This window comes from Panthera leo, chromosome A3 (genome assembly GCF_018350215.1).
Source record: "Panthera leo isolate Ple1 chromosome A3, P.leo_Ple1_pat1.1, whole genome shotgun sequence".
NCBI lineage: Eukaryota > Metazoa > Chordata > Mammalia > Carnivora > Felidae > Panthera > Panthera leo.
Window position 1 is genome coordinate 74345624 of NC_056681.1, and position 576716 is coordinate 74922339.

Genomic DNA, 576716 nt, shown 5'->3' on the forward strand with positions numbered 1-576716 from the left:
TATTGATGAAGAAATTTACATGTACACACGTATACACACACACACACACACACACACACACACACACACACATTTAACAGCAGAGCTGGGTCTGGGATTTCTGTTTTCTTGATTCTTATTCTATATAATATTCATCTCTTCATTCATTCTTAAGGGCTTTTTGAATGATTACTATACTCCAGGACCTGGGCTTGGTTTCAGGGATACAAAAAAGAAAGTCCAGACTGTGGCCCATTCTAATTTGGATGAGGGGAGACAGATAATGCTTAATCCTTTCTTAAAGAATCAAAGATATTTTTTGAGACACACAATACATGTTTATAAGGTAGTTATCCAGGTCTGTGAAGTAGTTTATAATAACAAAGTAAAATTATAAATGCATTGGGGCTAAGACTTAAGAGATTCAGATTTTTTTTTTTCAGTAAAAAGCTGCTGTCAAACATAGAGTACAACTGAATCTAAGTGCTACAGGGTGGAGGCTGTTTCTGTCTGTCTGATTCTGTGTCAATGCTTGCCATGGAATAGGTTCTCAACAAAAATGTTTTGGATGAATTATTGAATGAATAGTTAGTTTTTTCCTGGAAGCTGTAACTTAGTTGAAGAATCTCACACAGAACATTATGAGGATATTATCAAGAATATGGCTTCCTTCTTTCCACCTTCTGCTAAAGAGTGATTGGCTTCAACAAATGTTTATCAGTTTCCTTTTGCAACTCTGTTTTGCTACTATTTAAAACAATTTTTTTAATGTTTATTTATTTTTGAGAGAGAGAGAGAGAGAGAGAGAGATGGCACAAGTAGGGGAAGGGGCAGAGAGAGAGAGAGGGGGACACAGAATCCAAAGCAGGCTCCAGGCTCTGAGCTGTCAGCACAGAGCCCTATGCGGGGCTCGAACCCATGAACTATGAGATCATGACCTGAGCCGAAGTTAGACACTTAACTGACTGAGTCACCCAGGTGCCCCTGCTACTATTTTTTTAAATATTGAAAAACCTGAAGAGACTGCTTGTTTGACAGACCTTAGAAATACAGTAGAGTTAATTTGAATATTTCTTAGTCCTTCCAACTAGTTTTCTTAAAGTGCAAATTTGTAGAAGCGAAGGTTTATGTCCTTTTTTTTCAATTTCCTATTTTGTTTGGACAACAGTGAAATTTTAAAGCACCCAAACTCAAAACTCCTTTTCAAATGGAAATGAATGTGTATTTCCATTATTTATAAGTGGTAACGCTTTAAGTTTGACTAGCTTCTAATCTGTGGAAATAATGTTTATGTGAGGAAACTCCTAGTCATGTATTTAAACCTGATCAACAGACTATGTACAAAGTACCCAGTACTATGTCCTAAGCATGGGTTTACCACCATACCTCTAAGGATATTATAGTCTGGAGGAGTGTGAAACACCTAAGCAGGAAATTATAACACAATGTGTTAGGGCAGCACAGAGAGGTCAAGGAAGAGGCAACTAATCCCTCCTTGGGAGGTCATGGAAAGCTTTTCTTTGGAAGGAGAGACATCTAAGGGGAGTTCTGGAGAATAAATTGGGTTAGCCAGGGCAAGGGAGGAAACAGCCCTTGACAAAGACTCAGAGAGCCTCCAGAGAAGCAGTAAGCAGTAAATTATAACCAGGGTAGAGAGAACAAAGAGGGGAGTTGGGGCTGGAGAGATAAATTAGGGCTAGATTATGAGGCCTTTGTTTGCCAGGCTAGGCAATCTGGACTACATGGTCCTATGTAAGTGAGTTTCAAGTATATTTGTCTTGAATTGGTAAATGTTAACTGGATTTAGAAATAGGGGTTATATTTGACCTTGAAGAGAGCAATTAATGGGAGGGGTGGGAGTGGAAAGCAGAATGTAGCAGGTTGAAGAATGGATAAAAAATGATGCTATAGAGACAATAGTTGCTGTCAAGAAGTTAATTCAATTTATGAAATAGTTAAACTTTGTAAGTCATTAAATGTATGGAGTTAGTATGGAACTTTAGGCTGGCTATAATAAGAGAGGATAGTATTACTATTATATATCTCTCTTGATATGTGTTAATTTTATTTTTCAAGAGTACCATGAAGAAAATAATGTTAGGTGATAAAAATGTTTCCACCAAAAAGAAGTCTTCATGATCAAGGTTAATGCCTTCTACTTAAGAATTATGGGGCATATGAGGGGCACCTGGGTGGCTCAGTCGGTTGGGCGTCTGACTTTGGCTCAGGTCATGATCTCTTGGTCTGTGAGTTCGAACCCCGCATCTGGCTTTGTGATGACAGCTCAGAGCCTGGAGCCTGCTGTGGATTCTGTGTCTCTCTCTGCCCCTCCCCCACTCATGCTCTGTCTCTCTCTCTCTCTCTGTCAAAAATAAATAAACATTAAAAAGAATTATGGTACATATGAGATCTGAGAAGTTTCTACAAAGTTTCATTTCATTGTGACTAATTGAGAGAACTTAAAGTAGATTATATTGTGTGTGGAATCTAATTTAAAAAAACTGAGCTCATGGAAACAGGGAAAAGATTGGTAGTTTTCAGAGGCAGGGGGTGGGAGGTGAGTACAATGAGTGAAGGTACTCAAAAGGTTCAAACATCCAGTTAAAATAAATAAGACATGAGGACATAATGTACAGCATGTTGACTATAGTTAATAGTACTATACTGCATATTTTAAAGTTGCTCAGAGGATAGATCTTAAAAGTTCTCATTACGAGAAAAAAAATTGTAACTAAAATTTTCATAAGTCTAAAATGGTGATGGATAGACTTATTGTGGCTATCCTTTAGCAATATATACAAATATCAAGCCATTATGTTGTACATATAAAACTAATATAATCTCAGAAATTTTAAAGTAGTTACTGCTATAAATAAAGCAGTTAACAAGAATTTAATTTTTGGAAGTAAATTTTTCATTTCATACAATAATTCTTGACATTATAAAAACACTGGTTGTAGAATTTCCTGGGCTATTTTCTACATGTAAAATTATTTTTTTTATAAGAATACTCTATTCAAAATATCATACAAAGCAGTCCACCTGTCCTGTTAAGTACCATGCTGCCTACCTTCCAATAAAATTTTTTTTCAGGCTATCAGCATTAAAAATTAAGCCAATAGATGATACTTCTGTTGTTAAAACTACTATCAAGAGTGGATTTACCATGAAGTTAATGAAATTTCAGAGCCCCCTCACTTGCACAGCCACCTACCTAATTTTGTATATCTAATTTCTAAGGTCTTATACCTACTCTTGTATTTTTAATTTCATATTCTTTTTCATAAAGAGGACCCCCAGATTATATAAATTGCAAACCAACAAAAATCTGGGTCATCGTTGATTTCTCTGTAATAGATAATCTCTAGAAAAAGAAACCCAGTACCAGAGACATCGCTACAAGCATGAAACCTACAGACATCACAATGACTCTAAACCCATATCTTTCTATAATAACTCTGAATGTAAATGGACTAAATGCACCAACCAAAAGACATAGGGTATCAAAATGGATAAAAAAACAAGACCCATCTATTTGCTGTCTACAAGAGACTCATTTTAGACCTGAGGACACTTTCAGATTGAAAGTTAGGGGATGGAGAACTATTTATCATGCTACTGGAAGTCAAAAGAAAGCTGGAATAGCCATACTTATATCAGACAAACTAAGCTTTAAATTAAAGGCTGTAACAAGAGATGAAGAAGGGCATTATATAATAATTACAGGGTCTATCCATCAAGAAGAACTAACAATTATAAATGTCTATGTGCTGAATACAGGAGCCCCCAAATATATAAAACAATTACAAACATAAGCAACCTATTGACAAGAATGTGGTAATTGCAGGGGACTTTAATACCCCACTTACAACAATGGATAGATCATCTAGACACATGGTCAATAAAGAAACAAGGGCCCTGAATGATACGTTGGATCAGATGGACTTGACAGATATATTTAGAACTCAGCATCCCAAAGCAACAGAATATACTTTCTTCTCGAGTACACATGGAACATTCTCCAAGATAGATCACAAACTGGGTCACAAAATAGCCCTTCATAAGTACACAAGAATTGAGATCATACCATGCATACTTTCTGACAACAATGCTATGAAGCTTGAAATCAACCACAGGAAAAAGTCTGCAAAACCTCCAAAAGCATGGAGGTTAAAGAACACCCTACTAAAGAATGAATGGGTCAACCAGGCAATTAGAGAAGAAATTAAGAAATATATGGAAACAAATGAAAATGAAAATACAACAATCCAAATGCTTTGGGATGCAGCGAAGGCAGTCCTGAGAGGAAAATACATTGCAATCCAGGCCTATCTCAAGAAACAAGAAAATCCCAAATACAAAATCTAACAGCACACCTAAAGGAAACAGAAGCAGAGCAGCAAAGACACCCCAAACCCAGCAGAAGAAGAGAAATAATAAAGATCAGAGCAGAAATAAACAATATAGAATCTAAAAAAACTGTAGAGCAGATCAATGAAACCAAGACTTGGTTTTTTGAAAACATAAACAAAATTGATAAACCTCTAGCCAGGTTTCTCAAAAAGAAAAGGGAGAGGACCCAAAGAGATAAAATCATGAATGAAAATGGAATTATTACAACAAATCCCTCAGAAATACAAGCAATTATCAGGGAATACTATGAAAAATTATATGCCAACAAACTGGACAACCTGGAAGAAATGGACAAATTCCTAAACACCCACACACTTCCAAAACTCAAATAGGAGGAAATAGAAAGCTTGAACAGACCCATAACCAGTGAAGAAGTTGAATCAGTTATCAAAAATCTCCCAACAAATAAGAGTCCAGGACCAGATGGCTTCCCTGGGGAGTTCTACCAGATATTTAAAGCAAAGATAATACCTATCCTTCTCAAGCTGTTCCAAAAAATAGAAAGGGAAGGAAAACTTCCAGACTCATTCTATGAAGCCAGTATTACTCTGATTCCTAAACCAGACAGAGACTCAGTAAAAAAAGAGAACTACAAGCCAATATCCCTGATGAATATGGATGCAAAAATTCTCAATAAGATACTAGCAAATCGAATCAACAGCATATAAAAAGAATTATTCACCATGATCAAGTGGGATTCATTACTGGGATGCAGGGTGGGTTCAACATTCACAAATCAATCAACGTGATACATCACATTAATAAAAGAAAACATAAGAACCATATGATCCTGTCAATCGATGCAGAAAAAGCATTTGACAAAATTCAGCATTCTTTCTTAATAAAAACCTTCGGGAAAGTCGGGATAGAAGGAACATACTTAAAGATCATAAAATCCATTTATGAAAAGCCCACAGGTAACATCATCCTCAATGGGCAAAAACTGAGAGCCTTTTCCCTGAGATCAGGAACACAACAGGGATGTCCACTCTCACCGCTGTTGTTTAACATAGTGTTGGAAGTTCTAACATCAGCAATCAGACAACAAAAGGAAATCAAAGGCATCAACATTGGCAAAGATGAAGTTAAGCTTTCACTTTTTGCAGATGACATGATATTATGCATGGAAAACCCGACAGACTCCACCAAAAGTCTGCTAGAACTGATACATGAATTCAGCAAAGTCGCAGGATACAAAATCAATGTACAGAAATCACTTGCATTCTTATACACTAATAATGAAGCAACAGAAAGACAAATAAAGAAACTGATCCCATTCACAATTGCACCAAGAAGCATAAAATACCTAGGAATAAACCTAACCAAAGATGTAAAAGCTGTGTATGCTGAAAACTATAGAAAGCTTATGAAGGAAATTGAAGAAGATATAAAGAAATGGAAAAACATTCCGTGCTCATGGGTTGGAAGAATAAATATTGTTAAAATGTCAATACTGCCCAAAGCTATCTACACATTCAATACAATCCCAATCAAAATTGCACCAGCATTCTTCTCAAAGCTAGAACAAGCAATCCTAAAATTTATATGGAACCACAAAAGGCCCCGAATAGCCAAAGTAATTTTGAAGAAGAAGACCAAAGCAGGAGGCATCACAATCCCAGACTTTAGCCTCTACTACAAAGCTGTAATCATCAAGACAGCATGGTATTGGAACAAAAACAGATACATCGACCAATGGAATAGAATAGAAACCCCAGAACTAGACCCACAAAAGTATGGCCAACTCATCTTTGACAAAGCAGGAAAGAACATCCAATGGAAAAAAGACAGTCTCTTTAACAAATGGTGCAGGGAGAACTGGACAGCAACATGCAGAAGAATGAAACTAGACTACTTTCTTACACCATTCACAAAAATAAACTCAAAATGGGTAAAGGACCTGAATGTGAGACAGAAAACCATCAAAGCACTGAAGGAGAAAGCAGTAAAAGACCTCTCTGACCTCAGCCGCAGCCATTTCTTACTTGACACATCCTCAAAGGCAAGGGAATTAAAAGCAAAAATGAACTATTGGGACCTCATGAATATAAAAAGCTTCTGCACAGCAAAGGAAATAATCAACAAAACTAAAAGGCAACCAACGGAATGGGAAAAGATATTTGCAAATGACATATCGGACAAAGGGCTAGTATCCAAAATCTATAAAGAGCTCACCAAACTCCACACCCGAAAAACAAATAATCCAGTGAAGAAATGGGCAGAAAACATGAATAGACACTTCTCTAAAGAAGACATCCAGATGGCCAACAGGCACATGAAAAGATGCTCAACGTCGGTCCTCATCAGGGAAATACAAATCAAAACCACACTCAGATATCACCTCACGCCAGTCAGAGTGGCCAAAATGAATAAATCAGGAGACTATAGATGCTGGAGAGGATGTGGAGAAACGGGAACCCTCTTGCACTGTTGGTGGGAATGCAAACTGGTGCAGCCACTCTGGAAAACAGTGTGGAGGTTCCTCAAAAAATTAAAAATAGACCTACCCTATGACCCAGCAGTAGCACTGCTAGGAATTTACCCAAGGGATACAGGAGTACTGATGCATAGGGGCACTTGTACCCCAATGTTTATAGCAGCACTCTCAACAATAGCCAAATTATGGAAAGAGCCTAAATGTCCATCAACTGATGAATGGATAAAGAAATTGTGGTTTATATACACAATGGAGTACTACGTGGCAATGAGAAAGAATGAAATATGGCCCTTTGTAGCAACGTGGATGGAACTGGAGAGTGTGATGCTAAGTGAAATAAGCCATACAGAGAAAGACAGATACCATATGTTTTCACTCTTATGTGGATCCTGAGAAACTTAACAGAAGACCATGGGGGAAGGGAAGGAAAAAAAAAGAGGTTAGAGTGGAAGAGAGCCAAAGCATAAGAGACTCCTAAAAACTGAGAACAAACTGAGGGTTGATGGGGGGTGGGAGGGAGGGAAGGGTAGGTGATGGGTATTGAAGAGAGCATCTTTTGGGATGAGCACTGGGTGTTGTATGGAAACCAATTTGACAATAAATTTCATATATTAAAAAAAAAGAAAAAAAGAAAAAGAAACCCAATGTAAGTTTTTAAAGCTTCTAGTTTGAACAAGAAATTGGGAGAATAGTCTACTGAAGGGATAAACACTCACATTTAAATTTTAAACAATTGTCAATGAGTAGAGAATATTCTTGGAAACCAACAAAGCAAAACATTTCTACAACTAAGTAATTTTATATTATCTTTGGGTGGCTTTGTTATCCAGTGAGAGGCCACAATTTTAGGACTCACTGTGAACTAGGTTTAAATTAATCTACACAGCAGGACTGGGAAGTAGGACCTATTTCTGTTTGCATTGCACAAAGATTAAACTGAGGCTGAAAACAGCTGAAAACAGCTGAAACTGGTCTGAATCTGCCTATTAAGAAAGCATATAACTTAGCCATATATTGTTCAAATAGTCAATACACACTATTCAAGTGGTCAGGTTTTTCTGTGTCATACCTCAACAAATTTAACTCTTCCAGAGTTATATATATATATAGAGAGAGAGAGTTATAAATATATATATATATATATATATATATATATATATATATATATATATTTAGGCAAATTCCCTTGGTCATAAGGAAACTATTAGGGGCCATAGGGGCCATGGCTGGTCAGGGCACATCCATGACCATATAGGAAAAGGGAATCTAAGCTTATGTCTCTTCAAGAGTGAATCTGTGTATGGCATCGTTAGCATTGATGAATGATGGCTTATTGCTTTGGTATATTTTAGGTAGTTGTTCTACTTAAAGTGTTTTATTTATTTTCCACCCCAGGAGAGCACTAAACCACTCAAAACCACTGGTTGTTCATAACAATTAACAAATGGTGCTGGGACCATTTGAATGGCTAACATTTGAATGGCTATCAGGAAATTGACTTTTTAAGAAAGGAGGGGTAAAGATATAGTCTTCTGACAAAATAAAATGAAAGAGATGGGCCTAAATTAGCTATGGCCGTGGGAAAAAGAAACATTCAGTAAAAATGTTCAATAAAAATACCCTTGAATAGTTTCTTATATGACCCAGATACGTGTTGTCATACAAACAGTTAAGATTTATTTTGTCACTAAAATACTCAGTGCGCACGGGGCTTGTGGTAGACATAGCCAGAGTCAGGAATCTCATCCATGCTAAAGCTTTCCATGAGTAGCTAAAGAGCAGGTCATTCCATTTTTGTACCCAGCCGTCAAAGCATTTATATTACCAAAATGGAGTCGTGTTATTCCATAGAACCAAGTGTATGTTTAATTGAATCCTCCTGTGGTAATTGTGTTTTCAGTCTGATCCCTAATCTTCAGAATTCTTTCTAGAAGCCTGCAAAGGGTTTCATTGTTTATTATAGGCTTTCCAGACTAGTAAGGCCTTCCTTACTTCCCCCCACACTCCAGCAATATTTTATTTTTAAAGAGCACCTGGTACTCTGAGCATAGTTTATTTTATGTTTCAAATCTGAAATCTGGTTTTTAGAAGAAAAAAAAAGCTGCTGAGATCAGGCAGAATCTACTAGTTTTAGTAACATTTTTAGGGTCTCTATATTTGTTAAATTACAAAATAAAAATCTCCTGTTAGAAATTTACCAAATCATTTTATAGCTGAAAGTGCTGCTTCTGAATGTTATGTTTAACCTGAATAGCTGACAGATTTATCCTTTCAATAACTTCCCACTCCTGCCCTTCTAACCCTCTACCTACTAATTTTGTCTTATTTAGTCATGAATAAATAACATTTATGATTACAGTATGTGATAGCCCTTGGGAACTGTGAGATGGTCTCAACTGGAATTTAAATTTCTATAAGCAATAATCCAGTTTGTCAGATTTTGGGATCTTAGCCATGTATACTTAGCATTATTCAATCACCAGAGTCATATCTTTAGAAAAGAATTGGTCTCACCACATAAATTTAGTCTCTGAATGAAAGTCAGCATGAGTTAAACAGACACAACTAATTGGGTCTTCACTGTAAAGAACCATAAAGAACATTTGTTGGTAAGTTGTGGCATAATTGTTCATTATTTGATAGAAAACTCTTCATTGGGAAGACGTTTTGCTATGAAAATATAAAATATATGAATTGAGGGTACTTTTGGGGAGGTAATTATTGGGAGGTTTAAATCATGCTTTAAATGTAACAGAAGTCTTTGCAATTTGATGCTAGGGAAGCAAATTTGAAATGAAATTTAAGATATTTTTGGACTGATCAAGTTTGTCTTCTAATTACAGCATGGTTTAGTTTGTTTAACAAAAAGTTACCAACACTTGGGTGAAAGATAGAGCTGGATGATTTTAGGTGGAATTTAAGCCACCTGTTTCCCTGAATTTTTCACTTTCTCATTACCTCTTTTATACATACACAGTAATTTAGAGAATCAGTAAAAATCAGGATTATCTTTAATTTCTATAGAGTTTGCAGGGTCCTAGTAGAAATGCTACCTCAGTAGGTAGCTTTTTGGATTGAATACATTTTCTCCAGGAAAGGGGGCTTGTAACCACTGGGAATGAAGTGTAGGTTGTAATTCTGAGTTATTTGTTGATGTAGGCCAAATTCCAAACAATGAACTAGAGGTGAAAGTCCCTAGGTCCAATTACAAATCCCCATGGCCTCTTTGGTTCCTTTTGTTTTTCTTCTCATTACATTATTAACTATAGAATGTCAGGGGATACATCAAATTTCCATAATGGAAGCATAAAGTACAAACAATTTATACCTTAGAAAATTCTTTATTTTAGATGTAGGGTTCTCATATTTAATGTATACCATTATTGAACTCTAGATAACTTTTTCTTTGTTAACTTTCTGCAGATTTTTTCATTTTTCCCCCTGATATTAGACCTTAATTTTTATGACTTCTTTTCTTCTCTTTATATTAAATTTGTGTCCACATCAAATATGACGTTTGAAAATAATTTCACCTGTGACTTCCATTATTTTCTTTAGTTGAATAGTCTTGTATTAGATTCCCCTGTACTTCTTTTTTTAATTTTTAAATGTTTATTTATTTTTGAGAGAGAGAGAGAGAGAGACAGAGAATGAGTGGGTGGGGGACAAAGAGAGAGGGAGACACAGAATCTGAAGCAGGCTCCAGGCTCTGAGCTGTCAGCCCAGAGCTCCATGTGGAGCTTGAACTCACCAACTGTGAGATCATGACCTGAGCTGAATTTGGAAGCTTAACTGACTGAGCCACCCAGGCGCCTCATGGATTCCCCTGTATTTCTTGAGCTTCAGAATGTTCCCTTCGAAAGCATTAGATTTACTGTAAAGAAAAAAGCGAAGTTTTAAGAAGTGGCAATATTATCTCTGGTGCTGTTTACACACCATATTATTTTTCTAAAAAAAATTTTTTAACGTTTATTCATTTTTTGAGAGACAGAGTGTGAGCAGGGGAGGGCCAGAAAGAGAGGGAGACACAGAATCCGAAGCAAGATCCAGACTCTGAACTGAGAGCACAGAGCCTGATGCGGAGCTTGAACTCACAAACCATGAGATCATGACCTGAGCTGAAGTCAGACACTTAACCCACTGAGCCACCTAGGCACCCCACTGTATTATTTTTCTAAATACCACATTTAAGCTTTTTTCTTTTGAAGTTATTCATTATACATGATTATTGTACAAAATAAGAAAATAATGACAGGCAAAGAGGCATAAATGAAAATCACTCAAATCCTATCACCCAGAGATAACAAGTGTTAATATTTTCATTTTGATGTGCTTTATATCTTTTAATATCTTTTCATTTATACACATACATGTATTATGTATGTATAATGGGGTCATACTATGCCTACTTAGAGCACAACTATTTTTTCCCATCTAATATTTTTATAAACACATTCTCCTGTCCATGATTAGGTATTAATGCTATCATCTAATAGTTGTTTAATGGTGTTGTTGTAGACTGCTGTGGTTTATTTGGCTAACCCCTAATAATTGGATATTTAAATTGTTTCCAACTTTATACTGTCATAAAGAGTTTTCCAATGTATAAGAGTGTCCTTATACATGTATCTTGTGCATTTGACTATTAAGATGAATTTTTGTTTATTTTATTATTTTTTTAATGTTTATTTTTGACAGAGAGAGAGTGCAAGTGGAGGAGGGCAGAGAGAGGGGGATAGCAGATCCAAAGCAGGCTCTGTGCAGACAGCAGCAAGCCTTATGTGGGGCTTGAACTCGCAAACTGTGAGATCATGATCTGAGCTGAAGTCGGACCTTCAACTGACTGAGGCATCCAGGTGCCCAGGATGAATTTTTAGAAGCATCATTTCTGGGTCAAAGGGTAAGCACACATTGATATCTTTACCAAATTGGTCCCAAGAAATATTACATCAATATATAGTTCTCCTGTTGAATATAAGTGATATTTTATCCCATACTATCCCTTTCTTTTTAATCTTTGGCTCTCTTACCATTGAAAGTGACATCACACGATTTCTAGTTCAGTGAGGCTGAATACATTTTTGTATATTTAGTGGTACAGTTGTGATTTCTTAAAATGGATTGTCTGTTTCAGTGTTTAACCTATTTTTCTATTAAGTCTATTTATAGAATTTAAGAAATGCAATAACTCTTTGTTTATTAGATATGATACAAGATTCAAAAAATCTTGTCATTTGCCTTTCAATGTTTGCAATATTTTTGATATGCAGTTTAGACCTTTAAGTTTTATTTAAAAAATTAAATATTTTTACAAAAGAACATGCATAGATACAGTGTTTGAAACACTAATTATAATAAAACAAGTAACCCTGTACTCACATCCCAGTTTAAGGGTAGTACATTTCCCAAACTCTTATTGTATCACATTTTCCCTTCTTTCAGAGGCAGCAGATTTCTTTAATTTTGACTTCTTTTCTTTATAGTTTTGTCATATATGGATAATTCCTAAATAACGTATTATTTAATTTTGTATATTTTTGAATATATACAACTAGAATCACACTTTATAAATTCTTTTGTGACACCATTTATTTATTTATTTATTTATTTATTTATTATTTTTTTAAGTTCATTTATTTATTCTGAGAGAGACAGAGACAGCACAAGTTGGGGAGGGGCAGAGGGAGAGGGAGACAGAGAATCCCAAACAGGCTCCATGCTGCCAGTACAGAGCCTGATGCAGGGCTCCATCCCACAAAGTGTGAGATCATGATCTCAGCCAAAACCAAGAGTCAGATGCTTAACTAACTGAGCCACCCAGGTGCCCCGACACCATTTATTTTTTTAACTAAACATGACCCATTGACACTCACCCACATGGAGGCACCCTTTTTAATGCATGTAAAGGCATTCCATTATGTGGCCAGATCACAATTTATTGATTCATTCTGTTATTTCTAGTTTTTTTGTTATTATAAAATAAAAAGGCTACCTTGAACACTGCTGGTGCTAGTACAAAATGGTACAAAACCCTTTGCAGGACAACTTGGCTTTTTTTAAAGCAGAAAATATGATTATCCTACAAACCAAAATTCCAATACTGAGAATACACTTTTTGTACATAAGCACCAGGAGATATGTACAAAAGGTTTACTTTTGTAAATATTACTGGTGAAGTGAGCATCTTTTCCATGTGTTTATTGGTCATTTGTGGATACTCTTCTGAGGAATGTTTTTTATTTATTTTATTTTATTTTTTTGTCTTTTGACCATTTTTCTGTTGAGTTGTCTGTTTTTGCTTCCTTTTCTTCCTTTCTTCCTTCCTTTCTCTTCTTTCTTTCTTTCTTTCTTTCTTTCTTTCTTTCTTTCTTTCTTCTTTCATTTTGAGGGGTTCTTTACATATTTTGGATACTAATCTTAAATCAGCTTTATTTGTGAAAATGCCTTCTCTCAGTTTGTGACTTATTTTTTCCACTTATTTTTATGGTATCTTTTGGTGTCATCATAATTTAATTTATCAAGCTTTGCTTTCATGATTTGTGCTTTGTAATTTCTTGCTTAAAATTTTTTTCTCCTCTAAGGACATAAAGATATTCACTTATTTTTTTTCCTGAAAGATAAACAAGTTTGTTTTTCATATTTATGTTCCTTTATGCATCTGAAATTGTTTTTTTTTAAATAGCACTTGATGACAGTTAACAGTCACCAAATGGTAGGCACTGTGGTCAACCCCTTTGCTGCCTCCACTGATCACAGGTATCATTTTTTTTTAATGTTTATTTATTTATTTTGAGAGAGAGAGAGATGGAGCATGAGTGGGGGAGGGGTAGAGAAAGAGGGGGACAGAGAATCCTGAGCTGTGACCCCACAAACTGTGAGATCTTGCCCCAAGCTGAAATCAAGAGTCCCATGCTTAACTGACTGAGCCATCCAGGCACCCCTGAAATTGATTCTTTTGAATGGTTTCACTGTGGTTGAAGGTTATTTTATTGGTCCCAGTTCTTCACCTCTTCTCCTATCCTCTTTGTGACTTCAAGTTCCTCCCACAAAGTTAGATGTTAGTTAACCAGCTCTTGCATTGGGATCAGTCTCTGGCTTGTTTTGGCTAACAGAATGAGCAGAAGAGACATTAGCTTCAAGCCTAGGCCTTAAGAGGCCTTGTGTGTTTCTGCTTCTTCCATTGCTACGAGAAAAACATGTCTAGGCTTGTCTACCAGTCCCAAGAGGAAGAGAGCTATTCCAAGCAAGCAACCTGAGCTGAGCCCAATGGATTTCAATAGAATTCCAAATAATTAGGACTTGTCACTGATGATAAACCATCACTGTTTTAAGCCACTGGATTTAAAGTGGTTAGTTCTGTAACACTAGTTAACAGATACAGGTGCTGATTCAATTTCTTTTCTTTTTTTTTTTCTGGATGAAAACCAATTGTCTCTCTTTTCATTATATATAGTGATATCTCTAGTCTTTTGGTTTTCTTCTGGTTAGTATTTGCCTATTACGTTTTTTTCCATCTTTTTACTTTCAGCCTATTTTTTAGTCCTTATGGGTTAACTGTATCATTTTTTTAAATTCCATCTAACAATGTTGCTCTTCGAAGTAGAAAGCATAGTCATGTTTATTTATAGTGATTATTATGATTTTGAATTCATTTCTACCATCTTAACTTTCATTTTCTCTTTGTTTTACATTTTCTATGTTCTTTTTTTCTCCCTTTTGCCTTCTTTGGGACTTGTTTGTTATCATGTTTTTTTTTTTTTTCATTCTATTTTTTCTTCTAGTTTTTAATTAAATATACCCTTTCTATTAAATTTGTGATTATCTTAAAATTTTAGTATGTATATTTAACTTAAAAATGTTCAAAAATAATCACTGTCTTAATCCTCTTGAAAATTATATGGACTTTAGAACTCCTTAACCATATTCTTGATAACCATATTCTGTACTATTGTTTTCTTTTACTTTTGTTCTTTTTATTTATTTTTATTATTTTTTAAAAGTTTATTTACTTAAAAAATTCTTTTTAATATTTATTTATTTTTGAGAGAGAGAGAGAGAGAGAGAGAGAGCATGAGCAGCAGAGGGGCAGAGAGAGGGAGACACAGAATCCGAAGCAGGCTCCAGGCTCTGAGCTGTCAGCACAGAGCCCAGTGCAGTGCTTGAACCCATGAACTGTGAGATCATGACCTGAGCCAAAGTCGGACACTCAACTGACTAAGCCACCCAGGCACCCCTAAAGTTTATTTTGAGAGAGAGAGTGTACACAAATGTGAACAGGGAAGGGGCAGAGAAAGAGAGAGAGAGAGAATCCCAAGCAGGCTCTGTGCTGTCAGTGTGGAGCCCAAGGCAGGGCTTGATGCCATGAACCGTGAGATCATGACCTGAGGCGAAATCAAGAGTTGGACATTTAACTGACTGAGCCACCTAGGTGCCCTTGTTTTATCTTTTTAAAAATGCCACAAGTTAGACATTGTTATCATTCATTCAATGTTTATTTAATTTGCCAACGTATTTACTACATTTTCTCTCAGTATTTCCTCCTGCATTTCAGATCTTAGGGGCTTTGTCTTAGAGTCCTTCCTTTAGAAGTTCCTTTAGTAAGCATCTGCCAATGATAAACTTTCTCCATTTTTGTTTGAAAATGTTATGCTTATCTTGAAAGTTTACTACACAATTCTAGGCTGAGAGTTATTGTCATTCAACATGTTGAAGGTATTATTTCCATAATCTTCTGGCTTCCATGATTACTTTCAAGATGTTACTAGTCATTTTAATTGGTCATTTGTACATATTCTTTCTTTTCTCTCTAACTTCATTTAAGACCTCTTTAATTTAGGTATGCTGCAGTTTCTCATGATGTGTCCAAATAAGGATTTATTTACACTGGCATTGTTGTAATTCTTGAATCTGAGGATTTAAATCTTTCTACAGTTCTAGCAATTCTCTGGCATCTCCTCATTCTCTTTATTATCTTCTTTTGGCTGGCCTTTTAAACATATTTCTATCTTCTCTCTCCGCCAAGTCTCTTGACCTCTCTTTTTTTATGGTCAGTCTTTGATTCTCTTTGCTGCATATGGATACTCAGATTTACCTTCTGGTTTACTGGTTCACTCTTCAGTTTTGTCTTATCATTAATTTGACAATTAAGTTTCTAACCTTAATTATTGTAGTTTTCATTCCTAGAAGTAACATTTCCTTTAGAAAAATATTTATTTATTTTGAGTGAGAGAGAGAGAGAACACAAGCAGGGGAGGGGCAGAGAAAGAAGGAGAAAGAGAGAATCCTAAGCAGACTCCATGCTGTCAGTGAAGAGCCCAACTTGGGGCTCGATCTCACAAACCCTGAGATCATGGCTTGAGCTGAAATGAAGAGTTGGACACATAACTGACTGAGCCACCCAGGTGCCCCAACATTTCATTTTTTAAAATCCTGTCCATTTTTTTCTCATTTCTTATTTCTTCATAATATTCAGTACTTTTAAAAACACATTAAACTCACACTTTTTTATTGAATATACTATAATTCCAATATCGGTAGTTTCCATAGTCTGATTGAATGAATCGATTTTCCTGCTGACTCTTGTATATGGTGACTTGGTTCCTTCTGCGTTTTGTGGTTTTTATTTGTAAACTCACAGTTATTGGAACTCTGTCCATGGGAAGTCTATGAGGCCTGGCTTAAAAGTGTCTTCTGTAAGAGACAATTTTCATTTGCTTCTGTAAGCCAATTAGGGTGTTACAAAATCAAGAGCTATTTTGGTTTACCTTAAATTTGTTTTGTTTTGTTTTGTTTTGTTTTTAGTCCACTTAGATAATGTGAAGTCTGTTATCAAATCAAAAGGAAAGTTGACTTGAAGCTATTAGTTTTCAGGCATTCTCACCATCTTTTCCAGAATCTGGAATCCAGAGCCCTTCCTCTGTGTGGCAGAGGATAGGGATTTTTGTTTTGTTTTATTTTGTTTGTTTTTTTCAGCTTATCTTTTTTCACTGAGAATATTTCCTTTCATGACTTCAGCTTTGTGGAAGTATCTTAATCTTAATTTTTGCCTTAAATTGACTCTTTCCTTTTCCTTATTAAACTTGAAATCTTCAAACTTCTAGAAATCAGAAAATATCAGCAAGTGGCCTCAGAAAACTCTGTCCTTTAGTGCTTGACTCTCTTTTTGCATTCCAGCTATTAAATAATTTTTGCCTCTGAAGAATTCCTTTATTTTCTTCCATTGAGGCTATGGTTCTGAAAGGTTTTAAAAATGTTTTATTCTGAATTTTTCTGGTACAGAAACATTCCTTGGGGGTACACCATGTTGCTGGAATTGTAAGTCTAGAAATTTAAATATTTGATGTAGTCAAATCTATCAACGTTTTCTTTAATAGGTTTTGTCCTGCTCCATTTCAAGAATATTCAAATATACGCATATATTTTCTTTTTGTAATTTCATGGTTTCATGTTTTAAATGTTTAAATATTTAATTCATTTAGAATTTATCTTTTTAAAAAAAATTTTTAATGTTTATTTATTTTTGAGACAGAGAGAGACAGAGCATGAACGGGGGAGGGTCAGAGAGAGAGGGAGACACAGAATCTGAAGCAGACTCCAGGCTCTGAGCACAGGCTCTGAGCCTCAGCACAGAGCCAGACGTGGGGCTCAAACTCACGGACCGTGAGATCATGACCTAAGCTGAAGTCGGACGCTTAACCGAGTGAGCCATCCAGGCACCCCTAGAATTTATCTTGATGAAACACAAGAAGTAGAAATCTACTTTTATTTTTTCTTAGGCAGTTAACTTGTTGTCCCCAAATCTAGGTAATTTGTCAAAACATAAAAATATGAAATAATAAAGGCTGAATTAATTATCACCAATGAGAAGGGGTACGTTGAATAGAAGTTGTAAATGCACTTGTTAGCTGCATAATATAGAAAACCAATTATGAAAACGAATGGTTTTGTATTTTTTAAAGTATCTTAATTTCCTTTGTACTCTTGCAAAGATAATGGACTTTGCCTCTTGGTTTTATTTGCCAGTGCCTATTGTGGAAGATATCTTTTTTTCCTTAAAAATTCACAGGATACTATAAAATGGGGCATTAAAATAAGGAACTCAGGGGAACTGAAGATTTTTGATGACCTCATGTATAGATTCTGTTTTTCTGAAATCAGAATCTTGCATATATTGAATTTCATGAATTGAATTATATTGTGACATGATTATTGGTGGTCTACTAGAGAATTAGAAGCAGATACACATTAATTTAGAAGGGGAAACTGGAACTTGAGAGGGGTGCAGGGATAACCTCAATGGAAGAATATTAGGCTCTTTTTCATAGATTAAATTGTGCTTTCTAGTCAAGTTTCCCTGTATCTATAGACTCATTTCCATGCAAACTAGAAATTTACTGTTCTATGAGGACTTGCATTATGGACATACTCTCAATCATTCAGCAATTATTTGTTGACCCTTTGAAATCTCATGTTGGGTTTTGTGTAGGATACAAAGAGACTTCATCCCTCATTTATTTATAATGTAGGAGAAGAGGCTATTTTTATTAATGGAACATATGAATTATTAGCCACGTTTTTTTCCCCAGAAAGTCAAATAATAGGGGTATGTTTGAAACTAAAAGTCCGTGGAAGAGACTTGACTCTGTTTCATGCTTCCAGATGTTATAGTGTTTTCCACTTACCATCAGAGCATTGGCTGCTATTGGCCTGTGGTTAGAGATGAACAAGGCAGTTTGGAATTGAATTAGGATTCTTTTTGATGTGCTAGAAGTTGCTTTGGGGACTACATTACTTTTTGATGTGTTAGAAGTTGCTTGTTTACTTATTATTTTTTTCCTCATAAAAGGGAAGTTATGCAATTCTAAGCAACATTTGTTACATATACCATAGAATCCAAAGCAGTGTTAGGAACATAATAGGCATTCAATAAACACCTGTAAATTAACTGAAAAGGGAGCATAGACCATCACCCTATTTATTTTAACATTCTGGTTGATTGCATTCTAGATAAATGGCAGTTTATTATAGAGAGAAAAACAGGACCTGATAGAATCTAGGAAAGATGTGGAAAGGGAAAGTTGTTCAGCAGGTCAAGAAATTTGAACCCGTTGTCAAGAGTTCTGAATGCTTTTCCTGTCTAATGTTATGAGGTGCTTACCCATCATCAATTTTAGTTTGTTTTTATGTGAGCCTAACTTTGAGTGATTTCTTAACTAGTGCTTTTTTATTTAACATCAGGTTTTTTTTTTTAATGATTTGCATTTTGTTTCATGACAGTTGCCCAAAATATCCTTGAAAAAGGAGGGCTGTGTTCACCTTTAATACTTAAAAATCACTTGGAGTCAGTTCAATTGAGCATGAGTATGTGTTTGCAAGAAAGTAAAACATAACCAAAATGAGTAACCTCTGTTCTCTGAGGCTTATTGCATATCATTTATGCTTGAAAAAACAGAGTGAATTTATTTGTTTTAATGTCCAAAAACTTTGACCCAAAAGTTAAAAAGAGCTAGCTGACCAATACAGTAAAAATAGCTGCAAACTTACTTTTTAACAGGGGTAATATTTAACCTCACATCTCTTTATCACAGAACATGTTGAAAACAGTTTGAAATAATTTTCTAGTGTGAGAAGCACATTTAAAATATCTACTATGGTAATATGAAGTGTAGGTTGGCCAAATTATCTGGATAACCCAGGTCACCAAAACCACCCAGGAGATAAAGGAGAGTTATTTTTTTTTTTAGTTTAAATTATCCAAATAGCTTATCTTTATAATCCCATGACACTAAGTAATTGCTCAATCTTCATCGGATCCCTGCTGCCTTGTGGACACAGTTATATTAATAAAATGAAAGGAGTTAAGGAAATAGCATGTCAGGAATCAGAAGCAAAAGCCTCATTTTACTTTAAAAATGTTGTTTTTAAATTAGAAATGATACATAATAATTTAGTTAAACCTGAAGAAATCCTGATTAATCTCTTCATATATCTATATTTTGTTGATTAATCCTGCGAGATTTTGTTCTGTTGTTTTCTATTTTCTCTCAAGGAGTGGGTGGATCTTAGCTTGATTTGATGTTCCCTCCCAGGCCACTAATAAAGGCAGGCATCTTTCCCAAATGATTTTTTTTATTATCTCCCTAGAAAATATTGCTGATGACAATATATTTTTTATTACCTTTTATACTGAAACTCTTCATTCTTCCTCAAATGACTATAACAGTCAATTATTTAATATTTAATGAATAATTTTGGGGGTGCCTGGGTGGCTCAGTCGGTTAAGTGTCCAACTTCGGCTCAAGTCATGATCTTGCAGTTCCTGAGTTCGAGCCCAGCACCAGGCTCTGTGCTGACAGCTCAGAGTCTGGAGCCTGCTCTGGACTGTGTCTCCCTCTCTCTCTGCCCTTCCCCTTCTTGCTCTCTGTCTCCTTCTCTCTCTCAAAAATAAATTAACACTAGAAAAATTAGAAAAATTTTTTTGGATCAAACAAGGGCTTTTCCCCTCCTGCCAGGTTTTAAAAAAAATTTTTTTTACTGCTGTTAAATGTACCCTAGAAGGCAGAATAGAGAATATGAAAATCACACATTTAGTTATCTTTTAGACTCCGAGTTTGCCTATAGAGACAGTGATGTTGATAAAGTGACCTGTCAATAATTAAACACTTTTTTCCATGGTACTGTGCCTTGCACACTGTGGGGTATAAAATGTTAAGATGTGGTTGCTGTCAACAACTTACAGTCTGGATGAGGTGATCATATTTACATCTGAGCATTTGGCAATTAAATAGCGGCATAAGACAGCGTATGACTAACTGTGAAAATGAACAGTGTAAACAGCATGTACTGTAAGTGCTTCTAATGGAGGTTAAGTATCAGTAGAGGATATATAACTTAGCCCATGGAGTCACATCTTACTGGGGGGAGACGTGCCAAAGTCAATACACAATATAAAAACTATGTGAAGTGCATATTTTTGAAAGTCTCTTAAATCGCTCATAATTTCACTATATATAGTCATAAATAGGTACTACACTGGATACCGACACATACTCTCTCTTAGCAAGTTCTGTTCAGTTAGTGTTTTGTTTACTGTATAAACAGATCCTTAAGGAACCTGGCTTGAATTTGTATTCAAAGCCCCAAAATCAGCCTCAGCATCATGAGCTGCTTATACAATGAGGGGTGCGTGGGGAGAGCATCTGACTGGTTCGGCATCTCTTGCTCCTTTACTGGAATAGGTGACAGAATTGTCCACACTTTATAGCTCTTTCTCCCTCACCCTCTCCTATCAAGTCTCTAGAGGTAACTTTACACAAGTTAAATGTGTATATGATATGTTCCATTGTATATAAATTACACATACTCTTGCCATCTCTTTATCTACTCATTCATGATAATTTCTGCTTTGTTTTTGCTTGGCTGCATTTAACATTTGTGTGGCATACTTAGCTTAGTATATTAATTTTTCATGATTATTTTTATAAGATCGAGGCTCTCTTACTCAGGACTTTTGTATTCTCCTTTATTATTTTTCTATTTCTTCCCTTTCAACTGTTTAGTTTAGCGGGAGGAAATATACTCTATATTTCCGTAAGCTAAAACCACTACCCGTTCTGTGTCCCACTCACTTCCTCTAAACTTCCATCCCCTAAAAGATCTACCAATCAGCCAATATTAAGGAATACTACAACCATGTAAGTATTGAAGTAAAGTTTAGAAAAGGAGCTTTGAAGTGCAGTAGGAAGGAAAACAGAGATATTTAATAGTTCAAAGCATCGTGTTGTAAATGCCAAGCTGGTGATACAGAAGAAGGTAAGTGGTGTAAGAGGGAGACACTCACTGCCTGGAGTGAGTGCCCTGAAAAAGTCCTTGAAAGGGCTGGGACTCAGTCAAGCCTGGAAGCTTGAGTAGGATTCAGATAAGCAGAGGACAGGGTGCATTCATAGCCACATTCATTTAGACCAAGATAAATGAGTATTCTCTGGTACTAGTCCTCTGTGAGTTCACGGTGTAGTGATGGAGACAAACAGGTAAAAAGATAAATTTCAATACAATGTGGTAAATGTGCTTGTATAAGGATTGGAACAAAGTCCTGTCAGGGCACAGGGACTCTGTTAGATTCTGATGGGAAGTAAGAAAGGAGGAGTCATTTGAATTGTACCTTATTTTTAAAGAAAATTTTTTTAATTTTTTTAAATTTATTTTTTAGAGAGAGAGAGAAAGCACGGATGGGGGAGGGGAAGTGAGATAGGGAGACAGAGAATCTGAAGCAGGCTCTAGGCTCTGAGCTGTCAGCAAGAGCCTGACGCAGGGCTCAAGCTCATGAATTATGAGATCATGACCTGAGCCAAAGTCGGATGCTTAACCAACGGAACCACCCAGGTGCCCCTTGAATTGCACTTTAGAGGTAGGTAGGGGCTTCTCAGGGTACAGAAGGAAGAAACGCATAGTAGATCAAAGAAAGCACTCCTCCTAAGCATGGATCTGGAAAGGAAAAGAAGCCACCATGGCAGTGACAAAAGGCTGGGGGTGAGGGTTGCGGCACCTGGGAAAGCAAATTGTGAAACATCTCTTATGATAAGGGGAGGTCTTATGTTTCATCTTGAAGAATAAAGGAGTCAAAAGAGAGTTTTAAGTCACAGCATGACATCAGATTTTATTTCCTATAAGAAAATTCATTAAGCCTGTGGCTGGGAGACCAGCTAAGATTGAAAGCTACACAGGGCAAGGTTGTGTTTAATCCCTTTGGTATCTATCACATGGTAGGTAGCACCATCACATGGTAGGTGCTCTATAATATTTCAGTGAGTTAAACTTATTTGGTAGCCTGAGTAGTTTAAGGAAAGGTTGAGAGCCCAGTAAGACTGAAGCCTTAGTAGTAGAGATGGAAAGAAGAGATCAAATTTGAACAATGTTTGTGAGATGGAATCCATAATGTCTATTGTCTGATCTGATATGGTGGGAGGAGATTAGGAAGAAGAGAAAGTTGAAGATAATGTTAAAGCTTTTCACTTAGAAGACCAGATGAATTTATCATGAATTAAAACATAAACCATAGGAGGCACTTCTCTTTTGGAAGTGGACATCTTTTGTGTAAAGGGCCTATGGATTTCTTGCTCATCTGTGTCCAGTTGGCAATGGGAAATACAGGCCTGGGAAGTGGGGTTGTGATTACAGCTGAGGATACAGATTTCAGAGTCATGAGCAGAGATTAGATGGGTTGGAAGTAGATGAGACCACACTGGAATGGCCATTGTCTGAGGAATGGTTCAGAATTGTACTGAGTTGAGTAGTATTCCCTCCCCCACCCAATTCATGTCAACCTGGGATCTCAGAATATAGCTCTATTTGGAAATAGGGTCGTTTATGATGTCATTAGTTAAGAAGAAGTTATACTGGACTAAGATGAGCCCTAATACAATGACTAGTCTTCTTCTTCTTCTTCTTTTTTTAAAGTTTATTTATTTTGAGAGAGAGTGAAAGAGTGAGAATTCATGTGCAGGGGAGGGGCAGAGAGAGAGGGTGAGACAGAATCCCAAGCAGGCTCTGCACTGTCAGTGTAAAGCCTGATGCAAGGCTTGATCTCATGACTGCAAGATCACGACCTGAGCCAATGTCAAGAGTTGGCTACTTAACCAACTGAGGCACCCGGGCTCCTGGACTCATGTCCTTTTAAGAAGAAAAACAGAAGCAGAGATGGTGGAGAAGGCCATGTGAAGACAGAAATAGAGATTGGAGTCATGCTTATGTAAACCAAGGGATGCCAAGGATTTCCAGGAACCTAGGAAGGGATAAAGAAGGATCCTCCTCTAAAAGCTTCAGAGAGAGCAAGGCCCTGATGACACCTTGCTTTCAGACTTCCAGTCTCGAGAATTGTAAGAGAGTATATTTATGTTGTTTTAAGCCACGTAGTTTGTGGCACTTTGTTATGGTAGTCCTAGGAGACTAATACAAAGACTAGGGATGGACCCTGGAACCTGGCAATTGAGGGTACCTGGGGACCTGTGACAGAGACAGAGAAGGAAAGGTCCCAGAGGGAAGGAAGAGCCATGTGAGTGCAGGTGTGGATGAGTGCAAGCATGGTTTCATCAGAAGAGACAATTTGTGTCAAGAGATGGTTTCGAGATAGAGTCCCAAAGGTATTTAGAACCAATCTGAAGTATACTTCTGTGCTGGATGCAGGTATGTGGTCAGTCTCTGACTGTTGTGGCTGAGCAGGGAGCAGAATGGTTCTGGGTTATTTCCACATCTCAAATCTTCTGTCTCTCAGGGTCATCCATTCCCTCTCTTGCCTCCAAACTCACACTGGTCTCCCTATTCTGTAAAGGACAGAACAATTTACCCTGTGTCTAGTCTGCCACCCCCTCTCATCTCTCTTTGCACTTACTGCCTCCATTTCCTCACCACCCACCCTCTGGGATTTGATTCTCTCCTTACTTTCCTGATTAGCCTTTAACTTGTTAAAGCCAGTGCCTTTTCCCTCCTCCTCATTTTCCTTGACTTCCCTGCATCTCTGCAGCGTTAACATTTCTGATCTTCTCTGCTTTGTTGAAAGTTTCTCTTCCTATGAATTCTCTGCTGCTATATTATTCCAGTTCTTAAATTACATCTTGGTCTCCCCAGGGTTCATTCTTCCTGCTGCTGCATAATGTGGGCTACATGATTCTTTTGGTTTAACTATGACTTCTGTGATTCTCTTCCTCCCTCCCACAGTCAATTTATATAACTATTTATTGAATGAATTAATTATGAGTTAATTCAATACATATTAATACCACCAAAATCCCTTCTCCACATCTGACTTCCCTCAGGCCTAATCTAATTTTGGTCAGGAATATTGAGCATTAACTCTAATCTGTGCCTGTTTTGTCCCTCTTATTTTATTTAAAATGTTTCCTAAAGGAGCTCATTGAAGAAAATTTGGAAGATATAGAACAGGTAAAAGGAGAAAAAATTACCCAATCTTTTCATTTTTTCTACATTTATTGTTTTTATAAGCATAGTTAAAAGCAAGTGTTTTTTTTTATATATGTGTATTGGTAATATATGTCTTCTGCTCTTAAATTTAATATGATATAAGCATTTTCATGTCATTACTGATGTTAACAAGTATTTCTTATGGCTTCATAGTATTCTGTTGAGAGGTTAAATTAATTTTTCCTTAACTATTTTCTTAAGTTCAACATGAGTTGTTTCTATGTTTTTCTGTTATAAATAATGCTGCAGTAAGTATCTTTGTGCACAAAGCTTTACATTAGTCTAGATTTTTTTAAATGATACGTTCCCCAAAAAGGACTTTTTGGATCCAAGGTATAAATATTTAAAACCTTAATATGTCTTGTCAAGTTGCTTGTGAGAGAGTTCTACCAACATGCACACGAGCAATCTATAAGAGTCCCTATTTACCACAGCCCTGCTAAAATGTTTACTTAAATTTTCTGCTCTTTAAATACTTGATTGTTTTCCTCCAAGAACACTGATGGTGTGTGTCAGTGAATAAACCTACAATTCTGATACTTTTCGTGATACATGTGTTTAAGGACTGATAGTAGAAACGAAGTTGATGACAAGGGTTCGCCTTTCACTAACAAAAGCATGTTTACTTGGAAAGCAGAATCTCAGAAAAAGAAAGATCTGAGAAGAGAATTTGATATGGTTTTAGAGGCAGTCTGTTTGAATCTGTGGGACAGTATTTTGGCTTGGATTTCTCTGTAATTCCTCTGCAGAAAAGAAAATATTCTTAATTTCTTAATTTTAAGCAGAAAAGCAGTTCCAACAGAGAGGGAATAGCTTTCTCTCTGCAGATATGGGGTTCACATATCCTCACAGAAAACGTCTTCCCACAGGCATGTGCAGATGAACATTTTATCATGTGCTTGTTATCTGTTCACCAAATGAAGTGATTCTTCAGCAAAACTTTTTGAGAGAAACATATATTACCTGAACGTAGGCATGTGTCGCTTGTGGTGTGTAAAGTCAGCTCAAAACATTAATTAAATTCTTGCTAGCTTATATAGATCATAGTGTCAGTTCATGGAAGGGATGTTTGTGTGTTTGCAGAATTCTTTCAAAGAGTCTAAGATCTGATACATTACAGAAAACAACTCGTGTCTTACCAAGTCTGATTTCTGAAATCACTTTTTTCATAGCTTCCTGAGTTTCTGGTTTGTGATACTTGAATAAAAGAAAACATATAGGTGCTTGATAACATGCAACTGTATGTTCTGTAGTCTTTTGGGGAAACCAAACCACTATTAATATGTTGAAAGCTAAATTTTGTAGAATGTTAAACATTCATAAAAGGAATGATGAAAGAAAGGATAGGTTTCCTGCCAGCTTTGCGGTCAGCAGCAGGGCTCTGGCCTGATTACTTAAGCCCATGTTTTTCCTAAATCAGTCATGAATCAGTAATTATCAAGTTTTGCAATACCAGGCGATTCTCTTGGGAATAGCAAATGATTTGTAATGTTAAGTTGATAGCTTTTTTTAAAAAAAGAAATAATTTGGCTCCTCTTGGTGGGTTTCCCTGGGCACTGGGCAGAACCCTTATTGATTTAGTGGAACTTTGTCTCTGGAAGCTTTGTAGATTGATTTTTCCTACACAATCAAATAGCACATACATGTTTTCCTTCCCCGAAAAAAAAAAAAAGAATGCTGCTGGTGTGTGGTATGTTGATTTCACTTCCATTCATTTGGCTTAACTGTTTAAACCACAATTTAGTCCCAAAAGGAAAAAAAAAAAAGAGGTCACAGATCAAAATTCAGGAATCACGGTTTTTGCTTTATTTAGTTTCTTCCGGCATATTTTGTGATGACCTGTTTTCTGTTTTCTTCAGCTATAAGATGTTCTCCTTTGCGCATTGGGATTACAGATCTTAGAGCTGGAAGGGACTTCATGAAAGTCTTCTCATTCACTGTCCTCTTTTCTGAAGCTCATAGGAATGAAACTGCCTCAGTCACAGAGCCTAGAATTGGTTAAATAGGGTACTTTCTCTTACTCCATACTGCGTTTCCTATCATGCCCACATCAATGCAATTACCTTTAGATACAGGAAACCTGGAGTTCAGTGAATTACACTCTTTGCAATTTGTCCTGATGTGTCAAGTGACATGAGGATTTTAAACAGCTAGTTCCTGGTTTCTAGGACCTTCAAACTGTTGCCTCTCTTTTTACACCCACCATCCTGTGCCTACATATTTCAGCCAGGAGGCCTGTATAACTTTGCTTTGTCCACCCCCTGCTGTGTCACTTGGAGATACTCTCTTCCTGGGCACATCTCTAGCAACACCTCTGCTTAAATGTTCCCAAGAATTTTGATGCCTTAATGTCCAGGAAGGCCCCTCAGTGTGGGGACCAGGAAAGCCCGCATCAGATGAGACTTTCAAAATACTCTAAAGTCCTACGTGTATTCTCCAATGGGCTATATTTTTCGTACTTTGTCTTGGGGTGCTCCTTGTCCAATAGCCATTATCTCCTTTCAGTACTAATGAGTTTTGGTGTTCTGAGGCTCTCCCAGACACTCTGACCTCAGGAGTTTGGTTAGGCTCTTGGTAAAAGTTACACGTTCCCATTTTCTCTGTTTCCTTATCACTATTCACTCTGGGCTCTGGTGCCCTGAATGAGCCTAACCCATGGCTAATCTTCAACATTGTGGCTGTTGTGTGGTGTGGGTTCCCAGACTCGTCTATTGTGCTATCAAATAGGAGCTGCAAAAGTTCACACAATCACAGGATTGGAAGGGAGCCTAGTGGCCATCGAATGCCTGAGTCACCTCTACAAATTACAGCCAACTAATTATCTAGCCTGACGGGAAACTTATTACCTCCCAAGGCGGTTCATTCTAATTCGGACAGCTCTGGCTGGTGGGAAATTCTTTCTCATACCTACTCAGTGTTGATGGGTTTCCCGTATTGAGTAAAACAGAATTCCTATTAATTAGCGCCCCCCCCCCCCGAGTCTTTCCAGAGTTGACTTAACCCAATACCTTTGGGAGGAAAACTTATTTGCATTTACAGAACCTGGTGGATGCTGCTTGTGAAATTCAGAATGCAGCCTTACATCATCAACAGACCTGTAGTGGGCATTTAATATAAAACACTTGTTGAACTAAACTGAATTATTCTCCGAAGAAAGCAGTGATGGCTAGAAGTACGGTGCTTATAGCATGCGTCATTCTTTTGGCAGCTACTGCCTTGGGCTCTTCGTTACTTTACATGCACGAATCTTGCCTATACAGCTAGTTGTTAAACTCCTGGGGGTACGGACCTGTGTATTATGTGTAGTCTCTAACAAGCTTTACTCATGACCTTGCACTCAGCTCGTGTTTTGCAAGAAAGTAAAAGTGCAAGAATTACTGTTTCTGTCACTGAATTGCTTTTCTTTCTTGTCCCACATGATGAGTGGTGGTGGTGGAGATGGTGTGTGTGTGTGTGTATGTGTGTGTGTGTGTGTGTTGGTATGAGCCCAGGACCAATTTTGTCTTATTGAAGGTTTTAGAACTAATCTCCCAATAGAAACACATTTTCCTAGACCATCCTACAAAAACCTGTTCCCTTTCTGTCTCTGACAGTGCTGTGGCATTGGCAGAGCTACATTAGGGGTTAAATTGACACTTGGGTGTTGGCCTGGCAGCCTGACAGTCACATACCAGGAACACCCTTCTCCACTCATCTGCCCGGTGCACATTTCCTCATTCTTCAGGCCTCATCAGGAATGTCTCTTTGTGGAACCTTGTTGATCTGCCCATGCAGAGGGATCGCCTTCTCTTTCTTGTCCTTGCTGTGCTGTGGACATTCCTCTATTTTTACACATGCTGCACTGCATATATATTATTTACTTCTACCACTGTCTCCTTTGTTATTTTGTGAACTTCTGGAAATGGGGGACTGAGTCTCATTTCTCTTTGTCTCCCTGTGCCAAGAGCAGTGACTAGTGCAAAGTAGGGAGATAACGAATATTTTTGAAGGAATGACTATTAAAATAAGTGAATTGTTTATGAAGACTTGGGAAATGCATTCTCAAGTGCTAGAGAAACTATTTACAACAAACTTTTGGAACATAGCATTTTTCAAGGTTGGGCATTGCTTGCCCTGTTTGTATACTCCCAGGGCTCTACCCATGATAGGCATGACTAAATAGCATCCTTTCAGTTAACTGTAGTGAGGGTCATTCAGTCTGGGGTAAGCCATGAGATGCATCAGGAACCAAGAGAGGCAGGCCCTGATGACATGAACCACCATAGATGTCCTGAGGCAGTACAGGGTGGCAATAGAACATGGTGTCCCCTGAGTATGGCAGCCAAGAACATACAAGGCAAGCAGTTGACTTTATAGAGTCGACTGGAATCAGTGACAAATCCCAAAGGTGGTTAAATAAAGTGGTAGGAGTTGAGGAAGAAGTGAACCTCATTAGTGTTGAGTGCTAATTGGTCAGCCAGCATCAGAGAATCTGACAGCGGGTAAGAGGTGTTGTATATGAGGGGAATATTGGCAAGTGCCTGGCAGAGCTCTAAACCTAGGGGAACACTGGCATAAAGCCTTTTATCATTCATTCAGCAATATTTATTGAATATTTGTGTCTTCCCAAATTAAATGTTGAAACCCATTCCCCATTGTGGCAGTATTTGGAGGTGGGAGTCCTTTGGGAGGTGCTTATGTCATGAGGGTGGAGTCCTCATGAATGGGATTTGCATCCTTCTGAGAGAGACCCCATGTGAAGACATAATGAAAAGACAGCTATGACCAGGAAGTACATTGTCACCAGACACTAAACCCACCAGCACGTTGATCTTGAACTATGAAGAATTAATTTCTGTTGTTTATAAGCCACCTGGTCTAAAAGATTTTGTTATAGCAGCCTGAATGGATTAGGAAAAATGCCTCTTGAAAATACTTCCAAGAGGAGGTGAATTCCTGATCTGGTTGTCTTGGGAAAAGAAGGAAGATACCTAGTTACCAGCATCAGGGCACATGATCAGGGCTGGACTGAATACTGTGACATGTGTGAATTCCTTGTTATGGGGCCAGAGCTCCCTTAAATGCCTTCTATTTCCGATCAGAATGTATCCTGGAGACAGGATGGGGTAGAGAGGCCAGGGCCAAGTATGCCCAGCTGTGGCAAGAAGAAGGTCTGGGGGCTGGATACCAAGGAGGGCCTGACAAATGTCTCTTGACTGAGAGAACTGCGTCTAGCCTATAACTGTCTATTAAACCATCATATATAATTCTTTGACCACACCAAATGTTGGCATTACATAGCAGAGAGCAAGAAACACTGATTTTAAGATCATCTTGCACTTGAAAAATACTCCATACTTACCAAAATACTTTCACATTTCACTATTTCAGGAGACTCCAAAATTCTTTGATATAGACTGGGATGGTGTTATACCCATTTTCTTGGGTGTATTAAGGCACTAACAGTTTAAATGAACTGCCTTACTCCTGTTTAACTAATGGCCAGGGCAGAACTAGAACTATGAGCCCCTTATTGCTCTTTTCCTTATGCCACTGCTTTGCTCAAGTGATGCTGTGATATCTCTTAAAGGATCAAGTTCACTGAGAATTCGGTCCTGGTTTAATTGACTTCTGGGACAATAGGGTACTCTCAGCAATAATTGTGAACCCAAGTATTGTTTAAGATACCTGCTTAAGAAATATGCTTCAATTCTGATTAAGTGGGTTATTATCTATTTAAAGGTGGTCTATTTAAATGTAGTACAGATTAGGCACTACTGAAGATTTTAAAATGTCAGTTTGTAGTAACATGTTCCCATTTTTTTGTGTGTGTGATTTCACCAAGCTGCTGAATTACTGAGTACTTATGATGTTCTAAGCACTGTTCAAGCTTTGAGAACATGGCAATAGACAAAAGAGACAAAATTTCCTTTGTCATAGGGCTTTTGCTCCAGTTGGGGAGAGGGCGTTGGAAGAGGAGACTTACAGAAACCAAGTAAAATAAAAAGTATGACAGATGTTGATAAATGTCATAGAGAAAAATACAGCAGGGAATGGGGATAGAATATGTGGGAATTGGGAGGGACTGCAATTTAAAATAGGATGCTTAGGGAAAACCCCTCAAAAAACTTGAAGGAAATACCTACCTGTGTACAAATTCAAAGTAGTACACATCCTATGTAGTTATTATCAGTAATTATTAGTGAGTACACACATGCACACACAAATGCACACACACACATTTAAAAATGTAACCTAGCATTTACTTTTCAAATTAATTCTCAACTCTATTCATCTAAAAAATGAAATAAACTTGACTTTATGTTTGTGTAGAACTACAAGGATACGGAATTTAGCTATCACTAATCTCTGATTTTTGTTTGCAGACCTCCCACTGTTTAAAAGTGATAAAATTCCACAATAAATTTTGACTTGAAAGATTTCAGGATATCACAAAAACGAGAATGACGAATGATGGCTGTGAGATGGGGCAAATACTTGGCAAATCCTGTAAAGCACTTAGGACAAGCTTTATTAAGTGTAGAGGAATCAAATGATCATTATTGTTTTTATTTTTATCTGGGGTCAAGCATAATTAAAATAAAACCTCTTCTGTGGGTTTCCAAATTAGCCTAACGATTTATTGGTCTCCAAAGATCTTTGTAGACGGTCATCTTGGCACAGAGTTCTAAAAGAGGGCTCTCTAGATCTGGAAAGAAGTTGAAAAATAATTTGTTTAAAAACAAAACAAAAAAGTCCCAAGAAACACCGTGAAAGAATGTTTTGTGACATATTGAGGATTCGGTTGAAAGTTGCTATCAGTGATCTATGGCAGGCTGGGCCCTTGAAATAACGTTTGTCCTTGGGTTAGAACTGCAAAAATCAAGGAGGAAATGTTGTAGCTGCCCTCTTGTGGCCAAATTGAAGGTTTTTGCTTCTCTGTCTCAATACATGAGGGACAGGAAACAACAATATCTGCCCCACCCCCAGCCCCTGAGCTATTCATGAAGTAATGTAAGAGTATTAAAACATTTAAGGTTCTCAGGTGGACTCAACAGATCTTTCCCCCAAAGCAAGACCCTGCAAGTCAGTCAAACACCTGTTTTTCAGTTGAGCAAAACCCCTGGCTATTGGTACATTATATTAAAATTGTGGCCCATTCCACCACGGCTTAAGGGGAAGCCATGTGCGATTTCTGGGAGGGTATTAAAGATGAAATCCTCAAGTCTACAAGTATTTTTTTGGGAAGTGAAGAGGCAGATATAGGAAATAACAAGATGGGCTTTGGCACCTCTCAGCTGGATAATAAAGGCTAAGTCACTTAACCTGAGAGCTTAGACCTCACTTTCCTCTTATGTTAAAGAAAAGAGTTCAAAGGCAGGTTCCAATATCCCAATAGCTCTAAAACTCTATAAATCTGTGAGTTAATGAACAGAGCAAACTACTGTTCGGTCTCTGGGGTTTCTTTCAGGTCAGGTGGCTTTATGGTTAGTGAACTGAAGAGCCATGGAAAACTGTATGATGAAACCTTTGAAAATTGCAGGGCTGCAGAGAATTTTTCAGGTTATTAATGTAAGCACTGAATTTATTAAGTATCTTCTATGTGCTCTGCATTATTTTAGATGCAGGTAATACAACAGTGATGGAAGAAAAGGAGAATCCTTATCTTCAAGGAGCTTACAGTTGGAAAAATAAATTCAATCATTTTTTATGTAGCTTTACATAGTTTGCTTTTTTGTTCATATGCTTCTGAAAATAGTAAGAGAATTTACCTTAAACTTTACATGCCTCCAAAGATCTAAGTGAGATTAGCTCAAAGTTTAAAAAAAACTCCCAGTAAACTTGGGCAAGAAGTGGTTCTGGAATCGAAACTTTGAGGTAAGGGGAAGTGTGTCTTTTGATGAAACTTCTAGTGGAAGAGATGCCTGGTTATGCTTTGGTCAATTGGAAAACTGTTCTTCCATGGACCACTTTTTTTTAACATAAAAGAAATTTCTAGTGGGTCCCATATTATTTTGGAAAACGCCTTTCTGCGTCCTATTTTCACATTTATGCCATGCTGTGGAATGGTTTAATTAAAAAACAATGTTGTATTTTAAATGACTCAAAATTTTATTTAAAATTTTTATTTTACCAGGATATTTTTATTTTCCTTGTTTTTTTTTCCTCCTCAAGTCTGTGCATGCTCTCATGTTTACAGAAACAATAATAAATTTTGTAATATTAATTGAGAAATCTTGAGTTATACATTACTAGGATAAAAGTTGACTTATGTTATTAGTGTATTAGGATATACACATATGTGGTATGACCAGGTTACAGGGTCCTGATAGAAATTATTATTTCAGATTACAAGAAATTCTGGGAGGACCTCTTGATGACAGAGATTTTTTTCCTGTTGCCTTGGTATTTTTGGAATATCTTACACATCATCTACTATATGTGTCTTTGTTGTAAGTTAGAGTCTGGTTAGATAGAACATTTGAACTCTATTCAACTTGGCAGTGTAAAGAGCCTGGAGTCCAATGATTTGTCTTTAGGGCGGTGTTTGGGGAATAACAAAATATTTCAGAATCATTAAGGGTATCAAGAGGGAATTTGGGAGTGGTTGAAATGCTTTGTGTACTTCTAAGAAAGCAGGATGGGAGAGATTAGAGGAAGAAAATGGTTTTTAAAAATTTCACTTAGTGATTTGTAAATAATAAGCCTTACTGCAGGTTCATAATAAAATGATTATAAACTGGTAAAAAAAAAATGAGGTTTATTTTGATCTCAGTTTAATAAAACTGAGAAGGTAAAACAAAAAAAATTCAGATGTTACAAAGCCAGGGTTATTGATGAGTAATATTAGAACTCCCTCTTGGGCAAAGATAGATTTGTTAGGAAGATATCACACAGGGTGTGTGATATCATTTTGGTACAAATGGTGATACCATAGATCACTTCTTTAAACACGATTTTTAGGTTGATAGACTCTGAGAAAGGTAGTATTAAGTCTTAGAAAGAACATAGACTCAGCTCAGAATATGCTGGGTCAGCTGGCTGTATGGTCTTGGATAGCTCTTTAGTCTCAGTTTCTTTCCTTGTAAATTGAAGTGATTCCTTTTCTCTCATAGGCTTATACAGAGAAGGTTCCATGCCTTTTCCTCCCCACATTTTCCAGGTTTCTAGGAGAGTTTTGCTATATATCTGTCTGTTCTCCAAGATCGTGCCAATCACCAAGGCCCAAAGAGCTAAAAGAAGAAAATGATTTAGAAGTTATTGTTTGAATTAAGTAGTACATGAAAATTTAAGCTACCTTGTCCAGATATGCCAAACAAAGAAGGATGTTTTTAACATTGAAGGCGAATGGTTCTTAGCCCTATGGCCTAAAAGAAAACCTGCATTTTTTGCTTTTGGTTTAGGTGTGGAAATGTGTACAGTCTTGCACATATGGCTCAAAGGCTAATCCAAACTTAAATAAGTGGTTGTGATTTGAACCTGATTGTTGATTGCTTTTTATTCAGACTTCTTTTCTGCATTCATTTGTGCTTTCATGTCATTCCAATATTTTGACCATTGGGTGTACATTATTGAACATAGTTCTTGTATCTTTATGGACAAGAGTATGTTTAGTGCATTGCCTAATTCTGGATCACAAGCTCAAATGCATGTGCAGGTCAGAAGTGAAGCTGGGCCTACCTAATAAAACTGTGAACACTGGTAACTGTGCTGAACTAGAGAACATGTGTTTAGTCCAGAGAGTAGTCACCAGTCAGTGGCTTATTGCCACAAGGATGGCTGCATATTGCCAGATCTTCCAACTTTTTTTGCGAGAAGTCAGAAATATAGGCTCTAATGTGGACTCTCTTGATTTTTAAAACACTGCCAAACAAATAGAGCCCATTATCTGAGGACTGCTGGTTTGTGTACTCAGATTCCAGCCGCAGTTAGCTTTTTTCTCATGATCTGCCTCCTGATAGCATGATGGTTAAGAGCTAGATAACTTGGGTATGAATCACAGTGTGTGTGACCTTGGCAAGTTGCTTGGCATCTCTGTGCCTTGGTTTCCTCACTTATGAAGTGGAGATGATAATAATAGTGCTTATCCCATAGCATTTTGGGGGGAAGTTAAAATATGTAAGGAGTTTAGAATGGTGCCTGGGATGTAGCAGGTGATATAGAAATGTTTGATATTATTAGAGCCTCTTTCATGTCCTCTCATTAAAGAGGCCACACCCCTCTTCCTGTGAGGTCTGGGAAGAAGGGAGGAAAAAGAAAAGGGAAACAAACCTTTATTGTGTGCTAGGAATTATGCCAGGTGCTTTGTATGACATTTTCTCACTTAATCCTCATGCAGACTCTTGAGGCCAGTTTCATTCCCATTTTATAGTACAGAGAACTGAGACGCTATGAGACTCAGTAGCTTGTCCAAGGCAGAGTTGGGATTTGGACTTAAATAGGTCTGATTCCCAAACTCATCATTTTACACCAGAAATCTTACCATTCTCGACCCAGGAGATTTGTGAATTTGATGCCTGACAGGACCTTCTTCATACAGGGTTTTAAGAGAAATTGTCCTGTAAATGAATCTATTTGGGTTCAGATAAAGTAGGGAGAGCTTTGTTACCCATAAACCCACTCACCTCTACCCAGGCAAGCATGAGCTCATTAAGGGCAAGGACTAGGTCTTGGCTCTTTCTGGAGCTCCCAGCACATTGAATGAGCTCAAATGCTTACAAAGGAGCAAAAGAGGGGCTCAAAATAGGAGGCTTTCAACCTACACAATTTGGGAAGTCTGGACATAGCCTGCAATGGCAATTGATTAATTGATTACTGCACTAAAAGCCTCCCCTGGATGTTATAGAACCTTTACCTCCCTTTCCAGAGGGTTCCTTCTGGTGTCAGTGAATAGAATCAGAGTGGATGGGCAGAGTGAAGGTATGCATGAACGGAAGGAAGAAGGGGGGAAGAAGTATGAAAGTGGGAAATCTGTCTGTTTAGATAAAGGGAGCAGGGGTGTGAAAGGCAAAAGCCATCAAGCAAACTTCCTGTCAGCTGCACACGATGATCTTAGGCTCAGATGAACTTCCCAAACCAGGAAAGAATAAAAAATCACACACAACAATTTCTTTGGAAAGCCCTTTTCACCTCCACATGCTCTGCAGAAAACAGCTTTTGTTTTTGGTAGATGGAATAAAAGAGTATGGGAAGTTTACTTAAAAGAATATCTGCTATTATAAATCACACAGTCTTTCCCAATTAGGGCTTAAGTCACATCCATTTACAACTCTGAAGCAGAAAAACATGGACGTCTTTCTGCTGGCTGGTGATATGTTTTTAAAGGATTTCAATTCCTCTTCCATATGAGAAGTTTGAACGTCCACAGATCATGCTAATCCTCGCCTCATTGACTCAAATGTGTTAGGAGTCAGTGAAGTTATGAAAACCACAAACTAAATGATTTCTAGGTTTATTTTCAAGAATCAAGTGGAAAACAGGGGCGCCTGAGTGGCTTAGTCAGTTAAGCGTCCGACTTCAGCTCAGGTCATGATCTCATGGTTTGTGGGTTCAAGCCCTGTGTGGGGCTCTGTGCTGACAGCTCGGAGCCTGGAGCCTGCTTCGGATTCTGTGTCTCTCTCTCCCTCTGCTCCTCCCCACTCATGCTCTGTCTCTCTCTCTCAAAAATAAACATTAAAAAAAATTAAAAAAAAAGAATCAAGTGGAAAACAAATAGGCCAATAGAATTATAGTTCCCAGTCTGTCCCTTTATCACTTTGGTCTCTCACTAGAGCGAGGGGACTGTTAGATCTGCTGCAGCATCACACTGCTGCTCTTCTTCACTCTATCCAGATGGAGTGCCAACGCTATGAAGGCTGCACCGTCCCACCCCAGGCGTCAGGCAGCCTCACAGATGGGCCTTTGGAACGAATCCAGATGCAGAGCAACACTGAGCCCATCCATCCAGAGTCAAGCATCCGTGTCTGAACGAATGTCCAGCAAATGTTCTTTAATAGGCTTAATCTGGCAAGTTACTAAACCTATCTATATCTCAATTCCCTCATCTGTGAAATGGGAATAATCCTAGAACTGACCTCACATGTTTGTGATGATTAAAGGAGCTTTACTACATGTAAAACACAGCAGGACTAGCAATGCTTATTAATATTTTTAATCAAATGCTTTAGAGGTGATATTGATCACATGTGTAGGTGATCATAATTGCATTGGCAATAACCTCTATCAAAATGCTTTGGCCTTTCAAATGATTTTAAAAGGCCTTGACATGAGATCAAGCTCCTTTATTCACCTCTCTCTGACAATTAGCCATTTCCATTATAGTCAGACTTCTATCTCTTTCTGTAAACTATCCAGACTTTCAATATGGTCTTGTTCCTCAGAAGGAAAAATGGTGTAACTATACAGCAACTTCATGGAGATGAAGCAGTGGTTGATCAGATGAATTAAGCATGATTTTAAAAAAATAAGTCAAAGGGGTATGAGCTTCACTTTTTAAAAAAAAGAAACTTTGTTCTGTACTGTTTCCTATACTAGCTTATTTCTCATTTTCACTAAATGAGAGACAAAATTGTCAGGCCCAAATTAAAATGTCACAAAGCTTGGTTTCCTAGTTTATACCACAAGGTGTTTTTTTATCAGTGGAATGCATCATTGTCGATTCTCAGGGACTGTCCTTCCGACATTTCCCTATATCATATTACTGTAGGTAGGAGAGCTGATTAGCATTATAGTGGCAAAGCAGAATTCAGAATTATGCTCTGCAGTCACACTTCATTTAAAATGTTCAGTCTTCAAGATCTTCCTTTGATAAGGTTGAGATGGGGCAGTATCATTTAGAAAAAGGCTTTGACACCAAGTAGACCTGTATTTGAATCTCAGATATACCAGTTATTATTGTTTGAATATATTAATTATTCTAATAAATTTATGGAACAAATTGATCTCAAACCTTAACATGACCCAGAATCACCTAGAAGGCATGTTGAAACACAAATTGTAGACACCATTCCAAGAGTTTCTGATTCAGTAGGTTTGTTGTTTGGCCCAAGAAGTTGCATTTCTATTTTGTTTCCATGTAAATATGGCAATGATGCTGGTCTGAGGACCATACTTTTAGAAGCACCAGGATACATTATGTGCAATAAATTAGGTTCAGATGGTTCCTGAGTTAGGCCAGAGTTTCCGTATTTGTAAATGGGAAGAATACTGACTTGCAAGATTTTCTGTGAAGATTAGAGATATTGTGTAAATTCACCCAGACCTTAATGGACGGTCAATAAATAGTAGATATTATTCTCCAGAATCAGACAGCCCTGGATTCAAGCTCAGGTGCTGATTGTTGACTGAATGATCCATTATAAACTCCATAACCTCTCAAAACATCATTCATTTGTAATGTGGATGCTATGGTCTTACTTGTATCCGCCCCCCCCCCCCCCAAATTCATATGTTGAAGTCTTAACTCCAATGTGACGGTATTTGGAGTTGGGGTTAGGGGGAGATAATTAGGCTTTGGTGAAGTCATGAGGGTGGCACCTCATGATGGGATTAGTCTTCTTATAAGAAGAGACCAGAAAGCTCACATCCTCTCTTTCTCCACCACGTGAGGACATAGCAAGAAGGTGGTCATCTGCGAACCAGGAAGAGAGCCCTCATCAGTCTAAATGGCTGGCACCTTGATCTCATTCTTCTCCAGAACTTTGAGAAATTCCTGTTTTCAAGCCATTTTATGTATTTTGTTATGGCAGCCTAAGCTAATGCATATAATCCCTACCCTGTAAATTAGGGATGTATAGATGTGTGTGTGTGTGTGTGTGTATATGTATATATATAATATATAATGTGTATATATATATATATATACACATAATGCTATGTGTACAGCACTTGGAACAATGCTGGCTATCTGTAATAGGAGGAAGCTAATGTGTATTAATGGTACTATTTAATAATTGCACTCATCATTGTGCCCTGGCTTCCAATTCCTTTGCAGGATTTCTCCTCATGTTAACTTTGCTAAGAACTCCTCAAATCTGATGGTAAAATTGTTGTAGAGTGAGAATTGTTGAGGGCTAATTTACATCATTGCCTTTCAACTTGGTTGCTACAGATCAATTTCTGTCTCACATCTCATCTTTGGACCAGCACATATTTATATAAGAACAATACTATCAACCTTCTTTCTGGGTTCGGCCTATCCAAGAGAATAAGTCCTCTCACGTGGCTCATTTTCTGGTGACGTTCCTTTTGTCAGAGCACAGTTGTCTCCTGGGTGGTATCTTGCACATGTGTTTTCCATTAAAGTAGCAACTAAAGAGTGGCAGCTGTGAATCTTTTCTGGCTGGAGCTCATGTTCCGTTTTCTTCTTTTGCAATTAGCCTAGGGTGGAAGTTTTTGAAGGAAGGGAGGGGGAGGTTTATTTGTGAATTGAAAATTGGACTTCATACATATGACATTGGGTTAAATTGCTCAAACTTAGCTATGATGAAAACTTTCCCTCAGTTCTTCCTCTCTCATTAAAATTTCCTCGTTTAAAAGTAGATTCCTCAGGCTTTACATTGCTACAACTTTCAAGCATCTAATTTTGTTTAAAACATCATGTTAAAGTATTAAAAACTTGATTGCTGCCTTAAAAGTGAAAAGAAAGAAAATAAAGTCAACTGCTTCTGATTATTTTAGGGACAATATTTCATCATGGTGAGTAACATTGTTGTAATCACCTAGATGTGAATGAGCAAGCTATCAGGGGGTCGCTTTTAACTGGTTTTAGTAGTTTACTTGTGAAAAAGATATTGTGTGCAGCCACTCTGGAAAAGGTTGGGGAGTTTCTTATGAAGTCAAACATACATATACCATGTGACCCAGTAATTCCACTCCTAGGTATTTACCCAAGAGAAGTGAAAGCTTATGTTCACAACAAACCTTGTACACAGATTTTTATAGCAGTTCAATTAATAATTGTCCCCAAACTGAGAAAAACTCAAGTATCCTTCAGTGGGTGAATGGATAAAGAAACTGTGATACATTCATACAGTGGAATACTACTCAGCAGCAAAAAGGAGCAAATTATTAAGAGAGGCAACAATTTGGATGAATCTCGGTGGCATTTAGATGAGTGAAAAGTTTCATTTAGATGAGAACAAAGGTTATGTGACATTTTTGAAGAGATAAAACCATAGTAACAGAGAACAGACCAGTGGTTTGCCAGTGGTTAAAGGTACTAGTTTATAAATTAGTGGTACCAGAGAATTAAGGGGGTGATAGAATTGTTCTGTACCCTGAAGAGCAATGGTGGTTCTATGTCTCTATACATGTACTAAAATTCATAGAACTATACATCAAAACAAGTCAACTTTACTAAGCTAATTAAAAAGAAAAAAGATTGGGTGCCTGTGTGGCTCAGTTGGTTAAGCGTCTGACTTGGGCTCAGGTCATGGTCTCATGGTTCATGAGTTTAAGCCTTGTGTCAGGCTCCATGCTGAAAGCTCGGAGCCTGGAGCCTGGTTTCGATTCTGTGTTTCTCTCTCTTTCTGCACCTCTCCCACTCATGCGCTGTCTCTCTCTGTCTCAAAAATAAAAAATAAACATTAAAAAAGAAAAAAAGATTGGTGGGGTGGGGGGGAAAGACATTATGTCTCTTTCAGGAATACAAAAGACTGTCCCAGTGTGCTATGCAGTGAGGTATTTAAGTGTGTATTGATTTGAATCTGTTATGGAATTACTGTACAGGTAAGAAATGTCACAAAGAGATTTATTTTTTATTACTACCCATAACGAAGGGAAGAAAAAAGGATAGGTTCAATTTTACCCATAGTTTCACGTAAAACAACGGAAAATCATAAGACAACACAATGAGTTAACAATACTCATAGATTGCTTTTTGAAATCTCCAATCCTCACCAATTATTAACTTTCTGATCTTCATTGCATTTTCAGCATGAATTGCATCTGGATTCTGAGATGCTCGAGATGGGAAGTAGTTGGGTCAAAAGTGGGAGTTCACTTTCCTTTATACTGTACATCAGCTCTTCATATCCTACCATCTGAAACTAATTTGTTTTGTGTGATTTATTCCATAAAGTTGCTGGAATAAACAAGGCATGCACAGCTCCTCAGATGTGTATTCAACAGGGACTTGCTTGCTGTGTATGATTTTTAGCTTTCTCAGAGCTTTCGGAAATACCATCCAGCACATGGGATGTCATGTGGGTTCTCAGAGGGCCTATGATTTATTAAACCAGGGTACTTGTGTGTGTGTGTGTGTGTACGTGTGTGTGTGTTTAAAATCTGTGATTGATATGATATGGGCCATGGTCTCCATTCCCAAATTGTAAGTCCAGTTCAGTGAATTAATAATGGGGAACAGACTCGTCCACTCTATGTCTCTGGTCCAAATAAGCACAACAGGATTGGGATTGTTTAGTTAAACAGATGAGAAATTACAGCATTGTGGTCTGTCACTTGCCTCCTAAGGAAATGAAAGGTTACCTCAGATGGTACATTTTCCATGGTGGCATTTGGTTGCTGGGTGTGCCTGACTTTACTTCTGTGATATGGACACAGAAGGATTTCACAAAGTTTCTCAAACCCTTCCACCTCCCATTCTTACTGCCAGTAGCTTTTCTAAGTGATGGCATGATAGAGAGGAATAAATCACAGTCCTCATGGACCTCACAAATTTCTTCACAGTCCTTGTAATGTAAGCAAGTCCTTATCACACTACACATTCCAAACTGCATTTTGCCTCTTTTAAAGAAAGACTATAACAGGACAAATATGGGTCACATCTAGTGGTCTTTTCCCCCTAAATCCATATTTTTTTGTCCTCATAATAAATCCAAGCATTACTTAAATATTTCCCTTCTGAATCCATATGCCATCATTGTCACTTTAAGATAGAGAGTATGAATAGTATGAATAATCACAGAATATCTTAGAATGCTCTTGTCAGTCCTAGAACTATACTTTTGAGTTTCTCCATGTAGTGAAAAGACTCCTCTAGAAATCTTCTGGCATGAGGTTCTCTCTTGCTTTATGATCTTAGAGGTCATCAGTCTTTATGTTATGCAAAAGTATTTTGGGGGCATCTTTTTAAACAAATTTTCAATGTTTATTTATTATTGAGAGACAGAGAGACACAGAGCGTGGGCAGGGGAGGGGCAGAGAGGGGGGGAGACACATAATCCGAAGCAGGCTCCAGGCTTTGAGCTGTCAGCACAGAGCCCGATGTGGGGCTTGAACTCACAAACCACGAGATCATGACCTGAGCTGAAGTTAGGTGCTCAACCAACTGAGCCACCAGGCACCCCTGGAGCATCTTTTATACACCAGGCACTGTTCTAGCTATTGAATAAATAAGACAAAGTCATAGGCTTGTTGGAGTGAGGAAGAAATAGAGTCAACAAGGAGATAAAAATAATTTCAGAGTGTGTGAAATGCTAGGAAGGAAATAAGACATACCTAAGATTGAGTGTGATTATAAGGGTGGGGAGAATGCATTACTTTAGAAAACAGGTGGTCATGGATGACCTCTTTGAAGAGGTCACATCTGAGCTGCGTTTGGAAATAAGAAGCCAGCTGTGTAAAGACTGAAGGAATAACATTCTAGAGCAGGTTGTTTAATCCATTAGGCACTATTCTCTTCATGTTTGAGATAGGGGGATGGGAATTGCCTTTCTTACATTTTACTTAATATTCCACCTAAGGAATTACTTCCTCTCCTTAAAGCCTTGGGATGGGTGTTTTTGGAGATCCTAGTACCCAAGAGAATATCCACTTCCACCAGGGCACCGAAGTCAGAATTCTGTGAAATCGGAGGTTGCTGTAGTTCCTGCTTCTGTAGCTGGTCACAGGCCTATGTTGATAATCATAACATCAATTGTATTGTATTCCTTACCCTCTGCCAGAACTTTGGCTCATCAGGAATTTTTACCTGGTGGAGCAAATCAAATGTTTGCACCTAGAGAATAAAAGTCCCTGGTGGTCTTGTCTTTATTGGGTCACCACTATTTCCACTGACCAGTATTTCTGTGTTTGGGAGTACTATGGTGTATTCCAATGAATCCCTGGGTTCTAGACATAACCTTTCTTGCCCCTACTGTGTAGCAGCAACCCAATTTCCCCTTGGTAATTGAGGCCAATCACTTTGGACAGTACAAAGAAGTGCCTGTTGGTGTAGTGGTTTAAAAAGCTCACAGGAGTCTCAGTTAATAGAACTATGTTTGAACATTGATTGTTTCTTTTCCTTCCCATCTTCTGCCACATTTGAAGAACACTGGTGATGACTAACTTTGCAATTTAGGTTCGAGGTAGGTGTAACTGAATTGACATCATACCCAGTGTCAATAAAATGGGTACAGGATCTTCTGTTTCAAGGTACATGCGTTTTTCATACAGATAAAGGACAGAGGAGAATGTTGAGGAAAAACAGTGATGAATTGTACTGGAAATTTTGCATTTACCTTTCCATATATACTTTCTACTCTTCTGTGTACCAGTAGGCTCACCTCTCAGACTATATAATCTGGGCTCTTTTGCCTTTTGTCTTCCAGGTGAGTTTAACCAATGGGAAACACTAGATGGAGCTCAAAAGGCAAGAGGAGGAAAGAAGTTAGAATATTTTTTTCTGAACTCCCACACCCATCTAGGCTATGATTTCATAGTGACTTTTTCTCTCTGCCTTAAGACATATATATACTTGTCAGTGGCTCCTTTCTTAGGGCCAATTCTGGTGACCATTCTTTCTACTTTCATCCCTCCAAGACTAGTGGTATTGGATCTCTGCTACTGCCACAGTTAAAAGTCCTTGGGTCCTTCAAAGACTCTGAGTCCTTTAACCCTGTCTAGGCCTTTGTGAAGTTCCTTAAGTTACCTTTTAGAGTGTCTGTCAGGTTTCTGCTGGAACCTGAACTCCTAAATACAGGGAGCAAATTATCTGGCATAACCTGGGAAGGGTAGGTATTAATTAAAACATGCAAAGTAGGCAGCAGTAACCAGCATTTATTGTATTGCAGCTAATGTGAAGTTGAGGATTTTTGGCAGGGGAATCATGCCCCTTGTTTCTCCACTCCTCTTCAAAATATTTATTGTTCATATGTGTATGGAGGTTCTCTCAGTTGTGGTCAAGCCTCATCTCTAGGTAGCCAAGAGCAATGACATCATTACATATATTTGAATTATATTCTGTATTTTAAAAATTGAGGCATAACTGACATATTATTTTATATTAGTTTTAAGTATAAAGCATAATGGTTCAATATTTATATATATTGCAAAATGATCACCACAGTAGGTCTAAGTCATGCCCCCTCCCTTTTTTAAAATATAATTTATTGTCAAATTGGCTTACATACAACACCCAGTGCTCATTCCAACAAGTGCCCTCCTCAATGCCCATCACCCACTTTCCCCTCTCCCCCAAACCTCATCAATCCTCATTTTGTTCTCTGTATTTAAGAGTCTCTTATGGTTTGCCTCCCTCCCTCTCTGTAACTATGTTTTTTCCCCTTACCTTCCCCCCTGGTCTTCTGTTAAGTTTCTCAAGACCCACATATAAGTGAAAACATATGATATCTGTCTTTCTCTGACTGATTTCACTTAGCATAATACCCTCCAGTTCCATCCACATTGCTGCCAATGGAAAGATTTCATTCTTTCTCATTGCCAAGTAGTATTCCATTGTCCCCCCTCCCTTTTTTAATGATTATTCCAGCTATCTAGGGAGAAAATGGCTTTTAGAAATACACACACACACACAATAGTAATAAAGTAATAAATGAATAATTATTATGTTAATAGTTAATATTTGAATGCTTATTTTATCCCAGACATTGTTTTAATCACTTAAATGTATACTCTTCTCTCATCATCATAAGCTCCTCATGAGTTTATTATTTCCATTTTGGAGATGGGAAAACTGAGGCACGTGAAGTCAAGCCACTTTCTCAATAACACTCAGTAAGTAGTGGAACATTCCGACTCTAGAGTCTTTACTCTTAACAATTAAGCAGTGTCTCCCTGGGAATGGAAAGCGGGACCTGGAGGAAGTTTTTACAGAAATACAGGAGACAGGGGAACTTGGACTATGATGGAAACAGTAGTAATGATGAAGGTTGTCAGATATGGTCTATAGTTGGGATGAGCTGGAGGGAATGATACAGAGAGGGGTCAAAGTGAATCCTAGCATCATGACTTGAGCAGTTAGACAGATGCCAGTGCTTTTAGCTGAGATGGTGAAGATAGGCAAAATGCAAATTTATGAGTTCAAAAAAATAATTTATGTTCTGGTGTGTTAATGTTGTCCATCAAAATGGGGATGCCCACTACATTAGGGTTCTCCAGAAAAATGAAACCAAAAGTATCTATCTAATCTATCTATCTACCTACTGAGAAAGAGAGAGCTTTTTATAAGGAATTGGCTCACATAATGATGAAGACTGAGAAGTCCCTAGATCTATAGCTGGCAGGCTAGGGATCCAGAAGAACCAATGGTGGAAGTTCCAGCATGAGGGCAGAAGACTGATGTCCCAGCTCAAGGGAGTCAGGCAAGTGGAGCTCCCCCTTTCATGTGAGAAGTTCAGCCTCTTTTTTTCTATTCAGGCCTTCAATTTATTGGATGAGGGCTACCCTCTTTACAGAGGGCAATATACTTTACTCAGTCTTTTGATTCAAATGTTTATCTCATCCAAAAATATCCTCACAGACACACCTAGAATACTGTTTGACCGAATATGTAGATATTCTGTAGCCCAGTCAAGTTGACACATAAAACTATCACAGTCCACTCTTTGTCATCTTAGCCACCCAGCAGCATCTCCTTAATCCATACTTCATCTCCAAATAAATATAATAACAAGGTTATCATTCCACCTAACATGATAGGACTATCCTGCATATAACCCAAAATGCACAAATCCCTTCCCCAGAAGAAGGAGGTCTTCGAGTAAAGTCTACTCTTCTTGATATTCTATAACTTATGTACTATGATTTAAAATTAGCAATACTTATATGATAAGGGAACAAGAGAGAAAACAAAGATATTTGCTGTGTATGTGTGTGCACACACATACACAAACATACTCATTAAAAATAAGGAGAACCCATCATGACAATTGCAGTGTTCATTCCTGTAACTGGTTATGTGGCTAAACTGGTATTTATAATTTCCTTTTTCTCCTATCCATTCTGTATTCTCTGCCTTCAGGAAGCACCTCAGCTGATCATGGTTCTTTACCTGGTGGGGTGATCCAAATCTTCACACCTAAAGGGTCTGAGCCATTGGTAGTCTTGCCTAGATTGCATTGTTGTAGTTTTCCGTTGACTTTAATCATGGGGCATGGCAATAGTAAAAGACACACTAAAGGATCTCCTGTTTTCCAGATATACTCTTCCTTTCCTTCACTGTGGAGTAGGAGCCCAATTTCTCCTTGGGAGTGAGGATCAATAACCCCAATCAGCCCAGTAACTCTCTTCTTTGCCTGTTGATTCAGTGGCATGAGATGTTCAAAGTGGCTGGGCAAGAGTCTTAACTTTCAGTTCAATGGAATCATTGTTGTGTCTCCTGGTGGAAGCATTCTTCCCTTTGGAACAAAGACCTCTAGCTTAAGGTCATGGGAACAGGAAACAAAAGTTGTGCTAGTGAGTTGCTAGGGGTAAAAGTGAGTGGTACCACTCCCATTTCCCCCCCTTGATTCCTGGACCTGCAAATCCTGGCTATGGGAGAAACAATACCATATATGGATGCTGATTTAGAGTATATACAGTCTTCTAGAGAACCTTGCCCCAATCCTACAAGGTATTACCAGCTGATGTTGTAACTGAGTCTTCAAAAGGCCATTCCACCATTCTGTCAGGAAAGCTGTTTTGGGATGGTGGGAAACATAGTAAGACCACTTAATTCTATGAGAATGGGTCCATTGTTATACTTCTTTGTCTGTGAAATGAGTTCCTTGCTCAGAAAAAATGCTGGGTGGGGTAATACGATGGTGGATAAAGCATTCTATAAACCCATGCACATAGTAGTTTTGGCAGAAGAATTGCATGCAGGGAAGGCAAATATATATCCAGAGTAAATGTCCATTCTAGTGAGAACAAAATGCTGCTCCTTTCATGGTGGAAGTAATCCAATGTAATCAACCTGTCACCAGGTTCTGGCTGATCACCCTAGGCAATGGTGCCATCCTGGGAACTCAGTGGTGGTCTCTACTGCTGACAGATTGGGTACTCAGCAGTAGCCAGATTGGCCATGATGAATGGAAATCCATGTTGCTGAGCCCATGAAAACCCTGCATCCTTGCCACCATGGCTACTTTGTTTATTAGCCCATTGGAGGATAAAAAGAGTGGCTGGAGAAAGTGGTTGACTGTTATCCATGGAATGGGTATCTGATCCACTTGATTATTAAAATCCTCTTTTGTTGAGGTCACCCTTTGGTGCATATTCACATGTAACACAAATATCTTCACGGTTGTTTTGCCCATTCAGAAAGGTCTATTCCCATACCTCCTCCCCAAATTTCCCTGCCACCAGATTTCTAACCATGTTCCTTCCAAACCCTTGACCATCCAGCCAAAACATTGGCCACAACCAATGAATCAATGTATAATTATATTTCTAGCCATTTCTTCTTCCAAGCAAAGTGAGCAACCAGGTAAACTGCTTGAAGTTCTGCCCACTGGAGGATTTGCGTTCATTGCTATCCTTTGAGATATCCCAGAAAGAGGCTGTACTGCTGCAGCTGTACATTTTGGGTGATGTCTACCTATCATGCAGAACAACCTGTAGACCGGGCCTGAGTCTTTTCTTCCTCTGTCAACTGGTCCTAGAGAACTCTCCATGAGGCCATAGGAGCAGGCTGGGAGAGAAAAGGCAGTGTAGCAGGAAGGGGGACCAAGGGCATTTGGGCCACTTCATATAACTTACTTGTGTCTTTAGAGCCTGCTTAGGCCACATCACATATACGCCTCTTCCATTTGATAATGGAATGCTACTGTGCATGCCCAACTTTATGGCATGCTAGATCAGATGACACTCACTTTTTGAGGGGCATCTCAGGTCACATGATAACTTAGTGGTCCATGGTAAAGCATTCAGTCTCCACTCAGGCCCCGTATCAGGCCAAGATCTGTTACTCAAAGGAGAATAGTTATTTGGTGAGGTTGGTAGGGCTTTGAACCAGAATCCTAAGGGTCTGCACTGTGACTCACCTATAGTGACATGCCAAATGCTCTGAACAACATACTTATCTGACATTCCAAGCCCCATTGGATCTGTGGACCATATGGCCCAAGTGGAAGAGCCGCTTGCACAGCAGCCTTGTGCTATTGCAGAGTCTTATCTTGGTCTGGTCCCTGCTCAAAATGAACAGCATTCCTAGTAAATGGGCTTAAGTACCACACCCAAAAGAGGAAGATGTTGTCTCCAAAATCTAAAAAGGCTCACTGGCATTGTGCCTGTGCATTGTTGTAGGAGGGTCCAGATACAACTTACCCTTCACCTCAGAAGAGCTTTCTTGACATGTTCTATACTAGCAAATCCCTAGAAATTTCACTGCGGTAAAAGGCTCCTGAATTTTTTTCAGATTTATTTTCTACCTTCTGACAAGTAAATATCTTATCAATAAGTCTAGATTAATTGTTACTACTCATTTACTAGGGTCCATCAGCATAATGTCATCAATATAATGGACCAGTATGATATTTTGTGGAGGTAAAGGTGATCAAAATTTCTGTGAACTAAATTATGGCAGAAGGCTGGAGGCTTGATATACCCCTGAGGTAGGATAGTGAAGGTGTATTGCCAGCTTTACCAGCTGAAAGAAAACTATTTCTGGTGGTCCCCATTGGCAGGTATGGAAAAAAAGCATTTGCCATATCAATAGCTATATACGAGGTACCAAGGGATGTGTTAATTTGTTCAAACAATGAAACCACATCTGGTACAGCACTTGATCAAGCTTGAAATAATCCAGTCATTCTTCTAGATCTATCTGTCTTTTGCAAAGGCCAAATTGGCAGAAAATGGAAATATGGTAGGAATCACCACTCTTGGCTTCTATCAGGTCCTTCATGAAGGCACTAATCTCTGCAGTTCCTCCAGGAGTGAGGCATTGCTTTGGGTTACTATTTTCCTAGGTATATACAGTTCTAGTGACTTCCACATACCCTTTCCCACAATAGTAGCCAATTCTGATCAGGAAACTAATGTGAGAAATATGCCAGTTTCTGAGTATATCTGCTCCAATTCTGTATTCTGGAAAATGGGAAATAACCACAGGTTGGGTCTAGGTACACACTGGGCCCACTGTGAGTCAGACCTGAGCTAAAGCTTCATTGAACACCTGACCTCCATAATTTGTGGACCACAGTAACATTTTGGTCCTTATGGAATTAGTGTTAGTGTAGAGCCAGTGTTCATAGTCCCCAAAGGTCTGATTATTTCCTTTCCCCAATTCATAGTTACCCTGGTAAAAGGCTGTAGGTCTCTTTGGGAATGACTGGGAAAAAGATAGTATAAATTTTGTTTTGTTTTTTGTTTTTAATTTTTTAAATGTTTATTTATATTTAAGAGAGAGAGTATGTGTGAGCAGGGGAGGGGCAGAAAGAGATGGAGACAGAATCTGAAGCAGGCTCCAGGCTCTGAGCTGTCAGCACAGAGCCTCATGCAGGGCTTGAACTCAGTAGCCATGAGATCATGACCTGAGCTGAAGTTGGACGCTTAACCAACTGAGCCACCTAGATGCTCCAACAATATAAGTTTTTAACTGTCCTGGGGTTCTGCCTCAAGGGGATTAAGTCTCCCATTCACTCCAGGAGTTCTGGGTATGTAAACTGGTTCAAGTCTGGGAATTGATGGAGAGTGGTGACTTTTTATGGTTCAGATTAGACTTTTGTTCATGTGACCTGGAACTTTTCTGCTTAAACAGATAAATAAGAATTTAGTAGGCTTCCTATGTATTTTCCTTCTAGGAACACCATGATTGACTAACCAGTGTTATAGTCCACGTGAGTTAGACTGTTCTGATTGCTGCTTTGAATCCACTGTCGCTTATGCAAACCATGCCCCCTTCACCTTTGCTGGTTGAGCACTGCAACCCCTTCAGGATCCAATCATTCCCCTCATATTTAGGTTCCCTAATTCAATAATGGCAGTTCCCACTATAAGATCTGACTTCTAGAGGAGCTTTTCAAGGATCTATGGTTCCCTCGTGAATTTGTATGTCACAGTTGTGGTCAAGGTATGTCTTCCTGGACCCTCCTAAGGTAGGTGAGCAAGTCTTAAATGACAAATCCATTCTAACATTCCAATCTCCCTAAGACTTTGGACACTTTCTTTACATTAAACCAAGGTAAGTCTGGCATTTCTGACTCACTCATTGTAGATCACTTTTTTGGTCCATGTATCAGCCAACCAACCAAACTATTATGATCCTTTCTAACTCTCTACACTGCAACATTAAATGCAAAATCTCTACTTAGTGCGCTCATATCAATGAATTTGGCCTGATTCAGCTTTATGTTCATTCCAACATTTTTCCACACTCTTATTATCCTTTCCTACCCTATCCTCTGGATTTCTATCTGTGTAAGTTAGAGAACTCAAGTAGTTCTTCTGGAGTAGAGCACATATCCTTATGGGTCACATTTTGTACTTCACCTTTAAGGGCCTGCTGGGTGCTGGGACTGTGTCTTCTTACAGGTCTAGAAGCAAAAAAGGGTGTGGGAATTGGGTCCTGAGGAGACTCAGCTTTGTCTGGCATGGAAACTACTGTAGTAGAGGTCATTACAATTTTCTCAGGCAGTGCAGGGTTAATTCCCTCAAGTTGGAGGGAAGGAAGAGGAGGTAGAGAAGCCACTTTCACTACCAAACTCCTCAAAATTTAGAGGTTCAACGTCCCCAGCTTCATCATGGACTTCCGATCTGTCCTCATTTCAACTTTCAGGATCCCATTGCATCCAATCTATCCAATCCAAGGGGTGCCTGGGTCACTCACTCAGTTAAGTGTCCAACTTTGGCTCAGGTCATCATCTTGTGGTTTGTGATCAAGCCTCATGTAGGGCTCTGTGCTTACAGCTCAGAGCCTGGAGCCTGCTCAGATTCTGTGTCTCCCTCTCTCTCTGCCCTTCCCCCACTCATGCTCTGTCTCTCTCTCTCTCTCTCAAAAATAAATAAACATTAAAAAAAATTTTTTAAAGTCCAATTTATCCAATCCAAGAGTTGTATATTTTAGTCTAGAACTCAGGGAATAGTCAGGGCTATAGATACGAATTTGTGACTTATCAGCATATGGATTGTATTTAAAGGTATAGGGCTTGATTGTAAAACCTCTCACCCTCCCACCACCCCTTAGGTGAGACTAATTAAGGGTCTTTCTAAAATTTCATATTTAGATATGCACTATTGTTCTGAAAAGAAGAAGTGATTATTTCCAGTACAAAAAACACATTTATTCAAACAATTATTAAAAGCCCACTAGATGCCAGGGAATCTTCTACATGCTAGGGATACCTCAGTGAACACTACATGGTCCCAGCCCTCAAGCTACCTAAACTTTGATAAGCAAGACAGAGAATAAAAAAACCCAAACAAACAAAATATAATACACTAAATGTCAAGTAGTGATAGATACTATGAAGAAAAATCAAGCTGAGTAAGTAGGGAGTGACAGAAATTAGAGTTGCTATCTTATTTTTTTTTAAGTTTATTTATTGATTTAAGTCATCTCTACACCCAAAGTGGGGCTTGAACTCACAATCCCAAGATCAAAAGTCACACTTTTGTGACTCTTCCGACTGAGTCAGCCAGACACACATGTTAGTTTAAATAGAGTAGTTGGGGAAGGTGTTTTTGAAGAGGAGTAGAGACTTGAAGTGAGAGAGCTAGCTATGTGAGTGGTGGGGAATGGAGTAGCAAGCAAGGAAGAATGGAAGGAACTAGAAGAGAATCCAGGTTCTGTAGGGTCTTGAGAGGGAGAGGGGAGGGGAGAAGGGAGGTAGAAATGGGGAGGTAGAGGGAGAGAACTGGAGATTGGAGGAAAGGAGCGGAAGAAAGATACAAAAAGCCAGGAGGGCTGGGGTCCTGCAGTTGGCAGCTCTTATTGAGATTCAGAGGCTCTCAAGCAATTGTGGGGCAGTAAGAACAAGAGAGGAGATTCCTATAAGTATGTCTCAAGGTTATGAATTGCTTTCCCTTTAAAATTTTTTAATGTTTTCTTATTTACTTATTTTGAGAGAGAGAGATAGAGAGCAAAGAGGGGAGGGACAGAGAGAGAGGGAGAGAGAATCCCAAGCAGGCTTTGCCTGGTAAGCATGGAGCCCGATGCGGTGCTTGAACCCATAAACTGTGACATCATGACCTGAGCCAAAATTGAGAGTCAGACGCTTAACCAACTGACGCACCTAGGGGCCCCAAATTGCTTTTCCTTTAATGGTTTTTGTCAGACTAATGACTAGAATTGGGGATTATTTTTATAATTACTTATGGCCATTAGCTTGTGTTTCTTTTAATAGAACACTCCACTGGAAGTGGGCTGTATGACCATATTTGTTTTTTTTTTTTAATGTAATAAATGTTAAATTTGTATCTCACATTACCTGTAGGAATGACTATTCAGAGATCCTATGCAGTAGCCTTTTTTCTCTTTGGGGAACATATTCAGCTGAACATATGAAAAAAAAATATATATATAACAGTTTATGGTAAGGAACTTATTACATTGCTTCTGAAATTTAATAAGTATGTATCCACAAAATTTGCATTATTGCCTATATACAATATTGTTCCAACCATGTTAAAGCCTATCTATTTCAAGACTGTTATTTTTCTGGAAACTCTTTTTTTAAAAAAAAAAAAAAAAAAAAATATATATATATATATATATATATTTGAGAGAGAGAGAGAGAGACAGAGTGCGAGCGGGGGAGAGGCAGAGAGAGAGAGGGAGACACAGAATCTGAAGCAGGCTCCAGGCTCTAAGCTGTCAGCACAGAGACTGATGTGGAGCTCAAACTCACAGATGGCGAGATCATGACCTGAGCTGAAGTGGATGCTTAACCAATTGAGCCACCCAGGCACCCCTCTTCTGGAAACTCTTGATTTCACACAGAATGTCATAAATTAACTTTTAGTCCACTCCCTTCACTAGTATGGAAGGTATCCTTCATTAGGATAATGATTTTACTCACTCCTATATCACAAGTGCCTAGGATAGTAGCTTCTATACAATAGATGTTCAGCAAATGTTTGATAGGTGAATTAGTAAGTGAAGTAAAATGAACTAGTTTGTCAAACTGCCTCAACCTTTTAACTAAAAAATGCTAGAAGTACAAATGGCTTTAGGCTAATTAAAAGTAGAATTTAACTAACAGGTTATCTTTTATAGTAATTTCTTGGTAGCATTTTTTCCTATAATTACATTTATTTCAGTGGTAGCTGTGGGAAATAATCCCAATTCGAATAGCAATACCTATTTAAACCCCATAGACCCTTAAGTTTAAAAACAAAGCAAAGAAAACCCAAAATTTGTCTTTAATTTTTTCCCCAAGTTATAAAAATGATCAGCAACTTTAGGTTGCTTTCTTTAGTTATATATTTAGCAAGGAAAGTACCAGTGTGTTATAACACAGAACCAGATTAAGTTATTTGGTTTCAGTGATAAATTGGTAAGAGTGGTAGGCTAATGATAGGTGATTTAGCATTTTGGGACCACTTCTCTGAGAAACATTTCTCTTCAGGGGTCAATTAAGAGTGCTTATTTTACTGTCTAGCCATAAACACATCATGCACATCTAACATGAGGTGTTCACTGATGCTTGTTTAGATGCTGAAGGCAATGCATTAGGAACTGATGGTGACCCATTCTTATCCAATCAGTTCCTGATGCAGTATCTACGACATCAAAAACTCTATAATAATTATATAAAGTATTTATTTCCAAATGCAACAACTTTGTTCCCTTTGTTCCTACGTATAAAATTTGCCATTAAGTAATGCTTCTTGTCATCTGATAAAATCAATCTAATGTCACACTAATGAGTAATTTCCCGTTTACCAAGAGACACCTTGCAAACATGATGTGTATAAGACTCGTGTAGTATAATCATGTATTTCATGGCAAACTAGTGTGGGTAAGTATTTTTTCGAGAGGATATTTTAAGTTTTTTTTTTTTTTAATGTTTATTTGTTTTTGAGAGACAGAGACAGAGCACAAGTTGGGGAGGGGCAGGGAGAGAAGGAGACACAGAATCTGAAGCAGGCTCCAGGCTCTGAGCTGTCGGCACAGAGCCTGATGCCGGGTTTGAACGCAAGATCATGACCCCAGCTGGAGTCAGATGCTTAACCAACTGCACCACCCAGGCGCCCCTTAGAGAGGATATTTTAAAAACAGCTTGCCTTAAGCCACTTGTTTCTGTTTTTTGTTTTAAAGGATAATTTAAAAATATTAAAATCCTAAGGAGATTTGAATGAGACAACCTGGTGAGCATTTAGTTTTGGATTCATTGATTAGGATAAGTTGCATGTACATGTTCAAGATAGATTTATCATGTCTTTTATTCTAGAATTCTAGCTCACTGAAATGATAAGGTTAGAATTAGAATTAATAGATATAAGAGGCATAGGATACCAAGAAGAACATAATGGTCAGATACACAATTTCAAGAATGTTACTGGTTTCCTATCTTATTGATCATTTTGCAGGTCAATTTTGATGATCTCATCAGAAAATTCTAATTAGTCTTCTAAAATTCCTCCAAATATAGAATTAATGAAGGGCTCTAGTATTACCTAGAAATCCTGCCCTTCTGTCAGTGGAACTTTTGGTTTACATGGGATATTTTAGACATAAAGGATAGGGGATTTGGAAATAGAATCAAAGTGGAGATCACAGAATGGAGACTGGAAAGTCCACTGATTGCTCTCTGTCTTCATTTATCTGAATACCAAGTAGGCCTAAGAGTTAATACTTCACCATGTTTTAATTCTATCAGTGGTTTAATTTTGGAATACACTAAAACACTCTATCTAGCTTATCATAAAAATAAGTTCCATCTTATTCTCTTTCCGGAGTTCTTATCTATGATCAAGTACATTATCTCAATTGTTTAACAGGCATTTCCTTAAGGTTTATATAGAGGTTTATATAAGGTTTATATATTTTCATAGAGAGTATTTCAGTAAAGCCAAAGAACTTATAAACAGAATGGTTCTGGGGACCCTGAAGACTTCTGTTGGAGAAGCAATCCCAGGACCAGGACCTGAAAAGTCAGCCCATGTTTTCCTATAGCTCTCATGGTCTCTTATAATTTTGGTTTAGCAGGTAGATTTGACAGATTAGGGAATTAAGTTAACAACTCTAGCAGTGTCTGGGAAATTAGGTGGTATTATGTCATTTGTGAGCTAGAAGGAATGTAATAAGGAAATAAAAATAGGTGAAGAACAGGATCCCTCAAGATTTGATTGTTGCAAATATCCACTGTAATTTTCAAATAGCGTCATTTATCAAAAGTAACATAAGTCCATTTGCCCACATGTCATGATTCTAGGCTATTGGTTATTTAGAGTACCTAGTATAGTATTGCAACAGGTTTTGAAACCCCTCAGTACTGGGACATGGTGGCTGGGATGGTTGACTATGGGAGTATCATCTTTAATTACAAACTGCTACAAGGAATTCGGTGGGGAAAGAGGGATTCATGGAGTTGGATAAAAGCTCCTATACAGGCCAGTGGTTATCAAACTTGAGCATGCAGAATTGTCCAGAGGTTTATTAAAAGACTGCTGGGATACACAATCAGTTTCTAATTTAATGGCTCTAGGATGGGGCCCAAGAATCGGCATTTTTAACAAGTTCCCTGGTGATATAGTTCAGAGACTATAATTTGAGAACAACTGCTCTATCCTGGTCTGAGACTATATGGGCTATTGGAAACAAGTGATCAACCAGGACTGTGATAAAATGAGTGTGATGATCTAGAAGGAAAAAGGACCAGAATGAAGCATCTACAGAAATTCAAATCCTAGTAATTATTGGAGTTCAGGAATGTTGCTCTTTAGACATCATATTACTACAGATCTTTTAGGAATACATTTGCAACTTTCTCTTTTCATTTCCTTTCACTCCGGAAAAAAATCATAGATTAAAAACTCTTCAGTTCTCTGGATTACTTGAGTTTGGAAATAGAGCTAGTCTGCCTGTAGATGGAGCAAAATGATAGTAAGGAAAGACAACTCAGAGACAGGCTGCTATGAAACAGGAGAATGTCAAAATCTAGGCCACAGTTTTGAGCAATCTTTGGAGCATTGTATAGGCCAAGGGCATCTCCCAGTAATTGAGATGTCTCTAATAGAACGAAAAAGAAGAGGGTCACTTTTTCTGGAAGATCTCCCAGAGGTTTTTTTAGAGAGAGCCTCCTGGTATGTCCATTCCAGATGACAAAAATGTTGTACAGCTAAGTGGCAGACTTATCTGTTCCTAGAGTTGATCAAACTCCTCCCTTCTCCCAAGGTTTTCACCATGCTGTTCCCACAACTCCTACCCATTCTTCGAATCTCAACCTCACCTTGTTCAGATGAGGTCTCCCCATCCTTTGCTCATAGCAGGTAACCATCTATAATTACAATGGAGATATTTACATGATTGGTTTCACAATCAGCTCCCCACTAGGGTAGGGATGGTTTGTTTACTGCTGCATTCCCGATACAGGGCCTGGTACCTCACTGGCATTAAGTATTGGTTGAATGAAACATGAAAAGCAGCTGTACCTTACAGAGAGAACTTGAAACCAGGTTTTGTGGCCAAGCATGTTGGCTGAGCTTGGAACCTTCTCCATCCTTACCCCCTCCAGACTATCAATGTTCATTGCTAGTAGAGTGTGGGATACACGTGCAGCAGGTTTTGAGACTGTAAATTAAATAATGCCATAACCCCCAAAAGAAAGTGTGTTTTTAAGGAGAAGTTTGGGCTTCAAAAATGATTCAGAAGAATGGGTTATACAGGTACAAATTGGGTACCTGGCAAGATTACTAATATCAAAGTGCTCTAGCCAATAGAGGATTGAATCTGTAACCAGTAAAGGTTTCTTTAACCCTGCTCCACCTTCATGGAAGACAGCTCTGTCTTAGATAGGATGGACAGCTGTAGACTTCCTGAGATCTTGCAGTCATCACTGGACACATAAACCCTCTTTGTTCTGTTGTTTAGTTTTGATTTTTTAATTAATTAATTAATTAAAGGAATTTAATTAATTGACAAAGGAAGACAAAGATGGCCTTTCTGGGCATTCAACGACTATTTATTCTCCAGTAGTACAGCCTGGAGAGGGCCACAGAAAGTTCTAATCTGGATGTACAGAGAAGACAGACATTGTGAGCCTGGGGTCACTTTTAGCTTGCATAGGGGTGCTGCTAGGATGCCTTGGGCTTTTTGACTTTGTCAGTGACTTCAGAGGCCTTCTTGGTGGCAGATGGAATTTTTGCTGGCTGACTTGAGCCTGCCCACATTCCTTGCTACATACATTCAGAAGCAGAGAACGATAAAATCCTTTGAAGGCAGAAGGATGACCACCATCTAGCTAGCTTGTTCTCGTTAATGGAATAAATAAAACCTGCTGTCAAGTTGGGCTTACAGCATGGGGCTCCCTGCAGTACCTGAAAGCCAAGGTCAGCCTCCTGGGCCAGCTGAACTGCTAGCACTAATGGTCTAAGGAAGGCTGGTAATCTTACTTCACTTTTTGGGCCAGGACTGAAATGTTGATTTCTAGCACTAAGAAGGTTCAGTCAAGAGTTGTCCAGGGGAATGAGCTCAGGAGGAGACCTTCGCTCATTTGGGGAACTGAAGGTAGTATGAAAACTAGGAAATCAGTGGGGAAATCAATGGATCTCTGGACTTCTGTCACTCTGGTAGAAGCCAGGGCTTGGTGGTGGTGGGACACCCGCAAGCTTGAAGTGTACACCGGAGGACAAAGCCAGGGATGCTTAGAGAACTCTCAGGGCAAGTTTTGAGCACCACAGGTTTATGTGCAGTACATGCTGGGACACAACTGGTCAGGGAAGAATCAGGCAAGATCTAAAGAAGCAGCCTTGGGATGCCCTTTACATGGGGCCCCAAATAGTGAAGCCTGTAGGTGACACATGGTCACCGTGGTTCCTATGTGCAAAGCCAAATCCAGGTGTAGAGGTGAGGTCTGACCTGAGTAATGCTTAGAGCCACAGTGAGTTGCAATCTGTGATCAGACAGGAACACACAGGCTGGAGGATGAAGAGAGCATGGTCAGCTGCACTGAGCAGGAATAGAGTTCAGGTTTAGTGCAGCAGATCAGGATCACAGGTTCAGCACACATTTAAGGTGCAGGCCTGCAGACTGGCAGTAGGCTCTGCTTGCTTGCTCTGGGAGAGAGACCAGCTTCTTCCACTTTGATGTAGATAGTCTTCATGGTATAGGTAGTGACAAGGAAGAGCAAGGGCCATACTATAGGTGCTGGCGATTGAGGTGAGGACTTGGTTCCCAGGAGCCCTAACAAGGTCTCATATAGTGAGCAAGACAGAGCCTCCATAGGAAAAGGCTGGGAACCCTGTTGCACTCTATCCTCTATTAGCACTGTCATAAACTAATCCCATCCAACAACAATATTTTGGGTGTCTCATTGACAGAGATGCCAAAGCCTTCCCTTATTTTGATGCTAATTATCACCAGGGTGATAAAATTTTTAAGTTTTTTTTTCAAGTCAGATTCTATGTGGCTGAAAAGATACGTGATTTCCCCCCCCCCCCCCCCCCCCCCTTAAAGCAGCAAAAAAGCTAATGAGTTTTTAAAAGAGGTTGGGACTCCTAATTCCAGAGCCAGTTTTCTCTTTGGTCTTTTATACTAGCTCTCCTCTTGGTAGGAACCTGCCTGTCCTGTGGTCTATGCTTCTCAAGTTTAATTGCAAGGTTGCTATTTGGAGCCCACAACACATGTTTTTCCTTAGAGTTTATAAGTTATTAAGTTCTGAGAAAATCCTATTCGATCTATGTTACCTAGTAAACAAGTCATGCTACTTCTCTAATTAAAAAACTCTCCCCCAGTGCTTCTCAAGTCATTCACATTAAAACCCCAAATCCTTACCATGGACCACCCAGTTATTGCTCCAATTCCATCTCCTACCAGTTTCTCTTTTATTCCACTCCACTCCATCCACAGCCTTCTCGTTGGACTCACATACACTGATTCTCACCTCTGACTGCGCATTAGAATCTGCTGGGCAGCTCTTAAATAGTGATGCTCAGGCCCCACACCTAGTCATTCTGATTTAATTCATCTGTGATGAAGCCCTTGCCTTTGGCCTTTCTGAAAGCTCCCCTGGTGCTTAGATGTGTAGACAGTACTGCAAACATCTACAGTACTTACCGCATATACCAACATGACCACAAACACAATTCCTGAAACATAGTATGTCCTCATCTATTTAAAATTTTTTTCTTGTCCTATTTAATTACATTAATTTTCTTTCCTTTTGAAAAAAGAATGTATCTTTTTTGAAAAATTGTCACCAAGAATTGGAATTGGTAATTTTTAAATGTTTGATGGGGAAAAAAAGGCTATTTCAACTAGCAGGAAGATACAGATGATATCTGGAGAATTTCATAGCTTTAAAGGGCCCTAATGAGTGATGCAGATTAATATGAAGCCCTCTTCTTATCAGAGGTAAGTTATTTTCTGGCTTATATTTCAGTATTTGTCCTGTTAGTCTGGGAATAACTAGTCCTCAAACTGACTTCCTACTACCCAACATCACTTTCTGGCAAGGAAACCTAATAGGTCACAATAGCAGACGTGTAATCTAATCAGATAGACACACAGGCTTCTTCTCTTCCTGAAGATACCCAAGGAACTACATGTCAGCCAAGACCTTTGAAATAGCATGTTTAATACATTTTGTTGCTAAAGTTAATCTTACATTAATTACAAATTTGTTCCATCTAATTGGTTTGGTGCTGCTGGGTGAATGAGAAAGAGAACTGGCCTTGATTTTTTTATCCTGAGGAATCACATTTGTTCTCAATCTTTTTCCAGAATAGTCTTCTGCCCCTGTTTCCAGGGGTCACCAAGAATCGGAGTTAGGCATGGCTCAAAAAAGTCTTTGAGGCCAGAGCCACAGTTGATTCTAAAGTTCAGTATCAATTAGGACAGCTGAATGTGAAACGTTCATAGTAGGAATGAGGAAGAGACTTTCAGTGTGAGAATTTGGGCAGTTGAAGTTTGAGTAGGGCCTGGCAGATCATCCTCTTTTGGACTGCTTGGAATCTGACAGCACCCCCAGAAAGAGTGGGAGGAGCTTTCAGAAGGAAAACATTTTAGGTTTAGCTTCTAACGCCAAACTCCCTTGGTTGATTTAAAAGAAAAAAACAACAAACAAAAAACCAAGGAGCCTTAAAGGAGTGCTATAAATGGAACATGAATCCAATAAAGACAAATTAATTCCCAAGGCTGGTTGCCTTTCTCGTAGAGCAGGACTTCAGAAAAGACTTTAGTAAGATTAAAAGAGGTTGAACATGAAACAGTAACCATAGCAACTTTGCTTTTTTTTTTTGTCATGAACTAGTAATTCCGTACTGTAATTTGGGTTGCCTACAAGTCTTTTGATCCATGAGGGCAAGGAAATTGCTCTGTTTAGCATAATCCCAGAGACCACTGTGGGGGATTGTATGAACATCTCACAGTTGCCAGCTGAGATTAAGCCAACTCACAGCCATCCAGGTTAGACCTGCAAGAAGAGCATCATGTGAGCAGAGGCACATGGGTGCCTTGGGTAAAAGCATGGCACTATTCACTGAGCACATCGGCTGAAGAGTTATGTCTCCTGGCTTTTTTCTTGATGAGACATTATCAAGCTACTCCTCTTGGTGAATTGAAACCTATATTCACACGTTGCTGGTATGTGCAGCATTGCATATCATGTCCTAATTTTTGCATTTAGAAAGGATTTATTCTATTTAATCCTTACATAATAAGAAACACAAGTAAGTATAGGAGGATATAAAACCAATCACTCAAAAACCATTTATAAGCAAGCTTTATAAGGAATTTGGGAATACCAGCAACACCCTAAAATAGTTCCTCAGGTAAAAAAAAAAAAAACAACAACCAACAAACAACAATTATGTAAGTGAAAAAGGTAATGAGCATATATATACTCACCAAAGGGGCAGGTGTGATAATGGGGGTCCAGGTCTTCACCTTTTTACATGGTAGTTTCTGTGTCCTTCCTTTTGCTCATGCTGCTTTATTCAGTTACATTGGATTGGGCCATGAGCCTCCGCCCTTCTAATTCATTGAGTGGGGCTGATCAATCATGGGGATAATGATCAAGAAAGGAAGGAGGAAGAGACTGCAGAGGTTCTCCATCATCTGCTGCGGGGATTCTCAGCTTCAGGGAGTATAAGAAGCATCAGAGGACCTTGTTACAAACATAGATCCCCAGAGTCCATGTCCAGATTTTGATTTTGTATGTCTGGTTTAGGGCAAGGATTTGCATTTTGATGGGGATTTTCCCTGCCTTTCTCTCTAGTTTCATTTCATACTAGTCCATTTCTTCCCCTAAATTGTAGACTCAAGCTATAACAAACTGCTTGAAGTTCCATAATGCAATGAGCTGTATTATGCCTTTGCACATACTTGGGACAGTTTCCTCTTCCTCCCTCCCTCCTTGAACAAACACATACACACACATATGCATACATACATACCTTGTGTGACTGACACACACATTCAATCTAAGACCAACACCAGACACTTTCTCTCTTCTGTCTCCCTTCTCTGTGTTCAATTTGTACCCTCTCTATTTCCACACCTGTTATACACAATGATGTTCTTGCCTATATGTTGTCTCCCTCATTAGACTATGAGGACCGCCCTTATTCATCTTTATAGTCTCAGCCATACAATTCTCTGTATGGCCTCTACTACTTAAAAGTTACACAATAAAAGTTTGTTGAGCTAAATGAAATGTTTGTTGAAGCAAAGTATTATAGATTCCAGCTCATAACTTGTCCCTAAATAACTAAGACTTGACAGAATTAGGATAATGATAATTTGTTTGGTTAGAAAAAAGGCTTTTCAAGGAAAAAATTCAGGCAGATCTGGAGTTACAAAACAATTAAGAAAGAACAAGAGAATATAATGTTGCTTTTCTATGAACTCCTAAGTAGAAGGCTACTTGTTGAGAAATAAAAATGTCTTCTCACTGAACTTTAGCATTTAAACTATAGTCTATGTCTATTTTCTGGAGTCAAATTGCTCAGGATCAAAAAGAAATAGAGGATTTTATCCTAAGCAAAAAACAAGGGCCTATCATTTCTCATGTCTTTCTTCTCAAGGGGTTAGGATAAATCAGATCCAACTCCAAAGCAACATGCAGGCTTGTTCTTTTTTTCTTTTCTCTTAACCTTAGATTTGATTTCCCTTTCTTCCTAGAAGGTTTAACACTGAAAGTGACTGTTAAGAGATAGCAAGAATAAAGATGTAGTTCTTCTTCCCTCTACTGGAAAACATTAGAAAAAGGTCATAACTGGAAGTACTGTACATTGATGAGGAAAATAAAGAGCTGCAGGTGAACCCAAGACATAGGGAATATCATGCCCACAACTGCAGTGGGGAAGGCACTAGGGGGAAAGTATAGACACATACTTTGCTGCCTTGTCCACCTTACTGGGTTGTTGTGATGGGCATTTAAAAGGGAAAAGGAGGGCAATGATACAAAGAAGTTTTGGTAACAAAGCTATGCTAATGTGGCTGGTTAGTCCATAGGCCAGATAAACTAAAAAAATAGTAGCAAAGTATCAAGAAGTAAGCTATTTCTAAAACCATACATCCTGTTCAAGGATTTTAGGGATATTAACAAAGGAAGGGAGACTCTAAATCCATAGTAAAGTATTCCTACAGGCATCTTTGGGGGCATTGCAATGTATGCATTTGTGATCTTAATTCTGTAAACTCTTAGATCTTACTCTCTATAGATTTGTATTTGGATGTAACAGAAGTTTCTGTTAGGTCATTGGATCTGTTTAGACAGTTGCAATTTCAATATTTCTCTTAAGATCATGTTATTTACTCAGAGTCAGAATTATTTAGATAACTTCTGAAAACTCGGAAGGATTAACCCTCCTGCAATTGACTGTGGAAGATGGCATAAGGGGTTGGGAAGCACATGAGCTTTGGAGTGAGGTAGAGCAGGGTGTGATTCCTGGTACTACACTTACCAGCGTGGTGCTTTAAGTTGAATCATTTTGTTTCTTGGAGATTCAGTTTGTGCATTGTTAATACTTGTGGCTGACATTATTAACAACTAACTGAGATAATATTGTGGAAATGTCTACCTGATACAAAATCTGATACATAGTTACTCAATAAATTCTGGTTTTATTTTAATTTTACCATGATGTCCTTTGGTTAACTCAATTACTTTTTTTTTCTTTCCAACCTCTAGATTTTAGAAGAGGTGCCCAAATTCCACTCTTATATTTATGTTTACGTTATTATCTTCCTTCCTAGAAGTTTTTCTTTTCTTTTTAAAAAAATATTTATTTTTTGGGAGAGTGCAAGTGAGGGAGGGGCAGAGAGAGGGGGACAGAGGATCTGAAGCAGGCTTTGCGCTGACAGACTGATAGCAGTGAGCCTGACATGGGGGTTGAACTCATGAACTGCAAGATCATGACCTGAGCCGAAGTCGGACCCTCAACTGGCTGAGCCACCCAGACGCCTCCTTCCCAGAAGTTTTTATTTTATTTTTTTTCAACGTTTTTTATTTATTTTTGGGACAGAGAGAGACAGAGCATGAACGGGGGAAGGGCAGAGAGAGAGGGAGACACAGAATCAGAAACAGGCTCCAGGCTCCGAGCCATCAGCCCAGAGCCTGACGCGGGGCTCGAACTCACGGACCGTGAGATCGTGACCTGGCTGAAGTCGGACGCTTAACCGACTGCGCCACCCAGGCGCCCCCTTCCCGGAAGTTTTTAAAATCTGCTTCTGTGCCTTGCTCAAGTTACTGACTTATTAATGATGTACCAGGGTGCTCTAGGGTGTTGGCCAAGAGGTGTATCTATTTTTACACTGAGGGGCTTCTGAGTTTGCATGCTGCTTATGGTTTCTCTGAACCAATGGTATCCAGAGTTGACATAAGCCATTTTATAATTGTTTTCTCTTCTTTATGGATACAAGTGTTCTGTCATTTGAGACATGCTGCTTAGAAATCTAGTTCTCCCTTAGCCTTCAGGTCAGAATTCTGAAACAGCTCAGGTCTTTGGGTACTCAGATTCACACTGGTGCTGGAGTGGTACTAATTTTGTTACATTTGAGTGTCTTTTGCAATCCCTCTTTTGGAAATTAACTCAAAACAAAGGCAGAAAAGTCTATGAAAACCAACTGAAAAGGTGCTGATGGGTGAGAGGACTTATAAGAACCCCTTCAACAGGGCTCTGTTCTATATCCCAATTTCCTAGCAGATGTGGGGACCACTTCAAGTTTCTTCAAACAAACTTCCTCTCTGTGATTTCTGGGTGGGAGTCGCTCTCCAGGCAATAATCTTTTTCATGTCTGCTTCCTTTTTACCTTGCCTTCTTGTTCTTTTTGGGATCGGGACTCTGAATCCCCCAAGGCCTGAAAGATAGCCAAACATTATTTATTATTTTTGTAGCTTTGTAGGCATTCAAAAAATGTTTGGCTTTGAATTGGTTTCAATAAAATAGTTGGCTGGAGTTACAAATGAGCATTTTGGCTGGAATTTTGCTAAATACCAGTTTGAAGCTGAATTTTGGTAAAGCTGCCCTGAATACATCTATCTTTGTCAATGGATTTGTTTGTTTATTAAGTGCATACTTTCTGGATTTTTGTGGGAAGAGAAGGTCAGACAGAGGAGCATGAGGATTAGAAGTGATTACGAATAGAGAAAAGGATTCATGGAGAATGGTGTCTAGAGATAAGGCGTTACGAGAAGGGAGTCTGAGTCATACTGTGCATAAGTGGGTGTCCAGCCCAAAGCCAAAGCCAGAACTGCCATTGAGCTGAGCTTCCCATTGGCATGTTTTCCACATTCTGAATGGTGGAGACATTCTTAAATAGGTAGTCACAATTAATGACAGAGCAAAAGTGTAATTGATATAAAGAATGGTTCTCATAAAAAAGGGCTTTTTCATACTCTTCTAGTTTAAGCTTCTAGAAAGTCTTAAAAAGAAGCCAGCCCTAGTTCAAGGGACACAGTGCATCTTTCATAACTGAAGCAAAGCAGATGAATAAATAACCTCTTCAAGGAAAGCCATTAGCAAGTTGGATAATGATATTGACATGAGTAATTGGAGAGAAATAAATAAACTAGTTGCTATTAGAATATTCACTAAGGATTGCCTGTGTATAATTGGGTGTAACTCTTAAGACTTGGTGTATGCCACCTTCCATTTCTTAAAAAAGAAAGAATATTTTGAAGGTCCTCTTTCTGGAGACCAAAGACATGAGGCATTGATCATGACTCAGTGGGGTTGTAGTCTTAGTGTCTGAATCATTTCAAACCTACCTTCTTTTGTAGAGTGCACCTATAGTAAAAGGAGGAGGGAAGTTTATCCTGGAAATTTTTAGGAGACAGGGTCTAGAATTCCAGACCTCTCAAGATTCTTACAACGGAGAAGAAACTTTAGTCTATAAATTTGTCACAATTTTCCAAGATGATTCTTCATTTGGGATGATGGAGGAGATGCTAAAGGCAACAAACACAAAAGAGTAGAAGATGATTAGGTCCTTGAAGCCTGCAAATCGTTAGGTCTCAAAGATGAAACGCTGGACAAAGTTGGGACAAGGTTGACTTACCCATTGTCTGCTCCTTAGAGGCAAGGGTCAGGTTTGAGATTTCTTCTGTAGTTGGAACCCAATGGCTTCTTATTGAGGGGCCGAGTGTCATGCCAAAATCTGGCAGGATGCACATCCTGCAAGAAGGTGGTTTTTTCAGAAGAAACACATCTCCATGTTCAGTTTAATTGGAAGTGACCCGGCAAAATGGTGTAACCCCTACAAAACTCAGTTTTCTCATTTTAAAATGGGATCCCCAAATGTATTTCATACTGTTATTAGAGGCTTCAATAAGACTATTTGTGTAAAGTGCCTAACAATGACTGATACAGAACATGTAATAAATGGTAGCTGCTATTTTATTTTTCCCTCGGCATTACAATTTTCACAGGTTAAGAATTTGAGTTGACCCTACTGTTATAACAAACAAAAAACATCCTTAGCTAATCATACTATTACTAACAATAACAAAAGCTGCTATTTAATGAGTGATTACCATATGTCTGAGTATTTTACTTAGTATGTATACTAAGTATTTTATGTAGATTATTTCATTTGATTTTGACAGAATCCTATCAGGGAGGTAAGGGCGGCTGGGTGGCTCAGTTGGTTGAGCATCTGACCCTTGATTTTGGCTCAGGTCATGATCTCACAGTTCGTGGGATCAAGTCCCACATCAGGCTCCATGCTGAGCCTGGAATTCTCTCTCTCCCTCTCTCTCTTTGCCTCTCCCCCACTCAGTCTCATTCTCTCTGTCAAAAATAAATAAATGAACATTAAAAAAAAAGAAGCAATTGAAAATGGGAGAATGTCCAATAGTAGTACTTTTCAATGGCGTTGCAAAGAAACATGGGATTCAATCTGCTGGAAATACAAGTTCCAGAGGTATAGTGAGAAAAAGAGAGAAAGAAAGGAGGAGGCACAGTAATTTTTAATCCCGTGAGTTCATCTTGAAGACAAGCCTGAGAAAGCCACCCAGCCAGCACCTGGGAAAGGACAACTGAAGCTTTGTGGGCATTGGCAAGGGCAGCCGGATAACATACTGTGAGCAAAAAAGGAAGAACACAGAAATTATAGGGACCTATTAGAGAAGACAGAGGCCCAGTCAACAGAAGAAATTCCTTGAGAAAAAGAAAAAAAAAAGTGTAAAGGGAGAACATCTGATGAGAGGGTGGCCCTACAAACAATCTCTTGGATTGAAGTTGAAGAGTTAAAGTCCCTGGGGCAAGAAATGAGGTCTCCAGGAAAGGGAAAAATAAATACTCTCCTGTGAAATCAGTTCTTCTGATTGTGGGCTTGCATGTGTTTGGGGAGGGGATGTCAGGACTCTTCATAAATATGTATGTCTAAGTTATTTTATTGAGGTAAACACACTTATAGAAAAATGTGCAAATCATGAGTGTACAGCTTGATGAATTATCACCAAGTGGACACACCCATGTAACCACCACCCAGGTCAAGAAAGAGAACATTACCATATTCATAAATATTTACTACTCCTAGTTTTCACATGCTTAGTTTCTCAAATGAGTCTGTGTCTTTCTAACATAGATATTCAAAGTCAAATGCAGCCAGTTAGGATGTTTTGTATATAAAGTGAGAAAAGAGAGCTTGTTCTAAAAACAAGTTGGGCAAAACACTTAAAATCCATACAATTCCATAAAAGTGAGATAATAAAATCTAAATGAAGTATAATTATATCTTTAAATAAGGGATAATTCTATGCACCCTCTCAAACCATTGGGGCACTGAAAATTAAGTTTCAGAGGGGAGTCCCCACTAGAAAAAGGAATAGCCTGTCTTCCTTGCCTGAAGCCTTCAAAAAATACAGCATTTGGCACTGTTGCAAGCACATGGTATGCTCAACAAATATTTATCAATAACGATAATGGTGGTAAGTTACCTTTTTCGTAAAATACATGGTGATCCCTGGTTTCCTTAAACCAATAACTGGGCAAAGAAATATGACTTTTAGTTCTTCTGAAGCTCCTGGTTGAAGCCTTAGGAGAAAGAATAATCTATGAATTACTGGTGATATGTTTTAACCCCATTGAAATTATTTTGCCCTTCACCTTCCCCCTTTCCCACAACCAAACACAGCTCTGAGTTTTGCAGAGATGAGGGGGAAGATAGAAGGAAGGAAAGAAAATGAGAAGCAAGGTGGTGAGCAACAAGTATGGGAGGGAAAAACAAAAGCTGAACTAAAGCCACTCAGGAAATATCCCTTTGTACTTTTATTTGCATCAAGTAATTAATGTTATAATTTGGCATAGCAATTAACCACACTTTTTATTAGATCAGATTTCATTACGTGCTACTTTAATTTTGGTAGGTAGTCATTTGTGAGATGAAGGAAGTTATCCACAGCAGCCACTGCTGTGGGTGACCACTAAGAAAATTAAAAGCCATTTGTCAAATGGAAAGGTTATCTATTTTTTACATATTGTAATATCCTTAATGGGTCCTTCAGGTGAAATTTTACAGAAGACAGAGTTAACAAGTGACATGGAAATTGGAAGATGAGTAATGAATTGGTAACATTTACCTGTTTATGAGTGCAAATTCAAGCCTGGTCTTACAAAACCCCAACATGATCCCTGCTGTGCTACAGATAGATCTTTCTTGACTTATGATGGGGTTATATCCCAATAAACTCACTGTCTGTTGAAACTGCTATAAGTCAAAAAGGCACTTAATGCATAGAACCTACAGAAAATCGTAGCTCAGCCTAGCCTACTTTAAATGTGCTCAGAACACTTAAATTTAGCTCTACAATTGGGCACAGTCCTCTAACACAAGGCCTATTTTATAATGAAGTGTTGAACATATCTTATAATTTATTAGATACTGTACTGAAGTGAGAAATAGAATGGTTGAATGGGTACATAATGGTTGTAAGTATTTAGGTTGTTTATCCTCATTTATCGTATGCTACTGCCTACCATCATGGGAGGGTATCGTACCATGTGTCCTTAACCTGAGAAAACCTCAAAATTCAAAATGCAAAGTATGTTTTTTACTGAATGTGTATCACTTTTACACCCCACCTAAGGTTGGCAGATAGTTAAGTTGAACCATTGTAAGTTAGGGACCATCTTTATTAATGATTAGTTTTGCCATGCCTGTTAGGTTAGCAACAGAAATTAGGAAAAGCATCTGCTTCATAATGATGTGTGAATTTGATGGTTTGTCATGTCCTCAGGAATATAAAGGCATGCTTTTACAACTTACCCACTGGGGTTAAAGTATAAATAGATGCAGAATTCATATGAAACTTTCTTTCTTGATGCCCACTCTAGTGGTGAATTATAACTTAGCAGCTTTGATTTCGAGTCAGCCATTGGGTTTGTATGAGAAACTGAATAGTTTGACACTTTTCTAGGAATATAGACGGTTCAAGTAGTAACAAGTGTCATAGGGTACAAAGAAAACTGAAGTCTAGTTTCAGGCTTACCACTAACCAGTTGTGTGACCTGGGGCCACTGAACGCCTCTGGGCCTTAAAAATGGGTGGTTAAAATGATGGGCTTTGGAGCCGAACAGATCCAGTTCAAGGCCCTTATTAAACCTCTAAGAGCTTCAGTTTCTCATCTGCAAAATGGTACCATTAATAATACAAGATTGTTAGAAAGATTAAATGGGACAGTGCATGTGAAAGGCCCAGCATGCAATCAGTGCTCAATAAATAATAGAATTGGAATAAGTGGTCGCTATTTTCCATTCCAGATCTAAAATATTAAGAGTCTATGATAGAGCTTGTAAAGTGTCTGTCAGGATTGGATCTGTTAGCAATTACCGGTTCCTGAGGGGGGGTACGTTGTACCATGTTGCAGCCAAGCTCTACTTCTGCATGGGCTTTTAGGCACTGGTGTTTTTCAGTTATACATTTATTGAAAATCCTGACATCCCTTGAAAGCAAAAAGGAGGAAATCTGCTCCCTTGTCAAAAGAAGGAAAGCCTATGGGATGCCTGGGTGGCTTAGTCAGTTAAGTGTCCGACATGGGCTCATGTCATGATCTCACAGTCTACAGGTTCCAGCCCAGCACTGGGCTCTGTGCTGACAGCTCAGGGCCTGGAGCCAGCTTTGGATTCTTTGTCTCCCTCTCTCTCTGCCCCTGCCCCACTCGTGGTCTGCCTCTCTCTCTCAAAAATAAATGTTAATAAATAAATTAATTGATTAATTAATTTAAAAGGAAGGAAAGACCATGTGAACTTGCCTGGCACAGCCCTTCAAGAGAGGCTGTTTGCTTGCTTTAAAGATGTGTGGCCTTGGGATCACCAGAGTGGGACAAGGAACATGGCTGGGCCTGGGAGGGAGAATGATCAAAGACAGAAGGCCAGAGTTTTGGGAGGGGCTAATGATAGGGGCAAATTAGTATTTACAGCAGCATCCTTTCTCTTGCAGTTTTCACAGCTAAGGATGTAGTTTATGGTGGGGGAAATAGCAAGAGACCAGGCCATCCCCAAAGCTTGCCAGTTCACCCCAAGCATAATAACAATGTCCTACATTTTTCAGTTCTTTATCATTGGCAAGTGTTTTCCAAGCCGTGGGCAGTAAACAGGAAAAGTGGATACTCAGTTTGTTTTAACGATGAGGAAATTTAGACCCAGAGAGGCATAAATAAGGGAGTCAAATATTCCAAATCCAGTTTCCTGACCTGTAGTTCCCTGTTCATTCTCCATACTCTTTTGTCTCAGATGTACAGTCATGCAGGTTCAGGTATTTCTTTTCTTTCCATTTATGTTTTTCTGAACTTTAGTTTCTTTGCTCACAAAATGAGATGGTTAATAATACCTCCCTCATCAGGTTTGTGCGAGGACTAAATTAGACAATATGTATAGAGTGTTTCATGTAGGAATAGCTATTAGTAGTTGCTATCAGAGAGTTCTAGCTCTCCTACTGCCAAGGAAGATGCTAAATTCCTAGCGTCACTTCTTACTGTTTCCTCCAACGAGCCCATGTTTTGAAAGATTTTGCGTGTCAAATTGCTTATAATGGTTAATAATTTTTTTACTATCAAAGGCATTTAAGATTGCCAGTTGGGATTCCCTGATCTGCAATTCCATCAATGCTGAATTGATTTAATTCTAATAAAAGCAAAGAAACCTGGTATTTAGAGAGCCTTTTCATCCTCATCTAAGTAAATGTACTTCTTTCAGGGTGTTTGAAGTCTCTGAAACATCTTGCTGTTCTCCAGCACTGTCTTTGCAGATTCTGGACATAGCTGGGCTCTCACTTGTCAATGAATAAGCCAAATCTTATTATTATAATCTGAGTAAGTTGTCGTTTTGTGTGTGATCTAATTCAGTTTTTGAATGTTACAATTTTTTCCATCACATCATGGGAAATTGGTGTGGTCCAGAAATAATAAAAATGAATTCATTATGAATGAAACTGAAGATGAATTTTTAACACGCTACCAGAAGTTACTGATTAACAGGCATACTGACACTTCAGATACTCCATTCTGCTATACAAGAACTAATTTGTGTATTTCATTCATTGTCATTAAAGGCCAAGTTCAATTATAATTTTTAATTTGTATTTTTTTCTTTACCCTTCTGCCATGTGATTCTTATATCAGAGAGGAGAGAAAAATCGTTTTTTTAGTATACAGAAATTAGATCTTTTATAGACGAATTTAACTGTTAAGATGGGAAGTGATCAAAGGTACTGAAAAATACAAATTTCACATAAACTCATCTCTTATTTTGAAAAGATATGTTACACAGAGAATAAGTCTTGAGTCTTTCAAGATATTATTGGGTCAGGCTAAAATAATTTCATTGTGAGAGCATTTTCCTTCTCTGTGTGCAGTCTAAGTGCATATTTTGTGCTCTTAGGAATAACTTTCCAAAGCTGTGTAAAGAATGTAGCAATAAAATCTAATAAGAATTATGGCTCATGACTTGAATGATGTCAGTACCCTTTTAATCCTCCCAAACATGAAAACGTTTTCTCCTCCTAAATAAGATTTCTTAACTCTTTATTTCTAAGGAAAATTGCAGAGCTCTGCAATTCTACTGGCAAAGTAAGAGTTAAAGGAAGGTGTTTTGTTCCATTGTTAATACTTAAGCTTGTTATTAAGATAATCACTTTAGAAAAGAAATGTATCCTAGACAATACTATTTTTGTGAATACATATTCTTTTATCTTTTTTTTAATATATTACATAACATCAGAAGATTTCTGAGTTCAGTGTTTCAGCAATAATCCTTTGTTTTCTCTTTAAGCCTGTGGTTCTCAAACTTGAGTGTGAATCAGAATCACCTGGAAGACCTGTTAAAGCATAAATGACAAGTGCTCATTCTCAAAGTTTCTGATTCAGGAGGCCTGGGCTGGGCACAAGAATGTATAGTTCTAGTAAGTTCCCAGGTGGCACTGATACTGCTAGTCTGGGGATCACACTTTGCTATTAGCAGCTTTATACCATTTAACCTTCTTATCTTACAACTTAATTTGATGGGATTCAGTCATCCTGAAGCATGTATGTCCCCTTAGTTTGGAAGAAGCCGAAGTTCAGTAAGTTATCTATAGTTTGGTTATTTGGCCACTCCAGATTTATTTCAAGTCAAAGGACTGCATACAGAAAAGCATAGCTGATGAACAGTTCGATGCTTGAAGATGTCAGACTGTAGAATCTCTACGGGTAAGTGTGTGATTTCTTTAGTGACATCACATTTGCCTGCAGAGATTTTCCAGTCTGTCACTTTTGAAGTTGTATTTAAGGTGGAAAAAAGTTGTCTTCTTTCTACAGTGATCTTTCCAGGAAGGCTAGATTTTAAAACTAATTTGCCCAAGATTAAAACTGAATGGGAAAACAGAGTTATGGTTGGGGTTCAGATAGGAGTAAGTGAGAATAGATACTCTCTGATTCTGGCACACATCTCCATGGAGAATGAAGGAAAATGGAAAAGTGAACCTTCCCAAACCACAACCAATCTCATTTGTAACAGTGTTTTAGCCACACTGAAATCTTTATGGTCAATCCAAGTGAATATCCTTGAACTTCAAGCAATTTTATCTAATGGTTAGACTGTGCAATTGGGTTTCTCAGTCTTTCTTAATTTGCACACATGCCTAGCTAATCACATGAGAGATAAGTGGAAAGAGGGGGTGTGCTTCTCAATTATTTTCCCCATCTCTCTTCTACTTAGAATAGCTGTTTTAATAAGTAACATTACCTGCCGCTAATTTTTAAAATGGTGGAATAAAGTGAAATAAGCAATGTTTACTTCAGAGGCTCAATAATCTGTGAATATCATGATATCATAAAGTTTATTTACATTGTTGGGATTTTTTGATGTTGTTCATTTGTCAGAACATACTTTTTGATCAATGTTAGATGTAAATTTATTTCACCATTTGACTACAACAGGGACTTTGTATATTTTTGTTCCCTTCTGTATCCTGGCACATAATAGGTACTCAATAAACATTTATTTAATGAATGGACATCAATTTACTTTTTTTTTCAAATGCTTATTTACCATTAGAAAGGCAATAGAAATATACATCAAGTCACATTTTATTAATATCAGAGTGAACATACTTAACTTCAAACCAGACAAAACCAAAACATTTAAATATCAAAAATCTATCTTAGTAATAAAGAATATTCCTGGGGCGCCTGAGTGGCTCAGTTGATTGAACGTCTGACTCTTGATCTTGGCTCAGGCCATGATGTCACAATTCGTGAGTTTGAGCCCTGTGTGGGGCTCTGCACTGAAAGTGTGGAGCCTGCTTGGGATTCTGACTCTCCCTTTCTCTGCTCCTCCCCTGCTTACTCGTGCTCTCTCTTAAAAAGTTTTCCTGATAGTCTAATGGAACTTAAAAATTTTCCCTGATAGTCTAACAATGTTATATTATGTTTTTCTGGCATGTAGTTTTATTTCAGATGATTAGTTTTTAGTCCTGGATTATATCCAAATTTATGTAATGAATCACGAAATTAGGTTTGATTTTGTTTATACTACACAGCACAGTGTCTCGATTATCTGTTAATCTGCAATATACACATCCTTTGACCTCAAGATGACTTTAAAAGCATCCTATCAATTGCATTCTGACTTTTCTAGATAAACCATAAATACAAACTTAACCTAAAATCTCTCATAAGTGCGCAGAGGATACAACAGGTGGCTCTGATCTGATGTGAGTGCAGCTAAATAATGTGTTGAAGTAATTGGAGTTTAGAAAGATAAAAAACATCTGGTTTCAAAGGAGAACATTTCCATCCATTTTACTGCTTTTTAGAGAGCTACATCATTCTGGGTTATGTAGAAAGAAAGGGCTAGTATTAGGAACTCCATGATCCTCATTCTGTTCATCTAAGCTCCAAAGGGTGGGACTAGTATACTTGATCATGGAAGGAGGATAAGGCTTCTTATGCCATTTTTCATTTTTTTCTTTTCTAGTCCTGCTTTTTGTTTTATATGTATTTGCAGGGACTGGTTAACAGTATCACTTGTTCTTTTGAAGGAAAATTGAAGCTGTGAATGATGGAATCATAGTTGCCATGTCCCTGATTGTTGATATCTTGTTTGTTTCTTTGCTCTGTGATAACAGACCTTTGGAAGAGCATCATCATTTTAACCCCATAACTAGGCTCTTAAGATATAGCCAGCCTATAATACAGCACTCCTGTTAAACACTTCCACAGAGGAAAACTCCTTTGTAAATGCAAATATTTGATAGATAAGCATTATCTGACAGTAAGATATTACAGATGAATTTAGAATATCACACCTACCAGAGATTAAAAGTCTGAAAAAAAAATCAAACAATATGGTTACATTTTGAAAGATCAGGAGGCCAAGATCTGTCCGGTAGTTCTCAACCTTGACTGCATATCAGAATCATGTTGGAACTTATGGAATAGATTTCTATGCCCCAACCAATACCTCCTGAATCTGAACTTCCTAGATGTGAATTTGAGAAGTCTCTATTTAAAAAAAAGAATTTTATTTTTTGGAGAACTTTCATGTAGAAAAATGAGTGAAAAGTACAGAGAGCTCCCATATGCTCCCTATTCTTACACACCTTCCCTACTATGGACTTCATAAACCATAGTGATACATTCATTGCAATCAGTGAACCTGCATTGACATATCATTATCACTCAAAATACATAGTTTAAATTAGGGTCATTCTTAGTGTTGTATGGGTTTTAACAAAGATATGATGACATGTATCCAGCATTGTAGCATCATCCAAAATAGTTACAGTGCCTTAAAAATTCTCTGTGCTCTGCCTATTCATCCATCTCTTCCTCCAACCCCTCATCTTTTTACTGTCTCCATAGTATTGTTTTTTCCAGGTCAGAGGGTTAAATCATACAGTATGTAGCCTTTTCAGATTTGCTTCTTTCATTTAGTAATATGCATTTCCTCCATGTCTTTTTCTCTATGTCTTTTCATGGCTTGATAGCTTATTGCTTCTTGTCACTGAATAATATCCTACTGTTTGGATGTACCACAGTTTATTTATTCATTCACCTACTGAAGGACTTTGTGGTTGCTTCAGTTTTTGTAATTATGAATAAAGTTGCAATAAACATCCCTGTGCAGGATTCTATGTGAACAGAAGTTTTCTATTTGTTTTGGTAAATACTAAGGGGCATGATTGCTGGATTATATGGTAGCAGTATATTATGTTTTCCAAGAAACTGCCAAACTGTCTTTCAAAGTGGATGTTCCATTTTGCATTCCTACCAGCAATGAATGAGAGTTCCTGATGCTATGCATCTTTGTCAGCATTTAGGGTTGTCAATGCCTTGGATCCTGGCCCTTCTAATAGGTGTGTAGAAGTCTCTCATTATTCTTTTAATTTGTAATTCCCTCATGACATATGATGTTAAACATCTTTTCATATGTTTATTTGCCATCTGTATATCATTTTTGGTGAAGTGTCTGTTTAGGTCTTTTACCCATTTTTTAGTTGTTTTCTTACTGTTGAATTTTAAGAATTCCTTGCATATTTTGTATATTGGTCCTTTATCAGATGGGTCTTTTGGAACTATTTTCTCCCAGTCTGTGGCATGTCTGCCCATTCTCTTGACATTATCTTTTGCAGAACATAAATTCTTAATTTTAATAAAGCCCACCTTATCAATTATTTCTTTCATGGATTGTGCCTTTGCTGTTGTATCCTCAAAAGTCATTGCCATACCCAAGGTCACTTAGGTTTTCTCCTGTGTTACCTTCTAGAACTTTTATAGTTTTGCATTCTACATTAGGTGTGTGATCCATGTTGAGTTAATTTTTGTGAAGGGTGTAAGGTCTGTCTGTCTCTCTTTTTTTTTTGATTGTGGATATCTGGTTGTTCTAGCACCATTATTGGAAAAGACTATCTTTGCTCTATTGCTCCACTGTATTGCCTTTGCTTCTTTGTCAAACATCAGTTGACTGTATTTATGTGGGTGTACTTCTGGACTCTCTATTCTTTTTTTTTAAATGTTTATTATATTTTGAGAGAGAGAGTGGGGGAGGGGCAGAGAGAGAGAGGGAGAGAGAGAATCCCAAGCAGGCTCTGTGCTCCCAGTGCAGAGCACCATGTGGGGCTTGATCTCATGAACTGTGAGATCATGACCTGGCTGAAATCCAGAGTTGGATAGTTAACCGACTATGCCACTCAGGTGTCCCTGGACTCTATTCTCTTTCATTTTTCTATGTATCTATTCTTTCACCAATACCACACTGTTTTGATTACTGTAGCTGTACAGTAAGTCTTTTAAGTTGGATAGTGTCAGTCCTCTCACTTTGTTCTTCTCCTTCAATATTGACTTGGCTATTCTGGGTCTTTTGCCTCTCCATATGAAGTTTAGAATCTGTTGATATCCACAAAATAGCTTGTTGGGATTTTAATTGGGATTGGGTTTTCTCTATAGAGCAAGTCGAGAAGAACAAACATCTTGACAATATTGAGTCTATCCATTACCATGGAATATATCACCATTTATTTAGTTCTTTTCTGAAATCTTTTATAAGAGCTTTGTAATTTTCCTCACACAGATATTTTCCATCTTTTGTTGGTTTATATCTAAATATTACATTTGGGGGGTGCTAATATAAATGGCAATGTGTTTTTACTTTCAAATTCCACTTATTCATTGCTGGTATACAGGAAAGCAATTGACTTTTGCATATTAACCTTACATCTTCAACCTTGCTCTAATTGCTTATTAGCTCTAGAAGTTATTTCATCAATTCTTTTGGGTTTTCTATATTGATAATCATGTTATATGCAAACAAAGACAGCTTTATTTCTTCTTTCCCACTATGTATACTTTTATTTCCTTTTCTTATTGCATTATTTAGAACTTATAATACAATGTTGAAAAGAGTGGTAAGTAGAGATATCCTTGCTGTGTTTCTTTTTTTTTAATTTTTTTAATGTTTTTTTATTTATTTTTGAGACAGAGAAAAACAGAGCATGAGCAGGAGAGGGGCAGAGAGAGAGGGAGCCACAGAATCCGAAGCAGGCTCCAGGCTCTGAGCTGTCACAGAGCCTGACGTGGGGCTCGAACTCATGGAGTGTGAGATCATGACCTGAGCCAAAATCGGTCGCTTAACCAACTGAGCCACCCAGGCGCCCCAATCCTTGCTGTGTTTCTGATATTAGCATGAAAGCTTCAAGTTGTTCTCAACAAAGTATGACATTTTCTATAGTTCTTTGTAGATTTTTAAATAGAGTTGAAGAAGTGCCTCTATTCCTAGCTTGCTGAGAGTTTTTTAAATCATGAATTGGTGTAAGATCTTGTCAAATGCTTTCTTGCACCAATTAATGATCATGTGATTTTTTTTCTTTAGTTTCTTGATGTGAAAGATGACATTAATTGATTTTTTGAATGTTGAACCAGTCTTGCACTCCTTGGATAAATCCCACATGGTCATGGTATATAATTATTTTTATACATTGTTTATTTGATTCGCTAATATTTTCATGAGGATCTTGTATCTATGTTCATGAGAGATATTAGTCTATCATTTTATTTTCTTTTAAGTCTTTGTCTGGTTTTGGTATTAGGGTAATGCTGGCCTAATGGAATGAATTAGAAAGTATTCACCTGTTTTTTCTGGAAGAGATTGTAAAAAATTGGCATAATTTCTTCCTTAAATGTTTTGTAAAATTTACCATTGAAACTGTCTGTGCCTGGTGCTTTCTGTTTGGAAGATTATTAACTACTGATCCAATTTCTTTAATCAACAGAGGCTATTCAGATTGTCTTTTTCATCTTTTCTGAGTTTTGGAAGATTGTACCTTGTAAAGAATTTGTCTGTTTTATCCAGGTTATTAAATTTGTCAGCATAAAGTTGCTCATAATATTTCTTTATCCTTTTAATGTCCACAGGATTTGTATTGATGTCCCTTCTTTCATTTCTGTATTAGTAATTTGTGTTTCTTCTTTTTTTTCATTGGCCTAGCTAGAGACCTATTGATTTTATTGATCTTTTCAAAGAAACAGCTTTTGGTTTTGCTGATCTTTCTCTATTGATTTCCTATTTTCAACTTCATTGATTCTGCTCTAATTTTCATTATTTTTCTTCTGATTACTTTGGAATTAATTTTTCTTCTTCTAGTTTCCTATGGTGGAAGTTTAGATGATTGGTTTTAGAGCTCCCTTCCTTTCTAATATATGTATCCAATGCTATAAATTTCCCTCTAGGCACTGCTTTCACTGCATCCCACAAAATTTGATAAGTCGTGTTTTCATTTTAATTTAGTTCAAAATATTTAAAATTTTCTCTTGAGATTTCTTCTTTGACCCATGTGTCACAAAGAAGTGTGTTTGATTAATCTCCATGTACTGTATTTTGTGATTTTCCAGTTATCTTTCTGTTATTGATTTCTACTTTAATTCCATTGTGGTCTGAAAGCACATTTCTATTATTTTAAACTTGTTGAGCTGTGTATTATGGCCCACAACATGGTCTACACTGGTGAATGTTCCAATGGGTACTTGAGAAAATGTGTAATTTGCCATTGTTGCATGGAGTAGTCCATAGTTGTCAATTATTTCCAGTTGATTGATGGTGCTGTTGAGTTCAACTATGTCTTTACTGATTTTCTGGCTGCTAGATCCATTTCTGATAGAAGGGAGTTAACATCTCCAACTAAAATAGTGGATTCATCTATTTCTCCTTGCAGTTCTTTCAGTTTTTGCATCATATATTTTAATGTTCTATTGTTAGGTGCATGCACATTAAAGGATTGTTGTGTCTTCTTGGAAAATTAATGCCATTATCTTTATGCAATATCCCTCCTTATTCTGGATACTACTCAGAAGACTGCTGTGTCTGAAATTAATATAGCTACTCCCACTTTTTTTCTATTAGTGTTAACACGGTATATTTTTCTACATCCCTTTACCTTTTTATTTTAGAGAGAGAGAGCATGATCAGGGGAGAGGGGCACAGGGAGAAAGAGAGAGAGAAAGAGAGAGAGAGAGAGAGAGAGAGAGAGAGAGAGAGAATCTTAAGCAGGCTCCATGCTCAGCACAAAGCCTGATGCTGGACTTGATCCCATGACCCTGAAATCCTGACCTGAGCTGAAATCAAGACTTTGATGCTCAAACAACTGAGCCACCCAGGTGCCAAGAGGCACCTCCATCCCTTTACTTTTAATCTATATGTGTCTTTATGTTTAAACTGGGTTTCTTGTAGACAATATATAGTTGGTTCTTATTTTTTGTTATACTTTGAAGTGTCTTTTAATTGGTATATTTAGACCATTGACATTTTAAGTGATTTGACATAGTTGGAGTAATGTCTAGCATATTTGCTATTACTTTTTATTTGCTGCCTTTGTTCTTTGCTATTTTTGTCTTCTGCACCTTTTCTGCCTTTCATAGTTTTAATAGAGCATTTTATATGATTCCATTTTTACTCCTTTCTTAGCATATCAACTATACTTTTAAAAAACTTTTCTTCATGGTTTCCCTAGAATTTGCAATATACAACTAATCCAAACCCACTTTCAAATAACAATATACCATTTATCAGGTAGGTTAAGTACTTTATAATAACAAAATATTTCTAATTCCTACATACTATCCCTTGTATCATTGTTGTAATTCGTTTTACTTATACATAAGCATATATATCTACATAGCTATAACACACATAAATGTATATAATTTAATACGTTGTTGCTATTATTTTGAACAACCGTTGTTTATTAGATCAATTAAGAATAAGAAAAACAAAAGTTTTTATTTTGCCTTCACTTACCCATTTTCTAATGCTCTTCTTTTCTTTATTTAGATTCAAGGTTCTGGCTTATATCAATTTCCTTCTCTCTGAAGAATTTTAACATCTTTTGTAAGGCAGATCTACTGGCAACAAATTTCCTGAATTTGTTTGTCTGATAAAGTCTTATTTCTTTTTATTTTTTTAAAAATACTTATTTATTTTGAGGGGGGTGCTGGTGGAGGGGAAGAGTGCACTAGTGAGGGACGGGCAGAGAGAGAGGGAGAGAGAATCCCAAGCAGGCTCTGTTCCTTCTGCATGGAGCCCTATGCGGGGCTCAATCTCATGAACTTTGAGATCATGACCTGAACCAAGATAAGAATTGGATGCTTAACCAACTAAGCTACCTAGGTATCCCTCTTTTTTTTTTTTTATTTAAAAATTTTTTTTATTAGTTTTCTTTATTTTTGAGTGGCAGAGAAAGACAGAGTGCATGTGGGGGAGGGGCAGAGAGAGAGGGAGACAGAATCCAAAGCAGGCTCCAGGCTCTAAGCTGTCAGCACAGAGCCCCATGCAGGGCCCTAACTCATGAACCATGAGATCATGACCTGAGCCAAAGTCGGAGGCTCAACCCACGGAGCCACCCAGGTGCCCCTCCCTCTTTTTAATTAAAAAAAGAAAAATTTAATGTTTATTTATTTATTTTTCCTTTTTTTTTTTTAATTTTTTTTAACGTTTATTTATTTTTTGAGACAGAGAGAGACATAGCATGAACGGGGGAGGGTCAGAGAGAGGGAGACACAGAATCGGAAACAGGCTCCAGGCTCTGAGCCATCAGCCCAGAGCCCGACGTGGGGCTCGAACTCACGGACCACGAGATCGTGACCTGAGCTGAAGTCGGCCGCTCAACCGACTGAGCCACCCAGGTGCCCCAATGTTTATTTATTTTTGAGAGAGAGAGAGAGAGAGAGAGAGAGACTGAGTGTGAGTGTGGGAGGGGCAGAGAGAGGAAACACAGAATCCAAAGCAGGCTGCAGGCTCTGAGCTGTCAGCACAGAACCCATCACAGGGCTCAAACTCACAAACCATGAGATCATGACCTGAGCCAAAGTCGGATGCTTAACCAAATGAGCCACCCAGACACCCACCTCTTTTTAGTTTTTGCAAGACAATTTCACAAGGTACAAAATTCTAGGTTGGTGGGGTTTTTTTTCCAACATTTGAAACAAATTTCATTCCACTCTTCTCTTGCTTGCATGGTTTCTGAGGATAAAACTAATGAAATTATTGTACCTGTTTCTTTTTAGGTAAGGTGATTTTTCTTTTCTGAGATTTTTGAGGTTTTTTTCATCATTGATTTTCTCAATTTTGAATAGAATATGCCTAGGTGTGGGGTTTTTTGTTTGTTTTCTTTTGTTTTGTTTTGTTTTGACATTTATCCTGCTTGGTGTTTATCTGGGCTTCCCGGATTCGTGGTTTGGTATCTGACATGAATTTGGGAAAATTCTCCATCATTATTGACTCAAATATTGCTTCTGTTCCCTTCTTTCTTCTACATTTGGTACTCCTATTATGCGTACATTAAACATCTTGTAACTACTCCACAGTTCCTGTATATTCCGTTCTTTTAAAAAAATTTGTTGTTAGAGTTGATGTACACTGTTTTATTAGTTTCAGGTGTACACCATAGTGATTTGACATTTCTATACATTATGCAATGCTCACCATAAGTGTAGTTACCATCTGTCACTTTACAGTGTTTTTATATTAAAAAATATAATATGTATAATATTATAATATTATAAAATATTCCCTATGATATACTTTTTATTCCTGTGACTTATATAACTGGAAGTTTGTACTTTTTTTTTTTTTCAGTTGTTTTTCTTTGTGCTTTTCAGTTTTGAAAGTTTCTATTGCCAAGGGTGCCTGGGTGGCTCCGTTGTTTAAGTGTCCAGCTGCTGCTCAGGTGAAGGTCTTATAGTTTATGAATTTGAGCCCTGTATCAGGCTCTGTGCTGACAGCTCAGAGCCTGGAGCTTGCTTCAGATTCTGTGTCTCCTTCTCTCTGCCCCTACCCCACTTACACTTTGTCTCTCTCTCTCAAAATAAATAAACATTTAAAAAAATTTAAAAAGAAAGTTTCTATTGTCATATCCTTAAACTCAGATTCTTTCCTCTATTGTGTCCAGTCTACCAATTAACCTATGAAAGGCATTCTTCATTTCTTTTAGTATTTTTTGAACTCTAGCATTTCTTGTGCATTCTTTATTAAAATTGTCATCTCTCTGCTTATAATAACTATGTATTCTTATATGTTGTCTACTTTTTCCAGTAAATCCCTTATTGTAGTTTAAAAAAAATTTTCCTGATCTGACAATTCCAACATTCTTGCCATTTCTGACTCTGGTTCTTATGTTTGTTTAGTGTTGTCAAATTGTTTTTCCCTTCTAGTATGCTTTGTCATGTTTTGTTGAAAGATAGACCTAATGTACTGGGTGTAAAGGAACTGTGATAACTGGCCTTTTATAATATGATGATAACATGTTGGGGGAGGAGAAGCATTCTACAGTCCTATGATTAGGTCTCAGGTTTTTAGTGAGCCTGTGCCCCTGGACTGTGAACTTCAACAGTGCTTCTCAGTACCCCCAACCTCACCTTAGGTGGAACAGGATGGCTAGAAGGAGCTGGAGTTGAGCTTCTCCCAGGTCTGATAAAACCCCAGTAGAGTGTAGGCTTTGGTAAAATAGTTTCACCTGTGGGTAGGCCTTATTAAGAAGAATAGAATGCTTTGGCATATTTCAAAATGGTTCCTTTAGCTCCTACCCTAATTGGAAGTACAAGGAGGTTTTTCTCTGGTATAAAACATAAGGACCAGGTCAAGCAACTGGAGGTAAAACTCACAAAAATTTGGGGGCTCCTCTATGACTGAGTCCCACTGGAGTTTTTAGCTCTCAGACTTGTCCACGCTGAGCTTCCAGCAATTCCTCAATAGCAGTTCAGGTTTTCCTACCCTGGGACTGGTTCCCGTGGAGGTTTCTGCTGTGGTAAGTTGTGATTTTCTGTATTCACCCACCTCTTCAATCTTGGGTGCAATGGTTTGTGCTGTGAATTCAGTTCTTTAATGAGTCTAATAAGAGTTGTTGATTTTTCAGTTTATTCACCTTTTATTGTTGGGATGCAGTGGTGACTTCTGAGCTCTGTGCATGCCAAATGGGAATATGGAAGTCCGGAAATTTTTCAAATGGGTGATTGGGTTAGGAGCTCATTGGCAAAAGCCAACTTCAAAAAAGCAATATGATCTTGTTTCAGAGAATAGCTATGAATTTATAAATTTATTAAAAAATATATAAAATATAAAATTGGTAAAAGTGGACACTGTTCTGGTTGAAGTGTGTGTGTTGGTGAGGCAGGCACCCATTATTTTGTGCTCTCAGACCCTTATCTAATGACAGTCTCAAACTGCCTTGCAGAGTCCTTCATTTACCATTCATATGGCTCTTTCTGGTCTGGAATAAGCCAATGATCTCTGAAAGCTCTAGGAGGAGGGGGTTCCATGTGTGAATTTGAGTCTCCTATCAAGGCAAGGAGGGGACAGCACCTGAAGGGGCACTGACTTCAGATATTTAGCCTGTAATTGCCATTGGAAAGTGAAGAGGGTAGGAAGGTGATGCGATTGGAATCGAAGTTAGAAATCTATTTGTTGGGCAAAAAGACCTTTTTGCAATTTGCCCCCTTTAAACATTCCTGCCGGTGCAGGGTATTATTTAGTTAACCCGGCCTAAAGGGATGTTTTAAAGGTGGAGGATTGCCCTGGTGATGAACAAATATGAGAAATAAACTTCCAGTGGGGCTGGGTTGCCTGCTGACTGTGATTTCCTGATGATCTATAACAATGGTTATTCACTAACAGCTGGCGCATGTCTCCCTCGGACAAAGCCACTGGGAAGCGCAGGCGCTCAGATTGGTGAACCAGAACCGTTTCCCTGGTAACCGTTAACTAGCACGTGTTTTATTGTTTCCAACTGCTTTTCCTGGGGTATTTGCAGGTGGTGGGAGATGCTTTCTTAAAGAGGGGTCATAACCTCGTGAACTTTCAGATGTTGCAACAAATTGGGGAACAAAACATTTTTTTCTCTTTCAAATATATTAAGTAAATCTTATTACATAGCATTTTCAAGACAGATGCAGCCCAACAGTTTTTCTATTTTGCCATTATTTCCAGATGTTACCAATTTTAAAGTCAGAGTTCTGTTTTATGATCAGGATCTATAGGAAGGTAATATTAGTGATGTGTATGGCAGCAGAATATTATTTTGGCCTTTTTGGGATGTGTTCTGGTTCTATATTTTGCTGTAAAAGGGGAAATCCAACCATACAATCTGAATGTATTGTAAACTGGATTTCTAATGGTTTCTGTATTTTGCCTCTTCATTAATTTAGCTCAATGTGTTTGGCTTTACTGGTACTTTTCTTTCTTGATTTTAATGCACCACAAAGTTTGTTGTGTTGCCATAAAATACAAGACCAAATAAGCTAAGACTTGATCATGTTAGGATTTCCTTCTATATTTGACATATTTTTGAAAGGATCAGTTAATTTCCAGATGGACAGCTCCCTCTTCTGTCTGGTTTCTAGAATTTGCATCTTCTGAAACTACAGATGGAAGATGAAATATATATCATAGAATTCTGTAGCTTGGCTGAAGCTTGAATATAGTTACTGTCTATCCAATAGCAAATTCATGATAGAAATATGGAGGGTGTTTCCATTGTAATTATTTGGTTTAAAATAAAGTCATACACCTTGTAAATGCCGGCTGAAAGTAAATGAAACATTCTTTTAAGTTAATATTGAACTTTATCTGCAGATAGCCCTGAAAAAAAAAATGCAGCTCTCATTGATCACTAGTATGAACTCTGAAATACCTGGATTTGGTCAAATGAGCATTTGTCACTTGATTTGCAAAGAATCCAAACAGTACTGCAACTCAAGTCTTCTCTTGAGCCTAATTTGCAGCCTTTTCTTGGAAATGTGCTTCAGGGTACATGCAAACATGTACCTACTTATAAATTAGATCAGTGGCATTCAAATAAATGCTCTTCTCCAGGACCTTACAATGTTTAAAAGGCTTTTTTAAAAACAAGTATTTAAAAAAAATATTTGCTTGCTTGGGTCCAGTTTAATCTCTATAGGCAAGAGTTAGGGTTATGCTCTGAAAATGAATACTGAAAGATCTATAACCTAAACTCATAACCATAGAACCAAAAGAGCTAATAAATTATGATGATGAGGGCACTTATGTACAGTATTTATTTCTAGAGATACAATGAAGTGATAAATTTTGACTGTGAAGAGGAAAATGTCGATTCATTCAGATTTACCCCTCTCAGTCCCTCCAGTGGCAGGGTTTGGGGATTATATGACCCTAATCATATGAATGTATATGAAGTGAACACTCTTCACAATTCTCCACTTTGTTTTTGTTGGGGCAGGCATACCTAGGGACCCTCTGAACAAGAAACCTCATTTTCCTTCACACATTCCTGTTGGTATCAGGTCATTGTTTTAGTTTCGTTCAAGGGATTTAAGGAATGATTTGAGCATAGTGGATTGAAAATCAACAAACTATTGATTATCAATATTGGGAGACTAAAGCATACATTTAAACATTTTAAGTTACATCCTCATCTCTCAAATGATGTTCCAAGTAATAAAGTACTAGATGGTAAATTTCATTTGGAATGAGAGATTGTCGGAAACCACAGACCATACTACACCCAATTCAGCCTCTCCTTCCCTACCCATGGAGCCCAGAATGGGTAGCTGTCTTGCTAAGGGTCCTGCAGCGAGATGGTAACACAAATATTTGTTACTTGTTCATATCTGAGTGCTCTTTTGGCCAAACCACACCCTTTGCAGTGGTCAGGGAGTTCTTTACTACTTGGCTGGGGCTCCATAAATAGGACTTCTGTGATTTCTTTCTTCCTCCAAGTGCACATACTCTTCCACCTACCATTTCCCAGATTTGCATACCAGTGATTTACTGGCTGAGTGACTTTATACTAGTTAACCAACCTCTCTGTGCTTCAGTTTTCACTTCTACGAAATGAGGCTAATAATAGTGCATTGCTCTTAGAATTAATACCAGTGATAGGCATGGCACTGTGCCTGGCATATTGTAAGCACTTGGTAAACATTAGCTATTTTTATTACTGTATTTTTCAGCCATTCTTCATCCAGTGTGTGCTTTGGTCTTCTTTTACTCTGTAGCATGCAGTATTCACTTTCTAAAACAACTGAAGACTGTACCCCCGTGTTTGTAACAGCATTATTTACAACAGTAAAAGTGGAAGCAACCCCACTGTCCATGTGTGGATAAATGGATAAATACAATGTAATTTATACATATACTGGAATACTATTCAGCCATAAAAAGGAAAGAAATTTTGACACATGCTACAACATGGATGAATCTTGAGGACATTATTTTAAGTGAAATAAGCCAGTCACAAAAAGGCAAATAACTGTATGATTCCACTTATATGCAGTAACTAGAGTAGTCAAATTCAAAGAGCTAGAAAGTATAATGCTGATTGGCCGGGGTTGGGGAGGAAAGCGAATTGTGGAGTTGTTAAGGAGTACAGAGTTCCAGTTCTGCAAGATGAAAAGCATTTGACAATGGGGATGTACTTAATACTACTGAACTGTATATTTAAAAATGGTTCAGAAGGTAAAGATTATGTTAGGTTTACTTTATCACAATTTAAAAATTTTAAAAACAAAAACAACTGAAGGGTCTAGTGCAATTAGAACATATTAGTTACATTAGTTAACCCTGGATATTTTGACTTCTTGCTCCCACAGTTCTTGCCAAGAATGGGCTTAATTTCCAGGGCCTTATAGTTCATGGACTCAGATGAAATTACAGAAGCATACTTTCCCCACAGACATATGAAGAAACCCCACAGAGACTCCTCAAAAAATGCAGACACATGAAAAGCAAATTTGATTTAATAAGTTTACCATTAACAAAAATGTCTTGGCGGGAGTGGGAGTGGGGGGGAGCATAGGCTGTTAGAAAGAAGCTTAGAAATCACCTTCCTGAAAAAAGCAAAGGTAGAGGAAAAGAGAAGAAAATTTCATCTGGGTTTAGGACTTCTTTTCAAAACTTTTGTTTAATTATCATCTACAGAGATGATTAAAAGCATTATATAGTTCCAGGATAAAAAGCACAACCAGAAACAAGTTTATGCTAAATTAATATTTGATACTTTCTTGTAAGAATCTGATGTAAAAGTTGTATCCCTTTTATTTCAATTCGTAAATTCCTTTTAATCAATATTTAATATCCTTTTAATTTCAGTTCAGTAACATTTACTGAGTATAGTGTGTCAAGAGACTTCTGGGTTGGAGTTTAAAATAAAACTTAAACCTTTTTTAAAAAAATGTTCAAAGTAACTGAATATACTAGAAATAATAATCATCCTTCAAAATAATATCTCTATTATGATCATGGGACTTATATAAACTAAATATTTGTGGAGGAAAATTCATCAACTATATTGTAGCAAGAATATCTTCTTTCAGAAATGCTAGTAAGAAACAGTCACCACATGAGTGGATGGGTCTGCTCAAACCAGCTCAAAAAAGGGACAAGATATGCTTTTATCAGTTTGTCAAAAATAGCAATGAAAATGCTTAGTAACAGGACATCACTAAAGTGTGTCCTACTACGTCACTTTCAGAATGCCACATTTTAATTTTACTTTGTACTTTTGGAATAAAAAATGGAAAGTTTTACTTTAAATGTTTAAATTAAACACTAACATACAATTATTAGCTTATTCAGACACACTAGCACAGTCCCAATTTCTGTATCATCTTAATAAAAAGCCTGGCTTTATGAATCTACCAAATGGCCGTTTATTGGAATCCAAAGAGGTCAGTAACAATCTGGAAATCACAAAATACACATGAAGAAAAACATAAGACTTACCAAGAAAAATAGCTGTAATGGTGCAAGACAAAAGGCCAGTTTGATGACATTATTCAGTCTTTCAGCATCCACTACTTTCTCCGACCATCTGAAGGCTCTACACATAGGTGGGGAAAAAAGGGGGTGGTTTTAATATTAAGAGGTACAAAAGGTGAGAAAAGGACTCTGACAAACACATCTAAACACATGCTTGTATTTCACAATAGAAACATTTTCTTTTTCATTCTCAGTATTGCTAGTTGCATAAGTACCCACCACTACAAGGATTTGTAATAGAAACATTTTACCCTTTTGAGAGCCAGACATCATTAAGTACAGTTTGAAAGGTTCACATTTAGCTTTTAGCCAAAAGGGAAACTTTGGTGGCTTTCCAGTCCTTTTCAAGTCACGAAGCCTTAGAGAGAAACTGAAGTGAAAGAGATCACATCTCGGCCTACCTCTTTTCGCCCTTGAGAATTCCTTTTCCAGGTAGTTCCTCAAATAGTGACGCTGCACTGGAACCCTCAGTTCTTCCCCTTGGAAGTTATTAAATCGGCACAAAGACTCACAATAATGGCATATGAAATCTAAGTTTTGTATAGGAAACGGACAGGCGGTCTACACTTTGTTATTCACTTGATAGACAGAGCCATTTTGACAGCCCTAACCTTGGAAACCACAGGTCCTGCTGAGCTCAGCAGGAGTCAAGCGCTGAGTACCATCTGTCAAAGCTTTATTCCCCCTCCTTCTTATCCAGGCCTTTACTAGAAGATGCTGAAAAGAGCACTGAATGAAAGTCTGCTACCTACAGTTAAACTTGTGTGCATCGTAGTACTAATGTTGGTGTAAAAATTTCACCCTGTGATCTGCCAAATTTGAACTGAATTAGGTATGCTATGTCCTTTTCTAATGGTTATCTGCAGAAAAAAGTGTGGTTTGAGGAACTGTGTAACTGCCCTCCAAACAACTAACACTATGAAATAAGGAAATTGCACGTAGTTATGGTTTTTGCCAACTCTGTGGCTAAAATCATGGATGACTTGGAAAGTTCTCCATTCTAAAGATTTGTGGGGTTTTTTTTTTTCTTAATTTAGTTTAATTAAACCTGTATGAAACAACAAATTTACTTCTTTCCAAAAAACAGAGATTTTAATGGGCTAACCTCTTGCTTCATAAATGAAATCTTAGAACACATCCTCTTTCTCCCCCTCTCTGTAGCATAATCAATTCTAAAAAATTAACAAGCCTAATCAAAATAAAATCAATTAAATCATGTGTGCTGTAGCTCATCTGTACTTGTATAGAAAATGGTGTATCAATTGATAATATAAAGGAGTTGGAAATGGCATTGCTTTTGATTAAGTGCTACCAAAATTCTACATAATTTTTGAAGTACAAATTTATTTTGCATTACATTAAAATTGTGCATATTTAATAATTTTAGATGTCTATTTAAAATCTTTACATTTAGTATACCATTTCTAGCCTACATGGTTCATCAGGGATTTCAAAAGATTCCATGAGCACAGAATCATAAAATAGAAGTTTTGAGTTTAAAAGTTGAAAAAAGTAAGGTCTTTTTTTTAAGCAAATTATTCCAAATTGAAATGTTCAGTTAAATTTTGTGCTTTATTCTGACTTATTCTTTGTTTTATCTGATTTTCCTTCCAATTTTCTGAAATGCTAAAAATAATTTAAGATAGTATGTGTCATGATAATAATACTATATATACTAGATATACTATATTATGGTAATTATTCGTAGTTTAATGGGTAATTACAATGTCAAGAAGACATCGTAAAATATGTATTTTAATTAATTGCTTATATTAACATGAATATGTACTTTTTACATTTTATATTTTGCTCAATGTGCCATATGTATGTTTTGCAGAGATTTAAGAGCCCTTAATATATAAATGCTTGAAATGCTTTATGAAAAACTGTTTTTAATACACCGAGAGGTGATTTTGTTATTTAAAGTGACCAAGAAATGATTTGCTTTGCAATGTCAAAACTAGTTAACTAATAACAAATTGTTTCTAATTATTACTAGATTGAATTTTTGTGCATCCTTTTTGCAAGACCCTGTAGCTGTATATGCATGCTTTGGTAAACACAGGCCAAATGCTTTTGAACAAAGTCTGAATAGGCAATAGTTGAGTTGGGACTTTGCCCCTTCTCTGAGCTTCCCTCACAGGCCCTTCCTCCTAGGAGGTGCTGATCTCATTCAGAGGCTGAGAAAGGAAGTCAACTTTGCAGGCAGCCTGGGTCCCTGTTCAGTAAATACCTCTTCTACCAGTGTGTTCAGCCTGAAATCCTTTCTCCTGGGGCAGGAAACAACTTTGACCACACTGAGAAAGAAAATTCGAAGACCAATGCCTCGAGGGAAAAGCATATGGATTTAAATTAACCTTGGCTGACCATTATTCTGAGAGCAAAAACAAGTAGAGGAGAGCAGGAGGGGAGGCCCTCCAGATGGACAAGAGGAGAGGCAAACTTGGGCTTTTCAAGGTTTTACCTAGGGAGGGCCAGTTAAAGTGTCCATAGAGTTACCTTGCTTGGCATCACACGTGTGTAGGTTTTCTTGATTCTCACTGTTAGGCTGTTAAATTGTCATAGTATCAGAATCTCAGAGTTCAAGGGATGTTAAGGATCATTTGGTGAAATTCTACATTAATAGAGATGAGGAAAGTGAAACACAGACATGCCTACTCTATGGTTTATCCAAAATTTGGTAAAAAAAAAAAAAAAAGCTGTTTTGATGTGATTTGACTGTTTAAATCCTTCCAGAGAACTTAACTTAATAATTTGCTGTACAGTCTCAGTAACAATTATACCTTGTATTTTATATTTTATGCATATGTTTATACTGTACCTGTTTCTAAAAAGTACTGTTCTATACTGTACCTATAGTGTAGAGGCAAGTCTACACTAAAATTTAGAGTTTACGAAATGCTTTTTTACATTGATTTTTTTTTTTGCTTTCTTAGTTGATCTGGCATAAAAGCCTTTTTTTTTCCTTTCGGTGGGAGAGACGAATCTAAATGTCATGTTTATTATTTCTGTAGTTAGTTCAAGTCTACTGGATTCATGGAGCATGTGCTAGTCACACAGTTCTGTGTCAGTCTTGGGGGTGGGTAGTCAGAATAATATTCAGTCATTCAACAAAGATTTTTCCAAGACCTGCCATGTGCTAAGAATTGGGGATACTAAAAAAAGCCTCTGTATAGAGGCTACATTATAGCAGGTAGGGTGGAAATGACAGGACACACAGAAACATTAATTAGAGACTCAAGCAAATAGTATAAAATTACCACTGCACTAAGGAGCTGAAGGAAAAGAGACATGAAGTTCCGAGTGGGTGCCACAGGGTGAGCTTTTCCTGCCAGATGGATCTTCAAGGCTCCCTGAGGAAGTGGTGAGGGAGCTGAAGCATCCCGGGGAAGGGCAGAAAGGAGAGAGATACCCAAGCAGAGGGCACACAAGTCAGTGTGAGGATCTGAGAGAAAGCTGGTATGAGGGCAGCTTGGAATGTAGAGTGGAGAGCGACAGGGAGGGCCAGACCCCACAAGGTGGTTATGGACTGTGCTAGGGATGACGTGGCTTTATCCTAGGGACAACTGGAGACAAATGGTTTGCAGCAGGGAAGAAGTGTGGTGACCTGACTAGACTGGGTTTTAAGATGGCCACTTTGGCAGCAGTGTGGGAAAAGGCTGACTGGGTAAGAGTGGAGCCTAGGCTAGGAGGAGCTGACCTGCTTGTTGGGCTATCAGTACCAACCATGTGTTCCCATTGCACAGATGGGGCAGCTGAGGCCTGAGAAATGACACGACCAAGTTCAGAGCTCATGTCTCTTGATTTCTAGGACAGATACTGCTGGCACCTTTATCCCACCTTTATCCTGATAAAACCCGATAGGTTTCACAAATGTTTTCCATTGTTTTCTAGAAGGGTACCCATCTCAACATAGTTGGAATTGTAATGTACCACAGTTTTATAACTTTCTTTTCCTCTTGACATTATAACAGAATTTTTCATGCTGCTGCCAAGTCTTGGCAAATATCATGTTAAATGAGCAAATGTTCTGTAATTTCATTAGCCATATCCTGAACAGAGAGTATTTTGGTTGCTTCCAGTTTTTTTTCTGTTCTAAGTAATAGTCTCATGATCATTTTAGTACATGTAACGTTTTCTTCTTTGGCAATATTTTCTTAGGATACATTTTCAGAAATTAGATTACAAATTAAATTAGGGCTTGAATATTTTTGTAGTATTTGCTACTTATTACTAAATCATGGCCCTACCCTTCTATTTTTAGTTTCATAACCTTATTTTATAAATGCTCTTTGTTTTATTTGGCCTCTGACCTATTTTTTAAAGAAGTGATTTGTCCAAAGTCATGAGGGTGAATAAAGGTAGAACCAGTACTTGAAGGCTTCTTTCCATTCTACCAGTGATGCCAGTGGGAAGGAAAACTCTCGTGGCCCAAGTATGAAAGAACCAGCCCTTCCTTAGGGACTATCTGAAGCAGCAGAAAGGGCAGAGATCTAAGATTTGGGAAATTTGAGTCTGAGTTCTGTGACCACCAGTCACCTTCTATTTGACTTTGGTCTTCTCAACTATAATATAGAGTCACTGATTCTCGCCCCTGTTTCCTGGGAACTCTGAGGCTTACATAATGCCCCAGAGTGCTCTTGGAACCGTGTAAACATTGCATTGGTGTAAGGGCAGCATCTTGCTCTCTGAATCCTGAGCATGGAGTTGCTCTAAGAAGCTGTAGTAAGGTGCTTCTCAGACCCAAATCTACAATGAATCGTTTGGGGGATCTGGTTAAATGGTTAAAAGCAATTTAAATAGGTCTGCGGTAGGGCTGAGATTCTACGTTTCAAGCAAGCTCTCAGGCGGTGACTCCCGCTGCTGCTGCTGCTGGTCCAGGGTCCACGCTTTGAGAAGCTGGCTGAAACAGCCACTGTGTGGTTGTTCACTCACACAGGTGACTGTGCCCACTGTGCGGAGCACCCTGCCCACAGAGCAATTTTAGTAAGTGGAAAAGAATGAGAGTTAATATTCAGATGTTCCTGAAGTGGGGTCTAACATGCTGGAGTGTGTGGTGTGTGAATATTCCTGACTTGTTTTGGGAGGAAGCATTCTCCGATCTGTTTCCTCTTGAATGCTGGAGAGCCCCTGAACATAGGAATGTCCCTTTTCCTGACATGCGGTAGGAAGTGGAAAGCAGTAACGTGGAATAATGGAGTAATATGGAAAGGTCCTAGCCTTTCATTATTATTTCCCTTATCTGAACGCAAACCCAAGAATGAATTTTCCCATCCTTGTTTTATATTGTTGGTGATCCCACCAAAGTCCCCTTAAAAGCTGGCCAAGAAAATTTGCCAGCAGCAACTTAGGAGCCTTAATGCATTGTTACAAATCTTTCCACACATCTGCCGCATGAAAAAGAAAAGCAAGATCTTGCAATGGCTGAGGGCAAGAGGGCATCTCCGAAGTGGGATGTCCCAGGGCTGCTCTGAGGACGCCCTTTCTCTGTAAGCAGGCTGCCCTGGGAGGCTCCAGCACCTGTTCTTACACATTCCTGCTGGCTTCTGTTGTTTGCAATCGCTGTCAAAAGCATCCCAGGAGAGGGCTGGGACGAGCCTTGTCAGGGAAGAAGAAAAGCCGGGAGTGTGGCAGTTGGCCTCACAAATGTGAGGATGTTCACAGTCCCAGTAGGGACTCTCATTTCTCTTTTCACATCACCACACGCCTCATGTCAAAAGGAAATCTTTTGAGTTTAGGTACTGTGGCAGAGAACGTTGCTTTGAAACACAGGTGATCTTGATAGCCTAGTTCCATTTTTCTAAACCTGAACCGTCACGAGCAGGACCTGCAGGTACACAGTCATCCGCCTTGTGGGGTTACTGCGTACAGAGCTGTATGGTACATTTTCCAGAAAGAAAGAAAGATTCTGAGGTCGCAGCACAGGAAAAGGTAGTCCACCTGCAAATCAGACTTGAGCCTTGAAAGATTATTGTAACTTTTGAGGGAACAAACATTCAGAGGGAGGATAAAATAAGTATATTTTTATTTTTAATTTTTGCCCTCAAGGCCTCCTTGGGAAAACTGCACAATTACTTCAGTTTGATAGTGCAAATGGCTCTGTCCTTAAAGGTCATTATATATCTGCGTCTTAGGATGTGTGAACAGTTTTTGATATAATAAAGACAGAACTTTGAACATTTTTTGTATTTATCTTATGCAGTATAGAAGTAGGATTCTTTTGTCTCAAATTAAAAGTTTTTCTTCTTGTCCATTGATCATCAAAGTCTCAGTTTAAAATTTAGAGCACAGGTGTACCTGGGTAGCTAAGCTTTGGACTCCTGATTTCTGTTCAGGTCATGATCTCAGGGTTTGTGGGTTCAATCTGGCTCTGTGCTGACAGTGCAGAGCCTGTTTGGGATTCTCAACCTCTCTCTCTCTCTCTTTCCCTCTCTCTCTCTGTCCCTCCTCTGTTCTCACTTTCAACATAAACAAACAAACAAACAGTAAAATAAAAAATTTAGAGCACAGAAAATGGTTTTTGAAATACAGAGAACAACTTTTAAGAGGATTCTTAGCCAGCAGATTTTATGCAATTAAAAGTTAACTCAGTAAAAGATACATTTTGGCATGATAAAACATAGTGTTTACAATTAAAAAAATGCTGCCTTTGTTTTACATCAACATCCCTCATCCTAATGTCTTTAGGACAAATGAAGATACAAGCTGTATTTCAGAATACAACTTATTCATCAAAAGACGTAATCACTATCAGGGTCCCGAAAGTTTGAATTTTGAGTGAACTCAAAATATTAACATGATTGTCTTAATTAAATTTTGATTGCAATAAAAGGTGTTTGAGCCACACTGGTTTTTGGAGGCTTTAAAAATCAAAATAACAGGAAAACAGTATTACAAACTTATCTACTCTATTTAATCTAATACAGTTTACATTTAGACCTATATTCTGAGTAAATCTGCTTTAAGCAGGCAGCAAAAACTCTGAAATTTTCTTCTCTTTCGTCTAAGGTCAATCACTGGATTTTGGTTAAATGATATTTATTAATCCCTTCGCTCTATGTCAGGTTTTACATACACTTTAAAATAATCTCTTCTATAATTATTTCTTTAGGAAACTATAAAATTTTGTCTTTAACATTAAAATCAGGTCATTTGGCTACCAAACAAACCACTGTTTTTTTACCTTTGTGGTTCTAAAATTCTGTGTTATTAGAATGAGATTAAACATTTTTTTCTTTAATGTTTGTTTATTTTTGAAGGAGACAGAGTGTGAGTGGGGGGGGGGGGGGTGGGGCACTGAGAGAGAGAGAGAGGAAGACACAGAATCCGAAGCAGGCTCCAGGCTCTGAGCTATCAGCACAGAGCCCCACACGGGGCTCGAACTCATAAACTACAAGATCATGATCTGAACCGAAGTGGGATGCTTAACGGACTGAACCACCCAGGCACCCTTAGAATGATGATATTTTAATGTAAATTATAAATCTATGATTTTATGATGGTTATCAATTGCTAGTGAATGTAATATTAATTTAAAAAGTATTTTTGAAACTCATATGATTCATGTCTGATTTTCAAAATGGCTGGTTTTAGCTGTTGTAGAATCTTTGAGAAGTCAATGTAAAAGATACATACAAGGCAAAATACAGAATAAGAAAATTTGGTTGCCTTCCTCACAGGAAACAGTTGGAACACATAAGATTCAAGGGGTCTGCCTAAAGGCCTGTGCCTTTTCACTCTTCTACAGACACAGGAATGTCTTCTGCCAGAGGAGATTCTAGCAAGTTTTTTGTTTGTTTGTTTGCAAGGCTTCCTCCAGAGGACATTGCCCTGTTTCAGTTCTCCTTCCCCATCCTTTTGGGTGGGAGTCATGGCTAAAAGCTTGGTTACCTGGCAGCAAATGGAGGAGCTCTCCAAACTTAGGGTAATCGGTGCCCTTGTCAAAGGAGATGTGAAATACTTCCAGCGCTTGCTTGCTCTTGTCTAGGGGGCATAAACTGCAGGCTTTGCTTCCAAGCTCCTCTTGCCCTTTTTAGAGTTAGCACTGGGATACTGACTCCAAAAAGGGACCTATCATTTTGGGGAAGGAACTGGGGCTGTGGGATTTTGAAGCATCTCTCCATTTTGTCCAGAGGTGGGAGCTTCAGAGATACTGCTGATAGCCGGCAGCCTGATTCTGGGGGAGAGGTGCCTTCAGGTGCAAAAGCCCCAGTAAAGGGATGTCTTTTCTACATGGGCAGCCAGACAACCTTCACATTTTTTGATTTTCTTGGAGAAGCTCTGAAAAGAAATAAATCTTTCATCGTAGGAAGAAGTGCCTATACTCCAGTGTGCACTAGTCAAACCAAATTTAGTTTTTAGGTGAAAATAATTATGATATTGTACTTCCCAAACTTGTATATTTTTGAAACATCTGGACAGCACACATATTCATTTGTAAGCTCACGTAGTAATTGACTTACAGAGACCTTTGAATATGGTCTTTAGTAAAATCCTGTTTCATGGCATTTATTCAGCCTATAGAGTTCTCCCACACAGTATCCTGGCAATGTGTATATTGTCATTTATTTGAATGTGCTTTATGGGGTTAAGCACTTCTGGTATATTTTTCATGCGAGACAACCTAAGGAAGTGAACAGAGGTATGGCATGATTAAGCTTATAGGTCACAAGATAAATTAACATGGAGAGCCAAGTTTCCAGCTTTAAGCAAATGACTTATCTGTAATGTGATGCAAGTACAATGACCTTTCAAATGTTTGTTGGGCTTCAAGTGTCCGGAACAATCAATATGTACATTATTGTTTAGATTTTATGTTCCTGATCCCATTAATGTATGCCTACAGAGTGCCGGGACACCATTAGTTTCTGATACTTCTGATGCTACTGGGTGGCATTTATCAAACAGAGAGGCAGCACTTATTGACTTGTGACAGTTTTTGAATTTCTTGAGCTCAATGTTTCATGAGCTGCTTATCTAGTTTTGGTAAGCAAGGCTTTTATTGCTCTGAAGCCTCCTCAATTAAATAGTAATGAACCAATTTGTTTAAAACGAATCTTTAAGTTGCAGACTCATTAATTTCTCCATTGTGAGTGTCAGAAGATGTGTTCTTGGGCAAGGGGAGACCAGGGAAGCGCGGGGTGATGATTGCTGGGTGTGGGAGCTGGGAGGATGGGACCATCTCTGACCCACTTGTGACCTTGGACAGGTCTCTTACTGTCCCTGAGCCTCTGGTTCCCCAAGAGTGAAGGGGGTGAGGTGGACCAGATAATCACTAAGGTTGCTTCCAGCATGGACATTTAACAAGTAATGGAATATCAATATGCAAATACGTCAGTTGCAGTGCAGCCTTACCAGTAAGTGCAAAACTGAGATGTGAGGAAATCCTTCAACCATCTTGCCCCCGCCTCTGAATAAGGAAATAAGGGAAAACTGCATTCCTTCCTATTTTCCCAGAATAGAGTAGACTCATTATGGGTGTCTGGGAGAGAGGCATTTGTGACGTAAATATACACATAACAAAATACATAGAAGCATAAGCATATGTAAATAAATACATAAAAATATACTTCAACATAAATATACATAAAATAAATATAAATATATAAATATAAACACCTCACAAATATATATATGAAATTATATGCATATAGTTGCACATAGACCTATAATTATATATAGGCCCCTCTTTTTTTCTACTTCACTTTCTCCCATTCTACATACCTTATCCTCACCCCACTCCAAAAATGCTGCAAGGGAAAAGTGCCACCTGTTATTGAGGCAGAAAACAGGAACGCTTATTCATTGAGGAGATAGGAGATAGCTACCCACTTCTGTATTAATTAACTCTCTCTTTCTAAGGTTTTATTATTGGAGAGTCTAATGACTTAAAATTAACCACCCATGGTCCAATTAAAAAATCATGAATTGATGAATTGGTTTCTAAATTCTCTGTGTTATCGACAAGTTGCTGCATCACTGAAGCTATAAGACATGTCATCCATTATTAACTTTGATGGCATTAAAAAAGATAAATTAGATCTTTTAGGTAGAAATGAGTTCTCACAAAGGCTGCCCTTCTAAGGGGACATGGTCTCAATTTTCTCTGAATTTCAGCCCACTTATTTGTTTGAGTTTATTCTGGTTTCACTTAGATTTTATTGATTGTTTAGTAAACATTAACTGATGGTAGAGCCTTCTTAATATGAGCAGATAATAGATAATCAATGTGTAATGCAGTTTAAGTGATGAAATACTTTTGCCAGGAATATAAAATCTGCCACAAGGACCGGAAATGCCTTATTTAAAGAATTAAAATTTACAATGAAAATTTTAGAAAGTAAACCTATCTCTTCAATGTAGAAGAAGTTAAATTTACTTTTAAGATGACAATAATAGATAAGAACATATAAATAAAGCGTGCTGTTTCTAAGGCACATTGAAAGTATAAGCATACCCATTTAGGAATAAATTAGCATCCTTTGAGCTCTTGTAGTTTGTGCTAGGACAAAGGCAAAAGGCAATAATAATAAATACAATTCAAAATAACACTAGAAATTTGAGCTCAATAGTTGATTTATTACAGAGGGAAAATGTTCTTACCTTGGCTTTTGCAAAAGTCCTTATTCTTACTATTATTTACTTCTTCAACCTAAAACAATCTTTTGTTTCATAGCCAGAATCTTATTTCCCTAACATTGCCCATTAACGGCTCCACTATCTGCTGCAACACAAGATGTGTTGGGAAAAAAATGACTTAGGCAAGTTTTTAATACCTCAAATTGGACCCGCCCTTTATCCCACAATCCCCTTTGTGTGTCTCATTATTGATCAGACATATGCTGGTTTTTGAAGCCTGGGAATTACCAGGGCAGAGTTTTATTTGACTATTTATCTCTTTAGCAAAATTGTTGCCATCTCTGACCTTTCAAAAATGTTTATGACAAGGTGTTTGCTGTTAATTGCACACAGGAAGGAGTGAAAAGCCTCCCGGTTGGATGTTGTATTTACCGGTAGATGAGATTTTCTTGTAAAATCAGTCTTACAGGAGGTGGATTTGGGATGTTGTTTTTATTTGTACGTAGCAATATAGCTTGAGAAAATTACTATTTTCTAATTAGCAGACCAATTAATAGGATAAGTAAAGATATGGCTTTATAGAAAGGATGCAATAGCTCTACTGGCCTAGATCTGTTTTCATACCTAGTAGAAATTCAAGAATAGAAATATGAAATCACAGGCTGGAAGGGACCTTAAAGATATCTAATTAAATCCATTTTATTTTGCAGATGGCTAGACAAATGTAGACAAGTTAAGGTACTGGTCTTCTGTCCCTTAAACTATAAGGACCACTTCAGAGTTCCCTGACTGCCAATCTAGTGTTTTATTATTGTTAGTTAGACGCAAATCTCTACTTACAGATGTAAGTAACTATGTTATGACTTAGGTTGCCTTTGTGGAGACAACAGCTTGCTAAAAGTCCATGAGGATGGGCAAGTTTTTTTAGTTACTTGCAAAATGGGGAGGCATTCTATATTCTTATAAGGCCCCACCTGATTGAGTCCTGCTCATTGTTTTGCCTTCATTTCTTGCCCCTTTCCCCATCATCTGCCCTTTCTTGTATTCCCAGGACCCTCTTGGGTTCTTTCCCATCTTGGCTTTTCTTCAGCCTGGAATGAGTTTCCTCCAAATCTCTCCTTGGCTGGTTTCTTACAACCATTAAGGTTTCTGCTCAAATGCCATTTCTTCAAATAGGCCTTTCCTTACCACCCAATGTCAGTATAATGAGAAGTAGTGAACCAGTCGTGAACACTGAGCTTTTAATTAATGCCAGCCACTGTCGTATGCACTTACTGAAAGTATTTATTAATTCATTCAACCTTCAAAACAGCCCTATGAGGTATGCTTGTTTGCTAGTTGAAATGATCCTGTTCAATTTTTTTTTCTCACTTATGATCTATCTCCCCTCCACCCCATTAGACTCTGAGTTCCCTGAGAACTGGGACCTTAGCTCTCTTATTTATTGCTGTTTTCAGCTAGGTCTAGAATAATCCCTGAATCTAGTGGTTTCTCAATACATACTGCGTAAGTGAATGGATGAGTTTGAGAAAGGGCAGCAAGACAGCGAGAATTGAAGAGGCTGTGGGCTGGGGGTTGACTCCCTGGTGAGTGTGGTGTGAGGTTTCTCCCAGGAGCAGAAGCCAGAACGATGAGAGTGGGAATAAGTGAGTTCGTGCATCAAGGATGGGCTCAGTTTTCAAGAAGGTTGGCAATGAGGGCAGTGGGGTGCTAAATGGCAACAGTGGTTTTATGCTTTTGTCAGAAAACCTAGGAGGAAACTTCCACCCTTGCAATTGAAGAATGCCCCCTCATTGCTCGTTAATGATTACAGGTACAAGAAGACCTGCCTCTGTCTCATTTTCCCAACAGTATGACCAGCTGAAAAACTGAAATAATGGTTTGACCGCAGTTATTGTCCACTGGCATCATTTCACTGCCGGTGCACCTCTGGGCGGTCATTTCCCAGGATTATCCTTGGGGTAGCAGAGCTTCCCTCCTCTCTTTCTGTGCCATCATCAAGTCTATAAAATACCAGGAATGTGTCTTTGAATCCCAGTAGGCTTGTCATTCATCCTTTTCTACATACTCGGAAGTTGCCAAGAACATTACAATTACTTCTTTTCCTTGACTTTACACCAGGAAAGAGACCATAGAAATAGTGAGTGCTTACATGAGTGGCTTCAAACCATTCCCACTCTGGTCTGTGCCCTGCACCGCCAGCCAGAAATGTTTCCATTACCTTGTTCTAGTTCCTAATGGGTGCAGTAAGTAGCCCCTCATCCCCTCCCTAGCACTTAACTGCCATCAAAAGGACAGTACCAGCAATGTCACATGTAAAAGCTAACCCCTTTGTAGGTGGTTTTGGGTAGCAGTCCTCTGGTCTCTCTAACGAAACGTTGGTATGAAATCCTGAAACAGCAGTGGGAAGGGACACTTTGTTTTTACAGAGACTCTATTATGAAGCCAGATACCACTACGATTTCAGGGAAGAAAATACTGCTCTCTTTTCAAATGTAGCAAAATATCTCTCTTTCCCAGCATCCGTTACACATAAAGATTCTCGGTGACATCCTTTTCTTCGTGTGTGTCTTCTCGTTAGTAATTTAGAAAGGTTAATAATTCAAACAGAGCTGGTATTATGAATCAGAGAATAAATATTAAGGCTAAAGTGCAAATGTTGTAGCATGACACAGTCTGGCCTGGAGGTGCTCATATGAGGTGCCACAGGCATCCAGGGATCAACAAGTCTTCCTCATGAACAGCTTCCCCAGGCATTGCAGGATGTGGAACATTCTGGGTTCTGGGTCACAACTTCCAGTAGCACCTTCCAGTTACGGTGATGACCAAAAACATCCTCATCCCTTGCAAAAGACCTGTAAGGGTTGGTAATATATCCTCTGGCCATGACCTAGCTCAGGAATCTTTCACACACATGCCAGAGGCTAACATAGCATAAATGTGTTAATCTGGCCCCATGTAAGGCAACAGGGAGAGGTGTTCTGGGATTGCTGGAGAAATGTGCATGGTTTGCTTAGAGGTGTTCAAAATGAAAGTTGAATAGACATTAACTCCTTGCAGCTTTTCTCAGTGTGTCAACCTCACCCCTTCCATCTCCAGCCTTTGCTTTTCCATCTGCCCACTCTTTGTTTCCATCACCCTGACCATCTCCTTTAACCATGGTCTACCCGTTACACTGTGTTGTAGTGCACTAATGTCATTTTTCTCTGCTGAGCTGGGAGCTCTTTGAGGGCCCCTGTCTAACTCTGGCCCTGTAACTCCGGCATCTAAAGTACTACTTGGCAAAGCATAAGAGACTCTTAAAAAATGAGAACAAACTGAGGGCTGATGGGGGGTGGGAGGGAGGGGAGTGGGTGATGGGTATTGAAGAAGGCATCTTTTGGGATGAGCACTGGGTAACCAATTTGACAATAAATTTCATATATTTTTAAAAAAATAAAGTACTACTTGGCACATGGTAGGCTGCCTTAAATACCAGTTGGGTGGGTGAGTGAATGAATGAAAGAAAATTATTCTCGGCCTTCAACCAATTTCTGAGTTTATGAGTGATATTGATATTTTAAATTTCCCCTTAGTCCACATCAGCTGTGCATCCTTAGGCATATCTGGGTTTCCTATATGTCTTCTTCCGGCACGTAGACAAGGGGTTATTTTCATGTCCCTGCATCTGTTCTGTTTGTTCGGTAATGCACTGGTTTTGCTGCACAATTGGAATAATGTAAACCTGAGATTGTAAAAACTCGTCTCATGAGCTCTCATTGCTGTGCTTTGCCCAGGGTCACATCCTGCTCGCTCAGATATGTGAAGGTGCAGTGGCTTGTGATTCTTCTGTACTAGTAATGTGCTCAGTTTCTTGTTCCAGTTCATGGCAGGGGAGTAGCAGTTGCCTCTGTTCCAGGCAAATGAGCCTCATTGGTGTTGGGTATGATTTCAGTGGAGATAAAAACTTCAAAATCATGACTTCCCAGAGTGTCTTTTAGATTCCCCTTCCTAACCTCCTTCCATTTCTCCCTCTCTTTTCCCTCCATCCCTCTTCCTTCTTTCCTCCCTCTCTCATAATTCTAACCTGTTCCTTTGTCTTGGAACTATATGAGAAATCAATTTTGCTGATTCTCCACCCTCTTCCTGCCATTTTCTTTGGCTATAGAGCCCCTAAAAAGAGCAGGATATGAGACACTGAAAAGTAATGCAGTAGGGTCACTTGGGTGGCTCAGTCACTTGAGTGTCCCACTCTTGACTTTGGCTCAGGTCATGATCCCAAGGCTGTGGGATGGAGCCCCAAGTCCAACTCCATGCTGAGCATGGAGCGTGCTTAAGACTCCCTCTATCTTTTCCCTTTGCCCCTCTCCCTTGATCTCTGTCTCTAAAATAAAATAAAAAAAACATAACATAGTAAATTTCTCCATTCCCAGGAGCTGAAGCAACCAATCCCTCAGGATTTTATGTAGAAAATCTTTTTACTAGTGGGTTAAAGATTCCTAGATGCTTATAGCTCACCTCATTTTATTTCCATTCATATTATTATTTCCTGACATTGTTTTTACACATGAAGAGGTATTGTTAATTTAAACACTTCTTTCTCTTCACATGGTCTGCAGTTTGGGGTTTGGTTGGTTTTTAAAGAAAGCACACACTTGACCAGCTGTTGGGTTTCCCACAGCCAACATGCACACGCCCTGTGATTTTCAAGGCCTGGCTTTCTTCTGATAAGGTCAGCAGCATACACAGTTTATCCACATCTGCTGTGTTCCTCGAGGTCAATCAAAATATTCTTCTGGGACTAATGGGAATCTCCCAGAGAGAAACAATTATTGCATTAGAGAAATCTATTGATCTACATTGTATGGTTCATTTGGTATTTGGGGTTCGGGGATACTTTTTGAAACTGGGAGATCAATTCAGGGGATTCAGAATGAGAATACACTAGCAAATGCATCTGTGCTATCCCCTTGCAAGTATTTGCGGCTACTGCTGTTAGAATGGCAGAATGCCGCATTCGTTTGCCATAAAATGTCAGCAATGTAGGTCACCCTGCATTATTGACTTCATTGGGTGAAACTTAAGTTCATGAGAATAGTATCGGGCTCAGTCCCAAATCAAAAACCGATCAATGGAATCATGAGTGTTTCCGTTGGTGTGATTTCCCATTTCCTCTTTCTCTTTGTTTGAATTTAGGGTACTTTTTTTTTGATATATATGTCCTAATGCTGATCTGGATAAAAATACGAGGAACAAATGACTCTGTGTTGCAGAAAGCAAGAGCGCTGGGCTGCCAGTCTTTACATTTCACTACTCACATCGCCCATGTTGAAATTTTCAAAAGAAACTTGGGACCAGGACACCATGTTCTGTGTCGCCATCTAGATCCAGGAATTGAATAAATAATTAAAACCCTTCAATAAACTACCCTTTGGCTCTTTGTTTCAATATATTCAATATATTCTTGTATTTGTATATTGCAAAATACTTTCCCCCCACAGGTGCAGGCTGGTTAACTGGTGTCCTATTCTCTTTTCCTCCTTTTGGAATTAGAAGTAGAGCTATATCCCAGTCACTGTTCTTACCAGCTGTGTGTCTCTTTGATCTGGGTTTATAGATGTACACGATGAAAGGCAGTGTCTCATAGTTATATTGTGAAAGTTAAATAAAATAATTCACAAGTCACCAGCATGCTATCTGGCACACAGTGGACTCTGAAAACACTGGTCTAATTTGTATCTTTACATTCTGTAGAGTCTAATGAGAAATGAAATGACCTAAATGCTGAAGAAGACACTGACTAAGCCTCAAGGTGATATCATTGAAGTTTTGTAGGAAAATACTTGCATATGAACTTTTGTTCCTTATGAAGATATTTTCTGAAGGCTGAAGAGGTGAAAAATTGAAAGCTATTACTCCACTGAGGTAGAGAACTAAAGCAGTTTTCTGAAGATTTTGTGTTGGGGCATTTATTCATTGCTCTTACACTCTTATCTATAGAGGAGCCCATACTGTGTTCATTGATTGGTAGCCACAGTCTTACCATCTGTGAAATGGGGTTAGTAAGTATAACAACCTCGTAGGATTTAGTGAGGACTGAGTGAGATAAAGTATATAGAGAGCCTTGCATAGCACCTGCCACATAGTAAGTGTTCAAGAAATACTTGATTTAGTATTATATAATATTAATAATATAATATATAAAATATAATATAATGTATAAAATATATATTCAATAATATAATATAATAATAATCAGCATTAATAAAGAGCCTGCCTACCAAAGAGGCTGTTGCATTTCCATACAGAGGTTGAAAAGGATGGAACAGATTATCTTTAAGCTCATTCTAACTATAAAATATACACTTTTGCAATTTTGATAAATCTAAGATAATAAGTACCAGGATAGTGTTGAAAGCTCCATTTTTTGGATTTGGATAATTCTAAATGACATCTCTCAATATGAAAATCCACACTTTTAAATCTCAAAATGTTGAAAAGCCCTAAGACCAACACCTAGTAGCTTCTAGCCATTTCTCCCTTTCAGATGGGTGTAATTTAATGACACCTCATCCGTTTCACTTGCAGAGATCCTCAGATCTGTTTTAGGAATTATTCCCTTTTTTTCTAGAAATATAATAAGAAACAAATGGAAATAAACCAGTCTGTATGAACTTTTTTTTTTTGCTTATTAGAGAACATGATGGCTTTGGTTGTTTGCAAGGCAAAAAGTGCTGATGCAGGAAGGCCTAATTGATTAGAACAATATATGGGCTGGCTTAATGCTTTAGGTCAAATCCTTGGGAAGTTTACATTCCTTATGCAAAATTAAATGTGTTGCAAGCATCTTTCTTGTCAAATACCATTTTTTTTTTCCTTTTGTCCACTGGGCTTCGAGTTTGACTTGTGGGAATGAATCATGGTAGCATTGTTACAATAGATTCAGAGGCTGTTCAGAGACAGCAATTAAATTCTATTACTCTCCCTACTATTTTTGTATTTTAATGTCTCCTTTGCCATTTGAACAGCTCAGCATTTCTCATTCTCCTATTTTGGTAGTCTGCAGGTTGTGGTTTGGACCTGTTATAGAATGGGCTTTCTTTTTTTCCCCTCTGCGTGATTCACACTTTCATCACGTGCTTGAGCTCCCTGGTAGATAGAGAGTAATAAGGTTATGCCCAACCCATTCTTACTGTATCAGGTCCTCAGAGAAGTTAGAGGTGACTTCACTCAAAGTGGCAGGTTTCTCATCGCTATTGCCCTTCCTTGTGGCCGTATGTCTTTGCAGCTAACTTCACTGGGTTGGGCTGTTCAGATGAGACCAGGTGACCGGCAAGCCCTTTGTTCCCTCTTTCAGCTCTGCAATTCTCAGAATCTATGCCAGTTCATTGTGGATGGACCCTTGCTGATCTAGAATTGATTGGATATGACAAGTAGATGGATGTGAGGATGAGGGAGACGGGGAAATTGAAAATAACTCTTAGGCTTATAGATTGGGATACGGAGTCGATGGGGCTTGCAATACCAAGATAAGGAATGAGGAAGTAGGTGGATTAGGAAAATGAGAAGTTCAATTTGGATATGAGCTTGCTCTGTGTTCAGATTTTCCTTCAGTGGGGATGCAGTCAAGAGGCCACTGGAGAGAAGATCTATAGCTCAGTATAGGTAAGGCATTAGAGGACCACTGCTCAAAGGGAGCGTCTGTGCCTTCAAGTTATTTTGTTTTTAAAAACGGATTCTTTAAAAATTACAGGAAAGCAGTGTAGGTTGTGTGGAATGTGTGAGCATCCTCATTAATTAAGAGATCCCTCTCAGATGTCACTTTTAGCTGACAGAAGCCGATACCACAATCTCTTTTCCCTTTTATCATGGCAAATTTCAAACATCTACAAAAGAGAGAAACTAGTGTAAAGAACCCCCCCCCCCCCCATCACCTGGCTTTACCAGTTTTTAACTCATGCCCTAACTGGTTATGCCTCAACCACTCTACCCATTTCTCTTCTTTTCCCAGGATTATTTTGAAGCGAATCTCAGACATTGTATGTGCTACTGAATCTGTGCACATTTAAGCATGTTATCTCTAAAAGATAAAAATGTATTTTAAAAACCAAGTAATATATAATTATTGCATCTAAAAATGAATAATTCCTTAATATTGTAAAATATCCGGGGGTGCTTAAATTTACTTGTCTCATAATTTCTTTTTAAAGTGTATTTATATATTTTGAGAGAGAGAGAGAGAGAGAGAGAGAGAGAGAGAGAGATGCATGAGTGGGAGAGGGGCAGAGAGAGGCAAATCGCAAGCAGGTTCCACACTGTCAGCGCAGAGCCTGACACGGGGCTCAATCCCATGAACTGCGAGATCACGATCTGAGCTGAAATCAAGAGTCAGACACTCAGCCAACTGAGATACCCAGGCGCCACTCCTTGTCTCATAATTTTTAAAAGTTATAATTTATTGAAATTAGTATGAAGTATGTTCATACATTGTAATCTATTGCTATATCTCAAAGTTTCTTTTAATGTATAGGTTTCCCTTTCCATGACTCCTTTGTTTCTTCCAATGTATGTGTTGAAAAAAACAGAATATAAGCAGTTTATAAATTTCGGTGCTGAATACAAATGGCTCTCAAAAACTGCTGCTGCTCTCAAATAAGCCAGTGTCTCAGAGTTTCAGAGAGTGGGAGTCAAGGACATCCATTCCTAAGCCCAGCAGTACAACTGGGCATTACAATCACGTGGCAGTGGGAAGGTGCCTGTAGATGGGGAGCTTTTCCACACACGAAGTAGAGTAGGTGGGCAAGAGACAGTTCACATACAGGGCCAGGGTGGCTCATCTCATTGTGATTTGTGTGACTCCACTCAACACCTCTCACTCAAATCAACATTAAATGCAACACAATACATATTACATTGCTTGAGCTATAGTGTTCCTCATCCTAATCACTACCAACATGCATTTATTAAGCTTTTCCTACCTTTGGATACTCAGATTATATCGCTGTCCTGGGTTTCTATTGAGGTCTTTAGTTGTGAAGGTTTGAGAGTGATTTTTTTCTGAAAATCTCACTCTCTTACCTCAAGAAAGGGTGATTAAGTGGATATGTCAGTGTGGGTTGGTGTGTTAACAGTATTTTGAAGAACTTTTGAAAACCACTTTTATATTTGTGTCCTTATCATTCATCTTCATTTTTAGGTTAGGGGCATGGACCTTGGGATGCTATGGTCTCTGTAAAACTTACTGCCATTTCTTTGGTTGAAAACAGGTAACACTAACTCCCACAGATTCAGAGGTGATTACTGATTGGGTTATGGGCATTTCAAATAGCCAAGGAGCCTGGGAATCAGCACATTGCTGTGAATTCTTCTGGGCATTAAAGAGTAACAGAAGGATGATGAAGGAATTTGGCAATGCTGCCATTGTATGAGAAGTGTTTTTATGAAAACGTGCAGGGATGGACTTTGGGAAATCCTCTTGGGGTCTCTTTTTCGGCAGCTAAAGTAAGAATGTTCTCATTGTACAGATGAAAAACTGAATTAGAGAGAACCTCACAGAGGGCTCCAGTGACGGGGCCAGCATCACACTGCACAGAAGTGGCAGAGGAGGGTGAAGGGAATGCTGGCATGTTGATGCACGGCTCTTGTCAATACCTCATTCTACCATCCATAAAATACCACTGTCAGGAAAAGGAGAACATGTGCTTCCTTCACTCTCTCTGTTTAAGTTCTGGAAAGGTTGTGCACCCACAGCATTTCATGACTTTATTCTTCTGTCTTCTGGCCCCATTTCAAGCCCCGTAAGAGAGACAACAGTGGACACTGATTAAGAACTCTGCACTGGAGTCAGCCAGTCCTGGGTTATGCCTGCTCTGCCACCTACCAGTTTTATGACTTTGGCCAAGACACTTAACGTCTCCAATCCTCAGTTTCCTTATCTGTAAAGTGGGGAGAATAATGTCTACTTGGTTTTGTCAGGGCTAAATATGTGATAATCCCTGTAAAGCACACAGTGTGGGGCTGGACATAGTGATGTCTAGAAATGCTGGCTGCTGTGGTTGTCATCAGCTGAGCACTCCAGAGAGGTGAAATGAAGTGCTTCATATCTCACTTGTCTGAGTTGTGCTTCACAATATTTAATATGCTCAGAGACCTCTCCCCACCGTTTTTATCTAGTTTTCTCTTTCCACAACCTCAGCTCTTGCTAACATTATACACAGTGTAAAGAGAGCAAAGCTTCTTTGCTTTGTCTTTTCACCTTGTATTTCTTCTGCCTTCCTGCCCTACTTTAGAGATGCTCTGGTGTCGGGGGTGGGGTGTTTATGCTCACTCTTGGGTCTTTGGCACCACCCCCTACACCTATTTAAAAAAAAATTCTAAAATGTTTATTTATTTTTGAGAAAGAGAGAGAGCATGAGCAGGAGAGGGGCAGAGAGACAGGGAGACACAGAATCAGAAGCAGGCTCCAGGCTCTGAGCTGTCAGCACAGAGCCTGACACAGGGCTTGAACCTGCTGACCATGACCCGAGATCATGACCTGAGCTGAAGTCGGAGGCTTAACTGACTGAGCCACCCAGGCACTCCTCTGCCTATTTAAATCCCCAGGCCCCCTTTTCAACCAATCAAAACTTATCCATAGATACCTTTCACCTAGCAGATATAGTTTCTGGTCTGTAGGTTGGATCCAGCCTCAAAATTATTTTCTTTGGCCAGCACAGTTTAATTTTTTAAATTTTTTCTAAGGTTATTTATTTATTTTGAGAGAGAGAGAGAGAGAGAGAGAGAGAGAGAGAGAGAGAGAGAATGAGCATGGGGGAGGGATACAGAGAGAGGAAGAGAGAGAGAATCCCAAGCAGGCTCCACACTGTCAGTACAGATCCCGATGCAGAGCTAGAACTCCCAAACCATGAGGTCGTATCCTGAGCCGAGATCAAGAGTTGGATGCTTAACCAACTGAGCCACCCAGGAATCCTGTGTTTAATTAAAAAAAATTACTGAGGTTTAACAGTCAGGAAATTTCATATAAAAGCCAAGAAATGTTAGGTGTCATGGGGCCCACACTTCCTAATGGCAGTCAGCAGCTCCTCTTTAGACAGGTTGGTGCTACTCAAGTTCACCACAGTCTCTACTCATCCCTAATGCCTTAAACCTAGTCTGCCTTATTATTTGCCTTCCTCTTGACTCAAGAGTCATTTGCTTTTGTAACCTAACAAATTTAAATCCCCAAGGGTAATAACTGGTGAACTGGCAAAATGAAATACATGACTTTCCAGTGTTCCCCGTATATTTGACACCAGTATATATGAACTGCCTTTTTCATGCTGAGTTAAGATAATGAACAAACATTTCAAGATGATGTGTAGTGTGATACTATCCACTAGTTTAGACTTGGGAATATTACTGTCTCTACTATATCAGCATTTGGATGATATATGAATCTTTGTTTAACTCTTACATTTTCTATTTAAAATGTTATAAAAATTAATGGAGACCATAAAAGTGCTAATACCAATGTTAGAAAGCTTGAATCATTCAGTGCAATACTTGTTAGGCTGGTTCAGCCCCACATTGGGATTTAAGCTGGAAACTGAGAGAGGGTATGTCAAATGTAAAAAAGATATCATCAAAAATCAGGTCTATAAGAAGAGAACTTTTTTCCTAATATTTTAGCTTTCTGAGCATGAAATTGCTCTTAAAGCATCAAAGTTCTAGTCCCCTTTTTCTTTTTCAAGAAGTTTTGAAAGAAGTTTTAGGGGACATTGTATATAGTATGTACTATATATATTTGTTGTTGTCATGTTGTTGTTTTTTAGAGGACTGCTGAAACAGAAGGCATTACCCAAAGGGAAAAAATTTCATTGGTAGATTATTTTTTTTAGGGCCTGACATAAGCCATTGTGAAAGATTTGGTGGGGATATTTATTGAGTACCTAGTAGCTATAAGGCCTTCTGTCACAGGGGTCCTGAAAGTAGGTACTGTCCCTGTTAAATAAGGTCCATTTCCTGGTTCCTCTACTGACTTGCTTTGGAAACTTGAGCAAGTAACATAACTTTTCTAAGCCTCGGTTTTATGATCTGTAAAATGGGTTGTTGTGAGTATTACATGAAGTAATACGTGTTAGCATGGTTAGTGCAATTCCCAGCACAAAATAAGAACTCAACAAATGTTGGCTGTTGTTGTTATTTAAAGTAGAGTCTTAACTACTTCCATTTTGGACAGCTGTCTACCCTTCCTCCAGGTAGATCTGGGCTTAGCCTCCCAAAGGTAGAGATGGATGTTTCTGGTGTCGGATGGCCCCCTCCCCCTATTCACAGACCATCTGTGGAAATTGCTTGGAACTGGTGGCTTGTGCCACTCTGGTTCCAACTTTGGTCCCTCCCTTTCTCACTCTGACCTTGCCACAGCTTGACTTCCCGCCTACTGCCTCTATCTTATTTAAAATGAAATTAATTTCCCCCTCTGACACCCTTCTCAGTTGCCTACTTGTTATTTCCCCATAAAGTTCAAATGATTTCAGTGTTTTGGGGAACTTTTTAAGGTGAAAAAACATGGAACTGATAGTCCTCAGCCTGGCCAGTTTAATTAGAATGACTGTGGAGTGTGCTGTTAATTAAATAAGGAGTTATTTTTAGATGTGGATGTTCATTAGTCCTCCTGAGCACCTCTTTCCTCAGATTGTAGAAAAACAGGTTAATTTATGGCCTGGTGAGAAGTCATTAACTCTTTATCTTCACCGTATTCAGCAAAATCACTCATGAGGCTTCTCTGTTTCTAGAAAATAGTAATGAAGGTGAGATGAACATCACATTTGGGAAGCACAGCTGCCTTTCTTCCTATAGTGCATTCTCCCCAGTGGTGCCTTCCAAAGGCAGTGCTTTAGGCTGTGGAGATTTGCTCCAAATACTCATATTAGGTGCCTTTCAGCTTCATCATAGAATCCAGCTCTCAGAGCTATTGAGCCATTTAAAAAGCACAGAGCTCTGCTATCTGGCGGGGAATGATTCACCCTTCAGACCACACTCTGGCAATTTTGTCCCCAGGGCTGTCTCTAATGTCCTGCTGTAGATTGAATCAAACTGAACTTAGAAACACTTTATTTAATAAAATTCGAGGCAAGATTATACCATGTAAATTTATGAATGTGGAGAGATATATATAATTATATAAAATATATGTATTTTACATGATATATATAAAAAAGGGAAATATATAAAAGACAGGGAATTCTTTGTGGTATGGATCAGTTCTGTAATTTGATTGTGGTGGTAGTTACACAAATGTTTACATGTGACAAAATTTCACACAATTCAATGCATGCGCACACACAAATAAAGAAAAAAAAAGAAAAACAATCCCAACAAGATGATTATGTGTTATAACATGCATCAAGTCAAATATATATAACTACAACAAGTAAAGTAGAAAGAAAATAAAACATGTATTGCTAAGATGTGGAGCAGATGTACTGGCTGTAGCTGGACAGGCAAACGAACACGTTTAACCAAGTCATATTTACACTCAATGCCAGTTGAAATTGTTTCTCTGAAGTCGTCTACTTTATTGTAGCTTTTAGTACCTATTAATGAATAATAATGCATTTGAGTTGCCTACAAGTATGTTATAATTTCAGTACCTTGCATTTTGCTTTGAGCTTAGTTAATAATTTCACGTGGCTCTATGATCAAGGCATAAAAACTTAAGTTCAAAAGGGTTTGTTTTTTGTTTTTTGTTTTTGCATTAGAATAGAATGGAGAAATCTTTGCATGAGTTTATAAATGCTCATTCCTGTTGTGGACATTAGCCTTTGTGTGGTCAGTCATCAATAACAGAATATGGGAAATATCTTTTTTTCTCTTTCCCTTTATCACCATCACCCCACTTCGATATGACCATTGACTCAGATTGATTTTTAAGGGTGTGGGGGTAACTGAGAAGACCACCTTTCTGTTTCTGACTCTTGGTTTTCTTGATAACATTAACTCCTTATATACCCCCAGTTTTGATTGATTGTGAGGAGTGTAAGCTTATTTTATAGGATTCTTTCTCCTGCCCTTTGTGCACATTGTCTCCCTTGTGATGATCCTTCACACAAAATTCTCAGTGCCTTTATGGGGTGGGGGTCCTGTTTATCATAGTGGAAAGTGACCTGATGATTTAACATGTTGTCATGTTATTTACTTATCTATAAATGATTTCATTTTAACTGAGATGGTCAGAAAAAAATAAAAGCAATCTATTATAGTAATTTAAGTGATTCTTATATTTAAAATGTCAGCAATTAAATATGCCTAGGAAAATCTAAATAATGACTCATTAGCATTGGAAGGAAATTGGAGCAGTGCTTAACCAAAATAAATGAATTTCTAAAATATAGTAGAATTTCAGTCGCTATGACACCTAGGAAGGAAAGATAAATTTTTTTAGGGGTACATGAATTTGACTTTTTTTCATACCATTTGTTATGATAAGCAATTGCCTAAATCAAACATGAAGCTTTTCTTACTTCTGTTCAATATGTTGAAATTTAGATATATTAAATTTATATACATAAAATAGAATTTGGGTACTCAGCACCTCTTAGCATCTCTACTAGACTTTAAGTTCTCTGAGAGTAGGTGTTATGTCTTTGATAGCTTTGTGTCTTAGTACTATTTAAGATATTTAATATACTTAGTATGTTTAATAGTAGACATTTATTTTTTATTTTATTTTAGAGAAAACGTGAGTTGTGTAGACGGGCAGAGGGAGAGAGAGAGAAAGAGAGAGAAAGAGAGAGAAAGAGAGAGAAAGAGAGAGAGAGAGAGAGAGAGAGAGAGAGAGAATTTTAAGCAGACTCCTTGCTCAGCGTGGAGCACAATGCAGGGCTTGATCCCAAGACCCTGGGATCATCACCTGAGCCGAAATCAAGAGTCAGAGGCTCAACCAACTGAGCCACTCTGATGTCCCAAGAGTAGTAGTAATCTTTAACAAATACTAGTAGATTTAATGAGTATGTTGATATCCTCAAAAAATTTAGATGCAAACATACTATTATACAGGTAAGAACAGTCATTGATTGCTATATTCATTGTTCTCAGATCTCTGATTCACCTTAACTAAGATCACATTCAGCAACAATATAGCATTGCTTGCCTTGTATTTTTTGCTTTGATATTATTTAAGAGGTCATTTGGGATATTAATGTTAAAGTTACATACACATGAAAAAAATTCTATATATTCATTTCTCAAACATGCTTCCTCACTTATGAAGAAAAACATCTGTCCTTTGGGAAAATGCCAGTCTGTTCTATAATGAGTATCCATGGTTATTGCTCAAAGAGAAAACTTAATATTGCTTTTCAACAAAAGTAACTGATCTACAACCTATATCATTTTCTATAATGTTTTTACTACATTTCTGGGTTTATATTTCCAAATTTCATTCCTAAGTGTAGAAAGACAACCAGATGTTATTCTGCTCTAAAAAGAATCCTAAATTCTGAATTCTGAAATTATAGAAGAAAAAGGTTTTAATTTAGTAAAAAACAAAAACAAAAACAAAAACCCCACCAGTTTAGAAAACACAGTTCATCAAACTTTTTCTGTAAAGAGACAAGACAGTAATTATTTTTGCCTTTGCAAACCAAATAATCTGTTTCTGGGTTCAACTACTCAGCACTGTCCTTGTAGGGAAAACAATCATAGACAATATGGAAACAAAGGATGTGACTGGTTTTAGCTCACAGGCTTTAGTTTGCATACTCGTTATAGGCACCGTGAAATGGATGTCAAGCAAAAAAAAAAATAAATAAAAAAAATAAAAGTAAGACACTTTTTGTTTTTTGCTTATTTTGTGGAAAAAACAAGTGTTATAGAGGAGATTCACCTGAAATATTTCAAAATACTGGCAATAAATGAATATTTAGGAGATTAATAATAAAATCTGCAGAATCTGCAGGGACACAGTCGGCACTAGTTTCAAACAGAAAAATTAGGTCCTCCAGTGCCCAGATGAAAGGAAGATAATTTTGTTCTTAACCTCATTCTAGTACTATCTGTTGGTAAATGTGGATTGCTGCTCTCTCAAGGTGATGTGTATGGAGGAGATGGTTAAGTTCCAGCACAAAGCCAAAGGCTGAGAAGTTTATTTTTGATTGGTTACTCATTGCCACCTCTTTGATACCAAAATGGGTATCAAATGGATATCAAAATGGGTACCATGGACACTCACTTTCTATATTAGATAAAGGAAAAAAAATAGCAATCCATTGTTCTTCCATTTAGACCAATCTAAATTGATTATCCTCCTCATCTCCCATTTACCCTGCCACATGTCTCTCTTAAACCATAATTTCAGGAGTAAAAGTATTTATACATTTTTGCTGAGTTCGAGGATATAATGTGCTGAGCAACATATCATTCAAGAGCTGACCTGCAATTTTCTGATGATAATGGAAATGTTAATGTATTATTAGCCCTATTATTTTTGGCCTAAAGTGAGCTACTAAATAGAATCATTATGTCATGTCTATAAAGTGTGCAAGTAAAAGGGAAAGCCTGGAAGTTAAGGTGTATTTCTCAAGTTAATTATAATATGGGAAAAATGGAAGGAAGGGAAAATCCAATTTTGGACCCTTTTGCTGGTAAAAAAAAAAAAAAAAAAAAAAAAAAGGTAATAGGATAACCAGTTCTGAACTTTGTAATGCTATTATTTGGATAAGTTTATCACAGAAAGTTTTACCCATGAACCCATATATTATAATTTTTATCATTATAATTATATAATTATAGCAGCAACACTTGCTGTTGGGGAATCTGAGATTACACTGAATGAAACCCACCACTCCTCTGGACTTGTCAGTGTCTCTGCCCCGATGCCTTCATGTTGCTGTGGCATTTCATGGAGCAGTCACCCAGTCATGTTAGGCCTTAGAGCATTCTGCCTGCAAGACTCATATGGAGTCTAAAGGAGAGTGAGAAAAAGGAAAGAAAAAGGAATCCAGAGATGGTGCCCAGGAACTGTCCTGTTGCTTCTCAATCCATGGGGCAGGTCTGTGACATGCATTCTTGAGGGAGGGGTATTGCCCCTGGCAAGGGCGGGGGTCACTGTGTGAGGGACAAAAAATTGGGAGCATTACAATGTCCTGTGTTCTCCAAGGGGTCACAGTACATACACAAATATACTCTGTATCCGTGGCATTAAAATGTCAAGGGGGAGCAATTCGGAAGAAACGTCTAAAAAGAATCCTTAGTAAGGCGATAATGAAAAAAAAGGCTAAGAAATTGCTCTGTGAGGAAGAAGGAGGGGGTCCCTTTCACCTTTTTGCTCAACCTTCCCAAATCACCTGGTTTGATCAAGTGAACAATGGCCACCCGTTTGCTGGTCTCAGTGTCTAAGTCTCAGAAGTTCTCTGTGTCTGTCTTGATGTGGGAGGGAGAGAAGCTTAGTGCCTCACTTCTCCACCAGACCTAATCCCCAGAGTACTGGTCTACCCATAGTATCCTCTGGTTATGCTTCTCCAGATCCATGTGCTAGTAGCCTGAGAAACCAACCGAATACCAGCTGCAGTGTTCTGAGCTACCATTTACCATGGCCTACACAGAGCCATTTGTAAGGAGAGTCTGAATAAGACTTGGAAATCTGGGGAGCACTTTTATGCCGACCAGTTTTGCTATCCTTAGAGGAAATGATTGGGGTTTTCCTTTTCACTAGAATAATTTAAACTTTTTTGTAATTGTCAAAATTCCATAATTCTGACATGGGAGGGGAAAAAGAATAAACACATTACCAGTCTTTCCCTGGTCCCACCTTCTCCTTCTGTGGGGATGACAAGTTTCAGTGAAAACTGAGTGCCCCACAGTGGGGACATTATCCCAATCCTGTCTCCTTTGCTCCAAGTCATCCCAGCTCTCTGTTTCTTGGGTAAAACAGCAGCTGTGCCATGTGGACCTTGAACAGCCTAAGGTCCAATTAACAGAGTCTCGGACTGACGTGTTCACACTCAGACACCTCTTGGAGGCAGGCCACATGGCAGTTACCGAAAGGATGTTCTCACCTCTGGGGCTGAGTTCTGTCAGTCAGAAGTTGATTAAGGAAAAAAAGCATTTGGTGAAATTCATGAAAGACATTAGAGTATAATTATCTCTTTTCTTTGCCATATGTTTTTGCAGAGTGAATCCTTTTACAGCATGGGAGAAGATTAATTTAAGGTCAAGCAGATATTTATCAGTGCCAGGCAATGCTCCCGGCATTACCAAGAAGTAAAAAGCAGTCTGAGTGTGAAGGAGATAAGAAAGTATAAGGCCAACTGCAATAAAAAAAACAAAAACAAAAACAAAACAAAAACAAAACAAAAGGAGTCAAGTGTGTGTGTCATAAGAAAGGCACAACAAAAAGGCTGTGGGTTATCAGAGAAAAATAGACCACATCTGATCGGAAGGACTAGGCAAGGCCTCCTGGAAGAGGTGGCGTGTGGGGTAAGCCTGTAGATAGGAGTAGGATTTGAAGGAGAGACAGTGGGCAACGTGTTCTGGGGGAGGGGAGGATGTGGGCAGAAGTCACTGCCGGGAAAGTAGCAGGTGCATTAAGGGAATAAGCAGCGGCTTTTGGGACCGGGAAGTTACTGGTGATGTTTGGAGAGTACAGTTTCCCTGAGTGGAGGGCAGATGTTATCTTACAAATGTGGAGGAAGAAGGAGGAACTGAGTTGGCAGAGGCTGCAAGGTCTGATGGCTCTTTAAAAGACCCCAAATAGAGGGGCCCCGGGGTGGCTCAGGTGGTTAAGCATCAGACTACCAGGTCATGATCTCATAGTTCATGGGTTCAAACCCCACTTTGGGCTCTGCACTGATGGTGTGGAGCCTGCTTGAGATTCTCTCTCTGCCCCTCCCCCACTTGCTCTCTGTATATGTCTCTCTCAAAATAAATAATAAATAAACTTTAGCAAAAAAATGCCCCAAATGGAGTTCAAGGACAGAGTAGCTCATTCTGCAGTGACCACCACCCCCCCCCCCACCACCACATGCATCTAAATTTTGAAGGAGGTGCAACCTGACTCCCTTGATTGCAAGGGCAGGCATCTCGGTGTGAGAGACCCTGCACTGGAGAGGCATGGAGGAGAGCCTCAGAGAAAGAGCTTCCTTTCTCTGTCACTACTCAGAATTTGGTGTCTCTCTCCAAACCTAAGAGGCCATCCTAGAAAAAATGTGTGAGTCAGGTTGGAAAGGTTGCAGGATACCAGCCTGGAGGCCCCTGGTCTTGCTGGAGAAGTAAGACTCATCCATTGGCTTAGATGCTGGTTTTATTGAGTGACTCCCCCATATTGAGTGACCTCTCTGATCTTCCTTTTTCGGGTGTAGAAGATGATGCTATGACCCTCCCAACGTATGCAAGATCCAATTAAAATCTAAAGTGATCACATCTGTGAAAGCACCTCGAAAAATTTTATTTTAATGCTAGCATGAGCTAGTAGTTTTGCTTCATACATTATAAATTTTTGTAAACTCTTTGCTCCATTGGTCTAAAATACAGAATCTGAGCCCTCAAGGGTCATTTGAAACTCCTAGATCAATAGAATTTAAACATTAAGAGGGACTTGAGTACTATCTCCTTACTTGCTGAAAGGCGGCCCACTATAATGCTCTCCAGAGTGTAGATGCTGAAAATAGATTATGTCCAAATCCCATCCCTGCTATGTACTATTTGCACGACTTTAAGCAAGACTATTTTTACTTCTCTGTGCCTATCAGCCTGTAAAGTGGGTGTGAACAATGCTCTCTATCTCACAAATTGGTTGTGATGATTAAGTGAGCGATTATGTGCAGAGCCCTGAGAATCTGGACAGAGAGAGTACCGTATGCACTGTTAGGGCTAGTTCAACTGACTCCTTTTTCAGAGGAGGAAACTGAGTTCTGGAGAGGCGAAGTGACTTGCTCAAGGCATTTATTTGTTTGGTGGCTAGGCCAGGACTTGAACGTGTTTACATGACTTCCAGGTCAGTGTCTTTCTACTTCCTCCCATTGTCTTCTGTTTATTCTTCAGTCAGCAAGACTTGCTTCTCACGAACACTTTGAAATGAAGACAAATCTACCAAAATCTTTCAGGTATTTTCAAGGGAGGAAAAAATCACATATCTTTAGGGAGAAGGAAGAGCCTCTCAGAAAGAACTGTAAGATCATGTCCTAACCCTGCATAAGTTCCCTGAAAGCCCTTCATACTGAATCTGCTCCCTGTGTTGCCTTTTCTTGCCTGCCTGAGGCCCTTACATCACACCTGCTGGTCTGGGTCTCTGGCATAATGAATGAGGATTACACAAGGTTCTCCCTGGGCTATAGGAAGAAATAAATTATGGGCTGTTGCCTTAAGAGTAGAGTCTACATTTCTAAATGCTTGTATTCTAAGACTTAGCACAGCATCTAATAGGGACTCAGTAAATGTCCACTGAATTGACAGGGAACAAAACAGTGTTCAGCTTGTGACACTGGAGAGTTCTGTGTGTACAACCTCATTGCTGCCTGGTAGAGACATTCGTTTTATATTATTCCTACCCTGTCCTGGGACTCAAATAGGAGGTAGGGAGAGCTCATTTCTGGGTCCCTAGGGAGAGCCTCTTGACCCCTTGGGACCTCAATGCCCATGGGAAATTGACAGGGAAATAACAATATGCACAACATCCTAAAGATAAATGAGCATCATCTGCAAAATGCTTAACCAGCTGAGGTGAGAGATGCTGGGAGGCAAGGGGATGCTGGGAAGTACCACCTAGGAGCCTGAGGCTGGGGCCTGGTTGGACCCGGATGCCCACCTCAGATAGGATGTGAGGACGCTGCTCAACTGCAGAGCAAGTGGGGCTTGGGAGGGACCTTTGATTCTTCCATTCCCCAGAGACTCAGGAAGGGCAGGTGGCCCTGGGATCCGGGACCTGGAACAGGCATATCCCTGCCCTGCTTACCTATCCCAAAAACAGTACGAAAGCCCTCTAGAGTGCAGGGGAGGCCAGCTCCAAGATCATGTGAGTCAGGGGTTCCCACTCAGATTTGTGTACCACTTGGCATTCCGTGGTAATGTTTTCCACATTAACAGTATAACGAGAAGCCTGTGCAGTGTGCGGATATGTGTATGTGTGTGCAAAGCATGCTTTTTATTCTCCTGATTTGTGTTCTTACTTCTTAATGATAAAATGTCTTTTATTTCATGGAATGTCAGTGTTGATAGATGGTAGACAAAAACAAAAACAAAACCACTTTATTGAGAAAAAAAGTTGGTGCCTGATTTGAGCCTCTTGGGGGGGATATATAATTAATATATATAATACATATTTATATGTATTAAAATTTATATGACTAAATTCATATATATATATATATATATATATATACATATATATATATATATATGAATTTCCTGGTGTGTGAAATCCCAAAGTCTGGGTACCACCTATGGAAACAACTTGTCTAGGTCTCCATGAACACAGATATTAAGTAGTGTTGTTACTTTATGGAGGCTGAAAGCCCTGGGGGTCTCTTTAAGGAGCTGTTAAGGGTCTGGAGTTCAAAGTCAAAGGCAAGACTTATGTTCTAACCCCATAGGGCAGACCTGCATAAAGGGCACTATATTTAATATTGTTTGTAGTAGTCATTGGTTGAGTATGTTCTCGAAGAGTGCTAGGAAGTTTATGTATCTTTATTTTTAAGTCTCATAACAATCCTGGAGGGTGGGTGAATTATCCCCGTTTAAAAATGAGGACACTGAGGCTGAAAGATATATTAATTTGTCCAAAGAAGCAACTGGGATGGAATTTTAAAGCCTGTGCCATTTGTTAATAACATGGGCTTTGTACAATAGTACCTACCATTTATCCAGGTCTTACTGGCACTTTGCTAAGCTTTTTTTTTTTTTTAATGCATTACGTTATTAAAATATTGTCATAACTCTCTGAGGTATGCATGTGTGTATTGTTATTCCCATTCTGCAGAAAAGTAAGTTGAGGCTAAGGAGGGCTAGATTATTTGTCAGCTAATAAAAGACCTGAACCCAACCTGTCGGTCTGGCACTAAGGCCCATGCACTTCCCCACTACATTAAGTAGCCACCCCACAGTACAAGCTTCCTGAGAAAGGATTATGTAACCTTGTGTATCTTGGCAGTCTCTTAGCTCATCTAAAATGGGAGAAGAGAAAGCATCACCTGAGGGCTTGTAGAGATGTGAAGATTTGGAATATGTCAAAGGGCATTCTGTAGATACAGAAGATTAATGGAGGCAAGGATATTTTTCTGCCTTAATAGCAGGAAACTGGAGTTGCCTTGAAGATGAATAAAAATACGAAAAGTATTATTCTTAAGGGCCCACATAATCCATATAGGCTATGAGAAAATGAAGTGAAAACCAGAACAGAGATGCAGGAAAGTGACAGAGTGGTGTGTAGAGACCACTAGCGTTAGCATTCTGAACAAGTGAAAGACCGTTAGACCAGTGCAAAGGTTGTGGTACATTTTAGAGGTAGAAGAGTGATATCCAGAGAAGGGAAATCTCTCTCCTATGCATGCTAAAATGTGAGCAGCCCTGTGCTACCATCTTTTTCCCAGGTCCCATTTTGTGTTAGCCTTGGAAGGGCTCCAAGCTTTAGGACACCACATCCCCCAGCTGTCAATGCTGGACTCCTGAGCACTCATCACTCATTTGGCACCCAGGCCTGAGGCTCTGGACCATGACGCTCCCCTCTCAGTCTCTGTAACAACTCAACGGCCGCTAGAGAAATGTCTGCTGTAGGTTCTGTAGGCGATAGCCTTACATCCCACATCTGAAGACATCGATTCGAGGAGATGGCAAATCGCACCTTTTTCTGGCACACGAGGAAGAATCTATTGTGATTGTGAAGATTCCTCTATGTTAAACCTTTTAGTAACATTTTCTCCTCAAAATGGGAAAGAGAGAAGTCAGTAGGTAGGACACAGAACCCAGGGGCCCTGGATTTCAAGAGGAAGTAAAAGAGCTTTAAGAACTAGTAAGAAAACGCTAAGGGCAAGTGCTTGAATTTCTTGCCTAATGAGGAAGAATATTTGTGTCCACTTTGGAATGAATGAAAGCGTGTGACCTGCTGTTCTTCAGGAAGCTTTGACCTTATACATCCCAGACACTTTCCTTTCAATTTGTCACTGGCCCAGAGAGCTCTCAAAGGGTAATCTGGCAGGATCTAGCAAAGCAACACTTACTTCCAGGTATCTCCCTCACCCAAATCCAAATTGCCTGAAATGCCCTCATTAGAGATTCATTGCTTATGTATTTCATCCAGGCATTTTTTTTTTTTTTACAGATCTAGGGCAAAATATGGCCTGTTGACATTACAACCTGTGTGAGATGGGACTCTGAGGAGCTGAGGTGTCTGGACATATGATGGCAAGGAAATTAGAAAGGGGGAGAAATTATGCAGAAAGGAGGGGCACCTGGGTGGCTCAGTCAGTTGAGCCTCTGACTTCGGCTCAGGTCATGATCTCATGGCTCATGGGTTTGAGCCCCGTGTGGGGCTCTGTGCTGACAGCTCAGAGCCTGGAGCCTGCTTCAGATTCTGTGTCTCCCTCTCTCTCTGCCCCTCCCCCACTCATGCGCATGCAAGCTCTCTCTCTCTCTCTCTCTCAAAAATAAATAAACATATAAACATTAAAAAAAGGAAAGAAAAACACCTTTCCTAAGGTTGACCTGGTGAGAACTCATCACTCTCCCTAATGCTTCTGTAAGTCCCACTGAACCAGCTAAGAGTCAGCTTTAGGACTCGACCACCCTACCTTCATTGAGTGCCCTTGACCGGGGAGCCCTGACCAGAGAATGCAGCTGGTCCTTTTAGCTTTGGTCTATAATTGAGGAAAGGACAACTTCTTTGACTAGTGGGGGACACTGTTGTCAACCAGCTGTGGGCAATGATAGTTTTTCTCCTTCCCTCCCTCATCTGGTTAGATGTCTCCAGGTCACATGCCAGATGCTGCCACATGCATCCTTGAGTTTATCTCCTTTTACAAATATTGTCTCCACCACTGACCATTCCACATCCAGAACATGTGCTCTATGGGTCTTAAAGATGTCAGCAATCCCTTCTAAAATAAAATATCCCTGGGTGTGCTTATACTTTATTATTTTTTGTTAACTTCTTAGTTATCAGTTAAAATCAATAGAAATTAGTTGACAGTCATTGAGAGCAAGAAGGTGATTATTTCAAGGAGCTTGTAATATGATGATGCCAAAATGTTTTGTTCTCAAGAATGACAGTGATGAGGACTTTGTAGACACGCAGAAAGAACAGAAAATAAAGAAAAGTGAAAAAATAGAAGCAGCCAAGATAAATACTGAGGGCAATTATGTGATAAATTGCTTTATGTAGAACAGTAATGTTGTAAGAGGCCCCGAATTTGTAAATGGGGGTAATTTAAGGTTTGGATTTATAAAAAGTTGCTTAGTAATAAGATTTGATATTTAGATGCATTTTCTACAGCTTTTTCATTGTACAATCATGTATATGATATATATAGTAGATATTCAATATATTTTTGGTTAAATGTATTTAATTTACTTATATGTAGCAGAGGATAAAATGTGGAGGAATTCCTGAAGGAACGAAATTAAAAAAATATTTTTAAATGTTTATTTATTTTTGAGAGACAGAGAGAGAGAGAGAGAGAGAGAGAGAGAGATTGAGAGCGTGAGCAGGGGAGAGGCAGAGAGATGGAGACACAGAATCAGAAGCAGGCTCCAGGCACTGAGCTGTCAGAGCAGATCCCGACGCAGGGCTCAAACTCACAAAATGCAAGTTCATGACCTGAGCTGAAATTGGACGCTTAACTGACTGAGCCACCCAGGCGCCTTGAAGGAACTAAATTTTAAACCAATCTTTCAAAGAATCAGGAATTAGAGAGGATTGGGATTTATTTTATTTTTTTTTAAGTTTATTTATTTATTTTGAGAGAGGGAGAGCAAGTGAGAGCGAGGGAGGGGCAGAAAGAGAAGAGAGGGAGAGAATCCCAAGCAGGCTCCCAGTGTTGTCAGCAGGAGCCTGATGGGGGGCTTGAACCCACAAACTGTGAGATCATGACCTGAGCCAAAATTAAGATCCGGATACCTAACCAACTGAGCTGCCAGCTGCCCCTGAGGACTGGCATTTATTGAGGATGGTCTAAATCCCCAGAGGGTGAAGTCACACACAGGAGGCCATAGGCTGCTTATCTAAGGCAGAGTGTCCTGTGAGAGGAGGCTGAGACATGGAGTTCAAGCCAAAGGAAGGGAGCAGCTCATGGAGCAACCTGCAGTGGGAGCCTTGGGAGACAGATCTGGAGGGTGCCCAGTAAGCTCAGGAGAAGGATGACTGAGTATATAGAATGTGAGGGAAGGGCTGGAGAGGCAGCTAGGTCAATGCTAACATGGAGGTAGCAGACTGGAGGGAAGTAAAATGTCTGGTTGTTCTCAGATCACACATGGGTGAATCTGAAAAAACAGGCAGAAACAATGTCTCCACCTGTCTCTGGGGTTGGAGTCAGGGGTCTGCTCTAGGTTCCCCTGATGCTCTTCTCATCAAGGCAACTTCTCAGAAAAAGATGATGTGACTCAGGGGGAGTCTTAGCCTTTGGCTAAGGCTGAGAATTGGTCAAGTGGCTCTTTCAGATAGATGATCTTAACCCCTCACCTATGAAGGGGCTCAGGCTCCCTTCTGTGCACCTCTATTGAGATGAACCACCAGCAAAGCCATCATGTTCAGGGAGCCAAAAGTCTCTGTCTGATAGTAAAACAATTGCAAATGAATCAAATTGGCTGGCACCTTGGCTCCATTTTTGGAGGAGTCCATAAGAATCATTTCTTGAAAAAAAAGAAAAGATTGGTAAGTAGAAAAAAAAAAGAATCATTTCTTGAAAATTGAAACAAAGAGCTAAAATCTCAAAGTGGCTCTTCAAACAAGGGGCAAAGTGTTTTAAGTATTCAGTGTCAAAAGTCTCCCTCCCCCAAATTATTTTAGAGGCTGTCTTTCTCTGAGAATAGAGAAGCAAAGAACAGAAACTCATTTTAATCTGATTTGCTCTCAGTTCAGAGGGACAGGGCCACAGTTGGTAGTTGAAGGGGGGCGGAAATAGAGCCCCAGATGCTTCTTTGGAGCCAGGAAAGCTTCCATTTTCTTCTCATCTTTATAGAGCACACCCTCAGGAAAGTGATTGAAGCCTGGGAAATTATGAGCATCAGATTAACTGACTCAGAAAACCAGTGGACAGCTGCAATTTTCTGCCATGAGTTTTTTGTTTTTGTTTTTGTTTTTTCTTTTTTAATTTAAGGGATAGGAAACCTTTTACACATTGGATTTTCCAAATTGCTTCCAAGAGTATATTATGCTAATAGATAGTAGCTTACAAAATAAAAAGACCTTCGGCTTTCTATTCTGAATTTCAGGCATGGGGGTGGCATCACCACTGTTCTATCATACTTATTCACTCTGATGAAAGAAAAGAAGATTGAACATTAAAAGCTGAAGGTCATCCATACAGTTGTCCCAATAGCAATCTGTGTACCTTTAACCCTGTGGAGGAAAAGTAATTACCCTTTGGCTTCTGGTGACCTCAACTAACCTTTGTTGAAGGGCCAGAGAAAATAAAGGCTGACCATCAGCCTGCCCTGGCTGCCCTGGGCTTACCCTGCTGTGTGAATGAAGAGCAACCCAACAAAAGGATGAGAGGTTGTTGCCATGGAAATAGCCCTGGACGAAGGAGCAAAAATCAGAAATTTATCACAATTAATTGTTTTATTAAGAACCTCCCATCTTTTGGATTATTCCCTGGGGAGGAGGGAAGATGCACTCTCATTTAGATCTTGGGGGAGAAAAATTCTGTTGAAATAAATGAGGCAGCCCATACAGTAAAGCCATCTAAGTGGTGGCTAGGACTAGACAGCTTTTCGAGAGATGAAAGGATCTATATCTCCACATAATCTATAAAGATGCAAATGCAGACAACAAGGATGAGGGCCTAGGAAGCTCATGCTACCAGGAAAATTGGCTGAAGTGAGGGTTTGGGCATCTGTCTTTTAATATTTTCAGTAGACTATTGCCTTGTCAAGGTCTGCAAAGGACAGGTACCAACATTTAATAGTGTATCAGTGAGCAGAAAGGCAATGTCACATTTTGTTGTCCTTATTTAAACTTTCTGGTAAATAGAAGCCACCCTCTATGTGCTTTTAAGGTGAGCTCATTTAGATTAGAGAATAGAAATTTGCCACCCAATTATGTGCAGATTAAACTAGACTAACCCAAGACACTCTGGTTGCTGTGGACTAATTGAAGGAAAAAGAAATGAAGGGAGTGAGAAATGTCTCTTTTATGGAGAACCTACAAGTTATCTCTTAGGCATAGCAGATTTATTTAGAAATAATAACATTTTATTTTTAACATTAGAAGTTTTCCTTTTTACCTTAATGCAAGGGTGAAATTAGATTTTAGAAAGTAAAAATGTGGAATTTTCATTTATTTTTTTATTATGTGGATTAAGTTGTTGCTAAGTAAATGAGAACTCAGTATCACCTCATCTTTCTTTTTCCTTTTTTGGTGGATGCTGGAATAGTGATGTGAAACATTCATTTGCTGTATTTCCTAAACAGTGAGTTATTTACATTAATCAGTTTTTAAAATAATTTGAGGTACTAAAACAAAGCAGGTGGTTAAGCTCAGATATTGATTTTCTCTTTAATGAGTATTTCATCAGTGAAATTGTAACCGCCAATGAAAGAGAATAAACCATAGCAGGTGTTCACTGAAGACCCTGTTTACAATGAGATTTGCTTTTCTGTCACGGCAGAAGATGCCAACCTGAGTTTCACTGATACATTTTTACCTCCAGATGTTTTAGGATATTAATCTCCTATTGGGCAGAGGGGTTATTTGGCTTTTATTAGAAACTGGAAAGTTATGTTTAATAGACATAAACTTCTAAAACAAAAAGACCATCTTGGTGCTCTGTTAACTGACAATGAAATCCAGTTCTTGGGCTTCTTGTTTACAGACCTCCTACCTGCAGTTAGTTTTTCACTCATTTTGTGCGTTGCTCCTATTGTTAGCACCAGGATTTTCTGCTTCCTAACACACCAGGTACCTCTGGTCATAAGACCCATCTCAAACAATGTAATAGACGTGGCTAGACTCATTAAACACTCTCTGTGGCCTTTTGCAGGCTTTTAATCTTTTTCTCTGCTGTAGATAACAGTTTTTCCTAAGTGGCAGCAAACATCCCTGAAAATAAACGTGCAACAAAGTCCTGCTTGTACTTACCTTGGAGTTCAGCAGCACCTTGCTTGTCATGGTGCTTCTTCATTTCCATGTGCTTCGGTGTTGGGGTGAGTTCAGACCTGCTTGTAGGTGCTAAGAGCATTCCTCCTGGTTTTGTGGTACGTGCCACGCTGTGCTTGGTCTTCACAGCCCTCACTGTATTTGGATCACATCCAGGTTTTCTGTTTTTATTAACCCTCAGCTGGACAGCTTGAGTGAAGCAGGATAACAAAAAGTGAAGATGGGAAAGGGTTTCTGTTGTTTTACCTGTTTGGGCCAATAGAAGATTGAGAGAGAGAGAGAGAGAGAGAGAGAGAGAGAGAGTGAGAGTGAAGGCCTGAAGCCAAATGTAAAAACTGAGGCTCATGTGTCCTATGTGGAGGCAGCAAATATCTCCTTGGTCTCTCCCATTCAAGATGATTATGCGTGGTTTCTGCTGATTTGGGTAATCAGTTTGGTATTACAATTACCAAAAGATATTTCACTACATATAGTTTACTTGGGGAGTGCATTTTTATTGTTCTCATTTTGTTTAAAGGAAAGATACCATGGGCATTTATTTACTTTGAGCTTTCCAAAATTATTTTACAAGGAAAAGAATAGACAAAATCTCTCAATGAATAGATATTTTAATGAAGACATGAGAAAACGTACTGACTTAAAACTAACAGTGCTTCAACTCAGCTGCTCCTTAATAACACCCATAAAAATGGTATGAAAGTAGGAAGAGTCATTTAAAAGAGGACGACTGAGAATAGTTTGTTATATTTTTCTAATTTTCTACTCTTCGAATCCTTCATTTTATGTATGCATACTCAGATGCAATATAAATGTACAAACTGTGCATTGTATATGAGGAACTAAATACGATATGCCGGGAACCAAAAAAATAAGTATGTAATAAATTAAAGAAAAAGTTAGGTAAATATATATGTGGAAAAATGCTACAAATTGCCATCCAGTACACTTTGAATATGTGAATTAGAAAAACAATATGGAATTTTGTTAGCAGAGTTTAAGATAATTTTTATAGGGCTACAATACATATTTTAAAAACCACATGGAATTTTGTCAACAGAGTTTAGCATACTTTGAATAAGGTAAACATACATATTTTAAAATAACATGGCATTTTGTCATAAGAGTTTATAATAATGTTAGCTTGAATGGATACTTTCAACGAAGGGGGAAAAAGCTACTTAAATAGCTTATGGGTGTTAACACTACCAGCTCCAAATTAAGCACACATTAATGGCATGGCATTATTCTGCCATACTCAGTATTTAAAATATCTTTCCATGTATTATGATTCAGTGTAGTGGATCGTATATAGAATACAGGATATTTATGGGGTACACCTAACTGTATATGAGTTAAAGGATGCAAAAACATTATAAAAAATTATTTGGCATCAGTTTTCCTGGTAAATGGACACAATTCAGTCTTCTTCAACAGACTGATGGAAATACGATGCTCTCAAACTTCCTGTGGTCTCAAGCACAATGCCGAAAGAAGGTAAGTTAAAAGAAAATTAGGTCTATCTAAAGACATATCAAAAACAAAGGTATTGCAAAGAAATGGTCACATATGCCTATCACAAAGTCTTGCATGGTTCCTTCTGAGTTTAAAGCAGGAGTAGGAATTTTATAAAACATTCCATTTGAAAATGTATATCATGTCATTCTAAAGCAAATGATTAACCCGGTTTAAAGTCACAACCACCAGAAATCAATATACAATAGTAGCATGTATCCAGCCGCAAAGTAGCTGGGTTTGGTGCTGTTTGCACCTTCACACCACAAGCACATAACTACAGTTAGCATCTAAGCTTCGAGCAAGAGTAGCGGCTACCCTAAAAGTTACCTGCAGGATTAAATACCTTTAAACGCTGCCGCGCCCTGGATTTCCAGTTAACCAAACTCTATTTCCAGCAGAAAGTCCTGAGGTACTGAGTAGTTCTCGTCTGTAAGCCCTTCCTGCAGGTCTTCTCGGGAAGCGGTGCTGGAACGTTTATGTTTTTAATCCTGTTTGATAATTGGACTCTCTGTCAACTAGTGCTAGTTGACTCATTACTAGCCTTGCTTAGGGTTGAGATGGCTGGAAGGTTGAAGGACTGCAGGCCATGCATCATTCTCCCCTTCTCAGTATACCTTAGCGTGAGCATGGCATCATGACTCTGAGGAGAGAAGGAGGAGAGCTGAGCCATCATATAGTCCTCAAATTGCAGTCTTTCCCTATGTCCTGCGGTGCTGGAGAAGGGATTATTGCTGCAGGAAAAAAAAATCTGGCCACACTGTAGAAATAATCACCGCAGTTCAGCTCGCCCCCCACCTCCCTCTGTGCACTCTCTCTTTCTCTGTCTCTCCCTCTCTCTTTCTCGCTCTCTGTGCGAGGCCCCAGCTGATTCAGGCTGCATCCATCCATACATAAATCATTCCCCTTATTCTATTGGTTACATGGTACATGGCAAGTATTGATTTTTTCCGTTGCCTCATTGCTGGAGAACACTTGGTTTTTGTGAGACAGAAAACACACACACACACACACACACACACAGACCACAAAACAAAACCTAAACCAACCAAACAGACAAACAAAAAATCCTCACCAGAGTTTGGTCTGGACAAAAAATAATGAAGCAGATTTATATCATGCTAATGAGAAGCATGTTCTAAGAAAAACATACTTTGGGGTGGTCTTTTACTGTTTGTTTGCATGTGCTCATGGTATATACCCTGTCTCAAAATAAGAAAGAATTGTTCCCAGTCATCAAGAGCTCTGGGTTCAGAAAGTAGGAACCACACACACAGAGTCTCCCTCTGTAATCATGCAGGGCAAGGCGATACCTAATTGATTGCTAACTCGAGGAAAAAAATAAAGTTTAGTTAAGACACCACTCACTCAAAGAACAAGAATAAGAAGGCAAAAATAATGCCTCATGGCCAGATGACATGCACAGGAAGAAAGAGATGTTTATCTAGATTTATTTTGCGTGATGATAAAATGCGCAAGTGTGACTTGTTTGTATCAAGTATCAACATAGAATGTGCCTCAGCTGTCAAAATATTGTGTCTTTTAATACTCAGAGGCAGGACAGAGCAAAAAAAGTGAATACATCATAGTGTAGGATTCTGACATTTGAGTATCAGAGATAGAGTGTTCTTCAGAAGCCAACTTAAAACACACAGGAATCTTAATATATGACTTGTCACAAAGACCAATTTGTTTTAAAATGGGAGTGGCTCTTGGACTCTATCCAAAGGAACGTTATATTCCTGAAATATCAAAATGACTTCTTTATGAAGTAATGCTATCTAAAGAATTGGTCCAATATACAAGGAGATTGTTAAAATGAGGAAATCGTTATAAGAAGGTTATAGTGCGACTATATGGCTTGAAAAGACTGTAAAAAGCCCATTTTAAGTTTTATGAACTTATGCAACAATTATCAGTCTAACAAAGGGTGAAGTTTAGGAACAAAAATAAGTCAGCATGTAACGGCAGGTGACAGGATATTTTTCTTTTAGCTTTTACTTAGAGCCATCACATAAGAAATTTATCATACACAAATTGTAAATGAGCAGTGTAAAGGCTTCTTTAGCCTACTTTATGGCTAAAAAGAGTTCTTTTCTACTCCAAACACTCTGTGTGTGAACAGAGTCTACAAAGTTAAAGAACTCTCTTCATTTGCCTCACACAATCTGTGCTGGGGAGTTCTTTTTGTCCATTTCTTTTCTTTTTCTCTTTTTTTTTTTTTCTTTTTGTCCTTTTCATCTATCAGTTTACTGTGTGGTCCTTGGCCCTTGGTTCATGTCTGTGACAGGGTGCCCAACGAAGATTCTGTGGAACAGAGCTGTAAGGAGCACGTCCGTGTGGAGCTGGGGCCAGCCTATCTGGGTGATTCCCCTTTCGGTGCACACAATTTATATTTCTGCTTCTTCTCACTGTTAAGTTCTTTTTACTGAAATACTCTGAACATCTCTGTTTGCATCTAAATTGTCCTTTCAAGGGAAACTCTGCAACTTAAGGTGCAGGAGGAGGCCTGCATGGAATTTTGCCCAAATAAATGTTTTGCTGCTTTGTTTCATTTTGTTTGTGTGGCTGGTAGAGTTTGGGGCTGCAATCCAATTTCATATCCATGTATGGGGATGGTAAGCTTGCCTATCTATCTACCTACAGGGTGAAGAAGTCCATAAAGGACTTTGTACATTTTAGGTTTAAAAAGAGAACAGAGAAGAAAACAACAGAAGCTTTAGGAAACCCTTTGAACATGACCTCTTCTTTTCTCTGCCTCATCCTTTCCTGCTTCAACAATTTGAGCAAATGTTTACGGACCACTTACTCTGGACTGGTGATTTACTGGGGTGAGGGAAAGTTGCAAAGCTGAATGCCTGTGCCGGCTCCCAGCTCAGGGAACCCGCTGAGCAAACACACAAGTGTCCACCCTGCTCCCCAGGCAGGGGCGGGTCACTCGGGCGGTGAGGCTTCTGCTCTGTCACTGCTTTCTGTCCTCTATAGGCCTGTTTCTCTAGAAAAGTCATATAGTTACATTAAATAATGAACACCCAGAGCGGTCTTTGTTTTAATGTCTGCTCTTCGTTAAACTCCAGCAAGATTTTAAGTGACCAGCATAAAGCTTTGCCCATACACAGTAGGCAATTTATTAGTAGTATTTTAAAACAATGTGGGTCAAAAAGGCGAGAGAGTGATAATCAAAGCTAACAATTTATTGTGCAGTTAGGGTACTAATGCATTAGATTGTATAATTTTCACAATAATCCTGCTCTTAAATAACCTTATTTTATGCCCATTTTATTTCTTTTAGTGTTTGTTTATTTTTGAGAGAGAGAAGGAGAGAGAGAGCGTGAGCGAGCAAGCAAGTGGGGGAGGGGCAGAGAGTGAGGGAGACACACAATCTGAAGCAGGCTCCAGGCTCTGAGCTGTCAGCACAGAGCCCGATGCCAGGCTCGAAGTCAGGAGATGTGAGATCATGACCTGAGATGAAGTCAGACATTCAACCAACTAAGCCACCCAGGGGCCCCATATACCCATGTTAAAGATAAGGAAATTGAGGCAGAGAGAGGTCAAATAACTTGCCCAAGATTGCTCAGCTCATAAATGGAGGAATCAAGTTTCAGACTCCTGCTGCTCTTAACTGTTACTCACTGTGGAGGAGCAGTGGCAGCTGGCAGAGGCACTTAAATTCTGGCTGAGAGTCTTGAGAGGGTGTCACCAAGGGAATGGCTTCTGTGCTGGCCTTGAGGCATGGTGTATCCCATAAATTTTGTACCCTATAGATATACTTGGATTCACTATGAAAAAACAACAAAAAGGAAATCTATTTTAAATCTGCTAGTGGAGATTGCTATTACAAGGAATTTTGGGAAGGGGAGGGGACCTTTGGGGAAAGAAAATATTTACCTGTCCTGACAGACAGGTCTGGATATTTGTGAATGAAGTTTACCTAAGGTGAGGCTTGCCCATGGAAGTGACAGTGACAGGGCCCAGCAAAGGCAAATCCCAGGCAGAATCCAAACATGGCTTCCCAGGAACAGTGACTTTCCAGAACAACTGGCAAGTATGCTCAGTTGAATTCATAGGTTTTTAAGAGAACCAGGACATGACTCATTTCTTTTCTACTCAAGCACTAACAGGTGAGACTATAAAAATAGTGAGTAGAATTTGCCTCTGATATTCACCTGTTATATTTCCTGACCTCCTCACAAGTTTTGAGGTAAGAAATATGCTTGTGGAGTAGGCTGATTAGCCTGTTTGCAACGAATCCATTAGAGAGAGAAGCCAGTTCAAACCTGTCCTGAAGGGATTGACCTGAGATTTGCCTGCCTGGATCTCCTTCTCAGAGCTCTTGGTCTCTGTAACACACAGTGATTTACTTAAAAAGCTTTCAGTCAAGTTTTGAGGGCGAGGAAGTATTTCAAGATATAACATAATAACGACAATAATATTGAGTTGATACTGATATAGGCAAAACATCATCAGGCACACATTTTCCTTCCTTTCCATGAAATCTCTGTTATTATTTTTGCTCTTCTCTGTGACTGTCTGATATACTGGTCAGTCCCCAGACTGAGATCCAGAAGGTGTGTGATGACAATGGCAACCAGAGAGCGCACCCTGATAGACCCTGCTCCCCAGTCATTTGCTTGTTCCCAGCCTGCAGGAGCAGTACATAAGTCCCAGCAAGCAAGGGCTGTCCAAGTTATCACATTCATTTCATGGCCTGGGAGAGAAAACAAAAGAGGATTGGGAGCCTGTCAAGGATACAACCTAGCCTATACCCTGTGTTATAAAACTGGACCGATAAGAACCAGGGAAAGGTTGTTTTACCTGAATTTATTGCCTAGCAACAAAGCCTCTACCTCGAGAGAATGCTGTTCTGTGGGTTACCAAGTAACTGGCTGTGACAATTACCAAACAGCTGGCCAACTAATCTACATACCCTTTAACCCCAGCCAGCTGAACAAGGGACCGTGGACGGCTCACTCACAATAGACACAACCTAATATTTTATTTAAGAACTGACAGAAGCCACAGCTGTATGGGTCCTGCAGCCTTGTGGATTTAACAATTTTAATTTGGACGTGTGGTTCTTCAGGATCCGGTGTGCTTAAAGTGTTGTTGAACACGAGAGATACCCACACCGGTTTACATCAAAAGGCTACCCTGTGGAGCTTTTGGGGGAAAATATTTCTTATGGCCGAATACAAAGTGCAAAGTTTTGTTGAAAGTGAAGAACTTGTAAAGACGGTCATTTAGAGAAAAGCAAAATAATGTCTTCTAGGTAAATGCTGAGTTGGCCTGGCTGTAGAATATAACACATACACAATGGATTAGATTCTTCCAGTATGGTTAGATGTGGACAAGTATTTTTTGACATGAGGAAGATCGGACGTAGATATTCTTGCTCTAACGGACCCTATTATAAGCCATATTTACTTACCAAATAATTTCTGTTCTGGACTCCAAAGGGGGGAAAAAAAAGAAACACAGCCATAGGTAGATTTGTTTGCATACATTATTCACATGCATATCTTTAGGATTTTTATTTATATCTGAAAATACTTTCCCCTGTATCTGTGAACCCCCAAAATATCTATGCCTCAAGTTGCAGGCTTATACATTTTCCACCCACAAACAGCTATGGAAGGTGAATGTTGCACAGTAGAATACTCAGAATAATTTAGAGGAGACTTCATTACAATCCCTCCCTAGGCTGCTTCCACAAGACCCACTGTAGGCACCAGAGAGAGCCCATTTCTAGGAAATGGAATCACGAGAAAGTGAAACCCATCTTTTATTTTATTTTTTTTAAGTTTATTTATTTATTTTGAGAGAGAGAGAAAGAGAGAATTCCAAGCATCTCCATGCTGTCAGTGCAGAGCTCAACACGGGGCTCAATCTCAGGAACCTTGAGATCATGACCTGAGCTGAAACCTAGAGCTGAATGCTTAACAGACTGAGCCACCCAGGTGCCCCAAAAACCATCTTTTAAAAACAAACATACCAGAACCTCCACATGCAGTCAGGAGTGGTCATTTTTGAAAGCTTTGCTTCTGTTTCAGTTATGCTCCTATGTACTGTGACAGACATTGCCAGAACACTTCAGAATTAACTTACCATCACTTAATAAAGCCCATGGTCTTAATAGCCACATTCCATTTTGGACCAACCAGTTAACTGAGCTCCTAGAATCGTTGTCACACAGCTGTCTTCAATATGCACTTGTGGAATGAACGAAAGAACGAACCCAGTTTCCTCCACTAATCTTAATAACCAGAAAGCTCTATGTGAACTTGGCTGATTCAAAATTTAAATTGGCATCCACTTGGTGGAGATTTACCATTTTTGAGACTATTTGAAGGAATCTGATGTTCCTAAGAACGCACATTGTTCATTCTTTTATTTATTTAACAACAAATGTTTAGAAGGTGTCATCTATGAACAGGTACTACTCTAACTCTTGGGTTACAGTGGTGAACTAGACAGAAGAGCTCTTGACTTTCAGAAAGGGAGACAGAAAATGATATATGATGAAATATAATAAAATGTCAAGTAATAATATATACCAATGGGAAAAACAAAGACAGCAAGACAGAGAGAGAGAGAGAGAGAGAGAGAGAAGGATGGGAGGACAGGTGTCTCTAAGGAGATGGCATTTGAGCAGAGACCTGAAAGTATGAGGGGCCAAGACATGTGAAATCTGGGGATAGGTCTTTAAGGGGAAGGAATGGGAAGTGCAAAGGCCCCAAGCTAGCTATTATAATTTAAAAATTAGTGTAAGCAACTTAATAGTATTTTTGTAGTAACTAAAAAAGTATTTACTTTGTGGGAGAAAAATATCTACTGCATGCATAAGTATTAGACATTTCTGTATAAATCTTATTAATCCAATCCTAGGATGGCTATGGTTGTTATTGAATAGTTTTTCAGTAAGCATACTGAACTTTCTTCTTACGTGATAATCTTTGAGCTGCCAAGAGTCCTTTGAAACCATATAATGTTTTCAGGGTGCTTAAAATTTATGCTTTGTGACATGTATCCTGCATGACCTAATGTTGGAGTTCTTTGTGGATTTGTCATGCTTCCCTGCTAGAGTGGAAACTCCTGAGGGGTATGGACCCCATCTTCACCTTTGTATCCTGTCCACTTGCCAGTGTGGGGTCTTCTGTATAATAGGTGCTCAATAAATATGTATTTTGAAAGTGCATGAATATAATAAAACAAAGTATTTAGCACACAACCAAGCGGACTCCATGCCCCCCCTCACACTTTCCACCCGAGTGCACCCATAGCAAGTGCTGTCCCATCAGAGCCATGCTTTTGAGAGGATTTCATTTGATCCAGAACCAGTTTTTTACTGTCTTTCCTTGGCACATCACATGCCAGACAAGAAGATGAATTTCTCTGCCTTCTAGGTCTGACCTATTCCTTCCTCTTAGAATGTTCTTATTGATAAGTGGTCCATTGTGTTTTGCCTTGGTCACAACAAAAAAACAAGGAAAAATCTGACCCCAATTACCAGAACATTGCAATAGCAGAGTTTGAGAACCTGAGGCCTGTTTAGAATAATGTGCTTCTATCTTGAAAAGGAAAACCAAAACAGGAGGCATCACAATCCCGGACTTCGAGCTGTATTACAAACCAGTAATCAACAAGACAGTATGGTACTGGCACAAAACAGACACTTGTATCAATGGAACAGAATAGAGAACCCAGAAATGGACCTACAAGCATATGGCCAACTAATCTTTGACAAATCAGAAAAGAATAGCCAATGGAATAAAGACAATCTCTTCAGCAAATGGTGTTGGGAAAACTGGACCACTTTCTTACATCATATGCAAAAATAAACTCAAAATGGATGAAAGACCTAAATGTAAGATAGGAAGCCATCACAATCCTCGAGGAGAAAGCAGGCAAAACCTCTGTGACCTTGGCCGCAGCAACTTCTTACTCAATACATCTCTGGAGGAAAGGGAAAGAAAAACAAAAATGAACTATTGGGACCTCACCAAGATAAAAAGCTTCTGCAAAGCAAAGCAAACAATCAGCAAAACTAAAATGCAACTGATGGAATGGGAGAAGATTCTTGCAAATGACATATCAGATAAATGGTTAGTATCCAAAATGTATAAAGAACTTATCAAACTCAACACCCAAAAAACAAATAATCCAGCGAAGAGATGAGAAAAAGACATGAATAGACACTTTTCCAAAGAAGACATCCAGATGGCTAACAGACACATGAAAAAATGCTCAACATCATTCATCCTCAGGGAAATACAAATCAAAACCACTATGAAATACCACCACATACCAGTCAGAATGGCTAAAATTAACAACTCAGGCAACAATAGATGTTGGCAGGGATGTGGAGAAAGGAGAACTCTTTTGCACTGCTGGTGGGAATGCAAACTGGTGCAGCCACTCTGGAAAACAGTGTAGAGGTTCCTCAAAAAAATTAAAAATATAGCTACCCTATGACCCAACAATTGCACTACTAGGCCTTTATCCATGGGGTACAGGCGTGCTGTTTCAAAGGGGCACATGCACCCCAGTGTTTATAGCAGCACTGTCAACAATAGCCAAAGTATAGAAAGAGTCCAAATGTCCATTGACAGCTGAATGGATAAAGAAGATGCGGTGTGTGTGTGTGTGTGTATATATATATATATATATATATATATATATATATATATATATGATGGTGTATTACTCGGCAATCAAAAAGAATGAAATCTTGCCATTTGCAACAGTGTGGAGAGAACTAGAGAGTATTATACTAAGCAAAAATCAATCAGAGAAAGACAAATATCATATGACTTCACTCATATGTGGAATTCAAGATATAAAACAGGTAAACATAAGGGAAGGGAAGCAAAGATAATATAAAACAGTGGGGTGACATAAGAGACTGTTAAATATAGAGAACTGAGGGTTGCTGGAGGGGGTTGTGAGTGCAGGGATAGACTAAATGGTTAAGGGGCATTAAGGAAGACACTTATTGGGATAAGCACTGGGTGTTATACATAGGGGATGAATCACTGAAATCTACTCCTGAACTCATTATTGCACTATATGCTAATTAACTTGGATGTAAAGTTTTAAAAAATAGGAAAAAATTAGAGGAAGGTATTCTGCATTGGAAGTTGTCATTTTCTACATTATGAGTTTCTGTAATGGTTGAATTTATGTAATAATTTTTATTTAATTATAACATTGAAAAATAAATAGTGAAAAATAATGTGCTTCTGAAATGGTGGGTTGGGTGCTAAAATTTGATTGGACATCCCCATTAATTCTAATGTCTTGATTTCACATAATTTTCCAGTCCTGCACATTCCAGAGGTAATGGATTTTCTATGTTTTTATAAAAATCTAATGGCTATTTTTGGTGACAAAATCCCTCTTAATGTTTTGAGAAATAATTCAAGTACCATGTATTTTCCATGAGTACACAACCCTCTGGGTATTTCAAACCTATTTCATCAATCAAGTTAATAATCCCAATATGAATAATAGCTGTCATTTATTAAATGTGCCAGCCACTTTATATGTATTTCACTTTTCATCCTTAAACAAACTCTGCATGAAATATTGTCATCCCTATTTTCAAAATAAGGAAACTGAGGCTCAGAAAAGCTTAACAGTTTGCGGGAGTTCAAAACTGGCCTATTGGGCTCTGAAGTTCATGTTTTTTCCAGTATATTGCAAACATCTTATTTTTCTTAGTAAAAAAATTTGGGGGCGCTCCTGGGTTGTTCAGTCAGTTAAACGTCTGACTCTTGATTTCAGTTCAGGTCAGGATCTCACAGTTCTTGGGATGGAGCCCCTTGTCAGGCTCTGTACTGACAGCATGGAGCCTACTTGGGATTCTCTCTCCCTCCCTCACTTTCTACCCCTTCCCCGCTCTCTCTCTCTCTTTCAAAATAAATAAATAAAAATTTGAAAATTGGGAGAGGTATGAGAACAATTTGAAGTGTCTGACTCTAATTCAGAAATAATCCCCTGAACTTTCAACATTTATTCAGCAATACATTCATTAAGAACCTACTCTTGCTCGCGTCCTATACTATCGGCTGTACAACAGCATTAGTAGGACAGAACACCTCCCTAAAAGGAGCTGTAAGTGTAGTTGGGAGGACAAAGGTATATTCAGCCTATGAAAACAAGGCTGGTATGAGGGTTGTAGTGCAGCTACAAACTCACGGCCAGAAGGCACAGGTGAGGTTTTTCTGGGACAATGGCAGTTAAGGAACTGTTTCATCCATGGTTTGAAGGGTGAGGGGTATCCACAGGGCAGAGAAAGTCTGGTGAATATTCTAGTCCACATGACCACAAGAATGGTGGAGAGGATGCGAGTGAGCGTGGTCTTCAGAGAAATGTCTGTCACTTATTGAGGCTGGAGTGTAACAATGACTGTGGAGGGTGGTGGTGAGATTGAAAGTTGGAACATGTCATGGGAAGGGACCTGAGAGTTCAATGTTGAATACTTGGCACTTAGTTTCCAACACCTCTGTTTTTCCTTCTTTTGGTCTTTTATTCTCTTTCTTTCCTGATTATTGGACTTATGCATGTCTGTGGGGGAAATTCTGGGAAGTACAAACAGGTGTAATAAATCATAAAAGTAAAAAGTCACCCTTGTCTAGTACTGCCAGCACACTATGCTCTTTTTCTTCACATATTGGAGTTAATTTTGACTATGAAACTTTGCAGTAGGCTTTTCTTATTTAATGAATCTCCATGTTCACATCACAATACCATCAAATGTGTAGTAGATGCGTCTATGGTGTCTGCCCATCCCATGTCCCTGTCTTTGGAGTTATCTTGTACCCAGAAACAATTAGGTCTCACCAGTTCCATGTCCATTGGACATTTTTATGCCCAGTGGCCATATCTGGCTGAACTATGTACGGACACCTGACCCAAGCTGGGCCTGTTATATATTCTTCTCAGAAGATTAGAATGAAGGCACTGAAAGACTGAGTCAGTACAATGGTGTTGGATTCTGGAGCCAGATTTGGCACCAAACAAAGCCTGTTAAAATCACATGCAAACTAAAATTGTAGAGTAGTGGGCATGGTTCCCTTTCAGAAGAGAGAGTAGAGGAGGAGTGCAAGGGCCAGAGAAGAGACCATGTAGACCGGAGAGAAATGAAGATGAAGAGGGGAAGCTGCCTAATCACCTTCCTATTCCCATGAATCTACCTGTGCTTACTATACTTCATTCCAGTTATATTCTTCATCAATTTTTCACAGGAAGTCATTTAAATAGACACCCATTACTTTCAACAGAAAACATTCTTAATCATTGCAACTTATTTAACTTTTTTTTTTAAGCCTTAAGATTTTTTTCCCCAATTTTTGCTTTTGGTGTTTTTAAAAAATATATATGCTTTACAAATTTTGATAGTTATATCGTTGATCTTTTCCTTTGTCATTACTTCCATTGCATTTACTCTTAAATATGCTTTCTCTAATCAGAGATCAGGTAAAAATTCACCCCTACTTTTTTTTGTAGATTTGAAAAAAACGATGTCACCTTTATTCAAATCTAACCCATATGGAATTGATTTTGGTGTGTATGTGACACAAGGCTGTAACTGAAACATCTTTTAAAAATGCAAATAGCTAACTAGTTGTTTCAGACTTATCCTCTCCTTTCCCACTGATTTGTGTTATCTCCTTGATCATATGTGAAATAAATATATTCCACATGGGTCTCTTACTAGGAGATCTATGTTATTTATTCAAAAGAAAGTTTGTTTTAAATAAAGAAAATATTTCTAGTTTGTGGGCAGTAATGTTCCCAGGAGAAACAACTGGATTTAGAGAAGAATGGTGCTAAATTAAAGGACTTATGTTATCAGGTCATTTTATTCTTATGACTTTACCCTCCAGACTCTGAATGACAAGTTGATATTTATATTGGAATACTTCTATCTTCTTCCTGAGGCAGCTTGGGTAACCCTGGCAATTTTAGTAGTTTTTAAAGACTTAATATACATTTTCTATTACAGAATTTCAACTTATGAAATGGTGTTTTATTTTAGAAAACATAAAACTATCCAGAGTTTAAAAATGTGCTAAATTTGAGCATCTGACAGAGATAACAAACACATACTGTATTTTTCTTTTTTTGGTTCTGTAGTAAATATGTTAATTAATTAGGGTCTCCCTTACTACTGAACTTGGACACAACACCAGAATTCTTCTTCACACAGTGCTCTAAGCAACTGCTATTACCAGTTGGTATTGCCTGGTAAAATGTAATCTATTTTCAGATTAATTCTAGCAAGAAATATAAATTCCTAAGTTAAAGATAAAATAGAGGGAAAACGCTCAACAAAGTATGTTTAGAGGGAACATACCACAACATAATTAAGTCTATATATGAAAAACCCACAGCTAAAATCATACTCAAGGGTGAAAAACTAAGAGCTTTTCCCCTAAGATCACGAACAAGACAAGGATGCCCACTCTCACTACTTTTATGCAACATAGTACTGGAAATCTTAGTCATAGCAATCAGACAAGATAAAGGAATGAAGAAAGAAAAAAAGAAACAAAATAATAAGTAAAGAAAAAGACATCCATATTGGTAAGGAAGAAGTAAAACATTCACTATTTGCAAATGATATAATACTATATAGAGAAAACCCTAAAGACTCCACCAAAAAAATACTACTAAAACTGATAAATTAATTCAGTAAAGTCACAGGATACAAAATCAATATGCAGAAATCCATTGCATTTCTATACACTAATAATAAAATAGAGAAATTAAGAAAACAGTTTGATTTATAATTGCAGCAAGAATAATAAAATACTCAGGAATAAACTTAACTAAGGATGTGAAAGGCCTGTATTTTGAAAACTATAAAACATGGATGAAAGAAATTAAAGGTAACACAAAGAAATGGGAAGATATTCCATGCTCATGTGTTGGAAGAACAAATATTGTTAAAATGTCCATACTACCCAAAGAAATCTACACATTTCATGCAATCCCTATTAAAATACCAACAGCATTTTTCACAGAAATAGAAAAAATAATCCTAAAATTTGTATGGAGCCACAAAAGACCCTGGAGTGCCAAAGAAATCTTTGAAAAACAATAACAAAACCGGAGGTGTCACAATCCCAGATTTCAAGACACACTACAAAACTGTAGTAATCAAAACAGTATGGTACTGGCATAAAAACAGACACATAGATAAATGGCACAGAATAGAGAGCCTAGAACTAAACCCATGATTACATGGTCACTTTATCTTTGACAAATGAAGCAAGAAAATGCAATGGGAAAGATTCTTCAACAAATGGTGTTGGAAAAACTGAACAGCTACATGCAAAAGAATAAAACTGGACTACTTACTTACACCAAACACAAAACTAAGATCAAAATGGATTAAAGACTTAAATTGAGACCTGAAACCATAAAGATCCTAGAAGAGAGCACAGGCAGTAATTTCTCTGACATCAGCCATAACAACATCTTTCTAGATATGTCTCCTGAGGTAGGGAAAACAAAAGCAAAAATAAACTTTTGAGGCTATATCAAAATAAAAAGCTTCTACACAGCAGAGGAAACAATCAACAAAACTAAAAGACAACCTACTGAATGGGAGAAGATATTTGCAAATGATATATCCAATAAAGCATTAGTATTCAAAATATATAAAGAACTTATAGAACTCAACACACAAAACCCAAATAATCCAATTAAAAAATGAGCAGAAGACATGAAGACATTTCTCCAAAGAAGACATACAGATGGCCAACATCATTAATCATCAGGGAAATGCAAATCAAAACCATCATGAGCTGGCACCTCACACCTGTCAGAATGGCTAAAATCAACACAAGAAACAACAAGTGTTGGCAAGGATGTGGAGGAAAAGGAACCATTGTGTACTGTTAGTGGGAATGCAAACTGATGCAGCCACTGTAGAAAGCAGTGTGGAGGTTCCTAAAGAAATTAAAACAGAATTACTATATGATCCAGTAATTCCACTACAGGGTATCTACCAAAATAGTGTGAAAACACTAATTCGACGGATGCATGCACTCTTATGTTTATTGCAGCATTATTTACAACAGCCGAATTATGGAAGTAGCTCAAGTGTCCATCAATAAATAAACGGACAAATAAGAAGTGGTAAGTATACATATATACAAAGGAATATTATGCAGCCATATAAAAAATGAAATCTTGCCATTTGCAACAACATGGATGGGTCTAGAGAGTATAATGCTAAGTGAAATAAGTCAGTCAGAAAAAGACAACTATTATATGATTTCATTCATGTGTGGAATTTAAGAAGCAAAACGGCATGGGTGGCTCAGTTGGTTAAGTGTCCAACTTCAGCCCAGGTCATGATCTCATGGTTCATTGAGTTTGAGCCCCGCATCAGGTTCTCTCTGTCAGCACATAGCCCGCTTTGCATCCTCTCTCTGTCCCTGCCTCTCTCTGCCCCTCTCCTGCTTTTGATCTATCTCTCTCTCTTTCAAAAATAAGTAAATATTTAAAAAAAGAAGAAAAACAAATAAAGAAAAAAGAGGCAAACCAAAAAATAGACTCCTAACTATAGAGAAAAACTGATGTTTACCAGAGGGGAGGTGGGTGGGGAATGGGTGAAATAGGTGAAGGGGATTAAGAATACACTTACCATGATGCGCACTGAGTTATGTATAGATTTATTGAATCACTGTATTGTACACCTGAATCTAATATAACATTGTATGTCAACTATACCAGAATGTTTTTAACAATAAAATAGAGGAGCTGTATTATAGAAATGGCCGGAATAGATTTAGGTTAGCACTCTTAAAATTTTTTTGACTACAATCCATAGTAATTAAGATATTTTACATTTCACATTTAGCCATATAAATAGGAGGACAATTGGACAAAATATATATATATATATATATGTATATATTTTAAAAAGGTACTTTATGCTAACTCTGCAATATTGGAATGAAAATAGGTTAGCCTTTAAAAAATTCTTATTATTCAGAAATAAAACTCCTATGTTTAATATTCTGAGATTGGTATAATCAGACAGAAATATTTTGTCCCAGTCTCTTTGTGATTAATCTGAAGGAAAAAAAATCTAAATTTTTATTTCCCTGAACTTAGGAACCCCTTCAAGGTTTAGAATAAAATTCTTAGAGAAACTTGCTAATATGTAGGGAAAAAGTTTGTATAAAACTCATCAGTTTTTAGCTCAGGAAATATTCATTTGTTTTGAAGTAGATGTATAGGTGTGAGGATTATCATCTCCCCATATGCCTAATCATTTAGTTAATAAAACAACAATTCTGGACTGGACTCTTAATATTGCAAGCCGTGTGACCTTACCCAACTTACTTAAATTTGCAAATTTGAAGCTCTACAATAGGTTTATATTACTTAAAAATATATGTGCTTTAAAAAAAAAAAAAGCTATTATCAAACTTGAATGTCTCTTCCTTTAAGAAATTTTGATTTTTTCAATTACAGTTTGCACTTTGTCCTTCTCTCAGTATTTGTTCTTCTCTCGGTTAAACCAAATAAGATGACGTGATGCTAAGATATGTTAAACCAGGCGAGGTGAAATCATGCTAGGGGTATGTTAAACCAAGCAAAGTCAAGTGAAGGTAATGGTATGTTTAGAGACTGGATAAAGATGGAGAGTGGAGAAAAAATATGGTAACCTTGTATCTTCCAAAGCAGATTGTACAGCATTACCTTTTATCCTCTAGTGATTTAGCTTTGGCTTTGGCATTTAAAGTGGGCAAAGGGAATATTTCTAGGATTTAATGACCATTGTTTCCATCTTTGTCGTTAGAATCTAGAAGTATCTAAGATTGCAAGTGCTCCAAAGTATAATCAATACCCTCTGCTAGAGCTCATAGTTGGAATGTCTTATCAGGATTTCAGTTCTGGCAGCTTTTTCTTTTCCGGTGGTTCCAAAATGAGAAATCCTTGGATTTAATCAGCGCACCTTATTGAAGAGACCTACTGAGAGATTTATGATGCTTGGTTGTAAGATAAGATGACATTCATAGAAAATTGGTGATTCTGGCAGGAAAGACAAGCACGCTGTTGGAGACAGTTCAGAAGTATCTGCTTTTGCAGCGTACAAGGTAATACATGCCAGACTTGGAGAGTGCCAGTGAGGTGGCTACTGACCTTAAAGCTGAAAACCATGGAAATGTAACCTGGCTGTCAGGCTTTGATCATGGTATGGAGTCATTGCCTCACTGGTTGAGGATTAGAAAGTTAAAAAAGGTAGGGGCGCCTGGGTGGCTCAGTCGGTTAAGCGCCCGACTTCCGCTCAGGTCATGATCTCACAGCTCCTGAGTTCCAGCCCCGCGTTGGACTCTGTGCTGACAGCTCAGAGCCTGGAGCCTGCTTCCAATTCTGTGTCTCCCTCTCTCTGCCCCCTGCCCTGCTCACACTCTGTCTTTGTCTCTCAAAAAGTGAATAAACATTAACAACAAAAATTTAAAAATAAAAAAAAAAAGAAAGTTGAAAAGGTAGAGAACTTGGGACGTTATAAGTCAGGATACTAATGAGAATGTTAAAAGTGTGTGCTTATGGAAGTAAAACTTCAGTCAAAGGTGAGAATGCAAAATGAAAAGTATGTCTCTTTCCTTTAGACATAGCCCTATTCCCAAGAGGCGACCACCCACAATATTTTCTGTTTTTAGCTCTTCCAATGGTTATCACTTTTATAGAACTTTAAATATCTATTTTTTAGCTTATAAGTTCAAGTTTGTCTTGTAACTCTACTATAGGAAAATATCTATCTCAGCTCACATTCACCAGCCCTCTTTCTTTTTTCATTCTCCCGTTTTTTTCTTTTTCTTTCTTTGCTTTTTGCCCTCCTGTTGGTTATACTTTCAATTACGTATTTGGCTTTTATTTCTTGTTCCATCAATCTCAGACATAGCCATAATATGAAATATGGTAGAGTTGGTCACACCTACACTTCCTCTCATCTCTTCTCAATTGCTCTACTGCTGGTCAATTCTATCATTTTTACATTTCCAAATTTAAAGCATTTACATTCTGAGTGGTAATTTTAATTAAGTCTTCCATGCTTTTGCCTATATATTGATTCTGAAAACCAAAAAGAAATAAACATCATTGACAATATTATACTATTGCTTGATATTATTTACTTCAGAACCAGAGTGTGACTGTAGAGATGTAACTTATGTTCTTAAATCAAGTCTGCTTGAAGTGTAGAATATTTTAGGTTCCAAGTTCAAGATTTTCTTTTCTTAGACTCTGTAAATTTATTATAATCATGCTTCATATTTTAGCCATGAATTTTTATATACCACTTTATTTTTCCTGGAATTTCTAGTTTCCTTTAATTTTTCTTATTGACATCAGGAACATAAACTTTCTTCATTATGCACCACCCAAAAGCCAACCCACATATTTTTCAGTCAGCTGCATTAGTGTCTGCTCAGTTCCAGGGGTCATCTTGTGAAATAACACCTCTCACCTTCATTGTAGCTTCTCTTGATCCTTCTCTTGTACTCTTAGTACCTTTTCCTCTCTTCTGTTTAACCATGAGTGTAATCTCATATGCATTCATCCTCAAAAAAGTTTTTTATACCTTTGGCCCACATATGTTCTATTCTTCACTTCTTAGAGTATTTATTTATTTATTTATTTATTTATATTTAGTATTTTAACTGTCATTTCAATTAGTTTGAGAAATGAGGGGAGGTAAAAGTATTTTCCAGATTCAATACATTGTATTGGGAGCTCCCCAATTCTTGATTTACTGGCAAACATTGATATCAAAAGGGAAAATAGATGCCTAAACTATAAAGATTTCCCCCAGCAGGTAACCTAGAGGGGAAGCATTTACTCTAAAGTGCATGAAAGTTCTGTTTTAAAATTGGAGTACCCTTTCCATGTATGTGATCTCATAACGTGCTTAGAATTAAGACACCAGTTGAAATTAATGGAGCTGCAAAGATTGCTGGTATTGCATTGGCCCATTGCAGGCATTATTATCGTAAGCCCTGGAAATGGGGCCTCATTTCATCAATAAAAGAGACTCAATGACTGCAACTCCAGAGTTGTCTGGGGACAGAGTACAGTTACTGATAGGGCCTTTAAATACAACATTTGAGTTTACTGGATTTTGAAAATCACTATATAGGGCCAAGGAGTTTGGGGTATTTACTGAAAAAGGAGCATGTGTTGCTGCTGGTCATTTCTTTCTTTCTTTTTTTTTGTAATTTATGGTAAACTTGTTTTAATTAACTTTTGAAAAATACTGTTACATGGTAAACAGTTAAAATAGTACAGAAAAATGAATGTGCAATGAAAGCTAAAAATTTCTGTTCCCAGTCTTACTTTGTAGAGTTAATCATTGATAACAGTTTTATTTTGTTTTATTTTTTATTTTTATTTTTTATTAAATATAATTTATTGTCAAATTGGCTGGCCATTTCTAAGAGGAGTTTCAAGCTTGTTGAGGAGGTTGTTTCCTCCATTCTCAAGTGTAAGAATTGTTTCCTTAAAGAGTTAGTGTGGGAAGGAGAGACAGAGACAGTTGATTAAAATGATGCCTTGGGAAGTCTGGAGACTAAGTTTGTGTGTGGCAGCCAAGTGGGGAAACAGAAGTGATGGGAGGTGGATCCAAGACCCACTGGATTAGGAATGTTATTTATGTGTTCTTGGAAGAACTCTTTTATTTGTCCATTTTGAAATCGCTTTGTGGTGCCTGGAGAAAGCTGAAGAGCTTTTTATGAAATATATGCCCTGGCCAGTGATAGTTCTAGAGGGTAATGGTGGCATAGACTAAAAGGAGGTTTCAAAGCAAAGACCATCAATGTTGTTGATGCGTCTCCTCCTAACATGCCTCTCTTGGCTGCCTAGGTACAAAGAACCAAGACCCTCTCTCTACAGACAGAGATTGTTTCCATGCCCTTAAAGATCTCCGAAAAATATTTGGTGGGTGGGTGGGAACAATGATAGGACTAAGGTTGGATAACATCAACAGACTCTATTAGGCAAAAAGCCAGACTAATACGTGGTGTGAATGTATAAAAACTGCAAATCAAAGAAACACGCTGTGAGCACCTGAATTCTAACTTGATGTAAAATATTGCTATTAAAATCCTTTGGGGAGAAATCACTCCCCAACTCCTACCAGTTAGAAGCTTGTTTGAATCAGTACACTACTAGTTAAATGTGCCAACAGTCTCTTCCTTTTAAGTAAAGTTTTTATTTGTTTAATATAAATAAAGTGCCCAATAAATTTTTACAAAGTGAGCACATTCTGTACCTAGTACTCAAATCAAGAAACAGATGTAATTGTAAATGGAATTTTCTTAAATTTCTCTTTCTGATAGTTTGTCATTAGTGTATAGAAATCCACCAGATTTTTGTGTATTGATTTTGTATCCTACAACTTTACTGAATTCATTCATTACTTTTAAGAATTTTTGGTGGAGACTTTAGGGTTTTATATATATATAATATCATGTCATGTACAAATAATGACAGTGTCACTTCTTCCTTTCCAATTTGGATGCCTTTTTATTTCTTTTTCTTACCTAATTGCTCTAGCTAGGACTTCCAAAACTATGTTGAATAAAAGTGGCAAGGGTATTGACACAAAGACAGACATACAGTCATTGGAACAGAATGGAGACCCCAGAAATAAACTCATGCATATATGATCAGGTGATTTTTGACAAAGGAGCCAAATTTAAATGATGGGAAGAAATAGTCTTCAATAAATGGTGCTGGGAAAACTGGATGTCCAAATGCAAAAGAATTAAACTCTATTTTACACCATACACAAAAATCCATCCAAAATGGATTAAAGAGTTGAACACAGATCTGAAACCATAAAACTAGAAGGAAACAGGGGGGTAAGCTCTTTGACATTGGTCTTGGCAATGAGTTTTTCAATTTAATACCAAAAGCAAAGGGCAACAAAAGCAAAAATAAGTAAGCAGGACTACCCCAAACTCAAAAGCTTCTGCACAGCAAAGGAAGCCATGAACAAAATGAAAAGGCAACCTCTGGAATGGGTAAAAATAATCTGCAAACCCATCTGATAAAGCTTATCTAAAATATACAAAGAACTCATATAATTCAATAGGAAAAAAAAAAGAATCCAATTTTTAAAATGGGCATAGGACCTCACTAGACATTTTTCTAAAAAAGACTTATAAGTGACCAACAGGTGCACAACATCACTAATCATCAGGGAAATGCAAATAAACCATGATGAGGTGTCACCTCACACTTATTAGAAAGTCTTTTATCAAGGAGGCAAGGGATAAGAACTGTTGGTGAAGATTCTACATCAGAATTGGTGAAGATTCTGTGAAGATCTCCTGTGAAGAAGAGAACACCTGTGCACTGTTGGTGGGAATGTAAACTGAGCCACTATGGAAAACAGTGTGAAGATTCTCAGGAAATAAAAAAAAATAGAACTACCATTTGATTCAGCAATCTTGCTTCTGGCTGTATGTCCAAAGTAAATGCAGTCACTCTCTCAAAGAGATATCTGTACTTCTACGTTTACTGCAGCATTATTCACAATAGCCAAGGTATGGAAACAAGTTGTTTATCCATTGATGGATACATGGATAAAGAAAATGTGGTACATACACACAATGTAATATTACTTCGCCTTAAAAAAAAAAAAAAGAAGGAAATCCTGCCACATTTAACAATATGGATCAACCTGGAGGGCATTATGCTAAGTGAAAGAAGTCAGATTGAGAAAGACAAATACTGCATGGTGTTGCTTACATGTGGAATTTTAAAATAAAAAAGAAGTCAAATTTAACAAAACAGTAGAACGATGATTGTCTGAGACTGGGGAGGAGGAGAGAAATAGGGAGAGGCTGGTAAAAGGGTACAAACTTTCAGTTATAAGATGAATAAGGCCTAAGGATCTAATGTATAGCATGGTGGCTACAGTTGATGATACTGTATTATATAATTGAAATTTGCTAAGAGAGTAGAACTTAAGTGTTACACAAAAAAGAAGTATCTGTGGTGATGCATGTATTGACTCAATGTTGAGAATCCTTTTGCAATGCATATGTGTATCAAATCATCATGTTGTTCACTTTAAGTGTATTTCAGTTTTGCCAGTTATACATCAGTAAGCTTGAAGTATAAAAAGAAAATAAATAATATTTTTTTATTTTTTATTTTTTATTTTTTTAAACATGAAAATTATTGTCAAATTGGTTTCCGTACAACACCCAGTGCTCATCCCAAAAGATGCCCTCTTCAATACCCATCACCCACTCTCCCCTCCCTCCCACCCCCCACATAAGCCCTCAGTTTGTTCTCAGTTTTTAAGTCTCTTATACTTTGGCTCTCTCCCACTCTAACCTCTTTTTTTTTTTTCCTTCCCCTCCCCCATGGGTTTCTGTTAAGTTTCTCAGGATCCACATAAGAGTGAAAACATATGGTATCTGTCTTTCTCTGTATGACTTATTTCACTTAGCATAACACTCTCCAGTTCCATCCACTTTGCTACAAAAGGCCATATTTCATTCTTTCTCATTGCCACGTCGTATTCCATTGTTCATACAAACCACAATTTCTTTACCCATTCATCAGTTTATGGACATTTAGGCTCGAAAATAAATATTTTGGCCTGGAATTATAACATTGATTTCTTTTTTTTTAAATTTATTTTAATAGAGAGCTCATGTGCACGTGAGCAGGAGAAGGGCAGAGAAGAAAAGAGAGACTCCCAAGCAGGCTCCACACTGTCGGTGCAAAGCCCCATGCAGGGCTCAATCCCATGAACCATAAGATCATAACCTGAGCTGAAATTAAGAGTCAAGACACTTGAACGACTGAACCAGGTGCCCCTAAAACATTGATTTCTTAAGCCATGATTGAGTCCTTGTATATAAGTCCCATCTTTGGTTAAGATTTGGGCTGATGGCAGCAAGGTTAGTAATGGTGTTGGTTGTAATGCTACTCTAAGAGGAAGACAGAGGGATGTTCTGGAAAAGATCATGTCAGTTAGTGATTACAGGGATTATGTTTGCTCTTTGGTTAAACATTTTATAATTTTAAATTTAAACTATATCGTACTTTAATCTAATTAGGAAACACTGACTACGCAGCATTGTTCAGAGCTAGGCGTGGTGGACAATATAAAGATGAGTCAAACACATACAATCCCTCTTAGGTAGAACCGTAAGAGAGATCTAGCTCTCAAATTATTACAACAAATAAGGCAGGAAGTAGTAAGTATCATAGGAAAGCTACAGGTAGGTGAGATTTTCCCATAGAATCTAAATTCCATTTCTTCTTTTAGGGGAAGGATAAAATTGATGAATGTGACTAAGTGAGGGAAAAAATTGGATTTGGATCAGAATCCAAATCTGAGTTATGTCCTGCTTCTTACATTTCCTAAGTATGTGGCCTTGGAGAAGCTACTCAATCTTTTCCATCCAGATTTTACTATCTCTAAATTAAGGACAAAAGTACTCTTCCTGCATGTAGCATAGAGGGCTCATAGGAGACAATAGCAATAGTTTTTTATAAATTTTTTTTAACGTTTATTTTTGAGACAGAGAGAGACAGAGCATGAACAGGGAAGGGTCAGAGAGAGAGAGGAAGACACAGAATCTGAAACAGGCTCCAGGTTCTGAGCGGTCAGCACAGAGCCCGACGTGGGGCTCGAACTCATGGACCGCGAGATCATGACCTGAGCCAAAGTCGGATGCTTAACCGACTGAGCCACCCAGGCGCCCCACAATAGTTTTTTATAAATGGCTTATGCAAAATAGACTTTTTAAAAGGTATTTAAAAGGTTATATATATATATATATGTATATATATACACACATGTATATAATATAAATATATATTTAATAAAATAAAAATTTATATATATTTTTAATAAAATATATTTTTAATAAAAAATGTTAAATTTTTAAAATTTAAAATCTGACAGTGCAGAGCCTTATGCGGGGCTCAAGGCTCATGAACTGAACCATGAGATCATGACCTGAGCCAAAGTAGAGTCAGATGCTTAACCAACTGAGCCACCTGGGCATCTCAAACTTTTTTTTTTTTCCCAGATAACAGCCAAATATTTGTTTTTTAAAACAAAAGATTAAGGGGCGCCTGGGTGGCTCAGTCAGTTAAGCGTCCGACTTCGGCTCAGGTCATGATCTCACAGTCTGTGAGTTCGAGACCCGCATCGGGCTCTGTGCTGACAGCTCAGAGCCTGGAGCCTGCTTCAGATTCTGTGTCTCCCTCTCTCTCTGTCCCTCCCCCACTCACATTCTATCTCTCTCCCTCTCTCAAAAATAAATAAACATTAAAAAATATTTTTAAAAAACACAATAGATTAATTCATCCTCTCTTCTAAATCCAGTGAGGAGTTATCATAGGCCAATCCTAGGAGTAGTTTCATGGATTCAATTGAGTTATTTTAGGTAACACAACATAAGGTAGCAAAGAACCCTTTATGGTGCCCCCATCAAATGTCACTGTCTTACTGCTTGGTGAGAGCCAGTGATTTTGACTATGACACTGACTGGTTTTAGAAGCTGCCAGGCAGTTTGCCCAAAGTTTAGCTTTCCCACACACGCTGACATTTGTTTTATTGTCTTTGATCCTTTCCCATTCTTTCCAGTGCCCAGTGTTTGCTGAATGTAGCTGATACTTCAGATTGTAAGTGGGCTGAGATGGGAGAGAAGCATCTGAACCTGTGAGTCTCAGCCCTGAGTGCACATTAAAAGCTTTAAAGACAGGGCGATGGCCAAGCCCATCCCAGAGATTCTGATCGATGAATCTGGGGTGGGCTAGGTTTTGTTACTTAGCAAAATCTTCCTGGGTGATTCTAATGCCCAGACACTGCTAAGAGACACCTGTACATTGGTTCTGTAACTTTGGAGTGCACCAGAATCACACGGAAAACATGAGGAAATGCAGGCTCTGGTCCTCACTGAACCAAGAGACATGGGATGGAGCCCACACATTTACTTGTAAATAATTCTGAAGCAGGTGATTTGGTGACCACACTTTGAGAAATGCTGTTTTAAATAGTATCTTAGAAACAGCTAGTATCAATGTGGCAGTAACCATTTTGTGACCACCCTATTACATGGATTAGAAGCCACCAGAGGACCACACTTCTCCATACTTGGAAATTAATTTTTTAACTTATTCATTCAAAACAATTTCTCTAACACCTTTCAGTTCAAGGCACTGTGTTGGAGCTGCAGGTGATACCAAGGGTGAATCAAACATAGATGTTATTTGGGGTGCCTGGGTGGCACAGTTGGTTAAATGTCTGACTCTTGATCTTGGCTCAGGTCATGATCTCACAGTTGGTAAGTTCGAGCCCTGCATTGGGCTCTGCGCTGATGGTGAAGAGCCTGATTGGGATTCTGTCTTTCCTTCTCTCTGCCCACCCCCCACCTTGTGTGTGTGTGTGTGTGTGTGTGTGTGTGCGCGCACGTGCGCACGCGCTCTCTCAAAATAAATAAACAAAAATTTTTTTAAAAACATAAGATGCTATTCACTAAGAACCTACAGGCAGATGGGGCCAAACAGGAAACTACAATTCATAACTTACATAAAGGTTTACTTCTAAGTTGGTTATGAGTATAGGTAAAAATCATAACTAGAAAAATCACTAAGGAAGGCAACATTTTGGAGACCAACGTGTTGTCTTCAAAACACAGCATAGGCCATTCTCCAACTCTGGGACAGAATGCTGCTTCTGCAGTTGAGCCCTACGTGTGGCTAGCTTGCATTTAGGGATAATGTCTGAAAAACGTATATCTTTAAATACTGAAATCATATTCAGTGCCCAGGACATGGAAGATTCAAGGCTCCCAGCTCAGGCTCACTCAGTCATCTGTTCTTTGGGTAGAGTAGAGGGAGAGGTAGCACGGGGGAGGGTGTTGCTTGAACTATTTGAATAGGATTTCCTTCTCATCATGCTGTTACTCTCTTCATCTTTTGTTTGTTTATCTAAAAGTTTTTAAGGTCAATGGGTGCCTGATAATTTGAGACGTTTTTCTACAATGTGAAAGGTGATTAAGGTGTAAAGATAGACACAGGCAGGCAGCTCTGTGATGAATGAGAGAAATGTTAGCCAACTTCAAAATAACTGTAAAAATTGCCAAAAAGAGAAGATTTACCGGACTTTAATAATTTTTGTTTACTAATGTATCATTGTGTGTCAACTATACTAAAAAAACAAACAAACAAAAAAACCAGTGTGTATTTATGAGGAGTAAGATAAAATCCAAGAGTAACATGGTTTTGGAAGATTAAATGAAGTCAAAAAACGTATCAAAAGATTGACAAAATGTATACAAAGAGTTAGACATTAATGTATAAATGAAAGATTAGTGCATCTCTCTCCAAGGGCTCTGAAGTGAAAACTAAACATAGCAGAATCATGTTTCACCATAGCCTTGCTTAGACCATTGTGAATACCCTGCACTGAGCCAGACCCACAAAGACCTTCCAGCCAAGCAGGGAATTGCAAAGCTGATTGGCTTTAAGCCTCAGTACTGTTGGGACATGGCAGCCCCTGGCAGGGCTTCTGAACCTGAAAATTCCCTTTGCTATTTTTGCATCCTTTGTACTTTGCACACAGGCAAAACTCCATCCACACAGAACAGTCCTTTCAGGAACATTTGGCAAAGCCAAATTGGTCTTCCTTGATGCTGGCTCCATATGTGGAAACCGTCTCCATGGACTCATGTACCCCCATGGACTCATGTACCCGTGTGATTCCACCTGAGACTGACAGCATTCAAGAAGAAACAAATTCTGACTTTAAGAAGACGGAAAGGGCTTATTTTCCTATACATACCTTGTTGGCTTCAGTTGTTTTATGTTAACTTTTGGTGACTCAGACACTGGCCACCCCTAACACTTCAGCACCCAGGATAAGAGACTAACATACTGCTAAATATGTTTCTTTTTATTTATTTATTTTTTAATGTTTATTTATTTTTGAGACAGAGAGAGACAGAGCATGAATGGGGGAGGGGCAGAGAGAGAGGGAGACACAGAATCGGAAGCAGGCTCCAGGCTCTGAGCCGTCAGCCCAGAGCCTGACGCGGGGCTCGAACTCACGAACCGTGAGATCATGACCTGAGCAGAAGTCGGACGCTCAACCGACTGAGCCACCCAGGCGCCCCTATGTTCTTTCTTTCTACTGTCTGCTATGTACCTTTATCATGAGAAATAAAAAATAATGTGGGTAAAGCCATGTTTTTTACATGATAGAAAGTTGGCAAATGTTAAAGATGACTAAATTTAATTATTGTGCATGCCTTGGTATTATGGTATGGGCTAATGATGTTTGGATGAGTAATAAAATATACACATGTTTTATCAATTGTTGTTTTATCAATTTATTCTGTCAGATATCCTTTTCTCTTTATTTTAGCAAAATCACTACTTATATTGTTATACCTAATGCTGTTCATGATTTAAATGCTATTTACAGAAATGAGCTAAAGGATTAAAAGCAAAATATATTTGTACTCAAAAGTGTACAATTGATTATATTTTGTCAAAAATCTAAATTAAATTAAAAAAATAAAAACATTAAATTCATTTATGTCTTAAAAGTTACACTTAACTTCAAGATTTATTAAAAGTAAGTTAAAAATACAATTTGTAAATTGTAATTTACAAATATAACAATTCTTAAAAGTGGCATTTAAAATTTACTTTTAAATTCTGAGCATTTTTATAAACATAAAACTACTCATGATTCCAATGTTGAAAATTCATATGGCAGCTAAAATAAAGAGTTTTCATTATTCTTTACACATATTATGTTTAGACCTACATAAAGATAAATTTAAGAGTAACATGAATTGCTTAACATTGTAAAACATTCTTCAACCTCTGTCTGCAACTATTGAAAATATAGCACTAATTATATCTTCCAAATCACAGATTGGTACTTGAAGAGAAGTAACTCTTCATTCAATCTACCACATTTATTCTGAGAGGAAGGTTTGATAAGAGAATTAATTTGTCCTTTTTTTTTTTTCCTAAGTGATTTTGCTGCTCAAATTCTATTTTGCTCTTAAGCAATGTCCATTTGTGCCTTAGTGATGTCACAATCTATAAACCTTCACAGCATTCGGACACTGTTGCCTTTTGTTTTGAGGACATAGGACAAAAGATATGGGGAAGCCTAAATGGTATTAGTCATGAGACAGTAAGTTCAGGGTCTGGGTGGTACTATGCCAGTACCTACCGAGTGTCAAATCCTGAGTTGTGACAGAGGTGCTCATGTGTTTCTAATACAGTGTGTGTGGTGGGGGTATTGGTGTGGGTGTATGTGTGCAGGTGATTGTGTGTATGTAAGGAAGAGTTCTTGGTTCAGAGATAACATAGCCAGTGAGTACCCTGAGAGCAGGGATTCTGTTTCATTCATATTTGTACCCACAGTACTCAGCTCCGTGCCTGATGTTTCGCACATGCTCAATGGGCATTTGGTGAGTTAGTAGATAAAGCACTGCCTGATAAAACAAAGCTTCAGGAAGTGTAGCCTTCTCCTTTGATTCTAAAGTCATGCGCTATTCACATTTTAGTCCATCTCAGGGATGGAGATTCAGACCAGGGCAGACCCAAAGACTCTAATCCTAGAGTTCAACTACTACAGAACATCTGACCTAGGGACCGCCTATCATGATCCTAGATATAAATCTGAAGCCGTCCTATAGAGTCTCCTTCTATCTCATTAGCTGCATGTTATGTAGAGTTCCATCATTTCTTCTCTTTCTTATTTCTTATACGAAGACAGCATTTTGGCCTGTGTTTGTGTGTCTGGGGAGGAAAAAAAATAGAGCAGCTGGTGGAGGTTGTCTCCCTCTTTCTGAATCCAGTTCAACTTCAAGGCCCCTACTCAAACCTCCCTTATGAGCATTGGAAGAAGTGGAACCTCAACAAACTGAATCTAGATTGTGGACTGGTGAACCAAGCACTGGGCAGGAAGGAAGGAGACTTGGGTTTTATTCTTTCTCTCTTATTCATTGGCTTGGACTTAACTTCTTGGGAATCTCAGATTCCTCATCTATGAAATGAAGGGATTTGTACTAGATATGCAAGATCACACTTGTTCAAAAATTGTGTGATTTTTTTAAATAACATATTTGGGCAAAATATTTTTTAAGCTTTGCATATCATGATGAACTATGGCAAGGACCTTTTAGGACTGCGAGGTGGGCAGACAGCAGGTTGAATAGATGCTTCCAGTGTTTGTATAGCTTGTGGACTATGACTAAATGGTATTTGCTCAGTGACTCATTAAGAACAAAGAAAATCTACTTGAAAATCATTTATTCACTGCCGTCCATGTAAGGTGTTGTAGCTTCAGAGATGAAGAAGCCAGAGTTCCCGCTCTCAAGAAGTATGCAAACAGGGGCACCTGGGTGGCTCAGTCGGTTAAGCGTCCGACTTCAGCTCAGGTCATGATCTCACAGTTTGTGAGTTTGAGCCCCGCATCAGGCTCTGTGCTGACAGCTTAGAGCCTGGAGCCTGCCTCAAATTCTGTGTCTCCCTCTCTCTCTGTTCCTCCCCCACTCATGCTGTCTCTCTCTCTTCTTCAAAAATAAATAAAAACATAAAATTTTTTTTTTAAATATGCAAACAAATAACTTTAGTAGAATGTGATTATTGGCGTTACTGCGAGTTTTTCAAAGTATAGGAAGGAGGCACAAAGAACAAAGGGGTTCCTGCTACAGAAGAGGGCTGAGGGTGTCAGAGAAGGCCCCCAGGTGGGGAGATCCTGGAGGGGAGTACTAGGTGATTTTCATCTCTAAGCTCCCCAGTAGTACAGGAGCTATTTGAGCAGTAGCTTTTGATCAGTCTACTCTTTTTAGCAAACTGCTATGGTATCAATGATTGGAATTACTATAGAGGATGAGCCAGTGAGTGACAGACTTTGCTGTGGGCATTTGATGCATGTACTTTTCTATGGTAATGGATGGTTCAGGTTTCAAAGGGTGCATATTTTCCTGCAGTGGGCCCAAGGGAGGTCATACTGTTGAGCAGAGCCTTAGAGATGGATTTACGGGCACATTGCTCAAGCTCTTAGATTACTTGTCTCATTAGCAGTGGCGGGAATGGCTAGGGGTAGAGGAAGGAAGAGGTCAGAGATGCTTGGTATGCAAATGATTTCATAGTCATAGACTCAGGGCTCTGAGAGGAAGAAATTTCCATCTCTGCTTATGAATCATTTCAGCCAAGAAACTTAGTACTGAGTCTGCATATAGCAAATTCTCAAAAAATATTGTCTGCATCAATAGTCACTAAATGCCTACTATGTAACAAGAACTGCTGTAGGCACTTAATAAATATTTGTGAAATAAATTAATTTCACTTAACCAATAAAATGCAAAGGACAACCGAACAACCTATGTGAGCATTTGGTTGCCTCGAAATAGAAATGAAATATTGATTAACCTCTAACCACACATTATATAAATGCATCCCTCCCTGAATATGTAGCTTGCCCATGCCATCCAAGGGAACAATAACTTTTGCCTCTGTAAAATGTTTACTTGTTTGTTAAGTAAAGTAGGAAATGAGATTTGTTTGACTTTGTATCTCTACTGGGTACTCTGCTAGTGGTCTTTCTCTAATGGTTTTTCTCTTATATCAGACAAAAATATTTGGGGTCACATATGCAATACTATGGTACTAGAGACCAACAATTAATATTCTAAATAAATCAAAGGTAAACAGACTATCCTCTCAATAATAATGCTGGTATTCAGGTGGGGGGACTATAAACTAGGTAGACGTTTGAATTATTTCAGAACTCTAAGGGAGCAAAAACAAATGTGAACATCTTTGTATTATTCCTGGAAGGTTGAGAAAAGAAAAGACATTGTTCATTTCTTAATCTTTTATTATAAGGTTGTACTGTTATTAGTAAATGACATTTGCAAACTATAGTTTTTATTATGAATACTCACTTTTTTTTTTGTCACAGAAGAATAAAACATTCATCAGGCCTAGTCTTTAGCCATCTGATGAATGATTGGCATTTAGAAATCATGTCCAGTAAAGATAGAAAAGCTCCTTTTTTGTATGTCAGAGAACATTGTCTCCTCCAACATCACCCAGACCAAAATATCACAATTATGTGTCCAAGGTCTCCAGATCAACCCAAAGTCTACCTTTTGGACCAGCCCTTTTCCTTTCAAAGCATTCATAGAAAAAATGGATAGGACCCAGTAGAACAACCTTCTCTATTTGAAAATGGCCAAAGCAATTCTTAGAAATAAATTGGTAAAAGATAGTAATTACCTAGAAAATGAGAAATGGAGAGAATGAGACCTATCTATCTCCTTGCAGTCTCAACCAGCCTGTGCTTATCTAGGGAAGGAAAAAAGTTGCATTGGAGCAGAGTTTTAAGCAGCTAGGCTCATCTTCCGCTCAGATTACTAATGATGCTAATTCAGTATATTGAGCTCAAGGCCTATACCTGGACCAGATTTCCCTGCTGAAGGTTCAGGCCTTCCTTTGAACTTTGTTTTATCCTTTATCACCTTTCTCAATTTGAATCTCACCCATCCTCTTTGAGTTCTGAGTCCATTGCCTTTTCCAAGTGACGTTTCCTCACTCATTGGGTAGCAAAAAGGGCTCTCAATGTTTATGGGTGTTTCTGGGCATGAGACACTTTGCTGGCTGAGAGGTGAGCCCACAAGTTACAAACATGGTAGGAAAAGGTAGAGAGAAGGAAATTGCAATAAAAAAAACAGTGTTTACTATCAGATTCTTAAATATTTGGAGAACATTTAGAAGAATAAATGAGCTTCTAAAATTGTACAGTTTAAATTAATTGTGATGAAAGTGCTAAAATAAAAGTCAAGAGTCGCTTGTTCACCTGGGATTCAACTACAGGTTAAATAACAGGTATTTAATTTCTTAAAAAAACTTATTTGTGGTGAGTCAAAACTAATATAAGCTATTTTTTATCTCCCAAAACTGTGGTGTGAGTAAAGCTTGGTATTGTCCTCTTATGGCCTGCCTTTAATATTTATTTATAAATAAATATAAATATATGTATATATATGTACACATATATATGTGTGTGTATATATATACACACATATGTATGTATGTGTGTATATATAAGTCATATATATGTGTATATATATGTCATATATATATATATATATATATATATATATATATATATATATATGTATATGTGTATATATATCCCTAAGGGGTAAATAAAAATCTGTTCCTAGTATCCTGTTCCCTGAATATAAACTGTTATGGTATTTCTTGCTTGTAAGGACCCTTTGAGTTGCTCAAAGAGTAGACAGTACCTCGCTGTGGATGAAGAAGAGGACTGTCAAATACAACTTGAGTAGAAAGTGGGGGGATGCTTGGAAGATGCCTTAAAGCAGGGTATCAACCTTAAGTGAGCCTCAGAACCATATGGAGGACTCCTCAAAATACCCATCACTAGCCCTTATGCCCAAAGTATCTGGTTCAGTGGGTCTAAGATGAGACCCAGGCGTTTGCATTTCTAACAAGTTTCCAGAAGAGACTGAGCTGCTGGTCTAGAAAACCAGTGGGAAGCATTGGTCTCAAGTCTAGAGGGATATGAAAAGGAAAAATGGAGGAGTGGGACTGTCAGTACAACACAATGAGAAAGGTTGATTCATTTTGCATGCTAGCATTTTACTATAAATACATTTCCACCATTTTTCTATTTTTTAGTGTTTTGTTTTAAGATACAGTTTGTTTCTTTTGAGCATCAGGAACATTGTGCCTCCTTGACATTCCTCTTCTAGGAAAAGTTGAGTCCATTTGCCTTCAGGCTGCCTGTACTTGTAAGTCCACAATATGCCATCAATGGGGGTCACCAATAACTTGGACCCTGCAGAGGTAAGGACACTCATGCCCAACTAGGGCTCAGGAAGAACAGACCATTTTTGAAGTCCCCATGCCTTTAAAAAACATGTACTTTGTTTAAACAGTTTTGTCTAATTGTGGACCTCTCCTTTGGAGTTCATAATGAGTTTGTGGAATAAACTACATGGAGATAATTTGTAGGTGTTTGGTAATATAGGAAAGAAAAAAGAGCTTTCAGTGTGAGAAAACTTAGGGTAAATGATAAATCTATGGTCTGCTTGAGAGATGATGTAGAAGCACTGTGGCTAGAGGCATTTGGTTTGTGGGGTGATAATGTCTGTAACATCAGGGAGAGATGGGTCTCGGGCAGCAGAAAAAAGCTATCTGAAGAAAAAATATAAAATCTGAAATTGAGTGTCTTCTGCTTTGAGTGTGTAGAGAGATCAAGCAGTTCTTATTGTCATAGCTGGCATGTCGGGACTAATGTTGAGTTCACCAACTCGGCGATGTGGTCTGCTGTGAATTCTTTCAGATACCTGAAGCTCTATGCCGACTGGATAAGGGTCTCTTTCCAAGAGGAATTGTGTAGTTTTAGTGGTGAGCCTCTCAGGCACCTGAAATGCTTAAATTTCTCAGGCTGTGTTCAGAAGCTTGAAGATCATGTGTACTAGACCATGACAAATTCCCTAGCCCCTCCCAGATGGTTGGAACCATTTGGGTCTCAGGTCACAGTCCCTGTGCCTGAAGTGGCACTATCATCTCCTCTGCCTTAGATGACCATGGTGCTGGCCTGAGCAACTGGTACATTAAAAAGAAAGAGTTGTTGTTCCTAGAGGGTTTATGACTAGAAGAGTCACTGTGGTCTAGACTGGGAAGGAACTTTGCTCAGTCTAGTGACCCCCATTCTATCCATCAGAGTCACCTGAGTGAACAAGTGCATTCTGGAATATAAATGCACATTGGGATATTTGGGGCTAGTAGTTAGTCATCTTGATACTATTTGCCTTAATCAGATCAATATTTGGCTTAGGTAATTAAGATACTGGAGTTTCAAATTGGATTGGGAAAAGAAAGGAAAAAGAATAGAAAAAGGCATAGGCTTTTGAAATCAGTCACATCTTTAGGTCTCCAATTACAAAATCAAAACACAAACAGAACAATTAATATACTTGCTTCCCACTGATAGATGTCACTTCCTTTCATTCTTTGGGATGGATATTTAAATTTGGTTCAAGTTATATTGAAAAATAAATAAATAAATTTGGTTCAAGTTTAGACAATAATCTTCAAATAGATCATGATTTATTTTCCAATGTATCTTTATAAAGTACAAAATTTATATTTTATCCCTAATTTCAACGTGTTTAAGATTGCAAAATTGGAGGCATAACAAAACAAATCTTGAAATTCCACTTACTTTGGATTTCCCAGAAAGTGAAATCGAGATGCTTATTCAAAACAGCAGAAATAGATCCAACATCCTTAAAACACAGAAGGCTATTTTTAGAATGTACCAGTTCATAGATACAGACAAAATCTCAGTAATATGTTCCTAGGGAAAACACAGAAGATAAAATGTTTCTCTTAGTTGTTATTTATACTTTGGTATTTATCATCTGTCTATCTATTGATCAATCCAGCGATCTACCAATCGATGTATTTGGGTCCACAACTGGGAGGGAAGCATCTTCTCGCTGCACAACTGACTGGTAGGAGTGGCAGGAGGATAGGGCACTGAGCCCATCCTGATGTGCATTGTCTCCTTTCCTACAATGTGCAGTGATCTGCCTGGATGGTATGTGTGGGGAGGCCACAGTTATACAATTTTGTCCCTAATTGGACCAACAAATTAGTTTAAAAAAATTCTGGCCAAGACCTAACCCCATTTTCCATCCAGCCTTATCAGTTTATGAGTTTATACTGTGTTATGACTCTTTGACTTTTGTGTCTTCTTTCTTTTAATGAGTTCCAAATTCACAGCAGACTTAAGGAGGTGAGCAGTCATCACCCTAAAACTCCAAGAGACAGTGCTGCTGAGATTCCTTGAAGAAAGTCATTTTAAGAATTACTCTTTATAGGGTTCCTGAGTGGCTCAGTAGGGTCCAGCTCCTGATTTTGGTTCAGGTCACCATCTCATGGTTTGTGGGATCGAGCCCCACATCGGTCTCCACATCAGCACAGAGCCTGCTTGGGATTCTCTCTCTCCCTCTCTCTCTACCCCTTCCCCCCCATAAGTAAACATTAAAAAAAAGAATTTCTTTTTATGATAGAGCTTTATTTTTCTTCTACTCCTTAGTGTGTTCATGAGTAGAGAAGAAGGGGTGTAAGAACCTCACTATTTACTTGACTCCTATTCTACCCCATCCTCATCTATGCCCTACTATAGCTACCCACATCACACTGCTTTTCCACCTCTATCCTCCCTTCCCTGTCTCTGTACCACCAGGTACTATGTTTTCTTTTTCACCATCTTTTGACCTTTTCTAAATTCTTTCTTTCTGTCTTAACCCATACAAATTTTCTGGCTCACTTACTTTGAGCTAAGAGTGTCATTATTTACCCCCTTCAAGTGGGATTTATCGCATTCTGCTTTGCAAGTTCACCTACAACTGTGTATTGTAGTTGTAGTTTGGATTGTCTTTGTGTTGTAACATTCTGTTGTTATATAACAAGGCCTGAAAACTCTTTGGAGGCAGGCACTTGGATTTATACTCACTAGTGTGTCTCAATGCTTTAGAAATATTAGGTACTTCATGAATATTAGTTGGTTGATTTACCTACTGGACAGTCTTTGCCGTGCTGTTTTAGGGTAAATGTTAGAAAAATGGGGTCTCTGACAGGTGATTGATTCATTTTAGCCAATAGTTTCAAAATATGCAAACTTGGGGTGCCTGAGTGGCTCAGTCAGTTAAGCGTTTGACTTTGGCTCAGGTCATGATCTCATGAGTTTGAGTCCCGCCTCGGGCTCTGTGCTGACAGCTCAGAGCCTGGAGCCTGCTTCACATTCTGTGTCTTCCTCTCTCTCTGCCCTTCCCCACTTGCATTCTCTCTCTTTCTCAAAAATAAACGTTAAAAAATAAATAAAATATGCAAACTCTTATTAGTTTTACCTTCAATAAGTTGCCATTGGAGGCTGAAAGAAAGTTGTTTCTATTTTGACTTAATACAAATAATAGTATATTCTTGAGTCCACAATACAAGAGTCATCAAGCTAAACATTTCTAGATATTAATCTCATTTAATCATTACTTAATTGTGATGCTGCTGCCGTCATTATCCATGACTCGCTAAGGAATCTGGGGTTCCAACATATTGCCAGGTTGTAGGTATCAGAGCTGGGATTTGAACTTGAGTTCAAAGCCCCAACTTCTAGCCATGCTGCCGGAAAGCTTTTCTATGTCTACTCTCAAGAGGCTGCTGAGGCATTCAGCAGGTGTTTTGTGCTCTTCAGCTGTGGTGTTAACCGGAGGAAATGTGTAGGATGCTAGTCTGGTGGTTGAGAATATTGTTCTGAGATCAGCTGGGCCAGGGCTTGATTCTCCTCCTCATTACATAAAAGCTGGGCAATCAGGAATGGGTTCCTTAACCTTTCCAATTCTCAATTCCATCATCTAAAATATCAAGATAGTAATTCTCTCAAATGAGATAATGCTAACAAAACACTTAGCACTGAGCCTTAAGTGCTCAAGAAATGTGAGCCGTTATTATTACAATTATAATCCTGCTGCAAACTACTAACGATTACATTAGTGAAGGAGGTGAGGAAATCAGCCACTGGAGTCCTGTGTAAAAGAGATACTTGGAAGGACTGACAGAACTGCAGTCTCCCCAGGGGCTTAGAAATCTATGGCATACCAATGTTTTCTGAAAACTTTATTCTTTTCTTTAGACATAAGAGGAATTGCATGGCACCTGCCAGTTAACTCAGTGAGGCTGCCGGTGGATCAATAAAGTCATACATTTATGGACAAGAAAAGATATGGGGAAATAAAATACAAGCAAGTGTACATGTGACACACACAGCCTCCCCACGTGCTATTTCACTCCCTCTGTCTAGGGTTTTAGCTGAGCCTTGTGCACCGCATGTGGAGAGCTCTGAGGCTTCTGTGTGGAATGCTGTCCACAGGGAAGAAGGTAAGTCAGGAGTAACAAGTCTCATTACATGGCACCAGAAAATTTGGAGAGCTTTTTTCTCTTTTACCCTTTCTGTGTTTCTTTAGGTTCTGGGCTTTGCTGAATGAACTTAGGTCTGTGATGGCTTTATATTTGAATGACTGTAGTACCAGAAAAAAACATCATCTATAGAGTGAGCAGATCTGGCTTGGGATCCCTACTCTCCCACTCACTAACTTAGTGACCTTGGGGACATCCCTGACTGGGCTGAGCCCCTGTCGTCCCTAAAGTGGGGAGCACAGTGATGTCACTTCCCTTTAACGCCCAGGATTGTCATCATGGTCAAGGAAGGCATGGGTGTGAAGTCCTGAGCTGCCCCAACATTTTACTGAAAGAGGTCATACAACTGCTTTGCACCTTTGTCGCTCACTGATTCTCTTTTCTTTGGATACTAATGAACTTATAGGATATGTTCTCTTGTTCCCTTTGCTATTTCCTCCTAACCTTCCCCATCCTAAGTCTGTAAAAAAGAATAGGAAAGTTTAAGGACTGAAAACACTCATCAGCATATTTGTGCTGTTGGCCTTCACCTGCCAAGGCTGAGCGAGCATCTTGGTCCAGCCACGACCCAGCTGCCCTCCTCTACCCACCATCCTCCTGGAGCTCCTGTTGCAGCTGGTTGGTATGGGGACACAACTGTGAACATTTTGGTTTTCTTCCATGTCTCCTATTCCCAGCCTTGGTGTCTCCTTTGAGTAGTTAGTTCACCCAAGTCCTGCCATCAAGCAGGAGATAATGTGTCACAAGTGAGGTAGCAAGGCCTGGAAAAGGAAGTTACTAAGCTGAGGCTAACTGAAGGAGCCAGAAGCAGACCTTTGCATTACACCATACTGTGTTTCCCCCAACCCAGGGGACAAGGGAAGGGCAGAAAAGCCAGGCCTGAGGAGGGGGAGAGTTAGAGGAGTAGACATAAAATGAAAAGTTGAAGGGGCTACTTAATTAATTTTTCCAGTAGTGAAAGCATTTATGCAAATATATATATTCTTTTTTTTAATTCTTTTTTAAATTATTTATTTATTTTTGGGAGACAGAGAGACAGAGTGCAAGCAGGGGAGGGGCAGAGAGAGAGAGGGAGACACAGAATCTGAAGCAGGCTCCAGGCTCCGAGTTGTCAGCACAGAGCCTGACATGGGGCTCGAACCCACGAAGCATGAGATCATGACCCCAGCCGAAGTTGGACACTTAACCGACTGAGCCACCCAGGTGCCCCAGCAAATATATACATTCTAATGTGTGCATGATAGAGTATACAAACAGCTATGCAAGTTCCCCAGCTGCTCAAGACAAAAATTCTTTTTAAATTCTTTTTAAAAGTTATTTACTTTTGAGAGACAGACAGATAACGAGTGGGGGAGGGGCAGAAGAAGGGGCTGGGGGACAGAGGATCTGAGGCAGGCTCTGCACTGATAGCACAAAGTTGCTCCAGGGCTTAAACTCATGAACCCGTGAGATCATGACCTGAGCTGAAATCAGACACTCAACTGACCGAGCCACCAAGGCTCCCCAAGACAAAAATTCTTAAAGACCAACCTAGAGCTGGGAAGATCTGAGAAAAATTCTTATTAGATATCCCTCCCTGGTCCAGCTCCAACCTTTGCTCTAAATTTTTTTTTTTTTTTTGAAATTTAAAAAAATTGCAGAAGAACAAAGATAAAGCTATAATAATGGTTAATTCCATGACTTAAAATGAGCCATTATTAACACCTTGGCATGTCTGCTTCTAGTCTTTTTTAAAATGAAAGTACTGGGGCACCTGGGTGGTTCATTCGATTAAGCATCCAACCCTTGGTCTAGGCTCACGTCACGATCTCACGGTTGGTGGGATCAAGCCCTGCATTGGGCTCTGCACTGACAGTGTGGAGCTGCCTGAAATTCTTTCTCTCCCTCTCTGTGCTCCTCCTCTACTCATGCACATGCTCTCTGTCTCTCTCGAGATAAATAAATAAGCTTAAAAAAAGTTAAAAAAAATGAAGGTACTTTATCATTATGTTCATAAAATTATAAATGCTTTTTGGAAGTAAAATGTATTAAGTTTAATGTTACTTGAAATTATAGAAGTAAGACTAAAGGGACAATTGAACTTCAAATACATATTTCTTCATCTTGAGGAATATTGTTCCATGAAAGGAATTTTTTAATTAAAAAATATGTCAATGTTTGTTTTTTGAGAGAGAGAGAGACAGAACATGGGCGGGGGAGGGGCAGAGGGAGCGGGAGACACAGAATCCAAAGCAGGCTGCAGGCTCCAAGCTGTCAGCACAGAGCCTGACGCAGGGCTCAAACCCATGAACAATGAGATCATGATCTGAGCTGGAGTTGGACGCTTAACCCACTGAGCCACCCAGGTACCCTAAAAGAACTTTTTAAAGTTAAGAAAACATGAAAAATATTAATGTTGGAATCAAGATTTTAAAAGTTCTAGATTTTCATTTTCAACCTTGTAAATTTACTCCCTGCTATGAAAGAATAGGGCCCTAGTACCACCACACATCTTCATACCTCTGTCTCCTTTGCCTCCATTTTTTTGTGTTTTATTATTATTTGTAAATTTGGGTTTATAACATTGCATTTTATCCTGTAACTTCAATTTACATTATGTTAAGAGTTAATATTTAATGGAATGTCCACCATTAGTCTTTTTAAAAAATCATACCTTCTCCATTTCTGAGTTTATAATTTTAATTGAAAATGAATTGGCCGGTGTTCATTGTCTAGTTTTTTGTTTTTTGTTTTTTGTTTTTTTTCAGAGAGCTCATGGGTAGCATGCTCCTTGTCCCTCCATGGTTCATAATGCTTTTCTATTTGACTGTCACCTTGGGTGTAACATTATTGGGTCATGCAATTTTCACATCAGAACAATTGTTCCATTGTCTTACAGCACTGATTGATCTAACGAAGTCTGATTTTAATCTCTTGTAGGCTATTTGCTTTTTCTGTCCAGTTGCCTAAAATTGTTCTATTCCTGAAATTTTAGGAACCTGGCTAGAATCTGTCTTAGTGTAGTCCTATATCAGATTTTCTCAGAATACATGTTCTTTCCAATGATAGATAATTAAAAATTTTTTTCTTCAACTCAGATAAGTTTTCTTGTATGATATTTTTGAATACATAACTAGTCCATATATCAGACTTTTTTCAGGAATACTAGTTATCCTGCCTTTCATATCGACTGTCTTTTTTTTTCATTGCTATAATTTATCTTTTTAAATGTACATGTACTTTAATGATCTCAAACCTTTATTCTATGCCAGTAATTTGATTATCAGTGGTATTTATTTTGTACTAATTTGTTTCCATTGGTCAAAGTTTTCTTTTTTAATAATACTCTTGTTTCACCATTTTATCTTTGGCTCAATATTGACTTTCTATCATTGTTAAGAAGATATTCTGTATCAAGAAGCATTTGTGAGAAAAGTTTATTGAGACACGTTTCTTCAAGGGTTTTTTTGTTTGTTAGTTTTTTGTTTTTTGTGTTGTTTTTTTTGATGTTTTGAACAGTATGCTGCTGCTTCTCTGATCATGGAGAAAAGTCTTCCCCAACTGAATTGAAACAAAAAAGCCCCAAATTATCTCAAGACATCTGCATTTTTCATTCTGATTTTCTAACCAAACTCTCAGAAACCAGGAGAGCAAAAGGGCTTTGTACCTAACCAGGGTGAACACAAGCACCTCATAGAAAGCTCACACTGGGTCACCAAGTGTCTCCTTATCACGAGTTGTTAGTTTTTATTTCCCACTCTGTTCAATTCCCAGGCCTCTTTGTAGACTTTGTGTGCTTTTTGCAAGAGAACATTTCTAATTTTAGATTGCTGGCTTGCTTAAGCACATGTACTCCCACAGAGAAAGATGAAAAAACCTTCCTTTAAACCGCATTTTCTTTGTATGTTAACTAGAAAATAAATACAGTAGAAACTTCTAAATTAAAATTTAAATTGTTGGCAATCTTCTCTATAACATAAGCAACTTCACGCATCTGACAATACTTCTTTTGGCATCTGAAACTAAAAAATATCTAATTAGCTGAGACAATGAGGTACAAAGAAATAAATGCACAATTAAGTCTTTCTAAGGGAAATACCCAACATATTCAAAGGCAAGATGCAAAGACTTAAGACGTATATGGTATTTAAACTGTATTCAAGTAATAGCAAGATTATGGTAAGATAATTAACCACTTCCATTTATAAGAACTCAATTCAGTGTTTTTACATTTCTCCTCATAGTTAGAAGGAGGCAATCCATTTCGATTACATGTGCTAAATTTTGTGGTCTTCTGAAATGATATACAGTAATGGGCTGTTTCAGCAAATATAATAAAATCGTTTCATTTACTTTAGCATGCAAATTCAAGCTCCCTACTGCCATTTAAAACAGAAAAAAAAGTTGCTGGCATGGCATATGCTGATGGCTTTGTTTTATTCTCCTTAGGCTGAGAGCAGGTAACAGAGTTAGCAGATAATTTTGGTAATTTTATATGGAAAACATTACAACAGCATGCAAAATGTTTAATGGCATAGTGATTTTTGCTTAAGGTGTTTACTGACCAGAATCTCCTTTATAAATTGCTACCTTCTGGAAATATTTTAAAAAGCACACAAAATTTAAATTTTGTGAAACGTTGCCTAGGAGTTGATTCTATACACATTAGAAGGGGAAAATCCAACTTTCCTTTCATTGTTGAAAAGGAAGAAATGCAAAAGCTAGAAAAAAAATTAGATATCATAAATAATGTTTCTCTTTTCTGGTAGCTCATGATTCATGGAACCTTTCATTCAGAAGAATCACTGTGGAAATCTGGGCCTTCTGAGATGTAGTCACAGAATGAAAGATACCCTAGTCCCTTTCCTTCTCTTTCTTGTGTTTATCAAACTTTACATTTTCTTTCATTTGAGGCTGTAACCATGGGCTAACTTAAAGTCTAAAATATGTTTGTCTCAAAAAGCCATGAGTAATGGAAAATAAATGTATCCACCCAAAAGATGTGGTACCAATCAGAATAAGAGGATTTGAGGGGCGCCTGGGTGGCTCAGTTGGTTAAGCATCTGATACTTCATGAGATCAAGCTCCGTGTTGGACTCCTCACTGGCAGCACAGAGCCTTCTTGGCATTCTCTCTCCCTCATTCTTTGCTCCTCCCCAACACCCTCTCTCTCTTTAAAAAATTTTTTTTTTAAAAAGAGGATTTTATAAATAGGAATGGTCATTTAGCTCCACTTTCAGAACCAGAACAAGTATTTGCTTGAATGCTACTGAGATGGCCATTTTGCCAAACTCCTGGGGGAGAAAAGCAATGCCTTCCAGAATAATACAGAGCAATGAACAACACTCAGAATTGAGTGAGAATGTGTGGTTCCACAGAAAATAGCAGTGGCTACTGCTTCTTTTGTGTTTTGTTTTTTTTCTGGGACTCCTTGGTCCTCCTGGAAATCTGTGGGTCCAGCCTTAGTGGCTATTCAGCAAATGCAGTAGAACCAGATTGTGTCTCCAGGAGAGGAACTGGAATGCTTGGCAGGAGGGAGGCAAGTGGATGGAGTCCTACGGATGAGAGGTCATCTTTATGGTATAATTTCCAAATTCATGTCTGGTCAGGTCTGTGAGCTCCCGTCTTATGTGTCCATCTACCTTTTTGACACACCATGCCTCACAGACATCACAAAATGAATGTGTGCCTGAAACAGGACACCTGGTTATCTACCCCCTGCTCTTTTTTACCTCTAGTTTGTAAATGTGCCTAGAATTTATCTACTTCTTTCCATGGGTCTCATCCACCATTGTCTCTCATTTAGGTTAAAACAACAGTCTCCAAATTTGCAATCTGTTTTCTTCCCAAACCTAACTCATGTTGTATGTGATGGCAAAGTTAACCTTTTAAAACAAACATCAGGCTATGTTACCACCATGATTAAAACCTATCATCAGCTTCTCAACAAGTTTAACAATAAAGTCCAGGCCCTTTTTGATGGGCTACAGAGCTATTCATGGTCTGGCTCAACCCTGTCCCTCCACCCCCCACCCATTCCCTATTCCCCCCATTCTCAGTATCTCAGGGTCTCATGCTGACCTCTTTTCCACCTGAGGACTTCTTCCTTCCTTCCTTGATGACCTCTGTAGTAGTCCACATCTCAACCTCTTGTTCATTTTCTTCATTATACTTATTTCTATTCCATTACACTGGAATTATTTTACTCATTTGCTTGTTTACCTATTTCTTTCCATTTTCCTGGTGGTATATAATGACTATGAGGAAAGAGACCATGATTGTGGTCCTGCTCTTATCAGCAGTACTTAGAAGGAACTGATAAATGTTTGTTGAATGAATGGATGGATGAATACTGTGAAGCAGGCAAGACTGAGGTATAAAGATGCAGTACAGGCTCTGCAGAGGGAAAAGCCTGAGCTAAGACATGGGCAGAATCTATAAAATGATGAGTCAAAAGGAAAGTGCAGCTTGGTTATCAAATCCCAAAACACTGGGTTGAGGAACCTGCCTTTAATGTTTCAGGGAGGTGATTTTAGAACAAAAACTTGTGAGACTCATTAATTAAGAGGTAATATAAGGAGGATATATAAATGAATGGGAATAAATATCAAAAAGGATTGGACAAATTTGCAAAAGATAGTGTTATAGAAGGCCACCAGATGAGGTCTGGATGGCAGGAATTGTTATAGTTGAAGGCCAAGGAAGATTCACCATCAATCCCCTTTATGGAAGGCCACAGCTCTTGTCAGTCTGGGTTTATTTCAAGATGAACAAAAGTAATCACCACGTTTTCTTGTTTTGTTTTGCTTTAAACCAAGAACTATACCAAGTTCTTTATCCTCCCATCTGTATTTGGTGGATGCCCCTCTTTTACTTGGGCAGAGGCTCAGGAGGCCAAGTAACTGGCTGTAGGTCACATTTGGTGAAGGGAAGAACCAGGGAATGAAAGCAGCACTGTCACCAGAGCTCTGCTCCTACCTTCTTTCCTGAGCCTAGTGAACATTCAGCCTCCTGAGCCCCGGGGAAAATGGCAAGATAGACACGTTTGCCTTTAGCATTTACTTCTCCACCTTTTACCCTTTTAGGAGGTCCCTGCCCAGGCCCTCCCTGGCTAGAGTCCCTTTAGAAAGAAAGAAAGCTGATAAGTCATTAACACCTTAGCATGAATTAGCTAATGACCCTACAGGGAATCTACTGAACTTCATGAGGTGAAAATGTTTTACAGAAGCCTTCTCCTCCCCCTCAAATCCCAGACTCAGAGCTGCAACTCTTGGGTCCATGCTGGCTAATGAGCATGTGCAGGCAGAGGAGCTCAATAAAGATTGACTGATTTATTGATCGATGGGAGTGAGGCCGAGCTTAATCTTCCTTTGCAGCTGCTCCTTTCCTTCCCTATCTCTGGAGAAGTGTATTTGTTCCCACCCAACCCCATGCATTGTCCACCCCACTCTTTTGAACAGGGCCTTAATGGGAGTTTGGTGTGAGGTTAATCAGTGGCAAAGAAACATCTAGAAGGGAGAGGATGAAACTGCAGCCCCAGTGCTGGGATCCTGGCAGGAATTTCCCTAACACACAAGAGGAAAGCTAGCCAAGGGTTTCCCCACTGCCAGAGGGGCACAAGGGGAGCAGCCTTAATCCCCCAGAGAAACAATATGCCAAGGCATCTCCGGGCTCTCTGCCTCTGTGTATGAGGCTGTGAGGGAGCTGGCAAGGGCTCATAGACCCTGGCATGGTAGGAGGAGACGTGATACTGGAGCTCCTGGGCCTCCTTGCATCCAGACTAGAAGGAAGAGAGGCCAGCGTCAGAAGGACACTCAATTGGTAGGTGGAGAGCCCCTGGCATCTGGCATGGAGCTGGGCATGTGGAGGCCTTATAGGCTGAGGGGCTGCCTGCCACAAGATGCTGAGGGTGTGGTGTGGCTGTGGCAAAGATGGCAGTGGTGGTGAGGCTGCCCACAAACAGGAATGTTTGTCTTTGAGGCCCACACTGACTATCTTATGTGTAGTTCTGGAAGCTGCACTTTGCAAAAGATACATACACATAGTATGGAGAGGGAGTTTCACATCCTGTCATATGAGCAACCATGGAAATAACTGGGCCTGTTTATCTTTGACAAAAGAGACCTAGAGGGGGACCTAAGAACCAGCTTCACATACAGAACAGAGCTTTGACTTATTCTCTCCCCAGGGGTTAGTATTAGGACCAATGGGCAGAAGCTAGAGAGAAGAAAGATTGGCTTCTAAGCCAAAGTCATCTGAAAGTGGACCAGGCACTCCCAGGGGCTTGGTGAGCTGCTCACTGTTGGGGGCATTCAAGAAGAGGCTGAGGGATTAGCATGAGCATTATATGAGGTGCTCAAGCAAATGGTAAGAGATTAGACTAGACTACTGAGGGCCTCTGCAACTTTGAGGTGTAGGGTTCCGAAGGAAGTCAGAATGGTAGAGTTGGGAATCCATAAAACTCTCTACCTGTGCACAGGTGGCTGAGCACCAAGGCCTTGCCTGTTTCCCTACAGGAAAAGACTGGCTTTAGAACTCAAAAATTACCTTTCAGCAATGGGGCTAAAGGTGGCTTCCGAGTTCGTTTCCAAATGTCTATAAACCCCAAGGCATGGAAGGACACTTAGTGAAAGGAATGTGCCTTTACCTAATATTTACCATGTTTTAGACCTCATATGGCAGCCACCCTCTGCAAGCAGTTGGCATGTGGCTTGTTGTCATTGAGATGTATAATATACATAGAATATTTCAAAGATTTTGTATGACAAAGATAACTCATATATTTTATACTGATGTTGTTTGGTAATGATGTTTATATATATGTTAAATTAAGTTCACTTGTTTCTTTTCCTTTTTTTAAAAAATGAAACTAGTAGAGAATTTAGAATTACATGTGTCTCTCATTATATACCTATTGGACAGTGTCACCCTAGACCCAGGACAATTCTTTCTTTCTTTCTTTCTAAGTTTATTTATTTATTTATTTTGAGAGAGAGTGAGAGTGTGAGCAGGGGAGGAACAGAGGGAGAGAGGGAGAGAGAGAGAATCCCAAGCAGGGTCTGCACTGTCAGCACAGAGCCTGACATGGGGCTCAGTCTCACAAACTGTGAGATCATGACCTGAGCCAAAATCAAAAGTCAGATGCTCAACCAACTAAGCCACCCAGGTGCCTCTAGACCCAGAACATTTTTGTTCATTATCTTATTTCATCCTTAGAACTATTCCATGAGGTAGGTGTTGTTATCGCCCCCATTTTGTTCATGAAGACACTAGAATTTAGGGAGGTTGAATAACTTGTCCAAGGCCACACAGCTAATAATTTACAGACCGCGGATTTGAACCCAGGTCCCCTAGACTCTGTGAGCACATTCTCTTATTAACTGATGCTGCTGTATTGACATCCACTTTAGGGAATTGCTATGTTGTAAAACACTGAAGGAAGGACCATAAGAAACGATTATGGAAATGCTGACAACAGCTCAACTACATAATTAAAAATGCAGCAAGGCCTCCGAAGTATGTGCCACAGGGGCAGGAACAGACAGCGAATCTGGCTGTTGGACTACAAAATCCGGGCTGTCCCGTGAGGGAAGCTGTAAATCCAGAACCTCGGAAATGCACATCATGCAGGGAACTGTACCGTTTCTGAGATGTGGGTGCCTCCAGGAATAAAGCTTCCCCAGATCTGAGGTCTGTGGGCTGGGTTTAGCCTGAGGTGGGAACACCTTCTACATCAGGAGAGGTTTTAATATGAACAGTTTCTGCAAGGCTACTTGGTAAGGTTGCTGATGGATTAGGAGGGAGAGATAATTAGGAGGTGTTTTGGGGAGAACTTAAGCAGTCCCTTCAATTCTGGCTCAACAAAACTCTCATAAATGACCATACTGTATTTGGAATTGCTTTACCAGACTCAAGAAGGTATTTTTTCTTCTTTATTTCTAATTAGTGTAGTAAGGGAAATTTGGAAAGGGTTCTTTGCATTCTAGATGCACAAAAACCCATCTCTCTCCCCGTCCAGCCCCAGTGCCTCCCTTGAGGACAGAGTGTTGTTTCCCCTGGCCTTGTTGTATGAAGGGGGCATCTCCAGGTCAAACTGTGGTATGGGCTGAGGGCTGCATGTTGGGGGGCCCTCTGGGGCTGTGCCTCGGGAAGGTTTTTTTGTGGGGATCATCTACCCTTCACTCACACTTAGGAAAACAAAAGGCGTCCCAATGCTGTGGAGGGCGGGGAAATCAATGATGGGCCTTCTGCTGCTCTGAGTTAAATAAATAAGTACAACCCCCCTGCCACCACCACCACCACCAAATAACATTCAGTTGAGAAGATTCATGAGCCATGAGGTAAATGGCCTGTATAAATGTCTGGCTGAGAGGAGAAAGGAGCCATGGTAATGATTTTACCTGCCCAAAGGGAAGAGGAACCAGAGTTGGAAGGAAAGTGATTGACTTATAATTACACTGACTAGGGCCCCTGGGGTTGTGACCACAGAAAATTACTCAAGTTTTCCATAGCTTAGAGCAGCAACAAAACCCCTAATGCCCAAGGCTCCGAAGTCAGTTGGCTGTGGTCACCTCTGGGTCTCTCAGGAGGCCGTGGGGCACGTGCAGGGGGCGGTAGGAGGTTGGCCAGTTCAGGAGGTTCAGGGCAGAGCTGCATTCGGGGCTGTTTTAAGAACCTCCCACCACCCAGGACTGTGGAAGGGGGTGAGGGAGGCAGGAGATGAGTCAGAAAGGGCAAAGTTTCCATGTACCAGCTATAAAGAAAATTTGAGGGTCCCATCCTCCCGGCTTCCAAGGTCTCTGGGATAGTGCGGTGGGGCCCAGCAGATAGGACAGATGAATGACTCAGCTCAGACCACAGTTCCTTCAGCTGTGCACTCTGGGTCTGGGGGAGACACCCAGAAGTGACTTGAGGGAATGCAGCTGTTCTGGATGGCCTCAGAACACTGGGGCTGCACCTGCAGACTGACCCTCACAGACCTGCCTGTGGGGAATTTTTCCAACCCTTTGGAACTCACTTTTTACTTCTAGTGCATAGTATTGTTAGCAGTAAAGGGTGTAACCAATTAGGGGTCAGAATGGAGTGGGGTAGGTCAAAAACAGCATCCTTTGGCCAAACGCTGTGCTAGGTGTCTGTTCTAATCTGTGGTTCTGTTTCAGAGGCCTGGGGAGAACAAGGCTGGTTCTAACCCTCTGAAGAGAGTCCCCAGCTCCGATTAGCCCCAGAAAGTCCATCAAAATTCTTACCAGAGTCCTAAAAAGAAGGTAATGTAATAAACTTGAGTTTTCTCTCTGTGTATTTTCTCAGCCCACAAAGTCAGCATGCTTTGCAGCTAAGCTTTTCCAAGGGCCATTCATTGCATTCCCTCTGAAATAAGCAAGCAATTGCAAGAGAGACTTATTGAACCAACTGCCTTTCAGATGGTCCTGCTTTCTTCAGAGTCTGCCCTCCATGGCATCACCAGTGAAACATCCATTGAGCTATGTCAATTCAGCCAGAAAAATACACAAGTCCCCCTTCTCTAACAAAGGGAGCACATTATTTTAGGCTGCTTAGGTGAGTCTTCCAGAGTTCCAGACAGAGGCTGAGCAAAGCTTGCCTTTTGACAACAGCTTCAGTAAAGGCATCGGAATGACAGCAATGATTTCAAAGCCCACTGTGAGATGCACCCAGCATTAAAGGAGGCTTAAAAGTGAAAACTCGCTCAGTATCTCCCTCATGGCCCCACCTCTTCCTCAGAACTGTATAGAAAGTAAACCCCCCTCCAGATCCAGCTCTGCCACACAGTGTTAGCGAGCAAAGTGCAGAGCAGGTCACAGTATTTCTAATTCAGATTAATGACCCCATTCAGCCCTGTCTCCTTAGCAGGAAATTAGAAAGTGTAGGAAGGAGCAAATAGTGATTCATAATGCGTGACTGTGGGTATTGGCAGTTGTGCTCGTTAAAAAGCTAAGATATTGTTTTGATATAAAATAATTGAGTCTGACTTATTTATGGGATAAAGTGTTCTCCATAATGGGAGATCCCTCTTACAAAGCCAGCTGGTTACATACCCATATGCTTGAAGGACAGGAGAACTGACCTTTGTCCATTTTGTGTTTGCTGCAGCTCTGTTGGAAATAGCAGCTTGGGGTGATAGACTGGTGGGGTAGTGTACTTTTCTTATACTCTGCTTTAAAAAAAAACAACAACTTTTTTCAAGTTTTTGTTTAAATTCCAGTTAGTTAACATGCAGTGTAGTATCAGTCTCAGGTATATAGATTGATTCTGTGTCTCTTCTTTCTTCCCTGGCCAGCTTCCCTCCCCCCACCCACACATACTTCCATTTGATTCACATAGGCTTATATAAAATCAGGCCCCTTGTTGTCCTGATGTAAATTCCATTCCCTCTCCAAGTCCCCATGGGTAGCCACGCATATCCATTCTTTCCCTCCTATGTATCTGTATCTTGTCTGTCACCAAAAGCTCTTCCTTCCTCTTTGGATTCAGCCTTTTTCTTCCATTTCCACACTCAAGATGTAAGCTTGGTTCAGGCTGTTGTATAAGAGGGAGAAATGAGGGGTGCCTGGGTGGCTTAGTCAGTCAAGCATCCGCCTTTCGCTCAGGTCACGATCTCACAATTTGTGGGTTCGAGCCCTGCCTTGTGCTCTGTGCTGACAGCTCAGAGCCTGGAGCCTGCTTCAGATTCTATGTCTCTCTCTCTCTGCCCCTCCCCTGTTCGTACTCTGTCCCTGTCTCTGAAAAATAAACATTAAAAATTTTTTTAAAAAGAGGGAGAAATGATTTCTTTGAATGACAATCATACAAAGCTCAGTGCCTGGCATGCCCAATAAACCTTACCCTGTGAGGATGCAGTCCTTATTTTGTGTTCCAGGGATATATCTACTCTCAGATCGCACACCAAAATACTGTTAATGAGAACTGAGAAAAGTTGGATGAGCTTTAGAAATAAGGGCAACTGAGATGTCATTTCCAACCTGGATGTGTGTTGGAGTCTCCAGGGGAGTTTTTTTTTAAATGCAGATACCTATTAAATCTGAATTTCACCTCTTACCACTTTCTGTTGCACACACCCCTTCTGCCACAAGTCCACCAGTGTCCTTAGTTCTCCTTGAACACACTGAGCATGTTTCTGTCTCAGGGCCTTTGTACTTGCTAATTCCTCTTTGGAACACTCTTCATCTAGATGTCCACACTGGCTTCCTCCATCACCTCTTAGGTCTCTGCTCTGATGGATACTTCTCCTGAGAGGTAAACACACCACTAAAATAGCATCCCTCCATCTGCCCACTATTTTTTTTTTGTCTTTCTTTGGATCACCTGTCACATTGTATATTTATTATTTCTGCTTGGTTGTTCCTTCTAGATAGTGAGCTCTGTGAGGGCAGAAATGTTTTCACCTTAGATTAAAGCTTTATCCTCAGAACAAAAAAGGAGCTTCACATATAGTAGTCACAACAGCAATGTCTGCTGAATCAGTGAATATAAGATGAATCAGAGAAGCTGAGTTAATCCAGGAAGGCTTGTTCTAAAACACTGGTTCTTAAAGTGTGGTTCCAGGACCAGCAGCTTCAGCATCACTTGAGAAATGGTTAGAAGTGCAAATTCTTGGGTTTCACACCAGTCCTACTAGAGCACAAACTTGGAGGTAGCCGTGTGTGTTTCAACAAGTCCCTCCACCCCCTCTGCTGGTGCACATGCTCTCTCTCTCAAAAAAATAAGCATTAAAAAAAAAAAAAAAGAGCATGAACTTAGGAGTCAGACTTGGGTTGGATCAGGACTTACTTTGATAAAATGGGCAACAATACCTGCCTTAGAAAATTAGTAACACTGGTACACAGTGGGTACTCCATGTAGTTGTTAATAATGATAACAAAAATTGGCATTTTAAACACCTGTAATGTTTATTATGCTGGTGTGTGTGTGTGTGTGTGTGTGTGTGTGTGTGTGTGTGTAATTATTCAGGCAGAAAGAAGACAGTGGAAAGTATATTTTAGAACATTTGTTCTCACAAAGTGGTCCTAAGACCACCAGCAGCAGCACAACCTGGAAATTGTTAGAAATGCAAACAATTTCTGGGCCTCACCCAGATCTACTGAAACAACTCTAACAGCAGGCCTACTATCTGTTTTAATAAGCCTTCCTAGTGACTGACGTATGCTCATCTTTGGAAACTCTGCTCTGAAATCACACACACACTTCCTCTATGTGGGTTGCCTCTCCAGGGAAATAATCTAATAACAAATGGAAGACACCAAGGGTGGTCAGCAACTAGAGAATTTCTCCTGAGGGACAAGTCAATAGAATCTGAGTCATCTGAATTTGGAAAAGGGACCCAGTTCCTGGTTTCTGTAGCCAGCCCATTCAGTGGACTAGCTTTCTGACAGGGCGTTGAAAAATGAGGTCCCCAGTAACAGCCCTCTCTCCCTCAAATGTTTCCCTGGCTGCAGCAATTAAACTGCTGAGCAGGAAACTGGACCTGATGTTCTGTTAACCCTTTGTCAGCCAAAGCCCAGAGGCAATTTGTCTCGCTGGAGAGATTTTCTTCTCAACTTCTTTCCCTCCCACCACACTACAAAGGAAAATGCTCTTAAACCATCTCCTTGCCCGTTTCGTGTCTGGGTGATTGAAACAGCAGGGTCAGAGTTCAACAGAGGGGAAAGGTCATTGCAAACTAAATGCAGCTGCTGAATCTCCTTGTGCTTCTCCTTGGTGTCAAGAAGACAAATAGCAATTAAAAAAAAAATTCTCCCAATGAAACAGTTCTCATTTTCTCCTTTCTCATCAGCCTCCAAGCATTTCTTAATGAACTACAGCTCAATCATCTACGAGCCTGATGGTTTTTAATGCGAGCATAGCCCAGCTAGAAATGATCAGAGTACAGTTGATTTAAGCCAGCTTTCTGAGTGTTTTTGTCCTTGAGTTCTTAAGATTGGGTCTTCACCACAATCTAGGTCCTCATTGTTACGACTTAGGACAATATCAAACGAATACATGGTCATGTCAAGCCGGTCCTTCAGGGCCAGGCAGGACTGGGGCTCTGGCCGGCACTTCCTGGCTACTGACAATTGTGCTGTGTTTCCCTTTGTCTTTTACATACCTCCATTTTGTCATTGTCCACATGCGCTTTATAGATTTTCTCTGTAAATTTTGAATTCTAGACCAGCATCGCCCACCATCTACGCAGAGATTTCTCAGCCAATTTGAATGTGAGTTGAAGCAAAATGTAATTTGGATCATAATCTTATTTAAGCCACATCTGTTAGAACCCAGTTACTCTATTAAAGAAAGACAATCCTGCCTTCCCGTTTCTCAGTGTCTAAAGTTGAGAAGAGTTTTGATTTTGGCAAACAGAATAAGGACCATTCAAAAATATCCGAATAAGTACCTCTTTAGTGATAGAATCTCCTGTACTCAACCCAACCTGATTTTTGTGAGGTCTTTTGTTTTGTTTTGTTTTGTTTTGTTTGAGAAAGAGAGTGCAAGCTGGAGAGGGGCAGAGAGAGAAAGAGAGCAGGAGACACAATCCGAAGCAGGCTTTAGGCTCCGAGCTGTTAGCACAGAGCCTGATGCAGGGCTCAAACTCATGACCTGTGAAATCATGACCTAAGCCAAAATTGGACATTTAACTGACTGAGGCACCCAGGCGCTCCTGTGAGATCTTCATTATTGTCAGCATAGTGTTTCCTGACAGATGCCAGACACTTTTTTTTGGTTCACTATTATTTCATTTCTTTCTTTCTTTCTTTCTTTCTTTCTTTCTTTCTTTCTTTCTTTCTTTCTTCTTTTTCTTTCTTTCTTTCTTTCTTTTCTTTCTTTCTTTCTTTCCTCTGATTTTCTTTCTTTCTTTTTTCTTTTTAATACAATTTATTGTCAAGTTAGCTAACATACAATGTATACAGTGTGCTCTTTGTTTCCTGGGTAGATTCCTATGATTCATCGCTTATATACAACACCCAGTACTCAACACAAAAGTGCCCTCCTCAATGCCCATCACCCATTTTCCCCTCTCCCCCACTTCCCCATCAACCCTCAGTTTGTTCTCTATTATTTTCAAATGTGAATTTTAGCCACAAAAAGCATAAAAACTGGAATGGAGATATAAGAGGTGGTGATATCTGATTTTACAGTAAAATGAGAATTTATTAATCATATTTGGGTTTCTACTCTGTTGATGCAGATGATGGAAGAAAGAATTGGACTCCTGCTTTTAAATGAAAATATGTATATAAATCGGCCAATATGGATCCACTCCTGTCATGGTAGTGCTCAATGAATATGACTTTTCTTCTCTCCCACTCAGTAGGTGATGTCTCTTCCACATGCCAATGGGAAATTGTACTAAAGAGTGGGCAGGAATCAAAACTTCAGTCATTGGTTTTCCACTTTGGCCTGTGAACATCTGCAGGCAGGGTGGGCAGGATTGGGGGAGGGGTGGCTGGAAGGTTAGCAGAGTATCTGCAAAAGCTTTGAAATCCCTATGTGCACTGAGCATTGCATACAGATGGATTAAACACTATCTTTTATACAGAGTTCTTATTCTTTCTCAAATATCTATATACATATCATTATGGTAAATAAAACACCTATTTATCTATAATCATACAAAATGAATTGTAATTTTTGGCCATCCTGCATTTTCTCAGCTGCTATCAAGTGACGTCTGAGAAATTTTTTGAATAAAAGGTTTCCTCACACTGAAAAACAAGGGGAGCTGCTATTCTAGAGCATTGCTTAAGGCAGGGCTTCCCAGGTGTGGTCCTAAGACTCTGTGGTATCTGTTTAATGAGCAGTTTGCCTGGCTCTATCCCTGACGGTCTGGATTCGAATCTCCCAGGGCAACTGGAGATCTGCTTTTTAAACAGATTTCCTAATGCCAATTTTTCCTGTGCCTTGACATTTGAGAACCATGGGTTTAAGGGAATTGGAAAATACCTTCACACAATCAGGAATCAACTTCAGAAGGTTGAAGCTGTGCTTTTTCAGTGTCACCTGAAGATGGAGTGTCTCTTTCCTCTTTAAATCCTTGCATACTTTCCAGAAACTTGCTAGAGTATCTATCAATCATGTCACATAATCTCCTGACAGTTTTAAAGCACTGTATCCCTTCTGGAACTCCAACAACAACAACAAAATGGTTTTGGACCATCTACAGATGTGGCTTAGTCGCATGGCTATTTGCTTCATTGTGCACTGAAATACCATGTAAATTAAATTACAGTGGGCAGAGGAGCTCGACTACAGATCTGAAATCATTAGTAACTCCTGGGGGCATTCACCTGATTTGCGTGTATTTAAATATAATCTCCAATAAAATTAGGAAAACTTTACCACCATCTGTGTTGCCATAGCAAAATGCAGGGCAGCAAATATCCGGTCTATGTTTTGACACCCGCTTCTCTAGCTGCATGGCAGCCACACATTTCTAATCAATTCCAGCAAAACATCCCCTTGAATCACAATATTTATGCCTCAAAATGCTGTACCCCAGGTGACTATTAGCAGATGGGATGACTGGGCGATGAAACCTATTTGCTATGTCTGGAGTGGAGAAGGGTATAGGCTCTGTAGTCAAATGGGATTAGGAGGCTCAAATCCCAATTTTGCTGCTTAGAAGTTATGGGACCCAGAGCAAGATATTTCAGATATTTAAGTACTCTGGCATTCTCGTTCTCCTCATCTGCAAATGCAGGATGTTCGGCCCATCTCACAGGATTGTTATGAAGGTGACAGAAAGAACCCATGTGAATTGCTTAGTTCCTAGTACATGCTGGGTGCTCAGTACATTTTAGGTACTGTTAATTTTAATAAAGCTTGAATGAATGTAGTGATGAACACAAGGAGAAAAGAACCCATTCTGAGGGACGACTTGAGTTCTGTAAAGCAAGTATGAAGGATTTTATAGCAAAGTGCATCCTGATTGTAGCCCCTTCTCTGGGATTATGGCTTATATGGCTCACATTTATTGAGGGCTTAATAAATTCCAGAAAGCATCCTAAGCACTTTATGAGGGGTAACTAATCCTCACAAGAACCCTGTGAAGTAAATGTGCTTATCCCCAATTTATAGATGAGCCACCTGGGGCATAAAAGGGTTCAGTAGCTTAGGAGGGATGGAATTTGACCCGTGCTGTTCAGAATGAGGACCTTGGCCAGAAACCCCACTGGGAACTGTGAAAAATACAAACTCTTGGGTGCCACTTCTGGGCCCCCAATCAAAAACTCGGGGGTGGGCCCTGAAGTCTTTGTTGACCCAAGCCCCCCAGGTGATTCTGAGGTGTGTTAACCTGTCAGAACCTCAGCCTGGAAGGCAGAGGCTCCACCAGCACTAGCAGAGAAGCAGTAATGAACGGGCAGGAGCAGCATGATGGGGTCAGAGAAGGCACATCCCTTCTGGATGCCTTTTCACAAACTTTTCATTCCTATCTGTGTTTCTTCCACAGAAAGCACCCTGGAATCCTATATGTATTTGTTTGTTTCTTCTTTATGAGGAAAATCGGTTGGTTTGTGCTATTGCTTTTTCACTTTGTGTTACAGGTTCAGTAGAACAAACGAGAAAACCCGTCTCTCTCTGAATTGTATAGGAACTAGTGTGAAAGGCACCCATGTCTCTTTCAAATCCCTGCTGTCTTTGATTTATGCAGATGTGAGTTCCTGCATTTCCCCTCTCTGCAGGCTCTTGTCTTTTCCCTGTCCTTCAGCTCAGTTCAATATCTTCTGACCATCACGGGAGGCTTGGAACACTCTCTGCTACATGAATTTGAAAGAGCCTGTGTAGAGGCCTGCAGCATATAATAAAAATTATAATAAAAATCTAGATGCGTAAGAAGCTTGGTGTTCAGGACTGTCCAGTCACTGCTTCACGGAATCTTTGTAAGGATCTTAATGTTGCATGCACTGCCATTATCATACCCCATGCAAATGAGACCACTTACCCACCCTTAGCTTTAGGAGTTACCTAACCTTCCCAGAGTGTGAGCCACAGGGCCAGGATTCAACCCCATGTCTGTCTGACACCCAAGCCTATTCTCTTAGCCATATACTTTATGTGACAGAGGAGGAAGGATTGATGGAAATCTGAGATCACTGATGTCACTAAGGTAGAAAATCCAGAACCTGCTAGAGAGAAACTGGGTGCTGGGATTTAGGGACTTTCCCTGGTGATTTCATCCTGCTCTGCTTTTTAACCTTGTCACATGATCATGAACCCCAGAAGGCTCTCTAGCTGTTATTTGTTGAGTGGGTTCCATCTGACTGCTGTTTAGCTTCAGAAAGACAGAGTGCACTTGGGGACGAGGGAGGATCTGTCCCAAAAGCCTGCTCATCCTTTCCCAGTGACCTCTGGGGTAACGTGCACTTTGGGGGAGGGGGAGGGAAGGAGGAAAACAATTCATCCTGAGCCTACTTCCATCTGCCACTTCCCTGTCATCTCTCTAAGGGACCTGTTCTGCCCCTGCCAACCCCAGCTGGTAATACACGAATACCCAGCCAGAACAAGTTAAAAAGAACAAAACAAAAGCCAGCCACGTGTTGCCCTGTATCTCTGGAATTCAGCCAGACTTTCTCTTGTTTTGGCCACACAGACCTTCCCTAGCTTGCTTTTTGCTTCTCCAGCTCCAACCTCCTTCACCGCAGTGTTTTAGTTCTCCGTGTTCATTTCAGACTTTTCCTAACAAACGATACTGGCCCTTTATCCCCAGGCCTCACTCTTAGCATGCTCTGGGCATGCTTATGAGATTCTCCCTGGGCCCATGCACCCCGGCTGTGGTAAGGGTGGTCACCGAGTTCTAGCATTGTGCCAGAGCTGGGAGGGGATCAAATATCTCATGGGATGGAAAATTCCAAGCTCTCAAGATCTGAGCAGTGGATCTGAAACTTCAGAGTAGCTAAGAATCTCCTGGGGATTTTATTACAATGCAGATTCTTAAGTCCCTTCTCTGTGAATTCTGATTCAGTAGGTTTGAGGTGAAGCCCAGGAATCTGCATTTTAATGAGCAGCTGGGTAGTTCGTATGCTTCACTTGGGGAATAGAGGTTTGCCGGTAGCATGAGGGTGTCAGATCATGTCACATCAAGCCTTTGGTTAGCAGAGGACCTGGGAGTGTGTGCGTATGTGGTGGGTGGCACAGTGGCGCTAAACTGATAACCAAACTGGGAAAGTCAGCACTGTCGGTGAACAAGAAGGCAATGGACACCCTCACACTCTTCCTCCCCTTCTATCACTTCCCCATTGCTTTCTCTTCCAAAAGGTATTCTTTAGAGGATCTCTTCCAAGAAAACTTGATTATACGTAAAATAGCTGCCAACAAAGCTGTGCTAGTTGTGGCTGAGGGGGTTTCAAGGGCTCCAAGCTGACCTCTCTTCTATTTTATCCCTTGAGAAAGTACCTAAAGTAGATCCATGGACCCTTTAGGGTTCCTTCAGGATTCACTGGAAAAGTCTTAAAATTTTGTTTTAAGCTTATTTGTTTTGAGAGAGAGTGTGTGTGAGCAGGGGGGCAAGAGAGAAGGAGAGAGAGAATCCCAAGCAAGCTCCGTGCTGTCAGCACAGTGCCCGGTGTGGGGCTTGAACTCACAAACCGTGAGATCGTGACCTGGACCAAAACCAAGGGTTGGACACCTAACCGACTGAGCCACCCAGGCACCCTGAAAACAATTTTAATCTAACGCCCATTTTACAGGTGAAGAAGTTGAGACCCAGATAAGGGAAGTGACTCTTGTAGAGCTAGCTGGAGACATAACTGGATGATTACTGGATCCACTCTGAGGCCACTGAGGTTTTCCAGGCCGTGCTCATTAGAACACCAGTGTCCAATGTGAGGTCAGTAGGAGTTCTGGGGGACTAAGGTGTGAGCTGTGGCCTTATACGTAAGTTTGGGCAACACTGGATGTAGCCATACTAAGCAGATTTCTTTATTGCAAGATTTCACAGGCCCCTGAATATTCTAATGAGAGTTGTGACTCTCCAATAAATGTTATGGAGGCAGAATTTTCCAAACCCATTTAATAACAGACACTTTCCTCACCTTTGTAATGTGTTAGTGTCTCAGTGGACACTATTGCTGTAATACACTGTGTTGCCCTGAGACAAGACAGAGAAAGTCCATAGTCACCAAAGACTAGAATCCTCAGAGGGTTATCAATCACATAGACTTGCTCTGGATCAGCCATCCCTGACAGTTAAGGTGCCACAGCTGGGCTCCAGGTGGACCAGTGTTACCACTCCAGGAAAAAGAAGCCACAGGCTGAAACAGCTGTGAGCTGGCTGACAGAGTAGCTGTCAGCCCCATTCCTGATGGATGCAGAAATCCAGCTCTTATGGGGCGCCTGGGTGACTCGGTTGAGTATCTGGCTGTTGATTTCGGCTCACATCTGATGTCACGGTTCATGGGTTCAAACCCCATGTTGGGCTCTGAGCTGACAGTGCGAAGCCTGCTTCGGATTCTCCCTCTCCCTCTCTATGCCCCTTCCCCCACTCTCAAAATAAATAAATAAACATAAAAAATTAAAAAAAAAAAAAGAAATTCAGCTCTCAGAATTGCTTAGCTTACAGGACAGTGTTGATTATCTCAGGGAGGCATAATCAGCTCAGTGTCCCTTTGAAGACACGTGGATTGTTACAGTCAAGGATGGAGACAAGGAGGTGCCAGAGAGGCACCTCACCAGCTACCTGCTTTCAGAACAGACACATTACAGGGAAATCAACTCTGCCAAGAAGTGCTGGGGCCTCAGTCAGGGCACAGACTTGAGTTCAGGAGACAGGCAGGAGCTGACTAGTTAGCTGGTCAACAGAAAATTATGCTGGCAACTTTGCCTTTTCTGCCCATTTTTGAAGCTGTGGCTGTGACTTGTGGACCTCTGCAGCCCATCCTTTGAAGACTACCTACAAGTGAGCAACGTAGGCTCTGCCTGCAAATGAACCAGAGACTTGGTAGCAAAAGGGGGATAGAAGAGAAGCGTGTACTAAATCACAGTCTGGGAAAATAGACAGGCTGTTTCAAACCAACAGTGATTAGATCCCTGTCATATAACCTTAGTTCTGGAGCAGACCACCCAGTGAGGGTTCCCAGGGAGGGCATGAGCTGAGCCAGCATGAAGGAAGGTACCTCTCATGGCTGGATAGTTGCAGGGTGATGTGTCCTGAAGGCACTTGGCCCAAAGAAAGCTGACAGGCTCGGAAACCCATGTTAACCCTTATAGTGGACAATGCACCAGGAAGCTCCCATGTCTTGCTAGGTAATCATGTGTTGAAGAAAATTTGGTTTCAGATCTGATTTTATCTCAATCTTTAATTTTTTGTTTGATTAAAAAAATAAATACATTTTCTTTATTAGTGAAAGGCACCAGAGTGTATTGTTATGAGCAAGGTCTTTAGAAATTGAGTTTGAGCCCAGAACTCACAAGTTGTATGACTTTGGGCAAGTCATTTACTATTTCCTGTTTTGTAAAATGAGAAAAATTACGGTACCTGCCCCAAGTGGTTGCTATGAGGATTTAATGAGACAATTTATGTAATGTCCTTAGCAAAGTCTCTGACATGTAGTAAGCACTCAGATTTTAGCTATTATTCTCATAATCAATGTAATTACCAACCCTGATGATTTGTTAAAATATGCTTTAGTATATTCCTTTTCAATATTCTAATAATTTAATCACACATTTATATCTTTAAATGGGTAGGATCATATTAGACATATATAACTTCGTGTCCTGCTTTTTTCAATTAGTGTTCTGTCCTATGTGCCAAGTTTCTAATGGGGTAGAGATAAGGGGACTGGTTTGGAAGTAAGCAATACTGGGTTAGAATTTAGCTTTACCACTTATAGACCCGGATGTATGGCTTTGGGAAGGCTGCTTAACTCTTCTGAGACTCAGTTTTTCAGCTGAGTTGGTGTGATAATTGAGTTCCTTCACATATGGTTATGGTAAGGAAACTGAGATAGTTAACATTTGTAGCTAAGAGCCTGGTGCCCAGAGCAGTTGGATCTATTGTTTGCAAACTTTTCTTTTAGGAGTCCCAAGGGTTTCAAAGATGCAATCTAGGGGCCACAGAGTGGGAGTGGGCTGGGCCCCATATCCGTGTCTGCCTCTTCAGGCTTCAGCACTTTGAACTGTCAGCTGTAAGTAGAGCAGCTTGCTTCTATTTTATACATCAGAATTTACATACAATTTTATTTGAAGAAAGTCATGGCACTTAAAAACAAATTTGAACATTGTTGCTTTAGAGGATGATGTCCAAGCAGGGTCAGTTCTAAGAGGAATAGTCCACGGATTACACTTATAATTGTATTTTGCGGGAGTTATATATGGCTGCAATTAACAGCCACAGGCACGAAATATGATTGGAATGGTTCTAAAAGGTCATGAATCCTACTAGCCTGTTATTAATGGAGGAGATTTCTCAATTATGGACCTATTCATCTGGGTGGAAGCATTGTTATCAGTGTAGAGGACTATTATCATAACTATCATTATGTTTGCCCTGCATGCCTCTTGACCCACCTCTTTGTGGCAACAAAACTCCTATTTTCAGTGGGGAGATCTTTCCAAGTGCTTTAGGGTCAGTATAGGACGCAAGGCTGACTAATCAGAATCCGCAATCCACCTGGCTATAAGAAAGGATGTAGGGATGATACGTGATTAGGCTAGGTCAACCAGAGTGGGCCCTGGGGTTTGTATTTGGACCACTAGCTGGAAGGACAAGGTAGTATAGAGCTTCCTGTGATCCTCTTTGCTAACACATAGGGAGCCTGCATCTTAAAATGAAATTGAGACCAAAAATGGCAGAGCTGAGAAATGGCTCTAGAGTTCCAAAGACACTGTCTAAACCCCTGGATCCAGCTATTCTTGGAGTCAGTTTCCCCTTGAACTTCCCATCTATGTGAATTTCCTTTGTGGTTTAAGTGTGAGATGAGTGTCTATCTCTTACAGCTGAGCGTCACAACCCAATCACATGATTCTTGCTGATAGATGTTCTGAGCAGCATTGTTGGAGAAAGGGAAAAGTGTGGGGCCCCTCATAGGGAGCAGACAGTATGGAGAGGAGCTGCAGAACTGTGGAGGCAGCTTGGAGGCACTGGCCACCTGATGGCAGACTGGAAGGGTAGAGCATGAAAGAAGAGGGAGGTGAGAGGAAAACTATTTCCCACTCTTACCCTGAAATGTGAGTACTTGTCCTTTGAATGCTTCACTCCTGGGTATATAACTCCATCGAGGCATTTTGCCTCCATTTCTATGCACACACTAAAGACCCATCTAACACGGTATCAGAAAAACCTTGTAGGAGTCAGTGTCTGGGGCTGTGAGTGCTAGTGAGTGGGGTATGGACAGTGAGCTGACTAGAGGGTACTCTGACAGTTACCTGGGGCAGGACTGACCCCCCCCCCCCCGGAGCAGTAGAGCCTGGAGGAGATTTGCAGATGGCAGAGGGCTATGCTGTTCCTGAACCCGAAACAGACAACTCCTAGAGGCAGCAGAAGATCCAGTGAAGCAATGTCAAAAAAAGTCAGAAGTCTCTTCCCACTGTGACCCATGTTAGTCTTTCAAATCTGGCTATGATTAAATTAACTTTGTGATAAAGTGGTCAGGCAGATAAACAGTCACCAAAATTCATCATGTAGATGTTACTAGTATTTCTAAAACTTACAGGTCAACATAGTTTTGGCTCTGAGCTGTGCACTCTGTGTTATGTTAAAACAATTCAAAATTAGTCCCACCTGCCCTATTCTACTCACTCCCACACCCCAAGAGGGTGGTATTATAAACCTAGTTCATACACATCAGCCTCCAATTTTTATTCACCTACTGCCATTTCAGAGTCCCAAGTGAGAACAAGGGTAATCAAGTTACTGGCAGGAAATGGGTTTCCTCTGTGAATAGCTAGAGTGTTCCTGAGTTGCTGTTGCTGAGAGAGGGGCCAGGCTGGGACACATAACATCTGAATGGTGGGCTGGGCCCAGCAGCTGGTTCTTCACAGAGGCTATCTCTTATTTCCATGGTTCCCAGTGGCAGCTTCAGGAAGATCTCAGGAAAGGATAACTGGGAATAGAATAAATGTTGCAGCTGAAACGAATGCAAATAAAAATCTGCAAAATCGCCTGCCCAGGATCAGGGGGTGAAAGCAAAGATGGGAACTCGATGCTTTAAGTTAATAGACTGGCGGGTTGTAGGAGGGCGATCCCATTGTTAGAAACTGCCTATTGTCACAATCCTGATACAGTAACGGCTTCTTTTCTTCCCTCCGAAGCTGGGTATATCAGAAACCAAAAATATCCTTAGCATAAATCATTCCTTTTGCAGCATTTGACAGCCACTGTCTCAAACTCAATTAGTCATCAGGCACAAGAAAAGCCGAGATCATCACAGATTCACATGTGTTTAATGGGTAAAGCACGACTAGGGGGAGATTTCTTCTGTTTAATATCTGCTGTTCAATGTGCATTAGTAGATCACATGGCTATTAAAATAAATAGGACAGTAGAAGTTTCTTTTGGGCAGGGTTAAGCAGATGTGTTCTATTTCAAAAGATTGAATGAATTTTATCTCAAAGAGACATAAAGGAGAAAGCAAATGGAAGAAAGAGTCACAGGCGGCTATACAGGGTATTCAATCAAAAAGCTTGTCTCATTGCTTGGATGACTCTTTCCAACAGGAAGCTTATTTCTGAACCTGAGCATGTGAGCACTAGCACAAAACCAGACCTCTAGGATACCAAAGTCTGACTCAGACACTTCTGGAGAAAGTGCTAAGCAAGAGATATGGTTTCACTGATACTAGAAAAATGGAATTGCCTGGATCATTCCTATTAATCCTGTTTAGCAATTCTCTAGGCAGTGATGTCTTTACTTCCTGTGTCCTCTTTCTTGGAGTAATAATGATGGTCATCGTTTTATTATACCAAATGGGGTTTATCAGTGGTTTCTTAATGCTGTACTGCTGATTGGTTCTAGGCTGGAGGCATGAATATAAATCAAATGTGGGAATCAGTTTTAAACAGTATCTTTCTTTTTAACAATTCAAAATATTTACTTAAAGCCTTCTAATTGCTTTACTTGTCTGGCTCAGCATTGCCTGTTTTTTGCTTTTTTTTTTTTTTTTAAGTTTATTTATTTTTAGTAACCAACATGGGACTCTAACACATGATCCCAAGATGAAGAGTCACATGCTTTTCCAAGTAAGCCAGCCAGGAGCCTGCTTTGTTTTGTTTTTTAAGCTTGAAATCAAAGAGACTATTTTTAAACATAGGCAAGGGTAATGTTGTATAGAAAGAGGTTCTTAGTATCACAACACTCTTCTTCATAGGTTTATGAGGTTGTTCTGAGGAGTCTGAATACCCTAATGATGGGCAAGGGCAGGGATCACTCCATTTTAATATGGAAATAACCGAGGCCCATGGAATTGAACAGTTAGTGCCAGTTTCTAGATTGTCTGAATCTCAGGCCTGACTCCTGGCCAATATTGTCCATCTGACTTACTGGGGAGTGGACTCGATTTTGTGAGTGCCTATCAGAGCTCATAGGGGACCTGAGGAACCCAAAGGACAAACCAAGACAAAGTCTGTAGCTAAAACCTTGATGATTGAAGATGTTTAAACATCATGTCTACAGGGGCTAAACACAGGATTAAATGAAGAGATCAAAGCCAAAAGTCAAGATTCAGAAGAAGATGGATTCAAGTATGGCAAACTGAAAATGCTCAGGTTCTGGGACAGTTGTCTGAAACTGCAGCTGGGTGGGACATGGGTGGTAGGTCTTAATGAAGGACCAGGGCTGGCTCTCCTGGAGGCAAGTCCTTGGCAGGTCCCTTCATTTACAGGACTATTTGTGTCTACCCAAACTCAGGGAGGCTTGTCATTTGAAATCTAATGAATTAAGGTACAAAAAGGAGATAAGAAAATCAGGAACTAGTTATTTTTCTTCTTGGTTCTTACGAGTATTTTAGATTTGGCAAATGGAAGAAAAGCTAAATAAACCACTTGGCTATATCAAATTGGCTTTCTGTTTCTCAGTTCTTTCAGTCATGTATTTATTTTAGTCAAGGTTATTTATTCATTGTTTTCTCTAAAAGTACCCATAAGCATTGCTGTGTATAACAACTGCTGTACCAACTCAGACTCATGGTCCACTTGGGCTACCATTTTACTGGCTAACAGGGACCTGAGGGTCATTCACAGTGTGGCACTACTTCCTTCCTTCACACCCATCCTAGTGTTCCCAATCTTTTAGAGATCTGAATTTCATTTGGGGCCATAAAAATTTCCTCCACCCTCCTAGGTGGGATTGACATAAGACAGATAAACAGGATTTCATTAATATGTAGGAACTATCACAAGAAAAATGAAGATCCAAAGAAATGGTCATATACTGGCTTGAACAACAACTGGAAAATATGGAAGTTTACTAAAATATATGGGGAGAAAAGGAAAATAAGAGTTATTTTAACAAGGTCTGATTTTACAGATTTCTCTTGGCCTTGACTCCCTGTCTCTGGTGATAAGAATGTTTCTTCCTCTGGTACAGTGAAGGCACCCTTCACATGGGAAATTAATCCCCTGTTTTCAGGAAGAAGAAAGAAGGTCAGAGTGCCTTTTTGCACCTATTGTTTTTCAAATGCCTTTAATTCAGAATAATCAATATGCCAAAGTGGCATATTTTGAGGTAGCATGTTCTGAACTCTTTTATATCCAAACTTAAAAAAAATCCTGCTAGTTCCATTTTGGGGGTAACAAGTTTATTACTATTTGTAAGAAGCCAAGGATTTCCTTCTTTTGTCCTAAAACACCTAGAGAAGCCCTCAGAAGGTAACATATAGCTTGATGCATAGACCCCATCCCTGTTTGAATATTGAAGGAAGATGGAAGCCAACGAAATCAGGAGCATTGTGAACTTTGAGGAGATATAGGAGGCCCCTGGCATTTCTAGTAGTTGAAAGTAAATCTCACTTCTTTGGACAATAGAGTGACCAGCATGTCTCTGTTTTCCTGGAAGCTCCCTGGTGTTTGCACTAAAATTTCCACATGGTGGGAAACCCCTCAGTCCCAGAGAAACTGGGATGGTTGCTCAGTCTATTGGAACACCACAGTGTTGGTCCATCTCAGATGTTCTATGCATTTCTAGATCCTTTCTCTTCTGTGTTCCTAAGTTGGTTTGGAAGCTGGTCCTTATCCATATGTTACTGGCTAACCTCCTAAAAGTCCTGGCTTAAAATTTCTGACTGAAGTTTGGTGACAGTGTCCCCCACAGGTCAAATATCTCTTCTTGGGTTCCATAGCTCCTGCAAAAAGACTTGCTTTGGCCACTGCTGTAAGCCTGGTGCCTCTTTATGGACTCAACAACTCATTTGATTCACCAACTTGTGTGCATGAAACTAAAAGATGAATATTTGTTGTCCTTTCTGGCTTGTGGCATTTGAGGCAGCCTATGGCTATCTCTTCTTCTGTAAAATGGGGATAATAATCATAATATTCCCATAGAGTTGTTTTAAGAATTAAATAAGTTATTACAAAAAAAAAAATAATAAGTTATTACAAGAAAAGTGCTTAGAAGAGGGACCAGCATAGAGCATCTGCTAAATAAATATTAGGAAAAAGAAAATTTTACATAATCCTGTAGAAATAGAGGCTCTTGATAGAATTGCCCTTGTCATCCTAGTTTGCCAGTTCCCATGGCAGTTGCTATCAGGCTGTGGAGAAAACATGTTGAAGATTAATATGAAAGTCATTCAGAGTCAGTGAATGTTTGCCCAAGGAAGCCTAACCTGGGAGTCAGGGCATTCCCCTATTGTTTAACTGAAACTGCATCCTCATAGCCATAGAAAGCCACTGAACTGGGCCCATAAACCAGTAGACCATCAAAACTACGTTTGTATCCTGGCCTGTGGGTGAAGCTTCCACCACCAGAGGGAGCTACAGGAGCAAATCACTGAAAACCCAACTCGAACTGGATTAGGCAACTAGGAAACTTAATCGTTCACAGTAACCAGAAGTCTAGAAGATCATGCAAGTTCAGGGTGAACTCAGCTGTGAGAAATAAGGGAGTTAGGGCAAGATTTTGATCCTTTCTCCAGGCACAGGGAAGTGGGTTAATGGGGTGGGCATAGGGGCTGTGGGGTCCATCTCTTACCTGGAGAAGCCAGGGTGCCCAATCCCAGGAGTTTACAGATGCTAACAGCAGTGGGGGAAAGAATATCACCATAATAATAAGCAGGGTTTGAGGTAGATTTTAGTAGATTTAGTATAAAGTTTTTGGAATCCAACATCTGAGATGAGAGCGGGTAAGGACACATCAGTCAGATTTGAGGTGGTTGTTGGTTGGGCTGGGTGTTACATGTTTGTGCGTTAACCCATGCATTAAAGGGGCTAGCTGGCAATGTGTAAAGAACCAGGAATGGATTTCCCAGGGAAACAGTTCAGGGCTTCCCTGCCAGTAGGGATACAGGAATGCATTCAGGTAACAGCTAGGGATGGTTTTAGCTCCAAGGGTATCGGATAGCCAGGCCTGTCCCAGGAACTCTGGGCCAAGGCAGCAAGGCCAATCCTGGTAACACCTATATGGATAGTAACAGGGTTCCTATTCCACTGCCAGGCTTGAAGCAGGGGTTGGGTCTTCATGACCCAAGGCTGGTGAGATCTTTGCTCACCTTCTTACTTTTCTCAGAAGTTAAACTCAAATTTCTGAGCTCATGTTTCCCACTGCTAGAGGACTTTCCCATTTCATTTACTGGCTTTTGTTTGCCAATGTACTAGAATAAATTCTTCCTACAATATGGGCCATGCTCTACCTTCCAGCCCCAACACCATGGCAAAAGCAGCCAGCTGGGAGACAGAACACATGGCTGAAAATGAAGCAATGAGTGGATGAGTCCTATTCTTTCCAAAATAATTAAAAGTGAATGGTCAAATTTCATCAAGTGTGGAATATTTGGAAATAGCCTTTCGAAGGGGGAAAAATCCCCAAACAACTCTTGAGTGTGAGGATTATCAAGGAAGACGGTGCTATTGGGAAGGGATTGTTAAAAGCAGGCAAGAGTTTTTTTCTCATGTAGTCTAGAAACTGATCATGAGATTATTTGCCAGAGAATGATTTTCTAAATGTTTTTTAAAATATCAGGGTGGCAGCATAATTTGAACAGCTGTAATTTCAAAGTTTCCTCATTTTGAAGGTTAGCACTCAATTCCAACGTACAACACAATCTGACATGTCCACATCAAAACGTTCTAATTTCATTACGACACCTTCTATGTAGAACCTAATTGTTTAAATTTTAGAAAAATCAGTGAATATTTTAGGTGGATGATTAACATCAAGTTCCTCTTATTTATCAGTGTTTGGTAAATGTTCCCACATGCTCTTCACTCTGTTTATTTTCTAGACTATCTGCACTTTGTAGGCAGCAGGTAATTAAAGTGGCAATGGAGTGCCATCTACTGGGGAAAGAGAACAATAGATTTAAAAAAAGACTTGATGGGGGTCTCATTGCAGAGGAATGAATACTTAGAAAAAGAGAACTTGATGAATATGTAAAGACAAACATGGAAAGAGATGGAAAGTTTACATTTTGCTTAATCTGGAAAAATTTTTTTTGAACTCTCCTGTGCTTCCTTTAATAAGATACTGTGTTTTACATTAGATCAAACATTAGTTGTCAGGAGAAGCCCTAAGTCTATACTTAAAATGGTAAACCTTTGTCAAACAGCTGACCTTTGCAATCACTTAGTCCAATGTCCTCATGTTACAGATGAGAAGCAGGGGTTCAGAGAGAAGGGATGCCTCCATGCTCCCCAGCTAGGGAATGGCAGAGCTCTAGGTCCTCCCTTATCCAGGTGGTCTACTTAGATGAGTGGCCATTTGGTTATACATTATGATTGAAGGGATGTCCAGAAGTTATCCAGGGCCCAAACCATCATCTCTGTTGCTGGCTAGGCAGACTGTAAGAAAGTCTCATGATTAGAGTTGCTCCTTTGAGTAGAAGCTGGTGCTTCTTCTTTTGTACTGTTTCCATAAACACCTTCACACACACAGGGTTTTTCTGATTAGCTGTTATTTTATTTTATTATTATTATTTATTAGCTGTTTATTTTAGCTGCTTATTTAGAACATAACCAGCAGAGGGGTGCCTGGGTGGCTCAGTCAGTTAAGCGTCCGACTCTTGACTTTGGCGCAGGTCATATCTCACAGTTCGTGGGTTCCAGCCCTGCATCAGGGCTTGGATTCTTGGGATTCTCCCTCCCTCTCATCTCTGTGTTCCATCCTTCTCAAAATAAATAAATAAACTTGAAAAAAAAAAGACACTTACAAAAGACAGAAATGAGTGCTTGAAGCCAGAGATGCGAGGCAAAACCGGTATTATGCAGGCTTTAATTCCTATGAGCTTATAAGAAGTGCTCGGGGCAACAATAACCATAAAATTACTTTTAGAGTTAAGTCCTGCAACAGGTGGGGGCATGTGTGGGTCTGATATGTGAAGGGATTCTTGTGTTCTGGCCAATAATACACACACACAAAATCAGAGCTCCTCACTTCTGTTCATCTTCATTGTTTATAGAACAAAAAATGATCTTTGGGCTGAAAATCATAGAACAAACATTGATAAAAGGAAAACGAAGTCCAGACTGGAGAAAATGTATGTCAGAGAGTAGCAGAAACACATCTGAATGCTTCCTGCATTCAGTGTTTTACCTGCATGATCTCATTTAATTTGTCCACTAACACTACAGTTTCAGGCACTATCTTATTTAGTTAGATACTATGAGCCGTGCACTTAGGGATGCAAAGCTGATTTGTTGAAGTTTTGTGTCATTAGTAGGAGGGGACAGGGCATCATTTACATCCTGGTCTTCAGATCTGCAGCCCCAGAGTTGAGCTGCTCAATGACTGCCTGTGGACCTCCCCAGGGAGGTCAGGTCTCCTGACGCAGACACAGGACATCCCAGCTTCTGTGAGAACCTGCAGAGGTACTGTGCGTCATGGTGAGCAGCTGGAGATCCAAGGATGGGAAAATGGGTTTTTGTTTTTAAACTTGTTTTTTTTCCTAAAAAAGGAGACTATAGTTTATAGAATCCAGGAATGGATTCTATAAACTTCAAAGTAGTGTGCTTTATGTGATTCTGAGTGAAATCCTAAGAGACTACTAAAGGATTATTTTAAACACCTGGGAAAGGATGCCACTGATACAGGCACTCAGCAAGCACTGTTAACACAGTCATTTAGAAAATACTGGAATCCTGGGGCACCTGGGTGGCTCAGTCAGTTAAGTGTCCGACTTTGGCTCAGTTCATGTTCTCATGGTTTGTGGGTTTGAGCTCTGCATAGGGTTCTGTGCTGACAGCTCAGAGCCTGGAGCCTGCTTCGGATTCTGTGTCTCCTTCTCTCCTCTGCCCCTCCTCTTCCCCTGCTCATGCTTTGTCTCTGTCTCTCAAAAATAAATAAATGTTAAAAATTTTTTTTAAAAACGAGAAAATACTGGAGTCCTATCCTGTGCCTGTTGCTTGGCAGACTCCCCCCCCCCCCCATAAACAGAGGCCTCCCCTCAAATTAGTGATGACCAGCAGGGGAGACAGGCCCACAGATGACTGCAATGCTGTGGAAACACCAGGTAGGTGCGAGCACATGAGCACAGCTGTGAGGGGGGCCCAGGGAAGCACACAAACCAGATTAAGAGAAAGGGACAGAGAAGTTTCCTTGGGGGATGGGGGGGGGGGTTGAATTTATTTTCCTTTCATTAAAAAGGTTTTTTGAGTTACATTTCTGTTAAATTTTTACGTTGAATTATATGAACATATGGAATTGCCTTTTTAAAAAGCCATAAATGTCCAAATACTGGCAATTTCATATGTTCCAACCTAACCCACATCTTAAAAGTCCAACAGCAGCACTAACAACTCTTGATATCAAAAGACAGGAGTTCTCTCTCTCCACCTCCCCATCCCAGACTTTCCTCCCCAAGGCTGTCTTGTTCAACTCTTGGAGCTGTTTTAGCTATTTTTTGGGCTACTTATTGCCACCTAATATGTTTTATTGTCATTTCTTGACTTGCCATTTTAACACTGTATGTATTGAATTTCTATTATAAAGATGTGGATTTAGGGGCCCTTGGGTGGCTCAGACCGCTGAGTGTCTAACTTCAGCTCAGGTCATGATCTGATAGTGGGTGAATTTGAGCCCCTTATCAGGCTCTCTGCTGTCAGCGCAGAGCCCATTTAAGATCCTAGGTCACCCTCTCTCTCTGCCCCTCCCTCACTTGGCCTCTTGCTCTGTCTCTCAAAAATAAATATAAACATTAAAAACTTATTTTTTAAAAAAGATGGGGATTTAGCTGTCTTAATGTCTTCACTAAAATAAACACCTGCAGTCCCTCACACTTCTTACATTGCTCTATTATAATTTCTGGTGAAATTGCTATGTTGGTATTGTTAGTGCGGGGGGTGGGGGGGTGGGGGGGGTGGGGAAGGGTGGGGCGGGGAGCCTGTTCTCTGCTCTTAATGTTTTCTTCAATGAGGTGGGATTTCCCCTACATATTTCTGTGTTCTTTCTTCCCCTTTATTTGGTTATTACTTTGCTTCTCTCTAGGGGAGGAGCAGATTCCTCTGGGTGGTAGACTTGGATCAGCCCTGTATCCTTCTGCCTGCTGGAAGCTGTTTGTTGCCAAAGAGCAACTTTTCCCTGGAGCACTTCCCTGTCTAGGTGGGAAAATCTGCCTAATTCTAAGGTTCAAAGCCCATTTGGCTCTCAAAACTAAACTACATTAGCCAAATAAACCTTTGTCATGAAGAAGAAAAACAAAGTGATATTTTGTCCTTCATCTGAATTCTTTACTTTTTTTTTTAAATCAAATTATTTAAAACCTGGGTGAAGAAGAGGAAAATGATTTATGAGGTTGTTTGGAAGGACCCTACCATTACAATTATGTTTCTCTAAATTTACCCCTCTTCTCCTCTAGATGCCTTTGTTTTCTGTAGGGCTATTAACTGGCTCTGTTTATTTATTTAGCTCATCCCTAAAGGACTGAAGGCTGAAGACCCTCTATCAAGTCATCTCAAGTAATCTCTTGCACAGCCACCCTCCTCCACACCCCTCTGACCTTTCACCCTTTTCTAACTTTGGGCCTCTTCCTGTCCCTGTTCCTGTCTGTCAAGTAGCTATCTTCTCTCTCCTCTCTGGACCAAGAGCTCAGCTCCCCTTCACTAGCATCCTGGGTATTTTGCTTGCTTCTCTCTGGTGTTGAATCCCAATTTTTTAGATGACATGACTTTCTTTTTCTTGGTCTACATTCTATCTTCACGCTTAACTAATAATTTTGCTAAGTATGGAATTCTGTGTCAGACAGAATTTCCCTTAGACTTTGAAGGCACTGTTCCATTGTCTTCCATAATCCTAGAGTTATACAATTTCACAGTGATGGATACCTGGTAGGTCCTTTCAATTTAGAAACACATTCTTTTATGTTCTGGGAAGTTTTCATGCATTATTTCTTTTATATTTATATTCTTCTCTCCATTTTCTTTGATCTCATTTTCCACCCACCTATCCGTAGAACTTCTATTCTGATGTTTGACCATCTGGATTGATCCTCCAATATTCTTGTCTTTTTTCTTATTTTCCATCTCTATGCCATCTTGTTTTACTTTCTGTGAGATTTCTAGATTTTACCTTTTAATATCGACATTGTATTCAATTCTCCTGTTTTCATTTGACCATCTCACTCCTCCCTATTCTTGGTCTTAGATCCCCAAGTCCTGAGCCCAGAGTCTGAGACCTGCCACATCTGCAGAAAGGAAACCACTTATTGGTTCTCATCAGAAGAAAAAAAATTGTAAGTATGCAAGGTGATGGATGTTAACTAGTCTTATTGTTATTATTTCACAATGTATAAAAATATGGAATCATTATGTTGTGTACCTGAAACTAATCTAATGTTGTGTGTCACACCTCAATTTTAAAAAATTAAAAATAAAAATGGGGCACCTGGGTAGCTCAGCCGGTTGTGTGTCTGACTTCAGCTCAGGTCATGATCTCCCAGTTTGTGGGTTTGAGTCCCACGTCAGGCTCTGTGCTGACAGCTCAGAGCCTGGAACATGCTTCGAATTCGTGTTTCCCTCTCTCTGCCCCTCCCCCACTCACTCTATGGCTCTCTTTGTCTCTCAAAAATGAATCAATATTAAACAAATTAAAAAATTAAAAAAATATAAAAAGAGGAAACCATCTGTCTCTCTTGAGCAAAGTCAGCAGAGGGGGGATGGGAGTGGACTGTGTAGCCTAGCTTCATGGGTTTAGGAAGCGGATTTAATTCCCCCCCATGTAACCTTTCAATCAGCACTCCAGTTTCCAGCCTTATTCCATATCCTGGTCTTCAAAATTAATTTATGCCTCCAATTTCTTCAGAATTAACTGATGCCTCCAATTTCTGAGGCTTTCTGGAGGTTTCTGGAGTGAAAGTATTCCATCTCGTCTTTTCCTACATGTAGGCTTGATCTTCAGCTTTCCTCAGTCTGCTAGGGTAAGGTGACACTAAGGCCTCTAGTTTCCAGCATCCAAAATTGTGTTGACATCTCCCCTTTGATGTGCTCTCTTTTCTCATAGTATTTGTCCACATGGGATTATGTCTTTTTTTAAAAATCTTTTTATCACCATTTCATTGGAATTTGGGGGAGGGATAAAAGAGTGTGCTTAATATTACATATTTAAAGAGAATGCTCCCTGTTCCTTCTCTTCCTTCACTCCATCACTTTTTAGTTACAACTTTATTAAGGTATAATTCACATATCATGTAACTCACTCATTTACAGTTTGCAATACAGTTGGTTTTAGTATAGTCACAGAGTTGTGCAACCAACACCACAATCAATTTTAGAATGTTTTTGTCAACCCCAAAAGAAAACCTGTACCCATTAGCAACCACTGCTCACTCCCCCCCCCATCCCTCCAGCCCTAGACAACCATGAATCTACTTACTATATCTATGGATTTGCTAATCCAAGCATTTCATATGATGGAATCAGACAAATATGCAGTCTTTTGTGACTGGCTTCTCTCACTTAGCATGAAGTTTCCATGATTCATCCATGTTGTAACAGGTCTCAGTATTTCATTTCTTTTTATTAATGACTGTTATTCCATTATAATATTGGAATGGGATAATCCATTTTCCAATAATATTAATATCATCCATCTGGATAAAGCACATTGTATCCATTGATATAACATTGATGGAGATTTGGGTGGTTTCCATTTTTTGGCTATTAAGAATAATGCAGCCAGGGGCGCCTGGGTGGCTCAGTCGGTTAGGCGGCCGACTTCGGCTCAGGTCATGATCTCAAGGTCCGTGAGTTCTAGCCCCGCGTCGGGCTCTGTGCTGACAGCTCAGAGCCTGGAGCCTGCTTCATATTCTGTGTCTCCCTCTCTCTGACCCTCCCCCATTCATGCTCTGTCTCTCCCTGTTTCAAAAATAAATAAACGTTAAAAAAAAATTAAAAAAAAAAAGAATAATGCAGCTAGTAAACATTTGTGTCCAAGTTTGCATATGAATACATGCTTTAATTTCTCTTGAGTATATACCTGTACCTGGAATTGCTGGGTAATTATATTTAATCTTTTGAGAAACTGCCAGACTCGTTTCCAAAGTGACTGCACTATTTTATATTCCTAGCAGTAGTGCATGAGGGTTCCACATACTCTGCATCCTCACCAACATTTGTTATTGTCTATCTTTTCCATTTTGCCATCCTCATGGATGTGAAGTGATATCTCATTGTGGTTTTCATTTTCTTTTTCCTGGTAGATAATGATATCAAGAATCTTTCCATGTGCCTGTGAGTCATTTTGTGTGTCTTCCTTGGAGAAATGTCCAAATACATTATCCATTTTTAAATTGGACTACTTGTTTTTTAAATTATTGGGTTGTGATTACATATATATATATATATGCATGTGATATATATATATATATATATATATATATATATATATATATATATGTGTGTGTGTGCATGCATGTGTAAAATGTATTCTAGTGCCTTCTTCATTATATAATTTGCAAATTTTCTTCCATTCAGTGTGTTGTCTTTTCATTTTCTTGGTGGAGTACTTTTGCAATACCAAATATGTCCAGGGTACCTATTTTTTCTTTGGCTATTTGTGCTTTTGGTGTGATAGGATGAGTTACGAAGTGTTTCCTTCTACTCTTTTTTTTTAATGTTTTTATTTAGTTTTGAAAGACAGAGAGACAGAGCATGAGTGAGTGGGGGAGGGGCAGAGAGAGAGGGAGACACAGAATCCAAAGCAGGCTCCAGGCTCTGAACTGTCACCACAGAGCCCAACGCGGGGATCGAACCCACAAACTGCGAGATCTTGACCTGAGCTGAAGTCGACACTTAGCCAACTGAGCCACCCAGTGCCCCGTTCCCTTCTATTCTTTGGAAGAAACTGTAATAAGTTGGGATTAATTCTTCCTTGTTCTTTTTAAAAAAATTTTATTTAAATTCTTGTTAGTTAATGCACAGTATAATATTAGTTTCAGGTGTACAATACAGTGATTCAATAACTCCATACAACACTCAGAGCTCATCACAAGTGCACTCCTTAATTTCCATCACCTATTTAACCCATTCTCCCACTGACATCTGTCTGGTTACCATCAGTTTGTTCTCTGTAGTTAGAGTTCTTGGTTTATCTCTCTCTTTTTTGCCATCGTTCATTTGTTTTGTTTCTTATATACCACATATGAATGAAATCATATGGTATTTGTCTTTCTCTGGCTCATATATTTCACTTAGCATAATTCTCTCCATCTCTGTCCATGTCATTGCAAATGGCAAGATTACACTTTTTTTGGCCAAGTACTATTCCATTGTATATATATACCACATCTTCCTTATCCATTCATCTCTTGATGAACACTTAGGCTATTTCCATAATTTGGCTATTGTAGATAGTACTGCTAAAATGTCAAGATGCATGTATCCCTTTGAATTAGTATTTTTGTATTCTTTGGGAATACCTAGTAGTGCAATTGCTGTGTCATAGGGTAGTTCTATTTTGAACTTTTTGATGAATCTCCATACTGTTTTTTCAAAGTGGCTGCACCAGTTTGCATTTCCACCAACAGTGTAAGAGATTTCTCCTTTCTCCATATCCTTACCAATACTTGTTGTTTCTTGTGCTTTTGATTTTAGGCATATTGACAGGTATGAAGTAATACCTCATTGTAGTTTTGATTTGTATTTCCCTGATGATGATTGATGTTGAGCACGAACATCTTTTCATGTGTCTGTTGGCCATCTGTATGTATTCTTTGGAAAAATGTCTGTTCATGTCTTCTGCCCATTCTTAATTGGATTATTCATCTCTTGAGTATGGACTTTTATAAATTCTTTATATATTACATACTAACCCTTTATCAGGTATGCCATTGCAAATATATTCTTCCATTCTGTAGGTTGCCTTTTTCTTTGTGATTGTTTCCTTCACTGTGCAGAGGCTTTTAATTTTGATGAAGTCCCATTAATTTATTTTTGCTTTGGTTTCCCTTATCTCAGGAAACATATCTAAAAGGAAGTTGCTACAACTAATATCAAAGAGATTACTGCCCGTATTCTCCTCTAGGGTTTTTGTGGTCTCAGGTCTTTAATTAATTTTGAATTTATTTTTGTGTTTTTACCAAACACAGAAGTGGTCCAGTTTCATTCTTTTGCATGTTTCCGTCCAGTTTTCCTAACACCATTTGTTGAAGAGATGGTCTTTCCCATTGGATATTCTTTCCTGCTTTGCTGAAGATTAATTGACCATACAGTTGTGGGTTCATTTCTGTTAATTCTGTTCTACTGATGAATGTGTCTATTTCTGTGCCAATATCCTATTGTTTTGATCACTTCTTTAATTGTTTTGAAAGAATTCACCAGTGAAGATATGCTGGCTTGCACTGTTCTTTGTGGGTAGTTTTACAATTACTAATTCAATCTGCTTATTATAAGTCTCTTTAGATTTTCCATTTCTCTTTGGGTTAATTTCAGTAGTTTGTGTCTTTCTAGGAAATTTTCCATTTCATCTCCTTCCATTTATGTCTATTTTTCCGAGACATCAGGAGTAGAAAAATCTAGGTCAAGGTAATATGGTGGTGTGTCTGGGCTTCAGTATTCTGTATGAGATTGTGCAGGTTGTAATGATTTGAGCTATCCTCTTCTAAGTTATGTGGTGCACAAGTTGTGGGCAAACATGGTGGAGATCTTAAATAGCAGATGTGTTAAATGTGCCAACTTTGGAGACAGACCATCTGGGTTTGAATCCTTTTTCTACCACTTCCCAGAGGCTTTGGGAAAATTACTTAATCTAATTAGTTAATAGTTTTCTTCTATTTGGGGCACCTGGGTGTCTCAGATGATTAAGCGGCTGACTTTGGCTCAGGTCATGGTCTCACAGTTCCCTGAGTTCGAGCCCCACATTGGGCTCTGTGCTGACAGCTTAGAACCTGGAACCTGCTTTGGATTCTGTGTCTCCTTCTCTCTGCCCCTCCCCTGCTCATGCTCTGTCTCTATCTCTCTCAAAAATAAACATTTTTTAAAAAGTTAAAAAAATAATTTTCTTCTATATAAATAATAGTATTTTCTTTAGGGTTTATTATCTGTGAGGATTAAGTGACACAACACATGTAAAGTGCTTAAAATAATGTGTGATTCAGTAAATTTTATTTCTTATTTGTATTTATAGCCTTCACTATATGCTTCCTGAGGTTAGAAATGGGATTTTTTTTCCTTTTTTTTTTTTTGTTGCTGAAAGCTTGGTACCTATCAAAATGCCTGGTCCATAATAGGAGGTCAGTATTGTTTGTTTAATGTTTTCATGTCAAAGAACTGGACTGAAGGACAAACTGCTAGTTTAGGTATTGATTAGAGCATTGGTTGATAATGAATGCCAACTAGAAGAGACCAGAGGTATGATGAAGCTAGCTTGGCCCTTGTTGGGATTAACAGAGTTATACATGGCTTAAATAAAGTTGTGGAGCATATACCTATAAAATTTGCACTTGACATAAAGTTATGTGGGAGAACAAAGTTTGGGTAGGTATGTATTTGTGTATACACATTCCTCTTCTTGGGTCCTAAAATAACAACTGCATAAGTAAACAACAGAAATGGGTGATTTACAACAACACAAAAAATTCTAGGGGTTCTTGCCAATAATAAATTCATTATGAATTAACGGTTGAGAAACAATAGCAATCTGAAAGTACAATCATTGTGTGTGGAACAAGGGAGGGGACAGGCACACACAGAGGTGTATTGTGGCTTCACCCCTTTGCAGCATTTGAGGGGAAAATTTTACTATTTCTTCTAATAAACTAGATATAGACCCTCAAGCAACAGGCAACAGACAATCTGTTTTATGAATATGATAAGTGTATTATTTCTTATGCTCTTAGCAGACAGGTTGCTGTATCCTAGGTACAGCATGTCCTCATGATTGATATAGGGATGCATTCTCCTGTCACTGAATTATCACTGAATGGGAGTTGGCCTTTTTTGTAGGCATAAGACTTAGGCTCCTCAGATTTCACACAAAGTTGTCAATCCTATTTTCAGCCCAGTTGAACTGAAACATGGAACAAGGGTACCTGTTAGAACTCACTAGTACTCAATTTCTTTCAAAACTGGAACCAAGAGAAATAATATTAATGGAAATCTAACATGAAGGCTATGTAATCTATCCATACACACTCTAAAATTTGTCCCTGAATGAAGCCTATGAGAGAGTTAGACTTGGAAAGCAGTGTTGTGTGGTTCATGTGGAATTGCTATGATTTCATGGACTTTGGCATGAGAGTATCAAACTGTATATATTAAAGATTGTTGTAGGAAGCAACCTTATGAGGTATGTCTTTGACTTTATATTATTCAACATTTTTTCATTATAACATGGTTTCCTAGAATAATTGTTTGAATTCAGCCTGGAAGAGAGGTTTTCCTGGGCAAAAATGATAGAGGATGTAGTGTTGGGGAGGGACAAGGAAGCATTAGAGGTGAAAAAGTACAGTGTGTACATGGGAAGTGATGGTTATCTCAGTGTACCTGGAATGAGGCATACAACTAGGACTGGAAAATAGAATATACCTATATTGAATACAGGCCAAAGAATGGATGTTATCTGGGAATAAAAGCAACATCACTCATTTGTAAGAATATGATTTCAGTGCTTACTCTTTGACAGGTACTGGATGTAGAGTGACAAATAAATGGACATAATGCTTGACACCCTAGAGCTATTATGACCAGTGAGACAGAAAATAATCTAGTAAGTAAAATCCAATAAGGAAATACTTACGTTCTCCCTTTGGATTCAAAGAACTGGTTGCTAGGAGAGAACAGAATGAAAGAAATCTTTAGAAAGGGTGAGTTCATCTCTGAGGAGATGACATTGAGCCAGAGACCTGAAGGATGAGAGGTGGAAGCAGGCAGAGAGGGGTGTTGGTGCAAAAAGGAACAATGGTTGAGAAGGCACTGGAGTGGGAACTGCTCAGGGAAGGAAAAAGACCAGCAAGGCTGGAATATGGTGAGGGAGGAAGGAAGCAACAGGGAAGATGGGAAAGTAAGCCACACCCAGTCGTGTAGAAAACATAGTATTGACTGGGAATTATTCTAAGTACAGGCACGTGGGTGGCTCAGTCGGTTAAGCATCTGACTTCAGCTCAGGTCGTGATCTCGAAGTCCATGAATTTGAGTCTGATGTGGGGCTCTGTGCTGACAGCTTGGAGCCTCAAGCCTGCTTCAGATTCTTTGTCTCTCTCCCTCTGCCCCTCCCCCATTTTCTCTCTCTCTCTCTCTCTCTCTCTCTCTCTCTCTCAAAAATAAATAAAAACATTTTTTAAAAAAGGAATTATTCTAAGTGCAAGGAGACGCTTTTTACAGACTTTTTGAAAATTCCGTGTGTGTTTTGTGTGTGTGTGTGTGTGTGCGTGTGTGTGTGTATGCACGTGCATGCATGCATGTTTGTTAAGATCCACTGATAACTCAGTACAAGGTTTGGATTAGGGCATTTTGTAAAAAGCAGGAAGAATTGGATAGAAGTTAAGGCTGGGCAGTCAGAACTTTTGCTAAAAATGTTAGCAAACGTTTTTTGTAAAGGGCCTGATAGCAAGTATTTTGGGCTTTGAGGTCAGTCTGTCTCAACCGCTCAGCTTTGCTATCATAGTGTGAAAGTACCCATCGATGACCCAGGAATAAATGAGTGTGGCTGTGTTCCAGTAAAACTTTATTTACCAAAGTAGGTGGGGGGGGCAGATTTGGTTCTGGGACCTCAGGGCATTAAAGATGTGCCAGTGGGCATGAAGAGCAAGGATAGTTCAGGAAGGAGCTAGGGTGAATTGTGAGGCTTCATGACTCCACACAGGAGCTGAGATGGAAGGCTTCTAGAGATGGGGTTTAAAGCCTCGGTTACAGAGAATGGTGGTATTATTATTAGCAGTAGTGGGGGTCTATGGAAATCAGAACCAAAAGCTGCTTTTAGAGGCAAATTATGCATTTGCTTTTAGTTTCTACACAGTTTCTACCAAATTTTCAATTGCATTTGGCCAGTGTGGAAACATCCAGAAGTCTGGCAGTTGGAAATTATATCCAAGGCTCATGCAGGTTGTGAGCAAACTGTGTACTGGATCCCTTGTCTCTTTTTGAAGGCGGGATGATTTCTCTGATTTGGCCCACAAATGGCTATGATATGACTGTCCCTTTTACCATTAAGGGGCACTCTCTGGAAGGTAAAGATTCAGCTGAAAAAATGCTCTCCTCTCGAAAGGACTTTGAAAGTTTTATTCTCTTTACAGTGATGCATTTGTGTGTGAGTGAATGTGGTAAAAACCATTGCAGAGGCCACGGAAAGTGTCACCACCTAGACTCTAAGACCTGATCTTTACTGCCCACCTGCTTATACTCACCAACCTTTGTCCCACGTTTTTCCTGAAAAGCAAAACCACCCCTCTGATGGTAAGGACTGCCCTGACAAGACCTCCTGCCAGACCAGACCACCCAGATCACTTTGAACTTAACCTCTGACACACATCTGCATAGATGGAACATGGAGTGGGCTCTAGAATGACTAATGACTACCTTTACCTGATTATAATATTAAAATCTGTGTCCAGGAAGGAGCACAAGCATCGTTTACATAACATACAATGTGTATATAAGCATGTTTCCTTAAGATGCATGTGTGACCTTATGCCCGCCTCCGCATATGATGACAAGGCTTCCCTATCTGAATATTCATCATTACCTGAAATAAAATGAATCCATTCACCCTTGCTCAAGGAATCCCAGGTCTGGATTCCTGGAGTCACAGCCAGTCATTCCCTGTGTTCTCCTTACTTGCTGCAAATAAAGTTTATTTTGTACAACAACTCAACCTGGTGCAGTTTCTGACTCACCAAGGGAGTGAACTTATGTTGGTTCCGTTACAAAAGGTCAGTAATGCTTCTGGCTCTCTGCAGCTAGCACCAATCACCAGATGCCACATGTGATTTGGACGCCTTGTCTTCCCCAAAGAAAACTGTCTCCTGGAGTGGTTTTCCCAATTTGGGGTCACCCTTAGTTTTAGCATATCTGTGTCTTAAAATATATTGCTATCCATCACACTGATACACTTTGCATTTGTTTATTATTTAAATCCTGGAAGATACATTTGTTTAGTATAAGATGCAAAGTATGCCTGAAAAATAACCTGAAGCTATTGTAGCAGAGGATGGGAATCAGGGGGTGGCTTTGCTTCGGATGGCAGCATGGTTCTTACAGAATTCTGTGCTTTGCGTTTTATGGGTGGGTTTGGCAAACTGGGGGGCAATTGTACTCTTTGATGCAGCCCTAGGGTTAGAAAACTGGAGTAGAAAAAGGACAGGTGTAGTTAACATCAGGCCTCTTATACACCTTAGGATAGTTGTCTAGCATAGTGAGACCTTTCATAAATTCTTGCCCTCCCTTTTCCTCAAACGTCTGTTCTAAAACCTCCCTGTATCCTATATTCTCATTGGGGTGGCTGACCCTTACAATTTGCCCCTAGTGGTCATGTCTGAGCCAAGTTATATCTTCCTTTTCCTGTCCCCTTCTTTTGGAGGAAACTCCTCCTCTCCCACAACCCCTCCTCCTATGATATAAACAAGGACTGTCATCATTTTACAAGTCCTTAGCTCCCTGGCCACAGTGATGGGTCCAGAAATGGCCCATGAGTTTTCCCTTGTAGGTTTTTAAATGGGAATTGCCCCACTCTGGTGACAGAACAGGGGCAAGTTTGCAGCGGTTGTGCCTTGTCCACAGCTGGGTAACAAGAGCCTGTGTGCAGACAGAGAGGATGAGGAGCGCCCCAGGAGAAAAGCATGAAGGCAGGGCCGGGGGAGCCCAGGGGATGCTCAGGTATCTGTTTTCTGCTGAGGTCTTTAGGGCCGCTCTCCCTGTTCTGCTCAAAGCTGGGGAGATAAGCTTTCTCTTTGATTCTCTGATTCTCTGAATCTTACAGCAAATCCCTTGTTTGCTTAAGTCATTTAGAGTTGAGGTTCTTTAATTTGCCATTTTATAAGGTTTTGGAGTATGGGACCAAACATCATAATAAAGTATTCTTCCACAGTCACACCATCAAAACAGTCATCTATTCTGATTGTTCTGAATGGATGAGTGGAGGCACCACCTTCATGTAGTTTATCAGAATTAGCCTCATGACATTCAGAATTTGAGACAGGGGCTGTCCCTGAGAGCATAGGCCACTAGAACACTTGGGACAGGTCTTGTGATGAGAAATCCCATTCTATAGCCTAATGATAGCTAGCTAAGGAGGGATAAATGGGGGAGATGATCTGGAGTCTGTCTCCCCAGAAAGGGTGTTTAGTTCTGACTTTGTGCTGGGAGAAAGACCAGTTCGACTCTCTTGGTTTTCCTTCAAGCGGCCCCAGTCCATTGGTCTATCTTTATTGTTCACTACTGAGACAATCTGACTACTGAAACTTTCCCTGAAGATGGCTTCTGCTTTCTTGCCTCTGTCTTAAAACAGAGTTCCCCTCCTCCCCTCACTTCTACACCTACTGAAATCCTATGTATACTTCAAAGCTTATTGAAGTTGACACACTTTCTATGAAGCCAATCTTATTGATCCAGCTAAAACTAATCTCTGCCTCCTTAATTTACAATAGGGATTTTATAGTTCCCTTAGCATTTATGTATTACCTCTTCCAGTAGTCACAGGTACTCATTCTCATGCCAGTTTGTAAAACATTAGGTCAGGATGTTGGCCTATATAATTTCTCCTTGTTTTTTTTTTCGTTTAATTTATTATTTTTTTTTAATTTACATCTGAATTAGTTACCATATAGTGCAACAGTGATTTCAGGAGTGGATTCTTTCATGCCTCTTACCCATTTAGCCCATCCCCCCTCCCACAACCCCTCCAGTAGCCCTCAGTTTGTTCTCCATATTTATGAGTCTCTTATGTTTTGTCCCTCTCCCTGTTTTTATATTATTTTTGTTTCCCTTCCCATAAATTCATCTGTTTTGTATCTTAAATTCCTCATATGAGTGAAGTCATATGATATTTGTCTTTCTCTGACAGACTAATTTCACTTAGGATAATACCCTCTAGTTCTATGTATGTAGTTGCAAATGGTGAGATTTCATTCTTTTTGATTGCTGAGTAATAATCCATTGTGTGTGTGTGTGTGTGTGTGTATACCACCTCTTGTTTATCCATTTATCCATCGATGGGCATTTGGGCTCTTTCCATACTTTGGCTATTGTTGATAATGCTGCTATAAACATTGGGGTGCATGTGCTCCTTTCAAACAACATACCTGTATCCCTTGGATAAATACCTAGTAGTGCAATTGCTGGGTCATAGGGTAGTTCTATTTTAATTTTTGAGGGGCCTCCATACTGTTTTACAGAGTGGCTGCAACCAGTCTGCATTCCCACCAGCAGTGCAAAAGAGATCCTCTTTTTCCACATCCTTGCCAACATCTGTTGTTGCCTGAGTTGTTAATGTTAGCCATTCTGACAGGTGTGAGGTGATATCTCATTGTGGTTTTGATTTGTATTTCCCTGATGATGAGTGATGTTGAACATTTTTTCATGTGTCAGTTGGCCATCTGGACGTCTTCTTTGGAGAAGTGTCTGTTCATGTCTTTTGCCCATTTCTTCACTGGATTATTTGTTTTTTGGGTGTTGAGCTTGATAAGTTCTTTATAGATTTTGGATACTAACACTTTATCTGATATGTCATTTGAAAGAATCTTCTCCCATTCCATTGGTTGCCTTTTAGTTTTGCTGATTGTTTCCTTCGCTGTGCAGAAGCTTTTTATTTTGATGAGGTCCCAATAGTTCATTTTTGCTTTTGTTTCCCTTGCCTCGGGAGACGTGTTGAGTAAGAAGTTGCTGTGGCCAAGGTAAAAGAGGTTTTTGCCTGCTTTCTCCTCAAGGATTTTGATGGCTTCCTGTCTTACATTTAGGTCTTATATTCATTTTGAGTTTATTTTTGTGTATGGTAAAAGAAAGTGGTCTAGGTTCAATCTTCTGCATGTTGCTGTCTGGTTTTCCTAGCACCACTTGCTGAAGAGACTGTCTTTATTCCATTGGATATTCATTCCTGCTTTGTCAAAGATTAGTTGGCCCTACGTTTGTGGGTCAGTTTCTGAGTTCTCTATTCTGTTCCATTGATCTGACTGGTTTTGTGCCAGTACCATACTGTCTTGATGATTACAGCTTTGTAATACAGCTTCAAGTCCGGGATTGTGATGCCTCCTGCTTTGATTTTCTTTTTCAAGGTTACTTTGGCTATCTGGGGTCTTTTCTGGTTCCATACAAATGTTAGGATTGTTTGTTCTAGCTCTGTGAAGACTGCTGGTGTTATTTTGACAGGTATTGCATTGAATATCTGTAGATTGCTTTGGGTAGTATCGACATTTTAACAATATTTGTTCTTCCTATCCAGGAGCACGGAATCTTTTTCCATTTTTTGGTGTCTTCTTCAATTTCTTTCATAAGCTTTCTATAGTTTTCAGTGTATAGACTTTTCACCTCTTTGGTTAGATTTATTCTTAGGTATTTTATGGTTTTTGGTGCAGTTGTAAATGAGATCAATTCCTTGATTTCTCTGTTGCTTCATTGTTGGTGTATAGGGATGCAACTGATTTCTGTGCATTGATTTTATGTCCTGTGACTTTGCTGAATTCATGGATCAGTTCTAACAGTTTTTTGGTGGAATCTCTTGGGTTTTCCATATCGAGTATGATGTCATCTGCAGAGTGAAAGTTTGACCTCCTCCTGGCCAATTTGGATGCCTTTTATTTCTTTGTGTTGTCTGATTGCAGAGGCTAAGACTTCCAATACTATGTTGAATAACAGTCTTGTTCCTGACCTTAGGTGGAAAGTTTCAGTTTTTTTCCCCACTGAGGATGATATTAGTGTTGAATATTTCATATATGGCTTTTATGATCCTTCTATCCCTACTTTCTTAAGGGTTTTTATCAAGAAAGGATGCTGTATTTTGTCAAATGCTTTCTCTGCATCTATTGAGAGGATCATATGATTCTTGTTCTTTCTTTTATTGATGTGATGAATCACATTGATTGTTTTGTGGATATTGAACCAGCCCTGCATCCCAGGTATAATCCCCACTTGGTCATGGTGAATAATTTTTTTAATGTTGTTGGATCTTGTTGGCTAATATCTTGTTGAGGATTTTTGCATCCATGTTCATCAGGGAAATTGGTCTATAGTTCTTTTTAGTGGGGTCTCCTGGTTTTGAAATCAAGGTAATGCTGGCTTCATAGAAAGAGTTTGGAAGTTTTCCTTCCATTTCCATTTTTTGGAACAGCTTCAAGAGAATAGGTGTTAACACTTCCTTAAATGTTTGGTAGAATTCCCCTGGAAAGTCACCTGACCCTGGACTCTTGTTTTTTGGGAGATTTTTTTATTACTAAATTGATTTCTTCACTGGTTACGGATCTGTTCAAATTTTCTATTTCTTTCTGTTTCAGTTTTGGTAGTGTATATGTTTCTAGGAATTTGTCCATTTCTTCCAGATTGCCCATTTTATTGGCATATAATTGCACATAATATCCTCTTATTATTGTTTTTATTTCTGTGGTGTTGGTTGTGATCTCTCTTTTCATTCTTGATTCTACTTATTTGGGTCCTTTCCTTTTTCTTTTTTATCAAACTGGCTAGTGGTTTATCAATTTTGTTAATTCTTTCAAAGAACCAGCTTCTGGTTTCATTGATCTGTTCTTTGTTTTTTTTTGGTTTCAATAACATTGATTTCTGCTCTAATCTTTATTATTTCCTATCTTCTGCTGTTTTTGGGTTTTATTTGCCATTCTTTTTCAAGCTCTTTAAGGTTTAAGGTTAGGTTGTGTGTCTGAGACCTTTCTTCCTCCTTTAGGAAGGCCTGGATTGCTGTATACTTCCCTCTTATGACTGCCTTTGCTGAATCCCAGAAGTTTTGGGCTGTGGTGTTATCATTTTCATTGGCTTCACTGTACTTTTTAATTTCTTCTTTAACTTCTTGGTTAGCCCATCCTTTCTTTAGTACGATGTTCTTTAGTCTCCAAGTATTTGTTATCTTTACGAATTTTTTCTTGTGGTTGATTTTGAGTTTCATAGTGTTGTGGTCTAAAAATATGCACGGTATGATCTCGATCTTTTTGTACTTGTTGAGGGCTGATTTGTGTCCCAGTATATGGTCTATTCTGGAGAACATTCCATGTGCACTGGAGAAGAATGTATATTCTGCTGCTTTAGGATGAAATGTTCTGAATATATCTATTAAGTCCATCTTGTCTGTGTCATTCAAAGCCATTGTTTCCTTGTTGATTTTCTGTTTAGATGATCTGTCCATTTCTGTAAGTGGGGTGTTGAAGTCCCTTCCTATTATGGTAGTATCAATAAGGTTTTTATGTTTGTGATTAATTGATCTATATATTTGGGTGCTCCGCATTTGGAGCGTAAATGTTTACAATTGTTAGGTATTCTTGGTGGATAGACCCCTTCATTATGATATAATGCCCTTCTTCATCTCTTGTTGCAGTCTTTATTTTAAATTCTATATTTTCTGATATAAGTATGGCTATTCTGGCTTTCTTTTGTTGACCATTAGCATGATAGATGGCTCTCTATCCCCTTACTTTCAATCTGAGGGTATCTTTAGGTCTAAAGTTGGTCTCTTGTAAACAGCATATAGATGGATCTTGTTTTCTTATTTATTCTGTTACACTATGTCTTTTGATTGGAGCATTTAGTCTATTGACATTTAGAGTAAGTACTGAAAGATATGAGTTTATTGCCATTATGTTTCTTGTAGAGTTGGAGTTTCTGGTGGTGTTCTCTGGTCCTTTCTAGTCTTTGTTTAGTCTTTGTTGCTTTTGGTCTTTTTTTTTTTTTTTTTTTTTTTTTTTTTTTTTTTTGTCTTTTTTCCCCTCAGAGAGTCCCTCTTAAAAGTTCTTGCAGAGCTGGTTTAGGGGTCACAAACTCCTTTATTTTTGTTTGTCTAGGAAACTTTTAATCTCTCTTTCTATTTTGAATGACAGCCTTGCTGGATAAAGAATTCTTGGCTGCATATTTTTCTGATTCAACACATTGACTATATCCTGCCACTCCTTTCTGGCCTGCAAAGTTTCTATGGATAGGTCTGCTGTGAATCTGATCTGTCTTCCCTTGCAAGTTAAGGACTTTTTTTCCCTTGCTGCTTTCATGATTCTTTCCTTGCCTGACTATTTTGTGAATTTGACTATGATATGCTTTGTTGATGGTTGGTTTTTGTTGAATCTTATGGGAGGCTTCTGTGCTTCCTGGATTTTGAAGTCTGTGCCTTTCCCCAGGTTAGGAAAGTTTTCCCCTATAATTTGCTCACATAACCCTTCTACCCCTTTTTCTCTCTCTTCCTCTTCTGGGACCCCTATGATTCTGATCTTGTTCCTTTTTAATGAGTCACTGACTTCTCTAATTCTTAAATTGTGCTCTTTTGCCTTAGTATCCCTCTTTTTTTTTTCTGTTTCATTATTCTCCATAAGTTTGTCCTGTATATCGCTGATTTGCTTCTCTGCCTCATCCATTCTTGCCACTGTGGCATACATTTGAGATTGCAGTTTAGTTATAGCATTTTTATTTCATCCTGACTAGGCTTTACTTCTTTTATCTCTGCAGAAAGAGATTCTAATCTATTTTTGACCCCAGCTAGTATTTTTATTATCGTGATTCTAAATTCTGGCTCAGACATCTTGTTTGTGTCTGTGTTGATTAAGTCCCTGGATGTCTTCTTTCTTTTGGGGTAAATTCCTGCTGAGTTCTGTGGTTTGGGTTGTGCAGATTGTTGCGTTAATCCTCAAATCAGTTTTCTAGGTGTGCAGGATGGTTTAGTGTTGATCTGGCTGTATTTCATGGACATGAGATGCAAAAAAAAACTTCCATGCTGTTCTGCCATCTTGGCTCCTCTCCCCTATAATTTCTTTTTATTTTTAAGTTTATTTATTTATTTTGAGAGAGAGGGAGAGTAAACATGAGTGGGGGAGAGGAAGTGAGAGAGGGAGTGAGGGAATCCCATAGCAGGCTCCCTGCTGTCAGCTCAGAGCCAACTCGGGGCTCGGTCTCATGAACCATGAGATCATGACCTGAATTGAAATCAAGAGTCAGATGCTTAGCCAACTGAGCCACCCAGGCACCCCTGGCCTATATAATTTCTAAACTCTTGCAGTAATTCTGTAATTTCTGTAATTCTATAACTGTTCACAAACTTAGGGTGCAGATAAGGCACATCTTTTTATATTTTTAATGATTACCATAATACCTCTTATCTCTCATTATTTTCCAGCTTTATTGAGACATAATTGACATATAACATTGTGTAAGTTTAAGATATACAACTTGTTTATTTGATATACTTACTGTTCTCAAGCAATTACCACTAGAGCATTAGCTAACACTGCCATCACCTCATATACTTTCTTTTCTTTTTCTTTTTCAATTTTTTAAACATTTTATTTATTTCTGAGAGACAGAGAGAGATAGAGCACAAGTGGGGGAGGGGCAGAGAGAGAGGGAGACATAGAATCCAAAGCAGGTTCCAGGCTCTGAGCTGTCAGCACAGAGCCTGATGTGGGGCTCAAACCCATGAACCGTGAGATCATGACCTCAGCTGAAGTTGGATGCTTAACAAACTGAGCGACCCAGGCACCCCTGCTATTTATTTTTTTGTGATGAGAACATTTAATATCTACTCCCTTAGCAGCCTTCAAGTATATAACACTATATGGTTAACTGTAACCACCACACTGTACATTAGGTCCTTTATTGTCAAGAGTTTGGTATGTCTTCCTTGATACTTCCCCTCTTCCTGAAATACCCAATAACTAGGAAGGCTAGTTCCAATAGAGCATTCTGCCGTGAACATAACCACATGTGGCTATTGAACATTTGAAATGTGGCTCATCAAAATTAAAAACTCAACTTTTAATTTTAATTAATTTGGATTCAAATTTGAACAGCTACAATGTTTCATCCAACCTCTGTACCCAAGTGGAATATCACTGGACTCAGTAACCACAGTAGCTGATGCTTCCCATCACCAACTAGGTTGCTTAGTGAAGTTCAGTGCTGCATTGCCTTCTTATGATTGCTGGTCACTTGCTGTGAAGGGAGATATAATAGAACCCTGTTTTCCTACTGCAGATCTTGGGGAGTATGAGCCTACTCCCTCAGGCTAACCTTGGCTACACTGATCATGGTTGGACTCCAAGGCTGGTAGTATTCTTATTCATGTTTCTGTGCAAATCTACCACCCAGGACTCGAAGCAACCAAGTCAGCAACAGAGGTGATTCAGTTGTTTATCATCTCATGGACCCAGAATTACAGACCCTTCTTTGTCTAGGTATCCATCACTTAGAGGCAGATGGATTTCCCTTTTGAATCCTCAGAAGAACAAAAGATTTGTCTTTGGATTTCTCCAAACATAGACCTTTCAACAAGGATTCAGCTATCAGGAGTTTATTTAGGAGGTGATGAGGAAATATCAGGAAGGGGTCGAGAAGTAAAATAGGGAGGTGAAGAAAGCTGGTGAAGGATAACGTATCAGTTTCCCCAGGCCCCTGAAGCTCAAACCTCCTCGGGAACTCTAGATGGTAGTGTAAAACATGCTTCAGAGTTATCTCAGCTCAACGAATAAAATGGTTTGTATCCACCCACTCCCCACTGGTCATTTGCTGAGGCCTTCTCCTGCAGGCATGACCTCCCAGCACTCTCAGCATGATCTGAGTGTGGCAGAGTGTGTTCCCACTGCTAGAAGAAAGACTTTAGGCAGAGTTACAATAATTTGCAGTAAGAAGTCACTGGAACGTAGGGTCGCCTGAGTGGCTCAGTCAGTTAAGCATCTGACTTTGGCTCAGGTCATGATCTTGCAGTTCACGAATTTGAGCCCCATGTCGGGCTCTGTGCTGACAGCTCAGAGCCTGGATTCTGCTTTGGATTCTGTGTCTTCTTCTCTCCCTCTGCTCCTCCCCTGATCAGTCTCTGTTTCTCTCTCAAAAATAGTAAATAAACATTTTTTTAAAAAGTCACTGGAGCATAGAGGTGAATAAGGGGTGACGGTACATGCTCCAGGGTCCTGGACAATGGAGTCCTCATACTTCCTTCTATAAAGACTGGCTGCCTTAACTGGTTCTGGGGTGCTCACACCTCCTTTCTATGGATGGCACCCCCAGAAGTGTCTCACAAGAGAAACAGAATCTGCTTATAATTGTAAAACAGGGAATCATCTCTGATAAGCTACCCCATTTCAGCTTGATTTGTCTGTTAGGTAATATACTGACCATTCAATAAGAACATCAAATAAAACTTGTATGTGGTCTGAAAAGCACAATAAAAATTAAATTGAAACCACCATAGGTTCTAACAGTAGCACCAGCTTTGTGTAAAGGAAAGGGGTTTAGAAATTGAAGATTCTTACAATTTCCAACTTTAAATGCACACATTTTCATAAATACTTGCCTTCTCCAGTTTCAGTAGAAATGAGCAGTGTTTTGCTGGCAGAAGGTGAATGGGATATATGAGGTCCCACGTGCACAAAGTGCAAAAAACAATTTTTGAAAGATAAATCTGTTCTTAAATAAAGTCAGGTAGAATTTAGTGATATGAGAGTCACTCTGGAGGTGAGTCAGTGTTCCTTCATGGGAAAAGCTTTTAGCTTTGTTTAATATGGATCATTTTAGAAAGCTTATTGGTGACGATATCTCTTATCACTACTTCCCAAGACCTGGAATAAAAGGATTTTTGAGTTTACATTTAATTGCAAATTTAATTTAGTCTATATGCAAAGATTTATAATCTCTCCAGATAGGTGAGGTATCAATAATAGGGGGGCTGCTGGGCAGTCTGCCACTTCTCATTGAATATTCAGTGTGTGATATGCAGATTTATCTTATAAATATCACTGCTTATAGCCTTGTAAATTCAGAGATACATCATCTATAGTTCAGCTTTGAATGTAGAGCAAATGAAGGAAGAATGGATTTTTTAAATGAAAAGATCAAAAGGATAATTAATATTTCATAATCCTAATTACATTTTCCACTGCACATTGATTTTTGATGCTACTTGGGGTGTAAGGTGTGATTATTGCTTTCACAGACAAATCAGATAACCTGGTCACAAACCCAAATGTAAAAAAGGTAATGTGAACATCTTGTTTGTCTTGAGAAATTAGTCATTAAGTTCCTCAATTAGCTCTGTGCTTATTCTGGGGAAATTGCATTACACAAGTGAAGAAGATTGTAAACTTTTAGAATAAGAAGCAAGTCATTAAGCATCTTAGTTTGGAGCCCGCTGGTGACAAATGTGTGAAGTGGTAGGTTGTGGGGGGAAGAGGAACCCTGACCCGAGGAGCATGGAATAAATCCTGTGCATTTACAGGCAAGATAGGAAATTAACAGATCACCTGGTACAGTAGATTGGTCAGTGCTTCTGTGCTAGTGAACACCTGATCCTTGAGGCCAGCCAGAATTACCTCTGCAAATTTACCCACTGATCCAGTAGAGGTGAGCTACATACACCAACCAGGGCTAGAGGGAATTTCCCAGGACTATATGCTTTTGATCATGATGCACTTTCCCTTTGGCCTCATTGTTCTATCCTGAAGCATTGGCTTTAAGACTATAAGACTTTAATTCCTACTTCTGAGCAACTCTTAGATTTAGCTCACTTAACCCACTTTCTGAAATCTCAACTCTTTCTCTACTTTACCCTTCCTTCCTCCAGTGACTCTCTGCATTAGCTGAAAAGTCCCTGCTTCATTCTCTATTCTGGTGACTTAGCTAATCTCCAGCTGGGTTACCTCCCAACATTTTGGGGGTTGAGGTAGGATTTGGGGGAGAAAGGGAAGGAGAGATGCAGATCACAAACTCTTGGAAGGTGACTAGAACTTCAGATTCTGCACCTGCTGCAGAGTGTGCTAGGATCAGAGATGGCAAGACAAGATGGGGGCCAATGTGGGAATCTTGGAGACTTAGACAGGAGTAAGAGACCCAGTTCTAATTTACAGGCAGAGATTGAATTTTATGTAAATTAGAATATGCTAGGTTGCACTGTAATAACACACAGCCAGGAATAAGTGTTTTGACATCTAGAAGTTTACTTATACAACGTATCTAGTGTGGTGAGGTGTAATGATCTGCTTCACACAGTCACTCAGGAACCCAGGCTCACCAGGGCTCTGCTATTTTAGTAGCTGCAACATCTGAGTGGTGTAGACTTTGCACTCCACAACAGGAGAAATTAGACCAGAGACTCTGGCATAGCCTTTATCTGCCTCAGTGTGAAAGTGATATTTGTCACTTTTGGTCACATTTTACTTGCTAGAACTAGTCAGAGTGCCCTGTAATTTTAGGGGCATCAGGAAACATAGAAGAGTAAGTATAATATTTGGTGACAATTATGTCTCCACCATGAGATCCGTGGGTGAGAATCCCCTCAGGGGTAGGCAGGGGTGCTGCTGATGAAGTACAGGCCAGAAATTTGGAGAAGTAAGTACAAAGGAATCCATCAAAAGAGAGGTGGAGGAAGGTAACAGGAGAGCCTGGTCTGGGAGGAAATACCAGGAACTCAGCTAGCTGAGTTCTCAACCTGACCGCGAGGGTGGCCCGGGTCAGTACTGATATGCAGGATCTGAAAGTAACTTTCTTTTTTTTTTTTTTTTTAAGTTTTATTTTGTTTATTTTTTTAAATGTTGATTTATTTTTGAAAGAGAGAGAGATAGAGACAAAGGGAGGGAAAAACAGATAGAGAGGGAGACAGAGGATCTGAAGTGGGATCTGCACTGACAGCAGAGAGTCTGATGAGGGAGGGGCTCCAACTCACAAACCACAAGATCATGACCTGGGCTGAAGTCGGATGTCAGACGTTTAACTGACTGAGCCACCCAGGCACCCCTGAAAGTAACTTTCAAATGTCATTTTTGCACATTACTATGAAGGCAGTGTAATAAGTGATTCCTGAATGTATAGAGAATGCATGTGCCTGTAAACGCCACATGCATTCTTGTGTAATGTTTTAAACCAGTCAAACATCATCTCAGGAGGACATGTGCCATCTTCTGGGAATCACTTGGTTGAGAGAGTCACTTCTCCTTCTCAGTCGTATGCTTCACATATAAAATGGTGCTAAGTTTTGATGAATTCTTGCTACCATTTATACATTAAGTACTTTGTGTCCATGGTTTAGAGTACTTTATGTAATCTTCTCTGTAAGCATAGAAGATGATTAGCAATCCCCCTTTACAGGCAAGACTACTGACTTTCAGAGAGGTTAAAGTTGAAGAGCTAGTATGTGGCAGAGTTGGAATTCAAATCGAGGTCTCATCTCACTCCAGTGTTTCATATCTAACTGCTAGAATTGAATAGAATATAATGTGTCTGGCATTAACTATGAGCTCAAGAATGTTAATTTTTTTTCTTTTCTCTTTCCTTTCCTCCTTCTCATCCTGGGACTCTAGACAAATAACTCTTTACTTGTTGGGAATTTCTCTTTTGAGAACAGCCAGAAATGTACTGACACTGTGATTTCTCAAGCTGAGCAAGTGATGGGAGGGAGAGCTGGTGGTAGAGATGATTGGGCACATGCTCTTGCTTCTGTTCCTCCCCCCACTTGGGGGCTGGGAGAGATAGGTGGAGGAGGGGTCCAGAAAGAGTCCTTTGCCTCTTTACTTCCTCAAAACTAAAAGTAAAAGCAGCAGTCCTCACCCCTTCCTTCTCCCATTTTGTAGTATTTCTGTCCTTTAGTGCTGCTTTAGTTGTTTGTTTGCAGCTGGAGAAAGTGATTCACTTGGTAATAGAAACATTTCTCCTCTTTAAGCAGAGGAAGCTCTACCAATTGCCGCTATTCTCAGCAATGAAGTCATTTTGACATTCTTAAAAATATGTAGCTCCATCAGCCAGGGTCTGGCATGTATCCTAAGAGCTAGGTTCCTTGGGCAGTGGGGTTCGAGGGTTGGAGGTGGGAGGATGTGGTTCTATGTCTTGAAAACAAGACTCTCTCTGTGTGTTTTTAAATTTAGAGGCAAACAGGAGATGCCTCTTTATGGAACCCAGCATGGAGCCTGGGGATATGTCTTTTCCTTTATCTCATTCTATAAATAAACTGGATGACTTCCAGGCAAAAAGTAATGTGGGGCACGACTCTTAGTGTCTCCTATAGTGAATTACTCTGAAAATTCCGGATGCCGCTTGGTGTGAGTTTCAGAGCCTCACAGAGTATTTTGAGTCTTCAAGCTTGATACTTTGTCTTCTTCATCTAGTTTTCACTTAAAAATATCAAAAGACTCAGAGAATGATTTAGAATCTTTCTGTAATCAAATGCTGACCAATAATCCACATCAGCAAAATGTACTGCTGATTTGCTTATTGTTTATGGTGTGATGGGTGATAGGCTATTTTCTTGGTAATTCAGAGGATAGTGATGATTCACTATCACTAGTCCAACAAGACCAAATTCTTAAAGTTTACATTCTGCTCCGACGTAATAACAGTAACATTCTATTACTGACTTTATAACTGAGGTATAACCCTAAGAAGTGCCTACCTGCTGGTAGGAAACCAACCAATTTGTTAGTTTTTAGAATTTGGGCCTCAAAGATGGTTTTGGAGCCTCACATCTTTCTGTTCCTGCAAACTGCTCTTGAGGGTGAGGACACCTTAAATTTCTTTTGAGTTTATTTATTTTGAGAGAGACACAGACAGTGTGAGTTGGGGAGGGGTAGAGAGGGAGAGGGAGAGAGAATCCCAAGCAGCCTCTGCACGGTCAGGACACAGCCCGGTGCGGGGCTTGAACTCATGAAAATGTGAGATCATGACCTGAGCCGAAACTGAGAGTCGGACACTCAACTTACTGAGCCATCCAGGCACCCTGAGGGTGAGGACACCTTAAATCAGGATGGCCAGACTTTGACCATGGTGCACTGAGCCTTCAAAGAGAGGATATATTACGTCTCCCAGGCAGCTTAAAGGTTTAGAAAATCATTCTCCTCCATCTGCTTTGTATATGATGGGGTGAGGCAGTATCGAGAATATGACTTTATTGGGGGAATAGGCAACTATCCTGAGTAGCTAATCTGATAAATCTACAGAAGACCACAGGGGAACTTGTTATGAGAAAATAGAGGAAGAATAAATGAACTCTGCAGAAATTGGTTTTCTACCAAATTTCCTTTTAACCTTATAGGAAAATCTTCCCCTCTTCCTTCTGAATCTTTATGCTCCTATTATCAAAACCATATAGTTGGCAGTGGTACTTGTCACATTCTGTTCCTATTGTGAGTGGGATTTTCGTGTAAGAATCTACTATCTCAACTGGATGGGACATTCCTCAAGGCAAGGGACTCAGCTTTCTAATCCTTTGTGTCCTTGCATCTTCCAGCTTTGAACTTCATACATAATGATGCCTAATGCACTAATCATTATTATGAATTATACATTGTTATTGTGGATTATGATTATGATCATTGTTATGACTCATTATTTGTACTTGATGAAAATTCAGTCGAAGTTAAAAGTACGCAAGATACTTTCTTTCCCATGGATTTGTTTAGAGTCAAGACAAGTTTATCTTGACTTGGGACCCAAAGCTCCTGTGTAGGGAACTTTCTTTATAGAAGGCTTATATTTAGAATGCAGTTTATTTAACTCAGTGAGAATTTACTCAGCTTCTGCCATGTGAAGGTTTATAGACTATAGAAAAGAAATAAGATAGTATCCAAGCACTCAATGAGTTTATAGTCTAATACATGAATGGCAAACAGATTATATATATATCTATTGATGGTGGCTGCTTGGATTGTTGACAAGGATTATAAAGTTTGGTCTAGGTTCAGTAGGACTGAATGCTGTAATCAAGTAATAATCCACCATTTATTTAGGAATGGAGAATGGTAGCACAATGCCATATATTTGCAATCACCAATTTGCAAAATGGATTCAAAGTCTAGATAGTAGAAGAAGCTTATATATTTAGTAGAATCCAATCAGTTAATACCTTAATCAGATCTGTTTGTATACACAGCACCAATAAAATATATAAATTCTGTGAAATAATTATTTATCAGTATGCTTCGGTCACCATAACAAAATGCCATAAACTAGATGGCTTAACCAACAGACATTTATTTTCTTATAGTTCTGGGGGTTAGAAGTCCAAGATCAAAGTTCCAGCCAGTTCAATTCTTACAGGGCTCTTTTTCTGGTTTATAGACAGCTGCCTTTTGTCATGGGCCTTTTGTGATCAGACCCTATGGGATCAGGGTCTCAGCCTTATAACCTCATTTAACCTTAATTAATTCCTCAGTGGCCCCATTGCCAAATATAGGAATCCCTAGCTGTCCAAAAGTAGAGTGTTCCTATCCTGAAATGGCATAAATCCAAGACCATTGTCTGCTGTTGGAAAGTTCTTGTTACATCACTTCACTTTTACAAAAGACCTACATTATTGCCTGTCTTCACTAAGTGAAAAAAATCTGATGAGGATTTTCACTGTTACTAAAAAAGAGGATTTTCACTGTTACCTACTAGTATTGTAGGTCTTTCATAAAAAAAGTGGTATAACAACTTTCAAAAAGTGGGGTATACTCGTATTGCTGCATTGGGGGTTAGGGCTTCAACATAGAATTTGGGAGAACACATTCAGTTCATAACAGTATGTCGTATAAGAGATTTAGGTCTCAGATTTAGAGAAGTGGATATCATAGGAGCTACAGATCTACACATGGTTACTATTTTTGAAAAAGCATGACATAAAAATTGATTTCTTAATGTTTTTTACATTAGTTGCATTTATGAGTTTTAAACATATCTGACCTTATAGGCTGTTCATTATAACTCAAGCAATCTATATAACACAACTTAGTAGTTCAAAGGAACAGGTGGTCGAAGGATTTGCAAATGCAAATTAACAAAAACTTATGTACTTTTCTAAACCTTAGTGATACCTTAAAATAATAACCAGACGTTACAAAATATTATCCTCCAAATGATGTTAACTGCAAACTTTTTGCCTTGGAATATGACACCTTTCCTCTACCAACATGCTTTGCCTTTGTACTGATGTGTGCTTAGTAGACTGAAAAGATCACATTTTTTTGTATTGCTATATCCATAAAGTAGAATTAAAAAATATGATTTCTTAAGGTAACATCTACTCTCAGTAAAATTTAAATCTGGATCCAGACTAGTTTTTGTTTTGTGGGTAAAGTTTTTTTTCCCCTCAAGAAGATTCAGTTATTGACGTGACAAATTACTGGAACTAGCTATTATCTCAAGAAAAATAGAGAATATATTGGTGTTGGATTTTTACCCCATCCAGCTCTTGTTTATCCCTCTATCTCTTCAAGGTTTTATATTTCAGAGTAAAAAAAAATGTTTAAATGACATTTATTCTTGATTAGTAAAGTAAAAGCCAAACTGGGTTTTAATATAACTCTTAGCTTCATATGGGTCATAATGCCTTGTCATTTTTTTTTTGTCCTGACATGACTGAACTGTACAACAATCACACTGATGATAAGATGGATTCCCTTGATTTTAATCACAAACAGAACCTTCATAAAATGTTTAATGGATTCTTGGTTCCAATTTAGAAAATTGACAAGAATATTGTGTTTATCCACAGTCCTATCTCAAAATGGTTTTCTCTTTAATTATTAATGTGGGAATAATGCAGTAGCTCAGGGTGACACAGTGAAGTATGACTGAGTAATGATTGAAGCGCACACATGAAAAAGACCTGCCAATTCTGTAAATAGGAAAGCATACAATTTAAAAAATTCAGTGTGGAAAAATCCTTTCATGCCTTTGAGATATAGTATAACAGGTGAAATTATAATCTGATATACTCATTGATGTTTGTTATTGTAGTATTTTCCAATTAAAATACATACCCACTATAGATAAGAACAAAAAAATATAAAAACCATATATAATTTCACCACTCAATGTTCATTCAATTAGTATATTAATAAAGAGATACCTGCCATGAACACTTTATGTACATCTTTCCTATTTTCAAAATTGGAATTTTATGGCATATTTTAGAAGGCTGTATTTGCTTAATAATCTATTACAAAATTTTTCTTATTATTACATTTTTTAAATGTTTATTTATTTTGAGAGAGAAAGGGAGCATGAGTGAGGGAGGGGCAGAGAGAGAGAGAGAGAAAGGGAGAGAGAGAATCCCAACCAGGCTCCATGCTTTCAGCACAGAGCCCAATGAAGGGCCCGATCTTATGAACCATGAGATCATGACCTGAGCAGAAATCAAGAGTCAGTCGCTTAACCAGCTGAGCCACCCATGTTCCCCCTTATTGTTACATTTTGACTATATACAACTCTATCGAATAGGTAATATAATAATTTATTTACCCAGTCCCCTACTGCTGAACGTGTATGTTATTTGCAATTTTCTGTTATTTTAAGTAATATTGCCTCAAACGTCAGCTTATAGAATTTGTACATAAGTTACTTTTCTTATGATAAATTCCTGAAAGTGGAAGTTGTGGGTTAAAGGCTATAAATATATTTTTGGATCTCAATAACAATTGCTTTTCAGAAAGATGTACCATTTTACATTCCTATCAGTAACTTTAAAGTGCTCCTATCTCCACACCTTTGCTAACACAGAGGGTTACAATTTTTTCTGTTTGTTCATTTGTTAGACAAGGCATGCTATATTATTGTCTTCTACTTATAGACTTAACTCGGGGCTGAGATCAGAAAATAGAATATGGAAGGATAGAAGGAAGCCTTGTCCATTTGTCTTATGGCTCTAAAGATGAATTTTAGATTGGTGCCTTTTCATTAGTCTATTCAACAAATGTTTTCTTTGCATGCCCCTTCAAGAAAGGAAAATGAGATATAAAATTTGTATTTGACAACCTAGTAATATTCCTCACTTGATGGCACATTAGCACCATGGTCCATCCTAGGATGCTCTCTTGTTTTCTCATTTCCCCTCCTTTCATCTGGATCCCCACTCTTTTCCCCTGCTCTTCCATAAGCAACTATTCTAGTATGTTTAACATACATATTATATATGCATGTTCCTTGAAGGATATATAGTGTTTTGTGGTTTTGAGAATATGTGTTTTTAACTTACATAAATTGCATTCCTAACTGTTGTGTTATCTTACATTCTCCACTCCTAAACATTACATTAAAAAGAGACTCTATCCTTGTGTTGCAATCATGTTTAGATTTTCGCCTGTAATTGCAGCAAAAGATTCCATGGTGTCTACCTGAGGTCCAGAAAAGAAGGAACTTGTGCTCACTTCCAGAGAAGAAGATCAAATGCACATTTATGTGTTGTTATTTCTTGAACAAAGGACATCATGATCACTTATGTGGCTACATACATCTACAATGGATCTGTAAGTTTCTGAAAGGGCTGCAAGAACTCTTAGAATGATTACATTGATAGCACCCCCTTAGAATATCAGCATTCCTGGGAAGAGTAAGATTGTTCTGTCCATCCTGCACACACACCCAATGGGGCATGTGCAGCATCCATTGACTTTAGGTGGGGGAAGATGGAGTCATATTGGGGTTTGCCTCTCCAACCCTCCGTGGGGCGTTGCAGCTAGGAACACAAGGCTAACCTCACATCTTGTATCCTCAGCATCATTCACAATGACTGGCACATAGGAGGCACTTAAAAATATTTGTTGAATGAATGAATGAAACGGATCAATCTAGGATGAATCTTAGGCCAATAAGATAAGGAGACAAAAGTCCTTACTGCTCAAGCAATGCAGGATTTCCAAGGAAAGAGCTCATAGTTCATGACATAGAATTTACCCATGTCTTGTTCTCCTTTCCTTCGTGAGCATGTAGAGTACTACACTCCTAGCCCTCTTGTAATGAGGTAAAACTGTTGGAGTAACTGAAACTGATGAACTATGCAGGAAACTGGTATGTGCCATTCCTACGTCCAGGCACATTAGAGCCAGTGTGTCACTTCCAAGTTCTCTCCTCCCTTCCCTGGTCTAGGAGGTCACATCTTCCAGATAGTGCAGCTACAAGGTGGCAAAACATTCAACAGCCTTGGACCCCAGGGGTAGTGTGGGGAGAGACCGCCCGCCTCCCTCTCTTTGCCAATCCACATGGTGAGGGGGTTCGGAAGTGTTGGAGAGGGTGTTACGTTTTAAGCAGTGTGACCAGGGAGGCCCTTATGGTGATGTTGAAGTTGAGACTTGAAAGCCTGAAGAGTGAGGGAGTGAGACACCCAGGACAGATGAGCAGAGGGAGCAGCGAATGCAAAGGCCCGAAGGTGGGACTGAGTTTGGTGCTTTAAAAGAAGTGGGACAGAGTCAGTGAGGCTGGAGCAGAGTGAAAAAAGGGGAAAGTAACAGAGACAAGGCAAGACTGGCAACCAGAGCCTGGGAGAACAGATTCTAAGGCCCAGATAGGTCATTTTAATGACTCTGGCTTTCATTTTGAGTGACCTGAGGGCATTAGAGTTCTGCATATTGGAGTGATATGATGTGATTTATATCTAGGCTGTGTTGAGAATAGACCAAGAGGGGCAAAGGGAAGAGGCAGGCTGTGCAGTTAGGAGGCTGTGGCAATAATCTAGGCAAGGGGCATTGGTGGCTTGGGTTAGGGTGATAACAGGAGTGATGTGAAGCAGCCACATTCTGGGTTTATTTTGAAGGCAGAGCCATTAGAATTACAGATGATTAGAGGAGGGGTGTGGGAGAAAAAGTCAAGGATGAATCTTTTGGCTTGTGTAGCTGGGAGAATGGAGCTGCCATTTGCTAAGATAGGGAGTCTGTGGGGAGAGTGAGCCTGGGAGTCTGTCAGGAGTTCAGGTCCAGACAGGTGAGGTTGGTGGTAGCCATTGGACACACAAGTGTGCATGAAGGGAGGCATGCCAGCCTAAGTGGCAAGGCGGCTAGGCTGGTGAGGAGGACAGGGATGGTGACACTCTTTACCTAGGAGACTGAGGTCCAAGCTCTCCAAGTGGAGACCTGAATCCTAAGGGTACTCAGGAGCCCCGTCCATGATTTCTGTCGGGCAGGCTGGCCTGGAACCAAGTTTCCCAACCACGGTGATTAAGCTGAGCTTCTATAAAACTAGCTGTTGATGTAGCAGCACATACATCTCCATATGACAGTGATCCACTTGGCAGTCAGAAGGCCAGAATTTTATACTCTGAGCCTAGAAAATCACCTGAAAGCACCATTCTCAAAGTTTCTGCCTCCTTGGGTCTGCGTTCATTTCCAGGTTTTCAGATCTTGGGGGTGGACACTGACAATATATTTGCAGGTAAAGCAATTTCTGCTTATTCTTCCAGCATAAAAAATTGCATTTCCACATCAGAGTCATGTTCTAAACCTGTTACCATAGCAAGAACTGTATTTCCCAGCTTTCCCTGGTGGCATTGTTCATATTTCTTAGCCAACAACATCTAAACCTTTTTTTTTACTCACTTGGAACTGCCATGTATTCCAACCCTTTGCTTCATGAAACATTTATATATTGTACGTGTGAGCCTTAAATGGGGAATTTTACATGCCACCCCCTTCTTTTTGGAGACATGATAAAGGTAGGTTTTGTGTGTTTTCCGAAGCTGGTCCTACATCATGGTTCTCCACACACTGAGCATTCCACTCCTAATTGTTGCATATGCATTGAAACTTGACAGCAGCCTGTCCAAGGCTGGTAAACAATGATTCACTCCATATGCTACAGTTCTGTACAAGTGCCATTTCTGGGACTCAGTACTTATCGAATGCTTTGTCAGTTGTTATTTCTGTTTATCTCCTTGTTCATTTACATGGTTCCTTACTTTGAGGGCTTATTTTGTGTTTTCTTAGTCCTCTTCCTGCTGTTTTAGATTTCCTCTGTTCTCTCATTCCTTGCTGAGGGAAAGCTGAAAGTGTTGCCCAGACATGCCAGTCTTGGGGGACGCTGTGCTTCTCTCAATGAAAGGAAGGGTTCAGCGTTGTATCCTTGACCTATGGAAGTCATGTAACTCAGAGGCTTGTGTGGGTGATCCCAGGTAAAAAAGAGAGGCTGTGTTCAAACAAACTGTAACATAAAATACCCTTAGTGGGTTTATTATGTGGAGCCCAAAACATGATCAGTCCAGAAACTCTGTTGGGATTGAAGGAGCCACAAAGGTAGGACTACAATGTCCCTGATTCTGGAGAAGAGAAGAGGTCATTTCTTACAGCAGTCCTTAACATGGAGGGCAGGGTCACCGTGTGTTTGTTAATGTAGATTGTATTCTACACCAGTGTGCCCAGGTGATGGGCAGATGGGGATTGGAATGCAGCCTGTGGTCCACCATGCACCCTACTTGTGATGGTTAATGTTATATGTCAATTTGACTGGGTCATTGTGTCCCAATATTTGGCCACACATTGTTCTCGGTGTGTCTGTGAGGGTGTTTATTGATGAAATTAATATTTGAAACCGTAGACTGAGTAGAGCAGATTGCACTCCTTCATGTGGGTGACCCTCATCTAGTCCACTGAAGGCCTGACTAGAATAAAAAGTGGAGTAAGGGAGACTTTGCTCTCTGCCTGACTGGGACAGGTCTTGAGCTGGGACATTGGTCTTCTGCTTTTGGACTTGGATTCAGACTGAATCCTACACTGTCAGCTTTCCCGAGTCTCCATTTTGCTGACTGTAGATCTTGGGACCTCTCAGCCTCCATAACTGTATGGCTAATTCCTTATGTTACGTACAAGATGAGATACACTACTTAAGATACCACTCAAGAAAGGGGTGCCTTTTGCTAATTCACATGCAGTTTTCCAGTGGCTCTGGTAATGGGCATGGGGTTGGGTAAGGAGAGGTGGGAAGGGGGCTGAAAGGCATAATTTGAAAAATGCCCCATCCATTTCCATGTAGCTTAGAGTTGGCTGTGCTGTAAAGCTCCTGGTCTCAGCATGAATTTTAGAATACGGGTGATTCTTCCTGAGGAATAGAAGCAATTAAGGGCTTTAGTTTCTCTGCTACATTAGTGGTGAACCCTGAGGATGCCTTTGCTTGCTGGAGGGAGATTTAGCAAAACAGAGATGAGTAGTATCCACAGAAATTACTCAAACTTTGCATTTTGGTTATGCAATTTACACTTTTCAAAACAAGCTCCTCTCATTGTTTTAATACAAAAAAGGATGACTGATGCTTGTTATCATTCTCATTTTAAAGGTGTGCAAACAGAGCTGCAGAACAGACAGCTGGATGTCCCTGTGGCTAGGTGGTGGCTAGAGGTGAAGTTTGTCCTCTAGCTGAGCAGCTGTCCAGGCTCCTGCACTCTTTCTAGCCTTCCATGCAGGCCTGATGGAACTCTCAGAACATTAGTGAATTCTTTCTAAGCATTTCACTAAAAAAAAAAATAGAACAGTATAATCGGGAACATACTTTCCTTAAAGAACAAATACTAGAGATCCCTGCTGGTACAGATTTCTTTATTTTTTTTAATTTCATGAGAAAATGGCCATATTTATTTGGGCTGAATTATATATTTTAATCTAATTTTCTACTTTCATTGTCCAAAGTCTCTTCTAATTGCTGTACAGTCAAGAACCCACACATATACAAATGCACACACACTCACATCACACACATGTATCTCGGGTTTTTTTCAGTAATTTTCTAAAAAAGCTCTCAAACTGCACATTCTCAGGACACTGTGATATTACACAGATAAAGGCAGTAGAGGCTAAATGTGAGGTCATGTTGGTAGTACCTGACATATTGCCCTCAAAATAAGAATTATTGCTGGTGATTATCTGTGGGGCAAGAGGTGGGGAGAGGGGAAAGAGTACCAGTGATATTATGATACACTTGAGAGTTCCTTCTGCCCTAGGGAGAAGATGAAAGTCAATGAGCTAGAGAACCAATGTTTTGTTTTTGTTTTGTTTTTCAGCTGCTACCCAAATTGGTTTCATGATTTCTCATACGTTTATGTCACCTTGCCTCTGGGGCATTTAATACACATTAAAGCAACACAGTCAGCCACAACCTCAACTCTGGACAGACTAGCTCATGGGAATAGACATTATGTTTATAAGAATGAATAACAGATTCCTAAACCATTTTCTAAAATTTTTGATCTTCATAGTCACACATCATCCTAGGAGGGTTGGCTCAGGTTCTAGGCCAAGAGTATTAAAGAGAAAATGGCAGAGGCAGATCTCAGTCAACCCGTCAGACTTACCTTTACCTGATGTTACTGCCTACCAAAAACCAAATTCTAGTTCCCAAGGCTGCACTCTGTGAGGAAAAAAAGGAGTTTAGTGAACACTCCTTGACCCCAGTTAGCTCATACCCTCCTCAAGGAAACAAGACTTTCAGGAATGCAAGAGTGATAAGCCCTATTTCCCTGGCTCACATTCTACTTAGACATTATTGAATATGGCCACAATGGAATTTCCTCTAAGCTAGTAATTCCTAAATTCTAGTCCACCAAACTCCTATTTGCCATTGGTGTAAGTCAGTGCTCCTCAAAATTTGATGTTATCAGTTGCCCAGAGATCATCAACAGGCAGATTCCCATTCAGTAGTTCTGGAGTGGGGATGGGGCTTCTCCGTGTCCAGCAAGGTCTTCCATGAGGCTGCTGCTGTTGGTCCACAGAACACATTATGAATAGTGAAGGCCCAGAGTGAAGTTCATTCATCAGGTGCTCATTCCTTCTCTGCTCTTCCTGCTGATGCCACCACCACCATGCAGCTGGAATGCCCTACTGCTGCCCATCTGTTGATGAAAGAGTGTTTAAGACTGTTCTTCCATCATGCAAGCCTGCTTAGAGTTCATCTGGTCAAACTTAGGCGTTCTTGCTTCCAGTTCTTTTACAAGCCCCCAAAGGATGTATGTCACTTTCAGTTTCCAAGAAACTTGGAATGAGCTTTCCAGAACACACACTTCCTCCACTTCCCTGAATATTCTCCCCAAACTGTGTCAAACACAGTGTATAGAAGGTAACATTAGCCTTATAATTGAATTCATGGCTTCTCATGGACAGACAAGTGGTTTCGATGCAAATAGGAATATAGGATGCTCTCAAGCATCTCAGAGACCCTGAGATGGGTGTGTGTGAATGAGCTTGTTGCCAGGACTCTCACTGCAAAGAGATCAAATAGAAATGGTGTGAGGGAGGCAGGCACAGGGGTCTGTTCCACATGCTGTTGTACTGACTGGTCGCATCAGAATCAGCCGAGAAGCAACCTTCAAACGCACATTTCCAAGGCCTCGTCCCTGGTGAAATGAATTAGCATTCCTGGGGGGAATCTGTACTGTTACAAAGCACAGAGCAGTTAGTGGCTTGCTGTGCTGACGAACAAATATTAAACATCTGCCCATTATCCAGTCACAGAGTTGCTGAGTATCTTTCGGGTCAGGTGTAACACACACAGCTCCTTCCTTCATTCCTCTCCCAGCTCAAAGTAGAAAGTAAACAAACTAGAAATAACTGCACAGGATGAAAGTATTATGAGAGTGGTGAACTCATGATGAAGGAGTAGGTCCTTTATTTATTTATTTATTTATTTATTTATTTATTTATTTATTTATTTTAGGAGTAGGTCCTTTAGATGACCTGATTAGTGATGGTGTCTCTGGGGCAGTGACATTAGGCTGTGACTTGGAGGGATAGGAATTACTGAGCATCATAGTGGTGCTCCAGCAAAGAGCATTATATGTGAACATTCCCCTGGGAAAGAGCCTGCTTTATGAACATCTGTAGATGCTCCCAGACAAACCAAAGAAACAATTACAACTCCCTTCCTTGCAAATTATTCTGCAATTAGGGCTTTTTTCTTTTCTTTTCTTTTTCTTTTTCTTTTTTTTTTTTTTTTAGGTTGCAAAGGCATAAAGACTCCATTTCTGTCAACTTCGGAGCCTGTTCTCATTCTTTGCTTGCTCTACCACTAATGCCAATAACTTGGGTCTCATCAAACATGCCAACGAAGACCTCTACACCACTCCGTGAAGGCTGCATGGAAGGTTGGGGGCCTGAGAGCCCTCTGCAGTGTCCTCAAACCCCTCCTGTCTCTTCTGGTGAAGGTGATCACCAGGATGATGCTCCACATTGCCTGTGTGGGTCTGGCCTGAGCCCCATCTGTAAAACAGGATACAAATGTCTGTCCCAGCATTGATTCCTTAAGGTGCTGTGCCTCATCCATGATAGTTCCTGTTCAATCACAATGTGATTATGGCATCTTGGAAAGTTCCATTCTGAAAGGCAATGAGCGTACCTCAATTTTAAGACTGTCGTTTATCATTTTTTTTTTCTTTTCTTTCTTTCTTTCTTTCTTTCTTTCTTTCTTTCTTTCTTTCTTTCTTTCTTTCTTTCTTTCTCTAATTTATTGTCAAATTGGCTAACATACAGTGTATCCAGTGTGCTCTTGGTTTTGGGGGTAGATTCCCGTGGTTCATTGCTTACGTGTAACACCCAGTGCTCATCCCAACAAGTGCCCTCCTCAATGTCCATCACCCACGTTCCTCTATCATTTGTCATTTTTAATTAATGGGGGCATTATAAGCCAATATCCCAGGTGTTATGCATGCTGCCAGGGACTGGCTATTTGAGAAACTGCCAAAGAGGGACTTCCTAATCAAACTTGCACACCCTCAGGGCAGCTGATTTCAGTGTTAGGAGGAAAGCTATCTTATTGAGCAAATGTGTGAAGGGGCAACTTCACTTGTGAGACTCTTAACTACGTCTATTTTAGGTAGCTTAGGAAAGGGGCCGGAAATTCCCAGGTCACATGGGGCTGGGTCTGCATGGGGACAGGCAAGCATAGGCAGTTCCATGGGAATTGGCCTCAAAGGTCAGACCTGTCAGGCAGTCCTGATTTTAGCACTTTCTTCCTTTTCTCTACTCCAGGGTCACAGCTTCTCAAAGACACTTCAACTGATTAAGGCAGGCAGGCGTTCCAATGGACATCTGGGATGTTTGTGATCTGTCGCTTTCCCCAATAAAGACCTCTTCAGGAGGTGGCCTCTCTTTCAAGCTTTTCTTGAACGCGCACCTGAATCTGGGCATTTCTGAGGCTGAGCTTCAGCCGCTTTACTGTGCTCCTGCAACACTTTACTTGCTCAGAGTGGTGGAGGGTTCATCAATGAATAAGACAGGTCCCTCCCTGCCCTCCAAACAAAAAAAATCAATAGGTATCCAACCAGCAATAAAAGAAGAAAGACTGCGATAACTATAATAATACAGATCAAAAGGAAGTGCTTTTTTATTAAATGGGCTGTATTAGTTTCCCATGGAGGCTGCAAATTTAGTGGCTTAAAACAACAGAAATTTATTCTCTCACAAGAGGCCAGAAATCTGAAATGAGTCTTTCAGGGCTAAGATCAAGGTGTCAGAAGGGCTGTGTTTCTTCTGGAGGCTCTGGGGAGGATCAGGCAGTCCTTGACTCACCACTCAAATCTTTGCCTCTGTGGTTACATTACATGCCTCTTCCGTTTGTGAAATCTCCCTGCCTCCCTCCTGCAAGCATACGTGTAATTGCATTTATCCACTAGGATAAAGCTAAGATGGTTGCTCTATGTCAAGAGCCTTAATATAATCACACCTGCAAAGTCCCTTATTGCCATTAAAGGTAATATTCAGATTCTGAGGATTAGCACATGGATATCTGAGGTGGGGTCATTCATTATTCAGCCCACCATGAGTCCCACTCTTATTTATTCTTTCACTCCCATCCCCAACCAAATGGTCTACAGCTGTGATGTCCAATGCGGTAGCCACTTATTGCTGGTCACAATATTGGTAGTCACGTGTGGCTACTGAGCGTTTGAAACATGGCTTGTTTGGATTGAAATGTGCTTTACATGTAAAATACCCACTAGATTATCAAGTCTTACGACAAAAAATGCAAGGTATTTCACTAACAATTTTTATGTTCATTATATGTTGAATAACATTTTGAATATATTAGATTAAGTGAAATATATTAAAATTAGTATCACCTGTTTCTTTTTGCTTTGTGCAACTACTAGAAAATTTAAAATTATATCTGTGGCATGCATTTGTGGTTTGTGATATATTTCTCTTGGACAGCGCTCTACACCATCTACAAGAGTAATTCTCAAACGGCTGCCTAGCAGCACCACGTGGGGAGTTTTACAAAACCCCAATAGGCAGGCTGCACCCCAGACTTATTAAATCAGAAATCTCTAGGGAGGGGCCCAGGCATTGGTATGTATTGAACTCCCCAGGTGACTCTAATATGCAGCCAAAGTTGAGAATCTGTGGGGAAGACACCCAGAGGAGGGCTAAGATTGGAAATGGCATTAATGGTCCAGGGACTATCAAATGGATCTATTCATTTTCTTTACAAACAATCAGAAATAGGGGCTCCTGAAGTATCCCCTGCTTTTTGTTTTCCTCCATGAGACACATGCCCCACCACACCCACAGAAAGCTGTTGGGGGAGGGGACAGAGCAGCCGTTTTCATGACTCAGAACACTCTTGGGATCTCAACACTCTGAGGGTCAGGCTGGCTGGACCTCTCTCCCTTGGGTGCTTCTGGCAGTTAAATCAACCCTCCCTTGGCAGTTTCTGCCATCGTAGCTGACAGAACAAGATACAGTAAAGGCCAGCAAGCTCCTAAATGTTCGGTTTGTGGGGCTGGACCGAGGCAAAGCACCTTCACAGAGGCTCACAGTGACAGTGTGTTTTGCAGGCATCCATCAGTAATATCCACCACCACCAGAGGCTCCTGTTACTGCTGGGATTCCCAGCTACTTCCCATTTCCACACAATGATCGTGTTCTCTGGATCTGGACTCAGAATTAGATCACCAAGCAAAAATCCAGTGCACTACATTGAGTCTCAAAGTATTCCCTGGGAAATTGGTTCTTAGTGGAGCAAGATGGGATGTTTCAGTAGCTTCCTGTTACCTGACAAAACACAGATTCGAAGAGATAAACCGCAGCCTTGTTCATGCAATACGGTTACTTATGTCTGGCATCATCAATGAATAAACCCATCACCTGAGAGCATCTTACAGCTATTTGAGGCTAACTCATTAAAACATGATATTATTCTACATTTAGGCAATTTAAAAGAATTTTCTGAACTGCATAGCACTCATGTGACTTCCAAAATAGCATACACTAAACGGTAATTAATATTTTCAAAAGGAAGAGGTCTTATATATGTGATGCAGGTGATGAGGCTTTCCAAACAAGGGGGATAAAAGAATTGAACAAAGGCCTTGAGCAAGCTTGTTTCCCTCCCCCTTCCCTCTTTTACTGAATGCTGACTCTAGGGTGGGAAGTGGGGCTTGTCTTCATGGAGTTTAGGAGCTACTAGGGGGAGAAGACCTCAAAGTAAAGGAGAAAGAGAGAAAACATTATAAGGTCTATGACTGGAGACAAGACCTCCCTTCTCCTACTTCCCCTCCTTTCTGTTTTCTGGATATATGTATATATATTTATGTATACATGTGTATATGTATGTATATTTGTATACATGTGTATATATGTATATATGTATATGCATGTATGTACGTGTATATGTATGTGTGTATCAGGTAACTTACAAAAGTACATAAGGAACAAGATAGAAGAAATTAAGAGGGAGAAATTTGGAAGTAAGAAAATGATAGAAGTCAGGTTAGTCAACAAATCATATTCCTTAAGTCTTATCTAAATTGCTGAGGGTGGGCCACCAATTTATATCTGACTTCCCAGCAGCCAATGCAAAGAGAAACGCACACCAGTTGCATAATTCACAGTGTCTGTGAGATTGAGACTAATGGGTCCCAAGTAACCCCATGGATTAGGGTGCCACATCATAACAAGGCATATGGTATATACGCAGCAATGTCCTCGACAGCATTTCTAATTGCATCAAGAAGTTTCATAGGGTGTGACATAAGTTCATAGGGTTTGGAGAAAGTGAAAAAGAGATTACATTAAATTCTAGCTGGAGCTAAACTATTCTGTTGGGATTGGCTGGTTAATATGAGCTTCCGCCTATAATTTCCTGTAGTTCCATATTCTGTTTTAGGTGCTAGGTTAGAGGTATGCACTGGAGATTATGGGAGTGGAGAGGAATACTGCCTTCTGCCTTTATCAGAGAATGGGCTGATGCCAGGGATCTGGAGGAGATGATGCCAGTAGAAGTATCCAGTGGGAGTTGTCCAGAGGGAAGAGGCATTCCAAGCATGAGAGAATAGCATCAGGGGGCACAGAGGGATGGAGAGTGCTGGTAGGATCTATGGGCAGTTTGGCACTGATGAAGTCTGAGATATGAGGCAAGGTATGATGGGGGTGGAGGCAAGGGCCAGACTGTGCCCATCTTATGTACTCTACTAAGGAATATGGCTTCGTTCTATGGAGAGGTACTGAGATGCCACTGAAGAGATTTAGGTAGCGGAGGTATATCTGCTAACTATTGCATTAATGCCACATAATGTATCTCATCAAAACCCCATGGCTTAAATAACAGTTATATATTCTTGCACACTGATGCAAGGGTTTGTGATGGGAGGGAGGCTCTACATCAGGGTGCAGGTCTATAAAATGCCTGGGGTGGCACTGGCTGGGGCCCAGACTGAAGGAACAGCAGCTACCCAAAGTTAGTTCTTCTGTCAGTAACCTGTGGAAGTACAGGGCGATGAGGGGACAAACAGAAGGCATACCCCTCAGATACACCCACATTCCATTAGCAAAGCAAGCCCACGGTCAAGCACAATATCCCTGGGGCCGGAAGATAAACTCTACCCGCTCGGTGGGAGCTACCACAAAGTCACATGTGGTATGAATTACACTGGGAGGCTGTGAAGAACTATGAGTAATGATTCAATCTATGTTAGGGGCGAAGCAAGTGGACTTCACTTTGTAGATAGTTTACTTAGGCAGCTGTGTGGAAATCAGTTTTCAGAGAGGTGATACTGGCATCAGGGGGTCCAGTGAGAAGGGTCAGGTGAGACCTAGTGAGGCGATAGTGAGTGGTGATGGAACAGAGGTAATTCAAAACAACAGAGGAGATAAAGCCATCAGGGCTTAAGGACTTACAGCCATTTAGGGCTGGGTTTTAGATTCCTCCATTTACTGTACCCAGGGTCTACTGCTGAGACTGCAGGCAAAACTGTTTCTATCACATATCTGTTTTCTTATTGAAACAACTCTGATTTTACTTGTGGCATTAATGTGCCTACCTTTAAAAGTGTTTCCTAGTTTCCCTTGCAGGTGGGAGGTGGTTACATGGCAAGCCCTGGCTATTAGGATATAAATGAGATTCATTGGGTCGTATTACTAGGAAAACACTTTATTTTTTTTAATTAATTAATATTTCTTTTTAAAGTTTATTTATTTATTCTGAGAGAAAGAGTATGCACAAGTAGAGGAGGGGCAGAGAGGAGAGACAATCACAAGCAGGCTCGGTGACAAAAGCACAGAGCCCGATATGGGGCTCAAACTCATGAGCCATGAAATCATGACCTGAGCTGAGATCGAGTCAGATGGTTAGCTCACTGAGCCACTCAGGTGCCCTAGGAAAACCTTTTAAGGGAGCACGTGTACTGTTGCCGTTTGCTCATATCTTTGGCCTGCCCCAAATGTAGAAGGATGGCCGGCGCTCCAGCAGCCATCTTGTTGCCAGGAGGCAACCATACTAAGGATGGCTGAGCAGAGAGGAGTCTTTTTGATGATATAAGGACAACATACCAACCCTCAACCGAATGTCAGTTATGTGAGAGAAAATAAGTGCCTTCTTTGAGTGACTGTTTTTTGAGTTTTCTGTTTTTAGCAGCCAAGTTCCTGATACCACACAGGACATTAACAACATGAAGCAACATTATTCATTCAATTACTATCCTGAGTCCATGACCAAAATTAGAAACAATAAAACTTCACCAAGGTGATATAGCCCGATAGTTAAGTAGCTGCTAGTGCATATACATTTGTGGTGAAAATTTTCTTTGGTTTCTTGCTTCCTTGATCTCTCAACATAGGTCCGGTCACTCCTTCCAGCCATCTAGATCTGCCTTTGAATAGCCGCATAGGTGTTAAATGTCTGAGAGAGTTAGTGGTGAAGGGTGCTGGTTGTTTGCTTTTGAAACAGGACTCTTAAAGAACAAACCTGATGGAGGAAAAAAAAAAACAAAACCAAAACCAAAAAAACAAAAAAAACCACACAGATGTGGTGGGTGGCTCCCATTTCCAGAAGGTGGGCTGCCCAAATTATCAACCAAGTAGCATTTCTGTAGGTAACTTGATAAAGCACTTCATGTACATTATCTTATTAGCTGCCTGAGGCCCAATAAGGTTAGATGATTTGTTCAAGAAGAATTAACCAGTGACAGAGACAGGACTCATATTTTTCTGACTTGCATTTCTTCCTCTGTGCCAAAAGAAGTCTCAGGACCTGTGTTGAGGAAAGCCTTCTGTGTACATGAGAGAAGGGGAGGGATCAAAGCCAAATTTCAATCAATGTAGTTAAACCCAAGGAAGACTTTATGCAAGATTATTGTAATAGGAAAGGGAGAGAGAGAGAGAGAGGGAGAGAGAGAGAGAGAGAGAGAGAGATGGCGCCTGAACTCCACTCCTCTGGCATAAGAGGCAAGAGGGTTTTTCAGCCCTGGGGTGGGCTACTGGGAAAGTACTGGAGGACACTATCAGTGGGCCAGGGAAGGGAAAGTTGAGTTGGTCGGTATGATTAGACCATTGATGTTTGCTGATTGGCGCTTAGTGAAGTTAGGCTTCTCTCCTTTAAGAGAGATGGGGGGGGGGGGGGAGCGCTATTTTCCTTGATTATTACATTTCCCAGGATGGCTCCCAGGTCCTGGAGAAGGACATTCCTGGGTGGTGAAACTGGGAGGTGATTTACATCTCAAAGCAGCAGAGAAAGAATTCACAAGGTAAGTGCTATAAGAAAAGGGAGGTCAGGGACCTACATTCTGGAAGAAACAGGTCTAAAGTGTAATCAAGCTAAGGGGAACTTTAAGACCCTCTTCTAGCACCACCTTCCTTTGCTCTGCAGGAAGCTAAATCTCAGAAGTTCCCATGTGATTTTTAAAAGGTGGCAGTTTTATAAAGGAACACACAGTGACCTGTTGGTGGAGGGTCTCAGATTTAAAGCCTCAACCCACCAGGTGGTTATTCCCTCCGCACCCAGGCTTACCAAAGCCCTGTGGGGGTAGTCCCTATGGTTTTCTGGCTCTGTCTCCATCCTGGAGGAGAAAGTATTCATCTAAAATGACATGCCTGGGACCCAATGCATCCACTTCTCAAGGCAAAAAAAAACAAAAAACAAAAAACCGAAACAAACCCAAAACCAAAAACAAAACCAAAAATCACTTGCTTTCAGCTTAGGTTCCATTCCATGCAACAAGAGGGTAGAATAGGGGAGTGGGGGTGGGAAGGGGAATTTTGTAGCCCAAAGATTTGACCGGGGGACACAGAATACCCCCTTCTCAAAATTACCATCACAAAAAGCCAAACCAGTAAGAACTGACAGCCCGCTGCAGGAGGAAAATGGAAATCTCCTTGCCAGGCAGTTCGGGCTGCCCTGAGGGGCTGTCCTTTGCTCAGATGGGAGGTGATTGTGCAGACCTTAAAATCCAGGGCTAGGGAAACAGGAGGGGAAGGTATTTTAATTTCCAGTTAAGGCTTTTATGTTTTTCAAATAAAACTTTAAAAGATCCAATACCATCCCCTGAAGCTTCTTCACAAAGTAGTGGATTTTCAGAAAAGACAAAGGCCTGGGGTGGGCGTGGGTGGTCCCTAAAGAGCAGTGCCCCAAGCCTTTCTTTCCCCTTTTCAGAGCACTGGGATTTTCTTAAAGCTTCCTTTCCCATCCTACCCATCTCCCACCTTCCCACACCCCCCACCCCCGCTCTTTCTTTCTTTCTTTCTTTCTTTCTTTCTTTCTTTCTCTTGCCATTGACCTCTTCTTCCATTCTCCAAAGTAGAAACAGACGGTAAGGTGCTCCTGTCTCTCTTCCCTGACCTCCAGTCCTTGGAAATACCACGCGTCTCTCATTTTGGCCCCCTGTTGTTTCTCTTGCCTGGTGACAAGCCTGGCGCTCAGGGGGCGGAGGAAGGAGCTCCTTCCACCACATGGTGGCGCGCGCGAGCCTGCCAGAGCCCGGGTGGCACAGCTTCTCACGCGTCTCCCGCATCTCGCCCCACCCGCGCCCCGGCGCTGGAGGAGCCGCGCCCCCGGCCTTCCCCGGCGGGATAGCGGGGAGCGCGCCTCGGGAGCCCGGGAGGCGATCTAGCAGCAGCTGCGTCCGGCCCGCGCGGGAGGTGCGGCTGGCTGCAGATGGCCCCGGCTGCAGGCTTCTCCTGCTGCGGGTCCAGCCTTTACCTCGGCGTGGCTCGGCTCGGCTCTGCAAATCCCAGGCTTTCCCGAGCAGCCTAAGGAGCGGCGGCGGGCGCAGCGAAGGCGGCGAGAGGAGCGCGGCAGGCCAGCCGCGCTGAGCCTTCGGGCAGCAGCGGCGGCGTCGCTCGAGCAACCCAGGAGGCGCCGCGGATCCCGGAGCGCCCTAACTCCCCCAGGAGCGCCGTGTAGACGGAGCTGCAGCTGGGCAAGGGGGAGGAAAGTGCGCGCGTGTGTGCGAGAGTGTGGGGGGCGACGGTCTCGAATCCCGGCGGAGGAGAGGGCAGGGGAGTCGGGGCGCGGTCCCTCGGCGTCCCCGCCGCTCGCCGAGGTTTTCCTGCGGCGGCGCCCGCTCCCCGGCGCCCCTCACCATGGACTTGCGCCGAGTTGGGACGCGCCTAGGCAGCAGAGCGCGGGTGACTGCCCGGCCCTGGGGGTGCGCGGGCGCGCGCGCCGGGATGGCGAGGTAGGATGGCCGCTCAGCGCGACCCCTGCCGCCCCAACCCAGCGGCCGCCGGGCGGTGCAGCTGACTCGCCGGAGCGCACAGGGGTGTGGGCGGAGGCGGCCCCGCCGCGCCCGCGCCTTCGGGAGTCGCTTTGCCTCTTCCACCCACTCGCACCTGCCACCGCGCGGATACCATGTCGAAGGCGGCCGGAGGCACAGCGGCGACGGCGGCGGCGGAAAGTTGTCCCCCAGCCTCTGCGGGCCCGTCCGCCGCCGCCGCCGTGGAGGACCTGTCCAAAGTGTCGGACGAGGAGCTGCTGCAGTGGAGCAAGGAGGAGCTGATCCGCAGCCTGCGGCGCGCCGAGGCCGAGAAGGTGAGCGCGATGCTGGACCACAGCAACCTCATCCGCGAGGTGAACCGTCGCCTGCAGCTGCACCTCGGCGAGATCCGCGGGCTCAAGGTGAGCGCGGGGCCGGGCAGGGAGCCGGGCGCCCCGGGGAGGTGGGTCCAGGCAAACTTTCCCTCCCTCCGTCAACAGGTGATCCTCCCCATTCTCCTGGTCAGCACCCCCTGCTCCCCATCCCCAGCCCTTTGGAAACTTTTCCAAACTTTGGAAGCGACTGGTCTCCCCTTCCCTATATAGGGCGAGCCAGTGTCGAGCTCTCACTTGACCTCTGTGGCAGGAGTGGGCGCCGAGGATGCTTAAAAGTAGGGAGGGAGGTGATGGGCATGCAAACCTTTATTTTCCTAGGAAGCCTGGAAAATCAGTGGTTTGGGGAGCCGGGTCACAGTAGGCAAGGGAAAAGGTGAGCGAGGGAGCGAGTCCAGGGCATCTTTGTCCTTGGGAGTCAGCGGTACGGATGCTCAGGAACCACGACTTCTCCAGCAGATGAGGAAAGGGCGCCAATGCTGGGGAGGACTGGCGGGGTGCCTGGGGAAAAGTCGCAGGCGCCACCTTCGGAGCTGGCGTGTGTCATCCAGTGCAGAGGAGCTTAAGCTCTGTCTTCTCATTTTCTACCTGCTCCGGTGCTTTCCTTCCTCTCAGTTTAGATGGCGTCATCCGGGGTCCTGTCCCCCATCCCCCCCCCCCGACTTTGATTATAATTTCATCTAGCATTGAAGGGGACAAGGGGATTTGAAAGGTACCACCCCAAGTGTCAGCCAATGATGTTTTCTTTTTGAAGTAGCCTTCTTTCTTTGCTATTAGGAAAAAAATAATAATAAAATAAAAAAGCAAGAAAAGAACACCAAAACCCCACCAACTTCTTTTCTCCTTGGAGAGCTCTGAGTGTGACAGCAGTGTGCTGGCCAGCCTGGCTGCGGGAGACCCTTGGCCGGGATCCGCCCTGCCAGGGAGCATCGCAAACTTCCTCTCCTCGATGCTTGCACTGGTGCCTCCTGGTATTCCTTCCTCTCATTGTTCAGCTTTTGTTTATAGGAAGCCTGACACAAACGAAAACACTACAGGGACGCCAGGGAGAAAATTCCTGCAGGCACATGCTGTTCTTGTCCCCTTTCCACTCCCACCCCACTTCTCGGGCAGTAGACACTTTCCTAATTACCTCAGGGCTCCAGCTCTGGGATTCTGGGGCCAAAAGGAGTGCAGGGGGCCGATCCCAGATGCTTACCTGGGTGCTGGGCCCGGTGCAGGTGGAGATGGCCTTCTTCCTGGGCCCCAAGTCACTGTCCTATATCCCTAGAGTGGGTGCAGTTAGGAAAATCCCACAGTCAGAAAAATCCCAAGGCTTACACTCTCCTTTGGTTTAATTCATCACTAATGGAGTATTTATTAAGCACCAGACCACACTCTTGGGGGATTAGATGCAGGCTAGCGTGGTGGGAATATCATCTCAGAGGTGGGTGTGCATCCAGAATCCTCATCTGCCAGGACGGTGAGCTTGAGTAGTTAATTTATCAGAACCTCATTTCATTCATCAATAAACTGCAAGTGATAATAACCATCTCCTAGGGGGTTGTGACAATACGTTATGATGATGTAGGGGAAGTTTTACTGGACTTGACTACAAAAATGGTAGATACTGTCATCAGGAAAGGGCATGTGAATGTGTAGCCACGCATCTCCAGGGTTGGGTTTCTTAGGCAAAGCTGGACAAAGGTATAGTTCATAACTCTCCAATTTAATCTGATTCCATGGTTTGAACTATAATGTAACTTGGAAGAGTTTTTAATTAAGTAATTAATCAATTAATTTCCTAAAGATTTGAATAGTATGGCGCATTGACATAATAACTCAGAAATACTTGTAGGTTCTTTTGGGTTGTATGGATTGCCTGTGTGTGTGTGTGTGTGTGTGTGTGTGTGTGTGTGTGTGTGTTGGGGGGTGTGCTATGTGTGAGTGGTGGGGGATCCTGGTTTTCATTCTAGTAGCCTCATTTAGAAAAATACCTATTAGGCCAGTTAAAGGCAGTTTCATCCCACCCTCCTGGTGGTCTAGATTCATGACCTGGCTCAAAAAGGCTTTCCTGTGCATCTCCTTATCAAGTTCAGAGAGATGGGGCTGGTTACTTTCTGAACATCCCTGACACCCTAGTGATCCATTAATGTGTTTGCCCGAGTAAATGATATGTGCACTCATTTATTTCAGCTTAACTAGAAGGAAGGATTTTTGGTTTTGTTTTTGGCTCTGATGGTTTGGGTTCTCAGTTGAGGACTGTAAATTTAGGGTAATTAAGGCCACAACCCTTCTTTTTTTTTATGCTCCTATCTGTGATCCGCTTTTGCAATTGCATCTAAATATTTTCAAGGCTACTAGATGATACTGCAGCTATAGAGATAGGGAGATGCGAGCACTCATTCTTTTCCTTTGAGGGGCATGAGACTGGGTCCAACCAAGCACTGGCTGACTTGTTTGTGTTTAAACATTTAAGAGGCAGAGCAGGATGGGGCAGCGGAAGGATGAAGGATTTGGAGTCTGACATCTTGGGCACCTGTTAACTTCTCCGAACCTCAGTTTTCTCATCTGCTAAATGGGGATGTTAACTCCACAAAAGGTTTGTCAAGGATTAAATGATACATAGATGAGGTTAAATAGCTTTCTCAAGGTCACATAGATATAAAATGTTTAAAATAGGCTGGCTTTCTTTTCTTTGGGCGAGTTGACATTATGTAGTTAGAGCATGTGATCCTGAAAGGGGTGAAGAAAGGAGATTTTGGTTCTGATGTTATAAGGAATTGGATTCTGAGAACCATATCTATGCACTGCTGTGCACATACCAACACTCAGCTTGCTCTGACTTGGGGTTTCAGGGGACAGGGGGCAGATCTGGGGGCACTGAATCTGTAGATTTGTTATCTGCATCACATAAATGTTCCTCTTTGCTCCCCAACGTACCAATCCCCCTCCCTGTAATGAAGAAAAATAACAGATTAGAACAATTCTTTCACCAAAGATATAGTACTTGAGAGTCTTATGTTTGAAACTTTGAGTGCTATGCCGTAAGGTGGGTTTAATCTTTTAAAAGTCCACTTTAGATAGATGGATAACATCTTGTGGCCAGTGGCAATGTTAAAAGGACACTTCGTGTTTTGAAAAAGAAAGCCCAGATCTTAATGTGGCAGATTTGAAGAAGCTGGCTTATAAGATTATTATCGAATTGGTTGCTTAGCTATTCCACAGAAGGAAAAGGAAATAGCTCAAAATTGTATTCCCAAGACTATTATTTACTCTTGGAAGAAGGAGTGCTGATAAAGAAAATGAAATGGGCCAATACCCCTTCTACCCCAACTGGAATTCTGGGCAGTATATGCCATACTCCATTTGGAAAGGCATTAACTCTATGAAGCTCATGGTAACATAGGTCCTGTTTATTTCCCAGTTCTGGAGAAATCAGGAGTAGTTGTGTGTAGTCAAAAGGAAGTATTTGCAGTTGGAAGTTCATTTGGAAATGGAAAAGAACATGGCTTGAACTGCCTATGAAATGCCAGGATTCAACTAAATGTAGAATAATTTTTGAAGCTTAGAAAGATTAATTTTTTAGTGTTCTTTTCTCTGAATATCCACAGCTTCTGATTTACCTTAAAGCATCAGTGTCAACAGATCATTTATTCCCTTAAAACCATAGACTCCAACCTCTCAGGGGCTTACTGAAACAAGAATAAGAAATCCTTTCTCAGTAGCTAGGGCTATATCCTGTTTTGGCCACTGACCTAGGGCTTTAAAAGGTTGGTCAGTCCATAAACATATATTGTTTCCTGTACGCAAGGCACCATGCCAGGCATGTCAACTACACACACAAAAAAGACTTTGGAATGGACTCCGTCCCCCCAGAAGCTAAGACATCTACACTTGAAGAAAAAAATGATGATGCCCAGTAAGTTCTCCAGCTAGTGTCTTACAGGCAGTAAGCAGTGGGTGGGAAAGTTACTTCGTTCATTCATGTATGCCTGTTGCTGCTGCAAGCAGTGGCTGTTCTAGTGCGAGGGGAGACTTATCAGAGTAATCTCTTCTCTTAGGCAAGTTCATATGTGGAGAAGTTAGATATAATCAGGGTTCATAATTAGCTGATGTAGGTGGAGCTAAAGGTGGAAAGGTGAGAGGAAGCCTTCCCGGCTTGGCCAAAGGGTTTATTCATTTTCCTGGTGAAGGGGAAGTGCTGGGCTGCCGCAGGAGAGACATAACATTAAGGGGGTGATTTTGAAGAGCAGTCTGGCCAAGGAGAGCTTGGATCCGGTGGGCGAGGAAAGCTCGAGGATGGGGCGGACCAAGGCAGGGAGGCCAGGTGGAGGTGTTTGGAAACGGCCAGGCCTGAGGTCAGAAAGTGGCAGTGAGAAGCGAAAGAAGAGACGGGCATCAGAAACACGGAGGCAGAGTAGTCAGGATGCCAAGAGTTAGAATCAGAGTTGGAACCACGCTGCAACAAGATCCTTTTCTTCCTCAGGCTTTGAAAATGACTCCCATCTTAGACCTCGAGACTGTTAGGAGGTGCAGGGTGTGGCTGTTTTATAGTTTATTTTCTCACAAGTAGCAGGCGAGCTGTTGGAGCGAATCTGAGTTTAAGGGGATTGAGTGCCCACTCTGAGTGCCTCTAGTTCTGGGTTGGGTGACCAAGTCACAAGACCAGGGGTCTTCCGGCTTTGTAAAGCAGGGGAGATCTTAGGTAGCAGCCCCGTAACTGCCCCCGGTCCATTGCCACCAAACCAATAAGTGTAATAAGTGCCACAGAGGTGAAATCGAAGAGGTGATGGTAATGTACAAGGTGACCTCCTTTAGATAGGGGGGTTGTGGTCAGGGACGGCTTCTTTGGGGAAGTGACTTATGAAGTGAGACCTTTAGGTTGTACAGAAGGTTAGGGGAGTACATTCCAAGTGAAAGAGGGGAAGGGCTTGTTCCTTGGGCCCTGAAACTGGGCCATTGTTGGTGTGGCTCAGTGCATGATGTGGGGGTGGGGGGTAGGTCTCACCCCCTCCGCTGCTGCCATGTGTGCAAGCCGCCATCATCTCCCTCTACCCGGACTAGCCTGGTGGCCTCCTCGTGATCTCTCCTGGCTTTTACCTTATCTTGTTTCCCTTTCTTCTATCCACCGCCCACCTCCATCAGTCTGTTTTCTGTACTGAACTATGGTGGTTCTTTACAAAATGAACCCTATCATGTCACTCCTATCCTCAGGTCTCCAACAATCCAGAGTCCTCGTGGCTGCCAAGGCCCAGCATTACCCAGCCGCAACACTCACCCCCTTGGGCCTCATCTCTCTCACCTCCTCTCCCAGCTCTGCCCCCTCGCTCCCTGTGCTTTAGGCACACTGGCCTCACTGTGACGTCAGCCACATGTGTCTCAGGGCAAATACTTGCCCTTCTCTCTGCCTGGGATCATTTTCCCTCAAACATTTGCTCCATCATTTCACCCAGGTCTTTGCTCAAATGTTCTCCTTTGTTGGTGAGGTGCCTTCTCTTAAAGAATAGTATTCTTTAGCCTAGTTTAGTTTTCTGCCCAGCACTTATCACGACATGGTATTGTGCTCTATACTGGCCTTTTGCCAGTCTTTCCCACCAGAATGAAATCTGACATTTGACATCCACCATGGGATGTCAAAGTCTTTGCTGCAGCCACTGATACGTCCCTAGCACCTGGACTGATACCTGGCACATAATAGATGCTTACTAGACACTTGTGACTGAATGAGTGGACCACCATTTTTGCAGGAGAAATAGACCGGGTTAGGAGGATTGGGGGTCTTGGGAGACTTGGATTTTGCACTTTATCCTAAGGGCAGTGAGGTGCTTTTAAGCATGTTATGTATGGGAGTGACAAGACGAGCAAAATGTCAGAGGTAAGGTCCAAAAGACCCATTTAGCTCAGAAGTGAAAGGTGAGGGAGAAGGAGAAGCTGGCATGACCACAGTTCTTAGAAAGGGCAGCAGGATGGGTGGAGGTGGCATTTGCTGAGAGGTGCAATTTGGGGAGGAGAGCTTGGCTATGACACAAGAGCTTGGTGTTGCTTGTGTTTCATGTGGAATGCCTGGGAGACATGCAGTGGGTACAGGAAGTAGGGCTTGGGGGTGCAGGATGGAAATGCCACTAGAGGGCAATTGTGCTGGTCCCCTGAGGGAATGGGCCCATTCCTCCCATGTCAAGGGCTGAACACCAGGCAGTGCATATTTGTGCTGATGGAAGGCCTGTTGCCTCAGAGCTTTTAAGCATTTGACAGCTCACAGCAGCCATTTTCTTCCTTGACAGCAGTACAGGGGGTCCTTGGTTTTTACTAGTTTCTTGTTAATTAACTGACTGCTCCCTAAATACTGACGGGATGGCCTTGGGCAAGTGAAGCTTAGTGAGGGCCAGTCGCCCCCTCTGTAAACGAACCATAATAATCATTATCGCCCCAAGTGTTTGGTGACAATTTGATGACAGGATGCAAGTAAGCATTGGGCAGGGGGCATAACCCATGCCCGTTATTGTTATTTTTATGCAAGGCTACAGGTCATCAGCTTCCTCTCCTCTTCTCACCTCCTCCCCTAACATCACAGAGAATCGCCAATTCCAGTCTCCCTCCCAGCAGGTCTGAGCCTGATGATGCCTCAGATGTGCACCTCCCTTGAATGGTTGTGTCTCTCTCTTCAGGATATCAACCAGAAGCTCCAGGAGGACAACCAGGAGCTGAGAGACCTCTGCTGTTTCCTGGACGATGACCGGCAGAAAGGCAAAAGGGTGTCCCGGGAGTGGCAGAGACTGGGCCGCTACACGGCTGGGGTGATGCACAAGGAAGTGGCCTTATACCTGCAGAAGCTGAAGGAGCTGGAGGTGAAGCAGGAGGAGGTGGTGAAGGAGAACATGGAGCTCAAAGAGCTCTGCGTGCTGCTGGACGAGGAAAAGGGCGCGGGCTGCGCGGGCAGCCGCTGCTCCATCGACAGCCAGGCCAGCCTGTGCCAGCTCACCGCCTCCACCGCGCCGTACGTGCGGGATGTGGGCGACGGCAGCAGCACCTCCAGCACCGGCAGCACCGACAGCCCCGACCACCACAAGCAGCACGCGAGCAGCGGCAGCCCGGAGCACCTGCAGAAGCCCCGGGGCGAGGGCAGCCCAGAGCACTCCAAGCACAGGAGCACCAGCCCCGAGCATCTCCAGAAACCCAGAGCCTCCGGCACCGCGGATCACCCAAAAGCACTCAAAGGACCCAGCCCCGAGCACCACAAACCCTTGTGCAAGGGCAGCCCCGAACAGCAAAGGCACCCACACCCCGGGAGCAGCCCCGAGACGCTGCCCAAGCATGTGCTGAGCGGGAGCCCGGAACACTTTCAGAAGCACAGGCCTGGGGGCAGCCCTGAACATGCCAGGCACAGCGGAGGGAGCCCCGAACATCTTCAGAAACACGCCCTCGGTGGGAGCCTGGAGCATCTACCCAGACCCAGGGGCACCAGCCCCGAGCACCTCAAACAGCATTATGGGGGGAGCCCTGATCACAAACATGTGGGCGGAGGCAGCGGCGGAGGCAGCAGGGAGGGCACCCTCCGAAGGCAGGCGCAGGAGGACGTGTCACCCCATCACCGGAGTGTCTACAGTGGCATGAACGGTGGGTCAGTACGTGCCGGGGAGCTGCCTTGGCTGGGACAGCTCAGTAGAGAGTTATGAACCGTGAAGGGCTTTCCAGCCACATTAGGAAGTGCAGGCGCTGGACGGGGATGGGCTGGGGAGAGGAGTCTCGCTGTCTTTCTTCCCTTCCATTTGTTGTAGTTTGTACAGTTATCAGTCAAATAAGCCTGGAGAAGAACAGAGGATGAGGAGTTAGGGCAAGGAGAGGAATAATAATTCCATGGGACCCTGAGTGGTCAGGAGGAGATGTGTGCCTATTGAAGATAAACAGAGAACCAAGCTAAGGTTCTTCCATCTTGAACTTGAATGTTTTTCTGGTTGTGTGCAGTTTCCTACTGGGGTTCTCATCCAGCCGCTGACCCAGAGTGGTTTTGAATCCAGTTAACAGCTTATGTGCATAAATAAATGAGTATTTATTATGAAAAACAATAACATTGAAAAAGAAATACAGTGTCCCCAAACAGGCTTGGGGCCATGTTTTCTGAATGCCTATAGATCTTACTTTACCTGGAGAATTTTTTTCCTGTTGGTTGCATGAGAAACACATCAAATGATTTCCCTCCATGCTCTAAAATCTCCCACCCCCGCCAGACTCCCCTAAACGTACTTTGAATAGCATGCTCTTTTACACTGTGAGGTGGCCTCCCCAATTTTTTAAACGTTCCTCTTTAAAAGGTACTGATGTATTTAGACTCCCCTTTGGTTTTCAAAGTGTAACATCCACTGCATTTGCAGAGGTGGCTCTAAACCTGACCCTAAACCTTTTTGGAAGAGGTTTCATTTTCTGCATCTTGGTTGCAGAATCACTTTGAATTCCAGAGAGGAAAAAAAAAATCGTTTCTGAAAACAAACACACAAACAAATAAAACCAAAATGTCCTCCCAATCCTTTTATGTTACTTATGGTTGAGTTAGAACTAAAATGTTTGGTTTTATAAACTGTGGGGTTTTTTTCATCCAAAATACCTGAGGTTTTTTGCTTTATTTGAAAGCTGCTACAGAGTCTCCGTGCAGTGAGCTCTGAGCAGTGGTGGACGTGGCCAATGCTAGCAGTGACATGAAGAGGTAAATTTTCAATACTGTACCTGGGGATTTACCTGTTGGATCCCATTTTATCCTAATCCTTTTCTCCTAGTGCTGAAAATTGAGTCCTGAAGCTTGGCTTCTAATGCATCCAGTGTTCTTTTAAGTGCAAATGGAATGGAAAGCGTGGGGAAGATGAAATGCTGCTGCTTTCTGGGTTGGGTTGTAAGGTGGAAGCTGGGAGAAGCCACCTCTGGGTGCTGAGGCCTCCTGGCTGGCCGGCCAGGGCTCTTACTCTGTAAGTTGCGCCTTCCCCTCACTCTTTCCAGGACCGACCCAGATGCTGCCCTGATTGTTGTGGGCAGCCTCGGCTGTGCACTTCTCACAAGAGATGAAAGTCATTTAAAAAGATATCTTAGTTGTGTTACCGTGGTGAGGTGAGCCATTGGCCAGGAAGCTTGTCTTCAGGGAGTAATGGGTTAATGGGAAGGTCAAGTTAATGGCTTTTCCGTTTCTCAATTACTTTTTAATGAGCATGAGAAGTAAACATGTGCACTATTTTAGGGAAACTCTGTATCTTGACCCTCTCCCCCCCCCCCCCCCCAATTACTTGGGGGCAGGTAGTTCACTTAGGAAACAATTCTTTTCTTTCCCAGTGTGCTCTTTTAAATAAAGAATTCCTCTAGTTTAATGAAGGCACGATTTAACTCACAAGAAGAGGTTTCAGGTGCAATTTTTAAGCAATGCCTTGCATAAAGTAAGGTATATTTCTAGATGTGGATGACATCACACCATGGTTTATTATTGCCTGGATTCAGATAAACTTCATGGTCCGGCAAATGATTTTTAATATTTAACCATTTTATTTAGTTAAAAATTTGATGTGACATAGATGCAGTATTTAGAGTAACACTGTATTTAATTCTTATGTTTACTTCAGGTTTTCTCATTCTTATGTGAGTTATCTTCTGACAATTGATATCCTTACCAAAGTATATTTGTAGTGCATTTGCATTGCATTTTTATTTCAATAATTAGTTGGAAAATAAGTGGCACATTGAGATGTTTATGGATCGTCAGCCTATAAACTTGGGCATTGGTAGCTTGAATTTATCCTGCTGTTACAAATTAATTTTTGATATGGATGGTAAGACATGACTTTTCATATTCTTAATCCCTGCACACTTTGGTTGAATCATTGGCATAGAAACAAGTAGGAACCATTCACAAGATAAATCCCAAATTGCAGATCTGCTGAGTCATTTATAGAGTCATTCTGTTTGGAGTTGGTGTGAGATAATGAGTGTTTTGGGTGAGCACTTGTGATGAGGTTCTGGGGTGGTGGGGAGTTCCCCAGCCAAGGGCCAAGAAAGAATTCTTGAAGACATCTTTGGTGCAAAAAGGGGATTTTATTAAAGCACAGGGACAGGGCCCGTGGGCAAGAAAGAGCTGCACTGGAGTTGTGAAGAGTGACTGGTTATTATACTATGGAGTTGGAGACGGAAAGGCAAATGGAAAATTTCCAAAGAGATATTCGTATGCTAAAGAAGACTCAAGGATACTGGAGGCCTAGCTATTGTCAAGCTAAGGTTGTTTTTCCCTCTAGCAAAACATTAACATTAAGACAGTAGGGAGTTCCTGGAGCAATGTTCTACTCTATATTTGCCTCAAGTATTTGCTGCAGGTTATAAAGAAATATAATTTTACCTGTCATTTCCTTCTTGCCTTTGTTCCCCAAATCACTATGGAAAGGTGATGTGAGGGCTCCTGGAAACTGAGTCTACAGGTTTCTGGAGATTAGACTATTGATAAGATTGCCTTTTTTCTTGTAATTTACTAAGATATTTGTAAACTGATGGAGACCCATGTCCTGCATGACTGTGATCTTTATCAGTTAACCATTTGTTTTCTTTCCTTTCCTTTGTTCTTGGGCAGCCAGGACTGCCTGAGGAATATCACACATATGCCACCTGGGGGGAGGGATGTGCTAACTTGCACTCTGCCTTTAGCCTGCATTATGCTCCTTTATCACTTGCATGTTTTTGAAGAAAAAGTAGTAGGTGAAAGCAGGTGGGAAGTGTGTCTTCATTATGGCAGAATGAAACCGAAATGAAACATAATGCAGAATGTTGTCCTACTTGTAACCTTCCCTCCAAAAGACACACATACACGTGCTAATGGAACATCAGTGAAAACAATTACTGTACTGTTTTATTTAACAGTGCCTTGGACGTCTTTACATCTTATTACAAACTCAGTGAACCCAGTAGTTGATGAACTTGGTATCCAAGAGGTTCCTTTGGTTAAGACAATTAATTTAAATTCCAACTGGATTCAAAAATGAATTTTGGGGATTTTTCCTCTCTTAAAATTATCCAAGACTATATAGCCGTGTTTAAATTAGATGATTGAAAAACAACAAAAGCAAAGACAAAAAAATACCTCATGAATGCATTTACTTTTTTAGAAGTTCTTTATTATTCAACTGTTTCTTTTCAATTTGCAGAGAATTCCATGCACAAAGAGGAAGTAGATTCAACACGATTACATGTAGACATTAAGGCATTTGTCTATTCATTTGGGTTATTTGCTGTGTACCAGATTTGTAATTAAAGTAATTGTAGAGCCACTTTTATCTAGACCTGTACACACATGGATAGCCTTCTTGCGAATGGGGGCGTTCACTTCCCTGATCCCATTGAAATCCAAGGTTGGGTGTCAAACTTTCTTAGGTGAAAATGTTCCCTTCCACAATGAAACCAAGTGGTTTTGCTTCCAGTTATCAGCTGGCAGATCTTTGCTTTTGAATAGGTAGTTTCTTGGCCTAAGTCATGGTTGTTGTGGATGATTCAGGGTCCTTCCAGCAATAGCTGTTTGTTGTTGACTTTCCAGGCAAAGATGATTCTGATGCTCAGAAGCCCATACAAGTAGTTCACCTCTTGGGCATTATGAATTCAGCTGAAAAAGTAATAAAGATAGTTTTATTTTAATTCTAGGGGCATGTATTGCTGGTTATCAACAACTGAGAAGGAATGAAGAATCGGTCCTCTGTTGTTTACTGTCTTCTAAAAAAATTGCATAATTATCCTGGTGGGTCTTGTTTACTTTGTGGTCTTAGGGCACATTTCAGTGAACAGTACTCATGCTCTCCTTCAACAACAGCCTGGTCAATGAGAGCACCCCCAAGGAAACTGTTCATTTGTGTTGGGCAGGGTCCATTTAGAACTACCCTCAGCCTTGCTGGATGGAGAGTCAGGGTTGTGGTCTCCCTCCTGAAACCTTCTTAAGGGCATCCTAACTTCTTTTGTGAGGATATCTCTAGAGAGAGAGAGCAGACTATTTCTCCCTGTTTCTCCACCAGTTCTTTCTCTAGAGCAGGGCTTCTCAACAGCGATACCATTCACATTGGGACCCCGGATCATTCCTTGTTGCAGTGGGCTGTCTTCTGTATTTCAGGAGGTTTAGCAGCCTTCTGGGCTCTACCCACAAGCATCCCCCTGTCATGACAGTCAAAGAAGTCTCCAGACCCCGGGGGATAGGGAGTCAGTCAAATTGCCCCTGATTCAAAACCACTCCTTCAGAGAAAGCAGTGTTTTTCAATCTAGCCGCAGATTACAATCACTGTGGTAGCTTTGCAAAATTACCAGTGCATGGGCCCCACTTCCACATGCATATTGAATTGGTCTGCCCTGTGTCTGGGTACATTGCAAGAAGAGCTTCTCAGGTGATTCTAATGAGTAGACCAGGTGAAAACCATTGCCCTGGGCGAGTGTGTGTTGTATAAGAGGGGTGTGTGAGTGTGAGTGTGGGAGTCAAAGTGAGAATGAGAGAGAGCGAGAGAAGTGATGAAGAGCTCAAGTTTTTTGGGAATAAGAAAGTTAGCATCTTTCCTTCCTTTGTTGAATTTGGGGATTGAGAAGGACTGACCCCAGCCGGTTCTGTAAAACTTCATCCCCTCCACTCTCAAGGTTCTCAGGTATGGTTGGGGTATGGGTTGAAAATTGGTGGTTCTGGTGGATGAGATTATTAGGTTAGTTTGGGGAGACTCTGGCATCTGAGTAGTTCAGAACCACTTTTTAAAGCCTTCACATCCAAACTGAAAGAGAAGCACATGGATTTCTAACCCTTGTATAGTGGAAGCCGATGGTGCATGTAGATCACGCAATGCCTGCAGTGCTAATGAATATTTCCCACCGAGACTGCTGCATTTCACATCTCCTAGCTCATAAGTTTTACTCTGAGTTTTCAGATTTCTCCTTATTCTCTGTTGAGGTTATTAATGAGCAAACGAAAAACGCTGATAACACAGAATGACCTTGTCTATGAGGGGTAAGATAACCTGTGTGTGGAAGAGGACAGCAGGAATCCTCTGAAGCAAGGTTGTCTGTAAATTAAGTAGTGGTGCACTATGGCATGAGTAATTGCTCTCATAAATCTTTTATTTTGCTTAGAAAAAGTTAGAACATCATTTATGAATGAATTTGGACAATAGAAATTGTCTCTTGGGAGAAAAATTTCAACAGTTACAGAATACCAACAACGGATTTTAATTTAGGATCTCTGAATGTATTTTCTATTGTGTGAACTAGCATGTAGGTGGATAAAGGAGTAGATGAGGTTTTTTGATCTTTAAGCTTTAGGTATGGTAATTTGGTAGCCTCCTACACATTTCGATAAGACAATAGTTTAAGAAGTTTTGAAAAATAGAATCAATTATCATACTATACTTGTGTGTGCAAAGCTTAGTGCGTTTTTCATGAGAATACGTTTTGATTTAGTGACAGAGAAAGCTTGGTTTTGGAAATCTAGTTTAAGAAATTGCTGAGAGGCAGGTTATTATTGGAAAACCTAGAAAGGTATTTTCTAGTAGAATTTAAGGTTTTTAACTCCATTGGCAATAATAAAGTCATAGAAGTTCTTTAGATCTAGGGCACCATTTTTCTTTCCACAAAGGAGATTATCTGTGTATATATTTATATTAATAAGTAAATTTGTATGTGAACCGTGCCAAACATTCAGTTTGCTTCTGTTTAGTCAAACCAGTGTTCAAATGCACCTGGCATCTAGTCATGTAAGCCAGTTGCTGCTATGAGCTGATTATAGTTATGTTCTTTAGATCCAATTGAAGTCAACTGAATGTGTTTTTGGTTCATTGCAAGAAGATAAAACTGCAAAAATCATTGAATTAGTGATGCATTTATCTTTTTAATTGAAATAATTTTTAAAAAGCATGAAAAAGTGGAAAGTCAGGGTGAGTATTCCATTTCACCGGATAACTTTTCAAAGGTTTCAAATGAGTACAAATACAGTGATTTTTCTATAAGGCTATATACATCTACTCACAGCAACGATAGATGGTTCTGGAGGCATTGATGTAGTGATCTTAGTCAAACTCCACTGGTTGGAAAAAAGAATGTGAGGATAAACTTTGCCAGAGTTTTAAAAATAACAAAGTTTGTGTAGCCCTATTGGGTCAGTGTATACTTGATAGAGTAAGTTTTCCAGACAAATTTATTACCTTAAGGTCTAAAATCTTCATAAATGTTAGCCACTTCTGATGCTTAGAGGTATCAGGCTCTTCTGGTAGGTAGAAGTGGGAGTTCTTACATCAGATGCCCACCCCCCATGACTATTATTTTCTTGCTCAATATTTACTTGTAAATAATGGATTTTCAGTCACATCAAGTACCAGCAGTAGTCCTTGCTGCCGTCCGCTGGCCCGACTTTAACTTCTTTTCTCACTGCTGTTTCTAAGTTTTGTTCTCTCTCTAATGGCTGGTCATACCTTGGGAAAGTGGATAACCACATTGATTAGAATTGTTTTTAAAGTAGGAGTGAGTGACCTTAAAGTCACTCTTTACTAAAAAAGTCACACTTTACTTTTAGCAGTAAAATGCGTGAGCTATAGTGCATGGGCCACGGTGCCATGCATCAGTAAGTACTTTGGCTTTTCAAGGCTTCTCTTATTTTCTGGGTCTTGACTATACTTAAGATAACTAAGATACTGCTGTAATATAAAAACTCAGAAATATTTGCTTCTTGGGTATTTGGGCACAACCAGGTTGCCCTTGATAATATTTTAGTATGTAATGTTTATGGGAAAAACTGTGTACACTTAAAGTTATTTTAAATTTGATTCTAGGAAATATAAAGAATATTTTATGTTCTGAATACTTAAGAAGTAAAGACTATTTCATGCTCCGAAATGAGTTGATTTTTAAGAGTTCTAGGAAATTTGGCATTCAATATCTAGATCACAGGACACTTGACAATACAAGCATGAAATCTCAGCTCTTAATTTGTAAGAGACTCTAATCTGCAGAAGAGTCAGGTTCAGGTTACTGCTGCCCCTGATATAAATGACCTCATCTTTAGAGTGCTGTTCAAGAGTTGCCAATAACAAGAGTGGCTGCTCTTTCTGAGCCAGAAAATCTTTAATCAGGAGAGAGGAGAGGTGTCCGAGAAAGTGGCAGAGGAATAGCAGACTGCATTATTGCCCTTGTGAAGGCAATACTGGTTTGTCCTCAAGATAAAAGACCATAACTGGGTATTCCCACATGGTTGGGTGGCCATTTACAGTTTTCACATAACAAAGAGTTTTGTATTATAGAACCCTTTTTTTCTTAATGTTTATTTACTTTTAGAACATGTGTACAAGCAGGTGGGGGGGTGAGGGGGGGAGAGGGGGGGAGAGAGAGTCAGTCAGTCGGTCAGTCCCAAACAGGCTCTGCATTGTCGGCGCAGAGCCTGACACAGGGCTCCCATGAACAGTGAGATCATGATCTGAGCTGAAACCAAGAGTTGGACGCTTAACCAACTTGAGCCACCCAGGCACCCATGTGTACCTGAATCCTTATAGAAAGGTGCAGAAGGTTCTGGGATGTGACCTGGATTGGACCTGGATTGAAACTAGGCACACATTCAATTACCAGATAAATAAAAACTTCAGCAATAATATTTTAGTTTCTTTTTTTTTTTTTTTAATGCAGATCCTTACTTAGGCCTACTGTAGGCTTTTCTATAAGATGGACTATGTTAGGGAGAAAGGTTGGGTTTGGTAATTGCTCAAAGACTATTTCTATTTGTACTGTCTGTACATATACCCACACGCCCATATTGTACTTAGTATTCTTGTATGTGTATTTAATAGAACATTAAATGTATTGAATTTAAGATTGAATGACTTTTTTATCTGTCCATTTCATTTTCGGCTACATAAAACAAAGGGGTGAATCTGTACATTTCAAAATTTTGCAAACAAAATATTTTTGCCTGCTAATATAGTTCAGGGATGGAATGTTTTGGTTAACTTTTGGCCCTGAATTCAAAGGTCTCTGATGCTTCCTGAGTGAGTTGGTTTCTCTAGTCCAGTGTGTTCATTATTGCATTAAAAGTATAATTTTGTCTTTGAGTCTTTTTTTTTTTTTTTTTTTTTAAAGAAACTGAAAGATCTTCTCTTCCTGACAATTATTGGCTTTTAGAAGAAACCCCTGATCTGGATTGTATAAGCTATAGCTTCCTGAGGGTCCATAATTGCTAGCTGGTTCAAAAATGATGAGAAGCATGAATTGCATTTGGGGGCATGGTAGGTGTGCTCTTTCCATTAGAAATACCTAATTAGTGATGAATATTTATATGCAAACATAAGCACAAATATACATGCATGTGTATTTATTCAATGGAGAATAGATCTCCTAATGCTGATGAACAGAAAGAAATTAGGACACTATAGTTGTATTTGGTTCAGGAAGTCAGAAAATCATAGAACACAAATCTGTAAAATACTCTGTATTTTATCCAGTCCAACTGCCCATTTTCTGAGGGAAAAAAATGACTTCCAAAGAAGTTCCATGAATTTTCCAAGGCCAGTTGCTGGTTAGCAGGAGGCTAACATCAAGCTGACTCCCAAAGGCACAGAATTCATTTTATAAGAAAGACTTTTAATCCTCTAGACTTAGAGGCCGCTTGAAGTAGGGGTAATGTTAATGATGATCCTAAATGGAGGAAGAATGGTTCTCCACTCCAGTCTGGTGAATAGGTTTTCCAGAAAATGAGAGCACTGCAATGATAAGAGGCTAGATGAACATCAGTAGACTGAGTAGACCTGGTGGTGTAGCTGGTGACCTCACATCTGTTTGGGAAACTCTGAGGCCACACGGGGTAGAGCGTTCATAGCTCTATGGACAACTACTGAAGTGTAGTCCTAGTGGAAGGAGTAGTCTGCTCCTAGGCCAAGAGGCCAAAACCTTGCTGCCCTTTTTCCTTCCACGTGGACTCCTCCCCACTTCAACGCCATATTCCTTCCAGATAAATAATCTTGTGAAGATGGACTGACCTGAGTCCCGTCCTCACATATCCACTTGCATTCACAGCCCAAATGGCTGTGTGTCTGGAGAAGTGTCAGCTTCTGGATTGCAAGTAACAGAAGGGAAAGAGACCAGGAGCAAGGGGATGGGCCAGATGGTAACACCAACTGCTCTCAAGGAGCTGTGTTTTTTAATAACTCAGCTTGTTGCAAACAAAACTAATTAAGCCAGTTATTCTGATTTATGCTACTATAGGCAGAAGTAAAGTACACTTACATTACACTTTTGATGGCATTTAAAAGGTCAGAATATCGGAGTTGCAGATTTCTGTTCGAAGCAGCCTGGTCTGTTGAACCACTCTTGAGAATTCAAATTAACCATGCTCATTAATTCAGCATCTCTTCTAGTTCCCTAGATAGCAAGTGCCAGTTCAAACAGAATAAGAAGATCCTGAAAGGCAAGTTATGAGTCCTATCGGCAAATGATGGATTAGATGCAGCTACTAGGAAAGTGAGATAAGAGTCCACTTTCAAAAAGAAAGAACGTGAAAATAGCAGACCAAGGTGGTGTGAGGGGGACAAGGCCATGAAGAATTTCAAAGGATTTGTTTGCCAGTACACATCATTAACAGGCACCTGTCTTTTATTAATGGGCAGGCCACTTCCTTGTTACGAGAACCAACCAGAATTGTGGTCATGGCGCTATGGGGGGAATTTGCTGAATTTAGCTGCAGATTTTACATATGAGGGTACTTTGGAAGAGAGTACATTTAGCATTATGATCAATTAGGGGTCTAGAAATAACCATTGTCCAGGTGGTTTGCCACGAATAGCTCCCCTAGTATAGGGACATTCATGAGAAACTGTTTGGCACCCTCAAGCTTTTCAAAATCTGTGGAAGAACAGGCTTGAAAATTGTTCATTTTTAGTGTCCTGTTAACACTTAAGAAGGACACAAGTATTGGTCTTCATTTTACCATAAAACCATGTGCCACATGGTCCTCACCCTTAATGTCTTTGACTTTTCCTGGTGCAATCTCAAAATTGCCCACTTTGGGGTTTGTTGGCCTAGGACAAAAATTTTTCTTTGACGGAAACATTATTCTCACCAGAGCCTATAACAGTCATGTGCACAATAGGCATTCATTTTAAAAAGCGGGCTAGGCCTGTACTATTATACCTATTCACAAAGCTTATTTAGTTATTTTTATATTGTAGGCATCAAGTTTCACCCATGTATTAAAGAAATGGATACCCACCCTTAAATTGGCATATGGCATTTAAGCTTTATTTAAAGCTTTAAAGCAGTGAAACAATTTTATAAACCTCGTTTAGCTAAATTCTATTTTAATTGTGAGTAGAAGTGATAGGTCTTCTAAAATATATTTAAAAACCTTTAAAAATAAACTCTCATGGAGTTATGTAGTGTAATGCACTACTTCAAAGGCATCAAAAGATGTGAAAAGATGCTCAGTATCACTCATCATCAAGGAAATGCAAATTAAAACCACAATGAGATATCACCTCACGCCTGTCGGAGTGGCCACTATCCTAAAGACAAATAAGTCTTGCTGAGGATATGGAGAAAAAGGAACACTAATGCACTATTGGTGGGGATGCAAACTGGTGCAGCCACTGTTGAAAACCTCCTGAAATAAAATAAGTCAGATGGACAAAGACAAATATGTAATTTCATATGTGGAATCTAAAAACATGAAAAAACAAAAACCAGAATCCAGTCCTCTAAATACAGAAAACAAAGTGATGGTTGGCAGAGGGAAGGGGGTTCGGGAGAATGGGCAAAATGGATGAAGAGGAGGAGGAGGGGATACAGGCTTCCAGTTAAAGAATTAATAAGTCCCAGAGATAAAAGGTACAGCATAGGGAATATAGCCAAAGGTATTGTAATAGCATTGTAGGGTAACAACATTCTGGTGAGCATAGCATGATGTGTAGAGAGGCTAAATCACTATTTGTACACCTGAAACTAATGTAATGCTGTGTGTCAACTATAATCAAAAGGATGTTAAACAATTGGAAAAAAAAATCGATCACATAAGTACATTCCTGGAGAAAATGACCTCAGAGTTGTTCATATGGAGTCCTCTAGATTGTTGGAGTCACCACCAATTCAATATAAATAATTGTAAAAGTTAAAAAAAAGGCATCCTGGCCTATGTGTCTAGCTGGTGATTTGGATATACTGAGTTGACTTTGCTACTTTCTTGCTGTGTGACCTTTAGCACATCCCCAGCTTCTGTGGGCAAAATAATTTCTCCCTCATTTAAGTGGCTCTGGATGGAGTAAGCAAGTAGTCCCAGAAATTAAATTTTCCAGATAGGTAAGACCTAAACATAAACTTGGAATTGCTGACTTTTTACTTCTGTTAGGTGTGAACTATAAAATAATAATCCTCATCTAACACCATTTCATAAAAGATCATCTGAGCATTTAAAACAGGCACCTGGGCACCTGGTTGCTCAGTTGGTTGAACGTCTGACTCTTGGTTTCCGCTCAGGTCATGATCCCACGGTCGTGGGATTGAGCCCTGCATCAGGCTCCGTGCTGAGCATGGAACTTGCTTGGGATTCCTACCCCTCCCTTCCATTTAGCCTCTTTGTCTAAAATGAAAAAAAAAAAAAATTGGACTTTCCCATTCTTTAAAAAAAAAAAAAAAGAAAAAGAAAAATAGCTGCAACATTGTACTGATGCATCTCCATTGAACCATTTTTGGAAACATGTAACCCAGAGTTCAGATTCAATAATGTAACACAAAGTACATCTCTAGTGTCTGATGCATTCTGGGACTTTATTTTTATCCTTGCCATTGTAGGAAATCTGGTTTTACCAGGTATGTATGTTGGTAAACAGAATTCTCAGCATTCACTTCGTTTCACTTAGGCGTGATCTGTGTGGCCCAGTGGATGCCAGGAATCACGATCCATGGATCACTACCCTATTCTTGCCGTTTTTCCCCCCAGGGCAAGAAGAAAGTTGATTCATGAGCTTGTGGGTCTTGCCAGCTTAGATTGGGGGTTCCTTCCTCTGTTTGCTAACCCATCCAACTTCCTCTAGTGGTTGTACTGCTGGGGCTGGGCTCCTAAAGGAGAGCAGCAAGGATGGTATCTGAGAGGGATTCTGTGCCTCGGAAGAAAGTTCACTGTGCATGGCGCAACCTGAGGAACACTGAGATAAATGGGATCTGTGCATCATCTTATAGGCACCTTGTCACGGTTGCAGAAGTTCTTCTAGCAGTGTCAGAATAGACCCAATCCCTTTGAAGTGGCCACACTGATGAGTCTGAATACCTTGTTGGTGAACAAGGAGCTAAGGAGGCTGTAGTGGAGGTGACTTGGGATTTGTACAGTTATAGAGTCAGCCTGATGTCCAGTTTTTTTTTTTTTTTTGCTTGGGCAGGTCATAGAGGGTGGACTACACATGCACTGGCCATGAATGAAACATGAGCCTGTGTTTGGATACTTACATATTTTCCCATGTTGCTTATTGGAATAGTGCTCTAGAAAGTTGGAGTGAAGGATTTCACTTTCTACTCTACTGTAGACTGGATTTTTCTCAAGTTTCTTTGCCATCTCTGTACCAGATGGGAGAGTATGGCTATCAATGAAAGTTTAGAGGAGTGTAAACCAATGACAGGTACATGGCACCAGGCTCTTTGTGTGATGTTGTTATGTCCCACCTAACCAGATTTTGGTGGTCTTTTTCTGAAACCTTTGGACAGAATGAAGACCTTTTCTCCTTTCTTCATTTTAATCCTATTAATTTGTAGCTGCTGTTTGAACTAGTTTGGAGTAAGGCTCTTGAATGTAATTGGGAGGGTAACGTTAAGTGAGAGGAAGGGCAAAATCTATAGCAATTTCATTGTAAATCATTGCCTTGACTCATGAGGCAGCTACAAGTTCTAAACAATGCCAGAGATAATCGAGATTTATTACAACAAATTAAAGGCTAATCAGAGTGTGTCCTGAGATAAACAACATGGTAAAACAAACATAAGTGACAGTAGGGGAAAGCACGAGTTGATAAAAGACTCACGAGTATGGGCGGTAGTAGAAAACCAAAGTCCATTCATGGCTCACTTACTTTGTATATTTCTGCACTGTTCCATGTGTAGATGGGAGATGATTGGAAATAATGCTTAACCACATTCACTTGTTCAACAAGCACTGTCTATTTTGTGTGGGTGGATACTCCATGAGGTAGAGCAGACAAATGAGCCACAGCCCCCTCATGCTAGGAGTTCCTTGTCTGACACAACCATGGGAGGATGTAAATAACAATGAAGGTATATGATTAGGAACCTGATAGACAGAATGGGTGGGGTGGGGGGGGGCAGGCTGAGTGGCTCCATCAGTTGAGAGTCTGACTCTTGATTTCGGCTCAGGTCATGATCCCTGGGTCGTGGGGTTGAGCCCTGAGTCAGGTTCTGCACTGAGTGTGGAGCCTGCTTAAGATTCTCCCTCTGCCCTTCCCCCCAACTGGTACACATTCTCTCTATAATAAAAACAAAACAAAACTAAAAAACCCCAGAGCCAAAAAACAAACAGACTGAACCCTTGGTGTTGTGGGCCTTTGTGGGCCTGGGAGATGGCTCACCGGCTGCCATGACAGGGCTGGCCACTTACAGAGGCATGTTGAGTTTGAGTCCTAGGGAGTGCCTGCTTTTGGGTAGGCTGGCCCAGGAGATGGGGATGTCTCTGAGAGATGGAATTGATGCTGTTGAAGGCATGAGGACATGAGTAGATCTGTGCTGGTGTCTTTGTTAGGTGGTGGCAGATGGTTTCAGAAAGTAAATAGGGGCTAGACAGAGTGTTAAATGCTGTGCATAGGTGCTTCCTACAACCAGCATTTCCAAATGGGGAGAAACGAGAAATGTTCTTCATTCTCTAGAACTTGTAATTAAACTAAGTGGACCTAGAGAGTTAGTTTCTTAGCACTGAAACAAAACAAAACAAACTAAACTCTTGTTGGGATTTTATAACTCAGTTTAATTCTAATAGTTTTTTTTTTTTTTTTTTTTTTTTTTTAAATTTTTATTCCTTAAGCGTTCCAGGGCTAGGCAGTTGTGCAATGATCAGGGCTTACAGGATCTCTGTACCCTGATTTATGCCATCATATCAACCTCTTCTGATATATATATATATATATATATATATATATATATATATATTTTTTTTTTTTTTTTTTTTTTTCCAGTAAAGTAAAAAAAAAAAAAAATTATGCTGAATTACTACTTCTTTTTAGTGGAGGAGTTTTACTGTGAGGGTTATCAATTAAGAAAATCCATCTCCTGAATACTATCTTCTGAGTCAGCAATAAAGATGTTATAAGATTTGGGGGGGAAATATGGCCTCATTGCCTGAAAGGCAGAAAGATAGTGCTAAGTAAAAATCAATAAGCTACTTCTGTTAAAACAATAAAGAGAGCAAAATAATCTTGAAACATGTTAACCCTTTGCTTAGTGTACAGAGTTAACTTAACCTAATTTAGCCTTTACATGTCCTATTCATTTTGATGGCTTTCTGCTTTAGTATTTTGACCTCCTTTTAGCTTGTGGGGTTGTGAAGTCTCAGATCATCTCCAAACTTGGGTCTGTCGAGCCCTAGTGGGTCTGTGGAGCCTCTTTGGGGACCGGTTGATGTGAACGAGGGGGACTAAGCAGGCTCTGCCCCCCACCCTTCACCCAGACCACTGGTACCCTTCCCCCCAGGGCAACCCTGCATTCACCTGGTTTGTTCACACTCCTGCTTAAGCTTTTACCTGAACAAACTTGACTTTACAAAGTTTGAAAACCTTTGGTCCAATCCGGAGACCCCAAAAGCAATTATTTTGGACACACCAGCCAGATTTCTGGACTAGTGAATAGATGGTCCCAGATAACACCATTTCTGGATTCTTCTTGTCACAGAGGGTGCATATTTGGTCACATCTGTAAGGATAGGCATGTTATAAAGACACACGATCAATCAGCTTGTAGGCATGGGGATTTTATTTTTTTTAAGGTAAACATTCAAATTGGCACATCTTCGAAAGCCTTGACCTTTAGCTTCTTTTCCTTAGTCTCCACCATATCTTTATTTTGTGGTGCCTTCCGGGGCTGGAGAGGAACAAAATATAAATGCTTTAAAGGGAAGCAAGCTTTTGCTCACTTCTACCCATAACTGCTGAGGTGCTGATGATTTTTAATGTTTTTTCCTAGAGAATAACAATTTGCTACAGAAGGATGACAATGTTTATCCTTGAATCCACCACAGGCCTAGTTGTTTCCTGTTGTATCTTCCTTCTCCTTCCTTTGCTATGGCACTATCTGAGCAGAATTTCCATTTTAATAGCTTAGTTAGGTAAATATGACCTCAGTAGGTTCCCTTTCAAAAAGGTTGAGTCTGAGGTTCCTTTAATTGCCTGTCTGCCTCAATTCTGAGTTTTTCTAGGAGGATTTATTTATTTAAGAGCTAGTTTTGAATAATATTCAGGATACTAAATTTGATTAGCTCAGAAAAAATAAATTGCTAATTTTATCTATAAAATGAAGTTCTGTTCTGGGTCTCTCCTCTCCATCTTCCACACATATACACACACAAACAGATGCCTGACCTACACCTACTTTAACTCCCTGAAGTTTAACCAACACCTACTTTAACTCCCTGAAGAGAGTGAGCAGAGTAATTTGGAGCCGTGCTATGTTAGAGCAACATAGCAGCCCTTACTTTCCTGCAGTCACAACTCTTGGAATCCTAGATTAATGTAGATTGAGAAAAGCCTGGTTTGATGAGTTGAATCTTAGATTTTATTGGGCACCGTGGTGAGGCACTTGCCATGAAATCAAGCAATGGTCTTGAGCTCAGCCTGACTCAGAGAAACCTTCACAGTGATTTTATAGGTTCAGGATGACAATCAGGGTTTCCCATTGTTCTCCTCCAGGCTTACCCAGAATGCTTGAAAGAAGGGGTCATTATTAGGACGGCTGGCAGCCTGGGTTCTTAGTCTCCAGGATGTCTCCTCCGGTCTTCTTGTAAACTCTTGACACTTCATGGTTTTCAAGCATCCACTCCTAAATACTGAAGAAACTAGGATTTCCTTTGATATCCCATATCAGATCTCAAAAACCCCCCATTTATAACCCAGGCAGGAGATAGTAGGCATTCTTTACCCGTTTCAAGGGGTTTCTTAGGCATGCAGGCCTGGGGTCTAATGCAGGCAGAAAGGAGAGGAAGAAATCTTTTGATCTTGGTGTCAAAGTCTGGGCCTCCTGAGCCATCCTCTGAAGGCCCTCTGACCAGATCACAGAATGAAGGTGGCAGATTTGACTGTGCTATCTGAGTTCACATCCAAGTCATCTTTAATATTCAGTCTTGATAGGGTAATTATATCCTAGCTCACTTGTACAGATGGCTGTGGTACAGTGATTTCACAGAAAGTAAATAGAATGCTAATTTATTGAATGCAACTTATTTGAAAGTAAATAATCTTGCAGAGTCTCTTGTGCCGTCTTTTTTCTGCTTCTTATAAAGAAAATTAAAACAGACAAACAAAATCCTAGTCATTTACAAGATTAATTTAGGCCTGGGTGATACTTTGTAAAAATTACAAAGATACAAATAAGAGTCTGTTCTTCCCCTCCCCCCGCCTACCTTTTGGAACTAGTTGTTGGCTTGGATATAGGACTCCCTACTAAGTAGTCTAGAGGAAAATGGTCTTTATTGGTTAATACTTTTATTTTGGGCAAAGATTTTAATCTGTAGTGAACTGTAATGAACTACCTATACTGGATGCAACCTAGGAGAATTAGTTATTTCCATTCTAGGTTCTTAACAATTTACATTAGTTTACGACCTTACATGAATCTTGATCAGATGGTTGCTTTGTGTATTCAGAGAGGCCAAAATGCAGCATAAGGAAAGGCTAGATAAGTCATCTGTCAAAATGGGTATTTATCCATCATTCACTTATACATTTATTTTTGATTGAGCTACTGCTTTGTTCCAGGCTCTGTGCTCACCTTTGATTCCATAATTGAGTTCCTGCTCTGCTTTGTAGGTCTTGGATCCCAGCCATGCTGCTTGAGCTCCTATTTGTGCCTTCCAAACTTGTCCTCTGGCTTTTGTTGTCCTAACCATGGCTTGAGGTGTTAGAGTAGGATCTTCTGATCTGTTGGAGATTGAAAACTAAAGCAAATCCTGGGGTGTCTTTAGGAATATTTTTGGAATTTCTCAGCCTTTACGAGGGCTGCCCGTCAGCTTGGTGTTGTCTAAGGAAAAGCAGCAACAAAAGCTGGTATGGTGCAGAGTGGCAATGGCAAGGTGGTCTGAACCACTGACCGTGTGCCCTTTAAAAGTGGCTGTCATCAAGGACGCATCTCTATATAGGACCTGAGAAGCTACAAGCCGGTGATCCAAGGACTGAATCCAGGCACAGTCATGTTTTGTTTGGCCCACGCAGTGTTCTAACAATGGGAAAAATCACTTACAAGTTTCTGACTTTTTTTTTTTTTTAACGTTTATTTATTTTTGAGAGAGAGAGGAAGACAGAGTACGAGTGGGGGCGGGACATAGAGAGAGGGAGACACAGAATCCGAAGCAGGCTCCAGGGTCTGATCTGTCAACACAGAGCCCGACGCGGGACTCAAACTCACAAACCATGAGCCAAAGTTGGATGCTTAACCGACTGAGCTACCCAGGTGCCCCGAGTTTCTGACTTTTCTTAATAAATGGGAGGATCTCCTGACACGTGGCCCTCAGTTCCCACATGGCAGTGGTCAGTGGCAATAGAGCGGTGGCTACCTTTCTCTTGAGATGTTCTAGTTTTCCATTGTTGTGTGACAAACCATCTTGGCACTTAGTATTGTAAAATAGCAGCCCTTTCACTGTACTCATGGCATCTGGGAGTTGGGAATTCGGACAAAGCATAGTGAGGGTGGTTTGTTTCTATTCCACAGTAGTAGTAGTAGTAATTTACTCTGAAGGAGTAGTAATTTACATATGTGCCTGGGCAGGATGGCTTGAGGCTTCTTGGGTATCCCCCAGATAGGTATGCAGCTTCCAGGCTTTCCATGTATTCTTTCTATGTGTGTTCTGCAGCATGGCAGCCTCAGAGTAGTCTGTCTGCCTAGATCGTGACACGGTGATCCAAGATCAGGTGTTCCAGCTGGACAAGGCAAAAGCCGCCTGGCCTCTTAGCACCTAGCCTCTGAGATCATACTGCATCACTTGTCTTGTATTCTATTGATTTCAGCAATCTCAAACCTAACAAGGTGTAAGCAGAAGGACCAGAGACTCCACCTCTTGATGGGCTAATTGTACAAAACATTGGCAACCATGTTTTCAGAACAACGAGGGGAGCAAACTGGTTCTTTCGTTCTAGTCTTCACCACCCCCCATTACATTGCATCCAGGCTGTTTTACTGATTTCTTTTTTCAAATGTCTTATTTATTTTTGAGAGAGAGAGACAGACAGAGACAATGCAAGTGGGGGAGGGGCACAGAGAGGAGGACAAAGGATACAAAGCAGGCTTTGTGCTGACAGCAGACAGCCCGATGCGGGACTCCAACTCATGAACCGTGAAATCATGAGCCAAAGTCGTATGCTCAACCAACTGAGCCACCTGGGCATCCCTTTACTGATTTCTTTTTTTTTTTCAATTTTTTTTTTTTTAATGTTTATTTATTTTCGAGACAGAGAGAGACAGAGCATGAACGGGGGAGGGTCAGAGAGAGAGGGAGACACAGAATCGGAAGCATCCTCCAGGCTCTGAGCCATCAGCCCAGAGCCCGACGCGGGGCTCGAACTCACGGACTCACAGACCGTGAGACTGTGACCTGAGCTGAAGTCGGACGCTTAACCGACTGAGCCACCCAGGCGCCCCTTTACTGATTTCTGTTATCTGTCCCTAAGGACATTTGCATTAGGGATTATTGCTTTTCCTTGGTACTTCCAACTTTAGATGAGCTCTAACTAAAATTAGAATTTAGAGTTCATCTTCTGTCAACGTTTATAATGATAAATCCAAGTATTCCCTTTAGGCAATATGGGCTCATACTGCAAACTTGTTTTGGGAAGTGGTGTATGAGGTTTTGCTGGGGGGAGATAACCCACTGAGGTATGATTCGTGCTCATGTTGGCCATGTTCTGTATTTGCACTTGCAGAAGGGGGCTATCTTACTCAAGTAGTCGCTAACTTATTTCTTCACCTTGGATATGTGCATTTCCTCCTGCATTTCCTCCTGCATTTCCTTATTCTAGAGACTATGGGCCAAGTCATTTGTTTACTTTCTTAATTATTTAAAAAATATCCTGTGGGTGTTATCACTATTATAAATAATAAAGTCTTATTTAGGAGGGCTATGCTACAAGGAGTCTTAGAATTAAAGCAACCACAGTTTAAAAAGACACTTACAGGGTGCCTGGTTGGCTCAGTCAGTTAACTGTCTGACTTTTGATTTCAGCTTGGATCATGATCTCGTGGTTCCTGAGTTCGAGCCCCGTGTAGGGCTCTATGCTGACATGGCAGAGCCTAACTGGTATTCTCTCTCTCCTCTCTTTCTGTCCCTCCCCCGCTTGTGTATGTGCCCCTCTCTCTAAATAAATAAATAAACAAACATTAAAAAATTTAAAAAGATACTTAAGGAAAAGTATCTAAAATTACATGTTTTCATGTTCACCTAATGCTGTCCTTCCAGTGAAGCTGTCACAGTTGTCCTGGTTGGGATGGATACTGGGTGTCCTCTCAGTCTCTTCCTTGCCCATCATCCTACACTGGCAATCAATTTGGCAATTTATTCTCCTAAATATTCTTCTATCTGTTCCTTGTCCACTGTCACTCTCTTAGCTCAGACCCACATAATTGGGACTTCTGTTAGTAGCCCATCTACCTAGATATTCTGCTTATCTATAATCTCTCCCCATTCCAAATTGTCCTCTATTTTTTTAAAGAATTTTTTTAAGTTTATTTATTTATTTTGAGAGAGAGAGAGAGAGAGAGAGAGAGAGAGAGAATGAACAGGGGAAGGGACGAGAGAGAGGGAGACACAGAATCTGAAGCAGGCTCCAGGCTCTGAGCTGTCAGCATAGAACCCAAAGCAGGGCTTGAACCCATGAATTGTGAACTCATGACCCAAGCCAAAGTCAGATGCTTAACCAACTGAGTCACCCAGGTGCCCCAAATTGTCCTGTATTTTAAGAGTGATCTTCCTAAAACCTCCATCAGATCATGTTAGTTCCCTGCTAACAAACTGACTGTGTCATCACTATGTTTCTGGATATAACATTCTCCTTTTTGTAAAATGGCACAGGTGGTCCTACCTGATCTGGAACTAGCTTACCTCTTAGACCTCATTTCCAAATTGTTCCTCCCCAATCCAGTGCACCAGTCATAACTGGCCACTTGCTTTCAAGCACTCTTTGGATACTCCTGGCTAAATCCTAGACTGGAAGTCTTTGCTAGCATCTGTCTTTCCCATTCTGTGCCAAATGCTCCATATTTGGGTTTCTGTAGCATGCCATTATCCATTGTAATAATTATTTTCCACCTAGCTTTCCAATTCGAATTCAGATTTCTTGAAGGCAAAAACCATCTCTTGTCTCCATGTATCCATGCTGGGCATAGGTAGGACTTTTGGTAAATGTTTATGGAATGCCTGGCTCACTGACCAATCACCTACCGGTGATTCCCTGCCAGAATTATTCTTGCTGAATAGCATTCTATTTAAAATGGGATAGAGGACCCTATTCCAGTTTTGTGTTTGACGGGGAAGGAATCCTTGTCTGTGCCTTTCACACTGACAGGGATCGTATAACATGTATTTGGGAGGAGAACAATGAAGATCTTCTAAATATGTGTCTTGACGATATATTTGTGTATATTACAAAAGTAGAAAGTGGTAAATCTAGCCCTCCCTGGTAAATGTCAGGAAAAACCTTTGTGTGCACCTGCACATTTCTTAGTTCCTTAAGTGAGCAGCCCGAATTTCCACCAAAACTTCTATTGGGATCATCATGAATAGTAGGTGGGACAAGGATTGGGAAACCTGGCATGCTCTGCAAATACTGGTTCTAGTTTCTTCCTAAGGTACATACCCTAGGGGACAGCTTACTTCATTTCTCATAGCCTCCCTTTACTTACAAACTTATAGGTACCAGATAAGAGTAGCAATTGATAAATGTTAGGTCCTGTCCTTCCTCCAGAGGAGAAATAATAGTGCACCCAATTTTATGTTTGTCAAACAGACAGCTGGATAGCCCTGTCTTTCACATCTTAGCTCCTTATTTTGTCATTTTTGAAAAATGTTTATTTTTGAGAGAGAGAGAGAGAGAGAGAGAGAGAAAGGCAGAGTGTGAGCTGGCAGGGCAGAGAGAGAGGGGCACACAGAATCTGAAGCAGGCTTCAGCCTCTGAGTTGTTGCACAGAGCTGGATGCGGGGCCTGAACCCATGAACCCTGAGATCACAATGTGAGCCAAAGTCAGTTTCTTAACCGACTGAGCCACCCAGGTGCCCCTTCCTATTTTGTCATTTTAATCTCAGCATCTTAGGAAATTGTAAGCCTCATATTGCAAGTTAATCATTGCTAACTGAATATAAAGAAGATATGACATCAGAGTATCAAGGGAAGGAAATGAGAAGACCTCTCAACTGACTCTACGGTCTTGGTTAAGGCTCTACCCTTAAAAAAAAAAAAAAAAAGGCTCTACCCTTTTATCAGATGACAACTTTCAAATGGATCACCTTGGTCACTATTCTCTATAAGAGAAGAAATGAACACTTGAATGTGCTTGAAGTATGTCTAGAATTTCCGTTTCAAGCTCCCTGCTTAGTCTGGGCCCCTGTTGCCTGCTATTAGGGTATTAGGCCAATATTTCACATTTACCTGTATTTCATTCCCACCTTGTGAATACAAGCTCAGCAGGCTTGGGTAGCAAGGCAGTACAGTAACAACTGGGACCCACAATCTTGTTTTATGAAGAGTTGAGATTTGGCTATGATTGGCAGCAGGTTCTTCGTGTTGCCAAGAGCTGAAGCTAAAATTACTTATGTTTCAAACAAAAGTTCTTCTAGGAATTGCCTTTTTCTAGGAGATTGGAGGAAGAGGGGAGATAGATGACTTTTGTCTGAATACTCAGACTCTAGGATCTAGGCCAAACAGGGATTGAGCTGCCTCTTAAAATTTTTATTATTATGCTCTCTAGGAACCTCTTGAAAAGAGACTAATGCACTTTTAATGACTGGATATTAAAGAGTATTTATATCAAGTATTAAAAAGTTGCTGTGGAAGCGATTTTTCTTTCTTGCCTCAACTCAGACACAGTAGGAGCAAAGCCTAATAACTGAAAATAGAAAAACCAAAAATTGTGTGTTCTCATAAATGTGACCTGATCACGTATGACCCAGTTTGGGTGGGGCAACCCTTAGTATTCAATTGGAATTTTGGCGAGGAGCGTGCATGTGTGGCAGGTGGGTGGAAGGAGATGTGGCACTAGGTATGTCCCATAAAGCTGGAGAGGCATTGGGAACTGGGCTCGACTGACAGTATGCGGTGATTGCGAATGTTCTCCTAGGACAGTACTACATAGTTAGGCAAAGTGCCCTATGTAAAAGTTGACATTAGTGTATATGTCACATATTAAGAGTATAGGCTTTGAGGTCAGACAGGATTTTCAGTCTTGCCTTCCCCACTTGCTACTTATGTGGCCTTTGACAGATTACTCTTTGGGCCTGAGTTTTCTTTTTTCTTTTCTTTTTCCTTTTCTTTTTCTTTTCCTTTTCTTTTCTTTTCTTTTCTTTTCTTTTCTTTTCTTTTCTTTTCTTTCTTTCAGATGTTGGGAATGTTAAGAGTCCACATATATCAAACGTTTAGATTGATATCTGCCATTGGTAAGTGTAGTGTAAATGTCTCTGGTGAATTATTAGAATTTTCCACTGATGGCCACACTACTTGGAAACTGCATGTGAGAATCAGTCTAGCAAAGGGGAAAGCCTTTATCTGCATGCTAATTACCCAGTGGGTAAACTTTCAATTTGCTGGCCAAATTCCTGTATTACTCCCTAGATGATAGCTAGTATCTAAGGTGACCCGAAGATGGCACAATTAAAGAAAAAAATGGGAAAGGAAGAGTTTGTGTAAATCATAGTTAACTGTTGAATTTATTTGTGGATCAAAGGTACATTCAGACAGTCTGAGCCTTGAGTCTGGACTTCTAACCTCATCAACATGAAAAGTGGTATACCTCCTTCTTCCCCCCAAGAATAATGACTTCGTTATTTTTGCAATAGTGGCACATTATCATAATACAAAATTTATTGAAAGAATAAAGCAAAAACAAAAACAAAAAAGACCTCAAACTGTATTATCCAGAAATAAACACCATTCATTTTTGTGAACTTTCTATACCTCTCCCCACACTTAATATAGATGAAAGGCAGATGGATAGAAATTATTGTACAAAATGGAGATAAATCTACCCCCCACCCTTTTGAAAGGATTGCTGTGGATAAATCCTGGGCAACCTGATTTTTATTCCTCCCCATAAATGTGATTTGCTTTTCTGCCTTGGAAATTTTCCAGTGAACTTCCCCTGTGTATGTCTTGCTGTTGATGCTTCAGAAGTTTTTCCTAGGATGGAGAAGGACTGTTGATGTGGCCACTTTTTAATTTCCAGAAATTATCTTTTATTACATCTTTAAAATATTTAGCTTTCTTATTATAACATGTAACAGAGGAAATAGAATTAAGTGTAATTAAACTACAATGACAGTTCAAAGAATTCAAGTAGCCACCACCCAGGTGAAGACACAAATCCTATCTGCCTCCCTAGAAGCTCCTTGCTATCCCCTTCCCCATTCCAGCCCCTTCTTCCCATGGAGGTGCCTGTGTCCTGACTGAGAGGTCCCACCCTCTGGTTTTCTTTATAGTCTGTACCAATTCAGGACCTGATTGCTGGTGGTAAGTATAGCCTACTTGAGCTCATACCGTATGTATGCTTTAATTACAAATGATATTGAACATCTTGTGTGTGTTAACCATTTGAAAATCTTCTCTGGTGAGATGTCTGTTCAGATCTTTAACCCATTTTACAACTGAGGTATTTGTTTTATTTGTTTTATTGTTGAATTTTTAAGAGCTCTTGGTATATTTTGGGTACAATTCCTTTACCAGTAGGTATTTTGTAAGTATTTTCTCCCAGTCTGTGGCTTGTCTTTTCATTTTCTTTTTTTAAAAAATATTTATTTATTTTTGAGAGAGAGACAGATAGAGTGTGAGTGGGGGAGGAGCAGAGAGAGAGGGAGACACAGAATCCGAAGCAGGCTCCAGCCTCTGAGCTGTCCACACAGAGCCTGACACGAGGCTCGAACTTGTGAACTGTGAGATCATGACCTGAGCCAAAGTCAGTCGCTTAGCCAACGGAACCACCAAGGAGCCCCTGTCTTTTCATTTTCTTAAGTGTCTTTTGCAGAACAGAGTGTTTTAGTTTTAATGAAATCTAACTTAACGTGTTTTCTTTCATGGATTTTGCTTTTTGTGGTATATTTAAAAATTCAAAGTCAAATCCAAGGTCACCTAGTTTTTTTCCTATGTTATCTTCTAGGGTTTTTTTACTTTTATATATTACATTTAGATATATGATCCATGTTGAAAGGTGTAAGGTTAGTGTCTTTTTTCTTTCTTTCTTTCTTTCTTTCTTTCTTTCTTTCTTTTTTTTTTTTTTTTTTTTTTGCATACAGACAGACAGCACCATTTGTTGGTAATTTGTTAATTACCTTTGCTTCTTGTCCAAGATCAGTTGGCCATATTTATGTATTTCTGAGCTCTCTATTCTGTTACACTGATATATCCGTCTGTCCTTTTGCTTATTCTGTACTGTGTTGATCACTGTAGCTTTGTAATTGTAGAAATTTGGGTTTTGTGAGTCCCTAAAGTTTGTTGTTCAGTGTTGTGTTGGCTCTTCTGGGTCTTTACATTTTCACACAAACTTGAAGTTATTTGTTGATGATATCCATGAAAGAGTTTACTGGACTTTTGATTGAGATGCCCTTGAACCTATAGATCAGTTTGGGAACAGTTGATTTCTAAACAAAATTAAGTTTTATATCTATAAGCACAGCATATCTCCATTTATTGTAAATGATATTGTTTAAATTTCAAATTACAATTGTCCATTTTTGGTATATAGGAAAACAATGGACTTTTATGCATTAACTTTGTATTTTGCTATGCTGGCTTCTTAATTCGAGGAGGGTTTTTTTCCCTCCACTTCTGTATGTTCTACATAGACAATCATGTCCTCTGTGAGCAAAGATAGTGTTATTCCTTTCCAATTTGTATACTTTTCATTTCCTTATTGTTCTAGGTAGGATGTCCAGTGTGATGTTGCCTAGGCTTGGGGAGAGAGGACATTCTTGCCTTGTGCTGGCCCTGAGGGGCAAAGGATCCAGTGTGATAGTAGCTGTAGGCTTCTTGTAGATGTGTGTTTTTATCAAGTTGGAATTCCCTTCTTTGTTCAGAGATTAAGGAAGTTCTTATTGTTAAGACTTTTTATCAAGAATGGGTATTAGGTTTTGTTTAAATGCTTTTTCTATACTGATCTTTTTCTATGTGATCATTTGATTTTCCTTTTATTAGTATGTATTTTTTTAACTTGCTCACTTTTTGTTTTTTTGAAGCTGAATCTTGTTTTAAGACTCACCAATCTTGTATAGGTAGTTGCAATTTATATATTTTTAACATTGTATAAACAAGGGTTGGTAAACTCTGGCCCACAGGCAGTGTCTAGCCCAATGCTTATTTTTATATGATTTACAAGCTGAGAATGATTTTTATGTTTTTAAGTGTTTGAAAAGATCTAAAGAAAAATTTGACATGAAAATTATGACCTTCAGATTTCATTGACGATAAATGAAGTTGAATTAGAACACAGTCATGCTAATGTGTTTATGTAGTGTCTGTGGCTGCCTTTGTGCTCCCATGGCAGAACTGGGTAGTTGTGATAGAGATCCTAGGCTCTCCACGTGGAAAATATTTACCATCTAGCACTTTACAGGAGATGTTTGCTGACCCCTGCCGTATAGTAGTCCACTGCATGAATGTTCCACAAAATGTGTACCCATTGTACTGATGGGCTTAAGGACGTTACTGGTTTTTGGCAATTATAAAAAAGCTGCTAGGAATATTTTTATGCATGTATACACATGCATGCAAGCATGTGTGCCATTGTTGGGTGTGTACTTTGGAGTGGCATTGCTAACTCCTGGATTGTGTCTGTCTTCAGCCGTAAGAGTAGATGCCAGAGTAGATGTTAGTAGTAACACTCTCATGTCACTAGCAGTGGATGAAATTCCCATTGCTCCATATGCTTGCTGATAACCACTATTAGTAGGACTTAACATTTTTGTCAATGTGATAGCTGTGACCTAATATTTAATTTATGTGTTGATTGGTTCTTTCTTGACCAGTGGGACCTATTGTAGAGTATGGTTCTGCATTCTTTACTTCCAAAGTGCCAATTATATGTATGTTGTCTCCCTCTCCTTCCCTTTTATGGTAACTTAATCCCATCCACCTGGTTTTTGATTGTGATTTTAACTGTATTTATTTCACATATTTCTTCCTAATGTTTTCATCTCAGTAATATTTTCATGTCTTTTTTTTTAATCTGAACTCCACCCTCCTCCCCCACACCACACACATACCTTTGAGCTTGTTTCTCTGTTTCGTGAGCAGTTTTATCTAAAACTTCTCAGCAGACATGGGGAACTATCTCCCTGAGAGAATCTTCTGTTTCAGTGCATGTGTGTGTGTGTTTTCTCTTGTGTTGTTCATTTTTACTCAAGGGGCAAGGGAAATATGAACTGGGATAATTTGAAGTTTCCATTTCAGTTTTTGTTTCAAAAGTCCTCTCACCAAATAGGTTACTGCCTTTGCCATGTGTGTTTTTCCTCCCTTAGATTTAACCTTGAACAGGTGATGGGACTCACAGCAAAGACACTGAAGTTAGAGGCTATGACACCTACTCTCCTGCTGACTGGCTCCTTCCTCTAAGTGTAGGTCATGGGTAACACCAATGCAGGTGTGAAAATGGTTTGTGTGAGCTGTGTCTCCTGTGACATTCTGTGGCATCTTCTGCCTATTTCTTACCTCCAGATATGTTCCCCATAACCACCCCCTGCAGACCTATGCCTCTCCATCTAGTTGCCCTAAACCTTGGGTGGGCCTCTCCCCGAGACCTAGTCTGACCTGAGCTTTAGGGTAACCTGTTTCCTGTAATGGATGAGGAGGGATATGACCTTGTTGAGGTGTGCTTTGTAGTTTGCCTTTTGGAGTTGCCACTGTGTTCTTGTTCCAAAGAAGTTTCTTCTATATTTAAATTTTTTGGTGGTTTTTGAAGATGAATTCTTTGCTTAGCCATTTTCAACTGGAAGTCATGACATTTTTTTAATGCTGTAAAAATAGATGAATGTTTGACGTTAGAAGCTAAAATAAGTGGGTAATGATTTTGCTTTTTTATCCACATGTGATGATGCTATGTAAAGAGAGCCAGCATTTGTAAGGTGTTTTCTTCCCAAAATTATAAACATCAAGAATGGAAGGAAAGAAGACTTTTCTATATGGAGTAAAAACAAAATTCTGAAAATAATGATGTTCTTTCTAAAAGCTTAATGTAGTGTATCTTAATTATCCAAGGATTAAAGCGTAAGATGTATAGTTATTACATTGTACATGAAAATCATGGCAAACATCCTAATATACATCTTTGAACGTGATTTGCCAATGTTTTTTTGTTAGTCATAATTATCTCTTTCTTAATTAGGTTTGCCTCATTATTGGTTTCTTAAAATATGTGCATATTTTAAGGATCATAGGGAAGTCAATTTATGGAAAAGCATCATTAAATTTGTTTTACAGGCTCTGAGTTGTTCCTGCTGAGGTTCGGGGACATATGGCATCTTGTCTGATACAACATCTTGTGTGAAAAATCTTGCTCAGAAACCAAAACAAAAGCAACAAAAAATAAGAATAAACTTCAGCAGTGTAAAATTTTCCCCAGTCAAAATGCTTTTAAGTAATCTCAGCAAATGTATCGTACATTGGGACTGTGGATATAGTACTTAGTATCCTCTATTTGTGAGGAAGAAGAGTTTAAAAACTAACTTGAAAATGGGAACACTAGCCTTCATATAGTAATCTAAAATATTTAAAGCCAAAACTATACTTGTTTAAGAAGCGCGAAGTCATTCCCTACTTTTTTAAAAATTCATAGTCTTTTTATTACAGTAGCAATAGGTAAACATTTAGAAAGTTCTACAATACAAGAAAATCTCTCACTGGAGATTACCGTTAACACTACATTTTATCAGGTCCGTTTCTGTGTACCTGTTTTTTAGCCAAAAAAAAAAAAAAAAAAAAAAAAAAGATCCTCTTTTGCATGCCATTTTATAATATCTTTTCCCCCATTTAATAATCACCAGCTTTTCACGTCAATGGATTTATGTCTTACATATTACCTGGTTCACATTCAAGTGAACAATTCCCTCAACTATCCTCATGAGCTGCTTTGTCCAGTGCGGATTGTGTCGCAGTTCTCTGTTTGCATCTGGTTGCCATGTTCCTTCAGTTCCTTTTTTCCTTTTTTCCTTTTCTCCTGTGACACTGATTTGTTGAAGAAGCTTGACAAGTTGTCTTGTGCCCAGTGGTATTTAATGTGACTTTTTTTTTAGAAATTATATTTGACTTCTTGAATCATTTAGTTCACTTTAAAAAAAATTTTTTTTTTCCAACATTATTTTTGAGAGACAGAGACAGAATGCCAGTAGGGGAAGGGCAGAGAGAGAGGGAGACACAGAACACAAAGCAGGCTCCAGGCTCTGAGCTGTCAGCACAGAGCCTGATGCGGGGCTCGAACTCACAAACTGTGAGATGATGACCTGAGCCAAAGTTGGATGCTTGCTTACCTGACTGAGCCACCCAGCCTCCCCCATTCAGTTAACATCTTTAGGGAGGACCAGAGATAAGAGGAGAAGGAGGACCTAAATGTGTCACTGAACTGATAAAATCCTTTTCTCTGCAAAGGTATGCTAGTTATTATTTACATTTTTGGTCTGTGAGATGTCATCTCCTAAACTGTGAGGCTTGGAATTCACCAAGCCCTCTCTTTATCTCTTACTATATTAACAAGGCCAATTGTGAGCATCAGTTTACTGAAGAGGTTGGTAGTAAAGCAGGGTGCCTTTGTTGGATTTTGTTTAGACTGTTGTTTGCCTTCATGCTCACTTTGTGTATATCTACCTGTGTGTGCATGTGTGCCCTCACAGATACATTGTGTCTGCCCCCCTCCCCTGACCATGAGGTCCACTGCTAAAAACAATGGAATGGAGTGCCACAGTGTTCCATGCCTTGTTAGATGTTCTGTGAGATAAAGATGACTAACACAAAGATGAATAACAGACTCCTCTCTCAGGGATCTCTACGGAATCATGGAGAAAAGATCTGCCAGAAATAGGAAGAAATAATGTTAGAGGATACTCTTGGCTCAGTAAAAAAAAAAGATGATCTGACCTTGTATTTAAAATTCCCTTGGTACACCCAGGTGGCTGAGTAGGTTAAGTGCCTGGCTCTGGATTTCAGCTCAGGTCATGATCTCATGGTTCGTGGGATCGAGCCCTGCGTCGAGCTGTGTGCTGACAGCGAAGAGCCTGCTTGGGATTCTCTCTCTCCTTCTCTCTCTGCCCTGTGCATGTGAGCGTGCTCTCGCTCAAAATAAGTAAACTTAAAAAAAATCCTCTCTATTGAGGTATCATTTACCTACAATAAAGTGCACCCATTTCAAGTGTCTAGCCTTATTTTGTGACCACCCCCTGCTTCATCCTGCTGCAGTAGCAGAGTGCTTGTGATGCCTGACACAAATTCCACCTCCTCCTTGCCCTTCCGACTGTTCAGGATGTTGTATGCGTTTGCTGCTTTTCTTTGTCTGGAATGCCCTCCACTCCACTTGCTTCTCAAGATTCAGTCCTCATCCTTTAGGCTCACTGCTGGCTGTTAACCCCTCCTCTGTGCTCTGAGGCCTTTGTGTAGAACTCTGTTGACCACACTGAGTGTGCATAATACACTGCCATGCCACTCTGACAGCTTGTTAACTTTACTCTTGCCCTTTTATTAGCAACCTTTTTTTCTTTTCCTATTTCATCCATTTAGTAAATATTTTTCCAATATCCATTATAGAGCATGCTTAATGCTAGATCCTGGGGTAGATAAAACTTAGACTAAGACTTTGTCCCTTGCTTCTTTGGACTGAAATACAGTAAAGGTGACAGAAACAATACAGTGTGAGCAATGTAATAGAAATACTGTGATTCCTAGTAACAAGGAGTACAGAGTCACTGATGTGGGGGACAAAGGAGCGCTTCATTGAGATTAATTTCGAAGAGTTAAAGATTCTGGGATTTGCTACATCGAGAAGAAGAAGGTCATTAGAGTATAGCAGAATGTATGCATGAAAGCATGGCGTTCTGAAGTCAAGACACAGGGAATTCTGACATGTTGTGTTCTTGGAAGATTCTCTCTTGCATGTGAATATATTTGCCAATGTAGATATAAATACTGCCTTCTATAATCCCTTTTAATTCCATTTTTTTTAATTTAATCTTAAGCTCTACTACCCATCATTATATTCTTCACTTAAAAGGCTTGTAAATCAAGTACTTCCCTGTGCTGAATAAACATTCTAGATTTTTTTTTCTTTTAATGAAGCCAAGCTTGTATAATCTAAAAACACAGACATATCCAAGAATAAAATGTGATTAGTCCATAAGCTATCACCAAACTTTTGTGAACAGCTTACCTTTTAACAATGATTCTGAAGAAAGATAAATGTAATTTCAAAGAATAAGCTAAGACAACAAAACCACATGGAGTGATGCTTTGTTTTCCAGAAACTCCATCATTTAATATTCCTTTCATTGTAGACAGTTTAGCAGGTCAGACATTTCTGAGAAGACAGCTGTACTTCATCCTTTCTTCTCAGTAGCTAAGTGGCATTCCGGAAGATCACTTTTCAGAAATGTCAGTGTGCTTAATGATAGGACAAACCACAAATGGATTGTCTAAAAGCTAAGTAAGACTGGCTTTGTCTAACAAAATAGCAATAAAAGTTGATCTTCATTGATAACTTCTTTGATCTCCTGGCTACCAAAAATAGCTTGTAGTAACTTTTTCCATGAATCTAGAAGGAAAGAAATTAGCAGGAGGCCAAGGATGTAGGGTCTCTTGGTTCTTATATGGCTTCTCCATTCCCACCAAAGCCTTTGCCACCTCTTTCCCTGATCCCCTGGACATTTGGTCCACTGGAATGGATCATGTAGGGGGGAAGGAAGACTTCATTGAGACTAATCCTTAAGATTTAAAGATTCTGTGTATAAAAGTGCTGACAACACTGACTTCATTTTTGGTTCTCCCTTGTGTTGATACCCATTCTATGACCTCCTCAGGGCTACCTGTTCAGGCCCCTGGAGTTGAATGCAAGCCCTGGCTGGAAGACTTGTTCTTGGCTTCCCTAAAGTGGTTCACAGAAGGCATCACTTAAGATAATTACCGTTTGATCTCACCATTATGCCTCTTGATCTATAAAACATGGGGATTAAAGTCCACATACAGACTGGAGAATAGCTGTGTAGCCTTGGATCTTTTGTCCACCTGATCGGCCCCCACCCCCACCCCTGCCCCATCAGTAAGTTACTCTGAACAAAACTTCGCATAAACACTATGGGGTGGCCTGCTTTGTTTTTCAGTCTCAAAGTGGCTTCTCAGTTCAAAGGATGTGTTACCAACCCTCCTCTACCTTCTAACAGTGCAATTTGCTAGAGAAGCAGATCTTTTCCCCAAACAAATTTGCATTCTGTGAAAACATACACATTTAAGGTCTTCATTCTCATGATGTTTTCTGTGGTTCTTTGCTTTTCTGACTCCATTTCCTGGTACACTAATAACCAGCACTAGCTTATGAATAAGAAATGAGCCACAAATCGTTTCATAGAGCAGTCTCAGATGCGTTTGGACTCCCAGACAGCCACTCAAGAATAGAATCAGCCTATGTGCAGAGTTTCTTTTGGCATTTTAAACCCGCAGCTGCCAGGGCATTTATGTCCTATCATGAAGTTGTGTTCCACATATACACTTACCATGTAGTAGATGTTCACTTAGCCAGCTTCCCCGTAACCTGCTTAACAGACTGATGCTTTCCATTTTTGCTGTAAAACATACTGATGCCCTTGGCACTTGCAGCTAGAAGGATGCTCCTTGGTAAACTTGTGTATTTCTCCCAACTAGTTGAATTGTTTGCTAACCAGGAGTCAGCTGTGTCTATTCCCAAACCTGTTTGTGTCCATTGCACTTATTATTGAAATCTTGAAATTTAATGAAATCTTGCATAGATTGATGAACTATAATTGTAATTGAGAGTTATTTTTTTATGACAAGGAAATCATATGCTATGGGAAGATTTGGTAAAGGCAACTTGTCTAATGAAAATTGCTGTCAAACTAGGGATGGGCAAGAAAATCGTAACATATAATCGTAACATTGGAAAAAATTATAAAAATTAAAGATTTTGCTAGGTTATAGATATCTCACTCTTGAAAGGTTTGTGTTTATTTTTCACCACACTTTAAAGGAAAGCAAAACTAGAAAATCTGGTGATACATTTGCATTGGCTTTGGTGAACAGTGCAGTATAAACTCGTGAGAAAAGATCTTTGCCTCTATCATGTTATTTTACTTCTTTAAAGTTTTTATTTATTTTGAGGGAGAGAGAGAGAGAGAGAGAGCAAGTGCAGGCAAGCCAAAGTGAGCAGGGGAGCAGCAGAGAAAGAAGGAGAGAGAATCCCAAGCAGGCTCCCCGCTGTCAATGCAGAGCCTGATGCAGGGCTTGATTCCATAAACCGTGAGATCATGACCTGAGCAGAAGTCAAGAACCAGAAGCTTAACCAACTGAATCATCCAGGCACCCCATCTATTTATCATTTTAGAAGTGATCACCAACTTGTGAAATTAATGAAATGACCCTTGTTATGGTATATCTTAGGCAAAAGACTTAGAAAGCAGGGACCTCCTTTTTTAAACCTGCAGTTATGTACAGAAGAGTATTCCCTGTTAGAACCACTGAGCTGGAACATTTCTTTTATAGAAGAATGAATTTCTGGACCCAGTCAGGGAAGAAGCTGCACAGGCCCTCCAGCTATTAGGGAGCCCATCAAGGATAATTGAACCATGGAGAGTTAATGTCTTTGTAAATCTGTTTTCCTGGCACATAATATTCAGGGGCATATCAGACACATTTTCCCACCCGTTGATAATAAATGTATCCTAAGTCCCAGTATGAGATGTGACTGGGAAGTGAAGAGACTGATTTAACCAATATACCAGAATTTATACATCCAAATGAGCTTTGTTTTTCAAAATAATGACAGTAGGAGGTTCAATAATTATTCCAAAGATTCTGTCTCTACTCAAAAATCATTTTTGGAACCCATTTGAAATTGCTTCTGAAGGCAGTTTACATGCTACATGAGAGTGCCAGTTGACTTGTTTCAGAGTTCCACTTGATTTTAAACCAATGATAGTTTAACCCATCTTGATTTGCCATCTTGGTTCCATATAGTTACCTACCTACTTAGAAGTGCCAAGGTTTTCCACTGCTAGATTATTAAAAAACATGCATTTCAAGTCTTAAAGATACCCTCAAAGTGGAGTTTCAAAAAAGCCTTGAGCGATAGTGGCGTCACTGAAATAAACATAAAGCATCTAATTAAGTGAATGCTTTGAAGAAGAGGGTGTTAATTTGGATATGCAAATCATTTGTTAAAAAGTTGATTTGGTCCTATTGCTTTAGAACATCCATTAGCAAATTTTTCAGAGAGCCAGACAGTAAATAGTTGAGATTTTGCAGGCCATGGGTCTGTGTCACAAGTATTCAACTATGCACAAAAGCAGTCAGAAACAATATGTAAACAAATGGGCATGGCTCTTTTCCAATACAACTCTATTTTCAAACACAGACCAACAAGTCCAATTTGGCCCACGGGCCATGGTTTGTCAAACACTGTTCTACAGAGCCCTACAAAATGAATGACCCTCATTAGTTAGTCTCCATTTCATCCTCTGAAAATATAGATTGGGATCATTGCTTCCATCTTTGATACAATAATCACCATTTTAAAGGATTGCTACTTAGGTCAAAGAAGAAAAAAATTTCTGGCCATACTAACATAAACTGCAATCTGATATTTTTAGCCAGTACCCAAAATCAGAAATCTAAAGGGGAATTTAATTCTGAAAGTGCTCACTACCTGGTCTTATTTTGACCATCACTGTTGCTGCCCCAAAGTCTGATCATACAAATATCTGGAATGGTGGCATCAGAGATTTAAGAGAGACATGACGACATGGGTCTTCCCATTCCCCTAAATAAGTCCTCTAGAATTCACTTCAACTGTCTGGTAGTACTTCGTGTCTTTCCTTCCTTCCCACTTTCCACCTCTTCTTTCCATTCTCTCTAGTATTTTTCTTCTCTCTCTCTTCAGATCTTTAAGATAAAATTCACACATCATAAAATTCACCCACTTAAAGTATACATATCAGTGGTTTTTAGTATATTCACACTTGTACAATCATCAATGCAAACACTTTTAGAACATTTTCATTCCCCCTAAAAGAATTCCTATTTAACCCTTATCCATCCTCATTTAACCCCACAATCTCTAAGAAACCACTAATCTTTTATGTATTTATAGATTTGCTTATTGTGACCAAATAAAAAATCACATATTTATATGATTCTATAAATAAATAGAATCCTATAATGCATGGTTGTTTGTGACCGGCTTCTACCTCTCTCTCTGTCCCTACCCCACTTGGGCGTGTGCTTGCTGGCTCACTTTCTCTCAAAAATAAACACTAGGGAAAAATTGTATAAAGTCAAATGCTTAACTAAGCCACCCAGGTACCCCACATATACCATAGTTTTAAAATCTGTTCCTCAGTTGATGAACATTGGGGTTTCCATATTCTGGCTCTTATAAACAATGCTTCTATGAATGTGTATGTAAAAAGTTCTTGTGTGTGGACATAGGTTTTCACAGTTCTTGGGTAAATACCAAGGAGTGGAATTGCTAGGTCTTATGATACCTATATATGTTTAATGTTTTGAGGAACTGTCAGCTGTTTTCCATAGGTGTTGCACCATTTTTGCATTCCCACTAGCAACGTGTGAGGGTTCCATTTCTCTACATCCTAATCAACACTGGTTGATGTCTGCTTTTTTTATAACCATCCTAATGGGTATGAAGTATCTTATTGTGGTTTTGGCTTTTGTTTCTTTGATGACTTATGATCTTGAACACCTTTTCATGTTTATTGACCATTTGTACATCTGCTTTGGAGTCTCTTTGAGTATTTTGCTGATTTTCAAACTGGCTTGTCTTTATTATTGAGTTTTAAATGTTTTCTAAGTGTTCTAGATTCAACTCCTTTATTATACAAACATTTATCTGATTTACAATTATTCCCTCCCCATTCTGTAGGTTGTATTCATTGTGATAGTGTCCTTTGAAGCACAAAAGGTAATTTCAGTTAAATCCAATGTACATTTATTTTTTTCTTTTGTTGCCTAAGAAACCGCTGCTCAAACCAAGCTCATGGAGATATACATCTATTTTTTCTTTCTTTCTTTCTTTTTTTTTTTTTAAAGCATTAGAATTTCAGCTATTAAATTTAGGTCTATGATCCATTTTGTGTTTATCTTTGTGTATAGTGTTAGGTATGGGGTACAGATTTAATACTTTGCGTGTGGATATCCAGTTGTTCTGGAGCCATTTGTTGAAAGGACTATTCCCCATTGAATGGGTTTGGCATCTGTGTCAGAAATCACTGACCTGGGGCGCCTGGGTGGCTCAGTCGGTTAAGCATCCGACTTCAGCTCAGATCAAGAACTCACGGTTCCTGAGTTTGAGCCCTGTGTTGGGCTCTATGCTAGCAGCATAGAGCCTGGAGCCTGCTTCAGGTTCTATGTTTCCCTCTTTCTGCGCCTCCCCTGCTCATGCTCTGTCTCTCTCCCCTTCAAAAATAAATAAAAACATTAAAAAAATTTAAAGATAAAGAAATCACTGATCTAATTAAGGTTTTATTTCTGATTCTTGATTCACTTCCATTGCTTTTTATATCTGTCCTGAAGCCAGTGCCACAATGTTCTAATTACCATAGCTGTATAGTAAGTTTTGAAATTGGGGAAATGTGAATCCTCCAATTCTGTTGTTTTTTTCTCCCAAGAGTATTTTGGCTATTCTGGATTCCTTGAATTTCCATGTGTGTTTTCGTATCTACTTGTCAATTTCTTCAAAAAAGGCAGCTGAAATTATGACAGGGTTTACATTGAATTTGTAGATCAATTTGGGGCTTATTGCCAGCATAAAAATATCAAGTCTTCTGATTAACATGTGATGTCTTTCCGTTTGTTGAGATCTTTAATTTATTTCAGTAATATTTTGCAGTTTTCATTGTACAAGTCTTGTACTTCTGTTGTTAAATTTCTTCATGTGTTTTATTCTTCTTGCTGCACTTATAAGTGAAATTATTTCATTTTTAGATTGCTTGGATTATTCATTGCTATTTAGAAGTAGAATTGACTTCTGTTTATTGATCTTCTTTCCTTCAATCTTGCTGAATTCATTTATTAGTTCTGATAGTCTTTTAATGGATTCCTTAGAGTTTTCCATATACCAGATCATATCAGTTGCAAATTAGGCACTTTTTTAAAGAATCTATTTTGGGGCGCCTGAGTGGCTCAGTCGGTTAAGCGTCCGACTTCGGCTTAGGTCATGATCTCCAGGTCTGTGAGTTCAAGCCCCGCGTCGGGTTATGTGCTGACAGCTCAGAGCCTGGAGCCTGTTTCAGATTCTGTGTCTCCCTCTTTCTCTGACCCTCCCCGTTCATGCTCTGTCTCTTTCTGTCTCAAAAATAAATAAACATTAAGAAAAATCTATTTTATTGGATTAGAATTTTTTTGCCCTCTGTAACTGTTTCAGATTTTCATCACCATAGTTAAGTCTCCTTGCTAGTAGGTGTACCCTCTGATCTCAGCAGATGATATATTCTAGGATGACAAAATGCTGAGAGATAAATACCACTTCATGTGTGGGAAATCTCAAGCAATTTTTTACTATTAGAATGTTAACTGCAAGTCAAGGAGAGGTTGAAAAAAATTTAAAAATTTACCTTTTGTAGCTGGTTTATTAAAAAAAAATTGTCAGAATAGTAGCATGAGCTTTTTAAAAGAAATTATTTTATTAATGGTGAGCTTTCGGTTTGGGGTTTTTGTCCTAACTGGACAAGAATCTTGCTTTGGTTATTTACTCAGCAGTGGGCTAGTGAATCGTTAGTGTGATCACTGTGGTAAGCAGTCTTGTAATTATGTACCATCAGCTGTCATGAGGTGTTGGTGAAAGATAAATTGAGTTTATGAAGCCTTGGGCATCAGTGGTAATGGAACTCAATGTGTCTAACTGGAAGAGGGTCAGTCATGTTCTCTTGGTTTATGAAGGACAGGCAGGGTTGGGCCATATGGCCTGACAAATTATGCATTGAACCACTCCAGGGAGCGCAGTTCACATAGACTAAAAGTTACCATTATGCTCAGTGGCCTTGTGATAGGATTACATATTGTCAGAATTGGAAGCCTTTTAGATTTGCTGGTAGAGAATTTAGTTTTGAATATTCATTTATATTTATCAACTCCACTTAGACTCTCAACTCTGGGGTTGGCTTTATCCCACTCCTGCCATTTCTTGGCTATTCTGTTGTATTGGTATTTTCAACAAGTGTTAAAGGGAGTTGTTAAGGATACATTGATACCTAATTGAGGTTTTCTCCTTGATATAGTCAACCTAATTTAAAAAGAAAATTGAAAATTAGAGGTTTTCTCCTTCTATATACAGAAATATGTCCAGCTACCTGAATTGTGTGTGTCAGAAAAGAAAGTATATGACTTTGTTTTAGAATGCTAGGATATTAAGGTGGATGGATTTTTATAAATGATTTGATCTACCCTCCAGTTAACACATACCCTCCATGCCACCATGAATGGAGAATGGCCATTCTCCACTTGAGGAATTTTAGTTCATGGGACCTTATTTTGTTGTAAAGCCACCAATAATCAAATTTTAACATACTTTCTGTCAAAAAGTTCCTCATGTAGGACTGAAACCTGCCCCCATGCTACCCTCCCTCTAGTTATGTCCTCTCTTTGGTTCTGTGCTTAAGACTTTATAGAGTAGATCTCCTAATTTTTCAAAGTAAAAATTCTTCTGTCATGTAAAGATGTTTATCACGTCTCCACCTAAATATTTCCTGGTTAAGCAACATAGAGATAGAGTCCTGATAGATTTTCCAGATATTTCATTTTCCTGATTGACAAAATGGAATGTATTGAGAGGAACTCAATACCCCTCTTAAAATGTGTCATACAGAACTGAGTATAATTTTTCAAGTGTGATATCATGGCAGGGTATGATGGAATTAGTACCTTCCAAGTCATATGTAAAGAACTGTGGTTAAGACTTTAGGGACATCTGGGTGGCTCAGTCTGTTAAGTGTACAACTTCGACTCAGGTCATGATCTCACTGCTAGTGGGTTCCAGCCCCACGGGCTCTGTTCTCAGAGCTCAGAGCCTGGAGCCTGTTTCAGATTCTGTGTCTCCCTCTCTCTCTGCCCCTCCCTTGCACTCGCTCTCTTTCTCTCTCTCTCTCTCTCTCTCTCTCTCTCTCTCTCTCTCTCTCAAAAATAAATAAACATCAAAAAATTAAAAAAAAAAAAAGACTTTAGGCTTTGGAGGGGCATCTGGGTGGCTCAGTCAGTTAAGCATCTGACTTTTGGTTTCAGCTCAGGTCATGATCTCATGGTTCATGAGTTCGAGCCCTTTGTTGGGCTCCACGCTGACAATGGGGGGTCTGCTTGGGGTTCTGTCTCTCCTTTTCTCTCTGCCTCTCCCCTGCTTGCTCTTTGCCTCTCTCTCAAAATAATTAAATAAACTTAAAAAAAAAGACTTTAGGCTTTGGAGTCAAAGACATTGGAGTTAAAGTTCCAGGCATGCTACTTACTAGCTCTGTGGGGGAAGTTACTTAAATGTGTTTAATTTCCTTATCCATAAAATAAGGATGATAAGCACGGGAGCTCCTCTAGCCTATGGATTTCATGAGGACAGGAACCGTATTCATTTTGCTTTCCCTAATGTCAGTTACTGAATTCTTAGAATAGTGCCTGTAGACCATCATGCGTGCTCAATAAATATGCATTGAATGGATGTGTGAATAGATGCCTGTCACATAGAAATGGCAGCATCGAAAGCACTTAGCACAATGCACAGAACTTAGTTAGCAAATGGTTTTTAAGCAACTGCGTCCCCCTTATATTAAACCTCCATTCAGCTAACAGTCCAAGACCTTTTACTCAGGAAATCGTATTTTCCCAATTTGACATCTTAACCTCAATGCATACTCTTACGTTACATTTGGTGTTAACTTTGATACTGTTAATTTCCTTTCTTGCTTCTGTTTTGTTGAACTTTGTATCTTCATTGTATCTCCTGAATGTAATCATTCCTCAATCCTCCCTCTTACGCTCCCCATTGGGTTTGTAGGATTAAGGAATGCAACGACCATGGTGGTCACAACTTTGACCTCTCTCTCTAAAAGTTTGGCCCAAGGTTTTGATACCTGACTTGATAGCTCAAGTAGAAGACTCTTAGGATGGGCTGAGTCTGTAGCTTTGGAGTTTTGTACCCAAGTATTGGTGGCTTTTGTTGTTGTTGTTGTTGTTGTTGTTGTTGTTGTTGTTGTTGTTATATGAATACTTAACTTAGGGGATGCATCCTGAATAATTGCACCAGGCGAATCCTAGCACTAAAAGGTGGAAAAGCTAATAATGAAAATAATTCAGTTACTGAAAATGCATGATTACAGCTCATGTATGAAGAGTGACATTCCTGTGTTTTTACATGGCTGCAGCAATGCAAGTGGCTGCACAGAATCCTCCTTTATTATTCTGCAAACTGAGTTTTCTGAGGTTGAATAACCCAGGATTTACTGTTTCCAATATAAAAATCAAATGATTCGATAGGAGCCCTGCTTCTTTCTCCTTTCTTTCATTTATTTTTTTAACTTCATTTTGTAATCAAGATACCCTGTTTCTATATCCTTTCTATACAACTGAGAATGTTAATCAAGGTCTCAAATTGTATCATAGCAAAAGTGTGTTGCTTGGCAACAGAAGGAAAGATATAATGTTTTCAGATTTTAAAAATAATCCGGGGTTTTATTATTCATTTTTTTAATTAAAATGATTTCATTATTTGTGGAAAAATAGCCTGCAGGGAGAAGAAAACGGACCATGGAATCAGTATCTTTTTTGCATTTGTCTTCTAAGAGAGGTTTTAAGGAGGAATTGGTTTTTGTCTATTTGAGCTGTGTAGACATTCTGGCTGAGACTTGGGCTCCTGGTTTGAAGACTTGCTCAGTCTACTCATTATTGACTGAGATCTAACCTCTCTCCCCTGTGAGTTCAAGGCCCTGAAGATCTTTTTCAGAACTACCCCCATCCCCATCCTGTGGGCTTTATGAGGTTTGTTGATGGTCTGAATGCCTCTTTCAAAATGTACTCACCTTGGTTTTAAGAATTGTGAAAGATTCAGTTCTGTGCCCACCAGTGCTTTCCTGTTTCAGAATCCTAGAAATGACCGAATTGCAGAGAGATTGAGTTACTTTTTTCAAGGACACGGCACAGAGCAGAGCTGAGGACTAAAGTTCCCCCATTGATCATCAAGGAATAACTATGTAGCTAAGAACTTCCTTTACGAAGCCAGCCAACCCAATATTACTTTCTGACTCTGCTACTTATAAGTTCTGTGATATGAACAAAATTTTTAACATCTCTGTGCCCTAGTTTCCTTATCCACACAGTGAGGATAATAATAGTAATTCCCTTAATAAGGTTCCCAGAATTAAATGAGACAGCACACTATTTGGCACACAGTAAGTATACAACTATACATTTGCTTTTATTATTAATATTAGGCATTAAAAGGCAATAACACAAAAGCCTACAAATTATCTTCCTCTTTCTCCTCCTATTTCTTTACTTCCATTCCACTTCTCCATATTGAGATGCAAAATCAAATTGAGAGAAGTTTTTATTTACCTTCTAAACTTCATATTCATTGGACAGTAATATTAAGCTTTTCATTACTGAAAAAAATGAGTTTTCATATTAATGCTTTGCCATTGCACAGCTGAAATAAAGAGAACTGGATGCCTGTGATGATTGCAAAGGCTTCTGAAGACCTTAAACTTCTTCCCCATTAGGATTCTGTGTTATGCAAAAACCAAGCCAATGGCAAAGGATTTTCCTACCAAAGACCAGGATTGCTGTGGCTTGGATACTTGTACCAACTTAACTAGTGATGAAGTTTTGGGGGTGATGGTGGGGTGGTCCAGAGCCGATGGCCAAGAAAGAATTCTTGAAGACATCTTTGGAGCAAAGAGATTATTTTATTAAAGCACAGGGACCAGGATGTGTGGGCAGGAAGAGCTGCACTAGGGTCATCACGGGTAACTCATTATATGCCCTCAGGTTGGGAGGGGGTCAGGGATAGAGTAAGTCTCTAAGGACTTTTGGAAGCAAGGTTTCTAGGACCTTGAGGGGTGAGCTGTTGCTAGGGAAATGCCATTTATTACCATTTAATAAAACCTCAGTAATGACACCCTTTAGATGTGTATTGGGAGGGGGGCATAAACTTGGAGTATGATTGCCAGCATCTATCTTGAGATAAAGGAAGAGACTTATGATACTCAAGGATGGGATAATGTTAAGCTAAGGTTCTCTTTTGCCCCAGCAAAATGTCATCCGTGAGGCAGCTGAGCTCCTAGAGGGAGGTCACTCTGCTGGTTGTAAAGACTTGTCAATGGGCTATAGGCAGTAAGGGAATTTAATTTTTCATTTGCCTTAGTTTCCCACATCACCATGGCAAGGACTTAAACCCCTTCCCTTTGTTCTTGGGTAGCCAGGAGTGTCCGAGGAATATCACACATATTCCATTGAGTTGGGTATGTGTGTGTTATCAGGCTGTAATTTGCCCTCGGGGCCTATGGCCTATCCCCTATCCCCTCTGTTGAAATTTTGTTTTCTTAGGGTGTATCTAAAGTTTCATTTGTCCATTTCATATCCCGTGTGTGTGTGTGTGTGTGTGTGTGTGTGTGTGTGTTCCAGTATTTGCTTAAAAGGAGCTTAATCCTACCAGATTAAGAGATAGACTCACGTCTGTGAATTTCTGTACTATTTTACAACTGTTTTATTTTCTCCTTTTGATAGGCTATTTTCTCCTTTTGATTGACTGAGTGTTTTGGACATATGTAATGTTCCCTCTAGTTTTTAACTAGAAGACCTTAAAGCATGTTTTTTGGGTTTTTTTTTTTTAGGTGAGGCTATAAACATTGTAGCCAGTAATCATGGCAAAAACTCTGGGTCAGTGGTTGCCAGTCTTCTTAGACCTTAGTTTGGTCAAGTCTTGTGAAAAGTTGGGCACTGGTGGTGAGCCCGGGCTATAGAGGAGAGGAGGAGGAAAGTAAGAGAGAGGAAAAGGAGCTGCACATCTGCTATCATAGACCTCTGATTTTTGCTCAAAGTGACCATAAACTTTTTGTTTGTTTTGCTTGTAAAGATAGAAGGATCAAGTTGAAGCACAGTTACAAACAACCAAATCTATCAGTCTAGATTTTTCTTCCAAATGAAATATGAAAAGTGATCAATTTTTCAAAATGTTATATGGGACACATTTGACTTAAAGAGCCTACGTGGTCTTTGTGTCTTATCTGAGGCAAAGATGAACCCGTCTCAACAAATGGGTTTTCACCAGGCAATCAATAAGGCTTTCACCTTGAGCTAACTTTGCTTTAGCTCTAGCAAGAGGTACCTGAATTTGGATTCTGATATTACACTAGGATAATTTGTTTCTTTATTGTCAGAGTTTTGGTGAGGTTGATATAGATATTAATGTTGTCTGTAAAATTATGCTTGAGTTACATATTGTTGGGCCAATTTTTAAAAAAAATACTGGACAGTGCCCTTTTCAGAATCAGCCAGTGAAATTGAGCAAGGTCTTAGGCAACACTGAGTCCAACATATTCAACATTCTACCCTTTGTAGCTTATCTTTAGTTTCCTTTTCTTGAGGCTGGATGAAATTTACACAATTACTTAGATTAATGGAACTGAATAAATCCCTCTCTGCTTCCGATATTAGTAACTCATGAGTGATCATTTAGGAACATAGACTTACTCTAGGGCTAGATACCTAGGGCAGATGATGTAATTCCTGGACACAGGCAGTAAAAGTACAAGCAGTTGTTACTTTTCCGTGCTCCCTGCTCTCTTAATTAGTCATTGAAAACCTCATAAAAGAAGTAATGACTCATTCCTTTTATAGGCAATCCCAGGAGTTCATATTTATTTTCCTGCTATTAGAAATGTTGCTGCTAAACTGCAAAGCCCACATTATTTTCCAGTGGTTTTAAGCTTGATGTTGGAAATGAGATATTAAAGGCATAAATGGAACCCTCTTCTATTCTTCCCATGGCTACTACCTCTTGTCATTCAGGTTTCAGAGTCCTCCCCTGAGCGCCCAATTTTAGAGAAGCCTCTCTGCTTCTGACTCTGGTTAATTTACTTATTTATTTTCAAAGCAACAATCTCATTTGAAAATTTCTGGTGTGTTTATTTTTTCTTGTTTATTGTGTTTTCATTTATTCAAATGTCAGCTTCATGAATGGAAGGACCTCAGCTGTCACTCAGTACTTGGTTCTGCCCCACCTCCCCCTCCACTAGCCTTCAGAGAGGGCAAGGTTGGTGCTGGGTAGAGGAATGCTGGAGGAAATAAGAAAAGAGCAAGAACAAACTGTTCCCTGTTCGCATGGTGCTTTTTTCCTATTCTTTAGCTACTGAAAGCCACTTAGGCACTTAAGTGAGTTGCAAAGCATGATCTCTTGCCTACTTCTCTGTCTGGGCTTTCTCTTATACTGGGGCTTTTGGTCTCCCTCTTTCTGCTTGACCTCTGTGTTGGAGGATGCTCTTCTGGATCCTTCCCTTTCTTACCTACATATTTAGGTAATTTCATCTGGTCGCATGGATTTAAATATTTAAATATTAAATATTAAACATTAAATATTAAATACCTCTGTATATAGTATACCTATAGTCATGACTTCTCAGCAGGATTCAGACTCTCATATATAAAGACCCTATTAGCATTATCACTAGGATATCTAGTTAGTATCTGAAACTTGCCCAAATCCAGACTCTGGATTTCTTCTCCATAGCTGCTGCTTCCATGGAATTGCTGATCTTAGAAATGGCACCACTTGCTCAAGCCAAAAATCTGCTACTTGGATTTGATATCTTGCACTTCCTCACCCTCACATCCACTGCATTGACTCTGCCTCTCCCATATATAGATTTTAAAATATATGTTATATATATATATATATATATATATATATATATATATATATATGAAATGGAGGTGTATGTATGTGAATATAAGTAAGGGTACACATATGTGTTGGTTGTTTCCCGCACAGAATGTGGTGGTTGAGTGCTCTATCTCTGTTGTCGGCAGTGTGCCTGCCACATCATGAGAACTAAATTATTTGTTGAGTAATGAATACATGATTATACTCACAGTCTTCTGTGCCTTGAAAGGCATTAAGAATGACTCATAAGAGGAATACAGTTGATTTGTGGTTTGGGATTTGTCTTTTGTGTTAATGTATGACCAATGCCTGTTGTGTTCAAATATAAATGTGTCAGAAATGTGCAGGGGTGCCGGGGGAGGGGCTCAGTGGACTAAGTGTCCAACTCCTGATCCCTGCTCAAGTTGTGATCCTGTAGTTTATGAGATTGAGCCCCTCATTGGGCTCCAGGCTGAGGATGTGGAGCCTACTTGGGATTCTCTGCCTCCCTCTCTCTCTGCCCTTCCCCCACTTGCACGTGCACATGTGCTCTCTCTCTTTCTCAAAATAAATATTAAATAAAGAAATATGCATATGGAAGAAGAAAGGCTTGCATGTGAACTGAGAAGGCAAGGGCAAGAACTCCCCAACCTGTCCAGCTTTTGGTAAACTTAGGCTCTGATGGGTTGGTGTGGATTGAGAGGACTCTCCTGAACAGAAGAGGAAACTGAGGCTCTGATGAGTTGTCATTTGGCAGATGACATAGCTGGTGACTGAGGGGCGAGGACTGGAATCCTGTCTTTCTGACTATAGAGTCTGTTCTGCAATGATGAAACTACACAGCTTTCTTGTCTCATCCTTTTGAAAAATAGCAGAGGGAATACATGTTAAACATTTGTGTTGAGGAATCCTGGCACGCTCTAAAGCAAGAGTCAGCCAATTTTTTCTGTAAAAAAAAAAACAACAAAAAACTAGATAGTAAATATTTAGGCTGGGTTTCTGGGCCAATAGGTCTCTGTCATAACTACTGAGCTCTGCTATTACAGTGCCAAACAAATGATAGGCAATATATAAACAAATGGATGTGGCTGTGTTCCAATAAAACTTTATTTATAGACCTAAAATTTGCATTTTAGATAATTTCACGTGTCACAAAATATGTTTAAAGAACTTCCTTTTCAACCATTGAAAATGCAAAACTCATTCTTAGCTTCTGGGACAGACAAAAACAGTGAATGGGATTTAGCCCAAGGATCATAGTTTGCTAATCTCTGCTCTAAAGGATATTATAAGAGTTTTCAAGTGCTGTATTTGTGAATCTAAGAATGGTCTTAATGACTACCTCTGAATTGCAGCTACTCTAAACTCCTTGAGAGAAGGGTTTTCAGATGTGTTACTCTGTGTTGTTGTTTTTTTTGTTTTTTTTTTTTTGTTTGTTTGTTTTGTTTAACCAATGCTTGCTTGAGTTGACCCCATTTTGTTGAGTCCTGTTTTGCAGTCTGCAAGGAAAAAAAAGATTCTCCTTACATTTTAGATCAAAAGAAAAGGGGAAAAGTCAGCTGATGCATAATCAGATTGGAAATGCACCAAGGGCTGAGTTATTTTTCAAGTATTATTTTCACAGTTTGGTGCTAAGATCTTGAGGGATAAAATTTGCTCTAAAAGTTCATTGGTGCAGCACCTGAAAAGCGCGCTCTCCATACTAACTAGAACATCTTTCATTTGTTGATAGTGTGGTTAACACTGAGGCACAAGTATTGCTTGTTCTGGTCCTTTTTTATTTGCAAATTCCTTCTTCCCAGCCTGACCACATTAAAATGGCGAAGTTTGCGTGTTGCTTTTTAATACAATACATCTTGCTGTTTTGGATGTTCATGGAACTCTTGTTTCTCCATGAATGAGAATAATGTGCCTGCTCAATCGAGCTCATGAGTTCCTTGTTTTATAAGCGAGCTTTCTCCTTTTCCTCATTATCTCTGTGCTTCTCTCCTGACAGTCCTCTCAATCTGCCATCTCTCATGGGTTTAGGTGTGGCGCTCACTTTGTTTCCATCATTGCATTGGGCTTTTGAAGGGCAGGGTGTGTCTTTCTTTCTTGTCTTTATGGGGTCAGCAGCTCTTAGCATGGCTATCTGGCCCTTACTGGGATCTCAGGAAATAGCCATTGAATTGGACTGACCACCCTCTGAGCTAGCTTAGCCTTTCTTTTCCAAGTACTGCTCTTATCTATTCAAAATGTATTGGCTACAATTATTTTTCTGATTTAAAAGAACATTAAACCTCCATGGATTTTCATTTTCTCTTGGGTTTCATGTTTTTCCCCATCTGGGTTCTTTTGGAATTCCTCAGTGTTTTTCTCAAAGTTGCCTGTTTCATTTCTGTCACTCATGATTTATCATCTACTGTTTTCTCTTCTCTGGGTTTCATTTCCCTTTGAAGTATGCATGTGGTCCCAAGCCAGCTTAGACCTTTCTTAAAGATATTCAGAATTGATCTAATCTTTCTAACCCCTTAATTACGTATTCATCTTCCTTCACTGGAGTATTTACATGTTCTTTTCTTGTCCTGCCTGTTTGCTGACTTAGGGAAGACACTATGGCTCTAATTATTTGGTGAATAATAATTACCATATTATGAAAGGTTGAACAGTTTTTATCATCTCTGCTGATAGAAATAACTTAGTAAATGTTCCCATATACCTATAAGCCTGGACATAAATGAATTGATCTCAGGTTGTGAAAACCGCTTACTAAAATCAGAAACAAGTCAAAACAGATGTAAGGTTTTGGGGCCATTAGTTTCCATTAAACTTCCACGGAGCCCTGTGAACAAGCTAAAAATATCTTCAGTGGAATTATATGAAATGCCATCTTCCATGGTGTGCAGAGTGATAGGAGAAAGATATAAAGCTAAATACTGAGGACTTTTAATTTGCACACTTATCTAAATAAAAATGTGGATAATCTCATTACTTGAAATAGTTAATAGAGTAGGCACAGGAAGTTTTCTGCATAGATTCCTCCTGTGATTTTTTTGTCAAGGTTCACTTACTATAGAACCAACCAGAGCTTTGATGAAATAACCATCATTAGATGTAATTTGAAAAAGAAATATAATACCATAGGAGGCCTATTTGATACTGGTCTTTACACATGAATGAAAAAGGTAAATTAGGGAAAAGCCAGAACTAACCAATAAGAGAAGCAGAATGTGCAAGATATGAAAAAAGAGATGAAGTTTTCTCCTCAAAGTTAGTATTTATATATCAGATGTCTCTTGAGAAAATGTGTTGTGCACCTAATGTTAAACACTGGCATTGATGTCATGATATTGAGTCTCTTGACAAATGGGCAGTCTAGCAGAGGAGAGAGAGATGTATAAAAATCACATGGAAATTCCATAAAGGTGATACTTAAAAAAATCTGTAACAATTAAGAGAAACTGCTGTTTTTGGCTAAGTGTATGAGAAGTCCTTGTGGAAGAGGTGTGTTTGAGACCCCCTCTGAAAACAGAGGTACATGGTAACTATGAGAGCATTTCTGTTGCAGGAAAAGTCACAAGCAAGAACCAAAAGGAAAGAAAGGCTTGAATAGGAAACCGTGAGAAGTTCAGTTTGTTTGGGGTTCAAGTAATCATGTTGGAAATACAAGTATGGTATTGAATAATATCAGATATAATAACAATAACAGAAGAATAACTTCCTTCCAGGGTTATGTGAGCATTGGGAGTATTGCAAGAAAATTCTTTGTGCAATCCCTGGCATGCAACTCTTTGGTATTAGGAGGACAACAGGGGGCTGGTCTCTGAGCAGAAAAGTCACACATTTATGTGTCCGATGGAATGGAGAAGGGGGAGACATAGAGGCAACTTGGGAGACCAGGAGAGATAACAAGGTGTGTTCTCTGCCTGACTTCTAAAGTCCATTTCTGGTCTTGACCTGTCCCTGGAGCTGACACTCAGGCACAGATGATAATGAGAGAGTAGCTGTTTATTAAAGATTCATTTTCATTTTTTTCTCAACTCTCCTTCCACATTTTACACATTCTGTTTCAGGATCTAAAAATGTCCTGCATGGTGTCAGGACAAGAGGTGATGACTTAGGGCAGACAAGATCAAATAAGCATGCAGTTGAGTAGAGGAATGAAAAGAACCTGGATCTTTAGAATGAGTTCTTTTGTCTCTGTAAATGGCTGCTTCAGCATTTTGTTCTTCCATTTGTGCAAATTTTTTCCAGGCTTCTTCTGTCACCATCGTTCTTACTCCTATTCTCATGCCTGAATGTGTGAATGATGCAGTCACGCATGAGGTACTAGATTGTCTTTTAGGATAGGAACAAAGTAGGGCCAATCCCCTATGAGAATGTTGTTTCTATCTTTGTCTTGTCCAGATTTCCTATGAACTTATTTACATGGCTCATCAAAATATTATAGTTGGTTCCTAATCCACACAAAGTGCTGCTTTGGTGCAAAGGGGCATTTCTAAATGATTCTTACTTTGACATTTCTTTTATATTGGGATTCCCACTGGGGATAGATCCATAATCTGGATCCTTGGTGAGAGGGCTAACCACAGGACTTGCCCAATGTGGAGAGCCACTCGCTCAAATATGGCTTATGCACTCCGTCAAAGCCAGATAGGTGTTCTCTTTAGATTCCTGTCATGACTTAGCACATGTAATTTACACAGTTAAAATTGAAATAACAGGCAGACCTAGCTACTTTGACTGGAAAGGTTAGGGTGCAGGAGGCAGAAAGCAGGTGTCTGCAGGTGTTTCTGCTATAATGTTGCTTTTTTGCCATGATGGAGATTCAGTAGATTTATACCTTAAGGAAATTCAGTAGAGAAAAAAAATTACAGAAGAATCTTGATAATTGATAACAATAATCGCTAATGTTTATTAAGCAGTTTACATGAACATCTCATCCTTATTTCAAAGATAAAGAGGATGCATTTGGGAAGTAAGAAATTCAGTCCAAATCTTGCCACCAGTATACAGTGGAACTAAGATTCAAGCTCCGATCTCATCCCTGGTTTGCTGGAAATCTTAACTGTGATGCTACACTTCCCTCTAACTATTGAATGATAATAAAAAAAAAAAGGACATTAAATTAAAAAGTAGGTATTATTTCTGTTTTACAGAATTGAAAGCTGAGATTTTAAAAGTAAGAGGTATTGGGGCACCTGGGTGGCTCAGTCAGTTAAGCGTCTGATTTCGGCTTAGGTCATGATCTCACATTTCGTGGGTTTGAGCCCCGCGTCAGACTCTGTGCTGACAGCTCAGAGCCTGGAGCCTGCTTCAGATTCCATGTCTCCCTCTCTCTCTGTCTCTCTCCTCCTTACACTATCTCTGTCTCTCCAAAATAAATAAACATTAAAAGAATAAAAGTAAGAGGTAAACTCAAGTTTACCCACAGCCAGTTCGTTGTGGAGCTGGGCTTTGAACCCAGGTCTGCCTGACTCTCTTGTTTACCTCTGTCTATGCACTGTGCCATGCTGCCATGAGGTAGCAGGCTCATATAACAGCAACACTCAGCATTCAACTTGGTCATGAAAAAAACACAACATTGTATATCCTTTTATTAAAAATGAGGCTCATTGTCTAGGACTCATTCATGGCACAGTCTGTGTAGTCCGTATTTTCATTTGGTTGAATATTATGCAGATAACATTTAGAATATGGAGAAAATCTCTGAAAATTATTTGGAGGTTTTGTTTTCATGAGGATATTTGCTTAATTAGAGTGACAATTGTGCCCATGCTCCTTCATTTTCTCTTCAAAGTATTGATCATTTTCCTAGTACAAGACCACTTGTTAGGTGCTGTGCAAGAATAATATACTTGGATTATTTTGAGTCATGGGCACAGTCTACACAAAACCAGCCTTTTTCACAGAGGACTGATTCATTTGGTAAGTCCTCATGTACACTAGTAACCCATAGCTGTATGGCTCTGAGTCGAGTGTTTGGTATAAGTTATTTAATTACTTTGTATCTTTTTATTTTGTGTTTTCCTCATGAGATGGAGCCTCATACTTGTACGCTTGATACTTATCTAAGAACAACATGGATCCTTATGCTTAAAGATTTACTTGGCAGCTAAAAAAAATGCAAGGAAACTTGAAATGAGAGGTAGATTTCCTCCCTAAAGCCTGCTGAAATTTAAAATGTTGAAAGAGAAGAGTGTGCTGTTGAGGTTCCCCGAGTAGACATTTCACTGTCTCTTTTATTGAGCCAGTTGTCAAGGTCACTATATGGCTGTGGAGTATGCACAGGCAGCCTGTTTGGGTGAGAAAAAGAGTTAATTAAATGTCCTGAGACTCAAGGTACATGTTATACTATTTTCTTTTTTCAAAAATGGGTAAGAGAGAGAAACCCTTGGATGATGAAGCCCAAAAGAGAAATGGCATAAAGCAATAATGTTTCTGAAGCCAGGCTGACTAATGCCTTGTATTGGCTAACAGACTACTCTGTAGGTTTTCTCTGGAATGTTCCTGTTTCATCTTTAAAATTACTTGGTAGGAAGCTACCTGTTACTGGGAGGTAGCCAAGTGCGTTTCCATTCGAATCACTTAGTAGGTTCGAAACAGCTCTGAAATACACTGAGACATGTAGCATATTTGAGAAATAAACTGGAAGTATTTTTATGATGAAGATTCATTAAAAATTTTGGGGGAGGGGATGAGTTTTGTTTTGCTAAGGGTGTTTATCATTATCAAACAGCATGGTCTGGCCTCATTCAGTGAGCATATTGTTCTAACCCTTCAGTGACAGCAACTGGCAATATGATGTGATCAAAAGCTTTTGGAATCATACTTTCAAGGACCATCATAATGATCTTTTTTGTCAACTTGTCATTTTATATTACTTATGTCTGTTCCATGGCCAGGTTTTAATGGAATTGCTTGATTTTTTTTTTTTTTTATTTAAAAAAAAATTTTTTTTAATGTTTATTTATTTTTGAGACAGGGAGAGACAGCATGAATGGGGGAAGGTCAGAGAGAGAGGGAGACACAGAATCTGAAACAGGCTCCAGGCTCTGAGCTGTCAGCACAGAGCCTGATGCAGGGCTTGAACACACAGACCGCGAGATCAAGACCTGAGCCGAAGTCGGATGCTTAACCAACTGAGCTACCCAGGTGCCCCTGAGGGAGAGGGGCAGAGAGAGGAGGAGACAAAAAGCCCCATGCAGAGCTCAAACCCATGAACTGTGAGATCATGACCTGAGCTGAAATCAGAGGCTTAACTGACTGAGCCACCTAGGCTCCCCAAAATTCACCTTTTTAAATGTCTGTTTACTTTCGAGGGACAGAGAGAGAGAGAGAGAGAGAGAGAGAGAGAGAGAGAATGAGCAGGGAAGGGGCAGAGAGAGAGGGATAATCCCAAGCAGACTCTGCCTTAGAACAGATCCATGAGATCATGACCTGAGCCAAAATCAAGAGCCGGATATTGAACCAACTGAGCCACCCACGTGCCCCAAAAATCAGCTTTTAAAAAAAGGTTTTGAGTAAATTGACAGGATTGTGCAATCAGTACTGTGTAATCCCAGATTGAATTATTTCCATCACTCCAAAAAGAAACCTATTAACAGTTGTTCTCCATTTCCCCTTCCTTGAATGCCTAGTACCCACTTACATACTTCCTGTCTCTGAGAACTTGCCTGTGCTGGACAGTTCATAGAAATGGAATCCTACAATATGTGATCTTTTGTGTCTGCCTCTTTCACTTAGTATAATGCTTAAGGTTCATTCATACTGTAGCACGCATCAGTACTTGCTTTCTTTTTAAGGCTGTGTAATAGTCCATTATATGGATGTACCACATTTTATCCATTCATCCGTTGATGGACATTGGAGTTTGCATTTTTTTGGCTATAGAAATCATGCTTTTGTGAATATTTGTTTACAAGTGTTTGTGTGGACATATGTTTTCAATTCTTTGGGGAATGAAATTGCTGCACCATATGGTAACTCTATGATTAACTTTTTGAAGAACTGCCAAACTGTTTTCCAAAGTAGCTGTACCATTTTACATTCCCACTGGCAACATATAAGGGTTCCAATTTCTCCACATCCTTGTCAGCATTTGTTACTCTCTGTTCTTTGGATCATTGCCATCCTAGTAGGTGAAAATGGTATTTCTTGTAGTTCTGATTTGCATAGCACTAATCAGTGCTATGTGACTAATAAACATCTTGTCCTATCTTATTGGCCATTTGCATGTATCATTTGGATAAATGTTTATTTAAATCCTTTACCCATTTTTTATTGGGTGTCTTTTTAAGAGTTCTTCATATAATCTGCTTACATGTTGCTTATCACATATGATTTGCAAATATATTTTCTCATTCTTTAGGCTGTCTTCATTTTTTTTTTTTATTGTTCCTTTGAGGCACAACAAAATTTTAATTTTGATGTAGTCCAATTTACCTGCTCTTAGGCTCCTTGTGCTTTTGGTGTCCTAGCTGAGAAACCACGGTCTCCTCCATTGTCATACAGATTTATACCTACGTTTTATTCTAACAGATTTGCAGTTTTGCCTCTTGTAGTTTTTTGATCCACTTTGAGTTAAATTTTGTACAGGGTATGTGATAGAGTTCCAACTTCATTCTTTTTCATGTGGGACATACAGTTGTCCCAGCACCATTTATTGAAAGATGATTCTTTCTCCGTTGAATTGTTTTTGGCATCTTTGTGGACAACCACTCATGTAAATGTGAGAGTTTATTTCTGGACTCTTTTTTATTCCACTGATCTAAATGTTCTTCTGCTAGTACTGTACTGTCTTAATTGCTGAGCCTGGTTGTAAGTCTTGAAGTTGGGAAAGTGAGTCTTCAAACTTTGTTCTTTTTCAAGATTATTTTGGTTGGGTTGAATCCCTTGAATTTATGTATTTTCGTGTGAGTTTGTCAGTTTCTTCAAAGGAGTCAGCTAGGATCTTGATAGGGATTGTGTTGACTGTAGATTAGTTGGGGAAGTATTCCCATCTTAACAATATTAAGTCATGATTAGTGAACATGGGTTATCTTTGCATTTCTGTCTTCTTTAATTTCTTTCAAAAATGTTTTATGGTTTTTAGTGTATATATTTTGCATGTCTTTTGTTAAATTTATTCCCAAGTATTCTATTGATGACCTTGTAAATGGGATTGTTAATTTCATCTTTGGATTGCTTATTGCTGGTGTACAGAAACACACTTGGTTTTTGTATCCTGCAAACTTGCTGAACTGCCCAATTAGCTCCAAGATTTTATTTATAAATTCTTTAGGATTTTCGAAGTATAAGATCATGCCATCTACAAAGAGAGAGAGTTTTTACTTCCTTTCCAACCTGGATGCTTTCTATTTCATTTTCTTGCCTTATTTTTTTCTAGCTAAAGCCTCTAGTACAAGGTAGAATGGAAGTAGAGAGACAGGACATCCCCATTTTATTTCTAACTTTAGAGGGAAAATTTTAGTCTTTAACTACTAAGTATGTTAAGTGTGGATTTGTCATAGATATCTTTTATGGTGTTGAGCAAATTTGCTTTTTCCTGGTTTGTTGTGTTTTTATTATGAAAGGGTGTTGGATTTTATCAGATGTGTTTTTAGCCCTTTAACCTACTCCTATGGTGTATTATGTTGATTTTCATATGTTGAAACAATCTTGCATTTCTGAAATAAATTTGACTTAGTCATTGTTTATAATAATTTTTATATTTAAAATCAGTTTCATTGGAATTTGGGCTGTGAGATAAGATGATGGAGATACGGTGATCTGAATGGGCATTTGAAGGCAAATCATAGCATCACTCTTGGATAGGTTTTAGAGGATAATTACTTCATTCGGTTTTAGACATTCCAGATGAGTCACTGGAAAACCAAACTATCCTGAGGGTAGAGAGAAATTGTGCTATTGCCAAGAAACTTTTCCCTAGAGTGTGTGTGTTACTTTTTACATCTGTACCCACATCTAAATCTTAAATGGTGTGGGGCACCTGGGTGGCTCTTTCAGTTAAGTGTCTGACTCTTGATTTCAGCTTAGGTCATGATCTCACAGCTGGTGAGTTCAAGCTCCATGCTGGGCTAACAGCATGGAGCCTGCTTGGAATTCTTTAGCCCTCTCCCTCTCTCTCTGCGCCGCCCACAAATGTGTGTTCTCTCTCTCTCTCTCTCTCTCTCTCTCTCTCTCTCTCTCAAAATAAACTTTAAAGCAAAAAATAAAAATAAAATAAAAATAAATCTTAAATGGTGACATTTGGGGAAAGAAGGACAAAAGGTTTTTGTTTGTTTTTTAAGTTTTTTGGAAAGATAGTAGATTCAGTGTAAAGTAATGAAGGAAGGAAAACACGTAAGAGAATGAGGGGACTCAGGATATGACAGGATAGTTCACTTAGATTTCAGCATTGTAGTTTTCAATGCACAGATAGACTTTTTTCATTGAGATTAGAAAACAAAATAAAAACAATGACTACTGGATTTATTTCTGCCCTCAAGGTTGATGTTTTCAGGCCCTTTTGCTTCTGACTTTATGGTTTGAATATACATTTACTTTGAGAAAGAACAACTGATTCTAGTCTTCCTTGCAACCCAAGTATATGTGAGGGACTTAAAACGGTTGTGATTTTTATGATTTTCAACCATATTTTCCTATGAAAATTTACTGAGGCTCCACTCTATAATGTTTTCTAAATTTTTGAAATTTTATTTATGTATTTATTTTTAGAGCAAGTGAGGGAGGGAGAGGGGCAGAGTGGGGGGGGAGAGAGAGAGAGCAAGTGAGTGGAAGGCAGAAAGAGAGGGAGAGAGGGAGAGAGAGAATCCCAAGCAGGCTCTACACTCAGCACAGAGCCTAACATGGGGCTTGTTCCCATGACCCTGGAACCACAGCCGGAGCCAAAACCAAGAGTTGGACACTCAACTCACTGAGCCACCCAGGCGCCCCTATAAGGTTTTTATTATGATGTTTCAGATCTGCTGCATTTTAAATGATGTCCTCTCAAAACAGTGGTATGCCATAGTTCAGGTTCTTCCTGGGAATGAAGATTGGCCTGGGTGTGGTGTGGCTGCCTAATAATAGGGGGTAATCTGAAGATGACCAGAACATAGTGAGCTCTTCCTGTTGGTGTCATGATCCCTTATTTGGGTTGGCACTGTTTTGGTGAAAGCATGTTGCGTGGGAGAAATAACAGTAACCCACTGGTATCCAGTGAGAGTAAGTACTGAGAAATTTAAATTAGTTTTTAATACTTTCCTGGGGATTATAGACATGGAATATAATAGGTACTTTTTTCTTTCTTTCTTTCTTTCTTTCTTTCTTTCTTCTTCTTTTTTTTTTTTTTTTTTTGGTTCTTTGGAAGGAAAAGCAAGGAAACTTGATAGATTTTTTTGTGTGTGTGCGATTCTTTTTTTAAAAATTTCTTTAATTTTGAAAAAAATGTTTAACTTTTATTTATTTTTGAGAGAGAGAAAGCAGAGTGTGAGCAGGGGAGGGTCAGAGAGAGGGATACAGGGAATGCAAAGCAGGCTCCAGGCTCCAAGCTGTCAGCACAGAGCCCAAATTGGGTTTGAACTCACAAACCATGAGATCATGACCTGAGCTGAAGTCCGACACTTAACCGACTGAGCCACCCAGGTGCTCCTTTCTTGTGCAATTCTGCCTTGCATAGACCATATAGCTGGTATGACTAAAAGGATTTTCCTCTATAATCTTAAAGTATTTGGAGTGTTGTCCTGCTTTTTCTCAATAAAAGTGTTCAAGCTTTTAAATGCAGTAGGAATCCACAGGAAGAAATGGGGTCCTTGAAGCCACCTTGTTTAAATGTGAAGTGTTTGGTTTGAGTATTTCCAAACTCTGTCTTGTTTTGACGGTGAATTATAAGTGTCTCCTTTTATGCTTTGGTAAAACTATGAAATGGAAAAGACCAGGCCATTAAAAAATATAAACAAATTAGAAAGACATCAGAGAGACTATGAAGGACACTGAAGATAGGAATTTCCTCTTCTAATACAGTCTTGCAAAATATAGCCCTTTTTAATCCTCTCCTTTGGATCACAGGAGAAAGGGAGAAAGCATTGATTCAATAAATAAGTGGAAAATCTGGGGCTATTGGAACTGCAGCCAGTGTTTTGCTGATACCAGAAGCTGTTTAGAGAGGTACAAGCCATTGAGAGAAGAAAGCAAGAATGCTCCAGAAATGCTCCCTTCATTTGCTGGGGAACAGGGAGACATGTCAGGTGTACTCGTGCTTTACCTGCTTGGCAGAAAGTTACAACAACTTTGTCTTTCTCTCTCACTGGATCATTTCAGAAAGTGACAGGGGATATAAGTGCTATTACTCAGATGCCTGTTTCTAGATGTCTCAATTTCTGGAAGTCAAGTTATATCACTGTGATAAATGCTTTTGCTCTAAATATTCTACAGAAACATTGGCTCTGGAGGGAAAATGTTTTGCCAGCTGGCAGGAAGGATGATGGATTTAGTGTGAAGGACCTATCCTGGGCATGACTGGCCCCATAAAGGGCTTTCTTGCTCAGATCTCCAGCCTTGGTGACCTTTGGTTTGGAGACAGCCCTGGCCTCCTGATCAGGTGCTGGGGTGGGGTGATGCGCTCAGAAGGAGATTCACATGCTTGTTGGCCCAGTATGGCTTGGGAAAAACAGGGAAGCAGATAACAAGCCATTGGTGCCTATCCATCTCCCTCCCAGTGCCGGCTTCTCTGCCATGTGACTGGCCTATCTCTCAAAGTTTCCGTTCCCACTCAAAGACCCTGGCATTCCAAGACTCCCATTGTGACAGTCCACTTAGTCTTGCCTGTCCAGGCCCACATGCTGGTCACTTCTGGGCAGATTCCTGCTTAGATCGATATATGGTCCTCACTGCTGAATGTGTCCTATCTACCTGAGGTATTTTTATTTTTATTTTTTAATAGAGTATTTATTTATTTTTAATTTTTTAATGTTTGAGAGACAGAGACAGAGTGTGAATGGGGAGGGGCAGAGAGAGAGGGAGACACAGAATCTGAAGCAGGGTCCAGGCTCTGAGCCGTCAGCACAGAGCCTGACATAGGGCTTGAATCCACGAACTGTGAGATGATGACCTGAGGCGGAGTTGGATGCTCAACTGACTGAGTCACCCAGATGCCCCTAGATTTTGTGACCTGAGGTGGAGTTGGATGCTCAACTGACTGAGTCACCCAGATGCCCCTAGATTTTGTGTGTGTGTGTGTGTCTATTTATATATATTTATGTGTATATTCATAAATATATATATATATATATATTTTTTTTTAAAGCAGTTCTAGGTTCACAGAAAAACTGAGCAGAAGGTACAGAGATTTCCCAGATACTCCCAAAGCCACTTCTGTTTTAACAGTGGCTTCTAACAATGTAGAGGCTCATCACAGAAACGTGGATTTCAGGCAATAGTAGCAATCAGGGAGGGGCTAGAGAGTGATCATTGTAAATAATAATTGTGATAATAATAATGACTATCATGTATTGAGCACTTTTACATGACAAGAAGTATAGTAAATGTCACATATATGTCTTCATTGTAATGACAATACTCTGAGCTGGGTTCTGTTAGGATCCCTGCGGTGAGGAAGCTTGAAGAGGGCTGATCACATGTTCAAAGTCACATAGCTAACTAATGCCTGGGAAAATCAGAGTTCATGTTGGGGAGTTGGATGGCAGAACCCATGCTCTTAAGCTCTTGTGGTTGTCCTGGAGATCACAGCAGGTGGGTGCCTGTATCAGTCAGGGCCCCAAAAGAACAGGTGAGTTTCTAGGCAACAGGGATAAGGGCAGGGTCTGTAACATCGGTTAAGGGATGAATGTACCATCCCAAGGTAGCACTGGAGGGAGGGCACCAAGGTAGTAAGTACCAGATCCTCACTTGTTTCCTTCTGTCCAGGGTCCTGTGAATGCTGTTCAGTGATCAGGGGAGAGCCAGACACCAGGCAAGCCCACTGTTACAATCCATATGGATCAGACATGCAGGAACAATGGGAGGAGGTGGCTGTCACCAGGGGAGAGGGGCCAGCAGACATGAGCTCTACCTTAGGTAGAGGGATGTACCCACTGCCAAAGCACAGCCTGGCAGGGAGAGAACCCTTGTTCTTCTTTCTTGAGTCATATCTCTTCCCAGGGCCTCTTAATGGTGGAGCCCAGTGAGAAGCTAGAAAGCAGGGAGAGCTAGGGTGATGCAGTCCTCCGGGGCACAGAACAAGGCAGAGGAGGGTAGAGAGACAATCTGGAGGAGCACACACAAAAAAACTTGCTCACGACCCATCTGTGAATCTGTCCCTGCAGAGCAACCTCAGAAGATACACCTGAGGCAGCTTCCACGTCACTGGGTCATTGGTCAGCACCTGTATTTAGGTCATTTGGATATATAGCATCTTTCACTTGGCCTTGTTACTAACATCTTTTATCTAAACATTCCAGAAGAGGCCTGCATCAGTTTGCTTAGCCTTCATAGTAAAAGCCAGCATGTTTGCAGAGGGCTGGTCTCCTCACATCTGGATGCCTGTGTAGTGTGCAAATCCTTGACCTTGAGTGGCCCTGGCATGTAGTTATCCTTCTGTGTCTACACTTAGGCCCTGGGGCATTGGTGTCCTTCAGATGCCCCTTCCTTTGATAAATTTTCCGAAGGTTCAGCATTTTCTGTGTCTCATTAAAATTTAATTTGCTGTAACATTGCCAGGCCCAGCCATGGCTATACTTAAATGGCTTCATTGACTCCTTCTTTGTGTTGCCTCTGCTTTGGAGATTCTGAGGCAATAAGTACCGTCAGCATGCCAGCAGCCAGGAAGGGTGGGCCAGGCTGTGTAGATGAGCTCTGTGTATTCACAGGTTTTCTTCTCAACAGTATGGTGAGAGTGAGATAGATGGGAAGGGCCGGTGGGATAGCAGGGAGCTTCTGGAAGCAAATAACTTATTCATTAGGGGCTTGGTACTTGTTGGTTCTGGGGATGCCCACTTAAAATATGGAAAGATTTTAAGTTAGAATGCTTTCCTAGGTATTAGCAATAGAATGTCCCCTGGACCCAATTGTGTAATTGGCGTAAAGACTACAATGGATTTTTACAATTACTTTCATGCACCCAGGTCTGTGTATATGCAACCTTTGGAAAATATTCTTAGTTTGAAGTTGGAAAGCAAAGTAAATTTTCTGTTGGGAACATTGTTGAAAAGAATGTTACAATGTGTACCAAAAATAAGATGATACAGGCCCCACCAGGGAAAAAAGGGAAGGAAAAACTCTCCTTGGACTTCTGGCTTGGCAGTTGACCTGGCAGCCAGCCTAACCAGGAGAGACACTGGCCAGGGAAGAGAGCATCATGGAAGGTAGCCCCCTCTCCCTTGCCTTGCCACCAGCGAGGACATTGAGGCTGAGGACTGAGAAGTCTTACGTTTTCTAAGAAGCTGTGAGTTAGGGATTTCTTTTCTGGGGTTTGAGAAGTGGATGGATTAGCAGGGTTATACTGTGTTTCAAGTTGCTAAAGTCTACTTCTTAAAAAAAATTAAACATCCTGAAAAAACTGAACCTGTTTAATAAGCAGTTAGATCTCTGTTCATTGAATGACCGTTGGTTATTGCCACAGATGGGCCATTGAACCAGAGCAAATAGAAGAATATTAGAAGGGCATTTGAAGGATTTTAGCTGCAGAAGCCTCTTACTGTAAATGTCATCTTTTTTCCTTTCTTTCCAGCTAGATTATCAGTACATCTCCCTGACCTCCTGTCTCCTGTTCAGTTTTTCACACTAATTCCTTTTTATTTGTTTTTTCCACTCTAGTTCAGTTCTCGGGTGTGTGTGTGTGTGTGTGTGTCCCCATCCGTCTGTCCATCCATCTGTCCGTCTGTCCTTATGGGATGTTTTTGGTCCCAAACTCTTCTTCATCTGATTATTACTTGTGCCAGGTGTCTGTCTCATCACTTCCTCCCCCAAGTGCATCCCCTGGAACCCGGAAGTGATGCCTCAGTTCAGTATGTTGTAGACTTTGGGGAAACAGGGCAAGAGTGCATGCCTTAGCTCAGGCAGTTCTGCCTCCTCCTGATTGGTAGCAGATGGTTTGTGTGCCTGGGTCTGCCCATTGCCTGGCATATGTTAGGTGCTTAGTGAATACTTACTGAATAGTGGCTGTATTCTCTGAAAAATTTGGGCCAGTAGGAGTGAAAAGTGAGGACTGCTGTTGGGGAAGATGTGGGCAGGCTTCGTGTGGCTTCGCATCTGGTGTGGTGGCTCAGGCGTCCCGGCTGCCGGTTCATATTGGCACCCCGTTGCTTTCCTGATTGCTCATTTTCATTGGGTTCTGCTGTTTCTTTTTCTTTCTCTGTCCTTATGACAAAACTGATGCTTAATGTTGTATCAGGTGGCACCTTCCTCTTGGCTTAACCACCTTGGGCTGTGTTGCTGTGGGTGGCTGGCTTGGTTCCTTCACAGCTGTCTCCGTGCCCACTCCTTTCTTCGTCTTCGCCTGCCCTGCCTTGCCACGCTTTTCCTGCTCTTATTACAGAGACTCCTCGACTGCCCTCCCTCGTTTGGTGCCTCTTGATTCTTTCATTCTGCCTAAATGGCACAGGTCTTGATCTTTCTAAGATAAAGAACTTGTGTTTTGTCATACCACATGAGCACTGGGGAGGGGGAGGGACCCAGGAGAATAGAATGTCCACAATAGGGGAGAGAGTGACCATTGTTTCTTGTGTCAGATAGCCTGTGCCCTTCAGTTTGACCTATTTTTTCTGTGAGCTTCATCCCATCAGAATTTCACTGGCCAAATCATCTAGTATTTCTTGAGTGCTTTCCTAGACCAGGCATTTAGGGTTATGGTGAGGGAGCCCAGCCTGCTTGTGTGGAGCATACGGTCTAATGGCAGAGTGTTAGGCATTAATCTAATGATGTAAAATTGCAACTGTGCAAAGGCATAACACAGTTAAGGGGAAATATATTAGGATCAAGGTGCTCTGGGCATTTTTAAAAGCTTTCCACTGAGGTATAATATACGAGGATGCACATAGAGGTATACAGCTTGATGAATTTTCACAAACTCAAGGGTCCTGTGTATCTACCACCAGATCAAGAAACAGAGCTTTACCAGCCCCTAGAAGCCCCTTTTGAAGGATTTTAACTTCTATAATTGCCACCTCTAACATTGCAGACTGGTTTGGTGCAGGAGTCAAATACAAAGCCAGGAAAGGCTGCCCTGAAGTAGTTTTGCTTGAGCTGAGAGCTGAGGCAGGAGTAGGGCAGGAGCTAAAGTGAAGACTGAGGGGAGAGTTTCCAGGCAAGGGATCCTGTGACAGGAGGGAGCAGGAGGCATTTTGAGGAACTAAAAGAGCAGCGTGGGATGGGAAGTGGTTTTTTTGGGCACAGGATAAGGCTGGAGAGGAAGGTAAGGCTGGACCATGCTGGATCTCATGGGCCATCATATGGGGTTTTGACTCATCCTAGAAACAGTCGAGTTGGGGGATCACATGTTTTATAAAGGTCATTCTGGATGTGGAGTAGAGAATGGATTGAAGAGGGATCTTGGTGAATATGAGGAGACCAGTTAGGAGGTTACTGCAGTATTCTAAGCTGAGGAGGGGGGGTGGTTTGGTCCAGGGTGCTGGTAGCAGTATAGGGAAATGGGTAGATTTGAGAGCTATTTTTGAGCAAATATTGACAGGACTTGTTATTAGATCAGCCATGAAACCCCGAAGAGGAAGGTGTCAAGGATGACTTTGATGTTTCTGGCTTGGAAACATGAAAAAATGGTAATGTCAGTTTGCTGAGATCATCTGCCAGCTCAACCAAAATGGCTTCACAGAATATAGATTTGGTAAAAAGTTGACAGAACAGTTTTATGTTATTAGTTTTGTGCCCATCCAAGCACATGTTGGCTGTGATGGCTCAAAGTCACAGTTTGGTAAGCTGGGTATTAAAAGAATGTGTTGCATTAATTCCTGTGTCTCCTAACTTCTTCCCCTCAGCTCTATTCTTGAGGAGGAGAGGCATACACACAAATATATACACATGCACATATGCACGTTTAGCTTATGTGTATTTTCCCTTTTATCAGGCAGGAGTTCTCTGGAGTAGTTGAGCATGTGAAGGAATGATGATAACTGTTGAATTTGATGAATATGGAAGGGTTAATACTTGATACATGTTCACAGCTCATAAAGCACTCTTAGCAAGTTCTCAGAGGTGCCCCTGCAATCCCATTGGTGACTCTGCAGCCTTTAGTGACTCCCTCTCTACTTGAGCTAGTGATGGTAGCAGGGGTGTTAAGGATAAAAATGTGGATCCTACCCTGAAACAACTGAATAGAGGTGATAACACAGTTATGCCAATGTCTATTGTTTATGATCATTCTATCCCGATTCATTACCTCATATTAATAACCAAGTGTTCTACCAAGAGCTGTATTAGACACTGTAGATAAAAAGAAAAGTAACATTGACTCAATTTGGAAGTGTTTATTAATTTCTTTATTTGTGCTGGACCTTGGGTTTCAATGGTGAACTAAAACAAGTACAGTGTCCCTGATCTCAGAGACCTTCTAGGCTAGTAGTGGAAATGCACATTAAAGAAACAACAGACAAATGACAATGATGTGTACCATAAAGGAGAAATGTACAGTGTTATGAGAAACATATAAAATGGAATTGGCTCTAACAAGAGACATCAGCAAAGGCTTCCCTGGGGAAGTAATGATTAAGTTGCAAGAATAGTATCATTTGGACAAGAAGGGATGGTGAGAAAAGCATTGCCTTGGTAGAGCAGGTTGAAAAGACAAGAGAGAGAAGGCAGGCCAGGTTATGTGTGAGGAGCACATTAAGCCCCAGATTCTAGTATCACAGAGGTTTGTTTCTTCCTCCCCCTACATGAATGATATAGCATGGTAAGATCCTAATCATAGGTAATCAGGGACCCCACTAAATAGAGTCTTCTCCTTCTAAAGCATTGAAAGTCATTGTGGCATGAGAACACCTGGAGTTCTCATGCTTTGATTTTCTCTCTGCCCATTCAGAAGTAAAATACTGCTCATGGCCCATTGGCCAGACTGATCACATTAGCACACCAGCTGCAGGGAACTGGAAGGTATAGTTTTCTATGTGAGGTGATAGTAACTGTGTGATTATGGCATATCAAAGGAGTAGAATGTATCAGTGGCAGTGCAAATGACATCTCAGATTGATTTGGTAGCTTATAAAATGTGGGTGGTGAAAAAGGGGAAGGAGTCAAGGAGAAGGAGGTGGTCTTCAGCACCTAGGTGAATGTAGAATTAAAGTATAATTACAAAGTTAAGGAAATGATGGACAATTTTAGGGGGAGAGAAGATAAGTCTGGTTGAGGTCCTGTTTAGTTTGGGTTTTTTTTTTTTAGAAGAAAATGTCTAAGAAGCAGCTGGAAATTCAGGACCAGAGCTTGTAAAAATGAGGGTTGGAGAGGGCATCTTGAGAGCAGTACAAAAAGGAGTGACAGGTGAAACAAAAACAAAGATGGTAAGAACTGTACCTTGGGGAACCATTCCATGCAGCTGTACCAGGAAAAAAACACAAAACACCATAAAACCCAGACTCCTCCAGAGAGAAGAGAAGCAATCAAAGGATAGCACACGGAGTAACAGTAGGAAGGGGTGTTTCAGTACGAAGCCATAGCCAGCACTGTGAAATGCTATAGACATTAAAGAAGATGGAGAATGAGACCAGGTCATTGGGTTGGGGAATGGAGGAGGTCATTGGTGATCTTCTAGGAAGGAGAAAGAAATGAAGGGATTATTTCCATCATTATTAAAGATTACTAACATCATGGGTTAGGGGTTTTTTGGGGAAGGGAGTGAATCCTGGACATGATGATTGGTTAGAATTGTGATTATATGGACAAAGAGAAAATGAAAACACAGGAAGATAAGCGTTTAGGGGGAGACCATAGCAGACAGAATCCTGGGTTAGCCTTGGTAACAAGAGGGCTATTTCTTTCTTACAGATAAGAGCAATAGATGGCAGGAGACTTTGAAAATAGGTATCTTTGAGGTGATGAAGGGGTTGGTAGAAGAGAGGAAAAGATGTACCTAGCCTATATAGAATTCAAGACCCTTAGAGGTTTCCTGCTCAGAATCCTGAAATACATAATAAGTTGCACAGCAAGAGTAAACATTCAAGTTAGTTCAAGATAATCAGAATTCAAATATATCTTGATTACAAACCATAACTACTGAGGACCCTGTGAAAGGTCTACTTTTAGGAAATTTAAAACAATAGTAAATGTTGCATTTTTAATAATTGTGCATTTATTATTCTGTTTTTGTGGGAACATAGAACCAACCTGCTGGGTGGGATTGATTACATATCTTCTTAAGCAGAGTCAAGGTACCTTGTAGGACTGTGTGGGAGAATTAATTAGTGGGGATCTTTCACGTGTCAGGGACCTGCTTATTGTAACTGTTAAGTGGGCACACTGTGTCCTTGGTGGCCTATTGATCAGTGTTATCACTTTAAAACCTGTCATTCAGCCTAGCTGTGAATTGCCTAAAGAAAATTCAATTATAAAGTGGTTGACTAAAATAACTCATGCATAAGGAGGGAATGAATTACACCTGTTAGAATTCATTTGCAGCATTAAGTCAGATTTTTTTTAGAGGATTAGGTCTTCTGTGTTCACTTTAAAAATTCAAAGGAGGGCAGGCCATTTTTATCCCAATTTAGGAGCCACACAGGTGACTCAGGTATTGTTTGGCTGGATTTGACTCTCTTGCCCAGCCAGATAAATATAGACCTCCTGGCCCAATGCCTAAGCTGTGTGAATGACTGCCACATACATTTAGTAAGCTCCCTGTGACTCCAGAAATAGTGAAAAGCATAAACGACCCTGCAGACTCACCTGAAAATATTTTTTTAAATCAGACAGCAGTTGTAAATTGTTGCTAGATGAATGTCATTTATTTTTCACTTTGTGCTTGAAAGTTTAAAAAAAAAGTGGTAGTAATCTCCTCCAGATTCAATGTGTCAAAAATATTTGAGAAGGAAAAGGAGAGAGCTCAGTTATAGGGAGAACATTCATCTGAAGGCCATGTAGGATCACCCTTCCCATACCATGAATGTAGAATAACTCAAATGACCCATGACCTTAGAAGTTACCATATGGTGAATCTCTTGTTGACTTTTATTCACTTTGATATATTTATATATTTATATTTATATTTATATTTATATTTATATTTATATTTATATTTATATTTATATTTATATTTATAAAGTGTATATATATTGCAAAGTATATGAGTGTGTGTGTGTGTATCGTATATACACCTATCATATATGTGTATGTATCAGGGAGATAGTGGTAGTATTTAAGTGAGCCCTCAATATAAACTGAACCTAAATTATGGTGGAATAGTGAGAGAGGAAAATGGGAAGGTAGTGGTGAGGACAGAAAGCAGTGGGAGGAAAACAGGAGGTATGAAAAGGCAAGGTGTATGTAGTCCTGTATTATCTAAATGAGAAATTATAAAGACATGACCAAGGAGAGTTGTGCTCTGAACCTGACATGAAGTTAGAAGATACAAAAGATGTTGTGGATGTCACACTTTTGCATATTAGCAAGTGATGGAGGGAAAGGAAAGGGGATTCAAGATGGTGATAAGTTGTTGAAATCCTTCTGATCAACAGAAATTGGTAAGTCAGGAGGAAGGACTGTCTTTTATTTGGCATCAGCTAAGGTAAAAAGTTTGGATTTATAATTCTTAAATCATAGACATGTTAGAATTTATCAGATGTTCTCCCTTGAGATGTTGCCCTGAGAGCCATGGAAATGACATTGAAGGGGTGAATCAGTTTCCGAAGGTGGGGTATGAGGATGTAGAGGAAAGTGGAGAGCAGGCTCCAGCAGCACACCTGCAGTGAGGAGGTGAGGGAGGAGGTGTGGCTGTGGAAGGAGATCAAGGAGGAATGCCCAGGGAGGGAGAAGAATGAAGCCAATGGAGTGACCTAGAAGCCAGTGGAAGAGTTTGCAGAAGGAGGGCATCAAGGAAAATGAAGAATGAAAGAATGTCTGGTTTCATTCATTAAGATCTCATTAAGAGCCTTTTAAGAAATGCAGGGGTGAGTGGGGGTAGGAAGATGAAGGTGAAGAAGGAAGATGAAGATGAAGGTCCTGTGCCTAGCACTCTCTGTGCTTCTTGCCTTCCATCCTGATTCACCACTGGCCATGGCCTGGCCTTGGCTTGAATCCTTATCCATAGAGACTTATGGACAGAGGTGTCCCTGGGAAGAGACTGTTTGACATCCCAGTATAGACTCTGGTATATATACCAGAACTTTGGTGGAATAGGATGATAGTTGAAAAGGGAATATAGGATTTAGGACAGGAGAGACCTGAATATAAGTAAGACACAGATGAAGTCAGTAGAAAAAAAATGAGGCTGAATTATGAAAGAAAAGAACTAAGTGATAAAGTTATGACTTTGCAAAGTGCAGGGGGGAAGAAACAAGGTCTGGGTTTGGCTTGGCGAGAACAGGGAATAATTCTTCCTGATATATGAGGGAGGAGGTAAAAATACTGAGAACTTTTGGAGCAGAATGGAAGGAAATTTGGAGCACTTGAAGTTGGATTTCCTCAATCTTCTCAAAATGTGAAAGTCCTCTGCAAGAGTGAATAGATAGGTAAGATGTAGAGCTAAGGCCTCTGAGAAAGTTTAAAGGAAGTCATCCTTTTAAAAAAAATTTGTTAATGTATGTTTATTTTTTAGAGAGAGAGAGAGAGACAGAGCATCAGTGGTGGAGGGGCAGAGAGAGAAGGAGATACAGAATCCAAAACAGGGTCTGGGTTCTGAGCTGTCAGCACAGAGCCTGACACAGGGTTTGAACCCACGAACTATGAGATCATGACTAGAGTCAAAATTGGACTCTCAACCCACTGAACCACCCAGGTGCCCCTAAAAGAAGTCTTAAAGATCAAATGGTTCAGAATCAAGGTGAGATAAATCAAATAAAGTTTGGGTAATCTTGAAGGCCAGATGAGGTTGGACATCCTGTATTTGTAATAACCTAGGTTATGGCTTTTTCCTGCAATGGTGGGCTTAACCAGTTGAGGTTATGTAATGCTGAGGATGCACAGAGCAGGAACATTAACAAATAGGGATTTGGGAATCTGGGTGGTTGGGGTACCTTGTTGACAGCGTTTTTGGTTGAGGCTCATTTTCTATAGACGGGATCATAAGCAAGCACACATTGCTTCATTCCTCTGTACTCCAAGATGCTGATATATTGGAATTAATATCTTGATGGTAGAGAACAAAAGAGTCCCAAGAGACAGCTGTGGCCACAGAGCTGGTGTGCCCTGGTGTCCCCAGCATCACTCCTCCAGCCATGGCCTCTTAGGCTTCCCTCTTCCATCTTTGACCCATCCATCCCTCAGCCAACTTGAGTAGGATGATGAATGTGCACACTGGGAGCTGCTGGTCCACTGGTGGAGGTGGAATTAGTTCTGCTTATGTACCCCCATGTCTGATAAGGAGATGCTAAATCCTGGCCTTTGCATGTCTGTAGAGTGGTAACCTTCACTCAATCTCCTTGCCGTGTGTAGACTCCATCTGGGCATCTGCTTCAGCTACTGTTTAGTGCTCGTCCCTAAGCTTAAGATTGCCTGAAACCCTGCCTGCATAGCTGGCCCTCTGTCACCTTCCTGGGTCTTCATAGAGCCTACTCTCTAGGGACTAGAAGCCTCACCATTGACCGAAGTCCTGCCCTTAATGGACCAAAGACCACAAAGCTGTTTTGTCCTTCTTGTCAAATTTGGCCTCTTCAGGTACTTAAAATGGCACAGGGTCTGATTTCTCCTTGTGTCTTTGGACAATGAATGCTGAACTTCCCATTACTTATTTTCGGGGCCAGTTTGATAGCTGGATCGTCTTCACCAAAGCTTCCTTAAGAATCTATGTTGCTGAGGCCTCAATACTCCCTTGGTAAACCTGCTTCAATGCTAGCATTTAAGACAAGAAGAGAAGTAGGATATGAAGGGAACCAGAGGGTCAGAGAACTGGATGACTGATGGGTAGCAGTGAAATACCAGTATGAGAGTCAGTATGCATCTTGATGTCTAGCAAGATAGTATGGAACAAAAAAAAAAAAAAAAAGGAAGGGAAAATATAGGGCAACAGACAAAAGAAGGTGACCAATAATGCATGTTCTCCCTAAAACACCATTTGGCCTCCTGCTGGAAGAGGGATTAGTTAGAGTTTGGCTTTCCTGGGGATTAGAATTGGGCTGGGGGCAGTGGTTAAATAAATAAAGGTAGATTCTGACAAGGAATCAAAAGAATTTCTTTTGGTCAGTGTTCTTTTCAAGATGCTGTTTTGCCATTGCCCATTATGTGAGAAGTCATGCTTGAAATAAAACTTTAGTTGAACTAATTTATTTGGGCTTCCATGAACATGATAAATTTGTCCTATTTTTCTTGAGTTGCTCTAATGTCATGGTAGCTTATCTACCAGCGGGAGTAGCAATGTGCTGTGGCACCACAGTTTAGCCTAATGAGCAGGACAGGGCTGTGTTAGTAATTGTGTTGCATTCATGACCCGACTAGTCTATTCACTAGGTGCTAGTGCCAGGAAGCCTCTCTTGGGAGTGAGGTTGCCTGGGGTTGATATAAACTCCTTTGGCTTTGCAGGTATATGTAGCGTACCTGTCCTAGTTATTACTTTAGTATAACGATGAGGGTGTTAGGACACCTACATGAGTGTCCTTTTTAAAACATCTCTAGTGGTTTAGTTTGTTGGCTGAAGATCTCATTTAGCTTGAATGGTCTTTGTATCTTGTTCCAGGGTTTTTAATCTTTTTTTTTTTTTTTTTTTTTTTAATATATGAAATTTACTGTCAAATTGGTTTCCATACAACACCCAGTGCTCATCCCAAAAGGTGCCCTCCTCAATACCCATCACCCACCCTGCCCTCCCTCCCACCCCCCATCAACCCTCAGTTTGTTCTCAGTTTTTAACAGTCTCTTATGCTTTGGCTCTCTCCCACTCTAACCTCTTTTTTTTTTTTTTTTTTTTTTTTTCTTCCCCTCCCCCATGGGTTTCTGTTATGTTTCTCAGGATCCACATAAGAGTGAAACCATATGGTATCTGTCTTTCTCTGTATGGCTTATTTCACTTAGCATCACACTCTCCAGTTCCATCCATGTTGCTACAAAAGGCCATATTTCATTTTTTCTCATTGCCACGTAGTATTCCATTGTGTATATAAACCACAATTTCTTTATCCATTCATCAGTTGATGGACATTTAGGCTCTTTCCATAATTTGGCTATTGTTGAGAGTGTTGCTATAAACATTGGGGTACAGGTGCCCCTATGCATCAGTACTCCTGTATCCCTTGGATAAATTCCTAGCAGTGCTATTGCTGGGTCATAGGGTAGGTCTATTTTTAATTTTCTGAGGAACCTCCACACTGCTTTCCAGAGCGGCTGCACCAATTTGCATTCCCACCAACAGTGCAAGAGGGTTCCTGTTTCTCCACATCCTCTCCAGCATCTATAGTCTCCTGATTTCTTCATTTTGGCCACTCTGACTGGCGTGAGGTGGTATCTGAGTGTGGTTTTGATTTGTATTTCCCTGATAAGGAGCGACGTTGAACATCTTTTCATGTGCCTGTTGGCCATCCGGATGTCTTCTTTAGAGAAGTGTCTATTCATGTTTTCTGCCCATTTCTTCACTGGGTTATTTGTTTTTCGGGTGTGGAGTTTGATGAGCTCTTTATAGATTTTGGATACTAGCCCTTTGTCCGATGTGTCATTTGCAAATATCTTTTCCCATTCCGTTGGTTGCCTTTTAGTTTTGTTGGTTGTTTCCTTTGCTGTGCAGAAGCTTTTTATCTTCATAAGGTCCCAGTAATTCACTTTTGCTTTTAATTCCCTTGCCTTTGGGGATGTGCCGAGTAAGAGATTGCTACGGCTGAGGTCAGAGAGGTCTTTTCCTGCTTTCTCCTCTAAGGTTTTGATGGTTTCCTGTCTCACATTCAGGTCCTTTATCCATTTTGAGTTTATTTTTGTGAATGGTGTGAGAAAGTGGTCTAGTTTCAACCTTCTGCATGTTGCTGTCCAGTTCTCCCAGCACCATTTGTTGAAGAGACTGTCTTTTTTCCATTGGATGTTCTTTCCTGCTTTGTCAAAGATGAGTTGGCCATACGTTTGTGGGTCTAGTTCTGGGGTTTCTATTCTATTCCATTGGTCTATGTGTCTGTTTTTATGCCAATACCATGCTGTCTTGATGATGACAGCTTTGTAGTAGAGGCTAAAGTCTGGGATTGTGATGCCTCCTGCTTTGGTCTTCTTCTTCAAAATTACTTTGGCTATTCGGGGCCTTTTGTGGTTCCATATGAATTTTAGGATTGCTTGTTCTAGTTTCGAGAAGAATGCTGGTGCAATTTTGATTGGGATTGCATTGAATGTGTAGATAGCTTTGGGTAGTATTGACATTTTGACAATATTTATTCTTCCAATCCATGAGCAGGGAATGTCTTTCCATTTCTTTATATCTTCTTCAATTACCTGCATAAGCTTTCTATAGTTTTCAGCATACAGATCTTTTACATCTTTGGTTAGATTTATTCCTAGGTATTTTATGCTTCTTGGTGCAATTGTGAATGGGATCAGTTTCTTCATTTGTCTTTCTGTTGCTTCATTGTTAGTGTATAAGAATGCAACTGATTTCTGCACATTGATTTTGTATCCTGCAACTTTGCTGAATTCATGTATCAGTTCTAGCAGACTTTTGGTGGAGTCTATCGGATTTTCCATGTATAATATCATGTCATCTGCAAAAAGCGAAAGCTTGACTTCATCTTTGCCAATTTTGATGCCTTTGATTTCCTTTTGTTGTCTGATTGCTGATGCTAGAACTTCCAGCACTATATTAAACAACAGCGGTGACAGTGGGCATCCCTGTCGTGTTCCTGATCTCAGGGAAAAAGCTCTCAGTTTTTCCCCGTTGAGGATGATGTTAGCTGTGGGCTTTTCATAAATGGCCTTTATGATCTTTAAGTATGTTCCTTCTATCCCGACTTTCTCAAGGGTTTTTATTAAGAAAGGGTGCTGGATTTTGTCAAAGGCCTTTTCTGCATCGATTGACAGGATCATATGGTTCTTCTCTTTTTTTTTTGTTAATGTGATGTATCACGTTGATCGATTTGCGAATGTTGAACCAGCCCTGCATCCCAGGAATGAATCCCACTTGATCATTAATCTTTATTAGATCTGTGTCTCATAGATCTGGTTTTCACAAGAACATTTTTTTAAATGCACTTAGTGTTATAAAACTATTTTGTACAAATCTACTTTTGTTTTCATCTCTTAAAGACGAGCATCTGGTTTTATGATGAAGTTGCCACAGACCTGAATAGGCATCAGGACTCTGGATTTCCATCCCAGATCAGCCTTGTTCTGGGTGATATTGGGGAAATTTGTGAAATATAGCTTTCCTTGTGTCTTAAGTGAAACCTCCATCATAAGGGAGATTGTAGAGAAACCTGTGATAGCACTTTGAAAACCACAGGGCTATACAAATTTTGGTGCTATTCTTAGGCTAGAACTGAAACCCGAAGCTTTGCAGAAAGAAACAGAGCAGCAAGATAGGTCGTTTGTAAGCTCGGCATTTTCATCCTCTTTCCTTCCTTTGTGAATGTTGTGTGCACATCCTACTGCATCCAAAGTCATTCTGGCACAGTCCTGCCATTTTGAACATTCATACATCAGTTAACCAAATTCATATGCTAAGATTTCCCTCATTTGAGCCATCTGAAATTCTGCATACATTGTACCCCAGTAGGATCATTTTAGTGGTATTCACAAAAATCTATGCCTCATTTTACTTCAACTTACCCAACATTTAATGAGCAAGCATCAAACATATGCAAGGTATGATGTATGACATGTGCATGGGACAGCCCCTGTTCTTAAGGACTTATTTACCATCTGGTGAAATGAGAATGAGCTTGCTATAAATTTGCTATTTGAAAAGTAGAAGCAATGCTAGTGACTTGAGGCAAATTGTGTTGTGGGTAACATGCACTTTTGTCAACTCTTTCTATCCTCTTTGATTCACATGCTATAGCACTCAATTGCCCAGAGCCCAACCCAGTGTGCTGGCCCTTCACACTTTCCCCTTTTCAGCAGCCACTGCCCTAGCTCCTTTGGCAACCAGGAAAGAACTAATGATATCAACTAACCATACTCTCATTCAGTATGTATTTAGTGAATATCTGCCACATGATGTGTTGGAGAGTTTTAGAGTACTTTGAAGCTAAGAGGAGACAACAGAGCATGAGCCCAGTTTCACTGTAGTGATGAAATTTCCCAGGCTTGGAATAGGAATTGGACTGTAGAGGAAATGTGAGAGGGTCAGTGGAAGTGTGGGCTAATTTCCTATAGCTGTGCAATGACCATTCCCTTCTGTATGTTAAACTGATTTTTTAAAGGATTTTTAAAATGTGTATTTATTTTTTAAAGAAAGAGAGAGAACAGGGGAGGGACTGGGGGCAGCAGGGCAGAGGATCTAAAGGGGCTCTGCGCTGACAGCAGAGAGCACAATGTGGGGCTCGAACTCAACGAACCTGTGAGATCATGACCTGGGTTGAAGTTGGATTCTTAACCGACTAAACTACTCCAGGCACCCCTAAACTGATTCTTTAAGGGCTTGTTTGAGGTTTGGATAACAGAAGGGTTAATTTGGGTTATTCCAAATTAACCTAATGTGGATTTTGGATTTTTTGTTTTTTAAATGTGGTATGAAGGAGTGCATCAGATGTATAGGGGATTAATTTATTTCAAACCAAATAATAAGGTTTGCTCATAAAGACTTGTTTGACTCTTTCCTGTAATTAATTGCTGGAAATGTCTCTCTCTTTCAGTCTAATGTAAAATTGGCTTTTACTCCACTTTCCTTGTTTTGTAAGGTTGGTTTGTGTGGTTTTTTTCCCCCCCTTCCTGCTGAGAAGGCGGGGATTGGGCCATTAAGTACTGCTAGATAAGCTGGTGTAACTCAAGTATCTCCAGATAATCAAGAGTTGTCTTCACTGCATAGGGAGATTCTCATCCCCAGTGGTGGCCATCAATAAACAATCCACACATTGCTAAGGGTTCATTAAGTTCTCTGTGCTGTCTAGTAACTAGCAGCAGTTGTGTTTGTGAGAGACTGCAGCAGGGCCAGACCTTGTGTTCAAAGTAAGGTTAAGGCAGGGCATCACTGTCTCTTCTCAGTTTTATGCTTTCCAATGAAGTCCTCACAGGCAAGCTCCATAGCACAGAGAATATCTATCTGATGCCAGCACAGTAGTTCCCAAATTGAAAATTTAAGTGCTTAGCCACATGCCTCTAAACAGGGCATTTGGTTTACCCACTTTTCCCCACATTGGATCATTCTCTGACTTTGGCAGAGGATGACTGCAGCTTCATTTATGTTGCTTGGAAGATAAGAGGTGCCTCAGAACATTTTTTTTTTTTCAAGACCACTTAAAGCGTTGATTAACAAAGAGACCAGCAGGGACCAAATGAATGCTTAGATCAGAATAGCACTAGGAATACTGCAAGCAGCACAAAGCAAGTGAAAGTACTTAATTAGAGTGTGTAAAACTTGACCTTTCTTGGGCACTGTGACATCTTGTAGAAATGCAGTGTAATCCAGAGGTACAGACTTCCCTCATGGAGGCCCAGCACCCTCAGGGACTGCTGAAGTCTTGATGCATGAGGGGAGTTGATACCCTGGACTTCTTTGTCTTGTACTCCATACACACTTAGAGCTTCTAGATAGTGGCTTTTACTATCTTTAATACTTAAAGATAGTACTAAAGTACTAAAGTTTATTAAGTACTAGAGTTTATTAAGATACAAATTCTTCGTTTAAACTTGAATGAATGTTTGGGGACAGGTGGAATAATTTTCTTTTCAAGTTTTGTTCCCTTTGGGAAAACATTCTATATAATGCAATTGGGACAGGACCTTGAAGTTGCCAGTGAATTTTCCCTGATCCCTTCCCCCGACTCTGGTGAGTAAAGTGTTGCTCTGAGGGTGGCCTGCCTCTGTGGAGCCCTAGCCAGAATAACCCCTAGTGTGTTCTCCTAAGTTTGTGCTTGAGCTGTATTTTGGGCTTGTCCTGTAGAGGTGCAACCTGGATGTGAGGGTGTGTGTGAATGTGTGTTCTTGAGAGTGAGAGAGTATGCCTGTGCGTATGGGAGCAGTCTGTGTTGGAAAGTGATGAGTGGGACGGTGTAGACACGTTAGCAGCCTTCTTCCTACAGTAGAGAGTTTGGCTCTTGAAAACCGTGAACTGATTCATTCTCCTTTTACAATGGGGTAAACAGGACAGTTTATGAGGGACTCCTTCTCAGCCCTTTTTCCCAATTTATTTTTATTGCATCCAACTTACAAATTAAAACATTGGACTGCCCAGAGTTTGAATCCTTGACGCTCTTCCCTTTTCTGATTCCACTCGTTCCTGGGTGATTTCATCTGGTCTCATGTGTTTATACATTGAGTTTATACATTGGGTCTGTGCTCTTGACTTTCAAATTCTGTCTATAGCCTTCACCTCCCTCCAGAACTCCAGAATTTTATATCTGCTTACTTGATACTTTTTCTGGACTATCCAGTAGGTTTTCAAAGTTAACATGTCCTGAACCAAACTTGTAATATCCTAGTCCCCACAAAGCCTGCTTCTCCCATTACCCAATCAGTCTTTGTAGTTAGTAACGTCCTCTTTTTCATTTCCCAGACCGGGAACCTAGGTCACCCATGACTCCCACATCATGTCAAGTTCTGAAATTTCATAACCAAAATACCAGCAAACACTATTGGCTCTGCTTTCAAACCCTATCCAGAACCTCCCTCTCCCCGCCCCTCCCCCTACTTGTACTCTGGTCTCAGGTGCCATCTTTTGTCTCTGGGATCATTGTGTCAGCTTCCTACCTGGGGTCCCTGCTGAAACCTTTGCTCCCAACCATCCTTCTCATGGCACCCAGCACGATCCTGTCCTTGGACCATACTGCTATTCACAACCCTCCTAACTGCTTCCTTCTTACAGTCTGAAAGCAAAAGTCCTGACAGGACTAAAGAGGTCAGCCTTCTGTGATCTGGCCCTGTTTCTCTCTGACCTCCTCTCCCAGCAAGCTTCCCCTTCCTCCTCTCCAGGTCATCCTTACATTCACACCCTGTGTGCTTTTGCCTCAGGGCTTTTGCACCTACTGTTCCCTTGCCTTTCAACTTCAGGTATGGTGTATGGTTAGACCATTATAAATTCAGATCTCTGGTAAAATGTCTCCTCTTTAAGGAGACCTTTCCGGACTTGCCTGTATAAAATAGCACAATAATAGCCTCCTCATACAAGCGTTATCTCTGCCTCTTAATTTCCTTTATTTTTCTCCATAGTGCGTATCACTGTGTGACTTAACCAGAGTGTCATTGCTGGGGGTGGAGGGAGGCTCAGGCAACCATTGCTCATGCATGCCACCAACAAGCCCAAGGAGTAGGGAGCCAGACAGGGAGAAAGAAGGCATTGATAGGGGGAAGGACCTGCCATAGAAAGAAAAGCTGTCCTCCTTTCTGATGCCTCTTTGCCTCAGTGTCAAAGTTGCCTACACTTGAACCAGCTTATTAATTTCTTCTGTGGAGAACAGTCATCGCAACACAGCTACTAGCAAAGATTAACCATGATTTATATGAAAAGAATTGAAGAGAGCCTTAACATTTACAATTTAGCCTTCATGGCTTTGTATTTTCAGTCTTACATGGGTTAACAGCTTCCTGATACCTGTTGTGACTCATTCCCTTTCCCTCTCTGTGGCTGTTATTGTCACCTAGTTAAAGCCCTGACCCTCAGTGATATCCTCTTCATTAAGAAGGATTATTAGCACTTTCTACAAATGAAGATATTTAAAATATATTGGCAGTTAATGAAAACTTCTCTGCTGCTGTTCTATGAAGAACACGATGGAGGGTCATTAACATTAGGGGTGGGGGCAGGCAGTGGAGGATGGTTAGCTATGCAGAAAAAGTGAGTAGCTGTAGGACCCATTCCCTGCTGAGAACAGGATCTTTGAAGATGTTTTTAATTTGTGAATCTTCTTGCACACATGAAGATACCGTTTTTTTTAAGCTGTCATGTAAAGCTTAGTGTAGTATGTACTTACGGACCATGAAATATGTTCATGGGCTTGGTCTGTGGTATTTCCAACTGCGAAGTAGAAACTGTTCTAAAATGGAACGATTTTCACTGGCCCTAAAAATAGAGATCAACTTCTCCTCCTCCACCCCCCAGACCCCACTTTCCTGCCAGTTCTCACCATCCCTGGCCAAGGCTACAGAACAGGATTCAAGCCAGCTCCCTAGGCAGAGCTCGTTAACAACCAGTATTGCTATTTCTGATGCCTTTTTTTCTTTTTTTGACACAAAAACTCAAATCTGTGAAAAAAGATTGATTAAACCTTTTGGGAATGATAGTGTTTCAAGTGCTTTTTTTTTTTTTTTTTTTTTTTTTTACATATGGTCTATACCTAAATAATTTTAATCTGTTTTTATCCATGTACTTTTTTTGGTTCTCCTTCAGAAAGGTAATTGGTGCGTTCATCATAGTGCATAGAACCTTGCATTCATTCTGACTGGGACCAGATGGGATTTGGCTCTGGCATGCTGGTATCCAGGGTGAGCCTGGGGGGCTTTTGAGCAGGGTTTTTGAGTGCTTACAACCCTCATAAAGTATAAAACTGGCTATGTTAACCTCAGAAGATAGCCAAGTAGACCCATATTTCACTAGAAACACTAGAGAGCTGGGTTTAGTGTAATTCAGGACTATTTTGAATCCCTCCTCCCACCAAATCACTGATATAAACTTAATTAACCAATATCTAATAACCAGAGTTTAGAAACATCTAGAATTTCTCCATGAACATAATTTAGGGAAAAAGGCTAAATGGGCAGTGGTGTAACAGCTAATGTCTGGTGTGAAGTTTGCTAGCCTTAGAAAGCCTATGATAATAATTTTTCTTAAGATTAATTTCAAGGGGATAAATCTCCTAGACTTTGACATCTTCTGTGTGGTGGGTAAATCATGCCCTTGAAGCTTGATGTGCAAAATAGACAAAAATATACATCAAATTTTGCTTTTAATACATTTTGGTTATTGTATTACATGTTTTTAGAAGACTTACATGAACTATTCAGATTAACACCAAGTCAAGTTTCTAAGTGTCTGGGGCTTCCACATATGTATCAGGAGTGCTACTCATCCTATGGAATGTTGAAACAAAGATCTAAGATGCAAAGGCAGACCCAGGTTTTGTGGTGCCTAAAACATGGAATTTTGGAGGGCATCTTAAAGGAGAACAAAAGATATTGGGTAAAGTAGAATATTTAGAATCAGAAAAGAAATCACAGCAAATGACATATTTTTAAAAACTGAGAAATACTATTATCATATATATCCAGAAAAATTATGCAATATTTTAATTAAATGGCTCCATTGTCTGTCATTTGAAAAAATACTTTTGGCTGCATGGTCTTTGATCACTTCATACAACAGTGGCTTCTGTAATATTCTCTACAGAGAGATTAGAAAGATAATTGTTTTCTCTCTGTTGATTGGACTTTTTTTATTGCTAGTTGAGGAAAATTTTACATTTTATTAATAGTGTCATATACACTTTTCAGCATTGCTGTTAAATTGGGAAACTCCATCAAGTTTCTTTCACTGTGAATTATCTTTCTGTGAGATTTGAAAGTCGTTGCAATAGGCTGGTTTCTGGTTCTGAACATTTATTTCAAGTCTTGTTTTCTTCTTACCACTCTATTTCCTTTTTGGTCCTGGGAAGTTTATTTTGCCATTTCTGGCCCTGTATCTTTGGGTCATGACACAGGGAGAATTAGGAGCATTCCTGGAAGCCATTTCTCCACCTGCACACCAAGCAATAGCTTAGCTCACGTAGAAGCGGTAAGTGCCAACTAAATGTACTTCCAACTCAACTGCTCCTTAGCTGTATTCCAAATGCCCATAGATGTTACCATGCCACCTGGAAGGGTGTATGTGCCTGTGTCTCACAGGGTGTTTGGAGGAGAAAGGAATAGAAGGAAACCATCTTCGTGGTAGTGGTAATGAATCTCACTTGTATAGAATTTACAGAAACATAAATCTGAACAAACACATGGCTAGAACTTCTCCCAGGTTGTTGAAAGAGGCCCAAGCAAGTGAGAGTCCTAAAGCTTAAGCTTTGTTACAGTCAAAGTAAATCTGCCTTATCTAATATGTATTGATGATTCATCAAATCTGTCACCAAGAGTGCTCTCCAGAGAAACAGTGTGGCACTTTGTCTCTCCAACTCCTATCCCCAGGGTCACATTCAGTTCTCATAATTTAAGCATGTGATTGAAAGTCCCTTTGTGTTTAATTGAGGCTGTCCCACTCCTCCCCATTAGCACTACCCTCCTCCTTGCTGAAAAGGTACCAGGAAAGAAAGCTGTTATTAATTTTTTTTAAGTGAGGATATGCAAATGTTATGCTGACTCTGGGTACAAGATGGGAGTTGGGAGTTAACACCCATTCATTCCCTTGTATTATCTCTGAGGATCCATTATCATAAACAGCACTATTATATTTTCCTTCCACATTAGCTTTGCTGGTGATTTTTATTTTATACTCATCGTGGGGTGTGCATATCTGTCACTTGGAATGCTGTTAGGAGCCTGAGCTGCTAAATGCTTTCCCATAGTAATGGCATTGTCAGACTAAGTGAGTGGCAGTTTCATATTGTGCAGAAATAGTCTGTCATGTATGCCCCAGCTGTTTTCATTCGACTGCAGGAATTATGAAGATCTTGGCTGGTGAATTTATACACGTATTTATGTCAATCCAGATTGTCTGATTTGTACATTTGTTATACTAATTATTATAGGTATGTTTCAGAAAGGTTTGATTTATTCTGTTGATTGGAAATTGACAACTTTAGGAATTGTGGAAGAATTAGCGTCATTTTCTTAAGTATTATTCATATAATTGTGTAGTTTGATAGCAAATAACAATACCTAAAAAAGTTTATGCTATTAATTCGTAAGGTATCTTTGAAGGCTGATTTTTAAAAGAAGTCCTGGGTGACTGGGTAGAGTGTTGGTACTATTCAGATCTCCAAAGAAAATGTGATCAGAAAATACTGAAGAACAAGAAAAGCTTTGAATGGAATAATATCCTACACCCATTTAAACACCTGGGATGAAATGGAATAGATACTTTGTGGATATCTGCGGTATTATATCAATTACTGTGTACCCCTGAGCATAGCTGATCTTCCATTTAAATCAAGAACTGTTAAACCTAGAGGAGTTATTTTTGTGGTGATTTTTCAAGTTCAAATTAACTAATAAACTCCCATTTTTATGTTTTTGCTATCTTACATTGTAGTGGATCCAAAAGATCGGCTTTGCTTGTGTATTTGAAGGTCGAGGGATTTAGAGGCATCCATAAATCAGCACTAAAGATAAAGGTAATTAACTTAGGAACTCAAGGCAAGCAGGGTCCATGTGATGCTTTGCAGACAGTCTGTGCAGTCCACCATGGGGAAAACACTGAATTTGCTACTATTTCAAGTTAGCTTTGATGGGACGGATTAATAATTATCACGTCCTTGGTCTGTTTCATGTACTCTGTTAATTGATGCTATATTATTTCCTTGAATCCTCACAACTTTCTGAATTAGAATTTATTAATATCTCCATTTTCCAGATAAGGAAATAGGCTCAAGGAGATGCAATAACTTGCCCAGGATCCCACAGCTAATGAGTGGCAGTGCTGGCATTAAATCCAAGTCTGTCTGGCTCCAGTGTGTCATCTGTTACTATTATACTACATCACCTCTCCTTTAGGATTTCCTAGACTGGAGTTAAGAGGCTAGAGTCAGATGATCAATTCTGAGGAGCTATAGATTTGGGCCAAGAACTGGTCTTCAGTAGAGAGAAGAATTGGAGTAATAGATTACCATTGGCCAGTGCACAGTGGGAGAGTTGGTAGACCCTGTGTGTGTGTTTAGGGAAAGCACAGGATTGGATCCAGACAGCTAAGCTATGGTGGAGAGGATCAGACATGTCTGATGGGCTAGGCTGGCAGGGCTCAGATGCCAAGAAGGCAAGAGCATTAACTGGAAGTGGGAGGTATCGTATAAGAGCCAGAACTGTTCCCTGCCCTGTTTTATGCGGCCTTTGCTTTCCCACAACAGGTTGCACAACATTGCACAACAGGTATCAGATGTATGTGAGTGAGTTTCAGGGCAAAGATGCTAAAGGTTGCCTTATTAAGAAACAGGCCAGGGTTATCAAGTCCTTTAGTTTCTTTCCTCCTCCCTTTCAGGCTGCTCCTGATTCATGATTCTATCTCAAAAGTTTGGACTAATTAGGAGGTCTGTGTTGCTGGACAGCTCTCCATGCCTGATGGGAGATGAGGCAGAGAAAAAGGGAAAAGCCTTTCCTCTGTGTCTGGGAAAGAGAGAAGCCTTAGATCAGGTCAAGGGCTGGGCTGCTTCAGATATAGCATAAAGATCGTACACTCAGGGGCAGAAATATATCCGATCTTGGCTCTTCTGTCAGTGGCAGGCCCTACCTGGCCCAGTCCTTGCTGTCTGAGAAATTACAGCATTCATGAGGTGAAGGGTAGAGGCTCATGTTTTGCAGCATTTGGATTTGTAAGCTTCCCTCCAGGCCTCTTGTCTGCCTAGAACAAGGACCCTGGTGGAAAGTTAAGAGGTGTGAAGGTAGGGGTAGGTTGGTAGTGTTCACTTCCAAATATGTCATCTGGCTATATCATGAGACTAATAAGATAGTCTGGGACTTTGGACATAATTTAAATATTTTTTAAATATTTATTTTTAGAAAGAGAGCACGCAAGCAAGGGACGGGAAGAGAGAGGAAGAGAGAGAGACAGTGTCTGAACCAAGCTGAAGGCTGTCAGCGCAGAGCCCGATGGGGGGCTCACACTCATAAATCATGACATCATGACCTGAGCTGAAATCAAGAGTTGATGCTTAACCAACTGAACCACCAGGGCACCCCTTTGGACATAATTTAATATGACAAATTGACCACTTGCTTTTCTCTTCTCTCCTTCTTTACCCAAAATACTACCAAACAATAGTAAACTCATTAAGTGTTATCACTCCCCAAGGTTAAAGAAAATGGGTCCCAGTGGGTAATGGCCTTCAGTAAAGTGTAGCAAGGTAAAAAGGAGCAAGAAGAGAGGTTACCAACTTAGCAAAACAAAGGAAGCTATGGTAGCTACCATCTTTGAGAGGGGTCCACTAACCAATAGCAAATGCATGCAACTTATACAGTCTCTAATGGTCTTAGAAGTAGCAGGTACCACAGAAGGTGGCAGTGAGATAGGTTTGAAAGCTACCAAAATACATTTATTCAGAAGTTTCATAAGGAATGGCGGGGGGAGGGTGAACTTGGATCTTTGGCTACCTCTCCACATGATATAGTCACATGATACTCTTCTCATCAGCCTCCCATCCCTATGTACTAGACCCTAGAGCTGAAGTTTCTTTGGAGAAATTAACTGGGAAGCTCCACGCTCAGGAATATCACATATAACACAGAGGACTAAGATAAGTCAAAGGACTGAACAACAAGGAGACTCAATAAATCTACAAGGTTCTACTCCTGAGGCAGGAGAGTAGAAAATTAGTGTCTTCAGAAACAGAATGATTCCTGGATGAAGAGGTTTCCAGATCCTTATATTTGAGAGCCTCTCAAACAAACAAACAAAAAACTTGTCTCTGGTTGATTGCTCTTCATTGAAGGCTCCAAGGCAAAGTACCAGCCCATATATTCCAACCATCCACAGAGAATTTTTTGTGCCTCAACTTGTAAGTGTGAATATGCAGCAAAGTTTAGAGAGCATTAGAGGAAAACTTTCAGAGTGAGAGAAACTGATACGAACAAATTGAAAAAAAAAAGGAAATAAAGAAATAAAGAAAATGGAGATAAGAAAATGTCAAAATAACCATCTCCTAAAGAGTATTGGGATAGTGTTGAATTTATGAATTAAAAGAATGCGATGATAAAGGAATAATTAAAGAATAGATCAGAGATCTTATACATAAAAATGTACTTATTCAAAATAAAGTCAAAGGAAGATTTGGACGATAATAAAAAGAAAAACCTTGAAAATAGTGATGAAAGATAGGGAGATAGGAGATCTGTTTGTGAAGGCCAAATCCAATATAAATTCTAGAAAGAGACCACAAAAAAGAGGGAAGGAAATCAACAAAGAAGCATTTTTTAAAAAATCTGAAGACCTGTGTTTTTTAACACCTCAAAATGCAGAAAGACATGCACTTCTAAAGGGTGCACTGAGTGCCTTAGTATATGGGGGTAAAGCCTAGACCAAAGAAAAGCATTGTGGAATTCCACAGTATGGTAGACAAAAGAAAGAAAAACAGAAAGGAATTGGAGTCAGATTTTTCAGTAACAACACTAGATTCTGGAACACAAAGGAATAATACCTTTATTTTTTTTAATTTTTTAAATGTTTATTTTTGAGAGAGACAGAGACACAATGCGAGTGGGTTAGGGGCAGAGGGAGAGGGAGACACAGAATCCAAAGCAGTCTCCAGGCTCCGAGCTGTCAGCACAGAGCCCGCCACGGGGCTCGAACCCATGAACCATGAATCATGACCTGAGCTGAAGTCAGACGCTCAAACGATTGAGCCACTCAGGCACCCCAATAATACCTTTAAAATAGAGGGGGGATTATCTTCTACTTAATATTTCATACTCAAGCAAATGATCAATCAAGTGTGAAGTAAAATAATACTTTTAGAAATAAAAGTATTCAAAAGTATACCTTCCATCTAAACTTTCTTGGAAAGTCACTTAAAGATGCTCTTCAACAAAATGAATGAATAAATCTAGAGGAGGCTGTGCCTTCCAGGAAAAAAAAAAAAAAGACAATATAATGTTGGAGAAAGAAGAAAGGAAGTCCCAGGATGACAGCTGTGTAGCAGAGCTAGCCCTAGGTGTAGGGTGACGGAGACATAATGTATGGTGAGGGAAGACTCCAGAAGAAAAAAAAATGGAGTTGACAGAATATCTGATGTTTACTTATTGGAGCAGCCCAGATCTTCTGTCAGGCATATGGCACACCTGATGGCAAATACTAAAGGTAAATGAATTGAAAACTGCAAGTAAGAAAACTGGGCCATTATTATTTCTAAGCAAAACACAAAGTTAAAGTAAACATATCAGAGTAGATAATACTAAATTTTAACTATCATTGCTTATCAGTGAAATCAGTTAAGTCTAAAATACTATCCTGTATTTCAGTAAACTCTATAAATAATTACCTTAATCCTTGTGGATAACTTTGGAAAGATCCATGTGTTGTTTTCTTTCTTCTTATTCCCTACCCCACTCTATCCCATCACTGATTATTTATTCTGTGTTTGTGTTACACCATTCTGCTTGACTTGTGTATTAGGCAGGGTTCTACAGAGAAACAGAATCAAAGAGCATATATGGACGTGTGTGTGTGTGTGTGTGTATGTATATATGTGTGTGTTCTATCTGTGCATATACACATGGAAAAAAAGAAACAGATATTTATTTTAAGGAACATTTGGGGAGAAGTGACAAGACTGAAGTTTATAGGGTTGATCAGCGGACTGGAAATTTAGGTAATGTGAGTTCAAGTATAAAATGTGAGCAGACTAATAGGCTGGAAACTCAGGCAAAGTTTGTTGTAGTCTTGAGGCATAATTGCTGCTTTATTGAGAAACCACAGTCTTTGTTCTCGGGGTCTTCAATTGATTGGATCCACATTGTAGAGGATAACCTGCTTTACGTAAAAGTCTACTGATTGCAAAGACTAATCACTTCCACAAATACCTTCATAGAAACATCTAGGTTAGTGTTTGATTAAGTATCTGAGTGCCATAACTCATCCATATTGACAAAGGACGTTAACTATCACAATCTGTTGAGCATAATCTGTGTCTTAGTTTGGTCTGCCATAACAAAATACCATAGATGTGATGGCTTAAACAAAGGAATTTATTTCTCATGTTTCTTTTTTTTATTTTTATTTTTTAATTTTTTTTAACATTTATTTATTTTTGAGACAGAGAGAGACAGAGCATGAACGGGGAAGGGTCAGAGAGAGGGAGACACAGAATCCAAAACAGGCTTCAGGCTTTGAGCTGTCAGCACAGAGCCCGACGTGGGGCTCGAACTCACGGACCGCGAGATCATGTCCTGAGCCGAAGTCGGCTGCTTAACCGACTGAGCCACCCAGGTACCCCTATTTCTCATGTTTCAAGAGACCAGAAGTCCAAGATCAAGGTGCCAACAGAATTAGATGTCTGGTGAAATCTCTGTCCTTGGATTGAGGATGGCTACTTTGTCGCTGTGTCTTCATGTGGTCTTTCCTTGGGAGCGTGCATTTGGACAAGGAGAGAGAAAAAGCCAGCTCTCTGGAATTTCATCTTATTAGGGCACGAATCCCATCATAAGTGTCTGACCCTTATGACCTCATCTAAAGCTTGTTATCTCCCAAAGGCCCCATCCTCCGATACCATTATATGAGTGGTTAAGGTTTCAATATAAGAATTTGGGGGAACACAATTCACTTGGTAGCAAACAAAATAGAAGTTGGTTCTCCCTTCTGGGAAACAGGAGGCAAAAGTTCATCATGAAACTTCTTCTTAAATCTGTCCTTCTGTTTGGGTACCATATGTATGTCTAGTTTTGCAATTTGGGAGAAAAGACTCTGAGACAATGGGATGGAAAAACTAAGATCTTGTGGTCTAGCCTCATGATGTTTCCTCATCCTCTGTAGGGTTCTCCTTAAATTTGGTTCAGTAAAGAACTATTTCACACTTAATCAGTTTAGTGAGATTGATAGCTTAGAGACAATTTCACACTATATGAAACAGATATAGGGCACCTCCCCTTCTTATATTCCTATTAGGTAAATTTAGAAACTCATTAATTTTTTTTCTTTTTTTCTTTTAACTTAAGATTTTGGGTGTAAATGTAGAATTATTCCCAGGAATATGCAAGGATTAGGTTGCAAGGTTATGGACCTAGGAATTATTTTTTTTTTTCATTAGTGCTTTTCATTTTGCTTACTGGCTTTTGATACACTGCATCCTGAGGCTAAGTGATTAGAGAGACCCAGGCAGTTTTTAAGTCTTAGGGAGTGTATTTTAACTTGAAGGTTGATGTACATCTGGATTGCAATCCCAAACCAGTGACTGCTTGGGCAAGCATCATCCTGTTTCAAAAGAACCCTAAGGTCTCAGAATTATTATACAATCCAAGGAGCAGGGAATATAGTCTACAGACCTTCTAAGGGCAGACAAATGCTCTGAGTTGCTAGGTTGCTCTAAGGCCACACAGTCCTCTCATTTGACATGTCTTTCTGCCTTCAATGACTGTTTTGATTCTTTCATGATAGCTCAGCAGCTCAAATGAGGAAGCTGGACCCTGGTCCCATGTGGCAGTTCTTGAATAAAATTTCCCCTGGTCTTCCCTAATTGGGAACTTCTACCTGTACCTTTGATGTCTGTATCCTAAAATTACAAAGTGGGAAAGGAGGTAAAATTTAAAAATCATCTCGCATGGTTTCTCATTTTCAGGGCATGATTAAACCTTTTAAAAGTGCAGATAGTTGTTTGGTTTTCTCCTGAAAACTCTGGGAACAGAAAATCCTCATTTTCTTAAGACGTTCTTTCTTATGTCCAACTGAAATCTCTCCTGCTTTAAATTCCTTATTGATTCTGTATTAACACAGAATCATAGCACTATAGAATTTTAAAGTTGAGAATAATTCCTTAAAGATTATTTAACCAATCTCTCCATTTGGCAGTGGAGACAGGGGAGCATAAAAAATTCACATGACCTGTGTAAAGTCATAGGCAGGATTCAAAGCTTACCTTGCTTAATGATAATTGCCTCATATATTACATTTCAGAATTTTCTGGAAGACATTCTTGACAGAATCCATATCTTCGTTGGTTCATTCATGTCTTTATTCTTTCAGCTAACATTTATTAAGCACCTTCAGTGTACAAGTCTCTCTGCTCAGCATAGAATGTGCTAACCTGAGCAAGAAAAGGTTCTAGACTGTCAGTCTAGTCTCCTAAGGAGCTACCCCTTATAGTCTTTTCTTTGGAAACATTGTAATGTAGTGATAATGGCACATAGCTCAGCTAGGTTTCTGAGATGTGGTAACTCTTGCTTTGATTTTAGGAAGGTGAGTTGAAGTAACTCAGACAAGATAGTATGAAAAGACATTGGAGAGGCAACAACATACAAGAGAAGTATCTCACGAGAGGTCGTGGGGATCCAAACAGCTTGGTGGGGTTAGAGAAGCATGTGAGGACATGTGGGAGATGCAGCTGGGGAGGTAGGCATGGCCCCTATCTTGAAGGACCTTGGATGCCGAAGAAGGTACCAGGAAGTTTTTGAAGGATTGTAGGGGTATAAGGTAATCTTATTTGCCTTTGGGCAGTATCAGTGTGATGGGAGCATAGACGATGACTGAGAGGAGCAGCTGGGAGGAGGGAGAGGTTGAGGGAAAGCAGCAGGCTGGGTGAGAGCTAATGAAGGCTGGGAAGGGCACTGGAGCTACACGCTTGGATCAACTGAGGACAGGAGAATGTGAGGTGAGGGTAGATGACAACAGTTTCAGTCTTGAGTATGCTGAGTGTGGGCAGCTTTAAAAAAAAAAAACTGGAGTGACGTGTCCAGTAGACAGGTGGATATATAGTCAGGAGCTCAGGACATCCACTCTGGCTAGAGGCTTAGTAGGTGACTGTCTGTGTAGTGTCATTAGAAACTCTGTATCTTTTATGTTTTTCCACCTTGCCAATTTCCAGATTCTCTGTTGGTTTGGTTATTTGTTCTCCTCAACCTTTGAAGAAGAAAACCAAGAAAATGATTTCTTCATAACATAAACTGATTATTTGAGTTGAATAGGACAGAGTACATAGATGAAATGGTTTAATTTTTCTCTAATCACAGCCTTCAAACATGCTATGTTGAACTGCTCTTTTAATAATAACTTGGGTAATCATGGAGCTTTCTGGCCACTTAGAGATATCTAAGAAAGTGCACTCGAGTCTTGTTCTGCTGAATTCTTCAAGCTGATGCTTGGCTTGAGGCTCACCTCATTTCTGTCCTTTTAAACAGTGCCCAACACTCGGTCTCAGGGGCTTGGCATGGGAGGGACATATTCTGCTTTCTTAGCCCTTTGCCCATTTTTTAATTGGATTTCTTTTCAATTGAGCTGTATGAGTTCTCTATTTAGAGATTAACCCCTTATCAGTTGGTTTGCAAGTATTTTCTCCTATTCCATAGGTTGACTTTCATTTGGTGATTGTTCTGTGCAGACACTTTTTAGTTTGATGCACTTTTCACTTGTTTGTTTTGCTTTTGTTGCTTGCACTTTTGGTGTCCTATCCAAAAAATTTTTGCTAAGAACGATGTCAAGGAGCTTTTGTCCCTGTGTTTCCTTCCAGTAGTTTTTTAGTTTCAGGTCTTCTATTTAAGTCTTTAACCCAGAGCTGATTTTTGTGAGTGGTAAAAGAAAGGCGTCCAATTTCATTTTGCATGTGAATATCCAATTTTCCCAGCACTATTTATTGAAGAGACCATCTTTTCTCCACTGAGTATTTTTGGCTCCCTTGTCAAATACTAGTTGACTGTATACACGTGGATCTATTTCTGGGCTGTTTATTCTGTTCCATTGGTTTGTGTGTCTGTTTTTAAGCTAATACCATATGGTTTTAATTACTATAGCATTGTAATAAAGTTTAATATCAGGAATTATGATGCCTCCAGTTTCATTCTATTTTACAGGATCACTTGGGGATCTTTTAAGCTTCCATAAAATTTTAGGGTTGATCTATTTTTGTGAAAAATGCCATTATAATTTTGAAAGAATTGCATTACATCTATAGATCACTTTGGATAGTGTGGATATTTTAACAATATTCTTCTAATCCATGAGCATGGACTATTTTTCCATTTATTTTTGTCATGTTCAACTTTCAATGTATACATCTCTTACCTCCTTGGTTAAACTTATTCCTCAATATGGTTTTTGATGCTTGTAAATGGAATCATTTTCTTTATTTCTTCCTCAGAGAGTTCCTCATTATTGCATAGAAACAACTGGTTTTTGTATGTTGATTTTGTATCCTGTGCTTTACTTAATTCATTTAATAATTGTAACAGTTTTTTGGTGGAATCTTTAAGGTTTTCTATATATAAGATAATATCGTCTGCAAACAGAATTTTACTTTTTTTGTTCCAATTTAGATGCCTCTTATTTCTTTTCCTTGCCTAATTGCTCTGGCTAGGACTCCCAGTACTATGCTGAAAAGGAGTGGAGAGAATGGACATCCTTATCTTGTTTCTGATCTTAATGGCCAAGTTTTTGACCTTTGGTGAGTATGATGTTGGCTGTGGATTTGTCATTTATAGCCTTTATTATGTTGAGGTGCATTCCTTCTATACCTAGTTTTGTGAGAGATTTTATCATGAAGGGGTTTTGAATTTTATCAGATGTTTTTTCATCTATTAAGAAGAATCATATGAATTTAATCTTTTATTCTGGCATTGTGCTGTGTCACATTTTTTGATTTGTGTATGTGGGACCATTCATGAATCCCTGGAATAAATTCCACTTGATCAGGATATATAATCCTTCTAATGTGTTGTTGAATTTGGTTTGCTAGCATTTTCTTGAGCATTTTTGCATTTATATTCATCAAGAATACTGGTATGTAGTTTCCCTGTAGTGTTCTTTTCTGGCTTTTGACTCAGGGTAATGCTGGTGTAGTAAAATGAGTTTGAAAGTGTTCTCTCCTCTTTACTTTTTTGGAACAGTTGGGAAAAAATTGATGTTAATTCTTTAAATCTTTGATATAATTGATCAGTAAAGTCTTCCAGTCCGAGGCTTTTCTTTGGTAGGTTTTTGATAACAGTTTCAGTCTCCTTTCTCGTAATCAATCTGTTCAAATTTTCTGTTTCTTCATGATTCACTCTTGGTAGTTTGTATGTTCTAGAAATTGATCCATTTCTGTTAGGTTATCAAAATTTTTGGCATATAATTGTTTATAGTCATCTCATGATTATTTTTAACTCTGTTGTCAGTTGTGATGTCTCTTTCATTTCTGATTTTATTTGAGGCTTGTCTATTTTTTCTTAGTGTAGCTAAGAGATTTTCAATTTTATCTTTTCCCAAAACCAGCTCTTAGTTTCATTGGTCTTTTCTGTTGTTTTTCTGATCTCTACTTTAATTTCTGCCCTATCTTTATTTTCTTTGTTCAGCCTATTTTGGACTTGGTTTGTTATTCTTTTTATAGTTCCTGGAGGTATAAATTAGGTTGTTTATTTGTGAACTTTCTTTTTCCTTACTGCAGGTGTTTTTTCACCTTGAACTCCTTTTTTGCATCCCATAAGTTTTGGTATATTGTGTTTCCATTTTATTTCTTTGAAGATATTTTTTGATTTCTCCTTTGACTTACTGTGCATTCAGGAGTGTGTTAATATCCACATTTTTAAATTTTACATTTTTCATTCTGTTACTGATTTTGAAATTTATACTATTAAGGTTAAAAAAAGATACTTGGTGTGATTTTAATATTATGTTAAAGCTTGTTTTATTGACATAATATTTGATCTATTCTGGAGACTATTCTGTGTTTGCTTGAGAAGGATTTGTATTCTTTTAGGAGGGATGTTCTGTATATATTAGGTCCAGTTGATCTAAGGTAGAGTTCATGTCCAGTGTTTCCTTATTTTCTGTCTGTATAATCTATCTGTTGTTAAAAGTGGATAATAAAGACCCATACTAGTATTGCATTGCTATCTATTTCTGCCTTCAGATCTTTTAATATTTACTTACTATATTTAGTTGTTTCAGTGTTAGATGCATGTATGTTTATGGTGTTATACCTTCTTGATGAATTGACCCCTTTATCATCATATCTCTTATTATAGTTTTTGACTTAGAGTCTATTTTTGTCTGGTAATATCATAGCTACCCCCTGTTCTCTTTTGTTTTCCATTTGCATGGAATATCTTTTTCCATCCCTTCACTTTGAACTTATGTGTGTTCTTAGAGCTGACATGAGTCTCTTATAGGCAGCATATAGTTGAGACTTTTTCTTTTAATCCATTCCGCCACTTGATGCTTTTGATCAGACAATTTAATCTGTTTACATTTAACGTGATTATTGATGGGTAAGTACTAATAATACCATCTAATTAATTGTTTTCTGACTATAGTTCCTTTGTTCTTTTCTTTCTCTTTTGCTGACATTCTTGTGAATTTTCCATAGTGGTTAGCTTTGTTTCCCATCTCTTTCTATTATGTATACACTTTAGGCTTTTGCTTTGTACTTACTATGAGGCTTACATAAAACATCTTATAATTACAGCAATCTATTTTAAACTGGTAACAACTTACCTTTGATCACATACAAAAATTCTACCCTTTCTCCCCCTCCCATATTTTACTTCTGTAATGTCATAATTTACTTGTTTTTACATTGTGTATTCACTAACAAACTATTGTTAACTCTAGTTCTTTTTAATTCCTTTGTACCTTAAACCTTCATACTAGAGTTAAGTGATTAATATTCTACCATATTCCTGTATTAGAGTATGCTGAATTTGACTATATACTTACATTTGACATTGTGTTTGATATTTTTATATGTTTTCATATCGTTAATTATCGTGCTTTCATTTAAACTTGAAGAACTTCGGGCATGTTTTGTAAGGCAGGGTGATGAACTCTGCCATAGCTTTGGTTTGTTTGAGAAAGCCTCAATCAGTCTTCATCCTTGAAAGAACTCTTTTCTGGGTATTCTTGGTTGTCAGGGTTTGTGTGTGCGTGTGTGTGTGCATGTGTGTGTCTGTTTTCTGTCTCATACTTTGAATATATCATCCCGTTCCATCTTAGCCTGCAAGGTTTCTACTGAGAAATATGCTTGTAGCCTGAAGAGGGAGAAATTAATTTTCTCTTACTGTGTTTAAAATTGTTTTTGTCTTTGATTTTAGACAGTTTTATTATAATGTGTCTTTGGGGTGCTTCAATAACTTGGAAGTCTGAATTTCTTCCCAGATTTGGTAAGTTCACAGATATTATTTCTTTCTTTATAAAAAAAAAATTATGTTTATTTATTTTTGACAGAGAGAGAGACAGAACATGAGCAGGGGAGGGGCAGAAAGAGAGGGAGACACAGAATCTGAAGCAGGCTCCAGCCTCTGGGCTGTCAGCACAGAGCCCGACACAGGGTTCGAACACACAAACGGTGAGATCATGACCTGAGCTGAAGTTCAACGCTTAACTGACTGAGCCACACAGGTGCCCCTATTATTTCTTAAATAAGTTTTCTGCTCCTTTCTCCCTATCTTCTTTTGGAACTCCAGTAACGCATAGATTGTTTCTTTTAATGGTATCCCATAATTCACATAGGCTTCCCTCATTCTTTCCATTTTCTTTTCTTTTTGTTCCTGTGAGTGGATGTGATTTCAGATGACTTGTTTTCTTGTTCATTGAACAGGAATGCACACTTAGGGTTGAGCCTGGGTACTGGGTTTGTGAGAGCTCCTATGATACTACTTGTGACTGTAGGAGCTGACCTGTTGCTGAGGTGGGTTGGCTCTGGGATCCATGGTGATGTCAAGCACTGACTTCACTCTCCTTCTGCAGGGAGCATGTCTCTCTGTGTGTTGGTCTGCCTGGGCTTAGAGGAGGGGTGATGTGGGTAGGTTGAATCTATCTTTTCTACCTTATTGAATATGCTTTTCTTGTTCCTGTTCTTGACCAGGTGCTGTAATCCCTCACTTGGCAATCCTTCGTTCCTGTGAAGGTATTTTCTTGTGCAGACAATTCAAAAAATATTTCTGGGGAGGAGGGATGAGTACTAGAAATTCCTATGTTGCAGTTTTGCTGATATCAACCCCTAAACCTTAAATCCAAAACCTGAAAGAAAAATAAATCCCAAAGTTTTAAAATCCCTTTTAAACTACTTTGCAAACTGTCTTCAACCCCTCTTAACACGAGGCATGCATTTATTTAAAACATGGTGTCTGTCATCCTTTCTTAGAACCTTTTTGCTCTGTGCAGCATTTTCCATTCACTTCTGCAGAATTTGATGGTTCATGCAGTTTCACTGGCCTGACATTTGGAATTGGCTCTGCCTTGAGCCAGCTGCGCAAGGCGCTTCATTCTTAACCCCGAGGTTATATGGTTTAGTTAGAGTCATTATCCTTTCTGGATTTCAGTTTTCTCATCCATAGACTGAGCCAATTTAGATCGTGTTTAAAGACCTCTCAAGTGCAGTGTAACTTAGTGTTTGAAAATGTTTCATGGCTTTGGGTGGGCCACTTCTTTGTCAAAGAGAGTGAGATGCTTAAAGATCCAAGCAGTTTGCCAAGAGTGATAGGAATCAGGATGCAGCCACTGAGAAGATCCTTGTTTCCCTCTTAAGTGTTAAACATTAAGAATGATGTGGATGATGTGGGGGAGACAGGCAATAATGTTAGCAAATACATCTAACAGAGAAGCTGTTTCTGGTCCATTCTCTCTCTCTCTCATTCTCTCACACACATGACACACAAACGTTCGGTGAAGAGGTAGTACAATGTCCTAATCAAGCTGTGTTATTAACTAGGTACAATGACGAACTAATGAAACTTTACATTTTCCTTTAGCATTAAAAATCAGTATTTTTAAGATGTCCTATATTCTGACCTTTGTTAGGTAACAATTTGAAGAGTGAAATCCATGTATCACTAGTGTGTAACTTGATGAGTTTTGAAAAAGGGTATTTGCGTGGAATTAATGCTTCAGTGAAGATGTAGGACATTTCCATCACCCCCGAAAGTAACCTTGTCCCCCCTTACATTCTATCCCTAAACCATCTGGACAACCACTGTTCTTATTATAGCACCAGAGACTAGATTTGCCTTTTGGGGGGCTTCAAATAAGTACAGTTATGTAGTATCTACTCCTGCGTCTGCAGTCTTTCACTAAACATGTTTCTGAGGTTAAGCCATGTTGATGTGTGTATCGTCAGTTCACTCTTTTTTTTTTTTTTTTAAAATAATATGTGTCTGTTCAGGTATATAAATATAACACAATCTGTTTATACATGATTGTATTCTTTGGTTTTTGTGTTTCCAGTTTTAGTCCACAAATAAAGCCATGTGCAACGTGTTTTGTGGACCTATGTTATCATTTATTTTGAGTAAATACCTAGGAGTAAAATTGTAGGTCATAGGGTAGGTGTGTGTTGGACTTCAGTTTTGCAAAAATCGGTAGATGATTTCTGGAAGTTATGCCATTTCATGCTACCGTCATGAGGGTCTGAGAGCTCCAGTTGTTCCACATCCTCATAAACATGTGGTAGTTTCAGGCTTCTTAGTTGTAGCCATTCTGGCGGGTTTATAATCATCACTTGCAGTTTTCATTTCCATTCTTCTGGTGAATAATGATGTCAAAGACTTGACGTTGTGAGGATTGGGCATTTGTGTATTTTTTTAGTGAAGTGTCTGTTGGTGTATTTTGCCCTATTTATTGGACTGTTCCATCTTTTTTAGTGAGTTCTAGTTCTTCTTATAGTCTGTAGTTCTGTGGCATGTGTGTAACAGATATAGGACATGTGTATTTGACATATATATATAGCAAATTTTTTTCAGCCTTGACTTGTCATTTTCTTCTATAATGTAATAATAATATTCTTAATAGATGAACAAGAAACCTTAATTTTTATCAAGTTTAGTATATCAATTTAAACATGTTTTTTGGTTTGCACTTTATCCTTTCTAAGAAATCTTTGCCTACTCTGAGATTGCAAATGTTATCCCCTATGTATTTAAATAGAACTATCATTTTAAACTTTTTTTTTTTTTTTTCAACGTTTTTAATTTATTTTTGGGACAGAGAGAGACAGAGCATGAACGGGGGAGGGGCAGAGAGAGAGGGAGACACAGAATCGGAAACAGGCTCCAGGCTCCGAGCCATCAGCCCAGAGCCTGACGCGGGGCTCGAACTCACGGACCGCGAGATCGTGACCTGGCTGAAGTCGGACGCTTAACCGACTGCGCCACCCAGGCGCCCCTAGAACTATCATTTTAGATTTTACCTTTAGATCTGTGATCTATTTCAAGTTAAACCTTTCCTTATGTCATAAAAGAAAACATAATGTAGATTTTTCTTCTTTTCCCCCTCATATGAATATCCAGGTTCTGGCACAATTTGTGTATGCATGCATGTATGTATGTATGTATTTATGTATTTATGTATTTATGTATGTGTTTATAAATATTTTTTTTAACACTCATTTTTTGAGAGACAGAGACAGTACGAGCAGGGAAGGACAGAGAGTGGGAGACGAAAAATCCAAAGCAGGCTCCAGGCTCTGAGCTGTCAGCACAGAGACCAACGCCGGGCTTGAACTCGTGAACAGTGAGATCATGACCTGAGCCAAAGTCGGACGCTTAACTGACTGAGCCACCCACACACCCCGGCACAATTTATTAAAGACTTTTGTTTCTCCATTGAATTACTGTGGCATCTCTGTCAAAGATCAATTGACAATATTTGTATAGTTCTTATTCTGGACTCTGTTCAGTTTGTCTATTCTTCTATTAATACAACAATGTCTTGATAACTGTAGCTTTATAATAAGTCTTGGAATCAGGTAGTGTGAATTCTCTAAACTTTGTTGTTTTGATTCAGATTATTTTGTTCATTTGAAGTCAAATATATTTCAGAATCAATTTATCAGTTTATCTTTAAAAGAAGTCTGATAGGATTTTGATTTAGGTTGCGTTGAATGTATATATCTTAATGCTACTGAGCCATTCTTTTTACCCTCTGTTTATTTAGGCTTCTTTGATTTCTCTTAGCAGTTTTTTTTTTTTTTTTTGTATTTTTCAAAATAATGGTCTTGCAAATCTTTTCTTCTAAAAAATCTTGAAGATTTTTTATAGTATTGTTAATGCCATTAAAATATTTTCTTTTTTTTTCTGTAAGTATAGAGAAATATAGTTGACTTTTGTATGTTAACCTTGTATCCTGTGACAATTAAATTCTCTTATTCTAGTAGTATAGTAAAATATTTAGAATTTTTGTGTAAGATATGATATACAAATTAGGACATTTGTATCTCTTTTTAATTTATATTATTCATTTTTATTGCCTTAAGGTACATGCTAGGAATTCAGGTATCATGTTGAATAGAAATGGTAGAGTCCTGGGGTGCCTGGATGCCTCAGTCGGTTAAGACTCCCACTTTGGGGGTCAAGCCCTGCATCGGGCTCTGTGCTGGCAGCTCGGAGCCTGGAGCCTGCTTCGGATTCTGTGTCTCCCTTTCTCTCTGTCCCTTCCCTGCTCACGCTCTGTCTCTGTCTCTCAAAAATGAATAAATGTAAAAAAAATTTTTTAAAAAGTAAAGAAATGGTGGAGTCCTTTCTCTTCTTAGAGGGAAAGCATTCAATATTCTACTACTACCTGTCACTGTTTTTTTAGTGTGATTGAGGTTTTTTTAATTTCTCTTTTGTCATTTAACTAATTTTGTCTGTTTTGTGACATTTATTATTCACCACTAGTATTTTTGTGTGTGTGTGAGCCAGTTACATACATAGCTGAAATAACTTTGCCACATAACAGGAGATGATTTTTAGAGTTCTAAAAGATGGAAAACTATCAGTCCTCAAATCGTATGGGACTGTAACCTCAAATCTTGAAATGGTTAGCTGTCTTTTTATCCTTTACATTTTCACTGCAAAAGTTATATAGAAGTATTATTCTAGAGTTTTTTAAAGGAAATCCCTGGTGTAAAGTATATATGTATATAGTGTATCTCAGATCTAGGAGAAGTAAGGACTCCCCCACCCCCCACACCGCCCCACCCCATAACCATAATAGAATTACCAGATAGCAAAATTAATATTAGTTTCATTGTCCCAAACATCCTCTGTGCTCCATCTATTCTGTATTCCTTCCCCCACTCCCAAGCCCTTAGCAACCACTAATCTTTTCCCCTTCTCCATTGTATTTCCTTTTTGTTAATGTCCTGTAGTTGGGATCATACAGTATGTAGTCTTTTCAGATTGTCTTCTTTCACTCTGTAATATGCATTTATGTTTCCTCCATGCCTTTTTGTGACTAGATATCACATTTGTTTTTAGTGTTAAATGGTATTCCATTGTCTGGGCGTACCAGTTTATCACTTCACCTATTGAAGGATGTAATGGATTATTTCTAAGTGACGGCAGTTATGAATAAAAGTGCTGTAAATATATATGTGCAAGTTTTTGTGTGGACACAGGTTTTCAGCTTCCCTAGGCAAACACCAAGGACTGTTCATGCTGGATGGTATTGTAAGAATATTAATTTTGTAGGACTTGCCAAATTGTCTTCGAAAGTGGCTGTACCATTTTCCATTACCACAAACAATGAATGAGATTTCCTGTTGTCCCAGCATCTTGGATTTTGGCCATTCTAGTAGGAATGTGGTAGTATCTCATTGTTTTAATTTGCATTTCCCTGATGACATATATATGATGTGGAACATTTTTCCATATGCTTATTTGCTACCTTCTTTGATGATGGATCTGTTAAGATCTTCGGCCCTTTATAAAAACAAATCTGGTTATTTGTTTTCTTATTGTTGAGTTGTAAAGGTTCTTTGTAAGTTTTAGAGCATAGCCCCTTATCAGATGTGTCTCTTGCAAAAATTTTCTCCTAGTCTGTGGCTTGTCTTTTTTTGACACCGTCTTTTCCAGGGCAGACGTTTTTAATGAAGTCCAGATTATCAATTGCTTTTTTGTGGTTCATGTCTTGGATGTTGTATCTAAATAGTCATCACCATACTCAAGTTCTGCTAGTTTTTTTCCCATGTTAATGGTCTGAGTTTTATAATATTGCATTTTATGTTTAGGTCTGTAATGCATTTTGAATTGTCGTGAAGGATGTAAAGTCTGTGTCTAGATTCCTTTTCTTGCATGTGAATCTGAGTTATTCCATCACCTTGTCACTTTTTTGTAGATGTCCTTTATAATCCTGTACCTATCTGTCCAGTTTCCTGAGTTTTCATCATCTATGGGTGTTAATTATGTCAAATATTTCTTCTGTGTGTATTGAGATGATAGGTTTTTTTCTTATTCTCTTAAAGTGAGTTACATTGATTTTTGACTATTAAACCAAATGTGGATTTGGAATAAACCTACTTACGCATGCCTTTTTTTCCTACGTCTTGCTGGGTTAGGATATTTTATTTAAAAATTTTTAGCCTATTTTTATGAAGAACTTTGGTATGCAACTTTTAAAAAATGATTCTTTGATTTTGACATCAGAGTTATGCTAGTACTTCTTGAATCAATATTGGTAATTTGTGTTTTTCAAGGAGTAGGTCTATTTCATCTAAAATTTTAAAATTACTGGCGTGTGGTTTTTGTGTCTGTAGCATCTATAGAATCTTACATCTTTCCCTTCTGATGTTTACAATTTGTGTTTCCCTCTTTTTTAAATCAGTATTGATAAAGGTTTATCAGTCAGAGTAATCTTTTCAATAAACAACATTTAGCTTGTTTTTCTTTATTTTTGATTTTATTTTGTTACCTTTATCATTTCCTTCTAATTATTTTGGGTCTAATTTTTATTTCACTTTGTCTAGCTTCTTGAAATGTAGATAATGGACTTTAAGCCTTTTATCTCTCCTAGGTATTTAAAGCTCTGCATTTCCCTCCAAGCACTGCTTTACCTGTATCCCACACATGGTGATATAGTGTGTGCTATCATTCATTAATTTCAGTTTTCTCTGTGATACTGTTTAATAAACTCTGTTTAATAAACAGGTTATTTACAAGTGTCTTTAGTTTTTAAATACTGAGGAATTTCTAGATATTTACATTGATTTCTAATTTAATTCTGTTTGATATATATATCTTTAATATTTCAACAATTTGAAATTTATTTTGACTTTAATTTGAAGAGAATTTGCACATGAAAAGAATGTGAATTCTGACATTTATGGATATAATGGTTTTTAAATGTTCATTAGTTGATAATGTTCAAAATGCCTAAATCCTTACTAATTTTTGGTTTACTGTTTTGTCAGTTACTGACAGAGGTGTGTTGGGATATTGAACTATGATTCTGGGTTTGTCTCTCTCTCTCTCTCTCTTTGTACTATAACCTCTTTCTTCCCTTATTTTGAAGTACTATTATTATGCACATAAGTATTTATAACTGTTCTATCTTTCTGACAAACCTACCTTTTATCTCTATGAATTATCCTTTATCTGTAGTATTATTCCTTGACTTGAAGTCTTTTGTTATTGTTAATATATTCACACCATCTTTTTTAAATGCATATCATTTGCATGGTGTATGTTTTTCTGTTCTTTTACCTCGACCTCATACATTTTTATTTTAGTCCCTTTCTGGTAGCATATCTTTGGATTTTGGTTTTTCAATCTGGAAGTCTCTACTTTTTAATTAAAATATTTTGTTAATTTCATTTCAATGTATTTTTACATGAGTGAGTTGAGAAAAACCATTTGTTTCCTTTTTGTTTTTTAAGGTTTTTTTTTTAGTTTATTTTATTTTGAGAGAGAGCATGCAGGGAGGGGCAGAGAGGGAGAATCCCAAGCAGGCTCCACACTGTCAGCGCAGAGCTTGATGTGGGGGTCAGTTTCAAGAACAGTGAGATTATGACCTGAGCCAAAATCAGTAGTCTGGCGCTCAACCCACTAAGCCACCCAGTCACCCCATAACTCTTTTCTTTTTATTGTATGTATGTATGTATGTATGTATGTATGTATGTATGTATTTATGTTTTATTTATTTTTCTTTAATTTAATTTTATTTTTTACTTTACATCCAAATTAGTTAGCATATAGTGCAACAATGATTTCAGGAGTAGATTCCTTAGTGCCCCTTGCCCATTTAGCCCATCCCCCCTCCCATAACCCCTCCAGTAAACCTCTTCTCCATATTTATGAATCTCTTCTGTTTTGTCCCCCTCCCTGTTTTTATATTATTTTTGTTTCCCTTCCCTTATGTTCATCTGCTTTGTCTCTTAAAGTCCTCATGTGAGTGAAGTTATATGATATTTGTCTTTCTCTGACTGACTCATTTCACTTAGCATAATACTCTCCAGTTTCATCAATGTAGTTGCAAATCCATAACTGTTTCTATTTGCCCAATATTACTTTTTTTTCTCTTTTCCCTTCGCTTCATTTTTACTTAATATTTAATTTACCATTAATCAAAATGTTTAGCTTTACCCTTTTATATTTTTAAATCATTGCTCTGAGAATTACACTATACCTACTGAATTTATCAGTCTTCTCAGAATCTATACTATACACTTCATGCACAATGTAAGAAATTGTTGATCATATAATTACATTTATCTGCTTGTCCTTTGTGTTGTGTCCCATATTTTACCTCTTCAGGCATTGTAAACCATGTGGCATAGGGCATTATTTTGCCTTTAAAAAGTTTTATTTTAATGAAACTAAGAAAGGAAGGTTGTATTTTGTATTTACCTGCATGCTCACCATTTGTGGTGCTCTCCTTCCCTTCCTGTGTTGTGAGTTTTGAACTGGTATTTTCTTTTAGCCTACAGAAATATCTTTTGGTAGTGCAGGTCTTTTGGAGATGAATCCTCTTAGATTTTCTCTTTGCTGCAGGTGTCTTTCTTACACCTCCACTTTGAATGATATATTTACTGGGTATAGAATTATGAATTTACAAAGTTTTCTCTCCTCCCCCCCCCAAAAAAAAAGTGTAAAGGTGGCTGTTTCATTGTTGTTTGGTCTTCATTGTTTCTGATGAAAAGTCAGCTGCAATTTGAATCATTGTTCCTTTGTGTAAGTAGGGTCTTTGTTTTTCTCTGACTGCTTTTATAATTTTTGCTCTATCTTTGTTTTTCAGCAGTTTGACACTGCGTGGCTAGTTGTAATTTTCTTTGTATTTATCTGTTTGTGGTTCCTGAGCTTCTTGAATCTGTAGGTAGATGTTTTTTATCAAACTGGAAAATATTCAGCTATTATTTCATTAAATATTTTTTCTGCCCTGTTGTTTCTCTTTTCTTCCAACAATTACACGTTAGACCATTGGTATTATTGAGATTGTCTCCACTGAGGCAATATTTTATTTTTCCAGTATTTTTATCTATGTTCTTCAAATTGGATAATTTCTATTGGTCTATCTTCAAGTTCACTAATCCTCTAGTCTTTAGTCTCCAATATGCTATTAAGCCCATTTGGTGAATTTTTAATTGTAAATTTCTTACATTGCAGTAGTAGAATTGGTTTTCTTTATTTTTTGTATATCTGGTGAGATTTTCCATCTGTTCACTCATATGTCCATAGTTTCCTGTAAGTCCTTGAACATATTTAAAATAACTATTTTAAAATCCTTTCTACTTATTCCTACATCTGGGTCATCTCTTGGTATCTTTATATTGAATGTTTGGTTTTCTTTATTATGAGTCACATTTTTCTACTTCTGTATATGACTTGTAATTTTTTTTATTATATATATTGCACAACTAGGATAATTCTTGTAGGAACTATTAAGTACTTGGTCTTCTTTGAAGAAGATTGTCTTCTTTTCTGGCCAGTGGTTAAATTACTGGTAGATTCTCTAGATCTTGTGGGAATTGGTTTTCTTCTCTGTGGGTACTGCTCAGTTTAGATTTTGTTATTAGTCAGAACAGGCCTGGCTCCTTACTTTAGGGAGTATTTCTTTTTCTCCACAGGTATGGCCCTTCTGTGGCCTTAACTGAATGCTGAGTCATTAGGTGAGGTTCCTCTGCCCTGGCCATAGCAGGGCTCCGCTGTCTTTCAGCACAGGCCAGCATCTGGAAACTTTGCTCATGTTTCAACCTGGCAACAACTACTCTCTTCTAGTCCTGACACTGCCTTACTCCACACTTGTACAACCCAGTGGTGAGTCAAGGATGATGAGAGACCTCCAAACTTCTGGGTAATACCCTAGGAAGCACCTTCCTCCCCAGTTCCCAGCCCCACAAAGTCCAGTTACCTGAGTGGCCACAAGCTCCAATCTCCATCTCCTCAGCTCAGGGATACAGTTCTTTGCTTGGGTGCTGCCTCCCTGTGCCAATTCCAGAAAGTTCTCCCAGGTATAAAGCCAGGGCAAACGTGAGCTCACCTTGCGGCCTACCCTTCTCTCAGAGACTACTTTTTTCCATTTTCTGTTGTCTTAGTCTGGAAACAATTGCCAGTATTCCATCTAACATTTTAGTTTATGCCAGGAGGACAACTCCAGTTCCAATGTATTCTGTCATAACTAGAAGTAGATGGAACATTCCCTGTGGAAAGCATGTTAGAGTTCTATGACTGATTCTCTGTCATCCTACATTCCTCTTCTACCAGATATATGATGAGCTCAACTTTCGGACCCAGTAGTTATGTGGCTCTTGGATCCAACCCTATTATTTCTCCTTTTATTTCTCCTTTTCTTGCCTTCTCACATTCTTTCATTTTTCATTGTTTGCCTGGTTTTATTAAAAGGGATATTGTAGCATGTAACATACAGTGTTGTGTGCATATAAATGTGAAATACTTTTGGGAGTGTGAAGTTTTCTTCCCAATTTGGAGCAGGACTTTAAGCCTCTTAAGTTCCTTTCTATTATCTTCTGGTTTTCTCTTTTACCCACAGAACTTCCGTGAATCATAGCAGGGATTCACTGTGGAAGCTTTAAGCCCCTATCTCCTTGTAGCCCTTCTTGGAGACTCCGTTACAGAGCCTGGTGTCAGCCTCAGTTATGAATACAGTGTCTTTGGGGATGATTGACACCTCACACCTGGGAGAGGGCACTAATGCCATGGTAATTATTCATTGTGGAGGCATGGAGTGGACTGAGGGAGATTGAAGTCTTTACATTAGTGTGATGGATAGTTTTATATCTGGTCACAATATCAGTGTTTTTATTTGGAGCAAGCTCATCATGACTCACCAGGGTTATCTTCATTCACCACCTTTCCATACTTAAAATTGCCTTTGTTTTTTTTCTCCCTTTTGGTACCAAAATAATCAGATGCTTATATATTTCCCAAAGCAGAAAATCAGGAATGAATTATAATGAAAATCGCTGCTAGTTTTTAAGCTCTTTTTATAAACACAAACTAGTTTAATGTTTTTGACTGACACTTTTCAATAAGTAAATAATGAAATTATTACGAAGTTAGAATTAGTTATGTCTGTCTGCATATTTTAGCCTCCGTGTTTTAATTAGGTACTTTTGAAGTATTACACATAATTACGTTTGCTTTTAATTTGGCATGAAAATGACATTTTCAGAACCAAGTTTAGTGGCATATTGCAGAACACGCCGGTAGAGAAACACATTTCATCTCCTGGGGCTCTGTTTCTGCTTCCCCCTACCATCATTAAAGTAAAATAAATATATATATGTGTATATATATACACATATATATATTTAAGACAAATCTGGTTGTGCCAAAATTGTAGATCCTAAAACCAGAGCACCACAATTAACACCATTTTCCTAGTCAGTGAACCTTGCAAATTGTAGTTTAGTGTCTGCACTGATAGTTCAAGTGACTTCTGGGGGGCCATTGCTCTTTGCAGTGAAAAAGTGATCATTATTTCTAACGGTCTGTGTGCCAAGAGCCTTGTGCCCATATATGGTGACCTTTTAGTTGCTGAAAGTTTCACTAACATAGCATTAAGTGTGTCGGCAATAAGTAGAGATGGTATAAGAGTATCACTGGGAAGACATTGAGGCCTGGGATATAGAGCTGGGTTCCTGGGTATAGGCTGCCCAAACTGTAATTAGCATATCAAATGAAGTATATTTATTCGTAAGTCAGCAGTCACCAGAACCCATGATTTCTGAATATCGGCTGAATTCAGTTTCAGATTATCACTCTCTGTCTTCTTTTACAAATGTATTTTTTCATGTATTCATTCTACCTATATCTATCAATCACTACTGAATATTCACTATGGCAGACACTGAGGATATACACCTGACAAATAAATTGCTAAGTAAAATAGATGATACAACATAGTATAAATATTCTGATATAGTTGTGTAAGGCCTGGGAGAAGCACTTAACCCAGACTGAAAAGGGAGCTCATAGAAGGCCTGTGAGCTGAGCCCTGTAAGATAAGTAGGATTTAGCTGGGCAAGAGGAGGTGATCTGGATGGTAGAAAGACATTGAGTGGAGGGAGCATCCTGAGAGAACATGGCATGTTTGGGAAACAACGTAGTTTGGGATGCTCGGAGTATAAAGTCCTAAACGGGTAAAGGTGACAGTCCGGGACAGTGGGAGGTGGGTCTGGGTGTAAGCACACACCAGACCCTGAAGAACCCTCCTTTGGCATCTCTGCCATTTCCTTCCCACTGCTCGTTTGTTTACATGCTCTGTAAAGAGCTTGTGGTAAACTTCAGCTCTGTTGTGTGAATTGTCACGAATTCTCAAGTAGCGAAGTTTAACAATTTTATTTTTGAAGGGATAAGCTTAAAGGCGACCATGACATTCTTTTTAGTCCTATAAGAACATGCTAGTGGTAAAATATAATCTCTTTGTCAGGTGCTTTCTGTATTAATATTTCATATTTCAACTATAGATCAAGTTGAAGAACTTATTTTGTAGCAGGTTATCAGTGAGACCTTATTCCAGAGGAGTCGGGGGTAGTGATTGAACTGGTTCTCAGCCAGACCCTCATTCCCGGCTGTTATCTGGTTCTGAGTTACTCTCTTGTCTGCTCTGCTTTGCATTTCTGTGGGTCACATCCTTCTATAGTACCCCTCTCTTGTTCTTGTATCAGTGCTGACATTTCAGTTGTAGTGAGTTCTTAATCTCTGTCTATAATCACTCAAAGATCAGTCTTAGATTTAATCCATTATCTTTCTGTCATTCTAGCTATTTTGGTTCTTAATTATTAACTATATAATCCATGTTAATGCTAACATGACATCTCTCTTTTCTTTCTGATTTTGCTGGGAGGGGCCCTATGAAAATCCATCTTTTGTGGTGGGTGGAAAGAAAAGCTTTTTGTCATTTCCTGTGTTTATGATTAAATATGCATGACTCTTTGCCTCTCAGCTATGCTATGGTAAATGAGGTCAAATGAATTATATTTGCATTCACGGTGCAATTTTGCTGTATAATGCTTCCAGACTTACTTAGCTCTGGGTTGAACTAGTAACATGTCACTGAAGGTGACCAATTTAACTGTCAAGAAGATAAACAGAAGATGTAAATAGTGTAGATAATTTTCATGTGATTATGGTATATAATTATGTAATTACCTTCTGGTGTAGAGATCATGACTTTTAACTATCATTGTTAGTGTTTCAAATTCTTATCACCAGTATCTTTATCTTGAACCTAGTGAAGGTCTCTTAAAAACACTACACTTAGCATTTTATTCTATATATTTGTTTGAAATTTGTTTGCAAGTTGTTTTCTTTGAAATACTAGTTCTTGGGGCACCTGGGTGGCTCAGTCAGTTAAGTGTACAATCTCGGCTCAGGTCATGATCTCATGGCTTGTGAGTTTGCGCCCTGCATGGGGCTCTGTGCTGACAGCTCTGAGCCTGGAGCCTGCTTAGAATTCTGTGTCTCCCTCTTTCTCTCTGTCCCTCCCCCACTTGTGCTCCCTCTCTCTCTCAAAAAAGAAATAAACATTAAAAACATACTAGTTCTTAGGGATATTAATTGGTAGTGGTAAGAAAAAAAAGGTTCTGCTGTCAAGTAAGTATGGAAAATCTTGGTTTAGACAAAGTTAATCAGGCTTCTTTACTATCATTCTTTTGGAGCCTTTAATATGCTAATGTGCATTGTGAATTTCCAAGGCGAAAAAGGAAATAACATGGAGTGTTTCCTAGATTCTTTTGATCATGTCTCTCTTTTTGAGGGGATAATTGTTAGAACTAATGTTGTGGGTTGTATAGTAGTCATTATTAGCACAACTGATGATAAATTGGGAAATTCTTGTCTTGAAATTTTAAATGTATTGCTTTCTTAGAGACAAATTTGATAAGTACAATAAAATAGAAAATTAAAAAATCTTGATGTCTTAATCTTGAGTTTGAGCCTGAGTAGAGGCTCAACAACAACAAAATATGCATATTGTGGATACTCATTTATTCCTGTATTAGTCATTCAGCAAGTTCTGAGAGAGTCCTTCACTCTGAAGCATGGTGCTAGGCACATAATAGTGAACAACAGGGCATTAATGAATGGGATAGAGATATAAGGGGCTGAATACATCCATGATAATGAAAACAGCAGGTGGTAAGTGCTGTGAAGAGACAATGACTGTGAGAGGTAATAATAGGTGGGGCTGTTCTGGCTAGTGTGGTCACAGAAGTCCTCTCTGAGTAGATGATGTTTAGGCTGAAACTTCAAGGATGAAAAGATGATATTACCTTGAAAATCTGGGAGAAGATCAGAGGACCAATAAGTACAATGCCCTTAAGTGGAGACGAATGTTTGAAGCGCCTTCAGAGGCCAGTGTGGTTGGAGGTTTGCAGACTAATAGTTGCATTGCATGAAATGAGGTTGGAAATGTAGATGGAACGTGTCAGACCATGCAGACTGAGTTCCCTCTTTAGCTTTTATTCAAAGCAAAAAGGGAAACCTTTGCAGGGTTTTAAGAAGAGGGGTGACATAACCGGATTTGCATGTTGGAAGCCCACGCTGATTCCTGAACACAGAATTGTAGGGGAAGGAGCAGAAACATAGAGGCCAGTCGGAGGCTGGTGCAGGTCCAGGTGAGAGATGGCAAAAGCTAGCGTGGACTGTGGTGATGCTTATGGAGATGGCAAGGATTAGCCAGATTGAGGCCATGTTTGAGTAAAACCAGTGCCTCAGTAATAACAGTTACTGTTGCAGCAAAGACACATTTTTGCATTGCGGTGTAATTCTAAACTTGAGAAAGGATCAAACTTCTTTTTTTCTCATTTCCCTCTAGTCTAAACCTTGCCATTTTGCCCTTCAGAGGGAGTTACAGATCCTTCTACTTTCCACAACTCCATCGTAGTCCCCTGAGAAGAAAAGGTGATGTGAATAACCTGTTGGATTTAAGGTAGGATGAGGAAATAGGAAACTGGTCTGGCCTGCTTGTGTCATTGTAGGCCACATGACCCCACCTCAAGCCTAGGCAAAAAATAAACAAAAATACTTCATGTGACCCATTCTGTGTTACCAGGTGCACATTTGGTGCACAGTTTCCTTAGATATGCCATTTATGCATCTGTTTTCCAAAGAAAGCTGTGGAGGCTCTGACATAGAAGACAGGATATAGGCATTGAGTATTTTGGTTCCTGGCTAGATATTCTCCCATCCTATTATGGCTAACATTGATGAAATTGTCTATAAAAAGAAGCTAAAAATGAGGTAGTGTGCAAGTCTATAAAGGTGTATCTTTCCCCAGATTTTTAAAATAGAACGGATAACCCTATGAACCCAATTGATAGCCCAGTGGGAGGGGAGGAGTGCAGAACAGAACAGCACTGCAGCCTTTTGGTGTCATGGCACACATAGAAAATGAGTATTTGTAGAGCACAGTGGAGTGAGTGGCCCAGGTCACCCCTAGCTGGAGAAGACCAGAGTCAGAACTTAGCCCCCTTGGGCACTGGACAGCTGCTCCAGTGGGGGAGGGAAATAATATCTGTGGTGTGTTAGTGACCCATTTGCTGCCCACCAGGTGCACCAGTTGGAATGTGCTGGTCTGGAGGATTCTATGAAGAGAAAAGCTAAGGGTATACCAGAGATGGAACTTTAAAATTAGTTTCCCAGGTCATGGTGTTTTTTGTTGTTGTTGTTGTTGTTGTTGTTGTTTGTTTTGTTTTTTATTCTGTAGGCCTAGTTATAGCCAGTGGCATCCAGTCCCTGACACATCACCTCAATCTGGGAGTTGCCTCATGGAATTAATTGCTCATCCCAATGAGGTAACTATTCAACATTCAGGATTCACATCTTTTTGTTTCCCCCCACCCCCAGTCACTTGGTATATAATCATGCAGGGACTGACTGATGATGACAGATAAAACACATACCTAAGCATCTTCCATATGTGGAGATTTATATATGAATGGGTGATGATGTGTCCACATTGCTGGGCAGGAGGAGAGAACGTCTGGAAAACCCCACGGTTAAGACCCTAAGTCCAACATAAGACTTGTTTCAAAGACAGTTTGAGCTGTGAGGAAATATATGGTGGTTCCTAAGGCAGTACCTGCAATTGCTAGGTACTGGAATACCCAGGAGGGGTTGGTGGGGTTTGGGGAAGTGATAATTACAGGAATTTGGCAGTCATGAGGACTAAACACAGCAGAGCAGGAACCTGAGTCATTGAATCATGTGCATTATCTGTTGTGACTGTAGGATTCAAAACATCATATTTATGGTGTCCAGACTGCTGAAGGAGTGTGTCAACTATTAGTTGCTAAGTTTGTTTTTCCTACCCATGCTTTTAAAAATTTATCGGTTTTCTCTTTTTTTCTTTTGGTGGTTGTTGAATGAAACAGATTCCTCCCTAAATGCCACTGCCCCCGAACAAACAAGCAAACAAAAAACAAAAAAACCTCAGAGCCTCTAAAAAAGTCAGTTGATAAGCATAATTATTAAATTAGCTTTTCTCTTATACTTATTTTTAAGATTTACTTCTGATCTTTATTCTGAACTGTTTTCCCTTTCGTGTAATAAGGCCTAAAACCAAGGGTTCCCTTTGTGTTTGTTAAACTGTGATTTTCTAAGATGGGTTGGTTTCTTTACAAAGTGCCAGATCTTACTCATGGGCAGTAACATAAGCATAACTGATGAATAGCGCGCTGAAGCTTTTCACTCTCTGTGGTGAAGAAACTCAGCCTACATGTGGTTAAAGTCAAGGAAGTTGACCTCTTTCTAAAGGAAGCTGCTGGAGTCCACCCTAAGGGCCCTCACTGAGCTGGTGATCTTTGTGTTTGCCAAGTACGTGACTCCAATAAAGAGAAGTGACCCCTCTCTCTGGGAGTGAGGAATTCTGCTGTCCCTCACTCTTGTTCCAAATCATTTCTGTCCAAATGAAGAAGATGGTGTCTGTGTAGTAACTTGTTCCCATGAGCTTTCGCATCATTATGTAATGGCAGGGGACTCTTTAAGGGATAGAATAAGAAGGAGGTGCGTGGGGGAATCTCTTAGTCCCACACCATACTAGCTTTTAGATTCAGGCAAAGGCCTGGTAGAGGGTGGGGTGCAAAGCTGCCGGTGTCACTGCCCAGGTGCTGTGGATTTCTGTGTCAGGATTCTGCAAATCTGACGGTGTATTCTACTGCTTTCTAATTAAGTCTGTAAAGTGTTGACATCTTTCTTATCGATAAGGAAGGGGAGGCAGGCAGCCTGAAAAATGAAAAAGAAGTCAATTTCTAAAATGTGTAACCTACAAGCAGCAATTTTCCTTTCCTCTATGTGAAAATAACATCAGGAACTTTTAGCACACCGTCAGGATCTCATGGGTATTGTTTTCATTGCCTCTCTTTATTCTCCTCCTCAATATTTCCCACTTACTTGAAACTTCTAAACACGTGTCTGACACCCAGGTGTGCCACCTTGGCTACCATAACAGCACCTGTGTAAAAGGTTTATCCCGAGGAGTCGTTAATAGTTTAGAAAAAGATTTATTTTTGCTGAACTGTGCCAGGATGTTATGAAATTATAACTTACCTACTGAGAACTCTCTGGAATGCAGTAGTTTTCTGCTTCCCTTTTTCCATAAACAGCAAATGTAAATGAGAAAAAGAGATACTGAAACATACCTAAGCCTGTTGAAGGAGAAGGTGGTTCAAGATTGTCAGGCACTGGATGTTACTATATGGAGGCATTCAGGTAGTCTCCACCCAGTGCTTGTTCCTAAAGCAAGAGGGCGGTTCTGGATTAGGGAAGGGATATTAGGTGATTTTTACTTTGAATGAACATTAAGCAGTCACTATACTGAATGCTTTTATTCAAGCTTATGGCTGCTTTTGTAAAATAATCCTAAGAGTACTTGGATTGTGTATCTTGGGGATGAGTGAGGAAACAGTTTACTTTGGAAGAGAATTTTCCATTTTCCTTGGGAAGGAATGAATGCTATCTAATAATGGAAAGAGGAAAGAGTTAGCAGTTTAAACAATTTACATAACAAATTAATAGCACAATAATTATCCATTTGCTTATCTAAAATGGGACAGAAATGCCTACTTTTTTTTCATGGAAGATCATTTCATTGCATATTCTAAAATAGAATAATGCCGTACAGAAAAGTAGTAAAAATGAAATAAGACTTTTGAAAACATATTAATACATAAAATATTTATTACAGAGTCTCAGTAGTGTTTGCATTTAATCATTTTTATTGTATATCAGGGGTTAGTCACTTCATTCTGAATTCTGAAAAATGAACAGATGTTTTGCAAGCACTGCTTTTCCTAGAGTGCACTCTCTCTGGGATTTACGGAGGAAATACTTATTTGTTGAGAGGTGGGGGCCTGGGTCTGGAAGCGCATTACAAATGCTTCCCACAGTGGTACTAAAATGATCAAGGGAAGTGAGGAGCCCGCCAGATGAGGTTGCTTCATTGAACTGGATTCTTACCTGCATGTTAAGTGGAGTGTGGGTGCTTTGGAGAAACTTACTCAGGACCACAGACAGGCAATGCTTCTCTTCTGTCTCTGTGCTTAGAAAACCATGTTCTTCTCTTAGGCCTTATGGACACCAGCCTTTGTATTAGCCTGTTTCCCATTTGTGACCTCTGTATGACATAGGTATGTTTTTGTCTCCAAAGCATGTATTCAAGTTGTTCAAGTTTTGGGGCCAAGAGTTGGGGCATTTGTGATGTGGCTACTTAACAAACAAGAGTTCATTGACTGAATGATGATATATTTAGAGTGGAATCACAGTGGAGGGCCATGGAAAGTGGCTCCTGATGGGTAGGCTTTTTGTGTTAGGCAGTGACGTCCCAAAGGACGAGGGTATGGCCTATACTCAGTCCATTGCAATAGCAGAAACTGGTTAGAAAAATCTGTGTTCACTAAATCCAGGTGAGTGTCAGAGCTTGCTGCTTGAGATAATTGGTGGCCTTGGATGATGGTGCTCAAAACTGGATCCTGAGCTACTTTAAGTGTCAGCCACTTGGCCAAATTGGGATGCACTCGGCAGATGGTTAGCTGGAGCATGGCACCAACCACTGGAAGTGTTTAGGGCTGTGTATAAAAAAAGGGGGGGGGGGCTGTGAAATGGTAATACCTTCCAGCCTGTTCCATATTTGAGACTTTGTGATGTACTGTCAACCCCATACTCCTCTCTAGGAAAGGTTTGAGCTGTGATTCTCCAGCTGTGGCATTGCACACAGACTGCAGAAGAGATTTACAAGGTCATGCCCCAGGTACCAGAACCATCTTGCATAACCATGGAACCTTCCTGAGGTTGATGTTGTGTTGAGAAAAGATGATTCCTTGTTTATGGATGCAGTAGCTGAATTGCATCTTGTGCTAAGGAGATATTTTCTGGTAATTTGAAGCTGACTGAGTTGCACCAAACTGATACCCAATGCTCTGAGTTACATACAGAGGTAATTGCAGAAGTGAGGGTTCTGGTGTGTGAATAAGTTCTAGAAAGACACCCCCCTGGCCTGGAGGGCCTCATGGAATTTCAGATCTAAAAGAAACCTAAATGCATGAGAGCTGTCATTTCAACCACATGATAGGCTGCATTATGGAGAAAAAGTGATTTTTGGTCCGCATTTAAAGGAGAATATTAATACTTTCAGTAAGTATTTTTTTGATGTTTAATTTATTTTTGAAAGAGAGAGAGAGAGAGAGAGAGAGAGAGAGAGAGAATGAGTGGGGAAAGGGCAGAGAGAGAGGAAGACACAGAATCTGAAGCAGACTCCAGGCTCTGAGCTGTCAGCACAGAGCCCCACGTGGGGCTTGAACTTGTGAACCGCAAGATCATGACCTGAGCCAAAGTTGATGCTTAACGACTGAGCCACCCAGGAGCACCGTTTTCAGTAATTTGATTGAATTCTGTTTTGGAGCTCAGTTGAATTTTCCTTAATTCAGAAATCTTAAGGAAAATGGATTCAATATATATGATATCATGCATTCTCTGAGGATGTGAAGAGTTGGTGGAAAATGTTTTAAGGCTACCATCCCTTTTCCAGTTTGAGATTTTCTTCAACTCTGTCTGAAACAACTTCAGTCCAGAGATCACTTGAATGGTCTGTGGTGACATCACTACCCTAGATTTGAGGACAGTTGGAAAATAGGAGAGACTACTAATTTAACTGGGAACAAAGCTTCGCAAGGTTGGACATTTGGGATCTTACTAGCAGAGTGTTTAAACACATACAATAAGTTCTATTTCCTTTTTTTTTTTTTTTGGATTTTGAAATGCTGTGATTTTATTAACTAGCCAAATTTCAAAGGTCTGGCTAAGAGCGACCTGGGAGGGTCTGTAACGGAGTGTGTCCAGAACAGCTGGGGAGAGGCTAAGGACTGGATCACAGGTTCAGATTCTTTCTCAATTCTGGCATTCTCATTACCCTTTTTGGAAGCACAGAGTAGCCAATACAGTCACATTGTAGCAGACACCAGGCTTAGGCATGCATTAGCATGGAGGGTCAGAATAAAGCTTTCCACACCTCATGCATTATTTATGCTTGTACCTCTGCTCTTACTCCTCTTAGAACTGCACTCAGTTTGAAAGAGTAAAGGGTGCACAGGAAATCCTCAACTCTTGGCCTAGTGCACTTAGCGAATATCACCTGCCAATTTGCTAACTGTGATAACTGCAGCAGTAGTCTTTGGTATCTTATTTTCAGGGCATCTTTAATGGGAGGAGAGGATATAAGGAGGCTATTAGCCTTGGCAGTGCTAAGTTTAGAGTGCTATCAGTGATCCACGGCACACATGCCCCCTGCTGATTTCTTCCTTGATTAGCCTTTTCTAATGTTCTTGCCTGAGAGCGTCTGAGCTGCAGTGGAGAATTAAAATTCATAATCTCTGCTTGGTATCCCAAGGCTGCACTCTTTTCTGGAGCGCAAAGACGTCTTTTGTTTTCTAGCTTTGCCACTGGAAACAAATTTCCTGGCAATTTGGCTGATGGTTGGATGAGCAGCATGAACAAGAGAAAAAAAAATCCTAGCAATGGAGGGTGGTCAGTTACAGTCTGTCTGACCCAGAAGATGAGGCTCCAGCTGCCTTGCAGATTAGAAAGGACAATAGCCAGTCCTACCTGTCCTGAATCAGGAACCTATAGACTTTGGATGCTGCTTTTACTGAAATAATAAAAAGTTCTACACTAAAAATATTTTCCACTCAAAATAATACTTGTATGAAATCTTTCAGAGGCAAATCAAATTACTGAGTGGTCACTAAATGTGCTGTGCAGGTGTGTTGAGTGTGTTTGTGCACACGTGAGAGTGCAAAGTTCTGTTTAAGGATGAACTTGTGGCAGCACACTTTCTCGGAGTATGACTGTCCTCCTACTTGAGACAGAATCACCTAGAATGCTGGTTAAAATACTTTCTTTGGCCACATCTTCCCACATCAGAATTTCTTAAGGCTAGAGTCTGGGAATCTCCATCCATTCCTGCCACCCATGATTCTGATACACAGGGGATAGGTATCTGGCTAAATAATCGTTTTGTGGACAATAGGTGATTAACATTGTTAGGGTCAGGCGTAAGGCAAGGTTGTGGGCGGGCAAGGAGCATGCGTGCAGAGGGGCAGGAGGAACATAGGTTGGGGCGAGACCTGAGGTCCCAAAAGGCCATGACGTAGGGTATTTCTTCCCATTTTCCCCGGCGATGGCAGAAATTGTCCAGATCGGTTAAGATTTGGTATTGTAAAGACCCCTCGGGTGGCCATTGAGAATCATTATCTAATTTGTACTGAGGCCAGACTACAGTGCAAAGGCAGATGAGTCGGTTACGACAAAGTTCGCCTTGTAAGCCCAGGAGCTGGAAGTTTTTTAACAGACATTGGAGGGGGGGTGGGGGGGTAAGAGATGGAGGCGGTTTAGACTTGTTACTCCCCATTGGCGTGGCAGGGCGAGGCGTCCCTCGCGCTGCAATAAGGGGCCTATTGGCGTGTGGGCCTTGCGGGGTGGGGAGGAAAGGAGACTGACTTGCGAGAAGTCTCTCGTGGGTGTCAGCCATAGTTGGAGGAGGGAAGGAGGGGTCTGTCCTACTACCGGCTTCTGTAGGCGCTTGAGAGTAGGGTGGTTGGAGTCTGGCTTGGCGAGGAGGGAGCTCAGCCAAGGGAAGCGAGCTACTACCTCTCCCCAGGTTTTGGCACCAAATGTTAGGGTCAGGCGTAAGGCAGGGTAAAGATAGGAGTCAGAGGCTAAAAAATTTTAGCAGTCAAAGGCTTTATTTGGGAACTAAGATCTCGGGCGAGGTTCCGTGACTCGGGGAGAGACAGAGAGAAAGAGAGAGAGAAAGAGAGAGATTGGAGGAGAGTCAGGGAAGTCGCCCCCAGGTGTGGTGGGGTGGGGTTTTTAAGCTGCAATGGTTCCGGGTTTAGGTCCAGGTGGGCATTTTTGCGTCAGGTCGTGCTGTCACTAGGTGATTGGTTGACCTCCAATTCCTTCTGGCATGCTACTAGGGGCTTTTGTGTTGCGCTGGCAAGATGGCCGTCCCCTCTACTGTGGTTCCAAGGACATCCTAAGAAACACCAGGTGAATAGGAAGTGAGAAAGGGAAAGGTCATTGGAGATGGTGGTCGAGGTGTTGAGAAACTTTACAGACAGTGTGGAATCTGAATTTTTCTAGGTGCTGAAACACAAGATGGCTCTTTTATGCATAAAGAAGGGCTCACACGAAAGGTAGAATTTAAAAGAGAGTAAATAGACCTCCTTCAGAATGAAGGCTTTGCTTCACCTAGGGCAGGAGAAGAAGATACTTGGATAGATAAGATGAGGCAACATATAAGGAGGGGCTACCAAGAGAAATTGACTGCTGTTGAGGTGGTGGGCCAGAAGGAGACAGGGTTGTAAAACCACCGAGAGTAACACATGATACTTCAGCCCATAGAGATTTCCTTCCTCTTCCCCACCTGTCAGAAAATAAAAAAGGCGTGGCCTCCGGAAGTTTGGGCCAGAGAAACTAACCACTTGATCACAGGAGGAAAATAGTCTGGGAGAAATACATTTGGTTTTGTACATTTGCTTAGTACAGAGAGATCTGGACAGAGATTAAGGTATTTAGATACCATCTTTCCAATACAAAGACATCTTTGTTTCTACTGTTCTCTGGTGTAAACCTAATCTTAGAGTAATACTGTAATTTCGCCATAAAGCTCATTTTTACAAATATGTGTGAGATTCATAGTGTGTGTGTGCATCAGGTTTATCCGTGTCTGTTAGGTCAGCTCCCCTAAGCCCTCCTCTTCCCCATTCTCTGTAGCCAGCCCAGTTCTGAGAACTAAGAACAGAATTTTAGTAAATTGCATTTCCATCCTTTTCCTCTCATTTGATGCTCCTATGAACCCTGTGAGGTAAATGAAACAAACAGGCTTTGTTAGAGCATTTGAGCTGAGAACCCCAGCTGGGGAGAAGTTTGGCCATGTGCTCCCTGTCAAGCAGAGCTAAGATAGGAGGAGTCAGGCCAGGCTTCCAGATTCCTAGGCCAGGGCTTTTCCTCTTCACACTCCATGCCTCCTTTGGGTGGACCTGCTGATTTCTATCCTGGAACTCCAGGAATATTCTGTCCTTGACACAAGTGGAAAGCCTGTAGACTGCTAGAAACAATGGCAATTGGGTTCCCAGAGATTTCTCACAAAATTCAGAGCTTCAACATTCTTAGGACTTTTGTCATAGGATTAGGTCCATCAAAAAAATAATAATTATAGGAAATATTGAACACTTAAACTGTTTTTTTAATCACCTTATACATATTGACTTATTTAATCCTTATGTTAACCTTATGAAGTAAGAAGTATTTCTGTCCTCATTTTGGAGATAAACAGAAGTCCAGAAGTGATAAGTAACACAGAAGATAGCACAGGGCCCAGGGAAGGTGAAGAAAAACCAAAAAGTTTGTTTAGGGCTGTCTAGGATGGAATGAAATATTACTAATGTGAACTCTCACTGGGCCTTCATTCTCTCGTGTGACTCTGAAGTGTGTGGTCTGTCTTCTGAGAGGCTGATTGTAGTATCTAACTCATAGGACAGGCTGATGATTGCAAAGTGGGTGATTTTTAGTGGGCTTAGAGATTTTTGATTGAATATTTTTCTGATAATTGCACTGTCAAAGAAATGTTTCTTTTCATATACTGTGTGTGTATACACATACATATATATGTATAAATATATATACTATATATCTACATATACCATATATCTACATATACTATATATATACACATATATACTATATATATATGTATACATATACATATACATATATATGTGTATGTATATATAGTAATTTCCACATATGAGGCATTTGGGGCATATATAGGATTCTAAACCACAGATCCCAAAAAGCTTACAACAACATTTTTTTTTAATGTACATGTTGTAGGGCTAAAAATAGGGAAAGAGATTTAAACTTTCCAGGGAATAATTTCTTCCCCATTTAAAATAAAATTTCAATCATTTGGAAGTGATATTACTACTCAATATCTTACTAGTAAAATTGATTTTCCTCATTTCTATTTCATCGTATCTTAGTTCTTTTGTTTTTTTTCTCCAGATCTAGCTCAAACCAGTTAAACATTTTGCTGGTTTGTTTTCTTAAACAATCAATTGGCTAACTGTATGGAAGCCCGCTTTTATGTGCTGTCTTGCAGTCCGTGAGCATAGTGATACAAAGGTGGTTTGAAACCTGGCACTCACCATCAAGGAAGGTAAAGCATAGATGGGAATGCAGATCTCTCATGCTCAGTATCTTCCTCCTTCACCCCTCGTGTGGACTCTGTCCTCAGATCATTCAGTTCTCCAAATATTTTTCTCTTCCTTCTCATAAGCTACTTACAGAATTATACTGTCCTCTTAAGTAGTGCACTAGTTTCTTAACTTGTTGTATCCTTAGCCTGCCATCTGGTCTAGTCTTCTTCCATTTATTACTCTTCAGTGGCTCTCCATTGCCCTGGCCAAAGGAACTGGTAAAGAGAGGCAGGGATTCTTCATCTTCTGGCCTCTGCCCATATTGCTGGCCTCTCTGCCACTTCCCTGGCACTGCTTTTGCTCCCTTGTGTCTCTGCCATTGCTCTCTCATCACAGTACAGGGCCCTTGACCTTTGTCTGTGTACTGCCACTGTGAAGTCATCTCTGGTCTCCTCAACACAGAAACGTTTGCATCTCATCGCATTGTAATTCTTTACTTGTCTATTCCCTGTACTAGACTCAGAGTAAACTGCCTCAGGCCTAAGGTTACATCATCTCTATACCCTGTATCCCCCACACCCTGGCACGTAGTAAGTAATCATTATGTAATGTTTAGATGAAAGCATGCACATGATTTTTGTGGTTAAGCTAAAAATAGTTCAAAAGACACAATACGAGACTACAGGAACCCAGAGGGCATCAGTTGTTTTCCTCTCTGTTGCACCCTCAATTCTTGGTTCGAGACCTGACATAGAGTACAGGCTTAATCAGTATTTGTTGCATGAAGACAAGAAGGAAGGTCAGCAAGGACTTCTACAAGTAGGGAAGAGCTCAATTTGATCCCTGACCCCGGAAGATTAAGTAGGGCTTTTTTTGAAGGGTAGCAAGCGGTAAAGGCATTCTAAGGGTGGTAATGGCTTTAAGCAAAAAATTTGGGAAAATACAGAGTTTGTCTTTATAGGAACTGAGCTATTATTTTTCCCCTCTGAATGATTGATGTGTTCATAGTGCAGATGAGAAACCACCATGAGCTGTTTTTTTTTTTTTTTTTGGACTAATGGAAGAAAATTCTATCCACAAAAGTTTTCAACTGTCTTTGTCAAATGCAAAGAGCAATTATTTGGTAAGTGTAAAGTATGGTTTACACTCTTCTGTTCTGGCATCATTAATGGATAAGCAATCTGTTTGTTGATATGAGTATCTCCTAATGAAGGTTGCTTAGAAGCTAACAATCTGCAAGGACATTTTGGGGAACTGACATTATTAAGAGTTGAGGAAGTTCATCCTATCAAGTAAAGCCAGGGGAAGCTGTGAAAGAGATAAAGATTGGAACACAAAGAGGAAAGCATGGATGCTAGATCTCTGTCTCCTGGTGGTTTTCATCAAATGAAATCGGTTACACAAGTTATTTCAATTAAGTAACAGTTGTGATGGTTCCTTGCATTGCTTTGAACTGGGCTGTTGTAGGTGTATTCTCATTAGGAAACAGGCATGGTATGGGGAATCCTATCCCATTTCATGACCAGTGCACTGATAGCAACAGTCACCTTTGATTCTGCAGTTTTAATTGAAGATAGCACCTTTTTTGGGGGGCTTTTTAGACCTCAGAAGAATGCATAAAACTGATTTTTCAAACACATAATGTTTTTGAAACACTATCATGCTCAACACTGAACAATGGCACTAAGATGAGATGAATTTTAAATCTGAGGAATAGGATATGCAAGCGAGCTTGACTTTTGTGCAGTGGCATTGCTGATTTCCTCTAGGACTGGTGCATTTATACAAGAGTTCACCAGGCCACATAGACTTAATTGTGAGGTGAAAGAACACTTGCGATTTTATTTGCATCTGTGCTGGTAGCACAATAGGAAATTCAAATTATGGAAAGAACTGTCGGGATGACCGTAATAACGTTGTGATGAAAATGAAACTCAGAAATGTTAAAATAGCAAGTGTACAAACAAAAAATAAATAAATTCACCTGATTCTCACTCTAAGTTTTACCCATGGGAGAATCTAGGAATCTATGAAATAGAAACACATCTCAAATACTTTAAAGAAAATATCTAACTTCAATTTAGCTTTTTTTAAAAAAAATGTTTATTTATTTTGAGAGAGAGAATACAAGGGAGGGACAGACAGGGAGGGAGAGAGAGAATCCCAAGCAGGCTCCGTTCTGTCAGCACAAGGCCCGACCCAAGGTTCAATCTCATGAACCATGAGATGATGATCTGAGCAGAAATCAAAAGCTGGATGCTTAACTGACTGAGCCACACAGGCGCCCCAGTTAAGCTTCCTTTAAAAATGTTTAAAATTGTTTTTAAATGTTTGTTTTCACAATCCATGGAAGATTACCTTCAGGATTATTTAGTAAATAAAAAAGAGGGGCGCCTGGGTGGCTCAGTCGGTTGAGCGGCCGACTTCGGCTTAGGTCATGATCTTGTGGTCCGTGAGTTCAAGCCCCGCGTCGGGCTCTGTGCTGACAGCTCAGAGCCTGGAGCCTGTTTCAGATTCTGTGTCTCCCTTTCTCTGACCCTCCCCCGTTCATGCTCTGTCTCTCTCTGTCTCAAAATAAATAAACATTAAAAAAAATTAAAAAAAAAAAAGAAAATAAGAAAGTAATAATGATTGTTATGAATATTTAGTACATAATGCTACTGACATATTATCACTTTAAGGAATGGATATGAATACATAGGTTTTTTAGTAATGGCTAACATTTACTGAACAGTTACAATTTAGTAGATAGTATTTTCAGTGTTTCACAGGTATTAACTTACTGATTTTCCAACAAGTTTGTGAAGTAGATATTATCCCCATTTTATTGAAGCACAGAGATGTCAAGTAACCTGCCTTAGGTCACACAGCTGGTAAGTAGTGGAGTTGGGATTTGAACTTGGGCAGTCTCTATTCCTGTGTTTAATTCACATATCGTTAAAAGAGTTGTCAAAGAATTGACCAATACTGGCTGCAACAAAACATCTTCTCTCATGTACTTACTTTTTTATTTTAATTCCAGTATAGTTAACATACAGTGTTAAATTAGTTTCAGGTGTACAATATAGTGATTCTATATTAGCCGTTCAATATTACTCAGTGCTCATCAAACTAAGTGTACTCTCAATCTTCTTCACCTATTTCACCTACCCCCCTGCCCCAGCTCTCCTCTGGTAATCACTTATTTGTTCTCTAGAGTTAAGTCTGTTTTTTGGTTTGCCTCTTTTTTCTCTTTGTTCATTTGGTTTATTTCTTAAATCCCACTTAAGGGTGAAATCATATGGTATTTGTCTTTCTCTGACATTTCACTTAATACTCTACTCCCTAGATCTATCTATGTTGTTGCAAATGGCGAGATTTCATTCTTTTTATGGCTGAGTAATATTCCATTGTATGTATATATCACATCCTCTTTATTTATCAATCTATCAATGGACACTTGGCTGCTTCCATAATATGGCTATTGTAAATGATGCCATAATGATATTGTAATTGGTATTTTTGTTTTCTTCGGGTGGATAGCCAGTAGTAGAATTATTGGATCATATGGCATTTCTATTTTTAACTTTTTGAGGAACCTCCATACTGTTGTCCATAGTGGCTGCACCAGTTTGCATTCCTATCAACAGTGCACGAGGGTTCTTTTTTCTCAACACCCTTGCCAACACTTGTTTCTTGGTTGCTGTGCTTTTAAACACTAACTATACTGCTCTGTGTTTGCAGTTGAGAGCATAATCTCTGTAGTACACAACCTCTACTTCCAGATTTATTCAAAAACCAAGGGAACAGTCAGTAGATAATGACTCCAAAAGATTCTGTAATATCAGTATCTGTCTCAAAGTGAGCAAGATCAAGCTTGTTAAAGTTTTTAAAGGAGGAGACCATTAGACTCAAGTACCTCTGATGCCTTGGTCAGTTACAGAAGTGAACCAAAACCTAAATCAGAGTCAATACAGCTGAATATAAGAAAGCAAAACTCAAGAACAGCTATTTACAAACAGCCAACTGGAATTGGCCAAATAAAGCAACTGCTTAAGCAATCAAATAACTTCTTTGCTTTGCTTCCACATCTTCACTATAAAAACCTTACTCCTAGTTCCTGTTGGTGGAGCTCTCCTAACCACTTTTGGTTTGATGCTGCCTGACTTTGGTTGATGTTTGCGCAAATAAAATTTTCAAAATTCTAATTTGCCTCAGTTTTACCTTTTATCAGGCTGCAACAATGACTTAAGTTTCATTACCTGCAGAATTGAGCAAGGTGTATCTCAACATTCACTGATCAAAGTCATGGTGTTGGTTTTAATTGATTGGCTGGCTTATATGCTTAAAATTCAATATTGATATTTACAAGCAGGCACATTGGCTGATTAATTGCTGAATTTAATTCAGCATAGAGTACTTCTGATTCTGTAATCAGCATTTCTGATCTAATCATCAAGTACTCTTGTTTCCCAGATAATGACATTAGGTACCAAAAATGACAATTTGAAGATTGATGCATTTTTCAATTGAAGTATAACGTTTTTCCAAAAAGAAACTTCCTCCTGTCTCTTGCTCTTTTTCTCTTTTCACTTTCTTCACAAAAATTGCATTAAATGCTTGCCAGGTGCCAGAGCTATACAAAATGTTATGGTTGCAACAATGATCTTGAACAGGAAGATTGTAGCCTCTCCCATGTACTATAAGTTCTGTGAGGTTTACAGAACAATAAGAAGGTACATCTTCCTAAACAACAGTTGTTCAGTTGGGTTGAAAATGTCATATGGAAATCTTTGGGGCATCTGAGTGGCTCAGTCAGTTAAGCGTCTGACTGGCTCAGGTCATGATCTCACGGTTCATGAGTTCTAGCTCCGCGTGGGGTTCTGGGCTGACAGCTCAGAGCCTGGAGCCTGCTTCAGATTCTGTGTCTCCCTCTGTCTGCCCCTCCGCTGCTTGCACTCTGTTTCTCGCATTGTCTCAAAAATAAACAAATATTAAAAAAAAATTAAAAAGAAAATGTTATATAGAAATCTTCAAAGTTTAACTCTTTATGCAACCACTTATATAATCCTACTTCCAGTTTAATCAGAAACATTGTGGTGGTATAAGTTTAAGTTAGTAAAAGATATGAATTAGAAATGATTTCTTTATGTTTATTCACCCCTGCCGTGGCCTTAGCTTGTGCTACTCTCACGAAACATCATAGACTGGGTGGCTTAACAGCATCCCTCTATTTCTCACAGTTCTGGAGACTGGAAATCTAGAATGAGCATGCTCACATGATCGTGTTTTGGAGAGGGCCCTCTTTCTGGTCCTTACATGATGGAGGGAGAGGGAGATGATCTCATGTTTTTTTCTTATAAGGGTACTAATCCCATTCATGAGGGCTCCACCCTCATGACGTAATTGCCACTCAAAGGCCCTGCCTCCAGATACCATCCCTTCGAGGGATAGGGCTTCACCATAGGGATTTGAGGGAACATGAACATTCAACCCACAGCATGAGCCATACATTTCTAGCTGGAGATCTGCCAGAGATACTGAAATTTTAAGTAAGCATGTTTGCCACTTGGTTAGGCAAAGATATTTATTGAATGTCTACTATGTGTCAGGCTCAGGCCCAGTGCTGGGTTAGGGCAGTGAGCAAAGTTTAACTCCTGTCTTTCTGGACAAGATGTTATATATACGGTGGGATACTGTGAGACTTAATGAGATTATTGCCCAAAGAAGGTTGTATTTTTCCTTTCCTAACTGTTCTTATGTTAGGGAGGCATTTTGCCTAGCTCAGGTTAATGGAAAATTCAGGAGTGGTTTTGCTAGATTCAAAATGTATGCAATTCTTTTAATAATTTAGATTTTTAAGCTGGAGATAAGGTTAAGCATTTAAACAAAAATAGTTCAGCTGTAGCCTAAACCGAAGAAATCTAGGGGGATTATCTTTATAATTTACTTCTTGCACTTTGTAGAAGAAATTGGAGTCTTTTTTTGTTATCATTTTAATTTTTTAAAATGTTTGAGAGACAGAGAGAGAGAGGGATAGAGCATGAGCAGGGTAGGGGCAGAGAGAGAGGGAGACAAAATCCAAAGCATGCTCCAGGTTCTGAACCATCAGCACGGAGCCCAGTGTGGGTCTGGAACTTGTGAACTGTGAGATCATGACCTGAGCTAAAGTCAGATGGTCAACTGACTGAGCCACCCCGTGCCCCAAAACTGGAGTCTGTATAAATAAATACTATATCATAATAAATGTTTAACTCATTTTTCCTAATGTTATTACCTGTTATAATTTTCCCAGTTAAAAGGATTGCCTACTTGTAAGTGTGCAAAGCAAGAAAAATGATACATGATGAACTTTACCGTGATGAAATGTATTAACTCCATAGTGTAGAAATTATCTATATTTGAAAGCAACAACAACAAAACCTGGGTTCAAGTAAAGTGCAGTCAGATCAGTTTTCTCCTGGAGTTAAGCTCCATGGAGGCCTAATTCACAGGAGTAACCCTAGTTCCTAAATCAATGATGAGAGGTAGCATAGAAATTTAATGAACTAGTATTTATTGAATAAATGGCCCCTTTTCTTATATTGACTGACATGTATGAAAACTGAGTTTGTCCTTCTTTACCAAGGTCTTCATATAAAAGTAATAATAATTGGCATGCCATTGATTTGTTTATTTTGTGCCAGTTATTCATTTCTTATTCTGACTGTAATTCTACAAGCTATTGATATCTTCATTTTGCAGATGAGGAACCTGAAGGCAACTAAAGATTGCCCAAAGTAGTGTTCCTAATAGTCAACAGCATCAGGAACAGAACCAATGTCTCCATGGCTTCAAAGCCCATACCTTGTTCACACACTAGACTGTCTACCTTAGTGAGGCAAGATGGTGGATCCAGTGATAGCTTAGGTTGCACACAGAGCCAATGGGTATTCCAGCATTGGCCTGCAGGGGGCAGAGTTGATGGAAAAGCCTGTAGTGGTTGATACTTAGTTCTACTTCTTTGGATACCACGATGTTCCTATCTGCTTCTGGCATTGCTGAGGAAGATATAATACATAAGACTAAAGCAAGCCTGTTATAAAATGATTTGACATATAGAAACTTTGATTTACATAGGCAAATCTTTTCCAAATACATCTGTTCTATACAGACAGGTGGACAGGATTCATATAGAGAACTGAGTTCTTGAGTGCTTTGAGCAGTGGCTATAGACAATTGAGGTAAGCTTGATTGTAACAGTGCAGGAAAGAAAGGCCTTTCTGGACACAGCCGTGATGACATCATTGTCAACAGCAAACAGTTCAGTGTCTTTAGGAAGTACATTTTATATGAGTCATTCCCATCCTAAAGTTCATTCACTCCAAGATCATCCTGTTTGTATTCTTGTAGCATGACTAAATATTTAAGGAGGATGTTTGACCTGGCAGTTTGAGCACAGGCCAGACCATCTTGGGTACATCTTGACATTTCCCTGAACTAGTCATGAGAAGCCAATGTAGTTCACCATTTTCAGACATTTTTTATTTTCAGCAAGACTTTTTTTTAAGACATTATTTTTAAAAGATGCTTTAAAAATACAGCAAAATGGAGAGGAAGGTGTAGAGTTTTCCCATTTACCTCTCACCCCAGCACATGCATAGCTTCCCTCATTATAAATACCCCTCACCAGAGTGGTACATTGGTTACAAATGATGAACCCACATGGACACAGCATAATCACCAAAGTCCATAGGTTACTTTAGGTCCATTCTTGGTATAGTAGATTCTGTGGGTTTGGACAAAAGTATAATGACAGATACCCATCTTTATGATGTCATATGGGTTATTTTCACTGTCCTAAAAATCCTGTGCTCTGACTCTTGATCATTCCACCCCACTCCTAGAAACCACTGATCTTATTACTGCCTTTACTGTTTTGCCTTATCCAGAATGTCCTATAGTAGGACTTCTATAGTATGTAGCCTTTTCAGATTGGCCTCTTTTACTTAACAATATGCATTTAAGATTCCTCCATGTCTTTTCATGGCTCGATAATTCATTTTGTTTTTAGCATTGAGTATTATTTCATTGTCTGGATGTGCCACTGATTGTTTATTCATTCACTTACTCAAGGACATCTCACCTACTTCCACAAGAGAGAGATTTACATTCATCAAAATGTTCCTCTTCTGAAGCCCATAGTTTAAGCTGTCTCTACCTCTGTAAAGAGAACTCTCCCTTACTCCCCTACCTCTACTTTTGGACTCAAATGGAGGGCAGTGTTGAGGGAACTCTCATCAATAGATTTATCCAAGGGTTTTAGATTCAACCAATGTCATTTTAGGGAGTGGGTTTTCTTTAGGGCACTGTGGAGCTGTGAAGATCTACCTAAGATGGGATTTAGCAAGACTGAGCTTTCTTTTGGACTCAGAAGGACCTAGATTCAAATCCTGGCTGTGCTTCTTTCTAGCTGTGTGAATACTGATGTGGGGTGGAGAGATTAAATTTCTCTGAGCTTCAGTTTCCCTCAACTGGAAAAGTGAACTTAACAATACCCACTATGGTACTTGTAAGGTTCTCTCTTTGTCGATACTAACATTTACTGCAAGCAAAGTAGGGGCTTCAGCCTGAATGGCATTGATTTGTGAGCAAGAGGAAACAGAACTTGTATGTATTTATTGGATGTTGACTGAGCCGAGTCTTTTGGCAGATATACATCAGGCACTGTCTCATTTAATCTGTATGCACGCATACTGTACTCCAAAGCCAGCTTCTGGATCTTTCTGTATGGCTTTGGAGTCCTACAGACTTAAGATGGAATCCAGCCTTGTAATTTACAGGCTATTTCAGGGAGGGAAAGAAGGATGCACCTTTGGGAAGAATGTGGGGAGTCTTCTGTAGAAACCAGAACTTCCTTTCGAGGGTGGAATGGAAAGGCGGGTTCCCTAGCTTCCAAAGTTCCAAACTGTCAGCTGGATCTTAAAACTGCTTCCTACAGAATTTGAGAAAGTATTATTAATATGATAATTTTGTGTTTAGAATTAGAGATTTGTTTTGGTCAGATGGGTACCTAGGCATTCCTTCTATGAATAAAAGAAATATAGAAAACATAATATATGAACTTACGTAACAAAACTTTTCCATAGGAAAACAATTATAGCATAAGATTTTAGATTTTATTTCTTGTTCAGGCACTATTCAGAAAGAAAATAAGTGGTTTATGACATGAGTCCTCATAATGGTTAAAAATAAATTTTTCTTGACCTCAGTCTCAGGCACTATTTCTTGTTCAGGCACTATTCAGAAGAAAATAAGTGGTTTATGACATGAGTCCTCATAATGGTTAAAAATAAATTTTTCTTGACCTCAGTCTCCGCTTTTAAATCTGATAGGCAGTTACACAGATCATAGCATAGCACTTTTGTAAATATGTTTTAAGAGCTTCAGCTTGCCACCCAGAAAGTGACTCTGCCTGCTTAATTATCACAAAAGCTTCACAGACCCTAGTTGGCATTATGGGCTTGGTGTCTAAAATGTTTTATTCTATCATGGTGGCTTCCTTAATGCCACAGTGTAAGATATTCCTCAGAAAGTAATAGTAATGCTGATGTGAGAGGTAGTGAGATTGTGTGTAACGTCTGATTAATAACGGAAATGATTTTGAAAATAAACTTGGGGGCAGTTTGGTGAACTAGGAAAAGGAATCTGCTTGTTAATGGTTCATCTTTTGTTGGTCACATTTAGACAACAGCTTCAGGAAGGACTTGAACAAATAAAGAAGCTATGGGGTATCCCAAGGTGAAAGGTTGGCAGTGACTTTGACCATTATACTAGATGAGGGCCCAAAAGGATGGTGATGGGGTTTGAGGTTGGCTTCACTGTACCACAGATGGCTGAATGTCAGCTCTATGCCTAGACTTTATGGCTGCCTTTTTTTTTTTAAGTGTATTAGAGGGGGAGGGAGGAAAGGAGGGAGGCACAGAGAGAGGGAAAGAGAGAGAGAGAGAGAGAGAGAGAGAGAGAGAGAGAGAATCCCAAAGCATGCTCCACACTGTCAGCTTGGAGTTCAATGTGGGGCTTGAACTCAAGAGCTGTGAGCTCATGACCCGAGCTGAAATCAAGAGTTGGACAGATGCTTAGCTGACCAAGCCATCCAGGCACCCCTATGGCTGCTTGTTAAGTTGTTATAATGTAATGGGCATTTTGCCTAATAGAGAAAAATACTGTTTTTCTTTCTCCTTCAGTTTTTGGCCCTTGAAACATTTGTACAAAGCCCTGGAGAAGTCATACTATTCACATCATCTACTTTGGCCTCATTTCGTCCCTTATGACATATGAAAAACCAGGGGCCTGAAGAAATTACATACTTCTAGTCCCATCCAACTGTGACAGGGTTAGAGTCATTTGCTTTCTCTAGTTTCAGCCAGTTTAACCCATACTTACAGTCTTGGGGGAGACGGGCAGCTGAGTGTTGAACAGTGTTTGCTTATTTTGACAAAGGTGATAAGGAAGTCCAGAGAAGAGGGCTACCCCCAAATATAAGAAGCAGTTTTCTGACGGACCAAGGACAGGGTTAGGATCCTGAGGAGGTTAACACATGTTCTTGGGTGGAAAATAGCTTTCTGTTATTCCTGTCAACTGCCACTACCAGAAGCAACAAGAAATCCCAGTATTTATGTAGGATGTAGCAGAAACTTGAGAACAATTCTTTTTAGGCAAAATGGATTTCCTCTATTCTAACTTATAACAAGGCCTTTGTAAAGTTGGACCACCATGATGATTCTATATTAAGAACTAAATCAATTCAACCAGACTAATCAAGCAAAGGAACAAAAAAATTGATCTTCTTCAATTTTATTGGATTATCTGAACACACTATTAATTGATTTCAACATTACTCTGATTATTAATTTTTTTAAAATCTTTATGTGACTGCATCTAAGAATGCCCATTTAAGAATTGTCCCAACAATGGATAAAGAAAAATGGGATCTCTGTTGTTACCACTGTCCCCATAACATTTAACTGGGTAGGGACTTCTAGCACTCTAAACCATTGAGAAAAAGAAGCAGCCAGGAGTTCTTCCAGGAAGCAAAATGGAAGCAAGTTTGTGTGGGCAACTGCCCATGCTTTTCAGGAAGAGAGGATTAGTTCTATTTGATTTTCTACTTCAAATCTGTAGGTCTGGAGAGACTGAAAACAAAGACGACAGAATCCCTATTCCACAGCTTAAGCCCTGGTCTCTCTCTTGAATTCAGATCTTCAAGGAACTCTTGATCCTTGCAATGCTGGTGACTTTCAGGAAGAAAATGTGAACTAGGACCTTTTCCACCTAAATATCCTGTAAGTTCGGTGGTTGTGTCCTTATCCATTTCCATGGATACATTACTGTTAGGTGCCGGTGTTTTGACTTGCAACACAAGGAAGGAAAGAATAATTTTGATTTATATTTTCACTTTTAAACATTGTTCAGAATTCTTGGTAATCTCTGGTGATGAGGTTGAGCGAGAAAGAGAACACAAACTTGAATGTCCCAAACTCTGGTGTCAGTCACTGGGCATAACCTTCCGCTGTGACTGCTTCCTGTTTTTCTCCTGCCCTCATTCATCTGCATAATTCATACCATTCCGTGTGTCTCAATGCCTTTCCCCATTTGACACTTTTCGTCAGTTCTTAAACATAGGATGTTGACATTTGGTGGCTTTTAGCAATTTTGCTGACAGTTGCTTCCAGACTGCTTCTAAAAGCTCAAGCTAATGATCTGCTAATCATTGTGGTTGTGGTTGTTTTTAATGACTTTGCAATAAAGGGAAGGTAACTAATATTTGATGAGAATCTATGTGTCAGGCACTGTGTTAGGAGCTTTTATGTGAGTTCAATTTATCTTTATAATCATTCCACAAACGCAGCAGTAGAATTTCCCTTTTGCAGATAAAAAACCGATCTGAAGGCTGTGTTACTTGATCAGGCTCTCAGAGCGGCTGCAGGGCGGAGCAGGGATTCCAGCATCCGTGGTACCCTAACCCCTTGCCTCTCAGAGGGTAGTCCACAGAGTAGCAGCAAGAGTGCCAGCCCAGCCCACAACTACTGAGCCAAAATCTACAGTTCAAGGAAATGCATAGGTGATTTGAATACAGGTTCACGTTTGAAAAGCACTGCTTTACTCAGGAGCTGAAATAAACTGGAGACTGCAGGACATAAAGGAGGTCAAGGGCACTGGTTTCCTGGTGGCACCGTTCAGATGTAGTGTTGGGCATCTGCTTTTCTACCTTGACGAAAGTAGGAAGTAGAAGAACAGGAAGAACAGTGTTGCCGTAACAGTGACCTATAGACTAATTTATGAGGTGTAGAAACACCACCATTTCTATTCTTAGCAATAGCAAATATCTGCCAAGCACCATTTTCTTCATTTTTTCCTCTTTATTATTTATTTTATTTTTTTGCTAGGCCAAGGAGTAAATTTTTATTTATATATTTACTTTTAACTCATCAAAGAATCACATTTATTGAGTACTTATTATGCACCAGCCTCTGACACACGTAGAGAGCAGCTCCTGGGTAGCAAGGAAGGACCTACCAGAGAGTTCACATCCTGATTCAGCCATTTCCAAGGTGGACAGTTCTGGGTGCATTACTGAATCCTCCTGAAACCTGCCCACTTCAGTCTTTTTTTAACATGTTTTTTAATTTTAATTTTTAAATTTATATCAAGTTAGTTAGCATATAGTATAATAATGATTTCAGGAATATAATCCAGTGATTCATCCCCTATGTATAACACCCAGTGCTTATCCCAACAAGTGTCTTCCTTCATGCCCTTTACCCACTTAGCCCATCCCTGCACCCACAACCTCTCCAGCAACCCTCAGTTCTCTATATTTAACAGTCTCTTATGTTTTGTCCTCCTCCCGGTTTTTATATTATTTTTGCTTCCCTTCCCTTCCCTTATGTTTATCTATTTATCCCTTATGTTTATCTATCCCTTATGTTTATATATTGAATTCCACATGAGTGAAGTCATATGATATTTATATTTCTCTAATTTTGCTTAATACCCTCTAGTTCCATCCACACTGTTGCAAATAGCAAGATTTCATTCTTTTTGATTGCCGAGTAATACACATTTTATATATGTGCGTGTGTGTGTGTGTGTGTGTATACACACACACACACACACGCACATATATATATATATATATATGTATATATATATATATATATGTATAAATCTCACATATTCTTTATCCATTTATCTTTCCATGAATATTTAGGCTCTTTCTGTGCTTTGGCTGTTGTCAATAGTGCTGCTATAAACATTGAGGTGCATGTGTCCCTTCGAAACAGCACACCTGTATCCCTTGGATAAATACCTAGTAGTGCAATTGTTGGGTTATAGGGTCGTTCTATTTTTAACTTTTTGAGGAACCTGTTTTCCTGAGTGGTTGTATCAGTTTGCATTCCAACCAGTGGCAAGCTACCCTTTCCTTCAATGACAGCTCTCAGTTGATAAAATGATTAAGAAAGCCTCACAGGGCACGTGGGTGGCTTAGTCGGAGGGCACGTGGGTGGCTTAGTCGGTTGGCTCAGTCAGTTAAGCATCCAACTTTGGCTCAGGTCACTATCTCACTGCTTGTGAGTTCCAGTTCTGCATCGGGCTCTGTGCTGACAGCTCAAAACCTGAAGCCTGCATCAGATTTCTCTGTCTCCCTCTCTCTCTGCCCCTTTCCCGCTCATGCATGCACGCTCTCTCTTCTCTCTCTCTCTCTCTCTCTCTCTCTCTCTCTCTCTCAAATATAAATATTAAAATTAAAAAAGCCTCTATTTGTTATGAGACATGCATGGTTCAGGAGAAAATGGGAGCCTAAATCAGAATTTCTAGGACTATGTTTGAATACCTGGAGGCAGTGCTGAAAAGGCAAGAAAAAGCATTGATAATTAAATGTTTGTTTGTTGTAGTTACCACAGTTGCTTGGGTTTGAATTTATAATATAATAGCACTGCATTGTGTTTTGTGATGGAGGTACAATTTATAATGCATTGAGGCCCTTTGTATAATCAGTGTGTACCATGAATGATGCCCATATCGTAGGGTTTGAAGAATAACTTTATTACTTTGCATGATTGTCAAGATTTATGATTATTTTATATTTGCTTTCACGAGACTGTAGATCCTATTTGTGACAGCTGTAATACCAGACCTTTGGTCAGAAACAAACATCCAGTTATAGTACAGTCTCAGTGGGAATGATGATTTGCTTTATGAGCATCCACATCATCAAGTGATTTTAAGGATTTTAACTTTGCAAAAGGAAAGACTATCTGCACAGCCCTTGCATTTTAACATTTACTTGATACTGAGTGCCTCCTACATACTAATTACATTCATCTTGAATTTTGAAAATCTGACAATATTCACAAGTCCCTCAATGGAGCCAGTGTATTATTTCTGGAGTATTGTACCAAAAGGATAGACTTGTGCGTCTGTGGTTTGATCCTGAAACACAGAAGTGTGTTGGCTAAGTTGTAGAGTTCTTTGTGCTTCCAAAATGCTTCCTCTATACCATCTTATTTCATCTTCTCATGCATTAGGTCTTAACATGCCCATTTTAAGGAAAGATGGATGCGTCAGCTGATCTTATTGCCCTTTGCATTCTGAAAGTCTTTTATTATGTTCATCTATGAGGAATTGGCATTACTTCTCTGAATATTCATAGCTGCTATTGTTTGTACGAGCCAGTAGCCAATTAATCTTGCTCCCTTTTGTGATAACTTTGTCCTCTATTTTTGCCAGTCATTTCAAGCATGTGTATCTTTTTGCCCATACAGGTTTTATTTTTCTATCTAGCCTGTGCAAATCTCATGTGTGTTATATTTCTTTATATTCCTTATATTACCTGGCACATCATAGACCCTTAATACATTTAGTTGAAGCTGAAGTGGGAATAAGGAGGACTGATATCCTGATTTGCATCCTGCCCTATTTGCTTCCTTTCCTAGGCGGTGTTTTTTTCTCCAGGCCAGGCAAGGCTAGGACTGCTGCCTGTCCTTTCCAGGCTCTCACTTTAAAGCATGTCGTTGCCCAGCAGACCATGGTGCTACAAAGGGGATTTGGAGGCCACTACGCTTAGTTTTGCCAAACATTCGCTGCTCTGATAAATCATCTATTGGCTAAGCTAACTTTGGGGAATTGTCTGTGGACTTGAATTCTATTTGCTGGCCCCATCTGGTTGCCATGGATACTTGCTATGGCAGAAGGTTGTCCTCCAGGCACTGTACAGGATGTTGCCTGTGGCAACAAATAGCTCGGTGGGCGGGTGGCAGAGGAACAGGGGTGGAATGTGAGTACCAGATAGTCCCAGGGAGGGCAGGGACTTTGGTTGGACCCAGCAGAGGCTACAGGGGTAGGAGGGAGCATTCTAGGGTGGTAGTTAGGGCTGGGCCAGTGAAGGGAGTGTGTAGTATGAGGAGATCGTATTGCTGCAAGCAGTAACCATTACTGAAGAGTTCCATTAAGGGCAGCAGCTGTGTTTTGGCTGATGATCAGCCACCTTGTGATGGGGATTCTGGAGGCAGGTAATCTGCAGAGATCCAGGTAGCTGGCAGTTGAGACTGGATCTGGTATAAGAAGAATAGATTAGGGACAGTAGTCAAGGGTAGTCTTGAATGAGTTTGGGCAATTAGCCATGGAGGGAGGGGGAAGGCATGTCCTCCAATCACAAGGAGAGAAGTGTAGCTGAGGGACAGCTGCCTGCAAGAAGTGAACCTGGGTCAGACCTGGAGTTAGCAGCTGTGTGCTGCTACAGGAGAAAGAGGAGTGACCTGGAATAGGAAAGTTCCGAGTTCTGGTCCCTTGCTCTTCCACACATTAACCTTGCCATGTCAAGAAATTATTTTGCTTCTCTAGATCTCCATTTCCTCATGTGTAAAATGCAGAGGATGGATGGGTTGATGTGCATTTTCTAACCTCTGGCCTGCAGAGTATTATCTTTTGCAAAAAGCACTCTGTGTTAAAATAGTTTGGGGGATGCTACATAGTAGAGCTCCCTCTAACACTGCCAAGATTTACAACGTTCGTTATTATCTTAAAGCGGCCAATGATGACCCATGATTGATTTCTGTTTAGCCTGGTGGTTCTCAAACTGATGCACCGTGGAATGTCTTTTCCCCAGAGCAGCTGTTGACTTGGTGAGGGGATCTAGAGTTTGGAAACTCACAATTTGAGAAAGACTGGTCTCAGTGATTTCTCAGATGGCTGCTGTTTGAGCATACCTTCAGGTATGTCTACCATTCATTTATAAGGCCACTGATAACACAAATGGCCTGTCCAATTGGGTAGCCACAAATGGCTCCTTCCATTGAATTTTAACTTGGTTTTTCCTTCATTCTCTCCTCTTGAATCTTCCTGTTGGGACTCCACTGTTGTTAGGGATTTCCTGTCCCCCAGCAGAGGAACGTTGGTCCCTGTTTCCCAGATCACAGCACAGAGGAAGGGGTGTGGAGAGTGCCTGTAATTGTTCCTCCTTCCCCTCTCAGGGCCTTGGTGTTGGGCATAAAGTCAGCCTCCCCAGATCTGCTTCTCTTCCAGCCCCTTTTACTTCATCTCTTAGGGACTTCCGAAAAACTCACCCCCCACCTAGAGCATTTCTTTCACTGGGAAAGTGTTTTCCTCTTTCGAAACAACTGATTTACAAATAAGCTTTTGGAATTCTGCCTATCACCCCACCTCCCATGGGGTTGGCTGAGGTAATTCCTTAAATACAATCTGGTTAAACATTTTGTAATCAAGAGGAGGAAAAAATACTAATTGTTTCATCAGCCTGCATTTTGTATACATAACTCAAGAACAGCTTGACTTTTTTTCCCAGCAGCCTTTTGGGATTGGGAAAATTTCATAAGATAAATGGCGGAAGTAAACGTGACTATTTTTTAGTGAATGAATCTACTTACGGTAATGACATTAAGACTGACAATATGTACTCAGCAAGCACTTATGCCATTTATACCACATGTCTAACATTGTGCCAGACACAGTGGGGTGTCAACCAAGCTCCTGCCCTCAAGGAATGTATGCAATTGGGGAGGTAAGACCACTATATGGATACATTAGAATGGAATCCAGTATTGATTGACATAGCATGTCACTGAGTTAAGGGAAACTGTGGGAGGAATTCAGAGATGGAAGTGACCACTACAGGCCAACTTGGGGAAGGGTGGTGCCGCTAAGATGAAAGGGCTTGAGAGCCAGCTATTGAAAACTAGGTGGAATTTGTAGATTTGCAAGGAAAAGGGACAATATTTACATGGGCAAATGCATAAGCAAATCAAACCTCCTCAAATACAATACTTTGGAAACCCTGCTGTGTGCTAGGAAGTGCATTATGTCCTGGAGAGGATACTGAGAACTCCTTTGAGGTGGCAGGTGGATAGGTAGGATCTGGGAAGATGAATGTGTGTCAACAGAGTAACTGCAGACTGAAAGAATAACAAATCCAGCTTCCCAGCTTAGGGTTAAGTTGGAGCTGTCCCAGCTTGGTGGACAAGCAGACTTGGTGGACTCGGGCAGATAAGCTAGAAGCCTGCTCAGTGATGGGCTCAGTGTTGGGAGACCTGGGACCAGAATTGAGTGGTGACAGGGGAATGTACTGTTGACAATAAAGTAATCCTAATAGCTAATACATCCCTGAGATGTATTTGTTAAAAGAACATAGATAGAGATTTGGATTACTTGATTGCTAATGAAATTATACCCTTCAATAAAATGTTGGCAGTTTTCATTTGGAATCATCCTAAGAACTGTCCCTGTGCCAAATTTGGCTTGGGTAGCTTTTAACCGTTAATCTTTGCCAGGACACTTATATAGTTATACGGACAAGTCATATGAATCTTTTATAACCTGTTCTTGGATTTCAGAGACAAAATGATCCAATCCCATCTTGCATTTTTTTCTCTTACATATTTAGTTAGACAAAGCCTTGGCATTGTAGTTCTGCTTTTGACTGGGTCCAAGGACCTCCACAAAGGCCCTTTGGTCCTGCTGAGTGCGTAGAAAGATCAGTCAGCCTAGTGATTCACCTGAGCTTTGTTTTTGGCTTTGTTTTTATTGACAAAAATTGAGAGCTGTTAATGAAGCTAACTGCTCAGTTCCTTTGAAGGCTTGAACTAGCTTACTGGTGTAGACACAATCATCGTACTTGACTTGGAAAGAGTCACTAATCTTTGCTAGATCCTACCCACCCTATCTGTTGAATAGTGATGATACTATCATGGGGGTAAAACACAAAGTGTCCTGAAAGCACTTAGTAAGGGAATGTTCTATTAAATATGCTCTGTTAGGATTTTGTGTTTTTCAGTACAGGCACATGGTTGACTGCCCATAAGTGTTTGTTAAATAAATGTGTGGTTAAAGATTCCCACCACAGTTTCAGGCAGTTATTCGCAAAATGGCGCTTTTCTATAGTACGCAGATGTCATTGACAGTCAATAAATTTAAAGTATTAATAATAATAGTTGTCAAAAGGGTTTTAAAATGTCTTTTTTTGTGTGTTACCCATGGCTGGAAATCCATTCTTAAATTAGAATTATAATTTTTTTTTCTGTTTTGTGTTCAAGTGGACTTTCTATTCATAGGGCAAATTTTAGCTATTTGCATATTGGAGAATTAACTCAGGCTATCTCATAAGAGTTTAAAAGATGCACATAGTAAATGGAAGATCGTAAAGTGCAAGATTTTTCTTTTCCTGTTATTAAAAGCCTGTATTTCCCATAGCTAAGCCAATTCAACAAAGATGTGTAGGTACCAATTATATAAGATTTTCCTTTGAAGCAGCAAACTTTAATTAAAATACATAGTTGCTATGGTTTCCTAGCCATCCATTTGAGCAATTTATCTGTAAAGATATTTTCACGAAATAAATTCTACGTTAATTGGAGGTTTCCTTCTGTATCAAAGAACACACCTATAGTAGCATGTTGCAGTTCAGAAAGTCAGCTGGCATTGCTGGATACAGCATCTCCCCCAAATCTTTTTTCCAAATGAAACATTATGCCATTTTTTCATGAATATTAATGTTTGAATTAAGGCTGTCTATCTTGACTTGCAAAGCTAAGTGGGAAATTAAATACTTAGCCAAGCAGCTCAGTTCATCTGTCCCCAGACTCGTCTCTTTCCTCATTAAGAGGAAATTTTACCTGAAATACTGGAGTTGTTTTCATAATAGGAAATGAGTTTTCCGGAAGGAACTTGAAAAGGGTGTTTGTTTCAAACCCCCAGCAGGGTAGTCTGACTGATGTTCTTGAATAATCTTTGGAGTTTAAACTTTTTAAAATCTCTCTCAGCTGACGAAAAGGAATTAAAATAAAATTCCAAGTGGTTCGTGGATCTGCTTGCCTATTGCTATGTAATCTCTAGTTCCACGTTATCCACATCACCTTCATCCTGAGTCCTGTGGTCCTTCTGAGATGAAGGTGTGGGATTCTCATACTATTGTGCTCTCAGGCTGACTAGATCACCACAAAGTTTCTAAAATCCAGTCCATCATCTTTATTCTTCTAATGAAGGCTGATGACTGCTGTGTAGATCATCTACTGAAATGCCTTCCTCTGGCATTTTTGCATAGTCAGACCAAAGTGCTAGAGCCAATATAATCTGTACCTATGGATACATCACTTCTCATAGAGGTTTACAGAACTTTAGAGGTGGAAGAGATCACATGACCCTAATGACCAAGCTGGTTTGAGGCAGATGCCGACTTCATGCTTAATACTCTTCTAATTATACTCTCAATTAAAAAACAAAACAACAACAAAAAAACTTTGCTCATTTCCACCACAGGGTCTTTGCATATGCTGCCCCTTCTGTCTAGAATGTTTATCCTGTAGCTATGTCTGCCTCTCATTCATTTAGTATTTGTCAATTTAAATGCCCATTCCTCAGAGAGGCCTTCCTTGACTATCTGATCATTCTTTCATTCCCCTTAACATATTTGACATTAATTCATTTATTTTCTTCTTATCTGTTACTATCTATTGTTTGCTTTCTCTCATGCCCCAGTATCTGGAACTGTCAAATATTTATTGAATAGATAAATCTACTTATATGTGACCTTTGTTTTGACCTAAACACAGTGTTCATTAACAACCAGGGTGTAATTCGTCAGTTCACTAACAATCGGCAAAGAAATTTCGGGCACGTTTAGCCATTTAATCAGTGCTGTTTCAAAAGCATAGGCATTTACTTTCTTTTTAATTTTACCCATTTGTATTCATCTGATTTTCACTCCCATTTCACAGATTCCCTCTGCGGATGTTCAGTGCTCGATGCAGTAGTTAGGGTGTACTCAATGAAAGTCGCTATTACTTGCCAATGTCAGTGTGGATGGCTGACACAGCTGCCCATGAAGGTCTAAGATGAGAAAGCTAGGCTGAACATCATGTATGTGGAACGCATTGGCATAGAAGATTACACAAATGTTGAACGTAGTTCTTTCTGCCATCATGGCACTGAAGTAGGAGGGTAGAGCAAAGCAAGTAATAGATTCCATTGGAGAGAGCCAGTGGTGGTGAGTCAGCCAACCACGTTTGGCGCTAGAAGGGAGGCTTGTAATAATAACAGCTAGGGTATATACTGTCCTGGGTGTCTTACGCACACACAGTAACTTACTTGATCTTCCACCTAGGAGGTAGATGGTATTATTAATCTATTCTACAAATGGGGAAACTGAGACACAAGAGTTTAATAACTCCATCAAGACCACAGGGAAGCTGGGAGAGCCAGGATTAAAACTCAAAGTCTAGGGGCACTTGGGTGGCTCATTTGCCCGAGTTGCCGGCTTCGGCTCAGGTCATGATCTCACAGTTGTGGGTTCGAGCCCAGCATCAGGCTCTGTGCTGACAGCTCAGAGCCTGGAGCTTGCTTTGGAGTCTGTGTCTCTCCCTCTCTCTCTCTCTACCCCTCCCCAACCCATGGTCACTCACTCTCTCTCGCTCTCAAAAATAAACATTAAAAAATTGTTTAAAGGCCAGTTGAAAGAACGCATTATTGGTAAATGCTGTTTTAAAACACATATTGTGTGCACTTTCCAAGTGCTGATGAAAATGGAGTAAGATCTTTGCAAAACACAACAGATTAAATTAAACAATGGACACAGCTAATGCCACTATGATGCTGAAGTCATGCAGAAGACCCAAGAGCCAAAGACCAGACCCTGTGAAATGTACTGGAAATTGGCTCAGGAGTTCACTGGACCCCACACACAGAGTCACTGGGCAGTGAGCTTAGACCTCGGTGCCGAGAGACTAAACAGCAAGACAGAACTTAGCTTTTGACGATGTAAGAAATGGAGACCGAGTCCAGCCACTGGGAAGGAGGCTGGGTCAGGGCTCCAGGGAGGCTCTGTTTTGAAGTTAACTTTGGGGCTACTGTGCAGCCTCTTGCTGTTTAGATCAGAGTGAGCAGAAGATAGTAACAGGCATTTCCTGACCCTGTGTGGGTTTGAGAAAGTTCCATCTGCTATTCCCTTCCTGGGCTAGAACCTTCTCTGATCTGATGTGGAGGAGTTGGCTAAGCTTTGAAACTTTTTTTTGCATGTCTCTCTCTGTCTCTCTGTGTATATATATATATATATATATATATATATATATATACATATACATATATATGTACATATATATGTATATGTATATGTATATATATATACACATATACATATATATATACATATATATGTATATGTATATATAATATGCAGTGATGGTGGTGATCACAAAGCAATTATATTTCTAAGCCTCTATAAAAATAAGACTGATTTTATCTTATTTACATAGAATTGAGGATCACAGTCTTTAGAATTATTATATGCACTCCTTCCAAGCAGTTCATTTTTCTCCATGTATATTAGGAGCTAAATTCTTAGCTTGATAGGAGTGATAGAATAGGAGAAGTTGGTGTCTCTCAATGATAGATTGACTTCTCTGTCATCCCTGCATAGACAGCAATAGGAAAATAAATTTCAACTGAGTTGTTATTTAGACAGACAAGATTAATCTACCTATAGATCAGTTCATTAAAATGGTCATTATGAAAAGATATATTTGTAAATATAAGAGGTAGCCATCATTTTTTATAGATTTGAATATACATGGGGCACAGAATATTGTTGTATTCTACCTTAATGTTCCTGGATACTTCTTAAGGACAGACTGGAAATTAAAAACAATTCATCTTGTCCCATTCTTGAGTCTAATGTGATGATTTAAAGAAGTTCTTTCTCAGTAAATCTGCCAAGCCAGTAGCCTCAAACAGAAGTCCCATTTGGGTTTTTGTTGCTAATGGCAGAAAGCTGAGCCATACACGGAGGAGAGAGAGAGAGATGTATTTATAAGCAATTCTGTTAGCAGACCCTCTACTTTAATGCATCATTTTAAGTTATTGCATAACTTTTATTCTCAGAGAACAAATAGACTTATAATTCGCTTCGCACAATGATGGTGTCCCCATAGCTGTGTACTCCTAGAGGAGCCAGGATAGAGTGATGTTAATTATTAACTGAAGGGATACACAGGCAGGAGATACCTCTTTGGCCAACCTCCCTCTACCCATCATGCCCTGAGATATCTCTTATTTGCATAGAATTTTCCCAAAAGTATAAAAACATTACTTCTTAAATTTTTAAATATGTTTTATTAAGTTGATTTATTCTGAGAGAAAGAGCATGAGAAGAGTATGCAGGCAGGGAAGGAGTAGAGAGAGAGGGAGAGAGAGAGAGAATCCCAAGCAGGTTCCGCCTGTCAGCGTGGAGCCCGACTAGGGCCTCAATTCACAACCATAAGATCATGACCTGAGCCGAAGTCGGACACTTAACCAACTGAGACGCCCAGGTGCCCCGAGACATTTTTAACTCTCAAAATACTCAAAGGTCATTGTTTCCATGTTGAAGAAACATGCACATTAGTATAGTAACTATTTAGAGTTTAATGTCGGTGCCAGATTTGAGTTATAAAGATGAATAACACACATTACCTTCCCTGAGGAACGTAGAGTTCACAGTCCATTTTAGGATTTATTTCTTCTTCAATTTTTATTAATTTACAAGTCTATTTTTTTATTTATAATTTAAGGTTTTCCCTGAACAGTTAGAATGACTAGGCACTGACAAGAAGTAACTCAGTGAAACCTTAAAGAGTTTCAGTTCTATCTGCTTTGAAGGTTAAGGAAGTACTCTTGTGTTTTGTGAGCATCAATAAAAATCATTGACTTAAGAATGTCATTTTATAATACAGTACATAACATTTCTTGGGTAATACACAATCAATCTGAAAATTAGTATAAGCAGAACAGAATTTAATAGATTCATTGTATGGCAAAAGATGAATTTAAAATATCCCTTTGATTGTGGTATGTATAATTTTGGGCTATACAGAGATTGAGAAATCACTATTTGAAGATTACACTTATTTTAGGTATACAAGTTCAATGTACCAACTCATTTTTCATGTACCATAAATATCGATACATAATTCCAGAGTCCATAGGATTTTGTGGACAAGGATGATTCCATTAAAAACAGAGCATTGAGGATTTGGAGGAATGACCAAACTCTTTCCAAATGCCTGTGATTACTTCTGTTAGGTGATTTATATCAAATTATCTCTTGTTATCACCAGGAAGAATGTTAGTAGCAGCTTTGATAGCAGTTACATTAAATTAAGCAGAGTGAACATTTTATTGGATTGTCCAGCTGTTCAGAAGAGGATCCAGGAGAGATTCAGGAAACAAAAATTAGATATTTACAAGCCAGAAGAAACTGTCCTTAGTGTTTGTCATCATTTTCTTCCAAGACTGAAGATTTCTGAGACTTTGAGTTTAAGAAGTTTGTGAAAGTTTCAAGATTGCATTGTAAATGGCATCTACATGTATTAAGTACACTGATGACTTAGCAGATCCAGGCACTTAGCTTGGGATGATTTGGTGGTTTTGTTGACTGTGAAACTTACTGTCTCCACTTTGGCTAACTCTTATTTACTTGAAGGCATCACCATATGAACTGAAGAGGTGATGCACTTATTTGCAGCTTAGGGAAAATAGCTTTCATTTTGTCAATAAATGCATCAGCTGAGTGACGGTGTAGTGCTTAATTATGATAAGAGAATTTAAATCAGACTGTACTGGTGCTGGCTAAATTCTTTGATAATTGCTTTATTTAGCCTTCACTCTGTGTCTCCACAGGACCTGTGTTCTCCAGCAAAGAGTAGTATTCATGATGCTCCAGATATAAGCTTTGTTGGGGCAGATCTCAGGTGGAGGTCCAGAGTTCACTCACTAGCTTCGTGACTTTGAGGAGTTACTAAACATCATTAAGCCTTTAGTCTTTCATCTCTAAGATGGGGATAATAACACCAGCTTTGTAGTTTTGCCGGAGGATTAAATGCATTAATGCATGTGAAAAATACATACGCCTTTTTAGCAAAGTGTTTGATACATGATAAATCAAGTTAAAGTTATTAGCCATTATTTGTATCATCTGATTTACTTGCTGGACCCAATTGCTTAGTCTGTTGTTGCCTAGCAACTGTTTAGTGAAGACAAAATGATGGAATACTCATGAATCTAGAAGAGCTCAAATGAACTTTGAGGTCAGCAGGAATATTCCTAGCTAGAATGCCATCGCCCTACTGGTCCCTATTTTATTATGGTAAAGTGTATCTAAAGTCAAAAGGACATAAAAAACAGGATGAATATGTTCAAGTTGCTCTGCATTGGTTGTATTCAGTAGGACTTTTGGAATATATTTCCTATATCAATTTTACTTTTGGCAGAAAAAATTGTTATCTGAAGTTTATCTAGAATACTATCATTTTATTTAGACTAAGTAGTGCTTTTATAGTTTTTTGACTCCCTGTTTTTGCACGCATTCAGTATTTTGTTCTCATCAATGGCATCAACGAATATTCCATTATGTGAAGATGGTTTTTTCTTAACCTGCTGATTTTCTTTAGTAGAAGGAGTTTTTAAGTATACAGAGTTAGAATTGAAATCTGTAAGGAGGTATTCTTAAAGAATAGTATTTGAAAATGTAAACAAGCCTCAAATAAACATGTGTAGCTGCCATAATCAGAACTGGTATGCATCTATCACATGGGTGTGCTTTGTTCCATTTCTCGGAATATTACAACATTGTCAGGATGCCTGGATGTCTTGGTCGGCTAAGTGGCCAGCTCTTTGTTTTGGCTCAGGTCATGATCTCTTATCATGGTTTGTGGGTGGGTTCAAGCCCCGTGTCAGGCTCCATACTGACAGCATGGAGCCTGCTTGGAATTCTCTCTCCCTCTCTCTCTGCCCCTCCACCACTTGTGCACTCTGTGTCTCTCTCTCTCAAAGATAATAAACTTAAAAAAAAAGAACACTACAACATTGCCTTAAATATTCTCTTCTTCTTCAAGATCTTATGCATGGTAGATATTCCATAAATGTGTATTTAATGAATAAATGAAACAACAGAAATACACATCTACTGTTAGAAATCCTACCTTGTCTGCCTTTAGTGGTTAAACCATTAGTAAGGATTAGTTTTAAATGCTGGATAATTGTTACCTAGGAGTGGTGGGTCTTTTTTTTTTTTTTTTTTTTTTTTTTTTTTACCTCTAATCTACTTTCATTTGTTTTGAGCTTTAATCTACCTTTTTTCCCCTCTTTTTTTAAAATTTAAATTTTAGTTAATATACCATGCAATACTGGTTTCAAGAGTAAAATTCAGTGATTCATCCCTTACATACAATACCCAGAAGTCATGATAACAAATACCTTCCTTCATGCCCATGACCAACTAGCCCGTCTCCCACCCACCTCCCTCCGTCAACTCACAGTTTGTTCTCTATCAGTAAGAGTCTTTTGTCCTTTGTTTCCCTCTCTTCCTTACCCCCCTTCCCGTACATTCATCTGTTTTTTTCTTAAATTCCATATATGAGTGAAATCATATGGTATTTCTCTGATTGACTTATTTCGCTTAGCATAATACATTCTAACTCCATGTCATTGCAAATGGCAAGATTTCATTCTTTTTGATGGCTGGGTAATGTTCCATTGTATAAATATACCACCTCTTCTTTATCTATTCATCAATCAGTGGATATTTGGGCTCTCTCCATAGTTTGGCTATTGTGGATAATGCTGCTATAGACATTGGGGTGCATGTCTGTTCATGGGGTTCAAGTCTGTATTTTTGTAAATACTTAATAGTATTTACTGGATTGCTGGATTATAGGGTAGTTCTATTTTTGGTTTCTTGAAGAACCTCCATACTGTTGTCCAGAGTGGCTGCTCCAGTTTGCATTCCCACCAACAGTGCAAAATTGTTCCCCTTTCTCCGCATCCTCACCAACATCTCTTATTTCCTGAGTTGTTAATTTTAGCTGTTTTGACAAGTATTAGGTGATATCTCATCATGGTTTTGCTTTGTATTTCCCTGATGATGATTGATGTTGAGCATCTTTTCATGTCTGTTAGCCATCTCAATGTCTTCTTTGGAAAAGTGTCTATTCATGTCTTCTGCCCATTTCTTAACTGGGTTGTTTGTTTTTTGGGTGTTGAGTTTCATAAGTTCATTATAGATTTTGGATACTAACCCTTTATCAGATATATCATTTGCAAATATCTTCTCCCATTCCATAGGCTGCCATTTAGTTTTGTTTGTTTCCTTCACTGTGCAGAAACTTTTTATCTTGATGAGGTCCCAATAGTTCATGTTTGCTTTTGTTTCCCTTGCCTTTGGTGATGTGTCTAGTAAGAAGTTGCTCCAGCTGAGGTCAAAGAGGTTGCTGCCTATGTTCTCCTGTAGATTTTGATGGTTTTGTGATTCACATTTAGGTGTTTCATCCACTTTGAATTTATTTTTGTGTATGGTGTAAGAAAGTGGTCCACTTTCATTGTTCTGCATGTTGCTGTCCAGTTTTCCCAGTGCCATTTGCTGAAGAAACGGTCCTTTTTCCTTTAGATATTCTTTAGTAGTTTGTTCAAGATGAGTTGACCATATAGTTGTTGGTCTATTTCTGGGTTTTCTGTTCTGTTCCATTGATTTATGCATCTGTTTTTGTGCCAGAGCTATATTGCCTTGATGACTACAGCTTTGTAATATAGCTTGAGATCTGGAATTGTGGTGCCTCCAGTTTTTTCTTATTCAGGATTGCTTTGACTCTTCGGGGTCTTTTCAATTCCATACAGGTTTTAGGATTGTTTGTTCTAGCTTTGCAAAAAATGCTGGTGGTAATTTGATAGAGATTGCATTAAATGTAAATTGCTTTGGGTAAAATAGACATTTTAACAATGTTTGTTCTTCCAGTCGATGAGCATGGAATGCTTTTCCATTTCTTTGTGTCCTCTTCAATTTCTTTTATAAGTATTCTATAGTTTTCAGACTATCTTTTGTTACGTTTATTCCTAGTTATCTTTTGTTTTTTGGTGCAGTTGCAAATGGGATCGAAGGAATGGTGAGGCTTAAAGAGTCTTAAAGATCATGTTCTTCAATATCTATGTTTGATGAGGGAAAATTAAAATCCTCAGAGCTATCACTCCTAGCCACTGTGCTCTACTTTGCTCCTTCCAAAAATTACTGTGGGAGGGCAAGGGGCCAAGATGGTTAAAAAAAAAATGAGGGGCAGCATGCTAAATGGAGTTGAAGGAGATCAAAAAGAATGTGGGAGGAATGATTTAGGAATCAAACAGAGGTGAGAGTGAAGATGGATAAAGACATTTCCTTAAAATGTACCCATGTGGAAGATCAGGCCATGTCTACCAGGGAGACTGGGTGGTGCTCAGCTTTCTGAGGCAAAGGGCTGGGGAGAGAGGGGGGATTGTGGAGGGGTGTCTGCCCTGTGGCTCTGCCTCTACCAGGCTTCTGTATTCAGACCAGGCTCCAACATTCAGGCTTCCTTTTGACAAGGGCTCTCTGCTATTGACTATCACGTTTATACCAAAACCCCAAGTGTCTTCTTAGAGCTCCAGACTTATGCATTTAAGTACCCACTCTATATTTTACCTAATTTCTGGTTTAAATGTTAAGCCTAACATGAACAAAATAAACTTCTTGATTTAACACCCCAATCGTGTTCCTACTACAGGCAGTCCCATGATTGCCACTGCCATCTCTATTCATGTCAAAACTGTAGCCATGTCTTTGATCCCTTTTTTCCCATAATACCTCACCTCTACTCTATGAGCATGCTGTGTGGCCACCGCCTCTAGGAGACGTGATGAATGCAGCCAGCGCTCTCTGTACCATTGCTATAGCTCATTTGCAACACACAGTCCTCTCCCTACACACCTAGAAGCCCCCTCTGCCATCATTCCACCTTTACCCACATTCTTCTCTTCTCCACAAAGCAGCCAGGAAGATCATCTGAAAGTAAATCAGTTGTGTAACATTATAGTTGCAAAGCTCCTTTCTGTAATGGCTTCTCACTGAAAACAGTACAAAATCCTGACGCACACTGTGCATCTGGTCTCCTTCTATGCCAGCATGAAACTCTTTCCTCTCCCCTTAGCTTCTTCACCTGGCTTTGGCCAAGCATTCTTTTTGCTTTTGAGTACCTCCAATTCATATCCACTTTGGGACTTTGCAAATTCAAGTTTTAGCTCCGATGCCACAGATATTCTCAGATGATCTAGGTCTAAGCTAAAATGGTGGAGAGTGTCTGGGAGAGCACTGTAGTTTATTTATGTGTCTGTGTATGCAAGTCTGTCTTCCATACTAGAATGTTCATTGAGAGGAGGAACCCTTTTTGTTTGTTTTCAATGAGTGTCTGTAGCACATGAGTGTTTAGCACATAGTTCTCAAATACCAGTTAACTGACTTGTGAATACAAAGAGGTTATTATGCTAATGAAATAAGTCAAAGAAAGACAAACATCATATGATTTCACTCATAGGTGGAATTTAAGAAACAAAACAGATGAACATAGGGGAAGGGAAGGAAAAAATAAGATAAAAAGAGGGAGACAAAGCATAAGAGACTCTTACATACAGAGAACAAAATGAGGGGTGCTGGAGGGGAGGTAGGTGGGGGATGGGTTAAATGGGTGAAGGACATTAAGGGTACTTTTAGGGATGAGCCCTGGGTGTCATATGTAAGAGATGAATCACTGGATTCTACTCCTGAAGCCAAGACTACACTGTATGTTAACTAACTTGAGTTTAAATGAAAAAAAAGTGCTTTTTGATAAATAAACCAAAATAGCTAACATACAAAAAAATGTTCCTAAGTATGTGATCTTTCCAATTTTGTTTATCTAAGCTTTCCATTATCTACCTAGATTCATCCATTATCTGTCTGCATCACTTTGTGCATAGATAATGCTAAAACATGGTGAAAACTTAGCTTTTCTTATGTAAGCCCACTATTCCTTAATTGTCATACTGTGAGTGGTTTTCCCAGCTGTTTCATAGCCAGGGTGGAGAGCATCTATAGGCTAAATGGAATAAAGGTTTTATGAATTCCCAAATGATGGGATCCAAATTAATGATGCTTTGCTGTATAATTTGGTCAAAATTTTATTTTGTTGACAAGTGTGACAGTGGAAACAACCATATATAGGCTTCTAAAAATATCTCAATATACACAAAAAAGGGAAAGTAATTATTTGAAGAGAAAGGAACATTTTTGAGGGTTTTACTGTCTTTTGTAAAAATTTTTTTTTTTACAGATGTACTTCCTTGCGCATGCATTGACAATACTGACAAGATACACTTACAAGGGGAATACATACATTAAAGAAAGTGGTTACATTTATTAAAATGACATTCTTTTTTGTCCTCTGGCATTGGGAAAAGGTGGTTCTTTTCTCTGGGAAATGACAAGATCAGCAGCAATGTAACATGGAAAGTAAGACACGTTTTAACCCTGAATAGCTGTTAAAATGGTACTCATGCTAAACAGCTCTTTAGAGTTTGAAATATTTTCCATGTAGTCCCATTCCTTTTGCCCAATTTACTGCTATTTACCTTGTACCTCCTTTGTGGGGCTGATGCTTTCAGAGTCAATAGTAAAAGTGAAAATAATTTTAGGGCACAAAAAGTTCCTCTGAGCCAGACTTCAGCTTAGATTACATGTTATCATGTTTTCTATAAATATTTTAAAAGTGTATTTATTTATTTTGAGAGATAGAGAAGGAGGGAGGGAGGGAGAGGGGCAGAGAGAGAAAATCCCAAGCAGGTTACTCACTGTCAGCTTGGAGTCTGATGTGGAGCTTAAACTCACAAACCATGAGATCATGAGTGGGGCCGAAACCCAAGAGTCGGACGCTTAACCAGCTGAGCCACCCAGGCGCCCTGCATATTATTCTGTTTTCTAGGAGGAAATCTGACTGCATTTTGAGTTAACTGCTTCAGACTATCCTGGGAGCACAAACTTTGAGTAGCAGCCAGAGTGCTTGGGACCAGAATCATGGGCCATTCATTCATTCATTCATTCTTTCGTTGAGCAATAAGTTATTGAACACCTTGTAGCACATAGCTCTGTGCTAGTCATAAGGCAGCTCAGAAAAGAACTATAAAGGCAAGACTTTGCTACATGAAGCCTCCACCTTCTATTGAGAGAGAAATGGAGGCAGAAACAACCAGGTGCCAATTACCAAGGAATAGGCCAGGTGGATGACAGCAAATATGCAACAAATGCCATTTTCTCCCACTTTAAAGACACTTTCAGTTGGGAAGAGGAGAGACTAGAACAAATTTATGGTGATTATTTTCTGGTAGAAAAGTTAGGGTATAGACCCCTGATAATTTTTTTCTGATTTCTAAATTGACTTATGTACAAATCATCAGGTTTCAATATCCATTTAACTATTTACTCTTTTATAGGAAAAGGATGACAAAATCTGGACTCGTTCAAAAAAACACAGCACTCAGATGGCACTGGGAAAATAGCACTCATGATGTTTTCTGTCAAAGCGTTCTTGGAAAAAGATGCAGTATTTTAAGCCTTCATTCTAATTGAAATAAGCAGGAGAGCACGTTGCTCTGTTTGCTTTAACTTTGGAATGACAGGTTTTTCCCTTCTCAAAGAAACATAGCCTGTTTTGATATGGACCGCTGCCCACCGCCCTCCTCCAGCTGCTCTCTGACAGCTCGGAGCCCCTCACTCAGGCTCAGCTGACACCTGCTGGTGCCTCCAAAGTATGCGTGCTCCTGCACCCTCAGGATGCCCCTCGCTGGGAGGGGCCGGGAGGAGATGTTCCTGGGAAGGTGCCATTCTAACCAAAAGGCAACCTTACTTACTAAAGCAGATTTCCAGCTGAAGGACATTTATATTCTAAGATGTTAGTGGTAGACATGGTCCATTTTTGTACATCCCCACAGCTGTTATTCTGTCTCTCTATTCTTTGTCTCTATCCCCTCTCTTTCCTTTTCTTTCCGTCTTTTTTCTCTTTCCTGTTCTCCCTTCCTCTCCAATCCCCTAACACATGCGCGCACACACACACACACACACACACACACACACACACACACTTTTTTACCTGCCTGATGAAAGCACAGATCTTCTTATTGAAGTTACCCACCAGTGATTTGTTATGACATAATTTGAGAACCCTGCAGAGTTTTCATCCAAAGTTTAGTGTCCTATGGTATGTTTCTTAACATACCATATGTTGTCTCAAATGGCACAACAGAATTGATATCGATTCTGTTTCTGATATTGATTCTGATTTAATTGATATTAAATACAAATCCTGTCTCTCCTGGAGTGATTGAAAAGTGTAGACCTGTACTATGAAATAATTCCCTTTCAGGCACTGTCTGCATAACTGGTTGACACAGCCAATAAATATTTATTGGACTAGACACTATTCTAGGCACTTGGAAGGCATCACTCAACACATAAAGGTCCCTATGTGGAGTTTACATTCTGATGGGGAGAGACAGAACTTCTACAAGAGAGATAACATGTGTACAAGTTAAGTTATATGCTAGAAGGTGATGAAGTGTTTGGAAAAATGTCCAACAGGCTTGGGGATCAGGAATGTGGGGTGGAGGTGGGGGCCAGTGGCAGGATTAAATGCGGTGAACTGGGTGAATCACACTGAGAAGCTGAGGTTTGGACAAGACCTGTGGGAAGTGAGGAAGTCAGCCAAGCAGCTGTCTGGGGGAAGAGCATTCCAGAAAGTGGGGACAAAATCAAAAGCATGCCTAGGGTGTTCAGGACAGGAAGCTTCATGGCTGGAACAGAGGGTGTACTGGCATGAAGGGGACGGCTCCCAGGTGGCCAGGCCAGATCATGTGGGGCCCTGCTGGACTTCCTAAGGACTTAGCCCTTTTTAAAAAAAATATTTATTTATTTTGAGAGAGACACACAGAGCGAGGGCAGGGGCGGCGGAAGAGAGAGAATCCAAGCAGGCCTCGTGTAGTCAGCACAGAGCCCGATGTGGGGCTCAATCCCACAAACCAGGAGATCATGACCTGAGCCAAAATCAAGAGTCAGACGCTTAACTGACTGAGCCATCCAGGCGCCCCTCTAAGGACTTTGCCTTTTATGTGGAGCAAAATGGTGAGTTACTGCAGAGTTTTGAGTAGAGAAAGAAGTGATCAAAGTGAAGGTGACCAGGCTTAGCATTTTGGAAAGAAAACCCTGGCTGCTGTGGGTTGAAAAAGAATTTGAATGAAAATGAACCTGGGAGAGGAGGCAAGAGTAGAAGCAGGAACCTTGCTAAAAGACCACAGTGAGGTTGGGTTTTCAGTCTATTCTAGGGGCAGAGGGGAGGGTAGGGTCAATAGAATTTCTGAATAGGTATGAACTGGGGTGTGTGAGAGCATGGAACCAAACACACTGCAGAGGTTTTTGTCACAGGGAAAGCCTGATGGCCAAAAGGTTTAAGTCTAGGCCTCAGAGGTCAACAGCCAAAAAGAGGACAATGTTTGAAAAACTTAGGCAGTGGAGGAAGGTGACCAAACAAACAGATCCGTCTCCTCGCCTATTACTTCCCCCTTCACAGCCAGGTTCCAAAACAAAGGTCTTCCCAGCCTGGGCCTGTGTACTCAACTTACCTCATGTCTAAAACTTTCTTCTCCAAGGTCTTTGCATACTTGGTTTGTTCACAGGTCCTGGTCCTCAGAGCTCTTCCCAAGCCCTGCTCCCTACCATAGCTGCACATCCCTGAATCTCCCTACACCAGTACTCTGTCTTGTCTTCCTTGCACACGTCTCCTTCACAAAACATCGCGTTTGCTTTTCATTGCCTGTCTTCCCCACCGGAATGCAAACTTCATGAATGCACAGACTCTTCGCACTTTGTCTTGCTGCCGTATCCCCGATATCTAGGACAGCATCTGGCACAGGCAAACAAGTCTTGATATTGAAGTAACTGAACAAGTCTGTATTAAACCCCTGCAGGGAAGACTACCAGTCACTGTGTAAAGTTTAGGGAATATTTTCGCGTAGCATATTTGGGCAAAAAATGAAAACATGAAATAACATAAGCAAGTAGGTAAAGAGAAGTCACCCAGCACTCAATACATGAATCATTAGCAAATGAGGTGAGAAGAAGTGAAACTAAAAGAGATTCATGGAATGGGAAGAATTTAAAAATTTAGGAATACTGAACTTCAAACAGCCACTTCAAACAATGGATTTCTAGCCACTGGTAGAAATCTCTGTGGCATCTTACTTTCTCCAAACACCTCCACTAACATGAAGCCCATTATCATATAAAGCAATATACTCCAATCTTGGGGTATTCTAATAGTTAGAGAGCTACTTTTCATATCATGCACAGAAGAATAAGGAGTGTTGCGCTAGGCAGAGTGGAGTGAGTTATTGCCCAAGGGAAGGTGTCAGAGACTCAGACCTAAGGGAACATGGGGCCATTGAATAACCAGTGACCAAGTTTCTACAGGGGAGGAACAGGATAGAAAATATTTCCTATGTCTTTCAGGTTGGCACAGAAGGAAGGGTCTGAGAAGAGTAAAATTAGCTTCATAGGTAACGGAGTAGAGCAAGACCTGACATCATTTTTTACTTATTTAGGACAATTAAGCCTCCCAATCAAAAAACCAAAGTCCTGTTTCTGCCCATGAATAAGGTAGTCTGAGTGAAATATCCAGGCAAATCCAAAAATGCTGATTCCAACAAGATTTTTTAAATAAGAAAAACATCAAATTATAGTGAGAAATGCAATCACTTATACTTCTGGAGCTAATATGAATTCTAAGTAGGAGGCTGACCTTTGCTTGCCTGAGAAAGAAAGAGAAACACTTCTAGTCAGAACAGTAATAATTTTTTAAAAATATAGTTCTGAAGTAATTTCCTTAAGAATGTGCAAAAGCCTGTGGATGGTGGATTAATTTGGAACTAATCCAAGCAGTGTCTTTAGAAGTTAGGTTTTCTTGGAGAGATTGCCTCCAGATTTGAAATCACGTGGCCGTTTGACTCTCTGGCTAAAAGGGGCTAAGTCTGAGAGAGCCTCTGAGAAGATACCATCTTATCTGCCCATGGTCACAATTGTCTTCTGAGTGGTTTTCCTCCTGTGTGCACTCTTCCAGATGCTATAATTTGTCTTAGAATGGACTATCACTAGATCTTATTTTCTACCCTGAAATTTTGGAGACACAATGGCACTTCATCTAATCAGAACCACTCAGAAGGTTGATAAACCTTAGACCATAGCAACTACAAACAGTAAACCTTTATGTACAATAATCAGAATAAATCGTGGGTGATTTCAAGGGTGGGTGTTCCCCTAGGGAGAGAAACACTGCTTTAGAAAGCAGGGGGAAATGAGAGGGTTTAACATTTTGATCAGCGTATTTTCAAACTAGAAGACCAGCTACTTTATATGATTGAATGCATTTCAGGCAAAATGAAGTGAAATCAAGTCCAGAATATTGTTCAAGGAAAACACCAACTTATTTTCAGTAAAGATCCATCTAGAATATTTAAAATCAGGAAGAAAAAAGGAGAACTTGGAATTTATCTATGTAAGAAGCTTGGTATCACTTAATAATTAGAAGATCCAAGATGGCCATCACTGTGATGCTCCAGCAATGGAACAAATTCTTCTGAATGTATTTAATCCCCATTGTTAGGGGCCAAGTTTACTACCCTCTGGGTTTTGTTCTCTTATCTGCCTAATGAGTCAGGGGATCAGGGATAGGCTGAACTTGGAAACCTCTACGGCACATTCCAGTTTGAAAATTGGAACCATTTAGAAGATAAGAATTTGGTGGAAGTTTTGTGACTGTTGACTGGTTCTTACACTTGGTTTATCATGGGAGGTGCTGTGAACTTTTACATGTAGTTTCAAAGAAAAGTAAGATACATGGAAATAAATTGTTTCTGCTTGGAAGTACACCCAAGGTTTACCTGGAGAACATCTAGACAATGTAATAGGGTTTTCACATTGGATATTTGCTTAACCTTGCTTTTCTCATGTATAGATGTTCTTGGTTTCCCACGGTGCAAAGAGAAAATATCTTTTTTTGGGGGGGGGGACGTTGAAAGCAAATTATCATCTGCATAACTGTTTTGATGTTAGCTTTTCATATCCTTGATTGTGGGAAGCAGCTTGGCCTTTCCTCCTTCTCCCCAGTATGTCCCTCTTTCTTCCTCCGTGTGACTCCTTTCTCTCTTCCCTGTTTACAACACTATCATTCTTGGCTTCTGGTCCTTGTCCATCCTGTGGCTACACTTGGATCTCTCTGGCCTGTCAAACTTCCGTTGATGCATTAAGCTCAAGTTTCTCTTTCGTAAGAACTGCAACCAATTTTGATCTCTTTCTGTGTTCATGTTTCACATGATTTAGCACTGAATTTCATATTACCTTACCATTTCCTTTATTTTTCTTTCCCCCCCGCACAAGTGGTTATATACTTTTGAAAGGCAGGATCCTTCCGGAACACATTGTAGATCTGTGTAGAGTATGGCATAGTGCTTGGCTGTTTTTCAGGAGCCTCCTGAGCTCTGAAATCCAAAATGACATTCTGAAATCTAAGTTCTAACAGCCTCAGCCACTGGTATAAAATGTGGGTGATCAATTCAAATTATAGTACATTCTAATGCAGGGTTGTGTGTGTGTGTGTGTGTGTGTGTGTGTGTGTACAGGTATCACTTTATAATGGAAAACACCATGAGCCCAGCATAATGTCTAGAGTTGGGGAATCACTATGCTGTCACCTGAAACTAATATAACGTCGTATGTCAACTATACCTCAATTGAAAAGAAAGGAATGCCAATATTTGTCAGATACTTCTCTTAGGTCAACACTCAACTATAGTCCTCATTCCCTGCATGTAATGGAAAACCAGCTTATTTTATAGTTGATGCCATTTTGGGAGTCCCTTGAATGAGGAAGCAAAGGGAAGAAGCAGCCTGGGGAAGGGGTTATAGCAACGCGGCCAAATACATTGTAGCATAAAAGGGGCTTCTTTTCTTTCTTATAAGGATTGTAGTGTTTTTCCTAGTGCTCAGCTGGAATTGGGATGTAGAATGTGATGTATTTTAAAAGTATGGAGTTTCAAAAAAAAATGGAGTTTCTTATACTCTATCCTATTATGTCTTATTTTTAAAATGTTTACTGTCCCAGTATTTGCTATGTACTAGTAATCAGGTTTGGCTAGCCTATGGAGCAGTAACAAGTAAACCTTGCGATCCTAAAAGCTTAACAAAATGAATGCTTATTTTTCTTTGATGTCACAATGGAAGGATTGGGTAGTTTCTTCAATGGCTTTTTATATAGTGACTTGAGGACCAGAGATGCTACAGAAAAAAATGTTTGCCTATTCCATTCTCGTTAAGGAACTATGTAATTAGGTTTTTGATGAATGAAAGAACTAACAGCACGAATTCTCTCATTTATGCCTGCACATCAGCTATGCTTCCTTTTCCCCCATCCCCTGAGGAATTTTCTCATTGTGGTATCCATTCACTGTTAGGTAAAAATTGTAACAGAGACCGCCTGGAACAACAGGGCCTTCTGGAACACAGAACAATGTGGGCATGTAATCCTAAAACAGAATTTGTATTCTGAGAAATGTAGTAAGTCTTGCAATAACTGGCCTTCTCTTTGTCCCAAACCTAGAATAGTGCCTGACACAAATCAGTGACACAGTAAGTATGTGTTGAGTGAATGAACTCCCAACTCTCCTTAGCTTTGCCTTTATCTTATACAGCTAACTTTTGAAGATTATTTTACCTGTCTAAAAATGTTTGCTACCTTTTCCTGTCCCAGCCCATATTTGCAGTGAATGCTTGGAAACAAAGATGTGAACTTCATCTGTTGTAACTTGACATTAAAAATTGGAGTTAAGGACTGTTTTTCAAATTCAGGAATCTACCCTGTTTATTTTGAAGTGAAATGATGAGACATTCATAATATAGGTAGACGCCTGGTGAAGCCATCAAATATGTAAACTGAAAAAACTTAAAAAGAGGAGTAGATTAAAGTGACTGAAGATAGTTACTGAATTAAAATCTATTCAGTGGCATTTTCAAATGTCACCTGAGTCACTCTGTATAGAGTCATTTCAGCTGCTTTGGGGATAGTGCAGTATAGGGACAATAAAGATAAGGTATAAATTATGAACAAAGGAGAAAAGAATTATGCTTGTTCATGGTTTAAGCAGAACATTTCTGAGCAAACTCTCACCTGGATAGCCCTTCTCAAGTGGTTGTTTTTCTAGAGTAGAGAGTGAGGCTTACAAAACTGTGTAAATCAGGCAATTTACATTCATATTTTGATGATCTGCAGATCAGCTATTCATTTGCTAAAGTAGATTCATGAAATCAATATGTTTGTTATTCATTTATGCTTTATGTATTTATTTATTTATTTGCCATTTGGAAGAGTCCATAAAGCAAACATTTAACATTTCATTGATCTAAAGAAATGAGAGCATATTTCTAGGAAATGTCTTCAGTTGCCTTTATCTTGTGTTTCTGTCTTGTGTGAGGGATGCTTAAAGCTAAGTCTTGTCCATTGGTGGAAAATCAGTGGATTGTCATATTAACATCAGTGATAGCGACTTTCTGCAAATATTTGTGAAAACAGGCATGCTGTAAACCAGTCAGGGATGAGCTTAATTGTTACATTTACAAATTAAAGACTAAGGTTTCTTATGTATTTTAGAAAAATTAAATGCTACCTTACTGCTTTGAAGGTCACAAAAATGGAATTGAGTTCATATAACCAATTTCCATATAAAAATTATAAAGCAGAGTTTCCGTGATGAATTTCAGATCAAGGTATTAATTTGCATCAATATCCATTCCAACTTCAGATTGTTAGGGGCACCAAATATTTACCGTTTAAATGCGCTACTGTCTTGGGCTTGCTTCTTGCCATTTTATGTTTCTGAAGCTGAAGAACATGCACTGAGGTTTCACATTAACTATGGAAATATGCTGGAGGAATTCTATCATCAGGTACATTTTACTATACCTGAAATATGTTTGTTCTTGGTTCATGAATCAATGGCTACTATGTTGCTATATGATCCGCATGAATATTTTTGCTTTAATGAAGAAGAGTTATTGTCAGATTGTTCCTCAGAATGGAACTCCTCTTTCCTTTGCCTGTGAGCCCTTTCCTGAGGTAAAAAGGTAGAAACTTTGGAGTTCACATGGAACAGACTCTAAGCATGATGCTGATTCTTACCTTTCAGTACACACCTGAGCTTGTGAAGAAATGAAAACAAGAAGGAGTTTTAAAGTCGGCCCCCCTGGCTTACCTAAAGATTTGGCGAAAGCTTGAATCTATGCCACATTCTGCCAAACAAAGTCAAAATGTAGCCTCAATTCCACTTAGCCTTTTTGTAGCGGTTCTCTGGATTATAGTCCTAATACCTATAGATTGGTGAGAAGAATAAATGTTGCTCTTAAGACTTGAAGTATTTATTTGGGAAAATGAAGGGAGCTGGGTGTTGGAAATATTTTTTATTTTGTTTTTAATATGACTTGTAATTTATTTTGGTTATAATTAACATTATAAAAAGTCTTACATGGGGGACAGCTCACTGAAAGCTCAAAATGCACAAAGTAAGTAGAAAGTGTCTTCAAGATGTCTAACATTCTGAGGGTTGTACAGTGTACAAAAGCCTGCCATCTCACCGCCTATAACTTCCCCTAACTGTCCTTAACGTTGCACAATCGTTCGAAGTGCTCGTGGTTTCAATGGCTTGTGTTCCTGTTTTTCTCGGGAGAAATCTTTTTTTTTTTTTTAAACTATGCAGTCACTGCCTCATGTGAATAAATCGAACCAGAAATATCCTGACAGTGCACCAAACAAGACCTGTGTGTATAATGTGAGTTCTTTCTTTTTAATTTTAGAATCAACCTTGTCCTATGTTAGGCAGCTGGAGGCAAGAGTAAGACAGCTGGAGGAAGAAAATCGCATGCTGCCCCAGGTGGGTGACTTCCAGTAGCTCGTAGCTAGTCAGTGTCATTTGAGTTGTAGCATTTTATCTGGAATTTAAAGTCTCAATTACATTCTTTCCTTTAAATGATAGAAATCATTTTGTAAATCGTCATTCATCAATGTAGAGTGTGATTGCTTTCCATAATGACCATCATATTCTCTGGATTCTTAAGTGTGATACCAAAGGATGCAGATGTCTGAAAAAAGAATGCAAAGTAACTTTGAAAGAAGAAAACAAGAGAAAGAGAAAATGAAGAGAAGTAGAAAATGCTTGCATAGGACTATTCAGATACATCATGCACGTAGTTGGTGAATATAGGGAAGGGACTCTTATTTTAATAAAAAAATTTGCTAATTTATGAGCTAAGGGAAGCTGCAGGTAGTTTAAATATTTCACATTTTAATTAAATTAGTACTTGCTAAAATTCTTCATGATATGATTAAACTCTTTGAGTGCAACAATGCAATGACAGTAATTGACAGTGTTACTTTGGGGCTTACTTTGTTTCCCCTGGTGAATATAAAGTGGTACTTTTTCTGGGATTTAATGCCTTGCCATATATTTTACTTATAAAATTATTTCTATGGGCTGAAGTATCTTGGTGAGAATGATGTCGGTTGAGGCGGTGGTTCTTGGGAAATTTTGAGGAGTTGAGCAAATCTCCTGAATCTAGGTTGATTTTCTTTACAGACATGTAGGCAGTAATCTAATATTTTATAAAAGGCATTTTCTAAGCATTTAGTCGCTAATGTTCTTTCCACATTCTGGTGATTATTTCTATCTCATAAGTGACTAAGGGAAAATTAAACCCTAAAAAAACTAAGTAAATAGTAGTTTAAATGAAAAAACAGAGACTGGTTATAATTCAGGAGAAGATACATAAACATTAATGCTTTGCGAAGATATTTTAAATCTTATTTTGTTTTTAAACCACTTTTGCTCATTAATGATGATTTGGTCTGTCAGGTACTGCATGTAAGAATGCCTTTCTCTTTCTTCCACTGGCCAGCCATCTGGCTACAAATTATGAGATTAAATGAAATGAATCTACTTCTCTCCCATCTCGTATGTCAATTGAGACATATGTCAATACTCGTGTTGACAGAAGGGATTATTTGCATCATAAAATAAGATACTGCTGGTAGTTTTCTCTTTGCTCTTCTCTACTTTCCATTTTTAAAATTTCCTTTGCCATTTGTTCTTTTATATTGGATTCACAGTATGACGCCAGGGCCTTTGACTGAAAACATCTAACTTCTTTCTGTTCCAAGAAACTTAAAAATATAATTAGTTTATTGTGAGTGTTCTATATGGTTATACCATCACTGAGGCAACTGGGAATGTAAATGAAAAGAGGGGGAAAAGAAAAAGATCTGTGTCTTAGTTTCTCTCTGAGTGAGAACTGAGGCTCATGTCAAACATTGAAATGCTAGCATGTGTGCTATCTTATTTAAGAAGAGGCACAACAAACATGAAAATGATTGCAAGATTGATTTTTAAAAATCTGTGAAACTATTAGAGGTCTTGAAGAGAAATCAGAAGAGTCTTCAGCTGTACTTATTATATCAGGTATATACATATTTAAATACATAGTACTTGCATAGTTCAGAAGTAGAAGAAATTCAGCAACTTTTCAGTGTCAAAACATGTGTTTTTAAATGTATTGCTATTTTCTATGAAAAAAAGGTTTTTTCTTTATTCTCCATAAGAAATGGCTAGGAAAGACGATGTTAAGATGTCATTGATGTGGGATGCACCATTATCATATGTGGCACTAAGAAAGAAAAAAGATGTTGTCAATTACACCATGTCAGATTCTTGCTGATTTCAGAGATGTCAAAATGGAAAGACAATGCTTTATAATTAAACGGCTCTTTACATGTCCATTGTACTTTAATGGAAAGAAAATCCATTGTTTGAAATATGCAAAGAATGCAGTTCAAAAACAAGATTTCTGTTAAACTTGTGTATCTGAGAGTGTTGCCTTCATTTGTAGCTAAGATAGATATGATAGGACCACCAGTTGCAAGTACTTGTATAAATACAACTGAAATGAGCAGACAATGGAGGAGATGTGAGGACGGAAAACAGCGAAAGAATCTCAGAGCAGTGTGAATCCTATACTTGTGGCAGGCTAAGATTTGGATGGGATAACACAAAGGCATATACAACTTATTCTTGGATGTTATTGGTACTATTACAAACAATTACGTGATTTCACTGCAGAAACTGTTTCTGACTGCATGATGTTAGCTGCTTTGCAAGGTCAATTCAGTGTGACAAGCTGACATCCCTGCATAAATTAGTCTCAGCACTTGATCTGAGTCTGAACACTTGATTTTTCCATTGTAAGAACTTGCTCCCTGTGCCTTTATTAGACGGTATTCTTTTTTTACTATCAAGCTCATAAAAAATATATCCTCTTGACTTTAGATAAACAGGAGTAAGAACATAGCTGGCAATTGGAATTCCAAGTGTATCGGATACCTTTTGTGGCTGTGACCAGATTCTTTGCTGATAGTTGAGTGTTTAGACTAATTATGTACAGCATTTTCCTGGAGGAAGAAATCTCCTTGACGCTTATTTTATTCTTTATATAAAATTGTATGTAATTAGCTGAGAGTCACAACTTCACCCTACCAATACATATTTAAAAGTCAACAAGATGAGTGTAATAAGTGCTTATGGATTTCTCTCTGGTTAGATGCAAAGCCTTCAATTTCTTAATTTATAAATGACACAGTTCCTCCTAGCTTCTCATAGGCCTAAGTATAAATAAAGCTTGGGCCCGGTTTTGTATCCAAGCCAAGTTACCAAGTCCCAGACTGAAGGTTTTTTTTATTCCAGAGAAAATAGAAAAATGCAGTGAAGATAGAATCAGTTCTATCCAGTGGTGAAGAGGAACCACAGAAGGTGTGGTTGGAATATTAGTACGGACACCATGTGAGCATGTAGCTCTTTGCTCTGCATGGTTTCTACAATATCTCATGAGAATCACTGAGCAAAATCTAGTTAGTGAACACAATATTTCAAAGGAATCATAAAGTAATAACAGTCTTACTATTTTCAGAAAATGCAGTATTATTTGCTAGGTATTACTTGAAAAGAAAATGTCTTTAAGTCTTTATTTTGGTAGGAAGACAATGTGAAATCTACCCTCTTAATAGCTTTTAAATGTATAACAATTATTTATAGGCATGATGATATACGTTAGATCTCTAGAACTTAATTCATCCTCCATATCTGATGATATTTTTTACACAGTGATTAGTAACACCCCATCGCCCCTTCCCCTCCACCTCTCGCCACTGCCATTCTATTCTTTGCTTTTATGAGTTTGAGTATTTTAAATAACTCATGTAAGTGGAATCATGTGGTATTTGTTCCTTTCATGACTGTCTTATTTCACTTGGCATATTACCAAGTGATCATTACCATATGATCCAGCAGTCCCCCTTCTGGATATTTACCCAAGAGAATTGAAGTCAGGATCTCAAAGACATATTAGCACTCTTATGTTCATTGCAATACTGTTCACAGAAGCCAAGGTATAGAAGCAACCTAAATGTCCATCCAGAGATGGATAAAGAAAATGTAGTATATACATATAATGGAATATCATTCCATTAAAAAAAGAAGGAAATCTTGCCATATGTGACAACATGTGTGAATCTTAAAAATGTTTTTTTTGAAAGTTGGTATAAATGATCATTAAAGATCACCTGAATTTGGGATATTCTTCCTTGAACAAATAAACTAATGTGAACATTTTTTTACTGGTTACATATAAAAACTATAGGGTTGCAACTAACCTCTCATAATACACAGAATGCTACTGCTTAGACTGGTCTGTGATCTCCACTGGGAACATATTTAATATGATATAAACCCATATGAAGATTGTGTATTAAATAAGAGTAACTGCTGTCTATGAACTTTTATTAATAACTTTTAAATCTAATGAGGTAGAGTCACCCACATGACATAGATAGATATTTACACATGAAATACCCCATGTAGTATAAAGTAGTTGTAAGGACTTTTATATCAAATTTAAAAGGAACATACCTATTTTGCATATGGACATTGATACATAAACACAAACTTTGTGTGGATAAAAAAAATCCTAGATTTTCAAAGCTGGATAGAACCTAATATATCATATTGGACAACCCCATTTTTTAAGTAAAGCATACAAGAGTCACAGAATGTTAGGAGTACTTGATCAGACAGCTATTAAAGGATGGACTCAAGCTAAGATGTAGGCCAATTCAGTGTTTTTTCTAGCATATACGTAGCACCTCCTTTAATCATTTAATGCAATGAATGGCATCCAGTGTAATTAAGCTGCTAAATCTGTTTTTGTCTTATCGTCAAATTCTTCTTTTAAACACTTTAAAATTAATGTTGGATTTGCTTAGCCATCTAAGATTTATTAGACACTTTATTCCTGACTTAAGGTAAATACTCTATTCTTCTTAAAGTCATGGATGGTATCCATCATAAATGGAAAAAAAAAAAGGTGTTTTACAGAGTCTTCTCCTCCCTGACACGTTTCCAAAATACTTCAGAATCGTAGTTTTGTACAGACATACCCACCCATACCTGTGTGAGAGATTCATACGTAACAGAGTGTGATCAGAGAGGGCCTTTCTGTTCAGAGTGAATTGGAGCTAGGTGGGTAGGGGAACAAAGAATTCTAGTAGTGGTTTTGAAGGTACCCACGAAATTTATTATTTTAGCTCAAATTCAAAAATCTTGCTTGGATCTCTCATTCCATTGTCCTTGATGGTCATAAGGATTTTTAATCCAGACCCAGCTAATATATTTATGTGCTATATCTGCAATGAGGTCTACTCAGCCAGAAAATATCTTCAAGTGAATGGTAGAGAACACCTACCTGATGATTTTTTTTAAATTTTTTTTTCAATGCTTATTTATTTTTGAGAGACAGAGAGAGACAGAGCATGAGCAGGGGAAGGACAGAGAGAGAGGGAGACACAGAATCCGAAGCAGGCTCCAGGCTCTGAGCCGTCAGCACAGAGCCTGATGCGGGGCTTGAACTCATGAACAATGAGATCATGACCTGAGCCAAATCGGACACTTAACTGACTGAGCCACCCAGGCGCCCCTCTGATGATTTTATTATAAATAAAACTGTCCTTTGAAGAAATCAGTCCATATTCAGATATAACCATCAGGTAAAAATTATTATTTATTATTTTTTAAACTCTTCTCACCTATTTTGTGGATGTAGCATGGATTTTGCATCAAGAAGGGACAAGAAACCAGCAGTTTGCTGTGATTCTAAAGTCAATTAAGTACATTTGTGAAAAATCCTACTGGGAAATCTGTTCTTTTTCATCAAATGCTTTGGCACCAATGTCTACCTGGAAAGCACTCTGCATCCTTTGTGCCCCAGAGTTCCTCAGTAAAACAAATTGCCCACCTCTTGAGACTAACTTTTGACAGATTTTCTAGAATCAGTAAAGGCGCCCTGACGTGTCTAATGTCCGATGACTGTCCGTGTGCTATGTGTTCAGCAACTGTTTTGAAAGGCGTGGCAACTCGGATCACCACTGTGTGGGCTCCTTTCAGCAAGTGTTTCTATTTCTGTTGTGCTAGCACACACAGAAGAGTCTAATTTTAGGACTGGAAATGAAAAATCTTCTCGTGTAATTTGGTTACAGTGTGGCTTCACAATGCAATGCATTGGGAAGGAGGCAGGGCCGTTTGCAGAGCAATTTCTGAACAAAGGAAAAGAATCTGTCACCATTGCCAGAAGTGCTGAGGAGGGCTCTAAAGAAATTGAGCTTGTCACTTCCATGGCAACACAATCCAGGTCCAGCATCACATCCCCGAAAAGTTCCCTCACCTGTGTGCCAATGCAGAGGACCAGTGTCCTGGACAGAAATGAAGATTCTTCTTGACACAGAGATTTCCCTCATAAGCTTTTCCTTTTTCTTGCCATGGAGATATTTATTTTGTTGCTCTCTCTCTTTTTCACATTTTCTAACTCTGTTTTTCAAGTCATTTTTGTCTTCTAGAGCCATAAATATCTGGCTCTTCTAGGGTTTGGAGTTGTTCTGACAAAAAAAAAAAAAAAATAGCCACGACTGCACGAAAAACAGGCTTTGACAGAATAGTGCTTTACAGGTGCTTAAAGCAAGTGGTGCTCCTGTTCTTCCATTGCTACTTGCATGGAAATTACCATTCTGACACTCCTGAGGAGTAATTTGTGCAAAAAAAATTTTTTTTCATAGATACAACTGTACGTTGTTACACAGCCAGAGGTGAATCTGGATGCTACTGATAGAAGAAATTAGTTAAATCCATTAAGGCTTGGTTGCTGCTGGAGTCCTATTTGGGAAAAAATGGACTCCACCAGAGGAAGAATGCTTGTGGATTGCCATTTTCTCTAAATCACCATGATTTATAGAAGTAAAGAAAGGGGAAAAAAAGCTTTTATGTATAGTTCAATGGAGTTTTCAGAGGACAGACAGGAGCTACCCAAGTGGTGTGGGTGTATTGGAAAAAAAAAGACAAATAGATATGGAAAATACATTTATAGGGGAAAAGTCACATTGGAGAACCTGAATCAATAGAGCCTGGATTAGGGAAAAGCTAAAATCTATTAGTGAAAATATTGAAGAGAGTGAAATTCACAGGAAAAACATCTAAATCATGGGAGGGGGTTTATAGCATTCTTTTGTGATCCCCCCCCCCCCCAATGCTTAAGGGATCTTGTTTGATAATCTTGGATATATGATGAGAAGTTTTCATGCTAATGAGAGAAAATAGATGAAATAGAAATGCAACAAAATACAGCTATGCCACTTACTAAACTTATTAAGAGAATTATTGAATTTAAAAGACACTCAATTATTAGGGACTATGATATCCATTCTTATTTAACAGTACTGCCTTTTTCTATCTATACTGGCATGATAATGTACCACTAGGGCATATGAAAATTTTTTTAAAATTTGGAATAGCCATAAAAACAGCATTTTGGTTACCTGTCCTTGGCAGAATTTGTCACAAAAGAAAATAAGACTCTCACAGCAAAAATTTTTGCTGTGTAGTAATATCAACTAGAATCATAGATATTTGAATGAGAAGCAATATGGAGGAATATTTGGGGAAAACTTGAGATGGAACTATAAGAGAAATTAATGTTGCCTTGGAGAAATGGCTTTCTATTCTTTTTTTTTAATCCAAAATAAAGTGAAAAATTAAAAAAGATGGAACAGTCTTTTCCTTCCTAATATGGTAAGGAAACAGTCTCCTAGAAAGTGATAGAAAAGAGGGGCACCTGGGTGGCTCAGTCTGTTAAGCACTTGACTCTTGATCTTGGCTCAGGTGATGATCTGATAGAGCTCTATCATGAGATATAGCCCTACGTCGGGCTTTGCGCTGACAGTGCAGAGCCAGCTTGGACTTCTCTCTCTCTCTCTCTCTCTCTCTCTCTCTCTCTCTCTCTCTGCCCCTTCCTAGCTGGCACTTTCTCTCTCAAAAAATAAAAAGAAGATAGAAAAAATTGTGTAGTATTTGATATGGGAATGAAATGTGGAGATATATATATATATATATATATATATATATAATACACTAAACTGTGAAAACTTGAGTCTAATTGAAGCTTGTAAAGAAGTGAAGATTCCCATTTGAGAAATCTCACTTTGATCTCCATTTCCTACTGGAGGTCACTACCTCTCTAACAGGGATCCATCTGCCCCATCCTTCTTTTTGGTGCAGACCTTTCCTACAGGTGGATTCAGGCATTTTTCATTCAAAAGTCTCTACTTCTAATTTGTTTGTTTTTGCTGCAGCCTGAGCAAAGGGATCAATGTGCTTATGACACCTTAAAAATTAAACTTGGTGCCTCTTAATATTATCTTGTAAATGTATAGTAGACAAATAGAAATGTAATACAGGAAATATCTATATTGCCTAACTAGAATATAGATAATAAGTCTAGTATAGGCAAATAATTGTTCTTTGATAAAATAGGACAGTTTAAGTAAATAAATTTCAAAGTTATTTGAAACTTTCCTAAATTATATTTAAGCTAGGATAGTGTGAAAAATAAGCAAAACATAACTGAGTTAATTTTAGAAAGCTGAGATATAGTCAGCTGTGACTTTGGACTCTGTTAGTTACCAAGTAATTAAAGGAGTCCCCATGAATATGCAAGAACAGAGAATAGGAATTAGAAGAGTGAGGACTCAGCATAATTAGCGTTGGACCAAGATGATAGGTCTTAACCTTTGTGAACTTAATATGCTTTGAGTAACAGAGTATTACCATTGGTGATATGGACGGTTCTGCTCAGCTCTGCAAATCCATGACTTTTTATCCAGAGGAAGTTTGCATATATGTGTAATATATACACAAAATAGGCATGTCCTTTTTATTTTGATTTAAAAAATTCCCTAAAACTACAACTTTTTACAACACTGGGTCTTTTATTTATAGGTGCATATTCATGTCACTGTGGGTTATTCTACCTCATTGGGTTCTAAAGTTAATAGAATATCATCAGATAGCTATTTAAGTAATAGTCAAGGGTATCTGTCTTCGAGGCTCCTATCACATTAATATGCATATAGAGGAGCTCACATACCAGTCTGAGTTGTGTGAGCTTAGGTGTAGTTTGAGAGATGAGATACATTAGTGTCCCTTCGTGTTCATTTTTATTCTCTTTATATAAGCCCTGCATAATGAACATAAAGGCACTAGTTTTCCCAAACAGTGTATTTATTTAAAAATAAACAAGATGAGTATTTAAATGCTTATAGATTTCTCTCTGGTCAGGTACAAAGGCATGTGTTTCTTCATTGGTAAGTGTGGTTCCTTCCAGCCCTGATCATTCTGAGCTCTAGGGGGAGAAAAAGAAAAAGATTGTGTCCCAGTCCTAGAATGAAGGGGTCTTCAGTCAAGCACAGATGGAGAAATAATACAGCGAAGGTTGAGTTGGTTCTGCCAGTTGTAAAGAGAAACTAATAGGAGGTATGGATGGACTATCAGTCATTTCCAGAGGGCACAGCACCCTTCCTCTGCCATGCTCTCTGTGCTCTCCTGCAAGCATCGTGGAGCTGTACTTTAAATCCAGTGTGTGAATGGGGAACCTGGGTGGCTCAGTCAGTTAGGCGTCTGACTTCGGCTCGGGTCATGATCTCATGGTTCGTGGGTTCGAGCCCCTTGTCGGCTCTGTGCTGACAGCTCAGAGCCTGGAGCCTGCTTCGGATTCTGTGTCTCCCTGTCTCTCTGTTCCTCCCGTGCTCGCACTCTGTCTGTCTCTCTCTCTCTCAAAAATAAATAAAGATTAAAAACAGAAAATTAGAAATAAATAAATAAATAAATCCAGTGTGTGACTGTGTGAACACAACATTTCAAAGAGAGCCCAAAAGTATGAATATTCATATTAGGTGTTGTTTACGTATTCCGTATTATTACTTGCAGACTTACCTTTTAAAAGTTGGTACAAAAAAGAGGTGCCTGGGTGGCTCAGTTGGTTAAGCATCTAACTTCAGCTCAGGTCATGATCTTATCGTTTGTGGGTTTGAGCCCCATGTCAGGCCCTGTGCTGATAGCTCAGAGCCTGGAGCCTGCTTCGGATTTTGTGTCTCCCTCTCTCTGTCCCTCCTCTGCTCATGCTCGCTTTCTCTTTCAAAAATAAACATTAAAATAATAATAATAAAATAATAAAAAGTTGGTACAAGTGATAGTGAGAGATCACCTGAACTTAGGATATTCTTTCCTGAGCACATCCACTAATGTAAACATTTTTCAAAATCACATTTAAAAATATTTTCAAGGATTTCATAGAATAAACAGAGACCTGACATTTCAGAGAGAATTTTTTAAATTATGATGAAGGAATACCAATAGAAGAAATGTTAAAAAGTTAACTTTTATTTACCTGCAATTTATGCAGAAACAATCTGTATTCTTTATTTTTAAATGTAACCTACTTGTCAGGAATTCAATTCTGAGATAAGTCAAAATTGTGAAAAAGACAGGACAGAGACCTGATATATCACACGTTACTATTTTTGCGGTACAATAGGCCGAGGAGGAAAACAAGAGGACTTGCATATGAATCGCAGTCAGCTAGACTTGCGATACATGGAAGGAACAATGTCGAGAGAAAGAAAAAAATACTTTTTTCAAAGGATATCTGATTATTGGATTTATTCTGTATAGTAAACTTCTATAAAGTGGTTTCTACGTCAGTAAGCAGTGGAGTGTTTTGAAAACAACCACCCACATTTGTAGATGCTGCATTACTGAAGAGAAGTAACAGAAGATTGTGTTTCCTCAGGCCACACCAGAGCAGATTGGGGTCAGACAGATGGAATCCAAGTCTCTCAGCTTACCTTCAAGTATATGGGTTTTCACCTGTCCCCCTAAGTCTGTTCCTGACTTTGACTGTTGACTTACTGGTATAGTGATGTCCTGGCCATTCCCCTGGCTCCCAACATGTCTGGGCTGAGAAAATCCCCCCACTCCTGCTTGGGTTCTACCTTGTTCCAGACCCAAAGCCTAAGAGAAAAGTACTCCCCCACCCCCACAGGTTTTAGCGTTAAACCCAGAAATGAAGGTGGGGAAGAAGAGTTACTATTAATGAAGGACCAATCTATTCAAAAAGCGTTCCTCCCTTCTCAAAGTACTTCATTACTCTTTACTCAAGGGTCTCTCTCTGGTCTAATTCTTTCCTTTGGGAGACTTTCTTGTACTCAAGTTTATCAGTAACCTCACAAAAATGGACTCAACTTAGATATTTGTGATTTCACGAGCACTTAGTCAAGACACACAAATAACCAAGCCCTCTTTCAGAATTTTTACCCTCTTTAAGATTTTTCTAACTTTCATAATGTAGGTTAGTGGAATAGAAGCAACTTTTGAATTAATATTTTAAAAAAAATTAAACACAAAAGGAGATCGCTAATCACCTTGCTTAAAACTCTTGGACTAATTATTATTTTGCTAGTTTTATGAATCTAGCTGCTACTCTTAGCAGTTTATTAGGAAAAAAGATTGCATATAGAAACATAAGAATCAAAGAGAAATACAAATCTGACTCAAATATAGTGTGACAAATAAACAAATTTGGTACCATCTTTTTTTTTTTTGACCTAAAATGCCTCTCATTTGCAACAGAACAACATGCAAGACATAAGTTCTAATGTTTGACAGATAACAAATAACTAATAAACCTAGGACCAGCTGGGAGCCATAAAAGCTTGGACTTACATAAAAGCTGGCTCCAAGAAAGGAGGTTTTTTAATAGCCAAGATATTTCAGCTGTTTTTTGACACCCAAGGCAGGTGTATCTTAATGTCAAAAAGATAATTTATTGAAATATTTTCATATGCTAGAAAATTTTATATCTATAACTATAGGAGTCTCATACAAGAAAGACATAAAATACACACTCAGAAATAAATGACAACTACAGTAAACTTAATTGCAAATAAATTGTGTGGGAATGTTAGGTCTTTATCCTTTTGGGTGGCAAGCATGTATTGAGTGCCAAAAGTTAACAGAAGCGACAATTTGAATTTGGCTGACATCTGTTTGACAAAGAGTTTTAGATGGAGGAGGCTTCAGCAACTTTACATTTGGAAATTTGTTACTTTGTTTGGAACCAGCCCCATTCACTTTCCATTCCCTGTTCCTGTCCCACTGCTATTAATGCATGAGCCCTTAAGCCAGCAAAATTCACGCACTTGTTGATGAGTTCAGCAAATGGTACAATAGTTGGTCACGGCAGCTCAGGTTCTTTGCCAGTTGAAAAGAACTTTATAGAGGTCGATTTAAGACTGGACCCTCGAAATGCTCACTTGTGAAGAGGGTGGCTCATGTGGCATCATGGGCATTCATTTTGCTGAAGAGGATTCTCTTGGTGAGCGAAACCAGTTATATTGAGCCTTTAACATTTGAGAACGAGATCAAGATGGATGTGATGGCAAGTAAAGGCAGTTACCTCTCCAGAGTTTTTCACTAAAAACAAGCACCCTGCTCATGATCTTGATATCGACAAAGTTCTTCAGAATCAGTCATGAGAGTGTCCTAAGACAGCTCTCAACTCTGGGTGGTCTCTCAGGGCTGTAAATGGTGTTATAGTGACTTACTAATCAATAGAACTTTGCTCTTTAAGCCTAGAAAATGTCCAGTGTTGCTATCACATTGATTTTTAATACTTTATCACCTTATTAAATTATGCTTTTTAGATATATCTTTTGTGTTCATTCTGTTTGAAGGCATCAATCCTATTGGTCTTAAGTGTCCAGAATCTTAAATCTTCAGGGCCCAAGGAGAGACATTGTAGGTCATGAAAGGGATAGTGCCCTATTCTTTTATTTTTATAAGCTCTGAAATGATGGGACTGCAGCCTAAAATGGACCTTTCTTCCTGTGAGAAATACAGCTTGGGCCACAGCAAAATGCATGATTTACAAGAATCTGTGACCCTTCCAGTTGAGTCTGCTTCACGGTGCAGACAGATGAAGATGGTTGAGTCACCCATTCTACTCTCGAGTCTTGTTGCTGTCACAAGCACTGTAACCACATCCCGAGTGTCACCTGAGGTCCTGTGTATCGGACTAACACTGAGTCCATCTTGATGCTGATTCCCGTTCTGACCCTGGCCCCTATGATGACCTCTGTTTTGCAGGAAAGAGAATGTTCACTCGTGGGCAGAAGCAAGGTTTGTGCCCAGATTTTCCATTACTGCTAGCCTAACATTCTTCCCATTTTACTGAAACTCATCGCATGGCAAATGTTTCTTTTGAAGCAAGATAGTGATGATAACACCACCAATCACCACCACTAACTTCACCATCACCATCCAAAGTGTACCTTTGGTGTGGTATCATTGGGGTCTGAATTGGGCATTAGCCAAGAAACACAGTTGAGTTTTGAGTTCATCTGTTTTACTATTCACTGAGAGATTTCATTGCTCTGATAATGGTTTTCTCAGCATGGGAAAATCTCGTTCTTTTATTAATCTTAAGGACATTTCTAGTCCTCAGATAACTGATTAGTCAGGAAAGAACATTTGCCTACTTAACACTTATCACTTCTGGTTCAATTATAGTTTCTCTGTAAGCCACTTGCCTCTTTTTCCAAAAAGTTCCCAGACTATTCCAATCTGTAATGACTTTCTTATCCTCTATACTAGGGCTTGGTGCTTTTTAAATTAAGGGCCAGTTGGTAAATATTTTCCAAGTTGTGAGCCATATGGTGTTTTGCAACTACTCATGTCTGCCACTGTACCACTAGAATAGCTGAAAACAGAGTAACTAAATGGTGTGGCTGTGTTCTAAGAAACCACTGATAAAACAGGTAAAAGAGTCTGGATTTAAAGGGCAGTAATGTGCTGACCCCTGGACTACCCTGAAATCACTTGTTAATTGCTTGGGTCATCTCTTAATATTTAAAATTTTTTTAATGTTTATTTTTGAGAGAGCGAGTGTGAGCATGTACAGGGGAGGGGCAGAGAGAGAGGGACACACAGAACCCGAAACAGGCTCCAGGCTCTGAGCTGTCAGCACAGAGCCCAACGCGGACCTCAAACCCACAAACAGTGGATCATGACTTGAGCCGAAAGCAGAAGCTCAACCTATGGAGCTGCCCTTCTTAAAAGTTTTTTAAATTAGTCTATCCTATTGTTTGTTATGGAAGTTATCATTTATACATAAAGAATTTATTAAATACAAAGAATTTTTCCTCTAAGTATTATATTTTCATTGTTTCAAGTTCCTTTGTGCTATCAGCCCCAAACCTGCCCTAAGTTATCAATATCTGGGGTTTGAAAAGTGCTGTGAGTAAACCAGAGGAGCAGTTGAGAAGAGACAAAGATGTTCTTTCCAACAAACCACTTAGTTTTGGAAGGAAAATTTATTGGAGATCAAGATGCTTGCATTTGACTTGAAAAGGCAAGCCCTCCCCTATAGGAAGGACACTTGTGATACTAATGGAGAGGAAGTCTGTACTCTGAAACACAGATGTCTGATGATTGAAGCTGTACTTTGGTGAGTGATTGATTATATTACTTTTGTGTCCTTGCGTGTCTTAGATTGCTGGAAAGATAATATGGAGCAGGCTTGTTTTTAAAATAGATACCCCGTGGCTGGTGGCTTGGAAAGAACACGAATTGCTATATAGCCCTTTGCAGACAAGTGAAATTCTAAATCCCTGTCTATCTTGAATGAGGAAAACCATTTCTGGCTTCAAAGGAGGTCAGAAACCAATTAATCTCCCTTTTTCTTTAAGTGAGGACATCGCATAATAGAATGAGAAATTGGGAGATTGCTAGTAAGAATAAAGTGAATTCTGTATTTTAATATTTTCTTCTTCCATGATCTTTGTCAAATACTTGGTTTTTAATGATGGTCTGTGTTATGCTTGAAAAGGACAAACAGGAAAGGCCTTCAACTGGCCATTCATGCAGACTCTCTTCATGGGGATCTGCAAGGTTCTTTGGAAGGAACAAAGGAGTGCAAAGGTGAGTTTGCATCTCCATCATGTCTCCTGTGGATCAGGAGGAGACCTACAGGAAGGTGAGAAGAATCCTCGTTGATCCTTTTGTCTTTGTCACTAGGATTCGTTGACATCAGAAGAGCCAAGGGGTGGAAAGCAGCTTAAAAAAAGCCGGATGCGTTCTCATTGCTTTCATGGTAACTGATGGCAATCTGGCAATTATGAAGCTTCTCTATAGCACTTAATGTTTTCCAAGTGCCTTGCAATCAAGTTTATTAGTCACCCTTTACTGCCACCACATGAAGCTAATTGATAGGACTCTCCACTGAGGACAAGTGACTTGCTGAGGGTCAGGCAGTGGGTAGCTTATGGAGCTTATTAGTCTCTGGGTCATTTCTTGAGCTAGCAAAAGACTTTTGACTTTTTTTTTTTAAGACTGCTCTGGGTAGCTTAGTAAAACTTATTATTATTATTATTATTGGTTAACCTGATTGTTTTCCAGGATGATACTCTGGTAAAAATTCTAACTTTTAAAAATTTCTTTTTAAAATTTGCCTTTTCTAAAGCTTCATGAGGTCACTTTTCACAACTTCCCCCGAAATTTAGGTGTGCATTTTAAGGTTCAGCCAGGTCATTTACTTGGGTGATGCTGTCAGAATTTGGGGGCTAGAGACTTCAGGAAAAATAAAAATTTTTAACCAGGCAGACTTGGTTTGTGGCATTAGCTGTGGTCAGAGTTTGTATGCATGGATGAGGGGAAACCATTTTCAATATCAGCTATTTATGCTATCTTGTATCCCCAGGATCTCATAGAGGTTAGACAAAAGCAGTGACCTTGCTATTTGGAATGAGAAACGTTGACAGTTATTGTCAGATTAATACAGGGTTATTCATTCAATGATAGGTGATTAGTGGGCTTCCCTTGCTTTTCTCAGTATAACCAAAACGACCCCCAACAAATATGGAATGGGATTTCTGTAGGCCATGAAAGGTCGGTTGCTTATATTGGCCATTCTTTCAATAGTTACCCCTCAGATATTTTTTGAGCACCTCTTGTATACAGATACTGTTTTAGACAATGGGGATACAGCCCTGAATAAGAAACTCATACAGCTTACATTTTAGTGGGATATTATTTAAAAATGATAAATATGTAATATGTAGAAGTAATAATCACTGTGAAGGAAACAAAAGCAGGGCACAGCATTGGTGAGCAACTGGAGTGAAAGAGGGTATTTTACATGGAGTTAGAAGAAGACTCTTTGAGGACATAACATCTGGAGGGACCAATAGGAGTATGGGAGAGCATCGCAGGAAGTAAGAACAGCAAGGGCCTGCGGTGGGAGTGAGCTAGGCATGCATGAGGAAACAGGAGCAAGAAAGCTAGTGTGGTTAGAACAGAACGAGACCGGGAATAACAGGAGGTGAGGTCAGAGACAGGCACGTAACAGATGCTGTGGGCTTTGTTGACCAAAGTCAAGTGTTTGGGTTTGGGTCTGAGTTCACAGAGAGCCATTGGAGGAATAGAGCAAGGGTGTGATACATCTAGTTACATTATCAGAAGGTCACTGTGAATATTGGGTAAAGACCAGACTGAAGAAGGTAGAGGCAGGGGAAGAGGACATAGGGATACTCATTAGTGAGCTAGGTTGGTAGTGTAAGAGGCTAGTGGCAGCTTGAACTAAGTGGTAGGGTGGAGATGGTGAGGCAGTGTTGCATTGACAGAATATTTTGAGGTGGAGTTGAGAGTGCTTGACGATAGATTGGATCTGGAATATAAGAGAAAGAGGCTGCATATGGCTTCATAGTTTGGACCCTGAGAACCCCAGGAGGAAGTGTTTACACAGGCTGTACAGTGACTGGCAGGCTAGTGGTAGTACAGGGTGGGAGCCCCACGAAGAATTAAGAATGACTCCTTGGATTTTGATCTAAGTGACTGTATGATCGGTGGTGGTGTTTATGGAGGTGCAGAAGACTGGGGGAACAGGTTCTATGTTGGATAGGTTACATTTGAGATGGACATCCATGAGGGGGTGTCACCTGCAGAGTTAGATGTATCCATCTGAAAGTCAGGGGAGAGGTCAGGGCTGGAGATACAAATTTGTAAGAATATGTGGCTAGAGGACTGAATTAGAACTTGCTGTTGAATGAGTGCTGAGAAAAAAGAGGTTTGTGGGCTGTGCCCTGGGACACTCTGAAGTTTAAAGATAGGGAAGGAGAGAGTACAATGCAGACTGGAAGGAGAGCCTCATTCAACTATTTTTAATCTCCCAGAATTACAGATGATTTGTGAACCGACTTGTGTACTAATTCTGCAAAGTTGTTTTATACTTGAACTCTATGATGGTTGGTTCCTCAACCTACCTTTTGGAATATTATCTACTTAAATGAGCATTTATAATTCGAATCCAAAACTCTTGGTTTTCACCATAAATTATCTGTTATGAGGTAGGGCACAGATGAATCTAATTTTTAAGTCCCTCGTTATCTTTCTTCCTAGTAAGCACTGTGTCTGAAAAAGGGCTCATGCTTTCTAGATGCTTCCTTTTTTGCTCTGATGGTGTTCTCTCTAATGGGAGATTTCACTGCTCCCTGCTAGAGATTTTATTACCACCACGTAGGCAGAGGCTACACTGCCTGTATTCATTGTGGCCAGTCTTGTTTTTGTAAGACTTGAAGCATGAAATCATTGTGAATACTCCACAAGAGAGCCTCCAACAAACGGCATGCGCAGAACCACAGGCCAACAGGCAGCCTCACTTATTGTAGTATTAATATGGATTCGAGAGAGGTAGCTGCCCTTGGAGGAAGCTGACTCTGCCTCTCCGTCCTCCTCTCTCTCATCTTGACTTTCCCACTTTGTGTGTGAGCTTTGCATACTGGAAGACTCCTTGAAGAAAAAGGTCCTTCCTTTTGCCAAAGGCAGGGCAGCAAGCATCACCCCACAGAGTAATATTTCTTAGTCAACTCAACAAGAATTTATCTTAAATAGATAGTTGTTTAGTCCCTGGGGCCCTAGCTCTGCTCATGTCTTTACTGGGCTCTGAGGGGGTAGTGCTGAGGTATTTAACGCAATCATTAATTGGCTCTGCTCTGCAAGCCAAATGCAGTGTCAAATAGTGTTCCTTTTTAGCCTCTGCGTATATTTATATTTATATATTTATATATATTTAGCCTCTGCAATTCAGCTCCGTGCCCTCTCAGTCCCACTCAGGCCTCCTCGACCCCCATTCTTACATGCCTGGAAGTATTCAGATATGTTTTTCTCAACAGACATACCGCCAATTTTCACTATTTAATTAATGTCAACCTGATTGAAAAGCCATTTAAATGTATCATTCTTATTTTTCCTAGAAATTTCCGTGTTTCTCACTGGGGATTGTATGGTTAACAAAAAGAGAAAAATTAAGCGCATAAGCTCATTACTTAGAAACCGAATGTACGTAAATGTAATTGTTCACATTTCCTACCTATTGTTTAACAGGTAATTTTTTTTTAAACCAGGCCTTCATTGTTATTCTTTGTCTGCCGTCATTCTGGCTACAGAGTACAGAGATACAGGGTGTTTGCTGTCTTAGCCCTTTCAAGATCCCTTTTTTCTGGGGTTTGCCCTCTCTGATTCTTGTAAAAAAGTATCCTGTTAACTTCTGTAATTACTTTCATTCACTTATTTGGGGGGGAGGGACTATATTTATATATCTGCAACTTTCACCTGGAGTCACAGGTATTTAAAAATTACTTTGTTATTCTCCCAAGAACATGATATCACTTGATGGGATATTCTCATCCTGACATGAAGTTAAAATTCTTTACAATTTAAGTATTTTACAAACCCTCACATGTCAGAAGAAAAACATTGTGGGAGTATCTGTGAGAAAGATGTTTTTGGGCTTTACATTGTTAATTACCTCTTTGATCTTGATTTTCAAATCTGATGGAGTTAGATCCATTACTTCTGCAGGCATTTTCTAGCCTGGTTAACGGCATGACCATTTAGCTGGTGCCCAGCCAGAAAGCTGGGAGCCATCCCTGATTCCTCTTTCAGTCTTACTGCGTACATTCAAATCAACACTAAGGCTCCTAGGGTCCTGCCCTTTAGTCTGTCAATATTATCCTTTTCATTCCTTCTGCTATTGGCTAATGAGCAATGAGTAGTCATTGCTCAGTTTTCACTTGAACTTCTCTTTCAATGTCCTAATTGGACTTCATCCCAACTAGTCTTGTCCCATCCAGATCATTCTCCACATCATTACTAGAGAGATCTATAAAACACAAATCAGTTCTTGTCACAGCTCATGCCTCTGTGTGGAATAAACTGTAAATCTTTCCTATGGTATAAAAGTTTCTCCATGAACCTCCTGCCTTTCATGTCAGCCTCAGTTCTTGCCACTCTGTCCCTCACATCCTTCTGAACCACTTCTGTTTCCCTGAACATGGTGATGTCTAAAATTTCAGATTCTTTGCCTTAAAGTTCTTTGTCACATATTCTGTGACTCCACAGACCTCAATCTTAGCCATTATTTGGCATAGAAATGAAGAATGAGTGAATACATATTACCTTCTGGGTTTCCCTAGCTGGGAACACTTGGATACTTACAGATTGGCCTACACTTAATGAAGTTAAGGATAGCATCTCTTTTGATGATATTTTGTTTTCACCACTTGATGTTTCTCATTACATAATCATTTTGGTGAGAATCAGCATATACTTTGGATGCCCTGGTAATAAAGTCTTTTTCTACTTTTGGTCTACTAAGTGTCTCTAGTGATCTGTCCAGTTACTGTTTTAACATATTTGAGCTTTACTGTGGCTTTAGAAATAGAAGTAATTTAATACTTTCAGGATAAATTTATTTTGCTCAAATATGAGTAACTGGGTAATGAAGGGAAGAAAATAATGGGAATTTAGGTGGAGTTTAACTTGTGTTGACTTGCCAAAATACGGACCATCACAAAAATGGCCTTTCACTTTTTTCAGGCCATGCTAGCACTCTACAAGTGTGCTTTAGTTACCTGACAAGCAGTTGAGTATCTTCTGATTACCAAGTGTATGGGCACACAAGTAAAGCATTTATACACTTATTTTTGTAATGACAAAGGAAAAGCCACACAGTCTCACACATAGATTTTGACCATCCTATAACACAAAGTTTATTGAGCAACTACTGTGTGCAGATAGGATGCTAATCATCATGATTACAAAGTACAGTGACCTTAAGGAGCTGCAAGATAGATGAAATAGTACTGTAAAATGTGATAGGGCTTAACATTGAGCTATGAACAAGAGTCTTGTCAGCTCATCTGAAGGGGAGTGGTCAGAGTAATACTTATACTCATCTGTTCAACAGTGAAAGTAAAGTTCACATGGTCATTACTTGTTCATTAGTGGAGCCAAGAATTAAGCAACTTTTCAAGATACCTATTCCAGTATTAGAGATGGAGAGAGGATATGAATATGAATGAACATGAACCAGAATCAAGGGAGTGACATCCTGGATCACACTGGGATAGGACAAGAAAGACATATCCAGAAAAGTATTACAGAAACCCAAACCCAAAGAAGAAAGTTAGAAGAGGAAATAAACTATTCTCTTAATAACTGTGTTTATCTGGAGCCCTACTGTGTTTCATTTGTAGCATGACTCCTATAGTATTCCAAAGTGAATTGTCAGTAATTCTCAACAAATTCTGTAGGAGACTTTGATAAAATCCCAAGTTTCAAAATCCTTGGGTATTATTCTAGATGCAGATTTTATGTAACTGTTGTGGCCACAGTTACGTACCTTGAATGGAGAAAGTCAAATGAACACAGAGCTGATGTTCAGCTGGCAGACCCCAGTTCATCTGTATCAGTTATTTACATTCACAGCTCCCGCCAAGACCATGGGCCATTCCAGACAACCTGATCCTCGCCAGAATCTCCTTGCAGCCCAGGAGCTAATCAGTGGGTACACAGAACAGAAGGAGATCTCCAGGATCCCAATCAAACAAATAAACAACAACAACAACAACAACAAAATTATGGAACATAAATTATTGAGAATAGCACCAGGCCAACAGTTAGTGTCTTGATAGGTATTAACATGTAGTAGGAGCTCATCTTAGCTAGTATTAATAATCTTGTAAATTACAGCATTTAGGAAAGTCCTAGTAGGTAGTAGGAGCTTAGTAACCAAGTACTGTTAGGACTCAGACACACCCTCAAGGAGTCTTCTACCTACTGAGGAGACAAACATGTAAACAGAGTACAACCCTTAGCCACGTGTGAAGGAAAAAATGGTCGCCGTTCATGTCTGGATTTCTGATTTCCCTCTGCACGCCACACGATGCTTTCTTTCTGCACTGGGATGCTTCACGTGTGAGGGCTTTCATTTCTATTTTCTGGCAATTGTATTCTTTCCTGGTGTGACTGCTTAAAATTGATTGCAGAATCTTTCCCTGTTGTATTGCTAAGGAAGCTTTATCTTCTTTCATAATTTCCACAAAGCACCTTCTGCCAATTTTACTCTCTGTGGGATTGGTGTCTTGATTTTTAAGGTGCTTGCAGCATGCTCTCCTCTCCACTCAGGGAGCTCTTTGTTCTTTGGACCACTGCCCTGTGCTACCCATTTGTATTTTGTTTCTGCTAGCGTTGTTAACAGTAGGATGTTTGGGGTATTTTTAATTCTTATCCTTTTGTTAAAAAGAGTGATTTCCTACTTGGGGTGGAGATATGGATGTCTTTATACTTAGACCACTTGAGGGGTGAAGCTTAGTGAATTTCCTTTAAAATCATCACAAGCTCCATCCAGATCACATGGGCGACTTGTCCTCATATGCAAAGTCTGCTATGGAGCTGTCACCAGAAATTTTGCTTTATAGTTTTCCAACACAGTTCTTCTCTAAATCAGTCTCTCAGTTTCAGCACTATTGACATTTGGGGCTGGATAATTCTTTGTTGTGGGGAGGGTCTTGTGCATCATTAGGCATTCAGCAGCATCCTTGGCCTCTACCCATAAATACCCATAGAAATCACCCAGTTTTGGGGAGCCTGGGTGGCTTAGTCCGTTAAGCGGCCAACTTGCACTCAGGTTTTGATCTTGTGGTTCATGAATTCGAGCCCCACATCAGGCTCTGTGCTGACAGCTCAGAGCCTGGAACCTGTTTCTGCTTCTGTCCTGTGTCTCCATCTCTCTCTGCCCTTCTGCTCACACACTCTCTCTCCCTCTCTGTCTCTCTCTCTCTCTCTCTCAAAAATAAATAAACATTAAAAAAGAAATCACCCAGTTTAAACAACTAAAAATGTCTGCATTTTTGCCAAATGTCTCCGCTGGAAGGCCAACTTGCCCCAGGTTGAGAATTACTGCTGTCAATAATAAATATGTGAAAGTCGATTGACAAATAAGTTATAAAATGTGTTGATTAGCAAACACATTCATGATAATGACAGCAAATACTTGCAGAACATTTAATGTGGGCCAGATACTGTTTTAAGAGCTCTTTTCATATAAGTAGCCTCATAGAGGGAGGGACCATTGTCCATTATTACCCACACTTTACAGATGAGGAAACTGAGGCTCAGAGAGGTCATGCAACTGCCAAATGTCCAATCAAGACTCTGAGCCCAGGCAGTGTGACCCTAGAGTCAATTATTTGAATTTACTGTGCAACTCTTTAAACAAAAAGTTACTGGATTAGATACCTACGTGGCATAGCATGGGCTATTACCTTTGGTAGGTGCTTAGTAAATTAGTTAAGTGAATAAATGAATATCTAAAAAGCCAGGCAATTATATAACATTTTAAATCAGTATTGAATAGATCCCTTATTTAGTTAATTTAAAATTTAAAAATATGCTTTTCTTTGAATACAGTCAACTGAATATCATGTATTAGAGCAAAGCTGAGGGTCTCTTAGTATTTTGAAACTGACTCACAGGAATGTTTTAGAAAAAGTTTGTCAAGGTAACCTCTACAGTTTCTCGTAAGCTTCTGTTTGTGTGCTAGTGAAATGTTGTAGTATTTCAGAATAAAGACTGGTCAAACTGAACAAATTATTTTCCTGATGAGATTAAGCAAAGCAGCCGCCCTTGCCTCATAATAAGGAGAGAAAACCCATCCTTCCTCCCAAACTAGGTATGCATTCTGATGAGGCATGATGCACTATGTGATAGTTTGACCTAGCTTCAGAACTTATTAAAAATTGAACATCTTTAACTAACAGGAAACCATTTTAGCCGATCAATGTTTAGCTTTCCATAGTTGGCTTCCTATAATAGATAGGAGGGTTGGGCTCCAAAATTTGTTACAAATGCATTGCATCTGATTTATATCTAAGTGGCAAGCCTGCATTTTGTATGATAAAATATAAAAACATTACGTTTTGTGTGTTAAAGACTTTAATATGTTCTTTTGTAAAGCCAAAGAATAGAAACTTCCAGAATGTTAATTAAAATAACAATATATAAAATATAACCATAAAATAGCAAGAAGACCACTTAATCACAATTGCTTCATCTTGCTGGTTCTCTTAAAATTCATATTATTAATTATAATAATTTTACTCAGCAAAGCCCTAAGTTATACATTTTCTTATTGTTTAGATGATCTTTTAAAAAATTTGAGTGGCTTTTTTCCCCTTAATTCTGAAGAAGTCTGTTATTGTAAGGACAATACTAGAAAATATCCCAAATCTCAATTTTCTTGGAAAAATGTCTTCCATATCATGTGATAAAAGGCATAACAGTACCAATATATTTTATCTTCTTCAGTGATAGTGAGGGATATTTTTGTTTCTTGATCTAGGAGTTTGCTTACAGCATTAGAATTCATGATTTCTATAATGAGTACTTACCACATAGTAAGTGATCTGTAATCTACCTCCCACACAGTCTTGATGCAGAGCATTACTTTGCCATACCATTTAGAGTGGTCCATCATGATACCTAAATTAATTTATGGGTTACCCCACGTACCTGTATAAAGTGGCTGCTGAGTACACAGACTTCTACTGAAATAGTAAGGTCATTCAAGCATTGTTTATGAATTTGGAATTTTGGGAAACCACAGCAAACAAAATTAAGCAAAAGCAAACTTGTCAGAAAATAGAAAGTGACTTTTTTAAGGTTTGGAATTGTCCTGGTTGATAGCCAGATCTGGGTTCCCCCACTTGAATCTCTGAAGTTGCCAGAAACAACTCTGTCTACGGAGGTACTGAAGGCTTACTTACTATGTTTTATGAAGCAGTCTTCAGAAAATAGCACAACTGACAATTGTAGAGCTAGCAAAGAGCCAAGCCTTCATTAGTACATAAATACCATTCAGTTTATTTGAAGGCTAGCATGATGGCCAGTCCAGAACACATTTTTTCATGACCTGGAAATTTTTTTAAAAAGCTCCCAACAGGAGTAGAAAGTCAATAATCCTGATTCCAAGAGTATCTTTCCCTTAAAAATGGTTATACCATCAACTAGGTTATACTTCCACAAAAATCTGGTCCATGTATATTGCTCCCTCCTATGAGATTAATAATACTATGCAGTCTATATTTAATTTGTTTTAAAGGAGCCATTTGCAAGATGCTAAAAGGCACAGCTATTATTTCATGTTGTATCTACTTTCCAAAAGTAGGGAAATATTATAGTGAAACGGCTACTCTTTCCAGCATGCTTCTACATGGTTAGAGATGTTACCTTAGATTTCATGGTTATGATAATAAGCTTAGTTACAATGGAGAGGCATAGAGGTTCGATCTCACTACACATTAAGGAAGAATGAAAGTGGGACTCTGGCTATGTCTTACTCAGTCATTGAATCCGAAAACATAAGATCTGAGAGATGCATAAGTCATGAAGGGAACCAACGGAGATAGGACTTGTTCGTAAAAAATCTATGGTACTTTTTAGGGGGCGCCTGGGTGGCTTAGTCAGTTGAGCTTCCGACTTCAGCTCAGGTCATGATCTCACAGTCCGTGAGTTCGAGCCCCATGTTGGGCTCTTTGCTGACTGCTCGGAGCCTGGAGCCTGCTTCGGATTCTGTGTCTCCCTCTCTCTCTGACCCTCCCCTGTTCATGCTCTGTCTCTCTCTCTCTGTGTCTCAAAAATAAATAAGCATTAAAAAAAAATCTATGGTAATTTGATGACCATCTCAGAATTAGAACTCTACACATTGGGGTGAGAGGTGGATTTTAAGCCATAAACCATATTATAAATAATTGGATAGAATTCTTTTGGTGATGGAAAGAAATTAGACACTGACACATGAAATGATTACTGAAAGAGCCACGTTCAAATCTGTGTTGCTACAATGAAGTGATTGTCATAGTCCAAATGTATAATTTTCTCTGTTATATATGAGGAATATGTGTAGCTGACTTGTTTAACAGGTAACTGGTACTGATTCCATAGATTCAGAAGAGAGATTTGTAAGTACCACTCCTCTTTTTCACTTTACTTAAGACCATGGCACATTTTCTTTATTGCTCAGCTCCCAAATGTTAAAGAAGAGTGACAGACCAGTGCTGTTCACAACACAGTACACACTTGGAGAAGAGATCAGTGAGAACTGAAAAATTATGACTGAAAAATATTCTTCAGCCTCCTAAATTTAAACATTCAGACACTAGAATTTTGGTACTATTGTGAATTTTCTATATTTTATTTTACATTTTAAGTTTATTATTTATTTTTGAGAGAGAGCAAGCGAGCAGGGGAGAGGCAGAGAGAGAGGGAGAGAGAGTCCCAAGAGGGTTTCACACTGTCAATGAAGAGCCCATTGCGGGGCTCAAACTCATGAACTGCAAGATCATGACCTGAGCCGAAATCAAGAGTCGAACGCTTAACCAACGGAGACACCCAGGCACCCCTGAATTTTATATATCTTAAATATTTTATTTTATTTATTTTGAGAGAGACAGAGACAGTGTGAGTGGGGGAGGGACAGAGAGAGAGGGAGAGGGAGAGAATCGCATGTGGGCTTCATGCTGCCAGCACAGAGCCCAAAGCAGGGTTTGAACCCATGAAATTGTGAGATCATGACCTGAGCTGAAACCAAGAGTTGGTCACTCAACTAATAGTCACCTAGGTGCCTCTCTATAGTAAAAAAAAAAAATTGTCTTAATCCTTAGGACATGACACACTTAGATAAAGGTCTTAGTGAAAGTTGTTAGGGAGAGGAAATTATGTTCAAGTAAGTTCATTTTGCTTCTGATGATTTGAATAGAATTATGCTGTTTAGTCACAGAAAAAACTGAAATTAGGGGAAAAATTTATTTATCTGCTATCTCTAGTTCTAACCAGTGTAGAAATTTAGAGATTAACTGTTTAATAGAAATTTTGATAATGATGTATATGTCCCTTGTAAAATAGTTATTTTAATGCAATGATGACCTCTTAATTCATTACATACTCTTCACTGTGCAGAAATTTTGCTGAGAATTTGACACGCTGTCAGTTTTTCTAAGTATTATCGAATATATCGACCTACCTTGTATGTCTTAACAAAAGAGCATAGTGCTCCCAATTACGTTTCCAATAATTTCTGTTAAGTTCTGAGGTTACACAATTTAAAATACATGGAAGCCTTACAGTTAATTCTGTATTTCTCACAAGTAAAACCAATAAACAAAGTTGTCTAAATCACTTAGGTTTTTTTTCTTATAATTTTGGCAATATCATCTACTTCTTTTTGATAGCTTAAGAATTAGTTCTAATAGACAATTTATTTTTATTTTCATTTTTTTCCCTAGTTTGAGGTGCATGTTACAGCTTGCCATTGTGGTCATTGTGGTTCATTTCATTAAGCTTCTTGTTCTATCTGCTTTCTTGAGACCTGGGAAACAGTATTTTTCTGAGTGATTGTACTATATTGTTCCAAATATAAGGCCACCCAGAATAGAAGGCAACCTCCAACTAGAAACAGCTCAAATATGGAGAAAGGCTGGGGGCCCAGAGCCCGGCGGGTCTTGCAGTGGTGGCAAGGGTGCCGAGGAATAGGACGATGCCTGCCCACTCTCCCGGTGAGTGAAGATGAGCCAGCTGCGGCATTTGCTTGTGCATACAGATGGCTTCTGTTGCTAGAGACAAAGTTACACTGGGGGGAGAGAACAAGTCTGTACACACAAAAGAAAGTTGTTGTGTGTGTCTGAGTCTGGGAAGGGAAGCTGGGAGTAGAGCCTTTCATTTCCTAAATGGTTACTGTCAGTGTCTGTCCCTCCCCCGCCCACCCCCCCCGAACATGGTTGGGGTTGAAAGTTGAGTAACCCCAAGCATTGGAGAAGATCAAAGTACCCTGCACCTTTCATAAAAAGGAGTTTAAAAGATCCGGGGCCATGAAAAGGAACTGTCTGTAGACCAGCCCAGAAAATTATTCCTTGCCTTTGAAAATCAATTGCCCACCCAAGAGGTGGTGCATGCACTGTGTGATCATGTGTGGTTTGAAAACCAGTGACCCTGAGCCATGTTTCCAATTTCATTAAGATTTTCTTCTTTTTAAGTTCCCTATCTCCTGAGCCAGTCAGGTTACAATTTAAATGAACAGACTTAATGTTATTGTAATAAATTTGAAGAGACTGTTTAAAATCATTTGTTTTACTAGTATTTCACTCGGCACATTGTAAAAAACATTTCTGTGAAAATGTACTAGTCAACTGAGAGTATGTATGGATTGAACCTAGGTAACTCCAAATATTGGTCTGATTCTACTAAGCACATAGATATATAACCTTTCATTTTATGGTACCTAAATGAGACAGGATAGAAGGAAGTGCTTGTTGTGTTATAATCCAGAAAACTATTGAGCACCTGTTGGTGGACAACTTTACCAGGCACTTGCTTACCTTTGCAACTTTACAAAAACCACATAAAATATGAACCTTGAACTTTTTTGTAATTACTAGTCCTTGGCTTACTAAGCACATTTGAAGGACAACTTTAATTCGTGAATGAGTTTTCCCCACTGTGCAGTTCCTATTTTAGCTATTATTATTATTATTGAAATAAAAGAGTGTTTAAAGGTAGATCAGGACTCGCTTTAAGTTTAAACAGTGCTAAATTGCCCAGAGGATCTGGTTTAGGGAAGCTACTTCTCGATCTTAGAAATTCTCTAAAACCAAAAGCCCTGAAAGATAGAGGCCCCTTGCCCAAGTAAAAGCATGCTAGGATTATATGTCTGCCATTTTGCCAGGTCTGGGAAGCTAACATTTGAAACAGAAGGGCTGGGCAGCATGAGGTTTGAAAGGAAGAACTGGAAGGAGGGAAGCCCAGAGGGGGAGTATTATAGGCTGCCCAGTTAGATTACCAGTCAGAGGGAAAACTGTACTGCAGTAGTGGGTCCTAAATGAGAAGTTCGAAGTGAACTCTGCATAACCTCAGAAGACTTTTCAAAACCGTTCATAACGGTGGTAGCAGTGGGGAAAGAGAATAGTAGAGGGCCAGAGCTATTCGGAGAATAGTTTCCTTTATAACTCCTTCATTTTGGAAAACTTTCATTTCTACAGAGGATGAGGATGACCACAATTTGGTGGTCAAGTTGTGGGGGGAATGGTATGCCCCTTAACTGTCTTTAAGTTTCTACTAAGTTCCCTTCTATTGTTTGTTTCAGGTACTCTTATGTCTGATTTGATCTGAATTACAAATACAGGAAAACCTATACACTTTATCCCCAGAGGGGGTTAGGGCTATTATAATTGGCTTACCTGTGTCATCACCTGCTATTAATGTAATCATTAGTAGCAATGGAGGACAGACTGGGGAAGTCCCCTAAACGTCATATCCCACAGCTTCCTCTCCCCATTGATTAGTGAGGGTGGGGGGGGGGGCAGAACCTGCTTTGATCGTATAACTCTTTGAGCAAGGAAAAGAACATGGCTTCAGCTGGCTTATGAGGTGGCAAGGATAGCCTTCAAGAACACGGGAAGAAAGGAAGTGACCAGGGAAGGGGGAAGGTACTCCAAATTGCATAGATTATAATTTTTGTAAAAATTGAAGGGGATTATCAGATTCTCTACAAATGGTATGGTTTGCATAAAACCCATATTTCTCACTGTTGCTGCTCTCAGATTCTCCCTCCCATCACTAAAGTGCACAACACAGAAACACTTCTGTGGGTGCTGGAAAATAAACGTCTCATCGCAGTTGTTTCCTGCGTTTGTGAATCCACACATGTACCTTCAGTGTCTCCTTCTCAGGGTATTAAGAGTCCTAGGATTGAGTGAAATGGAGCAGTTATTAATCTATTAGGCATGAAAAAATAAGATTTGTTGATGGACAGAAATTAAAATCTCTCAGGCCCTTTGGGTGTAATGATCACCCTAAAAACAGGTTTGGAGATTTTCCATTTGGCTGCCTTTTTCTAGGAGGGGAAGTAAGTGAAGTTTTACTTTTTCCCAGTTACTGTATGGGTGACTGCAACCCTCACAGGCCAAATTAATAGGGCCTAAGTTCTGGTTTTTCAGCAATTAAGTCAAAGAGTCACTAAAGTACAAATATCTAATTTGTGACCTGTTTTGTTTTTCATTTTTTAAAAAACCAAAAATATTTTTTTCCTTAAAGAAAATGTTGAATTTGGATGAATCTCTTTGAAAAATGCTCCACTGTAGGTCTTTACTTCAAAGAAGGTTTTTATGAGACACACCATTTCTCCAATGCCAGAATGTGATGTGTCCGAATTTTCGGAGACATATGGAATATAGCATTTGTCTTGCTGAGTGAGCATGTTTAACTCAGCTGCTGAGTAACTCACAAATTCCCTACTCTTGAGCATCTTTAAGTTTCAAGAATCATTCCTGAAATATTCTTAATGGGCATTCCTTAGGGGGCATTGCTCTCTTTGGCAAATCGGAAATGACATCCGGACATGCATCATGATGGCTCTTGGTTAAGTGTTGTTGCTGGTCAAGCAGCGAGTGTATTCTAGTTAACAGGTTGATAGCATCTTAGGACAGGCTAGAAAAAAATGAACTAGCTAATTTTCATTTGGCAGTGAAATTGAATACTGAATGACATCTATGCAGTTCTAAACGACTTTTGTTTTAATAACAAAGTTGTTGATTTTCTACTAAGGGTTCTTTTAGGTTGTCATCAGGGGCTGATGGGAGTAACAGTCCACCCACCTCTCCAGCTAGCTTCAGTGGACATACCACACCTTCTCAGCAGCCTGAACCTGTGGTACATTCTCTTAAGGTAACCAACTGTGTACAACCGTTTATCTAGAACTTCAGTTGTGTTGTGGCTTGTTTGCTTTAGTCTGGTAGTCCTCACAGTCTTGTTTTAACCATAGATACTTTATTTTTTGACCCCCTTATGGTGTAACTCTTTTAATTTTTGAAGTGTACTTGTTTTTAAATTGACAATGGGTTTGAGTACTTTATGGTTGAATCTCTAGTTTTATCATTTTGTCTTGAGTAATGTGATTCATATCAATCTGCATTGAAGTTGAAGTCTGATGTGCATGTATATCCATTTGTGTAAAATATTGTTCTGGGTATTTTATGTGCGGTGTTTATAGTATGCATGTCTTCAAATATAGGAAGTTAATAGGCAAAATAAGGAAGGTTATCATATTTTTCTTTCTTTATGCAATTGAGGTACATTGTGCAACTTGAAAGAAGACATTGAAAGAAAAAACCTACTCTATCCTCCATTAAATAGAAGTTAGATGTTCAAAGTTGAGTTAATGCTCTTCCGTAGAGTATTAGAAAATAGGTGGCTTCTTCATAAAGCTACTTTTATCTTTTACTTCAGATTCTGTGATAATTTCAAAAAAGATTTAGCTGAAATTTATCATTTATTTTCTTTACTAATAATGAGCTTTCCAATAAATAAGTGCCATAAGTAAAATTAATAACAATATAAATATTATCTAAGAGGAGAAACTGATGTAGGCAATAAACATTACCTTAAAAATTGAGGCAGTCCCTTCAAGTTTTATCATTTCCAAGGTATGAAATCCTGTCCTTCAGATTATCTGTAATTCCTAACAGGTAGCCTTGGTGAAACCTTTCTGAGCCATAAAGTAGGTAGCATGCTTCAGTCCTGCTCTTGCCACAAGAATTTCACAACTGTACTAAAAAGTGTTTTGGTTTTGGAATGATTTATCAATAATAACCTGAAGATTCACTCTTTTGGAATGGGCCACACTTTCTCTGGCATGCAGAAAGCAAGTAGAGGAGAAATTTAAAATATTTATTTGATGTGATTTTAGCAGAAGATTGAGCCCCCTCATTATATTTTGCTATAACTTTAATGAAATGAGTTGCTCCTCCCAAGCATATACTGATTGCTCCTGAGTGAAGGTAGCAGCACTGTGCTGGTGGCCAGTGCAATGCACTTGGCATTTTCTGTCTTGGTTGGAATAACTCACCAAGTGAACAACCAAGAGGAATTTACCAGGGAAGGCCTACCCAAATGAGGGGCTCCACCCTGCATCTGGTGGCTGCTGATTTATCACCTGACCAACATCTTGCTCTCTGCAACAGCATTTGGATGCTGTTCAGCATGAACAGCATGCTAAACATGCTGTTACTTGAGCATGAACCAGACGCTAGCTATCTGAAAAGCATCTTAGAAATAAAAAATGAGAGTGGCTTCAATCCTGTAGTGTTTGTGTCTGCACATACTCCAAAAGCAACACATTGCTCTACTTTTCAAACTGAAAACTGTTTCGGCCTGATGCCTTATTAAATGGCAAGTGTAATTTGAATCAGATCAGCATAGAGGATAGCCTTGCAATCTTTCCCAAATTTGTCAATGCAGCTGTGTTCCTATGGCCTAAAAGGAAGGGAAGGGCAAGGAGGAGCTCTTCAATTTTCTCTGAATTCATTTTCTAATTTTCATATAAAATTTTATCTCAAGAAAGAAAGATATTATGTTATAATCAGAATACGTTAAGTGCCCTCAGTTGGCAGATGGGTAACACCAAGCAACTGAAGCATCTTTCTTGGATAAGTGGAGGCTCTTGAATACAGAGTATGTTGGCTTCCGTGAGTTAACTGTGTCGTGAAACAGAAATATGTGCCTAGGGGAAATAATGCCTGTGGGAAATGCATCTTAGGGATATTGCAGTGCAAAAGAAGAAATGGAGCCATTCAATATGTTTTGTTTTTAAAAGCCCACAGCTCTAGAGCTGATTTAGGTCATAAAATTTTTCTGTCGTAAAAGGATTAATTAGAACAATGGTTCAGTTTCTCATCTTCTGATACATCTCCAAAAAAAAAAAAAAAAATCTCTAGGCTTTGATAAACTCTCTGGTCATGGTTTGGGAGGAAAGTGCTGTAAATCACTGTAAGAAATTAGCCCACTTGTAATAACACCACATTTATCTTGCTTTAAAATTCATCCTAACTATTAATTGGAGCTTCACTTCATTTAGTAGAAATTAACTGATTTGAAGTACACTTGTCTTAGGTGCATTAGACATTGAATTTGTAGGCAAATGAGCTTGTTCCAGGAATTAAGTTTTCTATGAATATTCACTGAGCATAGGCAGTGATTTCCTGTAAGTATATAAAGAATGTGAACTGACTCTAAGTTGAGTACCAGGATGAGGCTTTCATTTACTACCATGATATCCTCTTTTAAAGTACCTACATAGTAATAATGGCTAGACATTTTGAGTTATAAGGGAGCAGTTTGTGAGTTAGATTATTTCAGGATTGAATACTAATAAATAATCCATATAGACTCTATGTATGAACTTGACATGAAGGGTCCACTTCATGTTTAAATCATTTATTTTGGCTCAACTGTTCATTAGTGCCAATTCTAAGGTAATACCTTTAGGTGTGGCCATCAGCATTGACCGTGATGACCACAGAACCAAGGAGGTTAGCAATGTCGCAGTCCAGTGGGATTCAAGAAGAGCTTTTAGAAAAGCATTTTTTTTTCTGTGGTTTTTTTTGTTTTGGGTTGTCTTTTTGCTACATTAGTGCTTTGGCTTACCAGCTGATACAGAAAAAAATAACAGACAACACTCAAAACCAAAGTTTTCTCCCCTTTGACCTATAGAAAGTATGGCATGAAAATTCTACAGGCATATTTCAAGAAATATTATTTTGAATCCATTTAGAGATAACTTAGAGAAGTGGAATCTCATGCCTCTAAGATTGCTTAAAAGCATCTCATCCCAACACTTTGCTCTAATGAAAAATGCTGAAAGTGTTGCTCAAATATTTTCACAAGAAGCCAGTTTTTCTCTTTGATATTATCTAAGAACCATCTCCGTAGTCCTTTTCTAGTCCCTGGGAACATGTCCAGGCAAGAACTGTGAAGTTAGTAGTGCTAATGTTACCTCGAGTTCTTACGTACATATTCCTGGGTTTTGACTACAATCTCTTTTAGTCTTTTCTATAGGCCATGTCTACATATCATTTGGATTATTTGGCATAAAATTAATTATATTGCTCATCTTTACAATGGAGCAAGAATTACTGACTTTCTGCAAATGGTTGACACAGGCAAGTTATCTTAATGACCAAATTAATTAATGCATCTAATTATTTTAGATTTTAGTGAATTCAATTGACTATTAGTGATACAATAGATTGCTTTTAAAGACCATTTGAAAATCAAGTAGAATTGATTCCTAGTAGGTTTCATAACAATCATTTTAAAAGATTGTGCCATGTACTAATCCACTCTGATATGCAGAGACGGGGAAAACCAAAAGGTTTTGCAAAGTGGACCTCCTTTATGGTTTAATTCATAAACTAAACTAACAAGTTTTTTTCCATGTGAAATTTGCTTTTCTTTTTCAACATATCCAGGTCTTGGATGTTCAGGAAACTATAGATCGTCAACAGGGTAAAGAGTATGAAAATGACCTTAGTGAGACAGAAAAAGCTATAGTCAGAGAAATGTGCAATGTAAGTTTAATGTGCTTTATTGTGTATTCTGTGTTGAAAGCCCCATTGCAGCTTAGTTATTTTATGAATACCTACTTTTTATAATGCTGGCCAAATGCCTTGATATTTTTATATTAAAACCAATTCCCCTTGTTTGGATCTTTAACATATTTTATTGCAGCTTTATTAACACAGTCATAAAATATTCAGGTAACCGATAATCAGCCAATTCTGTATTCCAGAATGATCCAGGAACATTTTTACATAATTTACTGTTGAAGATATTGTGTTGCTAGTTTTGATAAATGGGTTTCTGTTTCATACTTTTAAGAGGTACCAAAAAATCAGTTTAAAAGCCTGTGATAAAACACAGCCTTCTTCAGACTTATTTACAGCTATACTTGGGGGAAAAATCATCTTACTAGGTAACATTTGCTTGGTTCTTCATATGATATGTGCACTGCCTGTTTTGCAAAGTAGTAGCTTTACCTTTCAGTGTTGATGAAAGCTCAGAAATTTATAAAAGAAATAAATATGAACTTAAGAGATACACATAGAAATCTATGAAATTAGAGAAACACAGTAAAAGAATTGACATGCTATTTTCATGATGCATATCTAATCAAGAATGTGATTTGTATTTATTATTAATCCCTGGCTAAATTTTGAGTAATATGCATGGATATATCATTTAATCAAGAATATAATTGGTGAAGTTGTTAAAAAGCTAAATATTATAGAGGAAGCCATTTGTTCAAATAAAAATCATAGATTAAGCACTGATTTTAATAGGCTCTATGTTGTACTTTTATCCTCCTATTCTTTGTCCATTAGGATATCAAAATTGCCTAGAATTACCTTTAAGCTATTAGAACCAAATATTCTCATGTATCTACCTCGTTGAGATGTTCTTGGAATCCAGTAAATGTTTTAAGTCCTGTGGGCATTTTATACGTGGTGGGGCCACAGTTTTAGTCTGCTTTTTTTCTTTTCTGCATATCTATTTTTGTCTATTTTCAAAAGGTCATTAGTTCTGGAAGTCATAATTTCCCACCACTCTTCACCTTCTGTAGCTGTTCAGCCTATTCTTAAGTTTTATGTTTGAATATTTCCTTCAGATACATTAAAAAATTTAAGCTACATACCTTAAACATGCCTGTTGCTTCTCATCTGTTGATTATGGAATGAGAACTAAAGTTCAGACATGACGAATTGTAGAGCCAGAAGAGACCACAGAGAAGATCATCCCACAGTGATTCTCCCAAGTAGTACATGGGTGTCCTCTGTAATCCAGATGTCTAGGTTTTACCCCAGCCCCTGGGGAATTTGGATATAGGAAGCCCTGGGTACCATCTCCACACTTGCCTTTTCTATTAGAAGAGACTGAATTTCTGAAATAAAATTGCTCGATCAATTTTTTCTCTAAGGAAGTCAGGACGATACCCCAATCTCCTCTTGAGTCCTAGCAATCACCCCTTTCCCAAGTGTGGTGAATCTGGGGACTTCTAGAAGCAAAGCATCTTCCAGAGGGGACCCTCTCCTTTTTGCATAATGCCTGAATTTCTGTAAAAACACATGCTAGGATTGATTATTTTCTTGCCTTTTCATTTTAGATACAAGACTTCTGAACTAGAAAATTCATTTCTTAGTCACACAAGAGACATACTAATGGAATGGGTCTTGATTAGCTCGTGTTGATCTTTGTTTGCCTAGATTTCCAAAAATGTTTCAAAAATGCTTCAAAAGATCATATGCAGTGGTAGTGGTGTTTTTCCATGCAGGAGATATTTTCAGGAAGCCAAAAGCTTGCCTTCCTAAAAGTTCCTTTTACTTATCTACTTTTGTCTGAGTCCCAAAATTTGAAGAAAAAAATACAAGTGAGGCCAAATCTGATACTTAGTAGTCTCATATTTGGAAACTGTTTAAAAGCCAAGAGAAAAAAGTGTTGATTTAAAATGTTTGTGTCACCATTATAAATTATATGAACATTGAACTCCGTGCATACTAGACAGCAACAAGAAATACGAATTGTGAGGTATTTTCATAGATAATTTCTTAGAAACTAGCTCAAGTTATAAAACCTATTCCAGAAACTATGTGCTTTTGTAACAATTTAGTAGAAATGTAAAGTTTTCTTATAATGTGAGATCAGTTATAAGACTCAGGTAGATTTTAGGATAATAAGTTTGGTCTCAGTTTCTGGTGTTCCTTCTGGAGATCAGTTGTCAACCCGTGTACAATGAAGTGACTGTTAGCATCATCGTGTTGATTAGTAATTAGTGGTTAGTAAGAAGTGCTTTTATTCTCTTCCCAAACTGTGCCACAAAAATACATTTACTATTTCTTACAGTGCAGCATATTTATCTTAGGTCTGTTTGGCTTTTGTAAATTCCCTGAGAAGAGCTGAACAAGTTGACTGGTTACCTCAGACACCCACCTTTTTTGTTTTTTTTTCCTATTCTGTTCTTTTAGTCAATAATAAGTCACTACTCTGTGTCCACCTTAGTACCATTGGCTCATTTCAGAGTTTTGCCTTCTCTGACTCTTTCACTACATAGCAATTTCAGGGTTAAGGCCCATGGTATTCTACGTTTGAGTACTTGAGGAGGGCTTGCACTTTGGAGTTGTAACCCTCTAATGCTTTTTGGCTATGCTTTGTTCAGGTCTTTGAGTCTATCCTCTGCTTCTCAATGAGACATTCAAAACATTCGGGGCAGGTGTAGATATCATGTAAGGGCTAGAAAGCAAGGTCCAGAGCATCCTCGGGCCCCTTGATTCAGTGTTTGCATTTTTTCAGTCTATTTATTAAGAAATGGGACATTCCTACCTTCCTTGTGGACAGCTTGAGCCATCTGTTGCTAGAGCATTCCTTTTCTAATATTTAAAGACCATCAGTACAACTCTTTTCAAATAGAACAGGTTATTTCTACTGCCTAGTGGTGTCCATCAAAAGAGAGACTAATGGTTTCCTTGGCTTAGAAATGAAGGTAGACAGAATCCTATATTCTTATATATTACCATGACTAGTATTAGGTTTCCCTAGAGTATCTATTTTTTAAAAATTCAAAAACAAAAAAAAGTCTATCAATAATGAATGAACCAACAGTTTTGTGTTCATGTTAAGAGCAATGTAAATTTTTAGGGAATGGATCAATCCGAAATTAATCATTATTGTGAAACACAAGAAGGGTTACTGTTTTCCACGTGGGGTGGGGGAAGGGGTGTATGTGCATTTTCCAGTTCACATTAGCATATTGGTGTATCACTGATGAATTCAGTGGCTTTACATTTTTTGTAACCTTACCTTTTGCTACTTTCCCTCTAAAATGGCCCCATTTTTTATGTATTATATCTATTTGGGGGATTCTTGATTTTATTCTTCTCTTTTTCCTGCATTTGGTTGCTCTCTGCTTTGATAATCTGAGAGGTAGTACAGTTTGGTAGCTAAGATTTATTACTGAGGCCCCTGCTCTGCAGGGAAAGCCATGGAAATTTACTAGTGGCCCTAAGTCCTACCAGCTCAGGGCTTAGTAATAACTCAAGAACAAAAACTCCATTTTCCATAGTGGATTAAACATTTTGGTATCCCTTGTGTTCAAGATGTATAGAAGAACCAAGATGATTTTGTTCACATGTTCTTAATTCTGGCTATACAGAATTATATTGGAAGCCTTAAGAAAAAATACAGATGAACATGCCTCCCCTTTACCATGCAGTCAATCTGAGAATTGGAGTTACTGTTTAAGGTTCTTCAAGTGCATCATGTACAGCCTAAGTTGAGGACCACTCATGTCAGTTGGCACATCATTCTTTAATTTTGGCCCTGATTATTACAAAGCATTGCAGTTCCCTCTACTGAGTAACTCTTGTGATTTAGAAACTTCCATCACATTTCATCATGTTTGAGCTCATTCATGGGGTTATTTTGTCTCTTGTCTTCACATTCCTCTTCGCCCCTCTCATAGATCCCCCTTCAAAAACCACAAATCTCTTTGTGGAAAAGGCAATTAAGATGTTTATTTTTATTATTTTTTTTATTTTTACCTTTTTTAAGGTTGTATGGAGGAAACTTGGAGATGCTGCCGGTTCCTGTCCTGGAATTAGGCAACATTTGTCTGGAAACCAGTACAAAGGACCAATGTGAAAGGCACTCTTTCAAACAGGAGGTCACCACTGCCAGAGAGAGATAAAAGAAGAAAAAAGTGGGTTTCTGCACACCTGGACTCTTTGAATAACATGGAGTGATTGTACATTGCACATATTTTCCCTCTAACACCTTCAGTATGCTGTATGTCATGTCTCTGGTTTCCATGTCCACAGTAGCCCATCTCGAGTTAATTTAAAACAGCTTTGAAAATCACCATTTTGGTACCAATATTTTCATTAGAGTTAAAATGTTTTTGACTCCTAAGATCTAAGATTAGAAGAGTCCAGTAGGGCCTCAGTGGTTTTCATAGAGTTGACTCATTGCACAGAATGGTGGGAGTTTTCTACCATGGTATGTTGAGGAAGAGGTGGCTTCCAGCTTTCCAAATGTGAGAGTTGGGCACCTATTTCTTGTATTATAGTAAAAAAATTATGAGTTCCTGATGCATAATTAATTTGGATGTAAGGCAAGATTAGATTTCTGGGATTCTGTTTTGACTTTTGAGGTGCTAAAACTACCCCATAAATTCTCTACCAGCCAGAAGGGTAGCAAGATTTTTTTGTAGAGTGCTTATCAGACAGTACCATTTATTTCAAGTGATCAAGATAAATATAGCTTTTCTTTTAATCTTGCTATATTCATGAAGACACATCTTGGGGGCATATCTACTTTCATATTCATTCAATGTAGCCATTGATGTTAATATTAATTCCAATTAAAGAACAAGCAAACATAATTTTTCTAAGTGTTTCCAGCTGTGAGATGTCAATTTCTACAATTTAGTTTCTAGATCTGCTGTTATATTTAATAAACTTTATGTAAACTTTAAAATATTGCACTGCATTTATGAAAAAGCTTTCTTTGCCTAAAGCAGCTAACGTTTTATGAAACTGACGCATGTCTTTCATTATTGAGGCTAAAAGCTCTTGTTCAGATTGCTTGAGGTTTGAAAAAGAGGTGTGCTAGCTTTGCTTAGTTTCTTATTTTTGGTATATATATATATATATATATATATATAAAATATTAGACTGTGTGTATTGGAAATGCTATGATAGGCATTTTGTGTTTTTCAAATGCAATGATAGTTTCTTGTATGAATGTGCAAGAGGCCTGTGACAGAATGCTAAGTTTTTATTGTAGTTTAAGATTATAAAAGTAGGAATGCAACAATTCCCAGTTTTTAGAGTTCTTCTCAATTACTCAGATTGGATTCATAGCAGATATTCATCATTGCTGTTGTTTTTATAATGGACTCATTATAGTATATTAATTGTCATTGGTCAAGGAATGTGAAGGTATTTCGTTATACTTTTTTAGATGTTACTATGATGAAAAAACAGCCCTCTGTTTTCAGAAAATATTTATGAATTAATTTACTATAGAATTAATTTACTATAGAATTATCTCTCTAATTATTGAAATTGGGTTACCAGTTAAGCTTACCTTTCTTTTGAAATGTTATATTATTACTCTGTAAAAGAAAATTGCTTGCTATATTTACACCTTCTCTCGTAGAAAAGCTTTCATCCTTAAATTGTTGTATTCCTACGCTCTGAAGACATTTAAAACAAGTTCTTGTGCCTGCAGTAGAGACTGCAGAAGCTAATACAAGGAACACTGGTCTTTTGACAAAATACTTGTGTAAATTTTGATACTGTATTAAAACTATTTTTTTAAAGTCCTGCATAAAATCGAGTATCACGTATGTGTTCATCTTAGCAATGGTAATAAATTATTTAATCTCAGTGTTTTTTCCTTCAAAATTTTTTTTCCTAAATTGAGTAGATTTCTAATAGTCAGTTGCTAAGTATCATAATGTTCCTAAATGATGGTATTAATGATGGTAATCCAGATGATTATCTTAAATCCCTCATTATGAGCATATTTAAAAACATGCCTTTGTTTTTTAATATTCAGGTTCCTCCATTCACACCATTCTCCATTATAATGTAGTTAAAAATTTAGAATGGTATTTAGGAATATTTAAAAATCAGTGTTATAAAACCTTTCACTTGTTAAATTCATATAGATTAAAATTAAATTCAACTATTGTTAAAGCAGTCATCGGGAGGGAAAATACTAAGGGGAAATACTGTAGAGTTAACATACATTAGTGGGGGAAGATGTAATATACATATATGACTAAGACATAAACTGAAAAACACACATTATACACATGCTCAGAGAACACACATGCTTCTGAGAAACCACTAATACTCTGGAATAAAGCTTCCTACACTGAGCTTTAGACCCAACTTTAAATGACATACTAGATAGTCTAGGACCTGAGTCTTGCCATTGCCTGATATGTTTATCAATAAAAATGTGCAGCATCATTCTCTCATGTGACCAGTTTATGGTCTTATTTTCTCTGGAACAAAGGTTAATTTACACATCTTGGAAGAATATTTTTGCCAGCCTTGAAGCTGACAGACAATCAGAATCTAAGCTTTTTAAATGAATGCCTTTTAAGTTTCTAGCACATGCTCAAGGCATTATAGAAAATTCAGATCTTATGTGACATCTAGTAATACATCACTGGATGTGAGGGTATCATACATCACATTGGCGGGAGCCAATGTAAAGTATCTTTACTAAGTATGGCATTGAATAAAGGTTCTTTGGCTTAGCAAAGCAGACTTTGGGCCAGCAAGTTCAGCATTCAACACTATAATTAGCTCTGTGAGTTTGAACAACTTAATGTTGCTGAGCCTCTGTGTCCTGACATGCTGAAAGGAGACAACATCTATGGAAGTGTTTTAAGGCTCTTGAGAGCCTCCATAGTTCCAAAGCTCATGGTCTTGGCAATCCACAAGAAACAATGGCAAGTCTTCCAAGACATAGGAGCCAGCGATGAGCTGTGACAATGTTATTAGACCATTAGGCTGGGAGAGGGAACTACATCAACATGAAAGTTTTATTAAACACATAAAAAGATTCTAGCTGCATAGTTCACACTTTCAAGCTCTGTTCTCAGCCTACTGCAGGCCTTATCGTGGTCAATCACAGATGGTAATTATGAAAATGGAGGAAAACAAAAAGATATTGATCTGATTCTCATAGGAATGGTATGTTTGAAAAAAATTCCACAACTACTTAATTCCATATTACTGTGAAAACATAGAATACAAGAATAAACATAGAAATAAGAATAAAGACTTTTACTTAAAATGGCAGAATATCTGCTGTAGCTCCCTCCTTTTGCCTTAAACTCTAAAAATGATTGAAAAGAGATTTAATAAATTTATAATCCCACTAGAAAACAACAAATAGTGTACTCTGGGGACCATCAATTAAGATAAATTCTTAAAAAATGATAGACACAGTATCCAGTTGAAAAATGAATTCATTATTCAAAATACATGAGGAAGGGTATTGTTGAACATGCAGAATGGCTTCAAGGATGCTCCAAACAAGACAGAGTTTGAACCTGCAATGCCTGGGATCCTGGGGGGACTTACAGTAGCTATGCATTTTGACTCCTGCGTATGATCTCTCCCTCCTTGAATCAGGCAGAGAACAAAACATAATTTCTCCTAGGCCAGAGCAGAGAGTAAGGATATTTGAATTGGAGACACAGAGCAAAGTCTTCAGTTTCTTAACACCCAGAAGAGAAAGGATACTCTGTGTCCAGATCATTAGCTACTAACACAGCCTGCCTACAAGTTTGTCCCACCATCTCCCTTACACCTTAGACTCAACTATCTCACAAACCCAGCACCCTGACCTATTTCTTCAAGCAAGATGTATGGGAAACACAGGCGGTTCATGATGAAATTTCAATACTAAGGTATACAAATAGCACCCAACATTGGAGGGAAGCCACTCAACTTTGAATCAGAGGCACAAAAATTAAATCTGTACCAATGAAAATAATTAAGAGAACTTGAGAAGTAGGACCAGTATTCTCAAAAAAGATGGTAAATATTGCATTCATTATGAAGAATTTCACATCTTGGGAATACAATGTTAGTGTGAAAACTCAATATATTGGTTATACAGTGGAAAGGACACCGCTGAGAGCAATTTTGCAGGTTAAGGCCAAGAAATTTTGCCAGAATTCAGAATTTAAAAATTCTGAATCTGAAAGTTAAGAGAAATGGCGACTATTGTTTCCACAGTGTTTTCTCTCTCACTTACTCTACCATTTCCCTTCATTCTTCCACCCTTCTCTTCCTAGTTTTTTTTTTTTTTAAGTTTATTTTGAGAGCAAGGAAGAGAGAGAGGGTGGGGCAGAGCAAGTGCAGGAGAGAGAATCCTAAGCAGGCTCTGCCTCTGCACTATCAGCACAGAGCCCAACACAGGGCTCAAACCCATGAACTGTGAGTCATGACCTGAGCCAAAACCAAAAGTTGGACACTTAACTGACTGAGCCACCCAAGTGCCCCGCCGCAGTTGTTTTATAATTGTCCTATTTTAAGTTGTAATGTCAAAGGCTATCTCAAAACCATTTGGAAGGATAAAATACTAGTCTCACAAGATCCTCTCATTTTTACAGTAGTGCTTTTCTTTTTTTTTAACGTTTATTTATTTTTGAGACAAACAGAGACAGAGCATGAATGGGGGAGGGTCAGAGAGAGAGAGAGAGGGAGACACAGAATCGGAAGCAGGCTCCAGGCTCTGAGCCATCAGCCCAGAGCCCGACGCGGGGCTCGAACTCACGGATCGTGAGATCGTGACCTGAGCTAAAGTCGGAGGCTTAACCAACTGAGCCACCCAGGCGCCCCACAGTAGTGCTTTTCATAGTTTTCATGCCCAAGTAATTATTCCATCTGTCTCATTACCACGAAGAATTTCCCTTTCCTATCCCAGGACTTTTAGTTTTCTAGATCCTGTTCTCAAGTGATAGCTTACAATATATAACATCATAACGGCCACAGCAACAAACTCATATGCTAAAAGCAGCAGAAAGTATCTGGAAGTGGCCTTTGAGTCTATGGATTTATTGTTGGATTTGGGCCAAGCTACGTAAGTTTAACATGGCATTTTAGATTAAAAAAATGTTTTCCCATTGTAATAATCTGGGAAAGGAATGGGTTTCTGACAGGCCAAATAAGTCTGTAGGGTATTCTTTTTATACCATCACCATTCCCCAGGCTAATTCTAACTGTTGTGTTCAAATAATGAACACAATGATTGGTTACCAAGGATTAATTTTTCTTTTCCTAAGAAAGCCCTCCTTTGCTTTAGAAACATACCCCCCCCCCATACACACACTGTTCAAGTGAATCTAGAGAAGCAATTTCCAGCTCCAGAGCTGCATTTTGATTAATGCCTAGACTCCAAGCTTGCCTTCATCGTCTCATTCTACTTGCTAATAATTGGCTCAAGAAGCCAGTCTTGAGCCAATCAACATATGGCATTCCTATGGTCCAGTTGTAGCAACTAGACCTAACAAGACTCATTTAAACTCTTGGAAGAAATTTTATTTCACGGGTAGAGAAGAGGTTTTTTCCTGTCTAGTGTTGGATGTGCTAAGGGTTTTCTGTTGCCTCCAGTCATATTGGGCATCATTAGAATAGTCATCCTGAGGAGAACACACACACGGAAAGGTAGAGTCAAGAGCATAGTGGAGAAAGGTGGCTGGAACATTGATTATACCTTGTCTGGAGTCCACTCGGAGTTTGGACTCTCAAGTAGATTCAATTTTTCCTTATTCTTATAAAATTGTTTGATTTGGGATTCTGCTACAGACTTAATAAAATTGTACACTTTATATGCCATGACTTGGATATATGGTCTCCTAATACAGCAAATTAGAGAATACAACAATGGCTTAGTTTTACTGAAATAAAGAGTGTGTCTAAACAACTTTAAACAGGCTTTAACTACTGTCACAAATAAAGAAGTTCTATTTTCTCTTTATGTGATAGAATAAAAAGAAATTAGCAAGAGGAGCTTCTTAGCCTTGGCATTCCTTTTACTTATTTTCCATCTATTTTTCCACTGTTCTCCAAACCTTTCCCATCCTCCAATTCATCTGGACAAAATGGTGAAATGGTTCTGAGGCGAAATCTCAGCAGCAAGGGAAGACTGCCCGGTCTTATATATCATGACTTTGAAATGTGCCCCCTGATCACTGTCTATTTGATGCAAGTATCCATACACGGTACTCAGCTTGTCTATTCCCCTAATAGTGGCAGCCTGGTTTGTATGACAATAGGAGAAAGGTTGGATTATGCCAGATACAGTGTCCACACAAACCAAGATAATTTAGAACCCTCACTTAGAGGAAGATAGTCAATGTAATCAATCTATCAATCCCTCACCAGTTGGGAACTCTGGTGGATGGACTCAGACTCTTTTGATAGTTACCTTGAGCATCATTTAGAACACACTGGACATGCTATTAGTCCATTAACCAAATCACTGTACTTCAACAGTAATCTGGCATCCTTGGTAACATGCCATCCCACCTAGCTGCTATGGTGAACACTTTCTATATGTCTGTATTTGCTGTATCTATTGAAATGTCAATTCCTAGGGCTCATACCTGGGCTGGGGCACCAATTTCCTGATTGCCAGTGAGTTTCAGTGCCTTATGAGCCAGGACATGGAAGGCAGTGAGGACTGCCTTAGGCTCTTACAGGCAACTCAAATGTCTTTCCGTATACCCTGACTCCACAAGGGCTTAATCACGATCATCCACCCCTTAGTTTCCCATTGTCCAAGCCACAGGGTTAATCACTTAGAATAGCCCAGCTATCAATGCAAAGGGTTAACAGCCAGGACTCATGAGTGATCATCAGCCAAACAGTTCTGAGTTCAGCCCACTGGCTGCTGTGGTCCATTCTGGTTTCCACCTAGATCGTGTCAGTATTAGGCAGAAGACTAACTGCATTCCATGAGGTCAGGTTGCCTCAACTGGAATCCATTTGTAGACATGTGTTGGAATTTCCCCTATTCCCTCTCTACAGGCCATGGGGGCCACATTAGAAATAGGTGTGTGGGCATTTACAGTGTCTAATAGCACTAGCATTTCTAAAGACAGTAAGCTGGCAAACATGGTGCTCCCCTGCTACAAACAGGCATGCCACATAGTCAAAGTGGGGTTTGAGCCATGGGAGAGGTGAGTGGATAAAATATATTCTCAACCCACACATTGATTGGAAGAGAACTTCCTACCTGTTCCTTCCTGAGTAGCTCTACTGGAGGAATGCACACTGCTAGGATGCATCTACAGATGTTACTCTATAGATGTACCAGGTTTCTGCCCCCTTCCAAAGCCAGGACCAAAACCCTAAGGGTACTCTTCTCTTTCTGTTGTCCTCTGCCACAGTACCTAACCCATACCTTTCAGAGTCATGGGTACATCTAACTCAGAGGGTAGCCCTGCTTGGGGGATACCCAGAACTTTAATCTACTTCTTAAGTATTTTTGCCTTCTCAAATGTGGCTTGCTTTGATCCCCAGTCCCACATGTGCTGTTACTTGATCAGACAGTATAAGGGTAAAACAGCACTGTGCCAAGTGGAAGACGGAAGTTATCCAAAGAAATCAGAGCCTACAGTCTTGCACCTTTTCTATGTCAGGGTTGGATAAGCGTGTACCTTATCAATATGTAAAAGATGAAATGAAATAGGATCGTTCATGGCAAGAGGTGTTTTAAAATGGAGCCAGGGGGTCCTTAAGGAGATGGGCCTTATGCAAGTCCTCACCAGGGAAACTATGAATTTTTGAAATGGGCCAAACCACAGTATTCCAAAGACTCCAGAATCTGCAACATCTGCACAATTCTACAATAGGAGACTTTGCTTAGTGACAGTCTTAGCAACAAATTATATTCAGTCAAGATTAGTTTTGTTTCATGAACATCAGACAAAATGCTTTATAAATAAGATATACAGGGATATCCAAGAAAAATGGAAGAGTAGAAAGATCTTGAGCTCACCTAGTTTCATAGACATAATGAAGCAACAACTGTATCTGTTACAGATCTTCCACAACCAGTCAAAAAGAGAAGGCCACATCAAAAGGGGTAGGAGGAACAGAGACATAGTCAGGAACCAAACCCCCAGTACAACTAATCAAGGGTTATACACACACACACACACACACACACACACACACACATACATACACATACACACACACACATACATACACATACACATACACACACACACACACACACCACACACCCTTGCAGGAACTAGTTCTAACACTATTTAACTTCCTAGCACCTCAGTGACCCTCTTGGGTATCTCCTTGCAGACCCATCCCACCCAAAAAGCCTGCCCAGACACGTGGGCTCCAAAACAGTTCATGCCCCACCAGGCCTGACAGACAGCCCTGGAGGGATGGCACCATTCCAAAGTGACACCTACCTTGGGGAGCAGGGGAGATAATCCCTCACATCAATATGCCTGAATTTCCTGTTGCTGAGCCTTCTAGCATGCTGTATAGGGAGAAAGCCCTGCCTTTTGGTGTACTACAGTTGTCCCAGGACAACAGCCTGTCCCAGGCTGAATTCCAGCCCTGCCCACCAGGAAGCTTACAGAGGCTGCAGCTAGGTCTCTCAAAAGTTCAGCAATCAACCCTTGCCCAGTGTGCCCACAGCAAACAAAGAAGATCATTGCAGCCAGCTGGGCTGAGGGCCAGTCCACACCACGAGCATGTCCATAGGAATTGTACTTAACCACAATAGGAGGGTGCCTACAGCATACCAATGGGCTATCTCTGGAGCATCTGGTCTTGGTAAACAAGGTGGGGTTTGCACTACAGGGCATTACAGGAGCTCTTCTATACCAGACCACTATTTTCAAGATCAGAGACATAACTATCTACCTAGTACACAGAAATAAGCACAGAGGATTAGGCAAAATAAAGAGACAGAGGAATATGTCCCAAATGAAATAAGACAAAAATCACAGGAAAAAACTAAATGAAATTGGGATAAGCAATATGCCTGATAAAAAGTTCAAAGTAATGGCCATAAAGATACTCCCCTGACTTGAGAAAAGAGTAGATAAACTCAGTAAGAAATCCAACAGGAGATAAAAATATAAAAAAAAAAAAAACCAGTCAGAGAGGAAGAATACAACAAACGAAATGTAAAATACACTAAAGGGAATCAACAGCAGATTAGAGGATGCAGAAGAATGGATCAATGATTTGTAAGACAGGGTAATGAAACCAAGCTGAACAGGAAAAAGAAAAGTGAAAAATGACAAACAAAGTGACATCTGCATTATAGGGATCCCAGAAAAAGGAAATAGAAACAAGAGGGCAGAAAATTTACTTGAAGAAGTAATAGCTGAAAACTTCCCTAATCTGGAGAAAAGAATAGGCATCCAGGTCCAGTATTCAAAGAGCCAAGGTAAAGCCAAGAAGGTTCACACCAAGACACATAATTATTAAAATGGCAGAAAAAAATAATGACAAAGAGAGAATATTAAAAGCAGCAAGAGAAAATCAAACTGTTACATATAAGAGAAGAACCCCCCCACCCCCCACCATTAAGGCTATCAGCTAATTGTTCAGCAGAAAGTTTGCAGGCCAGAACAGAGTGGCATGATATATTCAAAGTGCTGAATGGAAAAAAAAAATCTACAACCAAGAATATGCCTACCAGCAAGGTTATCATTCAGAATTGAGGAGAGATAAAGAGTTTCTCAAACAAAAGCTTAAGGAGTTCAGCACCACTAAGTCAGCCTTACAAGAAATGTTAAGGGAACTCTTTCAGTGAAAAGACAAGACCATAACTAGAAATAAGAAAAGGATAAAAGGAAAACATTTCCTATGTAAAATCAAACATGTAATAAAGGTAGGGCAATCCTAAGAGTTTAAAACACAAAAGCAGTAAAGTCAATGGCATCTATCACAACTAGTCAAAGAATACATCATATGACAAGATGTAAAATATGACATCATATACATAAATGTGGACAGGGGAATAAAAGTTTAGTGCTTTCACAATGTGTTTGACCTTAAACAACCATTAACTAATATAGACTGCAATAGATATACATAAAATGTGGAGAGGGAGGAAAAATTTAGTGTTTTTACGTTGTATTTGACCTTAAACAACCATCAACTAATATAGAGTGCAATACATACTAGATGTTACATATGAACCTAATGGTAACCACAAATCAAAAATCAACAATATACAAAAAATAAAGAGGAAGGAATCCAAGCATAGCACTAAAGAAAGCCATCAAACCAAAAGGGAAGAGTGCAAGAGAAGAAGAAAGTGACAGAGAACCACCAAAAAAACAACCAGAAAATAAGTAACAAAATGGCAATAGTACATCCTGATCAGTAATTACTTTAAGTGTAAATGGACTCAATGCTCCAATCAAAACACATAGGGTAACTGAATGGATACAAAAACAAGACCTAGAGAAGGCTGGGAAGATGGTGGAGTAGCAGGACCTTAAGCTCACCTTGTCCCATAGATACAAGTAGATAACACTCACATCGGTGTAAATAACCCAGAAAATGACCCAAAGCCTGGCAGTACAAACTCCACAACCAAAAAGCTAGAGAAGAGGATAGGAAGGACAGAGATACAGTCAGGAGCTAAAGGACCTGTGGGACCATCTGAAGTAGGGACAAAGACACAGGCACAAAGAAGAGAGAGAAATAGACCCTCACACCAGGGAGCCTGCAAGGGGAAGACAAATCCTCATAACATTTGCCTTTGAAAACTAGAAGTGGCAAATAGAAGTGTAAGTGAATTCTTACAACTAGTGGGACTTAAGCTGGGAATTTTAAAAATCAGTAGGCTCAGTTCTGAGGAGCCCAAAAGGCAAGAGGGAACTGAGTCCTTACCCTTAAAGAGACAGCATCACAAACAGCCATGGGAGATAGAGCATAGAAGCAGCAGTTTGGAAAGTGCTTGGGCATATGGGAGGGAGAATTATTTTCTAAACTTAGAGCCTATCTGGGAGGGGCAGAGTTCCCCGAGGGACTTCTGCAGGAAAAAAAGGAGCTAGCAGGTGCCATTTATCTTCTCACCACCCCCATCCCTGCCCCACCCAAGCATAAATACATGGACGCATGTAGGAACCAGTTGAGTGCCAACATTCAGTACCCAACATTGCTTAGACAAAGCCCTGCATTCCTGCACTTTAGGAGTCTGATATTAGGGCCTATTCACCAAAGAAAACTTCTCAAGAGGCAACATGAGGAAAATGCCCTGCAATTTGGTGCTAATGCATCCGTGGCAAACCACTGGTCTGACCAAACTGAAGCCCAAGGTGGCCCTGGAGTTGTCAACTAACACCACAGGGACCAAATACTGCCCACAACAGGTAAAGACAGCCACTGCAGACAACTGGCCTGAAAAATAAGGCAACGAAGACATAATAGCACAAGATACCAGCATACATAGGAGACACTCCCTGAAGTGCCAGGCCCTGGGGAATAGGGGACACTACATTGAAGGGCACAATAGGACCTCTTCTTCATAAGGCCATTACCATCAAGAACAAAAGAACTAGCAGACTTTCCTAACACAGAGAAGCAGGCACAGAGACTTAGGCAAAATTAGAAGACAGAAGAATTTGTTCCAAACGAAAGAAAAGGACAAAGCCATGTCAAGAGATCTAAGTGAAACAGACATAAGTAACATGCCTGATAGGGAATTTAAACCAATGATCACAAAGACGGTCACTGGATTTGAGGAAAGAGTTGAAAAAATGAATAAGATCCTTAATACAGAGATAAGGAGCAACATAAGAGAGATAAAGGGCTCAATAGACAAAATGAAAAACATGCCTGATGCAATAAACAGCTGGCTGGAAGAAGAGGAGGAATGAATTAATAACCTATAAGACAAAGTAATGGGAAATAATAAAGCTGAACAAAAGAGAGAAAAAGAATTATACAAAATGAGAATAGACATAGGGATCTCAATGACTCCATGACACATAATAACATTACCATTACATGAATCCTAGAAGAAGAAAGAGAAAAGAGGGTAGAAAATTTATTTGAAGAGATAATAGATAAAAACTCCCCTAATCTGGGGAAGGAAGCAGATATACTGATCCAAGAGGTACAGAGAGCCCCCAACAAAATCAAGAAAAGCAGATCCACGCCAAGACATATTATGATTAAAATGGCAAAATAGTGATAAAAATATTTAAGAGCACCAAGACAAAAGACGACAGTTACATAAAAGGGAAACGCCATAAGGCTGTCAATGGAATTTTTTTAAGCAGAAGGTTTTCAAGCAAGAAGGAAGTGGCATGATATATTCAAAGTGCTGAATAGGAAAAATTCTTTAGCCAAGAACCCTCTATCCAGCAAGGCTGTCATTCAAAATAGAAGGGGAGATAAAGAGTTTCCCGGACAAACAAAATCTAAAGGAATTCATGACTGCTAAACTAGCCCTGCAAGAAATATTACAGGGGACTTTTTGGGTGGGAAGGAAAGTACAAAAATGACAGTAGGAAAGTAGGAAGCACAAAAGCAGTCAAAATGAGTATTTTTATAAAATATCAGCCAAGGAACTCACAAAATAAATGGATGTAAAATAAGACCTAAAACGTGGGAAGGAGAAAAGAATGAGTTCAAACATAAATGATCATCCATGTAAGAGGGAGGGGCCAAGATGGCAGAACAGCATGAAAGGGTTTTTTGCGTCTCGTCTCTGAAATATAGCCAGATCAACACAAACCATCCTGCCCACCTAGAAAACTGATCTGAGGATTAACACAACAATCTGCATAACCTGAACCACAGAATTCAGCAGATATCTGGCACAGAGAAGTGAACTGGGGCAGAGAGAAGCCACGGAGGGCAGGGAGATGTTTTTGCTTGTGGAGAGAGGATGGAGATGGGGGCGGGGAGAGTATGGGAAAGCATCCCCCTGCCTGAAAGCAGCTAGAGAGAAAAGAAAGAATACACAAGGGACTCAACAAAAAAAGGGAGAAAAGAGAAAGGAAAGGATTTAAATTCCATTAAGACTCTATAAACAAGGGGAGTGCAGAGTCTGAAACTCTGCAGCTCAATACCTGGCAGTGCTCTGTGGAAAGGGCGAATCCCCAAGAGCAGACAGTGAGGTTCAAGAGGTCCTCGGGCCACATGGGGAGAGGCAATTCCCTTCCTGGGAGGACATCTGGTGGAGGCTGTGTGGCCACCCCACAGGCAAAGGTCCCAGTGGACCCTGGAGAACAACCACATTCACTGGTGCTGGAACAAGGATGTTAAGTGGGAAGCCTGGTGCCAGACATGTGTTGTGATTTACCATAATCCCTGAAATGCTGCTGCTACACAATCATGTGAACATTTTCCTGGGGCAGACTGGCACCCAGCCACAGTCTCTGGGCATCAGCAGCAGCACGGTCCTGCGAACGTTCCTGGGGGTGGTCGGGCACATGGCCATTGCTCAGTGAGACTCTCCCCAAGAGAGTCAGAATGGGTCAAAGCTGCAGTCCCTCAGAAGTGAGGAGTTGGGAAACACGGCCACATCTGAGAAAAAACTCGAGAGGGAGATGCTGCCTGGAAACCTGACGGACTGGTCATGGACAGTAAAAGGGGAGTAGACGGAAGCCAGAGACAAAGGAGGGGTGAGTAATTACTGGTCAGGGAGAACAGAGTTCTGATACTAGAGACTGGGTAGCTGGGTGATGCCATTTTCATCCCTCCTGTACATGCGCATACACCCCTACAAGCACCACAACAATCCACCCCAGTAAGCTAAGCAGCGTCATCTAGTGGAGAACGGGACTGTTACCCTAAACCCCTCGCAGTTGGGCCAACGTTGCTCTTCAGGAACACCACACATCTCTCCATCTGCTTAGCTTATGGAGTATAAAGTGCTTCAGAGTTTGATGTCTAGGGGAAACCAATGTGATTTCAATCGTATTACAGTCTGTTCACTGGCCCATCTATTGAATTTTTTTTGCTTTTTCTTTTCTTATTCTTGAATACAGAAAGAGAAAAAAATCATTTTTATTCTCCATTTTTATTAAAAATATTTATTTTTTTCTCTATTCTATTTTTTACTATTTTTTTGTAAATTTTCAAATTCTGCTTTACTTCCATCTTTTCATTTTATTCTATTTCATTATTTTTTTCAGTATTTCAAATTTTTTTTTCATTTCTTATCTTTTCCTTTTTTCTCCAATCTATCAAGCTCCTTTCAACAACCAGACCAAAACACACCTAGAATGTAGCATCATTTAAGTTTTTTGTGTGTTTTTAATTTTTTAATTTTAATTTTTTAAAATTTTATTAATTCCTTTACTTCCTTCAGAATGACAAAATGAAGGAATTCACCCCAAAAGAAACAACAGGAAGAAATGACCGGCAGGGACTTAATCAACAGAGATACAAGCAAGATGTCTGAACCAGAATTTAGAATTTAGAATAAGAACACTAGGTGGGGTTGAAAATAGATTAGAGTCCCTTTCTACAGAGATAAAAGAAGTAAAACCTAGTCAGGATGAAATTAAACAATGCTATAATTTAACTGCAGTCTCAAATGGTGCCACAGCGGTAAGGATGGATGAGGCAGAGCAGCGAGTCAACGATATACAGGACAAACTTATGGAGAATAATGAAGCCGACAAAAGAGGGAGACTAAGGCAAAAGAGCACAATTTACGAATTAGAGAAATCAGTGACTCATTAAAAAGGAGTAACATCAGAATCATGGGTCCCAGAAGATGAAGAGAGAAAAATGGGTAGAAGGGTTATGTGAGCAAATCATAGTGGAAAACTTTCCTAACATGGGGAAAGACACAGCCGTTAAAATCCAGGAAGCACAGAGGACTCCCATTAGATTTAACAAAAACTGACCATCAACAAGGCATATCATAGTCAAATTTAAAAAACACTCATGCAAGGAAAGAATCATGAAAGCAGCAAGGGAAAAAAGTCCTTAACCTACAAGGGAAGACAGATCAGGTTTGCAGTAGACCTATTCACAGAAACGTGGCAGGCCAGAAAGGAATGACAGGATACATTTAATGTGTTGAATCAGAAAAATATGCAGCTAAGAATTCTTTATCCAGCAAGGCTGTCATTCAAAATAGAAGTAGAGATTAAAAGTTTCCCAAACAAAAATTAAGGGAGTCCATGACCAGTAAACCAGCCCTGCAAGAAACTTTAAGTGGGACTCTCTGAGGGGAGAAAAGACAGGGGGGGAAAAAAGACCAAAAGCAACAAAGACTAGAAAGGACCAGAGAACACCACCAGAAATTACAACTCTATAGGCAACATAATGGCAATAATTTCCTCTTTCACTATTCACTCTAAATGTCAATGGACTAAGTGCTCCAATGAAAAGACATAGGGTAACAGAATGGATAAGAAAACAAGATCCATCTATATGCTGTTTACCAGAGACCCAGTTTAGACCTAAAGACACCTTCAGATTGAAATAAAGGGGGTGGAGAACCATCTATCAGGCTAATGGTCACCAAAAGAAAGTAGGAGTAGCCATACTTATATCAGACAATCTAGAACTAAAAATAAAGACTAACAAGAGATGAAGGCTAACAAGACATTAAGAAGGGCATTATATCATAATGGAGGGGTCTATCCATCAAGAAGACCTAACAATTGTAAACATTTATGTTCCAAATGTGGTGGAATGCAATTATATAAATCAGTTGATGACAAACATAAAGAAATTCATTGATAATAATACCCTAATAGTAGGGAACTTCAACACACCACTCACAGCAATGGACAGATCATCTAAACAGAAAATCAACAAGGAAACAATGGCTTTGAATGACATACTGAACCAGATGGACTTAACAGATATATTCAAAACATTTCATTCTAAAACAGCAGAATACACATTCTTCTCCAGTGCACATGGAACGTTCTCTAGAATAGATCACATACTGGGACACAAATCAGCCCTCAACAAGTACGAAAAGATCGAGATCATACCGTGCATATTTTCAGACCACAACACTATGAAACTTGAAATCAGACACAAGAAAAAATTTGGAAAGGTAACAAATACTTGGAGACTGAAGAACATCCTACTAAAGAATGAATGGGCTAACCAAGAAGTTACAGAGGAAATTAAGAAGTACATGGAAGCCAATGAAAATGATAATACCACAGCTCCAAACCTCTGGGACACAGCAAAGGTGGTGGTAAGAGGGAAGTATATAGCAATCCAGGCCTTCCTAAAGAAGGATGAAAGATATCAGATGCACAACCTAAACTTACACCTAAGGAGCTGGAAAAAGAACAGCAAATACAACCCCAAACCAGAAGACAGGAAATAATAAAGATTAGAGCAGAAATTAATGCTATTCAAACAAACAAACAAAAAAGTAGAACAGATCAATGAAACCAGAAGCTGGTTCTTTGAAAGAATTAACAAAATTGATAAACCACTATCCAGTTTGATCAAAAAGAAAAAGGAAAGGACCCAAATAAATAAAATCAAGAATGAAAGAGGAGAGATCGCAAACAACCCAACAGAAATAAAAACAATAATAAGAGGGGCGCCTGGGTGGCTCAGTCGGTTAAGTGGCCGACTTAGGCTCAGGTCATGATCTCGCGGTCAGTGAGTTTGAGCCCCACATCAGGCTCTGTGCTGACAGCTCAGAGCCTGGAGCCTGTTTCAGATTCTGTGTCTCCCTCTCTCTGACCCTCCCCCGTTCATGCTCTGTCTCTCTCTGTCTCAAAAATAAATAAACGTTAAAAAAATTTAAAAAAAAACAATAATAAGAGAGTATTATGAGCAATTATATGCAATAACATGGGCAATCTGGAAGAAATAGACAAATTCCTAGAAACATATACACTACCAAAACTGAAACAGGAAGAAATAGAAAATTTGAACAGACCCATAACCAGTAAGGAAATCAAATTAGTAATCAAAAATCTCCCAAAAACAAGAGTCCAGTGCCAGATGGCTTTCCAGGGGAATTCTACCAAACATTTAAGAATACTTAACACCTATTCTCTTAAAGGTATTGCAAAAAATAGAAATGGAAGGAACACTTCCAAACTCTTTCTATGAAGACAGCATTACCTTGATTGCAAAACCAGACAGAGACCCCACTAAAAAGGAGAACTATAGAGCAATTTCTCTGATGAACATGGATGCAAAAATCCTCAACAAGATATTAGCCAACCGGATCCAACAATACATTAAGAAAATCATTCACCACGACCACGTGGGATTTATACCTGGGATGCAGGGCTGGTTCAATATCCATAAAACAATTAACGTGATTCATCACATCAATAAAAGAAAGGACAAGAACCATATGATCCTCTCAATAGATGCAGAGAAAGCACTTGACAAAATACAGCATCCTTTCTTGATAAAAACCCTCAAGAAAGTAGGGATAGAAGGAGCATACCTCAAGATCATAAAGGCCATATATGAATGACCCAATGCTAATATCATCCTCAATGGGGAAAAGCTGACAGCTTTCCCCCTAAGGTCAGGAACAAGACAGGGATGTCCACTCTCACCACTGTTATTCAACATAGTATTGGAAGACTTAGCCTCTGCAATCAGACAACACAAAGAAATAAAAGGCATCCAAATCGGCCAGGAGGAGGTCAAACTTTCACTCTTTGCAGAAGACATGATACTCTATATGGAAAACCCAAAGGATTCTACCAAAAACTGCTAGAATTGATTCATGAATTCAGCAAAGTTGCAGGATATAAAATCAACGCACAGGACATCGGTTGGATACTTATACACCAACAATGAAGCTACAGAGAGAGAAATCAAGGAATCGATCCCATTTGCAGTTGCACCAAAAACCATAAAATACCTAGGAATAAATCTAACCAAAGAGGTGAAAAACCTATACACTGAAAACTATAGAAAGCTTATGAAACAAATTGAAGAGGACACAAAAAAATGGAAACAGATTCCATGCTCCTGGATAGGAAGAACAAATATTGTTAACATATCGATACTACCCAAAGCAATCTACATATTCAATGCAATCCCTATCAAAATAACACCAGCATTCTTCACAGAGCTAGAACAAATAATCCTAAAATTTGTGTGGAACCAGAAAAGACCCTGAATAGCCACAGCAATCTTGAAAAAGGAAACCAAAGCTGGAGGCATCACACTCCCAGACTTCAAGCTGTATTACAAAATTGTAATCATCAAGACAGTATAGTACTGGCACAAAACCAGACACTCAGATCAATGGAACAGAATAGAGAACCCAGAAATGGACCCACACACGTATGGCCAACTAATCTTTGACAAAGCAGGAAAGAATATCCAATGGAATAAAGACAGTCTTTTCAGCAAGTGGTGCTGGGAAAACTGGACAGTGACATCCAGAAAGATGAACCTGGACCACTTTCTTACACCATATACAAAAATAAACCCAAAATGGATGAAATACCTAATGTTAAGACAGGAAGCCATCAAAATCCTCGAGGAGAAAGCTGGCATAAACCTCTTTGACCTTCACTGCAGCAGGTTCTTACTCGTCTCCAGAGGCAAGAGAAACTAAAGCAAAAATGAGCTATTGACACCTCATTAAAATAAAAAGCTTTTGCACAGCAAAAGAAACAATCAGCAAAACCAAAGGCAACCAATGGAATGGGAGAAGATATTTACAAATGACCTATCAGATAAAGGGTTTGTAACCAAAATCTACAAGTAATCCAGTGAAGAAATGGGCAAAAGACATGAATAGACACTTCTCCAAAGAAGACATCCAGATGGCCAACTGACTCATGAAAAAAATGCTCAACATTTCTCATCATCAGGGGAATACAAACGAAAACCACAATGAGATACCACCTCCCATCTGTCAGAATGGCTAACATTAACAACTCAGGCAACAACAGATGTTGGCAAGGATGCAGAGAAACAGGATCTCTTTTGCACTGCTGGTGGGAATGCAGACTGGTGCAGCCACTCTGGAAAAGAGTATGGAGGTTCCTCAAAAATTAAAAATAGAACTACCATACGACTGAGAAAATGCACTATTAGGTATTTATCCGAGGGATACAGGTATGCTGTTTTGAAGGGACACATGCACCCCAATGTTTATAGCAGCAGTATCAACAATAGCCAAAGTATAACAAGAGCCCAAATGTCTATCAACGGATGAATGGATAAAGAAGAGGTGGTATGTACATACAATGGAGTATTACTTGGCAATCAAAAAGAATGAAATCTTGCCATTTGCAACTTACGGTAAGGGGAAATTAGTCAGAGAAAAACAAATATCAGGGGCACCTGGGTGGCTCAGTCGGTTAGCATCCGACTTCAGCTCAGGTCATGATCTCACACTCTGTGAGTTCTAGCCCTGCATCAGGCTCTGTGCTGATAGCTCAGAGCCTGGAGCCTGCTTCAGATTCTGTGTCTCCCTCTCTCTCTGCCCCTCCCCTGCTCATGCTCTGTCTCTCTCTGTCTCAAAAATAATTAAAAATATTAAAAAAACTTTAAAAAAATAAAAAAGAAAAACAAATATCATATGACTTCACTCATAAGAGGACTTTAAGATACAAAACAGATGAACATATGGGAAGGGTAGCAAAAATAATATAAAAACAGGGAGGGAGACAAAATATAAGTGACTCTTAAATATGGAGAACAAACAGAGGGTTACTTGGAGGGTAGATTGTGGGAGGGGGGATGGGCTAAATGGTTAAGGGGCATTAAAGAGTCTACTCCTGAAATCATTGTTGCACTATATGCTAACTAACTTGGATGTAAATTTTAAAAATAAATACATCATTTTAAAAAAGAAAAAAATGTTAACAATATAGACTGCTATATGCAGAAATTGTTGTATAGAAACCAAATGGTAACTGCAAAGCTAAAACCAGTAACTGATCTCAAACCATAAAGAGAAAGGAATCCAAGTATATCACCAAAAAAGCCAATAACCCATAAAAGAAGAAAGCAAGAGATGAAAGGATTGGAGAAGAACAAAAACAACCAAAACAACCACAAAACAAGAACGAAATGGCAATAAAAACATACCTCTCAATAATTACAATGTAAATGGACTAAATGCTCCATTCAAAGGCACAGGGTGCATAAAAAGACTGTAACAAGAGAGAAAGAAGGATAATATATGCTAATAAAGGGGACAAGCCAACAAGAAATCATAAAATAGTAAGTATTTATGCACCAAATATGGAAGCACCAAAATACTTAAAGCAGTTAATAACAAACTCAAAGGAAGTAACTAATAGTAATACAGTAATAATACAAGAGTTTAACACTCTACTTATGTTGATGGGCAGATCATCCAAACAGAAACAACAAGGAAACAATGGCTTTGAATGACACAATGGACCAGATAGATTTAACAGATAGATCCACAACATTCTATCCTAAAACAGTAGAATACACATTCTTCTCAAGTGCACATGGAACATTCTCCAGAATAGAGATCACATATTAGGCCACAAGTCTCAACAAATTTAAAAAGATGGATGCCATTAGATACATCTTTTCCAACTATACCATTATGAAACACATAATAGACATCAACCACAGGAAAAAAAATCAGGAAAGAACACAAATACATGGAGGCTAAATAACATGCTAAAGAATGCATGATATATCAAGAAAGCAAAGAAGAAATAACAATTTACCTTGAGAGAAATGAAAATAAAACACAATGGTCCAAAATATTTGGGATGCAGCAAAAGGGGTTCTAAGAGGGAAGTTTTAAGCCATACAGGCCTATGTCAAGAAACAAGTAAAATCTCAAATAAACAACCTAACCTTATATGTAAAGAGACTAGAAAAACAAGAACAAACAAAACCCCAAATGAGTAGAAGAAAGAAGTAATAAAGGTAAGAGCAAAAACAAATGATACAGGAAGTAAAAAAAAATCATAGATCAATGAATCCAGTAGTTCTTTGAAAAAAATCAGTTATATTGATAAATTTCTAGCAAGACTTATCAAGAAAAAAAAGAAAAAGGACTCAAAATTACCTGTGAGAGAGGAGAAATAACAAGCAACATCAAAACACACACACACAAATACAATAGAATATTATGGAACGCTATATACCGACAATTAGACAACCTAGAAGAAATGGATAAATTCCTAGAAACATAACCTACCAAAACTGAAGAAGAAAGAAATAGAAAATTTGAACAGATTGATTGCTACCAATTAAATTAAATCAGTAATCAAAAAACTTCCAACAAGCAAAATTCCAGGAACAGGCGGCTTCACTTTACTGAAAGAAGAGTTGATACCTATTTTTCTCTAACTTTTCCAAAAAATAGAATAGGAAATAAAATTCCAATTTCATTGTATGAGGCCAGCATTACCCTGATACCAAAACCAGATAAACACATCACAAAAAAATAAATAAATAACTATAGGTCCTTATCTCTGATGAACACAGATGCAAAAATCCTCAACAAAATATTAGCAAGCTGAATCCAACCATGTATTTAAAAAATCATTCACCCTGATGGTTCAATATTTGCAAATCAATCAACATGATAAATCACATCAATAAAAGATAGGAACCATATGATCATTTCAATATATGCAAAAAAAGCATTTGAGAAAGTGTAACATCCATTCATGATAAAACCCCTTAACAAAGTAAGTTTAGAGGGAACATACCTGAACATAATAAAGTCCATATATGAAAAACCTACAGCTAACATTATGTTCAATGTGGAAAAACAGAGCTTTTCTCTTAAGGTCAGGAACAAGACAAAGATGTCAAAGATTTCCATTCTCGCCACATTTATTTAACATAGTACCATAAGTCCTAGCCACAGCAATCAGATAACAAAAAGAAATCAAAGGCATCCAAATCGGTAAGGAAGAAATAAAACTTTCACTATTTGCAGATGACATAATGCTACATACAGAAAAACCTAAAGACACCATCAAAAAACTCCCAGAACTGATAAGTGAATTCAGTAAAGTTACAAGATACAAAATCAGTGTACAGAAAATTGTTGCATTTCTATACACTAATAATGAAGCAACAGAAAGAGAAATTAAGAAAAAAATTCCATTTATAATTACATCAAAAAGAATAAAATACCTAGGGATAAACCTAACCAAAGGGGTGAAAAGATCTGTACTCTGAAAACTATAAAACACTGATGAAAGATATTGAAGATGACACAAAGAAATGGAGACATTCCATGCTCATGGATTGAAAGAACAAATATTGTTAAAATGTCTACACTGAGGTGCCTGGGTGGCTCAGTTGGTTAAGTGTCTGACTCTTATTGGCTTGGGCCATGATCTCGTGGTTGTGGGATAAAGCCCCACATCAGGCTCTGTGCTGAGCATGGAGCCTGCTTGGGATTCTCTCTCTCCCTCTCTCTCAAAAAAAAGTCTATATTACTCAAAGCAATCTACACATTTAATGCAATCCCTATCAAAACACCAACAGCATTTTTCACAGAACTAGAACAAACAATTCTAAAATCTGTATGAAACCACAAACAACACCAAATAGCCAAAGCAACTTTGAAAAAAAAAAAAAAGCCAGGCTGGAGGCATCACAATTCCAGACTTCAGGTTATATTACAAAGCCGTGGTAACCAAAAGAGTATAAAACTGGCACAAAAATAGACACAGTGATCAATAGAACAGAATAGAAAACCCAGAAATAAATCCACAACTATATGGTCAATTAACCTTTGACAAAGCAGGAAAGAATATCCAATGGGAAAAGGATAGTCTGTTCAACAAATGGTGTTGGGAAAACTGAACAGCAACATGCAAAAGAAAGAAACTGAACTTATTATACCATACACAAAAATAAATTCAAATAGATTAAAGACTTATACATGAGACCTGAAACCACAAAAATCCTAGAAAAGAATACAGGCAGTAACCTTTTTGCCATTGGCTATAGCAACTTTTTCTAAATATGTCTCTGGAGGAAAGGGAAACAAGCAAAGATAAACTATTTGGACTTCATCAAAACAAAAATCTTCTGCACAGCGAAGCAGACAACCAATAAAACTGAAAGGTAAGCTATAGAATGGGAGAAAATATTTGCAAATGACATATCCAATAAAGGGTTAGTTTCCAAAATACATAAATAACTTATACAACTCAACAACCAAAAAACAAATAATCCAATTTAAAAATGGGCAGAAGATATGAACGGACATTTCTCCAAGGAGATATTCACATGGCCAGACTCATGAAAAGATGTTCATCATCTTTTACTATCAGAGATATGCAAATCAAATCTACAATGGGATATCAGCGCATACCTGTCAGAATGGTTAAAATAAAAAAGATACAACAGGTGTTGCTAAGCATGTGGAGAAAAAGGAACCCTCATGGGAATGTGAACTGGTGCAGCCTCTGTGAAAAATGGTATGGAGTTTCCTCAAGAAGTTAAAATTAGAACTATCCTAGGATCCAGTAAGTGCTACTAGGTACTTAGCCCAAGGATATAAAAAAACTAATTCAAAGGGATACACGCACCCCTATGTGTATAGCAACAGTATTTACAATAGCCAAGATATGAATGCAGCCCAAGTGTCCATCAATTGATGAATGGATAAAGATGTGTGTGTGTATACATATATATGTATATATATATACACATATGTATATACATATATATGTATACACACACACACACACAGGAATATTATACAGCCACAAAAAGAAATGAAATCTTGCCATTTGCAACAACATGGATGGAACTTGAAAGTACAATGTTCAGCAAAATAGCCAGAGAAAGACAAACATCCTATGATTTCATTCCCAAGTGAAATTTAAGAAACAAAACAAATGAGCAAAATGAAAAAAAAGAGCAACAGAAAGGCAAACCAAGAAATAGACTCTTAACTACAGAGAACAAACTCATGGTTACCAGAGGGGAAGGGTACGGAGTTGGGTTAATTAAGTGATAGTGATTAAAGAGCGCACTTGTTGGGGTGCCTTGGTGGCTCAGCTGGTTAGGCTTCTGACTCTGGCTCAGGTCATGATCTCGAGGTTCATGGGTTCCAGCCCTTCGTTGGGGTCTGTGCTGATAGCTCGGGCCTGGGGCCTGCTTTGGATTCTGTCTCTCCCTCTCTCTCTTCCCCTCCCCCTTCTCGTGCTCTGTCTCTCTTAAAAAATGAATAAACAATAAAAAAAATTTTTAAAAAGAACACACTTGTGATGAGCCCCAGGTGATGTATAGAATTGTTGAATCACTATATTGTACACCTGAAACTAATGGAACACTGGGGAAAAAAATGAAGTAAAAAGATAACATTATGCTTACACCAAGGAAAAAAAAAGTGAGTCAATCCCTTCATATTCAGCACGTAATCTAGTTCTTTGAAAAAAATTATGAAAAACAAGTCTTTGTCTTGCAAATCTCTGCAAAACCAGAAATGTAACTCTGAAAACAAATCTGACCCACCCATCTTCACTAATCTCAAAACCTCACCTTTTCTTCTCAAAAATGCTTATACATATTACAAATGATCAGGATATTGGAACAAAATTACCTTGTACTGAAGAGAAAAAAGATTTTAATAGCGATCATCCCAAGTCTTTTTTTAAAAGTGCATCTTTTTTCTTTGTTGCTTAACGCTATACATTATTTCATGTTTTTGAAATATAAACACAACCTACATCTACCCAAGACTGAAGTTAAAAAGGGGATGAGGAAGGAGAGGCCTTTTTAAAATACAAACTGATAAAGGTATTCTTATTCCCAGGCTTACCACCTCTAATTAGAAGCCAATTTGTTTCAAAAATTCTCCCTGGAAAAACCTCAGATACTTTCCCCCTATGCCTTTATAATGCAAATTTTCTACCCTTATTTTCTCTAAGACCTAAGAGCCATTCTTTGAAATATGGACCTTAAGGTGTTAGAAAAAAGAGAAAGGTATTTGGAAATCAGATCTATAATGCTGTCTTCACAAATATTAGTTAAAAACAAAAGGCATAAAATTTTGGTTTGTATATGCCCGTGTGTTTAATGTACGCCCATATATGCCCATATATATGTTGTAAATGTAAGATTATTTTCTCTATTTCTATATGGTATTATTAAAATTCATTTGTACAAGAGCTCTACTTAGTTGATTTAAAGGCAAGCCGTAATAAGGATCAGGCATTCTAAAACTCTAAGAAACAAACCCAAATGTTTTTCAAGTTCATGTAATCTGAAAAACTATTCAATTTTAAAGCTAATTTAAGGTTGTTGGTTTAATTAAAATAGACATGTCTTCAAAGTTATCAGCCTTAAAATTAAAACTTAAATAAAACCTTTTACTTTGCCTAGGTTTAAAGTTACTAATGTTACTTTAATGTTTACAAAATGTTTAAAAGAAATATTAGCATGGGAAGATGACTGACTTTGAGGTCTCAAAGTTTTTATGAATAATCTAAGCATATTGTTAAGAACAAGTAAATCAAACAAGCGTAGTAAGAAATAAATTTTTAGATAGATTTTTAAAACAGCTTTCCAAATCATTTTGGTAACCTAAAATCCTGAAGTTTTGCTAAGTGATGAGTTAGGTTGAATTAGGTTGAATTCATTGAGTATCTAGGTCATTTCTAAACAAGATAAATCATAAACTTTAACTATTTAACATAGGTTTACCTACTTTTGACTTCCTTATTACAGAGAAACTAAAGATAAAGTAAAAATTAACTATTGGGACTACATGAAAATAAAAGACTTCTGCACAGTGAAGGAAACAATCAACAAAACTTAAAGACAACCTACTAAGTAAGACATTTGCAAACGATGTATGTGATAAAGAGTTAATATCCTAAATATTTAAAGAACTTATAAAACTCAACAACCAAAAAACAAATCATCCAATTAATAAATGAGCAGAAGATATGAACAGACATTTCTCCAAAGAAGACATACAGATGGCCAGCAGACACATGAAAATGTGCTTAACATCACTCATCATCAGGGAGATACAAATGAAAACTACAGTGAGATATCACCTCACTCCTGTCAGAATGCCTAAAATCAACAACACAAGAAACAGCAAATATTGGAGAAGTTGTGAAGAAAATGAATCCTTGTGCACTGTTGGTGGAATGCAAACTGGTGCAGCCACTATTGGAAACAGTCTGGATGTTCCTCAGAAAATTAAAAATAGGATTACCCTATGATCCAGTAATTGTACTCCTGAGAATTTACTCAAAGAATACAAAAACACTAATTTGAAAGGATATATGCATCCCTATGTTTATTGCAGCATTTTTACAACAGCCATATTAGGGAAGCAGCCCAAGTATCTATAAATTGATAAATGGATAAAGAAGATGTAGTATATATATGTGGTATATGCATATATATATATATATACATACATATATATATATACATATATATATATGTATATATATATAAAATGGAATACTATTCAGCCACAAAAAGAATGAAATCTTGCCATTTGCAACAACATAAATGGAACTAGAGTATAATGGTAAGTGAAATAAGTCAGCCAGAGAAAGACAAATACCATACAATTTCACTCATATGTGGAATTGAAGAAACAAATGAACAGAGGGGGGAAAAAGAGTGATAAGCCAAAAAACAAACTCTTAACTACAGAGAACTGATAGTTGCCAGAGGGGAGGTGGGGGAACGAATGGGTAAAATAGGTGATGGAGATTAAGAAGTGCACTTGTCATGATGAGCACTGGGTGACGTATGAAATTGTTGAAACACTATATTGTACACCCAAAACTAATATAACATTGTATGTTAACTGTACTGGAATTGAAGTTAAAAACAATTTAAAAAATACACTGGTGCGAAATAAGAACTCAGTTTTTCTGTTAAAAAAGTTTCCAGATTATTAGTTTCAGTTTACAAGAAATTATGAACAAAGCTTTTCTTATGTTTAATGTAATCTACCTAGGAAATAAGGATTCTGTGCTTTTTGTCTTTATCAGATCTTTGATTATTCAAAGAAACTTGAGTCTTCTTAATATTAAAAGAGCTAAGTTTCAGTCACAACTATATAACCTTTTGTTTTGCCTTTAAAATCCTTGACTGGCACTTTGGTTAAATATTTTTTCATAATAATCTGTGATCTGATTTAGTCAAATGTTCAAATCTTTCAATTTTTTTAAATAAACTTTCCAAAATCATGTTCTAAAATAAAACATTTTGACCACAATATAACTGAAATATTCCAGAAGATCACTTGAGTATTTTGAAGATTGTTTCTCATAATTAAAGAGAGATATTAAAATAATTCTGCTTAGTTGTTATGCTAAATTACAAGGGAGGCATTGTTGAATAAGTGATACTAAACCCTCTTACATTATATTTCTGTAAGTGCAGTAAAATAAGTGTTCTAAAAATTGTATGCAACTCCTAGAAATCTGAGAGTTCCTGGTATGTTTCTATCTTATAAGTTGTGTCACAGAAATAACCAAATTTCTTTGTCAATTGCTTTGTGATGAATTCTAATCACATCTGTGTGGCCATTTTTAGTCTTTTATCATTTACAGATGGTTATACTTTCACTGAGATGCTTTACAACAGCTTTCTACAAATGTTTCCTCTTCAGTGAGACTTTTAGAAAGAACTCCAAGTACAGGTTTGTGATAACCTTTAGATCATAAAACTAAAGTAGGTAAGAATTTCTAAAACTAGTGAAACAGTTAAATTCAAGCAGAACAAGAATTACTAACATGAGTAACATCCTCCAAGGAGGAGGATTATAATTTTTATAACATTTTTGTTTGAAATATTGCTTATTTTTTTTAATGTTTTGGTTTTCCAGATTTAAGAAAATGTTTTCTCTTAACTATGACTTACAGCAATTTGATAAAATATACCTTTGTGAATAGGTATATTCACAACTGATCTCTCCAAAATTCAGAAACTCTCAGTGAATATTCTTGTATTTTCACAACAATATATTTATTATATTTCAGTAAAAATATGTTCTCCTTATGACTGGACACAATTGAAAACATTAATTATATTATCAAGGCTTTGACACGAATGCCATATTTGAGGAGATATGACTAGACAGTTTTTAGGAACTAAGGTTGACTGTATGGAATCAATAAATCCTCTTGGAAAAACAACCTTATACCTTGCTTACAAGTGTTGGGGAGGAAGAACTTCCTTTACCCTTCAAGGTCCTTCTAGCTGGATAAAGAATCAAATTGACATGAGACAGATTAGCAGGAGAAAATCAAATTTAAGAGTGGACATATTGGGGAATCCACACATACATGGAAATTCCAAAGACAGTGAGGCAACATGATCCTATGTGAGCTAAAGAGAGGGGTATGGGTTTGAGGATACAGAGAGGAGAAAGACCCTTAGCAAGAGAGGAAAGGAGATGTTTGGAAAACAAAGGTGCTCTATTATGCAGAGAAGTTTCTTAGGTCATGAGGACTCTGTTAATAGCTCTTTTCCTGGTACAAGCAGGCAGTTGAGGGGAGGTAAAGAGCTTTTCCTGATTCTGCTCCATTTGGATGCTTTTAACTCAAAATAATGTTCAAGCCAAAGTAGCCCATCTTAGGGTGGTCTGCCTTTGGTCCCTACACAGGGTTTCCTGGAACTTTATCAGAAGTGTAAAGGAGGTCTCTGCCTAGCAGGTGCAAGAACTTCAGGATATCTGGGGGACCTGAGAAGAAAGGAATTCATCCAAATCTATCTGAAGCTGTTTCAAGCCTGACATCTAAAAATCTTCCTGACTGGCTAATGCTCAGAACTCCAAAACTGGTTTTTAAATTTAATCCAACTATTAACCATTGGTTTTCTTTTGTTTCTGTAGAAATACCTCGTATTTAATACCTGATTATTTGAACCACAAGCCTAAATTTGAGAATGCACTTGTATCACCACTTCCTGATGAATTTAATGGAACTTACCTATTGTGAGAACTAAAAGAATGGTTCAATGAGACAGAACAATCTACCAACTCAAACTTCCAGGAAAGTTGGGGCCAAAGGCAGGCCACCTAAAACGTGCCACTTTGGTGTATTATTTGAAGTAAAAGTACTTAAGATACAGTCTGTGCAGGAAGGACATCAGACCCTTCTCTATACCCGCTGAAAACAGAAAATAAGTTTCCCTCCCTGTACCACCAGGAGGTAAAGAGACATCCTTATCACCAAACAAAGGGAATTCAGGGTCCAGAAGGCTGTACAAGCAATCCTTGTTACTTTTTACTAATTTACTGCCACAGCCCAAATTCTGTTCAGAATTTCTTGGCAATTGAAGCTCCTAACATTAAATTCTTTGTCCTGTTGATTCTTTACAGGTTTATTGACACTGTCTAAAAAAGTATAAAAACTGTCTCCTTGGTCATTTCTTTAGGTCTCAGTTTCATTATTGGACATCTATATGCACACAGTAAACCTTTGGGTTTTTCTCCTGTTAATCAGTCTCATTTAAATTTAATTTTTCATCCAGCTGGAAGACTTTGAAGGGTAAAGAAAGACTATTTTCCTCCTTACACACACTTTGGAGAAAAATCATTTCTTGGCATGCTCCAGGGAGATGAAAACATCAGATTTTGTCCATTGAAAAGACATCACCACAAAGTTGCCTTATAACACTAATGGAAAGGACCCTACCGGGTACTCTTAACTAACCCTTATGCAGCTAAACTCAAAGGCATGGATTCATATTTCTCATTTAAAGAAAGCTCCATCCCTATACTGGGCATCAGAACCTATTACAGACCTAAAACTCAAACTGACCCAGAGTTGAAGCAGAGGACATGTTGGTAGACACCTTTCCCAAAACAATGGACCAGCTCTGTGTATTTCCATATTGTTTTTTAGAAGAATAACTTATTGTCTTTATAACCCTTTTTCCGTATCTTACTGGGAAAGCTCTTTAGTCAGCTTTTCTCTGAATAAATAGGATGTCAATGGTTACACGTATTCTTGTACTCCTTTTAGACCTCTTTGCCTGAAATGAAGAATGCCAAGAATGGGTTTGTGCTTTGCATTTTAACTTGGAGAGCACCCTAAGATTCTTAGGGAAATTAGTCATTAAGAACTGTTGATGGATCTGAGTTTGTCCTAATCAGTATCCTAATACTTTTTGCTACATTATACATATGAGGCCTCCTTAATTGATAAAGCCTTATGGTATTAGAAGAACTTACTACTTTCCTATTGGTTATTTGCCCCATGAACTGCATCTAATACTTTTTGTTGCTCTGTCCTGCCTGGAACTCCTCTTAGCCAACATATCTTTTTCCTCAAGTTTTTCTTACAATGGCCTCTGTTGTTAGGACTAATTTTAGTCACTGGATTAACAATTTTTCATGTGACCCTCATTACTCATGTTTAAACCTTATTATATCCTTTTGTCCCTACCCTGCAAAAACTTTGATTTTACAAACCTAAATGTTGGATTTGTGCAAGAGAAAAATAATATTTATGGAATGCCTGAATAATAGGTTGGCCTCAATCCCTAGAGGGATGGAAAATTTAGCCATGAAAAATATAAGATTCTCCTTTGCTGTTGTCAGAAGGATTTTCCCCCTTCAAGCTCCTTCTTATTGGACTAAGAATCAAATTGCCAGGAGACAGATTAACCGGAGAAAATAAAATTTAATACACATAGAGAATCCATACAGACATGGAAATTCCAAAGGCAGGCAAAATGAGGTATGTCATTGTAAACTAAGGGGATAAAGGTCTGAGACTTTGAAGAGAAGGAATAAAATTTCCAGGCAATAAGAAAAGAAGATGTTGGGTAATTCGGTACTTGTCTTGCTATACAGATGGGTCACTCAGATAAAATTTGTCTCTGGTAATAATTATAATTCTGAGAAAGACCCCCAATGGGGACTCTTCTATGGAGTTAAGGGAGGGATACAAAGTTTCTCTTGAGACAGCAGAGTCCTCATTGCCTTTAATGAGCTCAAAATAATCCCAATGTCAAAGGTGGCCTACCCTGTGCCCCCACAGTTCCCTTCTATGAAACTTCCCTGAAGTTTCTCATATCAAAATTTAAACCAGGAGCTTGGTTCAGTAAGATGAAACAGTGTTGACAATACTTCAGTTTAGTTTGATCTCCTTTCAGGTGTATTTTCAAGTAATCAGGTATTAAATAAGATGTATTTCTATGGAAACAAAGCAATGGTTTATGATTGGCTCAAATTATAAACTAGTTTGAGTTCTCAGAGGAGCCAGTCAAGAAGCTTGTAGAGGTCAAGCCTGAAGCATCTTCAGCTACAGTGAGGGCAGGCAGTGGCAATCTGATCTTTCTTATTTATAGTTCAAGGTCTCTGGTGATCTTTGAGTGGCCTACAGAGCAATAAGCCCAAAGATGGCCTATACTAAGCTATCATGGTGATTTCTCTCAAGTTTATATTACTTAGTACTCATTTCGCAGGGCTTCAGAAAAAAAGGGCAGTTTTAGTTCTCAGATGATTCCAAGTCAGAAATGTAGGAGAAAAAATTTAAACGTTAGTATTGGGAGTTGTAGCCAGGCATCAGAAAACACTAGAAGAAATTAGGATCCAGTCTAGTTTATAAGAAACAGTACTAAAATGTAATACTGACAAAAGGTGTTACATTTTCTCCCTAAAATCATCCTCATTTCTACCCAAAATAGCCAGATTAATTGTTTGCAAAATAAGTCTAGTCTCAAAAGAAACACTTTGATTATTTGAGCCCAGCAAGAAGAGCAATTGATCGTATAGGCTCTTTCAAACCTGCTCTGCTGGAACTTTTCATAAGGAATCTCTAGACTGAACTTTTTAATAGCCTCTCAAGGCCAAAATCCAAGCCAAATACTTGCCATAAATTCATTTTGTCTCAAGGTCCCTCATATCTTGAGGTTCTTGCACCTGCCAGGAACTGACCTTCTTTATGCACCAAATAAGGCTGCTGGAAACCCTGTAAGAAAGGCATCAGACTGATATTTCCAAGAGGATTTATCAGCTTCATAAAGTCAACCTTAGTTCCTTCAAGCTGTCTGGCCATATCTGAGTCTATACAGGTCTCTCTCAAATAGGACATTGTAATCAAAACTTTGATAAGGTTTTCAGTTGTGTCCTGTCATAAGGAAAACCAATTCTTATTGAACTTATACAAATATACTACCATAAAAATCTAAGAATATTCAGTTTCTGAATTCTGGAGGGCTCAGAATGATTTCAATTTATTCACAAAGGTGTATTTTAACCAAATTGCTTAAAAGAAGTTAGCTTAAAAGAAGATGTTCTTAAATCTGGAAAAACAAGTTTGTTTGTTTTTAAGTCTGCCAGGTTTCAAACAGCATAAAAACTAGAATTATCCTCTTTAGTTTATTAAGTCCCATGTTATTAATTGTTGTTTTGTTTGAATCCAGTTTTTCCACTACTTCTGGAAAAAAATTTTTTTAACCTAATTTTTATAATTTTAATGCTTATTTTGAGAGAGAGAGAACATGCACAGAGGGAGGGATGTAGAGGTGGAGAGGGAAGGGGAGAGAGGGAGGGAGGGAGGCAGAGGGAGAGAGAATGAATCACAAGCAGACTGCTGTCAGTGCAGAGCCTGATGCAGGGATCAAACCCACAAACTGAAATCATGACCCGAGCTGAAATCAAGAGCCAGAAGGCACTTAATGGAGCCACCCAGGTGCCCCAAGTTTTACATTTTTAATGTTATCAGAAACCTGTGCTGTTTTTTTTTCCTCCTTGAGTATCACTGAAGCACATTTGTAAAAAAACTTTTAAACAGCTTTTAGAACATGTTTCATTTAGTTTCCCATGAAATTTTTAAAAAAAGTTTTATGTTCATTTATTTTTGAGAGAGAGACAGAGAATGAGCAGGGAAGGGGCTGAAAGAGAGGAGACACAGAATTAGAAGCAGGTTGCAAGCTCTGAGCTGTCAGCACAGAGCCAGACATGGGGCTTGAACTCACAAACTGTGGTATCATGACCTGAGTTCAATTTGGAAACTTAACCAACTGAGCTACCTAGGTGCCCCTATCATGAAATTTTTGAAATGTTTCATAGGCCCTTTGGAACACATTAGACTGTGGTCAAAAGACTTTTAGAATTTTGGAATACAGTTAAAAATATTAGAAGTTTCGGAACATTTGATTAAATTGATTACAGATTATGAAATAATTTTCCATTTAACCAAAGTGACAGTAAAAGATATCAAAGGCAAATACAGAAGGTTGCATAGTTGTAAGCAAACTTTAGTTCTTTTAATATTAAGACTCAGGTTTTTTTTGTTTGTTTTTTAAATAACCAAATACCTGACAAATAGGAAGTTTTGGAAAAACATAGAATCCTTTTTTTTTGGTCAGATAACTTAAAAGGTAAAGAAAAATTTTTGTTTAGAATATCTTAAAAGCATATCACTAGTTCAAGTTTGTTCTTTTAACAAAAACAATTTAATACCAGTGTACTTTTGATATTAAAACTCATTTACTTAAATTTTTCCCAATCTTAGCCAGTACTAATCACACATAAGATTTCTTTCAAAATATATTTTCTCCATAAACCTTCTAAAACTTTTTTTACATTCAGATTTTGTTCTAAGTTTTCCTTCTTTAAATAATCAGTCTCATTTTGGGACCAAAAATTTTTTTTTTATCCTCAAAAATATATTCCTCATACTTTCTTGCCATAAACTCAACTTTACTTGCATAGAGTTTTATTATTTTCAGTAATCTTAACTACATTTATTAGATTTCTTAATGCTTAGAGACTCTTATTTTCTAAAGAAAACCAAATAAACAATTGTGAACTATGTGTCATCAGAATTCTTTAGATTAGCAAATATACAAATATATTCACAACTGTAGAACCATGTCCTTTTTCATAGTAAACCTGTTTTATGGGACATTGAAAGAATGTACTAGCAGACACAGATTTATCTTTAGTTTTTCTGTAGTAAGATGAAAGTAGATAAACTTATGTTGAGATAAAATAATGAAACATTCAGTCTTTATTTAGAAAGGAGATAGTTATTTAGTGAATTTAACCTTACTGATTTTTAACTCAGCAAAACTTTGCAGTTTGAATTTTGGAAGCCATTTAAAAGTTTGCCTATGAACCTTTTTGTTTGTTTGTTCTTAATTATGTTTACACTACCCACAAACCTATTGGACATTAAGCAGTCTAACATTCTAAATTTTTTCCTGACAAATTTTACAAGAGATAACCTGAACTTGTTTGAATTTCTGTAAAGATATGCTGAATAAGTTTTATATTTAATGCTGATAACCCTAAAACATGTCTATTTTAATTAAATCCACAACCTTCAATTAGCTTTAGTGCTGAGTTCTCAGATCACATGAACTTGAAAAACATTTAGGTTGTTTTCATCTTTCTGAATTTTAGAATACCCAAACTTTACAAGTAACCTTGCCCTCAAACCAACTAAATAAAACTCTTTTCCAAATTAATTTTAGCAACACCATCTGGAGGTAGAGAAAAATCACACTTACAATGTATGTACATGGACACACATACAAATACACGGGCACAATGCTAACAAAATCTTAGAGCTTTGGTTTAATTTGTGGAGATGACATTGCAGGCTCCATTTTCCAATACCATTTTTTTCCCCTGATGAAAAACTTCTAAATTTTGCATTTCAAGAAATGGTTCTTAGGTCCTAGAGAAGATAGGGGAGGGGTAGAAAATTTACATCACAAGGCACAGAGAGAGTATTTAAGTTTTCTCCAAGGTACCTAACTGGACAAATCTACCTCTTATCAGAGGTGCTCCAGCCTGGGCACAAGAGCCCTTTTAGCAGTTTGTATTTTAATAAGGCCTCTTCCCACCTTTTTTTCTTCCATCAGCCTCAGGTAATTGTGGGCGATTTCAAAGGCGAGGTTTATAATTTCAAGGGACAGATAAAGAATGTTAAAAAAAAAAAAAATCCCTCTAGGGAGTCAGGGTAATTTCTATTTAAAATTCATCCTTTTCCCCTTAAATAGGACAATTTTGTTCCAGTATCCTGATCTTTTATGATATCCGCAAACATTTTGAGAGGAATAGGTGAGATTTCGAGATTAGTAAAGATAGGTGGGCTTTGGATTAGTTTCTAGAGTTGTATTTCTGGTTGTGTAGGGATTTTTAAGAAAAAGACTGTCGTTTCTATTTCCCCAAAGACCTGGATTACAGCCTGAATATTAAGGGGCAGGTCTTTTTAAACTAAATCTGCTTCTTTATAGCGGGGGAGATTTTTTACCTAAAATGAGAATCAAAAAGATTTGTACCTTTGTCAGGTTTATATAAAGCATTTTAACAAAAGACATTTTTTTTGGTTATACAATTCAAACTTGGCTTCTGTTACCCCATGAATACTGGTCTTCCACTGATCATTTTTGTAGGAAGGCCCAAGAGAAATTTTGGTCACCTATTTCTGCTGTGAAGGGAAGATTGTGAATACAGTCAAATAATATCTCTGCAAATCTTATAGGAAAAGGCAAGATGAGGCTGGATTTTAAGAAGGGGATTTTACATTGGATATGGACATTTTTTATCTTAAGTTTAATTTCTGTTCTTTTATCTTGTCAAGGGAGTCCCTAAGGCTAGCTATAGTACTAATAAGACAATTTAGAGCTCTTTATAAAAATATATATTTTAAATACTGCCAATTTAAAGGATCCATTATTTGGCCATTGAAGAGTAGGATCTTATTAATTTCAATAGTAACTCAAACCATTAAGTCTTTTAATGACTTAACCAAAACCACAAGAAGTATCCAGAGAGAGCATAGATGATGCAGCCCCATGATCCAAAAGTTTACTTCCAAAATTAGTCTAAGTGTTAGAGGTAGTTAGGTTCTCCCAGGACACCATGAAGCCGGCAAAGAAGAAGTCAGGGCCAGTCATTGGAAAAGTCAGAGGTCTGTCCTGGCAGCACTCTCAAACAGAGCCACAAGAAGCCAGATCAAACCACACAGGCACAAGATGGCTGACAAAGTAGTCCAGAAATCCCTGACCAAATAAGGGGGGGAAAGGCATGAAACCCTGCTTCTAAGAAATTACCACCCCAAGTAGTGAATATTCTATCCCCTAGTTAACAACTGTCAATAAAAGATAGAAACTCAAAACCCAGGGCATGGAGGTTGTTCTCTCTCTTGCTCTCACACTCTCAAGATGTGAGAATAGGCAAGGTTGAGAGAGTGTACTTTTCATTTTAATAAACTTTCCTGCTTGTGTTATTTATCCATTGTGTTTTGTTGGTCCTTGAATTCTTTATCTTGATGAATCCAAGGGCTTTTGCCAACATCTTTGGGATAGGCTAGGTTGAGGCCTCAGGGCCAAAGATATCCCCAGTTCACATGGCAACATATGAAAAGCAAAGGCCCTTTTTGTACAGGCAGTAAGGATGATGCAGTGAAAATGGAGGTCTGGTCAGTGAAAATGTCAGACACCTTCAGTCTCACCCACCTGCTAATGCTGTACACCAGGCAAGTGATAGTTTCCAGCACTAACAGGCAATGAAAGTTCCTAAGGGCTGGGACTTCTCATGACAATCTCTTGATAACTAGTATGGCTAGACTCAGACCTCCATTCTATTCAACTGGCCACCAAGGTACACCCCAGTAAGTACCCTCTCCAGATGGTACAGACCAGAGAGATTATTTTCAGTAGTCACAAAACCAAGCTCTTAGAACATGAGCGAGACGAAAAGAAAAATCTTATCATCTGGTATATGCACATTAACAGCTTTATCGAAGCCTTGCATCTCTCGGAGCTAAACCAATACCGAGAAGGATGTCCTGTGGGGTTGGGGATTGTGTGTTGCTTCACAGTGTATTTCTATGCACGAAAGTTTTCTTAAGGTTGGCAGATGACCTAGTGTCAATCTAATCCATTCCATGTCCAACTTACCCTAACTAACTGGAGTTAGTTGGCAAGTTCTCTAACATCTTTTAAGTGTTCAACCAGTGCTCACCAGTTTTGTGGCATTGGCTTCCAAGAGGTCCATTATCTCCAATGCACATTATCACAGACCTAGAAGACACAAAGAAAAACAAAGACCATCTCTGGAAGAAAATGGATCAGCGGCCAGAGAGTACTCTACCATATTTAACCATAGTCTTTAAGCCCGAGGAACTAGTTCCACAAATATTTTCTCCTGCTAACCTAACTTTAGCGAAAAAGACTCTCAACACTGTCACTCCATCAAACTCCACACAGATTGAGGGACACTGACTTGGTAAGAAATCTTACCTTCTGCTAGCTGTATGTCAGATGCCCCAAGGATCTCTCAGTTGTGGCAGTGTCCAGTGGGTTAAAGTATCTTAACAGTCAGGAAGAATTTCCTGTCCCCTTCTAGGTCCTTTTACTGGACTAAGAATAAAATTGGCATAAGACAATTAACAGGAGAAAATCTAATTTCCCGTGTACAGGGAATCCACACGGACATGGAGATTCCAAAGATAGTCAGGCAAAATGAAATATACATACGTCATCCTGAACTAAGGAAAGGGAGTAGGAGTCTAGGACTTTGAAGGTAAGGAATACAACTCTCAGATGATAAGAAAAACAGATGTGTGGTAACTAGGTGTTGGTTCTGCCATACAAATGGGTAATCCATAAAATTTATCTCTGGTAATAGCCACTATTCTGTGGAATACCCGCAATTTAGATTCTTCTTGTATGTAGTTAAGAGGGGACAAAAAGTTTCTCTTGGGCCTACAGAGTGAATCGCCTTCAACTCAAAATAATCTTCACGTCAAAGTGGCTCATCTTGGAGTGGCCTGTCCTTGTCCCCTAGTCTTTGAAAATACTTACCAACTTCTGTCTGGAAAACATGCCTCAGATATAATTGCCTTCCACTGGGTTACCCTTGCTTATAAGAGTACCTCTCAAATCTGGACATTGACTAATGATCTTTCCTCATGTTTTAAAAATAAAAATGGCATCGGTAGGACATTAGGTTATCTTCCCTTGAACAGTTGGTTTTTATAGAATTCAGATGATCATGAATTCACTGCACATCGAAGTCTACACAACTGCTATGTAGTTTCTTTTAATATATCCTTATGGTGCAGAAATGAAATTTATAAAGGAACTAGATATTGGGAAGCAGATGTGCTCCCCTTAATGGACAATAGGGAGAATTAATCAGAAATCTGAAAAATGGTAGCAGCTTAATTCCACTTAACTTTTTCCTGGAAACAGCCCATATCTTACTCCAAATCTGACTCCCAAGAATCAAACTCATTTATTACTTCAAGTACATAGAAATAGAAGATGCTCCTACAATCACTCACATGATTCTAATAAATCTTATTATGTACTATGAGGATGATTACATTTTTGATCATGACATTTCTTTCTTTGAAACTGATATAAGAGTGGTCAGAAGAACCCACTTATGCCTTGTTCCCCAAAGGTTCTGGTATTTCTATTGGGATTTCTGTGCACCAATATTTACTCCAATCTTTCTATTATATGGAAAAAGTGTGTTGGGGTTGCCCCTGATGCCATCATTAGAAAGACTCTTCCTTCTTCTGCTCATATACAAAATAGGAGATCCTTCTCTTATTAATCCAAAAGGCTTTGGAAAAGCTGCAAAGGTTATACTTTTGGATGGATGTCAACCAATAACCCAACTGTAGACAGAAAGGGCCTTGATCATGCCCCTGCCCAAGACTTCTCTCCTTGGATTGGAGTATCAAACTTGGAAAAGGCAATATATAACCTATCCATAATTATGGCTGCCACATTTAGTGTTTCTGTTCAACCATTTGAGTAACAACAAACTCAAATTGATAGCATGGCAGAAGTTGTCTTATAAAATTTGTCTTAAAAAATAGAAGTGCACTTGTTATCATAATGGCCCAACAAAGATATACTTGTTCCCCTTTAGAAGAATTCTGTTTTTGGCCACTCAGGTGGCTCAGTTGATTAAGTTTCTGACTCCTGATTTGCCTCAGGTCATGATCTTACCATTTGTGGGATCAAGCCCCACATGGGTCTCTATGCTGACAGCATGGAGCCTGCTTGGCATTCTCTCTCTCCCTCTCTCTGCCACTCCCCTGCTCTTTCTCTCTCTCAAATTAAATAAAATTAAAAAAAAAAGAATGTTGTTTTTAATGTTAATCTGGCAAAATAACACAAGAACTAAAAACTGTAATGGATATTATCAACCTATTAGCTGTGGCAAAGCACATGCCAGGATTTGGAGATTACTTCCACCTTTTTAGTTGATTATCATCAGGAATAGGATCATGGTTAAGAAGGATGGCACAAACTGGTTTATTACTATTAATCTTTTTTTTTAATGTTTATTTATTTTAAGCCCAATGCGGGGCTCAATCCACAAACTGTGAGATCATGACTGGAGCTGAAATCAAGAGTCAGACACAACAGACTGAGCCAGCCAGGAGTCCCTACTACTATTAATCTTAATATGTATTGTTAGGTTAATAAAAGGCTTACTAAAAGTTGTAATTACTGCTGTAACTCCCCCAACTGCACAGATTATGTTTACACAGATGACCAAATTAAACGCTTTTCATCAGGATGGATTTATGAACCAAAAGAATTGAAGGAATTAGCAGTTGGCTTTTTCCCCCAAGACTCCCCCTGCCCCACCCCTGACCCCCACCAAGGGACTAAATGGACTGGAGCTGGTAAGGAAACCATTCTGGCCTCAAAGAATTGAGGTGTTCTCCAGGAAATCATAAGCAAAGAGGAAAAATATGTGAAAAGAGTTGCCAATGACTCCATTTTTTACTTTGGGCCAAATCTTATTAAAATGCAAAGTATGAATTTGTACTGGCTTCGCCAACTTGCCAGCAATTGACAGGAGGTTTTTCTTCCTTAGATCTGCTCTATCACACTGAAATCTACTGAGTCTTTAGATATTTAATAATCAAACATTCTTAACACCCTAGATTGATGCCTGTTGTCCACAGTGTTTTTAGATTATTGCTAATTGCTCTCATGTTCATCACCTTGCTAAGAAAGATCTGATTATGGTCACTCCATGATTTGATTCACCTAAACCTCCAGGCAGCTTAACAAAGCCCCAGATAAGGACACTTCCAAAGAACCATTTTCTGACTACCACCTTGTTGCTCAATGTGGTCTGACTCTAATGACAGTGACTCTTTAAAACAAACCATTCAACGTTTAAAAATCCTCCTGATGTGGGATAGGACTTCCTTGGACAGGTCCATTCCAGTGACATGGGACTAAATAAGTACTTGATCAGACGTTTTCCAAGAAAAATCTTGATCAAAAGGGGGAGATGTGAAAGGTGATAGTTGGGGTCATTTATGTCATGGGGTTTTAAAATGGAGCCAGGACTGAGGGTTGCTGGAAGGGAGGTAGGTGGGCAGATGGGCATTAAGGAGGTCACTTGTTGGAATGAGGGCTGGTTGTTATATATAAGTGATGAATCACTGGGTTCTACTCCTGAAACTAATACAACACTGTATGTTAACTAACTTGAATTTAAATAATTTTTAAATGGAGCTAGAAGACCACTAAGAAGATGAGCTTTATGCACATCCTCACCAGAGGAACCATGATCTTTCAAACCGAGCTAAACTGCAAATATTCCAAGGACACAGCCTAAACACAAAGCAACTTGCTACAGTAGGAGACTTTGCTTAGTGATAGTCTTAGCAACCAATTATATTCAATCAAGATTAGTTTTCTGCCACCAATACCAATCAAAATTCTTTGTAAATAACATACAACATAGCATTCCCTTTTGTATTTAAGAACCATTGACTTTTTTTTCCCCCAGCATGAGGCAGGGGGAGGACTATTTGGATTATTGTCCAAAATCTGTGTTCCCTGAATTACAATTCTGAGACCCCAAAATAAATGCTTTATTATAGCTCTGCCTCTTTTCTTGGTCAACAAATTACAGCTTCTGGAACAATGCACATCTTATCCAACCTAATGACTCCCCAAAACGTGAAGATAGTGCCTGGGCATTGAATTTTCTGTGGGTTCAATGTCCACCCCCTTCCTCACATATATTTCCAGCAAAAGGCCAGGTTGTGTATCCAGGTTTGGTTTGTGTGGCTATGGGATATTGGGTGGGAAATGGGATTTCTCTGACAGTGTAGAAGGACAAGAAAATGACCACACATCCTTCCTGAAGGCAGTGTCTGTAGGGTGCTGGGGTGAGGAGAGGGGAGTTCAAGGTACTCATTCCTTATGGATTGGATTATTCTAGCCTGCAGAGAAGTTTGACCCTTGAAGGGGAGCTCTCTGGGCATGTGAGATCCTGGCCTTTCGCTGGAACTTGGCTTTTGTATCCTTAAGTTTAGCAGGCATATATTCTCTCATCACGAATGGTGTCTGCATTGGGGGTTGCCTGCTAGCTGGGGTTGTTGTTATTGTTGCTGCTCTTGCTTTCCTTTGCATCAGGGATGGGACAGCATGTCACATTTTATCTGTTTCACCATCAACACAACATCCTCCTGTTCACTCTCCTCACTTTCCCAGGGGCTCCACCTCTCTGCATCCCAATCAGTCTTTGTCACAAGCACTCAGTTAATCTGGGGCAGCTTGAGCACCCTCCTCGTTCTACAAAATGGCATGCGAAGGTCTCCAAGTTATCCTGCTCTCCTACCTTGTCTAGTAGCCCCAAAGGAAAGTAGCGGACGTATGCAAGTCCTTCTCTAACCTCAGCTCTTCTTCTAGCTTTCCAACCCAAGCTTCAGCCTCCTGCCCACAGGCAAGCCCAGCTCATTGCAGCTTTCCTTAGTTTCCAGCCCAGCTCTCTTAGTTTCCCTTCCCTGCACAGTACTCTCTCTGCTTTCCTCACACTAGCACATTAGACCAGCTGGCATTTTTGAGACATTCCTGTACTCATGTGGGGATCCATAAGCATCTAACGTACCAGCCATCCCCCCCTACACAGAGGTCAAAAGCCAACTCAGGATTTCCCTCTGAGACCCCTTTTTCCCCCAAGACCCATTCCTCTGATTTCTTTGCCAGGTCCCTAGTTGTTTGTCTGCAGTCTCTGAAAATCCCTGAGTGAAATCTGAAACTGGCTTCACACACAGAAAGACAGAAGAAAGGGGCAGGACACTTCAAACTGTTAAGTGGCAATTTTAATAAGCAAGAGAACTTACAAGGCTTGTCCTGGGTGACTGCAGACTAGGTGTATCTTCACACCTGCCTGCTCGACTCTTAGGATTTTATAAAGAGGCCTTAATTGGGTGAGTCACGTGTTCCATCCAGATGCTCTCAATAGCACATTTCTCTCTCAAAGCTACAGTACTTGAAAATGGATCCAACTGTGGGAACAGTGCTGGGGGGCTGCGGAGGAGCCTCCAATTGCCAGGTTCAGCTCTGGTATCAACCAGAGGTCACATCCTCTCCCTGACCTCCTCCAATACTCACTGTATTATTTAAAATTGCGGCATCTTCCTTATATCTTGATATCTTGTTTTTCTTCAATCTTGACTCTCTTCTATAGGAGTTTTAGAGGTTAATTTATCAACATTTATAAGTAATCCTGCTTCAGAGTTTGATTGGAATTGAGTTGGATTGATCTAGCCATCTAAAATAGAGCATTACGTTTCCCCACCCATGACTCCTTGATTTCATTTAGATTTGTTTATATCTTTTCATAATGCTTTGCAGTTTTATTCATGAAGGTCTTACACATCTTTTGTTGCATCTATTCCTAGATGCCCTACAGTTTTTGTTGATTTTATGGATGAGATGTTCATTTCTATTACATTTTTTTCTAGGTGGTTATTACAGAGGTATGAGAGCACCGTTTATTTTCCTCTGTTGATCTTTTAGAAAGTAGCCCTGGAGAATGCTTAATTTGTGTATCCTGTTGAATTTCCATTGTAGACAGTCATGTGATTATATGATAAGTATTACATGATAAGTGTGTTTTTCCCATTCTAATTCTTATAGCTGTTCTTTATAAACATAGTGGTTAAGAGCACAGTCTTGAAATTACACTGCCTGAGCGCCAACTCCTTATTAGCCTTAGTGACCTTGAGCTTCCTACTTCAGTATTCTCACCTGTATAATGGAGATAATAATGTCTGATTCGTGTATTTTTTTTTGAAGATTACATGAGTTATTTGTAAAATGCTGGAAACTGTGCTCCACAAGTAAGTTTGCAATAAATAATGCTATTATCATTACTATTCTTGTTGTTATAGCTAAAGCATACAGGATCGTGTAGAAATGGAAGATGCTATCACTGGCATCACTGTAGTTTCTGAAAAAGAAAAAGTGCTGTAAGCTAACATCATGTCTTGCAAAGTAAGAGCATCAAATTCCATGGCTTATTTAAGTATTGGATGAGATCTAAAATCTTTTCCTAACAAGACTTATTGGTTTTCTAACAAAAGCTCACCTGTGGGCATCACTTAATCACATAATCAAAAGACAAATAGTAGGTTGTCCATCAGTAGCTATCAGAAAAGATCAATTTATCCACCTGCTCATTTGGTTTCCAAAAAACGGGGAGCTTTCTTCAATGCACAGTCAGTCAGTATAGAAATTTGCTTTTCAATCACTAGTCAGTATAATCAAATTTTTCTCTCATCTAGCTCTAAACAAAAGCCTGGCTGAGAAAATTTACACTTAAGAAAAATAAAATATTCTCTATTTTTGGTAATTTTAAACTGTTAGTAAGACAAATTAGATCACCAGAACTTGCCATATAAGCTTGGTTCATAGAATCACCTTCACTCCATTGCATTAAATAATTAACCAAGTATGGTTTTGTGAAATGACAATGTGTTAGCTATAAAAATGTTACCAACCATAATGTCCACTGATCAAATAGGATCTCTTATATACAATCTCAGATGAAAAATTCAGTCTAAAATTTATAATTGGAAGATGCTTCTGTCTCATATAATGAATTAGTTAAAGATTTTTTCCCCCTCTCTTATTTGGTGTGTTTAAACTTACCTTTTGTCTGCCTGTCAAGAAGTCTAGATCCAAGTTTAGAAGTTCAGTCATATAACATTAATCACTACTGTTAGCATCTTTGAATTCTTATTTTTTTCTCATCCTTATTTTCCTCTCCTGATTTATTAATGTCTATTAACCTTTCCAGTGTCTTCTTTTTTAAGCTCATTGACTATTTTTGACAGAACTGTAGTATAAATTCAAGAATTTAAAAACTTAAACATCAGGCTGCCTTTATCAAATGACCATCAAGCCACGGGAGCAGCATTAAGAAACTTCCAAATCAACCACAATGAAAGCAAATCAAAAATAGGACAGCACTGCTAAGAACTATAGGGTTTTATTTCCTTTTTACATTTGCTTCTATGAACAAACATTTCATCTGAAGTTTGGAACACGCAAATTATATATTTTTAATACAATTAATTTGCATCTATACTTGAATAAAGATTTGATTACTGAGTTAAAAATTAACTGAGTTGTCTTTTCTTTTAGTGGGTAAAGTCAAGCATAGTCTTCATTCTTTTCTCAGCTGGACAGCTATTTCTAAAATGTTAGCGTGAGGCTTTTATAAAGAATATGTCTTCACAGACAATATACAATGACTTTTTCCTCCCTAATACTGTTCAACTTGCAGCAGGGACCCTAATTTCTTTTATCTTAGCAAAGTTTCTTTGGCTTCCAAAGGAAGATGGTGCAAGTTGGAGCCAAGATCCCATGATTAATGAATACATCTTTTTCCATGTGACAGCTCAAAAATGGCATTTATATTGCATGAAGTGTATTCATTTCACAGAGGAGGAAGAGGACTTGAAAAAAGATTTAAAAAACAAAGAATTCAAATTGGCTTAGTTTAGTAGTTAAAATTCTAGACAGACTAGTGGAGAGAACTGACTGTGATTTTTTTTTTTCCATGTGTCCTTCTCTTCTGTATTCTTTGCCTTAAAATTATTCAGGAAACCCACTTGCAGCAATATGGTGTCATTAAATGACTGAGAACACACACCAAGAGATTGTCAGGTCCTTTTCTGTCCAATGAAGAGCTCCCTGTGTGTCAGTTAATGTACAGGTTTTCTCTCCTGTATTTACTGCTCTAATGACCTGAACCATTTGCTGAGACCTCGCTCAGCAGACATGAGCAGCAGCAGTGGTGACTTGGGGCTCTCACCATGTGTTATGTCTTGCCGATGTTGTTCAAATAATCAGATATTCTGAACATCCTTTAGTTTATTATAGCTATAAGGATGGAACCTAAGGGGAAGAATGACTAGAATAACTTTGGTACCCAGTGTGATTGGGTAGCTGCTTGGCTCCTATCTTGATACTGTCTTCTCTTTCAAGGAAAGTGATCAGAATAGACAATATAAAGAATGCTGAGAAGGTTGAAAACTGACAAGCATATTCCTAAGGCCTTCTATTTTTCAGTAATAACTCTTGTGTGTCTATCTTATTTCACTGAATCTACTTTTTTAAAAGGGCATTGTTTCCTTTAAAAAACTTACATGTCATTAATTCTCATTAATTAATATTGACCCTCTTGGTTTGTTCATTTATAATTCAGCATGTATTTGAATCTATGTGCCGCAAACTAGGTTAGACATAGGAATGCAGCAGTAGGGACAACCCAGTCCCCCCATTAAGCAGTTTGTACACTAGTAGAAAGATAGATTTTGACTAAGCGATTGCCCATGTGTTGAGTAATGTGAAGTAGAAGTGCAAAGTGCAATGAAAGCTTACAGCAAAATGTTTTAGGTTAAGCATCCCAGAAGCAGACTCTAAGCTAAGAATTGTTGTATAAGGGAAGTGCTCTGCAGGGTAACCAAGAATTAAATGAAGGAGGCATGAGAAGAAGGGAGAAGAAAACAAGCAAGGGCATAATTTCTGGAGGTACCTTTAGCCTAATGCTGCAGGGGAATTCTGGAGTATAAATCACACCTTAGAGTGTGTCCTGAGCCAAGGCAGGTAAGCTGGGCTTTCATCCTGCCACACCATCTGTCCCTTGTGAAGGAGCAGATATGGAGCAAGGGTGCAGGCATGGTGAGGGGGACAATGTAAAGTCCAGATACTTCTAGCTTTCTGCACAAGTGACGCTGGGAGCCCAAGGAGAGCAGGCCAAAGAAGTGTCACAAGTATAGCCCACTGGAGGTGAAATTGCATAAAAGCTGGGAGGTGGGCAGACAGAAATGATAAAGGGATCCAAACAGGATCTGGGTATAACATGAACAATTTCCATTAGTGTTGCATCCTCTGCATTGTTCTGATCATTTGCATCTAACATTTAAGTCACAGCTTTTTCGAGATGGTGGTCATCATAATTTCTAGGGAAAAATTTACAAGAATTAACAGAATGAGCTACCACCCTTATGGCTGCAGTAGGTCCCAAGACTGTGGTTGATTTTCATTATCTTTTTCCTCAATTACCTATTTTAAATTCCTCTCAATCTTAGCTAGTATTTCTGCTATCCAGGTGGCTTACCAGGTGATATGACCTGGATTTTCACCTTTCCTTTTCAGTTTTGGAAATTTTTATTGTCCTATTCTCAAGCACAGAGATTCTTTCCTCAGCTGTATCAAGTTTACTAATGAACCCATCAAAGGTATTCTTCATTTCTGTTACAGTGTTTTTGATAACTAGTATTTATTTTTTATTCTTTTATAGAATTCCATATCTCTGTGTTCACATTATCCATCTTTTCTTGTATGTTTTCTACTTTTTGCATTAAATCCCTTAGCGTGCTAATCATTGTTTGTTTTTTAATTCCTGGTCTAGTACTTCTAACATTCCTGTCCTTTCTGGCTGGTTCTAATGTTTGTTCAGTCTCTTCAAACTGTTGTTGTTGTTTTTCTTTTAGTATGTCTTGTAATTCTTTTTTTGTTGTTGAAAGCTGAACATGATGTACTAGATAAAAAGCCTTTAGTAATGTAGTAGTGAGGTGTGAGGGGGAGGGTAAGCAGCCTAAGGTCTATGAATAGGTCTCAGACTTACAGTGAGCCTGAGCCTTTGACTATGAATTTTACCAGTGCTTCTCAACATAGTTCTTCCCTTAGGTGAGACAGAATAGCTAGAGGGAGTAGTTGGGTATTCCCCTTCCTCCAATAGGCTGTGCTGTGATAAAACCCCAGCAGGTTAGGCTCTAGTGAAATAGTTTTCCCTAAAGGCAAGCCTTATTAAGAGCAGAATGCTCTGGTGTATTTAAAAATGTTCCCTTTCTCCTTCCCTGCTGAAAGCACAAAGGGATTTTTCTCTGATGTTTACTGTGAGGACCTGGTAAGTTCCTGGAAGTAAAACTCAAACAAGTGTGTGGGTGCCCCATGACTGGGTCCCCTGAAGTTTTAAACTCAAACTTGCCTGCCCTGAGGCTCCAGCAATTCATCAATTGTAGGTCAGGTTTTCTTACACTGGCACTGTTTCCCACGGTGCTTCTGCTCATGGATTTCTTCTCCAGTGAGTTGTGATTCTGTGTATTCATCTGTCTGTCTCCCCAATTTTGAGTGCATCTCTTTGCCCTGTGACCTTGCGTCTCTAGTGGATATAAGAAGAGTTGTTGATTTTTCAGCTGGTTTAGCTTTTTACTTGTAATGGAGTGCTGATTTCTGAGCTTCTTACATGCCAGATAAGAAACCAGAAGCCCAATCTCCACTTTTTATTAGACTTCTTGCTCCATTGAAATCTACTCTTTGGCTACGTGTTGTACATGTGATGACATCTCCATCCTGCTGGTTGCTTATGCCAAGACCCTCAGGCCTGTCTTTGACTTCTCTTTCTTTTTTCTTTGCCTCAACCTATCAGCAAATCCCATAGCATTACCTTTAAACGTATCTATTATCCCAGCACTTATTGTTTCCACAGCTACTTGTCTGATCTGTGCCACCATGTCCTCACACCTGAACATGTCAGCAGCTTTCCACCTGACCTTCCTTGGAGCCTTGCCCTTTCTGTTGTCACCACAGAGCAGCCAGAGTGAAGCCATTATGACTTATCACTCTTTGCTTCAAAAACGTCCAAAGGCTTTCTCTCCTCCTAAGAGTAAAATCCAAACCACTTGTGGGGGCTTGCAAGTCCCGCCATTATCTTCTGATCCTTTCTTCTATTCCTTGTCCCCTCGCCCACTCCATTATAGGAACTCCAGCCTTCTTTCTCTTTCTTGAGCTCCGGAGATATAATTCTACCTTAGGGCACTTGCACTAGATGTCTCCGAGAGTGCTCCTTTCTATGGCATTCCCCCTGCTGACTTCTTTGAGTCCTTTGATTCTTTCCTCAAAGGTCACCACGATGAGGCCTCTCCTCCCCACCCTGTGTACAATTGCAACCGCATCCACTCTTGTTCCACTTTTCTGTGCCCCATTTTATTACTTTGATCATAGCGCTAATCATCTTTTTTGCATACTAACCTACCATTTACTTTTTATTTACTAGGTTGTATATAAAATATAAGCTCATGAACTCAACAGTCTTTTCCTGTTTGTGTCCTGAGTGCCCAAAACAGTGCCTGGAATGTGATAGGTGCCTAATAGGTGGGGTTTTTTGATGAACAAATTAATTATTGTGGTCTCCAAGTAGATTTTTTAAAATATCAACTGCAAAATAACAGTTAAAATTAACATAGCAGACAAAAGAGCAAGGTGTGTCCAAAAGAAGTCCATGGAACTGGAGTTAGATAAAACCTTTCCAGTGGCCAAAAGCAAAGAAACTAAACTGATAAGAATAGAAACAAAATCCTATATAACCAATAAACAACAACAAGGCACAACAAAACTCCATCCATCATCGTGCTGCCATAGTGTTTTATCACTATAGCTGTTGATTTACATTGTAAATTCTCCTATAGAAAATATTTCCATGGCAAGATGTTCACTTTCTAGCTTATGATATAAACCTATGAAAACAACATCAGAACTACTCCCAGACCACAGAAAAACATAACAAATAAAATTTTGTAGCATACAGGTGATTATATATATATATATATATATATATATATTACTATAAAAAATAAAGTAATCTGTATACAGCTATACATTCTACTCATTTTAAACTTAAGCCATTTAGGGGCACCTGGGTGGCTCAGTTAGTTAAGCGTCCAACTTTGGCTCAGGTCACGATCTCACAACTCGTGAGTTCGAGCCCCTTATGGGGCTCTGTGCTGACAGCTCAGAGCCTGGAGCCTGCTTCAGATTCTGTGTTTCCCTCTCTCTCTGTCCCTCCCCACTTGTGCTCTGTCTCTCAGTCTCTCTCTCTCTCTAAAAAATAAACATTAAAAAAAGAAAATACATTAAAATTAAATAATTTGTAGCAAAGAAGGAACAAATTAATAAGTATTAATGCTTTTAAAAATGCTATAATCGGGGCACCTGGGTGGCTCGGTTGGGCGTCTGACTTCAGCTCAGGTCATGATCTCACAGTCTGTGAGTTCAAGCCCGCGTCTTGCTCTGTGCTGACGGCTCAGAGCCTGGAGCCTGCTTCAGATTCTGTGTCTCCCTCTCTCTCTGCCCCTCCCCTGCTCATGCTCTGTCTCTCTCTGTCTCAAAAATAAATAAAAACATGAAAAAATTTTTTTAAATGCTACAATCTATTTTTTCTATCAGCATTTGAAATTAAATACTCATAGCATACTGACACTTTATATGCACATGTTAACTGATTATGTCGGTTCTGATTTCCTACAGAAAGATTTCAATCCTGAGTGAAAGATCAATGACATCCAGCAGGGATTGTCTTTAATTATCATTTCTTTCACAGTCTAAAGGGACTGTTCTGACTACAGAAGCAACTAACATTTTATTTTGACAGTTATTCAAATTATAATAAAGAATACGAGGCTCTTACATGATACATTCACGGTTTTAGAGAAGCAATCCATTGAGAAATGCATTTTGTGTAGCTTCATTCGAATTCAGAGGGTCCTCTACAAAAGAGGAAAAAAGGGGAGTTATTAGAAGATACGCAAGTCTTTTTATTTTTAAAGTGGTGCTTTTGGTCTTTGATCATATTGGATAACAGTTATATCATACATCTCTTCACATAGCAGTCTTCTTACCTGGAATGAATCACTTCCTTTTTCACAGCTAAGTCAAGCCTTCTTCATTTTCAATTCCCCTTCCAAAGTTGTGCAAACAGCAAATAATATTATTATTATTTCTGGTGTGTGTATACACACATGTGTGTGTGTGTTGTGACTATTGTGAAGGCTCTTGTGTGTCTCTCCTATAGGACCAACTCTGAAATTTTTCCTGGAAGTCTAGCAGATCACGTCAGTTATTTCATGATGAAAAACCCCAATACCACTTCTCAAATTTCTCATTTAATGTACCAAAGCTCTGTGGGGTTTAGGATTAAATGAGGTAGGCTTTGGCACCTCATTTAAGAGAAGGGTTTACTCTTTCCCCCTTCTCCCCTTTCAACAGTCACTACCATGGAATTGGAGTGGATCGCAGCTGGGGCTGCAGACAAAATTGAGTAGGAGATACCACACTATGCTTAAGATTTGCTTAATGTGCAAAGCTTGCCTTTTTCCCTTAGAAATGACATTCTTTTTTTTAAGTTTGTTTATTTATTTTGAGAGAGAGATAGAGAGAGAGCACACGAGCAGGGGAGGGTCAGAGAGAGAGGGAGAGAGACAGAATCCCAAACAGCTCTGCACCGGGAGCATAGAGCCTGTCGTGTGCTCAAACTCAGGAACCATGAGATCATGACCTGAGCTGAAACCGAGTCTGATGCTTAACCAATTAAGCCACCCAGGTGCGCCTAGAACTGACATTCTTAAACTAAGTCTGTGGGCCCTGCCTGGGTCTGAACACATTGCAGTGGATATCTGAGCCTTGTGAATTTGTAAAAAGCATTTTGTGACTTTAACGTGGGGCTTTTCAAAATCCCCCAAGAGTCAATAATCATAGCAAATTAGCTTTCTGTCATCTATGTCTAGAGTGCCCATCCCACCAGTTTTGTGGACATGCTGGGGAATATCCTAATTCTGTAATTTTTGGTTCAAACTGGAACAATTCTCCACTTTTACTTCCACTCCTCATACCACATCAGGACAAAGGACTCAGTAGGCGGCTAGTTGCAGCAGGAGGTAACATCTGATGATGTTCCGGAGTACTGCTTTGGAGAGAGGCAGAGCTGGACTTAAGTCCCACCTCTATCACTTTCTGACTGACTAGCCTTGGGCAAGTCACATAGCATATCTAAGCCTGAGTTATGAAATGGATGTAAGACATACACCTATCTCATAGGGTGATTGTGAAAAATGTGGGGCAAAAAGTATGTACTTCAGAGTAAAAACAAGTACTTAAAAATATATTGATGCAAGATGGTCTGAATTACCCCTTATATCTCTTCCCTGACTTTTACATATCCTCAGTAAAGCTCAAAGGCTGAGAGAAATAAGGAAATAATAGCTAAAGACTGGATCCAGATACAAAATGTCCCCAGTACCTATACATGTTTCCAGCCCTCCCACACAAAGAAGAAGATACTAAGAACTGAACACTAGATAGTTAGAAACACATATTTATGCTTTATGTGCCTTTAACAAACTCAGATCCCCCAGATTGGGTTCCTCTTTCATTTTACCAGTTTGTATGTGTAAAATATTATTAGTAATAGCTTGTAAACACATTTAGGGCAAACAGAGTTTTGTACATCTTTTTTGCCACCAAACGCATTATCTTATAGTAAAATTTAAAAAACACCTACTGAGTTCTGATATTGCAGGAGGCACATGTAAGTATTAAATATTATTGAGTATGAATAAATGTTAAAATATTTATAGAACAAAAGTGAATGAAATCATTTTCATGGTTAACAGTCACTGCCTTTTAAAGACAAGATTTTCTTTAAATGTCTGTGTTATTGGGGAGCCACGTGTCTCCATGTTAAAAAGAATAGGAAAGAGATGATACTTTCCAGCTGGATGGTCCTGGCTTCAATATTCAGCTGTTTAATAGATGACTCTTCAGGCCAAGTACTAAAAATCCCTGTGCCGGTGCCAGTGACAGGTGCCTCACCCTAGCCACAGAATTCCACTGCACCCTCAGATCTGAGAAAACGTGATTGCAGATAGTTGGCTTAGAGCAAAATGACTAGTCTTGTCTTTAAGGAAGAACATTATTTTCCAACTGGAAAAGAATGGGAGCCTTTCTTCCACCTGACTGATGCCATCAGCATGCTACAGATAATTGGATCCTCTAAGTTGGCTCCCTTGTTGCCATCAACTTCTCTCTTAGTTTATATATTTGTCTTCCCCAGATCCTCACAAATGTCTCTACAGACAAACATACATATGAGCTCTATCTCAGGTGGAATTCCTGACTGAGGGAGGAAATACATCAGTCCTTATCCCACTTGGGACAGGTGATAAGCCTTAACTACTTGAGTCATGTGACTCTGTAGCAATCAGATGTAGAGCTTCATAACACGCATTTGAACCTATCCCATAGGGCCACACTTGTATTTAGATGTATCGTATATATGTAAAATTGAGCAAGTCAGTTCACTTTTCTGAGTCCTAGTTTCTTCGTATGTAAAATTAGAGGGTTGGTCCAGATAATTATAGGTTCTTTAAAATCCTGTGTTTGTGTGCAAATGTCTTCTTTTAATAAATTTTTCTGAGTATCTCAAAGAAAGTGAGGTTACTAATATTCCTACATTATTGCCATGTCATTGTCATCATCATCATTTTCTTCCCCAAAGAGGAAGTTGTATAGTGCTCCTGAGGTCAAGAAAGTGAGCTCCCAGCTGGTAGGGTAGCAAAATCTTTATCTGTTTTAGATTTAGCAAATCTCCCTCACCTGTTTGACATTTTCTTCCCATAGTCCCATTTGGTAGCATATATTTTATTTCTGTTCTGGATTTGGTTACCATAATCCTATGTGTTCAGAAGGTAGCAGAATATAGTAGGGGGCAGGATAGCATAATTCCTAAACATTCAGACTTTGGGACCAGAAAGACCAGATATAGATTGCTGTTTCTGAAACTTACTGGCTATTTAAATGACTAAAGCCCTCTAAATTCAATTGCCTCATTTATAAATAGGTATAATGATGGTAACTACTTGGTGAGCTGTTATGAGACTTAAATGAGATAATGCTTGTGAACAATTTAGTGCAATGCTCGACATATAGCAAGAACTCAATAAGTACTAGTTTTTTGTTTATGCCAGAGGTTCTTGACTCTGACTGTACAGTAGAATCACTTGGGAAGTTTTTATCACATTGAAATGTTTGTGTTCCACCTAAGACTAATTAAATCAGTACTTCTGAGGTTGGAGTCAGGGCATAGGTATATTTTGACAGCTTCCCAGGTGATTCTGTATGTGGCAATGGTTGGGAACCTCTGGTATTTGCCAAGTGTCACATAGAAATCAGAGAGGAGATGATTCTTTTGGCCTCCCTTGTACATATGACTATTAGACATGATCAACACAGCTGATATAGACCTCCCCAGAGACACAGCAGAGAGACCTTCGGTAATCACTATAGCGTCAAGCCTTAACTAGTCCCTGGCTTGTGCTCCAGAGGCCAAGGTCATTATGTAGTAGCAAGAAAACAAGATATGTATTGAAGAGTCTATTTTAGCCTGTGGACTCTAACATAGTGTTCTGAATTTTGTGATCTCTGGTTTTGAGGGAGATTTTGCACAATCTTCTTGGTCCGATTTCTATTAAAAAACACAGAACAACAAAGAATAATCTAGTAAATCTGTGAGAGCTATGTAAGGAAGACATTTTCCTGAATGCGAGGGAAGACGAATTTGGGTTACTAGGGGGTTCAGTATTATTTTTCCCTGGCTGCTGATTCCCTGGTCCAGCTCAGAGCACAGAATAGGCCCAGTGAAGTTGATTAAATTCTGGGGGACCGTCCCTTGAGTGAAGGCCATGAGGGGCCACTCTGGCAGACCTAGACTTGGGGAAAGCTCTGTTTCCAGGCTCTGGCCTCCACTCCTGTGACCCTAAGGGATTTTTCAGTTTGAGTTTGTCTGAATAGGTAAGGCAAATGCCAGACTTCTCTAGAAGCTTTCTAAGACGTGTGGCTATACTTAGCCAGGGCTCACCTCAGGTTCCTGAAGCTCTAACATGAATTTAAATAAATGAAATGACACCTTTTGCTTGGAATGGGCTGAATCAGCACATATTCACTGAGGTAAGACAACTGCATCCATAATGTACTCTGATTCGCTCTGACTCTCCCTTTCACCACAGGAGGCTCCAAACATTTCTGTCACAGGCTCCAAATGTATGCATTCGATCCTTACTGGAGGGTGGGCTTTGAAGCCTACAGTTGAAGTATGGAGTAGAGGGAAATAGGGTGCCTGTGGATTCAAGGAGAGCTGAAGGCAGTGTTGGGCAGTGAGAGGACCATACATGCCTAAAGGGCAGGTGGAGAAGGAATGCAGTGGGAAGCCATAAAGTTGGTGTTCTACCTTCCTAGCAGCCCTGCCTCTTCTGGCTCCAAAATCAGGTAGTGCTAGTGGACCTGTCTGAGGTACAGAAGTAACTCAAGGAGGCACTATCAGCATTTTTTTAGGGGATTAATGTCAACAGTAAAACCCAGGGGCATCTGGGTGGCTCAGTCAGTTAAGTGTCCAACTTCAGCTCAGGTCATGATCTCACCATATGGGTTCAATCCCCACGTCAGTCTCTGTGCTGACAGTTCAGAGTCGGCAGCCTGCTTCAGATTCTGTGTCTCCCTCTCTCTCTGCCCCTCACCCACTCACACTCTGTCTCTCTCTCTCAAAAATAAACATTAGAAAAGAAATTAAAAAACCAACAACAGTGAATTCCAGATGCTGATGGTGACCATCTACCACAAGTTGAGGGTATGCCTTAACATGAAACAAACATGGAGGTAAGGAGGAGAGAAGGGGAGGGAGAGACCTGAGGGTTCCTCTGTGCCTGAACCTGGCCCTGTCCTTGGTCTTCCCAATACCGTGAGCCATTCGGTTCCCTTTTTAGACCAAGTGAGGCGAATAGAGTTTCCGACACAGAAAGCTCCAATACAATTCATTTGACAATTTGACAAGAATTGGCCCTCCACAGGGCAGTAACAATAGAATTTTTTCCTCAGAGTTGCCTTGAATAGGCTGCCTCTCCTAACAGGAACGCCCTTGAGTAGTACAGTTCACAGAACTATTGCCTTTGTAGGCAGTTTTCTATGGTCTGTTCCTCACATTTATTCTGCTCTAATGGATTGAAAGCTCCTCAGTTGCATTCCAGATTTAGACCCAGAACACCTAAATCCAGGTCCTGATAGAGGCCTTGTTCCTACCCACTTTCATTCTTTTCAGCTGAGGCAGCTTCCCAGTTAAGTGCTATCTTGTAACTGGCCCTTGCAGGTAGTACCTCCAATGAGTAGAAGCCCCCAGACCTGTCCTCTTTCCTTTTCACAGGAACCCAGGCTGACATTGTTTGGATCCAGAAACTAAAATAATCCATCAGGGGTTTATTTCTCTGGGGGTAGAAAGGGGTCTTTAGGAAAAGACATACTACAAATTATTGTGGTTAAATAGAGCTATGTAGAGCTCATTAGATGCTTTTGAAGATGAGCACTGAAAACAGGTTTTAAAGGCATTTAGCCTGCCCCTCACCAGCAGCCTGTTTCTGGGGTGGGTGTGTACTGTTGCTTAGATTGATTTAGAGAGGTGCCATGTATAAGAAGCAGCTTTCTAAACATTCCAGGCTGGGAAGAACCTTAGAATAAATGTCAGGCTGAGAAGCAAGTCTTAACCCAGGGTGATTTACCCCTGAGGGGACATATGCAATGTCTGGAGACATTTTGGTTGTCACAACTGGGGAGGGGGTTGCTACTGCCATCAGTGAGTAGAGGACAGAGATGCAACTAAGCATTTTACAGTGCACAGGGCAGTTTCCCAAATTATGTGGTCCTAAATGTTAAAAGTGCTGCAGTAGAGAAACTGGGCTAATGCCATTAGGGATACCTGGGAGACATGGGGAGATCAAGACACCCTTTCCAGAGAGTCAGAGGTAGGATTAATGCCAGGACCAACTGAGATTTTGTAGTTAAGGGAAGAAAGTGTTAAAAGGAGTACAGGTCAGGCACACAGGTCCTGTGATAGCAGTGAGGTGTCTGTGTCGATTGGTCTTGTGTGGGAAGGTTGAGCTTACTTAAGGGTCCAGAGTAGATTTTATTTCATTGTTTTTATTCATAGATAACATGCTAAGGTAATTCACTAAAGTATTTCAGTAAAGGAAAAAAATTTCAAGCACCACTTTTTCTTTCTGTATTCTCAGTGCCTTGCACAGACTAAACTCGATAACAGCTGTTCATTGAATAGAAATGAACAGACTGATATACTACTTCTGCAAAACATACATGTATTTTTACATACAAATATAAGAATATTTACATACAGACATGCATATATATTGTTTTGTACACATTGGAGGCATAAAATGAGTATTTATTAACTGTACATTTATTACCTGAGACCTACAGTAAGTCCCTTAAACTTTATAATTTTAGACTTCTCAAAAATATACAAAAAGATAATATAATACTAATATATATATCACAAGGCTTTCTTTAAACTTTAAAAAACTGAAATATATTCAAATGCTGTAGATTTACCTTTTTAAAATGTACAATTCAGTTGTTTTTGATATGTTGAAAAATTTGTGCAATCATCTTCACTATCTAGTTCAAGTACATTTTCATCTCCCAAAGGAAACTCTGGTCCTATTAATGTTCCCTGTTTCCCCCATCCCTTGGCAACTACTAATCTACTTCCTTTCTCTATAGATTGCTCTATTTTGAACATTTCATATAAACATAGTTATATGGTATATGGCCTTTGGCATCTGGCTTCTTTCATTTAGCATAATGTTTTCAAGGTCCATTGATTACAGAATATATCAAAAATTCATTCTTTTTTAAAAATGTTTTTAAAAGTTTATTTATCTTGAGAAAGAGACAGAGATCACAAGTTAGGGAGGGTTAGAGAGAAGTAGAGACAGAACCCCAAGCAGGCTCTGCACCATCAGTGCAGAGCCTGATGTGAGGCCTAAACTCACAAACCATGAGATCATGACCTGAGCAGAGATGAGTTGGACACCCGCCCGACTGAGCCACCCAGGTGCCCCCATTCTTTTTTTTTTTTTTTTAACGTTTATTTATTTTTGAGGCAGAGAGAGACAGAGCATGAACGGGGGAGGGGCAGAGAGAGAGGGAGACACAGAATGGGAAGCAGGCTCCAGGCTCTGAGCCATCAGCCCAGAGCCCGACGCGGGGCTCGAACTCACGGACCGCGAGATCGTGACCTGAGCTGAAGTCGGACGCTTAACCCACTGAGCCACCTAGGCGCCCCTCCCCCATTCTTTTTTTTTTAATGCTGAATAACAGTCTATTGAATACACCACCTTTTATTTTTATCAGTTGGTGGATATTAGGATTATTTTCACTTTTTGGCTGTTATGAATGATGCTGTTATGAACATTTGCAGGAAGGTTTTTGTGTGTATATATGTTTTTTATCCTTTTTGGTGTCAACTAGGAATAGGATTAATAGGCCATATGATAACCCCAGATTTCACCTTCAAAGCAACTGCAAACTGTTGTCCAAAGTAGCTGCACCTTTTTACATTCTTGCCAACAATGTATGGAGGTTCCAGTCCCCCCAGATTCCTGGCAACGCTTGTTATTGTCCATCATTTTCATTATAGCCATCCTAGTGAGGATGAAATAGTGTCTCATTGTGGTTTCGATTTGTATTTGCCTAATGACAAATGATGGGCATCTTTTCACGCGCTTGTTAGTCATTTGCAAATCTTTTGGAGAAACGACTATTCAAGTCTTTTGCCCATTTCATAATTGGTTTGTTTGTATATTGGTTGTTGAATTATTACATGTATTTTGGAGAAATTTATACAAAAAAAAGAATAGTTGGCTTATACATTGTGAGGTAGGAGTGACTCCAGTTGGATACAAATTAGAAGAGGTGGCATGTGGCCAAGGACACTGCATAGTATAGTGTTTTCCTCTTGGTCAGAGGTCACCAGCCATCCTATAGATGGCTGCTCTTTGGGTCAGGGGCTGAATCTGGTCCAAAGAGCAGTGATCTTAGAGTCTAAAGCATGGAAATCTACATAAGAAATTAACTAGCTAATATGTCTGAAGAGATGTTTAGAGATGGTGGGCACTCAGGGTTTAGGTACAGTCCAATAATGATAGTTTTTTGAGTTTTGATTTGCCATATGAAAAGAATGGTACTCAGAGATATGAAGGATTTTGCTCAAAGTTATATGAGGTTTGGTATTAGAACCAGACCACCTGACTTCCCAGTTCAGTGTTCATGCTATATTGTCACACAATTTCTACCTCTTTCAAGAAGATTTGATGAAACAGCATTCTAGATCATACAAGGAGGTAATGATAGATCTAAGAAAGAGACTTTTTATAGTGTTGGTGTTTGGGAATAAATGTGATGGAAAAAGAATTTCATCAATGTCATGAACAAAATAGTTACACTCCGACCAAAGGGAAGTGTTTTTAATCTGCTAATGGCTCTATGACTGGATTCTCACTGGAACTCAGGTATATCTTCAGGTCACCATTTTGTCCTTAACTCATTACTACCCAATCTGGGACCTTCACGGCCCATCCTTCATGAGCTCTACTGTTGTCTCAGCTGCAGAGGTTGTAGAGGTGAAGCTATCTTCCTCTGCCTTTGGCTGCAAAACTGTCAGGGGCTATGTCCACTAAAAGAGAGGTAGGATTGGATTGCCTCAAGAATAAGGATTCGTAATTTAACATACTCATCGCAGGCTTCATGGCCTTCCTTCTTTTAGTCTGTTTAAAATTTAGAGCTCAAGACCTGACTTTTTATCAGATCTGAGAGGGCATGTGCTATAAAAGAAAGGAGCTAAAGTCAGTTCTGCTACCTACTGTCTGGGTATCCTTTGGGATGTTATTTTGCACCTCTGAATCTTTACAATGGTATAATAATATTTAGAATATTGTGAGGATTAAACTAGATAATATATGTCCTCAACCTAGAAATATGTTTGATTTGTCTGTGTAATGCTGTATTTTTCCTTCTATCCTTGTAAAACATCAATTTGTGGAAATTAATTCTCTCACCCATTTTCAAATACAAAGTAAAGAAGCAGTTTAAGTGTTCCCAAACCGCTCAGAATGGAAACATTTTCATTAGATTTGTTCTTCAGTAATGATACGTTGACTCAGTATTGTCCTGGTTATGTTGGTGGTTTTTTAGCTGACATCAGAGCTGAGCTAAGACCAGAGAATAATGGGAAGAGAAGACCAAGCAGCTTAAATATATGAATTAAACTGGGATCACAGAGAAATAAGAGAAGACTCAGGGCTCAGGACCAAATACAACATTCCGTTCCTCCTTTAGTAATTATTTATTGAGCACTTCCTATGAGCTAAACACTGGGTGGGCTTGGCACTGGAGCTATAGTCACAAACAAGTCATGGTTTGTGGTAGATTAGTTGTTAAATTGACCCCATTTTCCACTCTGCCCTATATCCACACTTTTTGAAATGGGACCTTGAAGCTGGTCCCTTCCTGAAGCAGAGAGTACTTTTCCACCTCTTGAATCTGATTTGGCCTTGGGACTTATTTAGGTCAACAGAATGCAGCAAAAGTGATGATATGCTAGTTAGTCCCAAAGTAGGTCTCAAGAGGCCATGAACCTATTCCCTGCACTCTTGGAATCCTATCTGGGTTTTCTGTGCTGAGGGATGAGAGAGCACACAGGGAGAAACAAAGGACCCCAGCCCATAGCCAGTGAACTTCCAGAGCAAAGCTGTTGATTGCAACTCCACAAAGGAGCCAAGCTGAGATCAGAAGAATTATCAGGTGGCTTGTAGAATCATAGACTGTTGTTGTTGTTGTTGTTTTTAACGTTTATTTATTTTTGAGACAGAGAGAGACAGAGCATGAATGGGGGAGGGTCAGAGAGAGGGAGACACAGAATCTGAAACAGGCTCCGGGCTCTGAGCTGTCAGCACAGGGCCCCGATGCGGGGCTCGAACTCACGGACCGCGAGATAGTGACCTGAGCCGAAGTCGGCGCTCAACCGACTGAGCCACCCAGGCGCCTCCATAGACTGTTGTTTTAAGCTTCTATGTCTTGATATGGTTTATTATGCAGTAAGAGCAAACTGATCTAGAGTTCCTGACCTCAAGAAGCTTAGAATCCTATAGTTACAGAAGCCAAACTTAGGTTTGCAGGGAAAAGACACATTATAGTACCTTAGAAGACAAAATAAAGCCATAGTACTTCCCTGAGTAATGTTCAAGGGACAGACTGTTAGGTGTGACCAAAACCGAGGAAGCATGTACAAGTTGAGTAAAGATTTACTCCTTTTTACAGGGACAGGCAAAGAAATGCACAACAGAAAGAAACATTAGAGTAATGTCACATTATTAAATGTCATTTAGTGTGCATTTGGTAATATTCTTGTAACCAGGTGATACTCATGAGCATGATTTCAGAACTGTGGCCCAGGTTTCTTGAGCCTAGAAGTTTCATGAAGTGGATCCTGCTCTCTCTAGTTTAAATTAGGTCTCAAGATCTAGAGACTTTCTTCATGAGCTTGCTTTAAGAGTTTTAAGTGTTTCAGCAAGTTATTTTTTTAAAGAAGATAAAACAGTTCAAATTAATCCATGAGGTAGCATATTTTGATCCTTATGATGGTTCAGCATAAACCCCAAGTTTATTCCAAATATGGCTCAATTTCCTAGTAATATGGCAGATACTGTGGCTTCCAATTCATGGAACTGGGTCAAGTAGACTTCCAGGAAGTATTATCCCAAACCTCTTGTGACACTACAGCCCCACTGTGATAAGCAAAATTCAGACAATAAAAGTAACTGATTGAGGCTTGAGAACCTCCTTTTATGGAGATTTTCATTTTTAATAATGTTTTTTGTTAAAGGAGTTGGCCAATATACCAAGTTCAAGGCTCAAATTTCTCTTTCACCTGAATATGAAATTGCTTTACACTGTCTTCAAATATTATGAGTGCTACTGCTGCTATTACTACCACTATCACACACACACCGGCTCTTTAACACTATTAAATCCCTTGCACTGTGCTATATATATGCTATCTCATTTTCCTTATAAACTTTTGAGGTTGATATAGTATTATTACTGCCATTTTGCAAATGAGGAAATTGAGGTCAAGAACCACTTAGGAAGCTGCTTAGAATTACATAGATAATGAGGGTGTAACCCTATATGTGAAGTCAGGATTCCTGAGTCCAAATCCAGTTTTCTTTCCACTGTTCTTCTGCCTTCTCTTACCATCCTTGTAAGGTAGAAGGAAGAATCATACATGTTTTAAAATATAATTTGAATATAATGTATTAAGTGCACCTGACAAGTGACTTTGAAGAGACCATCGAGGAAAGAGCAGAGATGGAGAAAGACAAAAGAAGGAGATACTGATAATGCAAAGAATAGGAAGATACCAAATATCCATTCATTCATTCACTCATTCAGTGTGTATTAAATGAACACTTATTATGCACCATGCACTCTTCTAGGCACTGAGAATACAGTGAGGACAAAAAGGACAGTGTCCCTGCTCTTGTGGAACTAAATTCTAAGTAGAAGATCCATACTATAAACAATTAAATGGGGTATTTAACAGCTGTGACAAATTATTTGGATATAATGAGTATGGTGATGTGATAGAGCCCAACTAAAGGGACTAACAGTTAATGGTCAGATGACTGCTTGGAGGAGGGGACACGTAAGCCCCCATACCAATGTTTCCTTCATAATAAGAACCACAATGGTAGCATTTGCTACCATCTTCTTCCTGATGTCCTCTCCACTCCTTTTTTGACTTCCTAGTTCCACACTTATTTGAATTTCCTTCTATTTCAGCCCCCTTAGCTGGTTTCTTTTCTTCCACCCCACTTCTAAATGATGAACTTCAGGAACACATCCAGAATGGAACTCTTTACTTCCGCCCTCAAAACTGTTCCTTCCCCCATAGTCTTCCAGTTTGGGGGAAATGGCAGGGGAGCCCACCCTCTCAAACCATCATTCTTGATACTCTCTCTCTTTCATATCCAATCTATCATCATGTCCAGCCGATTTCAACCACTCAGATGATCTCCATGCTCTCCTCTGCTCTGGACTCTCTAGATGACAGTGACATATCTCTTTCCTGGACTTCTGGACAGTTTCCCAAAATGGTTCCCTGCTTCCCTTCTTGCCCTCCTCCATTCACTTAGCAGCCCTTTTAAAAGTATAAATGCCATCATATGACTCCTCTGTTTAAAGTCATTTAAATATTTTCCTTTGCAGTAGGAACAAAATCAACCTCCTCATGATGGTTTCAACGATCCTGTATCAACTAGCTCCTGCCTGTCCCTCCAACTGGATCTTCTGTTACTTTCTCCCTTGCTAATCATACTCGAGCCAGTTACCAAGCTTCCTTTCAAGGAAAAGTATGCACACATTCTTTCTTGTGCTCCTGCTCTTTATATGCCTGAGTGCTCTTTATCCTTCAGAAGGATGTTGTCTCCTTAGAGAAGCCTTACCTGAATGTTTTCTGTAATTAGGCCCCTCTTTTAGTTTGAATTTCAGCACTGTTTTCTCAGAGAATATCTTATGACCTCTGACTGACTTGTTCAATTCCTTGTATACTTCCTTGCTTCTCTATCAGTTACAAAATTCATGAGAATGGACACCACAACTCTTATTCACTGGTTTCTCCCTAACATTGGCCCCAGTGTCTGGTACACAGGTGTGCCCCTAGCTGTATGTTGAATGAATGAAAGAATGAAATGCTTTCTGTATGTCAGCCATGATCTCAAGCACTTCGTATTATCTTTCTCAATCCTCTAAAATTTCAGTGAGGTAGCTACCGATATGACTCCCAGTTCGTAGATGAGGGAACAGAGTAAAGCAGCTTGAGTGACTTCTTCAATGACACATCGCTAGTAAGTAACAAAGATAAAACCTCAATCCTGGTCTTTTTAATTCCAGGGCTCAGAATCTTTACCATTTTATTGCTTTCACCGCCGGCCAACTTGGGAGGCATTTCTTTGCATTAGTTATACTTTATTGACTTTGCTTTTCTCTTTAGATTCTGAAATTCTTGAAAGCTCTCTTCCTATATTATTCAAGATAATTGCCCCAAGCAGAATACATGCCAGTACATGTGGACGGTAGTAAAAGGTCTTGGAAATTTTTTTGCAAGTAACCAACTCAGAAGTTTACCCTTTTAATCTGAGCTTCTTTTTGAAGACCTCTCTTAGGAGCATGTGTTACTGAAGAGGACTGACCAAAAACACAGCACTGTATATGTTATTCTCTGAAAGTCTAGTAGATTCGAGTCATGGAAACAGGGCACTTTACTTACATTATTTATAATCCTCACTCCGACTTTAATGGGGTGGTTATTTTCATTTCCATTTCATAGTTGAGAAATCAGACTCAGAGAGGCTAAGTGATGTGTTTAAAGTTACATAGGTAGTACTAAAACTAGGTTTTACTCCCAGTTCTTGTCAAGATCCAAAGTTGGCATTCTTTCTAATATTGTTATGTATTTTCCCTTGCTTCTCTCTATCTGCCCAAGTTTTCTAAAAATTTAGAACTTAATAGTTATCTGTGTAAATGTTATACTAAAAATATATAGACTTTTTTTTACCTCATTTTTAAGCTGAAATATTTTGAAGGATATTTTATCCACATGTTTTTATTTTCTGTTTCTTTATGCCTAATTACAAATAGGCAAATTTTTCTGTAAAGGGCCAGATAGTAAATATTTCATGCTTTGTGGACCATATATTTCTGTCACAACAACTCGGTTCTGCTGCTGTGGTGTGAAAGCCTTCTGTGTTCCAGTAGAATTTTATTGACACCAAAATTTCCATTTTATACATTATCATGTGTCATGTGTCAATCTTTGTTTTTTACCTAAATATTTAAAATTAAAATCATAAATACAATAATATATATGTAATAATAAATATTTAAAACTAAAAGTAAAAAGTAAAAGTTACCCTTAGCTTGTGGGTTGTACAAAAGTAGGCGTAGGCTCAATTTGGTCTGTGAATCCCAGTTTTTGATCCCTGAACCAGATCAATATTCTGTAGGTTCCAGGATGGTTTGGCTTTTCTTAATTTTTCTTAAAATTCTAAATTTCTTAAAATTCTTAAAACATTCTTGGATGTATTTTGAAATGTGTAACTCACCAATTAAGCAAATCTGAATTAAAGACACACGATTTCTCTTAAACACAAATACTATATTTGCTCTTCAGTCGCAAAAAGGGAAAAAGGCATTAGGGGAAAATATTTCAATGATTAAAATTCAATTATAGTACCATTTTCAATGCCACCTACTGCTTAGAGGAGTCAAATCAATGAATTCACACCATTTATATAAAGCCCTTCCTGCAGAGTCCTTTTACCTTTTTAATAACACCTTTGAATATGAAATAAATGTCAACAAAAGTGAGTGGAATACAGAGTGAGACAATTATGTAAAACAGAAATTGTCCACAATGAAATCAGGAGGCATTGGCAAAGTAAACTAGGTCTCACACGTTCTTCACTTTTTATTGCCAGCAAGAATTTGGTACTTGAACCAAAGCCCTTTTCTCCAGATTTTTTAATCCACATAATGGTATACATTTGGCTTTAACGAGATAGGTATTTTAACTCTTGATGAGAAGGGCTGTCACTGAATGTAAGCCAAGTTCAGTCTGCCGCTGTCTGATGACCTAGAGCTTTAGCAGTGCTCAGGGTACTCTGCAGGAGCTGGTCGGTTTGGCAGGTGGGTGGAAAAGGACCTGGCTGGAAGGAGTGTCATGCCTGGGAAAGTGGAAGGGGTTGGGAGCTGCCTCTCTCAGTGCAAGAACTCCTTAAGTCTACATCTGAGCCTTAACAAGAGCACATTTTCTTCCGCATTTGTGCAAAACATGCCATGATTCAGCCCCTTGAGGCTTGAAGTGAAGACAGCGTGGTTTACCACACGGAAGGTCTTTCAACAAGGGGAACACCAAGAAACTGTGGGTAGGGAAGCTGCAGGGCCAAAACTCTGTCCTCCAGTAGCTCTGAGGGCAGTGGATATTCACAGAGAGACAGAAAGAAGAAGAGAAAGACTGCAGGGTGAGCAGACTTCAGAGTGAGCCCGTGTTGGGACACTTGAGTCTTCCAGAAGTTATCAGGTAAGAATACAGAGGTACCCCCATTGTGTATGCAGGGAGGAAGAGTCAGGTACACTGAGTGGAAATACCTGATGGGACTTCATCTAATTCCATCGGCTGGAATGGAGCTTGCTGGGTTCAAAGCAGATGAGGAAGCCCAAAACAGGAATAGGTTTTGTGCTAGGTAGTAGAAAACTTTCAAATGAAAAAGACAAATGTTTTTCTAGAGGATTTACATTTAAGAAGACTGGAAATGGTTAGATTTGAGCTTTCTGCAATTCCATTTCTTCATTTTTGAAGTTGGACGATAATAGCAGTTAATTTTCAGAGTTTTAGGAAAATTAAATTACATCATCCCTATGACGAGCTAAGCATAATTCCTGGACTCAGAGAGGTTCAGTTAAAGCCAATTTTTCTTTTTAATATTTACTATTATTAACATTAGTAATGAGATTTTTGCCTCTATAGTTCAAACTGACTCTTGGAAGATAACTAGACCTCCTGTCGAAACCTTGTCCACAGGCAGTTTGGAGACATTGGTTCCAGGAAGAGTCTGTTGAAAAGAAAAAAATGTGGCTCAGGTGAATGTTGGATACTTGATTTAAAGGCAATTTTATGGAATCAGACATTCTCAACCCCAGGATTTTTGCTGGGCACATTATTTTCAGATTGTTTTGGTTCAGTATGAATGCTCATGATATTGCTTACCTCCCATGTCCCTTCAATTATTGCCTTTAAACTATTCAAGTGAGACCCAGGTAGAGAAGAGGATTTAGAAGAACCACAATTTTCCAAAGAGAGAAGTTGAACAAGGAAAAGCTAAGTAAAGTACGACATCCATAAAATGACCAGAATAAATTTCTAGGAGGCAGCCAGGCCAGCAGGCAGCTTTAAGAGCTGACAGAGTGCTATCACTTCCTCTTGGACACTATGAACATACCTGTTGCTTTTGGGTAATTGCCCAGAAACTAGCCTCCACGCATCACTTGTTGAGAATGTACATCTTCCTTTCTAATGATTTGTCTTCATTTCCAGTTATATTGGAAAGTTTATACCATTCTGGGAATTTAGTTTTAACTGTTCTCAAAATTATTTTTTTTTATTTTCACAATATGTTCATCATAGAAAACTTGGAAAACTGCACAAAAGCAAAAAAAACCTTCCATAATCCCGACCTCAACAATGAAAACTGTTATCACTGTCTTGCATTTTCAATCTATTTTCCATATGAAACGTTATTATTACATGTAATGTATCTTTCTTTACAAAGTGGTATCATGTGTACATATTTTCCTTTCCTTGGATGTTATTTTCCTTCTATAATATGTAATGAGCCACAAAATTTCCACACCATTTAATATTCTTCTACAGCATGATTTTTCATGGCTACATGAAATGCACCATAATTTATTAACCAGTTCCCTATTTTTTGACATTGAGGTTGTTCCAAATTTTTCACTCTAATGACTAATGCTTGGATGAATACTTCTATAAATAAACACTTACACACATCCTTGATTATTTCCTTATAATAAACTTCAGGAAGTAAATGTTTTGGAAGGAAGAGAATGTACACATTTAAGGTTTTATTTCAAAAATGTTTTATAGGAAGATTGGATCAATATACATTCACTTTAGCACCACATAAAAGCATTTACTTCCTAACACCCTGGTTAACACTAGTAACTGTGTGTGTGTGTGTGTGTGTGTGTGTGTGTGTGTGTGTTTAATTATCCATTTGATAGGCAGTAAATGGCATTTTATTTTTATATGATTTTCATATTTACTTTGGTTACTGATAAAATAGGTTTTTTTTCATATGATTAACAGTCATTTGTATTTCTTCCTTTGTGTATTGCTAGTCTGGATCCTCTGATCATTTTCCTATTCTTTTATTAATTATTAATCTATGTGAGCTTTTATATTTTAAACTTATTAGCCACTGTTTATTATGTACTATACAATAAAATACATATATTTTATTTCCCCATAATACTCCATTTTAATTTTCCTTGTGGTTTTTAGCTATATAAAAGTTTTGAAATGTATATGGTAAATATATCATGCTCCTTTTGGACTTCCTTCTTTGCTTTTGATCTTTCAAAGCCTTTGGCTGGGGAGCCTGGATAGCTCAGTCAGTTGAGTGTTTAACTTCAGCTCAGGTCATGATCTACTGGGCCCTGTGTCTGGCTGTCTGCTGTCAGCAAAGAGCCCACTTTGGATCTTCTGTCTTCCCCTCTCTCTGCCCCTCCCCTCCTGGTTCTCTCTCTCTTTCTCTCTCTCTCTCTCAAAATAAATAAATAAACTTTAAAAAAAGTTAAAAAGCCTTTTGTCAACTTCTCAGAAGATAAATATCACTTATATTTTACCTATTATTTTATTAGGTAAATTTCCCCACTATTTGGCTCTTAAATCTATAATGTTATTTTATAACACTGGATTGCCTCTTATTTTTATATAAGTAGGTTGTGTTTGGGTCTACTCCATCTTCAATACCTTTCTTTTGTGTCTGTGTGCTGTCTGTCAATGCTGTGAGGATAGGATAGTGTTGCACTATTTTCCATATTCCTGAATTGTCACAACTTTTCCTTATTTGTCAAATTGACTGGCTTCTTTCAAATCCCCTAAAGTTGCAATCTTGAAAGTGTAATCCTACATCATTTCTCCTGCTTTTTTCTCTGCCTGGCAGAGTGTCTTGTGGAGTTGTTTTATTGATGCCTCTGCATCCATTCTGTGGAGTTATAGAGTTGGTGTGGATGCCAGTCGTCTTTGGGAGCATGAGTTTCCTGGAGCATCCCCTATCCATCCCCTTGACGTGCATGTCTATAGGCTTCAGAGTATCCAATATTCTCATCCCTTTTTTAAGAGTTATGTCTGTAAGGCTTTTATCATAAGAAGATAATTTTGGAGGATGTTTAGGTCCAGATATCTACTGTAGGGAGAATTCTAAAAATGAACCGTCCCCAAGATTTTTGGCCTTAATCCCTGTGATTGTAAGTATGGTAAAGAAATCACACCCAGAATATGGTATGTTAATATGTCAAGAGGACTTTGAAGATATAATTAAGATCGATAATTAATTGACCTTAAGAAAGGGAGATTTTCCTAGATTATCTGGTTGGGCCTAATCTCATTCCCCGAAGCCCTTTAAAAGTGGAGAGTTTTCTCTGGCAAGCAGCAGAAGGAGAAGCAGAGATTAGAAGCATGAAGGACATTTGATGCACAATTGCTGACTTTGAAGTGGGAGGGGTCCCTGTGCAAAGGAAGGCAAAGAATCCTTTAGGAACTGAAAGTTACCTGCAACTGACTCTAGCAAGGGAATGTGACCTCAGCTTTACAACTGCAAGGAACGGAATTCTGCCAATCATCTAAATGAGCCTGGAAGTGGCTTCTTCCCCAGAGCCTCCTGTCAAGAACCCAGCTTGTCCAACACCTTAATTTTGGCCTTGTGAGACCCTATGCAGAGAACCAAGCCACACTGTGCTGTACCACACTGTGCTGACCTACAGAAACTGTGAGGAAATAGGTGGGTGTTGTTTTAAGCCACTGGATTTGTGATAATTTGTTTTTCTTAGTAATAGAAACTTCACACAATACCCACAGTAGGGCTCTTATTTCCACAAGGGCACCGATAACATATCACTGTGGGTGAAGGTGTGGACTATGGAGTCAGAGCCCATGTCTTCACCAAAGGAGAGCCACCTAGTCACTGCAGTACAGAGAGGTGACTCTGACCAATGTGACCAATGGCAGTCTTTCTTCAGATTTTTATTGCTTTAATCATCAGCCCTGCAATCTACACAAAGGGAGGCCATCTTCTGGAAATACAGACACTTTGCCACTTGGATGCAGTACTGACCTTTGAAGGCTAAAAGAGTTTGTACCACACACCACCAGTAGCTTGCTTGGCAATCCTGAGAAATGTCTTTTCCTGCATTTAGCACAGAGAGAATGTCCATGTGAATAAAATAGACTATGGCATTCCCTTGGAACTATGGCTTCAGAGAACAGACTTGAACTTCAGCTCCAGGTGCTACCCTCTGAAATCCATCACAGCTTTCACACCCACGCCATGGTTCCCGCGTTGTTCCCAGCCAGTAACTGAGTGTAGTAGGAATAATCAGGCAGGTGCACCCTTGGGGGAGGGTGTTCTTTGACAGAAGACTACCTTAAGCTTGTCCCAGTGGCCTTATCCTGGCTTTCCTTAGAATTGCCCTGTTGTGTAAGACACTTCCGACCAACCTTCTTTCTTCCCCTTGCTCCTTGCTTGGAGTCAGACCTACACTGCTGTCCGAAAGTTCTTCTGGCCTCTCCTGATCTCTCTCCATTTTCTCTCCCACTAATCACTCTCCCCATTTTCTTTCCACTAATAACTTTCTCTCATATGAAGTCCTGTCTCAATATCTCTTTGTTTCTTGAAGGACTCAGACTAACATACAAGGTAGGAGTGCAACAACCCTTTGGGAATGAGCTCTAGCTTCCTTTGACCCACCAAGGATCACACAGGTCACACAGACACAAAGCAGCTTTTAGGTCTGGGTAGAGAGGCCCCAGCCATGAACTCCAAGCTTTACAGGGCTCTGAAGAACATAAACACTGACAATATAGTGGCTGGATCTTCATTTGTGCCTTTTTTCCAGGCTCCACAAATGTCACAGGCAGCCTGCACAGGTATGTGATAAGTCTGACCCATCTCATACCCAATTATACATTCCCATCATATAAAAAGAAAGTAAAAAACCATTATTTTGGTAGCTATGTGTAGTTGGGCTCTAGAAACTTCATTTGTTGGTTTCCTCCAAGACCACTCCAGCTTGGGGGTTAGCCTTTGATTTCTGGGTATCAGAGAAAGTCTAGGAAGCCAAATTAACTTAATGAGATTAATTAGTGTTTGTCAGACTTCCTTAACTAAGCAGAGAATAGTTGCTTAAGCTGACCATGGGGTAATGCTTTCCAGAGGGTACTACTGTATAGTTTGTGACATTGTAGATTTGTAGCATCTGAGATACTCAGCCAGCTCTCGTTCTGGTAATGAAGGATACAGTTAGGAGACCATATTGATTTTTCTTATGAAGGACATACCACAGCCTCACAGAACCTTTGCGCTAAAATAGAGATCATTTTACACTTGTGGAAACAGAGGCTCAGAGAGGCTAATTGATGTGGGATAAGTCACACAGCTGCTTCCTGATATAGCAGGGACTGAAGGCCACTGTCCATCAGATAATGATTCACTGAGTATTCTCCCACGCTTTGGGTTGAAGACATATTTGGTTAGAGACAACACGAACAAATGAGCTGTAGGTCAGAGGCGATGTGGAAGGGAGTGTTATTTAGAGTCTGGTGTCACTTTCCACGCGATTACTTCAGCTCTGTCACTTGGGTCGCCCATAAAACCATCCGCTGATTTACTCTGGGCTCCTGGCTCTGTCTCATAAAGGCATCTTTGTAATTCTCACCAGAGATCATCCTCTGGGATGACAAATAACATCGATCATTAAAAATGACATCCGTAATTTTGCAGCCAGGGAAGACGATCTTTTAAAGCTGTCAGTGAAACAAAAGGGATTTTAGGAGATGCTGATGCAATCTCTTTAACATCTTTGGATGTTAAAGCATGAAGATGAACTGTCCGTTATGGAATTGGAGGATTTATCGTGCGCTAAGGCATGCCCTACACCCGCCCTGCTGTCAGTGGAGGTGAGGTTTGAGGTAAGCAAGGTTCCCTGCGGCTCAATCATTAACTTGCTGAATGGCCTAGGAGTCAAAGGAGTTAATGGGCTTCATCCAGAGCTGGAGGATTGGAGGCAGGCAGGAAGACGCAGGGAAAACTCACTGTCTGTTGAGGAAGAGGATGTGAGGCGCAAAGACACACTGAGAGGCAAGGGAGACCCAGACACTCTAGCGAACCGCCATTTAAGCAATCAAATGAAACTTGCACCACAGAACCTCAATTTTACAGAAGCTGAAGTCCTCTTAACGAATAGTATTGTCTCCCTGTCCTCTTCATTAAATTTTCCGGTACATCAAAATTGCTGAATCGTCAGCCATGTCAATCAATATAGTTCTGTCAAAAAAAAAAATAAAAGGAGAGAAAAGAAAAGAAATTAGATGTCCATTTTCCAAAAAAGGGAGAGGGAAGAAAAGAGGAGTGAGCCTGGGCCTCGTGCCCTTTTCTCACCAGAGGCAAGGAGCTAATTAGTCTAAATAAGCAGAAGCTCAGAGCACCAAGACTAATGAACAGAATTGCTTTCTCCAAGTGGAAAGTAGGAATCTGGAGAACAGCTGCCAGTGCAGAAGGGCTAGAGCTGAGGGGTGAGGTGGCCTCTCCCAGGAGGGGTGATGGTGCATCTGAGGGAGAGGTCTTCACTTGGATTCCACATAGCTGAGTGAACATTCTAGGTGGCTAGGACAGCAATGTGGTCTAGAGACTCAGTGTGGTCTTTATACTCCATCCACAGCACTTTTGCTTCTCTGTGCCTGTTCCAAATATGCTACTTTATTTATCCCAGTGGTTGTGTTTTAGAGGAAACTTTCACTGCAGCAATTATTGCACAGGGGTCTACCTAGCTAATGATCTATATTGTTAGTGACACTTGGTTTCTTTAAAGCTTTCACGATTTTGTTACCTGACATGATGTATTCTCAGTCTGCAGTGAACTGTGGGCTTGCTTGCTGCTGACCCCCTGCCGTCCCCAGGATTCCCAGGCTGGGGGGCAGGGAGGTGTGCAGTCAGCATGTCTGACTCTGGGGTGGAAGTCAGTACAAGGGGGTGGAATAATTTTCCTATGCCACTGCCTGCTGACTTGGCATTTAGTGTAAATACCTCCTGCTTCCAAGATATCTCTTCCATAATTACCAAGCATGATTCTATTTTCAGTGCAATAGCTGAGAGGGTGTAATTGGAAGACTCAGAGGCAGATTATTTTCTTTCTTTAAGGGGATTTTTGCTATCATCCTATAATCTTTTCCTCCCACTCACTTGTACCAGGTACTTCTCATGCCAAATAAGAACATGTACTGGCTCTGAGATTCTTTCTGCTCATCAGTTATTTTGCTTAAAACCTGCAAAAGTGGTGAATCACCGATTGACCAAGAGGGCCTTAACATTCCCCTCAGCTTTACTAAACTTCAGACAGGTAGCTTCCTGACTATATAGGCCACATGACCACTGTTTTCTTAGAGCATTTACTTTCAAAAACTTGCAATGATAAATTCTTTCTCTGCCCCTTCGAGATGTAAATCTTCTACAACCCAGGGATATCTTTCTTGGGGTAGGAGGTGTCTGGGAGTCAGCCCTTTGAAATGTAATCAAGACACACCTGTCCCTGTTTCCCAGTCTTTGCTGGAAGGTAAGAACTTAACCTTGATCAGCGACAATTGGCAAACACTGATGGATGATCACATTGAACATCCTCCCCTCTCTAGTACCTTCCCACTATCTCACTGTAGTACTTAAAAGTTTTCCTGACTTTTGTTTTAACAGATTTGAGTCCAGTCTTTCCCCTTTTGAATTAATCCTGACCTCTACTGAAATATCCTTGAATACTCTTCCTTGCCTATTTAACTTGGACTTTAGCTGAATTCTGTACTGAAATATCTGTCTCCTACTGCAGTAGCTTGAATAAAATCTGTCTTGCCATTTTAACATGTATCGAATACAATTTCTCTTTAACATGATGCACCTGGAATGTCACATTTTCTTTCTGCACAACGGCACAGCTTAGATATTATTTGTTCATTTATGGAGCTAGCCCTTGGCTAAATCACCCAACTGCCATGAGTTAGGGACATTTATTTCTGATTTAAAAAAATTATTTCCTCAAAAAATACCTCCTGAATTTTGCAATGGTGAGCAAAAATTAATATGATTTCTGTTCTCTTAGGATTTATTGAATGAGTGGGAAACAAAGATTAATTGAAGAATCACATAATTAAATATTAAGTTGCAAATGTGAAAAGAGAAAAGTGCTCTGAAGAGAAAGTAGAGGTGTGGAGGTTTCCTTTGAGAATTTTGAGAAGGAAATTTGAGAAGGAAAGCCAGTGAGGCTGGAGTAAAGACTCTGTGTCCATGTCAATGATGATTGATATTATCTGGTCTTGTCAGTGATCAAATGTACACCCTCCCCAACAGCTTCCTTCCCACTGATGTGCGCGGTTCCTTGGGGACTCTCTCCAGGCCCTGCCTCTCCTCTATTTGATCAGTTCTTGACCCAATGCTTTAGAGTCAGCTCTTGTTCTCCACTCATCCTAATGATATAACATTTTTCAGCCCTGATGTTTTGATTTTTTAGATGATGTGCTGGTTACTCTCCATTTGACCTCTCATTCTTCCTACCTCTATTCTATTTTCTATCCTTTGTCACCCTGTTCTGGATCCCAAGCTAATTTTCCAAGTCTGCGTCACCTAGGCTTCTTTACTGTTGGCTCATGGAGTTTAGCCAAGGGGAGGCACAGGATGGAAGTAGACAAGCAAGAGGAGAGAGAGGTCAGGGTCAGTGTTTGCTTTGGGCCAAGTTTCTAGAAGTAACTATATCATTTCATCAGTACAGTTCATATACTATAGGGGAGGGTCCAGTTCCAGTGAGCTTCCAAAGCATTGTTTCTTCTTTTTTGCTCCTTTGTATCTTAGTCAGTAATGTCTTCTAGCTATTCATAGCCTCTGAGTGCCTCAACATCCTTTGGTTTTTAGTGGTGCCGTAATGTCTATGAATATTCCTTTCATTACAGTTTCTCATGCCATCTGAGTTGGATTTTTTTTTTCCTTCTGGGATCTTGACTGATATAAATGATCTCACTAAAGCTGTCTCTATTTATAATGGTAACCTAGTTCTCTCTTGCTCCACGTATAAGCTGATAATCAGTCCTGATCATTCATATACCTGTCCCTCGGCCTTGGGCATCCCAACCTAGGTTTCATCCCCAAGCGTTACCTCAACCAGAAGGGGAGATTGGGTAGTTTCATGATGTTCTCTAATATGGTGAGGCAACTCTGAAGAATTTGTTCTAGAAGAGATTGCTCCTAACATCTTCATGCTCCTCTTAAAATGCCTAAATCCATTCTTTTTTTTGGGCCCAGGAATATCCCCAGCTGTCCTAAGAGAGAGTTTCAGTGTTGTCTTGAGGTAAGTTTGCTGACCACTTTATTTGTGGTTGCTTAGTGTTGGTGTCTCTCATGCTTAGACATATTTTTTGCTTCTGTCCACTCCTCAACAATGGGCCATCAAATGAAGGCTAGTAGTATACTTTATAGGATGAAAAAGGACCAAAACCACAACTCTGGTTTCCATGACTTGGGGACATGTGCCTCGTCCCAAATCCCAAAACTCTTATTGACTTGAAAATTGAATAATCCAGTTAGGTTCCAAAATTCAGTTTTGTTTTTCAGGGCAATGCCTCAGTTTTAGATTTACTTATTAATTTTTTATTTCCCTCTTGCCTGCAAACAAAAAACTTACTATCTTAAGTTCCATTCCTAAAGACTCTTCAGCTAGGTATCAAACTAGAAACGTTGTGCTAGATCAATTCAGATGAAGTTGTTGAGAGCTATTGTTCTCGACACTTGGATGCAACAGATGGGACACTTTTGTATGTAACAGATGGGGGAAAATGCCCTAGTTTCTAATGTGTAAAATTTTTGGCATTGAAACAGGCTAGTAGAAGTAATAACAGAAAGGAAGGAGTAAGAGTTGATATAAGAGTTGATATAAGAGTTTCTTGGTAAAGCAGATGAAATGCCTACTCTACCTATTTGGAAAAATACTTTCAGCTACAGAGTCAGAGGGAGACTAGGATGTTTCAGCCTTGCCCTAGATTCTTTGTTCTCAGGAATCCTCCACTTCAGAATCCCAGCTAAAACATAATAATAATTTTTTTAAGTAGTAGAAATTTTACATAGAATACTGACTTCCTATTTTTGTCAGTTGTGACGGTGCTGATATAATTTGAAATTTAATATTTGACAATACAAAAATATATGTAATAAATCAATTATATATATTTTCGTCCATAAACCTATCACTCTCCCCAAGGACGCGAACATTACTAACATTTTGTAACTTTCCCTGTGCTTTTCTCTCATCCTAGTGCTGCTTTTCCACCATGAGTAACCACATGTCCTCTATAGCCTACAGCTTTGTCCCTGGATCCAGCCATTCTCAAATTCCTTCATCTTTAATACTCCCATCCTGTCCTGTATGTCTTCTCTTCCTAATGCAAATAGAGGTGACACAGATAAAAATGACACAGATATAGGATAATGAAAATAGAGGTGACCATTTTTATGGAATTGCAATAAAGGTATCTAGTTTCTGTTAAGAGTATCCTTTATCTGCCAATCTAATCAATCCTTTTTTTAAAAAAAATTTTTTATGTTGATTTTTGAGAGAAGAGAGAGAGAGAGAGAGAGAGCAAGCAGGGGAGGGGCAGAGAGAGAGAGAGGGAGAGAGAGAGACACTGAATCTGAAGTAGGCTCCAAGCTCTGAGCTATCAGCACGGAGCCAGACATGGCTCAACGTGGTGATCGAACTCACAAACTGCAAGATCATGACCTGAGCTGAAACTGGACACTTAACCAACTGAGCCACCCAGACACCTCTTTAATTAATCATTCTTAATGTAACATCTGAAAAAAAGTCCTTTCTTTGCATTGTTTGAGAAGGTTTTTGTCATCCAGTGTCATTTCATTTCCTTGGGTGTAGCCTTGCTGCTTCTATGATAAATTGTGCATGACTGAACTCACTCAAAACTATTAGCTGTTAGTGTTTGCTTGTCACAGGGAACAGAGGTCAAAGAAAAAGTAACATTAAAATATGTCCTGAATCAAATATCGTATATAACTTTTAGCTAAGATATTTTCAAGAAATTAAAAACAAATCAAGTTTGTAAGTCCAGGTGGTTATAGGATGAAGGCATAATCAGTCTAATTATTTTATACAATAGGATTTATCTGGATTTGAAGATAAGAGGAGAAATGAAGAAGGTATCTGACTGAATTATTAATCCAAGTGACTCTTTGAAATGCAATAGAGTTACCCACTCCATATTGTCTGTCTCTGTAATTTCAAAGAAAAAAAAAGAGGAACACACCGCTAAGCTTAAAACACAGGAGAATTAATGATGGAACAATAGACTCCTACAATGACTTATTACCAATTTACTCTTCACCCATTAATGTCCTTGAATAAAATTAAGAATAAAAAAAGTTTAGGAGGAAAGGTTTATCTGCAGAGAACTATATATGGCTCTGGTGAGTTTCCAAGGTATGTGGCCAGATGGAATAAGTTTTTTTAGTGTCTGTTTTTCATAGCTTACCATTTAAATGGTCCGTGTGTATGTGTGTGTATGTCTGTATTATATGTGTGTGTGTGTGTGTATATATATATATATATATATATATATGATGGATTTATCAGCTTATCAGCAAAGGGACATAGTAAACAATGAACTGAGGAGGCTATGTATTCTGATTCCACAAATGAGTTGATTCAGTGAATGAGTAAGCACAGGCATCCCCTCCCCCCTTCTCATGCACATGTACACTTATCCATATGCACACTCCATTCCATTTTCATGCCTCAAAAATGAGGACAATGCTTGCCTGACTCCTGAGGATTGTATCAGGGTTAAATAAATAATTGAGTGATTGGAGAAGAAGGGCTATGAAAGTATGAGAGTGTGAAATTAGACTGTAAAGCAATACATGCCTGTGAAGGCAAGAGGCAGATTTAAGTGCTGAGTGAAATACTGCCACACAAACTGGAACCTATTAGTTCATAAAATGCTCTTGAAATTCCAGGAGAACCCAAGGGTCTAAGGGACGTGATCTGAGACTCCCTTTCCCAGTGAAACTATCTATGTTTCAAGAAGCAGCACTAATATTTATAAAGAGAGATTGCTTTGTTCTTGAGGAGATGGAATTTCAGGAGATGATGAAGTTCTTTTTGTGGGTGCAGACTTGCCAGGAAAATCAGAAGCAGCTATAACTGCTTAGCACATGGCAGAGAAAAAAGAGAAATCCAATGTAATCAAGGGTATCCTGTGGCTTAAGAGATGCAGAGCTAACAGGCTAGTACTGAGAGACCCTCAAGAGTTTTCCGGCCAGTGGGTAGCTTTTACACATATTTGCAGTGTGAGAGGCCATGCCCTGGAATGTGATTCTCTGCAGATAATGCTCTTCTTGCCACATAAACCCATCCCAAATTGGCTCAGCAACCCTCTGCAGACCCTGGAAATAGGGAACATGTTTACCCAACCTACACTGATGGATGCTCCAGAGTTTTGAGAACCCTTAGACCATGGCGCAGTCCATGGGTATGGCCCTGGGATGGAGAGGGATGTCATGGTTACCCAGGACCCCACCATGCTGTGCCTGCTGCTTCTCTTTGCTGTTCTCCAAAGGGAAAAAGTATGAGGTGATCTATTTTAAACTTGTCAAACATATGCCCTTCCTGACATGGAAGGGAAACAATACACATTTCTTTAGTGGGGGAAATGTCGAGGTTTTCCTGAACTCAATTAAATCCGTTTACAAGCTGCTTTGATTTTGTCAGTTTTGAAAATGGTGATAAAGTTTTGCTGCGTATTTCATGCTTGATCTTAATCAATACAACTTGATACATGCTTTTGCTCCTATGCATCAGAAAATAAGACAGGAAATCATTGCAAAGTTTTCCATGGCTACTTTGTGTTGAAAAATCTATTCTTTTGCCTCTGTGGGAAGGAAGAGTGGAGCTTGCAGGGAGAGTGCAATGACTCTAGAATCACTTCCCACTATAAACAAGCAACCAAGATCATGTGTTTTTCGCAAGTAGTTTTTTGAGAAACAAAATCCCCTTCTGAGGAAGTGAAGTTATAGCAAAAACTGGGAACAACAATAGAACATTTATTTGTTGGGATAACAGTGCTGGGCACAGCAGTCTACCTCCACACTGTGGGATTAATTCTAGCTTTTGTTTATAGTTTGAAACTTCTTTTAAGTTTATTTATTTATTTTGACAGAGAGAGCACTTGAGGGCTGGGATGCGTCAGAGAAAGAGGGAGAGAGAGAATCCCAGGCAGGCTCGGTGATGTCCCATGACTGTGAGATCACCACCTGAGCTGATAACAAGTGTCGGTCGTTCAACCAACAGAGCCACCCAGGTGCCCCTACAGTTTAAAATTCTTAATAGAGCCTTCTTTACCTCAGGAAACTCTTTGAGGCATCAAGGAGGCCTACAAATGATTATCTATAGAATTATTCTACATAGCAATTCCTGCATCATGAGAGCACCCCAGATTCACAACAGGATAATAGCCAATTTCCCCCTTTCTTCTGTAAGATGACATCAGAACTCTACTTTCCTCCTATCTTTCTACTAAAAAAAAAATGACAAAAGCATAAAGCATGTTTCAAAAGTCCAAGTGGCAGTTTTGCTTGGAAGGTTCTAAAACCAGAGCACTTCCATTACTTCCTGACTGCATGCCCTACTAGTTGTGAGACTCTGGCAAAGTCACCTCAGACTCACCTTTCCCTTGCTCCATTTATATTTTCACAGGACCAGGGCCCGAGTGGGATGCCAATGCTGCTGAGCCTCTTAAATCTTCACAATGGCTCAAACCAGTCACTAGATCTTCAGTAGCCACGATTCCCATTCTTAAGGTATTGAGCAACTCCCTATAGGTCTTTCTACTCAGAGAAATCACCAGTAAGTTCTCTCCAGAGAATTAGGCCCTTTTTCTGCAAGCATCCACAACAAAGCAATCTTTTCATTGGCCTACAGCAAACATTAAATTCTTTGCTTCAAGGGGAGCTGAAGTATAGAAAATCTGAGTTTATTACAATCAAATTATTATGGTCCCCTAACATATCCTCTAGATGAGCATTTGCTAATAGGTTTTATGTACCAGAACTTACAGTGTGTTTTTTCTTACGAGTGTAAACTCGCTATCTTCTCCTCCCAGCAGCCATGTAACCATGATATTAATAACAATGACAATAGCTAAACTTTAGTAGACACTTATAATACTCGAGGACCTCTATAATTAACATAAATAATTATAATTAATCCTCTCAACAGTCCTATGAGGAAGATACTATCACTTCAGTTACACGGGCAAAGAAACTAAAAATCAGAGAAATAAATTCTCCACACAGGGCTTTTCACCACCAGGCAGTTTTGTCTCATGAAAGTCTTCCAGCTTCCCGAAGTAAGAGTCTGAGATTCTTTTCTGTAAACTAATCCCACCTGAAGGGCAAGTTTCAGTGATAGGTAGATGCCACTCCTCCTCCAACCTGCCAAGGAGTTAAGGTAGGTACCATTGTTCCCATTTTATAGAGGGCAAATAGAATTGTGTAAAAAGATGAGTCTTATGCTTATATATTTTCCCTAGGCCCTCAAAAGGATTAGGATTCCATTTATAGAAAGATAGAGTAAAAACTCGGATTCAGCTTTAAATTGGGAAACTCCAAATAAGGCTGCAACTACTTTTTCCAAAAATGAAAAAAACCTGGCAACCACAAAATTAAATTGGTCAGGTCCCAGAAATAGCACCTTGGTTATGAGTGTGGCTAGCCATGAAGGCTCATAAATTAAATGGAAGACGTCCAGGCACCACCCCCTCCATACACACACATACACACACACACACACACACACACATACAATTTATTTCTAGTAGCTGTAGTGGGAATGCATTACAACTGCTATCCCTGGGGCTCCTGGGTGGCTCAGTGGTTTAAGCATCCTACTTCGGCTCAGGTCATGATATCATGTCTCATGGGTTTGAGCCCCACTTCAGGCTCTGTGTTGACAGCTCAAAGCCTGGAGCCTGCTTCGGATTCTGTCTCCCTTTCTTTCTGCCCCCGCCCCCACTCACACTCTGTCTCTCTCTCTCCCAAAAATAAATAAAACATTAAAATTTTTTTTTAAAAACCTGCTATGACTGCCAGCAGGGGTTTATAAGCCAAGGGACGTCTGTGACATTCCATGCCTCAATGGCTGAGATGTCCCATCCACTTTCTGGTGCTAGTGAGGGGGGATCAGGGTGAGACTGTCCGGGGGAAGCTCAATTTCACCATGAATCATTTGACTATGTTATTCATCCTTACCTGTGAGGTGTTAAAAATCCTGGGAAGAATTTTCCTTACAGCTGTATAAAGAAACTGTGGGGAGGAGATGAGTGAACAGTTGCACTTTCTCTTCTTTCTCCTTTTCTAAGCCTGTGTTCCTTTCAATTTCCAAAGGGTGGCTGTGTCATGGAGTGGGGAATGTCTACTACACCTTACCGATCAATCCCATTCTCCCTCCCTAAAATCTATCACCTCAGAGTAATCTGTTTAGTTTGAGTTCTGCTCCCAACCAGCCATGTGTCCTTGGATAAGTCACTGAACCTGTTTCAATGGCTCAATTTCCCCTGTATAATGCAAATGCAAAGAACACTGGACTTGATGTCATAAGATCTGAGTTCCTGCCCCAGTCTTACTCCTTACTATCTCTCTAAAATTAGATAATTTGAGCCCTACCTTTATTTACCTCTTTGAGCCCTACCTTTGTTATCTGTGCAGTAAGGAATATAGATTACTACTTCTAAGGTTCCAAGAGTTTCTATTGTTTTTTTATTATATATATGTACAATCACACATACACACACGTATATACATACATACATACACAGACACACACACATTTATACATACATACATATATATGCACACATGTATATACATACATATATATATATATATATGTCTCTATCTATATGTATGTGTGTGCATATATATAGAGTGTTCTTTGTGCACTGTAAATACAGTCCCATATAGATATAAAAGATTGATATCACCTTTGTTGATTGCAGACTTAGTGATATCTAGTGTGGAAGGCAGAATGAGCTCTCCCGTTTGCTCCTACCCACTCCTTTATTATAGCACTACACTAAAGCTGGTGAAGATGGATGGGGAGCCAAACTCCCTGGCTTCCCATTAAGTCAACAACCACCAGTTTTATTCCTTTCTCAGCTGTTTCTCTTCTCATGGGATTCCTGTAGGACAGAGGCATTAATATGACATAGATGATTGTAAAAATGGCCTGCCCAGACCTCATAAAGGAATCCATGCTGGCACCACCCCCCTGCAAGCTGAGTTCCCAAAGCTGAGGTCAGGACTTCTAAGTTTAACTTGTACCCAGAAAATGTGTTTTCATGAACAGAAGTGAGGAGTCTTTCTTGAAAGTAACAACGGATTCTTAGAAGGAAAATAAACTAGAAATTAAATTAAGTATAAGGGTTTTTCTTCCATCATGGCTTGTAGTAAGTGGCACTGACTTTCAACAGCAGACACTAGGGAAGAAACCTTAGCTCCTCCTTGTTTGTATTCTTTTCTCTCCTTGCCTTTCCTTTTTTTCCTCTCTCAAATGCCTCTGTACTTATTAGGAACGGGAGAAAGTTTACAACTTTGCTGAGGCAAATTCATCCTACATTTTGATCCTGGCCAGCATCTCCCGCTTGGCATGCTTTCACAGTTAAGGAAAAAAGCAAAATCACGGTAAAGCTACAAGGTCACCAAGTTATCTATGGGGCATGAGTCTTCATATACTTCCTTAGAACATTTTTCTCTGTCTCTGTCTCTGTCTCTGTCTCTGTCTCTCTCTTCCCTTATTAACTGGGCTTCTAGTTTACACATAGTGTGACTCAGCAACCTACCAATCACAGATCTGAAGGGAAGGGGCCAAGACAAGAATCAGCATCTCCAGTGGTGTCAACTCATCCCAAGAAGACACATCTGAGACAAGAATGGAGCAGACTCTGATGCAAGCTTCTGCAGCCTGAGACACCTGGCCTTTGCCACCCACTGTCTTGTTTTCCTGGGAAAGTGAGGAAAGGTCTGCTGGCCATACTTCCTTCTGAGGAATATACTGGAGCCATACGACATATAGCAACACTGAACACAGCCTGTGCAGCTATGTGACAGTCTTTGCCATCCTCTGCACCCCAGCCAAATCCTTGTGAAAGTACATTGATCTGTGTCTGGAACTGTACTGCCTCCTCCTTAACCTTCAAGAGTAATATGTTTATTTGGCATATGATTTGAGTGTTTCAAAGAGATTCTAGTGAGGCTGCTGGCAGCCAAACTATGTAAGTTAAAGCAGACCCACAAATACAAACATCCCACAATGGTTCATATCCAAAGAGCTGGGCTGGGGCACCATACACATGTATGAATAGCGGCCTCAGGTGGGTGCCATTGCTCCTGCCATTGCTGCTGGAATCTCCCTGTAGCTGAGATAGCAACATAGGGATTTCCCGCATGAAATGCCTCCTGACAGGAAACTTAGTGGATGAGGAAAAACCCCGGAGCAATTCAGGGAATGGATTCCAGTCAGCCTGAAAACTTGTGTTTTTGTCTTTTGGTGTTTGGCAAGACAATACTATTTGTTTTAAGAGCTCTGTCACTGGTCTACAAATAAAATATGTATCACCCGGTCTCCATTCTCCATATGGGCCTGATATTGTAACAAACCATACTTGTGTTCGTGTATAAAGAGAACGTGAACCTCGTGGCACCATTTCTTCTGGGCTTGGGTTTGTGATGTAGACACACTGATGATTTCTGATTTGCAGGGCTTAAGAAGAAAATCTGAAGTTGACCTATTTGGGTGTGTATGAAAACACTCATGTGTATAGATGGACATGAAGTTATGATATTCCTGTGCCAGGAGTGTGAGCAAGTCTGGGTGTGGAATCAGGTGCACACACATGGAATGTGTGCCTGCAATATATCCTAGACAGTCTATATATGTCATGTCATTTAGACCCAATTTTATAGACTTGAAGCCTAGACTTATAAAGATTAATAGATGTACCTAAAGTTAAAGGTAATAAAAAGTAGCAAAACTAGGATTTGGATCTAGGTTCATACACTCCAAAACCCATGCTCTTCCTCCAATTCAACACTGGATTGAATCAAGTTGTTGTTACTTTTTGTAATGCACTCAGAGTTGGTGATGATTTGAGGGCAGCAGGTGGTATCTTTGTGTCCTATCCTCACCATTCAGCAGCTGTGGTGCATAGGCTGTAATTCATGGACGGACTTGTCAAAAGGGCATCAAAAGTTGTCCTGGGAAGCTGGGCCTGATAGTGAACCACTAGCCTGTTTTTCTCTTGATGGGAATCTTCTAATGTCCCTTCAGCACATTCTGACTTTGTTGGGTTGTGTCTTTATGCAAAACATGAATTACTAGAGAGTTCTTGCTTCTTGCCATGTATGTTATAAAGATAAGATATTATTAACCATGATTCATAATCTAGGAAAGACACCGAGTTCTAGAGACAAGGGCTCAGCCTAGAGCTTTGACCCTGACCACGTGGCACCCAGCCTTCACCTCTTGCCCTTCTACAAGGATGAAACAAGTATAAAGTATTTTGAAGACCAGGTTCTTTGGCCCTGTGGTCTTGAGATTTCAGTGTCTGTTGATTTTCTTGGGGGAAGGATTCTTGCAAGGGTAAGAAAAGAGGTGGAACAGATTTGGGTTTAATAAATCATGTCCTTTGAAGAAAGGTTCTGTTTAATTCAAAGAATTAAAGCTTGATGCTGAGACATTGTACTTTAAGTTGATTGGAAACAATGGACTGAAAATAATGCCTTTTAGATTAAAGGAATTTGGATAAAAGGATAAAGGAACAAAATTTATAATGTGAAATTATCACCCTTAAAATATAAAACTTTTCCAGTGATTTGTCTATGGCTTTTCTCTTAAGAGACAGATGTGTTTTGGGCTTTGATTCTTAGTGTTTAGGATAAAATGTTCATGGACATTCTTATTCACTGAGAAGGAAACTAATAATGCCTTTCTACATTCTCATTTTAAAAGAAACTTCTCTGTTTAACTTGAGTCACTTTTAGCTGTGCTTACAGGTCTCAAAGGAACTATTCACTCAGAAGAGAAAAAGTGTAAATGTGTCTGAAAACGGTCACTGGTCTGATTAATTTCCCATTGTGTGCCCATGACTCCTGAGGGGGCTGGTGTGATCACATTATCTTGATATGGGCTTTACTAGTTGATTGGAGTGCAATGATCTCCCCAAGTTCAGGCTGATTATAAAAGGCAGGCAGAAATATGGCAGGAAATACCCTGTGGCAAATCTATAATTCCAAGAAGAAAGTGAGGCATTTAAAAAAATATCTATATATTTCATAGAAGGTAGGTAAACAGTTCTACTCTCAGTTACTAGATGAGGCCTTTGTGAAGACACTTAGGCCTTTCACTTACTTTGCCCTCAACTACCATAGATGGATTGAAACCTTTAGATTTGAGAGCTCTATTTCTTTCCTTACAGTGATTATCCAGAGTGACCCCAAGTGCTTTCAAAGTCCTGATCTAAAACTGGGTATGTGACAGAAGCAAATCATGGATGCAAAGAGATCTTGCCAGGAATGGAATGAGGCTGTGGTAGATTCACTTTAACATTTTTGTGATTGCTTCATTCATTCATTTGATATCCATAGTTATATTTTTCCATAGTCACTATATGCCTTAGATTTTTATTCTGTTACAGATAAGATGATGAATTAGACACTGATCATAACTTCACAAGGTTAAGTTACTATGCCGCATGATTCATTTTTGAAAGAATTGTTTACACTGTGCTTAAGGAGTACTGAAGAGGAGGTGAGCACAGATGGTGACTGAGTTGGATCTTTGTTAAGATTTTATTAAAACATGGGGCGCTGGGTGGCTCAGTCAGTTGGACATCCAACTTAGCTCATGTCAGTATCTCGCAGTTCACAAGTTTGAGGCCCGCGTCGGGCTCTGTGCTGACAACTCAGAGCCTGGAGCCTGCTTCGAATTCTGTGTCTCCCTCTCTCTCTGCCCCTCCCCTGCTCATTCTCTCTCTCTCTCAGAAATAAACATTAAAAGAAGATTTTATTAAAATATAAATGAAATAGAACCTGTTACATACAATTACAGAACACATTCCCTCTTCTGATTCTCAGTCTTCTCTCTATGTAGAGGAAAATGAGTCTTGAAGGACAATTTAAAGTTAGTCAAATGCACCAATGGGACCAAGTATTATGGTCTAAGGAAATGAGATATATCAGGCGTGGAAACATGAGGCTCACCTAAGAAATGCTACTTAGGTCAATATGGCTACCCAGTGTGGCAGTATGATGGGGAGGTGGAGGCAGTATGATGGGGAAATGGATAATGAAGAATATCCATGTTTGGGATATGTGGGGAGCCATAGGAACATAATAAAACTAAGGACATGTCACAAACAGATTTTTATTTTAGAAAGATTACTATAGCAGCAGGATAATGGAGGAAGTGGAGAGAAGCACTGTTACATTCGGAATATCAAGGCTCTCAAATAGTGGTTCTTTACTCTGGTTGCATATTTATATTTCCTAGGGAGCTTTTCAAATCCTGATGCTCACCCAAGACCAGATGGTTTTACTGGTAAATTCTACCAAACACTTAAATACAAAACATTTACTGGTAAATTCTACCAATTCTTCTTTAAAGAAGAATTAATTTTGGGGTGCTGGGGGGGCTCAGTGGTTAAGTGTCCAGCTCTTGGTTTTGGCTCAGGTCATGATTTCATGGTTTTGTGAGTTCATGCTCCATGTTGGACTCTGCACTGAAAGTGCAGGGCCTGCTTGGGATTCTCTCTCTCTCTCTCTCTCTCTCTCTCTCTCACTCTCTGCCTCTATCCCACTCACACTGTCTCTGTTTCTCTCAAAAATGAATAAGTAAAAATAAAAATAAATAATAAAAAAAGAAGAATTAATGCTAGTCCTTCTCAAACTCTTCCAAAAAAATTGGAGAGGAGGGAATACTCCCATACTTATTTTACTAGGCCAGCAGTACCCTGATGAAAAAGTCAAACAAGAAAACTATAGGCCAATATCCCTGATGAATATAGATGCAAAAATTCTCAACAAAATGCTACCAATCAAACAGTACATTAAAAGGATCAGGGGTGCTTGGGTGGCACAGTTGGTTGAGCATCTGACTCTTGATTTCAGCTTAAGTGATGATCCCAGGGTCATGAGATTAAGCCCCACATAAGATTCTCTCTCTCTCTCTGCCCCTAAGTTGCTAAGATAGTAGATCTTAAAAATTCTTACTACACACCCACACCCATTACCCTCCCCTCGCCCCCCCCCCCACACACATCTATTCAACATAGCACTGGAAGTCCCAGCTAGAGCAATCAAAGCAAAATAAAGAAATAAAAGGTGCACCCGGATGGCTCAGTCAGTTGAGCATCCAGCTTCTGCTCAGGTCATGATCTCGTGGTTCCTAAGTTCAAGCCCTACCTCAGGTTCTGTGTTGACAGCTTGGAGCCTGGAGCCTGCTTCAGTTTCTGTGTCTTCCTCTCTCTCTGCCCCTCCCCTGCTCGCTCTCTCTCTCTCTCTCTCAAAAATAAACATTAAAAAAATAAAAAGTAAAGAACTAAAAGCCATCCAAATCAGAAAGAAAAAAGTAAAATTGTCTTTATTTGCAGGTATGTGTTTTTATATGTAGAAAACATATATAAAGATAAGTTCCTGGATATTAAAACAACATAACAAAAATCAGTTGCATTTCTATACACTAACAACAAACAATCTGAAAAGATTGAAATAAAACAATTCTGTTTAACACTAAAAAACAATAAATAAATAAATAAATAAATAAATAAAATTTACACAAGGAATGCCAGATCTGTATAAGGCAAACTATAAGACTTTGATGAAAGAAATTGAAGAGACATAAACAAATGGAAAGACACCCTGTGTTCATAGATCAGAATAATTAATATTGTTAAAATGTCCATATTACTCAAGGCCATCTATAGATTCAATGTATCCAATGGCATTTTTCACAGAAATAGGAAAAACAACACTAAAATTTGTATAAAACACAAAAGACCCCAAATAGACAAACCCTGAGAAAGAAGAACATAGCTGAGGCATCACACTTCTGATTTCAAATTATACTACAAAGCTATAGTAATCAAAACAGTATGATATTGGTGTAAAAATAGACAGAGCAATGAAACAGAATAAATGCTCAGAAATAAACCCCCACCAGCATGGTCAACAAATATTTGACATGGGAGGTGAGAATACTCAATGGGGAAAGGATAGTTTCTTCAAAAATGGTGTTGGGAAAACCAGATATTCACATGCAAAAGAATAAAATTTGACTTCTATTTTATACCTCGCAAAAATGAACTTGAAATAGGTTAAGGGCCTAAATATAAGACCTGTAACTATAAACCTCCTACTTTGGGAGAAAGCTTTCTGAAATTGGTCTTGGCAATAATTGTATTGCTATGATGCTAAAAGTATTTGCAACAAAAGTAAAAATCAACAAGTGGGACTATATCAAACCAAAAAAGCTCTGCACGGCAAAAGAAACAATGAACAAAACAAAAAGACAACCTATCATATGGGAGGAAATATTTGCAAAACCATGTATCTGATAAGAGGTTAATATCCAAAATATAGCAAGAATTCACATAACTCAGTAACAAAAATATCTGGTTTAAAAAATGGGCAGAACAAATAATTAGACATTTTTCCAAAGACATACAAATGGCTAACAGGTACATGAAAAGATGCTCAACCTCATTAATCATCAGGGAAACACAAATCCAAACCATAATGAGATATCATTTCACACCTGTTAGAATGGCTATTATCAAAAAGACAAGAGATAATAAGTGTTGGTGAGGATGTGGATAAAGGGGGACACTTGTGCAGTGTTGGTAAGCCTGAAAATTGGTGCAGCCACTCTGGAAACAGTAGAGGTTCTTCAAAAAATTAAAAATAAACTACCATATTATCAGGGCACCTGAGTGGCTCGGTTGGTTAAGCATCTAACTCTAGATTTCAGCTCAGGTTACGATCTCACAGTTTCGTGAGTTTGAGCCCCGCATCAGGGTCTGCTCTGACAGTGTGGAGACTGCTTGGGATGCTCTCTTTCCTCTCTCTATGCACCTCCCCTGCTTTAGCTGTCCCTGGCTCTCTCGAAATAAATAAATAAACTTTAAAAAAAGAAAAAAACCCTACCATATTACCCAGCAATCCCATTTATAGCCAAAGGAAATAAAGAGGATAATGAAGAGATGCCTGTACTCTTATGTTTATTGTGGCCTTAGTCACAATAGCCAAGAGATAGAAACAACCTAATTGTCCATCAATGGATGAATGGGTAAAGAAGATGTGGTTGTGTATATATAAACACAATGGAATATTATTCAGCCACAAGAAGGAAGAAAATCTTGCCATTTGCAAAAACATGGGTGAACTTTGAAGGCATTATGCTTGGTGATGTAAGTTGAAGAAAGATAAATACTGTATGATCTCTCTTATATGTGGAATCTAAAAAAACTGAACTCTTAGAAATAGTGGGTTGGTGGTTACCAGTACAATATGTATGTATGTATGTATGTATGTATGTATGTATGTATGTATACCTAGTACTTATCCCTTCATCTGTTGACGGGCACTTAGGTTGTTTCCTTGTCTTGGCTAAGAAGCACCATTTTCATGCTATTTCACTCAATTTGGAATATTCTAGGTGAACTAATCCATCTCAAAACTTCTCCCTAAAGCGCTGCAAGGAACTGGCTATTGGTGGCTGGAGGACAGAAACTTTTCTCAGGGGGCAGTCAGGCAGGCTGCAGACTGCATGGCAATAGGATTTATTTCCCAGTGATGCAGACAGGCTTGATCTGAGATGTAGTCCAGAGACTCCTCCAAAGAGCTATTGATCTGTTCTTTTGAATCTTGAATCTCATACTTTAAATGACCACCAAATAATATAAATGACACAAATATTCATACTCATACTAATACATACAAGCATTTATTGAGAAATCATTATGTGCCAGACTCTAGGATAAGCAGTTTACATACAAAGTCTCATTTAATCATAAAAATAACTATATGAAGAAGAGTATTGTATTGCCACAATTTTATAGCTGAGCAAAGGGAGGTATTGAAAGGTTAGACAATTGGGGCACCTGGGTGGCTTGGTCGGTTAGGCGTCCGACTTCAGCTCAGGTCGTGATCTCACGGTCCGTGAGTTCGAGCCCCGCGTCGGGCTCTGTGCTGACAGCTCGGAGCCTGGAGCCTGTTTCGGATTCTGTGTCTCCCTCTCTCTCTGCCCCTCCCCTGTTCATGCTCTGTCTCTCTCTGTCTCAAAAATAAATAAACGTTAAAAAAAAAAAATAAAAAAAATAAATAAATAAAAAAAAGAAAGGTTAGACAATTGCTTAAGGTCATAAAGTCGGGGAGCTAGGATTTAATCCAGTGTTATTTCAGAGTCTGATACTCTTAATTTACTGCCTTTGCAAACATTGTAGGGTTTTCTTTTCTTTCTTAGAAATCCCAATATCTGAGTTTACTTCCTTTTGCTCTAGGTCAAAGTATTTAAGCCTACTTGACTAATGGCACTTGGGACTGAGCTAATCATGCTAGGACTTCAGTGCAGACCTGCGGGCACCCACGCTAGCACAGAGACATGTCCTAGCTTCTCTTTAGTAGCTCCACATGTTCAAGTCAACAAAGATAACTTCAGAGCACCCCGGGAACTCCATGCTGTCAGGCTGGAGTTGCACTCAGGACCCATTAGGCCTTGAGTGGGCAGAGGGGTTGAACTTAACCTATCCTAGAATACCACATACCTTGAGGAGGTTTGTTTTAGTTGAAAGGCACAATGTTGCAAGGATATCCTCACTCTCGAGACTTTAGATGGTTTTATATCTTCTAAGTAGCTCAGACATGGTAATTTAAAGAGTCTTATAAAGCCTGGTAAAAGATCAACGAAGAAATGCATGGGTCAGTGTTAGTGTGTTTTGTGTTGTGACCACTCAAGTCAATCCCCAACATGAAGACCTGTTAGAGAGCTACGAAGTAGACTCTAGGTGATGACAGAGACTTTTAGACCTCCCCATGACACTTTTGACATTTTCCTTCTAACACCACATGAGTATTTCACTACCTCTTTCCTTCACTGCTGTTGAGAAGTCTGAGTTTTTTGGGGGAAACTGGGAATGCATACACGCTTAAAATAAAACTGCTCATCCACTTGGCTCATGCTTTCAAATTTGTCCAGCTTGAAGGGAGAAGAAGTAGGAGGGGGAGAGGTTTAAGGATGAGGGAAATTCAGAATAAGGACGTTAGACGGGAGCTCAGGAGTATAACATATTAACAATTTTGCTCATTCAAAGATAATGAACTTTGTGTTGATTTTTAAGTGTAGCTCTATTTTAATAGCCATAGAAGGAAAGTCTCTGAAAGAAATAAATATTACCATGTCTATTGTAGGTGCAAGAGAAGCATTTATCAATGAATTGTTTATAGTGAAAATAAAGCACTTTCCTTTTTATCAGAGTGAACCTACAGAACCCTTGGCAGTCATTTGCTTTGTACTGAATTGGGCACCTAGCAATGATCTAAGTGATGTGCTTTCTCTCTGCATTTCTTCTGTCATCTCTCCAAGTGATGGAGGTGATGTGAGGATGAGTAAACAGCACTGTAGGCAAAAACAGTGGAAGCAGCACTCAACCTTCAAACTTTGAGATATTATGTCACTAAGTTCATGACACTTAGTTAATCACTTTTAATATGTATCTGAACACATTGTAATAGCTTATCAGTGCCAATGGTGTAACTCATGAGAGTGAGTTAAAAATAGCACATAGGCAATTATGCAGCCTTCACTGGACTATGTATATTATCCTCAGATTGCCCTGACAGCATGCTGTCCTGGAACTGTTCCAGAGGAGTCATTTCTTCGTACTCTTTGCCATCAGAACATCCCAGTAAAGCATAATTTCAGGTTCTGGTAACATGATGCCGCAACTATCATATAAAGCTCAGAATTGGTGGGACTTAGAGATAAGGTAATTGAAACAAACTCACAAAATGTATTAGGTTCATAAAAAGGTGAATCTGTCTAGAATATGCAAGGGATTTACTGTTACAATACTCAACTTCAAGGGAAAATATACTGAAAACACTTATGTCCATGTTATGGATGAATAATGGTATCAAGTGATTCAAGTATCTGTTTCCAATTTCATAAATTCAGAGAAGTTCTTAAGCCTCAAGTAGAATGAATTGATATTCACTCCAATTTTTCAGACCAGGGAGCTGGAGGCCACAAATAGCTCAGGATTCTCTCTAGCCCAGTGAGCTGCTTGCATTTAATAAAATGTTCAGTATTAAAAACATCCAAATGTGTGCTGATCTGAAACAAACCTAGAATGGCTGCTTCTAATCTTTGCCTTTTGCTTCTCACAGTGATTCTTTTCTTGGCTTTCTCTATCAGATAATGCTGGCACTGACCAAGATCTCATTGGAATGGGTTGACACACAAGGAATTCTCCCAGAGTCTTCCTCAGTTTCTTAATCTGTCAAATGAAATATGCATTTGAATACAGGATTTTCACTAACAAAAGTCTAAAACCCCTAACTCTCTTTTCTCCACCCTTAAAAAAATCACAAATTACGTTATGCATTGTCTTTTTATTCTAAAAGGAATATTTATATATTTGAAGTCAATCAGTTGATTTTTAAATATCTTTACTGAGGAACAATTTGCATACCAAAGTACTCACCCATTTTAAGTGCACAATTCAATGACTCAGTAATATTACAGAGTTGTTCAGCCATCCCCACAATTTTAGAATATTTTCATTAACTCTAAAAAGATCCCTCAAGCCCATTTGAGTTGTTTTACCATTCTTGTAGGGAATCAGGTGCACATAAACGTAAAGGTTTATTTTTGGACTCCCAAGTGCATTCATTGATATAGAATATGACTATCCTCAGGCCACTGCCACAGATCTTGATTATAATAGCTTTGTAGTAAGTTTTGAAATCAGAAAGTATGAATTCCCCAACTATGTTCTTCATTTTTAATGGCTATTCTGGGTTGCAATTTCATATGAATATCAGGGTCAGTTTGTCAATTTTGCAACAACAAAAAACCTGAGATTTTGAAAGAGATTACATTGAATTTACAGATCAGTGTGGGGAATGTTTTCATCTTAATAACAAGTCTTCCATTCATGAATATTGGATGTCTTTTTACTTATTTAGATTTCTTTAGTTTTTTTCTATTTTATACTTTTCAGTTTATGTCTGATACTTCTTTTCTTAAATTTATTTCTAAATATTTTTGATGCTATTGTAAATGAGATTGACTTCTTGATATCATTGTCAGATTGTTTATTGCTAGTATATAGAAGAAATACAAATGTGTTTGCACATTGCTTTTATATCCTGCAGTTTGCTTAACTAATTTATTAGTTATAATATTGTTTGTGGATTTCTTATAATTTTCTATATAAAAGATTATGTCATCTGCAAATAGAGATATTTTTACTTCTTCCTTTCCAATCTAGATTACTTTTACTTCTTTTTCTTGCCTAATTGTCCTGGGTAGAACCTTTAGTTCTATGCTGGATAGAAATGGCAAGACTGGACATCTTTGTCTTATTCCTAATTTTAAGAGGAAAATCTTCAGTCTTTCACTGTTCAGGATGATTTTAACTGTAGTTATTTTGCAGATGTCCTTAATTAGGTTGAGGAAGTTTCTTTCTATTTCTAATTTTATAGTGTTTTTTTTAATGAAGGGGTGCTCGATTTTTGTCAAATGTTTTTTTCTGTATCTATCAAGATGATGATGTGGTTTTTGTCTTTTAGTCTATCGATATATTGTATTACATTGATTGATTTTTGTAAGTTAAATCAAACTTGCATTCCTGGAATAAATCCCATTTGGTTATGGTGTATAATCTTTTTATATATTGTTAGATTCAGTTTGCTAGTATTTTGTCAAAGATTTTGGCATCTATTTTCCTAAGAGTTATCAGTCTATGGCTTTCTTTTATTCTAATGTCTTTAGTTTTGGTAATTCAGTCCTCATGTAATGCATGTTTCCTCCTTTTCTACTGTTTGGAAGAGTTTGTGAAGTATGATATTAATTCCTCTTTACGTTATTTGCTAGAATTCACAAGTGAAGGTTTATGGACCTGGGCTTTCTTTATGGTGAATTTTTAAATTATATTTAATCTCCTTATTTATTATAGGTCTATTCAGATTTTGTTTTTCATTTTGAGTTAGTTTGGCAGTTTCTGTCTTTCAAGGAATTTGTCCATTTTATTTAAGTTATCAAATTTGTTGGCATATAATTCTTGTAGCATTCCTTTCTAATCCTATTTATTTCTACAAGATATACTTATGTCCCTCTTTCATTCCTGACTTTAGTTATCTGGATTTTCTTTTTTTGTTTGTTTTTGTTTTTTTCTGGTCAGTTTTGGTAAAGTTTTTCATTTTTGTTGATTTTTTCAAAAATTAAATTTCTTGTTTCATTCTACATTATTTTTCTGTCTTATTTCCTTTCAATTTTATTTATTTATGCTCTAATCTTTGTTATTTACTTCCTTCTCATTGATTTAGGCTTAGTTTTCTTTTATTTTTCTAGTTCTTAAGATGGAAGCTTAGGTTATTGATTGAGATCTTTCTTCTACTTATAATACAGGTGTTTATAACTATCTATTTCCCTCTGAAAATTGCTTGAGTTGCATCTCATAAATTTAGTATGTTGCGGGCGCCTGGGTGGCGCAGTCGGTTAAGCGTCCGACTTCAGCCAGGTCACGATCTCGCGGTCCGTGAGTTCGAGCCCCGCGTCAGGCTCTGGGCTGATGGCTCGGAGCCTGGAGCCTGTTTCCGATTCTGTGTCTCCCTCTCTCTCTGCCCCTCCCCCGTTCATGCTCTGTCTCTCTCTGTCCCAAAAATAAATAAAAAATAAAAAAAACGTTGAAAAAAAAAAAAATTTAGTATGTTGCATTTCATTTTAATTCATTAAACTTTTTTTTCCTAATTTCCCTTTTGTTTTCTTCTTTGATCCACTAGTTATTTAGGCTTGTGTTGTTTAATTTCCACAAATTTTTGAAATTCCCAAATTCCCTTGTTTTGATTTCTAATTTCGTTCCATTCTGGTTGAAGAACATATTTTGTGTGATTACAGTCCTTTTAAATTGACTGAAGCTTTTTTTTATTGCCTAGCATCCTATCAATCCTGGAGAATATTTCATGTGCACTTAAGACATATGTGAATTCTGCTGTTTTGGGTGAATTGTTTTTTAAATGTCTGTTATGTCTTTAAAGCATTGCTTTTTGGGATTAATCTAATGTATTTTAAAATCTAAAGTGTGCTTACTGTAGATGACATATTTTCTGGCATTTTTAAAAAATCCAATCTAACATTTTCTGCTTTTGATCAGATTGTTTAATTCATTCACATTTAACATTATTATTGTTGCGGTTGAATTTACATCTCTCATTTTGGTTTTTGTTTTCTAAATATTTCATCTTTTTATTTCCTCAATTCTTCCTTTACTATCTTCTTTTGCATTAAGTGAATATTTCCTAGTGTAACATTGTGATTCCTCTAATGATTTGTTATTTGTAGTAAGTAAAATGAACCCCAGATAATGTCCATATCCAAATCCCTGGAACCTGTGAATATGTTTTACATAAAGCTTGAACTAGGGAAGTTATCCTGGCTGTCTGAATGGGTCAGATGTAATCACAAGGGTTTTTGTTCTACCTTTCTTGTTTCTTCGTGTGTGTGTGTGTGTGTGTGTGTGTGTGTGTGTGTGGCAGCGGGTTGGCTGTTAAGTTTACATTCCTTCTTTTGGTCCTGCAAACACGGGCTGAGTGCTGAGATCCTCCCGTTTGATTTTCCTAGAGCAGTGCCCTGAAATGCTCAAGTTTTTGAGTCTGTTATTCCCAATCCTGCAGAGTCAGGCTGGCTTTCTACACTTGCCCCCCAGCTATCTACAAATGTTCACACTTACTGTCTGCAGGAATGCACTAAGGGAGATGGCCATGGACCTTGGGTGGAATGTGAGGTGTGGTACAGAGCTTTGGGGTGTCTATGGGCCAGTTGGGGGGGTCCACAATTGAAGCATCCCCAGTAGCTCATGGACACACTTCTTGGTGGAGTCTACAAAGCAGTAGTGGGATACATGGCCCTCCATTGTGTTCCAAGCTCTGGTTTCTGTATTTCTACTCTTCCCTGATCCTAACCTCTCCCAGCCACTCAACCATGCTGATCCCCTCAATATTCTGGGTAGGATGAGAAGAAGGTGAGTCACTTAGGCAGTGTCCCACACAACTGGGAAATCTGGGCACTCACTCAATATCCTCTCACATTCTCCCTCGGGAGGGACTGCAGACTGAGAAGGTCTTTCTTGACACTCTGAGCTGTGCCATTTTGGGGGAAGAGTGATTATAGGTAAAGTGAAACGATTCCCTTTTCCTTCATTGAGTCTGCTCTTTGGCTTTTTGCTCCAATAATGTGCTGGAACTTCTCTGCTGAACTTCTTCCATAAAGATACTCACATCCAGAGGTGCTTATCAAAATTGGTGCACTGTGAGGAGATGACAATATAAAATTCCTATTCTGCCATCTTGCTGACATTACCTATACTGGGTTTTAAGGATTTCACCAGACTTTAAGGTGCTAAAATATAGTCTTTGGAATTATTACTACATAACCCTAAGTTCAGCTTCCTTATCTCTTTTCAGATAATCTGTTAATATTTTTTACCTCTTCCTGCTATTTTAGTTCTTTATGAAGTAAGTTTAGCAGTTAAGTTTGATTTAATCTACAACCATGCCTGAAATTTGATAAAATAACATTTGCCTTTAAGCCAGGGATTCCTCTCCACCACCCAAAGAATGCCAAAGTTATAGCTTCTTCCAATTGCTCCTATTTGTGGAGGACAGTATAACTTCATAGGAGGTGTTACCAATTCTAAACATAGCGCTGAAGAATTTCATTTTATTCCTCTGTTGGGAGGTGCTGGTGGGGATAGGGAACCAATTAACAAGGAGAAAGGGGGTAATTATTAAGTGCACAAAAGTTTCCCAAATCAAATTAGCAGTTAAACACAGAGGCATGGACTTCTCATCTTTATACATATCACATGTTCTCTTTTTTAAATGCTGCAATGTTGCTATATTGAGATTTAATTTGTAATTGCAGGTGATTCTCATTCTTACTAGGGAAGTAAAGCCCTATTAGTAAATTCAGTTGATTTGGTAAGTCTATTAAATTCATTCCTGGGAATTATCCTTTTTTTGTGTGTTTTCTCTCCTATTTTTTTCTATTTGCATTTAAAAAATGTTTATAGTTTCTCTTCCTGGTTATTTCACTCTTTCTCTGGTTTTGGAAAATTCCTTCACAGGTTATTGTAATACAAACATAATAATTTCATCTTGAGCTATCATTATAGAGTTCCTTGAGAATTTTCCATCCTCCCTTAAATGTCTGCTTTTTGCTGGATGTTCCTTAAGCCTACATTACAGAGGAACTTCCCTACCCATTCCTTATTCCTTTTATTCCCCAGGTTACTTTGTTGTAGTTGGAAAATGCTTCCCAAATAATTGGTATAAGACTGTTCATAGTGCTGCAAATTTAATTAATCTCTGCTGTTGATATACTTACTTCCATGCTTAAAGTTAATGACTTCCTGTTGGATTATAATAAACCCATGACTAGATGTTTATTTACTTCTTGAGTTTGGGAAAGTAAGGGTTCCCCTCTGTGTAGTTCACATATTTTCTGTGGACTTTTGAGCTATGTCAGTGACACAAAACGAGGTTACCTAAAGTCTTGAAACATCAGGTCTTAAGATCCTGTTGTCTTTAGATGTTTAAGTTATCTTGGGCCAAGAGCTTTCATTTGCATATTTATTTGTAATTTGACCATTTAATAGGGTTACACTTATGCCTTTTTTTCTTTCAGTCCTTGAGTTACCAAAAATCTGTCTATGTACCCCTGTAACAAAACTATCTGTAAAGAATATAGCTGCAAGGGGGACTTTTCTTACCAGCCTTCATCCACTCTACTGCTGCAGCTGCAAACTTGGTTCCAGTATTTGGAGAAACCCTATTACCCGAGCCTACAGCATACTGATTCCTGAACTAGTTCTATTCTCCTTTCCTTCCAATGCCAGTTTTTCCTAGGAAATCCCAGTGATTGAAAAGGGAAAAGTGAGGGAAATATGATAAAGAGATATATACCACTAAGTATAACCTTCCTAGCTCCCATTGCTCCTCTTACCTGCCTCCAAGTGCCATTTGAAGGCTGAATTATCACCCATTATACTGTTCTCCTTCCCTATACCGTTCCTGGGCACCCCAACATAAGCTCCCACCCAGTTTCTTACACCCTTAGAGGCTTCTGTATTAGTTGGAAGTCATTCAACTGCAAATTAAATGACTCAGAGCAAAGTGAGGAACAAAACTGGGTACTTAATTACCTGTCACAGAACTGAAATGTTCAAAAGTAATGGCTTCAGGCCAGTTTGATCCAGGTGCTCATAGTCTGTCATTTAAATCTACCTCTCTCTAATTTTATGCTCTTCTTCCAGTACTCTTAAAATTTGACTGTAGAACTTGGCTAATCAGACTGCTTTCCTCTTTTTAACACACAAAGGCAAAATAACTTAATTTCCCTTCAGTCATTGCCCTACAAGCTCATCTACCCTCACCTATGAGCAAGAAAATCTCCATACTCACTATTTAAGAGATGGGAAAGAAATGTGTTTGGGGCATGACTAACTTGGATTTCCCAATGCATTTCCCCACAGAAATCTTTTACTTATTTATACTTAAATCCTGCCTTATTCCAAATATGATTTAAGGTGAAAAGGAAAGATTCATAGTACATGGCAGTAAACTTCAAAGTGCTTCTGAAACTGAATTTCAAGTACTTTTTTTTTTACAAGTTTAATAGATTTCTGTAGATGGGCTGGCCCACTATCCAATCACCATTTTTAATATATTTTTTAAGGGATATCCTTCCCAAGTGAACAATGATTTACAGATGGAATTTTTTTGAGCACAATCTGGTCAGACTTGCAGGGGACTACCTTATTCCTTTTCATGTCACTAGCTAACTGAAATTCACTGGATATTCTTCTACATTAGATTTTCTCATTATGTTTTTGTACAAATGCTTTATTGAATTAGCACTTGGTCCCATTTCTTTCAAGCTAGATCCTTAGTCTAGATGAATCATATTATTTAGTTTTCTAGCTAGCCTACTTCAGTACTGAAATTTTTAACATGTGCAGCAGTATTGACTGCTAATATGTCTACGTGCTTTCTTCCCCCAAAATATAAAACACCTGAAATATGTACTGTCCAAATATCCCTGGGCTTCATTAGTCTGTGGACTAATTTATGCCCAAATTAGGATCTATGCCCAAATTCTGCTGAGACATTGTCCTATCTGCTCAAGCAGGAAGTCAGCATCCCAGAAAATTCCCTTACCATTGCCACCACAATACCCCTGAAAGTATTCTTGGGAATTCCTGGGGAGTAATTTTACGTGGGATCATGAAGTCCATGTCTACCAGGGATCCATTCTCCCTCCAGATTTTTCCTTTTAGGAGAGTGGGTTCTGGTACTACACAACCTGGGTTCAAATCCCGGTGCCACTGTTTAGCTGTGTGACCTTGGGCAAGTTGTTTAACTTCTCTAAACTTTAGCTTGTTACATGGGAAGTGCGGATTGTTTTAAGATTACGTGAGAGAATACATTTGGAGTAGTTGGAGAATGCCTGACATGTGTTAAGTGTTCCATAGACATTAATCACTGATGTTATCCACAGCATCTTTTGCTTCCTATCATTTTTAAGGCTCTTGCCTTGACTGCAGGACGTGATCCTCAAAACCTGAAAATCCAGGGGCATCGGAAGAGTCCTCAGTGTGCCATACGTATCTGTCACAGAAATGGAGAGAAAGCCCCTGCTTGCCTTTGGCTCAAGTGCTGTTCTTGGAGCTGGTTGGGGTTGAGGTGGCTCAAGGTCTTGTATTTCTCATCTCTCTTCCAGGCCTTAGTGCACCCAAATCTACCTTTTTTTCTGGCACACTTCACCTCGTGAAAACTAATCTGTAGGACCCAAAACGTCAATGGAGATAAGGGTGGGGACTAAAATATAATTCAACCACATAACAGCTTTAGTGACCTCGCTTTACTGTCAGCTGTGACCCCTACACACAGGAGTCATTTTCTCAATTGTACTTTCTATCTGTAATTTATCTTAATTTTAATTGTCTCTATATATTAAGTAAATTAGTAGACTGAATCCATGTGATTCAAGTCAAAACCTCTTATGTTCCTTTGCACTTCTGTAGATATTTCAGTGTATTTTATTTCCTCAATTCTATAATGCATTCTGCTTTTGGCTGTCTTCAGAAAATGATATGTAAAAACAATTTAGTAGAGCAAAACAACTTGATTATTTTTAGAATAAAAATAAAAATAACTTTAGTAAATACTATTAAAATTATTCAAACATTTTAAATTTCAAATAACTATTTTTGACTGATTTAATATGTTATTTATTTTAAGCCAGCTCCAGGATATACAATGTCTTATTTTAAAATTATTTTAATGGGGCACCTGGGTGGCTCAGTCAGTTAAGTGTCTGGGCTCAGGTCATGATCTCACAGTTCATGACTTCGGGCTCTGCTGTCAGCACAGAGTCTGCTTCAGATCCTCTGTCCCCCATTCTCTCTGCCCCTCCCCTTCTCACTGTTTCTCTCTCTCTCTCTCTCTCTCAAAAAAATGAATAAAATGAATTTTTAAAATAAAAAAATGAAAACTATTTTAAGATCATAAGAACAAATTAAAACCACATGAAATCTTCATGGGTAACCACCTACTATTAAAAATATTTGGAATGTGTTTCAATTTTTGATCTCATCAATTCAGAAAGGTATTATAATGTCATGATTATATGAGAAGACTGGAGGGCAGTTTGCCTAGTTTGAATCCTGGTTCTACCTAAATGGGAGCTGTGTATCTTGAGCAAGTTTCTTAACCTCTCTGTGTTTCAGTTTCCCCATCTGTAAAATGGGGGTAATAATAGTCTAGATATCACCATATTGAGGATTAAAATAGGTAATATATGTTAAGTGGTCACATTGCCTGGCACATAACAAACCCTCAATAACTGTTGGCTATTATTATTCACTATGTCAAAAACACTTGACAAAGGAATATCACTTTGTCTCATTTACTTAAAAAAGCATTTATTGGGCACCCAACTACATGTCAGGAACTGTGCTAGATTATGGGCTAAAAGACAATTAAGACAAAATTCCTTCCTCAAGGAACTAATCTTGTGTTTGAAAATTTTCAAATGAGTGATTCCATTAAACATTTCATTTTGGAGAACAGCTATGTTCATGAATCTACCTAGCTTATGGAAGAGATGGCTATTTTTTAAAAGAGAAAGAGGTATCTTGTGATTAAAGATGAGTTTTTAAAAATTATATGCGGCAATCTTTCTTTTTTGTCCAAAATATCCAGATTTCAGGCAAGAATGACTATGTAGATGAATAGCTTTAATGGGATCCAAGTGTCTAGGAAGAGTTAATGCAGCTGCAGTGAAAACTCTATGCTTTTATCCTCCTAGAAGTCATTCCAATAATTTAAAAATTAGCCTTCTGAAGATTAACTAAAATAATTTCCATTTTAAATGCCACGTTATAGAATTAGCATTTTCCCATTTGTTTATCATTTTTCTTCCTCAAAGAATAAGAAGAGTTATTTAAACTTGAAATGATACAGCTACGTTTAAATAACGATACTTTTCTATCATCTCCAGAAAATAAATTCAGCATCATCAATAAGAATTCTTAAAGTGACATAAATTGGAAAATAATTTAGCTTCCCAATTATTATTGAGAGATTATGAAGAAGGCTGCTAGTCAACCTCTTGGGGTAAATGGAAGTAAATTGACAGCAAATGGTACACACTTTAAGTTGTGAAGCGAAACTGACCTTGTGCCAATCTCTCGACCTTCCCTTCTTAACAGATGAATGTCATTTGCTGCGTCAGTGGTTTGAAGTCAATAACAATTGATACTGTCCTTTGGGAACTCTTGTGCTTACAGAGGCAATATTTTAGAATGAGGACACAGTCTGCTGATGAGTAAGTAAGTATCTCTAATGATGGTGGGAAGAAATGTTACTTTGAAGCTCTGAAATTCAAAAGAATTATTGCTGCTCTGTTCTTTTTAGTAGTTAGTGAACAATAATGGTGCATAATTCCCAACTATGCTCAAGCAGGAAAAAAACTTATACCTAATAAGAACTTGAAAATGTTTGTGTTCTATAATGCATCATTCTTGCTCTCTTTGGAGGGTAATTTCAAAATGCTTACTTCATAAGAAACTTGGTAAAATAACACCTTTTCAAATGAACTTGTTCATTTATGTCTAGGTCAGAAAGATATGCAGTTTAGTTTTCAGCCCAAATATATTCTCAGCTATGATATGTGTTTTACCATTTCATCATACGTTGCCTTTGGAGTCCTTACTCTAGTATTTGGTTGCTTGCTTTGTCTGGGAAACTTTTGAACGCTGGCTCCATGGTCAGTTAAAATCTGCTGCCATCTGTGGCTCACACGTTTTGGCCTTTTAATAATCACTTCTGTATTTTTTAGTCCTCACATCTTTCTGGGTGCTGTATAGTACTTAAAACAAATCATGGAAGATTTGGATAGCTCCTCAGTCTTTGGCATTGAAGTCTCAGAGTGTCACCAACCTTTGGTATCAAATACAGCTGGACTGGACAATTCATTTTATCTAATTCCACAAGGTAATTTTGCTCTTTTCATGAAGATGTGAATCCTGGTTCCAAGTAGGAGCTATTAGAGATCCTGATGACCTTTAGTTGGGTTATGGGGATTTAGATATATGACCCACTGAATATGAGCTTGTCTGCTTTAAGGTCCACTTTTAACTTTGGGTTATTTTTTCCCAAGAGGAAGAATGATTCCTGTAGCTGAATGTAATATATGTGGATAATAGTTCTTCTTGCGTAAAAAAGTGCATTTTTGTAATACAGGTTAGAGTTGGAATTTACAAAGTCCCACCTTTGTTCTTCATCTCTCCCCCCAAAAATCCTCTTAAATTGAAACAAGTGAAATGAATACAAACATGATTAGACAGCTACAATATGCTCTGTAGCACCCTGTCAAAGTATTTGTCACACCATATTGTAACTTATCTTTTTATATGTCTGTCTTCCCCTCCAGGCTGTGACCTTCTTAAAACAGAGGTTTTATTTGACTGCTATTTCATCAGTGCTTGGCACAAGTTCTGTCGTGTAGCAGACATTTCATGTTCAATAAATGAATGAATAAGAAAATACAGAAATGAATGAGTGAGTAAATTTAGAGTATATCATTTTATGAAATATTTTGTTAATGAGTACTCCTGAGATGTTTCCTAAATCCAGTTAGAAAACATGATGCTTCTCAATCTAATCGACAATAAATGAGTAATAAAGGTAAAACACGTACAGTAAAACCTTGGTTTGCGAGTATAATTCATTCCAGAAACATGCTTATAATCCCAAACCCTTGTATATAAAAACAAATTTCCACATTACAAATAATGGAAACTCAGTGATTCATTCCACAACCCCAAAATATTCATATAAAAATGATTACAGGGGCACCTGGGTGGCTCAGTCGGTTGGGTGTCTGACTTTGGCTCAGGTCATGATCTCGTGGTCCATGAGTTCGAGCCCCACGTCGGGCTCTGTGCTGACAGCTCAGAGCCTGGAGCTTGTTTTGGATTCTGTGTCTCCCTCTCTCTCTGACCCTCCCCCGTTCATGTTCTGTCTCTCTCTGTCTCAAAAATAAATAAACATTAAAAAAATTAAAAATAAATAAATAAAAATGATTACAAAACTGTAATATAATACAAAGTAATAAAGAAAATACAAAATGTAAAGAAAAACAACTTAACCTGTACTTACCTTTGAAAACCTGCATGGATAGTGTGAAGGAGACAAGAGAGAGGAGAGTTATTGTGTTGGATGACTTTCACTATCAGTAATGGTGATATCACTGCTATGTATTGGCTCAATGGAATCTTTTTCTGCATGAAGTCTTTGTATACACTCGCACAGATGTGGACTACAGTACAATATTAATAAACTCTTGTCATATAATGTGTTTAATGTAACTGGCAATAAGGAAGCAGAGGAAAGGGTCTATTTCTCCAGGTAGCCTGACCTAGAATGAAGCAAAGCATTCTTAAGCTTACTCTTGCATGGGAAAGCAAAGGACTGTGCGTAGGTGCTCTGAAGTGACAAAAAATACACTAGTGCTAGTTGCTAGTTGTGGGCACCTTCCAATGTTCTGAAAAATCACTGATTTCTGCCAAACACTGTGTCCTGAGACCAAGCATCCGAGCATGGGAGATCACCCACAATCCCTCAGAGAGAAAGAGAAGAACCATTGGTTTAGTTGGAATCATGTGATGTTCACCGTCATGTACTACTCATATTGCAAGACGTGGCTCATTTATCAAGTTAAAATTTATTAGAAATGTTTGCTCATCTTGCAGAACAAGTTACTTGTAACTCTAGGTTTTACTGAATATGGATGCTGAAAGAATCAGTCTCTTGAACCCAGAAGAAACATGGTGTCACTGAAGAGCATGAATGTTTTTGGTTTGGAGTCTTTGTGTTTTTGAGATAGTTAAGTCCTATCTAAAGTGAATAGTTTGGTTGGTTTAAATCAACTCCACAGAATCTGACCACCTTCTGAGAATCTGATAGAATTGAGAGCCTGGATCAAGAAACCTCTGCTTAGGGAGGAGCCAAGATGGCAGAACAGCATGAAAGTTTTTTGTGTCTTGCGTCCATGAAATACAATGAGACCAACACTAAGCCATCCTGCAAACCTAGAAAACTGACTGGGGAATTAACACAACAATCTACACAAACTGCACCACAGAATTCAGCAGGTACACGGTATGGAGAGGTGAACTTGGGGAGCAAGAAGCCACGGTAGGCAGGGAGGTGCTTTTGCGGGAAGAGAGAGGATGGAGATGGGGGGGAGAGAATACAGGAAAAGCACCCCTCCCACCCAAAAGCAGTTGGAGAGAAATGGAAAATTGGAAACAGCTGCAGGGAGTAAACTAAAAAGGGAGAAAGGAGAGGGTTTAAATTCCATTAAGACTGTAAACAAGGGGAGTATGAAGTTTGCAACTCCACAGCTCGATACCTCGCAGTGCTCTGGTGGGAAGGGTGAATCCCTTGGAGCAGAGTGGGGTCTGGGAGGTCCTTGGGCCACATGGGGAAAAGTGGTTCCACTGCTGAAAGGACATTTGGTTGAGACTGTTGAAGCCACCTGGTCCCAGCAGACCTGAGAACGGCCGCATTTGCTGGTGCTGGAACAAAGTCATTGGGGTTAAAGCCTGGTGCCAGATGTGTGTGGTGATTTTCCATAATCCCTGAAAAGATGCTGCTACACTATATCATGAACTTTTTCTGGGGTGGGCTGGCACCTGGCCGCAGTCTTGGGGCACCAGCAGCATCAGGGTCCAGCAAGCATTCCTGGGTGCAGCCAACACTCAGCCATTGCTTGGTGAGACCCTCCGCAGAGGAGTGGAACAGGTAAAAGCCGCAGTCCTCCAGAAGTAAGGGGCCGAGGATAACAGCCGCATCTGAGACAAAACTCAGGAGGGAGGTACTGCATGGGACTTGGTCACGGACAGTGAAAAAGCGGGGAGTGGACAAAAGCTGAACAGAGGACAGGTGCGTGATTGCTGATCGGGGAGAACAGAGTTCCGATACTAGAGACTGGGTAGCTGGGTGATGATTTTCACTGCTCCAGCACATGCGCATATGCACCTACAAGTGCCACAACAATCCACCCCCGTAGGCTAAAAGAGCCTTCTAGTGGAGAACGGAGCCGTTACACTGAGCCCCGCCCAACTGGGCCAACCTCGCTCTTCAAGAACACAAGTCTAACTACCTGCTTAGTTTATGACCTATAAAGCGATTTATAGTCTGACTTCTAGGGGAAAACAAAGCAATTTCAGTCCTATTTCAATCTGTTAGCGCCCATCTATTCAATTTTCTTTCTTTCTTTTCTCTTTTTCACTTCTTTTTCTTCAAAACAGAAAGAGAAAAAATTCATTTTTATTTTCAATTTTTATTAAAAATATTTTGTTTATTTTTTTTTACTATATTTTTCACTTTTGTGTAAATTTTTTCAAATTCTATTTTACTTCCATCATTTTTAGTCTAATACAGTGTAGTCACTTTTTCAAATTTTCAAATGATTTCCTTTTTTTCTCTTTTTAGTTTCTTTTCTTTTTCTTGAATACAGAAAGAGTAAAAATCATTTTTATTTTTCATTTTTATTAAAAATATTTTTCTTTACTTTCTTTTCTACTATATTCTTTACTTTGGTGTAAATTGTTTCAAGTTCTATTATACTCCCATCATCTCATTGTAGTCTACTTCAATGTATTCAGTTTTTCAAATTCTCAAATGAATTCCTTTTTTTCTTCCCCCACACCCTTTTTTTTTCTCTAATCTGTCAAACCACTTTCAACACCCAGACCAAAACACACCTAGAATCTAACATCATCTATTCGATTTTTGTGTATGTGTGTTTTTAATTTTTAATTTTAATATTTTTTATTTTAATTTTTTTAATTTTGATTTTTCTACCTCATTAATTCCTTTTCTCCCTTCAAAATGACAAAATTAAAGAATTCACCCCAAAAGAAAGAGCATGAAGAAATGACAGCCAGGGATTTAACCAACACAGATACAAGCAAGATGTCTGAACCAGAATTTAGAATCACAGTAAGAATACTAGTGGGAGTCGAAAATAGATTAGAATCCCTTTTTGCAGAGGTAAAAGAAGTAAAAACTAGTCAGAATGAAATTAAAAATGCTATAACTGAGATGCAATCACGGATGGATGCAGCGGCAGCAAGGATGGATGAGGCAGAACAGAGAATCAGCAATATAGACGGCAAACTTATACAGAATAATGAGGCAGAAAAAAAGAGGGAGATTAAGGCAAAAGAGCAGGATTTAAGAATAGGAGAAATCAGTGACTCATTAATAAAGGAACAACATCAGAATCATAGGGGTCCCAGAAGAGGAAGAGAGGGAAATAGGAGTAGAAGGGTTATGTGAGCAAATGATAGCAGAAAACTTTCCTAACCTGGGGAAAGACACAGACATCAAAATCCAGGAAGCACAGAGGACCCCATGAAATTCGACAAAAACCGACCATCAACAAGGCATATCATAGTCAAATTCACAAAATACTCAGGCAAGGAGAGAATCATGAAAGCAGCAATGGGAAAAAAGTCCCTAACCTACAAGGGAAGATGGATCAGGTTTGCAGCAGACCTATCCACAGAAATGTGGCAGGCCAGAAAGGAGTGGCAGGATATATTCAGTGTGCTGAATCAGAAAAATATGCAGCCAAGAATTCTTTATCCAGTAAGGCTGTCATGCAAAATAGGAGAGATAAAAAGTTTCCCAGACAAACAAAAATTAGAGGAGTTTGTCACCACTAAACCAGCCCTGCAAGAAATTTTATAGGGGACTCTCTGAGAGGAGAAAAGATGAAGGAAGGAAGGAAGGAAGGAAGGAAGGAAGGAAGGAAGGAAGGAAAAGAAAGAAAGAAAAAGAGAAAGAAAGAAAGAAAGAAAGAAAGAGAAAGAGAGAAAGAAAGAAAGAAAGAAAAGGGAAAGGAAGAAAGAAAAAGACAGGAAGGAAGGAAGGAAGGAAGGAAGGAAGACCAAAAGCAACAAAGATTAGAAAGGACCAGAGAATACCACCAGAAACTCCAACTCAACAAGCATCATAATGGCCATAAATTCATACCTTTCAGTACTCACTCTAAACAGACTCACTCAACAGACTCAATGCTCTAATCAAAAGACATGGGTAACAGAATGGGTAAGAGAACAAGATCCATCTATATGCTGTTTACAAGAGACCCACTTTAGACCTAAAGACACCTTCAGATTGAAAATAAGGGGATGGAAAACCACCTATCATGCTAATGGTCAACAAAAGAAGCCGGAGTAGCCATACTTCTATCAGACAATTTAGACTTCACAATAAAGACTGTATCAAGAGATGCAGAAGGGCATTACATCAAAATCAAGGGGTCTATCCACCAAGAAGCCCTAACAATTGTAAACATTTATGCACCAAATGTGAAGGCACCCAAATATATGAGTCAATTAATCACAAACATAAAGAAACTCATCGATAGTCATACCATAATAGTAGGAGACTTCAACACCCCACTCACAGCAATGGACAGATCGTCTAATCAAAAAATCAACCAGGAAACAATGGCTTTGAATGACACACTGGACCAGATGGACTTAACAGATATATTCAGAACATTTCATCCTAAAGCAGTAGAATATACATTCTTTTCCAGTGCACATGGAACGTTCTCCAGAATAGACCATATGCTGGCACACAAATCAGCCCTGAGTAAGTACAAAAAGATCAAGATCATACCGTGCATATTTCAGGCCACAACACTATGAAACTCGAAATCAACCACAAGAAAAAATTTGGAAAGGTAACAAATACTTGGAGACTGAAGAACATCCTACTAAAGAATGAATGGGCTAACCAAGAAGTTAAAGAGGAAATTAAGAAGTACATGGAAGCTGATGAAAATGATAACACCACAACCAAAAACCCCTGGGACGCAGCAAAGGAGGTCATAAGAGGAAAGTATATAGTAATCCAGGCCTTCCTAAAGAAGGAAGAAAGATCTCAGATACACAACCTAACCTTACACCTTAAGGAGCTGGAAAAAGAACAGCAAATAAAACCCAAAACCAGCAGAAGACAGGAAATAACAAAGATTAGAACAGAAATTAATGCTATCCAAACCAAAAAAACAGTAGAACAGATCAATGAAACCAGAAGCTGGTTCTTTGAAAGAATTAACAAAATTGGTAAATCACTAGCCAGTTTGATCAAAAGGAAAAAGGAAAGGACCCAAATAAATAAAATCAAGAATGAAAGAGGAGAGATCACAACCAACACAGCAGAAATAAAAACAATAATAAGAGAGTATTATGAACAATCATATGCAATAACATGGGCAATCTGGAAGAAATGGACAAATTCCTAGAAACATATAGACTACCAAAACTGAAACAGGAAGAAATAGAAAATTTGAACAGACCCATAACCAGTAAGGAAATCAAATTAATAATCAAAAATCTCCCAAAAAACAAGAGTGCAGGGCCAGATGGCTTTCCATGGGAATTCTACCAAACATTTAAGAAGACTTAACACCTATTCTCTTGAAGGTGTTGCAAAAAATAGAAATGGAAGGAACACTTCTAAACTCTTTCTATGAAGCCAGCATTACCTTGATTGCAAAACCAGACAGAGACCCCACTAAAAAGGAGAACTATAGAGCAATTTCCCTGATGAACATGGATGCAAAAATCCTCAACAAGATATTAGCCAACCGGATCCAACAATACATTAAGAAAATCATTCACCACGACCACGTGGGATTTATACCTGGGATGCAGGGCTGGTTCAATATCCATAAAACAATTAACGTGATTCATCACATCAATAAAAGAAAGGACAAGAACCATATGATCCTCTCAATAGATGCAGAGAAAGCACTTGACAAAATACAGCATCCTTTCTTGATAAAAACCCTCAAGAAAGTAGGGATAGAAGGAGCCTACCTCAAGATCATAAAGGCCATATATGAACGACCCAATGCTAATATCATCCTCAATGGGGAAAAGCTGACAGCTTTCCCCCTAAGGTCAGGAACAAGACAGGGATGTCCACTCTCACCACTATTATTCAACATAGTATTGGAAGACTTAGCCTCTGCAACCAGACAACACAAAGAAATAAAAGGCATCCAAATCGGCCAGGAGGAGGTCAAACTTTCACTCTTTGCAGATGACATGATACTGTATATGGAAAACCCAAAAGATTCTACCAAAAACTGCTAGAATTGATTCATGAATTCAGCAAAGTTGCAGGATATAAAATCAACGCACAGGACATCGGTTGGATTCTTATACACCAACAATGAAGCTACAGAGAGAGAAATCAAGGAATCGATCCCATTTGCAGTTGCACCAAAAACCATAAAATACCTAGGAATAAATCTAACCAAAGAGGTGAAAAACCTATACACTGAAAACTATAGAAAGCTTATGAAACAAATTGAAGAAGACACAACAAAAATGGAAACAGATTCCATGCTCCTGGATAGGAAGAACAAACATTGTTAAAATGTCGATACTACCCAAAGCAATCTACATATTCAATGCAATCCCTATCAAAATAACACCAGCATTCTTCACAGAGCTAGAACAAAGAACCCTAAAATTTGTATGGAACCAGAAAAGACCCTGAATAGCCAAAGCAATCTTGATTAAGGAAACCGAAGCAGGAGGCATCACAATCCCAGACTTCAAGCTATACTACAAAGCTGTAACCATCAAGACAGTATGGTACTGGCACAAAACCAGACACTCAGATGAATCAACAGAATAGAGAACCCAGAAATGGACCCACACAGGTATGGACAACTAATCTTTGACAAAGCAGGAAAAAATATCCAATGGAATAAAGACAGTCTCTTCAGCAAGTGGTGCTCAGAAAACTGGACAGCGACATGCAAAAGAATGAACCTGGACCACTTTCTTACAGCATACACAAAAATAAACTCAAAATGGATGAAAGACCTCAATGTAAGACAGGAATCCATCAAAATCCTTGAGGAGAAAGCAGGCAAAAACCTCTTTGATCTTGCCCACAACAACTTCTTACTCAGCACGTCTCCAGAGGCAAGGGAAACAAAAGCAATAATGAACTACTGGGACCTCATCAAAATGAAAAGCTTCTGCACAGCAAAGGAAACAATCAGCAAAAGTAAAAGGCAACTGACAGAATGGGAGAAGATATTTGCAAATGACATATCAGAGAAAGTGTTAGTATCCAAAATCTATAAACAACTTATCAAACTCAACACCCAAAAAACAAATAATCCAGTGAAGAAATGGGCAAAAGACATGAATAGACACTGTCCAAAGAACCCATCCAGATGGCCAACTGACACATGAAAAAATGCTCAATCTCACTCATCGTCAGGGAAATACAAATCAAAACCACAATGAGATACCACCTCATACCTGTCAGAATGGCTAACATTAACAACTCAAGCAACAACAGATGTTGGCGAGGATGTGGAGAAAGTGGATCTCTTTTGCATCATTGGTGGCAACGCAGACTGGTGCAGCCAGTCTGGAAAACAGTATGGAGGTTTCTCAAAAAACTAAAAATAGAACTACCCTATGACCCAGCAATTGCACTACTAGGCATTTATCCATGGGATACAGGCGTGCTATTTCAAAGGGACACATGCACCCCCATGTTTGTGGCAGCACTATCAACAATATCCAAAGTATGGAAAGAGCCCAAATATCCATGGATGGATGAATGGATAAAGAAAAGTGGTATATATACAATGGAGTATTACTTGGCAATCAAAAAGAATGAAATCTTTCCATTTGCAACTACGTGGATGGAACTGGAGGGTATTATGCTAAGTGAAATTAGTCAGTCAGAGAAACTCAAAAATCATATGACTTCACTCATATGAAGACTTTAAGAGACAAAACAGATGAACATAATGGAAGGGAAACAAAAATAATATAAAAACAGGGAGGGGGACAAAACAGAAGAGACTCATACATATGGAGAAGAAACTGAGGGTTACTGGAGGGGTTGTGGGAGGGGGGATGAGCTAAATGGGTAAGGGGCACTAAGGAATCTACTCCTGAAATCATTGTTGCCCTATATGCTAACTAATTTGGATGTAAATTTTAAAAGAAAAGAAAAGAAAAGAAAAGAAAAGAAAGAAGCCTCTGCTTAAAATCCATCTGAGTAAATGATCAGCATCATTCAGATCTTTATGTATTTGAATTCAGAATGTTGATAAACACATTAATTTTACTGGGAGATTGTACTACTTCAAATCAAATGAATCCAGCACATTTCTCTTTAATAGAGAAATTTGGCTTCAGTTGACATACACAACAACTTTGATAATAATTGGAAGGAAATTCTCAATAAATATGTGTAGCTATTCTTATTTTATTCATTGTAACCTTAGTCATCTCATTTACTTTCCATTTTCTTAAGTAAAATGACCAAGTTATAGACCTTGATCTGGTTAATCTGATTGGTTCAGTGATGAATTTATGCATGTATTTTGAGGCTCTGTAAGAGTTTTGCTCAAGGTCAAAATAAAATTTGACTAGTCAGAGAAATTGTCTTTTTGAAAACAATATGTTTATCGCCTTTTGGGTTCTATAATGAATACATAAATATAAAACTGCTTAAGAGATACGAGCTTCTTGAGGCCAATTCTGTTCCTTTGACTGACAAAAAGGAAACCAACATAAATTGAGTATCTGCTCTTCACCTGTGTGAGATGAACAGCTATAGGTCAGATTGTGTAGTAACAGTTTTTATATCTGAGTAGGGGAGCACCACACTATGCTTCCACAAAATGTTTCTTTCTGATTTTTCACTTAAAGTTTATTCACTACACACACACACACACACACACACACACATTGATTATCTTCTTTGTGTACTCAAATTTCAAAGATTCCAAATCTTGAATTAAGCTATATAACTAACACAATTTTAATACCAACATTGTGAGACATCTGACAAATAATACTAACTTTAAGTAGGAAGCATGAATCTGTGAGTCTGTTCTTAAATTCAGTACAGCTTATATTATAGTTGGGAGAGACACAAATGTAAGTAAACATATAAATAAAATATACGTTGAATTTTTAGGTGGCAAAAAATGCTTTAGAGAAAAGTTAAGCACAATAGGTGGATATGAACCACTATCTGTGGGGCTTCAGTTTTAAATAAGGTCTACAGAGAATACCAATGAGGTAAGTATTATAATTTTCATTTTACAGGAGAGAAATTTTATACTTGCAAAATATGTGAATGTTATCTGAAATTCAGTAATGGTTTAAAAAGAGGTTGGTATGGGTATTTGAGATATTTAAAACTCCAGTACAACAATCTTGAAGTATAAAATCAAACCAACAAAATGTAACAAATGTTTTGATAACAATTCATGGGATTTCTGTGTTTAAATAATTCATTGGTCAAAAAGAAAATCAAAACCTTGATTCTGCAATGTTTGTAAAATAATGAAAATGAAAGCAATAAGCTTTAGAACCTATGCAATATATTCACAGTTATATACAGCACAGTTACCATAGTCTTAAACTCTTACATAAGAAAGATTAGCAAGTACATTAATTATTCAAATCAAGTTTCTGACAAAGATTAACAAGTAGAAACTAAGGAAAATAGTAGGAATGATTTAACAAAATGAAAGCGGAAGTTTATACATAACAAAACAGAACCTAGAAATAAGTTTGAAGGCTGGTTCTTAAAATGAAACAGATAAAACAAATTAATTTTAGATGAAAGTGAGGAAATAAACAACTGCACATATAGGAGAAATCTAATTAAAGGTATCTTACAATATTCTCTAATTCTATTTGAAAACCTGGACAAAAATGAATTTTTTTCTAATAAAATAATTCATAAATTATCAGAATTTACTCAAAAAGATGTAGACAAACTAAATGATCCAAAAGTTCAAGGTGAAAACTGAGAAAAGTGTTCATTATTCCCCATAAACATCACATTCAGCAGATTTTACAGGTGAAGTCTTCCAAATACTTTAGAACTTTGAAAGAACTCCAAAGCTGTGAAATAATTAATATCATATAAAAAAAGAAAGCTTAAGCTGATATCAAAGTCTGATTAATGATAACAGAAAGGGAGAAACAAAGACAGACTACAGTAACCCATGAAAGCAAAAAAGCAACACAAATTATTGGCAAATAGAATAGAGCTGTATGAAGGACACCTTAATATTTGGAAAACTGGTGATATAATTTACCATATTAAAAAAAATGGAAGAATATGGTATGATCAGTTTAATAGATGCAGTTGCTTTAAGGCAATATTTATTTTTTAATATAAAACTTTAAAAACTCTTAAAATGGAAATGGAAACTTCCTTAGCATGAGATACATACATCTCTTTATTCAAAAGCAAGCATCATGCATTAATATTGAAACACTGAGATATTCCTGCTACAGTCAGGAGAAACAGGAAGATGCTCTTTTACATTGTTATCATTTATTATCTTTCTGGAAGTACAGCTAGTAAAATTAGAAAAAAATAAAATTAAACATATAAATATTGGAAAGTCTGAGCCAAATTTTTATTTTGCAAATGATAGATATATGCCCTAAAATTAAAAAACTAAAAAATATTATAAAATAATGTAGTAAAATAGGAGCTTAAAAATAAATAACCAAAAAAGTTCCTATATACAAAACTATCAATTTAGGAAAACATAGTTTCAATATATTCTACATAACCGTGGCACAAGAAAAGTGTTACTATAAAGATGTATTACAAGTAGATATCCCTGAAATGAAGAACTACACCCACACAGTGAATGAACATGAAAATGAGGCATAGAACTCTTTACATTGGTATATATCCCTGTTATGTCAATGAATTTCAAGAATGAAGAAATAATTATCCAGGCCTCAGAGAAATGTCGTCACCTCCAAAGAGGGAAAAATCAGACAGACCTCAGACTTCTACAAAGCAACATTCCATGCTCAACTACAAAGAAGAATTGTCTGCATCGTGCTATCCAATATGATCACTGCTAACTTTATATGGCTTTTGAGCACTTCAGGTGTGGTTGGTTCAAACTGGGATGTGCTGTAAGTATAAAATACAGGCTAGATTTTGAACACCTAATATGAAAAACAATTTTTAATAATATTAATAATATTTTATATTAATTGCATTAATATCTAAATTAATTAGATATCATGTAATAGATATTAATTAGATATAATATAATTAATTAGATATTAATTAGATATTAATTACATTATATCTAAACCTATTGGGTTAAATAAAACATATTATTAACATTAAAAATAAAACATAATGGAATAAAACATTTAACATACAATGTCTGGGAGTAATAATCAATGTGTAGAACTTACAGGGAAAAAACTTTTCTAAGGATAGTAAGGAAGTATTAAACAAAGAAAAAGACATGCTTTGGACAAGAATAATCTATGGTATAAAAATGTGTATTTTTCTTAAATCTGTACATTTAACATACTCCTTTCAAAATACCAGAAAGATTGTTTTTAAGAAGATTTGCAATGTGATACTAAATTTCATTTGGAAAAATAAATAGATTAAAATGAAAGATTGTAAATAAGAGTAATGGGGAAAACTGGCCCTAATCAAGATATGTTTTAAGTTTATTTATTTATTTTGAGAAAGAGGGAGAGAGTACATGCAGGGAAGGGGCAGAGAGAGGGAGAGAGAGAATCCTAAGCAGGCTCTACACTGTTAGCATGGAGCTCAATGCAGAGCTCAAACTCACGAACCATGAGATCATGACCTGAGCTGAAACCAAGAGTCAGACGCATAACTGACTGAGTCACCCAGATGCCGCCCCAGCCCCCAATATTAACATAAGTTATAAATCTAGAGTAATAGAGTTTGTTACTGATTTAATAATAGACTGAAAAGTGTGGAAGTAGAAGTGAAAATACATGAATATTTAAGATAAGATAAAGGTAGGATTCAAATAAATGGAGAGATGGTGATGTTTAATAAATTGGGTTGACATTTGGAGAACCAATGTGAGATCTTGGCCTCACTTCTCATACTAATTGAACTGCAGATGAATCAAACATTATAACATAAGATAAAATCATAAAAGCCATGGAATAAAACATTAGAATATTGCTGTATGAAAGTCTTCTAAGCATGATGCAAAATTTGGAAATTATGAAGGGAGACTGGTCAATTTAAGAGCATAAAGGTTAAATCATTCAGTCAAAACAAAAATCTAAAGTCAAAACATGAATGGCAACCATGGGGAAAAGTAATTGGAAAAGCATATAAGAAAGGGCCAATTTTATCTTTAGTAAAGGATTTATAAATTAATGAATTTAATTTAGAAAAAGTAGTTCAACCCTATAAAAATATGAACAAAAACATAAAGAGGTAGTTTACTAGGATGACCATCGCAACACATTTGTAAAGACCATAAACACACAAATCTGGAAACAATCTAAATATCTGTCAATTATGAGTCACCACAAACAATAGACTATATGACAAAATTTTTATTTAAAATGAGATAGATTTTTTTCACAGATATGGGAAAATATCCAAACCACATTATCATGTGAATAAGTGGCCTGAGAGTATACACAGATTGATTTTACTTGTAAAAAAAAAAAAAAAAATCAGGGAATTTATAATAGGATATCCCTGTTATCATTGTTTGTAATAATGTTCACTTAAAGCAAAGCATAATGGTTCTATTGCACAATGGGTCTATTCTATGTTGATAGCTGATTATTTCTAAAGTCGTCAAATTAAGTAGAATTTAAAGGGAAAAGAAAAAGGATATAAAAACTACAATACCTATAATTAAATGCATTATGTTGATTTCCTATAAAACTGATTTTGTGTTAGTTTTTAGAGTATTTTGTGACTTTAACATTTTGTTTTGAAGATAGGTATTTTAAAATATGAAATTCATTTTGTAACTTTATACACGACCCATATGAAACACATAAAAGGTAAATTATTCAGTTTATTATTTTAGTGGAATACCAAATGATTCCAATGACATATATTATTTTAATATGAAATTTATTGTCAAATTGGTTTCCATACAACACCCAGTGCCCATCCCAACAGGCGCCGTCCATAATTCTCATCACCCACTTTCCCCTCCCGACCACCCCCATCAACCCTCAGTTTATTCTCAGATTTTAAGAGTTTCTTATGGTTTGCCTCCCTCCCTCTCTAATTTTTTTCCCCCTTCCCCTCCCCCATGGTCTTCTGTTAAGATTCTCAGGATCCACATAAGAGTGAAAACATATGGTATCTGTCTTTCTCTGTATGACTTATTTCACTTAGCATAACACTCTCCAGTTCCATCCACATTGCTACGATGACATATTTTAGGTAAGTGTAATGAAGCTCCTTTAGTTGAAAAACAGTGGCTTTTTACAAGTCACCATGGGTGTTTTTAGCTTCATGATAAATTTTCCATAGCGATTTTTCTTTCAGAATAAACAATAGTTACATCAAACCTCTCCATAGTTGTTTCTATTTCATTTTAAAGAAAAGAAATAAATAGTATACTTTTTGAATTTCTGAAATTTCAATTTCTGAAAGTATCTAGAGGAAAAAACCTGATTTCCCTTTTGATATTCTACCTATTATTCATCTTTGTTTTCAAAGTTTTATTATTTTTTTTGTTAACGTTTATTTATTTTTGAGAAAGAGATAGAGCATCAGCAGGGGAGGGCCAGAGAGAGAGGGAGACACAGAATTGGAAGCAGGCTGCAGGCTCTGATCTATCAGCACAGAGCCCCATGTGGGGCTTGAACTCAGGAGCTGTGAGATCGTGACCTGAGCTGAAGTAGGTTGCCCCACCCACTGAGCCACGCAGGCGCCCCTGTTTTCAAAGTTTTAAAAAGAAATGAATAGTTTTCACTTCTTTCTTTGAAGGAATATTATTTTAAAAATACTTGGTCTCCAAATATAAACTGAATATAAACCAGAGAACATTCATTTGGCCATTGAATTAGTACTAAGTTACTAAGAGCTTGATGATCAATTCATTATTGAGCTAAATTTTATCCTTTTCCCTTTATCTCTCAAGTCAGTTTGCAATCAGCCACAGTTGAATGAGCAAATGGGAAGTTTTGTAAAAGAAATTATTATGATAATTCTGTTACTAGCAGCAAGGCCCTAGAGTAGTTTCAACCATTTTAACTGGCTTCTATTTTTTTGTAAGTTATTTGGAATTGGTTTGTTATAACCTGTCCTTCCATCTTCTGTGTAAAGAAATGGGAAGCTGTCCTCACTCTGAGGCGATCACTTCTAGAGCCCTTGCTGAGAGCCCTTCCATTCTTCCAGTTGTTTTTGGCTTCAGATTAGCATGGTTGCCTCCAACTTGAATCTATTATCACAATTCTTTGTCTAAATTACAAAAATCTTGGAAATGCAAGCTTAATGTTTTGAAATTGAGGAATAAAATTTTTTTTTAATTTATTTATTTTTGAGTGACACAGACAGAGTGCAAGTGGGGGAGAGGCAGAAAGAGAAGGAGATACAGAATCCGAAGCAGGCTCCAGGCTCTGAGCTGTCAGCACGGAGCCTGGGGTGGGGCTCAATCCTATGAATTGTGAGATCATGACCTAAGCCGAAGCCAGATGCTTAACTGACTGAGCCACGCATGTGCCCCGAGGAATAAAAAATTTTAACAAAATGAAGTGAATGTACTTATCTGAGGAAAATGATTTTTTTTTGTTACTGTGAGTCATCCTGTACTGCCAAGTTTTCCACATAACAAGCATCTGTCTCCAGATGTTCAAGGAAATCCTTAAATTAAAAAAAAAAAAATCTTCCCTAGAGTTAATTCATATTCCAATGAGGAGGGTGAATAACCCAGGGGGGATATATCCCAAACTTACGTGACCATGAAAACTATTTCTTTCTCCTATAGAACATCTGTTTAGTAGAACACAATTTGGGTAACACTGATGAGAGCATAATTTCAGACATTAAAAGAAAGAATAATTATCTTAATAATTTGACTCACAGCAAAATCTACTGCTATATTTAAATAAATTTATACTTTCGAAAGTTAATCTATAATATCACCTTTTATTGGTACGAGAATAACACATTTTATAATTTTAGCTAGAATAAACTAACTGACAGAATTCTATCTTGGAGTTGATTCTATCAGGGACTCTGTTGACCAAGTTGCTGTTCTGTGTTTGTTTGAATAGAGATCTGATAATCACCAAAGCCACAGGGCACAGTGGCTGAGCCTTGTTATGTTCTATAGGCTTGCCCCAAATTCCAGCCATGGAGGCAGTCTGCATGTGAAGTCTGGCTCTAGAAGCCATGTGATTTGTGCCCCTGCAGGAAATGACTATTTTGGTGTGCAATGAGCAGATGGGGAAAAAAAAAAGAGGCATTTTCATATGTGGACACCAAGTGCTATTCATTCACAGAAGGTTCAATGTGAGTACGAGGTGATATCTTCAATAAACCTGAAACTTTAAGTTCCTTTGTCATTGCTCTGGGTATTGTTAGGATTTTTAAACTGTTACTGTTCTTCTGGTTTGAGGTTTTCCCTAAACAGTCCATTTATTCATGCTTATTTGAGGGAAATTTAAAAATTATTTTCTATTTTTTCTGCTCATATATTCAACGTCAGCATAAAATTGCGAGGACTCACAGCCAGGTGGGTTATTCTGTTATGTTATTTGGCAGCTTAGTTTTCAGCTTTTTCTATACACCTGTTAAATGTCATGTCCAAATGAGAGGTGGTCTACCAGTATTTTATTATTCTAGTCTACAAATTAATTTCATTGTGTTCTCTTCACAGTGTTTGTGATCTACCACTCTCAATGTATGTCTACAGAAATCTTCACTCTTTACTGTGTCTTAAAGGCATCGAATGGGAGATTGGTTCCCATTTGTAAGATTTCTTAGATTCTAAAAACATCTTTGATACGAAAAGGAATGGAATTCCTATTATGATTGAAAGGGGCAGAAGGGAGAATAATGATCTAAAGTGGATCTATAAGTTTAGTTAGTGATTTCCTGTGAGTAATTTCAGGGATCTCACAACAGTAAAACATGGATGTCTATAAACATTCTATTCTACCAAATGGGGTCTCATCTGTTTCTCTTAAGCTCTTTGATCAATGTTAAAATGTGATAGGCCTTTAGGTTCTCAGTTAGATACATAAACATATCAATATTGAGAATTTCAAGTGAGTTAATTTAAGAGGATTTGAGTAGAGGAAGAGACAGAAGGGACTGCAGGAGGATTTTGGGTAGCTGATGTTGAGAACAGAGAAGAAGAACATGGAAGAGACAGGCGGGGACACTAGACAAACAATTCCACTTTGTTAAGTGCCAGTTCTGAATATCTCACTAAATGTCCTGAAAAGGAAATCCTGGCCAGTAGTGCTAATATGGGTACACTGAAGAACAGATGGCTCACATTTTGTCAATTTTTAGTCAGTAATGTGATACATTTTTAAATTTGGGGGGTAGGGTATGAGATAGGAAATCATCTTTGCTACATACTGCTAAAAATCTGTCATGGATCCTGGGCACATTTTTATGTGAAGCCAGTCTGAAAGTCTGAACCACAGCCTTCCTGAGTTGTCTAAGGCTTAGGTTTTGAATTCTCTGAAGCCCAAATCTCTTCACTCATTCAGAAAATCTTCCCTTGCTGCTTCTTTGATGCCTGTATCCCTTCTCATTGAACTTCAGGGCTGTGTACTTCAGTAGGGAACTAGGCTGAGAAAAGGAGTCTGGAAGTAGTGGAAATCTGAGGACCATGAGTCTGTGAGGCTTATTTCTTTGGAGGGGATAAAGACGAGGGGATTCATGTGCTCAAACCCTAGGAATTTGAGGCATAACTGGTGCCTGCAGCTGTGTTTGGCCTTCATCAAAAACATGGCCTGCTACATCCCACCTGGGGTTTCTGAGAGGAGGTCAGTGGAAGACCATGCTGTTCTTTACCAAGCTTCTACTTTTAAACTTGTAGGTATCTACTGATTGTATAAATGTTATTTCTCTCATGTTCCATATCTCATATGTTAATTTTCTTTCTTTACAACGATCACTTTTCCTAAAAAAATCATTTAAGGTTGCATATACACAGATTAGGTTAGTAAGCTTTTCTAGCAGGACATTTTACTTTATAATACCACACTCATAGTATCTTAGGGGAAGGAATCTTAGAAATCAACCAGTCCTATTCATCTGGTTCATAGGTGAAGAAGCTGAGATCTGGAGAGGTAAACTGCCTTACCCAAGGCTTTACAGTTAGACATGAACACAAATCTTTGAGCACCAGCCCTATGTTTTCCCTTACTGTGCCACACTACCCTTGGTGTATCTTTTGACTGATTTACCCTCACCTCAAATGAAAAAGAGAACATGTTTCTCTTAAAATACTCTAAAATACCAAGCACTTGTAATAGACTTTTAGTGCCACAAATCAAATTAAAATATACAAAACAGGAGGAGGAGTCAAGATGACAGAACATCATGGAAGTTTTTTGTGTGTCTTGTGTCCATGAAATACAGCCAGACCAACGCTAAACCATCCTACACACCTAGAAAACTGACTGGAGGATCAACACAACAATCTGCACAATCTGAACAACAGAATTCAGCAGGTACGCGGCGCGGAGAAGTGAACTTGGGGAGCGAGAAGGCACAGGAAGGGAGGTGCTTTGCGAGCAAAGAGAGAACGGAGCCTGGGGGGTGGGGGAGAGTACGGGAAAAGCACCCTTCCCCAAAAGCAGCTGGAGAGAAAGTGGGAAATTAGAAACAGCTGCAGGGACTAAACTAAAAAGGGAGAAAGGAAAGGAGAGCATTTAAATTCCATTAAGACTGTAAAAAAGGGGAGTCTGCAACTCCACAGCGCGATACCTGGCAGTGCTCTGGTAGGAAGGGTGAATCCCCAGGAACACAGTGGGGTCTTGGAGGTTCTCGGGCCACACGGGGAAACGCGGTTCCACTGCTGAAAGGACATTTGGTAGAGACTGATGAAGCCACCTGGTCCCAGCAGTCCCCAGAAAACGGCCACATTCGCTGCTGCTGGAACAAGGTTGTTGAGGGCAAAGCCTGGTGGCAGATGTGTGTTGTGATTTTCCATGATCCCTGGAACGCTGCTGCTACACTATCTCGTGAACTTTTTCTGGGGCAGGCTGGCACCTGGCCGTAGTCTTGGGGCGCCAGCAGCACCAGGGTCCAGATAGCATTCCTGGGTGCAGCCAACATTCGGCCATTGCTCATTAGGCCATTGCTCGGTGAGATCCTCCCGCAGAGGGGCAGAACGGGTCAAAGCCACAGTCCTTCAGAAGTAGGGGACCAGGGAAAGTGGCCGCATCCGAGACAAAACTCGAGAGAGGTACTGCCTGGGGCCTGGTCATGGAGAGTGAAAAAGCAGGGAGTGGAAGAAAGCTGAAGACAGAGGACGGGTGCGCGATTGCTGATCAGGGAGAACAGATGGGTAGCTGAGTGGGGCCATTTTCCCCGCTCCGCACATGCGCATACACACCAACGAGCACCGCAACAATCCACCCCAGTAGGCGAGCAGCACCATCTAGTGGAGAGCAGAGCTGTTACACCAAACCCCACCCAACTGGGCCAACTTCGCTCTTCAAGAACACAAGTCTCACTGCCGGCTTAGTTTATGGACTACAAAGCACTACATAGACTGACTTGTAGGTGAAAATGAAGTAATTTCTGTCCCACTTCAATCTGTTAGGAGGTCCATCTATTCAGTTTTCTTTTTTTTCCTCTCTTTTACACTTCTTTTTCTTGAATACAGAAAGAGAAAACATTCGTTTTTATTTTCAATTTTAAACAAAAATATTTTTCTTTAATTTTTATTACTATATTTTGTACTTTTGGGTAAATTTTCTCAAATTCTATTTTACTTCCATCATTTTATTTTAGTGTACTTCAGTGTATTCACCTTTTCAATTTTCATATGATCTCCCTTTTTTCCCCTTTTTCGTTTCTTTTCTTTTTCTTGAATGCAGCAAGAGAAAACCTTCATTTTTACCTTCAATTTCTATTAAGAATATTCTTTAATTTTTTTACTACATTTTTTACTTTTGTGTAAGTTTTTTCAAATTCTATTTTACTTCCATCATTTTATTTTAGTCTAATACAGTGTATTCACTTTTTCAAATTTTCAAACGATTTCCTTTTTTTTTCTTTTGCTCTTTTTAGTTTCTTTTCTTTTCCTTGAATACAGAGAGAAAAAATTCATTTTTATTTTTCATTTTTATTAAAAATATTTTTTAATTTATTTTCTACTATTTTCTTTACTTTTGTGTAAATTGTTTCAAGTTCTATTATACTCCCATCATCTCATTTTAGTCACCTTCAGTGTATTCATTTTTTTCAAATTCTCAAATGAGTTCCTTTTTTTTCTCCCCCCCACCCATTCTTTTCTCTAATCTGTCAAACCACTTGCAACACCCAGACCAAAACACACCTAGAATCTAACATCATCTATTCGATTTTGTGTGTGTGTGTGTTTAATTTTAATATTTTTTAATTTTAATTTATTTAATTTCAATTTTTCTACCTCATTAATTCCTTTTCTCCCTTCAAAATGACAAAATGAGGGAATTCACCTCAAAACAAAGAGCATGAAGAATGGACAGCCAGGGATTTAACCAACACAGATACAAGCAAGATGTCTGAACCAGAATTTAGAATCACGATAATAAGAATACTAGTGGGAGTAAAAAATAGATTAGAATCCCTTTCTGCAGAGGTAAAAGAAGTAAAAACTAGTCAGAATGAAATTAAAAATGCTATAACTGAGATGCAATCACGGATGGATGCAGCGGCAGCAAGGATGGATGAGGCAGAACAGAGAATCAGCAATATAGACGGCAAACTTACACAGAATAATGAGGCAGAAAAAAAGAGGGAGATTAAGGCAAAAGAGCACGATTTAAGAATAGGAGAAATCAGTGACTCATTAAAAAGGAACAACGTCAGAATCATAGGGGTCCCAGAAGAGGAAGAGACGGAAATAGGAGTAGAAGGGTTATGTGAGCAAATGATAGCAGAAAACTTTCCTAACCTGGGGAAAGACACAGACATCAAAATCCAGGAAGCACAGAGGACCCCATGAGATTCGACAAAAACCGACCATCAACAAGGCATATCATAGTCAAATTCACAAAATACTCAGGCAAGGAGAGAATCATGAAAGCAGCAATGGAAAAAAAAGTCCCTAACCTACAAGGGAAGATGGATCAGGTTTGCAGCAGACCTATCCACAGAAACGTGGCAGGCCAGAAAGGAGTGGTAGGATATATTCAGTGTGCTGAATCAGAAAAATATGCAGCCCAGAATTCTTTATCCAGCAAGGCTGTCATGCAAATAGGAGAGATAAAAAGTTTCCCAGACAAACAAAATTAGAGGAGTTTGTCACCACTAAAGCAGCCTTGCAAGAAATTTTATGGGGGACTCTGAGAGGAGAAAAGATGAAGGAAGGAAGGAAGGAAGGAAGGAAGGAAGGAAGGAAGGAAGGAAGGAAAAGAAAGAAAGAAAGGAAGAAAAAAGAAAGAAAAGAAAAAAGAAAAAAATAAAGAAAGAGAGAGGAAAGAAAAAGGAAAGAAAGAAAGAAAAAGAAAGAAAGAAACGGGAAAGGAAGAAAGAAAAAGAAAGAAAGAAAAGAAGGAAGAAAGAAAGAAATACCAAAAGCAACAAAGATTAGAAAGGACCAGAGAATACCACCAGGAACTGCAACTCAACAAGCATCATAATGGCCATAAATTCATACCTTTCAGTACTCACTCTAAACGTTAACAGACTCAATGCTCTAATCAAAAGACATAGGTAACAGAATGGATAAGAAAACAAGATCCATCTATATGCTGTTTACAAGAGACCCACTTTAGACCTAAAGACACCTTCAGATTGAAAATAAGGGGATGGAAAACCACCTATCATGCTAATGGTCAACAAAAGAAAGCCGGAGTAGCCATACTTCTATCAGACAATTTAGACTTCACAATAAAGACTGTATCAAGAGATGCAGAAGGGCATTACATCAAAATCAAGGGGTCTATCCACCAAGAAGCCCTAACAATTGTAAACATTTATGCACCAAATGTGAGAGCACCCAAATATATAAGTCAATTAATCACAAACATAAAGAAACTCATCGATAGTCATACCATAATAGTAGGAGACTTCAACACCCCACTCACAGCAATGGACAGATCGTCTAATCAAAAAATCAACCAGGAAACAATGGCTTTGAATGACACACTGGACCAGATGGACTTAACAGATATATTCAGAACATTTCATCCTAAACCAGTAGAATACACATTCTTCTCCAGTGCACATGGAACGTTCTCCAGAATAGACCATATGCTGGCACACAAATCAGCCCTAAGTAAGTACAAAAAGATCAAGATCATACCGTGCATATTTCAGGCCACAACGCTATGAAACTCGAAATCAACCACAAGAAAAAATTTGGAAAGGTAACAAATACTTGGAGACTGAAGAACATCCTACTAAAGAATGAATGGGCTAACCAAGAAGTTAAAGAGGAAATTAAGAAGTACATGGAAGCTGATGAAAATGGTAACACCACAACCGAAAACCCCTGGGACGCAGCAAAGGCGGTCATAAGAGGAAAGTATATAGTAATCCAGGCCTTCCTAAAGAAGGAAGAAAGATCTCAGATACACAACCTAACCTTACACCTTAAGGAGCTGGAAAAAGAACAGCAAATAAAACCCAAAACCAGCAGAAGACAGGAAATAACAAAGATTAGAACAGAAATTAATGCTATCGAAACCAAAAAAACAGTAGAACAGATCAATGAAACCAGAAGCTGGTTCTTTGAAAGAATTAACAAAGTTGGTAAATCACTAGCCAGTTTGATCAAAAGGAAAAAGGAAAGGACCCAAATAAATAAAATCAAGAATGAAAGAGGAGAGATCACAACCAACACAGCAGAAATAAAAACAATAATAAGAGAGTATTATGAGCAATCATATGCAATAACATGGGCAATCTGGAAGAAATGGACAAATTCCTAGAAACATATAGACTACCAAAACTGAAACAGGAAGAAATAGAAAATTTGAACAGACCCATAACCAGTAAGGAAATCAAATTAATAATCAAAAATCTCCCAAAAAACAAGAGTGCAGGGCCAGATGGCTTTCCAGGGGAATTCTACCAAACATTTAAGAAGACTTAACACCTATTCTCTTGAAGGTGTTGCAAAAAATAGAAATGAAAGGAACACTTCCAAACTCTTTCTATGAAGCCAGCATTACCTTGATTGCAAAACCAGACAGAGACCCCACTAAAAAGGAGAACTATAGAGCAATTTCCCTGATGAACATGGATGCAAAAATCCTCAACAAGATATTAGCCAACCGGATCCAACAATACATTAAGAAAATCATTCACCACGACCACGTGGGATTTATACCTGGGATGCAGGGGGGTTCAATATCCATAAAACAATTAACGTGATTCATCACATCAATAAAAGAAAGGACAAGAACCATATGATCCTCTCAATAGATGCAGAGAAAGCACTTGACAAAATACAGCATCCTTTCTTGATAAAAACCCTCAAGAAAGTAGGGATAGAAGGAGCATACCTCAAGATCATAAAGGCCATATATGAACGACCCAATGCTAATATCATCCTTAATGGGGAAAAGCTGACAGCTTTCCCCCTAAGGTCAGGAACAAGACAGGGATGTCCACTCTCACCACTGTTATTCAACATAGTATTGGAAGACTTAGCCTCTGCAACCAGACAACACAAAGAAATAAAAGGCATCCAAATCGGCCAGGAGGAGGTCAAACTTTCACTCTTTGCAGATGACATGATACTGTATATGGAAAACCCAAAAGATTCCACCAAAACCTGCTAGGATTGATTCATGAATTCAGCAAAGTTGCAGGATATAAAATCAACGCACAGACATCGGCTGGATTCTTATACACCAACAATGAAGCGACAGAAAGAGAAATCAAGGAATCGATCCCATTTGCAGTTGCACCAAAAACCATACAATACCTGGGAATAAATCTAACCAAAGAGGTGAAAAACCTATACACTGAAAACTATAGAAAGCTTATGAAACAAATTGAAGAAGACACAACAAAAATGGAAACAGATTCCATGCTCCTGGATAGGAAGAACAAACATTGTTAAAATGTCGATACTACCCAAAGCAATCTACATATTCAATGCAATCCCTATCAAAATAACACCAGCATTCTTCACAGAGCTAGAACAAATAATCCTAAAATTTGTGTGGAACCAGAAAAGACCCTGAATAGCCACAGCAATCTTGAAAAAGGAAACCGAAGCTGGAGGCATCACACTCCCAGACTTCAAGCTGTATTACAAAGCTGTAACCATAAAGACAGTATGGTACTGGCAGAAAACCAGACACTCAGATCAATGGAACAGAATAGAGAACCCAGAAAGGGACCCACATATGTATGGCCAACTAATCTTTGACAAAGCAGGAAAGAATATCCAATGGAATAAAGACAGTCTTTTCAGCAAGTGGTGCTGGGAAAACTGGACAGTGACATCCAGAAAGATGAACCTGGACCACTTTCTTACACCATACACAAAAATAAACCCAAAATGGATGAAAGACCTAATATTAAGACAGGGAGCCATAAAAATCCTCGAGAAGAAAGCTGGCAAAAACCTCTTTGACCTTCGCTGCAGCAAGTTCTTATTCATCTCCAGAGGCAAGGGAAACTAAAGCAAAAATGAACTATTGGCACCTTGTTAAAATAAAAAGCTTCTGCACAGCGAAGGAAACAATTAGCAAAAGTAAAAGGCAACTGACAGAATGGGAGAAGATATTTGCAAATGACATATCAGAGAAAGTGTTAGTATCCAAAATCTATAAACAACTTATCAAACTCAACACCCAAAAAACAAATAATCCAGTGAAGAAATGGGCAAAAGACATGAATAGACACTTGTCCAAAGAACCCATCCAGATGGCCAACTGACACATGAAAAAATGCTCAACCTCACTCATCATCAGGGAAATACAAATCAAAACCACAATGCGATACCACCTCATACCTGTCAGAATGGCTAACATTAACAACTCAAGCAACAACAGATTTTGGCGAGGATGTGGAGAAAATGGATCTCTTTTGTATCATTGGTGGCAACGCAGACTGGTGCAGCCAGTCTGGAAAACAGTATGGAGGTTTCTCAAAAAACTAAAAATAGAACTACCCTATGACCCAGCAATTGCACTACTAGGCATTTATCCACGGGATATAGACATGCTATTTTGAAGGGACACATGCACCTCCATGTTTGTGGCAGCACTATCAACAATAGCCAAGGTATGGAAAGAGCCCAAATATCCATGGATGGATGAATGGATAAAGAATAGTGGTATATATATACAATGGAGTATTACTTGGCAATCAAAAAGAATGAAATCTTGCCATTTGCAACTACATAGATGGAACTGGAGGGTATGATGCTAAGTGAAATTAGTCAGAGAAAGACAAAAATCATATGACTTTACTCACAGGAGGACTTTAAGAGACAAAACAGATGAACATAAGGGAAGGGAAACGAAAATAACATAAAAACAGGGAGGGGGACAAAACAGAAGAGACTCATAAATATGGAGAACAAACTGAGGGTTACTGGAGGGGTTGTGTGTGGGGGATGAGCTAAATGGGTAAGGGGCACTAAGGAATCTACTCCTGAAATCATTGTTGCCCTATATGCTAATTTTGATGTAAATTAAAAAAAAATAAAAAATAAAATTAAAAATACATAAAAATAAATAAAATACACAAAACAATCTACAATAAAGAAAGATAAACATTTGCTTGTTAATCATGAAACATTGTAATTTATTTGGAATCTGAAAAAATTATTTAAAATTTACTAAAGACATAAAGGATTTATAAAACTACAAAATGCAAATTGTCTTGAAGATACATAAGGTAAGAATCGAAACAAAAGACATCTGCTTACCATAGTCCCTGCTTAGTCAGCTAGCTGCCTACCCACCTGTTCCACAAACGAGCTTGTTCTTTCTATATCCCCTCCCTGTTCCTTCTTAGCTTGACAAAGTCTTATGAAGTCAAGAAGTTATCATCAATTAAGATCTTGCTCAGCATGAAAAAAATAATTATTTAATTAAACTCCACTGTCATGCATATTTTACAGATTATCTTCATTTTTTTCTACCATGAGTATGATCTTCATTGCTTCCAAATCTTAAAGTTGTTCTCTTCGCTTTTTGCATCTGACCCAGAAGTCATTCATTCATCTTAAACCAGACAACCTTGCTCAACCCCTCTCTTCAATATTCTACGCTGAAGTAGCCTTGGAGCTTATAGTATCCTGAGTGAGGATGTTTTTCATAAAGAGGAGGATAGATAGAGTATCATACTTTTAACAAATTTTAAATATATATTTTTCTAAAGTAATACTACATGTTGCTGATTTGATTCCCTGGGGAAAATATTCAGATTGAGATTTTTTGCACAGGAAATTTATTGGGAGTCCTCTTGGACTCATACCTGTGAGATAGTGAAGGAAATTAGGATGGGCAGAAGGAGAAGTGGAACCATAATGTAGTCACAATGGAGGTCTCTACTGATCTGGTGGAACGACCTGGAGTGGAATGACCCTGTGGAGTTGACCCACGTGGAGGGAAAAAGAGGCAGCTAGCTGACTAAGCAGGAACTATGGTAAGCAGATGTCTTTTGTTTGAATTCTTACCTTATGTATCTTCAAGACAATTTGCATTTTGTAGTTTTATAAATCCTTTATGTCTTTAGTAAATTTTAAATAATTTTTTTCAGATTCCAAATAAATTACAACTCCCACATTGATCAATTCTTGTATGTGAGCTGTCTTTGGAAATTGGCAGTTTGGAGGAGTGACCTAGGAGAGGGAGGCTCTCTGTAGCTTAGGTAACCTTCTTCAGCCCAGGTTGATTCTGAATGATAAATTCAGATGGGAGGTATTAGTTGTCAATACTTGCTGGAGGTGGGGGAATGAGTTGATGAAGCCAGTCCTGAAAGTTGATCCGGGCAGGGCACCATGGCATCCACAACACCCACCATTTAGGGTATAATACAACAATGTGGAGGAAGAGCCCCCATTTTCCCAGGGTATTATTTGCAAGCTGGTGCTTTTGCTGTTCCCCCTCAGGCCATTCCGTTGCCTACTGGGTCAGCAACTTCCAGATGGCACAGTAAGTGATAGAACCAGTGGATTGGCTGGTCATGTGATCACTGAAAAGTATGTAGGATCCTGTGTCAGTGGATCAAACACTGTGTTAGTTCTTGGAGACTGAGACTAGATAGGCCCTGCAGGCAGGAAAGGCAAAACTCATGGAATGTCAGCTGATTTCAGCAAGTTTACTTGCTGCCCCTTCCTTCCAGTGTGAAAAAAAAAAAAAAAAAATCCAACCTGATCAACGTGCCAAGGGACTGGACAGACTTCTTGAGGGATGGTGACATATAAGGGGATCAAATTTGGTTTCTTTGTTAGCATGTTGGACATTCAGCAGCAGCTGTAGCTAGATTAGCCTTAGTGAGTGGGGGCTTGTGCTATTGGGCCCATGCATCACCTTCTCCTTGCCACGAGGGCTACTCAGTTCATGTATCCTCTGTGTCAACACTAGGCGGTTGATGACAGAAGCTAGCTGATGTCAGCTGGTCAGATTTTTCTGTTTGGCTGTTTAATGCCTCTTCTGAGGTGAACGCTTTCTATGGGTGTTAATATGTGATTAAATTTATTCACGCTCATACCTGTTCTCATAGGTCCAGCTATATGCCTATCTCTCAGACCTTATTTATGACCTTCCAGTGTTCATCTTCAGGTGCCTTATTCTACCAGCAAAGCCATTCTTCCACTGTCTATGAATCTGTATATATTCTAACAGCAGGGTATTTCTCTTTCCATATAAAGTGGATAACAAGGTTTACTGACCAAAGCAATTGATTACTCCCAGGAACAGCCATGTGATTTCATAGTCTTTATAATTATTATCTTCCATATGTCATAAGGGCTGAGATTTTATAGCCACTAATGCATTCTTTTCTACCAGTTTCCTTTCAGTTCATGATTAGTGGAAGTTTTAGTAATTGCCCCACTACTGCATGCTAGGTGCTGCCAGTGTTCCATCTACCACCAGGGATAGTTTTTGTTGCTAACTTATCAGCAGGTGATTTAGCAGCAAAATCCCATTTTGTAGATTCTTTGAGTCACTCCTGGCATCAATGATTGCAACTTGGATTTTCCCAGAAAAAAAGTTACTGAGAAGAGGATGTTCACACAGCAAGCTCATTAGGTTGTATTATTGGGGTCAATATTCCTACTGGGTTGAAGTAAGAAGATGGTGCAAAGGAAGAAGTTGATATGTGATACCATTGTAACAAGTCTCAGCTGATCTTACAGGGAGCTTTGGAGTTGGGATGGCGATTTAGAGTTGAATCACAGTGAGGGTCTGGGCTTTTGTATGCTCTAATGTGTCAGTCACTGAATGTCAGCTGTCCCTGGGAAAGAGGCAACTTTGGGTGAGGCAGCTGTCTTCAGGCCAGGAGAGTTCGCAGAGAAGCACTCACCTGAGAGTTTCTGACCACATAGTATCCTAGTAACTGGGGGGCAAGAAAAGGAGCATCAACCTGAGAGCTGCTGGCCACATAGTATCCTAGTAACTGGGGGCAGGAAAAGGAGCATCAGTGCTTCAGTCCCACAATGGGACTGGGGGACAGCAAATCTGGGGGGTACACACAGCATGGACTGTTTAGTCCATGAAATTCAGAAAATATAGGAGCACCTGGGTGGCTCAGTCTGTTAAGCATCCGAATCTTGATTTCGGCTCACAGTTTGTGAATTTGAGCCCCACATTGGGCTCTACGCTGTCAGTATGAAGCCTGCTTGAGATTCTGTGTCTCCTTCTCTCTCAAAAATAAATAAACTTAAGATAAAAAATGAAAACAAATTTAGAAAATACAAAAAGTGTAAAAATAAAGATAAAAAGTGGTTTATAATGCTGTCACTCAGCTTTAACGGTTGGTACTATTATGATATATTTCCTTCCCTCCTTTTTCCTGGGCGTCTATAGTTCCTACACATTTGAAACTATGCCAAAAACGTCATTTCATAGGTTGCTGCACCAATGAACATGATTTAAGTGATTCTTCATGTTAAAAACACTGTTATATACCTAATTTTAGCAGCTTTAAATATTTCATCTTGTCTATGTACAAAAATTTACCTAATGGTTTTTCTTTCTTTCCTTCTTTCTTTCTTTCTTTCTTTCTTTCTTTCTTTCTTTCTTTCTTTCTTTCTGAGAAGGCACATGTGCAAACACATGTGAGCAGGGGAGGGGCAGAGAGATAGGGAGAGAGAGAGTCTTAAGCAGGCTCCATACTCAGCAAGGAGCCTGACCTGGAGGACTGGATCTCACCACCGTGAGGTCATGACCTGAGTCAAAATCAATAGCCTGACGCTTATCTGACTGAGCCACCCAGGCACCCCACACCTAACAATTTTTCTAGTGTTAGTTGTGGGCTCTTAAATTTTGCTAATACAAATAATATTAGTATAAATTTATTTTTTGGTCTGTAATCTAAAAATATCTGTTCCAGCTCTCTTCCTTTTTGTTAATTGGAAAGTTAACAAATCTTTGTTGGAAAGATCCTCTCAACATTCCTTTCCTGAAATTCTTGGATTTGTTGTGGGGAAAAGAAATTATAGTTGGCCCTCCTCTGTTTTTCTTGTGTTTTTATTTTAATTCTGCCCCTTACAACTCTGTGATTTGGGGCTTATCATTTAACTTCTCTGACCTTAAGATTTTATATCAGTAAGTGCATAATCTCTACCCTTCTTCACACATTTATTGTGAGAAACTCAAACACTCTGTTCAAATGGAGGAGAGAGTTTGGTAGTGATGTCATGTCCACAGATAGGAGCGTGAGAGAGAACTCTCTCTCACGTGGGGAGAACTAGAGGAAAAACAAGACAAAAACAAATCTTTCTTTTTTCCTTCAAACATATTCCAATTTGCCTAATGTCAGGATCATATACATTTTACAGAGAAAGAAGAAAGATGAAACTCATTAGTTTTGTTTCAAAACAGGCAGGGGCGTGCCTGCATAGCAACCAGCAAAAGATGGAGAAGGGCAGGTTTCAGCCGATGGTCCAGATGCTTGCTGATATTCACAATGTAAGTAAACAAAGCATCAGGGTGGCTGACTGAATCTCCCATTCATCAGCAAGATGCTTAGCCTTATGTAGACGAAATTGCAAGTTGGTGATGGGGAGGAAAAACCCTATATAGACAGAAAAACATAAGTATACGTGATTCCAGTCTAGTATGTTTGAATGTAAATGTCTCTCTTTGTTCTATCATAATAAGTGGGAGACTTAGGCAGGCTATTACTAGAGCAGAGGAGCTGTGAAGACAGTAGGGATCCTGGTGACAGGACAAATAGTCTTCCGTTCTACTGCAGACAATCAGAGGTGAGCCTTCTAAATTGAGTATTCTATGAACCTTCCCATGTTGGTGTGTCTTTACTTATTTCATCTTATGCTTTTTGAAATCATAGTCTCTCCAGAAAGCATAAAATACTAGAGGAGGGACCCTCTAGTATTATGGTATCCGAGAACAAGAAAACTGGAGAACCCTCAGGATGTGAAGCTGATGAGTTAAAAACTGTAAGCCCTGCCCTAAATCTTGAATCAATGCATCCAGGTTCCAGACCAGGATGGGATGCTTAGGGGAGTTAAGTTCCTTTATCCCCCACCTTCAACTATGCAGAGAGGGGAGGAAAGGCAAATATTTGTGTAAAAGGCGGGGGAAAAAGTAAGCCTTCTTACTTCCTCTCTGTTCCTTCTTCTCTTCTGCTTCCAGAACCTTGTGGGAACTTCGGAAATGTGATTGCTTATTTTAAAAATGAATTTCTTAGGGGGCGCCTGGGTGGCTCAGTCGGTTGAGTGTCCGGCTTTGGCTCAGGTCATGATCTCACAGTTCACGAGTTCCAGCCCTGCGTTGCATTCTGTGCTGACAGCTCGGAGCCTGGAGCCTGCTTTGGATTCTTCGTCTCCCTCTCTCTCTCTCTGCCCACCCCGTGTCTCTCTCTCTCAAAAATAAATATACATTAAAAAATTTTAAAAATTAATTGCTCCAGGCGCCTGGGTGGCTCAGTTGGTTCAGCATCTGATTTCAGCTCAGGTCATGATCTCACGGTTTGTGGGTTTGAGCCCTGCATTGGGCTCCGTGTTGGCATCTCAGAGCCTGGGGCCTGCTTCGGATTCTGTGTCTCCCTCTCTCTCTGCCCCTCCCCCCTCACACTCTGTCTCTCTGTCTGTCTCAAAAATATACATTAAAAAATATATAAAATAAAAGAATAAATAAAAATGAATTTCTCCATGGTTATGATTACTCAAACATTTATCAGGCAATCTCTTTTCTTTTGAGGTTTTCATCTGCGTTATATTTGTTATATATCATATAATATATGTGTAATAACTTGAAACAGTATAACATTGTCATAAGTATGAGTTCATCAATCAGTGTGTGCTTAAATATGTCTCAGGCACCCAAGAACCTACAAAGTGCCTGGAAAAGTAGTTCCTGGTGCTTGGTGTCTCCTTATCTCTCATTCACTCTTCCTGAACCTCCCACAATATGACTTCTGTTCCTACAAGTTGACGGAAATTTCTCTTGCCAAGATCAATGACCTCTTTTTTGATAAACTCAATAGACCGTTAGTCCTTAATCTCAAATGACCTTTCAGATGCTTTCTGCAATGCTATCTAGTTTCTCCTTCTTTATTTTTTTAAGTTTATTTATTTTGAGACAGAGAGAGAGAGAGAGAGAGAGAGAGCACACAGCATGAGCAGGGGAGGGGCAGAGAGAGAGGGAGAAAGAGAATCCCAAGCAGGTTCATGGCTGTCAGCACACGGAGCCCAATGCAGGGCTCTACCTAGGTGCCCCTAGTTTCTCCTTCTCGTAAAGCTTTTTCCCTGGCTTCTGGCAGACCATGCTACCTAGCTTCCCTACTACTTCTCTCTGGTGTCTCTTCCTTTGGCGCTTAGCATGTTTCTCCCTCCTCTGCCAATCCCTAAAATGTTGAGGTTTCTCAGGGTTCTTCTGTAAGTTT

At 39.1% G+C, this 576716-nt stretch overlaps 1 protein-coding gene and 1 long non-coding RNA gene across 11 annotated transcripts; one reads left to right on the forward strand and one right to left on the reverse strand.

Annotated features, from left to right (window-relative positions):
• Window positions 1–63750: 63750 nt before the first annotated feature.
• Window positions 63751–67582, reverse strand: LOC122215033. The gene is made up of 4 exons (XR_006200203.1): window positions 67495–67582; window positions 65613–65728; window positions 65323–65502; window positions 63751–64412 (listed from the first exon to the last, which is right to left on the reverse strand). It is a non-coding gene; the product is annotated as an uncharacterized LOC122215033 (long non-coding RNA).
• A 107781-nt stretch (window positions 67583–175363) lies between these two features.
• Window positions 175364–443170, forward strand: CCDC85A (coiled-coil domain containing 85A). Of its 10 annotated transcripts, XM_042932325.1 has the most exons (6): window positions 241541–241922; window positions 248540–249488; window positions 405522–405598; window positions 431959–432093; window positions 435137–435256; window positions 442970–443170. In XM_042932325.1, exons 1-6 carry the CDS (start codon window positions 241656–241658, stop codon window positions 443057–443059), a joined length of 1638 nt encoding a protein of 545 aa, XP_042788259.1. In that variant the 5' UTR covers window positions 241541–241655; the 3' UTR covers window positions 443060–443170. The 10 variants fall into 10 exon arrangements, 5 of the variants coding, with proteins under 5 accessions (XP_042788259.1, XP_042788254.1, XP_042788255.1 ...); XR_006200685.1 differs by lacking the exons at window positions 241541–241922; window positions 248540–249488; window positions 405522–405598; ... (1 more) ...; window positions 435137–435256; window positions 442970–443170 and adding exons at window positions 175364–175453; window positions 197752–197865; window positions 198907–198994; window positions 225937–226090; window positions 232532–232941; XM_042932320.1 differs by lacking the exon at window positions 431959–432093.
• Window positions 443171–576716: the final 133546 nt, after the last annotated feature.

Coding starts and splice junctions, on each gene's coding strand:
- CCDC85A (XM_042932325.1), top strand. CDS start 241,656: ATGTCGAAGGCGGCCGGAGGCACAGCGGCGACGGCGGCGGCGGAAAGT. Junction 241,923..248,539: donor GCGAGATCCGCGGGCTCAAG/GTGAGCGCGGGG, acceptor CTCTCTCTTCAG/GATATCAACCAGAAGCTCCA. Junction 435,257..442,969: donor CTGTGGTACATTCTCTTAAG/GTAACCAACTGT, acceptor ACCTTTTTTAAG/GTTGTATGGAGGAAACTTGG.